This window comes from Astyanax mexicanus, chromosome 20, assembly GCF_023375975.1.
Source record: "Astyanax mexicanus isolate ESR-SI-001 chromosome 20, AstMex3_surface, whole genome shotgun sequence".
Lineage (NCBI taxonomy): Eukaryota > Metazoa > Chordata > Actinopteri > Characiformes > Acestrorhamphidae > Astyanax > Astyanax mexicanus.
In genome coordinates this window covers 32673376-33241892 of record NC_064427.1, presented here as the reverse complement: position 1 = coordinate 33241892, position 568517 = coordinate 32673376, and the positions used below count along the sequence as shown (strand labels likewise).

The following is a 568517-nucleotide window of genomic DNA, read 5'->3' as shown; positions in this document are numbered from 1 at the left end:
CACCCTGTGGTGGCAGCTCTGCCTGAGGCAGTCACTCCCTTAGAGTGCCTTTTAAAACCCTGTAACTGTCGGGGGCCTGAAATGCTATCTGTGGTGCTTATATTTTAAATTTATTCCCACTCCCAGTCTCCTGCTTTAATGGCCCAAAGCTGTTTACAATCCCTGTACCTGATAACACCCGGCAAATTATGTGAAATGAGAGAAAAAATATATAAATCTAAAGTAAGCTGGGTAAACAGGGGCTTGCATACTGAGAGTCCACACTGATAGCTTTGAACATTAAAAAATATTATTAGTTTAGTTTCATATTACACTTAAAGCAGCACTAGGTAGGATTTCCTTGATTTTTTATCTTTTTAAAGAAGTAAAATTACTGCTTGAAACTCACTGCAGCGCTGCATTGAGGTGTAATAGGAGGAATAGCGGTGCTCTCGTGTCTGTGCCGGAGCTCCTCTGAGCTCAAACCAGACTCTGTAAGTTTTCCGAGGCGGCCGCGGCCAACGCTTGCGAGAACTGCAACCTGCTTTCCGACCTTTAGTTCTAACAGTTCTACAAGGACTACTGGTTCAAGCCTTACAAACTAACATACAGACACTCTGGCAGAAGCTGGAAAGAGACCAAATATGTCTGTGAAAGCCAGAAAACGAGAAAGAGAAACTAATCAGCCTGAAACATTTATTACACTCTGCAACTGTAGGGGGAGCCCACGAGCACAAAATCTCAATCCTACCTAGTGTAGCTTTAAGAAGCAAACATGTGCTTAAAGGTAACAAAAGGTCAGAAAAAGGGTAAGATCTTTGAAAGTATCCTCAAGTGCAATCACAAAGACCATCAAAAAAAAGTTGATGATGAAACTGGCTCTCATCAGGAACACCCTGATGCACAGGATAAGTTCATCAGAGCCACAGAAACCACATCTCCATTCTCCCACAGCGTTCTGACATCCAGGAATTCTTACAGTTTGTCCAAACACCCTTCAGACTGGGTGATACAAGGCATAATTTGCCCTGATAAATCGAGTTTTCATCGTTATCCAGGCTAAAAGTAGCTTCACACCTCCTCAATGGGGTGAACTCTACCCAAATAAAATGAGTGCATTTTACTCATTTGTTTTTTCAGAACATAACATCGGTGTACGATGAAAAAAAAATCTCCATTTTTGTTGATCTTAAGATTACTACATAATTTCAACACTTTTAACACCTTTTTTTAAATCAAATTGATTGATAAATTGACTAATATGAAAATTGTCTAAAATCACCTGAAATAAACTCTTTTTACATTTACAGTCTTCGTTTGGAAGTTGATAAGATTTTATCTTGCAAAGGTGCTGTGATGGAGATACTTGTGGACAATAAGGTGTCCATTTTTTTGTAATATTTAATAGCTTTCCTGAAGTATCTTTTATTGCTGAAAATTAGGTAACTGTGTAACTGAATTTTACTCAAAATTCTCAATTCAATTGCTTACATGATTATTTTGTGTAAATGTTACACAATAAATGTGTTTGGATGCATGGAATGCCTAATAATGCTTTGCTATCAACTGGTATTGCTAATAATGCTATCCTGTGAAAATGCTAACAAGCTAACCTGGGGCACAAAAGTTTGGCTGGATTCACCATAAAACACCAAAAATAGGATGGTCATGCCAGCTGTGATAAACTCCTAAGTCTTTAGCTAACTGTTTTAGCCATGTTTTAAAATAGTGTACAGGGACATTCCAGGATTTTGGTACATTTCCTGTCCCACCACTTATATTTCAAATGTAAATATACAAAATATATAAATGACTATTTTTTGAGAAAAATGTACTTGTTTTAAGACAAACTGTAAAATATGGTGGAAAAATAAGCTCCTTAGATATTATGCAAAAGACCGAATACCTTTGGACCACCTTAAAAAATGGCCGTTTTCTCTTGTCCCACACATTGGGTGACCAACTCCTTTGGCAAATTTAACAATTGAAATAAGCTCTAAATAAATGACTTCCTCTTGTATATTGTTGATATGCATCTCCTTTACTTATAAACACCATTTTTGGTCTACATTGTATTGCATGTTACAGTTTTTATGCTATTAAGTTGTGTCCCACAACATGCGCACAACCCTGTTACCATAAGGAATTTTACAAGTTAAAAGTATTAAGAGTTAAAAATATTTGTCTACTGGCACAAGGGAAGTTACATCACAAGGACATTTCTGCTCACATGGCAAGACCAAGAGTAAGTGCTCTAACAATTTTCAAGTTTTTTTTCCAAATATGTTTGTCCAAGTTGTGTGTGTCACTCTGTTACTCATATTGTAAGACCAATAATGAGTAGAGTCAAAATTTTCTTTATATACTTATATAACCATGCTGGTCCTTGATCTTGTATACATGGCTAAATTTTACAGTTAGCATCTGTTCCTGGGGTAAACCACAACTTAGCCTAGATTTGCAACCCTGTTACTCACAACCCTGTTACTGTAAGTTATAAAATATATTGCATAATCTAATAAAAAAAAAAACGGGTTTGATACCTGAGCTTGACAAATCAAACCTTTTATTACCTGTATTTAATAAATATATGACTAAAAATGATCAAATTAAAGATCAAATTTTCAGAAGTGACCACCCCTGAAATGTACCAAAATACTGGAATGTCCCTACAATTACTAGAATCCTTAACTGGAGTTAACCTGCAGTCAACCTAAGAGTTTTATCATTCTCAGCTCTGATATCCAGCTTTTGAGAAAACCAGAAACAGAACACAGCATGAGATCATTCTTTTCCATGTTCAATCTAACCAATACAATCACATGCTATTTTTATCATACACTTTTCATACATAACAGCAGAAACTTTGACAGCTAAGTCATTAAATATTCAGCATGATGAAGACTATGTTTTTCAGGAATGGCATGCAGATGATCAGACACCCATTATTCACAATTCCTAGAAACTCTCACTCTCATTAAAAATGAATGTACATATTTGTACATATTGATCATCCGTACTGATAGCACTGAACAGGTGAATGTTGGTCAGATGGTCAATGTCTTCCAGCCCCAGAGGTGAAACTGCCTCTCCTGAAGTTTCCACCTCAGGAATCACAGCTAAATGAGAAAAGGAGGAACTTTTTCATCAAAACATTTTTACCATCGCAACGAGAATGCAATAGTTGTTGAAATTTCCTCGCGTATTACATCAGCATTACTTCCTGCTGTTTCCCACTCTGCTCTATTATAGCACAGAGCAATTGGGCTGTTTGGAGCTGAAGTGCAACTTTGTTCATTTGCCCAGTCCATTGGTCCATCTGCTGCACTTCCACTGTAAGAGCCATTACCCCTGCTCTCTCTCTCTCTCTCTCTCTCTCTTTCTTTTTATCTTTCTCTCTCGTTCTCTCTGTCGATTCCTCTCTCTCTTTTTCTCCCTCTCTGAGCATGAGCTGGCTATTAAGAGGGCTGGGATGAAATATTGATCATTTGAATGTCATTTAGAGCTGTTAAAAATGCTTTTTGAGGAAAAGATTGCCATTTGCGTTCAAGCCATTTGCAGTCATAGCCCAATACTCTGAGAAAGTTCTAGATCTCTTGGAGCAGATAGAATGATCTATGAGTTCATATCATGTGGAACTTTTTTTCTGGGGTTTCTGTAGGTCTGTCTAACACTACACAGCACTTGTAGCAGATAGTATAGATCTACAGTATTCTCGTTCTATTCTTTGATTTTTTTTTTTTTAGCTTGTTAACTTGTAGGCTGTGTTCTTCACCATCAGTAAAAGTCAATGCAAAAACATCAAATATGTCATATTCATTATTCTTGGCTATTACAGACAGTTCTAAATGGTGACTGCTTCCCTGTAAGGAGCACTGATTCACTCATATGTGGAGAAAAGCTTGAATGTAGCTTCATTATAGCAGAAGAAGGAAGTGACATGCAAGACTTTGTGTTGTAAGATGTTGTTTAGAATGACTTTTTTCAAGTTTTGTCATTCAGTGTTTCAAAATGTCTTACTTCACACAAACATTTACTGCGTTTGACAGCAGCACTTTGAAGTACGTCCACTAGGGGGCAGGATTGAGTTATGTTTGGATTAGTAGATGCAAAAGAGATGTTCCTTTTGGGTTATGAAAGGTGCAAAAGGGGATATGATAGAATTAAGGTGGAATTTTAGGTGCTGGAGACCCAGGACTCACTACTGGTTCACTACGATTATCTACTCATCTCATAAAATATGAGATGGATCAGAGATTTTAAGGTCCTTCCTACTAATTATAAAACACTATATGGCCAAATGTTGGTGAACACCTGCTCTTTCATGTTTCTACTTAAATCTAGGGTACACTGTATGATACAAAACTTGAAATTGTTCTTCTTAATCTCTTGAGACCATGTGTTCTCATATCTGCTTCTCTGCACCATGATTTTACTTTTTTAAAACTCTGACCTTTTGGCCTCATGGAGACACTGCCCGTACCATCTAGTGGTCACATGACAACATTACAAACACTATAAAACCCTATGGTACACCCTGTGCAAGGTGCGTCACAATGCTCGTTGCTATCTTACACCCCATCAACAGTCTGTTTTCACACCTTGCACCCACACTGTTAAAATAGCATCAGTGTCGAGGAATATATCTACACCAGAGACTGTAAAAAAGATGGACGTCGTGTCTCCGTTCCCATTCATTCAATGAAAATGAAGCCAAAATCTTCCGCCATGTTGGCGATCCTGAAACCCGATTCTGCGCAGTAGAGACCAGAGGAGGGAGAAAGACTGTGGAGAGACAGCCTACTTATTTAAATAACCCCGCCCCTGAGGGCTGCCTCGAGGTCACAGGCTGCAGAGCGGAGTGGAGCGGAGCTGACAGTCTGTTATTGGTCCCGCCCATAACCAGCCCTTTTACAATAACCACACCTTGAATAGAGCTGAATAACATTTTAAATAACGAATTCTGTGGGGATATAAAAATGTATCAATATAAGCAGAGGTTATACTAGCTGCTGCATTTAAATAAAGGAGGTAGAATTACAGTATATTAGAAAAAACGTGATTGAAAGTTGTCTGTTTTGCCATTGAAACCTATGGGGATGGGTGGGGTTACACAGCTTTCTGCAACCTGAACAGCAGGGGGCACCCGACCTGTGGTGGCTTCACTTTTGAGAGACGATGCTCTGTCCAGCTATACACAGTCTATGATCAACACTGATGGGTGTGGTGGTCTGGAAGTGGAGTGTGTTCAGGTAAATTTCTGGCGTGTTGCTAGAATCCGTAGAGCCCTGATATGTGAATAGAAGAATTAATAATTTTTAAAGTGTACAAGATGTGTTTTAGACCCGTGGTTTTCACTTTCTGTCATCGCTAAGTATATATCTCACAGTTCAGTGCGGCTAGGCATGTAAACACTGTGTCGTTGTTGCCATGGTGAATGCTGCTGCCAAAAAGTGGTGATTCACTTGGCAGTCACTTAGTTTCAGGTAAAAAAAAGGTACAAATGATTTTTGGAAGGTGAAAGGAAACTGGAGTACCATGCAAATCATGCAAACGCTGAGAACATACCCCACAACTTGCTATTCATAGAGACAGCTCCACTATGCCAACCAAAACGGAATAAATGTAATTGTAATAATGATATATGTCAGTGAAAGCAATATTAATGTGAAATGGAATAAATAAGTTTATTGTGGACAATAAAAAGGAGCCTCCAGTTTCTGAATACCATCCCGTGGCATGTTTGTCCAAAGTTATTGCAGCTGGGCCTGTAAACCTAATACATCTGTACCCCTGGACAGGCAGAGAAGTGTGGGTGAGCATTATCCTGCTAAAAATGGCATTTGGAGAACCTGCCATGAGAGCAAACATGTGTAGCCCCACCCACTCATTAGAACTCCCCCTCTCACTAGTGATGCTCCAACACCAAACAGCTTTGCTGAGTTTGTTTTCTTCGGCACCCTCTTAGAAATTACAAGAGTCCACCTTACATTCAGTTTAAAATACCCTATATTAACTGGAAAATATTTACACTTAAGCAACTCTTAAACTGATATTGGTGGCTGATAATGTGTGTAATAATGGGTATTTTCGAATCACTGGGCCTATTTACTTTTAAGACCGTGTTTGCACTGTACCTATGGGATCCAACGGCTCCCAGTGGTGTATAATGACATTGCATTTGGTTTGTATTTGGCTTGTAAGCGCTGCATTGTTGCTACCTTACCTGTATGTGGCGGAGTAATACATGAAGAGCTTCGGTTACAGTGCTTTATCGGCTAATAATGTCACTGGGTCGGATCTAACTGTGGTATAATTCCAGGTACCTACAAGATTCAAGGTACCAAAGTCAAATCAATAAGTGTAGTTACCATGCAGTGTGAAAGTAGTGAAATATTACTTGAGTATTGCAGCATTATGTAGTACTTACATGTACAGCTCCACCAAAGTTACACAGTGCAGAAGCTGGAGTGCAGAGCTCAGAGTGGCAGTGATGTCTATTATTCTTCCTATTACTGACCAGTGAAGCATTAACAAGATTTAAAGGTGTTATTTAATGGCAAAATTACTAGCCACTATTTCACTTTATTTATGACCAGTTGGTTTAAATGGTTAACAACTATTTGCTATTAACTGTCAGCAGAAATTCTAAACTTCTGAGTTTCTGATGGGAAATGTATCTCCCTGATGTTTACTCAGAGAAAAGCTATAGAAAAACAGAAGCTGGATTGTTTACATGGGGGAAATTATTGTTTGTTTCAAATTGTCTGAGTACATACAGACATACAGACTGTCCATTGAAAGTGGCTGTGTGTAATTACAAACCGTCTCCCATTACGAACTACCTGCATTCAGCCAGGTCTTGAAAGCTTCCTCAAGTGATTCGGCCCATTATCTAATTAGTGCTCTAACAGGTAATGCTTGTATTCACATAATCTCTCCAGCGAGTGTGTTTGTGGTGCGTCTTGCTGATTTCAGGCCCCCTCGTTTTCTATTTTCTCTGGAGCCACAGCGAGGACTCCAGCGGCACGAGTGCCGAGATGGGAAATGACAGCCAATTATTCCTCTCATCACTAATTTGTTTCTTTTGTATCTCGCCATGACTCGCGGCACTGGGGGGGATGAATGTAGTGAGGGGTCTCTCACTACTGTCCAATTAAGAGTGATGTACGCGTTTGAGTGCAGGAATGGCGAATAATAGGGCTGGCGTGATGATGGATGCAGTGCTTTCTGTGTGAAGCCAGGACCCTGTTTGCTTTGGCCCAACATGACTGTGGTAATGACTTCCTAATCCTGCAGAGAGAGAGAAAGAGAGTGAGAGAGAGAGAAAGAGAGAGAGATGAAATGGGGAGACCCAGACAAGAAGAAAAGAAAGGGATGTAGAGAGGAAAAGGCTCATGGATGAAGGATAAAGAGAGGCAGACAGAGAAAGGAGAGAAAGGGATAGCAAGCGAGACAAGAGAACATGGAAGATATCAGGCATCAGGGAGTGAGGTTGAAGGAAGTGGTGGAAATGAAGAGAAGTCAAGGGACAGAGACAAAGATAGATGAAGTGGTAAGGAGAAAGAAGAGAGTGAAGACAGAAAGGACAGAAAAAGAAAGAGAGACTGGGAGGAAACACACACAGAGACTGGACAAACAGAGAGAGAGAGAGGACACAGAGACAGACTGGAAGAACAAAAACAATAATAAAGAGATGAAAGAGAGACTGAGAGGCTAGAGAAAAAGTATTGTGAGAACAAAAAGGAATATAGAAGGACAAAGATAGAGAATAAGATTGGGAGGACAAGGAGAGCAAAAAACAGAGCACATAGAAAGTCAGATGCCAGAAGGAGAAAGACAGAGGACAAAAACAGAAAAACAGAGAGGACAAGAGAAGAGAGACTAAACGGACACAAAAAGAAAGACAGAAAGGGCAGAGATGACAGAGAGAAGACATTGGACGAGGAAACATGGAGGACAAAAAGACAAAGGGGGAGAGAAAGACAGAACAGACAAAAAGAGAAACAGAAACAGTCAGAGATTACATACAGAGAATAGAAGGACAGAGAGACAGAGAAACCGAAGAGCTAGAGAAAAAGAGAGAGAAAACCAAGAGCAAGAGAGAAAGAAAGAGAACAATGAGAGAGGAATACAGAGAAAACAAAGAAAGAGAGAGAGAGAGACAGACATGACAGAGGAAGACAGAAAATTCAGACAAAACAGAGAGAGAAAGAGAAAAACAATATTTTTAAGACAACGAGACAGAGAGAGAGAGAGAGAGAGAGAGAGTACAAAAAGAAAAGGCAGGGAAACGACAGACAGCAAGAGACTGGGAGGACAGAAAGCATGAGAGAGAGAGAGAGAGAGAATAGAAAAAAATAAACAAGACAGAGTGGGTGCAAGAGAGAAAAAGACAGAGGGAAGAAAAGAGGAGGAGAGACAGAGAGTGTAAAGCTGGCCTAGTCATGCTCCACCGTTGACTGGCTTTGATTACTGCTGCTAAGTGTTACTCCTCCAGTCTGAAATGGAAGGTGAAAAGTAGCTGCGCCGCAGCGAGAGCCGAATTACTGCGCCCTCGCAAACTTTATGACAAGATCGATACCCGCTGGCCTCGTTTCCAAGGGACTCTCTATATGAAGACAGATGTCCAAATTAAAAAAGCGGCGCCTACCTTAAATTTATTCACCCGGAGCGCCACTTAAAGATTAAAGTAACACACCTCAGGCACACACCTCTCTCTCTCTCTCTTTTACTCTCTGTGGCTCAGAAGCGTCCTTTCAAAGTTAAAGCGAAGGTAAAAATGCCAGTTTGGATCCCTGTTAATACAAAGAGGCTTTCTGAGACTGAGCGCATTAGTCGGGCATGGCAGCTCCATGGCCGCGTGTTATCTGAAAGGTGTGAAGTCAGGAGATGCTGACCTTGCAGTCAGTCATCAGGAGCCGAAGTGAAAGCCGAGTGACAGCCTGTTTACAGCCACTCCCAGGACGAGGACACACTCTGCTCATCCTCGACTCCGTCACGCACACGCTTTGGGATGTGTGTGTGTGTTTGTGTGTGTGTCTGGATCTGATGATATTCTGTAGTTACTACAGACTGTAGTCTTGTATCTGTTTCTCTTCATACTTTATTCTACAGTATATCCTCCTTTTAGGCCCAATCCCTTTTCACCCCTTGGTCCTACCACTTACCCCTTCCCCTTGAAATAGAGTTATAGACCGTTTCAGATGAATATTCATGAGCGTGGGAAGTGACGTAGCTGTTCCTAGGACACTTCCGTTTAGCGGTAAACAGCGTTCAAAACAGTGGACATAACTTTTAATTTAAACCTTCCCTTACACATTGTTCCACAGCCACAAGAACTGCACAAACATTGAAAATCAGGTCATTAAGAGCAGATTTTAAAATTGTTCTTTAAACAAGTAAACTATGGAGGACCAAAAATGCCAAAAGTATAAATAAATAAATGCACATATAAATGTAGAAATAAATAAATATATAAATGAATAAATAAATAAATAAATATATAAATACAATAAAAACATGCATAAATAATTGTATAGGTAAATAAATAAATTAATACATGCATTTCTTATTTATATATTTATCCATACATTTATATATTTATCCATTTATATGTGCATTTATTTATTTATACTCATGTTATTTTTGGTCCTCCATAGTAAGCACGCGTGCTTTCGTTTTTCACACTGCTAACCTGCCATGCAGTTACAGTGTCCGCTCACAACTTCTCCCACCTTCTCAGCTACAAAACATGCAGAGTACGTGTTGGATAGCGATTGACTGGCTCCAACCTTGCCTAAATTTCCTTCGGGATAAATAAAGTATCTATCTATCTATCTATCTATCTATCTATCTATCTATCTATCTATCTATCTATCTATCTATCTATCTATCTATCTATCTATCTACCTCACCATACACTATAGTGATGCCTTTTTTTCTACAGGAACAAATATTTCCAACTTTTCCACTGAGAAAGTAATTATATGCGTCCAAACTGCGGTGCGCTTTCACTGCTGCTCTGGTGTAAACACGCTCCGTTTTTTAACAAGGTAGTGATGCACATCTGGGTAGCTCACCACTGGCAAGCATTTTAAATCAGAGGAAAAATAACTTCCCTCTTTAATCCTTATCAAAATGATCAATACATCATCAGGAATGGTAAAGTTCAGTAACCTAGCTGCTGCTGGTTAACTAATTAACTTTAAGGCTTTATTGTACATGTATGTCTTCAGACAGGGGGGAGAGGGTGCAGAAATGAATTATTATTGTCCTTTTCTTAATTTCTCTGTGATGGGAAGCTGAAATTAGCTCTGATTAGCTTTTATTTTATTTTATTTTTCAGTTCTGCCTTAAATTCTGCAGCCCCATCCCCTTTGTTGCACCATTTAAGGTGGAACGGGAAAGTTGGTCAGCTAGCTATCCTCTGAGACAAACTACTAGCAATCAATTGTTAGGAAAATTTTGGTCATAAAACATTGATACTACACATTAAACTAGGTAAAATGGCGCTAATCGTGACTTTTAACAAGGAAAATACTGACATCTGTGGGTTTCTTTGGTCACTTGTTCCATCATCTTACCAGTGATTCTCAAGTCCTTCATTTGAAGTGTGCATCTGAAAAATCTCTGTTTGAAGGGCTGACAAGCCCTGTCTATATAACAGACAGGTATGGCCAAGGGGTGAAATGGGACTGGGCCTTACCCGGTTCTTCAATGGCCAGAACTCAAGAGGACCACCACAGAGCAGATATGATTTGGGTTGAGGGTCATCCTCAGTGTCAGAGAGAAGAGAACATACCAAGTGTGGTCCACAGAAATCATTCAGAACATCTTAAGATGAAGAGAAAGAGTGAGTGTGCAGTGTGAAGCTCGCTTGCCATCTAAGTATAATCATGTTTGGGAGAATTTGGGAGAAATGTCTGTAGTTCATAGGATAAAAGAGGATGGCAAACACAAACTGTACAGCAAGAGATTCATGTGTGTAGAAACAAGGAGGTGGTCATAATGTTATGCTTGATATGTCTACAGATGGTCAATAGAAGAAGCGACTGCATATTTAGCTTGAGAACATACTGTCATGTCAAAAACACAGTGTGGGCTAAAACAAAGATTGGCGACTACAGAAAAAAAAAAAGACTGGAATTTCAGATGTAGCTTTCTATTCCAGCTGTTATTAGATGCTGTGGTTGGTGCTGACAGAGCTATGTTTAGCAGAGCCAGAAGATGCTGTGAAGGTTTAAAGAAGGTCAGTTATACTAATGTGCTACATGTTCTGACAGCTAGTCAATGAGGTTTACACATACCGTAGGTCTATTAACCGTATCTACAGACCACATGGAAAGCATAGATTACACCATTTAGGTGAAAATAACATATAATTATAAGTCTTTATTCTTTTGACATGCTAAATAATCAAAACTTTAGCATCAGATCCTGCAAGTTATTAGATACCAGTTTAATTTAGGACCTAATTTGTCCTTGAGTGACAGAGTTGAGAGCTTTAAGGTCTGGCTGCATCAACTCTGCCACAGATTTAACTTATATGAACCAGCATATTGTGGGATTCACCTTAAATAGGCCACATTTTAGGCATCATATGGGCCAGTTGTGTGCCAGCTCCTATCTATCCATCCATCCAGCCATCCATCCATCTATCTATCTATCCCATTTGTTCACTGGAGAGGGGGTTGGAGAGAACAGATGTTGAGGGCTAGCATAAGCTTTTAGTCTAGTGCGGATACCTGTTTCCTTTCACTTTTCCCATTCTGCGGACACTAGCACTCACACATTCTGTGGTCCCATAACGTGACAGAGCATAAGAGGTGTATCATTATTATACAACTCTGGAAAAAAAATAAGAGGGCATGTAGTATCTTGAGCTGTGATGCCATGTAGATGCATGAAATAAGTCTTCGCTGATACTGTTCTTTGTATATAAGAACATTTATTACAGAAAAAAGAATAATTAGTACAAAAGATAACAGCATCATTAACAAGCAAACCGGTTTTGCTTGGAGAGAGGTTTCCCCAATCTGATCCCAAGCTCTCTGGCTGGAATTGCTGAAGTCCAGCCTTTATGTTTGAAAAACACCTCACAGCTGGAAACACTTAACATACGCTCCTATAGCGCACATACATAGAACATACACAAGTTAGTCTGACGCAATGCATGGGAGGGGAAAGAAGTGCTCCCCCACACTAGCCTATGCTTGAAAAAACAAATGTGTTTAAGTTAGGGCTAACTCCATCTGTTCCCTGTGGTCCAGTGGTCATTCTGTGTGGAAAACATATATGATAATGGTGAATATGGTGAATATCCCATGTGTTTACAACTGTGTATGCTCAAATATACGTGAGGCACTAAAAATGATGAGTTTCTTTGATTTTACCAAATTAAAAACCTCTGGAATATAATCAAGAAGAAGATGGATGATCACAAGCCATCAAACCAAACTGAACTACTTGAATTTATGCACCAGGAGTAAAGCAGCATAAATGTATTCAAAAGCAGTGTGTAAGACTGGTGGAGGAGAACTTGCCAAGATGCATGAAAACTGTGATTAAGCCAGGGTTATTCCACCAAATATTGATTTCTGAACTCTTAAAACAGTATTTATTTGCATTATTTGAGGTCTAAAAGCTCTGCATCTTTTTTGTTATTTCAGCCATTTCTCATTTTCCCCAAATAAATGCTTTAAATGACAATATTTTTATTTGGAATTTGGGAGAAATGTTGTTTGTAGTTTATAGAATAAAACAACAATGTTCATTTTACTCAAACATAAACCTATAAATGGCAAAATCAGAGAAACTGATTCAGAAACTGAAGTGGTCGCTTCATTTATTTTCCAGAGCTGTACATTACTGTAATGCCACTGCAGTTTTCTTGCGACTCAGACCTGTCTCAACAACAGTTTACAATTAACATGATATTACATCTTTAGTGCTCCCACTATTTTCTCCAGAGTAAAGTCTGCTTCAGCTTTATCCATTAACTGTATAGAGTAAAAGCAGTGGAAAGCCTGTGAAAAGCATGTGATGAGACAGGTACTAGATGCGGTAACCTTGAATGTGTACGCACCTGAAACACTGTATGTTCAGTTAAGTAGCACTTTAAAAGCAGGCAGGCTGCCTGAAGAACATGGTCTGTTTATTCAGTCTAGCTCAGAGCTTGCTGGTATAGAGTGATATATGGTTACAGATAGAAACCTAAAATTAGATTAGATCATTACTTTCAATCATCTAGATCAGGGGTGTCCAAACTACGGCCCACAGGACATTTGCGGCCTGTTTCCTTTTTTGGAGCGGCCCGCGAGGTTTTTAGAAATAGAATGAAAGTTGGCCCGCTGGTAAGCAGGTTTTTATAATGTGAGATTCAAAGTTTGAACGCTAAGTGTCAGAAACGGGCCAAAGAGTCTAAAAGCGGAGAGAGTGCGCATTTCTAGCGCAGAAAAACGGGCCAAAGAGTCTAAAAGCGGAGAGAGTGCGCATTTCTAGCGCAGAAAAACGGGCCAAAGAGTCTAAAAGTTGCAGTAATTAAGGAGTTTTATACTAAGAGACATCATGAAATTAAACATCAATTTGAAAAATATTAGTTTACACAACACTGTCAAAGATAAAGATAGTAAGTCAAGTAAAATGGTGTGTAAATGAAATAATTAGGAAAAAAGTATTATTTAAAGTAGTATATTTCATTATTTGATTTATTATAGAGTCTGTGGCCCGTGACTTAAAATATATTTCTCCTTCTGGCCCCCAACAAAAAAAGTTTGGACACCCCTGATCTAGAGCAATATAGCAAATGGCAAGTAGGCTAAACCGAGAAACTGCTGAGGTAAGGGTCACTACACTTCTCAGAACTCAGAAAAAAAGCTAGTGAACTAGTTTTCACATGTTTCTTTGCCATAAGGATGACAATCAGGGATGATTCTGAACCTGTTCTGGACCAAACTAAAGAATTATTTCTGAGGTGGTGGCTGAATTCATGTGTTGGACTATAAGGTGCACCGGATTTTGAAGCGCACTATCAATTTTCTGGTCTATTATGTGGTCTATTTTCATACATAAGGCGCACCGGATTATAAGGCGCATTAAGCGACACTAGTAAGGATGGCTACATCGAAGTGAGCAAGGATGTCGCCATGTTTCCCTTCTAATGGGGAAGTTGGGACAAGTGCCTAAGTAAGCAACACTGTAATTCTTTAAAAAACATTTTCTTTTAAAGTAAAATGATCACCGGATGTTAATCTACACAGGTTTCTCTCCTGAAAAACGTTTATTTGGGTGGGTAGATTTCGATTTCCAATATTTTAGTGTCTGTGGGTGAGTTTTCAGTGAAGTTTTTCCTGCACTAAGCTTGGTTGCAGCAGTATTAGCATTAGCGGCTAACCGCAGCGCTAGTGCATCCTAAATGCCGCCCAATAGCGCTAGACTGAGGGACCCTGAGTGTTCCAATAACCCAGGGTGCTATTAGCTAGTGGTGCGTCCCAATTCACTAGCCAGGGCAGCGGTCTGCCACAAATTTCCAGTGCTTTAAATGAACACTGTCAGAATTAAATCCTTCTCAGTAGTTGGGTCCGGTATGGGTCCGTATTGGACAACGTCTGGGTCCGGACCCGGACCGCAGTCTGCAAATATGTGATCCCTGGTCTAGACCATATACACGGTTCTGTTTTATAAAACCACTCCTTGCTGCCCTGCAGAGAACAACAGCTTCAATGTTCAGTTTTACAGTGTTAAATATGTCAGGTCAAGAAAGACTTTCTTTATTTTATATATTTTTTATAAAAACAAGTATTTATGTTTAGTAAAATCAAGAAAGACCATATATATATATTTTTTTTATATGTTAAGTTATTTTTTTTATTTTTATTAAATATATATATTTTTTAGGAAATAGTTCAACTTAATAGAGATAAATTGTTGCTGTTAAAAATGCATTTTCCAATAAAGGGAGTATTGGTAAAACTGGTTATAATGTTTATGTTAAGGCGGCGGGAGGTGGTGTCTGCAGCTGCTGAAAGTAACTAATAAAGTAACTTGTAAAGTAACTTAGTTACTTTTAAAATCAAGTAATCCATAAAGTAACTAAGTTACTTTTTAAAGGAGTAATCAGTAATCAGTAATCGGATTACTTTTTCAAAGTAACTATACCATCACTGGGTGCATCCCACGTAGCTTGTCTTAACACGGCAAACATGTAGATTACAGTCCAATATGCGTGCCTCTGTACAGCAAAATAGCTAGTGCTTAGGTTAGCAACTAATGCTGCTGCACAAACCCATCTTCACTGAGAACTCAACCTTAAAAGGCTATACTTCCGAACAGTGGCTTTACTGCTCCTTAATACTGGTAAACTGGTAAAATTCATACATAAGGCGCACCGATTTAGATTTTAAGTGTGCCTTATAGTCTGAAAAATACATTATAAAGAGCAACTGTCAAACTGTCTTCCAATGTGTCAAAAACATAAAAAAACAACATTTTTTGTAGGACAGTGACAATACGCCATCTACAGCTTCTCTATCAGTTTCTCTGATTTTGCTATTTATAGGTATGTGTTTGAGTAAAATGAACATTGTATGAACTGTGGACAACTTTTCTCCCAACCTTAAATAATGCAAAGAAAACAAGTTCATATTCATAAAGTTTTAAGGGTTCAGAAATCAATATTTGCTGGTTTTTAATCACTTTTTTCATGCATCTTGGCATGTTCTCCTCCACCAGTCTTATACACTGCTTTTGGATAACTTTAAGCCTTTACTCCTGGTGCAAAAATTCAAGCAGTTCAGTTTGGTTTGATGGCTTGTGATCATCCATCTTCCTCTTGATTATATTTAATTTGGTAAAATAAAAAAAACTCATCATTTTAAGTGGTTTATTATTTCTATATATTTCTATATTTCTAGATATGAGTTAGCTAAAACATGATTTTGACTCCACAATTTGCAGAAAAAAAACAACAACTAACAATTGAATAAGTTCTGATGTCAAAAATTAGCGAGCAAGAAGGTACTGCCTAGCTTGGAATCCACCTCCATGAAAATGGGGAAGCACTGATCACAGAGGCAGTAGGTCTAAAAAAGAACACACATTCTTGGTGTGGAAAACATCCATCAGTACATTGCTTTCCTGTCTGCTATAGGTTTAGTGTTGAAAATGTGGGAGGATGGGACATTTTGTAAAATGTGTTAAAGGACAGTGGTGAATACAATTACTGAAGGAAATCTCGATCTGACCAGACAAGCCGCCATTACATCTTGTGAGAAGACAAGACCACTTGTCTCGTGTAGATGATTTAAATAAATCAGTGAATGTAGAACTAAAAATAAATGGCTGTATAAAATAATGTAATAATGTAATAGTCAAGGTCAGTACAAGAGCAGACACCAGCGTGATCAGTGCAGAGACATGTCATAGGCTGAAATACCCACTTGTGCTAGTTAGCATGGACAGGTGTCCTGAAAAAGCCCAGGGGGTGAACGTGACTGTATAAAAACCTTTCTATAACTACTGGCTGACAAGCTCATCATCTAAGGCAGAGATCATTGCCGAGGCCAGAGACACTCTGTGGAGACTATAGAAGGAATTCAGATCAAGAGACACATCCAGAATGAACAGCTAAAGATTAACCCCTGTGTGGTGTTCATATTTTTGTTACTCGTTTAATTTGTTACTTCAGCAAAATTAAGCAATTTTACATTAAAATGCTTTACACATGCTATAAATATAAACAGCTTACATGATTAATATTTGCCCTTTACCTTTCTTATGTGGGACTCTCTTTTTTATTCGTTTTTTAATAAAATGTAAAAGAAAATGAATTAAACTCAAGATATGAGTAGAATTTTTTTTTAGTTTCAAATTTACAGTTTATCAGCCCTTGGCCAAACATACTGTATGTAATATAAATGTGTAAGGGGGCCAATGCCAATGCCAATGAGTTTGAGTTAGAAAAAATATTTTTTTAGTATCATTTGATGAAAAATGAAAACAGGTCCCACAGACCCGAACACCACACAACCCATAAAAATAATCCCTGATTGATGATACTGTGCCATATATGGTTGCAACAGCTTAACAAGTGTGAGACCCTTGGCTTCCAAATGGTTAAACCCCAGCAGGGAAGGGTGGTACAGGTGGTACAGCTGGTACAGAAGCAAATAAAGTGGTGTGCACTGTGTGCCAGTGCCAAAAAATAAGGTTGAGGTGAGAATTTGTGTTGATATCCTTTCCCAAGTTGGCAAACACAAGGGTGTTCTCACTGCTGGAAGCAGCCAGGGGATTCTGGCAGATTCCACTACAAGAGGCTGCCAAGTTAACCATTTTCATTACACTCTTTGGAAGATACATCTTCTACAGCCTACCTTTTGGCTTCCAGAACCTTACAGATAGACCTTAATTAGTGTTTCAATGCACAGGAAGAAGTAAAACTTTCAATATGCTTATTTACAAAAAAAAAAAAAAACCTGATTGCTCAAAACTTTAAAATGCAGCTATGCGTTAGGTATGTAAAAAATTTAATTTGCAGTATGATTAGACACTAGGTCTTGGCACAAAAGCCTCTTGTCCCAGAGGCTGATTTTAGGTAGTGTTCCTCTTGGTGAAAGATTGTTGACTGCTAAACATGACTCCTGAACAATACACTCAAAGACATTTTGCCCAATTACCAAACTTTGAGAAGGAGAAGGTGCAGATCATAAGATTGAGAAAGCTGGATGGTTGTTTTGACAATCTGCTGGATATATAGGTTGTCAGTTATCCACTGTTGCCCCAATTTGCAGTTTCGTGGTGAACCACAAACCAGGTCAACTATCGGCTGATACTGTGCTGTCTCTAGTGACAAATCCAGGTTCTGTTTGAGTCCAATGATAGTTTGAGTATGGAGGACTCATTTGAGTATGTGAGTGCTCCAGTCCTACCTTTGCTGTTTTATGATCTGGGGATCCATCCCATATAGCAGTCGGTCACCCCTAGTAGTGATACCAGGGGCACTAACAGCTTAGCCATATGTCATTTTCACTGACTTGGACTTGGGTTTAAAACTCAAAAAGACTTGACAATACTATACTTAACGTTTTATATAAATATTGATTGCATGGAGCTGTTTTAACTTTATCTAATATACTCAGTTTGTTGGTAATTTTTTCTTCCTGAGGTACAGGTTAGCCACTCCTAGCCAAAAGTTCCTTGAATACTGTAAATTCTGCATCTAGTCTAAATTTTAAGTCATAAATGATTCATAATTTGTTGTATATTTATATATATAATATATAATATATACATATATATATATATATATATATATATATATATATAATATATTTTTATATATATTATATTATATATTATTTTATATATGTTGTATATTTTGATTGTACTAAAAGTTGATTTGTTAAGCCTTGTTTCTTTACATGTTGTTAATTAGTTTGGTCTGGTGTGCTGGGAAAAAAAGTGGGGCACAGAGTATTTATAGAGTAGTTATAAACACCTGGTAGAATAATAGGATAGGTGGATCTCACAGGTATCTACTGAACTTATCTGAAATTGACTCCTTACAAGGCTATATTTTGGCTTAAATACAGTAAATAAATATTTAGTCAGATTTTACTTCCAAAAGGTACCCAAATTGTCAATACTACTACCTGAAAGGTGGACACAAATGCATTTCTAGCTGCATTTAAAAACTAAATATTTAAACTGCTTCTTTATGCTGTATTTTCTCGCACACTGTAAATGCTATTTAAGTGCTCCACTGCAGAGATTCAGTTTTTTTACAGTACCCATGATTTCCAAATTTCCTAAGTTATTATTCTTTTTATCGAAATATTGGGCATAGGCATTACATTTGGAGACTTGACTAAGACTTGAAGTTTAAGACTTGGAACTTGTTTGAGAATTGCCTATACTGAATTGAGACTTGACTAGGGACATGAGTCTTAAGACACTAGACTTACTTGTTACTTGCAACTTAGTGACTTGTTCCCATGTCTGCTAAAACCTAAACAAAGACAGGTCTGGCTTATGTCAGTAAAACAACTTTGCTATGTAGGTTACCGCATGGATGAGAAATATATCTGTCCTGACCCTGTCAAATAACTGAAGCCAGCTGAGAAAATACCTAGTCTGAAATATTTTTCTTATGATGGTCCATTAGCATCTTGGCATCTTTCACTCAAGCCTTTTAGAAGAGATAAAATTGTCTAATTAACCTTATGGAGAAATGCAGATTTAGACAACAGCTTAAAAAAGGCTTTATACGATTAAAACAACTCATCTTTCAAATCCCAGTTTTAGTCTTTAATGACAGTGTCAAGTCAACAGTAGTAACCACTGTTGTGAAATACACTGCCTAGCCAAAAAAAGTCCTCACCTGGATTTAAGTAAGTAAATGATGTGGGGATGATGGTTGATGCTGCAGTTGGTCTGCAGGTTTAGGTTCAGCAGCAGTATGTGCTGCTGAAAGAATGAGGTCAGCTGACTACCGGAATATACTGAATATAGACCAGGATATTCAATCAATGGATTTTTTCTTCCCTGATGACATGAGCATATTCCAAAATGACAATGTCAGGATTCATGGGGCTGGAATTGTGAAAGAGTTCAGGGTTCAGGGAGCATGAGATCATCATTTTTTTACACATGGATTGAGAGAGTTCACCACAGAGTCCAGACCTTAACCTCATTGAGAATCTTTGGGATGTGCTGGATGGAGAAGCGCTGCTTTGTGCAGTGGTCAGACTCTACCAGCATCAATGCTGCAAGATCGTGGTGAAAAATTAATGCAACACTGTATTAAAATAAATCTTGTGACAAAACAATGCCACAGTGAATGTGTCCTGCAATCAAAGTTAAAGACCCGCCAACAAAATATTAGAGTGTGATCTTTTTTTGGTGGCAACTATTTTTGGCCAGGCAGTATAAATGCTGATGAATTGTTACCAGTTGCATTTTACCCAAATTAAATATTATGCTAAGATAAAGATGGAATGTAGGCTTGATTTTTCATACTACCCAGTCACTGGATTCCTTACCCAACAAAAAATGTCTTCTTTTCTTCTTAGTAGAAAAAGAGTCAATCTTTGCAGACATACTGTCCAGAAAAGACAAAAAAAAAACAGACAATGCAGCTGGAAGTGCAGTGGAAGTGTTCACCAGCACAGTATCACAGTATATAAAGGCATGTGTCCCTCTACAGACTTGCCCACATCTAAAAGCAGAGAGGAGACGATGAAGATCTGAGTGTGTCAAGGATGGCCCAGACATTCAGCTCATGTCCTGCCACTAGCTCGAGCCTACGTTTCAAGGAGAAATCACGTGTCAGCTTCCCAAGGATTATTATTGTATGGTGATAGAAAAGTTGTACTGCAGAGTTTGAGGGCTGAAGTTCCCCAATGGCTACATGATAGACATCAGGGCATCTCCAAGTACCGTAGTAGAGATCAGCTCAAAAACTGTATTGAGACCCCAGAGAAGAAAGAGTAACATAGAAAAGAAAGAGTAACAAGAGTAACATCTCTGCTTTTTTTCTAGTGGTTACTGACTAGTTCCCCTCAGTATGTGGGTGTGTGGACCTGACTCACTTCCCAAACATGATCAGTTTGCCAGAAGGAGCTGTCCATAGAAGATACACACAGATCATCAATGACTGGCAATTTACAAGTAAAGAGTTTCAGCAACTTTCACTTTGACTTCAGACACATTACCTCCACAACTTACCACCCACAGTCAAATGGTGAGACTGTCCAATCACATCCCAAAACAGAAACACTCGGTGTTGCCCTTTTTTACGCTGCAAAGACACATCACTAAAGGCCACGAGTGCAAGTCAGTCTGATTCAGTTCACCATTCCTACGGTCAGTTGACAACGCTGCCTCCAGATATCTTCATTTGAAGCTGTCAAAAAAAGAAGCTGAGGAGAAATCACTGTCACCCCTCTGTGCTGAAGAGAAAATGTGAAATCAAAATATTTGGCAACAGGATCGGTTATTTAATCCCATTCATCATCACGATCACGTCTGATTTAACTGTTCTGAAAAGTTCTGAAAAGGAATCTGCATCACTTGAATACTGCTCAATGCTCCAGTTAACACGCAAGATGCTAAGACTAAGACAAAGACATTAATCACCAGCATAAGCCCTATCTGGATGGGATTAGTTTCTCAGGTGGTCCTGTGGTATTTTTCTCTTTTATGGGGGGTCCTCTGTGATTTTATTCCTGCCCGGAACGACCATGTTCTCAGATAATGATTGCAGCTGGAATTGTCTATGCAAACAGACAACCAGCTTTGGTAGAAATCAAATATATATCTAATGTATATGACCCTACAAGCACAAATCCCACAGGTCAGTTCAGCATTCACAAATCATGGGATATGACACTAGCCTTATGTCAGATGGCAATTTGGTAAGTCAGTGTATAACAAATAGAATTTTGGCTGACATATTAGGTATGTCAATCGCCTACAAGGTGATGACAGAACAGGCTCCTTCCTACCTGCACTCACTCCTGAAGGCTACGCTACCTCCCTGCCGCTGCGCTCCTCCAATAAACGTCGCCTCGCTTTGCCAAACAAACAGTCACACAAAGCAATACAGACTGTTCTCATACAGAGTTCCCCAGTGGTGGAACTGCCTTCCACTACCAGATCAGGAGAATCTCTAGCTACCTTTAAGAAACTCCTGAAGACAGAGCTCTTCAAAGAGCACTTACTCTCCTAACACCTCTAACTAACTACCTTCCACTACCAGATCAGGAGAATCTCTCACTATCTTTAATAAACTCCTGAAGACAGAGCTCTTCAAAGAGCTCTTACTCTCCTAACACCTCTAACTAACTACCTTCTACTACCAGATCAGGAGAATCTCTCACTATCTTTAATAAACTCCTGAAGACAGAGCTCTTCAAAGAGCACTTACTCTCTTAACACCTCTTACACACTAACTACTTCTAACCTCATTTCCTTCTTCCCCTCCTTCACTCCTCTATCCCATTATTTCCCTTCGACCTCCTTTAGGCCCTATCTAAAGATGTTTTTACCTTCTATTACTTTTGTTCTTCACTATTGTAAGTCGTTTTGGACAAAAGCATCTGCCAAATGTAATGTAATGTAAAAGTAGAGCAATGAACGTCTTGAATCACGTTATGAAGACAGATGAATGTAGTGTTTGAAATAAAAATCTTTGGTGTAGACCCTGTTGTCTGCTCAGATCTTGCTGTACATGGAAGAGAATATTGGTTTCAATCTCCTAAGCAACTGAGTTGGACCAAACTGGTGGCAGTACGGAGGATAGGGAAGAAATATGAAATATCAGCACCTGAAACCAGCAAACAGGCAGTCTTTTATTGACCTCACAGTTAAAGCTGGTGAATTTCAATATTGGAGACTCCTAGTAGGACTTTCAGAGAAGGATTCATTATTATTATATGTTAAACTTATTAACTAGGCAAAGAACCATTTAGGCATCTAGGCATAGTCACTGACTTTTCCAAAGAACCCATGAAAATGTACATTTGAGGAAAGGGGGACACTTATACAATATTAATATTATACAGTATAAATATGTGATTTTTTTATGCAGACTTTTGCAGACAGTTTTACAGAGCATTTTGTCCAGTCGTCCTGATGCACTATGCTTCAACTAGTCCTTCAGCACTGCAGTAATCAGAGCAGCCTGTTGGCTCTGCTAGCTGTTGCGCTGATGCAATATGCATGCTGAGAGAGGAGCTGTCTCCCTGAGTTTCATCTGTCAGTGGCTCACGAAGAGCAGTTGTATTGTTGTGTGTGTGTGTGTGTGTGTGTGTGTGTGTCATTTGGGTATGAGTGTAGTATGGCTTGTTTGTGTGGATCACTCTGTGCATCTGTTGTATTATCCATTGGAACATGACTCACTCACCCTCTGTGGACGTTATGAGTGCATTTTTGAGTGTGGATTTTTGGAGGCTCATAAGGGTCATTGGTGTCACATGACTGAGGAAAGCACAAAAGACTATGTACTCCAAAATACAGCAGCTTGGTTTACATGACTTGGCTCACAGTGTCAACCAGAGACTGTAAAAAAAGATGGACACCGTGTCGCCGTTCCCATTCATTCAATGAAAATGAAGCCAAAATCTTCCGCCATGTTGGTGATCCTGATACCCGAGTCTGCGCAGTAGAGACCAGAGGAGGGAGAAAGACTGTGGAGAGCAGCCTACTCATTTAAATAACCCCGCCCCTGAGGGCTGCCTCGAGGTCACAGGCTGCAGAGCGGGGCGGAGCGGAGCTGACGGTCTGTTATTGGTCCCGCCCATAACCAGCCCTTTTACAATAACCACGCCTTTTTTGAATAGAGCTGAATAACGTTTTAAAAAACGAATTCTGTGGGGATATAAAAATTTGACAATATAAGCAGAGGTTACACTAGCTGCTGCATTTAAATAATGGAGGTAGAATTACAGTAGATTAGAAAGAATAGTTTTGCCATTGAAACCTATGAGGATGGGTGGGGTTACACAGCTTTCTGAAACCAAACAGCAGGGGGCGCCCGACCTGTGGTGGCTTCACTTTTGAGAGACGATGCTCTGTCCAGCTATACACAGTCTATGGTGTCAACCATGGAATCAGACTTGGGCCCAATCCCATTTAATCCCTTGGCCCGACCATTTAGCCCTACCCCTCTGTTTTGTGGATTTGCATCTAGAGGTAGTGTCCTAATTCTTGTATGGATGGAGGTGAAGGGTAAAGTGTTGGGGTCACATTACCATTTGAACTGAGACACACAAAACGGAGGTTGGAGAATCACTGGCAAGATAGCCATTATATTTCTATACAGTGTTTCATGGCCATTTTATTCATAACAATCATAAAACAAAATCTGAAGTAGTTTGTCTTGTTCCACCTTAAATGGTGCAACAAGCTACAGAAGCTGTAGCATTTAAGGTGGAATGAAAAAAAAAATATTATAGTGTCTCTTAAAATTATAGTGTCTCTTAAAATTCGCCTTATAATCCAGTGCGGTTTATGTATGAAAATAGACCATGAAATAAACATTTATTGGTAACACTTTACATTAATTGTTGACTAACTAACATGAATTAATGCATTAGTTACCATGAATAAGACATGAGGTAAAACATTAACAATGCTTAGATAATGTTAGTTAAGCATGAAACTACAGCATTAAATAATGTTATTTTCACAAAAACTAACATTAGAAGAAAAAGCATTAATTAAGGTAAATAATAAATCATACACTTCATTAATAATGTTAACTAATGTTAGTTAAACAAGTAACAACTGCTCTTTTTGTCATTTGCTTATATGCTGCAGCAATGCATACAGTCATTGTTAAATATTTATTAATTAAATATTAGTTATAAATATATTTGGCTGTGATAACACTTATGCAGTGGTAGCCAGTTACTTTTACGTTTTATTTACTGATGTCAGTTAACTAATATAATATTATATATTTTACATTTTTACTTCTATTGGAAATACATCTCTACATGGATTGTAATTATTTGTATTTCACATTTCATCAGGTATATATTTATTTTACTGAACAGAGCTGTCTGTATAAGTTCTTAGTAATGTTTAACAGATGTTAATAATGCTTAACAAAGGCATTATTGGTTAATTATGGTTTATATATTTACAATTTCTAAATGTAGGTTGAATTTCAACAAACACTCCCACGTATATATGATGAAATGAAGCATTATCGCCATCCAGACTAATATTTACATAAATATAAATATTTAACAATTATCATATGCATAACTGCAGTGCACAAGCAAATGACAAGAAGATGAACTAATGCAGTTGTTACTTGTTTACCCAACATTAGTAAAGTATATGATAATAAAATATATGATATATTGTTCATCTTAACAAATGATTCACTTGTAATGTGAAAGTAACATTAATTATGGTTGCGCATTGCTTTAGCATTAATTAGCGTTAATAGCATTAATATTAATGTTATTATTATTGGCGTTTTCTTCAAAACCCGCAGTTTTCGAGATATCGACACCGTTCCGACTCCAGATTGTGCGGCCTGATGGTGCGATTCGGGCTTGTATACAGGTTTTTGATCAGACATACAGTTTTCATAAAAACTTCGTAAACATATCATAGCAACGCCTTGGCAACCACCTAGCAACACCTTAGCAACCAGCTAGTAACACCTTAGGAACTACCACAGGCACCATGAAAAAGCACCTAGCCATTTTAGCTGTGCAACCATCCTGCGTTTCCTTCAGGAAGTGCACTTTTCTAGTTATTGTTGTTGTTCTGTGTTTAACTAACATTACCTACGCATTGTTAATGTATTACCTCATGTCTTATTCATGGTAACTAATGCATTAAATCATGTTAATTAGTCAACACATAATGTAAAGTGTTACCCATTTATTGATAGTGCGCCTTATAATCCAGTGTGCCTTATAGTTTGAAAAATGCGGTACACTTCTGCTCTAGTCACTTCGATGTGATTTGGTTTGACAATTATTTACAATAGTTTTCTATGGCAAATCCTGAGGAAATATGTCCCACATGGACGCATTCCAGTTAAGATTTCCCACTTCCAACATGAAAATTCCAACATCCAAGCGATACTCTCATACAGGGACACTTTCTTCCAATCAGGCCAGAGGCAGACCTGTCTGTATGTATGTACTGCTCTGATAGTTCTTTATGATATGAAGCCACACTGTCAAAATTTCCATACGCTGATATTAGCCTTTAAAATGTGACAGGTGGCTACAGGTCAAATGCAGAAAGTAGTTTTGATAGCGTGCTTGGAAATCCAGCATATCAGGCTGAACTGAATGCATTTTAAAGCTTTCCATTATTGAAGTCTTAAAGTGTTTACTATCAAGCCACACTTATAAATCTAAATTCAGGCTGTTTGCAGAGCAGTAATCCCTGACTGGCCAAGCATAGCAGAGTGGGTCATACACCTCGCGCCTTGTGTTAGATAAGGTCGTCCTGTCACACCTTCCTTCCCTCTGCAGCTTTAAGAGTAACTCTAACCTTGTGCAGCATTGTGTGCAGATCTTTTCCTGATAAACCAGAATGCATGCATTACAAATAAAACATGGAATAGTGGTTGAATGTAATTGATTAATATCTGCAATTGGGCTTCTGTTGATTTGATATCAAGTTGGGATATATTTTATTTAACTTCAATTATTTGTTTGTTTAACAGGGACAACAATGCTCATTAATCAACAGATAAAATGCTGTAAATGTGTACATGTGTACATATATATATTGTGGCGTGAGGAGGCGGGGGAACCGTGGGTCCGCCCCACGCCAGAACTCACAGCCATGTCTGTCCCAGCCGGTGTGCATTCAGGACTGATTAAGCCGCCAGCTGGGACAGGCATAAAAACTCTGCCTCAGCTCACACTCGGGAGAGACTTGGACTTGGGAGGAGTGAGCTGAGGCCGCACGGACCTTTAAACGACCACTAAGTGATTTATACAGACTCTAGAGCCCCATTGGGCCGAGTTATGTTTATTTAAGTTTGTTTTTGGGTGTGGTGGAGGGCATTTTCGAAAATAAAGGTACTTTTTGAGTTAATTTAATCCCCGTGTCTGTGTATCTCTGTGTGCTTCCTCCTTCCGGGTCACAGTGGTCACGCCCCTAACCCCAGGGGCCTACCAAAATAGTTGAGAAAACTGGTTGCCTTAAAAAAATAATTAAACTCAACTTATCCGGTCTTACAGTATAACAAAAATAAAGTTATTTTTTTATATATATATATATTTTTTTTTTCTTTATTTGTAATAACTTGATGTTTTAAGTTATGCTAAATTAAGTTTTCATTACCCATTACTTAACTTTTTTAAGGCAATCAGTTTGCTCAAATGCTCAAATTTGTCCGGGCCTACAGTGTACTGCAAATACTTATTTATTGATGTCTGGTAAATTTGGACAAATCTTGGGAAATGTCTTCACCTCTTTTTCCTCTTTCTCCTTATTTCTGTCTTTCACTCATTTGCTTGTAGTTCACAATATGACCACCAGGTAGAAGTGTTGTTCATATTAAGATCTCCATATGGCACATCTCTGAAAGGTCATTAATTTCAGCACTATAAAGATGGCTATAATTTATATAATCCTGTTAGTCATTTTACATACAAAATATGAGCTGCTGTTTATACTTTTTTTTTTTTTTTACAAACCTTCTGAATTAACTGTCTATCAAAGCATACCAGTCTTAGCATGAGGTGCTTCATTTCTTTTAGGCTGCCTCTCTCTTTACTCTTGAAGGGCATTTCAATTGGCCAGTGGCTCTACATTCAATTAAAGTCAGGGGGAGACATTAAAGGACTGAGACAAGCCGTAGACAAACGCCTTTTCAGGAGGCTAATTGTTCACGGAAATACAACAGAGAGTGGGCGTTCAGTCACCTTGGAAACAGCGTAAAGGCATCCTGGAAATGTTAAGGTCTGATGCAGAACGCTGGAGTGATGGTACGCTATACGGAGTGAACGAGACCAGAGGTCACATTCATACAGCATAGTAAAGAGTGTAGGCGGAGTGTTTTGGGATCTAAACAGTGAAATCCGCAGTGTTTAAATCACGTTTTCTGACTCTGCGAGTGTTATTCTAACAATCATCAGTGTTAAAACGTCCACAGAGTTGGTTTTAGTCATCAGAGTTTAAAAAATAATGATCAGTTTAAACTCATCACAGCAGTGTAATCTGTTTGTCCAGCATATCTTGGGGACACCCTTCTTCTTCACTTAGAGTGATGCGAAAGAAGCCATTTCTGCAAGCGTGCCACAAACAGAGTCGCCTGAGGTATGCAAAAGCACACCTCTGTTTGTGGCGTGCTTGCAGAAATGGCTTCTTTCGCATCACTTTCCCATACAGCTTCTCCTTGTGCAAAGTGTGCTGTATTGTTGCCCGATGCACAGTGACACCATCTGCAGCAAGATGATGCTGCAGCTCTTTGGAGGTGGTCTGTGGATTGTCCTTGACTGTTCTCACCATTCTTCTTCTCTGCCTTTCTGATATTTTTCTTGGCCTGCCACTTCTGGGCTTAACAAGAACTGTCCCTGTGATCTTCCATTTCCTTACTATGTTCCTCACAGTGGAAACTGACAGGTTAAATCTCTGAGACAACTTTTTGTATCCTTCCCCTGAACAACTATGATGAACAATCTTTGTTTTTAGATCATTTGAGAGTTGTTTTGATGAGCCCATGATGCCGCTCTTCAGAGGAGATTCAAATAGGAGAACAACTTGCAATTGGCCACCTTAAATACCTTTTCTCATGATTGGATACACCTGGCTATGAAGTTCAAAGCTCAATGAGGTTACCAAACCAATTTTGTGCTTCAGTAAGTCAGTAAAAAGTAGTTAGGAATATTCAAATCAATAAAATGATAAGGGTGCCCATACTTTTGCACCGGTCAAATTTTGGTTTAATGCGTATTGCACATTTTCTGTTAGTACAATAAACCTCATTTCAATCCTGAAATATTACTGTGTCCATCAGTTATTAGATATATCAAACTGAAATGGCTGTTGCAAACACCCAAATATTTAGAACTAAAAATGATTAAGATTAATAGGTGCCCAAACTTTTTCATATGACTGTACATGTGCATGTTTATGTGTAATATATGTTTATTTGTTGCAGTTTCACTGGTGAACTAATATTTAACCACTTGGTGTTGGGTTGGAGGGTGGATAAGGGTCTCCACTGATGAGTTACCATTTTATGAAAGAACCACAGCTTGTTTGTTAGTCTTTTATGTTTTTTTTTCCAGTTCTATTTGAGGTACATTAATAATTTATCCTGCATTAGAGTATATTGTCGCTGTCCAATGAAAAACATTTATCTTCAAAACAGCAACTTTACAGGAAAGAGAAAACCCTTGTAAAATTTCAATGGAAGCCAATGTAAAAAGAGTTTATTTCAGGTAATTTGGAAGATTTTCTTATTTGTCCGTTCATCAAGAAATTTTGGCACAGTGTAAGGGACAGTTTGTCTGTTTAAATTATGTGCTAAACTAAAAATCGACAAAAATGGGGATAAGTGGTTTTCATTGGACAGCGACGATATTGTATTTTTTTCACATAGCGGCCATTTTCATTTAAATCTAATAAGCACTTCATGTTTCTACTGTGCCCCATAGAAAGAAGTTTTATAGTTTTACATATTAAGAGTTAACATATGTCTGGTGTAGACTTGTCTATATAAAATATAATAGCTTTTGTAGTAGAGTTTTATACACTGTACCATATGTTTTTTTTTTCAGAGAAAGTGTTAAAATAAACTTTTTAATTTAAATTCAATTTTACTGCGTTGTGATGATAGCATGGAAAGAACATAAGGTATGTGGTGCTGGATCAGTGTTGTCAGACGTCACTGTGTGCCAAATTTATAATTATTTCTATAATAATGCTTTAAGAAAATTACAAAATTAAAAAAAAAAAAAAAAGAGCTGGTGTGTTTTAAAAGTGTTTAGCTTCTTTTACATGAAGTTAACAGAAGGCATTGCTTCAGAACCACACATTTTTAGCTTTAATGTTATGTGCAATCCCATTGCTCATAAGTACTCCTCTTCGCAGACAAACCAAGTCTCCCTGAAGCTGTGGGAGTCTCCCGCATTTCGGTAGTGGCTCCCTGATGCCTGCGAGTCACATATAATCTCCCGGAATTCAGAACGAGTGCACAGGCGACAGACTTTTATTCTCTAATCGCGTTTGGGAAGGAAAGAGAGAAAACAGAGAGGGTTCTGATTGGCCTGTTCTCTGCAAATAGTCTGTGAGACAGCCAATTAGCTTTTAGTGTGGGCGGGCTGTGTTTTTCCCCCCTCCCGGACGGGAATTGTTCAGTGAGTGAGAGAAAGCAGATCATGGTGGAGGCAATATTAATAATTATTGTAATATGATATGAAATGTTTTTGATGTTGTGCAATTTTTCTCAAATAAAGGCTTTTTTTCCAAAAAAAAAAAAAAAAAGGAAAGCAGAGGCAGGGCCTTCCAAAAAGAAAAATGATAAAACTCATTTCACCTCTGAATACTATAAATTTAATAAAAAAATAAAAATAAAAAAAGTAAAGTTTCGTTATCCTTTGGGGGTGGGGGTGGGTAACCTCCCTGAAATCAACTTTTGCAACTTGGGATGTCTGTCTTTGATTGAGATGTAGCCCAACTAAGAAACCAATTGCAAGAATCTCTATGTTCAATGCTGAAGCTCAGAGGAGATGGGCACCTGTTTAGATCTGAATATATGTCCAGGAAGTAGCACCTGATGTGAAATGAGCCGTCTGTGAGTCATGCTATAAATGTGGGCGTGGCCTCTTTTACTATGCATGACCAAACAGCAATGGCACAGAGCAACCGGACACCAAAAGCAATCAAAACCCTTTGCGATTGCCTTCAGACGCGCCATTTACTTACAAGGCTGAGTGATTTTGTTTGCGCAAGCTAAACTAGGCCTGCTGAAGATTCAGCCCATCTATATGCATATGCTCATACTTTGATCTTCCCCGAATAATCAATGCAGTAAGTGTACGCTGTCCTTAAATGCTTATTTCCAGCCTGTCTGGGGAGGATTTGTCGATGTGTCAAGAACACCCAGAGACAGACTCCAGGATCAATTAATGTACCTTCCCGTAGGCCAACATTACCCATAATCCCCGCCGGTCTGTTCGACCTGTTTGTGTTTCGTGGGGGGAAAAATAAACCCAAAATAAGCGCTAAAAAGGATTTCTGCAATATGTTGTCAATAGACAATGCTGTTGTGTCAACGTGGCCCAATATCCACTTGTTGTTTGCGGAACAGTGCACAATTCCAGAGTGGAAGCCTGCTGTACTAGCAGCATATTGTGCAAATAGTTTTCAGAGAAAACGTTTTTAAAAGCAGATTGGATGCAAACTAAGTCCTGACTGATTTATCAATGGTATAACATATTGTATTATTTAATATTGTAGCTATAAAGACGTTAAAGATTTGCCTAGAATGGCAAACAAGGCATAGTAGAATCTTGGGAGATTAGTGCATAGAAATGGCATATTGTGTTTTTTGAAAGGTCTGTGGCGTGTGCTCAAAAAAGGCTTCTTCTGCATTACTTTACCATACAGCCTCTCTTTGTGCGAAGTGCAATGAATAGTTGTACAGAACGATGCACAGTGATAGTGACCATCTGCAGCAAGATGATGACGTAGATCTTTGGAGCTGGCCTGTGGCTGTGTTGACTCTGCTTATATCAGATTTTTCTTGTCCTGCCACTTCGGGCCTTAATTAGAATTGTGTCTGTTGTTTTCCATTTCTTCACTATGTTCTTCACAGTGTCGTGTGGTAGGAAGAAACACCCGAGACCTCTGTTGTTGGTACCAATCCGGGAATCTTTTATTGTCTGGATGTACAAGATAGAAAGTTGTGAGAAATAGCATCCAGCCTCGTGTCTGCCTGCACAAACTACTCTCTCCAGCAGAGCTCTCAGCCAACTCACACAGTATATATTATTTCAGAGAGTTAAGAGAGTTTTACAGTATTTGTATAATTACATATACAATTCACTTATTAGTAAAATAAGAAAATGTACAAAAATGACAGACATAGCCAATAGAAAAATATATAAAATAATTTCATCCACAGTAAATATAATATATTTTAGTATTGAAATGACTACTTATAATACACATTAGACAAATTCACTTCATAGACACACTTAAACAAGATACTGATATAAAAATATAGAAATACACTGGGGTATGTGCAATATTACTTGTTTATCTTTTAACTCAACCTTATATATAATATTTTTAATTAATTCCCTTTTTAATACCAACTTTTTAATGTATTCTAATGTGAAACATTTTTAAAACCTGAAAACCGATCAAAAGAGCTGGGTACTTTAAACTTATGAAGCAATAATAAGCATACCTGGATGTACAAGATAGAAAGCTGTGAGAAATAGCATCCAGCCTCGTGTCTGCTCGCACAAATCACTGCATGATCCCCAAAACCACACAAAATGAGGGAGAGTTAGGACTGAACTAAACGCAGGCAGCTGTAGCTAACTAACACATCTCACAAATACACTCAAATTTAGTTAAAAATACAGATCATCCATCCTTAAAACATCCAGAATATAACATTTAAAGGCCTTACGCTTCATATTAAACTATTTTTAACACTTTTTAACACATATTGAACTCTTTTTAGACACTTTTAACCAGAGACTGAATTCTACCAACCTCTCTCCAGCAGAGCTCTCAGACAACTGAGGAGAGACTAGCTAAACACCAAAAGACGCTGCGCTCCCCAGAGGAATGGAGAAAAATAACGTACACTAAAATAAAATAATAAAAGTCCTGGAAAATAAATATATTTTTAACCAATCTCTTGTAAATAAAATATAGAAAAATGCTAGCACGTAAAATATGAAGATTTTGTGTGAAAAATAAATAAACAAAATAAAACCCGTTACATATACTTTCCCTAAACCATGATGTTGATCAATCTTTGTTTTCAGGTCATTTAAGAGTTGTGTTTTAAGGCTCCCATGTTGCCACTCTTTAGAGAAGATGCAAAGAGGAGAAAAACTTGCAATTGGCCACATTAACCCTTTCTCATCAAGGTCAAGGGTCAATGAGATTACCAAACAAATTTTGTGCTCCAATAATTAGTGCTAAAGGTATTCAAATCAATAAAACGACAAGGGTGTTCAAATGTATGCACCTGCCTAATTTTGTTTAAAGAATTATTGCACACTTCCTGTAAATCGTATAAACTTCATTTCACTTCTCAAATATCACTGTGTTCATCTGCTTTATTTAACTGAAACTGCTGATCCCAACAACCAATAATTTATAAAGGAAAATTGTGACAATTTGAGGTGCCCAAACTATTTTATACCACTGTATATTTGCAATGTAAGAGGTGAAGAAGAGGTCCAAACTTTTGTCTGGTACCGTCTTTGTGTATTGATATTTTCCACATATTATGTATGCTGTTGGCATTAATGTATTAAACAAAGCCAATCAAAACTGATGATTGTTTTCATATATTTATTAATTATGCCATTGTATAATTAAACCATGATTATTTTCGTGAATATCTGTTAATGCTGGTATCAGTATCAGTCAATGTTTCTTACTAGTCTGCTCCTAAACAGGTAAAAGTTTTCAGCAGCCCAGGATTTATTTTTATTTATTATTTGTTGGGTTAACCAACCATGTTTAAATGGCTGCACGTACGGAACGGTACACTAAGAGAATGTATATCAGACAGCTCTAACTGTCCACACAGTAATTGGAATAGGAGGCATGTACTGGAGTGTGTTAAGGAGCAGTACATCTTCTACTGCAACAGAGATTTGTTTCTTCCACAGTTTGCATCTACACAACTTCTTCAGCACACACTGCACTGATCCAGAATATTATAAAACTCAAACTGAACTTCTTCTGAAATTCTTGATTCACGTGACATTTCTTCCTCCAGGCACATTAATCATCATCAATAATAAAATGGATTAATTGAATATCCACAAACTTTCAAACAGTCTAACTTTCATTTTAGCCGAGAAGACTTTGCACTTGCTCGTCTGTTAATAAATTCTGGTCCACAGAGTCCTGATAAATATTACAAAGTCGTTTGCTCTGGCCAAGGGATAGAAATATAATAGATTTTTCATACGAGCAATTACCTCGTGTAATAGGTTATTGTTTTACGGCTCACTCCCAAAAGCACGAGCATTAATCTCAATCAATAGTTCATCAGCCTGACTAACACATATTGTCTCTGTCTTTTGTTAGCAAGTATGCTAATTTCTCCTCTCCCAACTCAAATAATTTCCACCCAGACAAATGTTGGATTGCTCTGTTCGTAAATATTCATTAATATTCAAACTATGCTATGTTGACCATGCCTTGCAGTTCCCTTGATTAAACAGAATATTAACTCTCTGGTAGAAAACGCTCAGTAAAGTCTGCTGCAGCTCGGGACGATTGTCTGCATCTTCAACACCTCGGATGCTCAGAGGACAGATATGAACAAAAGGCATGAATACTAGTGAAAAACTGCTTTAACATGGCTACAAAAACAATTTGTATTACATTGTTATTCTCATTATTTAAAGGATTCAGTTATTTTAAAGATTACAAATCCTACATTTTTCTTTTGTTGTTTGTTTTACACTTAGTTCCACAATTTCTGGTGCTGGCACATCTGCCTTGTTTGGATGTGCAATGCGACTACAGTAAGAAAACACAGCAAACAAAAAGATGACCACGCGACTACAGTAAGAAAACACAGCAAACAAAAAGATGACAACGCAACCACATTAAGAAAACACAGCAAACAAAACTATGACAATGCAACTACGGTGTGGCAAATGTATTTGCTTTTCCATAATGCAGCGTTTCTGAAAAACTGCATTTTCTTAATGTAGTTGTGTCATCATCTTTTTGTTTGCTTCGTAAATGTTGCTGTGATGTGCCTTTCTGGGCCACCGTAGATTCCTTTACAAAAAGTTTAAAAGCCCTTTAGTGAATTAGGGTTGTTTTCAACTTGAAACTTGACCTTCCAAAAGGTCAAGTTTTCGCAAGAGCTTAAATATTGGTTATTTACAATATTCACAAGACAGTTGGCAGGAGCCAAGTGATTTTATCAGAACTCCATGACAAGTAAAAGACTTGCTATCCTGCACAATTTACACCAAACTACCAAAATGAAGGGAGTGTGCTGCAACTCTGTAGCAATACTGACGTAATAATATTCCAATATAATTATCACTAGTTAAATTGTTTGGTTAAAAGTCCAGCATTAGTCAGAAGTATGTACATCTGGTTTGCGATTGCAAAGACAGATTACGTAAGTCTAAAATCGATGCGCAAATATATTCCAGACGAAGCTTAGCAAGGCTCAGACACAGTTTCAAATAGTCTTCTACCCTGAGAAAAGCCTTGTGTTTGGTTTTTGGATTAGTAAGTACAGAAAAGCCAGATTTGCAGAGAAACTGGAGTAGGTTGATGCAAAGATTTTATGTTTTTTCAGTACCGTTGAATAATCAATAGAGAATCTAGGCAGCAAGAGAAGCAAGGATTGCTAAAGTGGCCAACATACAATCCAGTTTCATATATATTAATTTTGTTATGAACTAGATTTCTATCTCCAATAATTATATCTAAGAGATACTGATGCTCTACTTTCAGTGAGTTTAGCACAAAATCAATTTCACTGTTTAATTTAATCATTTTTCTCATTTTGTGCATTTTGTGTTATCCTCTCTTTCAAGAGAAAAAGCCTAATGACATTTTTTTTCCAAAAACTGATTTTTTATAGGACTTAATTGCTTTCAGAGAGAAATTAAACAGATGCCTATTTTTGTTATGTGGTTCTTATGTCATGTTGAGTTATTTGAAATTATCAGCCAAGGAAGCTAGCAAGCTGCATTTACAGCTCAAAAAGCCATGGTACTTCAGCATGGTACAAAACAGGGCCGCCGCTCTGCATACGCAGACAACGCAGCCAGCGTTAGGCCTCAACCATTTTGCAGTTGCAGGGAGCCAAATTGACTGAGAATGAAATGTGTTGAAATTATGACATTATTAAATTTAAAACCCAATGTGAATTATTTATGATACGCTCATCTTTTTTGTCTTTAAACATTGCATGGGGCACCTACTCTACTACTTAAAAGCGGCACGTTATTATTTTTGTGCATAATATAATGCCCCCACCCCTATTGCCTGAAATGGCACGGCTCGGTTTGCTCTGTTGGTTGTTGCCAGATGTGACATTTTCCAGTCAAATAAATAATCAAAAAATGCATGGAGGCGCTAAATCTTGCGCATGTTTAACCATTTTTAAAGTGTATGTGGCCATTCTATACAAAAACTTGTCCAGTTCAATATTTGTGTAAGTTAAAAACTTAAAATAAAATAAACAAATAGGATGAAAAATCGTAACTTATCTGGCAACCTTAGTCCTAACTAAAGTAGCAACGCTACTTGAGTTTGGCAGGAGACAAGTTCACCGCGCGAAGTTGCTACTAAATTGTAATTCAACTATGAAGCGACGGTTTGAGTCTGGAGCTGAGAAGAAGAAAAAGAAGCAGAAAGATGAGGCCCATGCATCCCTTTCTGGTGAGTAACTTCGATGATAAAGGTTTAAATAGTTTTGATTACTTCATGTTCAGTGGTGTTGCCTGAGCTAGTTACGTTGGCTTTGCTGATTTGGTAGCTTTAAACGCTTAACTAGAAACTAATCTGGGTATTGCAAGGCACGTGGCACGTTTGCAAATAGTAGTAGTGTAGTTTGAAGATTTTTAGTGACTTTAATAAAAAATTAATAAACAGAGTAGCCTACCTATTGACTAATGCCGTCAGTGCACTATCCAAATGGTCTGTATGACAGCAGGATCAGACAGCTCTATAGATTTTGACAGGCTGAAATAAATACACCACGAATATAAACGATAATTTCATAACCTTTAAGGCTGACTTGTGTAAATGACGTGTCCACTGCTTAAAATAGACATGCATCGTTTCATTTATTATTTATACATTATAAATAGTACTCTTGTGCTGTTCTTCACTGTTATTGGCCTTACTTATAACGTTGTAAATATTCACAGTTACATGTGTAATTGTAATAAATAGTAAAATTTTGCGTAAACCTTTTGTGTTTGTGTGTGTTTTTTTTTTTTTTTTTTTTGGGGGGGGGGGGGGGGGGGGGGGTTGTGCATATTTTGCACAAGTGGACATCTATTTTGACAGATGTCCACTTCTTACACAAGCCATGGTGGAGTGGAAAGTATGAACACAGCGTGTTGTCTTCATTTTAACCATTACTCGTTTGAGTTCACGTATATTTTCTTAAGTACAAGAGCTTGACTGTGAATCATAACATGGGTCTACAAATCAACTGTAGCAAGGGCTTGAACTTTTCTGTACAGGCCAATGGGGCATCATCACATGACTATGACTAATACAATTCCTTTAGTATTAGTGGTGGCAGTGGTGACTTAGTGGTTGGAGCACCAGGCCATCAGTAACAGGGTTGTGGGTTTAATACCCAAGTTGGCCAAGCTGCAACTGTTAACCCTCAATGCATGTCATGTGTGAAGTGTATTCACTAGTGTCTATTTGTATCGTATTTTTTTAACTTTAAAGCAGACTGAATTATAAGGCACATTATGCGACACTAGTAAGGCACAGGGGTGTCGCCATGTTTTCCTTCTAATTCAGCAGGTCTCACCGCTGGGTGGCAAGGCCTGTAAAGTTAAGCTAAGCCAAGTAAACAAAACTGTTATTCTTAAAAAAAAAACATTTTCTTTTAAAGTCAAACAGGTGCTGGATCTACACAGATTTCTCTCCTGGGTGAGTAAAGTGCTTCCGTTTATTAGGCTTAGATTTCCGGTAAGCAGCTAATGTCGCCCGGCAGCATTACACTGAGGAATCCTAAGTGTTCCTGTTAGCCAGGGAGATATTAACTAGCGGTTCGTCCCATATAGCTTGTTTTAATGAGGTAAACAAACAGGCTACAGTCCGATATACTCACCTCTGATCGGCTAAAGAGAGAACTCTTAGCACAGTTAGAGGGTAATGCTAATACTGCTCCAACAGTGCTAGCCGGGATTAGCAACAGGCTACAGCTAATAATGCTCACCTCTGAACAGCCAAAGAGGTAGCGGTTAGTGTGTAATGCTAATACTGCTCCAGTCTCAGTGCTGGAGAACTAAACTGAAACTCTTTTATAAAGCTGCACTTCAGCAGAGTGGCTTTACTGCTCCTTACAACCTGCCTGGTCAAATTCATACATAAGGCGCACCGGATTATAAGACAAATTTAAAGAAATTTAAATGGGCCTTACAGTGCGAAAAATATGGTACTAATGGTTTAGGCTAATTGCACATATGTGTCAAGAACAAGTTGATATATATGGTTGTCTTGTACCTAAATATCACAAAAAATACCATTAATATTTAATATTAATATTAATATTAATATTTTTTTTTTTTAGGTAAACTATAAAAATTTCACTTTTAAACATCAAAATTTAAACATCAAAAATAAAGTCATTTTTAAATGTACAGTACTTTGTTTTAAAGTTTTAATATAATTTAGTCAGATGTCTGTTATTCCTGTATGATGCAGTTATAAGGGGATGATTAGGGGGGGCTGGAGCCTTTCCCAGCCTTTTTATTTTAGAGTTATAAATAACAGCACACTGCAGATAAGTTTTTATTTTATTCATGCTTTAAATGTCAAGAAGTCCTATACTACATATAATGTGATATACAGTACCACAGGTTATGATGAAACTGGCCCTCATCAGGACAACCCCAGGAAAGGAGGACCAGAAGTTACATCTGTTGCACAGGTAAGATAAGTTCATCAGAGTTACCAGCCTCAGAAACTGCAAGGTAACAGCTTCCCAGATAAGCACCTAAATGCTTCACAGAGTATTTGGTTTGTTTAACACTTTTAAGTTACTACATGATTCTTATAAAACGTATGTGTTTATTCATAGTCTGAATGACTTTAATATTCATTTACAATGTAGGAAAAAATACAAAATAAAAACACTGAATGAGACTGAATTTTATTCAGTATACACTAAATGGAAAGACCTAGAGAGAGTCCAAATCTTCTATCTATTCTTTTCTCTGCAGGTCTATGTATTCCATGACAAAGCATTCCCCGGTAACAATATGGCGACTTGACTGCAGAGACAATTTGCCATGGTACATTAGCTATTCACTGCAGGATATTTCTGCACACAGCACTGGGTGAAAAATCTATTAGCAGGGCTGATTTATACAGGGGAACACCAGCACGCACAAATAACTTTTTTTTCCCTCCCCTTCCCTTTCGTACTCCCTTTCAATGCTGCACACACAACACGTGATTATTTAGGCCTACTTTATTCGAAGTGACGTTCGGTATAATCAGAGAGCACTTTGAGCTGCTTTCATTGTGTGCTTAATTAGTAGGTTTGGTGCAATCCTGATAATAGATCTGCCAGACCTGAAAGCCTGAAGTCATTCGCCTCCTTCACGTCGGCATATTTAAAACTGCAGCGAGACTCTTCTCAGCGAAAGGAATGACAAATATGTCTTCCCGATTTTACTGTCACCCGAGACTTACAAATGCTCTCAGTCTTGCTGAGGGGAACTTCTGAAAAATTGGGTCTGTCACAGGGCCCCAGAGCCCACTCCACGGCGGCCAAAAATCCTTTAAATTCGATTATATTCTGTAAAAGGTCTGACTGATGAGCATTGCTGAAAAATTGATCCGAGTGTTTGGTTTCAGCCGGCTTTGTTGAAAGCACGCTTGATTTATTCATGGTCAAATACGGAGAGGGTGTCTGCAGACAGCCGTGGTTGCGGGACTGGGCGTTGAAGGGCATGTGTGGCAATTCTCTGAGCTCAGAAAATAAAAAGGTAATGATGTTGACAAGGTTGCAGATTTGAGAGGCATATCCTAAAAGCTGCCTGAGAAAAGGTGGGATAAAATACTGAATTTAAATTCGCTGGCTGTGTGAAATGTTATGCCATGACTTTTATTGAAAATAAAACTCCAGCTTTTTCCTGCAATGCTGTTTTTGAATTTTGGAAATTTCCATAATCTAAATTTCAATAAAAATACCTATATATAGACTGTATAAAAGGCGTGCCACTATTCTAATACATGAATGTACAGGGGTTGGACAATGAAACTGAAACACCTGCCATTTTAGTGTGGGAGGTTTCATGGCTAAATTGGAGCAGCCTGGTGGCCAATCTTCATTAATTGTGCATTACACCAGTAAGAGCAGAGTGTGAAGGTTCAATTAGCAGGGTAAGAGCACAATTTTGCACACAACTTTATGGGTGACATACCAGAGTTCAAAAGAGGACAAATTTTTGGTGCACGTCTTGCTGGTGCATCTGTGACCACGCGCAAAAACTCACCAGTAAGCCGGCCTTTTATCCAGCTTTCCGGAATCAGCCCTGTCCTTCTACTCATCAGAATTATTACACAACCCTTCTAACTCCTGCTTTTTGTTTCTCTTCCTTTCCTTTCTGTTTTCTCTATCTATCTCTTTTACATGTATGGAGATGCCCTGTTCCTGATGTTCCCAGCCTGACTCTCCACTGCCCGCTGTGTTGTTCTCCGGCTCTGCAACCCTGCACTGATTACCATTAACACACTCAGTATCTGTTTCTGTAATAGCCATAGCTCTATAGTTTTTGCCCATCACATTCTTATATTCATAAATTAGTACCTGTTATATTGGCCATAGTTCACATTAATTCTCTGTACTGTTTTGTTCTGTTATTTGTTTGTTGTTTGTTATTTGTTTGTACTGAGCGGGTCAACCCGAGTAGGATGGGTTCCTCGGACTTGGTCTTGGTTCCTTCCAAGGTTTCTTCCTCTTAAAGGGAGTTTTTCCTTGGCACTGTGTCACCATAAAATTGGCATCTCTGTGGTGCTGCTCATAAGAGGCGTGGACCTGTTTTACCTGTAAAGCGGCTTTGTGACAACCTTTGTTGTAAAAAGCGCTATATAAATAAAATTGGATTGAAATTGAATTTTATTATGAATTAGTTTCATATTTCAGGGTAGCCTTCAAAAGGGCTTTTTAATTAATTAGATATGACACAATATCTGTCTTACTTGCAGTCGCAATTCTATGATAGTAAGCTAACTATCTAATGAAGCCAGCATGCTCACTGTTTTACGACTAACCAATGTGTAGCCCCTTCATCAGAACGCTGAAAAGGGGTTAGACAGCCATGGCCCCGCCCCATAGTGAAAATCATGAATCTGATTGATTAAATTGTTCTATGACTTTGCTAATAGTCTCATTACTACACCCATCAAAAAAACAGCAGAAGGGTCCACGGAGACACAAGGGGGCGGAAGATGCTTTAAAAAGCAGTTTTGATATGTTAGAACAGCTGTCAGTCAGATAACAGTCCCATAGCAACTGAAAAACACAGACTAATGCTTTGAATTAGTTGCGTTTTTTATTTTAGTTAATTTATGAAATATATGCTTACAAACTACAGTAACTATAAAAAAAATATTTCCTGATTAAATATCATGTAATTATTTACATGCACCTATTGTCACCCCTTCTCTGAAGGGTTAGAAGAGCCTCACTGCACACCACTGCTAAAATGTTAACCAGGTGTCCCTGATTATGGAGTGCATCTGTACATACTGTACAGTATATTGTGCATATGGTCTCATACCTCTCTAATGAGGTACTAATTGTTGCTAATGTTTGCAGTGTTTGCAATGTACAGCAAAAATAGCTGCGACTTTTGGTGATAAGTTGTCATCCCGATACACTGGAGACATGGGCGCGTGGTGCACAACTCTGAACTGCTGCACATTTCTGTCCTGGTCCTCCAAATCGCATTCTTCATTTGTAGATATTTGTTTGAAACAAAGTTAGTCATAAGCCATTATACTCCATCACGCCATTCCCGCATGTTCAAATCAAACAATTATGGAGTGCCTGATGTTGCTGTAAATCAGATGAGCGTTGTCCCACTGAGCTGATGTGATGAGAGCTTGCCAATAGAGTGCAAACTGAGTAAGCAGAAAATGTCATTACTGCTGTGTTAGATGGCTTCATCTGTCTCTGTGTCAGCGGACTGCTCCGTGCCTCTAGTCTACACCGCACTTGGCTTGGAGGAGTGCTTCCGAATTAATCTGCAGCACAGCTGTAATGTATTTTAGATGAAATGTAAAAGATGTTTGAGAAACAAACTGCTCTCGAAACCACAGGGATGGCTTTTTCTCCTTTGTTCTGTGTTCCGTCCTTGACATATTTTTTTACTGGCTGTACTGTGCAAGCCATGAAAAGCATGGAAAGCAAGGAAAACTCATGGAAAGCCACTGCCGCAACTCATTCGGGTTCCCTAGAGTGAAATTTATTTGTGCATATTGTTCATTTTACCACCGGTTATGCAACTAAATTAAGACAAACAGCTCATGGCAGTGGCTTAAAACATTTGGGCAAATCCAGTTAATCATAATTTGCAGAGACAGAGTTCACTGGCAGTGTTTGGAATGGCTTTGAGGAATATTCAGGTTGCGTTTAGTTTTGCTTAAATCCTCACAAAGGCCCATGACACTTATCAGCGCGTGGAAAATGAAGCCAATCTGTTTTAAAAGCAAAAACAATGTCCGGATTAAGATCATATCTCAGATCCATCCCCCCCCCAACCCCTCTCCCCTCCCATCCCTCCCCACCGGATCAGCAGCCGTGCTCAGATTTATGGAATTGAAATTGACCTTGACATTAAAAGACATACAGAAAAAATAAAAATAAAAAAAATACTTCAGAGGGATGACACCCTCTTTGATGTAAATGCGACCAGACAAGAAGCAGGTCCATTCAGGGTTCAGGGCTGGTGAACACACTCCTAACTGCTGTCCACAGCAAAACAGCAAGCTCTGTTCCAAGAACACAGAACGATGCTACTTTAGCTAATGCTAACAAACACGCTAAGAAGAACTCCAGGAGAAAGAAGGAGAAACCATACGGATTTGTCTGTCTGCAGGGTTCCACAAGCCGCATGTGTTACAGGCTTACAGTCTCTGTGATTACACCATTCCCCATGACTCCACGATAACAATCAGCAATTATAGTAATAATTAGAACGCTGCATGTTTTGATCAGCAACAGCATGCTAATATTGTAGGTTACATGACTTTTAAACTCAAGGCAGCTCTGTGACGTCAACAATTACACGCCCATCCCATACTCTGCTACAAAATCCAAAAGCTCATGACCAGATTTAGCTAGTTTCAGGTAGTGCAAGTTGGTCTTTGATGGTCAAGATGGTTGAAAAGCTGTTCATCCAGACAAAAAAAAAAACTTAAGCTGGTACCCGAATTGGTCTTGCTGGTCATGCTTGCAAACAAATGTGGTCTAACTGGTTATATGGGTCATGCTGGGTGAGCAGCTTGGTCTCACTGGTTGAGCAACTTGGGGTTTTGTTAGTTGTGCTGATCAAACAGTCTGATCTTGATGGTTATTCCGGCCAACCAGCTTGGTGATGCTAGTAATTCTGGTGAACTAGCTTGGTGATGCTAGTAATTCTGGTCTACCAGCTTAGTTGTGCTGGTCATACTGATCAACCAGCTTGGTCCTAATGGTTTTGCTGGTCATGCTGGTTGACTAGATAGTTTTTTTTGGTCACTGTGATCGGCCAGCTTGCTTTTGCTGGCTGGGATGGTCAACCAGTCAACTATCTTGGTAATAATGGTGATTCTGATTGACTAACTTGGTCTTGCTGGTTGACCAACTTGGTCATTGCTCATGCTTGTTAACCAATATGGTCATACTGTTATACTGGTTACCTGGCTGTGATGGTCAACCATCTTGGTCATAATGGTCATTCAGATCGACCAGCTTGGTCTTGCTGCCTGCAATGGTCAAGTATCTTGGTCATAATGGTTATTCCGATCCACCAGCTTGGTTCTGCCGGCTGACCAACTTGGTCATTGCTCATGCTTGTCAGCCAGAATGGTCATTCTGTCATACTGGTTATCTGCTGGGTCAGGTTAACCATGTTTACAGACTAAAGAAAACATAATCTAACTGGTTATTCATTTAGTTTGAACACTGAATGCTTTTTCATGCTATTCATAATCTGATTATAAATTGATTTGGGCAGGTATTCAAATAGTCATGTAAACTGCACATTCCAATTTCTAACATTGGAGTAAAATAATAATAATGAAAAAAACAAACACTGAATTTAAGATATGTCCAAACCTTTGACTGGTGCGTTCATATTGTGGGTTGATATGAGGTTGATATGTTAAAGTTTTCACATGATATTTACGTCACAACTTATTCTGTGAAATTATTAGCTGATAGCAAATCAAAAATCTGATTACTGACCTATTTATGTAAATGTATTTTTTCCCAAGTTCAAAAAAGTTCTAATTACGACGTGCATGTACTGTAAATGCACTCACTGCAGTTGACAGGTCGCAGTGACCCAACACTCTGCCATGTATTGAGCTTGTTCTTCAGCTTCCCTCTCTCTAGGCACTGACTACCTTTCTAAAAAAGAAAGCTAAAAAACACCCAGCCATTAGAGTGAAGAAGAAAAACACACCAGAGTGGTGCTTAAGGATGTCTGTGCTGAGCTTCACGTGTGCATTTAGCCAACACTCTTCTTGTTAACAGCCTTGCTGCCACATTTTCTCCCTCAGGACAAGCAGGAGGCAGCTAGGCTATGTGCTACTTGATAGACCTTTATCTGGGAGAGACTATTTATGTCATATACCTTTTTTTCTCCTCTTTTTTTTCTTTGTAAATTCTTCTCAGATAAGCTTAGAGACAAGCGCAGATGAAAACATCAGCACTTCAGATACAGCAATGCTCGCTAAGGAATGCTTGCTAAGGAATTGCGTGTGTGTCTTAAGGCTAACTTGCGCTCTATTGTACAGCGTTTAGGTAGCTAGCGCCATGTGGAAGGTGAAGTGCTTTTTTTCCTTGAGCGTCAACAGTCTGTGCTCTGAGAGTGTGACTTTGCGAGAAGCCTCTGAGGGAAGGAGTGGGAAAGGAGTGATCTCTCAACTTTGTGTCATCATTATTCACTCGGCCGCAAATGAGCGCTAGGCCCTGTGCTAACATTAACACGGCATGATGCTCTGCCATAGCAGATGCTTTGTGCTGTGCCGACGCTAAGGCGTATGTGAGTTTGCTGTGTGTGTGTGTGTGGGGGGGGGGTATGAGTGAAAAAAAAAACTGCTGTGTGAGTGCTGGGGTCGGCAAAGCAGAGAAATCTCAATGCTAGGGGAGCCACTTGGCTGCAATCAAGGACAGGGAGAGAAAGATTGAGGGAAAGCCAGGAAATGATTAATAATAATACATTGATAATTGATTTTTCAAATTTTATTCCATTTTTCTCCCCAATTTCTCATTAGCAATTTTATTATAATATAATAATAATAAGGAAAATCCTAACAATAATGGTTCAATGAGTTCCAATAGGGCTTCAACACCTGCAGTGCTTGGACCCATTAATATAATCGCAAGTGGCAATTGTTAGGGTCCAAGCACTTCTGAGTGCTTGGACAATGGTTTGGGATCATGAGGTTGGGATCGATCCCACGACCTTACAGTCCAAAGGTAAGCGTTTTATGGAGAAGCCACCTGTGATACTTGGAGCCCTAATGATGTGTATTTTGTGTCTGAGCATAGTTGTTTAAAGAGAACATATTATTATTTTTTTTTACACAAGCTAAACGAGGTCTTTGCATGAAATCGCTCCCACATAAAGAGATCTCACAAGCTCTATTAATGCAAGTTTTAGTCCATTTCAGAATAAGCCGTTTAAGGGCTCTGTCACTTTTAGGCAAATAAGCTGTTGTTGGCCATGCCATGTTTACTTGTGTGTACTTACTAGTACTAGCTACTCAATGCTTAACTGCGATAGAAGTGCAAAAATCATTATTTGAACTTTTTTTGAACGTTATTTGTACTTACAGTAAATCTTCCTGGTATAGATCCCTCCATCAGACAAAGTCAAAGCTGTCTAATCCTGTTGTGTTCTGTCCGAGGTGCTCAACCAAAATGACCGAAATGGCATTTCTTTAAGCGAGCTAGTGTGTGGGGTGCTTTCTTGCTTAGAATTTCACCTATTGTATTTTTTTTTCTTATATGGTTTCCATACTTAGCTACTACGTAGCAGCATGCAAACAGTGTGCTACAGCAATGGAAACGGGCGAGCTGGCTATTTTTCTGCTGAACAGGTAATCACTGAGCTTCGGTAAGGTTGCTAACCATAGCTAGGTAAATAACCGCCATCAGTAGTGTAGCAGAAATAGATGTTTTGGACATTGAAATTAATATGTTTACTGATCAGCAAGATAGCAAGGCTGCGGAAAAGCGGGTGGCTCAGAAAACTCTACCCAATTTTTGGAAATTGGACTTCTGTAGCCATTTCACACACTTATTAAGTTGGCTTGGAAAAGCCAACTTACTGTTCTTCGTAATCTTATTCTTATTAAGTTGGCTTGGAAAAGCCAACTTATTGTTCTTCGTAATCTTCTTATTCCATTTTATTATTAAGTTGGCTTGGAAAAGCCAACTTATTGTTCTTCGTAATCTTCTTATTCTACTTATTATTATTATTATTATTATTATTATTCTCTTCGCAAAATTTAATCACTATCTCCTCCTAGGGCTTTTAACGTAGAAACTCGAAACTTTACAGGATCGTCGGACCTATGCCCGATTAGGTTGCTTGTGCTTTTTGAAGCGATATATCGTACGGTTTTCGTAAAAACTTCGTAAACGTACGCTTTTTTTTCCCATAGGAATGAATGGGGGAGAATTTTGAACGGCCGTGAACGTCACAATTTTTGAGATACGAAGACGTAATTCAGCTGGTCTATAAAACTTACCGCGTTCTTTCCGAAAATATGCTTTACGAAATGATGCGACGTACGGTTTTCGTACAATTGTCGTACGAAGTTTTCCCATAGAAATGAATGGGGGGCCCAGAGTTCCATCTCGCACACAAGCAGCTCTGCGCACGGAACCCCTTCTCTCCCCTGCTCCTCCAGTACTGTGAGTGTATGGAGGAGCTGCTGTATGGAGCAGCTATCAGTCAAAAGTTTGGACACCCCGGCACCCCAGCCAAGGCTTAGCAACCACCTATTAACTGCTTAGCAACCACCTTAGCAACCACCTGGAAAACGTTAGCAACTGCCTAGCAACCACTTAGCAACCACCTGGAAAACGTTAGCAACTGCCTAGCAACCACTTAGCAACTGCCTAGCAACAACTTGGAAAACGTTAGCAACTGCCTAGCAACCACTTAGCAACTGCCTAGCAACCACCTGGAAAACGTTAGCAACTGCCTAGCAACCACTTAGCAACCACCTGGAAAACGTTAGCAACTGCCTAGCAACCACTTAGCAGCTGCCTAGCAACCACCTGGAATATGTTAGCAACTACCTAGCAACCACTTAGCAACCACCTGGAAAATGTTAGCAACTGCCTAGCAACCACTTAGCAACTGCCTAGCAACCACTTGGAAAACGTTAGCAACTGCCTAGCAACCACTTAGCAACCACTTTAGAAATGATAGCAACTGCCTAGCAACCACTTAGCAACCACATGGAAAACGTTAGCAACTGCCTAGCAACCACTTAGCAACACCTTAGCAACCACCTGGAAAACGTTAGCAACTGCCTAGCAACCACTTAGCAACTGCCTAGCAACCACCTGGAATACGTTAGCAACTGCCTAGCAACCACTTAGCAACCACCTGGAAAACGTTAGCAACTGCCTAGCAACCACTGAGCAACCACCTGGAAAACATTAGCAACTGCCTAGCAACCACTTAGCAACTGCCTAGCAACCACCTGGAATACGTTAGCAACTGCCTAGCAACCACTTAGCAACCACCTGGAAAACGTTAGCAACTGCCTAGCAACCACTTAGCAACCACCTGGAAAACGTTAGCAACTGCCTAGCAACCACTTAGCAACCACCTGGAAAACGTTAGCAACTGCCTAGCAACCACTGAGCAACCACCTGGAAAACGTTAGCAACTGCCTAGCAACCACTTAGCAACTGCCTAGCAACCACCTGGAATACGTTAGCAACTGCCTAGCAAACACTTAGCAACCACCTTGAAAACGTTAGCAACTGCCTAGCAACAACTTAGCAACTGCCTAGCAACCACCTGGAAAACGTTAGCAACTGCCTAGCAACCACTTAGCAACCACCTGGAAAACGTTAGCAACTGCCTAGCAACCACTTAGCAACTCCCTAGCAATCACTTGGAAAACGTTAGCAACTGCCTAGCAACCACTTAGCAACTGCCTAGCAACCACCTGGAAAACGTTAGCAACTGCCTAGCAACCACTTAGCAACCACCTGGAAAACGTTAGCAACTGCCTAGCAACCACTTAGCAGCTGCCTAGCAACCACCTGGAATATGTTAGCAACTACCTAGCAACCACTTAGCAACCACCTGGAAAATGTTAGCAACTGCCTAGCAACCACTTAGCAACTGCCTAGCAACCACTTGGAAAACGTTAGCAACTTCCTAGCAACCAGTTAGCTACACTTTAGCCACCACTTGGAAAACGTTAGCAACTGCTTAGCAACCATATAGCAACCACTTAGCAACCATGTGGAATATGTTAGCAACTGCCTAGCAATTGCTTAGCAACACCTAAGCAACCACCTGGAAAACGTTAGCAACTGCATAGCAAACGCTTAGCAACCACTTTAGAAATGATCACAACTGCCTAGCAACCACTAAGCAACCATTTTAACTTTTCAACGTTATTAGCGTACTTTTCCAAGCCAACTTAAAGTTCGTTCACGAACTTTGCCTTTTCTAGTTAAGTTGGCTTGGAAAAGCCAACTTACTGTTCTTCGTAATCTTCTTATTCTACTTATTATTATTATTATTATTATTCTCGCAACAAAATTTAAAACACTACTCCTCCTACAGCTTTTGACGTAGAATCACGAAATTTTGCAGTATCGTAGAACCTATACCCGATTAGGTTGCTTGTGCTTTTTGAAGCGATACATCGTACGGTTTTCGTAAAAACTTCGTAAACGTACGCATTTTTTTCCCATAGGAATGAATGGGGCGAAATTTTAAACGTCCGTAACCGCCACAATTTTTGACATACAAATACAAAAATCGGACAGTCTATAGACCTTACCGCGTTCTTTCCGAAAATGTAAACGTTTTGAAGATACGTCGTACGGTTTTCGTACAATTGTCGTACGAAGTTTTCCCATAGAAATGAATGGGGGGCCCAGAGTTCCATCTCACACACAAGCAGCTCTGCGCACGGAACCCCTTCTCTCCCCTGCTCCTCCAGTACTGTGAGTGTATGGAGGAGCTGCTGTATGGAGCAGCTATCAGTCAAAAGTTTGGACACCCCGGCACCCCAGCCAGGGTTTAGCAACCACCTATTAACTGCTTAGCAACCACCTGGAAAACGTTAGCAACTGCCTAGCAACCACTTAGCAACCACTTTAGAAATTATAGCAACTGCCTAGCAACCAGTTAGCAACACCTTAGCAACCACCTGGAAAACGTTAGCAACTGCCTAGCAACCACTTAGCAACACCTTAGCAACCACCTGGAAAATGTTAGCAACTGCCTAGCAACCACTTAGCAACCACTTTAGAAATTATAGCAACTGCCTAGCAACCAGTTAGCAACACCTTAGCAACCACCTGGAAAACGTTAGAAACAGCCTAGCAACAGCTTAGCAACCACTTTAGAAACGATAGCAACTGCCTAGCAACCACTTAGCAACACCTTAGCAACCACTAGGAAAACGTTAGCAACTGCCTAGCAACCACTTAGCAACCACTTTAGAAATTATAGCAACTGCCTAGCAACCAGTTAGCAACACCTTAGCAACCACCTGGAAAACGTTAGCAACTGCCTAGCAACCACTTAGCAACACCTTAGCAACCACCTGGAAAACGTTAGCAACTGCCTAGCAACCACTTAGCAACCACTTTAGAAATGATAGCAACTGCCTAGCAACCAGTTAGCAACACCTTAGCAACCACCAGGAAAACGTTAGAAACAGCCTAGCAACAGCTTAGCAACAACTTTAGAAACGATAGCAACTGCCTAGCAACCACTTAGCAACACCTTAGCAACCACTAGGAAAACGTTAGCAACTGCCTAGCAACCACTTAGCAACCACTTTAGAAATTATAGCAACTGCCTAGCAACCAGTTAGCAACACCTTAGCAACCACCTGGAAAACGTTAGCAACTGCCTAGCAACCACTTAGCAACACCTTAGCAACCACCTGGAAAACGTTAGCAAATGCCTAGCAACCACTTAGCAACACCTTAGCAACCACCTGGAAAACGTTAGCAACTGCCTAGCAACCACTTAGCAACCACTTTAGAAATGATAGCAACTGCCTAGCAACCAGTTAGCAACACCTTAGCAACCATCAGGAAAACGTTAGAAACAGCCTAGCAACAGCTTAGCAACCACTTTAGAAACGATAGCAACTGCCTAGCAACCACTTAGCAACACCTTAGCAACCACTAGGAAAACGTTAGCAACTGCCTAGCAACCACTTAGCAACCACTTTAGAAATTATAGCAGCTGCCTAGCAACCAGTTAGCAACACCTTAGCAACCACCTGGAAAACGTTAGCAACTGCCTAGCAACCACTTAGCAACACCTTAGCAACCACCTGGAAAACGTTAGCAACGGCCTAGCAACCACTTTAGAAATTATAGCAACTGCCTAGCAACCAGTTAGCAACACCTTAGCAACCACCAGGAAAACGTTAGAAACAGCCTAGCAACAGCTTAGCAACCACATTAGAAACGATAGCAACTGCCTAGCAACCACTTAGCAACACCTTAGCAACCACTAGGAAAACGTAAGCAACTGTTTAGCAACCGCCTTGCAACCACTTAGCAACCATGTGTAATACATTAGCAAATAACTAGCAACCGCTTAGCAACAGCTTAGCAACCACCTGTAACACGTTAGCAACTGCCTAGCAACCACTTTCAAGATTTTAGCATTTATCCAAATGTTTTTAGATTTCAGGGTTTAACCAAACATTTTTAGTTTTCAGCGTTTAACCAAACATTTTTAGATTTCAACGTTTAACCAAACGTTTTTAGATTTCCGTGTTTTTGGCATTTAGCGTTTAGCAACCATTTTAACTTTTTAACGTTATTAGCGTTCTTTTCCAAGCCAACTTAAAGTTCGTTCACGAACTTTACCTTTTCTAGTTATTATTATTATTCTCTTCGCAAAATTTAATCACTATCTCCTCCTAGGGCTTTTAACGTAGAAACTCGAAACTTTACAGGATCGTCGGACCTATGCCCGATTAGGTTGCTTGTGCTTTTTGAAGCGATATATCGTACGGTTTTCGTAAAAACTTCGTAAACGTACGCTTTTTTTTCCCATAGGAATGAATGGGGGAGAATTTTGAACGGCCGTGAACGTCACAATTTTTGAGATATGAAGACGAAAATCGGACGGTCTATAGAACTTATGGAGTTCTTTCAGAAAATTTCAACGTTTTAACGATTCGACGTACGGTTTTCGTACAATTGTCGTACGAAGTTTCCCCATAGGAATGAATGGGGGGCCCAGTGCTGGATCTCGCTCACCAGCAGCTCTGCGCACGGAACCCTTTCTCTCCCCTGCTCCTCCAGTACTGTGTGTTTATGGAGGAACTGCTGTATAAAGCAGCTATCAGTCAAAAGTTTGGACACCCCAGCACCCCAGCCAGGGCTTAGCAACCACTTATCAACACCTTAGCAACCACCTTAGCAACCACCTGGAAAACGTTAGCAACTGCCTAGCAACCACTTAGCAACTGCCTAGCAACCACTTGGAAAACGTTAGCAACTGCCTAGCAACCACCTGGAATACGTTAGCAACTGCCTAGCAACCACTTAGCAACCACCTGGAAAACGTTAGCAACTGCCTAGCAACCACTGAGCAACCACCTGGAAAACGTTAGCAACTGCCTAGCAACCACTTAGCAACTGCCTAGCAACCACCTGGAATACGTTAGCAACTGCCTAGCAACCACTTAGCAACCACCTGGAAAACGTTAGCAACTGCCTAGCAACAACTTAGCAACTGCCTAGCAACCACCTGGAAAATGTTAGCAACTGCCTAGCAACCACTTAGCAACCACCTGGAAAACGTTAGCAACTGCCTAGCAACCACTTAGCAACTGCCTAGCAACCACTTGGGAAACGTTAGCAACTGCCTAGCAACCACTTAGCAACTGCCTAGCAACCGCCTGGAAAACGTTAGCAACTGCCTAGCAACCACTTAGCAACCACCTGGAAAACGTTAGCAACTGCCTAGCAACCACTTGGAAAACGTTAGCAACTGCCTAGCAACCACTTAGCAACTGCCTACCAACCACCTGGAATACGTTAGCAACTGCCTAGCAACCACTTAGCAACCACCTGGAAAACGTTAGCAACTGCCTAGCAACCACTGAGCAACCACCTGGAAAACGTTAGCAACTGCCTAGCAACCACTTAGCAACTGCCTAGCAACCACCTGGAATACGTTAGCAACTGCCTAGAAACCACTTAGCAACCACCTGGAAAACGTTAGCAACTGCCTAGCAACAACTTAGCAACTGCCTAGCAACCACCTGGAAAACGTTAGCAACTGCCTAGCAACCACTTAGCAACCACCTGGAAAACGTTAGCAACTGCCTAGCAACCACTTAGCAACTGCCTAGCAACCACTTGGAAAACGTTAGCAACTGCCTAGCAACCACTTAACAACTGCCTAGCAACCACTTGGAAAACGTTAGCAACTGCCTAGCAACCACTTAGCAACTGCCTAGCAACCACCTGGAAAACGTTAGCAACTGCCTAGCAACCACTTAGCAACCACCTGGAAAACGTTAGCAACTGCCTAGCAACCACTTAGCAGCTGCCTAGCAACCACCTGGAATATGTTAGCAACTACCTAGCAACCACTTAGCAACCACCTGGAAAATGTTAGCAACTGCCTAGCAACCACTTAGCAACTGCCTAGCAACCACTTGGAAAACGTTAGCAACTGCCTAGCAACCACTTAGCAACTGCCTAGCAACCACCTGGAAAACGTTAGCAACTGCCTAGCATCCACTTAGCAACCACCTGGAAAACGTTAGCAACTGCCTACCAACCACTTAGCAACCACCTGGAAAACGTTAGCAACTGCCTAGCAACCACTTAGCAACTGCCTAGCAACCACCTGGAATACGTTAGCAACTGCCTAGCAACCACTTAGCACCCACCTGGAAAACGTTAGCAACTGCCTAGCAACCACTTAGCAACTGCCTAGCAACCACCTGGAATATGTTAGCAACTGCCTAGCAACCACTTAGCAACCACCTGGAAAACGTTAGCAACTGCCTAGCAACCACTAAGCAACTGCCTAGCAACCACTTGGAAAACGTTAGCAACTGCCTAGCAACCACTTAGCAACTGCCTAGCAACCACCTGGAAAACGTTAGCAACTGCCTAGCAACCACTTAGCAACCACCTGGAAAACATTAGCAACTGCCTAGGAACCACTTAGCAACCACCTGGAAAACGTTAGCAACTGCCTAGCAACCACTTAGCAACTGCCTAGCAACCACCTGGAATACGTTAGCAACTGCCTAGAAACCACTTAGCAACCACCTGGAAAACGTTAGCAACTGCCTAGCAACAACTTAGCAACTGCCTAGCAACCGCCTGGAAAACGTTAGCAACTGCCTAGCAACCACTTAGCAACCACCTGGAAAACGTTAGCAACTGCCTAGCAACCACTTGGAAAACGTTAGCAACTGCCTAGCAACCACTTAGCAACTGCCTAGCAACCACCTGGAAAACGTTAGCAACTGCCTAGCAACCACTTAGCAACCACCTGGAAAACATTAGCAACTGCCTAGCAACCACTGAGCAACCACCTGGAAAACGTTAGCAACTGCCTAGCAACCACTTAGCAACTGCCTAGCAACCACTTGGAAAACGTTAGCAACTGCCTAGCAACCACTTAACAACTGCCTAGCAACCACTTGGAAAACGTTAGCAACTGCCTAGCAACCACTTAGCAACTGCCTAGCAACCACCTGGAAAACGTTAGCAACTGCCTAGCAACCACTTAGCAACCACCTGGAAAACGTTAGCAACTGCCTAGCAACCACTTAGCAGCTGCCTAGCAACCACCTGGAATATGTTAGCAACTACCTAGCAACCACTTAGCAACCACCTGGAAAATGTTAGCAACTGCCTAGCAACCACTTAGCAACTGCCTAGCAACCACTTGGAAAACGTTAGCAACTGCCTAGCAACCACTTAGCAACTGCCTAGCAACCACCTGGAAAACGTTAGCAACTGCCTAGCATCCACTTAGCAACCACCTGGAAAACGTTAGCAACTGCCTACCAACCACTTAGCAACCACCTGGAAAACGTTAGCAACTGCCTAGCAACCACTTAGCAACTGCCTAGCAACCACCTGGAATACGTTAGCAACTGCCTAGCAACCACTTAGCACCCACCTGGAAAACGTTAGCAACTGCCTAGCAACCACTTAGCAACTGCCTAGCAACCACCTGGAATATGTTAGCAACTGCCTAGCAACCACTTAGCAACCATCTGGAAAACGTTAGCAACTGCCTAGCAACCACTAAGCAACTGCCTAGCAACCACTTGGAAAACGTTAGCAACTGCCTAGCAACCACTTAGCAACTGCCTAGCAACCACCTGGAAAACGTTAGCAACTGCCTAGCAACCACTTAGCAACCACCTGGAAAACATTAGCAACTGCCTAGGAACCACTTAGCAACCACCTGGAAAACGTTAGCAACTGCCTAGCAACCACTTAGCAACTGCCTAGCAACCAGTTAGCTACATTTTAGCCACCACCTGGAAAACGTAAGCAACTGTTTAGCAACCGCCTTGCAACCACTTAGCAACCATGTGTAATACATTAGCAAATAACTAGCAACCGCTTAGCAACAGCTTAGCAACCACCTGTAAGACGTTAGCAACTGCCTAGCAACCACTTTCAAGATTTTAGCATTTATCCAAATGTTTTTAGATTTCAGGGTTTAACCAAACATTTTTAGTTTTCAGCGTTTAACCAAACATTTTTAGTTTTCAACGTTTAACCAAACATTTTTAGATTTTCGTGTTTTTGGCATTTAGCGTGTAGCAAACATTTTAACTTTTTAACGTTATTAGCGTTCTTTTCCAAGCCAACTTAAAGTTTGTTCACGAACTTTACCTTTTCTAGTTATTATTAAGTTGGCTTGGAAAAGCCAACTTATTGTTCTTCGTAATCTTCTTATTCCATTTTATTATTATTATTATTATTCTCTTCGCAAAATTTAATCACTATCTCCTCCTAGGGCTTTTAACGTAGAAACTCGAAACTTTACAGGATCGTCGGACCTATGCCCGATTAGGTTGCTTGTGCTTTTTGAAGCGATATATCGTACGGTTTTCGTAAAAACTTCGTAAACGTACGCTTTTTTTTCCCATAGGAATGAATGGGGGAGAATTTTGAACGGCCGTGAACGTCACAATTTTTGAGATATGAAGACGAAAATCGGACGGTCTATAGAACTTATGGAGTTCTTTCAGAAAATTTCAACGTTTTAACGATTCGACGTACGGTTTTCGTACAATTGTCGTACGAAGTTTCCCCATAGGAATGAATGGGGGGCCCAGTGCTGGATCTCGCTCACCAGCAGCTCTGCGCACGGAACCCTTTCTCTCCCCTGCTCCTCCAGTACTGTGTGTTTATGGAGGAACTGCTGTATAAAGCAGCTATCAGTCGAAAGTTTGGACACCCCAGCACCCCAGCCAGGGCTTAGCAACCACTTATCAACACCTTAGCAACCACCTTAGCAACCACCTGGAAAACGTTAGCAACTGCCTAGCAACCACTTAGCAACTGCCTAGCAACCACTTGGAAAACGTTAGCAACTGCCTAGCAACCACCTGGAATACGTTAGCAACTGCCTAGCAACCACTTAGCAACCACCTGGAAAACGTTAGCAACTGCCTAGCAACCACTGAGCAACCACCTGGAAAACGTTAGCAACTGCCTAGCAACCACTTAGCAACTGCCTAGCAACCACCTGGAATACGTTAGCAACTGCCTAGCAACCACTTAGCAACCACCTGGAAAACGTTAGCAACTGCCTAGCAACAACTTAGCAACTGCCTAGCAACCACCTGGAAAATGTTAGCAACTGCCTAGCAACCACTTAGCAACCACCTGGAAAACGTTAGCAACTGCCTAGCAACCACTTAGCAACTGCCTAGCAACCACTTGGGAAACGTTAGCAACTGCCTAGCAACCACTTAGCAACTGCCTAGCAACCGCCTGGAAAACGTTAGCAACTGCCTAGCAACCACTTAGCAACCACCTGGAAAACGTTAGCAACTGCCTAGCAACCACTTGGAAAACGTTAGCAACTGCCTAGCAACCACTTAGCAACTGCCTACCAACCACCTGGAATACGTTAGCAACTGCCTAGCAACCACTTAGCAACCACCTGGAAAACGTTAGCAACTGCCTAGCAACCACTGAGCAACCACCTGGAAAACGTTAGCAACTGCCTAGCAACCACTTAGCAACTGCCTAGCAACCACCTGGAATACGTTAGCAACTGCCTAGAAACCACTTAGCAACCACCTGGAAAACGTTAGCAACTGCCTAGCAACAACTTAGCAACTGCCTAGCAACCACCTGGAAAACGTTAGCAACTGCCTAGCAACCACTTAGCAACCACCTGGAAAACGTTAGCAACTGCCTAGCAACCACTTAGCAACTGCCTAGCAACCACTTGGAAAACGTTAGCAACTGCCTAGCAACCACTTAACAACTGCCTAGCAACCACTTGGAAAACGTTAGCAACTGCCTAGCAACCACTTAGCAACTGCCTAGCAACCACCTGGAAAACGTTAGCAACTGCCTAGCAACCACTTAGCAACCACCTGGAAAACGTTAGCAACTGCCTAGCAACCACTTAGCAGCTGCCTAGCAACCACCTGGAATATGTTAGCAACTACCTAGCAACCACTTAGCAACCACCTGGAAAATGTTAGCAACTGCCTAGCAACCACTTAGCAACTGCCTAGCAACCACTTGGAAAACGTTAGCAACTGCCTAGCAACCACTTAGCAACTGCCTAGCAACCACCTGGAAAACGTTAGCAACTGCCTAGCATCCACTTAGCAACCACCTGGAAAACGTTAGCAACTGCCTACCAACCACTTAGCAACCACCTGGAAAACGTTAGCAACTGCCTAGCAACCACTTAGCAACTGCCTAGCAACCACCTGGAATACGTTAGCAACTGCCTAGCAACCACTTCGCACCCACCTGGAAAACGTTAGCAACTGCCTAGCAACCACTTAGCAACTGCCTAGCAACCACCTGGAATATGTTAGCAACTGCCTAGCAACCACTTAGCAACCACCTGGAAAACGTTAGCAACTGCCTAGCAACCACTAAGCAACTGCCTAGCAACCACTTGGAAAACGTTAGCAACTGCCTAGCAACCACTTAGCAACTGCCTAGCAACCACCTGGAAAACGTTAGCAACTGCCTAGCAACCACTTAGCAACCACCTGGAAAACATTAGCAACTGCCTAGGAACCACTTAGCAACCACCTGGAAAACGTTAGCAACTGCCTAGCAACCACTTAGCAACTGCCTAGCAACCAGTTAGCTACATTTTAGCCACCACCTGGAAAACGTAAGCAACTGTTTAGCAACCGCCTTGCAACCACTTAGCAACCATGTGTAATACATTAGCAAATAACTAGCAACCGCTTAGCAACAGCTTAGCAACCACCTGTAAGACGTTAGCAACTGCCTAGCAACCACTTTCAAGATTTTAGCATTTATCCAAATGTTTTTAGATTTCAGGGTTTAACCAAACATTTTTAGTTTTCAGCGTTTAACCAAACATTTTTAGTTTTCAACGTTTAACCAAACATTTTTAGATTTTCGTGTTTTTGGCATTTAGCGTGTAGCAAACATTTTAACTTTTTAACGTTATTAGCGTTCTTTTCCAAGCCAACTTAAAGTTTGTTCACGAACTTTACCTTTTCTAGTTAAGTTGGCTTGGAAAAGCCAACTTATTGTTCTTCGTAATCTTCTTATTCTACTTATTATTATTATTATTATTATTATTCTCTTCGCAAAATTTAATCACTATCTCCTCCTAGGGCTTTTAACGTAGAAACTCGAAACTTTACAGGATCGTCGGACCTATGCCCGATTAGGTTGCTTGTGCTTTTTGAAGCGATATATCGTACGGTTTTCGTAAAAACTTCGTAAACGTACGCTTTTTTTTCCCATAGGAATGAATGGGGGAGAATTTTGAACGGCCGTGAACGTCACAATTTTTGAGATACGAAGACGTAATTCAGCTGGTCTATAAAACTTACCGCGTTCTTTCCGAAAATATGCTTTACGAAATGATGCGACGTACGGTTTTCGTACAATTGTCGTACGAAGTTTTCCCATAGAAATGAATGGGGGGCCCAGAGTTCCATCTCGCACACAAGCAGCTCTGCGCACGGAACCCCTTCTCTCCCCTGCTCCTCTAGTACTGTGAGTGTATGGAGGAGCTGCTGTATGGAGCAGCTATCAGTCAAAAGTTTGGACACCCCGGCACCCCAGCCAAGGCTTAGCAACCACCTATTAACTGCTTAGCAACCACCTTAGCAACCACCTGGAAAACGTTAGCAACTGCCTAGCAACCACTTAGCAACCACCTGGAAAACGTTAGCAACTGCCTAGCAACCACTTAGCAACTGCCTAGCAACCACTTGGAAAACGTTAGCAACTGCCTAGCAACCACTTAGCAACTGCCTAGCAACCACCTGGAAAACGTTAGCAACTGCCTAGCAACCACTTAGCAACCACCTGGAAAACGTTAGCAACTGCCTAGCAACCACTTAGCAGCTGCCTAGCAACCACCTGGAATATGTTAGCAACTACCTAGCAACCACTTAGCAACCACCTGGAAAATGTTAGCAACTGCCTAGCAACCACTTAGCAACTGCCTAGCAACCACTTGGAAAACGTTAGCAACTGCCTAGCAACCACTTAGCAACCACTTTAGAAATGATAGCAACTGCCTAGCAACCACTTAGCAACCACATGGAAAACGTTAGCAACTGCCTAGCAACCACTTAGCAACACCTTAGCAACCACCTGGAAAACGTTAGCAACTGCCTAGCAACCACTTAGCAACTGCCTAGCAACCACCTGGAATACGTTAGCAACTGCCTAGCAACCACTTAGCAACCACCTGGAAAACGTTAGCAACTGCCTAGCAACCACTGAGCAACCACCTGGAAAACGTTAGCAACTGCCTAGCAACCACTTAGCAACTGCCTAGCAACCACCTGGAATACGTTAGCAACTGCCTAGCAACCACTTAGCAACCACCTGGAAAACGTTAGCAACTGCCTAGCAACCACTTAGCAACCACCTGGAAAACGTTAGCAACTGCCTAGCAACCACTGAGCAACCACCTGGAAAACGTTAGCAACTGCCTAGCAACCACTTAACAACTGCCTAGCAACCACTTGGAAAACGTTAGCAACTGCCTAGCAACCACTTAGCAACTGCCTAGCAACCACCTGGAAAACGTTAGCAACTGCCTAGCAACCACTTAGCAACCACCTGGAAAACGTTAGCAACTGCCTAGCAACCACTTAGCAGCTGCCTAGCAACCACCTGGAATATGTTAGCAACTACCTAGCAACCACTTAGCAACCACCTGGAAAATGTTAGCAACTGCCTAGCAACCACTTAGCAACTGCCTAGCAACCACTTGGAAAACGTTAGCAACTGCCTAGCAACCACTTAGCAACTGCCTAGCAACCACCTGGAAAACGTTAGCAACTGCCTAGCATCCACTTAGCAACCACCTGGAAAACGTTAGCAACTGCCTACCAACCACTTAGCAACCACCTGGAAAACGTTAGCAACTGCCTAGCAACCACTTAGCAACTGCCTAGCAACCACCTGGAATACGTTAGCAACTGCCTAGCAACCACTTAGCAACCACCTGGAAAACGTTAGCAACTGCCTAGCAACCACTTAGCAACTGCCTAGCAACCACCTGGAATATGTTAGCAACTGCCTAGCAACCACTTAGCAACCACCTGGAAAACGTTAGCAACTGCCTAGCAACCACTAAGCAACTGCCTAGCAACCACTTGGAAAACGTTAGCAACTGCCTAGCAACCACTTAGCAACTGCCTAGCAACCACCTGGAAAACGTTAGCAACTGCCTAGCAACCACTTAGCAACCACCTGGAAAACATTAGCAACTGCCTAGGAACCACTTAGCAACCACCTGGAAAACGTTAGCAACTGCCTAGCAACCACTTAGCAACTGCCTAGCTAACCAGTTAGCTACATTTTAGCCACCACCTGGAAAACGTAAGCAACTGTTTAGCAACCGCCTTGCAACCACTTAGCAACCATGTGTAATACATTAGCAAATAACTAGCAACCGCTTAGCAACAGCTTAGCAACCACCTGTAAGTCGTTAGCAACTGCCTAGCAACCACTTTCAAGATTTTAGCATTTATCCAAATGTTTTTAGATTTCAGGGTTTAACCAAACATTTTTAGTTTTCAGCGTTTAACCAAACATTTTTAGTTTTCAACGTTTAACCAAACATTTTTAGATTTCCGTGTTTTTGGCATTTAGCGTTTAGCAACCATTTTAACTTTTTAACGTTATTAGCGTTCTTTTCCAAGCCAACTTAAAGTTTGTTCACGAACTTTACCTTTTCTAGTTATTATTATTATTCTATTCGCAAAATTTAATCACTATCTCCTCCTAGGGCTTTTAACGTAGAACCTCGAAACTTTACAGGATCGTCGGACCTATACCGGTTCAGGTTGCTTGTGCTTTTTGAAGCGATATATCGTACGGTTTTCGTAAAAACTTCGTAAACGTGAGCGTTTTTTTCCCATAGGAATGAATGGGGGAGAATTTTGAACGGCCGTGAACGTCACAATTTTTGAGATATGAAGACGTAATTCGGCTGGTCTATAAAACTTACCGCGTTCTTTCCGAAAATATGCTTTACGAAACGATACGACGTACGGTTTTCGTACAATTGTCGTACGAAGTTTTCCCATAGAAATGAATGGGGGGCCCAGAGTTCCATCTCACACACGAGCAGCTCTGCGCACGGAACCCCTTCTCTCCCCTGCTCCTCCAGTACTGTGAGTGTATGGAGGAGCTGCTGTATGGAGCAGCTATCAGTCAAAAGTTTGGACACCCCGGCACCCCAGCCAGGGCTTAGCAACCACCTAATAACTGCTTAGCAACCACCTTAGCAACCACCTGGAAAACGTTAGCAACTGCCTAGCAACCACTTAGCAACACCTTAGCAACCACCTGGAAAACGTTAGCAACTGCCTAGCAACCACTGAGCAACCACCTGGAAAACGTTAGCAACTGCCTAGCAACAACTTAGCAACTGCCTAGCAGCCACCTGGAAAATGTTAGCAACGGCCTAGCAACCACTTAGCAACCACCTGGAAAACGTTAGCAACTGCCTAGCAACCACTTAGCAACTGCCTAGCAACCACTTGGAAAACGTTAGCAACTGCCTAGCAACCACTTAGCAACTGCCTAGCAACCACCTGGAAAACGTTAGCAACTGCCTAGCAACAACTTAGCAACCACCTGGAAAACGTTAGCAACTGCCTAGCAACCACTTAGCAACTGCCTAGCAACCACTTGGAAAACGTTAGCAACTGCCTAGCAACCACTTAGCAACTGCCTAGCAACCACATGGAATACGTTAGCAACTGCCTAGCAACCACTTAGCAACCACCTGGAAAACGTTAGCAACTGCCTAGCAACCACTGAGCAACCACCTGGAAAACGTTAGCAACTGCCTAGCAACCACTTAGCAACTGCCTAGCAACCACCTGGAATACGTTAGCAACTGCCTAGCAACCACTTAGCAACCACCTGGAAAACGTTAGCAACTGCCTAGCAACAACTTAGCAACTGCCTAGCAACCACCTGGAAAACGTTAGCAACTGCCTAGCAACCACTTAGCAACCACCTGGAAAACGTTAGCAACTGCCTAGCAACCACTTAGCAACTGCCTAGCAACCACTTGGAAAACGTTAGCAACTGCCTAGCAACCACTTAGCAACTGCCTAGCAACCACCTGGAAAACGTTAGCAACTGCCTAGCAACCACTTAGCAACCACCTGGAAAACGTTAGCAACTGCTTAGCAACCACTTAGCAGCTGCCTAGCAACCACCTGGAATATGTTAGCAACTACCTAGCAACCACTTAGCAACCACCTGGAAAATGTTAGCAACTGCCTAGCAACCACTTAGCAACTGCCTAGCAACCACTTGGAAAACGTTAGCAACTGCCTAGCAACCACTTAGCAACTGCCTAGCAACCACCTGGAAAACGTTAGCAACTGCCTAGCAACCACTTAGCAACCACCTGGAAAACGTTAGCAACTGCCTAGCAACCACTTAGCAACCACCTGGAAAACGTTAGCAACTGCCTAGCAACCACTTAGCAACCACTTTAGAAACGAAAGCAACTGCCTAGCAACCACTTAGCAACACCTTAACTACCATTGGGAAAACATTAGCAACTGCCTAGCAACCACTTTAGAAATGATAGCAACTGCCTAGCAACCACTTAGCAACACCTTAACAACCACTAGGAAAACGATAGCAACTGCCTAGCAACCACTTTAGAAATGATAGCAACTGCCTAGCAACACCTTAGCAACCACTATTAAAACGTTAGCAACTGCATAGCAACCACTTAGGAACCACTTTAGAAATGATAGCAACTGCCTAGCAACCACTTAACAATACCATAGCAACCACTAGGAAAACGTTAGCAACTGCCTAGCAACCACTTAGCAACCACTTTAGAAATGATAGCAACTGCCTAGCAACCACTTAGCAACCACCTGGAAAACGTTAGCAACTGCCTAGCAACCACTTAGCCACCACTTTAGAAACAATAGCAACTGCCTAGCAACCACTTAGCAACACCTTAACAACCACTAGGAAAACGTTAGCAACTGCCTAGCAACCACTTAGCAACCACTTTAGAAATGATAGCAACTGCCTAGCAACCACCTAGCAACACGTTAGCAACCACCCCGGATACCATAGCAACACCTTAGCAACCACCAAGCAACACCCTAGCAACCACCTATCAACCACCTAGCAACACCTTAGCAACCACCCCAGATACCATAGCAACAACTTAGCAACCACCTAGCAACAAGTTATCAACCACCTAGCAACCACCTAGCAACATCTTAGCAACCACCCCGCATACCATAGCAACACCCTAGCAACAACCTAGCAACCACCTAGCAACACCTTAGCAACCACCTGTAATATGTTAGCAACTGCCTAGCAACCAGTTAGCAACAGCTTAGCAACCACCTGGAAAACATTAGCAACTGCCTAGCAACAGCTTAGCAACCACTTCAGAAATGATAGCAACTGCCTAGCAACAAATTGGCAATCAAAAGATTAACCAAAAGTTTTACGATTTCAGCATTTAAACAAACGTTTTTAGATTTCAGCGTTTAACTAAACGTTTTTAGATTTCAGCGTTTAACCAAACGTTTTTAGATTTCAGCGTTTAACCAAACGTTTGTAGATTTCAGCGTTTAACCAAACGTTTTTAGATTTCGGCGTTTTTGGCATTTAGCGTTTAGCCAAAAGTTAACAGCATATCCACGACTCTTCACACTCTTCAGACAGAAACAGCTTAGCAATCATATTAACTTTTTAACGTTATTAGCGTTCTTTTCCAAGCCAACTTAAAGTTCGTTCACGAACTTTGCCTTTTCTAGTTTTATTTGCATTTATTACTGATTGTTCCTTTAAGTATATTTTGAAAATTATGAGACATAAAAAGGTCACAGTATTGTGATAATGCCCCAGAACGTATAAATGGCGCAATTTGGCTTGGTTTGTTAAGATAAGAGTCTAGACTTGTTATATAAAATACTGTAGTAAATGATGATTTGAAGTCTGACTTGATGGGAACTGGCCAGAGAGCCGACCAGATTGAATCATGGTGCACTTCTGTCCCACACTTATATAATTATCCAGCCCACTTAACACCAGGGAAGCTATGACAGCTTCTATGACAGACATGACTTTGTCTAAATCTGGGTGCCAGCTCACAGAACAGAAATACTGTATAAACATTTAACATGGTAGACTGCAGCTGGGCCTGCCTTGGCCAAGTGTACATTTTCTGTTGCCATTACTGGCTGAAAGTGCATTAACTGAGTTGTTTTTGATCCAGAATCATCTGATGTCCGAGTGGTTTCAATTAGGAATAGTACATAAAAAGATAATGTTTGGAAAGTAGGTTTGAAAATGATGAAAATGAATTATGTGTTACATGTTACATAAAAAAATGCCTTAGCAAAGGAAAAATAATTGTAGGATGTGGACCCTTTATTAGCAATTCAAATAATATTGTTACTGCCAGAAGTCATGGGATAGAAGTATGTAAATGATCATTAACTGATGATTAAGTGTTACCACTTATATATGTATAAATCATGAGGTGTGACATTGGACAGCATGCTTACGGCAAAGTGGTATAAGTTTTTGAAGTTCTAGCCCAGCTAACAGTGAATGTTATAAGAATGTTCAGCAATTGTTTAGAAAAGGTTCCATAGAGGTTAGCCTGTAATGTTAAAAAAATCAAGCTCCAGGAAAGGAACGTTCTGAAAATGTGTGATGTGAAAATGGTTTGCATCACAGATTAGAACATTATTAAAATATTAAAATCTAATATCCCTCTATAGGCAAAAACAACATTATGAAAATGTTAAAAGTAACAATTGACATTGCATGAATTTTAAATAAAAATTAAACAAATTAAATCTAAGTATATGCAGAAAATTGAAAACTTGACAGAATAAAAGTTCTAAGAAAGTTTCTTTGTCTTCTATGGAAAAAGTAATGTGTCATTCGCTTAGTGTGTATTTTAAGATCTCCTCGTTATTTGATATTAGTTGGACCTAACAAGTATAAGAAGTAAACTTTGACTTTGTCTAGGGAGGCTTTAAAAAAAAAAAAAAAAAAAAAGTAGTTCTTTTTATCATTTAAAAATTATTCTTGTCAATTTGGATCAGAAGAACCAAACTGGTCCCAAAGCAAAATTTTAGCTTTTTAAAGTAAATAGACATTTCAAACACAAAATTCAATATTTTTTTACCTGGCTGTAAAAACTATTGACTGGGATTCCTGCCATGTAGTTTTCAATCATTTGAGTGTATTTTTGTCATGTGACCACAAGATGGTACATTGGTGTCTCTATATGAGCCGAAGAGTTAACATTTTGAAAAATGAAGTATTGTGGTGGAGAGAAGCAGAAATGTAATGTCCACATATGAGGATGCGGGGTCTCTAGAGGTAGGTACTGTAGTTGTAACACAGAGTGTTTGTTTTAGGTGGTTGTTGTGGTGTTGTCATGTGGTTGTTAGGTGGTTACTCTGGTCTTGTTAGGGATTGCTATGTTAATGTTGCTACATAGTAGGTTTGGTAATCTCTGGTCATTGCTAAATTGCTGCAGTTGTATGCGAAATGTTTGCTATGGTATCTCAGGGTGGCTACTATGGTGTTGCTGAGCTGGTGCTTTGTTTGCACTGGGATGATCGAGAGCATCACATTTTTTGTGTGTGTGAACTAGGGGTGTCACGATTCTCTAAATCCTCGATTCGATTTTATTTCTGATTTTAGGGTCACGATTCGATTCGATTCTCGATTTTCTTTTTTTTTTTTACAGCAGAGAGGCCTATGCCAGTTTTAGATTAGTCTATGGTCAGGCATTGGTTTGATTCATCAAATTTACAATATCTTATTTCAAAAGGTGGGAAGTGATCTGTAATACACCACATTAGGCACTAATGGTCAAATTTAAATAATTTAATTAAGATATGTATGTGTAATGACATCTAATGGCTTTTTTTTGTAGCAGCAGTGTGCACTATTAAAACAGCAATGTGCAACATAACAAAATAAATAATAAAAAAAATACAGGAACAGTCATGTACAAAATAATAGAACAATTAGAGCCTTAACAAACTGAACTCTATCCTACTGTAACAGTCAAACATGAAAAATAAGACTTTAAGACTTTTTCAGTCTCTGAGAATGATGCGTTTTTTTCTTTAATAAAGATTTATTATTAACTTTATCTGAGAGAAAGATGCTCCTTAAGGTACCAAAACTATTAACATATTTGAGGCTAGACAAAACAACTGTTATTTTTATATTTTAAAGTTTTTCTTTAAGAAGATGAGAAAGGGCTGCTCTTTCAGCAGTCACAATGTCCGTGGCGTCGGCTACAGTGTGCTGCATCATTTGCGTAGCGCGGGGGCTTGCGTAGCTTAGAGGGAGGGATCGTCGATCATCTTTTTGACTTCGAGGCTCGAGACCATCACATAATTTCGATCTATTTCGAAAAAATATCGAAATCGTGACACCCCTAGTGTGAACCTTAAACTAGCTGAATTCACTAATTAGGAAGTATGTTTATAATATGATCATTTTAGACACACGGTACAGAGCAAATGTAGAAGAAAACTGAGAACCAATAGAAAAATCATGTGGAAACAGGAATACTCTGTGACTGTGTGTGCATCTGTGTGTGTGTGTGTGTGTGTGTGTGTGTGTCTAAAGGAGTAGGGTATCAAAGAGAGAGAAAGAAAAAGAGAGAGAGAGAGGAAAGGAGAGAGAGAGAGAGAGAAGCAGCAAAGATAGATGTGGAGGAATGATTATGGGTTTTGGTGTGTGTGTGTGTGTGTAGGGAGTGAATGTGTTTGAGGGTTGGAGGCTCACAGAGCTTAAAGCTGCCTCTCGACCCCCTAGAGAGGAGACAGTCACAGCCGTAGGAGTGAAACTCGCCCCCTCTGCCCACCCTCACAAACACACATACATTCACACACACTCTATCTGCTCTGCACAGCCTTACATACACACACATGCAATTCTGATTAGCATCTCATGCTAATGTGTTACTGTATGCTCCTCTAGTGCATCCTGTCAGTCACAATTCCTCCATCTCACATTCAACAAGTGGAAAAACGGCTGCACTTGTACCAAACACACAGTACTGACTAGAGGTGTGTTAGGAACCTAGGGGGGTTAGGTTCATAATCCTTGTGTAGTTTTCTTGTGTTCCAGGGGCGCTGCCTATAAAATGGACTTGTGCCAGAGGGAAGAGGGGGGTGCTCTTGCTTCTGACGCGTTTCCGTGTGTTCCCGGTTCCCTGACCAGACGCCTGCTTTATTTAAAGGAGCTAACTAGCTGTCTTTTATTTGTAATGATGTGATTGTGTCCAGCTCTGTGGTAATGCGGTGTTTATTGAGGTTATCGTAATAAGAGCTATGTTTTGTACTGCTGAGTTCATTGTAGAAGCCTATACTAAAAGGTGATTGGGGAACCAGGGGGGCATGGATGTTTTTAATCATGTTATGGTCTGACCCACACCAGGTCATAACATAAATTAGTTCTAGGTCAGACCATAACATAATTAAAAACATCCATGTCCTCCCGGTTCCCCAATAGCACGTAGACCAAGTTGCAATGATAAGACATGTTTATTGATTTTAGGATTTCGGAAACAATTAACAAATATAAAGAATAAATGGAAACGGGGAGAAAAGGGGAAAATAATAAACAAAACAAAACTAACTAAGGTTTTAAAGAAAACTAACTAACCTATAACAAAAAGAAAATCAAATACAAAGTATAAACCAGAGACTGTAAAAAAAGATGGACGCCGTGTCGCCGTTCCCATTCATTCAATGAAAATGAAGCCAAAATCTTCCTCCATGTTGCCGATCCTGATACTCGAGTCTGCGCAGTAGAGACCAGAGGAGGGAAAAAGACTGTGGAGAGACAGCCTACTCATTTAAATAACCCCGCCCCTGAGGGCTGCCTCGAGGTCACAGGCTGCAGAGTGGAGCGGAGCGGAGCTGACGGTCTGTTATTGGTCCCGCCCATAACCAGCCGTTTTTCAATAACCGCACCTTTTTTTAATAGAGCTGAAAAACGTTTTTAAAAACTAATTCTGTGGGGATATAAAAAGTTGCCAATATAAGCAGAGGTTACACAAGCTGTTGCATTTAAATAAAGGAGGTTGAATTACAGTATATTTGAAAAAATGTGATTGAAAGTTGTTTGTTTTGCCATTGAAACCTATGGGGATGGGTGGTGTTACAAAGCTTTCTAAAACCGAACAGCAGGGGGCGCCCGACCTGTGGTGGCTTCACTTTTGAGAGACGATGCTCTGTCCAGCTATACACAGTCTATGGTCTAACCTAACTCCCTAAATATAATAAACCAGGAGAAAATATAAGTAAACAAAATTAAACCCCGCCACCAAACCTTTTGACTTAGCATTTAGTATAGGCTTCTACAATGAACTCAGCAATACAAAACATAGCTCTTATTATAATAACCTCAATAAACACAGCATTACCACAGAGCTGGACACAATCACATCATTACAAATAAAAGACAGCTAGTTAGCTCCTTTAAATAAAGCAGGCGTCTGGTCAGGGAACCGGGAACACACGGAAACGCGTCAGAAGCAAGAGCACCCCCCCTCTTCCTTCTGGCACACGTCCATTTTATAGGCAGCGCCCCTGGCGGTCCTTCAGCGCAACTGCAACTCAAGAAAACTACACAATCAGCAGGATTATGAACCTAACCACCCTAGGTTCGTAACAGGTGCCACTGATTTAATTGTTTAGTGATCTAATGCATTTCAATTTTAATAGACTCGATAAGTTCAGGGTGTTTCCATTTATTCTATGATAGGTTGATAATATAATTATTGTGACAGGCCTATTTAAAACAATAAATATTGTTGAAATATACTAGTATGTGTAATTTGTTTTGTCTTTCAGCTGTTGATGACATTATTAAAACACTGACAGAACTACTATAGGCTTCTTCAGTATACAGGATATAATACTGAATCATAACACAAAATGGCGACCGTCCAGACCTCGGCCTGGAGAAATTTTCTCTAACTGGACCGAACTAAATTCTAATAAAATTTCCCTGGTATAGAACATCACTCACAGAGAGATATTTACGCATATATTTACTGTAACAGGCCAATATTTAATCCCTGTATCAATATTTATTCTCATATCCCTGATTAAACATACACCACATGCTATTTTTTCGACAATTAAGCAAACCCAGGAACAATTAGCTAGCGCTAGCTACATGCTCTATCTGCTAAACTCAGTAGTGTTTTATCTTGTTTATCTTGCTCATAACTTCCAGAAAAAAACAAACAACATGTTCTCTAACCAGTGCATTTATATGTTTATGGCTGAATCTGCTTTTTTATAGAGTATTTACCTGACAATGGGAGAGAATTAATGGCAGTTGTGTTGTTTTCTTTTGTGCTGTTTTGCAGGAAATGAAAAAATACGTAAGAGCGCCCCCTTAAGTTCCTCTTAGAAATAACCTCCCCACTGAACGGACTGACAAGGGCTCCCCCTACTGTCCACTTATGCACAAACCATGCTTTCTACAGTAGCTATAAATTCCTTTAGGACTCTCATAGCAATAAAAATCACCCTTTCTCACTCAGATAACCTTTCTATAAATTAATCTCTGCTGAGCAAAATGAATAATTTGAGTCCTCTAGTCTTCCTGTGCAATGCATGACTTTTTAGCCTTTCTAATATTTTATATATTTTTTACTATTTTTAACCATTTTTACCCACACTGTATCTTTTTATATATATATATTTTTTAACTCTCTTAACTCTTGAATGTTATTATATATACCACAACCCAAGTCCATTTTCCACCGGATTTCACCATTAACTGGATGAAGTGCAGCATATTTTGAATAAAAAAATGACTGCATTATATATGGGGGAATATTTGAATAGCAGTTTTTAAGAATTCACTACTACTGTTGCATTTTGGATGAATGTCAGAATATCACAATATTGTTTATCATGAAAATGCCTTTAAATATAGTAATAATTAATCAATAGTACATCAGAGGGAGTGCTATAATGTGTAATATTGACACTGCTGTGCTGATATTAGCTTAGTTATAGTACACAAATCTCGGGTGTATTATTGCGATTATACCATAGTACCATTATCGCTGTTTATTAAAATTAGGATTTTCAGTTAAAGAGGATGAGAAAATAGGATCTGTTTGGTTATAAACACTCCGCGAGTTAAAATAGTTCCATTACTACTCTGTTTGTAGCTGTGCTGTTTCGCTGCATCGTTGCTAGGTTACCTGTATGTGGCGGAGTAATACACAAAGAGCTTCGGTTACAGTGCATTACTGGCTGATAACGTCACTCATAAAACACTTCCCAGCCAATCACATTGCAGGGTTGGAACTAACCATGGTATAATATACATTATTTTGCCATATATTTTACACCATAACTTGGTAACTAGTTGGCAATGTTCTGTTATTGTATAGCATTAGTGCAATGTATAGATTGAGGAGGCGGTGGTCAAAATAAATAAATAATAAATCTTTTTTGACACGTTATAAAGCCTTTTTGGACATACTTAAGGTTTTTAAGTAACTCTGACGCTATAGATCATATGTCATAAACCCAGACCTTCTGAACCAAAAATACATTTCAGTAGGCCTATTACAAAAAGGCACAAAAGGAAGAAGAAGATTACTTAACCACAGTGTCGTGTAAGGATATGAGACGAGTGATGCAGAATTCGTCACCCTGCATGCGGCCTAATTATGGCTCTTGTCCGAGGGAATGGTGATGAGCTCTGACAGTTCGTCTTCACGGGGGTCCCCAGGCTGACTCAAGACTGCATCCCACAGCTGAGCTCTACATCGTCACACGCTGCAATGACAGAGAACAAGTCTGGACCTGGTGTTACTGCTGCTTTTCTTTACTAGCTTTCAACATGTGCCAATATGGAAAAGAATTATAGAAAATTTGTGTCAATTTAAAAACATATTGTTCACTTTGTAGTCGATAAACTATATACAGTACCAACCAGTCAAAAGTGTGGATGAACTCCTGTGGTGGTTTTCCTTTCCGGGGGCGGTCCTGATAACGTTTTTGATGGTCTTTTCAAACAAACTTAAGGATATTTGTTTCATATTTTCTTTCAGTTTTTCAGATTGACTGACCTTCATTTCTTAAAATAATTATTTTATTCACTTAGTTGAGTAGTCTTTGCCATAATATGGATTAGAACATTACTCAAATAGGGCTATTCACTGTGTACCAACTCTACCCCTTCACAACTTTACAAACTGATGCTCTCAAACACAATAATTAAAAATTAAAATTGACTTTTGGTGTAGTAAAACATGATAAAAAGTACTGAGATCCAGACATTTTAACACTTTGTCCAAACACCCTTCAGACTGGGTGACATGGGACATAATTTGGCCCGATAAATTGCTTTTTCCATCGCTACCCAGACTCAAATTAGCTCCACTCCTCCTTGCTAAAACGAGGCATTAATAACCTAAGAATGTTGAGTGTAGGGTGAAAAATGCGATTTATCGGGGCAAATTATTCCCAATGTGACCCAGTCTAAAGGGGGTTTGGACAAACTGTTAAACTGTCTGGATCTCTGAACGCTGTGGGAGAGCAGGGCTGTGCTATTCATTAAATGTAAGTACTTTTTATACTATATATTACTACAATAAAAGTCCGTTTTACACCAAAGTTCTCCATTAACTCTTGACAAGTTCAGCACAGCTGTTAACTGAAAGCCTGAATTCCAGGTGACTCTACCTCATAAAGCTGACTGAGAAAATCCAGCCAAGACGTGCAAAACTGTCATCTAAGCAAAATCCAAAACATTCTGGTTTGTTTTACACTTTTTTGTTTACTAAATAATTCCATATGTTTTTGAAAGGTGTGTCCAAACCTGTGGCTGGTACTGTATCTGGACACTAATTGCAGGTCCACACTACAGATTGTTGAGCTTGGCAATTCCTTCTCTCAAATGTCAGTGACAACTTGCTGTTTGAACCTGTAATACTGCTCATATAGAGTGAGCGCTTCAGAAGTGTCAACTTGAAACTCACTGCAGCGCTGCATTGAGGGGTAATAGGAGGAATAGCGGTGCTCTCGTGTCTGTGCTGGAGCTCCTCTGAGCTCAAACCAGACTCTGTAAGTTTTCCGAGGCGGCCGCGACCAACGCTCGCGAGAACTGCGACCTGCTTTCCGACCTTTAGTTCTAACAGTTCTACAAGGACTACTGGTTCATTCTTTACAAACTAACATACAGACACTCTGGCAGAAGCTGGAAAGAGACCAAATATGTCTATGAAAGCCAGAAAACGAGGAAGAGAAACTAATCCGCCTGAAACATTTATTACACTCTACAACTGTAGGGGGAGCCCACGAGCACAAAATCTCAATCCTACCTAGTGGAGCTTTAAAACAATAGGCCAGTGTTGTTGTTTTTTAAATTATTTTATCCATGTTCTTCTATTTCCTCTATTTTTTTCTTTGTTTGTCTCTCTCTCTTTCTCTCTCTCTCTCTCTCTCTTTCTCTCTCTCTCTCTCTCTCTCTCTCTCTCTCTCTCTTTTTGTGTTGTGTTCTCTGTGATGTTGCAGATTTGCAGTGAATCAGACAGATCACTGATGTTTAAGATAAATGGGCCCAATCCTGCCTGTCTGCCTTAATTATGTTGCGCTGAGGCGGAAATGTTGTGCAGATTATTAACAAATCATTTCATTGAGTGTCTTTTATCTTTCACAAGGACTCTGATAATTGGAGAAATGTGGCCGTACTCTGATTTGCTTTTATTGCGCTGCCAGGATTGTAATCATCTTCCCACAACAAAAGAAAACACAGAGTGTTTATCAGCAGGGTATGTTTTTTTATTTCTTTCTTTTCTGTGGATCTTCCCAGATCTCTGTGAATATAATGCAGTCATTGTTGGAGGTTAAAAGAAATAGAGCTTGTATTGCCTGAGGGAGACATGTAAATAAAGCTGTGTTTTCCTGTTTGGTTTGGATATAGGTTGCTTGTCATTGTGTTTTTCATCTGAGAAGTTGTATTTTTCTGTATTTCTTACTGTTTCTGTACAAACCCTTTGTGCAATTTTATGTTACTGTGATTTTTAATACAAGCAGTACTTAGGCTGACGAATCAGAGTGCAAATCTATTTTTTTTCCCCTAAACTATAGCAAGCTAATTGCCTCAACTAATATTATTGATTTTCTTGTTTAAAGTTGATCTAACTAAATTATTTTTGTTGGCGAAATTTACAAAAACTCTAGATAAGGCCAAGCCAACTACGATGGAAAAATGGAAGTGTAACAATCATGTCATTGATTTAAAATGCATTTTTATGTTGTTTTTTTACTTCATTTTAGAGGTTATAACATCACATCAGATCACTCCTACTGACAGTTTTTCTGTCAGTCAGTCTCTCACTCTTCCCATTGATTCCCATCACCACTATTACACGTAAAGGGCGTGACCTCCCTCACCATCATTGTGAAGTTTTTTCTCTTAGAGTACCTTATCTTAGCTACTGATGGGAGAATTAAAGTAATTTAAAACATTAATATTTTAAAATTGTCTTCAGCTTCTGGTGTTATTTAATATTACAATATAGTTGTAAGTGTGTGCTATTCTAATGTATTTTATTATGTTTTATACTAATGACTATAAAAAAGGCTAAATAAATAATGCATTTTGGAAGAAAAAGACATAATAAAATTAACTAACAAAATTAAGCCTATTTTTTTAGTTTATTCAAAGGTAAAACTATACGTGGCTGTAATAGGAAACATTTTTTTTGCAGAAAAACTGTTTTTATTATAAATAATTTATTATAAATTATCTTTTTTGTTTGTTTTAAATAACTTTTTGGTACTTAGGTTAAATAATATACTTTTCAGTGTACTCAATTATCAACTGCACAATTATTAACTAAGCAGTTCTGCAGGGGTTTTCACCTGATGTTGGTCAAAATAGTTGAGGATTGTTTAGAAATCTCCAATTTTATGTAAAACAGACTTAATTTATTTGAGTTCAAACTGCTTCTGGGTTTACAGTGTGTACACCAACTCTACCTCTTTACAACTTTACAACAGATGCTTTCAAACACATTAAAAGAGCAAGAAATTCAAGGAATTAACTCTTGACAAGTTCAGCACAGCTGTTAACTGACTGAGAAAATGCCAAAATGTGCAATGTTTAAGTGAAGGTTAACATTCCTCTATATTTTTAATGTGTTCATTCAGTTCATTCATAAATCTTGTATTGTTGAAAAATGTATTATTAAACAGATTTTGTACGAAAAATAGACATTATTTTGATAAGGATCCACCTCCGTTCTAGACATCCCCAACCATATGGCCCATAGGTGGGAGCAGAAGATCCGTGTACATCTGGCATCACCTAATGAGGCTGCTTGGATATACTCGCTCCATTGAAACCAGTAACAGGAAGTAAAGCAGGGGATGTGGCTGAGGTTGCTGTTTACCCATTTTATTATTTGGTTGTCTGGTTCTGCTCCTCAGATAAATCAGGTCATTCAACACTTGCTGGAAACCAGTGAGAAACAGCAGAAGGTCACCCAAGACCTGACTTGTGGTCTGAAGCAAGTTACTGGGAATCTGATTGGCTCCCAGGGTGCAGCCTCCTCAATCTGATGCCAAGAAACAGACGCACCAGCTGTTCACAAAACTCACTGCCGGCGATGACACAGAGGCCCTCCTGTACACCTCCTGTATCTCTACAACCATCATAATATAAATACCTGCACACAGTAGCAACTCTGTAACCAATTCCTGTGTTTTTGCAGTAAATGTATACAGTTAAGAGATCACTTTAAATGATGAAGAGTTTCTTTGATTTTACCAAATTGAAAACCTCTGGAATATCATGGAAGATGGATGATCACAAGCCATCAAACCAAACTGAACTGCTTGAATTTTTTGCACCAGGAGTAAAGGCATAAAGTTATTCAAAAGCAGTGTGTAAGACTGGTGGAGGAGAACATGATGCCAAGATGCATGAAAACTGTGATTAAAAACTGTGATGGGTTATTCCACCAAATATTGATAAGTCTGAACTCTTAAATCGTTATGAATATGAACTTGTTTTTTTTTTTTTGTTATTTCTGCCATTTCTCTTTTTTGCAACTAAATGTTCTAAATGACAATATTTTATTTGGAATTTGGGAGAAATGTTGTCTGTAGTTTATAGAATAAAACAACAATGTTCATTTTACTCAAACATAAACCTATACATAGCAAAATCAGAGAAACTGATACAAAAACAGATTTATTTTCCAGAGCTGTAAAATAAATATCTGTTAACATTGTTGCATTTTTAAAACTGTAGAATGCACTGCATCTTAGGTTGGCCTATTAAAAACAGCTGCCACCAACATCCGATGAAAAAATGGGTTGTTATATTTAAAGTTTTACCCAATAACAGAATGTAAAAGTAAAAAAATATATAATCTACTTAATACATTTGAAGCAACAACTTGCTCTTAATTTGTGTAGTTCATCCCATATTTTGATTAAATAGGACATAAATTGACCTAAAAAAAAAAAAAAACTCAACAAAAACATTTCTTATTATTAAACAGAATTAACACTGTATAAAGTTTCCTGTCAATTTTTACAGTAATTTAAAGTCAAAACATGATTGTGAAATTTCAGTAACTCTTTATAAAAAAATATAATAGAATTTCACTGCATACTAATAATAATAATGTTAACTTATTATAAACAAATTATATAGTATGACAGCTTTAGCATTAAAGATTTAACGCAATTATCATGTAATTGTTCTTTACAAATGTGGCCTCAACAACTTAAGTACCAATAAATATAGACTACGCCACTCTCGAATTATAAAGGGTGAGAGAGCCCTATGTAACTATTTATAGTAATTGCAATTTTCCCCACAGAGGTTTAAATGTAAAATGATCACACCACTGTTTGAATACAATAACAGTTTATTTAATAAATTATCAAAGAGTATCAAGTGTACATTTGAATATTACCCTTTTGTTTCAGAGTCTATAGTCAAACAATAAAAACAGGTTTCATAGGTGGTAGCAATAGCCCCTAGCCCAATATACACAATATCACTGCAATCAATGTGCCATTTGACTTAAACCCACACACCAGATATCTATTTTCCACTTCAAAATATCAAAAGTAAAAAAGGTTTTAAGTCACCCAAAACACCACACACAAATGGGCCTAGAATTAAGCTAAGCCACCCACCCAAACAACCACAGTTTGAACTCTGAATAGACTGAATAGAGGGGTCAGTATATAACAAGATATAAAGGGGTATTGAACATAGTTTACAAAATATTATGTAGAATTTATTATAAAATACACAAGTAGAAAAATAATTTAAGGGAATAGCCCACCTAACAAACAGGCAGTGCCCAAAAGTTATAAGTACCTTATATCAATAAAATATACTCCAAATATTAAAAGAGGTCTAAATAGATAGTTGTAAATATTAAACTGTACTCAACTAATTAAAATGATCATTAATAGCCCATTAGCATTACAAGGAGCAGAACCTTCTTATATAAGACCAAGATACCCTTTAGAGTCTGAGATGTCAAATAAAATAAAATAAAAGCATAAACAGATATGGGAAAAACAGTGGCTACACCATATGGTTGTCTCCAGACATTCCTCCTTGTAGTTTGCTCAGTAATTATGTCTGCAAATGCCTCTACACGCTCTTCCACTGGCCTCGGTCTCCTTAAATAACTGTAACTCCACTCCTCTCTCCAATATTACTGGCAGTATAAGCAGAACAAACTCCCAGCACTGCATCCAGCGTTCCTCCTGCGTGCACACAGTCTCACACACACACACAACGAGCAAGGGAAAGTCGGAAAATCCAGACTACCTCAGCAGCTCCAGACTAACTTGGCGTCCTGAGCATGCTTCTCAAAAATGCCGGCACACTACGGGTCTCGAGGGAGCTCCATATATTCGCGTTGGTTTATTACTCTGCGCTGGCGCCACCTACTGGGTCCTAATGCCTCTCGTCTGCACTGGGATTATCCTACAGCCTACACAAAGATCACAATTACTATGAAGACTTTGGCACATGAGCCAAGATCATCCTGCATAAACGCAAAAACACCACTACTAAAGTTACCTATCCCCAGTAGACAAGACTCCACACTGATGGTGAGTTAGGGGTGGGGTGGTGGAGAGGACACGCCCATTATGCAGATAAAGGATATCAGGGGCCAATAAGAGAGATATACCTTTTGTGTAACATACTAAGACTTTTTGCGTATCTCAGCTGTTCAGTTCAGTCAATATCTACTCAAAGTGAGAGCAAAATGTTGCTTCAAATGTAGTAAGTATATTCAATGTGTTACAGTTTGAAGTCTGTAAGAAGCTTCTGCATGTGGTAGATTTACTTGTTTGTTTTTCTCTGGCGTTTAGTCTCACAACAAAGCAGTAAATTCCTAGGACTCGTCCTTAATATAACTACAGGTGGCGGATGTTTTTATAGTGCATCTCAAAACACACTACTTCCTACAATGGAACATTGTTAAAAATCATTTACCGTATGAATTTACCGTAAAAGTACAGGAATTGGTTACAGTGTACATCTTTCTTATTGTTCTCTCACATCCTTTTTTTGCATTCCCCCCCCCCCCCCCCCCCCCTCACCATCCCTGTGAACTCTTGTCTACCAGGGCTAGCTTCCCTGTGGTATGTAAGAGTCAGCTGCCTGAAAATAGTATTAAAGACTGTAACTGTAAGCTTTTATTTATTTATTCTACTGTAAAAGTTGAAATCTGTGCTAAAGTAAGTGTGAAGTGTTTGTACTTCCCCTCTTTTAGTCTTTTTGTTTGAAACTAAAACCCTTGCCATTAAAGGTACATATGGTTGTTATAGAATTTTGTTTAATATTGTAGTGTATTTATTTAGCCAAAACTCTCTCTAAAAATGATGTAATACTCATGTAATTCATTTGTAATTTTACAATCTATTATTAGTAATTTTTTTGTCATAACTTACTGTCAAATTTACAGGAAACTTTTTACAGTTTTTATTTTTTTTACAGGAAGATAAAATTGACCAGGAACAATAAACATTTTAACACTTGAACATTTAGACAGATTTAGGCAGTTTAGACCTAGTGTGTAACATACCATATAGTATAGGGCTGTAAAATTGTGAGTCAGAGCTTTAGAGTCAGTCGATCACTCAAGACCTGGGGAAAACAGCAAAACGACAATAATCGACCCTTTAATTACGCATTTAAATGGCCTTTTAAGAGTTAAATAAGAGCATTTTGTGGAAATAAAAGTGTGATTTCGGCTGCAACTGGAAATATCTGCACAAAACTGTGCTAAACTGTGGTGCACAGCTTTTAACAGGCTGTCAGCCGCTGCATTTACAAGCACGTGCCCAGCCATGTGGATACCTCGTGTTTACACAAGCCCTGATATAGTATATGTAGTGCACATGTGATGTAACATTCCAGACATCTTCCAGACACTTCCTGTTTGTGTCTTGTGATAATTCATCTCATGCAGCTTAAAAAAGTAAGCACAGTTCTTGCAGATTTCCTGCAGAGTGGTAGCTTATCCATTTGCATTTAACATATTTTTAAATTGGAATAGGTATGGCGATAGCAGCTGGATATAGCATAGCATCTGCATCTTTAAGGCAAGCTCTTGAGACAGGAGCAGCACGTGGACGAGCATTGTGATGTTGGAAAAGTGCACTGGAGTGTGCATTTATAAAGAGTAGGGCCATTGGTTGCAGGACCTTATTGAGGTAATGTTGTCACATACTCCAGAAACCTCTACAACTCCATGCTGAGGCATCTGGCTAAAGCATGGCTGGCGGGATGCAACATGCATCAAAAAGCCCCAGCATGAAGTCAGATGTGCTCTGATGTTAATAGATGGATGAAAATTCCCTGTACTTATGGATTCTGGCAGTTCCATGACCCTGGCAGCACCATGGACCACTGGCAGCACCCTGGCTACTCCCATCCCAGATCCATTTCCAATGCGCATTACATACCCAACATCCCAGGTGCAGCTGGGCAGTGGTAGTCAATCTCTCCGTGCTTCTGCTGGTGGAATGTGATTATCTGGGGTTCGATTTGATGCTTAACCACCAGAGAAACTTTACTGTAAAAATGAAAAAGTTGAGCAACTTACTGAACTAGATTTTAGAGTTTTGAGGCCAACTTAAACTTGTAAGTTTAAAAAAAAAAGGAAAAAAGTTATGCCAACTAGTAGTTCAAAATTAATTTTTCATATGCACAGGCAAAAATATATTATTCTCACTTAAAATGTCAATGGTGTATATGTACATTATGATTATTCTGTTATACTATTATACTATATTCCTGAAATTAATTAATTATTTTAGTTTTCCTATATTGCCAAGTATATTGTTATCGCAAAAATACCCTGAAATATCGTGATATTATTTTAGAGCCATATCGCCCACCCCTACTGCACACACTAATTTATTGATTGTCTAAACCAAGATGAGAGTCTGGCATGACTACACACATTTTAAGGGCCCGGGGTCCCTACCTGAGAGTAGTTTTCATGTTATCCTCGTGTCTGCATGGGTTCTGGGTCAATGGCATAGTGCCCAATGCAGTCCTCCAGATGGACAGTTGTTTCCGGTTGAGAGTGCGCTGTGCGTGATTGGCTGCCACTTCTCACCGGAGTTTGTGGTTGAGTGCTGAATGTGATTTTAAAAAGCATCTTTCAGTGTTTCATTACTGTTGGTTGAATCATTTTTGATAAAGATATTTCACCTTTTCTATATATTTTTCTAAGTCTTAAAAAAATCACTAAAAACACTGAGCTGTCCTTCCAAAGAGGCAACACCAAGATGGGGCTGCAACCCGGAAAGAGCTTCCTCCTTTCCCTCCAGTGACTGTGAGTCACCCGCCTCCACCATCCGGCCAGCCAGCCAGCCAGTGAGCCTCCGGACACCCCGTCATTACCCTGCTGCCCTGAACGCTGCTCTGGCTGAGTCTACATAAATAAACAAGGACCCCATTGGGGATGTTAAATTCATTAACTAACCATTGTTGCTTTTTTGTTTGAATCCCCTACAGCACCCTGCAGCCTAAATTAAAGTGTTGCTAGCTTTTTAGCATTCACAGATGTCTTTCAAGTACAATACTTTATTAAATTGGACAAAATATATACATATAATTACACAAATAAAACAAACAAAAGCTTGCCTTTGCATATTTGTGGCCAAAGGCTTCTGTTTGAAGACTCTAGAGGCAAGCATACATGAGACAAAGAGAAACAGAAAAAAGTAGAAGACATATTATCAATTTGATAGGTTTAATAGATATCTGAAGTAAAGGTCCCTTGCAAATCCTGCCGAACATGGAAGGCATGGGCAGAGCCAAACCCTTGGGCAACTGGGTGGGACCAACCTGGCAAGGCCAAACTGGAGTTAGTTGGAAGAAAGGGTTAAAAAATAGGAAGCAAACACACAATAAATTATTGGAAGACAAGAGAAAGCTGGTGATTGGTTGAGGTGAAGGTAGCATAGCATTAGAGTCTTAAACTATTAATATTCTACTTAATTTTTAATTTTTTTCCCATTTTCTCCTACATTTACAAGGCCAATTACCGAACCCCCCTTATTATGACTCCCCGTATCACTAGTGATGCCCCAACACCAGGAAGACTCGTGAAGACTGGCACATGCCTCCTCCGATACACTTGAAGACAGCCATCGCTTCTTTTCAAACTGCTGCTGATGTAGCCTTAATTTCTATTTTGATCAGTTTACAGCACTTGTTTCCAAAACTCATCTGACATCTCTGTATTTTCTATAGCACACTTTAAATATTTAAGTATATTTTCAAGTATTCAAATAATCAAGCTCACATGTAACGTCTTTCTGTAGTTTCTTACATTAAAATTTATACCTGCAACCTTGCACAGTTAAAAGGTGCACCACAGAACTTTCATGCAGGATCTTGGCAGTTATATCAGTGTTTTGATTTGACCAGCATACACTTTTAAAAAGAAAGTGTAAAAAAATGATAATTTTCTGGCAGCAGGGAGCGTCAGAAAATGTCTAATTATTAATTTTACAAGAAACTGTCCTATATATACATGAAATCTTTCACTTTTAACAGATTTTAATTCTTAAAAAACTGTCACACACTCCTTATAAAGCGGAGTAATAAGTAATTTTACAAAAACTTGTCCTATAATTGCATGAAATTGATCTCACTTTATACAAGCAGTTTTCTTGGTCTGTCCGATTTTAGAAATTGACCTCCACAATTCCCCTGAACTGCCAATACCTAATAAAAGTTTCAAAACAGAGACCATGAGATGAAAAAAAAAATAACTTGATCTTTTTGTATTCTTCACCTGCACTGACTGCTTTCAGAATTGCTAAGCAGCTGATGCACTAGGTAGCCAAGGAAAGTGCTGGATCACCAGTTCCAATACATCAGCTAACAGGTGCCTGTGATGACTATCATCGAAGTAGTGGAGTATTGAGGGGAAAGAGCCATTTACCCAACCCTGTGAGAGCAAGTTCGTTTACTCAAGTCCTCTCTCGGATTCTGGCTGCTGATGTCAAGCAGTGTGATTCAGAAGAGATAGAAGACTTTAAATCACATCATTTGCAAAGATTGAAATTTTAATTTAGCTTCTAATTACAACCGGTCGCATGCCTCAGGCTTGGTATATTAATTAGAGCTTGGGCTGTCTAAACCTTTGCACAGGCCAGACTGATGATTTAGATTTTTTTAATTTTTAGGTTATATGAAACACAGGGAGGGAACTCTCTTTTGGGATTTGTCTTTTATGTTTAATTTATAGCTCCTAGGTCTGTGTTTATTACGACTTTGTTATTTAAAAAAATGTGCTAAATGTGCCTTTACTAGTGTATAAGACAGAGCAATTGTATGTACATAAAAATTTTGGCTGCTCTCCATGGACCCAGGAGAAGTTTTCCCTATGTTCCCTCCTTTTGCCTTCACAAAAACAGACCGTCCACCACCGGCAGTGACCGTCTGCTCTGTGGTTTTGGAGGCTCGCAGCGAGCTGATGGAAGCAGGACAGGGGCTCTAATGGCCAGTGATGGTGCCACAGACGGCCGGCTCTAATGCTCCGATCAAATTTGGTTTTAACCTGATCAAGTGTCGCAGACTTGGGCTGGCTTGTGAAGAAAAGCATGCGAGTGTGATCTGAATGGAAATCAAAGTATCACATTCAGTTAACCTAACCGTGCTCTTTCTGCAAAAAACTTTATTTCATAGCTACACCAAAAAAACAGTGTACCAACCATGTCATTGATTTAAAGTGTACTTTTATGTTGGTCTAATGAAAAACTATTCTGATTTAAACCTGTTTTTCTCAGTTTGCCTGAAAGCAAATCCATCCCCTATTATACATATTAATATTCATTCATTCATTTATCCATCCATTCATCCATCCAACCAACCATCCATCCATCCATCCAACCATCCATCCATTCATCCATCCATCCATCCATCCATTTATCCAACCAACCGTCCATCCATCTATCCATCCATTCATCCATCCATCCATTTATCCATTTATCCAACCATCCATCCATCCATCCATCCATCCATCCATCCATCCATCCTTTCATCTATCCATCCATTCATCCATCCATCCATCCATCCATCCATTTATCCAACCATCCATCCATCTATCCTTTCATCCATCCATCGATCCATCCATCCATCCATCTATCCATCCATTCATTCATTCATTCATTTAGTCTCACACTCTTCCCATTGGTTCTCGTCACCACTATTACAAATTAAGGGCTTGATCTCCCTCACCATCATTGTGAAGTTCTTCCCCTCAGGGTACCTTCTCTTAACTATACATGGAGGTTTTATATATTGGCTAAAAGTTTGTAGAAAGTGTTGTAAGAAGTGTAAGAACAAGTTACTGTGTTCACAGTTGCATTGTTGCCTAATTATACTGTGTTTGTGTGTTCAATTAAAGAATAAAAGCCTGACTAGACACTTGGGAAGTTTGTCCGGCTTCATTTCTTACTTAAAATTTAGTCATTTTTAGTTATTTTAACATAATTCAAAAGGTTTATTCTAAATGCATTAACATATAATCTACACGTTTATCAAAGGTAGCCCCAGGGGAAATGACTACACACTGATGGTGAGTGCCACAAACTGGAGGACACCCAAAATGCAAATAGTTTGTCCCAACAGACTAAATTTAGTTATTATATGTTCACCTATTTTATAATAGTTGAGTAATGTTTGGAAATATCAGATTTTACATAAAACAGACTTAACAATTTGCATGACTATTTCTATCAAGTTGTTTAAATGAAAAGTATTTTAGAAGCAACAAAGGGCATTTAATATAAATCATCTTTTTTCTTTTTGGTACTGCCCATTTTGCAGAAGACTGATGCCTATTTGCAGTTTGTTAAAGCTCATATGGACAAGGACACGTTGCCGTTAGCCTGGTATAGTCAGTTTAGATCCAAGAAATGTAACTTACTGTACGCATACAGTATATACAGTGCCTGGGTTTTGGACACAAACTGCTCTACAAAATGCTCTATGGTATTTTATCAGTTAAGCCTGATGTTGTGTTCCTATTAAGCAGCTTCTTATTCAGTTTTGATAGGTGAAACTTGGAATAAGAAAATTGGAATAAGATGTTGCACCAGTAAGAGCAGAGTGTGAAGATTCAAATATTGCAAAAATATTGCAATCCACACAACATTATGGGTGACATACCAGAGTTCAAAAGAGGACAAATTGTTGGTGCACGTCTTGCTGGTGCATCTGTGACCAAGACAGCAAGTCTTTGTGATGCATCAAGAGCCACGGTATCCAGAGTAATATCAGCATACCACCAAGAAGGACGAATCACATCCAACAGGATTAACTGTGGACGCTGTAAGAGGAAGCTGTCTGAAATGGATGTTTGGGTGTTGACCCGGATTGTATCCAAAAAACATAAAACCACGGCTGCCCAAATCACAGCAGAATTCAATGTGCACCTCAACTCTCCTGTTTCCACCAGAACTGTCCGTCACCACAATAAATTATTGTGGTCTAAAACCAGGTGTTTCAGTTTCATTGTCCAACCCCTGTATTTAGTTCTTTAAATCTTTTCTGACTATTTAGGCCGCAGGGAAATCATTGTGCCTGTCCGAAAGGGTCAAACAAACTGGCGACATAGAAGAGCAGAGGATGGGCAGTTCAAATGGTGATCCCTAATTCAAATCAAATCGGGGATCCCACTGGCAGTCACTCATTAAAACTTGGTTTTCATCTTCCGGTAAAAATCCTGCCCCAGTGTGTTTTGACTTGTTCACACTGCGTGTGCTGGTAAAACAAAGATTTAAACGAATGTCTGCGTGTAGCCTAAAGCATGCGGTGCTGAAGCGGGCACACGCACCCGCGTCTCGTGGCGTGCACTTTTATTCATTGCCTCGATTCCTCATTCATTATTCTGAAGATGAGACGTCTGAGGAAACATGGCGCTGAAAATAATTATTTCTGCTTCGTTCCCTCGGCGGTCCCTGGGGAAGAATCACTAACTGTCGCGGCATCCGTCGTGTAAATGTGCAGAAATAAATGTAGTCTCACAGGTTAAGTGATTTAGAGGAGCCCTTTTAATTCTAATTTAGAGCTGCGCCGAAAAGCTAAATCGTCTACATAAACAAGTGCGTGCTTAGAGATTGCAGGCTCAGCTGTGTGAGTGTGTGTGTGAGCTCCGTGTTTGCTTATTGCTTCCTCTCTTAGTGACTCACTGTGAGGTGTGATCTAAAATTAACCTAAAATGAACCCTTTGCTTGATTTTATCGGAAAATAATTAAAATGATTAATAGAAAATTACACATTTAACATAATTAAACACTGAGGCTAATCAGGAATCAGGCTAGCGCTGAAAAATAACGTGATTCGAATAACACTATTAGGAATAATTGCTTTGTACTTATATTCACTGACCACCCTGAGGGCTGTTTTGTTGGTTATGCCAAATTTTCTTTTCAGTAAAGAGACAACAACATTTGAGATTCATGGTGAGATCCAGGGTTTACTAAGACTTGAAACCTATTATAGAAACTTGAATCTATAATTTGGGGGATCCAGGGGCATTAGGATTTTTTAACAAACCCCTAAAACAGTGACAATGTTGGGGCTCCCCCCTTTGCACCCTGCACTGCTCCTAAAGAGTCTACCCTCTGGTGACGTCAACAACACGCACTGCTATTGGGCGATGTCTGGATTGGTTCTTCATTAAGGTGGCACCTGCACAAATCATGGCACTATTTTCTTAAACACACTTTATTGCCTTCAGTAAATCACTAACAATAAAGTTCTACATTGTTTGAATTCACCATTCCACCTTAAATACTGCTGTGGTGATACACGTTTCAGGCTGAAGATGCGTTTTTTTGGGGGGCTTTGAACGTAACTTTTAAGGTGGAACAGATAATTCAAATAAGAATGCATGTTTAGTTTTATGTGGATTGTAGGTGATTTTTGCATAACATAGGCAGAAATATATAAAACTCTTCATTTTACGCATCATTTTAAGGCGAAATTGAACAAAAAATAAAACTAAAAGTTTTATACATTGGAGGCTTTATTAGTACAAAATTACTACAGTAAACTCAAATATTCATGAAGTGACTCAATACATTAATGTATAACCGTGAAGTTAAGTTCTTGTTCTATTTCATTTTCATGGCAAGAAAGCTTTTGGATGGCTTATGTTTTTAACATAACAGGTAAAGGTCTAACATGGACTAGCAGTTGAATTTGCTGTATAATATATTATTTATGATCTCTGAATATAAAGGTTATAGTATGGTATGTGCTACATTAGCTGGCTTAATAGATTTATCATTTACACATATATGTACCTGAAATGCCTGCATTGTTCTGGTTTTCCTTTATACCCTGATGAAAAAAATTAGCCCCCTCCCAATTGTCATTGTATAATTCCCACCCTGGTTAGATCCAAGTATAAAACTCTCATTATTCCAACAATCTTGCAACTGTTTTTAATTCTAAGGTACCTTTATTAATAGTGTAGCAATGAGTAATGAGGCCAGGCCAAAGTGCAATTGAGCAAACTTTTTTTATTGTACACAGGAGAGTCTGTGTGGGATGGGCAGGGCTGCACCACGGCTGCCAGCAGGGGGACTGGTAGGGGACATAGGGGAGGAAATGGTAGAGTTGGATTCCAAAACTCAGGCAAGAGATCTGAAAAGAAAGCCACACAAAAAGAAAAGAAAATACCTCAAAAGAGATCATTAAGAGACGACTAAGCAGTGCTCAGTCAGTTTTGAGTTTGGTAGTGTTATAGTTTGGTGTATTTGAGCTTGAAAGCTGTCTTTTGTTTGTACAAGCCATTTAGTGGCATGTCCTTTATTCTGTTTCCCGCCTTTTTTCCACATCTCTTGTGGGATATTTTTCCCACCCATTCTCCAGTCTCCTTGAAGAAACAATTGCATAAGCACAACCCCTATAACATTATTACTTAAAAAACATTACTAGAGCTGAATAATAAATAATATAACTATATCCATATAAGTATATATATATCTGTACTGCACTTGGATCCCACACCTATCCCAACCGTAACAGCATGATGACCACCAAACAAGCAGTAGTTTTCCCACAAACAGGTGGCTCACCGGTGGAGACAGTTATTCAACATCCACCACAACACCACAAGATTGAACAAAGCCACAACCAAACCAAACAACCCCCAAAAAACCCAACAAACCCCCAGTATGTTCAGCCACAATATATATTCCGCGGTTAACATTTCTGGGGTGAAGATTAAATTTTCTTTTTTCTGCTTGTGCTCTTGACGTTCATGTCAGGGTACATGTCTTATGTGAAAAACTGCTACATTTCAGGTTTGATTTCTTACTGAATCCATTTGAATTGATTTTTCCTCCCTCCTGTATCTGATCCCCCATTTTCTGACCAGGTTCCAACAGCAGTACTATTTCTGACTGTAGCTACTTCATATAGTTATTGGCCTCCTCTCACTTCTTGATTGCAGCAATTCCTCAGTGTGCCAAGAGATCTGCACTCCTGAAAGTCAAGAGGGAGCCGTGCATCCCTGCTTTCCTCAGACATTGTCTACTCCTCAGTAGAGGGTGAAAGAATTACTGTGAAAATGACAAATCGTATTACCGGGGAGAGGGGAAGTTTTGAAAGCAAAATAAGATTTATTATCCGTGGGAAAACAATAATTCCTTTAACATGCCTCCTTAGTCTGCCAACTCATTGCCTTTATAATTACATGCTCCATCTGCTTCTCTCTTCCTCTCTCTCTCTCTCTCTCTCTCTCTCTCTCATGCTCTCGCACTCTCTCTCTCTCTCTCTCTCTCCAAATTCATTTAGGCCACTTTCGCTAATGTCTAGGCATTCTTATTACGAGCTAGCGCCCCTAACTAGCAGGACTGTTCTCAGGGAAGAAGGGACACATGCTGTGCGGATCTAATATCTGATTATGACTTACAGCTGACCTTGAATTTTAATTGATCGCCTCAGTTTAGCAAGTGTAGCCTTTAAAGTTGTCAGAAATGGCTGCTGCTACAGCATCAAGGGAATGGTTGTGAACCCACTAGAGTGTGTGTAGACATCAAACATACTGTAGTCAGTGTGTTTTATAGCATTGTTGTTATTGTTTAGAACTTCTTAATGCTACCTACTACTTTTAACTGCTCCAATTTGAATTTTAAAGACCATTTTAGTGTTTCGGAAGTATCTAAAGCCTCTATCTAAAGTATGGTTTCAGTCACAAGTTTGGACACATCATCTCATTCAATGTTTTTTTAATTTTCTTTATTTTTCCCTACATTGTAAATGAATACTGAAGTCATCCAGACTATGAAGGAACAATTGGACAAACCAAAATACACTTTTAAGTATTTCTTATCTAAGGTGCTTCTGAGGCTGGTAACTCTGATAAACTTATCCTGTGCAACAGAGGTAAGTCATGGTCTTCCTTACCTGGGGTGGTCCTGATGAGAGCCAGTTTCATCATAATGTTTTTAATGGTCTTTGTGACTTTGCTAACTTTTAAAGTTTTCAAAAAGTTTCTGTTACGACCCAGTCTAGGGTCAGGCCGTAACAGAAAATGAGAGTGGGCTCTCTCCCCAGACCCTCTGCCAGACCAAACACCAGACACTGAAAATTAATTAAATCAGAATTAATTTATTGATAAAAATAAGGGAAAATGACTTCAGGAGTGAGCATAGGCCAAAATAACAAATAAAACCAACTAACAATCAAAGAAAACTAACTGAACCTGCAAAATAAAGAAAACAAAATACACAAACTACCCTGACTCCCTGTCACCAAAACAGGAGAAAAAGGTAGTAAAACAAAATGGCACTCACCCCCTACTTTACCCAAAAACTAAATGTATATTGAAGCAAAAACTAAAGCAACACACAGAATGCAAAATGGAGGTGCAGGGTTGGTCTGAGCAGGAAGTTGTTCCAGGTCAGGAAAGGGGAGGAGCCCTGAACGTCTCTCTCAGGTCAGGTTTCATCTTGCCCTTTTATAGATTGCGCTCCTGGTGGCCACTCATTGTCCTACAACCAAAAACCAAACACAAACAGCACAGAGGACACACAAAGAAAAAACAATACGACCAGGGGTCGTAACAGTTTCAAATTGACTGACCTTCATTACTTAAAGTATTTTTTCTTTAATTAGTTGAGTAGTTCTTGCCATAAAATGGGTTAGAAGATTTTTCAAATAGCTCTGAGTTTCCTCTTCTGAAGTCTCCAATGCTCCACCAGCTGCTTGCGTATACCAACTGTATACGACTGTATACCAACTGTATACCTGTAACTCTTCCTCTTCACAACTTTACAACGGATGCTCTTAAACACATTAAGATGACAAGAAATTCAAGTAATGAACTCTTGACAAGTTCAGCACAGCTGTTAACTGAAAGCCTGAATTCCAGATGACTCTAATTTAGAAAGTTGACTGAGAAAATGCAGCCAAGATGTGCAAAGCTGTCATCTAAGCAAGAGGTGCCTACTTTAAAGAATCTACACATTTTGTTCACTAAATAATTAAATGTTTTTTTTCATCGTTTGGATATCCTTAGTATTAATCTACAAAGCAGACACGTTTTAAATGAAATGTAAAAAGGTATAGGTTGTTTAAACTTTTGACTGCACTGCATATATTTTTTTTAACTGGGGCACAATGTAGGGCAATAATAAATAAAACAAAGCAACAAAAAGGCATCCATATAAGGAGACTCGTTAAGACACTTTTTCTTAATCTAGAGGGATTATATGTCATCATCATATTTTAGTTAATAAAAAAGTGAACCCTGGGGTGCACTTTGTCATTTTTCCACATGTAAAGGTCATTTTGTCTCATTTTTTACCAATTGAAAGGGCATTTTAGTGACAAGGGGTCTGGGAGCACAAGGGGTGGTGTTATCTTCTCACATGTTATAGAGAGAATAGAGTTTTTATTAGTTTTCATTATCATTATAATTTATTATTATAATTCTTACTTGCTGTCTGTACACTGTAAAAAATGATGTGCTAGTTTTTCTTAAAGTGGCAGTCCGTATTGTTTTGTTTCTAAACTGAAAGCAGAAGCATTTCTGAGTGGAGAAGGGATAAAATATTGTGTTTAATGGCACCAGTGTGCTGGAACGACCTTCCCTGCTAAGCCTTCTAAAAACTGGGGTGTCGGTCGCTTTTCGTAGGAGTTTTTCTGGCAACATCACAAGTCTTTACATACTTATGTCGCTTGTACAGCCTCTAAAAGAAGATCCGTCTCAGTTTTAATGTATGCAAGCGACTGGTGGAGCATTGGAGACTTCAGAAGGGGAACCTCAGAGCTCAGTAGCTCATTTAACCATAATAAAATCAAAGAAATGAAGATGTGAAGTTTCTGACTGAGCACTCTCTCTCTCTCTCTCTCTCTTTCTCTGACTGAACGTAACCTTGAATCGGAACTCTAGAAGGAGACCGCTTCACACCCACCCATTTCAAAATGATTCTTCCACATGCTCGGTGCAATAACCCATTCTCACCAGAGGGGACTCCAAAAGAATTTCCAAACTTACAGAAAAAAAGCTTAAAAAACCCACAAAGCTTTTTTGTTCACTTTTACTAAACGTTTTAAACAGATTTAATAATACTTAATAATATGGTTGCAATTTTTTTTTAAAGTAAAGTAAAACTAGCACATCATTTTTGGTCATTTTTACATAAAATCTTGAAATGATGTGTTTATAAGTCTATGTTTCTCCAGTAATCTATCTATCTATCTATCTATCTATCTATCTATCTATCTATCTATCTATCTATTTTTCAGATTTTTCCCCCATTTTCTCCCAATTTGGATATCCAATTGTCCCACCCCTTTGTGCGTCCCCATCACCGGTGATGCCCGTGACCCTTGGAGGATGCGGACGAGCACACGCCTCCTTCGACACGTGTGAAGTCAATCACCCCTTCAATCAACCCTATCTATCTATCTATCTATCTATCTATCTATCTATCTATCTATCTATCTATCTATCTATCTATCTATCTATCTATCTAAAACACATAAACAAGGATGCACAAATTTTAAAAATGACTATGACCATATTTCATATCCCTTCCAATGCCTGAACTAATAACCTCTGTCCATTGGTTTTCGTTATCATATACTGTAATGTGCATTTCTTGTGTCCATTGTGTTTCCTGCTTGTTCCTAAGTAGAGGGAAGTTACTAGCCGTGGTAATCGGCAGTGCGCTACTGATACTGCAAATAGAGGTTAAACTGACAAATGATGGAATGTTTCTGTAATGAGATCTTCTGGTGCCTGCAGGGGTTTCAGAGCCTGCTGTTGTTCATGTGTACGCTCTGACTGCGATTTTTCGGATGGTTCCGCGCTACCAGATATAACTTACAAATGAACAATATGGCCATGATTCAATCCATGCGGCCTCGATTAAAGTGGAATAGGCCTGTATGTACTTGCAGCTGCCGGAGCTTCTCTTGCATCATGCGACGCCCTGAATGGAGATTTTGTCAGTGAGTGATCGAAGGTGGCATTTTTCATTAGAATAGCTCAGACAGTCGGTGGCTCACTGACTCCTTCTCTCATTTTCTTTCTTTTTCTCTGTTAGTCCCTTTATCCCTCCTCGCCTTTCAGGGGCTAAATCAGGTGGGAGAGGCTGGGGCCATCTGTACTACGGCTGGTCTACAGAGCTAATAGCCCCCACAGTAGATCAAACACGCTCCACAAATGTCCCCCGAAGAACTTGCAGACGCTCACGCGCAGCCAATATCGGACCCCATACCGGCCCACTTAATGCGAGCTGGCCCGTCTTGGTCATTAACTTAACATAAGCGGCACAGCATGGTTGATTTGGGAAGATTTTCTCTTTTTTGAATATTTAAGCACAGCCAACTGCAGCAGTGTTATGTTCCTGTTTTAATGACATGCTACGTAATGTAGCATGCCGTTTGAAACACATTTGCGGGCTTACAAACGGCCAATTGCTCTCAGATGTATCATGCCACAATGTGTGGATATCTTTTCAAGCTCTTTATGAGACCAGATGACCCCAAGACAATCAACACTGGTACTCATTTTGAAGTTTTTTTTATTGATCTTTATGAAATAAATTTACTGTGCCATTAAAAAGTATCTGCCCCCCTTACAGATTTCTATTGTTTTTGCTTTTTTCATACTTACATTTTTCAGATTATGAAACTAGTTTTAATATCAGACAAAGATAACCTGAGTAAATACAAAAAGCAGTTTTGTTTAAATTATGCTTTCATTTATTACAGGGAAAAAAAGTAATTCAAATAAACCTGACTGTTCTGAAAAATTGAATTAACTGTGAATAACTACATTTTTCGGAGAGCCAAGATTAAGAAATCACTTAAACAGAACCTGTCTGACAATATGAAGCAGAATAAAAGATCTAAAAAAAAAAAAAAGAAACACATTATGCCCTGAAAAAAAACAGGTTAATAAAAAACATGAGAAAAGTCATTGACGTCTATCAGTCTGAGACTCCAGTGAACCACAGTGAGAGATTTACAAATGGAGATAACATAAAACAGTGGTTAACCTTCCCAGGAGTGACTGGCCTACAGAAATGACTCCAAAAGGGCATGGGCAACTCATCCAGGAGGTCCCCAAAAAAAAAACAGAACAACATTTAAAGAACTGCAGGCCACAACCACCTCAGTTGTATGATTCAGTTACCAGAAAGAGACTGAAAATGTACTTTCACAGCTCTTTGGCTAATTCTGTGACAGTTGTTTGCCTTTTATTCACACAAAGACAAGATAAAAAAAAAGTAGGGGATCTTTCTCTTAAAGTAGGGGATCAAATACTTAAATTCATCTAATCCAATACAAATGAACTTATAGCTTATTATTTATTTTGTTTTTGCTCTGCATTTTTTGTTGATGTTTTGTTACAAAATCAGCAGAGGGCCAAATCATTATTTTCCACCACTCATAAAACTCATAAAACTACTACTGTAAAGTAAGTAAGGGGCTATTTGAGGTTCAACCAGAAACATGCATATGTTGTGACGTGAAATCGTAGGTCAAAATTTTCAAGTGTAGTACAGCCACTTCAATACTATAATTTCACTGTACTTAGAGATGAAAAGAAGACCTGGTGACTCAAGGTACTGAAAATAGAAGCCAGTAGGCAGGTGTTGTATTGCTTTAGGGTTTTATTGTTGCTGTAGTGCAGAGCACTGTTAGCTATTGAGTCAGACCAGCAGGGAACCCTGAGCTTTCTTTCCTCGGGCCTTCTGAGAATGCTTAAAGATGGATTTCTGAGAATAAACATAAGTGTTTATGAGATTGTAGCACTATTCTTAGTTATAATAGGTTTTGATTAGACTTTAGATCTTATAACGCCCAACAGAGATGGTTTAGTTGAGATTATCGTTTTTAAGGTGTTGATATTGCTAAACATACACTGTAAAATGTTTCCTGTAAATTTTACAATAAGTTAACAGCACAAATGTTGACAATAAAGGGTTGCAAGTAATTTACTGCGGAGACAGATTACAGCATATTAATGTATAATAAGAGCAGTAATTTACTTCATTACAGCTTTTAAGAAATTGAGTAAATGTATTTCTATAATTATTATTTACAAAAAAAACATATGTACTTTAAATGTCTGGGGTTTTCAGTGCATAATGAAGTACTGTATAATTATAGCTAGCCTTACTGGCAGCAAAAACATGTATTGAATGTCTTATACAAGCTTGGTAAATGTCTATATTCTATGTACAATATTTACCTCCCAAAAAAAGGTACGTTAGTCGTTTATGTCATAGTTAAATTTATTTAATCAATATAACATGTAACACTCCTTTTTTAAATGTGCTTCAATTACTGTGTACATACACCTGCTATTTCCTGGTGCTGCCAGTAGATGGCAGTGGAGCGCTGGCTATGCTGTGACTGACTATGACTGTGACTAGCTGTAATTAGCTGTGACTAGCTGTGATTAGATGTGGCTAGCTGTGGCTAGCTGTGATTAGATGTGACTAGCTGTGGCTAACTGTGACTAGCTGTGATTAGATGTGGCTAGCTGTGATTAGATGTGGCTAGCTGTGCTAACTGTGACTAGCTGTAATTAGCTGTGATTAGCTGTGGCTAGCTGTGATTAGCTGTGACTATCTGTGATTAGATGTGACTAGCTGTGGCTAACTGTGACTAGCTGTGATTAGATGTGGCTAGCTGTGATTAGATGTGGCTAGCTGTGGCTAACTGTGACTAGCTGAAATTAGCTGTGACTAGCTGTGATTAGATGTGGCTAGCTGTGGCTAACTGTGACTAGCTGTGACTAGCTGTGATTAGCTGTGGCTAGCTGTGATTAGCTGTGACTATCTGTGGCTAGCTGTGACTAGCTGTGACTAGCTGTGACTAGCTGTAATTAGCTGTGACTAGCTGTGATTAGATGTGGCTAGCTGTGGCTAACTGTGACTAGCTGTGATTAGCTGTGGCTAGCTGTGATTAGCTGTGACTATCTGTGGCTAGCTGTGACTAGCTGTGATTAGCTGTGACAGACTGTGATTAGCTGTGACTAGCTGTGACTAGCTGTAGTAAGCTTGAATTTCCCTATCAGACCAGAGAGGCATTCGTGAAAGTTATGGTTTCTGTCTCCTGCTTTTAAACCTGTTTTTCAGGTGAGTTCTGTGCTAAAAATGCAATAATAAATCCTACTAGTCCATGTCTGTACATCTAGGTTCAGCTGTGAATCACATAAATGCTTATAATTTGGTAGAAATGAAGACAACATGTGGATGAGGGTAAAATGGTAGATGTAGTGGGTGTAGTTTTAATTAGTTGTGTTCCAGCTATATTAATAATACTTACAAATTAGATGTTCTAAGCTGTTTTGAGAGTGTTTTACAAGTATATTTTGTCCATTTAACTGGATATTGATGTGATTTTTAAGAAAACGGCTGTTCTAAGAGGGTTATAGAATTAACCTATGATTAGTCCTAGCAGTTAGCGGTTTTAGCATTTGTTTTGTTTTTCTCCCTGTTCAGTTCAATGTAAATAAGTTTGCAAGCGAACCTCCTCTGAAGGTTCTGATGTGTAATGAACATACAGTTCATATAGTGTATAAGCTGAAGTGTGTTAGAATTAGTGGTGTCAATTGATTAAAAAATGTAATCAGATTAATCACAACGCAGATGCACATTTTATATGTAAATAAAAGAATAGATGTAAGAAATGTAAACTGTACATTAGTGGGGTCAATTAAAATAATAGTATACACTTGTATGTTTGAGGGGAGATAAAATCAACGTAGGGTTCTGGAATAAAGAATGCATGATAAATTGTGGTTTTGTGTGTGTGTGTGTGTGTGTGTGTGTGTGAGAGAGAGAGAGAGAGAGAGAGAGAGAGAGAGAAACAGAGAGAGAAATATAGAGAGAGAAATAAAGCTTTCTGACCAGGTCTGAGCTGGAAGTTCACAGCACGCCGTTCAATCGTTCAGCCGGAATACACATCAGTGCATTGGGCAGGGGCGGGGCAGATTACAGGGGAAGTAGGAGTTAAACTTGGTGCCTTAATTAACTTGCGTTAAAAAAATAGTCACGCGTTGCTGATTCCAAATTAACAGCACGCGTTAACGCTTTAACGTTGACAGTCCTAGTTAGAATATACTGTATATATATGGGTAAATTACTACTACTTAAAGTATACAGGTTTATAGTATAGTATACTATTTAGTGTCAGGCTAAAGATGTCAGAGACAAAAAGAAAGCTAAATATTTTTCTGTATTATATATATATACACTTATTTCTCGACTTTGCGCCTACATTTGTATGTTTTATACAGTGATTTATAATTAAACGAAAATGGAATATGTAAATGAGATTTCGTAATGGAAAGAAATGTTCAAATAATTTTTAGACCAGAGATGCATTCGTGAAAGAGCAAGTCATGGTTTCTTTCTAATGCTTTTAAAGCCTGGGACCTGAAATATCTACACTAAATGAGTCCATCTCAGAACATTGTTGAAGTTCACTGAAGCACACTGACCAGAAGGTAGCATCCCATTGTTATAGAGACCATTGCATTCTCCTCAGCCACCATGCACAGCAGTTCCAGGTGCTGTTTGTCTCTGACCAAACAGATGCTATTTGTCCCTGGTCAAACAGGTGTTAGTTGTCCCAGGAACACAGCAGGTGAAGCAGTACTTTACTGAGGCTTTGAAAAGGCCAGAAGAATCAGGGCATTTTCCTCCCTCAGGAATACACAGCAGGCTGCCTTCAGTCTCATTCCAGCTCTTAGGGAATTCAGACCTGTCCTTATGTTCTCTAATAGCTGGGAACGATGCACAGCACGGCACTCAGCTTCGCCCCACAATAACAAGCAATCGCTTCCGAGTAATTTATTAATCAGGCAATCAAGTCGTTTATTGCTGGACTCATTCCAGTCCCAGACAATAAAAGGCATGTGGGGATTCTCGCCCGTGCCATTATTAACTCAGATGGTCTGAATGAATCGTTCCAGAAACGGGAAAATGTTACACAAGTCAAACGCAATCTGAGTGGTCTAAGCGATTGTGGTCAGCATTTTCCCACCGAGGTCAAGCCCTTGCTCTCTATTTGCTTCAAAGTTCATGCTGGGTACCTTAACCTTAAGTTCTTTGAAAGGCAAATCCAGCTCTTGATTTCATTATGATCTCTCTACGATAAATGAATCATGGGATTAATTAGGGGCCATCAATATTCCAGTCCCATTGAGCAGTTTTTATACATTAGTATTAATCATGCCGCCGTTTCTCTAAAGTCCTCCGAATATGTCCTTGTCGTATATTAGTTTTGTGACTATCAATCAGTAGGACCATGGCTATCACAACCCAAAATTACTGATCAGATGATTATCAGCAAGGTTTTCTTGGACAAAAGAGCAATTTAGCATGTACTTTTTAGCATGAGCATTTAGCGTGCGGCTTTTGAAAATAAAATGCCCAAAAACAAGGTTCATCAGAGGAATGCCTTAAAATGGGACACTTTTGGTTCACTATAGAATAGGGGTTCCAAAAATGAAGGCCACACACAAAATTGAAACACTAAATACTTCATACAATTATAAGTGATTCCCAAAAACCCATCATAACTTAAGTAGTAAATAAACCCGTTCAGACATTCACATGCAGTTCCACCCATGCTAGTTTGCTTAATAACTGCACCTTTATATATATATATATATATATATATATATATATATATATATATATATATGTGTGTATTTTTTTTGCAAAATTAATTCTTCAGAAATGCATGAATATTTTAGAGATATATTCAGTATGTATACTTTTACACAGAACTATTAAATTGAATTATTGTTACTTAATTTCAAGATGGCGGCAGCCGGAGAACTACCTGAAGGTACTCTGTGTATAAACAGTGTTTTTTAATAAACTACATGTGCATTTTCAAAGTTCTCGATGCCTCAGTTCTAAATTCTGCTAAAAAAAAAGTCTGGCTCTATGCTTTAACATATAAAGTATCAGGTTGTCGAGTGGTCCAGCAGTCTAAAGAGCTGACACTATAATCGAGAGATCCCCGGTTCAAATCCTGGTCATTCAGCTTGCCATCAGCTGCCGGAGCCCTGGGAGAGCACAATTGGCCTTGCTCTCTCTGGGTGGGTAGAGGTCTCTCTTTTCCCTCATCTCTCCTAGGGTGATGTCGATCAGCACAAGGCGCCTGTGAGCTGATGTATCAGAATGGAGCGCGCTGGCTACTCGGAAATGCTACATCAGCAGAATATAATTTTTTTTGCTGTATTTATCATGGTGTAGTGAATATGAAGACTCTTAATTCTGAGAATGCATGTTGTCAGGGTTTACATTTTTCAGCATTTAAATAATTTTATTTATTTAATTTCGGAATTTCAAAAGATTATATTAATATACACATTTATATGAAATCATCTTTTCACCAGTGTAGTACAAGCATTAGTGATACATTTTATAACACTGCTCTAATTTGTGCTATATTTACTTTCATTTTCTGCTTGGTCAGAATTCTAGCCGTTGGTGATGACTCAAAGAACCATCATTTGGCATAAACATCAAATTAAAAGGGAATTAAATCTGTAGTTTATTTAATGTTAAATAGTAAGATGTTGAAACAATGCCACAATATCAATGATGATCAGTCTTTTAAAACTTAAGTATAATTAAGCATGGGTTCAAACTTGGTATGATGTGATTTAACTGTGAATAAATGTTAAAATGTCAACAGGAAAATAAATATTAATCTTTAATTTTAGGACTGTATGCAGTTCAGTCTCACTTGTAAACTTGTCCCACTTACTATCAAAATCAAATTTCCACCAGTGTTGGAGCATAAAGAAGGATGGGATTTTTTTTTTAGAGTCTTGGTTCCTGTCAGTGCTCCTTCCTAATGCCTCTGTTTTCTTGCCACTGTTTCCCTGGGTTTACTCCTTAGGGGCATCATTAGGGGATAGTTTAAGCACTGCCAAATGCAGCGGTTAGATATTCATGTTTTAATGACATGCAATGTAATGTAGCATGCTGTTTGAAACACGTTTGAAAGCTAACAAACATTCAGTTTGCTCTCAGATGTATTATGGCAGAGCATGTGTGGCCACTATTTAGCGCCTTCTGAAGAGCAAATGTCCCCAAGACGATAAAGATTGATATGGTGTTTTTTTTTTCCCCACTTTCTGCTGCCTCTGTAGCTCACAGTCAGTGACGAAAATAACTGCTCTGCACTTCATGCAAATGAGCCTGGTGTCATATTGCATTTAACCAATCGGGCGGAGGAAATACCACTTACCTTTCTCTAAAGTAGCATCGTCATGCTCTTCTCTTTATTCCTGAACATTTCACATTGAAATAAAAAAGGCCATGGTTTTACACAGAGACTGAGATTAAGCACAGTCCTGTACTACACAACCTTTTGAATGGAGATTTCAAAATGAATGGAAAACACAGACATCCCAAGTTGCAAAAGTTGATTTCAGGGAGATCTGCTTTCTCTCACTCACTGAACAAATCCCCTCCGGGAGGGGGAAAAAACACAGCCCGCCCACACTAAAAATTGATTGGCTGTCTCACAGACTCTTTGCAGAGAACAGGCCAATCAGAACCCTCTCTGTTTTCTCTCTCTCCTTCCCACACGCAATTAGAGAAAAAAGGTCTTTGTGTGCAGTGCACTCTTGGGGCACTCGTTCTGAATTCCGGGAGATTATATGTGAATCACGGGCATCAGGGAGCCGCTACCGAAATGCAGGAGACTCCCACAGCTTCAGGGAGACTTGATTTGTCTGGAAAACATAGTCTAAGACTAGTCTGAATCCCTATCCAGGAAACTTATCACAGAACATTACCATTTACAGTAAAACTTTGGTGGGGAGGTGATCAATAATTTTGTAGCTGACATTATTCCATCAGGACATTAAAACAGTATGGAAGCACTTAAAGTGTTATTCCCACTCTTGGTGCTGGGTTAAAGGGTGGATAAGGGTCTCTTAGACCACCATTTGAAGGGAAAACCACTGTTTGTTGCAGTTATTTGTATCTCACTCCCGGTAAAAATAAAGCTGCTGAACTGAACTACTGTATGTCTTTGCTTCCTTTGCTTTGCCCCCAGTGATGCTATAATAGGTTACTAGTTAAGCCTTTGAACTGTTTTGTTCAAAGGCTGTTTTGGTGTTTTTTTTCTCCGTTTTTGTCAGTTCCTATTTCATGTCTTATAACACAGTAATTATATCAGACTGTCACATGCCCTGATCTCTTTTACTCCAGAAGTCATATGGCTGCTCAAAAATATAATCATTTAAAATGTAAAAGGAAGCAGAATTGATATATTTTCCTGGAACTGATCATGTTTTGGTCAAAATTTTCCAAGAGCCTGTTTTTTTTTTTTTTTACTTCTTTTTGAATGTATAGACTTTACATATATTCACAGCTAAGATATCTTTTTTAAAATGGTTAGATTAGAGTGTTTATGAGTTGAAAGCATAAGAATATTGATGATAGTTCATTACATGGCTTATTAATTATTACTTTGATAAAAAACATGGAGAAACAGCATCAGGCAGACTTATCTTTCTTGATAATCAATAATCACACCTCTAGGATACATGTAGATACTAAAAACCTGGCAGCCTATACCTTTCTGTATTTTATTCAGGACACACAAAGAAAACTATATACAAAAATGTGAACTTTTTAGTCTAAATAAATAAAAATTTGGTTTAGTGTAAAATAACTACTTAGTAAAAATGTGCAAGTAAAATAAAAAAATATATAAAGTACTGCCATACCTAGCTTTAGTTTGAGTGCAGGTAGTTTCACACTTTTTCTGTGAACACTTTTAAGTCATTTACTGATATTATTTGGTTTGAAACACTAAAGGTAAATAATATTGGCTGGGGAAGGAGATCTCACTTTTTTAGGGTTTTTTCTCAATGGGTTTCTTGTAGATTTAGCTTTACCGCACTGGGATGTGATCACTATTTTTAGAAAGAGTAAGTTCCGCCCTTTCTAACCATATATGGATTATGTTTATGTGTGAAGGGATTCCTGAGTAATTAAGCTGAGAACACAAGGTGCGATTTTGGACGGAAAATCCGTCAGAAGGGCCTTATGGGTTAAAGTAGCAAACTTGCTGGTTTGTGTGGATAATTGGTATCCCATCCATCTTATCACACGTTGTCAGGCCATGCAAGACAACACCTTACAGCATATACTGGTTTTGTCCCTTGAGGAAACACTTTATGACCTGTTTCTGTAGTTTTCAGGCATTTTAAGATCGCTAAAAGCACAAACTGTACCAGGAATACATTGTAGAAAGGATTATCATCCACAGTGGACAGTGCAGTGGTAATGATACAGACAGGCAGAGTCTGGCTAGAATTGTTTATGTGAACAGACGAATAACATTCAATGCAGGAGTCCAGCATTACGTTTAGAACATTCAACTGCATGTCTCCTTAGAAATAGTCTAATTAGTCCTGTTTAATTGGATGAAGTGCAGCATTTGTATTGGAGAATATTTGAATCACAGTTTTTTTTAATGTACATTTTGTCTAGGTGCCAAAAATATCTAGGTGTAAATTTTGTCAGGAAGAGATTGTGTTGTGAAATCATATTTTAGCTCCCTTATTTTAAGGTATCTGACTTTAAATATACCTTTCACAAAAAAAAAGAAAAAAAAAAACAACAACAACATTCTTAATAGTATCACACTGTATCTTAGTATCTTAATTCCAGTACATGACATTCCTGTTCCAGGCACTGCATATTTTTCTTCTTTCTCTGTGAATAGCTAATGAAGTTCCAGGTAATTAATAGATGTTGTTTCAGGTGTCAGATTTTAGAATACTTAAACACACACACACACACACACACACACTGAAAAAAAAACATGAAGCGTGCCCCACACTGGGACTGAAAAAAAAACTGTGTTCTATATTCTCTGAATTTATGCTGTTTTCTGACTGAGATTACACTGTTTACACTTTTATTTTTATGTGTTTAGTATTCTTCTTTTCTTTTTTTCACCTTTTATCTGAAAGCTACATCGCCTATGCCTGGAGAATGATAGAGCTGTTCCATTTATAAACACTGTTTTACCCCAAAATGCACCAACAGTAGGAGTAGGAAACAAGGAAACAAGGCGTCTGGCTCATTTCCGAGTGGAACGAATGGAACTCCAAGGTTGCTATAAAGGTCAGCTGCTGAGCGAAGCCACAGTATTGGCCATTAGCAGTTTACAAAGGTGTTGACAGGTCCAGGCCCGCATTTGATATGATTAAAGATGGCCATTGTCTGTTTATAGTCTTGTTTTTTGCAGCAGCAGACTGCCAGAATTCGCCTTTAACCGTCTGACAGACTCAGCCACCCAGCAGTGGCCGTTACATAATTTTCTCCCTCGGGTAAAAACAGCGTCGGCTGTGGGTCTGTCCAGATAAGTACAGGGGCAGCGCTGTACATGAGTCAGATTCAAACCCCAAGCAAAGGCAGCTTATCCGAATAGGATGTTGTTTGGTGTTTTAAGAAACGCTTTTAGAGTTTGGGGTCGAATGACCCCAAACATAAAATGCTAACGTGTACAGTCTTAGAAATAGAAGTCCTACAAAGAGTTATTTGAACAATGCAACAGAAGAACCACTTTTGATTCTGTCGCAAGTGGAAGGTTGAGAAGATAGAAGTAAATGTAGAAATATAAATTTAATATAAAGAAAATGTTTAAACAAAAGCAAAATACACAAAACACTAACAGAACAGAAAACAATAAAAACTAACAAAACAATAATATAAACATATTATATATTTTACACAGGAAAATTGCCCACAAAAGAAAAAAAAAACATTGCAACAAAGGGGCCTGAATACAGGAGGAGGGTGAGGAACACCTGGGACCAGTAAACGAGGGGGTGGGATTACAAACAAGACACAAGGTGACAACACTAATAGAGACAGGACCATGTGCTTGCAGAGGAAAACAAAACAAGGAAAACAGCAACAAACAGAGAAGTAGGACAGAAACTGAAAATAACAAGACATAAAGGGCATTACATTATAGGAATTACCCCCCACTCACTAATTAGGACTCGCCCTATCACTAAGAATACCCCCAAAACTAGGAGGGTGAAGACAAGTACATGTCTTTTACAATACATATGAAGTCAGACAAGACACTGCAGCTGATACAGCATACCTGGGAAGCCAACAAGCTCAGAGGAAAGCACTGCAACCCAGCTCTGATACATCAGCTAACAGACACCTGTGCTGATTAACATCACATGGAGTGGATGGAAGGAGTGATGTGGGGAGAGAGCGCCATCTACCCAAACAGGAAGAGCAAGATCAATTGTGAACATGGAAACATGGAAAGCAGGGGTGAAACCAAATTCCTTTGGGAAACCAGACAGGACAAAACTGGTCGTGAGAGGAAGGAAGGAAGGAAGGAAGGAAGGAGGAGACAAAAGAGAAAAGACTATTTTCAGACTTCCAGCTCAAACCCAATTCAAATTGTCTGGTGTATCCAGATTATATCCAGATTGATTTTTGATGGTCTGGACAGTCAGAAACCACATAAAAAATATTTTTGCAATTCATACCTAAACCCCATTTGGAGGTGGTTTAAACTGTGATTCTAATCAGATTTGTTCAGATTTGTGTCAGTCTGGATTCTCTAGATACTTTAATCATATTTCAATGTGTCATTTCCCTCACTCACAATGCATCAAAGAACAGCCACAGCCTCATCACATCCAGAGCAACGAACGTTGGGGGTTTAAGAAAGAAACAACCATGTTACGACAGCAAACCAGACATGCAGATATGTTTGTGATGTCCTGACAGGCAAATCCAATCTCATCACTTGCAAATAACTGTGAACCTTGACAGTCTTCTTGGGCTGGTGAGTGGTTGGGGTGAAGCTGATGTAGCAATTGAGTCTCCTAGTAAAACTTTCATTTATAAGGGTAGTGATGGATTCAAAGAAGGAATAGAATGGCCTGCTTCTTAATTGCTAAATTTGTTCTTTTTTAGTTGAACTTTACACCCTGTTCAATTATTGGGTTTGACTGTTTTAACCATGATCATTGCTAGCAGTAGTACACAAGCCAAAACCAAACCTTGTAATCTCCATAGACAAACATTACTTGTGCAGAACACATCACATTAAACAGCCCAGAGACTTTGACCTTGGCTGTATCATAGAATGTCCCAGGCCTAGAACCACATATCTAAAAGAGGGTTAACAGGGAGCAATGCCTTTTAAGATGAAACGTTGTGCAACCTCAAGTTTGCATTCCTATTTTGTCCCACAAGGTACCATACCCTTCAAACTGTACTTGGGGGAGTTATGTAGATTTCCCAGCTGGGCAAGCCCTTTAAATTTGACAGAGCTGCATGTAGTCATTCTCAATTTGGTCAATTTATTTTCAGTTCTGGTTAGTCTCTTATTCTAATATCAATAAATCACCAGCTTCTTGTCGTTCAAAGACGGTGTCCCCTCAGCAATTATTGATCTTGCTGCCTTGCCTGGAATGTCCTGTTAGAGCTGCACCAGTCCAGTGTAAGTGATGTTTTATGAAGTGGAAATTTTTTAAAGCTTTAAACCTCACAGTGTAGAAATGTGTGAATTCTGGAATGCCTTTCCTCAGTTTCCTGGCTCAGGGGTCTTCATGGATTGGATTTCCACCACAGCCAATGAGTCATTAAAGAACCTAAGATCAGTATACACAATACTGAGCATCTGCCATTGGACGCTCTGGTGTTCTCTGAAACAAATTCTCTGGAGTGATGGGTCACAATTCACCATCTGTTTAATGGAGGGAATCTGCATTTGGCAAATGCTAGGACAACTCAACTTGCATAGGACCATCTGTAAACTTTGGTCAAGGAGGATAATGGTCCAAGTCTCTGTGTTTTTAGCAAGGTAAATTTTAAATCTAGACATTCTTTTACTAGTGTTTGGGGAGGCCATCTCCAGTTTCAAGTAAGACAAAGCATCCGTGCATGAAATGAGGTTTAAAAGAAGCGTCTTGCTGAGTTTGGTGTGGAAGAACTTGACCTGTGCTGAGCCCTGAACTAAACCTCATTTAACACCCCTGGGTTCAACTGGAACACCGTCTGGCGACCTGTCTTATTGTCCAATCAGTGCCTGGCTTACCAATAGTCTTGTGGCTGATTGGAAGCCAATCCCTACAGCCATCTCTGTTCCAAAGTCTACTGAAAAGCCTTCAAAGATGAATGGGGACAATTAAAGCATTGTAGCATGGGTGGAACCCTGTGTTAATGGTCTTGGTTTCAAAAAGAAATGACCAAGAAGTAAATATAGATGTAATGTGCAGATGTATTCATTGACTTTACAGGCAGAACACATTTATTAATTAATCTTCATTTTCTACTTACAGTATTCCAGGCTGGTGGGTTGTGGTAGGTCTAGAGCACAACTTGAACCATTTGGTGCAACACAATCAATATGACTCCTGTATTTTTTTATTTACACCTATTGATTGTTTGCCTCTTGGTTTGGTTTGTTACAACAAACTATTTTACAACATGCTCTCCACATATTAATCAGATATGTTTGGGGTAGGAGCAGAGGTGGAAAGTAATGAATTACATTTACACAAGTTACTGTAATTAAGTAGATTTTATGAGTAATTTGTCATTTTTAAAGCAGTTTTTAAAATAGGTACTTTTTTACTCAAGTACATTTTGACACAAGTAATTTGCTTTATTACATTGGAAAGGTTCTCGCTACTGAGTAAAAAATAAAATGCTGGTGAAAAAAAAACAATTGTCACGGATGCTCGTGCGTGGAATAATGAGGCAATAACGTCCTCATGCCATACAAAATGTGCCCCGCAGGACAGAGCTGCTTTCAAAACTTCCACATCAAACCCGCAAAAGCATGTGGTGTAAGTATTTTTATCGTCAAACAAGCTGCTTGGATGTTTTAAAAAAAACATGTAAATAGCAGTTAAAGCATAACAATGGCAAGTTAAAAAATAATAATGAACTGTAAAACTATAAAAATATGGTTTATTGTCACATATATGACCATAACTTTTAACAGTGAAGAAAAAAAAATGGATCATAGAAACCTATACCACTTGTTCTTGAAAATGTTTTATGGGGTGGTCTGAACAAATACTGCCTGAAAGGTCCAAATTATTATGTGGAATAATAGTTCATTAAAAACGAATTAATTTATGATTAGTACTTTTAACATCACATAATTAAAAGTAACTAAAAGTACATTTAGTTTAATTTTTTACATTTTAAATTAAGTACTTTTTACTTTTACTCAAGTAGATTTTTAGATGGATACTTTTACTTTTGCTTGAGTAGAAATTTAGCAAAGTAAAGGTACTTTTACTTAATTACAATTTTCAGTACTTTTTCCACCTCTGTGTAGGAGTAAGAAAGTAAATACAAGAAAAAGGTCCTGCCTTCTTGGCTAGAGCTGATATCTGTGCTGTTTAATGTGGAACATAGTTGTAGTAAATATGTGAGTAATATACTGGCTTAAACTGGCTATGGGAGCTGTTTGGCTCCAGCCTTTGACTAAAAAAAAAAAACATCTAATAGTTGGGTTGAATGGAGGTCAGATCTTATTTTTACCAGAAATTAACCACTCCAGTATTTATTTGGGTCCATACTAAGACCTCCTTCTTGTAAGGCTCTTGGTGCATTTTTTTGAGTCTGTATCTGCGTGCAATGACTGTATTCAACCAATCTAAACAAAGTGTTTTAGAGTTTTCTATCTTGATTTGGTTGCTTTGGTCCTCATCCAAGTGCAATTACTGTATTTACTCCTGCTCATCTCATTTGCACCATGTGACTGAAAAGTGAATTTAGATTTCTTTTTAAAGATCTCCCTTGAATAAAAAAATGCAAATGTGTAAACACCTTTAAATATGAAAAAAAAAAAATCTAACAGATAGACCAATACATGTGATAGGTGAACTGCGTATGGCAAACTGCCTCCTAGGTGTGAATGTGAAAGTGAATATTTGGCACCCTGTCCAGAGGCTACTCTTGCATTGTGCCCAATGATTTCAGATTGGTCCTGGACACACCGTGATTATGACCAAGAGAAATGGGTGCGAGTTGTTCCTAAGTGGAAAGTGGAAAGAGGAAAAAAGACAGGAACCACAGATGGTTCTAAGGAGTTTGAGGCTACACAATTTTAGGCCCTAATTTCCAGCCACCAACATGAAAAGCCTTAGATCAAAGGTAAACCGCTGTTCACTCTGTGCTTGCTCAGTTTCTACTGTGTGTGGAAGGTTGAAGGATGCAATCCAGATGATTGCAGAGTCATCACTGGTGCCTCACAAGCCCCTAACAAACGTCCACCAGGTTTGATATCTAGACCTGTTGGCGACTGTTGGAGACTGATGGAGGGTTTTTAAAAGTCTTGTAACTCATGAACCTCAGGTAAGAGGATAAGTATAATAGATGCCTTTCACATGGCATTCCTTTTGAATACCCCTATCAAACTGAGTAGTCTTTGAATGGGTACACTGTAACCAACTGCTGTATTTTTTACAGTAAAATTATACAGTAAATAACTGTTTGCATGCTGGAATGCCTTATAAAAACAGCTGCCCCTTGTACAGGGGTTGGACAATGAAACTAAAACATCTGTCATTTTAGTGTGGGAGGTTTCATGGCTAAATTGGAGCAGCCTGGTGGCCAATCTTCATTAATTTCACATTGCACCAGTAAGAGCAGAGTGTGAAGGTTCAATTAGCAGGGTAAGAGCACAGTTCTGCTCAAAATATTGCAATGCACACAACATTATGGGAGATACCAGAGTTCAAAAGAGGACAAATTGTTGGTGCACGTCTTGCTGGCGCATCTGTGACCAAGACAGCAAGTCTTTGTGATGCATCAAGAGCCATGGTATCCAGAGTAATGTCAGCATACCACCAAGAAGGACGAACCGCATACAACAGGATTAACTGTGGATGCTGTAAGAGGAAGCTGTCTGAAAGGGATGTTCGGGTGCTAACCCGGATTGTATCCAAAAAATATAAAACCACGGCTGATCAAATCACGGCAGAATTCAATGTGCACCTCAACTCTCCTGTTTCCACCAGAACTGTCCGTCACCACAATAAATTATTGTGGTCTAAAACCAGGTGTTTCAGTTTCATTGTCTAACCCCTGTATATATAACAGATATTTCTGAAGAATTTTCTAGCTTTGTTTTGAGAATACACACCAGGTAAAAACACATCAAATCTGCCACATAGAGGAGCTTCCTAAATTGGACCCAATAATAAACTGTACTATTAACATCAAACATTTATTGCTATGTTACATAAATGTTACATCTTTCCTATTGGCCCCTGACATGTTGTTAAAAAATAATGCAAAAAAATGTGTTATTAAACTAATATTTTAAAATCCAGGAACATTTAGGAGTAAAAATGACAACAAAAAGCATCATTACTGATTACAATAACAATTTCGTACTCAACAAGTGTATGCCAATGTATGTTTATATTTTCATTGCATGGAAACATTAATCCTGCATTGCAGTTTATTGCCAGCACTTTGCCACACTTAACAGTGCAGATGGTAACTTGCTCTTTTAGCCAACAACACGTTGGCTAGACAAACAACCATTATGTAAAATATACTGGAATACCCCATGGAAAAAAGCCCTGGTGGGCAAGACTTCACACTGATGCTAAGCTAGGATTGGGGGACACACACATTAGAGAGTTCAGTCACGCTCCTCAACACCTTGGAACAAACTCTGAAATACTACACCTCCAAAGAGTTTCCGTTAACCCAACTTGTAGTTTAAGTTGGAGAATAAACTCACACAATGTAACACTTTCACACATTTTTGTTTAACTCCAGATTTTTTAACTCCAGAAATTTGCTATGTATACATTAATTTGCTCTACTCTTGCTCCACAGTAAATATTTGTAATTTTAAAAATTTACAGGAAGTTTTACAGTGTAAAGTATCGTGAAGATTTATCTTTTCTTATTATCGGAAAGGCTTACTAATTTGAGTATTTATTAATACTGGCAGGACAGATATTGAAAGGTGCTTATTGCTATTATTGAAGCTATAATTTTACCTTTTTAACATTTAAATGACGTGGTTACTGTTTAGAACTGTAGTATCTATACTGTATTATTTGTGTCGAAATTTACTCTATGTCACGTCTGGCGCTGAAAGTCTTCCTGTCACATGGCACAACACATGACTCTTCCAGGAAGCAGGTCACCTGAGTACTACTTTTACAATCCTATATTGGCAACGTTTAAAAATTTACAGGAAGCTTTTTACAGTGTAAAGTATCATACAGATTTATCTTTTCTTATTATCGGAAAGGCTTACTAATTTGAGTATTTATTTGCTTGTACTTTATTAACCGAGGACACTAATCCCTTTGCTTGGTCTTGTCTGCGAGGGTAATCTAGTTCTCTACAAAAGTGCATTTGCGCTTTGTTTGCAGTGCTGTCACTTACTTTGCTTTGGCAAACGTTCCAGCCTACGCTGCAGCAATAGGTAAGCTGGAGTCATGATTATTCTCTCAACTTGGTACATATCTCTGAGCCGCTGCCAAGGCTCGTTCTGACATGGCACATCAATATTTGTTCCGCGGGATCCGTTAAGCGTAGGTGAAAGGGATGTCTGTTTGCATACTGTGTGAGAGTATGTGCGCGGTTGCGAAAGCAGGCACACAAGGAAACTGTGCAGAATCACAAGGTCACCTTGTCATTTTGTCACTCACTGTGATGCCTATCACAACAATGTGACATCAGTGCTTTGGCAAGAGTCCAGCGCTCTGATTTTCAGCCCTGTTACCCAAATAGGAAATTGTCTGTTGGAGAAATAGGCTGCAAACTAGGTGGGAATAACGAGTAGCGGCTCCGCTAAGAAGAGCCAATACTGGCAGGGCAGATATTGAAAAGGTGCTTATTGCTTTTATTGAAGCACTTGTGCTCTCTCTCTCTCTTTCTCTCTCTCTCTCTCTCTCTCTCTCTCTTTTTTTTCTCTCTGAGACTCTCTCTCTTTCCCTCTCTCTCTCCTCCTCAGCCCCCCATCATCCCCCCTCTCCCCCCCCCCTTTTCTTGTAGATCCATCTCCTACAGCTTTAGCTAAAGCGGTTCAGGAGCACCAGATGCCTGCTGCTGTCACTCAGCCAGACGCCCTAGCCAATCGGTGGGCAGTGTAGGCGGGGCTTCGTCGCCTCAGCTTGTCGAGTACGCCGTGCCTGTGAAAATAATCAATGGGAACTCTCTCTCAGTGGCTGAGCTTCTCTCTCTCCAAGTTGCGCTGGATTTTAAACGGCCACTAGCTCTCTCTATCTGTCTCTCTATTCTTTCTCTTATTCTATCTCTCTCTCTCTCTCTCTCGTTTTTTCTCTCTCTCTTTCTTACCAAATGCTGAGCATAGGCTCCTTTCTGCAGCATTAATTACTCCACTCTGAGAAAGAAAGAGAAAGAGAGAGAGAGTGTGTGAGAAGAGCAGCAGCAGGAGGAGGCGCGCAGGGAGTGTGTGTTGTGTTGTGTTGGTGTGTTGGAGTGAGTGAGTGTGAGTGTGTGTGTGGAAGAAGAAGAAGAAGAAGAAGAAGCTGAAGTGTGTGAAGAATGTGTAAGCCCGTGTGCTTGATCTTCGTGGCATGGCTCATCGCTCTGCTCGTCTACCCAGGTAAGACCCCCGGTGCCTGGGATGGATGAGGGGGGGGGGGGTAATTGAGGGTGGTGGGGTAGGGATGGTGGGGGGAGTGTGTGTGGGGGGGGGCTGTGATGTGCATGCTGGACAGTGCTGTGCTTTCAGGGCAGTTCAGCTGAGTGGACACAAGTGTTTGTGACAGTGATGCTGCTTTTTTATGAGGGGTGGGAGGAGTGTGTGTGTGTGTGTGTGTGTGTGTGTGTGAGAGAGAGGAGAGGGGGGTGTTGATGGTTGATGGACTGCTTGTCTTGTTTGGGGTTTGAAGAACTTTCTTTTTATAGTAATGTAGTAATGTAGTAATAACATAGTAATAGCATAGTAATAATAAAATTCACAATCATGTATATGCATTATTAAAAAATAAGTAAGAAACATGTTAGGTTTATCTAATATTATTACTAATATTTTTTTAAACTACCATTCAGAAGTTTTGAGTCACTTTTCATATAAGTAATTGTTTTACTATTTATTTTATTTTGTATGTATTATGTAGTGTATTTATATTAAGGATGTGCAAATCAGGTTATGTTGCCCCCCTCTATTTGATCCAAGTCTGCTAATGCATATAAGTATCCGCTGATCTTTGTGTTTGTATAAATAATAATACAGCCACACAGTTTAGATTACTAAATACATACTAAAGTAAAATATTTTAAAATAATTTATATGATGAGACATTCTGGACTGATTAATATTGACTGTTTAATTACTTTAGTTTCATTGTATGTTTAATATACAGCTCTGGAAAAAATAAGAGACCACTTAAAATTATGAGTTTCTTTGATTTTACCAAATTAAGAAAACCTCTGGAATATAATCAAGAGGAAGATGGATGATCACAAGCCATCAAACCAAGCTGAACTACTTGAATTTTTGCACCAGGAGTGCAGGCATAAAGTTATCTAAAAGCAGAGTGTAAGACTGGTGGAGGAGAACAAATAAAACTTGTTTTATTTGCAATATTTGGGGTCTGAAAGCTCTGTATCGTTTTGTTATTTCAGCCATTTCTCATTTTCTGCAAATAAGTGTTCTAAATGACATTATTTTTATTTGGAATTTGGGAGAAATGTTGTCTGAAGTTTTTAGAATAAAACAACAATATTCATTTTACTCAAACATCTACCTATAAATAGCAAAATCAGAGAAACTGAAGTGGTCTCTAATTTCTTTCCAGGGCTATATACACATACACCCTGTCTCTTCTTTAATTCACTTAGTCCCAGTTTAAATACTTAAATAAAATATTTACAGTACATTTTTATAATAGAAAAAATAGAGCACTGTGAAATATAGTGATTTATTACTATAAATCACTATATTTCACACTGCTATATTCTACACACTGCAGAAAGGTTCCACTATGTTAGTGCATTATTATTATTATTATTATTATTATTATTATTATTATTATTATTATTATTATTATTATTATTATAGTTTTGGACATTTTATTCATATTTATTTATGATTCCATGTTTCACTTTAAAGTTTTCCACTTTTCACACTGCAAACTTTAACTAAACTCTTTGATTTACCTTCTGAGAAGTCTCCTTAGTAGTGCAGCCGATTGACAATATTGTCCGTTAATGGTACCTTGTGGACACTAGACTAAAAAAAGACATGGGAAAGACTTGGATTGCATTTAAAAAAGAGCCAATTCCTGATCCATTATATTATTTCCAGATTGACATTGATCAAGAGTCCATGTATCAGTCCCATGTTTTAGATGAGACATCATTAATAAATAGACTAGGGGGGCACCATGCTGAAAGTTTTTATGCAATTTTTTTCTATTGCAGTTTTAAAAATACATACATTCTGGTTGCTTCAACATGGCATGATATTAGTAATGCATGTTGTGTATCCAATATTGAAGCAAAATAAATTACATCCGGCAGGTAAAATTGATCTCTGGTAGCTATGTCATGAAATAAAAGTAGTGCAAACAATAATAAAAACATAGAAAATATATGTTTTATTAATTTGCCTTATGTGACATGCAGATCCTGTGACTATTGCACATGTCCACATGGTGATGACAGTGATGACAATGCTGAAATGACATATTGTGCAGAAGCATATTTAAATAACAATACTATTGATGGCTCGGAGGGATGAAATGCTGTGTGTAAAGGCTGTGTGTGTTTTATTGGGAAGTGTCAAGCTTGCTGATGTCTCACTGATGTGTGTGTGTGTGTGTGTGTTGTACTGTAGGATCAGAGACTGTGAGGGACTTAGGATACACTCTATAGCCAGTGCTTTACTGACTGGACACATTATGACTTGATGAGTTGATATTGGCTTATCAAATCTTTTTTTTTTTTTTTTTTTTCCAGATACATGATGTGATTTAAATTGATAGTCTAAACAGTTATTGCTGGATGATATGCACATTTTTTTTATTTAAGTTGATACAATATCATTCTGATATTGATATAAACAGGACAAAAGAACAAAAGTATTAAAGCATATGTTTGATATGATACAAAAATTTATCATGATACAATAACATATTGCCATCATATTTCTAAGCTCTTTGGACAGTATACTCTATTTTGTTGTTGTAGGTGGAGCATATTTATTGTTTTAAGCTTTTCTCTTGATATCATATGTTAGAGTTAACATTGTGTAATTTGCATGTATTTTGAGATCTCCCATGTCTTTTAAAATTGTTTAAAGATGCCCTTTCGCTAAAAATCCAATTTTCACTCTTTCTTTGTGAAATACTTTAGGTTTCTCTGAGTTGTATATGATGCTGCACATGCTGCACATCCATTGTCTGCAGTAGCTGGTAAAAGAAAATATTCAGAAAAACGAGTCGATCAGGGAAATCATTGTGTCTACTTTAACCCGTAAATTAGTTTTCATGGCCTCGTAACAGTATGTCTCATCAGGTAGGAGCTAATAGCGCTAGGAACAGCCTGGTAGTTTGTTCATGTGTTGTTTGTGCAAATAACACATCAGTGTTTTATGCTTTACCCAGTAATTCAAAGCTAAAGAACAAATGGTTAGAATTTGTCTATGTAAAACCCCCAGCAATGTACAATAGAGATAGGTAGGTGTATGTTTAGAACAGTTCTGTTTACACTAGTTAAAATTAAAAATCCACCACAGGGTTATGTTCCAACTGCCTCTCTGCTGCTGCTATGGGGTGGATTTTTGCTTTCTGGACCTGGACTACCCACCTCTGTGTGTAACTTTAGGTTTACATAGGATCTCTGGTGGATTTGGCGTTTAACAGAGACTCTACGACTAGGTCAGTGACTGAACTGCACTTAGCAGGGCATTACACAGGTAGTAAAGTAACATTTGACATTGCAAAGACTGTTACTAGTGTAAAAAATGTCTTTATTTTAAAAGGTTTCTAACAGCAGTGCTGTTAGCCATTCATGAGCAAGAGCCGAAATCCTATTCTCCTATTTCTCCCAGCCCACTCCTCCACCAGACTAATTCATTTGATGAATTATGAATTACCTCAAATGATTTGAGTAGACTAAACTTATTAGGGTTTATAGTGTAGGGTCCAAATTCATTTTAGAAGTTTTAGAAAAGTTAGACCAACTTTTAACAAGAAACACAGTAAACAGTTAAGTTAGTTGAGGTGATTATTTTTCTATAGCTTAGGTCAGTTATTTTTCAAGCCACTACGTGGCGGGCCACAAAAAAGAAATCTGTTTTGGAAAATTAAGTGTAACGGTATGGAGTGCTGCAGACTAGTAGCTCTCCAGCCCAGAGAGTTGTTGAACCCAATTGCAGAACAGCTGAATTCAAAGCAGGAAAACCCAAGAAAAAAAAGAAGAAAAAAGTAAATAAACACACCACTCCTCACGCGGGATCAAACCCGTCTTAGACCAATTTTTAATAAGAAACACAGTGAGCAAAGTTAGTTGAGGTATTTCATTTGCTATAGTTTATGGTGCTATTCAGTTGTTTTGTTTAGCTGACTTAAAAATCACATTAACAAGAACAATGTGTATAGTATATAGGATGTGGAGGAAGACATTGTTGTTGTTGTTGTATTAGCATCACATCATTTGTACAAATTGAAAAGAGTGCAAAAGTCAGTTTAGCATCCTAATGTACTAGCGTAGCAGCTAGGTAAACACTTATCCTAGCTGATGACATAAAAAGATCGGTAACACTTTACTTGGATGGTCCATTTTATGGCCTTGTTGATGCTCAACTGACATTCAACTAACACTGAATTGAATGTCCATTAAATTGAACTTAACCCTGTGTTGAATGTAAATGACACAAAATAGAACCTAACCCTACACCTAACCCTAACCTTAACCCTTAATCAACCATAAAATCTAACCCTACACCTAACCCTAACCCTAACCTTAACCCTTAATCAACCATAAAATCGAACCCTACACCTAACCCTTACCCTACCTTAACCTAATCCTAAAATCTAACCCTAAACCCAATCCTAAAATATTAAGATAAGCGTTTGGGTTAGAGTTGAATGTAGGGTTATATTCAATAGAGAATCATTTACTTTCACCTTTTAGATCATTTGCATTTAATAGACATGTAGTTGAATGTTAGTTGAATGTCAGTTGAGCATCAAAGAGGCCATCAAATGGACCATCCAAGTAAAGTGTTACCAAAAGATCAACTATAAATGGCATCAGAAAAATAAAACAAAACATAAAAATAGTAATGGAGTAGTATTTATTGTATTATTATACATATCAGTAATCTATCTTACTATATAGTCTTTAAACATGTTTTTTGAGGTTGTAGAATTTTGCACAGTGCGGCGTACAGCCATGAAAATTCTGTAATGAGAAATGCTATAACAGCGTTGAGTCTCCACATAAACAACACTTAACACAGGAATCAATACGTAGTACATGTAGCAGAAGTACGTAGCAGAACCTTCACTGGGATTCGCGGCTCACGCACCTGAAGCGTGTGTTTTGTGTACACCTACACAGTGCAGCTGTGTTTCAGGTGTGTGTCTCAGCTGTTCTGTGATGCGAGGTTCAGTCTGGGGACTGAAAGAATGCAGCTGGACACATTTTTCCGATTTCTCACCGAGAGCCGATACATCTGCTTCCATTGTCCACAAGCTTCCAGTGGAGAATAGGATGGTGAGTGTCCTCCGACACTTGAGGGGCTCAGCAGAGCGTGCACTCGGACAACGTCCTAAAAATATCCAGCTTATTATGTCCTCTCCTGAGTGAGATCATTAAAATAAGTACTGCCGCATTTGTGTAGAGTAAATACCTGGGGCATGGCCCCTTTGGTTTAATAGCTGTGATCTTATTAATTGCAGGCGGTTGTTTGTGCTGATTGAAGTAAACAACAGCTATAGGCATTTCCTTTCACTGAATTAATGAAAGCAGATCCTCCACATAAGGTAGCTTAAGGTGAACAGTAATCTCTCAGTTACAGTTGGGGGAGAGTCCATGCTCAAGCTCTGGCCAGAGATGCTTCTTTTTTTATTGGTCTTGCCTTTTTAGGTTGAGCCAATGACTATGGAAGACACTATATGGAACACTGTGGTTCCATACATGGAGCCAGACTCACCTAATCATTTGGTAAGAGATGCATATAGTTGGAAAGCAGAGTTGGAAAGCCAGCAGCAGCTCTAGACCAACAGTTTCAGTTGGTAACTGAGGACTTAGAAGGATACATCAGCTGCACCCTCGAAATCACTCCTAACATAAGCCCTATCCGGACGGGATTAGTTTCTCAGGTGTGTAGTGGATTAACCAGAGGATTTCTTCATTGCTTGGACACAAACACACACTACCCCCCATCTTATGGTCTAAAAGGAATGTTCTAACTTCACAATCACCCCACAGAACACTCTAGAAACCTTGGAATAATCTTTTTTCAAACAACCTTAAATTTCAAAATGACATTTCCTGACTATTTCTTCACTCAACCTTGTTCAAGAGCCCTAAATGCGAGTTTAGGGTAAAATTCTGTTTACATTCCTCCAAGTCATAAACCTCGGAGTTAATGTAAACATTGGGAACATTTGCAACACCATCACTAGGACGGGACTGCGGACTTAAGAGAGTGTCAAAACTTAATTAATTCCTTGGAAATTGTTAATTCACCAAATATTATACCAATTTAGGGGTTTGTGCCTAGTTATTTCTGCAATCACTTAGAAATAAGATTAATGGAATTAAGAGAAATGTTCTAAGCTTGGAAATTCCATTGACCGTTTGTAAGTGTGTCTCTCTCTCTGTTCACCAACCTCCCCCACCGTCGTAAATTCAGACAGGCAAGGACCAAGCCTTATCTAAACATAGCAGACAGAAGAGGAATTTCTCACTAAGAAGATTTTGCTTAAAATACATATAAATTGACTATATAAAAAAAGGTGTTTTATAGAATGCTTACTAAATAATGGTATATGTGTCTGGTATATGGTATATGTGTTTGTATTTGTCCTGATAAAATTTTCCTACACATTCAAGTCTGAATCAACAAGGTTTAACTAGCATTTGATAATTTAGCTTTATTTGGTTATCAGTGGTTTAACCAGGTATTATCTTGTAAGTGATTTAATTGGGTTTAAATAATAACATGACTCTTGATCTCTTTCCATCTTTCCATCCATTGATGTATTTCTAAGATTATCTTGAGTATTACAAAACTGTTTGTGGGCAAAATATATATATATTACATTTATTGTGATTCAATTGTAAGATTGTTGTTTCCTGAATTTATCCTCACAGACTGATATGCTGAAAAATGTATTTTGATCCACTGTTTAATTGAGTTTTCTTTTGGTTTGATCTATTAGAAAAATTCTGAAGCATGCTGACCATGTGAGCGAGAGGGGGTTTTATGGCCCTTTGTGAATCCCCACCAAAGTTTGAAATTGCTCCTAGACCAATCAAAACACAGACACTTGGGCCACAGAGCCAATCGTAGCTCAAAGGCCAAACAGGCCCCAGAGACTAATAGTTAGACACAGGCAGTTTCAGTTCAGAGTTGCCAGTTTAGAGTTTCCAGTTCAGTTCGGAGGAGTTGGAGGAGAAGCAGTTGGAGTTAGAGAAGGAGTGGAAGAAGATGAGTTGAGGAAAACAGTTAGAGGAGAGAGGTTAGGGAGCCCAGAGATGGAGAAAGGATATACTATTAGTGTAGTCATCTTAAGTTAGTTTTCTTAGACTAGTGCATTTAATCTTCAAGTATATTAATATTAGCTATCCTAGTTTAAATAACTAGGCTATTTTATGATCTACAGAGTTCTCCTGCTTGCCAAGATAGTTAATATAGTTCAGTAAACCAACTAGACCAACCGACGGATCACCGAGAGGGTACGCCAGCCGAGCCAGCTCCAGGGAAGGCCTTCCCTGTGCAGAGACTAGAAGCGGGTGTCGTCCAGGTGCGCCGCTGGCCCACAGAGCACCATCTTTACCCTGCGGATGGGTCCACACCGGACCTTCTAGGGGTGCAGGATGTCAGCCGAACAAGAGGTTTAAACAGCGGACCGAACCGATGGGGACCCCCCTTTGTAGACGTCTCAGAGTAAGGCAGTTTGGGTATTTCTCTCAGCAATTGGTGTTTTGGTTGGTCAAGTCTAGTTTGGTTATTGTTCTTAACTCTCTTCGTAGTATAGATTAATTTTTAGTTATTTGGCGAAAGGGATGATCTTTGTAGGCCGTAAAATATCTTACTTATCTACTTATTTTAGTGTTCTCATTTGATTAGTTTGACCTCATTACATTTAGACCCTTATTTAGAAATATTCACTTAATAGTTCTATTAATCTTTATTCCTTTCATATCAGCATTATAACGTGTTTGTTGTTTATTTCTCATTTATCATTCTACACTATGATTTGATATCTAATGGCTACATTTATGACTTTTTAATGAATTATTTACTCATATATGTGTGATTTAATAAATACTTTTATTTTACAAAACCTGTCATTTCAGTGTGTTTTTCTGGATAACTTGGTTATGAAAAATTTCTGTCACCTGTAGAAACCACACCCTGAGATGTCTTGTGTTATTAATTAATTTGATTAATTAATTAATTAATTAATTAATCTAATTAAATTAATTTAATAACTGGCGCCCAATTAAAAATATTTCAACATCTCAATTAGCACCAGGTATTAAACCACTGAGCCGCTACATAATTGGCTCGCCAACGTGGGGCAGGATTATTATTGGCTCTCCGCCGCGAGACCAGAATATACACATTTCATAACCAGTTCCAGAAAATAGCGCTGTAAGTTGCAGAATAAAGTGTATTTTGTTTTTATTGCTAAATGCGTTAGCTGCTGGCTAGCTGGCCTAGCTGGAGTTACCTGCATAAACCCAGCGTGTTAGAAACACACGCACATGTTCTACACGTGTTTTTGTTTACAATTCAGGACTGGCCAGTCCCCTGTGTGTGTGCGCGTCGCGCGCACGGTCCCCTGTGTGTCGGTATAACGTGTACAGTTGTGTGTGTGGTATGCGAGCGCTCTTGAAAACATTACTCTTATTTGTAAAATAAGCTTGGTTGACACACCGCCGTGTGTGGGTAACCTTAAACCCGGGTGTATATACGTGTATATACGTGTGTACTTACATAAAGTTCGAACTGTTTCCGGTAAAATAGACATATTTTGCCAGTGTTGATCTGATAAGGCCTTCGCGCAGGTCTGAGTCGCGGATCTCCGGCTCATCGACTCCGCGCTCCAGTTAAAACTGCCGGTTTTTGCGCGAAATCCGTAAAATCCTGCAGTACTGGACACTTCCACGTGCGTAAAAGAGTAGCTAACTTTTACGTAACACCACCCTGAGTGGCAGGAAGTCTATTGTGTGCGTGATTAAACTAACCACGCCAGGATGTAAATCCTCTTTGCTCATCTTGTGAAGTGTGTTGCTGCTGTGTTAAACTTTAGGACAGCCGTGCCCTTCTCCTCTGCTATTCACAGTCGACTGAGTCAGTCAAATCTGCTGACCAGGTCCCAGACCCAAGGGGCGGTCCTTAACGTGGCATCATCAGTGGGCGTGACCACTCCCACCAGTCGGCCTCTGCCACCATCTGGTGGACAGCCTGACTATTTACACTCAAACTCAAAGGGTGTTTTACTACCCCTCACCACTAGGGGGGGTACACTGCCACATCGCCATCTGGTGTTTGATTTGGTTAACTGCATACAGTGCAGAAAGGTGCATTTCATTTGTTTGACCACCAGAGGGAGCCACTTAGCCATATAGCTGTGTCGCCACCTGGTGTTGTACTTGTGTAATTGCTATCATCCTGTAGAGTGCATTTAGAGTTTCTGTCGCCAGAGGGTGCCAATTTCAAACAAACTTTTCGTTAAGTTAATAAAGGGAATTTGCATTGTGGTTTGGTTAAATGGTTTCTAAATAAGTAAACAAATAACTGCATTCATTTAATCGGTTAATATTAAATAGTTAAATTTAAGTTTCAGGTCTGCTCTCTCAAACATTACTCTTTATGTTACATTGAACCAAGCTAAATAGCTATCTCCATTGAGTAACTAATCACAACATAAAATAATTAACTGGTCATTTTAATCAATTTGATTAAGTAAAGTTAATTAAATTTTTGTTAATTAATTATTTTCAATTTAATTCAACCATCTTCAAATAAATTAAGCTTAATTATTGATCGATTAAGATCAATTATTAATAACTGATTGAAATTAATTAATTAATTAACCATTAAAAAAAAAAAAAAAAAAAAAAAAAAAAAAAAAAAAAAAAAACCTATCCAGTTATCAGTTACTCAACCATATACCCAGCACACCTGTGCTTAATACATAGTTAAATTCTCCCATCCTGTACATAGTTAATAACTATACCCATATTTAGATTTAGACATTGTGTATAGTGCCCTACAGTTATTAAACTGTTCACTAGCATCACTGACAACAAATCTAACTATTCTTTTAAAATTAATCTACTAATTGTAACCTTAGGTCGCCCACTTTTAACAGATTTTCTTCTTAGAAAAGGCACAATGCTAATTGACTCGAACATAAAATAAACTTGTTTGTCATCAAAATTGTTTGATTCCACGTGCTTTACGTAAATCAAAATGTGTGCCACCGAAAAAGCTCTTTTAGAGCTTACAGCTGGTCTACCCCCAGGACTTACCATCCCAGTCCAACAAATGGACAGTGGGGGTCTCCATGCACTAATTGCCAAAAGCCTCAATGAGTGTGTATCTAAAATCCTTGAGGGCAAGCAACAAGTGGATCCGATTTCCCTAATACTGGGGAAACAACTGCTGTTGTCACAGGATCAACTTGCTGTTTCCTCCAAAACCATTCAAAATCTCCAAGCAGAGATTGTGACTTTAAATGATAGAGTTGCAGACCTAGAGAACAAAACTGTACAGTCTGAAATTAACCAAAGAGACCTCAAAACCGAAGTGCAGCTGCTTCAAAAGGAAGCCAACATAGCTACCCAACTTGCAGCTCAGTCACAGGAAAAACTAAAACATGCTATTGCAAGACAGGTTGAGCTACAAACTGAATTAGCACATGCTAACAATGCAGTCAAATTAACTCGAGACCAAACAGAGTTAACATTTGAGCTGATGATGGAGGGAGACTCCCCCATCAATCCAGCTGGTAAATCAGGAACCCCTGGGGTTCCGGATCCTAAGCAACAACCATCCACAAATACATTCCCTCTAGTCTCCCTTAAAGGTGCTGAAGCGCCAGTAGAACCAAGGTTCACTCAGCGTTCTCAGCCACATGGGACCTCTGTGCAACCTCAAGCACCCTCTGATAGAGATCTGGACAAAATTGCGCGTAACATTCCACGCTTTGAACCAGAACCGGACGGTTCTAATGATGTCCACCAGTATCTTCGCGACATTGACTTCTTCTTACGCCGTTTCCCCAAGGCCACGGTAAATGATAAAATCTACCTCATTAAGGTGTCCTCTAGTCGGGAAGTTGGACGTTTCATTGAGCGCCAACCACCCCAGGTTAAGAGAGATTATCCTGCTCTTTGCAAGGCTTTGGAGGATGAGTTCTCCAACCACCTTGCTCAAACCGGCCTTGCTGCAGCTCTTGCAATAAAGCAGAGTCGCCAGGAAACACCCCTACAGTACTATCACCGCCTCAGGCACGCTTATTTCGGCTATAGAAATGAGCCTGGAATGGAGGAAGAGGAAGTTTTCAAAACATTGTTCGTGAGAAACCTCCATCCCTCCACCAGTCACTTTTTTGGAGTCGCAGCCTGCCCCCGTACGCTAACAAGCCGGCAGCTGCGTGATTTGGCTCTCAGAGGATTTGCTAAGTTCCAACAAAACATTAAAAAAAAATCAGAGTCAAATGACGTCCTGATAATTAATGAGCAGTCCTCCCACGTCAAGCAAAAAGGGGCACACAAGGCTCCAATGCCACCTAAGACCCAGTTAAACCACAAAAACCAGAGAGTGTTCCACTCTTGGCGTCGCTCGTCCCTACATTGGGCCAAGCAAAGTGACCAAAAGCCCTCCTATCGAAGGAAAGGTAGGATAAAACGCAGTTGGAATGGCAAACACTCACAGCACCATGCTCGAGCACAGAGCTCCAGCAAACTTCAATCTCCGCTCAGGAGAAAGAGCCCAAAGCACCACAAACGTTGGTGTCCACCTAAAGGGCACAAGCATGAGACATATCCAACTAACCTGAGCACTAAAGACGGCAGTCTGCTCAGACAATTTCGTGACGAAATACGCAAGCAGGACAATGCTGAATCTGAATTCTTGCCAATTGTCCATGCTCCAGATCAACCTGCTTGGGGGGGTGCGAAATCCATCCACCCCAATGCAGCCTTGGTTGTACAGCCAGACGCTGAAAACAACCACACTGAGGAAGCTTCTTCCCTCAGCCTGGAGGATCCACCACCTAAACAATTCTTGGGTTTCTTAACCGAGAAAGGTTCAACACCAAAATTCTATCTAGCCACCAGGCTGGAAGATGTGTTCGGGTATGAAGCTCTTTTGGACACAGGGTCAGACATTTCTTTGATGTCAAATTCACTTTTTGACCAGGTGAGGGCGACAGCCCGCCGAAACAACAAAGAGATACCTCTGAAAAAGTGTGCTCTTCACCTTCAACCATATTCGCACACTGGTATCACTCTGCATTCAGCAGCCCTGGTGCACGTTGCCATCGGTCCAATGAGCCTCACCCATCCAATTCACATTTCTCCATTGGAGAACGTCCCATTGCTCTTTGGCAAAGACCTCCTTGACCGGTTCAAACCATTGATTGACTTTCAGCATCGTAGAATCTGGGCACAGGTTTGCGAACCCCTGCCCTGTCCTAAGGCACAGGATAGAGTTCAATGCTATCATGTTGCTAGCAACATTGAGCCACACAAGCTCATTGAACCTTCGGATTCCACGGGAATCAATGAGAAGCTCACTGTCAGGGTTCTGAAACCACCATCCTCAGAATCCCCTACCATGATTCTAAAACAAAACACCTGTTCATGGGCATTGACTCCCTCTACGGCTGTAGATGAGTACAACCCAAAAGCTGGAAAGTCATTCACTCTTAACACAACGGTCAACGGTGAAATCTTTGTTCCATGGGCTGACAAGTCAGCTGTTCACAGACCACCTGCAGGTTCCTTGCCACGGACTAACTGTGATCCTCTGTTCGTGCACCAAAAGGATTGTTCTCTTCTTGTTCCTGCACCAGTGGTTCCAGACAAACACAGTCCCTTGGATTCTTATGAACGTAAAAACATTCCCACCATCTACACAGATGGATGTGCTTTTCGGAATGCTCAAATCAAATGGAAAGTTAACATGACAATTGGTGCATGTGACAACACTTCTTTCAGAACACTGGCATTTCACCTTGATCCACTTGCCACTTACTGTGCGTCTTTCAGGATGCTCAAGGGCCTGTTTGTTTATGCCCCAGATACACACGCTTCATCTTCATTCGTGGTGCCTCAGCGCCATGGGGGGGAGAGCCTGGCCCAGGCCCTCGATCACCCATGGGTGGACCACAAAATGATGGGGGAAACACACCAAGCATTCCCACAATTGACATATCTGCCACTTGTTGGAAAAAGGCTAGTGTGTTTTCAGCCCCAATCTTCAGAAGATCTGTGTGGTATATGGCCAATTCCACAAATGGATTGGGTCGAAAGGAACAAACATCTCATCACTGTGGCAGGTGCATTTGCCAGATGGAGGGGACGTCCCCCAGACCCTATTGAAATGGCTCAGGCCACAACTCTTTCGCTGATCCACACTTTCTCAGGTGTTGGTATATCTCATCGTTCTAGCGGTGAACTGCGGAAACACCCAAAACTGGGAAAAAGCACGCTTGGATACCAACCATTGTGCTACACTGCTGACAAGCTACTGGTGAGGTCCCAGCACAGCACTGGCAAAACAATTCGCGAGCTCAGGTCTCATTGGTTTGGTCCTCATGCAGAGGCAGACAATCTGCCTCGCATCTGGAACCAGATCCCGCATCGTCAGTGTTTTATTAAACCGATTCTCAAACAAGTTCACTGTAACCCAATTAAACTATGCAAAAGCCCCATGGGACAAGTCGGGACCAATAATGCCCTAGGTTAAATCATAATACTGGGCTAAATACCTAGACACACTGAGTGTTCATTGTCCACCATATTCTGACCTGACGCAATTGTTAAATTGAGAACGTACCACACATTCATTGTCTGGAACTCACCTATCCGAGTAGCATAACCCACAACAAATTGGATATTTTGTTAAACCTAGTGTTTGAATCACCATTTCAAACCATTAGCATAGCAGTAGAATAAATACGTGGAGAAGGGGGGGTGCCAATTTTTTTTTTTCTTCTTCTTTTCTCTCTTCAGGTGACCAAAACATATTTTGTTTCCCTTCTGACTACGTTTGCTCCGCTATATTGTTCTCAATTGTTGACTAAGTAGTGGCTAATTATTGAAGCATACCTTATGGGTAGGTTGTCTTGATAAAGTTATAAAGGAACAAATAGCTAGCAAACTATTTGTGACCCTTTCATATGCTTGTTGCCACACTATCACATTAAATTAACTATTCTATTCAGAACCAAAAGCCAATAGCTACAACAAAAAAACTGATCATCAGAGAAATCTATTAGACCAAAAACTCTGTCAGCTACCTTGTAGTAGATTGTCTTAAGAAAGCATGACCAACAGGACACCAATTGCATGAAAGATGTACCCTAACATGCTCTGTCTACAGAAATCCACGTTGACATCGACCGATGACCCAACGTCCAGTGGCCCATCGATCGATGGGGGGGGAATGTAGTGGATTAACCAGAGGATTTCTTCATTGCTTGGACACAAACACACACTACCCCCCATCTTATGGTCTAAAAGGAATGTTCTAACTTCACAATCACCCCACAGAACACTCTAGAAACCTTGGAATAATCTTTTTTCAAACAACCTTAAATTTCAAAATGACATTTCCTGACTATTTCTTCACTCAACCTTGTTCAAGAGCCCTAAATGCGAGTTTAGGGTAAAATTCTGTTTACATTCCTCCAAGTCATAAACCTCGGAGTTAATGTAAACATTGGGAACATTTGCAACACCATCACTAGGACGGGACTGCGGACTTAAGAGAGTGTCAAAACTTAATTAATTCCTTGGAAATTGTTAATTCACCAAATATTATACCAATTTAGGGGTTTGTGCCTAGTTATTTCTGCAATCACTTAGAAATAAGATTAATGGAATTAAGAGAAATGTTCTAAGCTTGGAAATTCCATTGACCGTTTGTAAGTGTGTCTCTCTCTCTGTTCACCAACCTCCCCCACCGTCGTAAATTCAGACAGGCAAGGACCAAGCCTTATCTAAACATAGCAGACAGAAGAGGAATTTCTCACTAAGAAGATTTTGCTTAAAATACATATAAATTGACTATATAAAAAAAGGTGTTTTATAGAATGCTTACTAAATAATGGTATATGTGTCTGGTATATGGTATATGTGTTTGTATTTGTCCTGATAAAATTTTCCTACACATTCAAGTCTGAATCAACAAGGTTTAACTAGCATTTGATAATTTAGCTTTATTTGGTTATCAGTGGTTTAACCAGGTATTATCTTGTAAGTGATTTAATTGGGTTTAAATAATAACATGACTCTTGATCTCTTTCCATCTTTCCATCCATTGATGTATTTCTAAGATTATCTTGAGTATTACAAAACTGTTTGTGGGCAAAATATATATATATTACATTTATTGTGATTCAATTGTAAGATTGTTGTTTCCTGAATTTATCCTCACAGACTGATATGCTGAAAAATGTATTTTGATCCACTGTTTAATTGAGTTTTCTTTTGGTTTGATCTATTAGAAAAATTCTGAAGCATGCTGACCATGTGAGCGAGAGGGGGTTTTATGGCCCTTTGTGAATCCCCACCAAAGTTTGAAATTGCTCCTAGACCAATCAAAACACAGACACTTGGGCCACAGAGCCAATCGTAGCTCAAAGGCCAAACAGGCCCCAGAGACTAATAGTTAGACACAGGCAGTTTCAGTTCAGAGTTGCCAGTTTAGAGTTTCCAGTTCAGTTCGGAGGAGTTGGAGGAGAAGCAGTTGGAGTTAGAGAAGGAGTGGAAGAAGATGAGTTGAGGAAAACAGTTAGAGGAGAGAGGTTAGGGAGCCCAGAGATGGAGAAAGGATATACTATTAGTGTAGTCATCTTAAGTTAGTTTTCTTAGACTAGTGCATTTAATCTTCAAGTATATTAATATTAGCTATCCTAGTTTAAATAACTAGGCTATTTTATGATCTACAGAGTTCTCCTGCTTGCCAAGATAGTTAATATAGTTCAGTAAACCAACTAGACCAACCGACGGATCACCGAGAGGGTACGCCAGCCGAGCCAGCTCCAGGGAAGGCCTTCCCTGTGCAGAGACTAGAAGCGGGTGTCGTCCAGGTGCGCCGCTGGCCCACAGAGCACCATCTTTACCCTGCGGATGGGTCCACACCGGACCTTCTAGGGGTGCAGGATGTCAGCCGAACAAGAGGTTTAAACAGCGGACCGAACCGATGGGGACCCCCCTTTGTAGACGTCTCAGAGTAAGGCAGTTTGGGTATTTCTCTCAGCAATTGGTGTTTTGGTTGGTCAAGTCTAGTTTGGTTATTGTTCTTAACTCTCTTCGTAGTATAGATTAATTTTTAGTTATTTGGCGAAAGGGATGATCTTTGTAGGCCGTAAAATATCTTACTTATCTACTTATTTTAGTGTTCTCATTTGATTAGTTTGACCTCATTACATTTAGACCCTTATTTAGAAATATTCACTTAATAGTTCTATTAATCTTTATTCCTTTCATATCAGCATTATAACGTGTTTGTTGTTTATTTCTCATTTATCATTCTACACTATGATTTGATATCTAATGGCTACATTTATGACTTTTTAATGAATTATTTACTCATATATGTGTGATTTAATAAATACTTTTATTTTACAAAACCTGTCATTTCAGTGTGTTTTTCTGGATAACTTGGTTATGAAAATTTCTGTCACCTGTAGAAACCACACCCTGAGATGTCTTGTGTTATTAATTAATTTGATTAATTAATTAATTAATTAATTAATCTAATTAAATTAATTTAATAACTGGCGCCCAATTAAAAATATTTCAACATCTCAATTAGCACCAGGTATTAAACCACTGAGCCGCTACAGGTGGACGTCTGTGAAAAATATTTCACACTTCTATTCACTGATAAAACTTTTGCATCCAGACTGCAATTGAAAAAACAAGAGGACCTGCAAGTTTTTCTTGCTTTCTCAGTCGCGTTCAGTAGCTCCTCCATTTCCACTCACTGTTGTGATTACAAGGATCTCTGTGGAAATGCATGCCCAAAGTGTAATTACAGTGCATGGCTGTGGAAAAATAGCTATTTTCAACAAAAAACAAAAGGATGTCTGAGAAAAACATATACATGTCCGTTCCAGATGCGAATAAAATCACAAAAGACCCCCCATAAAAGAGAACATTACTCCAGGACCCCCTGAGAAACTAATTCTATTCGTATAGAGCTATAGTCTGCATTTCTAGACTGTATACAAAATTGACTTCAATTTGGAACATTATTCTATAATGTAGTGGTTAATCAATGCAACATACTTTGGCTGTAGCCTAGTCATTGGAACACAGCCGCTACGGTGTTCACACCAATGAAACAGTCCAACAAGGCTTTATGATGACGTAATTCATTTCTTCACAGGAATAAATTTTAAATAGAAACAACTCTTATCTGGAAACTTTGCTTTTATGCTATTTTTGCTAATTTTTCATGCTGCTGTTTTTCTTTTTCAGCCTTCTTTGATGAAGCAGCCATAAAATACAGTCAACCTCGACTGGAGCCTATACTTTGTAATGTAGTCTTATAGCACACAACATAATATACAGCTCTGAAGAAAAAAATCATAGACCACTTAAAAATGATGAGTTGTGGTTGGATGGATGATCACAAGTCATCAAACCAAGCTGAATTGCTTGAATTTTTTGCACCAGGAGTAAAGGCATAAAGTTATCCAAAAGCAGTGTGTAAGACTGGTGGAGGAGAATATGCCAAGATGCATGACAACTGTGATAAAATAAAACAGGGTTATTCCACCAAATATTGATTTCTGAACTCTTAAAACTTTATGAATATGAACTTGTTTTCTTGGCATTATTTGAGGTCTGGAAGCTCTGAATCTTTTTTTTTTTTTGGTTATTTTAGCCATTTCACATTTTATCCAATTAAAGCTCTAAATGACAATTTTGTTATTTGGAAATTGGGAGAAATGTTGTCCGTCATCATCATTTCTTGTTAGTTATTTAATAATGTAATTTTTAATTTGATCACATTAACCCACCTATTGATTAGGACTCCCCTACTATTAGTAACGCCCCAGCACTATAAGGATGAAGACTAGTACATTCATCTTTTAAACTTATGCGATTATGTGAAGCATTGCTGGCTAGCCAAGAGCAAGGCCAATTGTGCTCTCTCACACTCTGGCTGCTGATGGCAAACATCATGATTTAAGATTCAAACCAGCAATTCACAGATCATACTTGCTGCACCTTAGTCCAATGGACCTCTTGGAAAGACCAAATAATTTAAAACAAACTGTTCCATTTTGCGGCATCGCTACAAAATAAACATAATTTAAGTTGTGCACCACAGTACCTCATTAGATTGATTTTTTTTTAATTAAAGCCTTCAAGTTGCTTTACTAGAGAGCATGTTTTTGGGCTTAGTTCATTACTAGATCAATTACTAGACTCATTTTGATTGATTTGATTGGAAATGAACTGGATGCTACACAAGTCAATACAGACATATCCTACCCTATCCCAGATCATGTTCATCACTGGTTGCTGTTATAGGTTTTGGGGTAATGATACTGCTCAACGTACACCGACAGCACCTCCTTCACATGTTGTTCTCATCAATCGTAGATGCTGTGAGTGATTCATTATGGCTGAAGGGGTTTGTGCTCCCGTAGAACACTGTTCTGCTCCCTCAGCTTTTTGTAGCATAATGAGGCTGGAAATAACCCCGTCTCTCCAGCCCAGAAAAGCATTCTGCGGAGTTACTGTATGGGAGGAGCGGTGTAAATATGAAGGGTTTCTGATGCAAATCAGAAAAATTTGCCACTGGTGTTATAGACAGACACGTTATTTTATTATTTCGTAATGTGCAGATTCTACTGATTTCAGCACGAAACTCAAGCTTCAGTGTTTTCCATTGACTTATTCCAATGTATACTTAGCCTTTTTTTTTTTTACTCTCCTTGTGAAGAAAAAGGTTAAACTGTATGTTTGACCTTTTGGCTTTTGATAACTTGATACTTCCTCACAGAGTTTGTAACACATATAATATTTCTTTACAGCATCTAAAGCCATCCCACTTTTTTTTACTCCCACGTTAATGGATTCATTAATCACAGTGACGGCTAAGGAACCTGTTAGCGCACTCTCAGGTTGTTTCTGTTCAGTGTTCCGTGCGGTTTACTGTGATGAACTGGCTCTTTTTTATGTTCATTAAAAATGGTAAAATCCATGAAGGTTTAAGAGGAGAAATGTTTCACATTTGTCAGACTCATGTCGGCATACAGGGCCCATAGAATGTCCTTCAGAACCGTTGGAAGCTTTGATCAAAATCAGAGCGGAAAATGCTCTGAAAATGTGTCTTTGTAATGTATCTGTTTGATCCATTGATAAAACTATAAGAGCCTTTGAGTGAGACCAAATTATCATTGTTATGGATGTATGAAGTCATGGTTTTGTTCAGACCACAGTTTGGCATTTGGCACAGCAGGAAAAAAAGCAACAAAAGCCCTCTAATGCATGAAGCTATATTGATATTTTATTATTATATTAATTTCTAAGGATGTATCTATAGCCTCGAGTGGGTTAAGCAGTCTTTGGCCAGTCCACCACGTGATCTACAGTACATTGCTGTTGTATTCGGATTTATTAGGTCTTCTAGCTGTGTGTCATTCAAAATTTGCCATAGTCAAATGCCAATCAGCTTGCTGCTAACTTGCACATTGCTTAAACATAGGATTTCAGGGTGATGCTTGCACTTAACCGCTGTATGCATTGAGCCATATACACAGAGTTTTAGCCAAAAGCGTGGAGACATCTCTTTTTTAATTCAATGTGTTTTCTTGTTTTTATGACTGTTGAACACTGCACTGACCTGTAGGATTTGCATGTGGGGTCTCCTGCATTGAATGTGGATGCGATTTTAGTTAAGAGTCTCAAGGTACCCAAGGTATCCTCTAAGGAAACACTTCATGATCAGCTTACATACTTCTATCCTACACTGTAAAAAAAAATGATGTGTAACATTTTAGTGATTAACTAGCAGTAGTTTCACCAGCATGTTACTTTTTTTTTTTTTTTTTTTTACAGTGCATCGCCTTCAACAAAACTGAGCTATGAAAAATGTCTGTAACAGTACAGACTGGAGTCGGACGCACGCAGTAAAAACAAGATAAGGCTTTAATATAAGAGACAAAAACAAAGAGGGTAGTCATCATACGACGAGGGTCAGAACAAGAGAGGCTGTAAACCGATACATAAGAGCCAAATGGCTAGACAAAAGACAGAAAAACACAATATAACCTAAGCAGAAATGGCGAGTCAAAAAACATAGTAAAACAAGAACAAATGGTCATACAAACAGTAATAGAACGTTTGGTATGTCGTTGAATAACACTGGCAATACTTTGCGAAAAACGTACAAAACAGACAGGCTAAGATAATTACTCACAGCTAAAAATAAATTCAAAAATTCCGGGGATGACAAGCGTGAGAAAGCGAGCTGAATGGTTGAGTCCAGAGACGTGATACGACAAGTCACAAAATCATGCAGGGGGGTTTGGACTACACAGTCTGCATTAGGAGTGAGAGTTAACTTATTGCAGTTCTCAAGTTGAATTTACTTAAGAACTTTAAGGAAATCGGTTGCCTTAAAAAAGTTAAGTAACGGCTAATGAAAACTTGAGTTAGCATAACTTAGAACATCAAGTTATTACAACTAAAGGGGAAGTTGATTTATTTCTAAGGTAGCCCAGGGGGAATCACTACACACTGATGGTGAGTGTTAGTCAGAAACTGTTGGACACACCCAGTATGCAAATAGATTGTGACAGAAGCCAATGGAAAATAAGCTGTTAATGGAAACAAAATGGACTAAACTCAGTTATTATAAGTGGGTTCAAGTCAAAGATCTCAGTTTGAATGTTTATGTGCCCACAAATGTTCAACTAACTCAAAATAGTTAAGTTTTGTTCAGAAATATCCAATTTTATGTAAAACAGACTTAAATCATTTGAGTTCAAACAACGTATGGGTTTACAGTGTGGTAACTTGCTTTTATGGCCTACAACACTGTGGCCAGTGAGTCAACTTATACTAGCTAGAATATAACTGGACTATGACAGTAATGCCAGTAGCCAATAGAAAAGATGCACTTTTTGTGTAAAGTACTAAGAAATGCTGAAATGTACTAAGAAAAATAACTTCATTTAATGACTTTTGCAATGTCAGTTTATGTACCGTTTCAGAGATCCATATATCAGGTTCTCTAACTGTGGAACTCTATTAGAAACAACAGTTCAACAAGTACGCTGAAGTATGCTTTTGATGGGAGTGCTTTCCTCTTCATGGAGAGAGATTTGTGAGAGAACTGTTGGCGAGGGTCTAGTGTGCTGAACGAGGACATCCTCTTTGGTTTGTTTGATTTGTATGCTTTGAGTGTCTTTGCTCCCAAATGCCTCTACACTTCCAGCCTGTCAAATGAAATAATATTTTTATGACCTTGCCAGCGGTGCCGAATGTGCCATGACAAACCCATCCCCAGTTATTTTTTTTCCTCCGTTTCTCTCTGTTTTTCTCTCTCTCTCTGTATTTTGTCCCCCTCTCTCTTTCTCTTTCTAGTTCATACTTGCTCACCCTCTGTATGCTTTAAGGAGCAGCAGATGCATGCAGGCAGCAAATCAGTCAGCTCAGCAGAAATGCTGCAATTGTGTACTGAGGCTTGACAGGAAAATAAAAGCAAATAGGGGCGCTCCTCCATACCTACTAGACTAAATAAACATTTGCTCCCTCACCCTGGCACAACCCAAGACCCACGGGGGGGCCGGGGGGTGCCAGGCAGCAGGCTAGGCTGCAGATGCCAGGGCCCATATGCCATCAGGAGAGCTTGTGCCCTTGAAGAGCTCCATGTTTTGCTGAGCATCGGTCATTTGCTACCCCGGCCTGCTAAGTTGGCCGTGGGCCGGTGGTGCAAAGGTCCATCCATCAAGCCGTGCACTGAGCGGACTATTATAAGAACTTCAGCTACTAGCTTAGCCTCTGGCGTATATCACGACGCTCACACGTGCTGCTCAACTGCGATCATCCGTTTGTTTCGCGAATGCGATGAAGCCATCTGTGCTACTTTAATGCATGGGCGTCAGATCTGTCTTCCGTCTTTTGATCAAGTGATTAGAACTGTAATCTTTCGGCCGACCATAAAGATTAAAGCAACAGGGCTGCATTATTTAAAGTGTGTATTGCTACTATGTATTGTGTATCACTGTGTATCACTTTCATACTGTATGGAAACATAAGAAGTAACTTGTGCTAGTTTTCAGTTGTGAACCATTTTAAGACAAATAGAAGAAAAAAGGGACAAAATGATAAAATTAATAAATACATTTAAAAAAAAACTCATAGGGCTTGTTTTGGACTTGTTTACAGCCCAAAATGCCACCTTGTCTTCTTAGGAATTTAATAACTCAGGGATGTCTCAACACACATACAGTGGTGTGAAGAAGTATTTGCCCCCTAATAGTTTTCTTTAGTTGTTGCTTTTTTGTCATAATTATGTTTTTCAGATTACCACGGAAAGTTTAATATCAGACACAGACACAAAAAGCACTTTTTAAATGAGATTTTTAAAATCATTTATTAAGGGGAAAATCTTATCCAAAAAACTTGGCCCTAAGGGTTTAAATTTTAGATTTAAACTTACTCCAAAAGGGGCATGGACAACTCATCCAGGAGGTCCCAAAAGAAGTCAGAACAACATCTAAAGAACAGCAGGTCTCACTTGCCTCAGTTAAGTTCAGTGTTATTGATTCAATAATAAGAAAGCGACTGAGCGAAAATGGTATCCATGGGAAAGTTCCAAGGCACATTTGCCAAAAAACATCTTGATGATCTCCAGGACTTATTATGTTGGCTGACAAGAACAAAGTGGACTGAAAGGTGTGTGTCCCAATACATCTGGCATAAATCTAACACACAATTCCAGAAAAAGAACATCATACTGAATGTTAAACATGGTGGTGGTAGTGTGATGATCTGGGGCTGCTTTACTGCTTCAGGACCTCGACAACATGCTGTAATAGATGAAACCATTTAAACAGTTTTGCTGTTTAAGAGACAATCCTGAAGGAGAATATCCAGCCATCTGTTAGTGGCCTCAAACACAGGCGTACTTGGGTTGTGCAGCAAAAAATGGTTTTGGAGGGGCTTAGTCAAAGTCTGATTGAGATGCTGTGGATGATCTTAAACAGGCTGTTTATGCTCGAAAACCCTCTAGTGTGGCTGAATTAAAACAATTCTGAAAAAAAGAGTGGATCAAAATTCCTCCACAGAGATTTGAAAGACTCAATGCCAGTTATCGCCAATGCTTAGGTGCAATTGTTGCTGCAAAGGTTGATATAATCAAGTTATTGGTTTAGGCGGCAAACACTTTTTCACTCAGGGCTAGGTTGGTTTGAATAGATTATTTCCCTTAATTAATTCATATAATTTAAAAACAAAATTAATCTGTAGGGGCAAATATTGGGGGCACACCACTGTATATGTTAGAAAGGGTGGAACCAACAATAGGAGCTCCTTTAAAGTTCATGGGCATATAGCATTTAAATATACAGCATGCTCTGTTTTGGGAATTATAAGTAAATGAAGAGTTCAGAGTTATGTTTAAGTTAAAGTTATGTTCAAAGAATAGCATCTATCTTTTTTCGCAAATGAACTTTTCAAATACTGCCACACTTCACAACTCTAGTCACTACAATTCCCATAAGGTCTCTGCTCCAGAGAACTCTATCACCTGTTCATTACTATCTAATCAGCAAGAGTTCTCACTTTTGTAATCACAATTGAGTTCTGATCTGTCACAGCTGTTTGTAATCATTCTTTGTGTATACTGTATATACACCTCTCTGTTTGTACCTAAACTTTGCAAAGTATTGCCAATATTACCTGTGGCATACTCCTGTCAGTACCATTGCTGGGTATTGATCTCTGTTTGTTTGGTTTTCTATCTTTTTTCTATCGTTTTTTTTTTCTCTCTACTTGGATTAGTTTGCCTTGTTTGATTGACTCATTGGTGTCCTTACTTTTTCACAAGTCTTTTTCACAGTGGGAGAATGGACAGAAACAGCAATTAATGTTTCCAATCTGAAGTTAAAATAGAGAGAATAGAAGACAAGGTCAAACCAGGCCAAATCTGATCACTTAAACCACTTTATAAGGTGGTCTGACACACATTTTAGCCATTTGAGATTTTTCATGTTTTACTCAGTCGGACTGAAATGCATTTTGAAGGAATGGATGTGTTTTTTAAACTGATATAACATTAGTATATCAGGCTAATCCACTTATGCTAATTGTATAAGTGCCCAGGTGTTATAACTATTACCTACTCTTAGTGAGGAAACGGTTTCAAGAACGGTTTTGTTCCTAACGACAGTGTAAAATAGTGCAATTATATTTTTTGATTAACGTGGAGTGAATCAGCAGTAATTATTTTGAAGTTTGAATCCAAATTAAGCCCCTGTTTTTTTCGTACTTCTTTCTTTTATAACAAGCAAAGATTAATGAGTATAGCCTTGTTTTTTGCTGTGTTGCTTCGTTTTTATTTATTTATTTTTTTGCTTGATTTGTTTTTGTTTGTGTTTATACAATAAGATAAATTCCAAAAAATATACGGAATACATTTGCAGTCATGCATGCAGCATCCATTTTCATTGTTTGACCTTTTGGGAGCTGCTGCAGCCTCTGCATGACAGTTTTTAGCAATGCAAGGACAGAACAGTGCAGACAGTTTAGAGGAGAGAGGCGGGCATATCGTCACACTTTTCACTCTTCATTATATTCCTTGGGCATGATATATAGCGATGCCACACTGAATGAAGGAATGAATGAAGTCTCTGGCACAGGGTTTAGGGTTTGTTTTTGCTGCATTTTTTTGGTTTCAAGCGTTGAAGTGGATGTGATTTCTACCAAAAGTCTCCTGTCTGTTCATATGGATGATTCTTACCTTCTGTGCTGTCCACTGTGGGCAGTAATGCCTTTTATATTGTATTCCCAGTACATATCTGACACTGTGGATTAAGGAAGTTTAAAATCCTGCACTTCCAACTTCAGAAATGGAATGTCCCATCCATCTTCCACCCACTATGGGACTTAATTCGAACTCTATATTGATGATATACGTTGTCTCATCACTGTTTAGCCTCCCTCACCAAATATATGACCTCACAACTAATATAGGTGCTGTATTTCTGAATTCGTCATCTAAGGTAAATTTTCAAGACCTATTTTAGAGACCTATAGGCGAGCCATCAAAGGTTTAACATGCAGCTTGATTTAGGGAATGTTAGTGTGTCTTTGCTTTCATAAAGACAGGAAAAGTAAGCCTTGCGCAGCTTGAAACACACAAAAGTCTTGTACTAATTATCTTAATGAATCATTGTTTTTTTTAGGTTTAACTTGCAGTAAATCAATAAATCAGTCAACATTTTTCTTTCCGTTCCCTTTAGGAGCTGACAACAGGTCCGTGCTATGGGTTTTACAGTAAGTTATACAAGTCCATGTGTGCATAACAAGCAAAGATGCACTGACAAGATAGCAATAAACATCTTCAGGTTAATTTCAGCCAGTGGCGCATCTGTGTTTTTCATTGTTAAGTTAGCAATATGCCAGAAATTTACATAAGCACACCTCCTTTCCAGACCACTACACTTATAAGTGTAGATATGTAGATATATTCACAAGCACCGATGCTATTTAGACGATTCAGCTGGAAAGCAGGAAAATAGTGCACCGAAATCTTCACCCCCGCCATGAAAAGCACCCTCTCTTGGAAATGCGTTTGTAATTAAAGTTAGCTATACCAATTATCTCCGCTTTTATTAAGAAGACGTTGCATACTCGCTGCCGAGAGAGGGTGCTTTTTATGGCAGGGTGTGCACATTTAGGCACTAAAATAGTGCCGAATTCAGCACCCCCTCCTGGAAAAACACCCCTCTTGTTGCCAAACATCTCTATAAAATGTAATGTTACATTCTTTTTTAATAAAAGGACACCATCATAAGAAGGGCTATCAGTAGACAAAATTAAAAACACAGGACCCAATGCTACTGAATTAAAAAAATAGAGTGGAGTTAATTTAAGTATACAACAGAATTGGCATGCTAATACATCTGTTTTTTGTCATGTGTGTATTTGTAATATGTATATCCTTCAGACATTGCATGCATAATTAAAAATTAAATCCTATTTTCTCACCAATTTACACGCCAATTACCCAACCCACTCATTAGGACTCCCCCTATCACCAGTGATGCCCCAACACACCAGTAGGGTGATACATGTGAAGTCTTTTCGAGCTGCTGCTGATGTTGTAGCATTGCCGAGCAGCCAGCACGCTCGGAGAAAAGCGCAGCGGCTGGGCTCTGGTACATCAGCTCACAGATGCCCTGTGCTGCAGACATCACCCTAGGAGTGATGTGGGGAGAGAGCGCCAAATACCCACCCGGAGGGAGCAGGGCCAATTTTGCTCCCTCTGAGCGCCGGCAGCTTGAATTGCATGCATAATTAACAACAGTTAATGTAATGTGGAGTAACATGTTTAGATTATAAATGTCACCTGTGGTTAAATGTAACTAATAATAAACAGAAGTACAGATATTTTTTTATGTAATTAACTGTAATTCCACAAATGTTGTTCTAAGTCACTATAGGGTGGGCTTTGATTCATATTAGCAAATTTGCCCCCCCATGTCAAACCCGCTCCTACACCTTTGGTTTCACCCAGAAGGAAGTGTTGTACACTAATAAAGTCAATATTTACTGCGGATAAATGGTAGGGCAACTGGTTCCAGGGTCTTTTTTAATGCAACATTGACTGTAATGAAGACCCACGACAAAAAAATGATCCTGCGATACTGTGATAATACCCCTCTCCTTTAACCTTACATGCATGGCTGATCAACCATTTTTTGTGAATCATGTGTCTGTCTCACAATATCAAATCTACCAGTCAAGTTTAATTTCTGTGGGTTGATTTTTTCTGGGTGCAAATAATTATTATTATTATTATTATTCGCCGATAAGAAGATGAGAAGATATTGCTTTTTAAACTAACAACCCAACACCATTCAAAACACAAGCACATTAGCCTATTAAATACCATCTTTAATTGAAGATCTAAAGAGTAAAATGCGTAAGAAGCGTCAACGTCTTTTAAATAAGACTTAATTAAGATTTTATTCCAGAAGGATGTTGGAAAGGGGACCTGGAATTTAATGCAAGCTGAGATCTAGACAGCTGCTGCACCCAGCAGTATTCAAGGACAGTCGGAATGAGTCCAAGAGTAGATATTAGGCCATTGGCGAAAAGAAAAAAAAGGAGAGAAAAAAAGAATAGATGCCATGGTTGCCAGGTTGGATATTTGCAAGCAGGCTTCAATTGTTTTATATCTTTGTGGGTTCTGTGGCGACACAGAGGGAGCTTAAGCAAACTAGATCTTTTTTATTTATTTATTTATATATATATTTTTGGAGGAGATAGAATAAAAAGAATTAAATACACTAAAAAAAGCCAACATGTCTACTGAAATCACTGTACCTATCACTCCACAAGTGCTGTACAGTCATAGAAATTCATGTTATTCATATATGATTTTTTTTTTGTATGTGTTGATGCTCCTCATAGATGGGCCCTGAGGTTTACCAGATTTGAGATGTGATTAGATCAGATGTCACCATCTGTACACATCATTAATATTTATAGGCGCTCAATGCACGGGGCTAGGAAGTCTCCAGGGCAATGGTGTTAAAGGTGCCATATGCACTGTACCGTAACTGTCTGTTAGAAACGGTTGGAAAGGAAAGCAGCAATTCTCTTTATGGGACGACATAAAGAAAATGATGAGAAAACATTGGCAGCATTCTGAGCTTATTGTCTTGTCATAATGTATAACATAATGGCTTCATTCTCTTGACAAGTGGGTCTCATTTTACTGCTTCAGAACTCTATTTCTCTATTTCTCAAAGCAATGCAACAAATGCTGCTGGATTTCAAGTCATTCCTCCAATCCGTCCAAATCGGATTGAAGCAACTGTCTTCGGCCCACCCTCAACTGAGTAAATCCGGAAAACAATAAAGCCTCTGAAGAATGTATCGGATCTCCTGTTGCATCATTTCTCCGCACTGCTAATAGAAGGCAGAGAACAAGAGAGGTCAGCCTCGGCCAATCAGACGGCCCAGCTGAGCCTTTATTTTCCTCAGCTGTCATTCTGCATTTGGTGCTCCGCGGCTCCTGGGCCTTCAGTCAGGGAGTCGACACAAAAGAGTGTTTTGATTGGTGGAAAGCAAATCTTTTTCTAGGGCAATCTGCTCAACATGGATGTCATCCTCGTAAAAAGGCACATGTTCCAGTGGGCAATGTCACAGGCAATGAGGGCGCGCTGCTGCTTTTGTTGCAGTTTGTTTAGTTTTTAAACAGTGGAAGAGTCAAAAAGGGGACAGTGCGGGCTGCAGTTCTGTTGGGAGTGTGTAATGAAGACCGTCATCTTGTCTCTTGCGTTTCCACCATTTGTGAAAAGAAATGCTGTGAGGATTTCAGATTTCAGATCGCGTTTGTCCTTGGTTTGGATTAAATCTGGCATTTGTACTTTAATTAGCATTACATAACATGTACTGTAGATGTGAAACACAGTCCTATTACAATGTAATATAATGTTAACATAATATCATAACAAAGGAATTGCACCCTTTTAAAGACAATACAAAAACAAATTTCCATTCTTGTTCATGGACCTAATTTTGGAACCTGAAAAGTTTCCAGCTTGAACCAAAGTAGGTTATAGTCATAAATAATATGTACATACAGTATGTATATATACAGTTTACATGGTTAGCTCTATTATCTTTCTTTTAGAAAAATCGCTGTATATCCATCTGTTTTAACATCAGCACTGAACCCCGCTGTAAGAATGCAAAAACCCACAAAATTCCACCCCAGGGAGGCGCGGGGGGCTGCTTCCCTACTAGCCCACCGCGCTCCGCAAAGCCAGCAAGCTGATTGGCTGTTTCTCCTGAAAGGCGGAACTTTATCCTTGAACTGGCTCCGTGATTAGGGTTAAGAGACTTTCCTTTCACACCGCGTTCAGTGTCCTGTCTCCTCATTAATAATACAGCTGAGCTGAGCCAAATTATTCGGGGCTACTGGAAAAATATTCGGGGCTAAAGCCCCGGAAGCCCAGTCCAGGCGGCGCCCCTGCCAGTCGCTTCCACTTTGTTATTTTATCACTGACAGTTGACTGTGGGATATTTAGTAGTGAGGAAATTTCACGACTGAACTTGTTGCACAGGTGGCATCTTATCACGGCTCCTGAGAGCAACCCATCCTTTCACTTTTCACTACATGTCTAGGTGCTTGGTTTTGTACACCTGTGGCCATGTGGCCAAAGTGATTGTAACTTCTGAATTCAAGGTGAATGATGTGTAATTCAATGAAATGAAATGAAATTCTTATGTTTATAAGCAATTATACTCAAAAAGTCCTCAAATTACATTCATGCAGCCTTGCTTACTGTCTTGCTTACTGAGTTCTCTCTCCAACTTTGCAACAGCTTCTACAAAAGAACACGTTTTCAAGTGGAGAGTGGGTAAGGCAATTATGTAACTTTGTATGTAAAATTTTTAATTAAATTAATATGATTTAGGAAAGGCTGCTAGCATTTCTATAGCATTTTTATTCATACAATATAGTGTTTCATTACAGCATAGCAACAGAAAAATCGATCACAATAGTACAGCATGTTTACTGTGCCATTATTCCCTTTAATATTCACATTCTGTGCATATTTTATATTCTTTGGAAGCAGTGGCTGTGGGTGAACTTGGCTAAATGGCTGCAAATTGCTTGTGCTTAGCTCCACAGAGCACTTTGAATGAAACCAGCACTTGTGGAAGCTTCACGTCGGGGGTATGATGGTCAGAAAGTGAGCTGTTCTTGTCAGCCTGCTGAGACGACGCTGTGGAAGTCTGTCTATCTCAGATGGATGCTATTTGGGCTTTAAATTGGAGCATGAATGGCTGTGATTTTCTGCACAAACTAATCAATCTGCGCAGCCGTCTCACTTTCTAAATGTCCACTCGGAGAAGAATATGTTTCCCTACTGCTAGATAAGAACCATCCAGACACTCTCGCAGGAGCTCTTCAGACATGAGAAATGATGAGTTAACCGTTTCAGGACATCTTCATACCATACTATCTCACTTAAAACTAAAGAGTATGTAGGAAAGTTGAGGTTTTCTTGGTGTTAAGCCCTTGCGTTAACATTATATCCACCTTTTCTGTTCCCCTCACAGACTGACACTATATGTATATGAGGTATTTCCTGATTGGTTGGCCTGTATTGTGCCATGTTCCTCATTTAAAATGCAGTATGCTGGAACCTTTAGGTATGGACATCTGACTGTTGTCTGTTGACTTTTGTCACGGTTTAAATGGGTCAATGGTGTATCTGTGTTTTCCATCGTGCCAGAAATTCACACCACCGCACCCATTTGTATATATTCGTGATCTGATATTCGCTATTTTTACCGCGTTTAAGGCAATCAATGCGTGAAAAAAGACTAGTAGATAGCAATGAGCATTACAATGGTGTAAGATTGGACTCTTACTGTCTCTCCTGTAAAGTTTTTGTTTTAGAATTGCTTTTTTGTTTTTCATTGGACAGCGACGAGCTTTCCTATATTATTTATGGTGTCAGGTGTACTCGAGTGGTGTTAAAACTTTGCCTTAGGTCATGTCTGTTTGTTAACTCTTGTTACTTGGCTTCAAAGAACTTATATTGGCACTATCATATTAAAAAAGAAAAACGCATTCTATGTCAATAGATATGTTTCTGACCTGGTGATGCAAGCCCTATTTTTTCTCATTCATTCTTTTGCAGAAAGTGTTTTTCTTTTTTTTTCTTTTTTTTAAAGCCTGGAAAGTGATTTTCGTATTTTCAATGACCTTGAAATGACCTAAGGTGTTATATTTTAATTTTTGCATATAAACAAGCATGTCATGGTAGATGGGAAACATGGGAAGGTATGATAAAAGGAATGGGAATGAGACCCGTAATTTACTGTTTGATACTTTGAAAAATCTCTTTATAGTACAAACATTCCTGAGGCTTAGCAAAGAAACACTTTAGATATTCATTAAGAAAAAAAGCACACACATCTCTCTCTCTCTTTCTCTCTCTCTCTCTCTCTCTCTCTCGCTTTCTCTCTCTCTCTCTGTATTTAAATCAGGCTAAATATATTCTGGAAGGCAAGCTGTGTGTGGAAGCAACAGGGACCATGCTGTTTGAATCTGATTTTGACTTTGTTGTCCCGGCGTAGCAGTGTCTTACGTACTCGGCGGCTCTTTCTCTATTACACTATTCTCGCCACGCTCGGCCCCAGTAGGGAACTTGCACATGTGCTGCAGTCTGATACTGTTTCTCCACTTGAATTTATTTTAATGAATGGATCGGCGGAAACGCGAGGAGTGTGTAAGTGACACGAGGAACGCGGGAGACATTTAGAAGGCGCATGTGTAACACAGCGATGTCCTGTAGGCCAATTAAACATCGCAAATGCTGAAATCATTAACACACCAGAAATTAGAAGACAAAGACCATTAATTCACTATGTACGCCTCACACAGATAGAACTGAGCCTTTGCCTTTATCGTATCCGTGTAGTGAACTCACACACGGTGAAACAGTGAGCACACTAGTGTCCATAGATATAGATGTAGGCAGCTATTGCTCTGGTATCTGGTGAGCAGGGAGGTTTGAAGGCCTTTATTGGGATAGTAAAGACATTTGTTAGAGGTAAAAAATACAGGAAAGGGTATTTTTATGTAGAACACTGCTATGCAAAATTAACATTTAATTTGTGTAAACTTGACAGATTATTATTATAATTTAGCAGTGATTTCAATCACTGTAAATTAATTTACATTTTTTTTCAGTAGAGTTATTTACATATCGTCTGTAATTTTAACAGGAAAACTCTGGTAAACACAGCTGCCAGCGTTTTCCTTTAAAAACTACATTTTTTTTTTTTTTTACAGTGCAGCATCACAAATACAAGGTTTGAGCTCACAGTTTTTAAATAACACATGACTGTTACTACTACTGAGCCACCACTGTCCCTAAAAATAACTAGTTCAGTTTGTAAAGTTGCATGTATGTTGGCACTGTATAAAAAAATATATATATATATATATATACTAAAGGGTGAACTAAGAGCGATTAGGACATAGGACATTTTTTTTTATTTTATTATTTTATTTTTTTTCTCTATATTGTTATTACTTCATCCTATGTTTGTTTCATTTTAAAATCATTATTTTTTTATTGTAAAGCACTTAAAGTTTGCACTCTCTGTATGAAAGGCGCTATAACAGTAAAAATATATATATTGTAATTATAATTTTTAATATGATGAATGGGACAGTGTATCTATGTAAGGTTGGTTTGCTTGTGTGGAAAAAAAATATAAAAAATTAATATGAATATATTCTATTAAATAAATAAATCATTTGTTTAGCTTTTGTCATCCAGATAAAGATCACAAAAGATACAGAAACACGTAAAAGGATAAACCATCGAAACTCAGCCTAGGACAGGTAGAACTGCGCCCCTTAAAAAGGGCCTAACACAGCTGATTAGAATTCCGGTGACTTGCTTCCTGGAAGTGTCATGTGCTGTGTCATGTGATCGGGATTGGGTGTGTTAGTGTGTGGTGCATCCTGGGCAATGTGGTTCGGAGACTGGAGATCGCAAGCAGAGCTGGGTGTGGGAGATATAGGAGCGCTTTTAAGACCAGGCATGACATTTGCGATCTTTACCTGGATGACAGATAAAGTTTAGCTTTTTAAATATTTTTAATATTTAATTATTTATTTATTTTTATTTAAAAACAAACAAAAAAAAAACCTAAACTTTATATTTGTGCAGGAAGACAAATGTCCTCATAGGGGCAACGTAGTCTATTTTAACATTACAAAAAAATTATCCTTGCCATTTGGGATTCATTAGAACCCAATTAGTACAAAAACAGATTTTTAGCTTTCTAAACCTGGTACATATCTCTGTCTGGACTGGCTGTAGAAACTTCTGACTGGGATTCCCACCATATTGTTTTCAATAAATTGAGTGCAATGTTGTAATATGACCACTAGATGGTATGGGCAGAGTCTTCATATGAGGCCAAAGGGTTAACATTTAAAAATATAAGTATCATGGTGGAGGGAAACAGAAATGTAACACTTGAAGACACAGGTTCTCAAGAGGCTATAGTTCTGTTAATCATGCCATTTCAATACGAAGTAAAAATCAAATGCCAGATTGTGATGATCACTTATGTTAATAAAACCACCAGAAATTCCTTACAGTGTGTTAAGCATTCATAATAACTGAACAAACAGAAGAAAAGCAAACATTTACCCCATTGGACTGTAATGGTCCGTGACCTATTAAAGGCCTCGCCAGATTTAATGTGATTTAATGTGAATTAATGTGGGCTGCCTGATGTACCGCTGGTGTGATTTGTGGCTTTACCTTAGTGTTACCTCATTTGCATGTGGCACCCTGTGAAAAATAACACCTGACCGAGTCAGACAGTATATTTCCATACTAAGAAGCCCCTGTGAATTATATTCACATTTCTATAATGCTTTCAAACGTTTAATCAAGACTAATCAGCATACACCCACTCAGTTAGCTAACCACGGCAATTGGATTGAGCATGATTGGTAAACATAGCAGCTGCAGTTGTAGGAGTACATGAAGAGGAACCGGAGCTGCTTGAGACGGATTTCAGGTCGCCACAGATTTTTGCAGGAAGAAATGCAGAAGGTGGAGTACACTACTAGAGCAGGATGGTCCATTATAGATGATCACCTTTGGACACGCCTTAAATAAAAAAAATAATTTTCTGCATTGTAGATTAATACTAAGGTCATCCAAACTTTAAGAAAAACCAAAAATCAAAATTTCAGGGTGTTTTTCTGCAACACAAGGACGACTACACCATATTAAAGTGAAGATAAATGGGGTCATGTTTTGCAAATTTTAGGCAACAATCTCTTACCCTCAGTATAAGAGCAATGAAGATGGATCATGGCTGGGTCTTCCAGCATGACAATGACCTGAAACTCACAGCCAGGTCATCTAAGGAGTGGCTTTTTAAGCAGCATTTTTAAGAAGCATTTTTTTGTAGCCAGTCTCTAGACCTAAATCCTGAATAGAACATTTTTGGAGGCAGTTGAAACTCAATGTTGCCCAGCGACAGCTCTGAAGCTACAAATAAACACGTTAGAGCACTGCTGCAGTGTGGTCTCTGTTCCAAATGTTAAGTTCTGTCTTTCTATTGTATCAAATACATATTTAATGCAATAATGTGCAAATTAATTATTTTCTGGAATTATTTTTATTCTGTCTCTCACAGTTGACAGTAAAAATACCTACAATGAAAATTATAGATCTTTCCATTTTTTGTAAGTGGAAAAATTTGTATGAAATATTTATTTTCCATTTTACAGATATGAGATTTTGCTCTGACAGCGAGAGCCTTTTTCTTTATTTATACCTATTTTTGACAGTTGAAAAGCTTCTTTCTCTGTCTGTGACCTTGTCATAACCGTGGTATTTTCCCTGTTGGCCTAATGCATGAGGGACATTACCTGTGCCACGATGGTGTCAGCACTGACAGCGCCAGAATGATTGATTATGCTGGACAGAGTCCAGGAGAGACAGAGAGAGAGAGAGAGAGAGAGAGAGAGACTCCTTACAGTTGAAATGACTCTGAGAGCCAGGCACTCACAGAGAGTGGCGGGGGACTATTAGGAGAGCAAGCTAAAGCTCAGGGGTGGGCTGAACGACCTCAGCATTCATGCCCTTCCCTTTCGGTTTAGAAGTGACAGGCATATGACATGCGGAATGCATTATGAGAGCGGGCGCGGCAGAAGCCGGGCCATTTCAAGCGAACATATTTCGAAGCTACGGCTCTCAAATCCCAGGACTATATGAAAAGGAAGACGTGAGATATGAACAGAAAGCCTTTATTGGTTCAGTCAGAGAGAAAATGAACCGCTTTGACGGATAAAATCTCTGTTTTTTTTTTCCTTCCACCTACACGGACCTACCTTATTGCCTGATCCCAATTAACCTCAGACTAGACATCGAAAACTGTATAGCCGTGTGTATTTATAGCATGTGTTCAGTTCAAAAAATGGGCGATCCAACCTACTGAGCTATTTAATTTAGCCGCTATTTGAATGTGACCCATCACTGCCTGCCATACAGTTCCAAAAGTGCAGTCAGATCAATATCAGTGTCAATCAGTGTTGTATTCCCAGGTGTTGAAGGCAACCTGATTCATGCCCTTCTTTACTACAGTGACCTGAATTTGGTCTCTGTTCTGCACTGGGTTCTCTCGTGGGCTAATATTTTGACTAGCTACTGTATGAGACTCATCCTCCTCATATATATATATATATATATATATATATATATATATATATATATATATATATATATATATATATAGAGAGAGAGAGAGAGAGAGAGAGAGAGAGAGAGACAGAGAGAGAGAGATAGATAGATATATATATAGCTCTGAAAAAAAATAAAAGATTATTTCAGTTTCTGAATCAGTTTCTCTGATTTTGCTATTTATAGATATATGTTTGAGTAAAATGAACATTGTTGTTTTATTCCAAAAAACTATTCCATAAACTTCCATAAAATGCTTCCATAAAAAGCATTTATATGCAGAAAATGAGAAATGTCTGAAGTAACAAAAAAAAGAGCTTTCAGACCTCAAATCATTTGTTTTAAGAGTTCAAAAATCAATATTTGGTGCAATAACCCAGTTTTTAATTACAGTTTTCATGCATCTTGGCATAAATGTTCTCCTCCACCAGTCTTAAGAAATCAAAGAAACTCATAATTTTTAAGTGCTCTCTTAATTTGTTTTAGAGCTGTAGATACAGGAACACTTCATTCCTCCAGACTATGAAGGAACACATAAGGAATCATGTAGTAAACCAACAAGTGTTTAACAAAGCAAAATACTTTGGCTGGTAAGTCCGATTAACTCATTCTGTGCAGTTCCTGGTCATCCTTTCTTGAGCCAGTCCTAATGAGTGCCAGTTTCATCAAAATGTTTTGAATGATGTCTTTGTGAATGTACTTGAGGAAGTTGCTTTTTTTTAGATTGACTGACCTTTATTTTTTAACTTTTTTTTTTAATTGAATAGAGTAGTTTTATGCCATTATATAGATTAGACCATCACTCAAATAGAGCTATTCACTGTATATCAACTCTATCTCTTCACAACTTTACAACTGATGCTCTCAAACACATTAAGAGGCAAGAAATTCAAATAATCAAGTTCAGCACAGCTGTTAACTGAAAACCATTCCAGGTGACTCTACTTATAAAGCTGACTAAGAAAATCCAGCCGAGATGTCATTTAAACAAGAGGTGCTTTTTTGAAGAACACTTTTTAAGTTTACTGCATGATTCCTTATGATTTTTGTCCTAGTTTGGATGACTTTAGTATTGATCTACAATGCAGAATAATTTAAAATAGTGAACAAAAACAACACTCTACTGAATTTAAGGTCTAAGGTCCACACGTTTGACAGGTACTGTACATATATCACCTCGATCTGCAGGAATATCACCATTAGGAACCTCTACAACTCCATACTAAAATGTGTTACATATTGCTTTACACATGCATATGACATTACTTTATACGTAGCTTAATAAATAAGGCTTTTAGTACATTTCTGAATTTCCACATAATATAAAGCTTCTATACCAGTTAGAGGAAGCACATATCCATGATAAGAATAATCTAGAGATGTAGATGTCCAATTACAGACTGTAGTTTGTAGATCTGTCTGTATATATATATATATATATATATATATATATATATTTGGTCTGTGTGTCAGCTGCCTCCTTCTCCGGTCATGACTGGATGGTTTCCGACCACAGGAGCACTGCTGAACAGATATTGTTTGGGTAGTGGATCATTATCCACACAGTGGGGACACATGAAAGTGGATGTGGTGCTAGTATCAAGCGCAGGGGTCTTGCTGGGTTTTTCACACATGTCAGTGTCACTGCTAGGTTGAGAGCCCACCCGCTACCCAAAAATATCCAGCCAAGAGTGGCTCTGCAGTGAGAAACCCACTGCTGATGATGGATGTCTTGCACAGAATGGCAACAGGTGGGCTACAGGCTCCGAGTGTACGGCAGCGAGGTGTACATACTTACAGAGGTAGCTCACTTTTTACAACAAAACAACAATATATAAGTATAGTACATAACAACACAATGGAAGCAGTATAACTATATATGGAACTGTGTAGCATGATAATTATACGATGCTTATTGCTCATTAGTATTGTGCATTACTGTGATTACTAAGAAGTAATTATAAAAATAGTATTAGTGATACACTAATTGACACAAACACAACAATTTGACACAAAGTTGTGTTGCAGGCACATATGTAAATGATTACAGGTGTAAACCAATTAGACACTGCACTGAAAAAAAAAAAATACTCATTGGCTCACACAATTTTAAGTTTTTTTTTTTTTAACTTACCTGCATCAAAGCTAGATGATAACAATAACAGTTTAATTAACTCATCAGCTTCTTTCAAGTATTTCGGACTTAAATAATGTATTCAATTTAATATGAATGTACATATAAATATTCACTACACACTTAAAATATTTTTATACAGCTGGAGCAGCACAGAAAATCACTCTGCAGCTCCTAACCAACATAATTTGACAACGAGAAAGACAAAATAATGGTAACTTGCTTATACAGCCTACAACACTGAGATCTGGCAACTAACACAAAGACGACATTAAAGCATGCCTAAGATTAGACAGCTTTGGGCAACAGACAACACAAATATGGTTAGTAAAGGAAGAGGCCACACCCAATATGCAAATATATGGTGTCAGGAGCCTATAGGAAAGCTGTAAAAACCAACACTGTAGAAAGAGCATTGACACGTGTAGTAAACTAAAAGTTGGTTGAAATCACATTTTTCCCATTGTCTCAGAAAAAAACATTTTTAGGTTTTCAGGTTGAAGTTCTCTGAACTCATTTTATTGAGTTGTTCTGGTCAGTAAGTTCACTCAACTTGATTACTTGATAGTTCTACTACTGGGTGTGGCCACTCCCTTGCTTACCATCTTTGTGTTGTCTGTTGTGCAAAGCTACCTTATCCTAAGCATGCATTAGCATAATATATGTGTTGGTTGCTAAGGGTCAGTGTTGTAGGCTGTAAGAGCAAGTTACCTTTGTTCTGTGTTCCTAGTGTTCACAGTATTATGTTGTTTGTATTGACAGTTTTAAAAAGTATGCTAAATATGTTGATTGTGTCTCTCTTTCCATGTATATGTATATATATATATATATATATATATATATATATATATATATATATATATATATATATATATATATATACATATTATTTTTTTTTTATAAAATAAAAGCCAAAAGTACTTAATATTGTTGTGTGAACAAACATCAGTTTGTTGAATTAAAGCTAGCTTTGTAAAATTCTATATAAAGCAAAATGATGACTGAGTTAACTTGAGCCAATATATATATGTCCAACTGTATCTCTTGTATCCAGACCACAGTTAGCCCAACAGTTGTGCAAGTTTAATTGTAGTTTTCCCCCTTAAAATTTTTTTTTTTCACTCTAATATTGCAATCACTTCCATATATCATCATTATATTCACACATATAAAGTTTCATTCCATTCCAGCAGCTCCTTCCCAGTGCAGAACTGAAACACTAGACTCACCAGAGAAAGAGTCACAAGAGGAAGAGACGAAAGAAACCGAATACTAGGAACACGTGTTTGCAATACAAGCGGATGAGAGCTAGTAATTATACATCACTACACCCGCTGAGTACTTATGCAAATTCGGGTTAAAGGCCTTGTAATTGAAGTCGATCTACAGAGGCACTTTGAGAACACACTGCATTCTTGCTTGTAGTGAAGAGACAGATGACTGTGCATTGTTGCTGTGATGCGAGCCTCTCTTCATTTCAGTGAATAATTACAGAAACAAAAATCAAACTTTTCTATGGGCCCCTTTTGTGGTCAGTTCTTTTTTAGGTTATATATAATATACTGTTCATTTTCACTGTTTTGATTTTAACTTCCGAAGAAAATATTCCCAACAAAGGCTAATTAATGCTACGCTAATAAGCCTCATTTTGTTTCGCCACTAAAATATGATGCAAGAAAAAATAAACAACTTGCTGCTTAATTGTAATGATTTTTTTTATTTTTTTTTATAAGCACAGATATATGAACATTGACAAAGAAAATAAACAGGGCGCAAAGAGTTCCAGCGGCCTAAAGTGCTGCTACTATGATCTGGAGATTGCTGGTTTGAATCCTGGTGATCCTGGAGCCCTGAGAGAGCATGATTGGCCTAGCTGTCTCCTGGTGGGTAGATGGTGCTCTTTCTCCTCATCACTCCAAAGAGTGATGTCAATCAGCACAAGGCGTCTGTGAGCTGATGTATCGAAACCGAGTCGCTGTGTCGCAGGAACAGATGAATGGGTGGGACAATTAGCGTAGCTAAATTGCGAGAAAATAGGGAAATGAAGAATTAAAAAATATATATCTGTCATTCCAGAGAACACATTTCCACCGCCTTACAGCAAAGCCTGAAAGATAAAACTATTTTGTTGGTGTTTCTGTTACATCAATTGTTTTAAACAGCAAGTCTTTAAACTTTTTGTATTGCATTTAGATAAGACCTAGATGTAAAAATCATAACCTCTGCTCTTAAAAAATACACTTGACTCTGAATTACAACATAGAACACTGTACAACTGTATACAGTTTACATGTTTACTAAGGTAGTCTGGGGGGAATCACTACACACTAATGGTGAGTGTTAGTCAGAAACTGGGAGACACACCCAGTATGCATTACATTACATTACATTACATTTGGCAGACTCTTTTGTCCAAAGCGACTTACAATATTGAAGTGCAAATAATAGAAGAGGTTAAGTACAAAAATAATAGAAGCATCTATAGATGCATCTATAGATAGGGCCTTAAGGAGTTCAGAGGGAAATAATGGGATAGAGGAGTAGAGAAGAGGAAGAAGGAGATGAGGTTAGAATTAGTTAGTTTGTTAGAGGTGTTAGGAGAGTAAGTGCTCTTTGAAGAGCTCTGTCTTCAGGAGTCTCTTAAAGATAGCGAGAGATTCTCCTGATCTGGTAGTGGAAGGTAGTTTGTTCCACCATTGGGGAACTGTATGAGAACAGTCTGGATTGCTTTGTGTGAATGTTTGGCAATGCGAGGCGACGTTCATTGGAGGAGCGCAGTGGCCGGGAGGTAGCGTAAGCCTTCAGGAGTGAGTGCAGGTAGGAAGGAGCCTGTACTGTCATCACCTTGTAGGCGATTGTAAGCACATACACTGTGCCCAAAACCATTAGAAAAGATGAGGTTAAAGGCACCTGATTTAACTCTTATACACATAAAAGTTGTTTTACATAAAAAATGGGATATTTCTAAACAATACGCAACTATTTTGAGTTAGTTGAACATTTGTGGGCACATATATACAACATTCAAACTGAGATCTTTGAGTTAAACCAACTTATAATAACTGAGTTTAGTCTGCTGCCATTGGCAGCTTCTTTTCCATTGGCTTCTCTCACAATCTATTTGCATACTGGGTGTGTCCAACAGTTTCTGACTAACACACACCATCAGTGTGTAGTGATTCCCCCTGGGCTACCTTAGAAATAAATCGAGTTCCCCTTTAGTTATAATGATTTGATGTTTTAAATTCTGCTCACTAAAGTTTTTGTTGCCTTAAAAAATTAAGCAAACTCAACTTATCTAGTCTTACAATATAACAAAAAGCATAAAAATTAATTCACTTTTTGTTTAGTTGTAATAACTTGATGTTCTGAATTATACTAATACCCACTACTTAACTTTTTTAAGACAACCGGTTTTAGTTTTAAGTAAATTCAACGTATCCAGGCTTACAGTGTAGATGTGGCCATAAATGTCCACAAATGTCAACTCAAAATAGTTGAGTAATGTTTGTAAATATCTAATTTTACGTAAAACAGTCTCGTTTTGGGTTTAAAGTCTTTGGATATTCTCCTGATGAGAGTGGAAACCAAGCTAGTTCACTACAGCCTGTACACACACTGCATCTACTGTAACTGTGCTGTAAGAAACGACACACATGACGTCTTTACAGGAGCAGCAGCTCATCCCTGTGGACGGGCTGGAGGGGGACGTGCTGTTCTCCAGTGTGTGACAGCGTGACAGTAGTACACAGTGAGGGGAGGACCAGGAGGAGACGAGCAATGATGCTGCAGTGCTACAGTGATCTCCCACTGACCTTTTTTTTTATCTATCTCTCTTCTATACACACACACACACACACACACACACACACACACACACACACACAGAACACACACAAATATCTCTGTTTTTCACACAGCTGAGCAGTCCCACCCTCACAGCTCTATTCCAACATAGTACACATCAGCCAGGAATCAGAAAATCTCTAATTATAGTTATTTTTCAGTTTGATTCAGTTTAATGGACTCTAATTCAGTTTACCCTGAAAATCTCAGATTTGATCACAATTTAATTTGGAGGTTTTTGTGCTGTTAAAATGAACTGAATCAAAATGATTGGAGGATTTTTTTTACACAGTAACAATATTTATATACATATTGTTTTACCATATATGTCTTATATTTTATGCAATGTATAAAAGGAAAAGTTGAAAACTTACTGCACTATATTTTTGAGTTTTGAGGAAACTCAAACTTTAAATTTTAGAAGAAATCCACTACCAGTTGTGCTAATTTATAATCTTTAGATTAGATATTTACGATAATTTTCATATTTGGAAAGAAAAAAGTTTTTTACAAATGTATATCTTTACTGTCCAATGAAGAAAACAAGTATCTCCAACACGGTAACTTTACAGGAGAGACATAAAACCTATGTAACTTTCAATGGAAGTTAATGGACAAAAATAATAATTAGGTAATTTGAAAATAGTGTATTTCTATTGGTCCATTCATCAAGAAGTTTTGACACAGTGTAAGAGACAGTTTGTGTGCCCAAAATATGCAGTAAACTAAAAATCGACAAAAATGGAGATACTTGGTTTTTATTGGACAATGTATTGTAAATTTTGATGACAACCCAAGAATTTAGGTTAAGTTTCACATAAATGAATTTCATGTAGCTGGCCAAAAACATATTTTTGTTAATTGTTTAGTTAATAAATAAATTAAAAAACAAGGTTAACAATCTATGTTTCTTAATTCATTAAAGGACAGCTAGTACACACATGTTATAATTATATCAGTATAAGACGACCAAGCAGCATATAAATACACTTAAGAACTTAAATCACTCTTAAATCACAACTTGATCTTACAGTCCTCAAAATTTAAAACAAAAAAATAACCACTACAATACACATACGAGTCCTATGAGGAGGCACCCTGGGAGGAAAGATTACACACTGATGGTGAGTGAGACGTGGGAGGACACGCCCAATATACAAATAGATTTTGCCAGGGGCCAGTGGGAAAGGTGTAAATTTTACTCAGTTACAGGTGGTTACAGGTATTCGTTGAGAAACATTAATGCATTAAAACGTTAAATCAAAGTTCAAGTGAAAACCCCTGCAGAACTGCTCTGTAGAACCTGTTCAAATAAAGAGTCATACTGAGCATGTTTATTTAGTAAGAACAACTTTTAAAAAGGAAGTTTTGTTTTTACTATATACTGAAAAAAAGTGTAAGAACCATGTCATTGATTTCTGATTCAAACCTGTTTTTTCTCAGTTTGTCTAAAAGCCTAAATCCATTATGTATTAAAACAAGTTAAAATAAATAATGTAACTCAAATAACATTTTTTACTACATTTCAGAGGTTATGACATCACATCAGATCACTTCTCCTGGAGTTTTTTTCTCAGTCAGTCAGTCTCACACAGAGACTGTAAAAAAGATGGACGCCGTGTCGCCGTTCCCATTCATTCAGTGAAAATGAAGCCAAAATCTTCCACCATGTTGGCGATCCTGAAACCCAAGTCTGCGCACTAGAGACCAGAGGAGGGGGAAAGACTGTGGAGAGCAGCCTACTCATTTAAATAACCCCGCCCCTGAGGGCTGCCTCGAGGTCACAGGCTGCAGAGCGGGGCGGAGCGGAGCTGACGGTCTGTTATTGGTCCCACCCAAAACCAGCCCTTTTAAAATAACCACACCTTTTTAAATAGAGCTGAAAAACGTTTTAAAAAACTAATACTGTGGAAATATAAAATTTGACAATATAAGCAGAGGTTACACTAGCTGCTGCATTTAAATAAAGGAGGTAGAATTACAGTATATTAGAAAAAAACGTGATTGAAATTTATTTGCTTTGCCATTGAAACCTATGGGGATGGGTGGGGTTACACAGCTTTCTGAAACCGAACAGCAGGGGGCGCCCGACCTGTGGTGGCTTCACTTTTGAGAGACGATGCTCTGTCCAGCTATACACAGTCTATGGTCTCACACTCTTCCCATTGGTTCCCGTCACCACTATTACACTTTCCTCACCATCATTGTGAAGTTGTTCCCCTAAGGGTATCTTCTCTTAGCTACTCAATACACTTTTATATACTGTTTAAATGCTTGTATTTAGTGTTTAAGCTTGTGAGGACCAGTCGTTGTGTTCAGATGTGTATTATTGCATAGTTATGTTGTTTTTGCTCTGGTTTAAAGAATTAAAGAATAAAAGCCTGATTAGATGTTTTTAAAGTATTATCAGTTTCAATAGTTATTTAATCCTAGAATGTTAAGACATTTTGAGCTTTTCTAACAAAATTTAATTGAGGTTTTATACTTGTGACTATAGAAAAAATATGAACAAAATGATAAATAATTGCATTTTAGCTAGAAAGGAAACTACAGAAGGTTTATAAAATTATCAGAATTAAAATGGATTCATTTATTAATTCATTTTTATTCATTTATATTTAGAACTATACATGGCTGTAACCAAAAATAATAGTTCTTTCCAGATAAAAAAAAAAGTAAAAAAAAAAGTGTATAAAAGGATATTTATTATTAAAGAACATTTTGGTCTTTGGGTTAAATAATATATTGATTGATTTTAAATCAAAATAATACATTTAGGTGTAACAAATTAGCATATTTTTTTTTAGGGTGGTGCAACGTATCTTTTTTTAGTGTAGTTTATGGTGCAATTCAATATATTTTGTTTAGCTGATTTAAAAATCACATTTAAGGAGAATACATTTTAGTCTTTTTTTACATAAGTCATTTATTTTTTTCACATGTTGTGAAGACAGTGGCTTCCTCATGTATTTTCACACATAAGTTAAATAAGTATATATTTTATACCTAAACCGAAGCTGTGTTTATCAGCCCAAGTGATTTTAACCCTTAAAACGACAGTGTGAAGTGGACCCATCTGGAGTGTTACATTGTGTGTATTCTGCATTTATGAAACAGCTGATGGCGACAGCTGTTGTTTAATTTAAAAAAACGGCATGAATAAAGAGCATGCTTTACATTTTGAATCCCTATACAAATATTATACAATACATTACTGCTGCAAACATGCGTTTTAGTGATGCAGTGAACCGGAGGGTGATGACCTTGTGTCCTTTCCACAAGCAAGGTTAGATTCCAGTCACTGTAATGGATGGGGCACTTAAGCAGCTTTTTAATAATATATCACTTAATTACACATAATGACACCGTCATTAATAATTATATGCATTATTACCATCTTTTAGCAAAGTTCTGTTGGTGGTAAAGAATATACTGCTATAACTTCCGTGCAGTGCGCACTTCTGAGCATGCACACATGTTTATATATTATTTTATATATTAGTTTATATATAATCCAGGTACAGATTCACACAAGCATCTAAGACCCTGTTTACACCTGGTCAATTGGGAAAGGCCAGTGGGAAAGGTGTAAATTTTACTCAGTTACAGGTGGTTACAGGTATTCGTTGAGAAACATTAATGCATTAAAACGTTAAATCAAAGTTCAAGTGAAAACCCCTGCAGAACTGCTCTGTAGAACCTGTTCAAATAAAGAGTCATACTGAGCATGTTTATTTAGTAAGAACAACTTTTAAAAAGGAAGTTTTGTTTTTACTATATACTGAAAAAAAGTGTAAGAACCATGTCATTGATTTCTGATTCAAACCTGTTTTTTCTCAGTTTGTCTAAAAGCCTAAATCCATTATGTATTAAAACTAGTTAAAATAAATAATGTAACTCAAATAACATTTTTTACTACATTTCAGAGGTTATGACATCACATCAGATCACTTCTCCTGGAGTTTTTTTCTCAGTCAGTCAGTCTCACACAGAGACTGTAAAAAAGATGGACGCTGTGTCGCCGTTCCCATTCATTCAGTGAAAATGAAGCCAAAATCTTCCACCATGTTGGCGATCCTGAAACCCAAGTCTGCACAGTAGAGACCAGAGGAGGGGGAAAGTCTTGTGACTAGTATATTGATTGTTGGATCTGATATGATTTTAAATTGCATGTGTTCACACTTAATAGTCAATGTTAATGTACCTACACTGTAAACCTGGATAAATTGAATATACAGTACTTACATGATTTGAGGTCATTTAAGCAATAATACAGGCCTGGGGCCTCGTGCCTATGACCGCAGCTCAGCAGTGCCAATATTACATGTTATAGCACAACACTGGAATGTATTATTGCGATTATACCACAGTTTCATTTATGCTGTTTATTAAAAGCTTTTGAGTTAAAGAAGATGAGATCTGTTTGGTTATAAACACTCCGCAAGTTAAAATAGTTCCATAGTTTTGCTCTGTTTGTACGTAGTTGCACTGTTTGGTTTGTAATTGCTGCATCGTTGCTAGGTGACCTGTATGTAGCAGAGTAATACATAGAGAGCTTCGGTTACAGTGCATTACTGGCTGATAATGACACTTGTAGAACGTCTCTCAGCCAATCACAACAAACTAACTGTGGTATAATTTAAAGTAATTTAAGTACTGAAATTAATTTATTAATTTGAGTTAATCAGACTTTCAGACATTATGCCCAAATTGTAAGGTTTTTTTTTAAATTGATGTTTTCTGTTATATATATTGTTTTGAACAAAAAAAAAACATTAAACCTTTACAGCTCTATAATATGGTTAAGGGCATAAAATACTTTAATACTGAACTTTATGTATGTGATTATGATTCTGCAAAATACAAACTTCAGACATTTAGACACAAAAACAAAACGCTATAGAGTAACAAGAGCATACAGCCAACAGAAGCTTACAACCCATAATATCCAAAGAAAATAGTTACTCAGGACAGATCATGTCCAAGACTACCTTGGGTATACTTGAAGAATCACTACACAGTGATGGTGAGTGTTAGTCAGAAACTGTTGGACACACCCAGTATGCAAATAGATTGTGCCAGAAGCCAATGAAAAATAAGCTGCCAATGGCAACAGACTAAACTCATAAATGACATAAATCCCTAAAATAGTTAATAGTAAACTCACATTACTAAAATAAAAATGATCCATGATTCATGCTTTAAAATATATTTCTGGTGCATCTTCCAACTTGTTCTATACCTCAGTAAGACTAAATATAAGCCAGACAGTGCTCATAACAAAAACCCAGTATTTATTCCTGGACTTCCTTCACACATACCTGAAGTTCTTTGTATGTGTGACCAATCAAACACACACACACACAAACACACACATTTATATATATATATATATATATATATATATATATATATATATATATATATATATCTGTCAAAAATTACATCTTGGACTGAAAAGTGAATACAAAAGAGCAGATTTGAACATTTAAACATCTAGTCAAAACAACAACTGTACAGACACAAGACTTAAATGAAGGGAAGGGGGAATGACTACACATTGATGGTGAGCAACCATCAGACACCCACTATGCAAATAGATGCTCCTTGGGAGTTTCCAATGGAATACTTGTTCCCAAACGTCAGTAAAACTAAATAAAGTCAATTTAGCGCTTATTGTAAAAATGATGCAGTGGAAATCCACCCGTCATCTAAAGTCTGATGGAGTTGTCCAGAAATGCCATGGTGGAATCATCGCTTTCAGCTCCATGTTGGCACAGAACAGCTGCCATGAGCGCAGGAGAAGTCAGGAGAGTAATGGAGGCAGGTTTTAAGCTGGTGGAAGAGATAGGCACAGTATGGAGCCCAGTTCTGCGTCTAAAGCGCTCAATGCCAGCATCAATTACATCCTCAAATTAAACAGCGGGACAGAGAGCATGCAAATATCTCCGACTGCCAAACCACCCACCACATGACTGAGAGAGAGACACACACACACACACGTACACACACACACATAACCAGATGGAGCGGAGGGTCAGTTATTTCAGGCGCTGTGGGATGAGTGTGGAGCATGTGACCTCTGATATATGCCATGTAGGTTGGTTGCACTTACAGTGCGTACTTACGTCCATCTCACATGTGTTTTTTTATCACTTTCTCCCTCGCTTTCTCAAAACTGACCACACTGGAGAGGAGAAAAATTAGTCAATCATCTTGTACTTGTCTTTATTTAACCCTTTAGGCCACTGGAATGCGGAGTAGCAGCAAATAACGCTTTTAATATGCTTGAATTTAATCATAGACAGGATTTTCATGTAACTTAATTTAGTTTTCTTAGAGGTCTGCACAAAACACTTATGTCTCAAAAGCAGTGTTGTGCGTGAACGAGTTCAAAAGAACGCGTTCATTGAACACACTAATTTTTTTCGTGAACATAAACTGAACGCAACACATTTTTTAATAAAGAACTGGAACATGAATTAGTTCACAATATGTGTCATGAATGGCAGACATCCCTGTAAATGAACGTTGGCTAGTTAATAACATACCGGCAACAACGTGGAGAGCGCGGAGCAAGAGAGAGAGAAAGAGAGAGAGAGAGGAGCAACGACGCGGAGAGCGAGGAGCGCGAGGGCGAGAGAGAGAGAGAGAGAGGAGCAACGACACGGAGAGCGAGGAGCGCAAGGGCGAGAGAGAGAGAGAGAGAGGAGCAACAGCGCGGAGAGTGAGGAGCGCGAGGGCGAGAGAGAGATAGAGAGGAGCAACGACGAGCGCGGAGCGCAAGGGCAAGAGAGAGAGATACAGAGAGAGAGAGATACAAAGAGAGAGAGAGAGACACAGAGAGAGAGAGAGAGAGAGAGGAGCAACAACGTGGAGAGCACGGAGCGCGAGAGTGAGAGAGAGAGAGAGAGATAGAGAGAGAGAGAGATACAGAGAGAGAGAGAGAGAGAGACCAATGACGGGAGTGAGAGAAAGGCTAAAAAAAGGCTAGTGGAAGTGATGCACGGAGACAGACATCGATTCTCCTTATGAACATTTTCATCACCTGGTAAGAAACCCACAATTGCAGTGTCATGAGCAAATGTCTACAATGAGCAGTTTCAAAGAACGTATAGTGATTTGTAGCTTGTAGTGTGAAATAAAGTATTTATTTGAATATCTCACGAAAAAAAGTTAAATGAACTGAACTTTGAACTAGTTCAGAATTAAAATTGTGAACTTTGAACGTGAACTGTTCACTTTGAGCATGTATGAACTGAACTTGAACTAGTTCAGAAAAGCTGTGAACTGGCACATCACTGCTCAAAAGCACAACTACATTTGGCCACAATGTTCATCAAATATTTGAAACTCATTAAACTACTTAAAAGTAACATATTCTGTCTCTATAATGATCATACCATTAGTTTTACATGTCTTTTTAACCAAACTGATAGTGTTTTATTAATTTAACCCTCCTGTTACGTTCATTTTTCAGGAACAGCAATAGGGTTCCTGGGTCAGTTTGACCTGGTGCATGTTTAATTATCCAAAAGATGTCTGAAACTCCCCCAAAAAATCCTAACAAGCAGTGTGTATATTTAATTATTAACTTATAATTTAATCAATATTTAGTGCAAAGATGTTCCCTACCTCTAACATTGACTATGATTTTTGCTTTGTGTTTTTTTGGACTAATAAAACTGCCTTGTATTTGCATCCAAACTACTAAAGAAAAAACATCTAGTCAAAGCTAGATGATATCTTACATCTGTTACGTTTGTTCAACTTAACTGAGTTTTGTTCACACAACAGTTTAAATAATTTCAGTTTCATAAAAATATGTTAAGTATTTTAAACATACTTAACATATTTGTATGAAACTGCCAAAACTGACAGCATTATGCTTGGGCAGCACAAGAGTAAACTCTATAAAGAGTGAACTCTGTAGCTCCAAACCCACATACTGTGATCACTAGGAACACAGAACAAAGGTAACTTGCTCTTACAGCCTACAACACTGAGACCTGCCAATCAACACATAAACTACACTAACTCATGCATAGGATAAGGTAGCTTTGGGCAAGAGACAAAACAAAGATTGTAAGTTGTCTGTTGCAACTGTTTGGTGCCAGAAGCCTTATGGGAAATCTGTATGAACTAAGACTGATAAAAGAGCATTGACACATTTTTACATTGGTTCAACAAACAGTTTTCAGGTTAAAGTTCTCGGAACTCATTTTATTGAGTTGTACTGTCCGGTAAGTTCACTTAACTTGATTATATTAGTTCTCCTGGCTGAAACACAAAATCACTTTTTAGCGTGTACACTGTAAGCTCTGATAAGTTGATATACTTATTTTTTTTTTAAGTTAAGTAATGGGTAATGAAAACTTAAGTTATCATAACTTAGAACATCAAGTTATTTCAACTAAAGGAAAAGTTGATTTAACTTTTTTTATTTTTGTTATATTCTAAGACCGGATAAATTGAGTTTACTTTAAAAAATTGAGGAAATCAGCTGCCTTAAAAAAGCTTTTTAACTCTTTATATTGTAAGACCGGATGAGTTGAGTTTACTTAATTTTTTAAGGTAGCCGGTTTGCTATTTTTTTTTTAAGTAACTGGGAACAAAAACTTGAGTTAGCATAAATAAAAACATCAAGTTTTCACAACTTTATTTCTAAGGTAGCCCAGGGGGAATCACTACACACTGATGGTGAGTGTCAGAAACTGTTGGACACACCCAGTATGCAAATAGATTGTGACAGGAGCCAATGAAAAAGAAGCTGCCAATGGAAACAGACTAAACTCAGTTATTATAAGTTGATTCAACTCAAATACCTCAGTTTGAATGTATGTGTGCCCACAAATGTTCAACTAACTCAAAATGGTTGAGTAATGTTTAGATATTTCCAATTTTATGTAAAACAGACTTAAATCATTTGAGTTCAAACAACGTATGGGTTTACAGTGTACAGGGAAAGACATGCCCAGTATGCAAATAGAGGGTTCCAGGAACCACTGACCAAAGGTTACACTGTCCAAACACTAGGTACGTAATGTGAGCAACATTACCAGAAGCCCCAGAAAAATCATGCCAGATCATACCTTGTGTGTAAAAGTGTAGAACTTAATAAGACTATAAAATCTTATACTATTAATTCATGTTTTAATGCAAAATATGATTATTCTGTAATGCTAGCGTACTTTCTTTATGTGAAACCAGCAGCCACTCAAAGTCCTTTGTTTCAGTGTATTTCAGTGAATATACATACAGTGGGCATGTTGTTTCCAATGACTTTCTTCCCCTTCAACCAGTTGGACACGTTCACTCTGTCATTTTCGGCGCGCTTGTTGCTAAGGGTAACCGTGCAAGCCACATGAGCGCCATTATGTTGTTAATTCCTCTATGTGGAAGAAACAGGCAAATTGCTTAGACTTACTCATAGAGATGATCTGGCGGAAAATCTAATTCACACAAGCGATATGAAACTGTAATTAGTCAGCCGTGCATATGTGACGTCTGAGGTCCGCTTGTTTAGCGTCGCGCTGAAGGTAGCGCAGGCTAATTTACGTAGCTAACAAGTAACGGAAGCTTTCAGCCAAGTAATTATCATGCAAAACTGAACGCATGAGTCTCATATCACACTTGCATCCCACTGTGTCTGGTCTTTAAGTGATATCAAATGATGCTCAGCATGCAGTTATGTTTCAGGCAAATATGTAGAAAAAAGATGTAGAGTATACTGTAAATGATCTTCTCCTGCTACCCTATTCAAATGTCTCCACAGGCTACTTTTGGGTAGTGTTCCTCTTGGTGAAAGATCATCGACTACCTATAAGTAAATGCATAAGCTGTTTGAACTCAAATGAATTAGAGTCTGTTTTACATAAAGTTGTTTTTTGAAACATTACTCAACTATCTTGAATGAGCTGAACATTTGTGGGCACATACACTGTAAAAAAATAAATAAAATAAAATTGTTCTCCTTAATGTGATTTTTAAGTCAGCTGAACAAGAAATAGTCGTAATAAACCGCAATTAAATAAACCCTAATTAAATTATTTGTGTTGGCAAAATGTACAAATTGTAGTTGAACTCTAGAACCCAAGTCCGTTGAAACTGGAAACAAAAACTTTGGACCAACCGAAAAAAATTACTCTAATTTGTAACACCTAAATATATATATATTTTTTAACTGATATTTATGATTTAGTTAGAATCTAACATTTTGATTTAAAATCAATCAATATCTTATTTAACAAGAAAGTATCAAAAGTTCTTTAAAACAAAAAGATAATTTATACACTTTTTTACACTATTTTTTTAATCTGGAAAAACTATAATATTTTATAACAGCCATGCATAGTTTTACCTTTTAATTCTTTAATGTACTCTCCATAATTTCCTTTTCAGCCACCAAAATGCATCATTTATTTATACATTTTTAGTAGACTAAAAGTATAAAACCTATTAAAGCATGTTCAAATAACTCAAAATGACTTGCGCTTGTAAAAAGACTTACCAATCTTTTATACCTTAATTGTCCACAAAAAAAAGCAGTATGACAGCACAACAAAGCTTATTAACTTTTAGCCATTAAACAGAACATCCCTTAGTAGTTAAGAGAAGATACCCTGCGAGGAACAACTTCACAATGATGGTGAGGGAGGTCACGCCCTTTACCTGTAATAGTGATGACGGGAACCAATGGGAAGAGTGTGAGACAAAAAAAAAAAAAACTCCAGGAGGAGTGATCTGATGTGATGTCATAACCTATAATTGCCGTTAAATTATATATTTTAAGTTGTTTTAATAGGGATTGAATTTCCTTTTAGGCAAAAACATGGAAAACAGATTTGAACCACAAATCAAAATTTTTCATAATAGCAACATAAAAATGCACTTTAAATCAATGACATGTTAAACAAAGTTTACTGAGCAATTTTGCAGGGGTTTTCAGGCTATTTGCACATTGTGACCTCCCATCTCTTACTTACCATCAGTGTGTAGTCATTCTCCACATGCTGCTATCTCTTAGGATTTACGTATGTGTTATTTACTGGGTAACTGTCTGGCTTCAATGTTGTACACTATAAGAACTTTTTTGGAAATGCAGATTTCATTTTCCAGCAGGACTTGGCACACTGCCCACACTTTTTAAAGTTTTAAAGATTTTTGGGTTTTCATTGGCTGTAAGCCCTAATCATCAACAAATAATATCAGCAATATATCAACTTGCTTACAGTATTAATAAAGACTTCTGTATCTTTCATGATATGTTTCATATGATCACTTTTTTGCAAATAATCAGCATTAATTTAGACACTTCCATATTATATTGTATTGTATATTATATCTATCTATCTATCTATCTATCTATCTATCTATCTATCTATCTATCTATCTATCTATCTATCTATCTATCCATCCATCCATCCATCCATCCATCCATCCATCCATCCATCCATCCATCTTGTAGAGTTAGCTATGTATATTAACCTATTGGATCAATAAAGTATCTATCTATCTATCTATCTATCTATCTATCTATCTATCTATCTATCTATCTATCTATCTATCTATCTATCTATCAGTCAGTGCATGTTTCTGGAAAAACAAAAAAGTGGGCGTGGGTCATAAATGACGATATGGGTGCTGACACACTAAAAAAGCTTATCAGTTTTGGAAGAGCATCTGTTTTTAGTTTAGCCTCTTCCTTCTTTTTCCTTTTTTCGCTCACATCCCACTTGTACACTTAATTTCACCTTAATTCCGTCTTTCACAAGCAGCGCGTTCGCGGTTCACCGGCATGACCACAAGGCATGGATGGAATATTCAATTTTAACGCGAAAGAGAGGGGGTGTGGACAGAATCTGTCCAAAGGGCCCCAATTACCAGCTGTAGGCCTATGGGAATTTGCAGCTAAGTATGGGGCCCCTACAGTGGGCTGCAGTGGGAGGGGCCCAAGGCAGTTGCCTAGCAATGCCTCTATGCAAAGACCGCCTCTGTATCTATCTATCTATCTATCTATCTATCTATCTATCTATCTATCTATCTATCTATCTATCTATCTATCTATCTATCTATCTATCTATCTATCTATCTATCCAGTGGCGGACTTAGCAATTTGGGGGCTCAAGGCGAATTTAGCTTGGGGGCCCATCAATAAAAAAAAAAAGATCAATAAAATACTAAAAATATTTAAAATGAATAAAAAATAGTTAATATAAAATAAAAACTCATTTAAAACACAATCAAAAGCTATCTAATAGTGCGCAGAATAATATCAGTTTCAATTAGTTTCAGTTTCAAATAATTGAAACAGCTCACCAAAACCTCAACCTATCCTTTATATTTGACAATATTTGATTAACTTTACAGGTCCTCACTCATCTTAATTTATTTAACTAAACTGAGTTTTCAAATTATTTCTAGCCTCGCGCTGAATTCAGCTCCGCGCTGCAGGAGAGAGAGAGAGAGAGAGAGAGAGAGAGAGAGAGAGAGAGCGCGCAGCTCAGTGCGGCGCGGTGCATTTTGCCTGATTTCTCTTGTTTAAATATCAATAAATATGTGAATTTAATATTTTTTACTACCATTATATTTTACTTCACTTGATAAGATCTTATTTATTATTTTTTTTTAATGCAATGCCGCGCGCGCTTTCCTTGTGACTGACGCTAAACTGTTTGATCCAGCTGTTATATTATATTATGTTATATTAATACCATTTTAAAGTTTTTCGTTTCTATGTTTTGAAATTCGTTAGATTATATTTTTGTCAACATTTTGGGTTCTTTTCGTTTGTTATTTTTCAAATAAAAATAATAGAATTTACATAATTTAAAGTAAGTCAATTACTTTTACTAGTTACATTTATAGTGAGGTAACTCCGTTAGTAACTAGTAAATATAACTGATTTTTCAAAGTAAGCCCAACACTGGTTGACAATGCGCAAGTTTCCCAACGCACAACGAGCAGGCTTATTCTATTTGCCTGAATAACATGAAATGTTTAAAATTAATACAGACATGTAGAAAAAAACGAAGACAAGCTGTAACCTAGATATAAATAATAATATCTTAATAATAATAGAATAATAATAAATAATAAAATAATATGCCAATTAGGCATATTTATAGCAGTAGGGTATTTTAATTTTCATCCCTGACTCTAATTCATTTAAGTTATATACCTGATTTGATATTTTTCCATACAATCCCTGCTAAAGTTTTAGGTGAAGGAGACCCAAAGAAGGTCAGTGCATGTTTCTGGAAAAACAAAAAAGTGGGCGTGGGTCATAAATGACGATATGGGTGCTGACACACTAAAAAAGCTTATCAGTTTTGGAAGAGCATCTGTTTTTAGTTTAGCCTCTTCCTTCTTTTTTCTTTTTTCGCTCACATCCCACTTGTACACTTAATTTCACCTTAATTCCGTCTTTCACAAGCAGCGCGTTCGCGGTTCACCGGCATGACCACAAGGCATGGATGGAATATTCAATTTTAACGCGAAAGAGAGGGGGTGTGGACGGAATCTGTATTTCTTTGTAATTTATTGTGTTGTCTTTGTTTCCATTTTAAACATACAAGAATCACCATTTATGAACGCACTATCTGTGAATTACTGTCCAAAGGGCCCCAATTACCAGCTGTAGGCCTATGGGAATTTGCAGCTAAGTATGGGGCCCCTACAGTGGGCTGCAGTGGGAGGGGCCCAAGGCAGTTGCCTAGCAATGCCTCTATGCAAAGACCGCCTCTGTATCTATCTATCTATCTATCTATCTATCTATCTATCTATCTATCTATCTATCTATCTATCCATCTTGTAGAGTTAGCTATGTATATTAACCTATAGGATCAATAAAGTATCTATCTATCCATCCATCCATCCATCCATCCATCCATCCATCTTGTAGAGTTAGCCTAGTAGATCCAGTTCAGGTAACAGTTCAATCGATTAAACTGAATGAACTGCATCTAAACGAGTAGAATAAAGCTACAGTGTGACATTATGTGCTGAGCTTGGCCTTAAATGGCAGCGTTAGAGAACGGCTGGCTCTGTGGCTGAGTCTGTTAGAGGAGAGCAGATGGGATGGTTGAGGGAGTGGGGTAACAGAAGAGAGGCGCGTTTTTTCGAACAGCCTGCAGACAGCAGGTGGCCTGTAACCGCTAAAGTGCCGAGACAGCTTCCATTCTGACGTCTCCCACTCCGGACCAGTTCTTATCCGAGGCTCAGGGCTGAATGTATAAAAGCTCGGCGGCTGGGTTAATGGAGTGCTGCGGCACAACACGCAGAAGGTCACGTCTGTTTTCAGAAAAACAGTTAAATGAGCACCTTTGCGCTTTTACATGTCAAACACGGCACGGCAAATAATTACACTTTTATAGCGAATCGCTTTAATCCTACCGTTGCGGCCCGCGACCTGTTTGTTTTCCATTCGATTCCTAATTAATTCTTTATTCGGATGTCTGCGCTGTTTCGTGAATTGATTACGTCTGGAGCACTGCTGCAGACGACGCCACCAGAGACACAAATAATATTAATAATAAATGTTCAAAAAAAAGAAAACTGTATTTCTGTATTTCTCAAGTCTTAAATGTGATAAACCTGTTCTCCCCATGTGTTGAACTGAGCTTGCACTAAGCTAATTATACAATGCAAAAAAATTATCTTAGAAAGTGAAATGATCTAATTTCAAGGTAATACATCTTATTTTTATTTCTCTGCTAAGAATTATTATCTTACTAAGCACTGTAAGATTAAGGCTATCTTACTTATTTTAGGAATAATGGTATTATTAAGTCTTAATTAGAATTTCTTACTTGATATTAAGTAATTTTAAGTTATTATTTGCTTGATTTAACTCTTACTTCCCTAATTTCCAGACTTTGTGATTGCATATTTTAAGGAATCTTATTAAGAGAAATTTGCTTATCCCATTGGTTTAATTTAAGCATTTACATCTAAAATAATTTACATGTATAGCTCTGAAAAAAAAAAAGAAAGCACGTTTCTGAATCAGTTTATCTGATTTAGCTATTTATAGGTATATGTTTGAGTAAAATAAACATTGTGGTCTTATTCTATAAACTCTATAAACAACATTTCGGTACCACTTTATAATAAGACTACCTTTATAAAGGGTTTATAAATGGTTTACAATTAGTTAATAATGGTTAATAATTAGGTTGTAAATGCCTTAAAAATCATTAATAATCAGTTATAACACATACGTAGAAAGGGCAACAATGACCTGTTGTTTGTCAAATAGTGAACCCACAGCCATCTATACTGTTGCCCTTTCTACGTATGTGTTATAACTGATTATTAATGATTTTTAAGGCATTTACAACCTAATTAGTAACTATTAATAAACTAATTGTAAACCATTTATAAACCATTTATAAAGGTAGCCTTATTATAAAGTGGTACCAACATTTCTCCCAAATTCCAAATAAACATATTGTCGTTTAGAGCATTTATTTGCAGAAAATGAAAAATGACAAAATATATGCAGAGCTTTCAGACCTCAAATAATGCAAAGAAAACAAGTTCATATACGAGTTCAGAAATCAATATTTGGAGGAATAACATGTTCTCCTCCACCAGTCTTACACACTGCTTTTTGATATCCTTATGTCACTCCTGGTGCAAAAAGCAGTTCAGTTTGGTTTGATGGCTTGTGATCATCCATCTTCCTCTTAAATACATTCCAGAGGTTTTCGATTTGGCAAAATAAAAAAATAAAAAACTCATTAGTTTTAAGTAGACTATTTTTTTCAGAGCTGTATTTGTCTAGTTTTTGACACTTGATTATTTGCAGTGTATTTAATAAAATACCACCAATCAGGGAATGTGTAAAGCAGTTCATTCAGTAAAGATTGTACTGCTTGCAACTTTTTATGAGGTTTATATAAAAGGTTTATATGAGATTCATACCATTTTGTAATAACATCGATCACTTTTTTGAACATTTTGCTACCTTAAAACCTTAAATGTAAAGGAGATTTTAAGTCACAAACCAACTCTAAGTTGCACATAACTGTGAAGTGGAATAAAAATGACAAATGATTTTTAGAGTCAGGCCGTGTGTAATTTAGTCTCTTTAGTATAAATACAGCTGTTCTGTGAAGCCACCAGTGGTTTATTTGAGAACACTAGTAAACAAACAGCATCAGGAAGACCAGAAACTCAACAGACAGGTCGGAGATAAAGCTGTGGAGAAGTTTAAATCAGGGTTAGGTTATAAAAACAAAAACTGTAAAGGAAGACAATGACCCTAATCATACAGACAAATCTAAAGTGGAATGGTTTAGATCAAAGAATATTAATTTGCTGATCTAAATTCCATTAAACATCTGTGGCAAGACTGTTCACAGACGCTCTCCATTCAACCTGGCTTGGTTTGAGCTATTTTGCAAAAAAGAATGGCCAAAAAACACAGTCTCAAAGCTGGTAGAGACATACCGTAAAATACTTGCAGCTGTAATTGCAGTGAAAGGTGGCTCTAGTATGGTCACACTTTACTTGGATGGTCCATTTGATGGCCTCTTTGATGCTCAACTGACATTCAACTACATGTCTATTAAATGCAAATGAACTAAAAGGTGAAAGTAAATGATTCTCTATTGAATATAACCCTACATTCAACTCTAACCCAAACGCTTATCTTAATATTTTAGAATTGGGTTGAGGGTTAGATTTTAAGCTTAGGTTAAGGTTAGGGTAAGGGTTAGGTGTAGGGTTCGGTTTTATGGTTGATTAAGGGTTAAGGTTAGGGTTAGGTGTACGGTTTGATTAAGGGTTAAGGTTAGGGTTAGGTGTACGGTTTGATTAAGGGTTAAGGTTAGGGTTAGGTGTAGGGTTCGGTTTTATGGTTGATTAAGGGTTAAGGTTAGGGTTAGGTGTAGGGTTTGATTAAGGGTTAAGGTTAGGGTTAGGTGTAGGATTAAGTTCTATTTTGAATCTTTTACATTCAACATAGTGTTAGTTGAATGTCAGTTGAGCATCAACAAGGCCATAAAATGGAGCATCCAAGTAAAGTGTTACCGTAAGTATTGATAGAGGGGGGCTGACTACTTTTGCACGTCACACTTCATTGATAATATGAAAAAGTTCAAGGGGTATGAATACTTTTGCAAGCCACTGTAAAGAACATTGACCAATTGCATGTTTCACTACAAAGAATGCAATTAGTGGGAGTGCACTCTGCAGTAATCTGCAACCATAATATTTGTCCAAAAATGGCAAATGGAAAAATAAACACTGAATAATTTGTGGAGAAAATTGACATTTTTGATTAAGCAATCAAATCGAAACAAGTATGGAAAGAATAACTCAAAAATGGCTATTTGTTTATCTAAGAACAGTTACAAAACCATGGTGTGAAAAACAGTTTACAGATGCAGTCTGATCAGATACTAGGTTTTGCCGCAAGAGGACAATATTTCAACTGCTGCCCAATAAAAAGTCTATTTAAAAATACTTTTCGGTATTTTCACTTCGTTCGGTTTTGGTTTCAGCCCAAAATATGTAGTAATTAGTCCTGTTTAATTCAAAGAATTTACTTGATTTAGTTTGGGAGCAGTTTTTAAAATATGCTGCTGCTAATAAATGTTCATGTATTCATGATAAAGTATTGCAGTAAATTTTGTATATCATGAGAATTATATCACAATATTTTCACCATATTGCACACTCGTAGATGGTAGTGTGTTGGCTTACTTCTGCAGGAAAGGACAAGCTGGATGGTTTCTCATAATTGATGGGACAAACACCATGAATTATGTTCTCTGTTACAAAATCTCACAGAAGAATATCTGCTCACCACCTAAAGTTCAAATGCAGTTGGATTGTGCAGCAGGACAATGATCTAAAACATACAAGAAACACAAATTCTTGCCACATACAACTCAATGGCTCAAAAGAGACAAAAGTACTGACTTCAATCCCTTTTAGATGCTGTGGCAAGGATTTAAACAGGCAGTTCACATCAGAAAAACCCTCCGATCCTAGCCAAAAAAAATAATAAATAAACTTAGAGTGAGCAATGAGAGACAAATTGTATTAGATGTCATAGTGTCAAGTGTTTCTGTGTTTCTCATTTCTCCTGAATTATTAGTATTTTTAATATATTGTAGTTTTTAGTGAATGAATAGAAGCAGGTAAGATTGAGCAGTTAATCAAACTTTAAAAAAAAAAAAATCTCATATTTTCTTCCCAATTTACATGGGCAGTGAGAGAGAGCCATCTACCCACCCAGAGAAAGCATGGCCAATTGTGCTCTCTCGAGGCTCCGGCAGTTGATGGCAAGCTGCATAAATAGGATTTGAACCAGCAATCTCCTGATCATAGTGTCAGCGCTTAGCCCCCTGGACCACTCGAAGCTCCAATTAATCAAACATTTTGAATATCTATTTTTTAAATACTTTTAATTTATTATTCCTAACTGTCCCCTAATTGGCCCTCTGATTTTATCTGACTCCACCCTCATCTTAAATTTGAAAAAGGCTAAAAAGGGAGGGGTAGTTTGTGAGGGAAGTTGGGTGATGTATGGGTTAAAAGCAGGCCAGGAGGGAGAGCTGATTGGCTGAGCTGCAGCCGCTGGGGCAGTGTGCCTCTGATAGCATTGAGAAGGCTGACATCCAACCATCAGTGAGATGGTTGGATGTCAGCAGGGGGGCGGTATTATTGATTGATTGATGGATTGATTGATTGATTGACTTGCATATTGTGAGTGTCCGCGTATCAAAGTACACAGACACATCATTCACTCCTATAGCACAGTTGAACCTAAAAGGGCGCTGCAGAGGTAAAAAAATGACCACAATAAAATAGTTTTTTAAAGGTTAGGAAATGTTTATAAAAATTTTAAGCCAGACTGGTATATTTCATTACTTTAAATGAACACATTTCAGCTATTCATTGAAAAATACAGTTTAGGGTTTAGTGGCTCTTTAAGGTAATATCACCCGGTCCTGGAAGCAGGGTATGCTTATACAGAAACACATATACGTGTGAGTCTATGCAGTACTTCGGCTGTAAGGTTATGTTGAAGCATTTGTTGCTGGTAAATGATATTTGCATAGTAAAGTATTTATGCACGGCATAAGTGGTTTATGAAATTGCCCGCTGTTCTGCAGAAGTCAGCAAATTGAAACTGCATTCCGTGAGAGAACGCTGAAGCATAAAATAAAGTGTTTTCCTTTAGTGGAGCTGACATATCTGTCCCCAAGCAACTTTCCCATTTCTCTAAACAAGAACAGGGGACATTGGCCGGCTTCACTGCTACATGCGCAGTCTGATACGCTAAGCTCATTTGTATGCCATTTTCATACTGTTTCTTTGGAGAAAGGGTCCAAAAGTAATGCTTGTAAAGGGTGATCAGAAATGGCAGGGTTCTTTACACTTTAGTCTGAGACCGGGAAGTTGCATGTCTCTGTATGAGCTTGTGTTGTCTTAAACGATGTTAGGAACACTCCTACATCCTCTACACTACAAGTATTCTGAGATTAACCCTTTTTTTTGCATTGTACGTGCTTTTAAATTTAATGATATGGACAGATTACAACTTATTAACCTCTTGAGACCCTGTGTCCAAATATGGAGACATTATATTACTGCTTCTCTGTACCTATGTACCTCTGTACCTAGACACTATTATTTTTTTTTTTAATATTGACCCTTTGGACTCAGATGGACCACCTGTACCACCTAGTTTTCACGTGACAACATTACACTCAATTGATTGAAAGCAATATGGCGAGAATATGGCGTCACATCAATGTCAAAAGTTGTGGCAAGGGGCTCCGAGTGGTCCAGCAGGCTAGGCGCTGCCACTAGTATCAAGAGGCCGCTGGTTCGAATCCTGGACATGTAGCTTGCCGTCGGCTACCGGAGCCCTAAGAGAGCACGGTTGTACCTCCTGGTGTGTTGGGGCATCACTAGTGATAGGGAGAGTCCTAATGAGTGGGTTGGGTAATTGGTTGTGTAAATTGAGGAGAAAATGGGAAATTTTTTTTTAATAAAATTATATATATAAAGAAAAAAATTGGGGCACAAAAATACCAATTGAAAAAAAATAACCTGCGTGTTTTAAAATTTTGTGTGTGTAAATTTACTTCTCGAGAGCGCAACTGGAATGAAGCGATGCATCATTCCAAAAGTGCCAGAGGGTGGCTTAATCCAGTCGCTGAACCCAGGCTAACAGCACTGGAGAGAGGCTCGTTCCACAAAACTGAACCCGGGCTAACTGCGCCCGGGAGAGTGAGTCGCTCCTGGCACTGAACCCAGGAAAACAACGCTGGAGGGCGGGTTCGGAGAGCGGGTTTACCAAAGTGATAAACCATGCAGGTAAAATGTTTTTACCTGGTATTTTTACACCTCAACTTTTGACATTGATGTGACACCATACAAGAATCCCAGTCAAAAGTTTCTACAGCCATTCCAGACAGAAACATGTTCCAGGTAAACATTCTCATCCATTTTTATGTTTGAAACTAGTTCATTTACTTACTGCAGAAAGATAAAATTTAGTTTTTGGACAAATTGGGTCCTTCTAAATCCAAATGGCAAGGATCTACCAGCTTTGTAGAAAGACTACAGTTCTTACACATTCTTACCAGTGTACCTTACCAATGTTTTAACTGTCCCATGAAAAATCAAGAAAAAATGTAGACATTTATTTTTCAAGCATTATCGCAAAAAATAAAAAATAAAAAATACCCAGGGAGTTGTTTTAAGGTGTCTGCTGACTGAATGGGATTCAAAGTTCTCTAAAACATTGAAGCCATTATTCTTAACCCAGGTGCACACACTGGCGGCGACACATGCCAGCTCTCAAGGACTCCACGCATTGTTTAATTCCCTGCCATAACAGCACATTATACAGCATTTTTCATTATTACATTAAAATAAGACTAAAACAACAGCACAAAAAGCTAGAATACTGGCACATTCCTAAAGTAATCACCCAACTCAAGTTTTTTAGGAAATACAAAAAACACATGACAGTTGTTATGGCTATTTAAAACTTAGTAATGATTTGAGAGGATAGCTTATAATACAGTTGAGCAGGTGAAGCAACCAGAAACTATTCTAATTCAACATTTTTCAAATTCTGATAGAAAAGATTTTATCAATAGAAAAAGCCACATTTTTAAAGAATATTTAATGCAAATTTTCCAGCAGGTTTTCTCCCCAATTTAGCTTGGCCAATTGTCCCACCTATTTAAGCTGCTAGTCAGCTCTATATTTCTACCCATTACTAGTGATGCCACACAATGAGGGTGAAGACTAGCACACGCCTCCTCCTCTGACACATGTGAAGTAAGCCACCGTCTCTTTTCAAACTGCTGACGTAGTATTACTGAGCAGCTCGGAGGAAAGCACAGTGACTCAAATCAACTAACAGACGCCTTGTTACCTAGAGGGAGCAGGGCCAATTGTGCTCCCTCAGGGCTCTGGCAGCTGATGGCGAGCTGCATGACCGGGATTCGAACCAGCGAGCTCCCAATCATAGAGGCAGCAGTTTAGACTGCTGGACCACTCGGTGCCCCTTATAGAATACTTCTAGCTCATATAACATTGAAACTCAATAACAAGACTAAAGAACTATGCAATATTTATAGCCTACAGACTTTCACTTAGCAGGGTTCAATTGGCAGGGTAAGAGCACAGTTTTGCTTAAAATATTGCAATGCACACAACATTATGGGTGACATACCAGAGTTCAAAAAATGACAAATTGTTGGTGCACGTCTTGCTGGAGCATCTGTGACCAAGAAAGCAAGACTTTGTGATGTATCAAGAGCCACGGTATCCAGGGTAATGTCAGCATATCACCAAGAAGGACCAACCACATCCAACAGGATTAACTGTGGACGCTGTAAGAGGAAGCTGTCTGAAAGGGATGTTCGGGTGCTAACCCGGATTGTATCCAAAAAAAACATAAAACCACGGCTGATCAAATCTTGGCAGAATTCAATGTGCACCTCAACTCTCCTGTTTCCATCAGAACTGTCCATCACCACAATAAATTATTGTGCTCTAAAACCAGGTGTTTCAGTTTCATTATCCAACCCCTGTATATATATATATATATATATATATATATATATATATATATATATATATATATTTTTGTACCAGAGACAATAGTGTAAATGTATGCATCACTACATATAACATAGTAAATTTATTTCTAGATGATTTTGTTCATCAGTGCATGCTAAATATGCTTAAAACTAAACAGACAATTAAAACTAAACAGGCAGACTGACAATTGTAATTACACTTCCAGGCAAGCATACCACTCTATACTAATACGAGTCCTTGGGTAATCTCTGCACTCTTTACCTACATCTGTAACATGATGAATTTATTACAGTGGATAAAAGTATCTACTTGTGTTAAACACCACAAAAAAAACCTTATTTTTATCAGTTAACTCTTAGGATGTGGGCGGATTTAGGCATTTGTTCCACTGCCGAAGACTCTAGTTCTTGTAATTTCGGCAAGTTTCACAGGAATTTCCCATTTTCATGTCACTCCCAGAGCGAATTTCAAGAGCTCATGTTCCTGGGCCTTGACCTCTCGCTAAAACCCCTCCCAAAACCTCAGAGACCACCAACACCGCTAAAGCAGTGCTAAGCCTGTGTCAGGAACACACTTGTCTCTGAACAGACATGCTGTTTCCTTTAGGGATGTTAAGAGGCCCTTTAGCAGGACTGCTGAACTGTACAGGAATATGAATGACTGTGCCGCTGAGCCGGGCCCCGGTGCCGCTGTCTAATTCAGCTCAGGTTTGTGAAAGGGGTCTAAATTATTCATATGCTGAGTGTCGAGGGGAGCTTATTCATTTTCTTATAGGGGTCTTGGGCTATTAGATTCTAATATAGGTAATGCCTGTAGACAGGGCTCGCTTTATTGCCGATAACTCTGTGAGTTTGTCTTCTTTAATTTAATGGGATCTGATAAGATTCATATGTGGAATAAAATGCAGTGGACAAAAAATAATGCTTGCCAGTGAGCTTTACGACTGAGATTTAGAACAACATTTGTACACTTATTGTCTTTTTAGAGAGTTGTAGATTCTGTTCCCAGAATTAATTAAATTAATTAATTACTGCCTTATCGTATGATTATCGCCAACATTTTTGAATATCGTGAACGACATTATATCCTGAAATATTGTGTCAAATCATGTTTTTAGCAACACACAAAAAAAGGAAAAATTCACACTGTTGTCATTTTCCATTATATATCTACTAGAGACAGATTATATCTGTCCAGTATCATTTATTTTATTTTAATTCTTGATATATGGAGATATTTGGAGTGCATTATTAGTATCATGACATTCTGGATCATTGACTTCTGTTCTGTTACGAATCTAATGATTGTTTTGTATTTTTTTAATATCTCAGTTATATAACAATATACGCTTTTTCTTAGAAAGTAAATAATAATAATAATAAGGGAGAGACATGAAATAAAATGGATTGTATTGGCTTAGAGAATCATAGTATAAGGGCACACAAAATAAATGTACTGAAATAAGTATACTGCCTTGAGTAATATAATTTATTTTTCCTCAAAAAAACAAAACAAATGGAAATAATAATTTGAAATTGAGTGAAATACACCTGTCACAAACAAACACATGCATGTTTGCAGTCACAAGCCGGATGTATTCACCAATGCACCTTCCTTTTCTTTAAAAGCACAATAAGGTCTTTACATACAATAACATGTGTTAACAAAAGTGCTTATTAATGTGCTTTTCATCAGAGATTAAAAAAAAGAAGAACATTTGTACCCTTGTAGACTGAAACATCTAATATCATCCTTTCAAATAATCATCCAGAAGAAATGAAACGTGTCATGTGTTAAAAATAATTGTACAGGAATGCAATGTTTGCGTTATTCCTTCAGGTATGAGTGACAGGACTACATTGACAGACTCAGTAGTTATGGAATCTTAGCTTCAATTTTTTATATCATTTTGTCAGACCAAAACCTGCAGCAGGAAATTGTTAATTGGGATATTTTGGAGAGGCAGGACATGTCTTTGACTGAAAGGTGAATAAAGAAGTGTGTAATTTAGAGTCAGAATGTTTTAGCCAAGGTAATTACCTAGGCAGGTACGCTCTTGACAAAAAGGGTTCTGGTGCTAGTATTAAAAAATGGGTTCTTAGATTTATGCCATAGAAAAAAAGTTATTTTTAAAATAACCTCTTCTCCATCTCCATCATCATCTAAATGATTTTGCCATGGTTCTTTAGTAAAGATATTGTTGTTGTTACTGAAATGCTCCTAAAATTCTATTTTTTCTAAGATTGGATTATCAAAATACATAATATATTTTTTGCACTATAAGGCACATTTAAATCATTTAACCCAGGGGTCTCAAACTCATTTTTGCCGAGGGCCACATTGGCATATTGGCTGTCCTCTGAGGGCCAGATGTAACTTATAAATATAAGAAAATGTAACCAGATGTAATACAAAATGAATGTAATTACTCCTTAATGTTAAATAACTCTCAATAAACTATTTATTCAATCAAATATTACAGTTGCATGGAAAAATGGTTGCTTGTTGCTCTATTAACATAAATCCTTTTAATTTATAAGTTATATTAACTTTGATCAAAACGTTTGATACTGAAATAAGGCTTAATAAATATAAAATCAAAAATTGTGAGCTGTGACAGATTTAGCATTTCCTCAGATTTAGCAGTTCCTCATCCAACCACTAGTCGGAGCTGCAGCTGCAGCACCACAAGCCCGCAGTCTTTGCTTTGTCAGAGCTACAGCCCAGCCACGGGCTACAGGGCTCAGCTGAGCCAGTCTGGAGCGTTTTTAAAAATTTGTAAGTTCTTCTGTGTATGAAATAAAATAACCCCACTAACCGGATAATACAGCTCTCTACAGTTCATCTTTCAGCCCAAGCAGCTAACAGCAGCAGTTTAGAGCAGCGTCACGGAGTCACTGCTCGGATTACATTATAAACAGGTCAGTTAGCGCTGCTAACCTCATGATGTTTATAACTACGGAGTTTAGTGGACACACCACGGCTGCAAGGTTAGACTGTTGAAGGCTACTGAAGACTACTAAAGCAGGCAACGCAGCGTAAGCAAAAAAAAAACAAAAACCACACACACACACCAAAATACAAGTTAAGATAAAATATGAAAACGAACATAATAAAGCATAAATAATTAAATTGAATTGCGGGCCAGATGTATGTTTATTTTGTTAACCCGTGAGGGGCCGTATGAAACCGCGTCGCGGGCCGCATGTGGCCCACGGGCCGCTACTTTGAGACCCCTGATTTAACCCTTTACTTTTCCCAAAAATTGCCAGTGCGCCTTTTAATCCAGTGCATCTTATGTATGAATTTTACCACTCAGGTTGTAAAGATCAGTAAAGCCACTCCGCTGAAGTGCAGCGTTATACAGTTTAGGAGTTTCAGTTTAGTTCTCCAGCACTGGGTCTGGAGTAGCATTAGCATTAGCCTCTAACTACTATTTCCCCATTCAGAGGTGAGTAATATCGGCCTGTAGCCTGCTGCTAACCCGGGCTAGCTCTGCTGGAGCAGCATTAGCATTACCCACTAACCTCACTAAGTGCTAGCTCTTTAGCCTTTCAGAGGTGAGTGTTATCGGCCTGAAGCCTGCTGCTAACCCCGGCTGGAGCAGCATTAGCATTGGCCGCTAACCGTGCTAGCTCTTTTGTCATTCAGACGGGAGTATATCGGACTGTAGTCTGCATTTTAACTGGAACACTCAGGGCTCCTCAGTGTAGCTCTGTTGGACAGTTAGCCGCTAATTCAAATGCTTCAGCCTTAGTGCTGGAGAAATATGGGAATCTAAGCTTACTGTAAAATAACGGAAGCGCTTTACTCACTGAAATAAACCGTTTTCAGGAGAGAAATCTGTGTAGATTAACATCCAGCGCTCGTTTGACTTTAGTTTGAGTTTTTTTACTTAGCTTAGCTTTACTTAACTTAGTCCAGTTAAGTAAAGTAGCATAGCAATATCACTCTCACATAAAAATATCTCACCAGCTTTTTTTGCCAGTCCCTTTCCGATAAGCCATTAAAAGGCTATTTCACTTTTATGCAAATTCGCTGTTGCTGGCCAGGCCATGTATACAAAGAGCGTTTTCCACATGTTAGCTTGTGCTAAATGGCAAAGCACGAACAAGCTTGTTCATGCTTAACTGCAATAGAAGCAGATTATTTAAAACACATTATTTAAAAGTACATCGCCCTGACATCGCCCTTATCTGCTGACCTGCCACGGACAGTAGATTCAGTACAGATTCCTCCATCAGGTGAAGTCTACTGGCTAATCTTCAGAAAACGGATGGATGGATTTTATTTACACTTGGAGTGTTTATAGGGGCAATTGAGACCCAAGTGGAAATACAAAAAACGTGCAAAAACTGAGTTTTGCATAATTTGTTCAGTGTAAGAACACAGAGAAAGATCATGTTGTGAAAGTATGTGTGTGTGTGTGTGTGTGTGTGTGTGTGTGTGTGTGTGTGTGTGTGTGATTTTGTAGTGTTGTCAATTCTCTCAGTATCAACGTGTGCCAGTTTGCAGCACCTGTTACAGGGTTTCCAAGAACAGAGATATCATCAAGTCGGAGTGCAGCGAGATACTAAGTACGCTGAAATGAACACAAACTGCACTAGCGATGTGTTTGAAATTCATTTGCATGTTTAGTGATTAGCCTTAGCGTTAGGGGGCATCGTATAATTTCAATCTCAGCCTGGAACTCGGCGAATCATTTCTAAATCAATTTAAACGCTCTGCCATTGTGTTGGCCAATCACTCGCGCAGCCAAACACCCCCCTCCTCCAAAAAGTGGGCAGTCATGCAGGCAGGAGTTCCTGCAGCTGCCGATACAGTCGGTAATCAGCGGGAGAAAGCAGAGAGCTCACAGCAATCAACTGTAATTGGAGCGTACTTCAGGGGACGGCCTCCCGAGCATATAATGCTGATTTGACATCGCGTTTCCATTCTCTAGATGGAAAAATTGTAACCTCTGATAATTCTGATTTGGGTGGAATCAGAAGTGATCAGACTGAAGGTAGAGATTGTGCAGCTGTGTTTATGCAGGGCATGGGGGTGTATGATATCAAATACTTTTTTTCTAAATATGAGACGTGAGGAGGAGTGGCTTGTCTGGCAATCGATGGGGGACAGAGGTACTGTGTAGTAAACAAAAGTGTAGAACTATTCTATGCAGGGTTTTTGTTTACTGGGTTAATGAACCAGTAACACTGGACAACTGGAAAAATATGCTTTAAGCCAGATTTACTCACTACACAGCTTTTTGAGTCATCAGTCATTTTGCTGTTCACACTACACGACTGGTTGTGCTGAACTAGCGAACCAGCAAATATCCCAACTAGCAGAACTAGCGATGCCATGCCAGAGAACTCCAGTTATAAGCCTTTTAAACATGCTCTACCTGCATCTCCAGGATCAGCTCGTCAACCAATCAGCGCACAGTAGCAATAATGCTTTACAGTGTAAAACCTGAGAGTTTTCTGTAGATAAAGTGAAATATACAGGCAGAACAAAAGTTTTTAGTTTTTCACCATTCACCCCTATTCATAGAGAACTCACTAGTGAGCTCCCTCTTGAGATTCAGCACAGTCATTTACTGATATAACAGGGCCAGACTCTTCATAAACAGCTGTGGTGTGTTTTGCACCTGTGTTTCTCTCTTTCTGTGATCCCATTAGCTGTATGTAGCCGCTGCTCCTGACTCCTAGTCGCCAACTGAGTCAGATACTAAACATGTTGAATATTTGCTGGACATCAGTCGGCGACGGATCGGCGAGCGTCTTCCAGTATTTCACACTACGTGACTGAGCGAGCGCCAATTGATCCCCGATTTCCCTCCAAGCAGATTTTTTGTCGGCGACTGAAAAACTGGGCTAAAATCGTGTAATTATGTTTTATTATGTTTGTGGACATCCCTTCTAATGGATGCTGCATTCAGCTACCACTATATTAACGATCGCACTCCTGCTTTTTGAGATGGACTGGTTATGCTAATGAGAGGGCATCAGCTCGATCGCAAAGGTCACCAATGCCACCGTACAGGCCACAGTGATCTCCATTTACACACACTCAATAAGCCGATCATAATCAAATTTCTGCAGTAATCTGATTTTTCAAGGGGCCATGTAAACAGTATAATCCTGTTTCCAAAATCAGATTATGACCTAGAACTCCGAATGAGAAATCTCTGATAAAGAGAGCTGGGTTTTAGCTTAGTAATTGGATTGTCGAGCACATGCATGCATGTGTATGGTTACTTTTGTTTGGTGTCAGGAATCATATGCTTCTATAAGAACCCCACCCACTAGATCAGTTCATTTTAGCCATTTCAGTCATTTAGTTTGAGAACCTCAGACAGTACACACCAGGATTAGCCCATAGACTTTGTCTGATGGAGGCATCTGTACTGTATCTACTGCAAGCCAGCAGATGAATGAGATGTGAGTACTTTCTGTTGCAGTTAAACATGAACTAGCTTATTAGTGTTTTGCCATTGAGCACAAGCTAACAATAAAGTGATAAATGCTCTGCATAAACATGGAGCATGACCAGCAACAGCTTATTTGCATAAAAGTGACAGAGCCCTTAAATGGCTCATTCTGAAACGGATTGGTGAGATCTCTTTATGTAAGAGATTTCTTTGTTTGTGTAAAGAACTTCATGAACATGTTTTGTATAGCCCATAGACCTATTCCAACTTGTGGAAAAATAGGTATAATACATTTGTTTGAGAAACACACCAACATAAACACTTAACCATGCAGACATACAACTCTAACAGAAATAAAACATAAAAGTTGCAGGACTTACTATTTAAGGTAGAACAGGAAAAAATCAAGTAAGCAGCTAGTGGACACTAACTATGCAACAGCTGCAGCTTTTAAGGTGGAATTGAAAAAAGAAGGCAACTTAGCTGTTGATTCTTCAGCATGCAGTTTTGTGTCACTTGTGTAAATGGTGCATCAGTTTGGTCCAGACATCTGTATCCGTTTAAGTTTAAGTTACTGTCATTGTGCTTAAGGTGGAACTAGTGCTAGTGTGGTTGTTTAAAAATAGTGGCGACATTTAAGACGAAAGAGAAGCTTTGATGAATTCAGCTCAGTACTTGAAAGTTCAGTAATTACTTCACTTCTTAAGGCATAATTGAATAATAAGGGAAAATATAATCACAAGTTTACCTAACTGCTATTTCTTTAAAAAAAATGGCTTTTTTATGCTTTTTAGGGCAGTCCATGCACCTTTTATGCAAAAGTGTACCTCTAGTTTCGTTCATTTTCCTTTGGATGTTGAGGAGTTTCTTTTAACCATGCAGGTGTAGAATTTAAGGTGGAATAACTATAACAGAAATAAAAAAAATAAAACATATAAGTTATAGGGCTTGAATTTCACACCATGACTATTTAAGGTGGAACACAGAAATCAAATAAGCAGCTGGCAAACACTAAATATCTAACACGAAACAGTTACAGATGGAGTGGAGTGGAAAAAAAGAAGCCAACTTAGCTGTTGATTCTCCAGCTTGCTGTTTGGTGTCACTTATGTTCACTTATGAGTCCAGGCACCTGTATCCGCTTCACTGCTTAAGGTGGAACGAAAAAGACTGAATAAGAGTGAGTTTAAATTAGTGTGATTGTGTAAAAATAATAACTTAGCAATTTTAAGTAACTACGTCACATTTTAAGGTGGAATGGAATACTAAGGGAAACAATGACTACAAAGTTTCCATGCCACCACAAAGTCTTTTTTTTTCGTTTAAGGCGGTCTGGCTCTTCAGGCACCTGATAATAAAGTGTTGCTTTATTTTCATATCATTTTCTTTTGAAGTTGAGTGGTTTCTTTGAGTACTTGAAGACTCTTCTGCTGACTGTTCTACTGTCCTCTTACCCAATGGCTTCACACCCCCTGCTTTGGGAACCAGAGTCAGGCCATTTTTGTGCGAGCCAGCGCTGCAGCTGGTGTTTTATTTCACTGTAATAAATGAGGATGCTGGAAAGACGAGTGAAAGGGGTTTTTATTATTTATGTATGAATAAAATATATTACGTCAATACATGCCAAAAGTAAGCAAACTGAAAGAATTTGTAAAAACTGTGTTGAAGCAATATTTTATTCATGTAAAAGAGATTTACATTTTAATCAAGTAAATTCAATCGCTGTTTGAGCGTACAGTAATGACGCTTGTTTTGACCTTGTTTTGACAAGACGCCCTGTAAAGACTCTGGCGTGTTTTTGAGTTGCACTTTTAATACCCTTCATTTAGGAGCAGGGATCGCTGGAGATTGCAGACAAGATTGATTTTCTGTCACTTCACATATTCATGTAGACCAATGAGAAACTCAGCAAACTTGCTGTGGAGGTGCTGATGGCTTCACTGATAACGACGGGCTTCTAATGAACAGACCCAAATGAACAAATACTCAGAGCAGTCTATAGGGAGTGTCATTTTGTCACATGCTTGCTTTACATTCCACAATCTCATATTTCAATTCCACATTCTATATATAATCAGGGAGTGCAGTGTGCAATCTAATGCAGAGAAAAAATGTATTATATAGTGTATCACAAAAGTGAGTACACCCCTTGAAAGTGAAAGTTCCTGAAGTGTCAAAATTTTGTGTGGCCACCATTTTTTTCTAGAATTGCTTTTACTCTCCTGGGCATGGAGTTTACCAGAGCTTCACAGGTTGCCACTGGAATGCTTTTCCACTCCTTCATGGCTCCTCCATCATGGAGCTGGTGAATATTCGAGACTTTGCACTCCTCTACCTTCCGCTTAGGGATGCCCCAAAGATGTTCTATTGGCTTTAGGTCTGGAGACATGCTTGGCCAATCCATCACCTTCAACCTCAGCCTCTTCAATAAAGAGTCTTTGGATGATCAATCTTCTTGTAGCCTTGGCCATCTTCATGTAGCGCAACAATTTGTCTTTTTACATCCTCAGAGAGTGATTTGCCATGAGGTGCCAGGTTGGAACTTTCAGTGACCTGTATGAGAGAGTGTGAAAGATGTATTTCAAAAATTGAACAAAATTGGTCTATGCATACCTGAGACCAAGTAACAGTAATGAGTCACATGACATTTTTGAGGGAAAATGACAAGCAATTTCTTAGTGGTGTACTCACTTTTGTTGCCGGTGGTTTAGACGATAATGGCTTTATATTTAGTTCTTTTGAGGGAAGCATACATTTCTACTGTTAGTACAAATACAATGTACTCACTTTTGTGATACACTGTATTTTGATAACACTTCATATGAATCCTGTAGTTACAAAATAATGCATTCATGAATGCATTTTAATTAATATATGGCACATATAATACATTATCATAACGATTGTCATAACGATGTCTAAAAACTCGGAATAATGTTTTAACAGCCACATACAGTACATACCATTTTCAACACTGCCTGGCAAAAAAAAAGAAAAAAAAAGGTCACACACTCTAATATTTTATTGGACCGTCTTTATCTTTAATTGGATCACGCATTCACTGTGGCATTGTTTCCATAAGCTTCTGCAATGACACAAGATTTATTTAATGCGGTGTTGCATTAATTTTTCACCAAGATCTTGCAGCAGCATTGATGATGGTAGAGTCTGACCGCTGCACAAAGCAGCTCTTCTCCACCCAGCACATCCCAAAGATCTGGACTCTGTGGTGAACTCTCTCTCAATCCATGTGTGAAAATGATGATCTCATGCTCCCTGAACCCTGAACTCTTTCACAATTCCAGCACCATGAATACTGACATTATCATCTTGGAATATGTTCGTGTCATCGGGAAAGAAAAAATCCATTGATCCAGGAATAACCTGTAATGTGTGCTGTTACTTGCTAAGGCCGTCCTGATGAGTGCCAGTTCCATCATAATGTTTTGATGGTCTTTTTATGACTGCACTTGTGGAACTTTCAAAGTTCTTGAATTTGTATTAGATTGATTAACCTTTTATCTTAGTTGAGTAGTTCTTGCTCAAGATATGCTACTGTGAAGAATCTAAAATATAAAAACATATTCTGGTTTGTTTAACACTTTTTTGTTTACGAAATAATTCCATACGTTTTTCTTTATACACTGTAAGCCCAGACAAGTTGAATTTACTTAAAAAATTGAGGAAACCGGTTGCCTTAAATAAGTTAAGTAATGGGTAATGAAAGCTTAAGTTATCATAACTTAAAACATCAAGTTATTACAACTAAAGGGGAAGTTTTTTGTTGTACTGTAAGACCAGATAAGTTGAGTTTACTTCTCTTTATTAAAGCAGCTGTTTTGCTCATTTTTTTAAGTAATAGGGAATGAAAACTTGAACAAGCATAAATAAAAACATCAAGTTTTTACAACTAAAAGGAAAGTTGATTTATTTGTAAGGTAGCCCAGGGGGGATCACTACACACTCATGGTGAGTGTTAGTCAGAAACTGTTGGACACACCCTGTATGCAAATAGATTGTGACAGAAGCCAATGGAAAAGAAGGTGCCAATGGCAACAGATTAAAGTTGGTTCAACTCAAAGATCTCATTTTGAATGTATATGTGCTCACAAATGTTCAACTAACTCAAAATAGTTGAGTATTGTTTAGAAATATCCAGTTTTATGTAAAACAGACTTAAATCATTTGAGTTCAAACAACTTCTGGGTTTACAGTGTATAGTTTGGATAACCTTAGTATTAATCTACGATGCAGAAAAGGGATTCTACTTTATATATTTTAAAGTAAAATGTTGTACCTGGCAGTGATTTGCAGTTTGCAGAAGTTTCCTTTTTTTTTTTTTTTGCATTGCATATTTTTATTATAACTGGCAACAACGGGTTTCTAAGTTAATTGGACAATTACTGTGGTACATTAGCACGACTGCATCTCAATTAAATGTGGCTGGACTGAGGCATAAAGATACAAAATAAGCAAACTGAGGGTAATATTCGGGCCAAATATAGTTCAGCGGATGTTATCCAGACTTCAGCCACCCTTCTTTTTCCATTAATCCCGGGCCCAGATGTTTGGGGATGATAGCATCAAGGTGCTCCTTCTTCGCACAGATAGTGTCAGAGAGCAGACGTAGTGGAACGATGAGGACCCTCCGGATAGCCCCCCCAGGTGCCACTGTAGCCGCGCCTCGTGTTCGGGAGCATACGACGCGGTGGCAGCCAGATTTGTTGTAATTGATTATCAAAGAGTTTGCGGGCGCGGCGTCTGGGGAGCGAACGGAAGCGCTCGGTGAAAGTAAACGAACAGACCATGTACACATATCTTGGCAGGCTAATTAAATTCATTCATTCATTGATGTAATTGGAAATGTATGTGCCAAAATGATGCTCTTTGATGTTCATTGCCAAGTTGTCTCCTCTGAGTTGGAGCTCTCTGAAGGAGTTGAGGTGGGTTTATTTATTTCATCTCAGCCTGCGTTTCTCCACCTCTTGTTCTGTTTATTTACCTTGTTGATGGGGGCAAAATCTCTGTGCATCAACCGTAACATCACTGACGCCAGGATGCTTTACCACCAGACTCCTTTCTAACTGAAGGTGGCAGTTCTTCAGGATTTTTTAAAAGATTTTGCTGTAGGATTTTGGGTTTGTTTTTATGTTTGCTCGATTTTATTCTGCAAATTCTTAACTGTTGCAGTTTTGTTTCAATATGTTTCCAATTTATATTGCACAATAATTATCTTGTCAGTACCAAGGTTATTTATTATCATTAATGAAAACTGAAAGTGAAAAAAACATTTTTGCTATCTGAAACTACACAGTAAAATTAGCAGTGCTGAATCAACACCTAAAGAGTTAATTTTAACACTCCTTTGGAGCATATATGATCCCACTCTACAGAGAGTAAAAATTACACTGATAGCAGTGTTACAGTTTTTCACAATTGGTTTGGTACATTTTTCAGATTCTCAAAACAGTTCATTCAATCTTCACATCTCCGTTTCACTTGTGCACATCACAATTGAATTTCTCATTGTTTTTGACCTTTTGCAAATGTGTTTGTCATTCATGCTAATGTTCATGTACAATTTTCAGCTGTTTTTTGCATTATCCATTGCTTATGTCGTGCTCATCAAAATGTGTTGTACTGATTATCTATGCAATTGTCTTCCCTCCAAAACATTTAGGCTTTAGGTCATTGCTTAGGTCATTATATGCAAAAGTGCTGAACAGGTTGTCATAACCTCTCAGGCATAAATGATACATTTCTTTAAAGCTTTGTTGGTAAAGTTGGTAAAATCCTGGTCTTACAATGGTTGAAGCTGCTCGCTGGCTGCAGCCAAATATTGAAAGAACAACTTTGTCTTCGATCGTTCAAAAGCATTACAAGGGATGATATGCAGGGTAATGTGAATGCAAACATGTGGCCCAACAGAGAGGAGAGTCAGAATGCATAAAAAAGCACTATAATTGCTAAGTTGTTTTCTCAGGTTGTTTTGAATGTTTACAGTAAGTTTCTAATTTTGTAGTTTTTTTCTTTGTGTCATGTATAGAGTGCTGCCAAACAGTTATCTGTCTTTCTTGATTTTCTGTCAGGTTTTTTTGTCAACAAACTGCAGTGCAAACAATACAGTAAAGAATATTAATCAATATTTACATTTACACTTACATTTTCGGTATTTAGCAGACGCCCTTATCCAGAGCGACTTACAACAGTGCTTCAAAGTTACTTAAGATATCCAAAGCTAGTTTGTAGACTAGGATCAAGAGATACATAGAACTTAATCATGTTTAGAACCCTAGGAACCTCTTTTTTTTTTTTAGTTTAGGAACTCTTTAAAAAGATGTGTCTTCAGTCGACGTTTGAAGACCGTGAGTGACTCTGCTGTTCTGACATCCAGTGGAAGTTCATTCCACCACCTTGGTGCCAGCACAGAGAAGAGTCTGGATGTCTGTTTTCTGTGTGTTTTGAGTGATGGAGGTTCGAGCCGAGCCGTGCTGGAAGCTCTAAGAGCTCATGGTTGGTGCAGATCTGGCTTTGACCATCGCCATCAAGTATGAAGGAGCTGGTCCGTTTTTTGCCTTGTAGGCCAGCGTCAGGGTTTTGAATCGGATGCGGGCGGCAACAGGAAGCCAGTGGAGGGAACGCAGCAAAGGAGTCACATGACTGAACTTCGGAAGATTGAAGACGAGTCGTGCTGCAGCATTCTGAATTAATTGTAGTGGTTTGGTGGCTCTCAGTGGAAGACCAGCCAGTAGAGAGTTGCAGTAGTCTAGTCTTGAGATGACAAGAGACTGCACAAGCACCTGAGTGGCTTCCTGAGACAGAAACGGTCGAATATGTTGATTACAGTCTAATTTCTTGCTGTCAGTCTCCCACATACAGACATGATTAACTATGTTTTGTGTAAGTGTGTATTTTGTGTGTAACACGTACAATTTTAATTGATTTGATTTGAATCAAAAGCTTGTTTCCATCAGAATATACTCACACTGTTGCACTGTTGATAACATGACTAAGTATTTTGACTGCCTTGTTCATAGGCAATGACACACAGACTGGGCATTCTGGTGGCACTGACAAACTGATTGAAATAAAAATTAGCTTTTGAAGCAAAAACAAAGAATTCTGAGTGAGATACGTGCTTTTGCAGGTATTTCAGTGAGTTTAGCTGTTTGCACTAACTGTTTTGAGAAATGCACTTGTTGTGATGCCAATGTAAATCCTGATGTGAGAAATGTACCAAATCGACTGAGAAAAACTGTAAATGTTTAGTGTTAATATGACACTGTGCAGTGTACAATTTACTTATGCTAGTGTTGTTCATTAGTGTTATAGCAACACCTAAAATGTTCATTTCACACCGTTTGGAGTATGTACACAGCAAAAGGCAAGTGTTAAATTAACTTCCACAGAGTTGATTTTAACTCTTTTTCAGGGAGTTAGATCAACACTTTCAAAATAGTTAAACATTTAACACCTTACCTGAGTTATTTTTAACTCACATTTGAATTTCTTTAACTTCCTAAACTGTTACACTAACACTGGAAAGAGTTAAAAAATATATATATAAATGAGAAGAAGATTAGTCAATTAATATGACTTTTTTTATTATTTAATTATCATACAGGACAGGTTAGCGTGTAATTTTCCATTGTATTTCTTAGTGCATTACCAACACTTTATCACAATTTACTGTACAAAGGATGGTAACTTGCTCTTATAGCCTACAATATATTGGTTAGACAAACAACCATTAAACAAAACATAATACAATACCCAATGGAAGGGAGCCCTGGTAGGCAAGATTTCACACTAATGGTAAGTTAGGATCTGAGGGACACACCCATTATGCAAATAACGTATTTAACTGGGAGGAGTTTAATTAAATCTCTGTGGAGTTGGCCAGTATTTATTGGGTTTAGTGGGATTAACACTGAAATATTAAACTCTGGAGTCAAATAACTCCAACATTGAACGCCATTTAACACTGAAAGAGTTAAAATTACACTTTGAGAGTGAAAATCAACTTCAACTCTCCTGTTTTTGCTGTGTAATACAAACGGCAATAAAAAAAAAACAAGTTACTGGAACTGAATTGATAGTTTATAAAACTAACCGAAACAAACTGAAATTACAGATAGAATTTGTATTCTACAGATAGAATTAGTTTTTATTTTTGTAAATTTATTTATAAGCATTGTTTCCACTCAAGCAGTTTTGCAGCTGCGACAACATGTGGCACCTCACATTGCGTGACGTTACTTCTTGTTTACAAATTAAAAAAAAAAATCCTAAAAAAAAAAAAAAAATGGTAGGAGCAGTTTGTGAAGGGCACTGTGTGATGTATGGGTTTAGGGGTGGGGCAGAAGAAAACACAGATTGGGCTGTACAGTGTGCCTCTGATATGAGTGACATTCAGATGGATGGAAGTCACCAGGGAGCGATATTATTGATAGACTGATTTGCATTTTGTGAGAACAGTTAAACTTGAGAGGGCACCGCAGAGACGGAAATGACCGCGATATAATTGTTTTTTAAATGTTAGAAAATGAAGAAAAAAAAGAAGAAGAAATACAATGAAAAATTGCATGCTAACCTGTCCTGAATAATAATTAAATAATAAAAAGTCATATCAATTGACTAATCTTCTTCGTTTTTTAAATGTTAGAAAATGAAAAAGAACATATTTCAGCTATAAATTTGAAAAAATGTATGGTTTAGGAACCATGATACAGATATAAAGATTTTTTTTTCTGGACTAAACAAGTGCATATACAAATCAATGTTTGATCCATTTCAAGTTTTCAAGAAAAAAAAATAGTTTCTGAATCAGTTTCTCTGATTTTGCTATTTATAGGTTTATGTTTGAGTAAAATGAACATTGTTGTTTTATTCTATAAACTACAGACAACATTTCTCCCAAATTTCAAATAAAAATACTGTCATATAGAGCATATATATTCAAAAAATGAGAAATGGCTGAAATAACAAAAAAGATGCAGAGCTTTCAGGCCTCAAATAATGCAAAGAAAACAAGTTCATATTCATAAAGTTTTAAGAGTTCAGAAATCAGTATTTGGTAAAATAACCCTGGTTTTTAATTACAGTTTTCATGCATCTTGGCATGTTTTCCTCCACCAGTCTTACACACTGCTTTTGGATAACGTTTTGCCACTCCTGGAGCAAAAGTTCAAGCAGTTCAGTTTGGTTTGATGGCTTGTGATCATCCATCAAATTGATCCACCAAATCAATATTTGGTGGAATAACCCTGGTTTGTAATCATAAAAACAGTTTTCATGCATCTTGGCATCATGTTCTCCTCCACCAGTCTTACACACTGCTTGGTTTGATGGCTTGTGATCATCCATCTTCCTCTTGATTATATTCCAGATTCCAGGTTTTCAATTTGGTAAAATCAAAGAAATTCATCATGTTTAACTGGTCTCTTATTTTTTTCCAGAGCTGTATGATGTACAGATACACAGTATCTCTGTAGAATCTGTAGTTTTTCTATATTTAACTGCACTGATGCTGGTAAAAAAAAAAAAGGAGTAATCGAAATACTTTCTCACAGCAGTATTTTTATTTCTCAAATTAGCTTCTGTGTATCGATCCTTTTGTACTCCTGACACAATAAGTGCTTTCGACAACTTAATTAGATGTGTTGATGAATGAAGACTTGTGCTGGCAGCGGCAGCGCTGTAGTTTATGAGGAAGGGTTCTGGCAGAGTTAGTGACAGGCCTGAACCACCTCTGCCTTTCTGTTCTGTGCTTAACTCCCCATCCATCATTTTCCACTGACCTGGCCTTTATTGCAGGGAATATAGCACTGTTAATCATATCTACATTCATTAAAAGGAGACACATAATCAATTATGCTGGCCAGAGATGCTGCCCAATGATTTCTCCTCTCTGAGGAGGATCTGAGAGAAACAGAGGGAGAGAGAGAGAGAGAGAGAGAGAGAGAGAGAGAGAGATGTTGTAAAGGACTGATCCATGGGGGCATATTGTGGGTTGTGGTGAGGTTATACTGAAGGATGTGTCGTGTTTTAATTTGAGATATATATTCACAAGTCGGCAGCCGGCAGAATCTTTTCGCTGTGCTACACTGACATCTTCTGGTTTCTTCTCTCTGCTAGTATGTGGCTGCTTTTGGGAGCAAAGTGTAAAAAAAAAAAATAAAATAGTATAATAATATATACAGCTCAGGAAAAAATTAAAAGGCCACTTTAGCTTCTGAATCAGACTCTCTGATTTTGCTATTTATAGTTATATGTTTAACCCTTGTGTGGTGTTCTGTGGGACCCGTTTTCATATTTTTTTCCAACTCAAACTCATTGGCATTGGCTCATTTTTTGTGAAAAACATATATCAAAACAAATTTTCGATAAACACACACTGTACACGCACCACCCCCCCACCCCCCACACACACATTTATGTTACATACAGTCTGTTTGGCCAAGGGCTAATAAACATTGCTTCATTTGTAAATTTGAAACTAAACACATTTTCTACTCATATCTTGAGTTTAATTCATTTTCTTTTATATTTTATTTAAAAAATAATAAAAAAAAGAGTAGCACTTTTTAAAAGAAATGTAACATAAGAAAGGTAAAGGGCAAATATTAACCATGTAAGCTGTTTATACTGCTTGCAATTTAGGTGAAGCAAGCATGTGTAAAGCATTTTAATGAATTAAATACAAGTAACAAAGTAAACGAGTGACACAAATATGAACACCACACAAGGGTTAAGTAGAATGAACATTGTTGTTCTATAATTTATTCTGTAAACTACAGACAACATTTCTCCCAAATTCCAAATAAATCAAATGTCATTTAGAGCATTTACTTGCAGAAAATGAAATGAAATGGCTGAACTAACAAAAAAAGATGTAGAGCTTTCAGATCTCAAATAATGCAAAGAAAATGCAAAGAAAAGTTCATATTCATAAAATGTTTTAAGAGTTCAGAAATCAGTATTTGGTAAAATAACCCTGGTTTTTAATTACAGTTTTCATGCATCTTGGCATGTTTTCCTCCACCAGTCTTACACACTGCTTTTGGATAACGTTTTGCCACTCCTGGAGCAAAAGTTCAAGCAGTTCAGTTTGGTTTGATGGCTTGTGATCATCCATCTTCCTTTTGATTATATTCCAAAGATTTTCAATTTGGTAAAATCCCCTGATCATAGTGGCAGCACTTTAGACTGTTGGACCTCTTGACGCACTTTCTAAATAAATTTGAAATTCTAAAATGTTATTAGATTTCCAAACAAGCCCTAGATAAAGTAGATTAGGAGAACCAAAGGTGAATTAAACAAATAAGACAAAAATATTATACTTAAGACAAATTATCCAGTATTAGCTATACGTGTACAATTACATATCGTCGTGTCCAATAAAAAACAAGTATCTTCATTTTAGTCAATATTTAGTTTGCTACATAAATTAAATAGACAAATTGCCCCGTACACTGTGACTAAATTTCTTAATGAACAGACCAAAAGAAATCCTTCAAAAGGACCTGAATTAAACTCTTTTTTACATTGACTTCCATTGAAAGTTTAGAATGTTTTTTTTTCTCTCTCCTGTAAAGTGGAGAAAGTTCTGGAGATACTTGTTTTTCATTGAACAGTGATGATGTACAATATATCTGGCTCCACAGCAGTTCAGTCCCACCCATTTATCATGTAATTCTTTATTTTTTTGGGGCTTAGACTGCATTTTGAGTAAAATAGAGCAACAACAAATACAGATCAGCCAATCAGAACAGAGGCCATCTACCTAAATTTGCTGTAACCCGGAAATCTTGTTTTTGTTGTTTGTTTTTCACTTTAACTTTAATAATCATCTGGCTGTTGTCCTTTACGCTGAGTCAGATATTTTTTTATGATAATTAAATGTGTAACAATGCAAAATCACCCAAAATTACTTGAATTATACATACAGTACCAGGCTGTAGAGAGGATGCTAACTGCCTGTCGATGTGAGTGTGTGTGTGTGTGTAATGTTTTTCATTTGCTAAACCGTACATTACACAGCCGGCTAATTTGCAGTCTGCATATAGTCTCATCCAATATCAATAAAACAGTAATTACACATTTGCAGTGACTCAGACCCAAGCCGTAGTTGAGGCCTGTAGCCTGTGATTGAGTGGTCCCATTAATGTGTTTTCTGGTGATGTGTGTGTGTGTGTGTGTGTGTGTGTGTTAGTGTGTTTATCAGATGGCATTCAGACCTCATTATATCTAAATTGTTTTGCCATAATTACTTTGCATTTGTGGTGCTGAGGCTGCCCTCGCTGCAGCTTTTATTACACTCTTCCTCCTTTTTTGGCCTTTAAGTATTTTGTTTTTCTATCCAGCAAATCCTGTAAAGGTTACATAGAGACTAAGAGACTATAGTGAAGAACAGAAGTCATCTACATACAGAATATTTATATTTATATTGATGAAAAAAACTACAGATTGACACACCTTCTTATTCAAAGTTTTTTTAATTTATTTTATTTTATTTCCTACATTATAAATGAATACTGAAGTCATCCAGACTGTGAATGAACAGTGTTGGGCACGTTACTTTGAAAAAGTAATTAGTTATAGTTACTAGTTACTTCTCCAAAAAAGTAAGTGAGTTACTAACTGAGTTACTCCACTATAAAAGTAACTAGTTACCAGTAAAAGTAACTATTTTGTTACTTTTGTGTTACTCGCCCCCCCCGGCCCCCACCTTCTCTGTGCATGTTTCATACGCGAGATAAATAGCGTGCACGACAGCAAAGACAACAATCATTGCTTAGGCGGTTATCTCATCCTCCCCTCCCTTGTGACACACACACACACACAACGCACACACGCACACACTTGCACCTTTGTCTGTATGCGCAAAGTAAAATAAAAAAGTTCATTGAGGGGCTAAAGTAACGTGCAGTAACGGGGTGTCGGTAATGGTAACGGCGTTATAGTTACAGTCAGAGTAATTAGTTAGATTACTCATTACTGAAAAAAAAGGTAACGTCGTTAGTAACGCCGTTTATTTCAACACTGTTACTCTCAACACTGTGAATGAACACATAAGCAATCATGTAGTAAAACTTAAAAGTGTTAAACAAACCAAATATAAAATACTCTGTGAAGCGTTTAGTGGACTCTTATCTGGGGTTAAGCTGTTAACTTGTGGTTTCTGAGGCTGGAAACTCTGATTAATTTATTTGTACAACAGAGGTAACTATTGCTCTTCCTTTCCTGGGGCAGTCCTGATAAGAGCCAGTTTCATCATCATAAAAAAAAAAAATTGATGGTCTTTTTACTACTGCCTTTGAGAATATATATTTTTTAAAGTGTTGATTTTTTTTTTTTTGGTTAGACTGACTCTCATTTCTTAAACTCATTTGTTTTCTTTACTTTGCTGAGAAGTTCTTGCCATTATATGGATTAGAACATTACTCAAATAGGTCTATTCACTGTATACCAATAGTACCTCTTCACTACTTTACAACTGATGCTCTCAAACACATTAAGAGACAACAGCTATTCAGCACAGCTGTTAACTGAAAGCCTGAATTCCAGGTGACTCTACCTCATAAAGCTGACTGAGAAAATCCAGGAAAGCAGTGCAAAGCTTAACAATTTAAACAAAATGTGCTATGTTGAAAAATATACAGTAATTATACATATTACTATTACTAGCTAATTACTTTTGTTTGTTTGATTTTTGTTTTTTTGGGGGGGGTTAATTTTGTAAGAGCCTTATTTTTGGTTGTGCCGTCTGCTAGTCTGCCTCTGTACACCAGAGGGAGATAGAGAACTGCTCCAAGGTAATTGCTCCAGGAGCAAATGCTTCCACTTGTTTTCCTTTATACTAACCCCCAGCCTTTATTCCATGTCACTAAAAAAATAGAAGAGTATTAAAAGAGTATTAAAGAGTAGTAAAAGAGTATTAAAAGTGAAAGCAGCCTTGGGCCACCATGCCAGGCTTTCTGCTCCTTGTCAATTTTGAGTTCTTTGTTCTTACATATTTTGCTTCTTTGTTTTAGGAAATATTTTGGTGTTTGGGTTTCTCATTTTTAGTCCATCAGCCTTTTGACTGACAGCCTTTTTCACCATTTTTGATCTGTGTGCTAAAGCACCACCAACTCTGCCCTTTATCTACCAAAGTGCTCTTTTGAAACTTTTTTTTAAATATTATTATTATTAAGATTTTACTGAGGCCGGTTTGAAATGATCTTTTGAAAACCTGAGCGATTAAAAACGAGTGAAAACAGAATGCCCTGAAATCAGCTCGCACACACCACCAGTAACATACACATCAAAAAAAAAAAAGTGCCCTTTTTCCCCCTGAGCACTTGCCCCCCAAAATGTCTGTGCACGCCACTGGCACCAATAGTATGATTGCACTGGTGTAGTTTCTGTCATTGTGTGATTTATTAAGTGACACGTTTTACTTGAGTATCGTTGGTAATATTGTTGACCTTGTGCATCCCTTCATGGTCAACCACAATGTACCTTAAGCTACAATGTTCTCCAACTGCTTTTAATAAACATGACAATGAGTTTACAGTTCTTGTTGGGTGAACCTTCCAGTCACTGTATTCGAATTCAGTAGAACAGCTTACCTAGGTTATGGTAAAATGCAAAGCTGGGTTTGAATAAATCAATTTGTATCAATATTTTTTGAATAATCTAATATCATTTCACATAACCTTTTTGAAATTGATCTTTAGAATTAGGATATTTTAGATTAAACAAAGCCATAGAAACTTTGGATTAGATTAATTCTTCATATAAACACTAATATTTGTAACTAAACCAGGAGAAAACAGAATGGTTGTGCGGCTGAACGGTTGGAACAATAGTGGCAACAACCAATAGATGAGTACAGATTAGTTTATTATGGCTGTGGAGAGGAATTTGAAGATCATGCAATTTAGAGGCTTCTGGGTAAATGATACTTTAGACCATGACCATGGATAAAAATAATAATAATAATTGAAGTGAATGGGAGGAATGAGGAATGTTGTTGATGAGTACAGGTCAACACTTTAACCTGAAAACTTAAAAAGTCTTGTTGAGCCAATGAAAAAATGTGATTTTAACCAACTTTTAGTCACTACATGTGTTAATGCTCTGTCTACAGTGTTGGTTCACACAGCTTTCCCATAGGCTCCTGGCACCATATATTTGCATATTGGTTGTGGCCTCTCCCTTACTCACCATCTTTGTGCTGTCTGTTGCCCAAAGCTATCTTATACTAGACATGCAGTAGTGAAATATATATGTTGATTGTCAGGCCCCAGTGTTGTAGGCTGTAAGAGCAAGTTACCTTTGTTCTGTGTTAGTAGCAGTGATGGTATAGTTACTTTGAAAAAGTAATCCAATTACTGATTACTGATTACTCCTTTAAAAAGTAACTTAGTTACTTTATGGATTACTTGATTTTAAAAGTAACTAAGTTACTTTACAAGTTACTTTATTAGTTACTTTCAGCAGCTGCAGACACCACCTCCCGCCGCCTTAACATAAAAATTATAACCAGTTTTGCCAATACTCTCTTTATTGGAAAATGCATTTTTAACAGCAACAAATTAAAATTAAATTAATAAAAATAAAAAAATTAACTTAACATAATTTTTTTTAAATAAAAAATAAAATATGGTCTTTCTTGATTTTACTAAACATAAATACTTGTTTTTATAAAAAATATATAAAATAAAGAAAGTCTTTTTTGACCTGATATATTTAACACTGTAAAACTGAAAATTGAAGCTGTTGTTCTCAGCAGGGCAGCAAGGAGTGGTTTTATAAAACAGAACCGTGTATATGGTCTAGACCAGGGATCACATATTTGCAGACTGCGGTCCGGGTCCGGACCCAGACGTTGTCCAATACGGACCCAACTACTGAGAAGGATTTAATTCTGACAGTGTTCATTTAAAGCACCGGAACTTTTCTTGTCTTTACGGTATGTGCGCTCTGCGCCACAGTGAACTTCCAATCACGTGTGGTGTAAAATCTTTAAATGCTCTCCTCTGCCAATCAAATTTGTGGCAGACCTCTGCCCTCTCTAGTGAATTGGGACGCGGCCGCAAAAAAAAACGCCTTTATAAAGAGATAGGGAGCCCGAGAACTGGCGAAAAACGATAACGGGCGGAAACTAAAGACACGCCGAGCGCGAGAGAGAGAGACAGGGGAGAAAGCGAGTGTGTGTGTGTGTGGAGGAGATGAGGTGGAGAGAGAGAGAGAGAGTAACGCACAGTGACTTAAAAAAGTAACTTTAATCTGATTACTGGATTGGAAATAGTAACGCGTTAGATTACTCGTTACTGAAAAAAGGGTCAGATTAGAGTAACGCGTTACTGACATCACTGGTTAGTAGTGCTCATAATATGTTGATATAGAGTTCACTTCTGTTCTACTACATTGCAAATTTATATATATATATATATATATATATATATATATATATATATATTATATTATACTCAAAAAAATGTTGAGTTAATTAAACTCTTGTTGTGTGAACAAAACTGTATGTATTTACAACTTAACTGAGTCAAAACAAAATGATAACTGAGTTAAGTTATATGAATGTTTTCAAAATGTTATATATTTACAACTTAACTGAGTCAAAGCAAAATGATGACTTAATTGAGTAAAGTTGCTCCAATGAATTTTTTTTTTCAGTGTTTATTTTCTCTTTATCTTTTGTATTTGATCGTGTTTATGTTGTTGTTTTTTCCACCAGTCTCTTCGTTTTAGGTTTAGGCTCAAGTTATTGGCTGAGTAATTTATCGCTTTCATACCGTTTTGAATTTTTGATCACCGTCATTGAACACATCATGTGAAAATCCATGAAAATCCATGTGCAGTGTCAGTTTTCTTACAAATTGGCCGCTGTGTGTTCTGTAAATTGGAATCCTGCAGTAGAGAGGGAAGGGAAAACATGAACTATCGGTTGTCAGCAGCAATTATAATGAAGACATCGTTCAAGCACAGGTAGGCACTGAAGCGGAGAACATCATTTTCATTTGATTGTACAAACTGCCTCCCCCACCTGGCTGAATCATACACACATTCACACACGCACACACACACACACACTCACACAGCTTATTGTAGTTTATGGCGAGGATAACCTCAGCCCACGTCCTTTTCCTGCAGGAACTGTCTCCCGGTAGTCTCTCTAAGCTCGCCAACCTCAAGGCTAAACTTCCAGCACCTCTGCAATTAGGTTCCAAGGACTCGCTGTTCGTGATCTGTCTCTGCCCTCAGCAGTGGCCTGGCGTTGTTGGTGCTATTCCCCACGGCTCTACGCTCCGGCTCCGTTCTTTTTTATGCCTGCCTCCTGCCAGCCGCTGGAGGATGAGCCCAATTGCTAGAAAAAAAGCCTTTCACAAGCCCTCTGTCAAACTGCCGGACACGTTTTCCACTGCCGCCTCTGGCCTACAGCCTTAAAAATCATTCATCATTCTGAGAGTTGATGCTGAAAAAAAAAACTGCTGGACTGAATGTACTGGACTTGAATGTCTACAGCATGTCTATACCATTTAAACAAGAATAAAATACCATATGCTAAAAGGTGCATTATTATATAGTAAAACACCACATATTTTGTAGCTAAGTAAAATGTTATTATTACTTGTGATTTTAATGGAATATAATGAGCATTATGTTTCTTATATTAAAGCTCAAATGTAAACAAGAGTTGGAATTTTTTTTAATCTGTCCAGTTTTATTTTTTTTCTCTAGTATCTAGGCAGATGATATTATGATTCCAGGTACAGATTCTTATTGGTTAGCCCCTCATTTACAGATTCCTATTGGTAAGCCCTAATGCTCTAATCCATATTATGGCATGAACTACTCAACTAAGTAAGAAATAAAAAAAATGCTTTATGAAATTAAAAAATGAATTTATCCCCAATTGCAGTCGCGAAGACCATCAGAAACGTTATGATGAAACTGGCACTAATCAGGACCGCCCGGGAAAGGATGAGCCAGAGTTACCAGCTTCAGAAATTGTTCGCAGAAAGTTAACGGCTTAACCCCAGACAAAAAGAGATTTTCACAAATTTAATAATTATTTCAAATAAATAAATAATCAAATAATAAAAAGTAAATAATAAATAATAAAAGAGAAATTTGCCCCAGAACCCCCTGAGGATTTTATATGCTTGTTATTAAAGAAAATGGCCATAGATCTCCATTGATACTACACATTAAACTATGGTAATATCATAGTTATCATTATTTTAACAAAGAAAACATACATTTAACATACATTTGTGGGTTTACTTGGTCGCTTGTGGCCCATATTGTCAGTGATTTCTCATAGCTCTCTGTTTCAATAGTAAAAAAAAAACTACAAAAAAAAATCTGTTAAAAATCTCTAAAAAAAAAAAAGTTTGATGGGTCCATAAATCCCTAATACATCCCTTTCCACCTCCAGACTATCAAGAATTCTCTTATCAATCAGAACACTCTACCTATAAGTAGTAAGGCCAAGGGGTGGAATTGGATAGGGCCTTAATAATCTTAAAATCGCAATAAACCTCTTTAAGTTCAAGGTGTTAAGAAACAACAACCTGTGGCAGCCGCCTAAATGCTGCACAGCTCTTAAATTTGTGGTTGTTTGCTCTGTTCATTTCAGCAGATGTGAGTTTTTAACGGTTGCCCTTTGCCAAGCAAAACTGTAGGGCTCGCTGTATTTGTCCAAGACTGGCTTTATTTACCGCCTCCTGAACAGAGCAATTCATTCTGCCTCCAGAGCTGAGAGCAGCAGCTGGGGTGGCCTGTCTGGCCTGCCGTTTTGATTTCTGTTTCCCATTTCCAGTTTATCACAGATTGATAAGGTCACCTCACGCTGTCACCTGCTCTAACAAACTCCATTTACCTTCTGCCGCAATGTTATTATCAATATGAGATGTTGTCCGGCAGACAGTGCGCCTGCAGAGGGAAAGACATCATTTGGCAGTGCCTTCCTGTACGTGTCACCATCTTATCCCCTTTTCGCTCTGGAAATGGTCAATTTTAGGTCCCTCCCGCGAGACGTGTAATGCGTGTTATTTCTCGCCGAGGTTTCGGGTTGGAGCAGTGGTTTGTTTCTGGCTGGAAGGTGAAAAGCCAGGACAAACAGTACAAACAGTAGAAGACCTTTTTTGTTTAAATATATGGCAGTTCTGAAATATTTTAAATATTGTCATTCTATTAAATAATGAAGGCACTGTTAGTGTAGATACATTTTAATTTGTTTAGTGTTAAAGTGTTAAAATCAGTCATAATTAATGAATTACTTAATTTTAACATTCTTAGCGACCCCTTTTAGGATTCAAAATAGGAAAGCGCAGCGACACGGTTCTTATACAACAGCTCACGGACGCCTTGTGCTGATCGACATCACCCTTTGGAGTAACATGGAGAAAGAGTGCCATCTACCCACCCAGAGAGAGCAAGACCAATTGTGCTCTCTCGGGGCTCCGGCAGCTGATGGCAAGCTACATGAACGGGATTCGAACGAGCAATCCCCCGATCTTTAGTGATTAATATATTTTTTTCTTTTTTCTATTTCATTTTCTCCCCAATTTACAAGGCCGATTGCTCAGCCCACTCATTAAGACTCCCCCTATCACTAGTAATGCTCCAACATTAGGAGGGTGAAGACTAGCACATGCCTCCTCCAATACATGTGACGTGAGCCACCCCCTCTTTTTGAACTGCTGCTGATGCAGCATTGCTACATAGCATTACAGCGCGCTCAGAGGAAAGCACAGCGACTCGGTTCTGATACATCAGCTCACAGATGTCTTGTGCTGAGTGACTTCACCCTTTACAGTGATGTTGGGGAGAGAGCACCATCATCTACCCTCCCAGCGAGAGCAAGACTAATTGTACTCTCTTAGGGCTCTGGCAGCTGATGGCAAGCTGCATGACAGGGATTTGAAATCTAGACTCTGCCTCTTTTTAAACTGCTGTTAATGTAGCATTGCTGAGTAGCATCACAGCGCGCTTGGAGGAAAGCACAGCGACTCGGTTTCGATACATCAGCTCACAGATGCCTTGTGCTGAGCAACATCACCTTTTGGAGTGATGTGGTAAAAGAGCGCCATCTACCCACCCAGAGAGAGCAAGACCAATTGTGCTCTCTCGGGGCTCCGGCAGCTGATGGCAAGCTACATGAACGGGATTCGAACCAGCAATCCCCCGATCTACAGTCATTAATTTCTTTTTTCTATTTCATTTTCTCCCCAATTTACAAGGCCGATTGCTCAGCCCACTCATTAAGACTCCCCCTATCACTAGTAATGCTCCAACATTAGGAGGGTGAAGACTAGCACATGCCTCCTCCAATACATGTGACGTCAGCCACCCCCTCTTTTTGAACTGCTGCTGATGCAGCATTGGTATGTAGCATTACAGCGCGCTCTGATGAAAAAGCGCAGCAACTCAGTTTTGATACATCAGCTCACAGACGCCTTGGGCTGGGCAACATCACCTTTTGGAGTGATGAGGTAAAAGAGCGCCATCTACTCACCAGAGAGAGAGCAAGACTAATTGTGATCTCTCAGGGCTCTGGCAGCTGATGGCAAGCTACATGAATGGGATTCGGACCAGCAATCTCCTGATCTATAGTGATTGATTAGATTTTTTTTATATCGGATGGACACCACAAATTTTAATACATACAAGTACATTAAAATGCATTTTGTGACATCAGAAAATCTAATAAAGAACAAAAAGAACATGACCTAGTGAGTGAATGAATGGCATTGTATGGACGGATGTTGAAACGCAGTGTTTACATACCACACTCATAATATGACCCTATAGGTCAGCTTGGAAAGCCAACCAACCAATCATTCAGTTATCAGGTTATTAGGTCATCCAAGTAAGGTCATCCAATCCATTCGGCCAGCGCAGCATCAGTGCGTTCAGACCTGTTTTTTAGCTGTTTGTACACAGTGATATTGTGAAGTGAGGCGTGGACAGACAAACATTGCCCTGCATCTGTTTAAAGACACTGAGCTATATCATTAAAGCGGAATGTAATTACACAGATCGCTTATTAAAGAACTCGCCGCAGCAGCACCCCTCACTCGGCCCGATCTGGGTTGGACCTATCCGAGCGTAAATATCGTTTAACAGCGTGTTAAAACACCACCGTCTACAGCGAACCATTATTGCGTGGGTCGCAGACCCGACTCGGCCAGCTGTGGGGTAATTCTATGTAAATCATAAACTGTGAGATTGCCATCGCGCTGCTCTAACTGGCCGAGTGGGCCATTTGAATTTCATAGCCGTCATTTGCAGCCTTTCATCTGACCGTGATAGCGGTGTGAATGGGCTAATTGTCAGAAGTGGAGCCAAGGTTGCTCTCCATACCTAATTTGAGGCGCATAATGTATTTCATAACTGGCATTATCCGTGCGCCGGGCCTACACCTGTGGCAGTTCCCTGAATTGCGAGACCACTGCGCACTGGGACTCTCATGAGCGTGTGTTAGTGTAGACGCTGCGATGGGTGGAGAAGGTCTGAGAACATTCTGTGTGATGGCATTTGTCTCCACTGTAGTAGTAATGATCTATGCTAACTCAATATAATCAATGATAATGGTTAGTTGGGCATTATTGAGTGAAGCCAGCTCTGGTGGATGAGGATGAGGAAAGATAATGATGATATATTCTGGGTTTTGAGCATTATGTTAATAAAGTAGACAGTAGTGGCATTTAAGGGTGCTTTTACACCTGCCTCGTTTGGTCCGGACTTTCTGACTTTTCAGTTTGGTCCGAACCAAAGTAGCAGGTGTGAAAGGGGCCGCGAACCACGGTCCGGACCAAAGGACCAGATTTTGGTCCGACCAAGAGAGGTGGTCTCGGTTCGGATCTTCTGAACCATGGTCCGGTTCTCTGCAGTGTGAAAGCGCTTTTCTGGAAGGTTCGAACTTTCGGACCAATTACAGGAAACTGAGCAGGCGTTCCTCAACAACGGCAGCAGAAGAAGAAAAATAACCGACTACTACTGACTGCAGCCTGCGGGAAGGCGGAATTGGACGTCCAGCGTGTCCAGTCCCACCCACTTTGTCCACGCCACGCCTAGTCAGTCTCGCAAGCTTGTAGTGTATAAACAGTATTTAAGCCGGACGATGTGGCACATTATATTTAAAGTCCACTAACTGTCCTATACATTGTTTACTTCCGCTCAGAAAGTCTGGAAAGGCTTCCCGCCGAATGAACCACCCACTGAATTTCAACACGCCAACGTCAGACGCATGTCCTTCTAAAACCAATCAGCGTCAGGTTAAGGAAAACGCATCGATACGTAAGTGATGATTAAAGGATGTAGGAGTATCACACAAAGGTCTTTGGTGCGCTCCCTAAACTGCAGTGTGAAAACAAAAATAAGCACCAAATATATACAATGTAGCAAAACACATGAACCTCGGTTCGGACCACGGTCCGGACTTTCAGGTATGTAAGCAACCTAAGTCAACCTAAGTCAGTTGACCTGTTGTAGTGCCTTTATGGGCTAATAATAATGCTCATGCTAAGGTGTGAAAAGTTTTTTTACATTCATTTATATTCATTACCCAGCTAGAAGTATTGATACTAGGGTTTTTTAAAAATACTCCTGTAGAAGTTTTAATATAAGTAAAAGTGTAAAAGTACTGATTTCAAAACTACTTCAATTATAAAAGTTAAAGTAATGAAAGGTGAACAGATTAAGTCATTAAGGACAAAAGCTTAGACCACACTACAGTGAACTGCCTCTATCCCCCTAAGTAAAACACGTTTTCCTAAATGCCATAAATAGGAGTAGCCTAAAATATGTTATTTTTTAAAATGTAAGGAGTAGAAAGTTCATATAATTGTGTAAAAATGTAACGAGTAGATGTAAAAAGTTGTCTAAAATTTCTACTTAAGTAAGGTAACAGATTATTTGTATTCAGTTACTTGACACTTTTGAGTTTCATAATAATTGCGTATTTTAGTAGTAAAATGTTGATTGTTTCTATGATAAAGTCTGAGTCCCCCCCTCCTCCATTTTTTCCTTGTAACATATGGGTGTGTAGCAAAAAAATTATGTTCATATTCATAAAGTTTTAAAAGTTCAGAAATCAATATTTGGCGGAATAACCCTGTTTATATTTAATCACAGTTTTCATGCATCTTAGCATTTTATTCTCCACCAGTCTTACACACTGCTTTTGGATAACTTTATGCCTTTACTCCTGGTGCAAAAATTCAAGCAGTTCAGTTTGGTTTGATGGCTTGTGATCATCCATCTTCCTCTTTATTATATTCCAGAGAAACTGTTTATTTTAAGTGGTCTCTTTTTTTTTGTGAAGAGCTGTATATACATATTAATACATTAAATACACAAACCAAACTGAACTGCTTGATTTTTTGCAGCAGGAGTGGCATAAAGTTAGCCAAAAACAGTGTGTAAGACTGGTGGAGGATAAAATGCTAAGATGCATGAAAACTGTGATTAAATATTAACAGGGTTATTCCGCCAAATATTGATTTCTGAACTCTTAAAACTTTATAAATATCAACTTATTTTCTTTGCATTATTTGAGGTCTGAAAGCGCTTTTTGTTATTTCCATTTCTCAATTTCTGCAAATAAATGCTGTAAATGACATTTTTTTATTTGGAATTTGGGAGAAATGTTGTCAGTTTGTCAATAGAATAAAACAACAATGTTAATTTTACTTAAACATATACCTTTAAATAGCCAAATCAGAGAAACTGATTCAGAAACTGAAGTGCTCTCTTATTTTTTTTTCCAGAGCTCTATAACATAGTTAATTATTAAAATATATAAATAATTATAATTATATATTATATATATATATATATATATATATATATATATATATATATATATATATATATATATTATCTATAATATAGTTATATATAATATTTCAATTATATGTTCTGTTCAAAAAGTAAATGGAAAGCTATGGATGAATTTACTTCTTTAAACTTTTGAGATGTTTGAGAAGATCATCCACATATCATTTCAAAAATATCCTCTCAATAATAACAACATTAATAACAGATTTATTCATTTACTCCTCTGGTCTGGATTAATTTTAGATTATTTACTTAAAAATTGCAGCTCAGATGCTTTGTTTGTTTGAAAAGTTGGTTTGACAACACTAAAGAAAATCCAATGAGATCCAATTGAATTTCTATGCCATCTTAATGTTTACAGACACTTTTGATCAGCCAGCTTTGTGCAGTTCATACCAGACAATGCACTTTGCTGGTGAACCACTGGGGGGCAAAAAAGCACCATCGACTTGTTTTGCACGGCATTACAGTGACCTATTTTTGCAGTGCAAAGGCAGTCAGTAAGCACCCCGACTTCAGTGCTGCTGAAGTGCGTTGCCTGTTTGTGTAGCTACACAATTTGCGTTTCTCCATAGACAGCACGCTGCCTCTACGTGTCAACACAGCTTTAAGCAGCATGTGTAGTTTCAGAAGCTATGTGTGCGCTAAGCTGCACAAAGAAGCAGATTGCATCGCCATCTCTGCCAGAGGCAGAAACACAGCTAAACACAGAGGCAGGAGCAGAGCGAGGCACATAGAGCAGCTCTGCTGGTTGTGAAAGCCTTGCATTCTGACCTCACAGTAGCCCTCAGTGCCAAAGGAATGAAAAAACTCCTTAAAGAACAATGGTGGGAGCTACTGGCTACATGCTAATACCCTCTGATGCACTGCATTACAAGGTAGAAGGCAGAAGCAGGAGCAAATCAAGACACATGGAGCAGATCTGCTGGTTGTGAAAGTCTTGCTTCTGACCTCACAGTAGCCCTCAGTGCCAAAGGAACAAAAAACACCTCCTTAAAAAATCAATGGTGGGTGCTACTTGCTACAAGCTAATACCCTGAAGGCATTGCATTATGAAGTAAAAGGCAGAGGCAGGAGCAGATCCAGGTACATAGAGCAGCTCTAAAAAAAAAAAAAAAACTTAAAAATGATGTGTTTCTCTCATTTTACCAAATTGAAAACCTATTATAATCAATAATCCATATAATCCATGATCACAAGCCATCAAACCAAGCTCAACTGCTTGAATCTTTGCACCAGGTGTGCAGGCATAAGGTTATCCAAAAGCAGTGTGTAAGACTGGTGGAGGAGAACATGATGCCAAAATGCATGAAAACTGTGATTAAAAACCAGAGTTATTCCACCAAATATTGATTTCTAAACTCTGACTAAGAAACTGATTAAGAAACTGAAGTGTTCTCTGATTTTTTTCAGAGCTGTAGAGCAGTTATTTTTTATTATTAATTTCCAAAAACATCATAATACAAACAAGGACGTACAAGACAGTTAAAACATACAATCAAATTTATACCGACAACACATCTCATTCATCAACTTGCAAATATAACATGTTCATGTGCTTTCCATTAGACACAGATTTTTTTGTTGCTATGGCAGTTAAGAAACTCAATAAATAAATTAAATTCAACAAGAAAGTGAAGTTGACATTAGAGACCTTACAGTTAAAACCAAAAATGACATTTTTACATTTTATATCTAACCTGTAATTTGCTGTATTAGAAAAATATTTAGCTAGAACTTTTCAAAAATATTTTAAATAAAAACAGTTGAAAAATAAATGTTTGGAGCAAAATGAACAGTTCTGATCTACAAATTTAAGATGATTATAATTACATGGGTAGATATTATGCAGGATTTTAAATATACTTCTCTAATTTTACTATCAACACAAAACTTATAGGCCTAAGGGAGTAACCAAGCTTTCAAGCTAACCTTCCTGGAACCCTTTAAACAGTTGCTAAACATTCCTATAAAGTTCTCTGTTAGTTGGGTGGCTGGGAAAGTGCCAAATGAATAAAAACACTTCCTTAAAGAAAACTGGTGGGAGCTACGTGCTACACGCTAATACCCCTGGTCGCATTGCATTGCCAGATCTGCCAGAGGCAAGAAAAGAGTAGAAGGCAGAGGCACAGGCAGCTTGAGGCACATAGAGCAGCTCTACTGTTTGGAAAAGTGCTGTTTTCTGAAGACATAGTAGCCCTTCAGTGCCAAAGGAATAAAAACACCTCCTTAAAGGAAACTGGTGGCTGCTAAGTGCTACGTGCTAATACCCTTGGTTGCGCTGCATTGCCAGATCTACCAGAGACAACTCAATGCACATAGAGCAGCTCTTCTGGTTGAGAAAACCCTCTGTATTCTGACCTCATAGTAGCTCTCAAGAAAATCTCCTCAAGAAAAAAACTGATGGGTGCTACGAGCTACATGCTAATACCCTTGGTTGTATTGTATTGCCAAGGCCTCAAGGCAAAATGAGGCTCATAGAGCAGCACTGCTCGTTGTAAAAAAATATTCTGACCTTAAAGTAGCCCTTCAGTGCCAAAAGGAATAAAAACACCTTATAATAAAAAGCTAATAGCCATAGTCACATTGCATTGCATCACCTCTTTCAAAAAAAGTGAAAGGCAAAAGCAGATACTGAGATACTGTACATAGAGCAGCTGACCTCATAGTAGCTCTTTACTGTCAAAAGAATAAAAACACTTTTTTTTTTAAAGAAAGCTGGTGGGAGATACATGCTACACACTAATACCCTTGTAGACCTGCCAACCTTGAAAGAATTTTACAAATCACAACCAGACCACCTAACCCCCCTTTATCATTATAATAAACAATATTTTTTTTACTCAAAAATTTGTTTGAAAAATGTGTGTAAAAGTCTCATAGGATAATACATGGTTTGTCAATATCCGAAATATTTAAGGCATCAAAAATTTTCCGTTCAAAAATCAAATAGTGCATATATGTGTTAACCAGATTTTCGCAAGCGTTTAGTAAGGGATATTTAAATATAAATAAAAGAATCACAATTAGATTGGAAAAATTATATATATATATATATATATATATATATATTAGTGGTGTCAGTAACTTAAAATGAATTAAAAACATGATTTTTTTTTATACTGGTAGTTGTATTTTTTGGAAAGGGACAGTAAAAATAGTGTAATGTGGTTTAGGTCTGGCGGACTTGAGCTTTTTTACTGTATTATTGAGAGAGAGAGAGAGAGAGAGAGAAAGAGAAAGAGAGAGAGAACAGTGACGGTATGTCGACAGTTTGGAGGAAAATGAAGCATGGAAGAAAGTAGCGGATGGCTCCATAGGTAGCTTGCTTGGCAGGTCTGCTGTTTTTCTTCACATTGCTTTGCTGCTTCCACCAGAGGCAAAAAAAAAAAAAAAAAACAGAGGCAGAGGCACATTGAGGCAACTGCTGGTTGTAAAAAAAAAATAAAACTGTTAGGAGCTTCAGTACATGCTAAAGGCTAATATACACTCGGATGCATTGCATTGCTGCCTCTGTCAAAGGCATTAAAAAAGTAAAGACAGGGGCAGAGGCAGGTCGAGGCACATAGAGCTGCTCTGCTGGTTGGGAATGTGCTGTTTCTGAACTCATATTAGCCCCTCAGTGCCCAGAAATATATTTATATATTTAAAAAAAACTCTTTCTTAAAAAAACTGGTGGGTGCTACGTGCTACACGCTCATACCCTCGGTCGCTCCCCATAAACCATTGGTGTACACTTAACCGGATTTAAACTGCGGCTATAGGGCCATAAATAATCCACTTCGAGTACCCTCCACCACTTCAAAGAGATGCACCCAGCAGATTAGCATGAGCTTTCACTGGGGCAAAAGAAAACTATTAATAGCTAGCGCTAAAAAAAAAATTATAAAATATATATATAAATATACGACGCCCGACGCTGGTTGTGACTGAGGTTATTTCTTTCTTGAGGTCTGTTTATCCTCTAAGGTATAAAAGAGAGAGAGAAAAAGAGAGAGAAAAAGAGAGAGAGAGAGAGAGAGAGAGAGAGAGAGAGACACCAGACCGTCCCTCCAGACTCATCCAGCAGGTTAACGTCCTCCAAGCTAATTGTTTGTGTCCTAAATCAAATCCTGGCTGAATGTGGAGCACCTTGGAACGAGGGGGAAACATTGAAGAGGAATCAGGCGCAGCAGAGGGAGATGGGTTAAATCTTCAGAGGCGGAGAAGAGGAAAAGAGGGACAGAGAGAGAGAGAGAGAGACACGTTGTGGATGTGAGCATTAACTGGGGCGAGCTGAGACCACCCAGCGGTGGCGGGATTAGACTGAGGAAATGGAGGCAGCCCCGAGCGAAAGGGGGGAAATTAGCTGGAGGTCTGCAGAGGAGACAGAGCTAAGGTCACAGCGAGCCTGGCTACGCTCCGGGAACGCCCGAGGGAAGCACACGGCACCTCGATCTGAATAGAGGTTATTTGATATACCGCATTCCGTCTTCACAGCCCGCCAACGTTCCAGAAATCACGGGAAGATTTCTCTCTCTCTTGCTTTTTTTTTTTTTGTCCTCCAGTGAAGCGACGCTATTGTTTTTCCCTTTCCAAGTCGGTGCTTTTTTCAAACTCCACTCCACCTCCGCAAAATTCATAACCGACTGAATAAAGGCATTCACAGCGACAATGTGTCATTAGCGTAGATAATCACAACCTTATTGCAGTTCAGATGTAGCTTTTTTCTGTTTAATTTCTTTTTTTTTTGCTGAAGTCACTTTGAAATACACTTTAATTCGTTTCATTTGTTCTCAAGAGCTACTGAATATGATTAAAGAGCCCGTTTCAAAAGGTAAAAATATTTTATGTAGACATGTAGACACGACAAAATATACCCTTCATGCCATGCATCTCTCAGAATCAATTCAAATAATCCATATCGTCGCTGTCCAATGAAAAACACTTATCTTCATTTTTGCTGATTTTTAGTTTACTACATAATTTGAACAGACAAACTGTCTCTTACACTGTGCCAAAATTTCTTGATCAACGGACCAATAGAAACTCTCCAAAATGACCTGAAATAAACTATTTTTACATTGGCTTCCATTGAAAGTTCACAAGGTTTTTTCTCTCCCCTGTAAAGTTGCTGTTTTTCATTGAACAGCAACGATATACATATACATATACAAAACACTGCTGCCTGTTTTAAATTCACAAAATACAAGCTCCTTTGAAAATAAGTGTATAGCTATGCTAACAATTTATTGTTTATAGTTTAGCTAAGTCATGATGTCATGTTGCCAAGATGTTTGTTGGCAAATGTGAGACAGTTACAGTTCTTTTTAGTCAGCACTGTTTTTTTTTTTTGCCATGCATTTGAGACCTGCAGTTTTTAGATGTTGTTTCTGGGTTCTTTTTGGACCTCCTGGATGAGTTTGCCATGTTCTTTTGGAGTAATTTTGAGATATTTCATTCTGCTTTATGTTGTCAGACAGGTTTGGCTTTAAAGTGACTTTTTGATTGTACAGGTCTGGCAGTAATCAGACCTGGTTGTTCCATAGTAAGAGGAATAAGGGGGATGAAATAATCATTTATAATTTCAACATAATTACTTTTTTGTGATTATAGAATTCATTAGTTTTTATAGAACAAAAAATACAGTATATATATATATATATATATATATATATATATATATATATATATATATATATATATATATATATATATATATATATATTATACACAACAGGAGAGAGAGAGAGGAAAGAGGGGTGGGGAAAAAAGACAAGAAAAGAGAGAAAGTATATAAAATGGAGTATATGGCATGAGAATCATAAAGACTATTGCTGAAGTAAAAGGTTCAATGGTTGGATTATATCAGACCATTAGTTAACAGAAGATCTTTTAGATTTTTGGCTTTGTTGATCACAGTACTGCATTTAAAACAGGCTATTTTATAGAAATAAATTATCCATCAGGCGAGCACCACCTTTGCACTAAGAAAAATAATCACTTATTCTATTTTACTCAGTTTATCCTTGTCTGATATTAGTGTGTTTGTTTGATAATCTCTGAAAGTGTCAATGTGCTGTAAATAGGTAAGTGTGTAAATGCTGCAGTAGAGAGTGATCAGCAGTAACACGATCTGTTCCAGTACGGCTTTACTACAGACAAAGGCTTGTTAAATTGATTTTTTTAAGAATTTCCAAAGATCAATTTATTTTTATTGCTATTTACCAGCTGTAAGCTGTTAGCCAATTATTTTTCTAAACAATTTCAGATTTCACTTTTTTTTACAGTAGTAGAAAAAATGTTTTTTGCCAAGGTCTTGGCAGTTAATGCTAATTTTTTTTACACTGGATTTAGCTTTTCTGCTTATTGACTGGGCCTGAAGAGCATAAATGGCAAAAATACAGGTAAAAAATGGGGGTGTTGAAAAACCTATGACTGGTAGTGTATACGCTTTAGTATTTTTATATTCTCTTGTGTTTTGCTCTTTATGACTTAACATTTTTAACATATTTGCTGTGCTATGCTGTGATTTGATGGCCGCCTCAACGCCATTAATGTTTTAGTTTTAGGTCTTTTGTCTTTTCAATTAGTGCTTTTGCCAAATATTTGCTAAATATTTGTTTAATCCCTAATCTGAACAAATAGATACAGTATACGCATATTAATGGAATCATTCACAATACAGCTCTGGACAAAAATAGGAGACCACTTAAAAATGATAAGTTTCTTTGATTTTACCAAATTAAAAACCTCTGGAATATAATTAAGAGGAAGATGGATGATCACAAGCCATCAAATCAAGCTGAACTGCTTGATTTTTTTGCATCAGGAGTAAAGCAGCATAAAGTTATCCAAAAGCAGTGTGTAAGACTGGTGGAGGAGAATATGATGTCAAGACTATGATTAAAAACCAGGGTTATTCCACCAAATATTGATTTTCTGATCTTTTTTGTTATTTCAGCCATTTCTCATTTTTGACAAATAAATGCTCTAATTGACAATATTTTATTTGCAATTTGGGAGAAATGGTGTCTGTAGTTTATAGAATAAAACAACAATGTTCATTTTACTCAAACATTTACCTATAAATAGCTAAATCAGAGAAAGTGATTCAGAAACTGAAACTGATTTTTTTTCAGAGCTGTATTTGTATTTACATGAAAAATAATACATTTACTTATAACCATTTTGATATGCAATTCAATTCTTCTTTAAAGACAATAAATAACAATAAAAAAGGAATTAAATTGTAATGTAAAATGTAAAAATGATATAAATATAATTATGGGCTGTTTTCTGGTGCAGAATGTAGGACACGAGCCTTTTAAATACAAACCGAGTAATATAGACGTTAGTGTAGAGTATAGAGTCAGTGCTTAGAGAACATTTGGTGGGGGCATAGAGCAGGCTTGTACTGACAGGAGGAGGATATGAAGGAGAAAGCCAGAGAAGATGTGTAATATATATATTTCACACTTCCTCTAACGGGACTCTGTATCCCCTCCTCGTCGCCTGTATCAGTTTACCACAAGAGCCATAGCGGCAGCAAACATATCATTAAAACCCACAGTCCTTGAGATGGAGCCTTTCTGCCTGCCGAAGCACAGAGCTTAGGGGACTTTTCAAGGCCTCAGCCTACTTCTCTCGTCTGCAGAGGGAGGAAAGTAGGAGAGCAAAAAGAGCTAAATGAGACTCCACGTGGTGCCTGTCCACGGCTCCGGCAACTCGGATTCTGCTTTTGAATTAGAGAAGGGGGAAAAGGGGGGGATTTTTGGTCTAAAGGGATGATTTATGCTGCAAATTTGTATCCAGGCGCTGAGGCTTGCTTTGATATCTGAACAGGCTTTCGCTAGTTTGGTATTTCCACACACTACTGTAGTTCCATATTAAAAAAAAAAAAGAAAGAAAAGAAACATGCCTGGCACTTCTTTAATTACATTCTCAGTACTGTAAAATAGTTGCGCTGCCATTTGGGACCAAATCAGCCAAATATGAAAGTGTAAAAATAGACTGATTTAAGGCATGATTATTTTTTTTTTTTGCATGGGAATCATTAGCAGCACACTGATTGTTTGAGTTGCATTTGCTAAACAGAAAAAGAAAAAAAGGTTGAAATGTGAAAATCAAGCTACAACACAACACTTACCTTAAAAAAACACTATTTTTTATGTTTCTAGTCAGATTAGTGAGATGTGTGGTTTTGAAGAGGAGCCAAATCCTGTATCCCGTTTTCTAAGAGTGGAGGAATAGAGCTGTAAGTCAAGAAAAACAAATCCTGTGAGGATAAATTAAATTTTAAGGATACAGTAGGATATGTATTAATGGTTTCAATCCAATACACTGTACAAAAAAAAAAACTTAAAATTGTTCTGCTTAATGTGATTTGTAAGTAAGCTAAATGAGAAATATGGAATTGCATCCTAAAATATAGCAAACTAATCACCCCCAATTACTTTATTAAGTTTCTTGTTAAAAGTTGGTCCAAATAAATTATCTGTGTTGGCAAAATTTACATATTGTAGTTAACCCTAGTCCAGGCCATGCCAACTACTCTGCACATGCTCAGTTTGACCCTTTATTTGATTGGGGTCTATGAAGCAATGTTAATCAGACTATTTGTATATTGGGCGTGTCCTTCTACCTTTCATTCACCATCAGTGTGTAAGCATTCTCCACAAGCTGCCTTCTCTTGGAATTTGCATGTTTGTTATATAATAGTAACTGCCTGAAGCCCGTAAGAGCAGGTTACTATATTCTGTGTTGCCAAATCAGTCTGGTTACATTTGCATTAATTGCAATAGTTTGTGATAGTCATACATTCCAATTACCCAGTTGCTATGTTAAATTAACAAAAGTATAGCGCTGCACCCACTAAATGATTTTGATTCATGTAAAACATTTTATTGGTGCAACTTATTTTTTTAGTTGGTTCCAAAGGATGGTCAGCAAAATTTGCAATACACATTTTGTAGAATTTAATTCAGGCCATCAAAAGACACAAATTACATTTTTAAGTTGGTGAGATTTAAAGTTTTAATACATATGATCTGGGCTAAAGATTTCTGGTTGGCACAACTGCATGTTTTTTTTTTTTTGTTGTTTTTTTTCAAAACTTAAAAGACTGAGTTAGTCTCAAAACTCAAAAATGTAGTGCAGTAAGTTGCCTTAATATTTTGAGTTTTCTTAACTTTTTTATTTTTACAGTGCACTGTTGATAACTTTACATAGTACATTATGAAATATACATTGTAATGTACAATGTATGTACATTTTTGTGTAAAGTACTAAAAAATGTTAGATTTCTTTGGTGTGTCTCAGCTGTCTTATTTAGGTCACATTTACTCAAAATATGGGGTTACATCTACGCCCAAAAAAGTGATTTAAATTATTAAAGGAGAACTCTAATATGAAATTTAAATACTTGGAGTGTAGTAAAACATGATAAAGAGTACTAACCTTTGTTGAATAGCCCACCTTCATTCTCCTGCAGCTTTCCAAGATTCAATCATTTTATTCTGTCGAAACCCTTTAGACTGGGTGATATGGGTCATATTCTTGCCCCTGCAGATAAATCGCTTTTTTACACCGTTATCCAGGCTCAAAGTAGCTCCACACCTCATTGGTAGAATCCAGAAAGCCCTGACATTTAAAACGAGACATGAAGTACTTTAAAAGTGCACAAGAATTTTAATAAAAACCCGTAGCATTTTAAGATGCCGGCGCTCTGAGATTTAGCTTAGGCTACAGGTTGTAAACACTGTTTTTAATAAAGTTCTTTTGCACTTTTAAAGTTTTTAATGCCTCGTTTTAAATGTCAGGGCCCTCTGGAGTCTACCATTGAGTCTACCATGTGGAGCTACTTTGAGCCTGGATAAAGGTGTAAAAAGCGATGTATCTGCAGGGGCAAGAATATGCCCCATATCACCCAGTCTAAAGGGTGTTTGGATAAACAGAATAAAATGACTGGATCTTGGAAAGCTGCGGGAGAATGGAGGTGAGCTATTCAACAAAGGTTAGTACTCTTTATCATGTTTTACTACACCCAAAGTCAATTTCACACCGGAGTTCTCCTTTAAGTAGATTTTGAACATTTGTAAGCTTTTGCATGTGGTAGATTTTATGTATTTTTGCCTGGCCAAGTTTGGCAAAGTTCCTCAATCTTACCACCCTAATCAACAGTTATTTACTGTATGATTTTTACTGTGCAAAAAAAAAACACAGCAATTGGTTACAGAGCAGAATAATCAAAAGGGCTGAGCTTTACACTTATCGAGGAGAATTAGTAGTATTTGGAGTTGTGCCCAAGGACTCTTACTGGTGCAGTGAGGTGTGTTTGTACCCTGAGGAATTGAACCTTAGAGAGTGTTTCTATTTGTAGTTTTGTTCCCTTAGTCCAGACTAAGATAGATTATACAGGGATTATACACTTTAACCTTTACTTCCTGGTTTGCTTGGTTTGTTCAAACTAATATATTTGCCCAATCCAATCAAAATTAAGTGACATAAAGGCGATGCATGTACAGTATGGCACAAGGCTGTGAGGAACGCTCTGCACAGGATGGGTGTGTGACGCAGGTCCTGCATGATTCATGCAAAAACAAGCAGGTGGGATTTAATTTGCAGCACCCGGTCATAGCGGGCAAACATCCAGCAGTATGAAGTGAGATTACCGGCAGTATGGTGTGAGATTACACATTAAACCTGACTTATTAAATCAGTATTAAACCACATTTTGCATGATGTACATGTGTTCGTTTTTTGCACTAGTGCTTTAAAGTTTGTAAACCCTTTAAAATTTTCTGTATTTCTGCATTTACAGACTTAAATTAATATATTTAAATTATTAAAGGAGAATATGAAATATGAAATTGACTTTGTTTGTAGTAAAACATGATAAAGGGTACTAACCTTTGTTGAATAGCTCACCTCCTTTCTCCCGCAGCTTTCTGAGATCCAGCAATTTTATTCCATTTGTCCAAACACCCTTTAGATTGGGTGATATGGGGCATATTTTTGCCCCTGCAGATAAATCTCTTTTTTACACCGTTATCCAGGCTCAAAGTAGCTCCACACCTCATTGGTAGAATCCAGAAAGCCCTGTCATCTAAACCGAGGCATTAAGAACTTTAAAAGTGCATAAAAACTTTATTAAAAAAACACAGTATTTAGTGAGATTACCGGCAGTGTGGTGTGAGATTACACATTAAACCTGACTTAATACTGATTAAATCAGTAATAAACCACATTTTGCATGATGTACCCATGTTCTTTTTTTGCAGTGGTGCTTTAAAGTTTGTAAACTTTAAGAATTTTCTGTATTTCTGCATAGACCTAAAACATCAGATTTTTACACAAAGTCCTAAACCTACATTTGTTTAACTGAGTTCTCTTTATCTACTTTTCGAAACATCTAAGGATGTTTCAGGTCATATTTATGCAAAAAAGATAAACTTCTAAAGGGTTCACAAACTTTCAAGCACCACTGTATACAGCTTTGGAAAAAAATAAGAGAGCACTTCAGTTTCTGAATCAGTTTCTCTGATTTTGCTATTTATAGGTATATGTTTGAGTAAAATGAACATTGTTGTTTTATTCTATAAACTACGGACAAACAAAATATAGTCATTTAGAGCATTTATGTGCAGGAAATGAGAAATATCTGATTTCAGCCCCAAATAATGCAAAGAAAACAAGTTCATATTCATAAAGTTTTAAGAGTTCAGAAATCAAAATTTGGTGGAATAACCCTGTTTTTTAATCACAGTTTTCTTGCATCTTGACACGTTCTCCTCCACCAGTCTTACACACTGCTTTTGGATAACTTTGATGGCTTTGATCATCCATCTTCCTTTTGATTATATTTCAGAGGTTCTCAATTTGGTAAAATCAAAGAAAATCATAATTTTTAAGTGATCTCTTTTTTTTTCCAGAGCTATGAATGATATACTGTATGCCCTTAAAATAAAAAAAGCCTTGGACAGGGACTGAGGGCAGCACAGGTTATCAGGAAAGGTCCTGGTGTTGTAGAAGAAGAAGCTGCAGAAACTGAGAGCTTGGTACAGGTTTTAATTTGCTCGGAGAAAATTTGCTGATCTCCCGAAACAACTCTCAAATTCCTGGCAGGGCAAGACTAATGACCAGTGAGCCTGTGAATAACAATGACAAGGAGCTGCAGCGGGGAGCGTTTTGTTGGTAGGTAGATCAATTTTGTCTATTTTCAGGCAGTGGGCCTCGGCTCAGGAAGAGATACCTGATAGGCAATCTGATATCTTTCAGGAGACTTGGGAGAAGGATGGACTAAAGGGGAAATAAAGATGTGTGTCATCTGTGTGACCAGAAACCATGGACCTTAATCACAGAAACCGCTGCAGGAGCTGCTCTTGTGCACATCCTGGCTTTAAGTGGGGGTGGTTATTGTGTTAAGAGGCATGAGAAGGACTGTTTATGGACTGCTTGCTTGAGTGTTTTTTTCGTGGAGAAAAGGAACCGATACAGATTTGTTGTTTCTGATATGAAATGTCAAAACTGGACATTGGATTTGTACTGGATTTACTAGTATTAAACTCTTGGAAATATCAATAAAAGCCAAAAATGGGGGTTGGTTTGACCTTTTTCGAAGTTCTACCATAGCAGGATTACGTTGAGTTTCTAAAGAGAACCTTTTGATACTATTTTGTAAATAAAATGTGGGTCACTATATGAAATTTTGTTCTTTTTGGAGCTGATTACTTCAAAAAATGACATCAGACTGCATATAAATCAAATGTTCCCAGCTTAATCACTTTATATTGTTACACTTTCCTCTGTCTAATCACCTGATTATTGTTTTCACTTGTTTTCCCGTCTATACTAGTATATCCCAGATTCTTAGAAAATCATTTTAAAGTTACTTCAGTTATTTCAGTAATTCTGTTCAAAATGTAAAACTCATATATGATATAGATGTATTAAACACACAGAGTGATCTATTTTAACTGTTTATTTATTTTTATATATATTTATTTTTATATATTTATTATATTTGTAAGATTTATTGCCATAAAGCTTTGTTAAAACAAATAAATAATCTACCAAACACAAATTCTCTTACTTTTTATGCTCATGTTTATTTTTTAATTTGTTAATATTAATCTACCATCTAGTAAATAATTAAAATAAAGAATATATTACATAATATTAATAAATGTGTTTCCAAACTTTAGATTTTCTAAAAAACGATTTAAATTACATTAATATTTTACTGCGCCAGAGTGGACAGCTTTAGCTTGACCATAGCTCAGTATGGAGACCATATGAGAAATATGATGAAAATATAATATTATTATTTATTGTACCACAGTTAGTTCTGACCCTGCAATGTGCGCTGAGAGGCGTTCTATGAGTGTCGTTATTAGCCGTTAATGCACTGTAAACGAAGCTCTCCATTTATTACTCCACTGCATACAGGTAACCTAGCAACGATGCAGCGCTTACAAGCCAAACAGCGCAGCTACAAACAGAGCAGCTATGAAACTATTTTAACTGGCCGAGTTTTTATAACCAAACAGATTGTACTTTCTTGTCCTCTTTAACTCATAATCTTTCATTAAACAGCGATAATGAAAGTGTGGTATAGTCGCAATAATACACGTGAGGTTCGTGCTATAACGTGTCATATTGGTACTGCTGGGCTGATCTACGACCTACGACCGCAGCACAGCAGTGCCAATATTACATGTTATAGCACGAATCTCTCGTGTACTATTGCTTAATTATTAAAATAAAACAGTGGGAAGGTTGTAGTAGTAATAGCATGTTAATAGCATATGTAATAGGATGTCACTGATAGGATGAAAGGATACAGTACTTCCTTAAAGGGGCGCGATTTTCCAACTGTGACAGCGTGGGCAGGGATTTCTAGGACCAATGAAATAGCTTGATATTTTTTTTTAGGAAAATAGATAAATAAATAATTGAAAATAGCTAAACTATTAAATAAAAACATCCTGCAAACTAACAAACTAAGCAGGCAGCACTGTAGACATGGCAAAATATAAACCCATTTCCACATCAAAGAAAACTGTACAAAACGTACAAAAAGTACTTTGAAATGAAGGTTAACCTTCTATACCACTATATGTATAATAATCTGTTCATTCAGAGTAAACCTTGAAAAATGCATTGTTACACAGTGCTTGCATGAAATGAAAAGGAACATTACATATATATAAATATATATATATATATATATATATATATATATATATATATTATTGTATACAGACTGTGTGAAAGCATAAAGAACATTTCTGCAATTGTGAAAAAAGAACTTCAATATAATGTGCATTATCTGAAATTTTTCCTAGTGAGCTGAATCCAAGCCAAGAGACGTTTAAATTGGGCACCAAAAAAAATAAAAAAAACTAATGATTTTTCCTCCTCAGGCCTTGATGGCCACCTCCTACAGCTCTGTCATATTTTCATAACGTTTCCTTTTTAAAATTCTACATCAATTGCTTCCCACACATTCCTCACTGCCGTCCACAGACCTTTTCTTTTTCCTAACATAGTCCCGCACAGTCCTCAGTGCTATTTAAATCTGATAATTATGCTGCCCATGACATCATCTGAACTTCCACCCTCAACCCACTCCATCACTCGATGGCATGCAAGTCATTTTGTGGTTGTTTTCATTATTATTAAGTGGCAGTAGGTCCAGTCTGACTCATGTTGACCATATGGATGGAGTTTCTTCACAGTTTCATATCATCATCTTCTCGCTGACCATCTTCTGAATTAGTGAGTTGGTTCTTCTTATAACTTATCAAATCAAGACCCATCTTAGTTTGGCAATCTGAGCTCTGAGTGAGAGGTGAGGTTTGATTTGCTCAAGAACCCACTCTCCCTCTTTTTTGTATTTATTTGTATTTTTTTTTGCACTGGAAACACTGCTTAAATACACTTTAAAAAAATCAATTCATTTTGTATTATACAATCTTTATACACTTGTAGAATATGCACATCTATACTTCTACACCTATGTGGTCTAATTTAGCTGTTTCTCTGCAGCAGAGCAGAACTAGCACTTATATTTTTGATGCACACCATTTGAAAATGAGTGAAATACACCTGCAATGACAGCAAAACCAAAACAACCAGTCCTGGTATGTCTAACTCTGCACAAATAACCAAAACAATTCCATAAACTCAACCTTTTTATTTTATTTTATTTATTTATTTTTTTCATTTTGACCCGGTTATTAAGGTCTGTTTTTGATTTAACACAATCATTTCAAGTGTCTTTTCACATCTTATCAGAAGTACATTGGATTATCATGCAGAAATGTAAGTAATATTTAGAGTACTGTAATTTTGCAATTAGAAAGCTTATTTCCTAATTTTGCATATTTCCAGATTTCTTTTATATATTTTTATGCTTCATTTTTATTCCACTGTGTCTGCTCTGTGCAATCATAAGGACCTTTCTTTGAAATTATTTGTTTCAAATACGTCCATTTTACTTAAATGTTGAAAATTAACTAAATGCATAATCTGAACTTAATTACTGCTATATTAAACTTGTGTTGGTGTACCAGATATTATTAATGTGCAACCTTTACTCACAAGTTAATCATTTATTAAAAATTCACAGTATTTGGACTGTTTTGACTAAAATATAGGAAATTGTCACTCTGAAAAGAATACAGACAATGATAATAAACAGCAGGAAACGCTGCTGTCAGTATTTAAATGTATAATATATGTATAATATATATATATATATATATATATATATATATATATATATATTTTTTTTTTTTTTTTTTTTTTTAACATTGTTTAATAATTGGTAGGAAACAGAAACAGTAATTGGGCTGCATGGTGTCTTGGTGGAGTTCTGGTTTCAAGTCCCTACTTGGGTGGAGTTTCCATGTTCTCTCTCCTTGTTCCTGTGGGTTTCCTCAGTTTCCACAGTCATGATCAAAAACATAATCAGGTAAATTATTTAATACAATTGGTCATTTGCTCTTGTGTGTGAAACTGTAAAAATGTATTAAAATTCACTGTATTTTGGCACCGGGTGGTCCAGCGGTCTAATGCGCTGCCACTATGAGTGGGAGGTTGCAGCTTTGCCATCAAGCCGCCGGCGCTCAGAGGGAGCAAAATTGGCCCTGCTCCCTCCGGGCGGGTAGATGGCGCTCTCTCCCCACATCATGCTTAAAGGTGGCGCCAGGCGGCATGAGGCATCTGTGAGCTGATTAATCGGAACCTATCCGCTGTGCTTTCCTCCGAGCGCGCTGTGATGCTGCTCAGGCAATGATTAATCAGCAGCAGCAGCTTGAAAAGAGGGGTTACTGACTCCAAGGGTCGCAGGTACACCGGTGATGGGGACCCACAAAAGGGGTGGGACAACTGGACAACCAAATTGGGAGAAAATGGAGAAAAATCTGAAAAAAAAAAATATATATATATATATAATAAATAAATAAAAAATCACTGTATTTTAATGTTTTATAATAAACAGTGCGAAGCTGTAATCCAGATAACAGTACTGGAAGTGTAAAAATGATGGTAATCAGCTAGAAACTGCAATTTCAGAGGAATATTTATTTAGATAGAGCCGGTATGGGGGTGTATTTGTGGGAAGGTTCTTGTAGATGACTTTATTTACTGCTTACCTGTCTCTACACACGTACAGCACATATCTTCATTTGGTATGCTCCCTCATGTACGGCGCGGCGTGGCGCACCTGCGCGGCACAGGAGGGTTGTTATTATTTACATCTGTTGTGGAGAGTAAATAAACATATCACTCCTGGGGGGGAGGAGACAATGTCATCTCTCCAGACTAAAGTAGAGCTAGTGTAGCACTGCATCCTACACTGAACTACACCGAAGAAAATCCAAAGTCACTTTAACTTCAGCTCTGAATTCAGCGGGTAAATTTAATAACACTCAGCCAAATAACTCTTAACAACTGGGTTAACTCTTAGCTAAACTGCTGATAAGGTGCAGTTTAATCTTATATATAATATACTGCTATGAAAAAAAACACTGTATCTGCTGCTCCATGCTGTTTACACACTAAGACGGCAGTATGTGCAGTGTTCACTGCTTGCAGCTGTGCGACTCTGCGCTGCACATCCCAGTGAAAACATTGTGTTTGTTTCCGCTTAGCGTCATTTTCAGTTTATTTACTGAAATGTGAATTCAGTTTGTTATTATTAGCAGTTTTTACAATTTTACAAATTTTACAAAACATTTAACACAGTGAATTTCAATATTTAAGGTAAAAATGGCAGAAGTATTTCTAGCTGTTTCTATTCTGTATTCTGAATTACAGTTTTTTTTTTTACCAATCATTTAAAACATTAAAAAAAAAAAATGTCAGCAGGGTTCTCAGTGGTTTACCAGCATTTTTAAATTTTTCTTATGCTGTATGCTGCATTACAGTTTCTTATTATTCAAAATTCAGAATTTAATGTAAAGCTGCTCAATTAAAATATGAAAATTTACTACACTGACATTCAAATCAAGTGTTTAAATAATTAGACTAATGAGAAAAAACACACACCCACAAAAACAGGTTTAAGAATATTAAATAAAATGACACACAATCACAGAGTATCTCAGAGTAGATATAGTCTGTGTTTTCTGAACAATCTGGCCGTGCATTACCTGGTTGACCATGAAAGTGTAAACCTGATGGATTTTAAAGACAGGTGCATCTAGTGTAATTTAAGGTGGCGCTTTTGGAGGCGGCTTTGAGAAAACAGTGTTGTTTTTTTAACTTAAAAGCTACATACTGGTGCCCAGCGACATCATCATACAGTAAAACTGTGAATATAGCATTGGGATTTACAGTATTATCATGGTAAATAATTAAATAATCACATAAAGGAGTATCTTAGTGTTGTCATTTTAAAGCCTGTATCGGTACAGTAATCTTTTACGCCACATCGCTGCCAGATGACGTGGCGTACGGAGCTCTAAGCAGGGTTGCAGCTTGTGTTGACTTTCCCGAGAGCCGGGAAACTGATTTGAAAGCGCTGAACTTTTCTTTTGGGGCGAATCCCCCGAGGCGTGCTGACATTTGCTGAGTTTGGGATGTTCGATTTCCTCCCGTTTAACTATAGCTGAAATTAGGCCATTTTCATAATCATCTTCATCATTTAACGTGGCTGACTGTGACTCATCTCTGCCACTCTGCTCCATAAACCCTCCTAATCACCAGCATTTCAGTGATATTTACGCCTTTTTTTCCAGGCCGGCTTTTCGGTTGAAAGGTCAACGTTTTAGTATCGAATCTCATTAGTTGTTCTGGAGTCAGCGGTTGGATTAGACGCGAATTTCGCACATTTTAGCACATACTTCCTGCTCTAATAACACTCATGAAGGACCTGATAATAACCAACAAATACTTTTTTATTTTTTTTATTTCAGATTGTAAAGAGAGGAATTTAACCCTTGTGTGGTGTTCATATTTTTGTTACTCGTTTACTTTGTTACTTGTATTTAATTCAGCAAAATTAAGCAATTTTACATTAAATGCTTTACACATGCTTGCTTCACCTAAATTGCAAGCAATATAAACAGCTTACATGGTTAATATTTGCCCTTTTCCTTTCTTACATTACTTTCTACATTTCTTTCAAAAAGTGCTACTCTTTTTTTATTATTAGTTTTTTAATAAAATGTAAAAGAAAATGAATTAAACTCAAGATATGAGTAGAAAATTAGTTTAGTTTCAAATTTACAAATGAAGCAATGTTTATTAGTGTCCCTTGTCCAGTCCCTGTTCCCTCTCTCTCGGCGCCTCTGGTAGTGGCGCCGTTGAGGGGGGGTGATGTAACACCCTAGCCTGTGTCTGTCCCTGTTTTCTGTCTCTCTGTATCATGTGCCCTGTGTTTGTTTACCTTCTGTCTGTTCTCTAGTTCCTGTCCCATGTGCTCTTGTTTGTGGTCATTTATAGCCCGCCCCAGTGTTCGTCTGTGTAATTACGTTACCTGTTGTCACCTGTGTCAGTAGTAGCTCCGCCCCCTCGTTACCTTGTAGTCAGGTGTTTCCTGTTTGTCCGGGTCTTTATATAGTCCTCTTGTTCCTGTAATGTTTACGTACAACGGTGTTGTACGTTTTTCGTCAGTTCATGTGTGCCATGTTTCTTAGTTTATATGTTCTGCTTGTTTCCTTGTATTGTTCAGTCTTTGTTTATTTAATAAATATTTGTAATTGAGTCTGCCTCACGTCCTCCCTGCTCCTGCACACGTGACAATTAGCCCTTGGCCAAACATACTGTATGCAATATAAATGTGTGTGTGGTGTACAGTGTGTGTTTATGGAAAATGTGTTTTGATATATGTTTTTCACAAAAAATGAGCCAATGCCAATAAGTTTGAGTTAGAGAAAATATTTTTTTAGTATCATTTGATGAAAAATGAAAACGGGTCCCACAGACCCGAACACCACACAAGGGTTAAACAGAATTATGGCGTAATATTTTAATATCTAATTTAGTTCATTCTCATGCTCTTTTTTTCTTAACTTATACTACATTTTTAAAGGTATCAACACTCTGCACACTGTAGATTGATCTGAGAATCTGAGAACAGACACAGAACATACAGTTGGGACTGGGGTTGAGTGTGGCCAAAAGGTTGAGATCTTTCATATATACAGTATATATAATATATACAATATTAATAATAGGGAAGTAGCAGACCCCAAACTTAGTTTTAGTGGTTTAAAATCAATGCTTTATGACCTGAATAAGCTGCTTTTTATTTTTTCATCTTAGCAATGACTTTATTACTGAACTTCACCTGTCAGATCTCTAGATTAATTCTTCTCTTTACTGCTGAAACTTACAGAGACTTTGTCCAATACAGTTAAGCTAAAGCTAAAGGATTTGATGTTGCCATGTGGGTTAGCCAGACCTGACTCTTCCTATAGAAGTTTTCTCCAGTTTCCAAGAGTCTTTTTAATGTGTAGAAAACAGTACTTACCAATCCACAGAAAATATATTTATTTCATTTTTTTAATAGATACAGAGTTCTCTGTGCTTGTCTATGTTTTTATTCTAGTTATTTTGATGAATGTGTGAATGTGATTTGCTGTGTGTAAGTGTGTAAATGCTGCAGTAGAGCGTGATCAGCAGTAACACAATCTATTCCAATAGATTCCGCTTTACTACAGATAAAACCTGTTAATTCACATTTTTTATAAACCAGCAGAAGCTGTTAATCAATGGATTGTTCGATCAAAATCACCAGCTCTTTTTGAAACAACATACAGCTCTGTAAAAAATTCAGCTTCTGTCCCCTTCAGTTTCTGAATCAGTTTCTCTGATTTTGCTATTTAGGTTTATGTTTGAGTAAAATGAACATTGTTGTTTTATTCTATAAACTACAGACAACATTTCTCCCAAATTCCAAATAGAAATATTGTCATTTAGAGCATTTATTTGCAGAAAATGAGAAATGGCTGAAATAAAAAAAAAGATGCAGAGCTTTTAGACCTCAAATAATGCAAAGAAAACAAGTTCATATTCATAAAGGTTTAAGAGTTCAGAAATCAATATTTGGTGGAATAACCTTGTTTTTTTATCACAGTTTTTATGCCTCTTGGCATCATGTTCTCCTCCACCAGTCTTACACACTGCTTTTGGATGAGTTTATGCCTTTACTCCTGTTGCAAAACTTCAACCAGTTCCGCTTCCATCTTTCTCTTTTTTATATTCCAGAGGTTTTCAATTTGGTAAAATTAAAGAAACTCATCATAATTTTTAAGTGGTTTATTTTTTTTCCAGAGCTGTATATTCTATACTGTACATACAATCGCTATGTTGCTCACATGTCTACATCACCAGTCTTCAGTATAATCTCTCAATCAACTTTTTGCGCTTTTTTTTCCATTATAGCTTCACTTAAATAGAGAATGTGTCTCTATTTAATCTCTTTCTGAATAATCAGGAGCCAAAAGCAAACTTTTTTTTCTTTGTATTCAAATGTACTTTACGTGTGTTAAAATTCTGCAATTACAGAAACATTCAGAAATGTTTAACTGAAGGAAACAATCCCAAAGGACAGGATTTAGAAGCTGGCTGGGTGTGGATTTCCCAACCTTCGTGAAGGCAGATTTCTTTAAGCGACTCCCTCTGAAATTATTGGCGCTAACATTGTTTTTTTTAGTTTTTTTTTTTTACACAAGACACCGCCGTCTCAGCACGGTAATCCCTCTTTAACTTAAACTCCTCGCATGGCGGGAAGCTCATGAGACATGACAGGTGATGTCTAATCCCCAGAGGCATCAGAAAGGCGCGGTTCTGGAATGATCTCACCTAATGAAAGCGAACAGGTGATGTGAGACACCTCCAGCTTCCCTCTCCTTCTCCTTTGCTTCATTAACATTCCTGCTTCTGACACCGACGATGCAGATGTCAATCACTCCCCGCTGGGCCCGGCAGGAGCAGGGAGACGGACCGGGCCGCAGGTAATCTAATGGCGGACTGTCTGACAGATGCGTCGGGGAGAGCAGGTACAGCGCTGCGCTATCATCCTCACTTGGCTGCAATGAAAGACATTGTCTAGCAGATCCCTTTTCTGTCGAGACATCCAGCTCCAGGACGTTTTCTACATGGTTAAGCTGCCCTGGGGAGACGGCGGATTGGCTGCACCAGAAGCCGTTCCTTCACTGCTGAAGAAAACGGGACATGGGAAGAAGAGATTGTAGGTTCTTTTCATACAGTAAGCTGCCGATGCTGTTCAAAAAACCTTGCAACCAAGGCTTTGAGCCAGTCTGAGGGACAAAACAAAAAAAAAAAAAAAAAATGAAAGACAGTTATGAATGGTATTTTTTTATTAGCGATTTTGTCATTGCGCCAAGGCGAGCTTTTCACAGTTGGTACAGTCAGATGTTTCGTCTCTGAAAAAAAAAATGGAGGTAATAAATCTAAAAAAAAGTAATAAAGTTTAGCGAGGAAGGAAAACAGAAACAGCACACACTGAAAAATATCAGCACTTAAAAAAATTCTTTAAACCACCCCATAGAAGAACCATGTTGGATTCCATAAAGAAAAAAAGGAATCTTAAGCACTTTAGAGCACTTTAAACCATCAAATATTTTGACAGAAAACGATTTAAATTCTTTATAGTTCAAATTCTAGTGATATGACCTTTTGACCAATTTTTATTATTAAGAAATCATTTTCTTAATTGACTTTTAGTTTCTATCACATTTCATGCATGCAGAATGTTTGGTCAAATTGTATGAATTAGCAAATAAATGAATGAATGAATAAATGAAAGAATGCGGGTCGTTTTTGACCCATGTTGTACATTAGAGGGGCAGAAATACATCAGCTCCCAGGGCGTCTGTGAGCTGATGTATCGGAAGTGAGTTGTTGCGTTTTCCTCCAAGTGCTCTGGCTACTCGGTAATGCTGTATCAGCAGCAGCTCCAAAAGAAGCGGTGGATGATTTCACATGTATCAGAGGAAGCATGTGTTAGTCTTCGCCCTCCTGGTGTGTTGGGGCATCACTAGTGATAGGTGGAGTCCTAATGAGTGGGTTGGGTAATTGGCTGTGTAAATTGGGGAGAAAATGGGAAAAAAAGTAAAAAAGAAAACAAGTTACTTAAGGAATATTTTCAATTCTAAATAACTAAACTAATTTCTTGCTAATATGTAATAGAAAACTCCAGCCATACATGAAGTTACAAAGAAAATGAATGCGGTTCATTTTTGACCCATATGTGCATAAGAGGGGTAGTGATACAAAAACGGCTTTTATTCAAAAAGTAAGAAAGGAAAAAATAAAATAAGGATGTACTTTGATTAAAAACAAGTTAATTGAGGAATACTTTAAATTCAAACTAACTACTTCTAACCTCATTTCCTTCTTCCCCTTCTCTACTCCTCTATCCCATTATTTCCATTTGACCTCCTTTAGGCCCTGTATAAAGATGTTTTTAACTTCTATTACTTTCGTACTTCACTATTGTAAGTCGCTTTGGATAAAAGCGTCTGCCAAATGTAATGTAATGTAAATTCTGAACGACTGAAATAATTTATTGCAAAAATATATAATAGAAACACTCAGTCATACATGAAGTTATATAGAACTTATAGAAAATGAATGTGGGTCATTTTTATACTGATCCAAAACAAGTTAATTGAGGAATATCCTGACTATGGACCCATATTTAATGGGTCACTTTTGACCCATGTTGTGCCTCAGAGAGTTAAGACAAAGTTCTGTTTCTAATCCCGGGGTTAGAAAGGGAGTCAAAATGGCTAGCACACACCTACAGCTGTTACTGCTTACTGTATCTGGGACACTGCCATCAAAAATACATTTTTGTCCAGTCAGCTCCTTGTAATCTCAGGCTGGAGGGTAATAAAGTGATTGTGCTGGACTGTGCAACAAACAACAGTTTTACAGTTATGCCTAACCATCTTGGGAGAAATATGTTTATCTCAATAAAATGTATGTAACAATTAGATATTCAAGCATAATAATAAGTTAAAGTCTTTGGAGAAGGTCTTGTTGCATTCAGACGCATGCAGATCTTGCCGTATAAGGGTGGCAGGGGGTGGGGCCTTCAGCCCGGGCAACCTGTGGGGAAGAATCGACACAGCATTTGAGTCTCCTAGTAGAACTTTTTTTTTTTAATAAAGCTTTCATTTTATCTTGGCTAGGTTGTTATAATTTAGTAATAACACTATGAGAACAAAATGAGAAATGGCTGAAATAACGAAAAAAAAAAATGCAGAGCTTTCAGACCTCAAATAATGCAAAGAAGACAAGTTCATATTCATAAAGTTTTAAGAGTTCAGAAATCAATATTTGGTGGAATAACCCTGTTTTTTAATCACAGTTGTTATGCCTCTTGGCATTTTCTCCTCCACCAGTCTTACACAATGCTTTTTGATGAGTTTATGCCTTTACGCCTGTTGCAAAACTTCAGAGGTTTTCAATTTGGCAAAATCAAAGAAACTCATCATAATTTTTTTAGTGGTTTCTTATTTTTTTTCCAGAGCTGTATTTTCTATACTGTACATACAATCGTACATACATTAGCTATGAAGCTAATGATTTGCCAGTGCTAGATGAATAGACACAGCATTTGAGTCTCCAAGTAGAACTTTTTTCTTTACTAAAGCTTTCATTTTATCTTGGCTAGGTTGTTATAATTAAGTAATAACACTACACTTCTAAATAGTCTGTTGAATCCCCTGTTTTCTGACCCAGTATTTCACATGCTGACTGGGTTGTATTACTTTACAGTTTGTGAGGCATATGAATTGTGCCATTGGCCCACAATTCAGAAGAAATTCTCCTGTGTGAAAACAAACTTGCAATAATGAGCCCAGATTCTGTCCCGGGTGCAGACTCAGCTATTCAGGACAGGTGTGAAATGCCCTTACTCTCATTTGAGATCTCATTTGAGTCCATTTAACTGATGGATAGTTATTTGGCTGCCTTTCCCATCCTGAGTGACTTTGTTCTCCACTCAGAGAATGTATCTCCCAGTAGTATACAGGATAGAGCCTAAAGGATGTAGGATAGAGTCTAAAAATACTCCTGAGCCTAGATGAGTCTTCCCGAGACAAAAGTCACTGATGATATATGGATAGAAAGACGAATACGAAATTAAAATATCTTACACAAGTCCAAAACATGATGTATTAATATACTGCATGCATGATCTAAACGCTTTTTAAAGAGATTGATCTTTAGATGGTGTTTGAAGATGATGAAATGTGGATTGTAAGCTGAGCTAATACAAGTTGTTTTACTGAATATTATAACATAAATACAACACTTGCATATAAATTATCCATGATAATAAAAAGGCAACTGTAAGAAGGTAAAAAGCTTACATTTTATTGGAAATCATTTAAAAATGAATTTGCATATGTCTATTCATAATGCCAATTTTATAGAATGTGCATTGATAGGTTTTTGTGTTGTTTCTTATATACTGAGGACAAACCAAACAACTAATTCAAAAAGGTTTAAAGCATGCAAGGGACAGGTTGGCAATACTTCGCAAACATTCTTGACCAAACAGGTACATACACACAGATGTAAAGTGGCAGTCCACGTTATTTTGTTTCTAAACTAAAAGCAGAAGCATTTCTGAGTGGAAACAAGACAAAATATTGTATTTAATGGTACCAATGTGTTGGAACAACCATCCCTGCTAAGCCTGATATACAGTATTTATTCTAAAAACTAGGGTGTCGAGTCGCTTTCGCGGGAGTTCCCTGCTAAGCCTGATATTTAGTATTTTTTCTAAAAACTGAGGTGTTGAGTTGCTTTCACTGGAGTTCTTTTGGTCATGTCACACGTCTTTACATACTCATGTAACACGTACAGCCTATAAAAGAGGGTCCAGCTCAGTTTTACTAAATTCAAGCGGCTGGTGGAGCAATGGAGACTTCAGAAGGGGAAACTCAGACCTCAGTAGCTCATTCACTCATAGTAAAAACAAAGAAACGAAGGAGTGAAGCAAGCTCTGAAGCCAAAAATGAACGTGATAGAGTCTGAGGATTAGCGTTCGAATGGTGGAGTGATTCTGATCGGATTGATCCACTCTGAAAAGAGATCGCATCACACCCGCCCAGTTTAAAATGATTCTTTCGCTTAATCGGTGCAATTACCCATTCTCACCAGAGAGGTCCCTCAATCCCCCAAATCCCAAAACTTACAGACATCAGCTTTAATGACTAATAGGTGTGATTAATCTTAGAATTCAGATACCTGAGAGCATTGGAACTGTTCAACTGATTTGTTGAAGGTCGTCACATGACAGAAGGCTTGAAAATAGGTGGATTATGGGAAATGTAGGCAGTAGTCAAAGTGTGTGGAGGCAGTAGGGAGACCAAAGAATGTGACCAGATGGGAGTCCATCATGTCTAAACATATAAATACCCTTCCCACAGTTTATCCATATCAAATTTCAATAATTTCCTTTGCTGAGTCTCATGGATTCTCCATGTTTGTTTGACAGAAAGCTGCCACACTCTAGAGTGTTTAATACAACAACCACAGAGCCCATCTCCTCACCGACCAATACAGCCTGTCTATAAGACTAAAGCCTATTGACATACAGTGTAAACAAGCTTCTGAAACAGTCACTGAGCAACATTGCCCAGTACTTAAATAACATGTCAGTTCAGAATGTATCTTTTTTATCTTAAGCATTTGAAGTGACAGGTAGCCAATAAATTATTCTCAATTACACCACAGTTAGTTCCGACCCTGCAATGTGATTGGCTGAGAGGCGTTCTATGAGTGCCATTAATATTAGCCGATAATGCACTGTAACCAAAACTCTCCATGTATTACTCCGCCACATACAGGTCACCTAGCAATGATGCAGCGCTTACAAGCCAAATAGTGCAGCTACAAACAGAGCAGCTATGGAACTATTTTAACTCACAGAGTGTTTATAACCAAACAGATCGTATCATATTTTCTCATCCTCTTTGAATCAAAATCTTTCAATAAACAGTTTTAATGGAACTGTGGTATAATCAGAATAACACGCAATAATAGCCTACGACCGCAGCACAGCAGTGCCAATATTATACATTATAGCACTCCCTCTCCTGTATTGTTGCTTAATGGAATATGGATGTGGTTCCTGCCAGATTCACATGTCTGTTCACATGGCATGTTCTCAGCCACAAGATAACACCTCACAACTTAAACAGCTGTGGACATTCCAAAGCCATAATTTATTTCAGCACCCAAGTCACAATTACTATTTATACAGCAAAATAAATATTTTGGCCTAAAACCAAAAATGGACAAAATGAACTTTTGGCTAAAGTCTGAATACGGAACATAATTGAATGGAAGTTTTCATAAAATCTGCTTCTTTTATTATCATTGCATCAATGAAATAACATAAAACTGATTTTGTCTTGTTTTTTAAACTTTTAAATACAAATTTAAAACTATTTATTGAACACTGAACATTGTTTAACATCCCAGCTGACTTTCAAGCTGACAATTTAATCGCATCATCAATAACAATATAATCAGATATACTGTAAATTATTCTATCATTTAATTTATTTGTCATTTAACACTAAATTCAGTCATTTAACACTAAAAGTACCCTTTAACAATGAACTAAACAATTTCGGTTGCATTTTGTCTGCCTTCACAGTTCTATTTTTACAACTTAAACAACTTAAAATACTCAAATTAAGCAATCTACTGGCAACTGAACTTAAAGGCACTGTTATTTAATCAATGGGGAAAAAATAGAATCAGTACATCCTTAAATGTTTTCTTTTTTTGCCTACAAAAGTATCATTTCAGCAGTATGGATTTAGTTACGATGGCGCCCAAGTGAATAATGAGACTGGCCCAAAGAATGGCACTTTCACCACTAATGAAGAAAGCAACTGCCACAGGAACTTAATGAAGTCAAAGTCTAATTAACAGTTTTGACACTTCACTAAGCCTCCATAGTCTCTAATGTTCAGTACTCAAGGGACAGGTTGGCAATACTTTGCAAAGTACTGGTGCAAACTGTATATCTACACAGACTCAGTGACTAAAAGGTTTGATTAATGTGAGAATTTAGGTGTCTGAAAGTCTGGAACGGAAAAAATACTGATAAAACAATAATTGTAAAGTATTTATTAAATTCTTGAACATTTTTGAACAACTTAGCTAGTTCCAAATTGCTTGAATCATCAAAACCATCATTGTTTCTTTTATTTGTCCCAACAATCAAAGTGATGGTTTTGGTTCCTAACAATTTAGTCAATATTTTTTATTTATACACCAAAGAACAATTTAAAATACTTAAATTAAGCAATCTTCTGGCAAATTAAAGATACTGTTATTGAAACAAGGGAATCACTGGTTCCTTCTTTGGCCATAAAGTTACCATTTCAGCAGCACAAGATTTAGTAACGATGGCGCCCAAGTGAATAATGAGACTGGCCCAAAGAATGGCACTTTCACCACTAACGAAGAAATCAACTCCCACAGGAACGTAATGAAGTAAAAGTCTAATTAACAGTTTTGACACTACTAGACCTCCATAGTCTCAAATGCTTGGTACTCAAGGGACGGGTTGGCAATAGTTCGCAAAATACTGGAGCAAACTGGAAACTCTACACAGACTTACTGACTAGTTGGTAATTAAGGTGTGATTAATCTTAGAGTTCAGGTGACTGAGAGAGTGGAAAAGAAAAAGAAAATACCAAATTACAATTTAATAGTATTTATTGAACACTAAACATAATGAAGTCGAGGTCTAATTAACAGTTTTGACACTTCACTGAGCCTCCATAGTCTCCAAAGTTCAGTACGCAAGGGGAAGGTTGGCAATACTTCGCAAAGTACTGGAGCAAACTGGTATATCTACACAGACTCAGTGATTAAAAGGTGTGATTATTTTAGCATTCAGAAGACTGGATGTGTGGGGAAAAAGAAAATAACAAAAGTATTTATTGAACACTGAAGAATTTTGAATAACCCAGCTGGTTGCAAATTGCTTAAATCCTCAAAAACATCATTGTTTCAGTGATTTTTTTGGGTCCCGACAATTTAGTCAATCTTTACTATTTGTACACCAAAGAACAACTTATTTTAACGTATGTTATTGAAACAAGGGAATCACTAGTTCCGTCTTTGCCCATGAAGTTACCATTTCAGCAGCACAAGATTTAGTTACGATGGCGCCCAAGTGAATAATGAGACTGGCCCAAAGAATGGCACTTTCACCGCTAATGAAGAAAGCAACTCCCACAGGAACGTAATGAAGTCGAGGTCTAATTAACAGTTTTGACACTTCGCTAAGCCTTCGTAGTCTTGCTTTTGTTGACAGCTCATCCAGCTTCAACCACGGGCAGACTTACCCCATCCTTCAACTGCGGAGAGCTTCCAGTCCTTGCCTGCCATGTTCCGGAGCACACTCGCTTTGAACGAGTGCCTGACAGATGTTGCGTCAAGAAGTTCATTGGGTAGAGCGGTGTCATGGATGAAAAGTGAACAAATAAAAGAAAAGGGTCTTTCTAAAGTGTCTCTGGCAAGCTGATTCATTACAGTCAGCCTAAATGTCAAAATTCAAAGGGCGCCCTCTCTTTTACTCTCACTCTCTCTCTCTCTTTTTTTCTGTCTTTCTCTCTCTGAGTCTCTACCTAATTCTTTTGTTCTCTCACTCTCATATTTCAAGTGCACTTCTGACGCTCACTTCAGTCGAAATGTGGCCAAAGGTTTGTGGTCTGCAGAGTAAACAATAATGCTAACATTCGTTCCATTCATCCCCTGCCCAGAAAAGCGTGTTGGAATTATAGCCAGAGTCCTGGCACACGTTCAGCGGTTGTAATAACGTGGTCATTTACAGTATAAGTGGCTCCAAAGCGTTTCAGGCCTCAATAGCCGAAAGAGTCATTTGCCTATTTGAAAAGGGAAAAAAGAACAACATAACAATCTGTTTATTTGACAGGAATAGAGATAAACAGTTTGAAGTCAGCAGGTGCGGTTCGATTTCAGTTAAGGGCCTCTAAAGCTTGTTTCGCAGGTTTTAATCATTGGTGCACCATTGCTTTCATTTAAAACTCAGTTGGACAGTTTGTTGTAAATGCTCAGTTGGTTCTTGGAGTCTGGCCACATGCACACAGGGCTACACATCTTCTCTCTGCAGGATGACATTTACTACCTATAAACTACAGTACATGACCTTAAACTTTGCATAAGCCTTTCGGTGAAAGTCGAGGGCTGCTAAGAATATACAGTACAAGAGCCATTCCACCGAATGGGTGAGATTTGCTTATTGTAATTTGCTCTTGGTCTTTTTACAATAACACTCTAATAATCCAATAACACATGTATTTAACTATTCATAACGTGTGCTGGTCAATCTCAGACAACTTTCTTTAACATTTTTTACAAGGTTTCTAATCCAAAGATGTTCACGTTTTCCTCAGTCCTGTTACCAAAACTCCAAAATGTGACGTTTAAAAATCATGTTTAAAAAAGCAAGTCCACTAATTCCTTTAAATGTTCATTTTAAAGAAATGGTTGACTGCATGTTCAAATAATTGATATTCATGACAAAAACATCATAGCATTTTTCTAAAAGATGCAAACGATGCAAAGCCATTTACATCTTTTCAAGAAGACCCAAACCTGAAATTAATCAAATTTATTAACTTGCAGTTTATTTAGCACATAGATAAATGATGAACCACACAGAACTGAAAAAAAATGGTTTACATTAACTAATATTCACATTCATAAATCAATAAAGCAGGGTACAATACTTTACTCACTCCTGTTACTGGCCCTCACTCCTGTTACTGGCACTCATTCCTGTTACTGGCGCTCACTCCTGTTACTGGCACTCACTCCTGTTACTGGCACTCACTCCTGTTACTGGTGCTCACTACTGTTAATGGCACTCACTCCTGTTACTGGTGCTCACTACTGTAACTGGCACTCACTCCTGTTACTGGTGCTCACTACTGTTACTGGCACTCACTCCTGTTACTGGCGCTCACTCCTGTTACTGGTGCTCACTACTGTTAATGGCACTCACTCCTGTTACTGGTGCTCACTACTGTAACTGGCACTCACTCCTGTTACTGGTACTCACTCCTGTTACTGGCACTCACTCCTGTTACTGGCACTCACTCCTGTTACTGGTGCTCACTACTGTTAATGGCACTCACTCCTGTTACTGGTGCTCACTACTGTAACTGGCACTCACTCCTGTTACTGGTACTCACTCCTGTTACTGGCACTCACTCCTGTTACTGGCACTCACTCCTGTTACTGGCACTCACTCCTGTTACTGGCACTCACTCCTGTTACTGGTGCTCACTACTGTTACTGGCACTCACTCCTGTTACTGGAATGTTTTGAGGAAAACAGTGCTGTTAAAGCACTGCTTTTAGTAAAATTGCTGTTTGTATTTATTGTAATGCTGGTGTTTTACTGAGCTAATATACACTGTAAGCCCGTATTAATAGTAACTGGTAATAAACAAACTTAGAACATTAAGTTATTACAACTAAAGGGGAAGTTGATTTAACTTTTTTATTTTTGTTATACTGTAAGACCGGATAAGTTGAGTTTACTTAACTTTTTTAAGGCAGCTGGTTTGTTCAAATTTTTGAGTTGAATTTACTTTAAAAAAAATTGAGGAAACCGGTTGCCTTAAAAAAGTTAAGCTTGAGTTAGCATAAATGAAAACATCAAGTTATTACAACTAAAGGGGAGGTTGATTTATTTTTAAGGTAGCTCAGGGGGAATCACTACACACTGATGGTGAGTGTTAGTCAGAAATTGTTGGACACACCCACTATGCAAATAGATTGTGACAGAAGCCAATGGAAAAGAAGCATCAAATTACACGCAGTTATTATAAGTTGGTTCAACTCAAAGATCTCAGTTCGAATAGTAGAGTATATGTGCCCACAAATGTTCAACTAACTCAAAAAAGTTTAGAATTGTTTAGAAATATCAAATTTGATGTAAAACAGACTTAAATCGTTTGAGTTTAAACAACATATGGGTTTATAGTGTACATGTATTGGTACATGTATTGGTTTGGTTTGTGGATACAAGGCAGCACAACTCTAATGCCCTGGGATGCACCAGAAGATCCCAATTATATAACAGTTTTACAATGGAAAGGATGGACAGATTTGAATGAGAGTCATTAAGACAATCGATGCATTGTCTTTTCAGTGACTTTCAGAATGATGGAGGCTTATTTCTAATGCAGTCCGTGAGAAGGAGCGCTGTGCGAGTGCGAGTGTGAGTGTGTAGGCGCCCTGAAGAAGTGATCAAGGATAATGAGAAGGGAAGCTTTATCTAGGTGACTAATGGGCTCTGGCTCTTTGTGAATAAATATTAGGGATGTGGATGTTTGACTTGGCTGAACTCTGGTTGTCCTATAGGTCCCGTAGAGGAGAAGCATTAAGAGTCAGCGTTCCCCAGTAGCTGTCACTTCCAGACACGGGCTTTGTAGAACAAGCACAGCTTTATTTCCTCGCTCCCTTGTACTATGTAGCTTACAGTTCGCTATTCGTGTCTCTGAAAGCTTTTCATTTTTTTCTTTTTTTCCCCGTTTCTTTTTTTTTTACCATCTTTTTTTAAGCATGTGAGTTAGCGCGAGTGTTACTGTGCCTCTAATGGAGGAAGGAGAAAAGGACAGGGCACCTCCACATGTCCTCTTAGATTAATGGAGTATCCAAACAAATTGTCTTCTTCAGTACTCGTACGAAGGCTTTTGGTCTTAACGTCTCACAAAGCAAGAAAAAGAAAGAGAGAGAGAGAGAGAGGGAGGGAACTTCGGGTTGATCCCGCTTAAACGATGGCGTGGTTTTACTGGTGTCACGTCAGACAGGGCTTTTTAGTCGACGTGAAAGTGAGGATTGCTTCTCGAGCTCTTCTTAAGGGGAGGATTCAGAGATTCTGCCACACTTTGCATCAGCGCTCTCTCAGCGAGGCTGCCTCAGCTGTCCACGCTGCCCTTTGTTATTGTCAGGCAATTAAAGTCTAAAAAGCGTAGCTGTAAAAAAAAAAACGCTCAGCTGTAGTCCTCAGAGAGAAAGAGAGAGAGAAAGAGAGAGAGAGAGAGGTCTGGGGAGAATGGGGGGAGATGATCTCAGTGAATGGAAAAGAAAAGATACAGAGAGAAAGAGCAAGAGAGTACATGGAAGGATGGCATGTAGGAGAGAGAAAGCAAGAGAAAATTAGAGGGGGGTGAGAAAAATGAGAGAGAGAGAGCAAATGAGATCTCAGCAGTTGAGAACAACAGAGTAAAACCAAGTATACCAAAGGGGAGTAACACAGAAAAAGAGGGGCAGTAAAAGAGAAAAGTGATAGAAAAAAGAGACAGTGAGAAGGAGACATAGTAGGGATAAGAGACAAGAGAGTGGTGGTGAGAGAAAAGAGAGAGGGAGCAAATGAGATCTCAGCACTTGAGAACAAAAGAGTAAAACCAAGTAAGAGATAGGAGATAAACAGTTAAAAAGAGGGGTAGTAAAAAAAGGAGAAAAGTGACAGAAAAAGAGACAGTGAGAAGAAGATGTAGTAGGGATAAGAGACAAGAGATGGAGCAAATGAGATCTCAGCACTTGAGAACAAAAGAGAACAACCAAGTAAGAGGAGATAAACAGGGAAAAGAGGGGTAGTAAGAAAAGTGATTAAAAAAGAGGGAGAAAGAGAAGAAAAAAAAGAAGAGAAATAGAAAAAGAAGAGAAGAAAAAGAGAGAGGGACCTTGGGAAAACAGAAGCAGATGATTTCAGTAGTCGAGAAGGAGAGAGAAAGAAGGGATAATAGAAAACAAAAGAGAGGAGAAATGGGGAGCAAGAGAGACTTTATAAGGTGAAGGCATGTAGGAGAGAGAAAACAAAGCAAAATTAGAAGAGAAGAGAAGGTCAGCCTTAGCAATTGAAGAGATGTAGTGGGAATAAGATAAAGGAGGGTGGGGTGAGAGGAAAGAGAGAGGGAGCAAATGAGATCTCAGCAGCTGAGATGCCATAGAGTAAAATCAAGCAAGACATAAGATAAACAGGCAAGAAGTGGGGTGGTAAAAAAGGAAGGGGAAAAAGAGAAAAGCGTCAGAAAAAGAGACAGTGAGAAGGAGCAAATGAGATCTCAGCAGTTGAGAACAAAAGAGTAAAACCAAGTATACCAAAAGAGAAAAACAGGGAAAAAGAGGGGTAGTAAAAAGTGATACAAAAGAGGGAGAAAGAGAAGGAAAAGGAAGAGAAATAGAAAAAGAAGAGAAGAAAAAGATAGGGATCTCGGGAGAATGGGGGCAGATGATCTCAGTAGTCGAGACGGAGAGAGAAAGAAGGGATAATAGAGAACAAAAGATAGGAGAAATGGGGAGCAAGAGAGACTTTATAAGATGAAGGCATGTATTAGAGAAAAAACAAGGCATTGAGCATTTGAAGAGATGTAGTGGGAATAAGATAAAGGAGTGTGGGGTGAGAGGAAAGAGAGAGATCAAACGAGATCTCAGCAGCTGAGATGCTATAGAGTAAAACCAAGCAAGACATAAGATAAACAGGGAAGAAGTGGGGTAGTAAAAAAGAAGGGGAAGAAGAGAGAAAAAGAGACAATGAAAAAGAGATATAGTAGGAATAAGAGAAAGGAGTGTAAAAGAGTAAAACCAAGTAGGTCAAAGAAGGGAAAAAAGCGTAGTAAAAAAAATAATGATAGAGAAAGAGAAAGTGACAAAGAGAAGAAAGAAGATAAAGAGAGAAAATGATAGAGAGGAGGCACATTATCTCAGCAGTTGGAAGAATGAAAGAGAGAAAGAGAGAGAGAGAACAAATGAGTAAAACCAAGTAGGACACAGAAGATAAACAGTGAAAAAGTGGGGTAGTAAAATAAGAAGGGGAAAGAAGAAAGAAGTCAAAGAAAAGATTAGTGAGAGAGATAGATAGATAGATAGATAGATAGATAGATAGATAGATAGATAGATAGAAAGGGAAAGAAGACAGAAGTGATAGAGATTTAAAAGGAAGAAAGATGGCAGATTATATCAGCAGTTAAGAAAGAAAAAGAAATACAGAGTAAGAGAAAAATTAGGAGGAGAAAAACGAAGAAGAACCAAGAGAAAAACATGGATAAAGAAAAAAGATGGAGGGGAAGGGGCCTGAGTACCTTAGTGGGTGAGAAAGAGAGGCAATAAATGAGTGGTAGAGAGAAAGTGATAGTGGGAAGTACATGGATGAATAAGAAAACGAGTTAAAGGGAGAATAAGTAGGAGGTGGATAGAAAAACAGATGAAACTGGAAGAAAGGAGAGAAGTGAGAGGAAAAAATATAATCAGTAGTGGTGAGAGAAGCAAAAAATAGTAAGAGAGAGGAGACAAACAGATATGGATATAGAAAGAAAGAAAATAGGAAAAGGATTGATAATCTCGCTAGTCAAAAAAGAGAGAGGGTGACAGGACAAAAGAGGGGAGGGAGATACAGACAGAGAAGAGGAGAGAAGGCAGAGGATATTAGTGGTTGGAAGAAAGAAAGAGAATGAGTGGGAGAGAAGGGGGGATGGAGATATAGAGAAAGAAAGAGAGGAGGCAGATGACCTCAGTGGCTGTGAGAGAACAAGAAATAGAGAGGGTGAGATATATATTTTATTAAGAGAGAATTTGGTGCATGTTAATTAACTGTTAAAAAAATGAGTAAATGAGAGAGAGAAAAGAGGGGGGAGAAGGACTGACAGAGAGAGAGAGAGTTAGAAAGAGAAAGAAAGAGGGAGAAGTGTTAAGAGAGAACAAGAGAAAAGAATGAGGACAGAGGACATAGGAAGACGTAAATGAAAGCAGATGATAGCCGCAGTTTAGAGAGAAAGAGAATGAGTGGGGGGCAGGGGGACAAAAACAGAGAGAGAGAGAGAGAGAGAGAGAGAGGCAGATTAACTGAGGCAAACTAACTAATCTTAATACATCACTTAATCATCACTATACATTTTATACATTAAAAATCAAACTGTAACATTTCAGAGAGACAAAGAGAGAGACAGCGAGAGAAAAACAGAGAGAAAGAATGAAGAGAAGGACAGAGAGATGAACACAGAGTGTGAGACGGACGGGGACAGATGATCCCAGCGGCTGTTTATATGCTAGAGAGGGAGAGGGGACTACAGAGGGAGAAACAAAGAGAGAAGGACAGGGAAAAGGGGAGGGAAAAGAAAGAAAGAAAGAAACAAAGAAAGTATACTGTAGAAAAGTGAGGGGGACAATGGCCTACAGAAGAAAAAGGAGCAACAGAGAAAAGAAAGAAGGAGAATGCTAGAGAAAGAATGATAGAGAAGGAAAGGAAAAAGGTAGAAGGGTTGAGAAAGACATGTAAGCGAGAGAGAGAAAGACAGTGAGAGAGAGAAACAGAGAGAAGGACAAAGGGAAGGAAGAGAAGGACAGAGAGATGGACACAGTGTGATAGTGTGAGAGAGATGGGGCAGATGATCCACATGTTAGAGAGGAAGGGGGAACTACAGAGGGAGAAATAAAGAGTGAGAAGGACAGGGAAAAAAAGGGAAAGAAAAGGGAATGAAAAGAAAGAAAGAAAGAAAGAAAGAAAGAAAGCAATGAAAATATACTGTAGGAAAGTGAGAGGGACAATGGCCTACAGAGGAAAAAGGAGCAAAAGAAAAAATTAAAGTTTAAAAATGCTTGAGAATAAATGAGAGAGAAACAGAGAGAAGGAAGGAAGAGAAGGACAGAGAGATGAACACAGAGTGTGAGAGAGATGGGGGCAGATAATCCCAGCGGCTGTTTACATGCTAGAGAGAGAGGGGGGAACTACAGAAGGAGAAATAAAGAGAGAAGGACAGGGAAAAAGGGACGGAAAAGACAGAGAATGGCTGAGAGAAAAAGAAAGAAAGAAAGAAAATATACTGTAGCAAAATGAGAGCGACAGTGGCCTAAAGAGGAAAAAAAAGCAAGATGATTGAGAAAGGATGTGAGAAAAAGAAAAGAGGTCAAAGGAGAGGTATTTGAGAGAGAGAGAGAGAAACAGAGAGAAGGACAGAGAGAAAGGAGGAAGAGAAGGACAGAGAGATGGACACAGAGTGTGAGAGAGATGGGGGCAGATGATCCCAGCGGTTGTGTACTGTACATGCTAGAAAGAGAGAGAAAGAGAGAGAGAAAGAGAGACAGTGTTTATGACATAATCGCTGAGGAGCATGACTTATCTGCAGCACACGCTCGTGTTTTCTGATGAAGAAGCTGCCTGGCTGCGTGTGCCAGCCGTCGCTCCTGAAAAGAGGCTTTACCGCTTTGCAGCCGGAGCGGTTGAGGTTGTCGGCCTCAGCAAAAGCCCAGCCTGCCTCCTCCCCACCACGAGCCAACCCCCCGCCACGGACAAACAACAAACACACACCAGCAGGACCGGGAGGGGAGGGGGCAACAGGGCGACGGATGAGGAATGGGGGAGAGGGTTGGGAGAGAAAGAGAAGGCTGGTGTTTTTTTTTTTTTTTTTGCCGTGGGTCTACTGCTGAATAGTCATGATGAGTCATCTCTCGGACTAAAAATTCCTGCTGCTAAAAAAGGCCGGCGGTGGAGCGGGAGCAGCTACGCCGGCGAGGAAGCAGCAGGAATCGCGGAGAACACCTATAGCTGTGAAAACCCTATGGCCATGGTGCCGCATCCAAAGCGACAGCTGTAACTTCCGCTGATCCGCTTGATTTTCTTCTCCGTGCCTACTGTCATGCTCCGTTTGAAGCCGTACTGTACGGTTCGCGCCGCAGCCGCTGTTTACACCTGCGCTACGGAGCGCCGATGCGACGAATGTCGGATGAGCGTGTTTGTTGTGAGTGACGGAGCATTCATTCACTCCGCTCCGCTCGGCTTTGAGCGCCTCCGGTATTGTCTAGAAGCGTTTAGAAGGACGAGAAGATAAAACGCGCCAGAGGCCTGAAAGCATTCTTCTCCGCTTCCCGAAAACAACAGAGCGGATCCAAATGACCTTGAGCCGTTTCATTTCTTTTTCTCTTTTTTTTTGTTGTCTCCATCAGGCGCCAAAGAGCCGCAGAGTATCGCCATCTTGAGTGTGTGATTCCTGCAGATAGAGATGTCTAATCTGGGGTTCGAGCGGGATCTGTAGTAAACATATTGAGCGACAGATAACATCACAGGGGCAGCCGCTCACGAGGGTTCTTTAGCTGGCGCTCGTGCTCAGGTTTTCCCCGAAATCGCATTCATCTGATCTTATTTTCCAGGTTTTGGTCAAAACATTCACAAGAGAGACATAAAATTCCCGCTTTTTCCACAGAAAAAAAAGAAAAGCTACAATAACAGGCTGCGGATTTGGTATTGACTTCTCATGGGCCCCTTCTATGGGCTATCTTGGGCAGATTAGGCCTGTTTTTGACCAGACATTGATTTATCCAGTGTACAGTGTGCAGCTGCTAAAAATTTCATCAGTATTAAGCAAGAGCAATACTATACATTTGTTAGAACTGATCATCACAAATCTCCAACAAGTCTGTATGTAAGTTGATCTCCTGTATAAGTTGTGTGGTGCTATCTTGTGAGTAAGAGAGAGTATACACACAGTGAACGAATAGTAATGATTGTGACTGGTGGCGTCTGGCTAGAACTTTCCATGCAAATGGTTGTAGAATTGACACAATAGTAGTTCCTGACCCATGACATACACTGAGGCTCAATCCCATCTCTTTTATTTTATACACCTACCATGTGGCTGGGATACTATAGCAAGTATGTAAATGAGACATATTAAGCAAAACTTATTATGGCTCCCCTATTGTGACATCACTCTAAAGAAAAATGAATATATCACCCTGGCACCACCCCTTGCTTACATTTTGGTCATTTTGAGAACTGCGGACAGCACAACAGGACTAACCAGCAGACTTCTTCTGACGGAGGAATCTGTAGTTTGTTTGTCTTTTGCCATTTAGCGCAAGCTTACAGTAATGATTTGGTCGTGATTTTTTTGGCAAAGAACTTGAACATGATTTGTCTTTAACAGCACCATAGCATCCACCTACCAACCATATACAAACACCAAATGAAACAACTAGGATACCACAGCACCATCCTTCCTTCCTTTTTTCTTCAGCAAATGCACTTTTCTAAATCTTGACTTCAACCAATCATTTGATGGACCATCTGTGATCACCCCTGTACCCTTTCCATCAATAAAAACATATTGTGACATCACACTAAAGAAAAATGAATATATCACCCTGGCACCACCCCTTGCTTACATTTTGATCATTTTGAGAACTGCGGACAGCACAACTTCTCCAGCAGACTTCTTCTGATGGAGGAATCCGTAGTTTGTTTGTGTTTTGCCATTTAGCACAGGCTAACAGAAATGATTTGGTCGTGATTTTTTGCAAAGAACTTGAACATGATTTGTCATTAACGGCACCATAGCATCCACCTACCAACCACTTACAAACACCATAGCAAACAACTAGGATACCACAGCACCATCCTTCCTTCCTTCCTTTTTTTTCTTCAGTAAATGCACTTTTTTAAATCTTGACTTCAACCAATCATTTGATGGACCATCTGTGATCACCCCTGTACCCTTTCCATCAATAAAAACAGACCACAGCACACCCACCACTGACCAATATTATCTGAAGGCTAACCCATTTTCAGTGATAACCACATTGGCCAGCTTTTGACCACAGGCCCGCTGTTACCCACATATTACTTGGGTGGTTGCCCACTCTGAGCACAGCAGGGACACTGCCATGTGTTGCACTGGTGTAAGTGTACGAGCCTCAGTCGTACTGCAGGGCTTTTTACGCATTGCTTTCACGTACTGCCCACTTTAGGAACACTTACCTTATTGATACCCCTACAGATGCACAGCTAGAGACTGTAGCTCCACATTTCACATGCGGGATGTGTGATCCTCTAGTGTCCTCTGGTTCACCAGCCCTCCTACTTCCTGCAGCTTCAAGCTCCGGCCTTAATCGACCCCACCTCATCCATCTAATTACCACCTTCAGAAGTGCTTGATTAGCTGAACAGGGCTTGCTGGGTTTTGGCCTGGAGGTGAAACCTGCAGGAGGGTAGTTTCTTCAGAAGATTCGTGAGCACTGCTCGGTCATCGTTGGGCACTTTCTGTCCACAGGAGCACTTTTGGCTGGCTATTTTTGGTTGGCAGGCTGTTCTTGACCCAGTAAAAATGAGATATGGCCTTTCTGTGCTGAGAGCTGTCCATTACCCAGAAAATATCTGCTCGTCGGTGGTCCTTTTGTAGTCCATGACCATCGATGGTCTGGGCAGAAAGGTTCCAGATGAATTGTATGGCGATGGAGGACCGGGCTTCAGTTGGTAATTGTAAAGCTGCAAAGTGGAGAGGAGAGTTCTTCAAGGTTTCGTTTTAAAATCGAGAAAACTTAAAGAACTGTTTAAGTCGTTCAATGTTTTTTAGGTTCTTTTCTACTCCCTTATGAAGTACCAAGATGAATTAATCCACTTTAAACAATATAAATCATGTAACCATCAATGCTGGTTACATTAAATTCTGTTAAGAGTCCTTTGTGTAGGCATGAATGCTTAACTTATTTTAAAAGATAAGTTTTCAACATGTAGAAATGACGAGTTAAGGAATTTTTACACCTGTAGTTTGTTTCTTTGGTGCTAATCAGTTGATGAATTTGTTTACTTGGAGCATTTTTCCAGTCCCATTACATTTGATTTGGTTTGTTTTCACAAAGGTGCAAACCTAAACGCACCAAAATGTTCCCCAACAAACCACGCAAGCACAGTGCCTTTTTCTGATTGGTCAGAGCTGTCTAGCTTGGGAGCGAGAAAGCAAATACAGTAAGAAGGTTCTGTGTTCCAGAGCCTTCTACCCAAGGCCTATTGTGCTTTCTCGGGGCTCCGGTAGCTGACCGAGAGCTGCTTGACCTGGATTCGAAACAGATTCTTAACCCTTTTTTGCCTTTGCACCCCTTTTTAGGTTTCAAAACATTTCATGACCCACTTTAGGGACAGTATGTAAAATAACAAACAAAAGGAAAAAGGAATACACATATTTTTGCTGTTACAAGGTCACTTTATAAGTCGAAGAAATCTTATTGCATGAGGTGAACCTTGTAGATGTAGATGTTTCAAGAGTTCAAGTGCAAGGTAGGTGTTTCCAATAAACTGGCTCAAAGTGCAGCACTCTGGTTGGCAGGGTCTTTTCCCTAACTGCAGGCCATGCTGTTCTTTAATCCCCTCGAATGCAGGTAAGAGAGCGTCGGATTGGCTCGTCGTTACCTGCTTTAAAGGGATCTGGCATGACCGTGCCTACTCCTCTGATATATCACCTCAGACTTCTTTGATATGGCTGCAGAGAATGAAGATTAATCATCAGCTGTCGTTTGAAATTGGACACAGGTGGTGTGTATGTGTGTGTGTGTGTGTGTTAAGAGAGAGAGAGAGAGAGAGAGAGAGAGGGAGAGAGAGAGAGAGAGATAATTAGCTCTATTCTCGTTTACTCTTCCATATGGAAGGTGTTCTTTCCATTATTCCTTTGGATCTCAAGACTTGTGGCAGCGCACATGAAAAATGGATCCAGATGAAAGCACAAAAAGGGGTTTTGTCATAAAAGGATTGTTTCTGCAAATGCACCCGGGTATGAGAATCACAATGGGACAGTACTGAAACTCGTCCAATTGGCCACCTTACATCAAAGTCTTATTAAACTCCTTTTATTGACAACACTCAAGATATAAAACTCATTATTTTTAATAGTGGCATATTTTTTTCTGAGAATTGTTACTAGTCTTCTTTCAGAACAGTATTAATAATTATCTTTCATCATTTACTAGATATTACGAAGCATACACTGCTAATAATGAAGATTACTAAATGATTCCAGGCTTGGGCTTAAAGTTCTTTAGATTTTCCAGTTAAGTAAGTTAAGTAAAGAACTGTTCATTTCTTCACTCAGTAAAAATATCTTAATATAACTGCATTTTTATTCAGTGTGCCAAAACAAATGTGTTTACTTAAAGTGTTAGTCTGTAAGTTTTAGGGATTTGTGTATAAAGAGACCTCTCTGGTGAGATTTTAAAAAATTGCCTAAAGCATGAGAAGGTGTACTTTTAATGTTTTTTTTATGTTAACGTAAATGTCTTTTTGTTTTTATGTTTTTTGTTTATTAATTAAATACTGTCAAAAACATAGAGAGCAATTACATGTATATCCAACAGATATAGCTCTGTAAAAAAATAAGAGACCACTTCAGTTTCTGAATCAGTTTCACTGATTTTGATATTTATAGGTTTATGTTTGAGTAAAATTAACATTGTTGTTTTATTCTATAAACTACAGACAACGTATCTCCCAAATTCCAAATAAAAATATGGTAATTAAGAGCGTTTATTTGCAGAAAATGAGAAATGGCTGAAATAACAAAAAAGGTGCAGTGCTTTCATAATGAGAAGAAAACAAGTTCACATTCATAAAGGTTTTAGAGTTCAGAAATCAATATTTGGTGGAATAATCCTGGTTTTTAATCACAGTTTTCATGCATCTTGGTATGTTCTCCTCCACCAGTCTTACACACTGCTTTTAGATAGCTTTATGCCTTTACTCCTGGTGCAAAAATTCAAGCAGTTCAGCTTTGTTTGATGGCTTGTGATTGATCATTCATCTTCCTTATGATTATATTCCAGAGGTTTTTAATTTGGTATAATCAAAGGAACTTATCATTTTTAAGTGCTCTCTAATTTATATTCATATAGTGCATGCAATATCATATTCTAATTATAATTCTAATTTAATATTCTAAAATTTCTGCTGAACAGGTAATCACTGAGCTTCAGTTAGGTTTGTTTGTGAATCTGGCAACCTGCATGAGCCTTGCGTCCGTGGAGGAGCGGCTGGTCCTTTTGTAGACAGATGTTGTAGGCAGACGTGCCACTCAACCAGTTGTAGAATTCAGCAGCGGACGTGTAGCATAACAGTTCAGAGACATTGGACAGAGCAGGCTGTGGCCCATTTTTTATGTGGGCTTTTATAAGTTGCTGTCCCACTTTACTGTCACCCACCAACCCCCTGCCAGTTTTATGAGAACCTAGTCCCAAATACAGCTGGTGTCTCCATATTTCGTTATGATTTCTTCACCGTTTTCTCTTCACACTTTATTACTTTATTATTGATAAAACCACCATCCCACCATATCCATAAAAAAAACATTTTCTGTGCGATATTTAGCCTTTTTTATTATTTCTGATTCTAGATTTATAAATATATATATATATATATATAAAACATTGAAATCAGTTCACTAGAAAGCTCTCCTATGACCCGACTCCTGAGAACTCCTTTTAGAACCCCTTATTATTAAGCGAGCAGTGTGCCATCTTGCCTATTAAACATGAACATCTTTTTATCAAAGATTTATGTGTTTTCTCACTTTCCCAATCCCACAAGCCCATTCTCACAAGTCAAAAGCACGCAGCTCCACTGATGCATAACAAGCCCGCTCCTGAAGCCTTTAAAAAAAGCATGTGGACGCCTCGCTGGCTAGCATGTGATGGGGATGCAGCCCGTCCTTGCCCTCCTGCTGTGAACATGTCCACCTGCCTCCTCTGGGAACCGTGTGGCCAAAGATGGCCTATATAACATCTGCCACATGGACCTGAATTCCAGGGGGGGGGAGTCACTCTGCTGAACAGCAGGTATGAGCGTTCGGTGAATTATTATAATATTCCTGATGTTGCACAATGGAACATGGCATATTAGCATAGTAAAATTCTGTGAATTCAAAATTGGCCCTGCTCCCTCTGGGTGGGTAGATGGCGCTCTCTCCCCACCTCACTCCTAGGGTGATGTCCACAGCACAGGGCATCTGTGAGCTGATGTATCGGAACCGAGTCGTTGCACTTTCCTCCGAGCGCGCTGCGATGCTACTCGGCAATGCTGCATCAGCAGCAGCTCAAAAAGAGGCGGAGTCTGACTTCACATGTGTCGGAGGAAGCATGTGTTAGTCTTCACCCTCCTGGTTTGTTGGGGCATCAATAGTGATAGGGGGAGTTCTAATGAGTGGGTTGGGTAATTGGCTGTGCTAAATTGGGGAGAAAATTGGAAAAAATTTAAATAAAATTATAAAAATAAAATAAAAAAAACATTGAAATCTATTAGCACTGTTAAAACCTCTTTAAAAAATGTCATAATTAGGGCTGGGCAATATGAATCCTACGTTTAAAACCTATATCTTGATATGCTAAAGAGAAATGGCATGCTATATATTTTAATATATACAGTATAAAATTAATGCTACCTTTAATTACGATGTTTCTATGTCTAAGAGCATTGTGTTAAGTGTCATTCCTATGAAAACCAAACCATTTCCACACATATTTTAAAAACTGGATAGTAGATACACAATATTACAAAATATTACAACATTTTTTAAATCTTAGTATGAACTAGTTTTAAATATGTATCAATATTTACAATATATTCATATATATTCATAAACATCATTCCAATGTATGCTATTTTCCAACTTTTTCAACAATTCTGTTTTGTGTTCTGGTGTGCGAACCTGTTAACAAATATTTCATCCATAGCATTACTTTGACGCGTTGGTATCTTAACAGTGTGGCACTTTTGGCCGTCTCAGCATGTTTATTAAAATATTTAGATTGAAAGGGGATGAGAAAATACGATCTTATTGCGAGTTATAATAGTTCCATTGCTGCTCTGATTGTAGCTGCGCTGTTTGGTTTGTAAGCGCTGCATCGTTACTAGGTTACCTGTATGTGGCGGAGTAATACATGGAGAGCTTCGTGAGAGTTACAGTGCATTACCGGCTGATTATGGCACTCATAGAACGCCTCTCAGCCAATCACATTGCAGGGTCGGAACTAACTGTGGTATAAGAATAATAATTAAATAATAGCTTCAAAATATTTTAAACAGTCTGTTAAAATGTTGACTTAGCATAGCTAGCTACTTTATGATTAATGTCCACAGCAGTTGCTACCTCAGTTTGCTTTCCTTTTGAAAACAAAACAACCACAAACCTAATATTTAATATGAAATAAGCTGAAATTCTAACACAGAGGTGGAAGAAACGTTTGAATGGACATGAACATGACAAAATGACCTGAATTATCAGCACACCTTAAAGGTATAATAACGTTTCTGTTTTCTCCTTTAAAGTTGCCGCTTTGGACGTAGGTGGTGGTTTCTTGTGACAGAAATGAATTTGTGTGTGGTTGCTAATCTTATTTGGTCTTGGACTAAATAAAAATGCCAGTGATGATTCATCATTGATTTTTTTTTATATCCAGGCTTAGGCTTACATTTTATTTATAAATACAGGTTTTTAAAGGTTCTTGGCTGAAATTGCATTACTTCAGCCTACACAATTAAAATAAATAAAGGTTCTTAAACATTCAATTGCTATACAACAGGGATCCCCAGCTTTTTGCAACTCACAACTCACTTGCCATGTTAATTAACTAAGTAAAACCTAATGTTATAGTGCAATAATGAGTGTAACCCTTCAAAATGAGTGGCTTAAATAGTTTATGTACGTTACGTTTTGTCGTAAAATACTCTGTATTTGACCTTTTACCCACAATGGGCAAAACCCATATAATGGTCCAGCAGTCTAAAGCGCTGCCACTATGATAGGGAGATCGCTGGTTCGAATCCTGATCATGTAGCTTGCCATCAGCTGCCGGAGCCCTGAGAGAGCACGATTGGGCTTGCTCTCTCCGGGTGGGGAGAATTGGGTTGATCAGCTCGAGGCATCTGTGAGCTGCTGTATCGGAACAAAGTCACTGCGCTTTCCTCCGAGTGTGCTGAATCGGTGATCAGTTAAAAAAGTCCTTCACATACTGTATACAGTACTACACAGATATTTGAAATTTTAAAAGAACAATCTTTTTTGATTGTGGTGAGGTTCTGTGATGAACAGTATATTGGAATAGAGCCTATTTTTTTGTATTTATAATTGATTATATGTAGATGTCCTTTAAACGTCCTTTAAGCTCTACACTCAATTTTAGATCATATAGTGTTCTAAAAATGTTCTGACAGTACAAGCTTCACTTCTTCACATTCACATTTGTAAAAATGACCCGTTAAAAGTCATTTATGGCAGCATTTAACAGTATAATGTTAAAATATGGATAAGGAAACTACTCAAACTGGCTCTTCAGAATATTATGAATATATGAACCCCCTTAAAACCGTTGTTTACCTGTTTTATTTTTGTATGCTATGTAATTTTGAAGGCTATGCTCATCTGTGTGGCCTGAACGCTCTCTGTTCAGCTCATTGGGCAGACACGTCACACTGACTGGTGCTATTCGCAGAGATGGCGCTCGCTGCTGGACGCGCTCTCGCTCTCTCCGGTAATCCAGCCAGCTGCCTGCCGCAGTGGTGCAATCCCACAGGGCTCCAGCACAGTTAGCCAGGGATTATTTAGCCATGATAAGGCCGGTATCTGCTCTGTCCACCAGCACCGCAGCAGAGCAGGGACCCTATGCTCCACTGAGGATGCCTCTCGCCTATTAGTCTGGAAGGCAGAGCTCTGAAGGACAGGAAATGAGTGGAAACCTTCAGCTGCAGAGATAGACAGCATCACTTCTTATGGAGCACCATTACATTCGACGTGACGTGATCACTTTTTGTTTAATTAGCGCTCTTTAAAAAAAACCTTGAAAGTGTTGGACTATAAAATTAATGCTGCACTATAAAATAGTGGGTACATTTTTTTATATCCATTTCAGACCTGAATTATGTGCCAGTGTTGAAAATAAAATAAAAATAATAAATATAATGCTGTTTCTGTCTGCAATGCACACAAAGGAAGAATATTTTCTATATTATAATAGAAAATCTATGTCACGCCCTTTCTCTGTTGCCCTGTGTTTCTGCGTTTCCCAGGGTGTTCCCCAGTAATTTTCCATCACATGTCATTTTTAGCTCCGCCCCTCGTTACCTGTTGCCCCAGGTATGTGCTTTCTGTGGATATACATATATATATATATATATATATATATATATATATATATATATATATATATATATATATATATATATATATATATATGTGTGTATATATAGTCCCCTTATGTCTGTGTTTATTCGTCGGTCTTTGCACCTTCCTCTGTTGTTTTGTCGTACCTCGTTAGCTCTAGTTCATATCTGCGTTCCCTCGTTTATTGCTCAGTGTTTATCTCTCTTTATCCTTGTTTATATTTCGTTTATTTCCTTGTTTATTTCCCAGTCCTGTTTAGTTATTTTCTGTCTAGTTTAGTTTCTCATTGTTTTCCATGTTTGTTTATGTTTACTTTATCTCTTGTTTGCTCCTTGTTTGTTTCCTTGTTTATTTGTCATTTATCCAATAAATTCGGTCTTACCCGCTTTTGCGTCCGCCTCCTGCCTCAAGATCGTTACAATCTATAACATAAAATCTGTTTATTACATCTATTTAAATAGGAAGCCTGTGCTCAACATCTTTCGATTTCATATTGACCTTTTTGTTCACTAGCCATCCCAAAACACTAAAATAAACATTTTAAAAAAGTGTTCTAAATTACATACAATTAGTAAAATTGAGCTCTTTTAATTTATTAAGCTGTTAGGATTAAAAACAGGTTTCAATTAGTGTTATGAGCAACAAAACATTTAAAAATAAATAAGAAAATACATGATGTCCATTGTAACGGCTCCAGGGTCTGAAAGAGATATTTATAGATATGTAGAGGCATTTTTGATGAAAATGGTTGAGAATATGTGAGACCCGCTATTTGCTGTGTATTATGCAATTCATAACATGACAACAAAAGAAAAGAATGTATAATTTTTTCAGGGTGTATTTTTTTTTTACAATATTTACAACTATTAATAATGTCTGAATAAATCCAAATATTCTTAATTTCTAAGAATACAAAAAAATAATAATAAGTATTTGCTCACCCACAGCAATTGTGGTTGAAAAGAGATCAAATACCACCCCCATCATGTTTGACAGATAATAAGCCCTTTTTATTAGTATCCATACATCTTCATAAAGCTACACATACAGAAGTAATACACAAGTGAATCAAGTTTTTGCAAGTGATCACATTAGGACTTCCAACACTCTTTTGTTGGATTTGTTGAGGTTGTTGTCTGTGGTGTTTTGTAAGTGACCAAAAAGACATGTTGAACTCTGATTTGGGCGTCCAAATCATTCGTACTGAGAACCATCTGTATGAATCCAATGGTAATTGCCCTTTGCACCTTCTCCAAATGTGGTTTGGATCATATTTAAGCAAAAAATCTGACTTCTTGTGGTTTCTGGCTGTCCAGACTATTATATTCAATGTTGCCATGGGCAATTTCTTTGCTATCCTCTCCTCCTCATTCATCATTGGTCCCGATAACCAGGGGTGAATCATTTTCTGCAGAGCAGTAACATGTAGTATGTGTGCCACTGGTGTGAGAATATCTGGCACAGAGGTGTTGCTGGAGTTTTTACACATGTCAGAGTGAGGCCGGTAGAGGTCCACCATCCAAAAATATCCAGCCGAGTGTGGCTCTGTGGTCAGTAAATGACCTTGATGAAGGGCTAGAGGATTGCTAACACAAATTGTGCATCAAAAGATGGGCTACAGTTACAAATTGTACAGTCCTCAAGCAAGATAAAGCCAGGCGTTCCAATAAATCAACAGGCGCAATTTGTACAGACAGATAATCATATAGTCTACGGGAAGTTTTACGTTAAAGAAACCATTCTGCACTGAATGGCATCATGTGCTTCTGCGACCTTCCCTTCAAAGCCAAAAATGTTTATTCCAAACACAGAGTGGTCTGAAAGGGTTTTAACTGTGAGGTACAGGGGTTGGACAATGAAACTGAAACACCTGTCGTCATTTTCGTGTGGGAGGTTTCATGGCTAAATTGGAGCAGCCTGGTGGCCAATCTTCATTAATTGCACATTACTGCACCAGTAAGAGCAGAGTGTGAAGGTTCAATTAGCAGCAGGGTAAGAGCACAGTTTTGCTCTAAATATTGCAATGCACACAACATTATGTGTGACATACCAGAGTTCAAAAGAGGACAAATTGTTGGTGCACGTCTTGCTGGAGCATCTGTGACCAAGACAGCAAGTCTTTGTGATGTATCAAGAGCCACAGTATCCAGGGTAATGTCAGCATAGCACCAAGAAGCACGAACCACATCCAACAGGATTAACTGTGGATGCTGTAAGAGGAAGCTGTCTGAAAGGGATTTTCGGGTGCTAACCCGGATTGTATCAAAAAAACATAAAACCACGGCTGAACAAATCACGGCAGAATTTAATGTGCACCTCAACTCTCCTGTTTCCAACAGAACTGTCGGTCAGGACAATAAATTATTGTGGTCTAAAACCAGCTGTTTCAGTTTCATTGTCCAACCCCTGTACGTATCCTATTTAACAGAGGAAACTCTTGTTTTTTCTTTCCTTTGGCAGTCCTGGTGAGGGCAAGTTTCACCGTGCCATTTTTAATGGTCTTTGGGACTGCACAAAGAGCAAAACAAAGAGTCTTTTTGCTTTAAATCAGCAGATTAATTCACTTTAAAAAGGAGACTGCAAGACTCTTCAACATGTTTAATGCCATTAGATCATCTCTAAATCTCAAAACTCACAAACTGTCACTTTAATTTATAAACATAATGTCGTATAAGTAGCCTCTACACCACCACAGTGGATTATAATCCTTTGCACTCAGTAACTTTCTGAATTCTTGAACCCATAGACATCAAATGCTGTGTAATCTCCAGTGAGATTCATTCCCTTGCCTTCAGTAGCTGTTTGTTTGTGAGCGTTTCTACCTTCAGTTTCATCTTCAGAAGGTAAAGAGCAAGCTCTGCTAGGTTAAGGTCAGCAGGCCGACTGGGCTATTTCAGAACTTTCCATTTTGTTGCCCTTGGGAAGCTTTTCTTTGGTTACTTTTGCAGTATGTTTTGGCTTGTTATCTATGTTGGTCTATTTCTGCAGTATTTGAATACATTTCAGCTGAAAGTGTAGCTCTATACAACTTAATATCCATCCTGATACGTCTGTCAGCAATCATAATCATATCATTATAACATATCAGCTGGCCCAGCTCTACTGGCAGCAATAAATGCACATACTATAACACCACCACCACCATGTTTAACAGATGATGTAGTATGCTTCAAAATATAAGCCCTTTCTGTTCATCTCCAAACTTAAGTCATATTTTGTATTCCTGCACTTAAGTGTTTCCAGTGGCTTCAATCTCTCAATGTTTACAGTTATCATTTATTTATTTAGCTACACATACAGATGTTCTAAAGGTTCTTAATGGTGTCCTGTAATAAACCATCCAATACAGCTTAAACATTCGGATTCAGCTACTGCAGATTTTTCGATCGTGATTCTTTTTGCAAATATTCAACATTTATTGCCATAGTACAGTGATGTCCTGCTTGCCCAATGCCTTAGCTAGCATAGCTAGCCTGGCTGGTTAGCTAGCTAATGTTAGAATCCATATGTATTGCAAGAAACATCCGGTGTTTGCTTCTCAAACAAAAAATATGAAATTGATATTGTTTTGAATACAAGGTTTTATGGCCATTTGATCTTTCATTTATGTATTTTAGGCAGTTAGCTTACTGAACCTGCTGTGTTGTTAGCTAGTAAAGCTCCTTTTCCTGCTTAATAAAAATGTAATTTGTTTCTTCATCTGCACATTAAGCATTACTACACTCTAACATTAAATAATAATGCTTGTTCGATAGTTAAATTATTGTTGAAAGTGCCGTAATTATCGTACATCTCTGCTAAGGGATAGGTCTGATGATGAACCCAGAAATTGCATAGCATCTGTCCTGGCTGGACAGGACCCAGACCTGCGCAGATGTGAATTAAAAACTTTATTAAATAAAGTAGGGAAACAATGGATAGTCAAAGCAAGCAGGGACAATAATAGTAAACAGTGGACAGAGAGAATAAACATACCACAAACAAGTAGCAGTTCACAGGTCATACACAAAAAGTCAACAACAAAGGGATGACAAATATCAGAGTTGAAAAAGGTACAGAAGCAGATTTGGAAATGGCAAAAACATGTATGTGTATTAATGGGGAGGTGAACAGGTGTAACCAATATTGACTTTCTAGTAGTGTTGTGTGCAGTGTCATGGGACTACATTTCAGCAGTATGTGGGCAAGCATTGTTCTGCTGAACACAAAAAACAAACAAACTTTTTTTTCACAAATATTTTACTTTCAGAAACAGAAGAACGAAAATGTATGTTATTTGTCAGATTTCTTGGTAGATTTCTTGGAAAGCAGCCATACACTACTATTAAATTACAATGGAACAGGCCTTACCGGACCATGAGACCACTTACCAACAACCAATTGTCTATTTATTTTCAGACTGTTAAAGAAAAACTGTAATTCTGTAAATGTCTAAATGGTTATCTCACCCCATTCTTACAGTATACTGTATCTATAGCTGCAGTGCGCTCGACTGTTCAGTGCCCAGCTGCAGTTTGCTGCTACCTTACCCTGACCACACAGCACTGATTAATAGGACAGGCCGGAACGGGTGCTCAGTGCTTAATTATGCACCCTTGTTGCTCGTTTCTCACTGAAAGGTTCCTCCATTGGAGGAAAAAAAAAAAGAACAAACGGAACACATGGGGGAAGAGGGCATCTGTTTATGTTAGCGCTCGCTAATTGTGTCTCTAATTATTGACAGGGTTTAATTAAATGATGCTAATTACATCACCTACATTGTAGGTTATATGAAGAGCATAATTTTATTGGTGGTGGTTAGAAGCATCATTACAAATTCGAACGTGTTTTGAAGTTGTTAATGAGCGTTTATGGATCATTTTCAGCTCAGTTTATTTATTTTTTTAAGGATGAACTCTAAAGTCTATGTGATATGAAGCGTCATACTGGCTCCAGTGACCTAGAACGCGCCATGCTTATGATAATGAATACAGTTCCACTGCTGTAGTATTACATGGCCTAGTGAATATATATATATATACAGTATATATATATATATATATATATATATATATATATATATATATATATATATATATATATATATATATATTTTATCTATACATATGATCAATATCTGTGTTAGTTATTGCGCTATCTCTGTAAAATCCACAGTTAAGTGACTTTGGAAACTGTAAAATGATTTGCTAAGAGCCTCTATACGCAATCAGACGATTTGGAGTTGGAACAGTGTCGATATCTCTATCCATTATACATCTATTATCTGGTTTATTATCTATTGGCAGCCATAAATGCCAATGTCATGACACCACCACCACCATGTTTAACAGTTAAAGCAGAATTGAAGATATTGAAGATTTGTTGGTGGTACTGTATAGAACCCTTTTCTGCTATTTGGAACAGTACCAATATCTTCCACCATAATCAACTTCAGTGCCCATGTTCTAATGGTAGCCATAAATGCCCATGCCATGACACTACCACCATCCTGTTTAACAGTTGATTTTTAACAGTTAAAATCACAAGTCTCTCTTTGATATTTTTAAGGTACTGTATTTAACCTTTTTTCTGCTATTTGGAACAGTGTCGATATATCTTCAATCATAAATAATTTTAGTGACCCTGTTCTGTTGGCAGCGATAAATGCCCATGCCATGCATGATACCACCACCACCATGTTTGACAGTTGATACAGAATTAAAATGTGATATTGTTGGTACTGTATAGAACCCTTTTCTGCTGTTTGGAACAGTGTCAAAATCTTCAACCATAATCAACTGCTTTGATCCAGTTCTTATGGCAGCCATAAATTCCCATGCCATGACACTACCACCACCATGTTTAACAGTTGATTTGTAACAGCTAAAATCACAAGCCTCTCTTTGATATTTCAAGGTACTGTATTAAACCTTTTTTTCTGCTGTTTGGAACAGTGTTGATATCTTCAACCATAATCAGCTTCAGTGACCCTGTTCTATTGGTCGCCATAAATTCCCATGCCATGCATGATACCACCACCACCATGTTTGACAGTTGATACGCAATTAAAGACACATTTGAAGAGCATACTTTTATTGGGGGTTGGTTATTCCCCCAATAAAAGTATGTGGGGGTTGGTTTATGCATCACTTTCAGCTCAGTTTATTTTATTTTTCATTTTTTTAGCTTTGAACTCAAAGTCTATGAAGCTTCATATTGGCTCCAGTGACCTAGAACCGGCCATGATTATCATGAAGGCCCAAATGTTTAGCCAGCGCTAATGATAATGAACACAGTTCCACTGCTGTAGTATTAAATAGACTAGTGAAGTGAGGGATGGAGCTGGACTGTGTTGTGTAAGTATGATCTATTGCTGTTAGTTATTACACTATCCCTGTAAAGGCCACAGTTAAGTGACTTTGGAAATGGGAGTGATTTGTGTCCAGTGCAGAAGGGGAAGAGGAATGATGAGGAACAGCAGCTGGGGCTTATGTGATCAATAATGTATTTTTGCTCGGTGTGAAAACAACATCGCTCATCCTGCAACACAACGTTAACTTTTATCAATACTTTTATATATTTTTTTATCCCCCACCCGCTCCCATCACGCCCTCCCAAACGAGAATACTGTGCATTGAACATTTAATTATTTTATACATTAAAGCTGTGCACTCCCCAGATTGTACTAGATTAGTATTTATCCATATAAAAAAAGAAAGAAGAATACAAAGAAGAAAAAGAAGAAGAAAAGAATAAGAAGACGAACACACAGAGAGTGTAGTTCCGTATATATTCACATATCCATCCTACACTCTAAAAAGTAATTCTGATGGCCTTTAGCCAATACTTAAATAAATACCCTGTTTTAAGAGAAAAAAAAAATATAAATTTGGCATTATTTTTATTTTCATTTATTGTTTTATTAAGTTGTAGTGACACAAAAAAATGGAAGTGTTGTTTCAACACATTTTCCTGACTAAACCAGACTAAATATATTCCATTAAACATTAAAATACAAAAGTCATTTTCTGGCAACTTAATTCTCTATATTGGACAAATTCATTTTCCCATCCATCTGAATTCTCCCGCCCACTTGGACATGTTGGAGATTCTCCACCAGCCACTAGTTAAGTTAAGTATGCGAGGGATGAGCTGTGTGACCAAAGTATTGAATAAAGTTGATCATACTGTTAACATTTGATATTGTTTGGCTTTATTAAGACAACTTCAGCAAAACTGACATTATAAGGGCAATAGAGAGGGTTAAGAAAATATATTAAATGAGCAAATCAACAAGATTATGAGAATTATTGAGAATAATGATACACTGTAAAAATAATAATAATATTAATATTGTTCTCCTTAATGTGATTTTTAAATCAACTGAACAAGAAATATTGAATTGCACCATAAACTATAGCAAACTAATCCTCATCTAACATTATTAAGTTTCTTGTTAAAGGTTGGGCTAACTAAATCATTTGTTTTGGCAAAATTTACAAATTGTAGTTGAACTCTAGTTGAGGCCAAGCCAACTATTCTGCACTACTGCACATGCTCAGTTTTACTCTTTAGTTAAACAGGGTCTACTGAGCAATTCTGTAGGGGTTTTCACCTGATGTTGGTCACGCTATTTGCATATTGGGCGTGTCCTCCCGCCTCTCACTCACCATCAGTGTGTAGTCATTCCCCACAGGCTGCCCTCTCTTGGGATTGACATATATGTTGTGCAGTAACTGCCTGGTCTTAGTGTTAAAGACTATAAGAGCAAGTTACTGTGTTTTGTGTTGTTAAGTGTATATATGACTATATGCTGTTTGGAACAATCAGAAGTAGTGTGTAAGACATGTGTAGCACATGTTTAGCACATGTGTAATGTCTCAGCATAGATTGTAGAGGTTTCTAATGGTGTCTTGCCAAAACCAACTGCATGCAGATTGGTGCAGTCCTGTAGATTTAGCTGTAGGGCCTTTGATCATTTTGATAGTGTGTTCCTTATAATACCACACATTTTTTAATCATAGATAGGCCTGGCAATGGCTTTGCATCAGTGGCAAGCTTTAGAGATGGCAGCAGTATGTGCACCAGCATTGTACTGTTGTACTATTTCAGTGCTTGCAGGATCTCATTAACCGTATGTTGACGTGTCAAAAAACGTCTAAAAGCAGTTGGGTTTGAGTTTGGGGGGGGCTGCACTGAGTGAGGTTTAATAACTGTTAGGACAAAGAAACTCTATGGCATGGGCTTGTGCAAAAATGAATGGAAGTAAATGGGAGGAACAAAGGATGAAAAAATAAGAATTACATGAGTGTAGGTCAGTTTTAAAGTGGATTAGAGCTTGGGGGTATAAATATAAAGGGATAGAAGGAAGGAAGACATGGTCAAAACAACAGTGAACAATGCCGATATCTTCAACAACATATACCCAGCTCTATTGGCAGCCATAAATGCTCATGTCATGACACCATCATCACCATGTTTGACAGTTGATGCAGGACTAAAATCACGAGACTCTCTTTAACATCATGTTTACTGTATAGAAATGTTTTCTGCTATTTGAAAAAGTATCAACATCTTCAACCATACATAATTACAGTTACCCAGTTCTATTGGCAGATATAAACGCTTATGCCATGACACCACCACCACCATGTTTGACAGATGTTGCAGAATTAAAATCACAAGCATTTCTTCGATATTATTAATATGGTATATAACCTTTTTCTGCTATTTTAAACAGTGTCAATATTTTAACCATAAAGAGCTTTAGTAACCCAGTTCTATTGGCAGCCATAAATGCTCATGTCATGACACCATCATCACCATGTTTGACAGTTGATGCAGGACTAAAATCACAAGACTCTCTTTAACATCATGTTTACTGTAAAGAAATGGTTTCTGCTATTTGAAAAAAGTATCAACATCTTCAACCATACATAACTACAGTTATCCAGTTAATACAGTTACCCAGTTCTATTGGAAGATATAAACGCTTATGTCATGACACCACCTCCACCATGTTTGACAGATGTTGCAGAATTAGAATCCCAAGCTTTCTAAGATTATTTTCTCTCTCTCTTTTTCTTCCTTCCTACAGAAGAAGGGGGGAAAAGCTCTAATGTTCTAATTTCTAATTTTCTCACAGCTGGCTCGGAATGTTTGTGACCTACTTCGGTGGTCCAAGTAAAGATCATTATGCAAACTTAGAGCGAGACTTAGGCTATAGACTCTTTCTCTAATATCAGTCATTACCTCTCAGTGCTGGGCTCCCTGCTGGGAACTCCTTTGCATGAACCTGTCCCTACCATCCACTCCATCCACTCCATCTTGCATCCTCCTCCTCCTGCTCAAAACAAAGCTTGATTCCACTCTGCAGCGTTGTTATACAGAGCTTTAGTGCTCGGCAGACGAGGAACGGTCGGAATCGGAGAAGGAATCTTTTGCCTCCTAAGCCATGACTAATTTAAGACCAAAGCCTGCAAACACTCTGAAGTAATCCCCCAATCTTCTCCTGCAGTCCACAACCTTTGATGAAAGTCAATGAAGATCAAGGGAGCCTGTCAAGTGCTTTCCAATTTGTCAGACCTAATATAAATGAAAGTCAGCCTTCAAAGGAATATAGCATTGTTGGACTCAAAGTTCTTTTCAACAGGTCAGTCACCACGCTGCTAATTCTGAGCGAACAACAGCGCTATAGAAAGAAAAGCTCCAAACACCTTTTTTTTTTACCTCGCCACAATCAAATAGGTGGAAATTGCTTTGATTAAAGTAGATGTGCATTTCCTCTTTGTTTATTACGCCCTTTTATCTCACTAATCCACTTGTTTTTCGGGAGCACCATTACACCGCCGTACGTGCCGTGTCCCTGTTGCGGTAGCGGTTCACATTTCATGATGTAGGAGGACGTTCCTTCAAACACAGACTGCACTTCATGAGGATAATAAATCCTTTAAAAATTTTTAAAGGATTCTTTAAAAAATAAGTTCTTCAAGGGTTCTGTGGGATTGAAAAATTATTATACAGCATATAGTTACAGAAAAATAAACATAGATAAATATATTTTTTAATTAATAGAACTATAATATATACTCATATACTGTACCAGTCCAGTTTGAATACACCTGTTCTCATTTAATGTATTTTCTTTATTTTTTATGTTTTTTACATAAACATTTTGTAAATTTAATGTAGTAATTAAAGTAATTAAAGCTATACAGGAACACATGCACCCCCCTCTAATGCGCAACATGGGTCAAAAAAATGACCTGCATTAATGTTCTATGTTAATTCATGTATGACTGAGTGTTTCTATGATATATCTTAGCAATAAACTAATCAAGTTATTGAAAATTTAAGATATTTTTCATTTAACTTGTTTCTGACCATTTTACACCCTTATACACCTTTACAAAATTAGTATAATATATATATATATATATATATATATATATATATATATATATATATATATATATATATATATATATATATAGTATCAAACTGCCACTCTTTACAACAAAGATTCTACATACTATCAATAACTTATTATTGTGATCTAGAACCAGGTGTTTCAGTTATATTGTCCAACACCTGTATATATATGTGTATATATATATATATATATATATATATATATATATATATATATATACATACAGGGGTTGGACAATAAAACTGAAACACCTGGTTCTAGATCACAATAATTTATTGTGGTGACGGACAGTTCTGGTGGAAACAGGAGAGTTGAGGTGCACATTAAATTCACATTGAATTATGTTTTTTGGATACAACCCTGGTTAGCACCCGAGCATCCCTTTCAGACAGCTTCCTCTTACAGCGTCCACAGTTAATCCTGTTTGATGTGGTTGGTCCTTCTTGGTGGTAAGCTGACATTACCCTGGATACCGTGGCTCTTGATGCATCACAAAGACTTGCTGTCTTGGTCACGGATGCGCCAGAAAGACGTGCACCAACAATTTGTCCTCTTTTGAACTCTGGTATGTCACATTCCAATATTTTGAGCAGAACTGTGCTCTTACCCTGCTAATTGAACCTTCACACTCTACTCTTACTGGTGCAATAATGTGCAATTAATGAAGATTGGCCACCAGGCTGCTCCAATTTAGCCATGAAACCTCCCACACTAAAATGACAGGTGTTTCAGTTTCATTGTCCAACCCCTGTACATACTGTAATTGCTTGTACTGAGTAGATCCCTTTTCATTAAAAGTTTTATTAAGATAGCATTTTTGTATTATTTAAATATAACCCTTTTTTTAGTTAAATGTGTATTTGTAGTGCACTAAAGAACTCTCTTTTTTTCATGACAAGTATAGTTGCAATCACATCACCACATACCACACCAGCAGTGCCAGCAGCATATTAAAACTATTTGAGAAAACTGGAGAATCATGTTGAGATGGATCTGAATCTCGGGGCTGGATTAATGTCTTATTGAAGGCACAATTCTATTACTATACTCTGCAGGACTGTTTCCTAATTTAACATCATGATTTCAATATACCTGTGTATGATTATTTCCGTGCGCTTAATCTTGCAGTGGATAATGACATTAAAGTCTGAAAGAAATACAGAAATACAGAGGAACTGCAGCCAGAGAGTAAGAGAGAGAGAGAGAGAGATGAGAGTCTTCAGCCCAATCTGATTACCTGTGTCCTTTTAACGCCCCTGCTTTGGGTACTCCTTCCAAAGCAATATACAAGCCAACCACGTCCCGGCACTAGCTTTTAATGCATAGCTTGAAGCCCTTCCATTAGTCTTAATGCCCTTACACCTATAACACCCTGCTCCGTTCTGTAATCCATAAAGAGAAAAACGCTGCAATCAATGGCTCGCACTGTATCACAAGCTTTAGGGGACACTGCTGTATAATGACACGCGCATCTTCTTCTTTAGCCAGAAAAATAGGCCTGCATAGTTGCAGTCTGCCTTCTGAGCTGCTTCTGACTCACCAGGATATTTTCTTCTTATAAGCAGGGATAGAAATCCCATCAATGTTTAGTGCTCTCCATGATCCCATACCTCAGTTTTCCTCAGATATGGGATAACACGATGAGATGTTTCAGGTTTTTTTTTTTTTTTTCAGTTTGTTCTTATCCGCTGAGAGAAAACAGCAGCTCACGCACTCTTACATAAAAATACCCCAAATAATCTCCAATTAAAGCAGCACTCCCTAAGATTTATTCTCTTAAATTTAAAGCACTCATATTACTGAGTTGGATAGGGGCTAACATTCTTTTATTAATAGAATCAGTTTCCTGTTATGACCAATCCTGTGATGTCAAATAGGCTATAATAGTCTAAAACAATAGAGAGAGTGGTCTGGTAAGTTTATTGGCTGTATTTAATTGCTCTCTACATTTTGACAGTTTTTCATAAATTAACAAATTTTCATAACCAGCCCAAAAAATTTGGATATCACTAAAAAGTTTCTTTATTTCAGAAATTCAGTTTAATATGTGAAACGCATATACAGTATTATATAGATGTATTACATACAGAGTGATCTATTTTAGGCGTTTATTTCTTTTATTTTTGATGATTGTGGCTTACAGCCAATGAAAACCCAAAAATCAGTGCCTCAGAAAATTAGAATATTATATAAGAGCCATGTCATCTGCTGGTGTTGATCCACTGTGTTTTATTATCAAGTCTAAAGTCAGTGCAGTTTTTTTTTTTCCAACAAAATCTTACAGCATCACTTTATGCTTCCCTCTGCTGACAACTTTTATGGTGATGCAGATTTCATTTTCCAGCAGGAATTGGCACAGTACCCACACTGCCAAAAATAATGATTGGGTCCTAAAAAGGAGTGGTCTGGTAGTTTGTTGGTTGTAATTGTTCTCTAAATTTTAACAGTATGTAAAAGCATAAACAAACAAACAAAAAAAAGTATGAAAAAGTATAAAAAAGTACTTTTTCATATGCTAAGTGCAATTACACATTCTCGCCAGAGAGGTCACTAAATCCCCACATCTGGCATTGTCGCTTTAAAGTCAAAAGCCAAGAAAAGGTTCTTACTACTAATTTTTCTATAAATAACTTTATCAATGCTTTTCATATAAATTTGTGTTGAGTTCAGTCACTTTCAGTAAGAGTCATAAACACTTAAACACAACCATAAGCAACCAGTCAAACGTTTGGACATGCCTTCTCACTCAATGTGTTTCTAAAATGTAAATGAATACTGTGGTCATACAAAAACTATAAAGGAACACATAAGGAATCATGTAGTAAACTTTTTCTTAAACAAACCAAACTTAATACTCTGTGAAGCATTTGGGTGCCTGTTAACTTGAGGTTTCTGAGGCTGGTAACTCTGCTGAATTTATCCTGTGCAACAGAGGCAACTCTTGGTCTTCCTTTCCTGGAGCAATCCTAATGAGAGCCAGTTTCATCAAAACATATCAGAAGGTTTTTGTAACTGCGCTTGAGGATACTTTCAAAGTTTTTGAAATTTTAAAATTGACTGAATTTAAAAAAAAAAAAACTCTTAACAAGCTCAGCACAGCTGTTAACTGAAAGCTGAACATTCCAGGTGACTCTACCTCATAAAGCTGACCAAAAAAAATCCAGCCAAGATGTGTAAAGCTGTCATCATAGAAATAAAACATATTTTTCTCCTTTGTGTAACACTTTTTAATGGGAAATCTCTATTGAGATTCTGTGTAGTCCAGGACTAGGCTTAATCCCCGTTAACTGAAATTACCCCTAGTGAATAAACTAAGCCTATATAGACTGATTATTATTATTATTATACTGCCGGCTGTTCATTTAGACAGTTTGTGGTTTGCTGTCTGCACACTGGTAGACACGACAGCGAGCGACTCATCTCCTGCTGCACGCACAATGCCGATCATTTTTATCTCTTGCTGTGTGCACGTGGGGTGCAAGTCATGATTTGGGCAACATCAGAAGTTGATGTGAAAACATGCACAGATCAATATGGTTCCATGCTGAAGCACAAAAACGTCACAGGGACATTCCCAGTGTGCTGCAGGCAACCGAGCGTGTGATTTGTGGACGATTAGGGCAGATTTAGAACATTCATATCAACACACAGTTATAAAGTTCATGAACTACATGCTATGATGCACAAAGCAGATGTGCTTTAAATAAATATTCATTAAAATAAGTATAATTTTAGGTTACACTCTTAAAAAGTGATTCTGTATTTTAGTCAGGAGAACTAATATTATCAAGTTGAGTGAACTTGTCAAGAACTTCAACCTGAAAATATAAAATTCTTGTTGAGCCAATGAAAAATTGATTAATACTATTTAGATTACTACACGTGTCAATGCTCTTTCTACAGTGTTGGTTCATACAGCTTTCCCATAAAGCTCCTGGCACCATATATTTGCATATTGGGTGTGGCCTCTCCCTTTCCTACCATCCTTGTGTCGTCTGTTGCCCGAAGCTACCTTATCCTAGAAATGGCTGTTCGAGCGGAATCAGCGCTTATTAAAAAATAAAAAACAGGAAAATGAAGGATATTCTATCAGTAATCTCAATTTGTTTCAGTAAGTTTTATAAACATACAATACAGTTCCTGTTAGTTCTTTTTTTTACATTTTAATTAATGTTTTTGTTAACAAAAATGTTTTTTTTTTTACTTTTAGTTTTAATTATTTTTTTCATTTTCGCTAGCAATAATACTTGGTTACTTAGCTACATTGTGATTATTATGCTGGAGCTTTATATAAAAAATATATATATAATTAAAAACGCCTACATCTCAGACTATTTTCTGGTGCCCAACCTGGCCTGAGAAATGAGGTGGAAAATTTTGGCTCAGGCAGAGAATCTAAGCTCTACCTTCAACACAGTGGTTAATCATTCAAGCATCATATACACATATGTGTACAAAAACACCATACTATCGATGAGAAGGTACCTTATGGAGAATAGTTCACACTGATGGTGAGTTAGAGGTGAGGGTACACACCCATTATGCAAATACCCCAACTTTTTGTATAGTATATATACTATGTAGCAACAGTCTAGCAACTGCCTGTGAGTGGGAACCAACTAACCCACTTTTTTCTAGTATTAAATGAATAACATTATTCACCACTGGACTCACTGAGATCTGTTTTCACTTACACAATGGGTAAAACAGGCCAGTAAACAGACACTGTTGCTTCAGGCCTGAACAGTTCACATTTTCAGCTCTAAAATAATCCTACAAACTTCAAATTTCTGGGCCCTTAAGTGGACAATGAGGACTGGGAAATAACAGTTAGCCATTCACCCTAAATGAGCAATGTACCATTCGGAGCCAAGACAGTTACTGTACTGCAGATTCCAGCTAAAAGTATAAAAATATCAACTTGCTCTCAAGACCTACAACACACTGGTCAAACAATTAGTCATTATACATAGTATAGACGTTCCGGCCAACCCAAGGGAAGGTAGACCATACAGGCAAATGTTCACACTGATGGTAAGTTAGGGGTGAGTGTAGACAGTAAAAGATTTGCAGCTGCAACAATTACTGCCATGAAATGTTGTTTTCAACAAAAAATATAAATAAAAAAATGACAACTTGCTCTTATGATCTATAACACAGAGACCAAGCAATCAACCATTACATATTTTAACAAACATACCTGAGTACCCAAGGCAAGGTTGCCCTTATCGGTCAGAGTTCACACTAATGGTGAGTTAAGGTTTGGGAACACACCCATTATGCAAATACCCCTATTTTTATATGTAAACTGTAAACCCAGAAGTTGTTTGAACTCAAATAAATTAGATTTCTAAACATTACTCAACTATTTTGAGTTAGTTGAACATTCGTGGGCACATATACACTTCAACTGAGATCTTTGAGTTGAATCAACTTATAATAGCTGAGTTTAGTCTGTTGCCATTAACAGCTTCTTTTCCATTGGCTTCTGTCACAATCTATTTGCATACTGGGCGTGTCCAACAGTTTCTGACTAACACTCACTGTCAAGTTTCCCGGGGGTGTTATATTTAAAATCAGCCCAAACTTGAAAAAGGCATAAGTTGTCGGGGGGCAATCATGGATCAACTCGGATTCTTCCTTTCTTGGTTTTTTATTTTAACATCAATAAGGTTGAATGAGGTAGAAACAAAACGAATCAGGTAGAATCAGGTTGAAAACCTTTCAAATAAAGAAAAAAGGACACCATATAAACTTACTAAATCCTTAATATCAACTGAATGAGTAAGAAATAGAGCTACATACATCTTAGCTACATTAATCTTAACATCTCTAAGCATGAAATTAGTATTACACTTATCACTTCCAGCAACATATGTTTTAAATCTATCAACAAATGTCTTCTTACACAAAATGAAATAAACATGATTTCACTCACCAGTGGCCTTCCCAAACAGCTTACATTTTAAATAAACTCCTTGATTAACTTCCAAGCATCACATTACACTCCACTAGTGTGCTCCTTCAAAGTTTTCAGAATGACAAAGCAAAATCCTGCATTCATATGCTACTTCCTGTTCCTGTTACTCAACAAGTTTCAAAATAAAAGTCTCATAAGAGTCTCATAAGTTTCAACATAGAAGTCCCTTTTTTTTTCTCTCTTCAAAGGATACAGCCTAGATTGAGCAGCACACTCACCATCAGTGTGTAGTGATTCACCCGGGGCTACCTTAGGTAAACTTGTAGATCACATATTATAATTAAATACTTGGTCTCTGTGTTGTTGGCTGTAGAAGAAGCATCATTTACTGAACTGCAGTAACTCTGTGTTCTCACTGTGCTCTCAGTACTTTTAATTTTTTTCTGTTTTTTTTTTTTCATGTACTTTTCAATTAGTGTTTAAAGAAATAGTTGAATGAAACCAGAAAAAAGACTAAATGCAATTTCAGGAAAATATTTATTTTAAATATATATGTATATGTGTTTATTAAGTTCACTGTACTTAAAAATTATATTACATGATCTTAAAATTTATTAGGTAATCGATTACAACGAAAGTTTTGAGTTTAGTCAACTTATCGGGCTTTACTGTGTACTATGTATGTAGCAACAGTCAAAAAACTGACCCACATTTTTATTAAAGTATTAAATAAATCATATCATCTTATTAACAGGAAAGTTTGGACTCTCTCTCAGGTCTATTTTCACTCACACAATAGGTGAAACGGGCCAGTAAACAGACATTTCCTATTGACCGTAGCTCCAGGCCAAAATAGTTCCCATTTTGACTTCTTAAAATGCAGAGGTTGTGGTCTGAGTGCCTTGGAGAGTTCTGGTGTTTTCTGTTTCTCCCTTCAAAGAAACAACTCGATCGGTTGAATGTTTACGCATTCACAAGTACCCATTATTAATAACAAAACAGCCGCAGAAGATCCAGAGCCTGTTTGTCCAAACGCAGAACCGAACTCACTCAACTGAATCCTACTTTGTCTGGGTGTGTGGAATTGAACATCATTGCGGTTGCTAATGTGACAGCAAGTGACAGATTTAGAGTTCTACTGTTGTAATTGTTCTGCTGCAAGGACTTGATATTAAAAAGAATGGGATAATTATGACAAGTGCACCAGTATAACAAAACCACAAAAAGCAGCAGCTTTCAACACAAGTGCTGTTGATGCCCAATAGTCTCCAGAGATACCAGTAACCCACACAGATCGAGATGGTTGGTACGTAGAAAAACAGAAATATATCATAGTAGTTTATGTAGTATATAAACCAGTAAGACCTGACTGATTGAAACACAAAACTCATTATTTGAAACTGCTAGTTGTTCCAGCTCCCTCCTCTGCTGACTTGTCATGTACAGTAGGTACAGATCCATCCATCAGACGAAATCTTCTGGCCAATCCTGCTGTGTAGTATCTGAGGATCTCACCCAAAATGACCAATCTTATTTCTTCCACTGATTTAGTGGGTGGGGCTCTGGTGGGGGTTGACAGGCAAGGAGTGGTTTCATTATTGTGATGTCACAATAAGGGAAAATTCAAATGGCTTACTTGAAACAGCACACTGGAGTTTGCATTATGTCTTGGTGGATACAACCAATGAGTGTGAAGACACGGTTTAAAAAGCACCACATAATACTTTTTTTAGTTTGTTAACATGCACATCCCTCATCACTAGTGATGCCAAAACACAAGGAGGGTGAAGACTAGCACATGCCTCCTCCTTCTCCACCACCTCTTTTCGAACAGCTGCTGATGCAGCATTGCCGACTAGCATCACAGCACGCTTGGAGGAAAGCTCAGCAACTCGGTTCTGATACATCAGCTCACAGACGCAGACTCGTGCTGATCAACATCACCCTTTGGAGTGATGAGGGGAAAGAGCACCAATTGTGCTCTCTCAGGGCTGCATGACCGGGATTCAAACCAGCGATCTCCCAATCATAGCGGCCGCGTTTACCCCTAATATAATGATTTTAGACTCACTAAGAGCATTCCCCTTAACTGCACATTTGCTAAGTGCGGACCACGCCTTATAGAAGTAGAAAAGGAGGAAGAAAAAGGGGAGGGAACTCGGGGAAATTTGGGCTGGAGTTCTGAACTGCGTGCTGAAAAAGCGTGCAGTTATATCCCCCCCTTTTTATTTAATGAGAAGTGGAAGAGTAAAAAAAAGGGGGTTGTAGGGGAGGAGGTGGGTTGCGAAGTTTTCGTCACGAGAGGTAGTTAGTTAGGGGAGGTATTTATAGGACGGTTGATTGATACGGGGTGGAGTTAGAACGTAGAGTTCGGGCGTGGTCCTTCTCCCAAACTTTTGTTATTACATAACATCATTTCAAGCCCAGATCTATTTCAGTTTTTAACAGTGCCATTTCATATTTACAGCTAATCGAAGAGACATGTATTGATTAAATAGTATCAGCCTATAGGTAAATATTTTCTAACTAATTTAGAGCAGTCAGAGCACGAAAAAAAAAAAAAAAAACTTAACAAGCCTGCTTATTAAATCCCCTTTAATTGAAATGTCCTTTGGGGACTATTTAAAGTCAATAGCATATCTTGCGAGAGACAGGTTTGCTTTGAATGTGCTGCATTAAAAAAGGCAGGAGTGGTGTTTATAATTACCGAACGGAGCACTGTATCCAATTAATGTCAACATGGGCTAATTTGACAGGTAATCACAGCAATGTTTTTCCTCCTTTTTTTAGTAATTATTCACCTGTAAATATGGAAATTTGATTAAAGAGCATTCCTGATTTGAATAGAACATCTATCTGGTGCGGATTTAATTAAGGCATTTCCCAGTCAATGAAACAATGATAGGGGTCGTGTGTAAATGTGTGTGCGTCAGAGTGTGTATGCGAGACGTCTGCACAAAAAAAAAATATATATATATATATCTATATATATATATATATATATATATATAAAACGAGAGAAAAGTGCATGTACAGTGCTGTTTTAGGTAACAAAGGATGTACGCAGGGGTATCTCGCTTCCAACAGACATTATTAATGTGCTGAATGAATAATGTATCTGGGAACATGGTTTGTTACCTTGAGACCTTGCGCTGTGAATCAGCTCAGCCAGAAGGCAGGCTGAATATCATTTACGGCTCGACGCCACTGCGTTTTGTTGTTCCTGAGAGCACTTTTCAGACTTCCACGGATAACCGCGATGTTGCTAATAGTGGGGAAGCGAAGTGCTAGTTGCATTTCCCAACGAGCTAAAGCAGCCGAGTCTCCCCGCAGTGCATGCAGAAGGGTTGCTCTGCGCCGCCGCGACTCGGTGACAGTAAAGGATGAGCGGGCCGCGAGTCGCTCGCCGTGTGAGATTTGTCATCATATCCAGTTCAATTGCTTCAGGGTCAGCACTCAAATTAATTCCAGACTGACTGCGGGAGAAGGAGGACTGATGGAGGAGACGGCTATTTATGAATAATAGTAACATATGTTTCTGCCGGCTGAATGGACAATGCCGTGGCGCAGGGCACTGGACTGCTCTGTAATTTACTGCCCTTTGTTCCAGCACAGGTCACTGAACTACATTAGAGGGGCAGAGCACCCTTGCTGCAAGACGTCCCTCAACGACGATGAGTCAACAAAACAATTTGGAACAGAGTCTGCAATGTTATATAACATTCTTAAACGCATATGAATTCGAGTGACATAAAATTGCCCAAAGTTACTTGCTATGCTGAAGCATTGAGAGTTATTTTCACTGGAACTTAATGCCAAGTCCAACTTTTGGGTAACACTTTACATGAAGTGTTGACTAACTAACATAATGCATTAATGCATTAGTTACCATGAATAAGACATGAGGTAATTAACATCATTAACAAAGCTTAGATAATGTTAATTAAACACGGAACTACAGCATTAATTCATGTTACTTTCACATGAACTAATGTTAGAAGTAACGCATTAGTTAAGATGAACAATAAATCATAAACTTCATTAATAATGTTAACTAATGTTAGGTAAACAAGTAAGAACTGCTCTTCTTGTCATGTGCTTACACTGTAAAAACCTTCATTTGGTGAAAACTAGACAAAATATATTTAAATTTAGACATATATGCTTATATTAAACAAAAAACTCCAATAGGCCAATAGGGTAAGCTAATTATTCTTGGTAAGATTTCCTTAAAAACGTAATCACAAAGTCTCAAAATAAGCAAAGTGAGACTCAAATCAAGCAAAAATCATAGATTTTTTGCCTTAAATTTGAAAAAAAAAAGAATTAGAATAACTTGATTGATGACTTTTTGTGCTTATTTTTTAGTTCAAATTACGTAAAATAAGATGACAATTCTAAGTTTTTAAAACTAAATAAGATCATTATTAAAAAAAAGCAAAATAAGCTAAAACGTATAATGCTTAATAAGACAAAAAGTCTTATCAGAGAAGAAAATAAGATTTATTGCCTTAAAACTCAAAAACTTAACTTGCTAAGATTTCGTTTTTTGCAGTGTATACAGTATCCTTGGTATAGTAATGGATGACCAGTTATCGTTCTCTAGCCATGTTGCAATTCTGACTCGGTCATGCAGATTTCTCCTGTATAACATCTGAAGAATTTGAGCGTTCCTCTCTCAGGAAGCCCCTCAGGTGATTGTGCAGTCTCTCTCTCTTGTCATCTCAAGACTTGACTACTGCAACTCTCTACTGGCTGGTCTTCTACTGCGACCCACAAAATCCCGCAACTAGTTCAGAATGCGGCAGCACGACTCTTCAATCTTCAATCTTCCAAAGTTCAGTCATGTGACTCCTTTGCTGCGTTCCCTCCACTGGCTTCCTGTTGCCGCCCGCATCAAATTCAAAACCCTGACTCTGGCCTACAAAGCCAAAAATGGACCAGCTTCTTCCTACTTGATGGCAATGATGGTCAAAGCCAGATCTGCACCAAGATTAGAGCTATTAGAGCTTCCAGTATGGCTCGGCTCGAACCTCTTTCCCTCAAAACCCAAAGAAAACAAACATCTCGACTCTTTTCTGTGCTGGAGGACCATAGTGGTGGAACAAACTTCCACTGGATGTCAGAACTTCAGAGTTACTTGCAATCTTCAAACGCCGACTGAAGACTCAACAAGAAAGAGTTCTTGAACTAATCCTAGGGTTCAGAACATTATCAAGCTTGGTGTATCTCTTAATCCTAGTCTCTACAAACTAGCTATGGATACTTTAAAGTAAACAACGTAGCACTGTTGTTGTAAGTCACTCTGGATAAGGACGTCTGCTAAATGCCTTAAATGTAAATGTAAATTTAAGTTTTCTACTGATTCTTGACTGTTGAGCTAATCTGAAGGCATATGAAGTTGTGTGGGTAACACAATACTATACTTCTGACAACATAAATGTAGTGTCTTATCTTTTTATTGCGTTTGCGGTTTACTCATGTGAACTCAAGTTTCAGGCCTAGAACACTTTCCAATCAATGTGAAGTATCTACATATCCATTTCTATCAATTATCAGTGTATACCTATTAAGGCATCCACCGTTCATTCATCAAGACTGTCCATCAGACTGCCAAACAGAGAACCATGACTCATCACTTCAGAGAATACGTTTCCAGTCTAGTGGTAGTGTGCTTTATTCCACTCAATTCAAGCTTGATATTATGCGTGGTGATGTGCAGATTGCTACAGCTGCTTGGTCATGGCAACGCAGAGAAGGTCTGCAATACTGCAGTGAGCACTGAGTCCAATACAATTGTCGCACTCAGATGTGTTTAAAAACAACAACACCGAGTCCCGCGAGAGGAGATGGCTTAGGTGTATTCCATTCTTAAACAGGACTGAAACATGGCAACACAGGGTGAGCCGGGGGATGAGGGACAGTGGGGACATCCTATCAGAGTACCACACTGGAATTCGATGAGCTCTATGGAATCCTCTATAGAACGTCTGTAAAATAGTTCTAAGACTGCATGTGTCAAAAACGTTTAAGGATGAGAGGGTGGGCATGTAATGAAAAGTGCAGGTAATTAAATTTACTAAACAAACAAACTCAAAGTAAACTCAAAGAAAACGCAAAGCAAACACGGGTAGGATAATGCAAAACCAGAATAAAATGACAAAAAAAAAAAAACTAAACTAGAAAGACAAGACTAAAGATAACAAAACTACTAGAAAGACAACTAGACAGATTCAAGACAGACAAGAAAACAAGAAACAACAAAGAAACAGAAAAAAGAACAGACTAACCAAAGGGCTCTATATACACTGGGAAACTGGGAACACATGGGACAGATAACGAGGGGGCGGGGTTACAAACTAGATCACAGGTGAGTACACAGATAACACGGCAGATGCTAAACCCACTGATTTTGTCTGACTCCACTCTCAGCTCAAATTTGAAAAAGGTAAAAAAAAATGGTCGGGGTAGTTTAGGAGAGGCACTGGGTGATGTATGTTCTTAGAGGCAGGGTAGGAGGGAGAGCTGATTGGCTGAGCTCCAGCAGCAGCAGGGTGCCTCTGATATCGGTGAGACCCGGATGGTTGGACGTTGGACGCGTCCTCGTCTATAGCACAGTTGAACCTGTGGGAAATTGCCACAATAAAAGCGTTATTTAAAGGTTAGGAAATGTTTCTAAAACATTTTAAGCAGGACTTGTGTGTTTCACCCACTGATTACTGATGGGTGACACATGTTGGGGATGTTTGTTTAAGTTACCTTTCAGTGCCTACACCGAAAAAAAAAATCTGAGCGTTAGTAAATGTAACATAATTAATTAATCTGCGATATTAACAACACAAAAACATGTTTCTACCTTTACATGAATATATCTAGTTTTTAATTACTCCACATTTGTTCAAAAAACAAGACATTGTGTATTTTTTCCTTAATATAATTTATTTATTTAATCCCAACAAATCTTTTTAGGTACACAACAAATCTGCACAACAAACAAAAATCCTGTTATATTTACTAGAGTTTTAGTCACTACCTGTGTCAATGCTCTTTCTACAGTGTTGGTTCATGCAGCTTTCCTATAGGCTCCTGGTACCATACATTTGCATATTGGGTGTGGCCTCTCCCTTACTTACCATCTTTGTGTTGTCTGTTGCCCAAAGCTACCTTATCCTGAGCGTGCAGTCATTATAATATATGTGTTGATCGGCAGGTCTTAGTGTTGTAGAGCTGTAAGAGCACATTAACTTTATTCTGTGTTCCTAGTGATCACAGTATGCTGGCTTTGAGCTACAGAGTTTACTCTTTACTGAGTTTACTCCTGTGTTGCTCCAGTATTATACTGTCAGTATACTGTCAATATGTTGAGAATACCCATGGTTAACTTAAAATGAGAAGTTATGTGAATATTACTAAAGTTTTATTAACTTGAAAGTGTGTGTTAAAATAAAGATGAGTTGTTAGTTTATTTGATTAAACAGATCACTTTTTAAAAAGTACAAATGAAACACTTAAGTTGAGCTAACTCAGCTTTTTAAGTCAGCAGTGTACAAGAGAAAATTAAGTTGACAATACTTAAATTTCCCATGTAGTGTCAATGGACTCTTTTAAGTTGACACTGGTGAAAATTAAGTAGTAAATACAATGACTACTCTTGCTTGATCTATCTAATTATCTGATGCAAAAAGTTGACATGGTTTTTTTAAAGTAGATCAAGCACACTATTTTTTTCAGTGTGACCACAGCACAGCAGTGCCAATATTACACGTTATAGCACTTCCTCTCGTGTGTTATTGCAAAAGAATATTTGATAACTGGATTGGATCGAGACCAGGTCACAATCTCATCACAAGCAAAACGCTCCAGAAAATAAATCAGATTACAGGCAGAAGTTGAGGTCAAACTTAGTGCCGTAATTAGTTGCGTAAAAAAAATAATAATGCATTACTGATTCTGAATTAAATGAGTGCGTTAAAGCTCTAGTATTTACTCATAAAGGAACACAAGAAATGTGAATTCAACATACTAAGCTTATCTGTTTCAAACAACACATTGTCTTTATGTAAAAGGCAACAAGATCAAAACCATGTTTTGAGTGAGAGTGATAAAATGTGTTAATGCTTCAGTTTACGCTACATGCAAAATATTTGCGCATGCTTATTTATCAGACTGCACTTACATACAGAACACAGTGCTGTACTGTTTATTCCAGTAATGCACTGAAGATGAGTGTTGTTCCGGCTGAGAATATTTGTGGTCTGTAGCACCTTCTCTCGCCTCATACACTCAAGGCCAGAGCCTACCGGAAAAATAACAAGCCTTATTTCCTCAATTCGCCAAACAATTCCATGCTGTCTCAACCTTGGAGGCTACAGCATAAGGAAAATATATTTATTTTAAAAAAAGAGAAAAGAAGATATATTACTCCAGAGCGATACACACATTGTGGCGAGGGTGAAAACAATTCAGGTCTTTTTCTTCATGCTTCTTTAGGGGGGGTGGTGTCTGCGCGGTGGGGAATTTTTTATGCAGGACCAGCAGGTATCTGTAGCATGTTGATTATCATGAGTTACAGGACACTGAGTGTCATAGAGTGTAAGAGTGTAAGTGATGAGTGTATTTATAGCTTCCTATGGCTGCTTTTATTTTTTTGCTTTGAATCCATAGACTGTATATAGCTGGACAGAGCATCGTCTCTCTAAAGCAGGGGTCACCAATCTTGTCCACATTGGGCCGGTGTGGGTGCAGGCTTTCATTACAACAAAGCTGTGGCACACCTGATTCCACCTGTTCAATCAGCCTCAGTCTCAGTCCCCAAACAGGTGGCCACCCATAGAGGGTGTGCCCGTGCCTGGTTGGAATGAAAACCCGCAACCACAGCGGCCCTTTTCTGGACTGGATTGGTGACCCCTGCTCTAAAGTGAAGCCACCACAGGTCGGGCGCCCCCTGCTGTTCGGTTTCAGAAAGCTGTGTAACCCCACCCATCCCCATAGGTTTCAATGGCAAAACAGACAACTTTCAATCATGTTTTTTTCTAATATACTGTAATTCTACCTCCTTTATTTAAATGCAGCAGCTAGTGTAACCTCTGCTTATATTGTTAATTTTTTTATATCTCCACAGAATTTGTTTTATAGAAGGTTATTCAGCTCTATTCAAAAAAGGTGTGGTTACTGTAAAAGAGCTGGTTATGGGCGGGACCAATAACAGAACGTCAGCTCTGTTCCGCTCCGCTCTGCAGCCTGTGACCTCGAGGCAGCCCTCAGGGGCGGGGTTATTTAAATGAGTAGGCTGTCTCTCCACAGTCTTTCTCCCTCCTCTGGTCTCTACTGCGCAGAATCGGGTGTCAGGATCGCCAACATGGCGGAAGATTTTGGCTTCATTTTCATTGAATGAATGGGAACGGCGACACGGCGTCCATCTTTTTTTACAGTCTCTGTTTGAATCCAAATGATTCATATATGGTATATGTGTATGTATGTTAATTATGTATTTCGAACTCAGCTGACTTGATAAAATGTTTTTTTATTTTAGCACACCACCCCATATCCTTTGTATGTATATAATTCATGTACATATAAACGCATAAATCTGCGGAGGTCAAGTACATCAGGGTACACAGTCTGCTTTATTCTTCAGTTGCTATGGTAAACGTGCATCGATTGTACATGCACATGGGAATATTTGCATGTTTGCATTTCCAAAATGAAAAAAGCAACTGCACATATCATTTTTATTCTTTTTTTTTTTTTTTTTTTTTTTTAAAGATGTTCCGAGAAAGAAAGTCAAATTTATTCCCAAGGACAGAACACTCCACATTAGTTCAGCGGAGATGCTGTTATTACATAAAAAGGGGAAGATTGCTGTAGTTCACCACAAGGTTAGAGGGAGAGTTAAAATAAAAAGCGCTGCAGCACAGGCTTTGCGCACAGCCCTGAGCGAGGGGTTTCTGAGGTCAAAAAGATTGAAGTTCGCTTAAGTGGCCTAAAAGTCTAGGATATTGCGCACTTATTATAAGAATACCGAGATCATAATGAAAAGTATGAATATCATAGACTGTCTATTTGAGTTAAACTCTGATGGTTAGATTTTAGACAGTTTAGGAAAACCTAGACGGTTTCTGGCTGCTAAATGCTAAGATATTATGCACAGATAGTTTTGGGATATGTATTGGGATAAGTAATAGAAATTTGCTTTGGCAAACCTTACGGCATTAACTCAATTAAATCATTTTGCTTTAACTCAGTTAAGTTGATAAATATACAGAATTTTAAGTTCATTCAACTAAACTCGGTCAAGTTATCATTTTGCTTTGACTTAGTTGAGTTGTAAATATACACAATTGTCAAAGTTAGATGACAACTTGAATCAGTTAGGTTTTCTCAACTTAACTGAGTTTTGTTCGCACAACAGTAGTTCAATTAACTCAACAGTCGTTTATAACATGTATCTAAACATGTATCTAAATGTATATAACATGTATCTAAAAAGTGATTTTGTGTTTTATTCAGGAAAACTAATATTATCAAGTTGAGTGTACTAGTGGCCAGTACAACTCAATAAAATGAGGTCATAGAAATTCAACCTAAAAACCTAAAAATGCTTAAAAAAAAGCCAATGAAAAAATGTGATTTCAACCAACTTTTAGTATATTATACGTGCCAATAATCTTTCTACAGTGTTCATGGGCTTTATCTATAGGCTCCCGGCACCATATATTTGCATATTGGGTGTGACCTCTGCCTTACTCACCATCTTTGTGTTGTCTGTTGCCCAAAGCTACCTTATCCTAGGTATGCAGTAGTGTAACGTATGTGTTTATTGTCAGGTCTCAGTGTTGTAGGCTGTAAGAACAAGTTACTGTTCTTCTTTTTTTATTGTCAGTATGTATAGTTACAGTATGCTGGTTTAAAGCTACAGAGTTCACTCTTTTTTTTTGCTGCAATATTATATTATCAGTCTTGGCAGTTCTTTCCAAAATATGCTAAATATGTTGACCATATATATATATATATATATATCTATATATATATATATATAGATATATATATATATATATATATATATACATATAAATATATATATAAATATAAATATGAAAAAAAATATGCATTGGCTCTACTATTGACTTTTTGACATTAAGGTTCATTTAACGTAATTCAGTCAAATCATCATTTTGCGTTGATTTGACAGAGTGGTAAACATACACAATTTCAAGATTATTCAACTTAACTGAGTCAAAGCTCAACAATAACTTGAATTACATAAATGTAACTCTGGTACAACCTAAGACTGAATTCTGTAACTCTAATCCAACATACTTTAACAACTTGCTCTTACAGCCCACAACACTGAGACCTGGCAACCAACACATATATCAGACTAATGCACGACTAGGATTAGGTAGCTTTGGGCAACAGACAACACAAAGATGGTAAGTAAGGGAGAGGCCACACCCATAATGCAAATATATGGTGCCAGGAGCCTTATAGGAAAGCTGTATAAACCAACACTGATGGTTGGAATCACATTTTTTCTTTGGCTCAATCAGCATTTTTAAGTTTTCAGGTTGAAGTTATGTGAACTCATTTTATTGAGTTGTACTGAACGGTAACTTCACTCAACTTGATCATATTAGTTCTCCTGACTAAAAAACAAAATCACTTTTTTGTTTTTTGGAGTGGTCCTGCTTTGGCAGTCAATGAAGGCCAACAAAAATACTGAATTATTTCAAGTTTATTTGAATTATTAGATCAAATTATTTGAGAATATGTTTCTTTTTATGTTATATAACAGAATACATTTAGAATAATCAGTATTCAGCCGTCACTACTTGTTCAAAGCCTTCTCCAAAACTTTGTGTTCAGTCAAGCTTTAAAAAGAGCTATAGGTGACAAAAGTTCAGCTTTATCATATTACATAACGTGAGGATGGCCTTCTAAATATCAATGATCGCTCTAACCCCTGCTCCTGAAAAGCACAATCTTTAAAGTGGCAGAGTTTTGATCATGTTTCTGGAACACAGGGTCTGGGTTAATTGTCACATTTGCTCTTTGAATCTGTTCTTATTAGTCGAAAAAAGGCAAATGTATACAAAGCGATGAAGGGATAGAGTTTGTCTGAGTGGCTTTGGCCCCGGGATGCTAGCAGCAGGAGGCCGATGTGAGCAGCTCATGTAGCACACTTGCATCAGGGTAAAGGCAATGGGAGCAGCAGAAACAGACTGCATAATAAGTTGCGGGGATTGAAAGAGATTAAATAATTTTATATTTCGTGGCTGTTTCTTTCCAACAGTAATGAAAATATTTTGCGTGCCCCGCAGTGACGTTGCCTTGAAAAGGTCAAGAGGAAAATGTTCTCCTGCTAGAAATGTGTGATTAATTTTTAAAGACCTCAGAGTGTTATTGTTTAAAGGAGAGAGCTGCTGCGCTGGAGAACTGCATCTCCCATAAGTCTTGTTTCTCGAACTGAAAGGGTCAGTTTAGGCCAGAGCCAAAGAAAGATAATTACTAAATGCAGAAACCTAATTCATTTGGAACTCATAGATTGTGACACGAGTTCTAATGGAATGCAACATAACTCAAAGAGACTTTTACTGTTAATAAAGGAATACGTTTGTGTGCTGGTGCATTTGTTCTTTTCTACTCTACAGTACTTTCTTAAAAAAGGGACAAAAATGTGCTTCAAATGATTTTGATAAATTACTTTGTTGATCAGCTATTTATATCAGTGGTACTGAGCTCTATTAAAGCATGAGTAGACTGATAAATCACTGAGCTGCTGATCAGCTATTTATATCAGTGTTACTGAACTCTTTTAAAGCATGAGTAGACTGATAAATCACTGAGCTGCTGATCAGCTATTTATCTCAGAGTTACTGAGCTCTACTAAAGTATGAGTAGATTAATAAATCACTAAGCTGATCAGTTATTTATCTCAGAGTTAGAACTCTGCTAAAACATAAGTAGACTGATAAATTACTGAGCTGCTGATCAGTTATTTATCTCAGTGTAACTGAACTCTATTAAAGCATGAGTAGAGTGATAAATCACTAAGCTGCTGATCAGCTATTTATCTCAGTGTTACTGAGCTTTACTTAAGTATGAGTAGACTGATAAACCACTGTAATGATCAGTTATTTATCTCAGAGTTACTGAGCTCTTCTCAAGCATGAGTAGACTGATAAATCACTTTGTTGATCAGTTATTTATTTCAGTGTTACTGGTGGTTAAGGTTAGGCTCACGTTTAAGGAGTGGATTAAATTTTGCACTATGTTTAGGGGTAATAGGTAAGGTTTAGGTTGGAGGGGGGGTTAAGTTTAGGTTTCGTCTTAAGTTTGAAGTGTGGATTAAATTTTGCGCTAGGTTGAGGGGTTATAGGTAAGGTTTAGGTTGGAGGGGGGTTAAGTTTAGGTTTGAGGAGTGGATTAAATTTTGTCTTAAATTTGAGGAGTGAATTAAATTTAGGGTTATGTTGAGGGGTAGTAGGTTAGGTTTAGTCTTAAATTCAAGGATTGGATTAAATGAAGTGTAAGGTTGAGGGGTAGTAGGTTAAATTTAGTCTTAAATTTAAGGACTGGATTAAATAAAGGGTAAGGTGGAGGGGTTATAGGTTAGGTTTAGTCTTAAATTTAAGGACTTGATTAAATGAAGGGTAAGGTTGAGGGGTAGTAGGTTAGGTTTAGTCTTAAATTTAAGGATTGGATTAAATTAAGGGTTAGGTTGAGGGGTAGTAGGTTAAATTTAGTCTTAAATTTAAGGACTGGATTAAATAAAGGGTAAGGTTGAGGGGTTATAGGTTAGGTTTAGTCTTAAATTTAAGGACTGGATTAAATGAAGGGTTAGGTTGAGGGGTAGTAGGTTAAATTTAGTCTTAAATTTAAGGACTGGATTAAATGAAGGGTAAGGTTGAGGGGTAGTAGGTTAGGTTTAGTCTTAAATTTAAGGACTGGATTAAATGAAGGGTTAGGTTGAGGGATAGTAGGTTAGGTTTAGTCTTAAATTTAAGGATTGGATTAAATTAAGGGTTAGGTTGAGGGATAGTAGGTTAAATTTAGGATTGAGGAGTGGATTAAATTTAAGGTTAGGTTGAGGGGTAGTAGGTTAGGTTTAACAGTGGCCAAAAAATTGAATTTTCGCCTGTTTTGAGGGTCCCTCTATTCAGCTTTGAATATTTTTTTAACTGTACACTGTACCCTGGTGATCAATGGCTCATATGAAAGTAGATACTTGGGGTCCAAAAATGGACCCATTGGTTTTCAGTATTTGGTAAATTAAATTACCTATTATTGATGATACATTTTGACAATTTTTCAAAAAAATTTAAAATCGCCTATTGTTTTCACATACAAATCATCATATTTTTAAAGAACATGATGGTATCAAACTAATTCTGCTTATACAGGTGCACTAACTACTTGTCCATGAGCAGCCAAAATTTTATTTATCTACCTATAAGCCTATAACTTTTATTAAAGTTTAACCAAAGTGTGCCAAAAACGTCTCCAAGTGTCCCACACTGTGTCCAAATGGCACAAAGTTCCCCAATGGCCAAAAACTTCTGTATACAGCCACAAATCTCTGTAAATGACTCAAAAGTAAAAAGAAAACTAATATATATACATAATATCATATATATACATAAATATATATATACATAATATACATAAGTATATATATATATATATATATATATATATATATATATATATATATATATATATATATATATATATACATATGGCCGAATCAATAGTGTTACACTGATGAGTTAATGTACAATTGCTCCCCAGAATCACTCAAACAGCTCCAGCAAAACTTCTGATAAGTGTAAAGTTTTGTTCGTTGAACGCTCCACGAAGCGCTTTGCTTCCAAATAACAGTGAACGCACCTCAAAACAACACACCGTCTGCTTCCGCTGTCCCTCTGGGTCAGGAACCTCCTTATTTACTGCTGATTCGCCTAAACTCGCTGATTGACAGCCTTCCAGACCAATGATATAACGCCTCGAACTGCTGCGTAAAGGCGGAGCTAAGCTGAAACACAGAACCATAGGCGGAGACGGGAGCGCATACGCACGGCTGTATCTCTGGCTCTGATTGGTCTATTTTGACACACAATGGCTCGTTTGAAAGCTGAAAGTGTCTACAATTGGACGAAACGGCTGTCAGTCAAAGTCAATGGAGCTTTTCGAATTTTCCGCTGTGTTTTTTTCGACGCTGAATAAATTATGTGCGCTTTTCTAACGCTAAGTCCTAACGCTCTGAGTCTGATTACAAAAAAAACAAAGCGCACTGGATTATAATACTCTGATGGATTTTGAAGAGGACATCTGTGGCTAAATGGAAAGCTGTATACTACTTTTATTTCTCAACCCTGATGGATTAAATTTCGATGGGGAAGTTCAGGATTTAAATGCTCCAGGGAAAAATAGCGTTTTTTTCATCTTGGGTGAGTAAGCTGTTTAACATGTATAAAGCGGTTTTATTCGGGTTTAAACTGTATTTTGTAGTTGCTGTAGGTGTTTATGATTTTTTAAGGTGATAAAAGTTAAAGTTAAGTTAATTGTTTTGGTTCTGTAGTGAGAGCTCTGTGTGAGGCGCCTCTTTGTGTGTGCTCCAGCGTGTATCACCCCTCCCCCCTCTACCCCTCCTCCCGTCTCACTGCCTGCACTCACACACACACCGCTGCACAGACACACAGTGAAGGCTGTCCCCCGTCATATCAGAGCGTTTTTACGGCAATAACATTGTTTATTTGTTTACAATTAATCAAAATGTCCGCCGAGTCGATTTCCATTCCGCCGGCGGAATGGCCACTAGGGGGACTGCGGAAAGGGGTTAAATTTCAGGATTGGATTAAATAAAGGGTTAGGTTGAGGGGTAGTAGGTTAAGTTTAGTCTTAAATTTAAGGACTGGATTAAATGAAGGGTTAGGTTGAGGGGTAGTAGGTTAGGTTTAGTCTTAAATTTAAGGATTGGATTAAATAAAGGGTTAGGTTGAGGGGTAGTAGGTTAGGTTTAGTCTTAAATTTAAGTATTGGATTAAACGAAGAGTTAGGTTGAGGGGTAGTGGGTTAAATTTAGGTTTGAGTATTGGATTAAATTTAAGGTTAGGTTGAGGGGTAGTAGTGTTCTAATTTCCTGTTGCCTGGATTGCATCAAAAACTTGGATTTTGTGCACGAGTGTCTACTATATTTGTATATATCGTACAGCACCCATTCTATGATTACTAAAATGGTGTTTTAGTTTAGAGACCAGGCATTTGAAGGGGTTTAAGACTGTGTAGAATTCAGGTACAGCTCAGATGAAAAGCTGTGGTCTGTGCAATACTGCAGCACAGATGATCACATACTGTAGAATCTGGAAGCATCTGTAAAGAAGTCTGTTATAAATGACAAATGGATGGATATGCCATTATTCATGATCTGCCATGCATTGCAGTAAGAAATGACCTTAATGGCTAATTTCTGACATGATGAAGACCAAGTCTACGAGACTGCTGGCAGTTATGGCAATGAATTTCACTAAGTGCCATACTCCAGGGTGTCCAAAAGCACCGCACGGCGGTTGACAGCCAGCTACTTCAACAACTGTGTGTGTCTCTCTCAAAATGATGAGCCTAACTGCTCTGAATGATAATTGACATTCTCGGCACTGCACGCGTTTTCTCCAAAATGAACGATTTCAGCCCGGAATCGGGCCCAGATGCTTAAATTAATTATATTTCTGTGCAAATTAATCGTTGCACGTCCAAAGTGAAATGTATTTACCTTGAAGGGATGGCCCCAAACTCTCTTCGGAATAACACACTCCAGCAGCATGGCAAAGCCTCAATAACTGGAGACTTGGACACTGAAATTTCCAGATGATGGTCTAGTTTTCTGTCTCAAATTGCTTTTGACCCCAAGGTTAAACATGGATTTGCAGAGCATATATAAAGTATCATACCATTAGATATGAAATGAATAGATAATGAGCACAGGATTTGACATGTCGGATCACATTTACACCACAGCTGTCACAGCGGGGTAAAAGCGCCGCACTCCAGCCATACAAAAAATTGCCACAATTCCCAATATGTGAATATTTTGCTGGTAATTTTAGCCAATATTTGGAGACCATATTGAGAAGTTGTTTTGGGTTGTTGCTGCTTTTCCCTCCAATATCCTGTGCAAATCAAGGCATTCACAAATAAATTGTTCATAGAGTTTAGAGTCATTGGGTGGATGGGAAGGAGAACAAGGGAGTATGGGAAGAGAAATACAGAAATACAGCTCTGGAAAAAATTAAGAGACCACTTCAGTTTCTGAATCAGTTTCTCTGATTCTGGCGCTATTTATAGGTATATGTTTGAGTAAAATGAACGTTGTTGTTTTATTCTATAAACTACAGAAAACATTTCTCCCAAATTCCAAATCAAAATATTGTCATTTAGAGCATTTATTTGCAGAAAATAAGACATGACAGCTGAAATAACAACAAAGATGCAGAGCTTTCAGACCTCAAATAATGCAAAGAAAATAAGTTCATATTCATAAAGTTGTATGTTTGAGTTTAGAAATCAATATTTGATGGAATATCCCTGGTTTTTAATCACAGTTTTCATGAATCTTGGCATGTTCTCCTCCACCAGTCTTACACACTGCTTTTGAATAGTTTTATGCCTTTACTCCTGGTTCAAAAATTCAAGCAGTTCAGTTTGGTTTGATGGCTTGTGATCATCCATCTTCCTCTTGATTAAATTCTAGAGGTTTTCACTTTGGTAAAATCAAAGAAATTCATTTTTAAGTGGTCTATTATGATTTTTTTTCCAGAGCATACAATTCCTGACACCAAACTCTTTTAATTAACTGTTTCACGGAAAACGGATGTATGCATTTTTTGTGCTTTTTAGTGATTATAGGGGCAAGTAGAAATACAAAAACACACAAAAAGTTAGTTTTGCATTCGCAATATGCCCTTTTAAATTAGAGTGCCATCTAGTGTCTAATTATTATGGCAGGTACTGTAAAGTAATGTACCGTTGTGGTAAAGAGTTACCAGTTACCTTTATTGAGTGTCCAAAAACATTTGTTCATTTTGTGATGCAACTAGACCTTGTCTAGGAGTAAGACACTAATTCAGTTTCACTCAGGCAGGGAAGGGGTTAAGTTCCTTGCCCAAGACAACAAGAAATACTTACTCAGTCTGTACCCCCCACCCCCCACCTCTCCCAACCTGTATCACTCTATGTCTACAACTTTAGGCATTATAATTTCATGACCATGCTCAATATAAACATATGGAGTCATTTCACATTCCCCTTGTGTTAAAAAGTTGGCTGGCATAATGCTCCTGTGAACTCTAGCAGAAAGGACAAGTGACAGGATGTTTTCAAGCATTTCACTCACACTTTAATGAGGTGAGAGACCACAGCGATGAGTTACGGGAGCAATATAACCTGTAGCTACCTAAATCTTGCTGTGGCTGTTTGTTTACAGCCTGTAACGGGTAACATCATTTCGAAGCCATCCTGCTACATCTGCTTAATGTCCGATACACTTAGTTGGGCCTGTTTAGATACCCAGTTTGGACACTGCCTGTGTTTCTGTATGATTCTTCTCTCTTAACAATGTGACATTATGGTTTCCATTAAAGGAGAAATCCAGTGTGAAATGAACTTGGGCTGTAGTGAAACATGATAACAAGTACAAACTTTTGTTAAATAGCCCAACTCCATTTATCCACAGCATTCTGATATACAGCGCTTTTACCCAAAGCTTACAATGGTAGTGATAGGGGCATATTGTTGCCCATAAAAAAGAAATCACTATTTTTATACCACTAAAGAGGCACGAGGCAGCCGGTAGACCAGATGTGGCCTGCAAGCATGAAACATCTGGCCTGTTATGTTGTTTGAGCTATAATGAACGAAAAAAAAAAAAAGCTTCTCTGATGAGCTTTTGTTTATATTCCTCCCTGTCTCTCTGTCGCGCTCGGCGTGACTTGTTTAGTTCCCGCCCGTTTTTGTTTTTCCGCCAGTTCTCGGGCTCCTTATTTTATAATGGCATTTCTTTCCCGGCTGCGTCCCAATTCACTGGCCGAGGCAGTGGTAGTATATTGGACCGCGACCCTGACGACCTGGGCTTGATCCCATGTGAATAGATGTGTTTTTTTTTCCTTTCTTCTTGGGTTACCTGCTTTGAGTTCAACTGTTCCATCAAACCAACTGTTCCATCAAACCAAGCTGAACTGCTTGAATTTTTGCACCAGGAGTAAAGGCATGAAGTTATCCAAAAGCAGTGTGTAAGACTGGTGCAGGAGAACATGCCAAGATGCATGAAAACTGTGATAAAAAACATTTTGGTTAAAGGTTATTTAACCAAATATTGATTTTTGAACTCTTAAAACATAAATATGAGTATGAACTTGTTTTCTTTGCATTATTTGAGGTCTGAAAGCTCTGCATCTTTTTATTTTATTTTAGACTTTTCTCATTTTCTGCAAATAAATGCTTTAAATGACAATATTTTTATTTGGAATTCGGGAGAAACGTTGTCCATAGTTTATAGAATAAAACAACAATGTTCATTTTACTCAAACATATACTATACCTATGAATAGCAAAATTAGAGAACTGATTCAGAAACTGAATTCTCTTATTTTTTTTCCAGAGTTGTAGATAGCAAAGGGGAACAGATTGCAAAATTAATTCTGTCTATATGTTATGACTATGCTGTCTTTTCACCATGCTACTAGCCACTTTATGTCCAAATTTTGGATCATGCAGCATGATATTTTCACATTTTCTCTTTTTAATGCTTATTTACAAAATTTCGCAGCTGCACGCTGCCTTGAATTGCACTTGCACTTTCCAGTCAACAGGATTTCTATTCTTTTGTAGTGGAGTAGAAGGTGTCAAGATTATCATCTGCGGTAATCAATCACATGTCACAGGTGCAGCAGATAGATATTAGGATGCAAAACATTAGAAAATCCATTTGCTCAGTGTGGTAAAGCCAAAGCCAGAGCACACAAAAGCTCAAAGCTTTCCTGGACCGGAGTCTGAGTCCTGGAATGGCTTCGCCAATGGATCTGTATAATTTCATCCACTGCAATTACACAGTAGCCTGCAGCATCATGACCACACATGCATTCTGCAGTTAGCTTGTTACATACCATAGCCTGAGAACTAAGCGAAGGGCCTGTTGCTCCCCGCTGATCACTTCATTTTTTAGAGTATCTTCTTCTTTTTTCGAACAGAGGCTTCTTTGTCTGACAGAAGTGGTTGCGCTGACCCCAGAGGTCAGGCTGCACAAGCCTTTCTTCTCTTCTGTGGCATTAAAATTGCATTATGTTGATTTTCTCCAGAGCCACTGACTGGCACCGAGTGTGGAAATATATCATTCATTGCGAGGGTCACTGTTGTTAGGGGGTTTGCACTGGATGTCAGCAGCTATAAAGCCCTGACACCATATCTCTCATACAGCGAGTGGGTAGAGGAGAGGTCTGCGTTAAAATCTAACTAGCCTGAAGCCCTTATGGCCTGACACGCTGCTGTGTGCACCTGTCCCTGACCTTGAGAAAGGTGAAGGAGCCAATGAATCACAGAAGATGTCAGGAACGAGGCTGAATGGCAATTAGGTCTTGCATTAACTGTATAATGAAGAAAGTTACGTTTTTTTTTTTTTTTTAGTTTTTTCAACCAACTCACCAAATGATAACAAAACTTTAATTTTATATTAATTAATTTTACATATATATATTGTTTATATAAAATTATTAGTATTCAGAGTTGAAATAAAATGAGTTTTATCTTTTTTCTTTTTGGAAGGCTCTGCCTCTGCTTTCCTTCTATGCTTTTTTTTTTTTTTTTTGACAAAAATTGACAGTAACAATATCACAAGAAATTGCACAAAATCAAAAACATTTCATATCATATTACAATAATTATTAATATTGCCTCCGCCATGATCTGCTTTCTCTCACTCTCTGAACAAATCCCGTCCGGGAGGGGGGAAAAACACAGCCCGCCCACACTAAAAACTGATTGGCTGTCTCGCAGACTCTTTGCAGAGAACAGGCCAATCAGAACCCTCTCTGTTTTCTCTCTCTCCTTCCCACACACGATTAGAGAAAAAAAGTCTGTCGCCTGTGTGTGCGTTCGGGGCACTTGTTCTGAATTCCGGGAGATTATATGTGACTCGCCGGCATCAGGGAGCCACTACTGAAATGCGGGAGACTCCCACAGCTTCAGGGAGACTTGGTTTGTCTGGTATAGCTCTGAAGTGTGAGTATATATATACAAAAGCTGGCTTTTTAAGCTAGCTAGCAGTATTGTGGTTACTTTAACCACTCTTTCTAGAATATATATATTTTTTTATTTAATAACAAATAAAATGTAGCTGTGAGGCTAAAAGTGGCTTCTTAAAATTACCCATTCCACCATAAATGTAATTTGGCTACCTAACTAGCTAGCTAGCTGGTTAGCTTAGCTTTTCTGTCAGGCACCATTATAAAGTATGCTAAATTATAACACATATGTTCTATGTTAATGGCAAACCTCATTATTTTTTTTTTGTAATTGTTCTTAATTTATTAACAAATAAAATAAAAAATTAAATAAAATGTAGCTGTGGGGCTAAAATGTTTTTGTAAATGTAATTTGACTGGCTATCTTGCTTAGGCTAATTAACTTTAGCTAGGTTAGCTAGTTAGTTAACTAACCAACTAAAGCGAACTAACTAGCTGCTGGTAGAGAGATTGGAACTATATATATATATATATATATATTTATTTTTTTGTTTACTGCAATAAAATCTTTTTTTAACATTTTATTTTTATTCTATATATCTTTTACATAATATTTGGTTTCACAAATCATCCCTAAGTGGTAAAATAAACTCTAAAATAAACTTTCCATGGTGCCTTAGGTGCATTAGGTAGGATGCTTTTATTTCTCCAATGTAGTGGGAGTGGCTGAACTGCTTTTTGATTGGCTGATAAATGTTTATCCTGAAGAACAGCAGGTCTTGATCTGAGTTATGTGAAAGTATATAGCAAAAAAAAAAAAAACAAGAAAACACATTATGTCCATTGTGATGTACTCAGGGTCTGAAAGGGTTCATTTAATACTGATACTGTGTTTTGGGAACTCTCAATAATGAAGCATACTTATATTTTATAATATAATAATGGCATATACCAATATACCAGTATAAAAGCTGCTGGAAGATAAAGCTGAGAAGTTCCGTTATACTGGTACTGTTGTGGACAAAGATGAGGGTGCGTATCCTAGTAATTTACTCCGTTAAAAAAAAAAAGGTATCTCAATAATTGTCCTAGGATCTTAGTGTGAAAGGGGTTTACGATTTGCTTAGGTCAGCTGCAGGTTTTAATTAGAAAAGGCCACTGAATTAGCATCAGTGTCTGAAGGCCTAAGGTGCATCACTGAAAGATATATATAAATATATATCATTCTAATTAAGTCTTATCACGCACAATTTCCTCCCGTGACATGCGCATCATTGTAATTCCGATGAAAAGGCTGGGAGAAAATGAAGAGACAACCTGGTTAATCCTAAAGTCAACACTGAAGGCATTTTACTCTAATATCATTCACAGTCATGAATTTCCCTTTCATGTAGGTTTAAATAAGTTTCATAACTTGGTTAAACACGTCATCCCCAGAGCTGAATATGCATGAGGCGAGATAATGTGCAGTTTTCCAGACGAGACAGAAAGATAGAGCTGTTAAGATTATGAAATAGATGGGCTGTGGGGCTGCGCTCTCTGAAATCATCCTTTACATCCGGCAGCAACAAGCAAAAATGAGCCGCTACTAACGCTCGTCTGAAATGTAGTTTTTTTTTTCACTGAGGTAGTAGATGGAGCTTAGCTCCATTGTCTCTGTAGGCTTATTCCAGTTACGACTTGAACCCCTCTGCGTTTATCTAAGCCATTAATTATACTTAATACAGAAGACAAAGCACCTCTTTTCCACTAAAGCAGTTTGAGGACGATGCTGCATGGTTAAGGCTGCAGGGGAAGTTTAATCATGACAGGCCAGAGAACAGCTTTAAACTGCCTTTACGTAACACAGTAACATTGGTCTTATAGACTTATAGACTGTTCTAGTAGGCTATGAGAATAATTGCCTAATCTGTGAGGCTACACGTCACTGTTCCCCAATGAGAACACACACACCAAGTGAAAGTTTCCAGAATGTTCTCATCATCTTCTTCGTGAACAGTGTGTTCAGTGTCTAATAGGCTCTTGCAAATGTGTAGTGTTTTGTTTCCAATTCGTATTCACTAGTTAGTGAGTTAGTTCTAACTATGAACTAATAGCTTATAATCAGCTATGGCCAGTGTTGGGAAGTAACGGATTACATGTAACGGCGTTACGTAATCAGATTACAAATTATAGGTAACTGTAATCCGTTACAGTTACTGCTTCAGTAAATGGTAATCAGATTACAGTTACTCTGCTAAAATAAAAGGGTTACATTGCGGTACTTTCCTATTTTTGCTCTTCCAATCCAACACTGACAAAACGCAAATAACTAGACAATACCAGTACACACACTTAAAATTTACTAGTCAGTCCCAGTACACAAGAAAGGAAACTACAAACCAACCCTACTTCAATCACCTTCTAAATAATCCCAGCAAACAAAAGAACATGCAAACCAATCCAAGTACCTGCCAATATAAAGCTGGAACACACTTAGCAATCCCTGCAAAGGGCCATGTCCCAATTCTCCAAGGCCCTCCTGAAAGTGCCCTTTATTAAGCCTTCGAAGGGCGAGTATAAAGGGTCTGAGTGTTTAAATTGTTAGAGAGTTTAGAACAGAATTGGGACACTTCACCTCAAATCCCTTCACCTGTATACGACTCTAAATACCGCAGTTACCCTTCCGATGGATTTAACAACTGCTGCTATTTTGGCTGTGCTGCTAATAAAATGAACAAGTGGTCAGTGTCAGAAAATCCTTTCAAGGATGATATAACGTTAATGCCACAACAGCAAGTTAAATAGGGCTTTTTCTCCTTTAGAATTTTCAGATACAGTGCATGACCCTCAAAATGATTTCAATTTTGTGAAAGAAAAAGAGGTTTCACTTACACATAAAGGGTTTCTTTTTCTCCATTTTTCAAATCGTTTTTGGCATGAATTGTTACAGGATAGCAGTGGAACATGGGTAATTGCCTTCACGAAAGTGTGACAAAGTACGGATTTACAAGAGGGACAAATCAAGTGCTCATAAGAGCCAATCGTAAGCACCCTTGATGAGGAAATTTAAGGGAATGATACACCCTACAGTCTGGTACACCTGGCAAACAGGGTGTGTTTGTGTGTGTGTGTGTATGAGTCCCAGTAATCAGACAGGGCCAGTTTAGCTGGAAAATACCAATCAGAAAAAAAATGGGCCTGACAAGTACTATGCAATCCCAGTACATTAGGCCTAAAACTGGTCGCAGACCATTGGAAACCACTTACAGCTTACCAGTTTGAGCACATAAGGCTAGGACCTTAACACATACAGTAATATAAAACGTGCTTTTAACCAATGATCCAACATTTGGCTACAGATAACATGTTATCTGTTATATGTTGTAATAATAAAATGCATTGAATTACATAGATCTGGGGGAACAGCACATTCTGGAATTATTATCCTCACTAAAACATTCTGCAAAGTAGCTTAAAGGTTTTGATAAAAAAATTGACTAAAACATAATTTAAATTAATTTAACTGATTCTTTTTACCTGCTCCTTTTTCTGTTTTGGTTTGTATATCTTTTTAAAATCTAAAGTTCCAGTCATTAAAAATGCATCTCTAAAGGCATTATGAAATAGTACAACATACACTGCCTGGCTAAAAAAAATAAATCACCACCTGGATTTAACTAAGCCCCAGATCTGGGGTTGCTGCTGTTGGTCAGGTCTAGGTTCAGCAACAGCAGTCCAAAGAAATATTAGAATGTGCAACCTTTTTTTGGTGGCAACTTTTTTTTTGGTAAAGGCTGAGCAAAGCTAATGTTGCAATACCGATGCTAATAGCACAGTACCGATGCTAAGCAAGGCTGGCTGCCAGTGTGGATGCTAACTGAACAGTAGTAATGCTAACAGCAATGCTAATGACAATGTAGTTATGCTGGCAAGGCATGCTAATGTTGTTACTGTTTAAGGTATATATGTATACTACAACAGAACTAATGTAAAGGGTTTGCTGTACCTGCAAACTTATGATAATGTTGCCTCTCGTCACTGAAGCTTGGTGGTAAAACACAGTCCTTGCAAGTTCGTCAGCCACTCTCTGTAAGTGAAATTCCATTTTCTAGTCTGGGTAAAAAAAAGGTTTCCTGTAGGCAAATTTCTTTAGGCAACGGGTGGGCAATTAATTAGCAGACATGGTTAGCAATTAGTGGCTAATTCTAGAACACAAGCTCAGCACCTAAGGCTATGTTTTGTCAGTTTTCTTCTTTATCATTTTGTAAACTTTTTAAAGCATATTTTCTAATGGTGAAAAATGTGTCACGTTTCAGTGGCAAAATGCAGCGGAAAAGCTGTCAGAACACAGCATTAATACAATGTGTTTCTTGTAGACAATTTTTGGACCATTTTGTCTGTTCATTAGCACACATGGTAAGCAATTAGTGGCTAATCCTTGAACAAGCCCGGCACCTTTTAGTAAATCAAAGTACAAGAAGATACAATGATTAGCTAACCAATCCAGGACCATTTGACTTTTTTTCTAGCCAATTTCAGTCCATAATACTAAAAACCTATAGCCAATTCCAGCACACAAGGCGAGCACAGGAGTCCTACAAACCCTACAATCCTGTAACAAATCAGGAAAGCTACAAGCCAATTCTGCCACTAATCTGAGAAAAAAACACTAGCAATCCTGCAAAAAATCAGGAAAAATACTAGCCAGTCCTGTCACAACTCAAATCACAAATCAGGAAAATCTACTAAAATCAAATCAATCATGTCACAAATTAGGAAGTTACTAGCCAATCTTGCCACAAATCATGTCACAAATCAGGAAAACTACTATCCAGTCATGCAACAAGGAAATCCGGAAAAATACTGTCCATTCCTGCCACAAATCAGAAAGACTTTTAGCCAATCCTGCCATAAATTTTGAAAACTACTTACTATTGCTGTCATATCAGGAAAACTACTCGCCAGTCATGACACAAGTTGGAACAACCACTGTCCAATCATTTTGTCTTAGGTGGAAAACAACTAACCAATCCATTTGCGTAGGGGCGGGGCAAATCATTAAAACTACTATCCAATCCTATCACAAATCAAAAAGAACTACTAGCTAGTCCTGCTACAAATCAGAAAAAAATACTAGCCAATCCTCTCTAAAACTGAGAAAACTACTTAATAGTGCTGTCATCAGAAAAACCACAAGCCAATTCTGAAACAAATTGGGAAAACTACTAACTAGTAGAGGTGTGCCAAAAAATCGATTCACATAAGAATCTTGATTCTCATTTACTACGATTCAGAATCGATTTAAAATGTCCCAAAATCGATTCTAAGGTCCAATCCCATTTCTTCCCTTGGCCCTACCCCTCACGGTAAGTTCACACTGCAGCGGCACGAAGCGTTTTTCGCTCCGCCTCCCACTGCCCAAAGCGACCGTGGCCGCTGCAGTTTGAACTTACCGTCAGACCCACACAGAGCGTAGGTGTATGAGAATCACCGGTAAGATGGCAGAACAAGCACTATATTACCTTAGATTAACGTGTAGTTTTAATGTTTTATGGCAGAATGCTTCATAACAAGCATAAAAAAGATCGCTAGTAGTTAGTTTCAGTTTCTGTTAGCTAGCTAACTAGCTAACTTTCCAGTTCCACCTTAAATAACGCTACAGGTGGCAGCGGGCTGCAGCATTTAAGGCGGAACGGAAAAATAACAATAAGCTAATCAGAGCTAATTTCAGCTCCCCATCACAGAGGAATTAAGGAATGGACAATATGAATTAATTTCTCCACCTCCTGCCCCCTTTCTGAAGAAATACAACGGCCTAAAATTAACTAGTTAATCAGCAGCTGCTCCTGAACTTTAGCGCTCCACTGCTATCATCACATCAGCCCAGCAGCGTCACCTACACACCACCGCTAGTAGCCTTATAATAAAGCAGTGTTATTTATTATTTATTTATTGTTCATTAACGTCATTGTGATATCCCAGTGATTCCTCTGTCACTGAAGACCCACATTCCTGCACATTTTATTGTTTTTGTAACACATTACCTTCTCCAGGACCAGTGTATATTTTGGAGGCTTTTTTTTCAATAAGTTTTCAATAAATTTTTATAAATCAAATCGTTTTGAATCAAAAATCGATTTTGAATCGAATCGTGGCCCCCAAAATCGGAATCGAATCGAATCGTGAGATAGTAAAAGATTCCCACCCCTACTAACTAGTGCTGTCAAACCAGGAAAACTACTAGCAAATCCTGTCACAAATCAGGAAAACTAGTGTCCAATCATGTTGTGCTAGGTGGGAAATGACTAACCAATCCATTTGCGTGGGGGCAAATCTTTAAAACTACTAATCCATTTTGTCATAAATCAGACTACAAAAACTACTAGCCAATCATGTCACAAATCAGGAAAACTATTAACCAATCATGTCATAAGTCAGGAAAACTACTAGCCAATCCTGCCACAATTGGAAAACTACTAGCAAGTGCTGGGTGACTATGGCCTAAAACAATAATCTCCCCCCTACTACAAATCTAACTACAGATGACAATGAAATGGTTCAAAACTAAGTTTACCTGTAAAAAAATACATTCAATTAGTTAAATTAAATTAATTACGGATCCTCATCGGAAAGTGATGATGCTGCAGTTTTTAGAAAAGGTAGAATTTATTTTTATCTAAATATATATGTGTTGAAGGTGCTGGAACTTTTTTCGGGGCGAGCTCGGTCCTCGGACGAAGCGTAACGTTAGGAAACAAACCAACGAGTGTTGGTCTGTGGGAGGCACTGGTAGCTAAATTAAGTTAGATAAACTCTTCAGACGTGAGTATTGTTTTTCGGATATTTCAGATTAAAAAGATAAAATGTCTGTATGTAAAATCGCATTACGATTACTCCATTTGGAAAATCGCATTAACACTGTAATTATTCGAATTAAGCAAATTTTTCATGAAAATGGCTCAGCACTACCACTAGCCAATTCTGTCTCAAAACAGGAAAACTACTAACCAATGGTGTCACGAATTAGAAAAGCAATCAGCCAATCCTGCCACAAGTCTTCTTAAATCGGGAAAACTACTGTCCAATCATGTCATGCAAGGCGGGAAACTACTAGCCAATCGCTTTGCTCGGGGGCGGGGCATGCCTGAATACGGGTGCTGAACGCAGGGGCTGTGCGCTGGCTGCGATACCCGCATGCGTTTCACCTCGTAGTTGAGCGCCAAGTCCGGGAGACACGGAGCTTATGGACAGTCAGTTTGGCGCTTTATCCGGGCGAGAACGCTTCACTTTAAGTGGGTTGGCGACACTTGGAGTTAATGATGGTGTGCTGCTGTGCGGTCTGCTGAAATCCGTTCTGCTGGGGAACATTAGATAAACTGACTGTGTGGTTCTACTAGAGCTGGCTGGAGGAGAACGCAGGGGGGGCTGCTGCGCGCATCCGCTGGAGATCCACCATCCACTGTAGCGGAGAAATTACCATCCAAGACAAACACTAGAGACAGAGAGAGACAGAGAGAGAGATAGAGGAACTGACTGTCTGTATTTCTTCTTCTATTTCACATCCACACAGTCATATAAATACACACACACAGCACACACTCACAGCCTCAGACAGGCAGGCGCTGGAACCCGCTGGAAGTTTGGAGGAATCCGCAGGAGCGCGTTTTCTACAGGATTTCAGGCTCTCCTCTTTTCGGGGTGTTACGTTACTCGGACGCAGGATAATAAGCCTGGGTGTTTTTTGAGCCCTCGTACTCGGAGTACCGTATCTCAAGTTGTGGAAGTTTGCGCGCGCGTGTGTGTGTTTTTGTGCGCAGCGACGGGGGAAAAACATGGGCTTAGCCGGCTGCCTCGCTCTGCCGTGGAAATGCCTGGTGGTGGTGGCGCTAAGACTGCTGTTCCTTGTGCCCGCAGGAGTGCCGGCGCGGAGCGGGGACTCGTATTTAAAGGACAACATCACGGTGAGGCAGGGGGACAGCGCCGTGCTCAAGTAAGTGCGCTCTGATTAAAACAGTGTGTGTGTGTGTTGTGTGTGCGGGGCTGCTGGCTGTGTGTGTGTGCGTGCAGCAGTTGAGGGACTGAAAGGGGGTTTGGTTCGCTCTTCTTTTCATCACTGTTGAGTCAGTCCATTTACACAGTCTGTGCTCGGGTCAGGAGGAATGCTGTGGTTTTATATATATATATATATATGTGTGTGTGTGGCTTGTGTGTGCTCTGAGCTGGGTTGTGAGGAGCTCTTCTGATCTGAGGGATTCGTAATCAGCTGTGAACTGTTAAACACTTCACCTACAGCTCGTTTAAAACACACTTTTAGACATCTCTCTCTCTCTCTCTCTCTCTCTCTCCAGCTCTCTCTCCATCTCTCTATTTTCTCTCTTGCTGACCCCCCATTTCTCTGTGTATATACAGCTATATGACTCTAGCACCTCTATCTATTTTCTCTCTATTTCCTCAGTTTCGGACCCCCTTTTCTCTGTAAATATATAGCTGTATAACTCCTCTCTCTCTCTCTCTCTCATCTCTCTCACTACCCCCTTTCTCTATGTAAATATATACGATTCTCACTCTTTCTCTCTCTATATATAAATTACTCTTTTCTCTTTTTCTGTAAATATGACTCTCTCTGTCTCTTTCCACCTTTCTCTCCTGTTTCTCTATATTATCTCCTTCTTTATATCTGTCTCTCTCTCGCTCTCTCTCTCTATCTCTCTCCATTTTCTCTCTTTCTGACCCCACATTTCTCTGTGTATATGCAGCTATATGACTCTCGCTCCTCTCTCTCTTTTCTCTCTCTCTCTTCTGTTTCTGACCCCCTTTTCTCTCTGTAAATATGTAGATATATGTCTCTCTATCCTCTCTCTCTTCTCTCTTTTTCCTCTGTTTCTGACCCCCTTTTGTCTGTAAATATATAGCTGTATGATTCCTCTCTCTCTCTCTCTCTCTCTCTCTCATTTCTTTCACTATGTAAATATATACGATTCACACTCTTTCTCTCTCTATATGTATATATAAATGACTCTTTTCTCTTTTTCTGTAAATATAACTCTCTGTCTCTTTCCACATTTCTCTCCTCTTTCTATATTATCTCCTTCTTTCTCTCTCTCTTCTGTCTCTCTTTTCTCTCTGTAAATATATCTATATTACTCTCTCTCTTTCTTTCCACTTCTCTCGATTCTCTCTTTCTTCTCTCTGTAAATATGTATATATGACTCTCTTTCTCTCACTCTACTTGTCTCTCTATGCACCCTTTATATACATCTTTGTATGACCCTCTTTTTCTCTCTCTCTATTCTCTCTGTAAATATATAGCTATATGAATCTCTCTCTCTCTCTCTCTCTCTCTCTCTCTCTCTCTCTCCGTATATATAGGGCTAGGGGTTGCACAGTATATCGTGTCAGCATCGTTGTCGCCATGTGCGCATGCGCAGTAGTCACATCGCAGGACTTCAATAATAATATCATGTAATGTTTCAGAACTGGTACTGTTGCGTACCTTTTAATGATTTATCTATTAGAAGCAGGTTATTTTACTCTCGTCTTGGACACAGATAATGTAAAATTAATATTGAATCTTGGAACAACAAAAAATGACAATTCCGTTTTTTTCCTATATGGTAGAGCTCCAATATATTCACATCTACTCTCTCTCCCTCTCTCTAGGTCCGCACACTCTCTCTCTCTCTCTCTCTCTCTCTCTCTCTCTCTCTCTCTCTTCTCTCTCTCTCTCTCTCTCTCTCTCTCTCTCTCTATATATATATATATATATATATATATATATCACTTTTACTCTACATATATAATGTGTCACTCTCTCATTCTCTTACTCAGTTATAGATGAAATGTGTTTGTGTTTTTATCTGTCTCTGGTTTATTAGATCTTTCCCAGCCCCCTCCCATCCTTTCTCCCATCTCGTTCTCTCTCTCTCTTTCTCTCTCTCTCTCTCTCTCTCTCTCTCTCTATATATATATATATATATATATATATATATTCTCTTTTTTATCATTCTCTGTTGCTCTCTCTCTCTTTCTCTCACTCATTCTCAATCTCTTTCTCTTACTAGCTGATATATAAAATATGTTTGTGTGCATGTGTGTGTAAGGTCATTATCTCTCTCCCCCCACCCTCTCTTTCTCTTTCTTTCTCACAATGTCTTCCCTATCTCTTATATAATATACAATACCAGAGTTCTATCAAGATTTTAATTTTAATTTTTGATTTTTTTTAAATGTTCTGCATTATATAATATTACCATACTCACCCAAACTATGAATAATAACATATGGAATTATTTAGAATAAGAAAACCTGTTAAACAAACTAGAATATGTTTTATATTTTAGATTCTTTAAACTAGTCACCTCTTGCTTAGATGACATCTTTGCTTATTTTGGCTGGATTTTAGTAGTAGTAGTAGAGTCGTCTGGAATTTAGGCTTTCAGTTAACAGCTGTGCTGAACTTGTCAAGAGTTCATTACTTGAATTTCTTGTCCTCTTAATGTGTTTGAGAGCATCAGTTGTAAAGTTGTGTATACAGTGAATAGCCCTATTTGAGAAATATTCTAATCCAGATTATGGCAAGAACTACTCAAATAAGTAAAAAAAATGAAAATTAAATTAAGGTTAGTCAATCTGAAACATTTTAATAATTTTCTTGAAAGTATCCTCAAATGGGGTCGCAAAGACCATCCAAAACGTTATGATGAAACTGGCACTCATCAGGACCTCCCCAGAGTTACCAAGATCATTATCGTTACCAGCCTCAAAAACTGCAAGCTAACAGCACCCCATGACTTTAGTATTCATTTACAATGCAGGGCAAATAAAATTCAAAAATAAAAACATTAAATGAGATAAGGTGTGTCCGAACGTTTGACTGGTACTGTATATAATCAGTGTCTCTCATTCATTTATTCTCTCTCTCACCAAGTCCCACACCACCCTGTCTTTCTCTCCTATCTCTCTCTATCTCTCAATCTATCTCTCACACTGTTGGTATCTCTTCCTCAATCTCCTTTCTCCTTTCCTTGTCTACCCCTTTTCTATATTTGTCCTAGTTTCCCCTTCCCTGTCCCTCAGTCTCTTCCTTTCTTCCTCCTTCCTCCTTTTCTGTCTGTTTCTCCGTATCTTATCTTCCATATGTCTTTTTTATAATTTACTGTCTCCTTCTTTCTTACTCTATATCTCTCTGCCTGTCTGTCTGTCTCTGCCTATATACCTATATATCTCTCTTTCATTATTGTACACACACACACACACACACACACACACGCACACACACACACACTAGAGCCGAGAAGGCAGCTAGCTCCATCTCTTCTGGCTCTGCCCGCTCTAATGGCATCCTAGCATCCTGCTCTCATCCTTTCTCCATGGCTGTGGGAAACAGAGTAAAGTACATCTTCTATCATCTGCGAGCGTGCTGTAGCCCAGAGCGTGGTGCCAGCCACAGCACGCCTCTCTCTGTGCTTCCCCCCCTAACCACACACAAACACAAACACTCACACACACTCACAGACACACACACACACTATCAAGAAAACGTGCCATTTAGTTCAGAACAAAGCTGCCAAATGCCACTGCTGGGTCAGACGAGAGCGCTGTAGGTCCCTCTGTTTTCCACATAAGAGACGATGCATTAGCATCTTATTTAATAGAATGACTTCTTCACATGCCTGGTGGGTTTTTGGCTGTGACTGAAATAATAAAACAAAGAGGCTTTTCTTAATAAGCTGTGCACTCGCAAACAAGTGTTTATCTGTACAGTCTGCATCTGCGTCTGTACAGTAAATTACTGCGCCACGCCACTACTGTGCTCTTCTTGCTCTTATTGTTTATTGTACCCTTTCTCTATCCATTATTCCACTCGAAGATATATAAAATATAATATATGTATTTGTACACAGTAATTTCTGCTGACCTTTATAGTGCTCAATTATTTTTTCTTAGAGAGGAAGCCCTTTAGCGATTGTCAAATCTGTTGAAAAACAGCGGTTTAATTTGATTTAATTTGTTATTTAGTATACAACGTGTGAAAGGGATGCAACAATCAGTTGATATAATCAAAAATAAATCTTGATTATTTACATTTGTCGACTACACATTTTATGGTCGACAAATTGTTCATTTGTAACAGTACCACATTACACAAAGTGCTGGGGACAGAAGCAAAATGGGAGATAAATGGGGGTAAATGGGGGCTCACTCTCACAGGTTACACTTAACTCAGTCTGTTTCTCCAAAAGTGCCCAAACACAACAGAATACATATTTAATCAACAACATCTAGACATTTAAATGCCTTTTAAATCTCATGTTCAGCTGTTTACATCGTTTTTAGAGATGGAGGACTAATCGACTAATAGAAAAAATAATCAGCAGATTAATCGACTATCAAAATAATCGTTAGTTGCAGCTTTAATGTGTGAATATTCCTAAGAATTAAAAGTTCATACTCTTTAAAAAACGATGTAACTGTATTATTTTGCTACTAAATTGTCTTTATTGGCATAAAATGGTCTTAAAATGACAATAATATAATTTATCGCAATTATTTCTAGTACAATATATTTTTTTGTGATTAATAGTATCAAACATGGATTGGACAAAATATCAATATTGAGATATATCAGTTTTTTTTTGCGATATGTTATTGATACACAGAATTAAATGTCTACATTTTTTATAAAACATAGGCACTCTAACTCCCTAAGACTCGCTCCCCAATTTGACTCATTAAAGTTACTGCTTCATTACTTCTATAACTGCTGCTAACAGTGCTTAGAGTGAAGAGTGATATTTGAAGATATTTACCTGATAAAGAAGTTCTAATTGGATATAATAACCACTCCAGAAATGGAAAGAATCTAATCAAGACTAATTATCAAATATTCCAGCAATCACCTGGCCTCCTGTAGGGCTAAATGTACTGAATACATTAGATTTCTATTATTTTAATATGAATAAAGCACAGATCAAATGACTAATAGATGAAGATATTGAAAACAACTGTTCAAATGTACTGTTACTGTTTAAAAAATACTTATTTTACCCATAAAAGTCAATATAGTAAGTACCATATTGTTTGCACTATAAAAGGCATTGGATTATAAGGTGCACTATCAATAAATGCCATTTTTTGTTTTTTTGGTCTATTTTTATACATAACTGGACTGGATTATAAGGTGCATTTTAAGTGACACTAGTAAGAAACAGCGGGGTCACCATGTTTTCCTTCTAATTCAGCAGGTCTCACCGCTGGGTGGTGGTGGGTAGTTAACTTTAAAGTAAAGTTAAGTAAAGCAAAGCTAAGTAAACAAAACTGCAATTCTTCTTCTTCAGAAAAGAGACTTTCTTTAAACGAGCGCTAAATGTTAATCTGAACAGATTTCTCTCCTGAAAACTGTTTATTTGGGTGAGTAAAGCACTGTTTATTTATTTAAAGTAAGCTTAGATTCCGGAATTCCTCAAGCACTAAGGCTGGAGCATTAGCATTATGATTAGCGGCAAACCGCTAGTGCTAGCAGTTAGTGGCTAATGCCTCCTGACAGCGCTACTCTGAGGAACCCTGAGTGTTCCTGGTAAGCCAGAGCAATATTAGCTAGCGTTTCGTTCTACGTAGCTTGTTTTAAAACAGTAATTACACAAGCTGCACTCCGATATACTCCCTCTGAACAGCGAAAGAGCTAACTAGTGCTTAGCGTGGTTTGTGGCTTAAAATGCCTGGTGGGTTTTTGTCTGTGACTAAAATAATAATAATAAAAAAAACAAAGAGGGTTTTCCCAATAAGCTGTGTACTTGTGAACCAGTGTTTATCTGTATAGTCTGTGTCTGTACAGTAAAAAAAAAAAGCTGCACTACTGCCACTACTGTGCTTTTCTTGCTCTTCTTGTTTACCATTTTTCCATCCATTATTCCACACAAAGTGAAAAGACTGAATTGAGGGCAGCATCTGAATATTGTATTTGTGTCAGTCTGATTAATGGAGCATGCACTCTAAACCTTTGCAAACTGCAACCTTTGTACGTCAATAGAATAGCATAGTATAGTGTTTTTGGTACCACTTCAAAATAAGACAACCTTTCTAAAGGGATTATAAATGGTTTACAATTAGTTTATTAATGGTTACTTATTAGGTTGTAAATACCTTAAAAATCATTAATAATCAGTTATAGCACATATGCAGAAAGGGCAACAATGACCTGTTGTTTGCCAAATAGTGAACCCACAGCCATTGTAGTGACCTGTTAAACAAAACGAACTAAAATGACTTAAGCCACCACAATTAGAAGAAGAGCTGGCGATAGTGGTTTGACTCGCTGTAGCGGGTATTATAACAAAGTCCATACCTTTAAAACGTTGGATATACCAATCCATTTATTGGTCTGACATCAGCAGTACATATTCCACCAGTAGTTCCAGCGTTCATGGTCTTTAAATGTCCCGCTTTACACACACACCAATAGCGTTCACCGTGCGGTCAAAATACTGTTGACTTCCTCGCCAACTCCCTCTCCCCACTCTACCATACATTCACCTATAATCCTTGGCAGCGCCCCCAAGTGGAAAATGTCAATATAAACCAAAATTTTAAAGAAACATAAATAGCTCCAACAGCCATCTATATTGTTAAACTTCAGATCTTGTCAGATACTCAACTTGCTTCTCCATCTCCATATTCTTCATCAGTCAACATCAGTTTAGTTAGTCATTTATAAACAACAGGTCATTTTTGCCCTTTCTACGTATGTGTTATAACTGATTATTAATGATTTTTAAGGCATTTACAACCTAATTAGTAACCATTACTTAGCTAATTATAAACCATTTATAAACCATTTATAAAGGTAGTCTTATTTTAAAGTGGTACCATGTTTTTTTTTTACTATCTGTACCATAAACTCACCAGTATTCAAATACCCTGTGAACTGTCAGCTTATCTGCAGTTCTGTTGCATACAGTCTAATACAGTCCCTGTTTCTTAAGCCCTGTGCCAGTCTGCACTGCTCAAAGCCCACCTCATCTACACACTGGCCTCCCCAGCTGCAAACACTGTCCCGCTGTTATATTTGATAACTGAACACAATTTTAAAACTCATAGAGCAATTTAGCATCGGAATACTTTTAATGGGCTTTTAATGACTTCCGATTATTAAAAGTATACATTATCCAGCGCGGGACACTTTCTCACGTCACGAGTGAATGGGTCACCCAGGGATATGGAGTATATTCTTCTTCCTAGTCCCCTGATGGTGATTAAATCAATGGCCTTTATGAAGGGATTTAATAATACTCTACTGTTTTGGATCAAATAATCAAAAACACTTCCTGCAATTGCCGGACTCCTACTGAGATGAATCATAACGTGGGGCGAGAGGTTATATTGTGATATTTTAAATGGTTTTGACTAAGAGTAGATAATGTGTTGCTAAAAAGTTCTATCATTTTAATGATAGACAACATGTATTCAGGATATTTTAAAATACAGACCAGAAGTGCAGCAGTGGAAGATATTAAAATAATTTTCTTAATCCCTATCCGGACAGGATTTGTTTCTCAGAGGGGCGTCTGCTCACTTCTACTCAGTGATAAAACTCTTGCATCCAGACTGCAATTGAAAAAACAGGAGGACCAGTGAGTTTTAGGCTTTCTTGATCACATGACCTAACGTTTATTAGTACAAAGCCATCTTGCTGTATTTATTTTCTTGCTCATAAGCCAGACAGCTCTGACCAATCAGAGGAGACAGAACATGCTTGTGTTGTCTGTTAGGCTGCATTTACTGTAGATGCATTTAGATTTTTGCCTGTGTGAAAGCAAACCAAACAAACAAATTCATCAACTGATTTGGAGCACACTGGCAAACTTTAAAACTCATACAGGTGTGGGCATTCCCAACCTGTCCTCTGAGGTAACACCTAATAATGAATATACAGCTCTGGAAAAAAATAGGAGACCACTTCACTTTCTGAATCAGTTTCTCTGATTTTGCTATTTGTAGGTTTATGTTTGAGTAAAATGAACATTGTTGTTTTATTCCATAAACTACAGACAACATTTCTCCCAAATTCTAAATAAAAATATTCTATTTAGAGCATTTATGTGCAGAAAATGAGAAATGGCTGAAATAACAAAAAAGATGCAGAGCTTTCAGACCTCAAATAATGCAAAGAAAACAAGTTCAGAAAGTCAAACAAGTTCAGAAATCAATATTTGGTGCAATAACTCTGTTTATTTCCACAGTTTTTATGCATCTTGGCATGTTCTCCTCCACCAGTCTTACACACTGCTTTTGCATAGCTTTATGCCTTTACTCCTGGTGCAAAATTCAAGCAGTTCAGCTTTGTTTGATGGCTTGTGATCATCCATTGATTATTGATTATCCATTGATTATATTCTAGATTATATTCTTTTTTTCCAGAGCTGTACATACTCTTATCGCTTGATTTTGGCATGCCTTTATATTACACAGCTTTACACAGCTATTCTTTTTATAGCTTTTACTTTTTTACTCCAGCAAAACAATCAAAATGACACCAGATTCATCAAGTATCCAACTAAGAATTACATTGTCCACCAAAGCAGGCTCATGATGTAGTGACAGTCTCTCCAGCGGCACTGAGTAAACACTTGATCAGATGCGAACAGTCAGATCAACACAATCGTGATGCTTGACCTTTGGCTTCAGCATCGTAAATCTCTGCACCACACTAGATTCGGCGCGTGGCGGCTCTTGAGCGGCTCTAAGAATCTAATTTTTTACTCCTTGTTCCACTCATGGCTCTGCCTCTCGAGAATTAGATGTGTCATACCATCTGTCAGCCCAGAGAGTTGCTCTTTGCGCCCCTCAAGTGGACCTTAATTCTCTCTTTGATAGGCCCCGTGTGACAGTGTGCTCCGCTCCTTTTCCTGATTTCATAGCCGACTTTAGCAGCTGTAATTTTTTAAGTTTATCCAACCCTACAGAGCCACCTGTCCACCGGCCCAATGTGGAGTGCCATATGCTGGGTTTTAAATTAATTAAAAACTAACTGTCACCTTGAATTTTTTAGGAAAAGCGAGGAATGTAAATAAACGTATTTGCGTGCAAGGTGTGGGCAATCACACATCCCGCAGGCACTGCTTTACAAAAATACTAAATAATATGCCAGAAAAATAAGACAACCTAGCAGCATTAAGTATGGAAATGCTTGATTTAATTAGTTGCAAGGAAAAACGTTTGTGGCAGCCAAAGTAGTGCTGGGAGCTATTGCTGAAAATTAGTATCACAGTATTTTAACACATTATTATAGTAAAGCAATTCATACTTTATTATTTAGTTTATAGACCTGACCTGATAACTAGTTTACACGCTCAGAGCTGGAATATTCAATACAATTCTATTGTATTGGGATCAATTTTCTTATTGTATCGACAGTATTAGGGGTGTCACGATTTCAATATTTCAAAAAGAGGATCGGCAATCCCTCCCGCAAATTGCGCAGCATGCTGTAGCTCAAAGAGCAGCTCTTTCTCCAGAGAATGTGGACATTCTCATCTTCTTAAAGAAAAACTTGAAAATATAAAAATAACAGTTGTTTTGTCTAGCCTCAAATATGTTAATAGTTTTGGTACCTTAAGGAGCATCTTTCTCTCAGATAAAGTTAATAATAAATCTTTGTTAAAGACAAAAACTTGTCATTCTCAGGGACCGAAAAAGTCTTAAAGTCTTATTTTCCATGTTTAACAGTTATAGTAGGATGGAGTTCAGTTTGTTAAGGCTCTAATTGTTCTATTATTTTTTACATGACTGTTCCTGTATTTTTTTATTATTTATTTTGTTATGTTGCACATTGCTGTTTTAATAGTGCACACTGCTGCTACCAAAAAAAGCCACTAGATGGCATTACATATATATCTTAATTGAATAATTTAAATTTGACCATTAGTGCCTAATGTGGTGTATTACAGATCACTTGTATCACTTTGCATCACTTATATCAAGCGCACCTTTTGAAATAAGATATTGTAAATTTGATGAATCAAACCAATGACTGACCATAGACTAATCTATGGCATAGGCATAGGCCTCTCTGCTGTAAAAAAAAGAAAAAAGAAAATCAAGAATAGAATCGAATCGTGACCCTAAAATCGGAAATAAAATCGAATCGAGGATTTAGAGAATCGTGACACCCCTAGACAGTTTACATATTGAGGATATCACTGCTTTAACAGCACTGTTCCAACTGTACATTTCATTACAGAGAGTGTCAAAAAGCATGTTTAATTGAATTATGTGCAGAAAACATTTATATAAATCACTCTACTATTTTTTAGGTTTAAGTTTTAAGAATCTGCCACTCCTGGTGCATTTTGACCGTGACTGTAATGCAATATTTTGCTCAGCTCTATCAGTGTGTGATTACATATATCATATCAATATTGGAATTATATTGTATTGACGAAAAATTAAGAAATATATTGTTAGATAAATTTTGCCCATATCGTCCAGCACTCATCACATCATCGGTGTATATATCGTAGAGTACATGGATGTTACCTCAATAATTTTTTAATAAAAAAAATATTTTTTATTTCTTAACAAGGAGAACCCATTAACATGAATGAGCCAGTGCGTTGATTTTTAAAGGGTATGAATGCATTCATATGCAGTTATATTATCATTATATCAGTGGCATGAAATGTTCGTAAAATTACTATAATATTTTTATTCACAGCAGGAGTGTGAAAGTGAACTACACTCCTCCAGACCTGTTGGGGGAGCTGAGAAACCGATATACTAATACTAGAGATTAAAAACTAGAGTTTTTGAAGCTGATTTCGATTGCCTGTTTCTGATACCGATACGACACATTAATGTCACATAGATGCGAAGGCGGGGTTTCTCGAAAATGTCAAATGTCTGCATTACATATAGTGGCTGGACGAAGTACTGCAGCTTCCTTTTTTTTTTTTTTACTTTTTGCTTTACTGCATCTTCCTGGAACCAGGCAGCCACACCAGTGAGCGACACTCAATATATATATATATATATATATATATATATATATATATATATATATATATATATATATATATATATATATATATATATATATATATTTATACTGTTATATAGACCCTACCTCCTGAATCAATTCGGCTAAATTAGAGAAATATCGTCCGTATCTCGTAATTTGGCTGAAAATCAACCAATACGATAAATAGCCGATCAATCTTTCCAACACTAACTAATACTCACATAACGCTGCTTTAACAGTCAGGTTTGGGATACCATACTCTCTTTGAAACTGCTTTTTTAACCTAATGGAAGGCAGTGGGATTTTTATGGTTTAATTTAATGGTTTTATAATTTTGAAGGACTTCTTGTGAATTATTCATCATGAAACCTTACCTTACCTTTTCTAAACTACCAGACTAATTAGCTGGAACAAACACAGACACTAGTGCTGTAGTCAAGCCTCTTAATGATGAGATCAAGACCAAGTCAAGATCAAGACCTGAAAAGAAACTAAACTGAGTGAAGGACCAGCTAAATTAAAGAAGATAAAAAGATTTAAAATTGGCTTGTGGTTTAGTTTACTGTCATTATACTGGATACATAAGAGAGATACAGTAATAATTCTTAAAAAAAATAATAATAAACAGGCTCACCTGTCTCTTTTTGTCCAGGTCTGCATTCTCTCTTTTGGAAGCAGGTGGTGAGATTAAAGATTTTTTTTTCTCTCTAGCTCTGTCTTATCTCGCCGGTATACAATCAAAACTCTCCATTGATCGAGTTCTGACTGAAGAGAGCAGTGACCTGTTTTTCCCCCGTTAGCCAATCACAGTGCGGATTTGATTGTACACAGATGCTATTTGATGTTGATGTATTGCTATCAGAGTCCTCCTTACTTCCACCTTGAGACTATTCATTAGCATCCCTGATACTTCAGACTGATGCAGCTGAACTGAAAAGCAGTATTACATATCAGCGTGATAAAGCAAATTCTGTCTATTACCATGATACTTCTGCTGGAGCTGATAAGTCAGGATGATGTTGGCCTACATATCACATGTCAATATTAAGCTAATATGCCTGTAATTACTATTATCAATCATAGTGAATGTTTCATCAATATACATTAAAAACTCTATTAAAAAAGCATTTTCCTATACTTACAGTGATATTTTTAGTTTGAAATGCATGTCTGTAGCAATCTTTCTGCAAAATACCTCACAGAGTTTAAATCCTGTGGCACAGAATCATTTTGTGACAGTAATCAAGATAATCAAGCTTCTTTATAAATACTCTCCGCAGCTCTCTGTGTTTTTGTGTGGATGGGCAAAAGCATTTTTCGAACATGTCTGTTGATGACAGTGGTTAATTTGTTCACTTTTCCTGTTTTTTTTTTTTCTGATATAAGTCAGGTTTTCGAGTCTGGCTTATCGAGAGGACATTTGAACATTAATCCTTTTGTTGTTAGACAGTGTTGATTCTGCTTTGTGCTGTATTTAGGTCTGTTTTGGCTGTTACACTACATAAATCGATATATGTGATTTTTTGACAAGCTCTAAGCAAAAGCAAGATGTTTTTCGTTAGGTCTTTCAGAAGTAGAACTATAACTGGTGTCAGAGGAAAAGGTCAGAAGAATGATTCAATTGAATCAATTGAAATTTTGCATGCCCTCAGTTTCAACATGTACAGTACAGGCCAAAAGTTTGGACACACCTTCTCTTTTTCAATGCGTTTTCTTTATTTTCATGACTATTTACATTGTAGATTCTCACTGAAGCATCAAAACTATGAATGAACACATGTGGAGTTTTATGTACGTAACAAAAAATGAGCTGACCTCCACAGCCACCGGACCTGAACCCAATCCAGATGGTTTGGGGTGAGCTGGAGCACAGAGTGAAGAAGGCAAAGGGGCAACAAGTGCTAAATCAAACACCTCTGGGAACTCCTTCCTTCCTTCAAGACTGTTGGAAAATTCAGTAATTTCAGGTGACCACCTCTTGAAGCTCATTGAGAGAATGATGCCAAGAGTGTGCAAAGCAGTAATCAGAGCAAAGGGTGGCTATTTTGAAGAAACTAGAATATATATATTTGTTGTTGTTATTTTACCTTTTTTGTGTAAGTACATATTGTAAATCCACGTGTGTTCATTCATAGTTTTGATGCCTTCTGTGAGAATCTACAATGTAAATAGTCATGAAAATAAATGAAACGCATTGAAAAAGAGCAGGTGTGTCCAAACTTTTGGCCTGTACTGTAGGTAATAGTGACAGGGGTTATAAGACTAATTTTAGACAGATTTTAGACGTTATTAACACAGTAGGTTTGTTTGTTCAGTCTGTGCTTCTAACCTAATTGAAATAACTTTTATTCGGTCTTTAATTGAGGCACCTTACAGCCTGAGATATGAGATATGCTACAGTAATAAATGGCAGGTCAGTGACATCTTGTGATATAATTTCTCTATTTCAATTTTACAGATGGCGTCTTTTCAAATAAATATCTGCTTCTTCGGTGCTTCTAATAGTTTTTTATTTTTGCTCAACTTTTCACACCAGAGTCAGGTCATGTTTAGAACTCATGACCAGAAAAGAACTGAAGACGCTTGGATGTATGACCTGGGCCACTTTCTTCTTTCATTAGATTCATTTGAACTCTATCAGCATCTTCATGCATTCGAAACTGATGAAAAATCGCCGAAAGTTAAACGAGTGTAAATGTGTCTGACTTTTAGAGACACATTTGATAAGAAAACCCCACCCAGTACTGTACCTCTCTCAGTTGCTTTGCATGGGGTGAAGTAACTGTTACCACAGACTGCTGGCAATACTGTGTTAACCCCAATACACTCGGTATAGGTCAACACTGGGTTCTTTACTCAAAACTACATTACTCAAAATTATGGTTCTGAATAAAGCAGCATTGAGCCCATTGAAGCCTAGTGGGACCCTTAGTGGAACAAAAGCCACGTTATGTGTATATAATTTTATTTCAAATTTTTCCCATTTTCTCCCCAATTTACACTGCCATTTACCCAACCCACTCAGTAGGACTCCCCTATCACTGTTGATGCCCCAACACACCAGGAGGGTGAAGACTAAAACATGCTTAATCCGATACATGTGAAGTCAGCCTCCGCTTCTTTTTGACATTTTCATACCTGCATACCTGATTTCATACCTGCTCAATCAAACCACGCTAAGGGTACAAACAAACCAGAGTCCGTTTTAACAGGACCAAATAGTGCTGGTGTGAAAACGCCCTTATTTAATCAAAGTAGAGGTGGGGGATGGAGGGGGTAGCTACTTATTAGGCGGATGGGTGGAGCTATAGAAGATGTCCCAGAGATGCTATATATGGTTGTAGTACCCTTTCTAAAGAATGGACTTCCTTTAACCTTTAACTTGCAAGTATTGAAGTGCAGAACTGGGCTGTGGGGCAATATAATGAATTTGGAATAATGTTTCATGCTTTTTGGTTGGATGAGTTGGGGAGTTGGGGATGATATGGGGAGTGGTGTTCGTCCAACATCTTGACCTCAATAACGCGATCAAATTCTCACAGCATTGCTCCAGAGACAGTTTCTCCAACAACGCTGAACAAACTCTTTTTTTTAATAAGCTTAGTTTTTAAAGGAACAATGGAAAAGCAGGTGTCCCATTGTTTTATTGACATATTGTGCCTTTTCATAAAATATTTATTAAAGTTATGAAAAGCTTTAATTTTGTGTTTCTGAACATGTTCTCTCTGAACAATGTTTGTAATATAAAGGTGCAATTTAATAAAGCAGTAGATGTTGAAAATTCAGTGTCAGAAAAGATTCAGCTCATACAAAACAATGATTAAGAAAATTAAACAGAGCCATTATTATTAGTATTCCAGTTAAAACGTTTGTGTTCATTTTAATAATTTAGTCTTTTTAGTCTTAATTTGATGACAGGTGTCGGAATTACTTCCACATTAAACACACCAAGAGAAGTAGATAATTGATTTTGGGCTTGGAAAAAAAAGCAGCAGCTCCCTGAGAGCCCTCTTTTGATTATAAACGGCACTTAGCATAAAAAAGAAGGAGTACGTCGCCAGTTTCACAAGATTGATTAAGTTTAGTGCATTAGTCCCAAAAACTGAGAGGAATACTGGAGGTAAAGTGTTACATTTTCATATATTATGCCACAGAAACATGCAGTATGGGGTTAAAGGAGAAATCTGGTGTGAAATGGAATTGGGGTGTTGTGAAACATGATAACAAGTACAAACCTTTGTTGACTAGCCCACCTTCGTTCACCATCAGCATTCAGAAATATATTGCTTTTAACTGATGATCCCAACAGGCTTACAATACCAGTATTTGGGGCATAGCTTTGCCCATGGAAATAAATCGCTAACAAACTCAATTTTGAGGACCCTGAGATTTAAAACGAGGCACTGCGAACTTTAAAATTACACAGGTAGTAGTTCTCTGCGCGCCGCCATCTTTAAATGAAGTTATGATATGTTGGCTGATGAACACAAACAAATAGGTAGGAAAGAGGAACAGATTACAAAATGAATTCAGTGAAAATGCTTGATTGACAGCTGTTGCTTAAACAAATATCTCTATAATATAATATTATAAGGCACATTTATCGAAACAAAACAGTCAGATAAGTCAGACTTTATTCAACTCATTCACAATAACTCTCAAACATAGACTGTGTATAGCTGGACAGAGCATCGTCTCTCAAAAGTGAAGCCACCACAGGTCGGGCGCCCCCTGCTGTTCGGTTTCAGAAAGCTGTGTAGCCCCACCCATCCCCATAGGTTTCAATAGCAAAACAGACAACTTTCAATCACATTTTTTTCTAATATACTGTAATTCTACCTCCTTTATTTAAATGCAGCAGCTAGTGTACCCTCTGCTTATATTGTTAATTTTTTATATCCCCACAGAATTAGTTTTTAAAAACGTTGTTCAGCTCTATTCAAAAAAGGTGTGGTTATTGTAAAAGGGCTGGTTATGGGCGGGACCAATAACAGACCGTCAGCTCCGCTCCGCAGCCTGTGACCTCGAGGCAGCCCTCAGGGGCGGGGTTATTTAAATGAGTAGGCGGTCTCTCCACAGTCTTTCTCCATCCTCTGGTCTCTACTGCGCAGACTCGGGTTTCAGGATCGGAAACATGGCGGAAGATTTGGCTTCATTTTTATTGAATGAATGGGAACGGTGAAACGACGTCCATCTTTTTTCTTAAAGGGAATGACAACTGGCACACTGATTGGTTTATTTCACATTACAGCCAAAACACACCCATGATTAATTAAGATAAGTAGTTGCCTGTTGCAACTAATCCCTGTTCCAGTGATATTTCTAGTCTGAGCTGCATGTTTGTAGCAATATTTCTGCAAAACACCTCCCTAAGTTAGGATAGTAGTATAAATGTTGTGGCACAGTAGCATTTTGTGGCAGTAATAATAATAAAAAAAATCTAGATAATCAAGGCCTCATCCATATATCTAAATATATAAATTTAAAAACACAACCTTTTCAAAATACTCTCCACATACTCTCCACATTTTCACTGTTTTTGTGTGGATGGGCAAAATGTAGCTTTTTGAACGCTTTTAGATTCTTGATTACATTTGGGTTCACTGTTGTATTACTGTGGTATTTTTTAAACTTTTTTTCAGGTTTGAATATGGCATATCGAGGCAACATTTAAACAACAATTTTCTTTGTTGTTCAACATTGTTGATTCTGTAGTCCACTATATTTAGGTCTGTTTTGGCTGTTAAGCTTGCTTCTTGTGAAATGTAATATCCAGGTCTGCTAATTGTTAGCACCCACTTTTGAGCTGGCATGCTTACTCATCTTTTGTGGATAAAGGTATTTTTTTTTCAGAAACATTGCTATATAAAAAATATACTTGGTCCTTGGTTTTGCTGTGTTTGGAAACATCAAGTACCACGTTTATATTTTAAATATATTAAAAAACTATACTACTGCTAGTAAAATTATACTTTTCTAAAATAATTCCCCTGACAGAATAACCCCCATGTTTCACGATCTCTGAATTTTATTGTATTAACAAATACATTGGTGTGACCTTGACACGAGATTAATATTTTACAGCAAAAGAAGAGTATGTCTACCTAGAAAGACTAGAAAGGCAAGTATCGGACATTTTTTTTTTTACTATGACAGCTCAAAAAAAAAAAAGCACAAAAACTGACCAACAGGTTCAGATTCGTAGCGGCATCAGTGTAAAACAACATAATAGAATATGTTAAACTAGATTTGTCAGTATAGAGCAGTTTTTTCCAATGTAATTGAACAGTAATGATGCCTTGATGGGACTGATAAAGCCTCAGATTTAGACAGTGGATAATGCACAGACACCACTAAAACAGAAAGGCAAGCAAGCAGGTCTGCGCTCTGCAGTCCCAGGCTAACACAGCAGCAGCAGATCACTGTGCCGAGTGAATAAAGGGTGCAGGCAAGCCAAGCTATTTGTGACAGATGACCCACAGCAGTGTGTGGGAGCTGTACACTGAAGGTCAAAATTACATATGTTGACTGCAGAGAGTCTGCTCGCATCAGCCTCTCCATGTGCAGTTGGTCTGCATTTTTTAACAGGAAATAAATAAATAAAAATAAAAACTATCATACATCTGTCTGCCTGACATTTCTTATGACATATTGTAATATAAGAAAGGCCATTTTTTGCTTTATTCTGTTTTTTGTATGCACCATGTGTTGCATAAAGAATGCATGCACGAAAATTACTCAAAATAAAATACATTTCGTCATTGTTTGCTAAAAAAAAACAACACTGCAAAACTGTTGTTTATTTCAGACACTATTCTGGTAAAATCTTTTTTACACCCTATTAAGTAATTTTTAAAAGGAAGTTTTGACTCTAATTTTAACAATCCCAGCTGTGTAAATGAGGCTGAAGTGAGCTTCTTCTTCTTGTCATGTTCCTACTGGAATTGTGTGTCCAAAGGTTTAGGTTTAGGTGCAAGGTTAACGTTTAATGCTGGGTTTTAGGGTTGATTGATGGTTGAGAGTATATGGTTAGGGATAAGCGTGGAGTTTGATTCAAGGTTTAGGTTTTGATCAAGGTTAGGTTTACGTTTAGGGATAAGTGTAGGGTTGGATTTAAATTTAGGTTAAGGTTTTGATCAGGGTTGGGTTTTAGGGTTGATTCATGGTTGAGATTAGGATTAAGGTTTTGGTTAAGGATAGGGTTAGATTTAAGGTTTGGGTTGGGTTTTAGGGTTGATTCATGGTTGAGGTTTTCCCTAGGGTTAGGGTTAAGTGTAGAGTTAGATTTAAGGTTAAGGTTTGGGTTGGGTTTTAGAGTTGATTCATGGTTGAGATTAGGATTAGGGTTTTGGTTAAGGATAGGGATAGATTTAAGGTTTGGGTTGGGTTTTAGGGTTGATTTATGATTGAGGTTCTCCTTAGGGTTAGGGTTAAGTGTAGGGTTAGATTTAAGGTTAAGATTTGGGTTGGGTTTTAGGGTTGATTTATGATTGAGGTTTTCCTTAGGATTAGGGTTAAGTGTAGAGTTAGATTTAAGGTTAAGGTTTGGGTTGGGTTTTAGGGTTGATTCATGGTTGAGGTTTTCGTTAGGGTTAAGTGTAGGGTTAGATTTAAGGTTAAGGTTTGTGTTTTAGGGTTGATTTATGGTTGAGGTTTTCCTTAGGATTAGGGTTAAGTGTAGAGTTAGATTTAAGGTTAAGGTTTGGGTTGGGTTTTAGGGTTGATTCATGGTTGAGATTAGGATTAGGGTTTTGGTTAAGGATAGGGTTAGATTTAAGGTTTGGGTGGAGCTTTAGGGTTGATTCATGGTTGAGGTTCTCCTTAGGGTTAGGGTTAAGTGTAGGGTTAGATTTAAGGTTAAGGTTTGGGTTGGGTTTTAGGGTTGATTCATGGTTGAGGTTTTCGTTAGGGTTAGGGTTAAGTGTAGGGTTAGATTTAAGGTTAAGGTTTGTGTTTTAGGGTTGATTTATGGTTGAGGTTTTCCTTAGGATTAGGGTTAAGTGTAGAGTTAGATTTAAGGTTAAGGTTTGGGTTGGGTTTTAGGGTTGATTCATGGTTGAGATTAGGATTAGGGTTTTGGTTAAGGATAGGGTTAGATTTAAGGTTTGGGTGGAGCTTTAGGGTTGATTCATGGTTGAGGTTCTCCTTAGGGTTAGGGTTAAGTGTAGGGTTAGATTTAAGGTTTGAGTTGGGTTTTAGGGTTGATTCATGGTTGAGGTTAGGCTTAGGGTTTGGCTAAAGGGCTGAAGTAAGTAAGTAAGTTTCTGAAGTAAGAAGTATGTTTCTGTTTCATAGCTTTACCCTACACAGACCACCCCAGGCATTCCAAAATACAGCACTTTTATAGCTGATGCTCCCAACAGGCTTACAATGGTAGCGATAGGGGCATAGCCCTGCCCTGTTGGGAGCATTGGCAAAAAGCGCTGTATTTCAGAATGCTGGCGTGAATTGAAGTAGGCTATTTGAAAAAGGTTTGTACTCGGTATCATGTTTCACTACACTTCCGTGTCCAGTTCACACCAGATTTCTCCTTAACAGTGGCTATTTGATTAAAGTTGAAGAAGAAAATATACTATACCATCCGATTCTGTGTAAATCTTATTATCTGCCATGTTGAGGGCAGACAAACGAATAAATAGACATCTTTATTTTTTATGGAGTTAAGGGAGTATAAATTATCCTTAACTCCGAGTAAGCCTTAACAGACAGATGGATCTTACCAACGAAAGGGTTAAGATGCTGCCGGGAATTCCTCCGAGGAGGTCAAGCAGGCAAGAAGGTCTTAACTGGTTTTGAAAAGGGCAGCAAGGAAGTGGAATTTCTGCCTGGAGGGTAAAAAATAAATCAAAGATTCAGTCTTCTGTATGCAGGCAGTGGTGTTATCCACTATGCTGTCTATCCATTTCAGTGAGTTTGACACAAACAGAAATACCCATCAGTGACTCTCATCAATGCATCATTGCATTCGGGAGCCTATTTGAGATGATCGATTAGAATGAACTGTAGTTTTTTTTTTAAATTAAATTTTAATTTTACATTTTCTTCTTATCAATAAAAATATATAGTTTCGAACACTTTTAATTACTAGTTTTAATCCTAATAGAAAATGCTGTTGTATCCCCTTTTGCCGGCGACTTTACGCACCTGCAGATGTGCTGGCGTGATTTATCTCTCCCCCGAAGAAAAGCCATTTCAGCTCTGCCAAAATAAATGAAGGGTGGCAGACTTTAGCCAAGCCAAAAGCCATGAGTTCTGCCTGAAAGAGCAAGGCATTTCAAGTGAACACACTGTCTGTCTTCTTTTTTTCTCTACCGTCTCTCTCTCTCGCTCTCCCTCTTCCTTTCTGCTGAAAACACAACATTATCATTGTGTCAGTTTCCTCTGACTACGTGTGAAAAGCCGTCATGTTTCTGGATTTGACTACAAGGCCATGGAGGACATTGCCGTGGCATTGTGAAGCTGGGGGCTGTGGTGACAGCGACAGACACGCAGCTCAAATAGCTTTTCATATACTTCTACAAATTACCATTTTATTGCTTCCCCATTATTTCTTTGAACTCTGTAATTGAAACCAAGTAGATTATGAGTGTCTGTCAGTGCGGCAACTTTTAATTGAGACACATGATCCACTTAAACAGTGTAAATATGAGTCAAATTCCAGCAAGCAATTAACAGTTACTAATAATGCAACTACAAGCAGACATCACTCGGGCAAGACGCAGATCATGGTTGCAACTGGTAAACATTGTTCATTGTTAAGTGTCGAATTCCGTGACAAAGTTTTATTGTGCTTTCACACCTATTTACACCTATTTTGCGGCGCCTTTGGCTTAAACTCATATTTGTGTAGAATGTCTTGTGGAGGAAAGTTGAGTAATGAAGACTTTATATCCACTAAGCAGATACCCCTCTCCAGAGTGCATCTTTCATTCCATTAAGTGAGTAGCTATTAGCACAGCAGCACAACAAAGCAAACAAACACCACTGGCCAAACAAAATAGCTCTGTTTGCACTAGCACTTATTTATTTATTCATACATAAGAATGCAGCTATTTTAGATGATTTTAGCTGTTGTCAAGGTATAAATCAGTCTGTGGTGCACTTGGGTTTTATGCTGCCAAGACAGCAATGAACTTCTGATGGTTGACAGTTGTCAAGGTTCAGATAAGTTAGTGGCGCACCTGGGTTTTTCGCAACCAAGATAGCAATGAACATCTGACAGTTGACTCGGTTGACTGTTGTCAAGGTTCAAATCAGTCAGTGGCACACCTAGATTTTCCGCTGCCAAGATATGCCAGAACTTTACTTGAACACATCTCATGTACCACACTCATCTGCGTTGATCTTTTCCTAAACTCTGTTGCTATTTTAATGGCACAGATGCAAGGTGGGAAAATAGATTGTATTTTTTGCACTTCAAGGTGCCCTTAAAATTCCTTTAATTTTCCCCAAAATCGTCAGTGAGCTTTATAATCCGGTGCGCCTTATGTATGATTTTTACCAGTCACGTTGTAAGGAACAATAAAGTCACTTCGCTGTTTCAGTGAAGTTTCTCCAGCACTGAGGCTGGAGCAGTATTAGCATTAGCCGCTAACCGCAGCCGTTCGGAGGCAAGTATATAGGACTCTATACTGCGTGTGTTCAACGAGTTAGAACAAGCTATGTGGGATAAACCACTAGCTGATAGCACCTCTGGGTTCCTCAGTGTTGTGCTGTCGGGTGGCATTTACTAGCGCTAAGTGCTGCTAACCATGACTAGCGCTGCTGCTAACCGTGACTAGCGCTGCTGCTAACTGCACTGTTGAAAATGTACCGTTTAAGTTAACTGTAAATTAACAGAAGCATTTTACTCACACAAATAAACTGTTTTCAGTAGAGAAAAATGTGTAGATTTACATTTAGCGCTTGCTTGACTTTTTTTTATCTTTTCTGTTAGCAAAAAGTGGAGCTCTTTTAATTCTGTATCTTAGTGAATCTAACGTGAGTTTCTGTGAAATCTGAAGGACGATGGCTACTTTTGTTACTGAACTGGTCGTATTACTGAAAGGAGAGAACAGACCACGGGCTAGTCCTCCCCCTGGGATTGAAATCACTCATCTTCTTGGATTTTCTCATCTTCTTGGACTTGCCGCTGTCAGAAATCTTTTTTTCTTTTTTTTTTCTTCTTTTTTACTATAGACCATCATGTCTAGTTCTTTGACAGTATCCATATATCTGTGAGATTTCTCTTTTATGGCAGCATGTTCTGTTTGCGCTAGCACATATTCAGTATTCCCTACATACGACTGCAGCTATTTTAGATGATAACATACAACACAGTTACAAACACTAGCAGAAAAGAGATGACATTATTTGATATGAGGATTTTAAACATTCCAACAACTCGACGTCTTATAAAACAACCCTGTAATATGTGTGAGGAGTGTGGGCGTGAATATATGTGTGTGCCTGTGTTTTCCAATCTTCCCGTGTTGGCATTGGAATTAATAACAGTAGTAAACACTGGCTGTTTACTCTGACCTCTAAATTTACAACATTCAGGAAGGCAGAAATATGACACCCCTGGAAGGTCAGAGCAGCTTACTTAAATCACCACATTTTTAATCCATAGTGTAGTCTGGATCTGAAATAGTGCATTAACTGTGACTAGCTTATCTATCTTACCCCTTCCACACCACCACCTACCAGATCTATTGTATGCATAATCTGTAAAGTCTTTACAAGAAAGTCTACAGCTCTCGAAAAATTAAACATACAAATTTCTTTGATTCTACCAAATTAAAAACCTCTGGAATAGATAGACACAATAGACAGTGAACACCAGTTGATGTGCATAATGTGAGGATAACTGATGTCAGCCAAACAGAAAGTGCAAATACACAGTTATATAATAATTTAAATTAAATTAAGCAGTGCAAAAGATACGTAAACAGTAGATGAATGAACTAGTGAATGAACTACTAGTGCAAAATATGGTAGAACTATAAAAAGTGTTCTAGGCATCAGCAAGTCTGAGGGTGTGTCCATAGCTGGGGGTGTGTCCATGGTGTGGCCAGAGTGGCCGGAATGAAACAGTTTCACAGAGTCTTTAGTTTGCTGTGCTGAGAGGAGTTGAAAAGTCTTATGGCCTGAGGAACAAAAGACTTTCGGAGTCTGTCTGTGGAGCAGGACTGGGACAGCAGTCTGCCGCTGAATGAGCTCCTCTGCCTGGTGATGGTGCTGTGCAGAGGGTGGTGAACATTGTCCATGATGTTCAGCAGCTTACTGAGGGCTCTCCTCTCTGCCAGTGGTGTTAAGGACTCCAGCTCTAATCCCAGCACAGAACCAGCTTTCCTCACCAGCCTGTCCAATATAATCAAGAGAAAGATGGATCCAAAAGCAGTGTGTAAGACTGGTGGAGGAGGACATGCCAAGATGCATGAAAACTGTGATTAAAACCAACCAGGGTTATTCCATGAAATATTGATTAAAACGTAATAAATATGAACTTGTTTTCTTTGCATTATTTGAGGTCTGAAAGCTCTGCATCTTTTTTGTCATTTCAGTCATTTCTCATTTACTGCAAATAAATGCTTTAATGACGATATTTTTATTTGGGATTTGGGAGAAATGGTGTCTGTAGTTTAAAGAATAAAACAAAACAATGTTCATTTTACTCAAACATAAACCTATAAATAGCAAAATCAGAGAAACTGATTCAGAAACATAATTACTTCAGAGCTGTGTCTGTTCTATACAATGGAAGGGACCAAAATATTAAAAATAGTTCAAAAGGTTAGTCTACTAGTCCAGCAACATTTTTTAAATAAGTCATAAAATGAGATAAAAAAAAATCTCAACAAGTTTTGTAGCATTTGGCAAATAATGCACAAAAAAACTAGTTAGTCTATTAAAAAATAACATGAATTAATCTCACCTGTTCTTTCTAAGATTTAAGCTTTTAATAGTGGATATTTAATTTGAAATAAATAAATGACTGTATTATATTTATACTAGTGTTTTGTGTGTGTGTGTGAGAGAGAGAGAAATAGAGAGAAATTAGTAAATAGTAATGTTAGTTATGAAATTTAATCCATATTTCAGCATAAATAAAAAAGGATCTATCTTCTGAATATGAAACTACTAAATACTACACCAGTAATCTTTGCAAAAGACTATTAAAAATAATCTGAATTTTTAACACTTGTTAGGGATAGTGGATATTTAATTTGAATTAAAATAACGAATGTAGGTTTGCCAAACTGAATTCTATTTATATTAATATGTTTGTGCGTGTTTGAGAGAGAAAATAGAGAAAGAGTGAGGAATTAAGAAATACCATAGACTGTGTATAGCTGGACAGAGCATCGTCTCTCAAAAATAAAGCCACCACAGGTCGGGCGCCCCCTGCTGTTCAGTTTCAGAAAGCTGTGTAACCCCACCCATCCTCATAGGTTTCAATGGCAAAACAGAACAACTTTCAATCACGTTTTTTTCTAATATACTGTAATTCTACCTCCTTTATTTAAATGCAGCAGCTAGTGTAACCTCTGCTTATATTGTCAATTTTTTATATCCCCACAGAATTAGTTTTTTAAAACGTTATTCAGCTCTATTTAAAAAAGGTGTGATTGTTGTAAAAGGGCTGGTTATGGGTGGGACCAATAACAGACTGTCAGCTCCGCTTCACCCCGCTCTGCAGCCTGTGATCTCGAGGCAGCCCTCAGGGGCGGGGTTATTTAAATGAGTAGGATGTCTCTCCACAGTCTTTCCCCCTCCTCTGGTCTCTACTGCGCAGAATCGGGTATCAGGATCGCCAACATGGCGGAAGATTTTGGCTTCATTTTCATTGAATGAATGGGAACGATGACACGGCGTCCATCTTTTTTACAGTCTCTGGGAAATACTAATGTTAGTTATGAGATTTAAACCAAATTTCAGCATAAATAAAAGATAAATTAATCTAAAACTGCTAAATGCTACATCAGTAAGCTTTGTAAAAAGACTGAAAATGGAAGAAAATGAGCACATTAAAGGTTCCAGATTAAATGTTTTAGATTGTTGTAGTTGTTGCTCTTGCGCAGATCTTCACCTCAGGGTTTCATCAGTAGCGTGTTGACATTTTTTCACTTGCAGCATAACCAGCAATCTAACTCTTTCTGTAAATAGAAGCCATATTAAGTGTTATATGATTTTGCATGTATAACACCTCTAAATGTACTGACTATTTCATGATGCTAATGTTTGCAGTTCATGAGACGATTTCACATAAAATATAATAGTTTTTTTATTTGTTACTTTGAGTCATCTGTGATGGTTTTACTTCAATAACGTAACGTATTCTGTTCAATTCAAATTCAATTATATCCCACAAGCAGCAGTGCACAAACCCAACTTTTGCATAAATAATAAACAGAATACGCAATAAAAAATAACAATGCTGTTCCCTTAAAAATGACCTACTTCGCACCTTCACAGCGTGAAGAGGCAGATCAGTTTCCTCTGCTGAGAAGTGCAGAAGCGCTGCGCTGTTAAAATAGCAATGCACCAAAGTCAGAGTGCAGTCTGCTACAACTAATTTCTGGCAGTTTGTCGTAGTGCTATTTGTTTACTGGAGTTGATTGTGGAATTTTCCGCATATTGTTTATCATTTGTGAGAAGTATGTAGCTCGTGTGAGAGACTTCCTCACCTTCCAGAATAGGCAGAACCTCTGCAGTTGTCACACTCTGTGCGTTTTTCTCAGTAAAAAGATTTTTTTTTTTTGAAACTCAGATATTACAGATGCATCAGTATTCTAAAGATGCATTTCATTCTGCCCAAGGCAGCCAGACTAGCAAAGCTCCTTTATTTTAATATATAATAATTCTGTTTTCTAAAACGTGTGTTTCTCAGACAGCCTGAGGAGGAATGGTTTCAGTGTTTCAGTGGAGGATTCAGTGTTAATGTGTCACTTTTCTTTCTGATGTCAACATTTTACATTACGTGGTAGTAATATCCAGGTAAGTGAATCCCTTTTAGTATGAATTTTAAGAGCATATAAGCAGAGGGTTCTGAGAGAGTTTTATGGCTGAATTTGTAACATCTTTTTGGCCACAAAGAAAATAAAAATTATACATATTCAAACTGTAAATCTGTAGGATCTGTTGGATTCAAAAGTGATGCAACATTCAGATTTAATTCTACTGATTCATTAAAGCAGCCACAACATGCAGTACATCCTTAAAATGTGTTACACTTCTGTTACACCTTAAGTACTTTAGTTTTTGCACTATAAGGCACACCAGATTATAAGGCGCATTTTAAGCGACACTAGTAAGGAACAGGGGTGTTGTTCTCCATGTTCTCCTTCTGATTCTGCAGGTCTCGCCTCTGGATGGTGGTGGTGGTGGTGGGGGGCTAGGTTAACTAAGTTACGTAAAGCTAAGTTAAACGAATGCTGAATGTTAATCTACACAGATTTCGTTCTTAAAAAACGGTTATTTGAGGGAGTAAAGCATTTCCGTTTATTTACAATTATTTAAGCTTAGATTTCCAGATTTCCACCAAGGCTTATCTCGCCCAACAGCGCTAATGCTAATGCTGCTCCAGCAGTGTAAGCCAGGGTTAGCAGCAGGCTACAGGCTGATAATACTTACCTTTGACATGTGAAAGAGCTAGCGCTTAGCGTGGCTAGTGGCTAATGCTGATGCTGCTATAGCAGTGTTAGCTGGTGTTAGCAGCAAGCTACGGGCTGATAATACTCACCTTTGAAATGCGAAAGAGCGTAGCTAGTGGCTAATGCTAATGCTGCTCCAGCTTCGGTGCTGGAGAAACTTCACTGAAACTCCTGTATAACGCTGTACTTTTGCAGACTGGCTTTAGTGCTTCTTACCACCTGACTGGTAGAAATAATACACTGACGATTTTTTGGAAAATTATAAGATTTTAAGTGTATCTTAGAGTGCGTAAAATACAGGATTACAGATGTTACAGAAAAAGAACATACAAATGTATTGTCTATATTATCAATATAGACACATTTAGAACTACATTACATGAGCCATGAAATGACAGTATAAGATGTGTAATATCTGAAAAGGCCTTTTTGCTGTAAATAAAATGGTAATCACAGTCAACATCACATAGAACACTCTTTTTTTCAATCCAGTCATTGATGCCTACCTGACTTTTCCACATTTCCGCTTTGTTCCAGATCTCAATACCCAATCAACTCCAAGGACTGGTTTGAAAAATACTGAATACTGATGTAGACTCTGCTGTAGTTGTAGAAACTGCTTGGCCCCTTGTTGCCATTCCACCAGTTGAGTGGTGGAAATTGACACTTAATTATTATAATTAATAAAATTGACTTTTTAATTAACATAATCAAATGAAAAAAAAAATCAATGTCCCACAACTCTGTTATGAGGTTAACTATGGCTCTGTTGCCTCGCTGTGTCTAAATTCTGCGACTGTACCAGGGTTTCCTATCAAATGTGAATTATTCAGAGTTTACATTATTTAACATTACATTACATTACAATCGACAGATGACTGACTTACAAATAATTATGTACATTTGGCAAAAGAGGACATTCAAGTTCATAAAGGAGGCCAAAAAGGAACTAATGGGATGAAAGGAAAGAAGAGTAAGAAAGAAAATGATGTTAGTTTACACCATCTATTCAATTACTTAAGTTCTAATCCCACTTTGCCATCACCACCCCAAAATCTACAGGGATATAGTGCCAAACATGTTACTTTAGTTCCCACCATGCTATCACGTTTCATATCGTCCAAGTGTAATCATTTATATATGCCTGATACATTACCATCTGTGTGTGATTCTGTTCCAGAAATGAAGATGAATGGGTCAATTGGGTCATTTGATTTGAAATGGTTGGTTTTCAGGAGGGATCAAGAGTCAAGATTGTGTCGTAGCAACATCCCAATTAGCCGAGCAACATGAAGACTTTAGTTTACTATCTTTACTATCTTATCACTTTTGTCCAAAGCGACTTACAAAAATGATGTATATTAGCAATAAAGGACATAGTTTAAGACAAACAACAAGGAAAATATAGGGATAAAGGAGAAAAAGAGGGGGAGAAGAGTCTCGATTGGCAATTTTGGCAAATGAATACTGAAGTCTTCTATACAATGAAGAAACACACAAGGAATCATGTAGTAACTTAAAAGTGTAAAACAAACCAAACTAATCTTATCTCTTATCTGAGGTGCTGTTAACTTGCAGTTTCTGAGGCTGGTAAATCTGATGAACGTATCCTGTGCAACAGAGGGAACTCTTGGACTTTCTTTCCTGGGGCGGTCCTGATGAGTGCCAGTTTCATCAAAACGTTTTTGATGTTTTTTGATGGCGACTGCACTTCATATTTTTAGAATTGACTGTAGGAGCTTCAAGTAATTAGTTTATTTACTTATGTAAGTAGTTCTTGCCATATTTTGAACTGTATGGCAAGTCTGTAATTATGGAAAAATAAAGTGTTCTATACGCTCAGTGAAGTTAAACAAATAAAAAATAGGTGATCTGTATATAGCCTAGTTTTATTCATAGTAAAAATTGTGCACAACAACCACAAAAGAAGCTTTAAAACACAAACCATAAAAGTCTTATCTCGTATCTGGGGTTAAGCTGTTAACTTGTGGTTTCTGAGGCTGGCAACCCTGATGAACTTACCCTGTGCAACAGAGTTAACCCTTGGTCTTCCTTTCCTGGGGCAGTCCTGATGATCATAACATTATTATTATTTTTTTTGATGGTGACTGCACTTAAGGATACTTTTTTAGAGTTCTTGAGTTTTTTTAATTGACTACGCTCAGTGAAGCTAAACAAATAAAAAAAATAGGTTATTGGTAAATAGCCTAGTTTTATTCATAGTAAAAAGACCACAAAAGAAGCGTTCAACCACAAAAGAAGCGTTGAAACACAAACCATAAAAGTCTTATCTCGTATCTGGGGTTAAGCTGTTAACTTGTGGTTTCTGAGGCTGTCAACCCTGATGAACCCTTGGTCTTCCTTTCCGGGGGCAGTCCTGATGAGAGCCAGTTTCATCATAACATTTTAGATTTTTTTTTTTTTTTTTTTGATGGCGACTGCACTTAGAGTTCTTGATTTTTTTTTTCATTGACTGAACTTCAATTTTGGAGCTTCAAGTAATTTGTTTCTTTACTTATTTGAGTAGTTTTTGCCATACTAAGGAATATTAGAACATTACTCAAATAGAGCTATTCACTCTGTATACCAACTCTACTTCTTCACTATATACGCTAACACAAAACGTATGCAGAGAAACAAAAGGACTGTCTGTAGTTATAGAAAAAATAGTGTCCTTTATGCTCAGTGGAGCTGAAAAAATATAAAAAAACGGGTGTAGAAACAATAAAACGGTCATTATGCTTGGATTTATTGGTATACAGCCTCAGTTTTATTCATAGTAAATATTGTGTACAACAACCACAAAAGAAGCTTTGAAACACAAACAACAAAAAAAACATCTTTAGAAACCTTGATGCACCTGCTCGCCTACAAAGATGAAAACGTATCTTTGCAACTTTGTTTATCAAATATTCTTCGCATTAAAAAGGCATTTTATTGATATCATGAAAAGGGTTACAGTTATGTCATGCAGAATGACTTTAATTCTCAAGGCCTTTAACAGCTATTCAGATTTCAGACAGACCAGAAGCTACATCACTGTGGATCCACACCAGTATGCATACAGGAAGAACCGATCCACAGAGGATGCCATTTCCTCCGTGGTCCACACTGCCCTCACCCACCTGGAGCAGAAGGATTCCTACGTTCGGATGCTCTTTGTGGACTTCACATCTGCTTTCAACACCATGATTCCTCAGACACTGATAACCAAACTCTCCTCACTTGGACTGAGCTCTTCCCTGTGCAACTGGGTCCTAGACTTCCTGACCAACAGGCCGCAGTCTGTGAGGATTCACAACATCTCCTCCCCCTCCATAATCCTCAGCACTGGCTCCCCTCAGGGCTGTGTGCTGAGCCCCCTCCTGTTCACACTGCTCACATATGACTGCTCACCTCTCCATCCAGGCTGTCATATTGTGAAGTTTGCGGACGACACGGCAGTGGTTGGATGCATCACAAACAGAGATGAGTCCAGCTACAGGCAGGAGGTGGAACACCTGGAGGATTGGTGCAGAGAAAACAACCTCTGCATCAATGTAAAAAAGACAAAGGAGATGATTGTGGACTTCAGAAGGGGCAAGCATGCCCACCTCCCCCTGCACATTGGAGGATCTGCGGTGGAAGTGGTTGACAGCTACAGGTACTTGGGTGTGCACCTGACCAGCAACCTCACCTGGAGCAACAACACTTCCACTCTGGTCAGGAAGGCACATCAGCGGCTCTACTTCCTCAGGAGGCTGAGACGAGCTGGACTCGGGAGCGTAGTCCTCACCTCCTTCTACAGATGTGTGGTGGAGAGCGTTGTGTGCTCCAGCATCAATGTGTGGCATGGAAGCTGCTCTGCTGCAGACAGGAAAGCACTGCAGAGGGTGGTGAAGGCTGCACAGAGGATTGTTGGAATTAGCTTCCCCAGCACCACAGACATTTACACCTCCAGGTGCAGGAAAAGGGCCACCTGCATCAGGAAGGATCCCACCCACCCAGCACACACACTTTTTGTCCCACTCCCCTCAGGCCGGAGGCTGCGGAGCATTAAGTGCAAAACAACAAGACTCAGAAACAGCTTCATTCCGGAAGCTGTAAGACTCTTAAACTCCACTTAACAACACACTGCACTGACACCAAGGACAAATTACTGTTTACTGTTTACCAACATGGTCACTTTACTTGCACTGAGACACTTTATCTCCACTGCTCTAATTCACATTATCATGCTGCTATAGCACACTTGCACTCTGGACTTCATGTTGCTGAACCTTCTACTCTCTATTTATTTTTTTTATTCTTGGGATATTTATCTATCTATTTTGTATATTCTATTTCTTTTATTGTATTCTTTTTTTATCTATATATCTATTAATAACAGCTCTTTGGGTGTAAAACTGGATCGTGAGATCACAATTTCGTTCCACCTCATGTACCACATGTGATGCGAATGACAATAAAATCTCCTTGAATCCTTGAATCCTTGAAGCTAAAACCTATACTTCAGATTTGTTGTATGAGGTATAAATGATGTTCTCATGGCCAAAAATCTATTCAGTTATGTGATATCGTTTGTTATATGTCAGGAAGGGCTGTGAAGTTATGCACGTATTTGGTAGGTGACTTTATTCAAGGGAAGTCATTTAAATGGTATGACCAAACTGCAGGGAAAGTAGTTGATTCCTTTTGAAGTAATGTAATACTGAAAGTAGCGCTGAATGATTTGCTAAACAGTAAGCGAATAACCCCATTCATCACGGTGATGAAAGCACTCGAGCTGAAAAAGGAGCACTGCAGAACATTATTGATTGGGCTGAAGGTCTTTCTCTGAGGCAGGCTGGATGATGAAGTCTTAAGTGGCCACCCCCTGACCCGACGCTCCAGAGTGAAGGATTGCTGAAGAACTCTTGCCGCGGCCGTCTCGGTGCACCACAATGCACAGGACAAGAGATTTAGGTCTCAGACTTTCAGATGTAAAGTAAATGTAAAGTAGTAAATATGCACATACAGGGGTTGGAGAATAAAACTGAAACACCTGGTTTTAGAGCACAATAATTTATTGTGGTGACGGACAGTTCTGGTGGAAACAGGAGAGTTGAGGTGCACATTGAATTCTGCCGTGATTTGATCAGCCGTGGTTTTATGTTTTTTGGATACAATCCGGGTTAGCACCCGAACATCCCTTTCAGACAGCTTCCTCTTACAGCGTCCACAGTTAATCCTGTTGGATGTGGTTGGTTCTTCTTGGTGTTATGCTGACATTACCCTGGATACCGTGGCTCTTGATACATCACAAAGACTTGCTGTCTTGGTCACAGATGCTCCAGCAAGACGTGCACCAACAATTTGTCCTCTTTTGAACTCTGGTATGTCACCCGTAATGTTGTGTGCATTGCTAAATTTTGAGCAGAACTGTGCTCTTACCATGCTGTAGTGGATTAACCAGAGGATTTCTTCATTGCTTGGACACAAACACACACTACCCCCACTTTACGGCCTATAAGGAAACTTCGAACCCAGAACACTCTAAAAAAAACCTTGGAGTAATCTTTTTTTCAAACAACCTTAAATTTCAAAATGACATTTACTGACTATTTCTTCACTCAGCCTCGCTCGAGAACCCTAAATGCAAGTCAGGGTAAACATTTTTAAATTCTTTTTTGACATTCCTTCAGACGCTGTCAGTCGTAAATCTGGATTTAGGACCGTTAATGTTTAAACATCTGGAACTGTGCACAATTGTGGTTTTGCCAACAGCACAATCACCAGGACAAGGACGGGACTACGGGACTTGAGAGAGGGTTCAAAACTTAATGAATGCCTTGGAAATTGTAAATTCACCAAATATATTATACCAATTTAGGGGTTTGTGCTTTCTGCAACCACTTAGAAATAAGATTCATGAAGTTAAAATGAATGCTCTTAGCTTGGAAATTACATTCCCAACACCAACTTCACCAACTTCCCCCACGGTCGTAAATTCCGACGACAGCCGCTTATCTAAACACAGCAGAGGGAGAGGAATTTCTCACTGAGAAGATTTTGCTTAAAATACATATATATTGACTATATAAAAAAGGTGTTTTATAGAATGTTTACTAGATAATGGTATATGTGTCTGGTATATGGTATATGTGTTTGGATGTGTCCTGATTAAATTCTCCTACACATTCAAGTCTGAATCAACAAGGTTTAACTAGCATTTGATAATTTAGCTTTATTTGGTTATCAGTGGTTTAACCATGTATTATCTTTTAAGTGATTTAATTGGGTTTAAATAATAACATGACTCTTGATCTCTTTCTGACAGAGTACCATCCATCATTGTATTCCTAAGATTATCTTGAGTATTACAAAACTGTTTGTGGGCAAAATATATATATATTACATTTATTGTGATTCAATTGTAAGATTGTTGTTTCCTGAATTTATCCTCACAAACTGATATGCTGAAAAATGTATTTTGATCCACTGTTTAATTGAGTTTTCTTTTGGTTTGATCTATTAGAAAAATTCTGAAGCATGCTGACCATGTGAGCGAGGGGGGGTTTTATGGCCCTTTGTGAATCCCCACCAAAGTTTGAAATTGCTCCTAGACCAATCAAAACACAGACACTTGGGCCACAGAGCCAATCGGAGCTCAAGGGCCAAACAGGCCACAGAGTCTAATAGTTAAACTGGGCAGACACAGTTCAGTTTCGAGTTAGAGTTTCCAGTTTTCTGGAGTCCAGTAGAGTTTAGTTGAGTGCAGTTCGGAGCAGTTGGAGGAGAAGCTCAGTTCAGTTTGGAGTTGAGGAGAGTGGAAGAAGATGGGTTGAAGGAAGCAGTTAGAAGAGAGAAGTTAGAGGAGAGAGGTTAGAGAGGGCCTAGAGATGAAGAAAGGATAAACTGTTAGTTAGTCATCTTAGGTTAGTTTTCTTAGACTAGTGCATTTAATCTTCTTCAAGCATAATGGTATTAGTTATCCTAGTTTAAATAACTAAGCTATTTTATGATCTACGGAGTTCTCCTGCTTGCCAAGATAGTTAATATAGTTCAGTAAACCAACTAGACCAACCGACGGATCACCGAGAGGGTACGCCAGCCGAGCCAGCTCCAGGGAAGGCTTTCCCTGTGCAGAGACTAGAAGTGGGTGTCGACCAGGTGCGCCGCTTTCCCACAGAGCACCATCTTTACCCTGCGGATGGGTCCACACTGGACCTTCTAGGGGTGCAGGATGTCAGCCGAACAAGAGGTTTAAACAGCGGACCGAACCGATGGGGACCCCCCTTTGTAGACGTCTCAGAGTAAGGCAGTTTGGGTATTTCTCTCAGTAATTGGTGTTTTGGTTGGTCAAGTCTAGTTTGGTTATTGTCCTTAACTCTTTTCTTAGTATAGATTCATTTTTAGTTATTTGGCGAAAGGGATGATCTTTGTAGGCCGTAAAATATCTTACTTATCTACTTATTTTAGTGTTCTCATTTGATTAGTTCGACCTCATTACATTAAGACCCTTATTTAGAAATATTCACTTAATAGTTCTATTAATCTTTATTCCTTTCATACCAGTATTATAACGTGTTTGTTCTTTTATTTTTCATTTATTATTCTACACTATGATTTGATATCTAATGGCTACATTATGACTTTTTAATTAATTATTTACTCATATCTGTGTGATTTAATAAATACTTTTATTTTACAAAACCTGTCATTTCAGTGTGTTTTTCTGGATAACTTGGTTATGAAAATTTCTGTCACCTGTAGAAACCACACCCTGAGATGTCTTGTGTTATTAATTAATTTGATTAATTAATTAATTAATTAATTAATCTAATTAAATTAATTTAATAACTGGCGCCCAATTAAAAATATTTCAACATCTCAATTAGCACCAGGTATTAAACCACTGAGCCCGCTACATAATTGGCTCGCCAACGTGGGGCAGGATTATATTCTTATTGGTTCTCCGCCGCGAGACCAGAATATATACACATTTCATAACCAGTTCCAGAAAATAGCGCTGTAAGTTGCAGAATAAAGTGTATTTTGTTGTTATTATTAAATGCGTTAGCTGCTGGCTAGCTGGCCTAGCTGGAGTTAACTGCATAAACCCAGCGTGTTAGAAACACACGTGTTTTTGTTTACAATTCAGGACTGGCCAGTCCCCTGTCTGTGTCACGCGCACAGTCCCCCGCTGTGTGTGCGTCGCCCGCACGGTCCCCTGTGTGTCTGTATAACGTGTACAGTTGTGTGTGTGGTATGCGAGCGCTCTTGAAAACATTACTCTTATTTGTAAAATAAGCTTGGTTGACACACCGCCGTGTGTGGGTAACCTTAAACCCGGGTGTATATACGTGTATATACGTGTGTACTTACATAAAGTTCGAACTGTTTCCGGTAAAATAGACATATTTTGCCAGTGTTGATCTGATAAGGCCTTCGCGCAGCTATGAGTCGCGGATCCCCGGCTCATTGACTCCGCGCTCCAGTTAAAACTGCCGGTTTTTGCGCGAAATCCGTAAAATCCTGCAGTACTGGACACTTCCACGTGCGTAAAAGAGTAGCTAACTTTTACGTAACACCACCCTGAGTGGCAGGAAGTTTATTGTGTGCGTGATTAAACTAACCACGCCAGGATGTAAATCCTCTTTGCTCATCTTGTGAAGTCAGTGTGTTGCTGCTGTGTTAAACTTTCGGACAGCCGTGTCCTTCTCCTCTGCTATTCACAGTCGACTGAGTCAGTCAAATCTGCTGACCAGGTCCCAGACCCAAGGGGCGGTCCTTAACGTGGCATCATCAGTGGGCGTGACCACTCCCACCAGTCGGCCTCTGCCACCATCTGGTGGACAGCCTGACTATTTACACTCAAACTCAAAGGGTGTTTTACTACCCCTCACCACTAGGGGGGGTACACTGCCACATCGCCATCTGGTGTTTGATTTGGGTAACTGCATACAGGGCAGAAAGGTGCATTTCATTTGTTTGACCACCAGAGGGAGCCACTTAGCCACATAGCTGTGTCGCCACCTGGTGTTGTACTTGTGTAATTGCTATCATCCTGTAGAGTGCATTTAGAGTTTCTGTCGCCAGAGGGTGCCAATTCAAACAAACTTTTTGTTAAGTTAATAAAGGGAATTTGCATTGTGGTTGGGTTAAATGGTTTGTAAATAAGTAAACAAATAACTGCATTCATTTAATCGGCTAATATTAAATATTTAAATTTAAGTTTCAGGTCTGCTCTCTCAAACATTACTCTTTATGTTACATTGAACCAAGCTAAATAGCTATCTCCATTGAGTAACTAAGCACAACATAAAATAATTAACTGGTCATTTTAATCAATTTGATTAAGTAAAGTTAATAAAATTTTTGTTAATTAATTATTTTCAATTTAATTCAACCATCTTCAAATAAATTAAGATTAATTATTGATCGATTAAGATCAATTATTAATAACTAATTGAAATTAATTAATTAATTAACCATTAAAAAAAAAAAAAAAAAAAAAAAAAAAACGTATCCAGTTATCAGTTACTCAACCATATACCCAGCACACCTGTGCTTAATACATAGTTAAATTCTCCCATCCTGTACATAGTTAATAACTATACTCATATTTAGACATACTGTGTATAGTGGCCTACAGTTATTAAACTGTTCACTAGCACCACTGACAACAAATCTAACTATTCTTTTAAAATTAATCTACTAATTGTAACCTTAGGTCGCCCCCTTTTAACAGATTTTCTTCTTATAAAAGGCACAATGCTAATTGACTCGAACATAAAATAAACTTGTTTGTCATCAAAATTGTTTGATTCCACGTGCTTTACGTAAATCAAAATGTGTGTCACTGAAAAAGCTCTTTTAGAGCTTACAGCTGGTTTACCCCCAGGACTTACCGTCCCAGTCCAACAAACGGACAGTGGGGGTCTCCATGCACTAATTGCCAAAAGCCTCAATGAGTGTGTATCTAAAATCCTTGAGGGCAAGCAACAAGTGGATCCGATTTCCCTAATACTGTGGAAACAACTGCTGTTGTCACAGGATCAACTTGCTGCTTCCTCCAAAACCATTCAAAATCTCCAAGCAGAGATTGTGACTTTAAATGATAGAGTTGCAGACCTAGAGAACAAAACTGTACAGTCTGAAATGAACCAAAGAGACCTCAAAACCGAAGTGCAGCTGCTTCAAAAGGAAGCCAACATAGCTACCCAACTTGCAGCTCAGTCACAGGAAAAACTAAAACATGCTATTGCAAGACAGGTTGAGCTACAAACTGAATTAGCACATGCTAACAATGCAGTCAAATTAACTCGAGACCAAACAGTGTTAACATTTGAGCTGATGATGGAGGGAGACTCCCCCATCAATCCAGCTGGTAAATCAGGAACCCCTGGGGTTCCGGATCCTAAGCAACAACCATCCACAAATACAATCCCTCTAGTCTCCCTTAAAGGTGCTGAAGCGCCAGTAGAACCAAGGTTCACTCAGCGTTCCCAGCCACATGGGACCTCTGTGCAACCTCAAGCACCCTCTGATAGAGATTTGGACAAAATTGCGCGTAACATCCCACGCTTTGAACCAGAACCGGACGGTTCTAATGATGTCCACCAGTATCTTCGCGACATTGACTTCTTCTTACGCCGTTTCCCCAAGGCCACGGTAGATGATAAAATCTACCTCATTAAGGTGTCCTCTAGTCGGGAAGTTGGACGTTTCATTGAGCGCCAACCACCCCAGGTTAAGAGAGATTATCCTGCTCTTTGCAAGGCTTTGGAGAATGAGTTCTCCAACCACCTTGTTCAAACCGGCCTTGCTGCAGCTCTTGCAATTAAGCAGAGCCGCCAGGAAACACCCCTACAGTACTATCACCGCCTCAGGCTAGCTTATTTCGGCTATAGAAATGAGCCTGGAATGGAGGAAGAGGAAGTTTTCAAAACATTGTTCGTGAGAAACCTCCATCCCTCCACCAGTCACTCTTTTGGAGTCGCAGCCTGCCCTCGTACGCTAACAAGCCGGCAGCTGCGTGATTTGGCTCTCAGAGGATTTGCTAAGTTCCAACAAAACATTAATAAAAAATCAGAGTCAAATGACGTCCTGATAATTAATGAGCAGTCCTCCCACGTCAAGCAAAAAGGGGCACACAAGGCTCCAATGCCACCTAAGACCCAGTTAAACCACAAAAACCAGAGAGTGTTCCACTCTTGGCGTCGCTCGTCCCTACATTGGGCCCAGCAAAGTGACCAAAAGCCCTCCTATCGAAGGAAAGGTAGGATAAAACGCAGTTGGAATGGCAAACACTCACAGCACCACGCTCGAGCACAGAGCTCCAGCAAACTTCAATCTCCGCTCAGGAGAAAGAGCCCAAAGCACCACAAACGTTGGTGTCCACCTAAAGGGCACAAGCATGAGACATATCCAACTAACCTGAGCACTAAAGACGGCAGTCTGCTCAGACAATTTCGTAACGAAATACGCAAGCAGGACAATGCTGAATCTGAATTCTTGCCAATTGTCCAAGCTCCAGATCAACCTGCTTGGGGGGGTGCGAAATCCATCCACCCCAATGCAGCCTTGGTTGTACAGCCAGACGCTGAAAACAACCACACTGAGGAAGCTTCTTTCCTCAGCCTGGAGGATCCACCACCTAAACAATTCTTGGGTTTCTTAACCAAGAAAGGTTCAACACCAAAATTCTACCTAGCCACCGGGCTGGAAGATGTGTTCGGGTATGAAGCTCTTTTGGACACGGGGTCAGACATTTCTTTAATGTCAAATTCACTTTTTGACCAGGTGAGGGCGAAAGCCCGCCGAAACAACAAAGAGATACCTCTGAAAAAGTGTGCTCTTCACCTTCAACCATATTCGCACACTGGTATCACTCTGTATTCAGCAGCCCTGGTGCACGTTGCCATCGGTCCAATGAGTCTCACCCATCCAATTCACATTTCTCCGTTGGAGAACGTCCCATTGCTCTTTGGCAAAGACCTCCTTGACCGGTTCAAACCATTGATTGACTTTCAGCATCGTAGGATCTGGGCACAGGTTTGCGAACCCCTGCCCTGTCCTAAGGCACAGGATAGAGTTCAATGCTATCATGTTGCTAGCAACATTGAGCCACACAAGCTCATTGAACCTTCAAATTCCACGGGAATCAATGAGAAGCTCACTGTCAGGGTTCTGAAACCACCATCCTCAGAATCCCCTACCATGATTCTAAAACAAAACACCTGTTCATGGGCATTGACTCCCTCTACGGCTGTAGATGAGTACAACCCAAAAGCTGGAAAGTCATTCACTCTTAACACAACGGTCAACGGTGAAATCTTTGTTCCATGGGCTGACAAGTCAGCTGTTCACAGAACACCTGCAGGTTCCTTGCCACGGACTAACTGTGATCCTCTGTTCGTGCACCAAAAGGATTGTTCTCTTCTTGTTCCTGCACCAGTGGTTCCAGACAAACACAGTCCCTTGGATTCTTATGAATGTAAAAACATTCCCACTATCTACACAGATGGATGTGCTTTTCAGAATGCTCAAATCAAATGGAAAGTTAACATGACAATTGATGCATGTGACAACACTTCTTTCAGAACACTGGCATTTCAACTTGATCCACTTGCCACTTACTGTGCGTCTTTCAGGATGCTCAAGGGCCTGTTTGTTTATGCCCCAGATACACACGCTTCATCTTCATTCGTGGTGCCTCAGCGTCATGGGGGGGAGAGCCTGGCCCAGGCCCTCGATCACCCATGGGTGGACCACAAAATGATGGGGAAAACACACCAAGCATTCCCACAATTGACATATCTGCCACTTGTTGGAAAAAGGCTAGTGTGTTTTCAGCCCCAATCTTCAGAAGATCTGTGTGGTGTATGGCCAATTCCACAAATGGATTGGGTTGAAAGACTCATGAAATTTGTTCGAAGGAACAAACATCTCATCACTGTGGCAGGTGCATTTGCCAGATGGAGGGGACGTCCCCCAGACCCTATTGAAATGGCTCAGGCCACAACTTTTTCGCTGAACCACACTTTCTCAGGTGTTGGTATATCTCACCGTTCTAGCGGTGAACTGCGGAAACACCCAAAACTGGGAAAAAGCACGCTTGGATACCAACCATTGTGCTACACTGCTGACAAGCTACTGGTGAGGTCCCAGCACAGCACTGGCAAAACAATTCGCGAGCTCAGGTCTCATTGGTTTGGTCCTCAGGCAAAGGCAGACAAACTGCCCCGCATCGTCAGTGTTTTATTAAACTGATTCTCAAACAAGTTCACTGTAACCCAATTAAACTATGCAAAAGCCCCATGGGACAAGTCGGGACCAATAATGCCCTAGGTTAAATCATAATACTGGGCTAAATACCTAGACACACTGAGTGTTCATTGTCCACCATATTCTGACCTGACGCAATTGTTAAATTGAGAACGTACCACACATTCACTGTCTGGAACTCACCTATCCAAGTAGCATAACTCACAACAAATTGGATATTTTGTTAAACCTAGTGTTTGAATCACCATTTCAAACCATTAGCATAGCAGTATAATAAATACATGGAGAAGGGGGGGTGCCAATTTTTTTTTCTCTTCTCTTCAGGTGCCCAAAACATATTTTGTTTCTTTTCTGACTACGTTTGCTCCGCTATATTGTTCTCAATTGTTGACTAAGTAGTGGCTAATTATTGAAGCATACCTTATGGGTAGGTTGTCTTGATAAAGTTATAAAGGAACAAATAGCTAGCAAACTATTTGTGACCCTTTCATATGCTTGTTGCCACACTATCACATTAAATTAACTATTTTATTCAGAACCAAAAGCCAATAGCTACAACAAAAAACTGATCATCAGAGAAATTGTATATCCCTTAGACCAAAAACTCTGTCAGCGACCTTGTAGTAGATTGTCTTAAGAAAGCATGACCAACAAGACACCAATTGCATGAAAGATGTACCCTAACATGCTCTGTCTACAGAAATCCACGTTGACATCGACCGATGACCCAACGTCCAGTGGCCCATCGATCGATGGGGGGGGAATGTAGTGGATTAACCAGAGGATTTCTTCATTGCTTGGACACAAACACACACTACCCCCACTTTACGGCCTATAAGGAAACTTCGAACCCAGAACACTCTAAAAAAAACCTTGGAGTAATCTTTTTTTCAAACAACCTTAAATTTCAAAATGACATTTACTGACTATTTCTTCACTCAGCCTCGCTCGAGAACCCTAAATGCAAGTCAGGGTAAACATTTTTAAATTCTTTTTTGACATTCCTTCAGACGCTGTCAGTCGTAAATCTGGATTTAGGACCGTTAATGTTTAAACATCTGGAACTGTGCACAATTGTGGTTTTGCCAACAGCACAATCACCAGGACAAGGACGGGACTACGGGACTTGAGAGAGGGTTCAAAACTTAATGAATGCCTTGGAAATTGTAAATTCACCAAATATATTATACCAATTTAGGGGTTTGTGCTTTCTGCAACCACTTAGAAATAAGATTCATGAAGTTAAAATGAATGCTCTTAGCTTGGAAATTACATTCCCAACACCAACTTCACCAACTTCCCCCACGGTCGTAAATTCCGACGACAGCCGCTTATCTAAACACAGCAGAGGGAGAGGAATTTCTCACTGAGAAGATTTTGCTTAAAATACATATATATTGACTATATAAAAAAGGTGTTTTATAGAATGTTTACTAGATAATGGTATATGTGTCTGGTATATGGTATATGTGTTTGGATGTGTCCTGATTAAATTCTCCTACACATTCAAGTCTGAATCAACAAGGTTTAACTAGCATTTGATAATTTAGCTTTATTTGGTTATCAGTGGTTTAACCATGTATTATCTTTTAAGTGATTTAATTGGGTTTAAATAATAACATGACTCTTGATCTCTTTCTGACAGAGTACCATCCATCATTGTATTCCTAAGATTATCTTGAGTATTACAAAACTGTTTGTGGGCAAAATATATATATATTACATTTATTGTGATTCAATTGTAAGATTGTTGTTTCCTGAATTTATCCTCACAAACTGATATGCTGAAAAATGTATTTTGATCCACTGTTTAATTGAGTTTTCTTTTGGTTTGATCTATTAGAAAAATTCTGAAGCATGCTGACCATGTGAGCGAGGGGGGGTTTTATGGCCCTTTGTGAATCCCCACCAAAGTTTGAAATTGCTCCTAGACCAATCAAAACACAGACACTTGGGCCACAGAGCCAATCGGAGCTCAAGGGCCAAACAGGCCACAGAGTCTAATAGTTAAACTGGGCAGACACAGTTCAGTTTCGAGTTAGAGTTTCCAGTTTTCTGGAGTCCAGTAGAGTTTAGTTGAGTGCAGTTCGGAGCAGTTGGAGGAGAAGCTCAGTTCAGTTTGGAGTTGAGGAGAGTGGAAGAAGATGGGTTGAAGGAAGCAGTTAGAAGAGAGAAGTTAGAGGAGAGAGGTTAGAGAGGGCCTAGAGATGAAGAAAGGATAAACTGTTAGTTAGTCATCTTAGGTTAGTTTTCTTAGACTAGTGCATTTAATCTTCTTCAAGCATAATGGTATTAGTTATCCTAGTTTAAATAACTAAGCTATTTTATGATCTACGGAGTTCTCCTGCTTGCCAAGATAGTTAATATAGTTCAGTAAACCAACTAGACCAACCGACGGATCACCGAGAGGGTACGCCAGCCGAGCCAGCTCCAGGGAAGGCTTTCCCTGTGCAGAGACTAGAAGTGGGTGTCGACCAGGTGCGCCGCTTTCCCACAGAGCACCATCTTTACCCTGCGGATGGGTCCACACTGGACCTTCTAGGGGTGCAGGATGTCAGCCGAACAAGAGGTTTAAACAGCGGACCGAACCGATGGGGACCCCCCTTTGTAGACGTCTCAGAGTAAGGCAGTTTGGGTATTTCTCTCAGTAATTGGTGTTTTGGTTGGTCAAGTCTAGTTTGGTTATTGTCCTTAACTCTTTTCTTAGTATAGATTCATTTTTAGTTATTTGGCGAAAGGGATGATCTTTGTAGGCCGTAAAATATCTTACTTATCTACTTATTTTAGTGTTCTCATTTGATTAGTTCGACCTCATTACATTAAGACCCTTATTTAGAAATATTCACTTAATAGTTCTATTAATCTTTATTCCTTTCATACCAGTATTATAACGTGTTTGTTCTTTTATTTTTCATTTATTATTCTACACTATGATTTGATATCTAATGGCTACATTATGACTTTTTAATTAATTATTTACTCATATCTGTGTGATTTAATAAATACTTTTATTTTACAAAACCTGTCATTTCAGTGTGTTTTTCTGGATAACTTGGTTATGAAAATTTCTGTCACCTGTAGAAACCACACCCTGAGATGTCTTGTGTTATTAATTAATTTGATTAATTAATTAATTAATTAATTAATCTAATTAAATTAATTTAATAACTGGCGCCCAATTAAAAATATTTCAACATCTCAATTAGCACCAGGTATTAAACCACTGAGCCCGCTACAATGCTAATTGAACCTTCACACTCTTACTGCTCTTACTGGTGGAATTTGCAATTAATGAAGATTGGCCACCAGGCTGCTCCAATTTAGCGTAAACATGAAACCTCCCACACTAAAATAACAGGTGTTTAACTTTCATTGTCCAACCCCTGAATGTTTGCCATTGTTTGGTAATCCATATTTCTATCACTGAGATCACTGGATGACAATTTTAATGGTATGAAAGCTGCGCTCATTCACTCAAACAAGAAGAAGCAATGCTTTCTATGGCAGGTTCCCATTACACATTGTTGTACATATTTTGAATCGAGAGTTTTGTATTAAACTGTATGTGTAAACTAAACTACTGTACTGTTTATGTTGCATCACCTTCTGTGCTTGTTTGTTTGTACATTTTGCATGTTGGGATATGAGCAACTCTGTGCTATTTCAGGCTGGATTTGTTACAGAACGGGATCAGATTTGTTCGTTTTTCCTTTGACATCCAGTCCAGTGTTTCCTGCTGATACTGGCCCAGTGCTGATACTGGATGTCAGATCTGTGCGGTCTGAAATGCCATCTCACAATACCTTTGAAGCAGTGATCTCGCAGAACACAAACGAGCTTGTAGCAAAGATGTTTTTGTATTTTTTGTTCTTTTTTTCTTTAATCTTTCATTTATTGTTTGTTTGTGTGGGTGTGTGTGCGTGTTTTACCTTATGCGGATCCTGATTTTGCACCATCCTGATTTCATTTCTGTGGGTGTTAAGGTTCATGGTCCAGTAAACAGTAAACGGACCATTTTTTAATCAAAAAGTAATGAAGGACAGTCTTTGGCCATATCAAAAGTTAATTAATGTTTTTTTAATATATTTCCAAGGCAGATTGCCATTGTGATATGTAATGTTAATGTGTTTTTTGTTTTGTTTTTTTTAAGTTTTTAGAGTTTTGGCAGTCCTAATAAAGAGGTATAGTAGTGGTGGTGCCGTTGGTGCCATTCTCTTTTGGTGTCTTTGAATATTTATAGTGTAGTTAATACTGTATATTTAATATATTCCGTCTGTTCAGTGCGATAGTGCTAAATGAAGCTTTAAGCAGGTGAATACGGCTTTCCATGGGTGTCTCGTTCCTGCGGCGTCCGTGTTGATGATGTATGCCCAGTGTGAGAAGCTCCATAAACCCCCAGCCTCATTAAGCTTAAGCTTTGATAGCGCGCGCTGCTAATGCTAGGCGTTTCCTAGCATTAGCAGGTGTTGAAAGTTAAAAAGTAGTTAAACAAAAAAAAAAAAAAGAAGAGTCAGAAATTAAGAGTCTAATAAATTAATTTCTAAATTAGACAGGCATGGCATGGGAAGGTGCCCTCGGTGGAGCCGCGGCGTAGCTGCCGCTGATAGCGCGGATAATTGATAGTCTAACGGGGCTCTGATCGCGCCCTCTCCAAGTGAAATTATGTATTTTACAAAAAGCCATGAAAGAGAATCCATTGCGAGGAGGTCAGGAGGGTCAATGTTGTTGTTCTCCTCAGAGTGCATTGCTCTCATTTGTCTGCCTGAGGGGGGACACATTTGTCCTGCAAATAATAGAATGCTTCTGGACCGTGTCGGAACATCTGATAAAATTAGCTCCGGAGCAAGGGCAGGCTATACCACCTTCATAAAGCTCCAACAGGCATTGTCCTAAAGATCCACTTTCCAACTTGGAAGTTTCTTTCGGGGCACCTGACCGTGTGGCGGCAAATCCGTAAGGACTGTCAAATGTCATGGACAGAAAAAAAACAAAGTACCCTTTAAAGGCGCTCTGCTGTAGCACAGTGCACTACAGGAGTACAGGTTTTGAACAGTGAATTGCTACTATTGCTTAACCAGGGCTGTTCGAAAGCATTTGGGAAAAATGCCTTGAAACAAAATATCCCCCATTTGGTAGCTAGATTATTACGGTAGAATAGTTAGCGTAGCAGAAAAGCTATGCCATCTTTGTCAAAAAAAGAAAAAAAAAAGTTAGGGGTAAGGACGTTAGAATATTACAATGTCATTTTATTAAAACCATTTAACAGGCCAGGATGTTTGACAATTATCTGCCTGATATTACACCACTAAATTTTGAGGATTTCTATTCAAGCATTACATAAAAAGCTTTCATGTTTGATTAGGAAAATTACTAAAAGGCATAATTGTAACTGTAATAGAAAATATATATAGAAAATAAATAAATAAATCTGCTAATGTTAAGATATAATGAATAAAATCATACAATTGGCTCTTTCCTGAATTCATTTTAAAATCTAAATTTTCCTGAATACAAATCCAACAGTTCATGGCCTCCAAACCCGTGTTTTCGTTATGTTTGTCTAGTTTTTTTACGTCTATTTTCAAGCATACAAAAATTGGGTTGATTCCTGTTATAGATCTGGAATCATTAAGTGGAGTAGAGAGGGAACAGGCTGAGTCCTGCCCAAGTCTCCTGTAGGAGATTTCAACAGCCACAAATTAGGGGTGGGCGATATGGCTCTAAAATAATATCACGATATTTCAGGGTATTTTTGCGATAACGATATATTTGGCGATATAGGAAAACTAAAATAGTTAATTAATTTAAGGAATATAGTATAGAAGTATAACAGTATAATCATAATGTGGCAAAATAAATAATATAGCATAAAATAATATAATGCAGCAAAAAATATTGCAGAATATTTAGTGCATGCATATCTTCGCTGTCCAATGAAAAGCACTGATCTCCAAAACAGAAAAAACCTTGTAAACTTTCAGTAGGAGGCAATGTAAAAAGAGTTTATTTCAGGTCATTTTGAAGAGTTTCTATTGGTCTATGCATTAAGAAATTTTGACACAGTGTAAGGGACAGTTTGTCTGTTCAAATTATGCAGTAAACTAAAAATTAACAAAAATGGAGATAAGTGTTTTTCATAGGTCAGCGACGATATAAACTGCAAACTAAAACGATAAATACACTTAAAACTTCACAGTAAATAATAGACTACTTTTAAGACAGAACAGCCCTATTATCACGATATGGATTTTTAATATCATGATATTTCTGTGTCACGATATATTGTATACGATATAATATTGCCCACCCCTACCACAAATGATCAGAATGTAAATAAGTTGATTGATCTGTGGAAAAAAGGGTTTTGTTTCACCTACACCTGTAGCTTGTTTACAGGAAAAGGCATTTTAAAATGTTAAATATGATAAACAGTGAATTAGGAACAGATCTATAACACATTACATTTATATATATATATATATATACGTATATATATATATAAATATATATATTGTTCAAAAAAGCTGCACTAACTGTTTTAGTTTGTTAAAACATATACTAACCCATATATTCTGTAGCTATAGCCTAACCTACTGCTAAATTACACCATTGTTCACGTCGGCCTAATTTATCCAGTGTACATAATAATCACTTACTACTGTCTTGTTTTTTTTTCTTCGTTTTCCTTTCTCTTCTTAATCTTCTTACTTTTTTTAGATTGCCATTCCAATTTCTAAGTTTGACTGATTACTGAACTCTATTAAATCAAATTCATGACTTTTTAAAAGTGAGTTATTGCATTAAATAATAAGAAAAGAGAGAGTAATCCTTTCTTAATTCCACAATCGTGTATCATCATCATTTGTAATTAAAATAAAATATTTTTTGCAAATAATCCTGGGACAGTATATTGCCTAGTTGCCATCATTAATACATCTACTCAATACTAAAAGGGCTGCAACGGATTGTTTTTTCAGCGATGCCATGCAAGAACCACTTTTGGTACCATAAAATATTTGAAGCATTGTTAAAAGCTTCCCTTATGGTAAAGCCACAAGCCACACTCATGTATCTCTTTTATTAAGCGGGCTCTTTGTGGAACCATAAGTGGTTCTGCTTTGGCGTGGCTGAAAGCTTCTTTAATTTTTAAGGTTGTAGATTATTAGGAATGTTACAAAATGTAATAAACGGTCGAAAACAAAAGGAAAAATGTGAAAAAAGGTCTGAGTATTCAACATTTTTTTCAAACTTTCATTTGTCTTGTCTAGCTTATGTTTTTTTCTTCCACAATTGCCAAAATTAAGTAGCATTAAAGGTTTTCTTTTTTTTCTTTTTTTTTTAATGAAAGAGCATTACTTATTTTCTTGAACACTAAACATTTATAACGTGGTTACATACATACCAACAAAACACAATAAAGACATATTCCTAAATTATTTACTGTTTTTTACTATTTTTTATATATTCCTAGCAAATTTCAGTTTACAAAAATTCAAATGGATGCATGCTTGAGTTCTCTACACAAAATCAATCACGGTGGAAGAGTGGCAGATGTTTTCTAGCTTAATGGTATAAATATAGCAAAAAAGAACTGATGCTGAAGCTTGTCCACCATGAAGAAATGGATGGGGAAATGAAAGGAAGGAAGGGAGGATTGGTCGGCTGCTTGGAAGGTTGGGCGGATGGAGGAATGGGTGAATTTACTCGAGTGCTTTTTCACAGTCTTTTTTCCGGTAAGGTGTGATAGTGGGAACAGAACTCATCCTGAAGGCTGTCCACCACAGCACGGCAGAACAGTGAGTTATTGGCTGATTTCTTACATTTCTAGTGATTTTCCTCCTTTTTTTCTTTTTTTTAAGTCTGCTCTCCACTGCTAGCTACTCTGATCCAAATAGAAGGGATTGGAAGGCCTGGCCAGAGTAATGAGACTTTGGGACATGCTCTAGGACTCTGAATCTTTATCAGAGTGTTGACAGGAAGGAAGTTCTTCCTCATCTAGCCCTGAAATTGCAGTCGGAGGGAGCGTCGTTCTCCTGGGCTTGGAGCTGCTGCAGAGGTACATCTACAGATAGAGGCTTGCAGATTACCTGAAATTGCTCTTTTTCTTTGGGTCCCGGCGCGAGCCGGACAGTCTGCGTGTGCATAGCTCCGTGCTTATTCCAGTTTTTGGTGCTTCGCGGGAGCTTGCGGCATGCAGATGCGATTCTGTGAACAGCGCCGGCTCGCTGCGGCTAGCTTAACAGGCGGGGGCTGGTTATTTCAGTGCTGTTCCCACCGGCCCCCGAGTTAGCGTTTATATCTGAGAGGTCGCACCGAGAGGTCAGTGATCGCAGTGGGCCTTTGACGCCTGCTCAAAAGTGGCGTGCATCAGAAAGGATAACATCAGAGATGTGTGAAGATTCAGTACAATCTCTGACCGTCTCCGCTCGCTCCCTGCTGTCTGCCCTAGAACTGCAGAAATCAAATATTAATGCCTTTAGTTAGCTACAGAGAGACAGAATGCATTACAGAAAACACTTGTAAAAACACAACAGTGATATTTTCAGCGCCCCGGACCGGCGCAGTGCTTAAGATTCCAGTCAGGTTTGTCCTCATTGCAATGTAGGCGACAAGACTCGCCACGGCGACGGTCTATAGAAACTGCCGCGGATGTTAAAGGGTCCGTATCTTACGTTTGTCTTGTATCTTCTTCCGTTTTGCAGAGTTGTGTGCGGATTGGTGTTCTGTGAACTGCTTCTATTTCCTTTTACTTTTTACTTTATATGTAGTATTTTTTTCAATTTTTTTAGAGTGTAAAAAATTGAACCCTTTCAGACCTGAATTAGTTACTGTATGTTCCAGTAATGAGCAGAGGTAGAAAAAGTACTGAAAAATTGTAATTTAGTAAAAGTACCTTTACTTGGCTAAAATTCTACTCAAGTAAAAGTAAAAGTACCCATCTAAAAAAAAATCCACTCGAGTAAAAGTAAAAAAGTACTCCATTTAAAATGTACTTTGAGTAAACGTTAAATACTTACTTTTATTTATTTGATGTAAAAAAGTACAACAAATCATAAATTAAATAATTATTACATTTTAAAAAATAAAGTTGGACCTTTCAGGCAGTATTTGTTCAGACCACCGCATAAAACAATAAAACTTACCATTGCTATGCTTTAACTTCTTCATTTACATCTTTTTTTAACATCCAAGCAGATTGTTCAATGTTCCTAATAAAAACTTAAGGAAATATTATAAAAAAACATGAAAACATACAAAAAAAATGTTGGTCTGCGCAGTGCTGTAAAGAACACCAGTTCCCCCGAGTCGTGCACACAGACCCCAGGCTACACAGCTGATTTACACAGCGTCTCTCCCGCTAACCGTAATAATAATCACTGCATGAAGAAGTTCAGCTGCGCTGCCATGGAGAACAATTTTTCAATTCAGACAATTTGTTTTTTTTCCCCAGCATTTCATTTGTTACTCAGTAACGGGGAATTTAGCAAAGTAGCAAAGTAAATTACTTAAAATGAACTTGAGTAAAAGTAAAATTACCTATTTTAAAAAATTCTTAAAATGACAGATTACTCATAAAATCTACTAAAGTACAGTAATGTGAGTAAATGTAATTAGTTACTTTCCACCTCTGGTGATGAGTAAGGGTAGGAATACTGTTTTCTGTCTGTAATGCAAACAAAACAGAAATGATTCCAACGTAAAGTCAATATAAAATCTAAATCTATTTAAATATATTAACATTGTTTAACATTAAAGATACAAAAAAATATATAAAATATTGTCCCAAATGGTGATTTAATTGGGATGAGCTGGAGCTTCACATCGTAAAGGAAAAGCAGCAACTATTGTTCAGCACCTCCAGGAACTCTTCCTTCCAGACGCTGAGAAAACTATTCCAGGTGACTCTCCCTCATGAAGACACTGAGATTAAAATACCAAGAGTGTGTAGACCTGTCCTCAAAGATAAATGAGGCTACTAAGAAGAATCTAAAGTATAAAACACATTCTGATTTGTTTGATCTTGGATGGCTTTAATATCTTTGTATTATATTTACAATGTAAAAAAAAAAATCATAAAAAGAAAAAAAACACATTAAATTATTATTATTATTATTATTATTATTATTATTATTATTATTATTATTATTATTATTATTATTATTTAAATACAAAGTAAGTTTAAATAAATCATTTTTATTGAAGATTTTTGGATTGTTAAATATGTGTCACGCCCTTGCTCTGTTTCCGTGTTTCTACGTTTCCCAGTGTGTTCTCCAGTTATTTTTCATTCACCTGTATTTGTAGCTCCGCCCACTAGCCCCAGGTGTTTCTACTTTCTCATGTGTGTTCCTGTCTATTTATAGCCCTGTGTTTCTGTCTGTATTCGTCGGTCTTTGCACCTTCCCATGTTGTTTGTTTACCCGCAGTTTTCTATAGTTATTTCCTCGTTCCTCAGTTCTTTGTTAAATATATATTCTCTTTTTATCCTTGTTTATTTCTAGTTTGTTTCCTTGTTTGTTTTCCTAGTCCTGTTTAGTTTATTTTCTGTCTAGTTTAGTTCATCTTTGTTTTTCCCTGTTTGTTTATGTTACCTTTATTTCTCGTTTATTCCTTGTTTGTTTCTTTGTTCAATTGTTATTTAATAAATCCAGTTTGATTGAACGTGAAAATAAAACAAGATATGACAATACAACTAATCAAATCAATTAAACTGGAAAAAAAGAAAATGACAAATTCATAAAAAAACGAATAAAATTAATTTTGCTAAAATAAACCCAATGACCCCAAATATTCTTAACCAAATTTAAACTGAATTAAAAGAAAATATCTAAAATGTATTAAAGACATTCCAGAGTCAAAAGCTTAACTAAGAAGAAACCAAAAAAAATACTACAGCTTAAAATGATCTAGTGACATGTGGTGAGCTAAGCTTTGAAGGGAATTCTTGCTTGCTTTTGCAGCTAATAGCAGATTTTCCCAGTTCAGTAAATCCCCTCAGTTCCTGAAGGCTTATCCAGTCACTGATGATAGTCTGATGATAATTTGTGTTATTTACATTGTGTTGTGTATTGTTGTGATCTATGGCATATGCATATCTATATTAAATTACCAGAATAGACAATACTGTATTGCTTTAAACGTCTTTTTGTCTTTTTAAAACATTGAGGAAATTTTTCTCAGTGCTTATAGAGTGAGCTATGAGTGAGCTTTTTACATGATATTTCTAGTAATCTAGAAGTCTAGTAATTTAGCCTTATACCAAGGTGCCTGTATACAGTAGGGGTGTCACGATTCTCTTTGGTAGCAGCAGTGTGCACTATTAAAACAGCAATGTGCAACATAAAATAAATAATAAAAAAAATACAGGAACGGTCATGTACAAAATAATAGAACAATTAGAGCCTTAACAAACTGAACTCTATCCTACTATAACCGTAATTCCTAAAAAATATATTTTAAAGACAAACAAGCGCTTGATGTTAATCTACACAGATTTCTCTCCTAAAAAAAGCTGTTTATTTGGGTGAGTAAAGTGCTTCTATTTATTAAAAGTAAGCTAGCATTAGCATTAACATTAGCGGTTAACACTTGTAAATTCCACCCAACTGTGTTACACTAAGGAATTCTGAGTGTTCCAGTGAGCCAGGGCACCATCTGCTAACAATTTGTCCCACGTAGCTTGTTTTAACATGGTAAACGAAAGAGCTAGCACATAGCGCGGTTAGCGGCTAACCTAGCTACATTCATTAAATTAAAAAATAACATTGCTGAGGTGGATAGTTAGCTAAACATGTGACTAGAATAGTGCTGTAGAAACATTTATTTACATTTATTATTAGAATAGCACTGCTGAGGTAAATTTGTCAGTGAAATAGCACTGTTAAAATAAATTAGGATTGGAACAGCACTGCTGAGGTATCTAGCTAGCTGAGTGTGTTAATAGAATAGTACTGCTCAGTGAGCTAATGAGCTAAATGTGTGGGGCTTGTGTTGGCATGCCAGCTGGCCTATAATAAATGTTATTTATACGATAAATATTTGTTATAATTAAGGTAGCTTTGTAGATAATTGCTTTTTTTGTTTAAAAGTAAGACAGAAATATACATGTAGGTTTAAAAAAAGTGACAAATTAAACGAATGTTCTCTAATCAATAGCATTGATTAACTCATATTGACAGCACCTGTCGAATGATTGGTTATGTGTAGTGGATGTGTTGGATCTGGGAGAACTGGGCAGGGTGAAGGTCTGAGCGACTTTGACAAGGACCATATTGTTGTTGCCGGGCGGGATGTGGAGTGCTTCCTGTCAGCTTGTTGTGGTGCTCCTGGTCAGTGAAGGTGAGTACCTACCAGCTATGCTTCAACTAGGGACCAACTACAAACTAACGACACGGTCATTGATGCGAAACAAAGGACAACGAAGGCTGTCTTGTTTTTTTTCTTTGGAAAGAAAGAATGTGTCACAACATGTATGAAACCCTGCTGTGTACAGAAGCATAGCCATAGACTGATCAGGGTGTCACGCTGACCCCCTGTCCATCATCAAAAGCACCTACTGTAGGCACGTGAGACCTTGAAGCCATGGAGGAAGGGCAGCTGGTTTGATGAGTCCTGTTTTTTTTTCTTTTTTATATCACGTGGACCACTTGGTGTGTGTGCTCCGTTTATGTTGATATGCTGCAGACGTCTTGGTGGCAGGTACCATAGGACACCTTCAGAGGTTTTGTAGAATGAGTTGTTTTGATGGCTCATGGAAGACTGTTGCAGTTGCAAAAAAACAGATTTGGCTGTTCTGTGGTTTAAAACGATTGTGCAGGTATCATTAATAAAGATAATAAATTGCACCTGTCCTAGGATCAACCCTTGAGGAACCCCCTAAGTTATTACTGGTAGCAGCTCTGATTTACTGTAGCTCAGGGCCACACATTGCTATTATATCTATTAGAGAGATATTTTCTAGACTTTGTAGTAGTGGTGTCAATTGATTAAAAAGTATTGAATTTTGGGATTAATCGTGATTAATCACACTTTTTCTTCGTCTTAAGACTAAGCATTTAATAACGGTTGTTTAAATGTAAGTAATGAAAAGCACCTTGCCATTGGCTACCGGAGCCCTGAGAGAGCACAGTTGGTCTTGCTCTCTCCGGGTGGGTAGATGGCACTCTCTTCCCACATCATTTCAAAGGGTGATGTTGGTCCGCATGAGGAATCTGTGAGCTGATGTATCAGAACCGAGTCGCTACGCTTTCCTCCGGCACACTGTCCTGTGATGCTATTCGGATATGCTACATCAGCAACAATTCCAAAAGAGGTGGAGTCTGAGTTTACATGTTTCGGAGGAGGCATGTGCTAGTCTTCACCCTCCAGGTGATAGCAGCAGTCCTAATGAGTGGGTTGGGTAATTGGCCTTGTAAATTGAGGAGAAAATGGGATAAAAATTGCAATAAAATCACCACAGTATTCTGTGATAAATCATGATTAAAATTATGATTTAAAAAAGCAAATGCTGGTACCTGAATGTTTGAGACAGAGACAACAGTAGTAGTGTAGTGTGCTTTTTGCTTTGTTATATTATCTCAAGATAGTTTTAAAGCTTTTTAAATGACATTAATTTAATGTGCTCAGTTTAACAGAAAATTTTAATAAAGAAAATAAATGCTGGTATAGCTCCATATCACTCTTCCAGCAACTTAAAAACAGCAGATGTGTGTGTGCATATGTGTGTAAGAAAGATAGAGAGAAATTTCCCCGCCTCACCCCTAAACCCATACATCACCCAGTGAACCTTCCAAACTACCCCTCACATTTTTTAGCCTTTTTTAAATTTAAAGGTTCAAAGGTTTGGTGCCCCTTGAAATCCAGTACTTTACAGGCTCCTTAAAAAAGTGTAGTGAATGATCTTCTGAAGTTGGTTTATCTGTATGAAGTTATCTTTTAACTCTCACAAGATAGAAAATCTATTTTTCACCGACACACTTTGGGGAAGAGGGTGTTGGAGCCAAGCGCCTACCACCCTGCGAGTCTGCAGCACACCACGGTTCTGTCTGGCACAGAGCGGAGAAACTCACCTACCCTTTTCTCGCATATGGTATAAATTCCCTCAGCACTGAGCTGTAGAACGGAGGAACTGTTTCTCTCTGGAATGATGGTGCTCCATCCAATAGTTTTTGGATGAGGTGACACTTGTTGCTGAATGCAGTGAAGTCATTGAAGTGATATCTAGTAGAAAACGTTCCCTGGACAGTAAAGACTCTTTTAAAGAGTTTTTACCCAAAAGAGCAGAATAAACTCTAAAAACACCTAATTTTAGAAGAAAGGATAAATGAGCAGGTGTCCCACAGGGTTCCATTATAGAGTCTGTGAAACAAACGGATGCTAATTCAGAGAAAATTGCAGTTATGAGATTGAAGATGGGCAAGTGAGTTGAGCTCTACTGAACCATAGAGCGGCAGACCTGGATTCTCTGGAATTATGGTGCTCCATCCAATACTTTTTGGATGAGGTGGAATGGTGATCTTCAACATTTAACTTTATTTTTTTTACCTAATATCTAGAAGAAATCTAGTAGAAAACCTTCAAAGAGTATGAAATAGCTACAGAAGTATAATTTCCCAACACTGGACAGTGTTGTCTGGCAAGTGACAAGTCGGTCCCACTTTATAATAAGTGTCCCTAAGTACTGTGGTCTGCAGCACAGGAGCACCACAGGGGACTGTGCTCTCCCCGTTCCTTTTTACACTCTACACCTCAGACTTCCAGTACAACTCTGAGACATGCCACATGCAGAAGTTTTCGGACGACACTGCCATTGTGGCATGTATACGGGGAGGAAAGGAGGAGGAGTACAGACACCTTGTGGAAGACTTTGTGGCGTGGTGCAATAGGAACAACCTGCTGTTGAACACCTCCAAGACCAAGGAGATGGTGGTGGACTTCCGCAGAGCCAGGCCACCCACACAGCCAGTATCTATTGTGGGAGTTGATGTGGAGATGGTGAAGACCTACAGGTATCTCGGACTGCATCTGGATGATAGGCTGGACTGGTCAGCCAACACAGACATCCTGTACAGGAAGGGACAGAGCCGGCTCTACTTCCTGAGGAGGCCGGGGTCTTTTAACATCTGTCGGAAGCTCCTGCTGATGTTTTATCAGACTGTGGTGTCCAGCTGTCTTTTCTATGCTGTGGTGTGCTGGGGAGGAAGCATGAAGAAGAGGGACGAGATGCGTCTGAACAAGTTGGTCAGGCGTGCGGGGTCCGTGGTTGGCGTGGAGCTGGACTCTGTGGTAACGGTGGCAGAGAGGAGGACACTGCACAAACTACTCTCCATCATGGATGATGATGGTCACCCATTACATTCCATCATCATGGATCAGAGGAGCAGTTTCAGTGGCAGGTTCTTGTCACAGAGCTGCTCTACGGACAGACTGAGAAGATTGTTCGTCCCGAGAGCCATCAGACTCTTCAACTCCTCCCAGTGGAGCCGGAAGAGAGAAGACAGATTAGAAACAAGGCTCATATGTGCTTTCTTAATCACAGCTTTTTTTTTATTTTTATTTTTTTATCTGTACTGGAAAAACACCATACACATCTACACCCTGAGACTCTTTTGCCTCTTTACTGTATATACTGTTTATTTGCACTCCTGGACACTTGTCACTTTACTGTACATCCTGTACACTTGCACTTCTGGACACTGTACTGTACATCCTGTACACTTGCACTCCTGGACACTTTACTGTACATCCTGTACATTTGCACTCCGGGACACTTTACTGTACATCCTGTACTTTTGCACCCCTGGACACTACACTACGCACCTAACTTAAATATAATACTTGCACATAGGCCTGGACAATAATTCGATATCGGTATTTATCGCGATAAGAAATGTTTCAATAACGGTGATATCATTTTTGTGGTATATCGATATGTATTATTTACAGAATCTGTCACGGACAGGCGTTTTACTGGCGTCAGCTCGCCGCACAGCTGAACACAATCAGCCTCCGTAGCTGGACTATCTCTGTGCGTGATGATGTAATCACATAGGCACGTAGCCAGATAGGCTAGGCTAGATTTGGCTAGGCTAGGCTAGGCTCGGGTCCGCTACGCATCTAAAATGCCTCGCGCTGGAGCCAAACGGAGCCGGGACGAGCGGATCCAAGGCTAAGGTAGGCTCGGTTCGCATCTGAAATGCTCCGCGCTGGAGTGGAACGGAGCGGAACCAAGCCGAGCCTAGCCTAGCCTCGGGTCCGCTCGGTCCGCCCACGGGTCCGCTCGGTCAGCGGTCAATCGCGGGTCCTCTCGGTCAGCCGCGGGTCCTCTTGTCTCCCAGCACGGGACATTTTTGATGCAAAATGAATGCCCCTGCCGCTTCCACAAGTGATCAATTGAAGGAGGGAGGTCTAATTCAGTGGTGAGGGTTCAACTCTCGAAGGTCTGCTAAACTTCAGTTTGCTGCAAATTGTGCCGGAGAGTGGAGCAGGTTAGCAGCGGTAACGTTAAAACATCTAATCTGTTCCACCACCTCAATCAGTTCCACTACATACAATATTTTCCTTATACTGGCTGAATCACTTTTATAGCGTATGTTGTAAGTTATTTAAGTTATTTAAAGTTTATGAATCCTTTAGGTTTGTTTATTTGACGGGGATATCATGTTCCTTTTATGTTTATAAAGAGTTGTATTTTGGCTGAAGCACTTTTGTAGCTTATATTGTAACTAAGTTATTTATAGTTGATAAAGCCTATAGGTTTGTTTATTTGACGGGAAAATCTTGTTGCTTTTATGTATATAAAGGCTTCTTTTATTCTTTATCCTAGTTGAAACACTTTTGTTTTGATCTGTTAAATTTGTTTACAAAAGAATAAGAAGTTCTGCTTCTGTCCTAATTTAAAGTTATTTTTATTGGTAATAGTTATATAGGCTTATGTTTGACAGGGATGTCATGTTTTTATTTTGCTATATGCAAATAAAATTGAGCATTGATTTATCTTGACTATTTTTTATTTCTTAAGTATTATAATGTTTTCGTGAAAGGAGGTTTCAAAGACTTAAATTAAATTTTCAGACAGTAGTAGGTACATATTTCCATTGCAGGGATTCTTCGCAGTTTTCTGTGGCCTTCTAAGTATTTATATAGATATCGAAATTATATCGTATCGACCGAAATTAAGGAATATATCGTGATATGAATTTTGGCCATATCGTCCAGCACTACTTGCACATGTTTATGTTTATGTTTAATAGTCATATCTACTAATACCTCCTTAGTTTATTCTTTTACTGCACTACCTCATTTCTACGACTGTTTACTTCCACACTTTCTATAGTTTTTTTGTATTTATATATTTATGTATACATATATATATATATATTTTTTTTAAGTCTCAATTTAGAATTTTATCCCTCAATAAGTGTATTGTACTACACTTATTGTTTGTTTCTACTGTGTATTGTTTTTGTTCCTACTGTGTTGTGTAATTGCTACTGGCTGCTAAATTTCCTTCGGGATCAATAAAGTATCTATCTATCTATCTATCTATGGAGTTACATGGTCCATGTAAGGATTATATTTTCTGTAGTAACTTACAATATAATCAAGATGTATAAGCAAATATTAAGGAAACTTGCTGAGTTTAAGCACCGGCAGCTCTTGTATAAAGGGCCTCTGAATCAGCCCACCGCCTTTCCCCCAGTTCCATTTCCACACTCTGGGCTGTCAGGTATAGAACACAACACAAGCTTGGAAACAGTGCACTGCAGTCATGGAAATTGGCAAGTTGGCTATTTTTTTGTTGATCAGGTAATCACTGAGCTTCAGTAAGGTTTCTAACCATATCTGGGTAGTTTACCACCACCACTAGCTTAGTAGAGATAAGAATATTGGAGTTTGAAACATATATATTCACTGATCAGCAAAAGAGTAAGACTTGTCGGTCCCACTTTATAATAAGTGTCCCTAAGTACTATGTAGTTACACGGTAACAATCCATGTAACTACAGTGTAACTACTGATGAAGTACACATTGTTACAGATTAACTACTGAGGAACAGGTTATGTAATTACACATTAAACAGTTTTCAGGAGAGGAATCTGTGTAGATTAACGTTCAGTGCTTGTTTGACCTTAATATATATATATATATATATATTTTTTAGAATTACGGTTTTGTTTACTTAGCTTAGCGTCAGTTAAATTAGTTCACCACTTAGCGTCGAGACCTACTGAATTAGAAGGAAAACATGGCAACACCCCATCCTTACTAGTGTCGCTTAAAATGCGCCTTATAATCCAGTGCAAAAAATACGGTAATGTTCAACATTCAACATTTATGAGCATCTGTCTGCCACTGCCCGAGGTTTCATTATCTGTGCAGAAAAGAGAAAAGTGCTAAACTGAAACCCAACCAGCACAACAAGACACAAAAAAAGAGCACAGAGCAGCAGTGCGAGAGAAGTGAAAGTCCTGCTGTGAGTCACTTTAGGCGAAATGTATTTCTCCTCGCCGCATAGCGATGTGTTGTTTACGCAATGCATAGGAAGTTGACTTTTTTTTAATAAAAGTGAAAGTAAGCAAAACTAAAAATACAGTCGTGGAGCGTTACTCGGTTCGCCCCAGTGTTTGAAGTGCCTCTCTTCCTTTCAGGTGATATTTTGGATCTGCCGCCGTGCCTCTCGTTTGATATTACCCTTAGATTCTGACTGCGCCGAAGGTTCGCCCGAGCGCAGTGCGAGCGCCCTAGGCGTATAACCAAGCTACACCAAAGCCATCACTTATGTGCACTGAAGCTTGGCCTTGACAGATATTGACAGTGTGAGAAAATAACTCTGGTGCTGCAGTAAGCCGTGGTCTTCCTGTGGGGGGACGTAAAAGCATTGACACATCTCAGCCATTATTATCTTATAAATATTGTCTCCGATATTTATGACGCGCCCTCCTGAAAGCGTTTAGCTCCAAATCGGCTCAGTATCGATTTGCTTATTTTCGCTTGTCTGGAGAGTGTCTCTTTCTCTCTCTCTCTCTCTCTCTCTCTCTCTCCGTCTCTTTCCCTCTCTTTCTTCTCCTTTTATGAGGTTTATGTACTATGCGATGGTTGGGGAATTGTAAATGCAGAACTTGCGTACGCTGCGGAGCTGGAAGGGCTTTACTGAAGGTGTGAAGAATCCTATTCCTTCCCCCTTTTTGATGTTGTGCCGCTGGTGCTGTAGGGCTGCATGGTGAATTGCATCGTCTTTGAGCGTGTTTAAGCTGCTTTATTCAGGTGCATGGAGGAGGGCGAGACGCTGGCACGGCGAGGTAAACTGCGATTCCTGACACGATTGCTCGATTAAGCCTCCGTACTCAATTAATCCTTTGAACTTAGAAGGCCGGCAAACGCGACAGGGGTGGTCCTTGTCCCTTTGAGGGAGGTAAATAAACATCTGTCCAAAAAAATAAAAAATTATAAAAGATTTAGAAAACATACTTGGAGAGATAAAAAAAATAAGAGACCACTTCAGTTTCTGAATCAGTTTCTCTGATTTGAGTAAAATGAACAATGTTGTTTTATTTCTATAAACATTTCTCCCAAATTCCAAATAAAAATATTGTCATTTAGAGCATGTCGCATCCTGGCCTCGTCTCGTGTCTCTGTGTGTCTTCCCCACGTGACCTGTGCTCCCCTGTGTCTCCCGTCTCAGTACTTTTCCACCACGTGTCTCATTTGTAGCTCCGCCCCTTCCCCAGGTGTTTCCACTTCTAGTGTGTTTCCTGTTTGTTTAAATAGCCCTCCTCTGCCACTTTGTCTCCGTTGGTCTTTGCACTAACCTCTGTTGTTTGTCTCTCTCAGTGTTCTATAGCTTCGCTCAGTGTTTTCCTTGTTTTCTTAGCCTTAGTCCCTTGTTTCACGTTTATCTTCTTGTATATATATATTCCCTGTTTATTTTCTCATTATTATCTCTAGTTGGTTTAGTTTATGTTCTTTAGTTTCTCTCATTTGTTTTGGTTTTTGGTTATATGTTTATCTATTTTCAGTTATTTAGTTTATTCCCCAGTTCCTTGTATATATCTCCCTGTTTTATGTTTACGTGTTTATTTGTTGCTTGTCTCTTTGTTTATCTTTGTTATTTATTTATTAAATTATTCGTTTCGCCCTTACCTGCATTTGCATCCGTCTCCTCGTCTCCCTGCCTGGGTCACTCCTGACAGAGCATTTGTTTGCAGAAAGTGAGAAATGGCTGAAATAACAAAAAAAAAAAGGATACAGAGCTTTCAAACCTAAAATAATGCAAAGAAAACAAGTTCATATTCATAAAGTTTTAAGAGTTTAAAAATCAATATTTGGTGGAATAACCCTGGTTTCTAATCACAGTTTTCATGAATCTTGGCATCATGTTCTCCTCCACCAGTCTTACACACTGATAACTGATAACTTTATGCCACTCCTGGTGCAAAAATTTCAAGCAGCTCAGCTTGGTTCCCTTGATTGAATTCCAGGGGTTTTAAATTTAGTAGAATCAAAGTTGAATGTCTATAAATCGAAATGCTAAAATGCGCTATATATAGGGGTTGGACAATGAAACTGAAACACCTGTCATTTTAGTGTGGGAGGTTTCATGGCTAAATTGGAGCAGCCTGGTGGCCAATCTTCATTAATTGCACATTATTGCACCAGTAAGAGCAGAGTGTGAAGGTTCAATTAGCAGGGTAAGAGCACAATTCTGCTCAAAATATTGCAATGCACACAACATTATGGGTGACATACCAGAGTTCAAAAGAGGACAAATTGTTGGTGCACGTCTTGCTGGTGCATCTGTGACCAAGACAGCAAGTCTTTGTGATGTATCAAGAGCCACGGTATCCAGGGTAATGTCAGCATACCACCAAGTAGGACCAACCACATCCAACAGGATTAACTGTGGACGCTGTAAGAGGAAGCTGTCTGAAAGGGATGTTCGGGTGCTAACCAGGATTGTATCCGAAAAACATAAAACCACGGCTGATCAAATCATGACAGAATTCAATGTGCACCTCAACTCTCCTGTTTCCAACAGAACTGTCCGTCACCACAATAAATTATTGTGGTCTAAAACCAGGTGTTTTTTTAGTTTCATTGTCCAATCCCTGTAAGCAAGTAAGATTACGTAAAAAAAAAAAAAAAAAAACAGCTAAAATAAGAATAATTTCTCATTATTCCAGTTATATTGCTGCTACAGTGGTAATTTGCTAAAGTTTCTGTTTTTGTTTTTTGTTTTTTTTTAGTCTAAATTAAACGAAGAAATCCAACAGGAAATGTGTGTGTTTTTTTTTTTTTTTTTTTTTTTTACGTTTTGAATAAGGCAGTCGATTTTAGATTTTGCCGGCAGTACCAGTTGCTATAACACTCTAGCTGACTCTAGCTGTCTGTGAGCTGAGTGCTCTGGTGTATGTTCTGGTCTGCTGTAACGTCTGCTGAGGCTGGAGCTGAGATTATTACCTTCTATTACTGAAGTTTCCTCACACTTCAAAGGCCAATAATTCCACAGCTCTGGTGGGCTTTTTACCAAGGTGAAGAAGATCACAACCAACACTTCCCTCTGTTCCATGTGCACATGCTTTCCAAGTTCACTGGAGGCCCTCAAGTCAAATAAGGTCTCACCTATAAATATTTCACTTTAGTTTAATAATGAAAGTGAGCCGGCCTTTAGAATGCACGAGGATAGTCAGATGAAGCTCCGGACTGCAGGAATCAGGAACAGGCTGGAATCGCTCCGCCTCTCATCACCCACACTGTAGTTTATGGTCTTTTTAAACCATCTTTTCAGACCCACTGTGGCTAGCCCCTCCATTACTCTGTCTAATTTATGTGCATGCTCATACAGCTCCCAATGTCAAATCCCAGCTGTTCCATTAACTCTTATTATTTTACTAAATTGAACTCAGCAGCTAGCGCACTGAGCTATATAATGGTAAACTGGTAGCAGCCACAAACAGTGATATGAAAGTGTTTTTTTTTTTGTTCATTTTCTACAACCCTAAATCATTATAAGGAAATTTAATATTTTATCCGTTCAACTTATGTCATTTGATAAAATACACTGGTCAAAAAAAAAAAAAAAAACATTTAAGATTTAATATTTAATATTTGTTTGGATCCAGGACTGCCTTTAGGAAACCCAGGCAGACACAGGGTGAACATAGAAACTCCACATGCTAACCACTAAGACACTGTGCCATCCTCTGATTTTGAAAGTTGTTAAATTAATGAATAAAATAATTGAAAATGTAATTGTCTGTTATTGACAGGGATAATAAAAATAAAATCTATGCTTCTATTCAATTCAGCTTTGTCAATTCTTATTCAATAAACCAAAAAAGTCATGGGATACACTTTACACTTATTATGTTTCACCTGGTTAACCCAAGAACACTAACGTTAAAATTAGAAACACCATCACTAACATTGGGAATACACTGCCACTCTAAACCCATACGTTGTTTGAACTCAAATGATTTAAGTCTGTTTTACATAACATTTTATATTTCTAAACAATACTCAACTTTTTTGAGTTAGTTGAACATTTGGGGCACAAATACATTCAATCTGAGATCTTTGAGTTGAAACAACTTATAATAACTGAGTTTTATTCTGTTTCCATTAACAGCTTCTTTTTCATTGGCTTCTGTCACAATCTATTTGCATACTGGGTGTGTCCAACAGTTTCTGATTAACACTCACCATCAGTGTGTAGTGATTCCCCCTGGGCTACCTTACAAATAAATCAACTTCCCCTTTAGTTGTAATAACTTGATGTTCTAAGTTATGCTAACTCAAGTTTTCATTACCCGTTACTTAACTTTTTTAAGGCACCTGGTTTCCTCGATTTTTTTAAAGTAAACTCAATTTATCCGGTATTACAATATAACAAAAAAAAAAAAGTTAAATCAACTTTTCCTTTAGTTGAAATAACTTGATGTTCTAAGTTATGCCAACTTAAGTTTTCATTCCCCATGACTTAACTTTTTTGAGAAAATCGGTTTCCTCAAATTTTTTAAGTAAATTCAACTTATTTGGAACCCTTCTTTAATGTTACAACATCACATAAAATCCAACCAAGGTACCATGGATGACCTGACTTAAGCAGAAAAGTGATTGGAAAATCAGGTAACCCTTAACAGGTAACATCCTAAAAAAAAAAAAAAAAGAAAATATCCTAACAAAAAAATAATGCTGCTGGGAACTTGGTCTTTGGTCCACAGATTCCTGAGACATGTGAGCGCTGTGTGATTTGATTAAAACACACAAACACTAATTTCAGGTAAATTACATCCATAAAATATGTTACTCTCTATCGCTAACGCCAGATGAAAATCACCTGAACGCATGCCTCTTAAAAAAACATAGATGGGAGGATGGAATCAGCCATAACATTAATGATATCAAAACTGTGTTAGCGTTCTAGGGCTAAGGTCAAGCTTTGCTTTTACAGTTTAGAGGAACAGATGAGGAAAAAAAATTAAAAAATGTGTTTTGCACATCATAAGCTTTACTATACATACAAGTATATACAGCCTGGCCAAAAAATAAGGTCACACAATTTACAAGATTTATAAGATTTATTTCATCCGGTGTTGCTGGATTAATTTTTCACCAAGATCTTGCAGCAGCATTGATGATAGTAGAGTCTGACCAACCGCTGCACAAAGCAGCTCTTCTCCATCCAGCACGTCCCAAAGATTCTCAATGAGGTTAAGATCTGGACTCTGTGGTGAATTCTCTCTCAATCCATGTGTGAAAATGATGATCTCATGCTCCCTGAATCACTCTTTCACAATTCCAGCACCATAAATCCTAGTATTGTCATTTAGGAATATACCCGTGTTCATCAGGGAAGAAAAAATCAATTGATCCAGGAATAACCTGGTCTATATTCAGTATATTCAGGTAGTCAGCTGACCTCATTCTTTCAGCTGCACATACTGTTGCTGAACCTAAACCAGCAGACCAACTGCAGCATCAACCATCATCCCCACATCATTTACTTACTTAAATCCAGGTGGTGACTTTTCACTGTGAAGGTCACGAGCAGGTCATTTATGGGAACAGCAATGTTATTTTGTTATTGTGTGTACTCTGTTATAGACATTTGACGGGGGATTAGAAATCAAAGAGCATCACAACGCGCTTTGCTCAGGGTGTAAAAAAAGGGCCTATTAAATTTCCCTTGGGTATAAACCTTAAGGGAAGATTTTTCCTTACCCAAGGGAATCACTTAAGTGTGTTGCATAAAATCCTCCAGACGATTCACTAAACTAAGGGTAAACATAGAGAGTTACTGCAGTGACTGAGCTTTTACTGCAGTAAAGATCCATTGTAACTAGGGGTGTGACGAGATTAAAACGGACAATATTTCTTGTCAGGCTTAAACTCTCTTAAACCTCTCGCGGGGCAAAAAAAACAGTTAAGTGTGGACTTTTTAAGAGGGATCTGGCAACCCAGTAGCGATAGCGATAGAGTATGATGGCTGAGCAGTGAGAGCAGCTCTCAGCAGAAGAGGAAAATTCAGGCATTTGTATAGAAGATGCTTCTGCTGCTTTTAAGTTGTATGTCTGGCTGCATTTTGGCTCCAGTGGAAACAATAAACGGTAACAGAGTGACCAACAAGACACAAACCATATATAAATACTGTAAGTAAATCCTACATGTGACTGTTTCATAGGCAGGTGTACTAATCCCTTAGCTTTGTACTGTATTTAAAAACGTGTTCTGTCTCTGTTTGCACTTCAAGCATAGTCTTAATATGACTGGTTATGGTTATGCATAGTTAAATTACGAGAGATTTAGGAGGAAAAAAAACACAAACCATAGGCTTAAAATGACTGGTTGTGGTTTGCACTTATTGTTTGCACTTTATAAGACCGAGAAAAGTTTTATTTTTATTCTTATTTCTATTTCTTATAGAATCAATGTGAGAGAAACCAGTCTGTTAAGTTTGCGTTATATGATTTTGTCAAATAAAACTCTAGTTTTCAAGCCATTTTTTTTATTTTTGACGTTTTCTTTAAAATTTTATTTTTAAATCTCGTCTCGTTCTCGTGAACCCAGTATCGTGTCTCGTCTCGTCTCGTTATATTAGTGTCTCGTCACACCCCTAATCGTAACCATAACAATGACTCTTTAAAAGCATAACATCATTAGATGGACAGTTTTGTTTACCTCTTAACAGGCCTTTGTTCATCAATGGGCTACAGGTGTAGGTGATATAAAACCATTTTTCTCTGCAGCAAAAGAAGCTATTTACATTACTTTTTAGGGCTTTGGAGAGAATCTCCTACAGCATGGGTTCTCAACCGGGGGGCCGCGGACCACCGGGGGGGGGGGGCGGACCACCAGGGGGACGCGAAGCACCCTCTAGGGGTCCGCAGGCTCATCCTCAGAGGGACACAGTAGTCTATAGTGAGCACTTTAAATCTGCAGAACGATATTTCATGCGATTTGAAATCAAATTTTAGTGTTAGTGCGGCCCGCAAGAAAGACGCACCCTCTCTCCGTCCACCAGCAATAGAGAGAGCCCCGCCCTCCGACAAAACAGTTCACCAGAGCTGCGAGTTCACACACACACATACGAGCCTCTTACACACAGAACAGAACAGCTGCCTTTCAACAACAGAAGAGAAGCTGAAAACGGATTTATAGAACTATAGATCACAGTGAGGTTGATTAAAAATCTTAAACGTACGATTGACTACACCTCTTGCTTCATTCGAATAAAAAAAAAAAAAACGTCACGGATAGGCCCACACACACGACGAGCCGAGTGATCGGGTGTTCTGTCGAGTTGTGCTACCCTGTCAAACCGTGCTACTCTTATGTGTATATTTAAAGGTCTCCAAACACATATTTGCTTATTTACTTCATTCTGGTCAGGGTTGCTGTGGATCCGGAGCATTTCCTAATGATATTATTATAATGTGAACACGCTGTATAGCCTAGCTTGCTTATTGAGATCTCACACTGTGGTACAAAAGTTATTGAAGAGCCCAAATTTGCATAATGTTACTTTCATAAGTAAAGGCCCAATCTCATTTCCCCTTTCGCACCTACAACTTAGCCCTTCCCCTCTACTTTTGAAAATTCACATCTAGGGGCTTCTAGGTTGGAGGGGTAGGTTAAGGGAAGTGTTGGGGCTATATGGCCCTTCAAACTGATTTTTCCGAGGCTAAGTGAATCTCTGGCAAGATGGCGGCTAGGGGTGGGCAATATTATATCATGTACAATATATCGTGACACAGAAATATCATGATATTAAAAATCCATATTGTGATAATAGGGCTGTTCTGTCTTAAAAGTAGTCTATTATTTACTGTGAAGCTTTAAGTGTATTTATTGTATAATTGTTTTAGGTTGCAGTTTATATTTATGCACTAAATATTCTGCAATATTATTTGCTGCATTATATTATTTTATGCTATATTATTTATTTTGCCACATTATGATTATGCTGTTATACTCTTATACTACATTCCTGAAATTAATTAATTGTTTTTCTGTTTTCCTATATCGCCAAGTATATCGTTATCGCAAAAATACCCTGAAATATCGTGATATTATTTTAGAGCCATATCGCCCACCCCTAATGGCGGCTCACGTGACCAAAGAAACCCGCAAATTTGAGCATTTTCCTTGTTTTTAATTACAATAACTACCATATTACTATAGTTTAATGTGTAGTTTCAAAGTTTAATGGCCATTTTCTTCATAACAAACATAAAAAAGCTATCAGTTCATCTCAGTAAATATCTAGGTAACTAACTTTCCCATTCCATCTTAAAACATGCAACAGATGCTGTAGAGGCTTCAGTATTTTAGGTGGAACTTTGGCGCTCCACTGCTATAATTATACTTGTATGGGTGCATGAAGGGTTGTCTCAATTCTTAGTGTCTCAATTTCCTCTTGTACCGTATTTTTGCACACTATAAGGTGCACTTAAAATCCTTTAATTTCCTAAAAAAATTAACGAGTGTGCCTTAAAATCCGGTGCTCCTTATGTATGAATTCTACCAGTCAGGTTGTAAGGAGCAGTAAAGCCACTCTGCTGAAGTGCTGCATTTTTAAAGGAGTTTGAGTGAAGTTTCTCCAGCACCAAGGCTGGAACATTATTAGCAGTAGCTGCTAACTGCGCAAAGAGCTAGCTCTTTCACAGTTCAGAGGTTAGTATATCTGACAGTAGCCTGCACGTTTACCATGTTAAAGCAAGCTATGTGGGACGAAACGCTAGCTTACCAGAACGCTCAGGGTTCCTCAGTTTAGTGCTGTTGGGTGGCGTTTACTAGCTCTAATTGCAGCTAGCGGTTAGCCGTTAATACTAATGCTGCTGCACCGAGCCGGAAATCTGGAAATCTAAGCTTACTGTAAATAAATGGAAGCACTTAACAGATAAATAGATAACACAAAAAAACAGTTTTCAGGAGAGAAATCTGTGTAGATTAAGATCCAATAGCTTAGCTTTATTTGACTTAGTCACCCCCTCAAACCACTACCCATTAGAAGGGAAACATGGCGTCACCCATGTTTCTTACTAGTGTTGCATAATGTGCCTTATAATCCGGTGCCACTTACGTATGAAAATAGACTAGAAAACAGACGTTTGTTGATAGAGGGGATTGAAGAGGGGTTCCCCTTAAAAAACAAGGGTTAAGGGTACAAAAGAGGAATGGAATTAAGCCATAAAATATACACCAGTCTTTTTGAAAATATTGAAACATATTGGAATGTTTTATCTTTAACATGCCTTTTGAAGTTGACTTTTTTCAGTTTTCATCAACTCAACTCTCTTCAGCTCTTGCTCATTTTTTTTATTTTACGTAGCATGCCTCTGTATATTTCATCAGTACTATCCAGCACTAACTGCAGCACTACTGTGCTCATATGCGCTCCATATAAATGACTCTGTCAGAATCTGTATCTGCACCTAACTCTGCGATGACACCCCATTTATAGCGGCCCGGCATTATTTGATGTAATTCCGCTTGGTTGTTTCATTACAGGTTTCAAAGCGAATTAAAGAACATAAGCGGCCGTTCAGCTGAAGCATAATGGACTTGGAAAGCTAATAAGAGAAATGAGAGACAAAATGAAATTACTTTTTGATTCATATCATTGTCTCGTATTAGAGTGCTTTGTATTGCTCTGTATAATTTGCTCCATCTAGGCCGGCTGAGTGTTTAAGAAGATGTTTAAGGCCGTCAGGCACCTTGCTGTGTATGTGTAGTGTTTTATTGGTTTATTGTTTTATTGATTTATTGATTTATGATTACGATGCCAGAATATGATCGACACTATCTGGTAATAGTTTGGGTGATGGAGTTTGGCGGGTGACGGATGAGTTTTGTCATTTAATCCCAGTTGTAAGGCTTCCAGTGGAACTGGGGAAAGTAATAAGAGTGGGGCTGGTCCCAGCAGCATTTTAATCGCTTTCGGACCCTCGCTGCAGTAATCGAAAACAAACGCGGGCAGGACATTCCACCAAAATAACAAGTTTTTTATTTATTTTTTTCTTCTACCATTATTTATTAAAGAACTCCTGCACAGAATAATAAACGCTGTTCAAACAATAAAAGCACAACAACTCATTTTATTAGGGTTTATTTGATGACTTATTTGACTTAATGATAAATCCATTAATATAAATTACCACCTAATGTAGAGTAATAAATGTTATTTTTATTATTAGTAATTATATGCTTAAACGAAAATTTTAATGTGGATGAATTTCTTTATACTGCAGATAATTACTTTACTGCAACGCTTTATCCGCTGTACGTTTTGCAGGATAAATAGGAACACTTTTTACAACTAGGCATTAACACTGACAGACCATGCCAGAAGTCATGGGAAAGCAGTATGCATGGAGAGATGTTGAGACATGCTATCTGGACATGTAGCCATCTACAGCCACATTGTTATTATGCTGTATGTATGTGTAGGATATCAGGTGTGAATAGATATGTCCACCATATCTCATAATCAAATCACTCATTTGGACTCGATGAAAGTGCAGGCGACACCATTCTTTAGAACTCTCCAGAATGCTTCTTAAATAAATTCTGGAGAACTCTCCATTAAAACAAAAGCAAGACCCTTCACTGAAAATAAACTGCTGCCATGCTACTTTTGTCTTTATTAGGGCTTGGTATCATTTTAAAATACAGGTACGAATGTGATACTTTGAATTTGATCTTTTCGATACCAAACCATACATTTGTTAATACATTTTTCTAAATCGTAACCAAAAAAAACCCCAAAAATGCTAATTGTTCTAACATGACGCATTTATATAACAGCCGACATGAGTAATCATATTCTCATACTGTCACCAGGAGAGGCTCCATCTTGTTAGAAGAAACAGTGACACAAATCACAAAATATAGGTCATTATTTTATTACTTAAATGACCTACTCGCACACCTACAGAGCGTGAACAAGCAGGTGAGTTTCCTCTGCTGAGAATGGTTGGACACATCCAGGTTGCTGCGCCATTAAAATAGCAATCCGCCAATCCATCCGAGAGCACCTGGCTTTTAAAGGGAATGGCAAGTGACATGCTGATTTGTTTGTGTTGCTTGTTATGCCTGAACCACACCCAGGATTAATTAGCAGAATTAATGCATGCCTTTTGTGCGCTTCGAACCGTGCAAGGCATACTTTTCCCGTCGTTATGATAGCGAAGACACATTGACAATGCTCGCCTAAAGATCGCTAAAATAGGGCCAAAATGTTAACTCATAGTCTTATGTTTCCTTCCAAACAACAATGCAATCAACACCTTATTCATTCCGCTATTGTAAACTATTTTTTGATTATGTAATTTTCTTTTGTTAATATTAAATTGGATTGATTGGGACAAGCACTGACTATTGGTCGGTTGTCTCAAGCACTGTTGCTGCTGTAAACACTACAATGCTTGAGTTGCTGTGTGGGTAGAAGCAGCAGCAGCAGCAGCAGCAGAGATGGAGAGAGGGAATAAAGGCCGCAAGGACAGACAGGCAGACTCATAGAAGAAAGCCCAAACCTCCTGTCAGCTCTACCTGTAACCCTGCATCTTCTTTACTCCCACACTTAAAGCTCCACTGGCTCTCTGATTGACCACATGACAACCCACCGCGAACGTCTGGGAGGGAGAAGAGAGGTGGGAGAGGGAGAGAATGAGAGAAAGAGAGAGAGAGAGCAGGTAGAGCAGATAGAGAGGCACAGCGAGTCAGACAGAAAGAGAGACAGAAAGAGAGAGAGAGAGAGAGACAATACCTGTGGAAATTACATGGCTGTCAGCATAGAGATTGTTAGTTGTAGCTTTTATCTTTTTGACACATACCATTAATGTGTCTGCCTTATTTTAGCACATCTCCATGCATACATTTTGCCACTTGCCTGATGGAATGCATTGAACTTGAGGGGACCCGGTATCTAAAGAAGCCAGACAGATAGGTATTTGCAGGCAGGACAGTCTGAAGCCTGAGCTGGCAGCTGAAATGAGACTATTTCCGATAACCTTTGCAGCAGGGAGATTTGGGGAAGCGACGCATGTTCCAAAAATGTGCTTTCTGGGGAGAGAGAGAGAGACATTCAGGGGTGTCCCGATTTAATCTGAAATGTTGGTGCGGGATCCAATCAAGGCATGGTATAATGGAGTGGGGTAGACTGCAGTAGGCAGGGTTGCCTGGAGGATTCAATGATATTTTACTATATTTCAGGTAGGGGTGGGCAATATTATATCGTATACAATATATCATGACTCAGAAATATCATGATATTAAAAATCCATATCGTGATAATAGGGATGTTCTGTCTTAAAAGTAGTCACGATATATAGTTAGCAGTTTATATCGTCGCTGTCCTATGAAAAACACTTATCTCCATTTTTGTTCATTTTTAGTTTACTACATAATTTGAACAGACTGAAATAAACTCTGTTTACATTGACTTCCACTGAAAGTTTACAAGGTTTTTTTCTGTTTTGGAGATCAGTGCTTTTCATTGGACAGCGACGATATGCATGCACTAAATATTCTGCAATATTTTTTGCTGCATTATATTATTTTATGCTATATTATTTATTTTGCCACATTATGATTATACTGTTATACCATTATACTATATTCCTGAAATTAATGAATTCTTTTAGTTTTCCTATATCACCAAGTATATCGTTATCGCAAAAATACCTTGAAATATCGTGATATTATTTTAGAGCCATATCGTCCACCCCTAATTTCAGGGTATTTTTGTGATAATTATGTTCTTGGCAATTAGGGCTGGATATCACCACTGATTCGATTCAATATTCATTACTTTAGGAATATTTAAGTTAAAGTTAGTTAGTCAGTGCTGGGCGTATGACCAAAAATGGATATGTATATGTATATTTCAAGATTCTGACTGTTTCACGGTGTATCACAAAATTTGTATTATTATTATTTATGTATTTACTTATTTATAGTTTTTTGCATGACTGGGGTTCAATATAAATTTGTCTTTTGCCTTCTCTACTGTCATATGTTGATTAGTATAGGGTTTACTTTGTCCCATGAAATTACACAATATATGAAGAAATTCATTCATTCATTAACAGAAAAACTGAAGAAAAAAGCTGAAGAATGTAAAAATAGACCTTAAAAGGAGATACGCCAACAACTTTAACATAGCTTCCTTCACAAAACAATATCTTACTATATAAACACTATTAATGCTCCTAAAATACTCAAATGTATAAGTATTCAAAGAGATATTTCTTAAAAGTTCTATTACACATTTAACATCAAATTATAGTATGCTATTCCTGAAGTAGCATTCTAGGTAGCTGTTTATCGGTCACAGTTCCCTTCTTTCTTTAGCTAACAAATACATTCAATTCAGTGCACTGTAAAACCTGATAAGTTTTTGTTGTAACCGATTACCTAATAAATTTGAAGTTCATGTAATTTAATTTTTAAGTACAATGAACTTAACAAATACATATAAATATATATTTAAAATTAATCTTTTCCTGAACTCGTATTTGGTCTTTTTCTGGTTTCATTCAACTATTTTTTAAATACTCATAGAAAAGTAGATGAAAGAAAACAGTAAAGAATTAAAAGTACTGAGAGCACAGCAAGAACACAAAGTTACTGCAGCTCAGTAAATGATGCTGTTCTACAGCTACGTTTACCTAAGGTAGGCCTGGGGGAATCACTACACACTGATGGTGAGTGTTAGACAGAAACTGTTGGACACGCCCAGTATGCAAATCGATTGTGACAAAAGCCAATAGAAAAGAAGCTGGTAATGGCAACAGACTAAACTCAGTTATTATAGGTTGATTCAACTCAAAGATCTCAGTTTAAGTGTATATGTGCCCACGAATGTTCAACTAACTCAAAATAGTTGAGTAATGTTTAGAAATCTCCAATTTTATGTAAAACAGACTTAAATCATTTGAGTTCAAACTACTTCTGGGTTTACAGTGTGTACATTAAAATGATCCTTTAAGCTACAGTATTTACAGTATATATTTAAAAGGGCTGTAGTTACTGCTTCTTAAGTTTTTTTTTTGTACCTCTTATCCAGTGTTTTATGGAGATTTCTTACTTGTGCTGTATAAATGATTCCATTCATTTATAGGAAAGAGAGAAACGTTTTTCAAAGCTGTGGATTGATAGCGTTATTAAATCCATCTCTTTTCTGCTTGAATTAATGCTCACTTCTGAACAGCAAAAAAAAGACAGCTATTAGCGCAGTTAGCGGCTAATGCTAATGCTGCTCCAGCAGTGCTAGCCGGGGTTAGCAGCAGACAACAGGCCGATACAGGGACGTTGAACTTCAGTGGAGTGGTTTTATTGCTCCTTACAACCTGACTGGTAAAATTCATACATAAGGCGCACCGGATTATAAGACGCACTGATGATTTTTGGGAAAAGTAAAGGCATTAAGTGCGCCTTATGGTATTTTTTTGTTGTTTCAAAAATGATGATAACATTATTGCCAACAAAACAATATGCCACACCCCGAGTGCTGATATAGGGAGGATTTAAGTATAGTTCAGATGCGTTTATTCAGAAATACAGTATAAACATTGGAATTGAAACTGTACAGTTTAAGTATATAGATTCAAGTACAGTGCCTAGTCTTAGACTTCATAGCATTTTAAATGGAGATTTCCCATTAAAAGCAACATATAGGTTACAGCTAGGCTTAATCCCTGAACAGATTACTGGCCCTTTATGTACATGTCGTGATTATGTTGTACATTTTGCCTAGACTTGGCAGCTTTTTAATAAATCCCAGTCAAATTCTGATGCTTCGTTTTATAATCCTGTTATATCAAATTGCTCTCCGTCATTAGAATTGAACAGGCATTGAAATGACTGTGGTGCCAAACTGTTTAAAATGGAAATAGTCCAAAATCCCCTTATGATATCTGCAGTGTCAGTGTTTTACGCAAAACGCAAAACAGGTCACGTAAATGTGTTGCTCTTACACTTTTAATGTTATTAAAGCTCATTTAAAATGTTAACAGTTTTCCATTTTGTCTCAGTTTGTCTCGTATCTTAACAGCCCGGCGCTTTTGTGCTTCTCAGTAGAGGATACTGACCTGCATGTTCACACTGTGAAGAAACGCCAGCAGCTCATTTAAGGGAACATACTTTATTCTGTTTATTGTTGAGTAAAAAGTTGGGTTAAAAGTTGTGTGTGTATTTAACGAGCAAGGGTGTTTGTGCACTGGGCATGGCATATAGGAATGGACTTAATGATGGTCGACTGTTGTCTAGGTTTATTTCAGTCAGTGAACAACATATTTGGAATTGAAGTTGCATATGTGCTATATATGCTTATGTGCAAAAACTGTCGTTACATTTTGTACAGCTAAAATAAATCACCTGACCTTTTCAGTTTGTCCAAAACGGAAAATGACGATTATTGCCGAGCGCAGAAGCTGCGGGAGAGAAGGAACTTTCTTCAGTTGATCTGTGAGTGATTTGCAGTAAATCTGCCTCAGATAAGTGAAGTGGTTGGGATGAGCTGTAATGCCTTAAAAGATCAGTAGGATATGCTGAAGCTAGGCCGTTAAGAACATTAAATGTCATAAGCAACACCTAGTCGTCAATGCTGAACTTAATAGAAAGCCAGTGCAAACTGAGCAAGTCCACAATAATATGTGCAAACCGTATTTCCTGTTTTTAGAAGTTCAGCCTCAACAACTGTCTAGTTTATAAGAACTGGACAGGAGGAAAGTCCTGGTCATGTAGTCCTTTGTGTCTTTGACCCTTTAAAGGGTTATCATACTTGATACGTATGGAATTTGTAATATTTAAACAAATAATTACCTTAAATTAGGCCTGTCAAAAAGTCCTTTTTTCCAACAACTTTTTTTTTCTAGAAACAATTGAGTGTCATTTTGATACCATTTTATGGCACATAGTATATATCGATAATATGTTTAAGCAATAATACACGAGAGGTTTGTGCTATAACGTGTAATATTGGCAATGCTGTGCTGCAGTCGTAGATCAGCACAGCAGTGTCAGTATTACACGTTATAGCACAAACCTTTGAGTGTATTATTGCTTAACCATATTATCGATATATATGTGCCATAAAATGGTATCAAAACGACATTTTGTCATTTTCTCACATTTTATCACATTTTATCATTTTGACATTTTATCACAGTTCCACTATCACTGTTTATTGAAATTAAGATTTTACTGTAAGTTAAACACTATAAACTTCCCTGTTTGTAGCTGTGCTGTTTGGCTTGTAAGCGCTGCATCGTTGGAATTTAGTACGATAATGATATTAAATATGAATAAAATATTTCCATTGTTTCAAAACAAAGACTCGGTTAGCGACTCATTCATGTTAATGGGCTTTTATCATTAAGTAAAATGACACACAATGGACAATACTAATTCTCCAAATACTGTATCATAAGTTGATATTGTACCTTAGATCATTCTTCAAATAACACTCTCCCAGGTGGAGATAATGTTACTTAACATGTGTAATAAATAAAACGCACAAATATGAAAATGTATTGGTATTACTGTGGCGTATATTATCGCACTATACGCCACACTGGATTTTCACTATTACTGAAGGTCTGTTTTCTGGTCTATTTTCAATCGTAAGGCGCACCGGATTATTAAGTTAAACGAGCACTGGATGTTAATGTACACAGATTTCTCTCCTGAAAACTGTTTATTCGGGTGAGTAAAGAACTTCCCCTTATTTACAGTAAGCTTAGATTTGCAGATTTCCACTAAGGCTGGGTACAGCAGCAGTAGTAGCATTAGCTGCTAAACGCAGCGCTAGCAGGACATCAATGCTGCCCGACAGCGCTACACTGAGGAACCTTCAGTGTTCCCGAAAAGAACGATATTAGCTAGCATAGCTTGTTTTAACATGGTAAATGCACAGGCATATTTATCTTAGAGCGGCAAGAGAGCTACTGCTTAGCGAGGTTAGCAGCTAATGCTTATGCTACTCCAGCAGTGCTAGCTGGGGTTAGGAGCAGGCTGCATGCCGATATGCTGTCACCTCTGGACAGCAAAAGCGCTAGTGCTTAGCACGGTTAGCAGCTAATGCTAATACTTCTCCAACCTTAGTGCTGCAGAAACTTCATTTAAACTCCTATATAATGCTGTACTTCAGTGGAGTGGTTTTATTGCTCCCTACAACCTGACTGGTAAAATTCATACATAAGGCACACTGGATTATATGGCGCACTGACGATTTTTGGGAAAATTAACTTGTAGTGCAAAAAAAAAAAAAAGGCAACTCAGCGTTTGAAGGTAATTCAGATGTTAAACTATTGTGTTTTATGTATTTTATTGTAAAAACAAAATATATACATACATATCGGTAAAGTAACGTAATATTATATCAATTATTACAAAATAAAAATGTCATATAATGCAAAATCTGTAAAATAAATAAATAAAAAAAAATTGATGAATCAAAATAATTATTAATTGAAATTAGTTAAGATGTCATGTAAACATTCAAGAATGTTGTTAGTCCTGGTAATTATTAATGAATTGAGACACTACTTACAATTATGTAATAATTAACAATGTATTAATTAAAGTAAATTAATAATTAGTTCATACATTCTGTCATAAATAATGTTAATTAGTGTATTTCCTTATCTTAAAGTGTTACAGCTAAATATTATTTTATTGCTTATTTTAATTATTGATCAGAAAGTCTTTTTGCCCATATTAATTTCAGTCTTCATGGAATTATTCAGTCTTCCATTATTTTCTGCTGTGAGCAAACAAGTATGGCTGAGTATCATCAGCATAAACCACGATAACCAACACTGTGTTAAAGAGTCGTGTCCATGAGGGTGTGAATTAAGGAGAAAAAGCAGGAGCCCTAAAACAGAACCATGTGGAACACCTATTGCACCCTATTGCACGTTTCAAAATCTCCATTTACATTGTCAGATTGGCAGCGGTCTGTCAACTGAGATTTAAACCAGACGAGAGCTTATCAGCCCATTCAAGCCTGACCATTAAAAAAAAAAAATGGTCGATTTTACCAAAAAATCCACTCAAATCCAAGACATTTCCACAGCCTGAGGCAGCCTGTGAATCATTGACCACCCTAGCTGGTGCTGACTGTACTCTTCCATTTCCAAAAGCCAGAGAAAAATAACTAATTCTTCTTGTATTTAGTTGAAAAAGAACATTACATTGAAAAATAAGTTTTATATTGGCTTAAAGACAAGATTAAAAAATGTACATAAATTAAATGTACACATGCCCAGTCATTAACTTATATATACAAATATTTTAAAAAGGTTTTAGTCCTCCTTGTTCTCAAAAAAAATCTGGTTTTGGTTACTGACAACAATCTCTCAGGTGAAGAACTTTGGAAACTTCATCTTTAGTACTGTTGTGTGGATGGGAAAAGATGAAGAATTTTATTTAAAAAAAAAATGATTTCACAAGAAAAGACTGAATCTCAAATACACCCTTACTCCCTATATAGCGAACTACAAAGTTATAAAATGTCTACACAAACAGATACGTTTCATATGTTTCAGATGTACACATACGAATATATAGTAGCATCAAAAGTTGCTTAATTTAACACACCTTAAATTCAATTTTGTCGGCACTGCGGATTAATACTAAAGTTATCAAAATCAGCAAGAAACAAAACAGTGTTAAACAAACCAGAAAATGTTTTATATTTTAGATTCTTCAAACTAGGCACCTCTTGCTTAGATGACAGCTTTTTTAAAGTATGAATGGGATCGATCCTAAATTACCATCACTTTAATTTCTGTCCAAGGGGGGACATTAAAAATACATTCAAAGTGTGTACCTAACAAGAAACACCAGGAAAACCTCCAAAAGCATGACTCGAGCATTGTACACATGCTTTGCGCGAGCACGGAACAAGATGAAGTCGTATTTCTAAATAAGTTAAAGCGAATTATCTCCGCTTCTATAAAGAAGACGCCAGTAATTGCCAGTACTGGCACTGATACCGTTATAGTATTGTGTTGGTATGTTGTAGTGCTGGGCAGTATACAGTAAAACAACAGCAAACTACCAAGTGTAGCAATTATTCTTTCACTGAGAGAAAAAGAGAGGAATGGAATTACGCAATCAATCCACAGCTCGGAGATAAATCTCCCTAAAACACTGGATAGGAGGTGCAAAAACATTTCAAGAGCAGTAACTATAGCCCCTTTAAATATATTAATACACACTGAACTGAATTTATTTGTTAACTGGAGAACCAAGGAAATTGTGGCTGATTTCAATAATGCGATGTCTCGAATGGCTTCAGGAATAACATTTTAAACTTGTGTCATACATGTGCTATAGAACATGTGAGAAATATCTCTTTTGAATACTTAACCATTGAGTATTTTAGGTCTGTTTCTAGAACTATTGTTTATGGAACTATTTTAAATATTCAAGTTTTTAAGTTAATGGCGTATCTCTTTTTTTAAGGTCTACTGTTTGCATTCTTTGCTCTGTTTTTTTTAACAGAGCAGAAAACCTGCAGAGAAATCCCTCTCAGGAAAACTCCTGGAGAACCACTGTAGTCAGCAGCTTGGTTCAGTAGTACTGGCAAAAGAAAGCACAATGCAATTGCCTGTAGACCTCTATTGCCGCTTCAATTTTCTGGTGGTGCTGTGACTTAAATTTGAACCATCACCCTCCCTTGTAGCAACCCTCCAGGTATGACATGCATTGGATTTGTACAGTCCATAACAGAAGGATAATGCCAGCTCCTTCGTTGCTCTTTTCTTCTGCTGGTGATTAATCTCGAGTATTAGCAATTTCAAGGCGAAGGAAGTCGGTGTGGTTTCAGAACGGGACTCAGACACGTTTTACATTTTCCTCCATATGCAACAAGGCCACCTGGCGCGGGAGAAAGCTAGGAAACACCAGGCCAATAGCCCCCTGTCCTCTGAGGTGAAATCAATTTTCTTTTCACTGAGCTCCTGGCTCTGACGACTCCTGAAACTTGATGAAGTGGCAGTCCTCCTGAAAGAAAAATGAAACGGCCCTCAGGTGTTTTGTAAAAGTCTGACCTTGGGGGTACAGTGAGAGATCAGGGTTTCTTTGTTCTCTCGCAGAGCAGTAATTAGGAACACTTTTGAAGGCAAAGGCGGCCTGATTTTATCGGGGTCTCCCGGCGCCTTTACCAACAAAACCCCAAAGTAATGCAAAGTCATGTACTGGAACTAATGTGAAGTGTTGTGTACTGTATAATAGGTGACTTTGTGATGCAGTCTGGGGCTGCTGGATTTCACTGACACAGTAGTCTGGGATGTTATGGTGTGCGCTGGTAAAAAGGACAAAATTATTTTCTTTTATTATTTTTTTCTCAAGATAAAGTCTGAAATGCCAAATACACACTTTTGTAAATACACACTGTGGTGCTCTGTATCAGCAGGACAATGCTTGTCCACATACTGCTGCTGTGTGGGATGATATTGGATGTGCTGTTTACACTCTAGTACTACGACAAAATCTACAAAAAAAAAAAAAAATCAAAGTTGCATGGGATAGATTGTTGCTGGACACCATTAGGAACCTCTACAATGTTGCGTCACATGTGTCACACACTAGTTCTGTATGTGTAGCTCAATAAATGTTCACCATATCAGTCTAAATGTTGCTGATACATGCTGATATGCCGCTGATATGCTGAGTTAAAGGGATGGAAAGACAAAGACTCCAAATGTAAAGTACCAGAAAAAAGTTTGAACACACCTTAAATTCATTGTAGATTAAGATTGATTGTACATTGTAGATTGCTACTAAATAGGGGTGTGCCATATCGTATCGTATGCGATAATATTGCCAACATTTTTGAATATCGTGAACGATATTATACCCTGAAATATCGTGCCATAACACTCACCCCTAATTATCACATCAGGGTACTACTTTTTTGCTGTTTTTAGCAAAAGAAAAAATCACACTGTTTTCATTTCCTATTAAATATCTACTATGGACAGATTATATCTGTCCAGTATCATTTATTTTACTTTAATCCTGGATATATAGAGATATTTGGAGTGCATTATTATTAGGATCATGACATTCTGGATCAATTACTTCTGCTACAAATCTGCTAAATTTCTTGTATTGTTTTTTTTTTTTAATATCTCAGTTAGTGGGTGTGCAATTTCATATTGTTTTGTTGCAGTAGTGTATTTTTTTTTTTTTTGTCATATCGCCAAGAGTATCGTTATCGCGATAATACCATGAAATATCATTATATTATTTTAGGGCCATATCGCCCACTTCTACTACTAAAGTCAACCAAACTATAAAGAAAAACATTAATTTAATAAATAAAGAAGTGTTAAACAAACAAGAATATGTTTTATATTGTTTTAGATTCTAACTTAGAGTCACCTGGAATATCAGCTAGCGGTTCATCCCACGTAGCTTGTTTTAACACGTTAAACACAGGCTAGAGTCCAGTATACTCGCCTCTGAACGGCGAAAGAGCTAGTGCTATGATTAACAGCTAATGCTAATACTGCTCCAGCCTTGGTGCTGGAGAAACTTCACTGAAACTCCTGTATAATGCTGTACTGCTCCTGCTTCGGTACTTCACTGCTCCTTATAACCTGACTGTTAAAATTCATACGTATGGAGCACCAGATTATAAGGCGCACTGGAGATTTTTGGAAAAAATTGAAAGATTTTAAGTGCGCCTTATAGTGCGAAAAGTTGGGTAGTATTAGGGTAGAATTTCTTGCCCTCTTAATGCATTTGATAGCATCTGTTGTGTTGTGAAGAGGTAGAGTTGGTATTTTATGGCAGGAACCGTTTAACTTTAACTATTTAACTAAGTAACACAAAAAACTTTATGAAATGCAGGTCAGTCAATCCGAACAATTTCAATTATTTTTAAAGTATCCTCAAGTGCATTGGGAAAGACCTTCAAAAACGTTATGGTGAAACTGGCACTCATCAGGATCGCCCCAGGAATTAGGAAGATTAGGAGTTACTTCTGTTGCACAGGATAAGTTTATCAGAGTTACTAGCCTCAGAAACCGCAGGTTACCGGGTTAACCCTAGATAAAAAAAAAAAAAAAAAAACACTTTTAGTTTCACTACATGATTCCTTATGTGTTCCTTCAACATCGAATGAGAAGGTGTGTCCAAACTTTTGACTGGTACTGTTTTGCTGGCAATATCTCAAATTTCACGGACCATATTGACTAAAATGTTCAGGTCTTCCGTTCTGACCTCGCTTTATAGATTCTTTTAGCAACTTTTCTTTTTTTAAGTTTATAGAGTATGTCTCTTACAGTGATTAAATGATCCGTTTGATTCAGCACATATCTCAGTGCAGAATCTTTTCTTTTTCTTCATCCTCGTTATATAACCAGCTTATTCAGACGCCCGAGGGATGAGACAGGTCTTGCGTAATTGATTGATTGATGACCGTACAGTAATGTCAGCGTGTACTTTAAACATTATTGAAATGCATCTGTCTGAAAGGGTATAAATGCCTCATTTCTCACAGCTAATGATATAGAATGTGACTGAAGTACCGTGCAGGGAAAGGCTGCCACTGGCTGTGCACTGTAATTTTGTGCTTTCCTTCAATCAACCTGAGCTTTTGCATTCATTTCAAGAGTATAAAAGCATCGCCTGCTAGCATTAGGAGACTTTTCCGAGTACATACCATGTGGTGCTGTGAATGTATAAATTTCTTTAAAAATATTAGCAAGAACAGATCACCAAACCAGTTGCCTGAAAAGTAAGGAATTAAGTTTTTATTTCTGTAGAGCTTCTTGCATGCTGAAGTAGCTAATGCATATCTGTTCACCCACAATATCTCAATATCTCATATCTGGGGTTAAGCTGTTAACTTGCGGTTTCTGAGGCTAGTAACTCTGATAAAGTTCTCCTGTGGAACAGAGTAACTCCTAATCTTCCTAATTCCTGGGGCGATCCGGATGAGTGCCAGTTTCATCGTAACGTTTTTGAAGGTCTTTGCCAATGCACTTTTTCGGAATTGTTCGGATTGACTGACCTTCATTTCATAAAGTTTTTTGTGTTACTTAGTTAAGTTAAACAGTTTCTGCCATAAAATACCAACTCTACTTCTTCCCAACACAACAGATCAGTAAAACCTCCTCTTTTATATACAAGTACCATTCTAAAGTTTGGACACACCTTCCCATTAAATGTGTGTTTTTTTTATTTCTACACTGTAAATTAATACTGAAGGAAAGAATCAAAAGGAATCGTGTAGTAGTAAACTAAACTAACTTGCAGTTTTTGAAGCTGGTAACCCTGATGAACCTATCCTGTACAACAGAGAAACTCTTGGTCTTCCTTGTCTGGGAAAGGGTTAGGGTTAGGTCATTAACATTTTTGATGGTCTTTGCTAATACACTTTAGGATACTTTCAAAGCACTTGAAAGTTTTCAGATTGATTGACATTGACGTCTTTTTTTTTTCTTTACTTAGTTAAGTAGTTCTTGCCATAATATGGATTTGTCACTGTCTTAACAAAAAGTAATATTTTCTGAATATTGATTCATGTTGATTTGTCTTTGCCATCACTCACTTGTGATGTAAACTAACGAACCTTTACCTGAACTGCTTTAAACCTTCAGAAGGTTCAGACTGTCGGCTGTAGTAGTTATATACTACAGAAATTTCTCCCAAATTTCCCCAAAAAATATTATTGTCATTTAGAGCATTTATTTACAGAAAATGAGAAATGGCTGAAATAACAAAACAAAAAAAAGATGCAGAGCTTCATATTTATAAACTCATATGTTTCATAAAGTTTTAAGAGTTCAGAAATCAATATTTGGTGGAATAAATATTTGGTGTTTTTTTATCACAGTTTTCATGTATCTTGGCATCATGTTCTCCTCCACCAGTCTTACACACTGCTTTTGGATAACTTTATGCAGTTCCAGTTTGATTTGTTGGCTTGTGATCATTCATCTTCCTCTTGATTATATTCCAGAGGTTTTACATTTGGTAAAATTAAAGAAACTCACCAATTTTGAGTTGTCTCCTATTCGTTTTCAGAGCTTTACATATATTAATATAGTATATATTGTACTTACACCTAGTATATATTGTAATTATTAACATATTGTATAGTTTACACTACTGCATTAGATTACAATATATTGGTTCTTATCTCCTGCATTGTGGAGTATGTTTCTGGTGTGTCATTCAGTGTAATTTCCACAACCAGCAACTCTTTTAATTGAGTGAAATTGGTCGGGAAATGAATAGAAATGACTGGGTGGTGTTTGGTGAGGAGCTTAAATATGTTTTTGGCTAAACAAAAAATCTCCTAAAAGTTCAGCAAGGCCACTGCTTCAGTTTTTTCTAGAAGTTTACAGAATGAAATTTACCCCAGTTGGCAATATTTTGAACAAAACATGCTGGTATCTTGAGAGTTAATGTGTTTGGCTGTGTGAGTATAATATGAAAGCATTACGCTCCCTAGATAAGACTGTGGGTTGGTACGGCGAAGCAATTTCCCCTCCTTTAAATCATTTAGAGGAGATTTAGCTCGAGCTTTAAAGTGGGAATCGCATTAATGTAAGCGCTGGAATCAGATGCACCACTGGGATGCTTCCGCGCACTCACACCTGGGCTTATCCATAATGACCCGCGACGCGTTGCTCAACTCAAAGCGGCAGTGGTGATCTGGGATCAGCTTTGGCACTGTGCCAGCGTGCCTTAGCCTCCGTGCGCCAGTCAGCCGAACTGATCTGCAAGCAGAAAACTCTTCCCCGAGATTAGTTCTGGGTACAGGAAGAGGTTTCTTTAACTTAAACCCGGCTTTTGTCTTTCGTGTAACGAGACGGATTATGTGGAGTCTTATTCACTCGCCTCGGCCCAGTCCACCGCTGCAGCGAAATGAAGTGACTTTAGAACAACCCATCATTTCCCTCCAGTGTCCTTCTCACCTCAGATCAACCTCAGAGGCTGTGAATTGAAACCTTGCGGGAGGACGCTGTCTATCAGCTGGACATGTTTAATAGGCTTTGCTCTGTTTTAAGAGTGGACACTTACTCTCTTATAGTATTTTCTACACTGAAGCCAAAGAGACCTGAGATCAGTGTTGGGCACGTTACTTTGAAAAAGTAATTAGTTATAGTTACTAGTTACTTCTCCAAAAAAAGTAACTGAGTTAGTAACTGAGTTACTCCACTATAAAAGTAACTAGTTACCAGTAAAAGTAACTACTGCGTTACCTGCCCCCCCCCCCCCCCCAATCGTAAGTTTAAGTTTTTTTTTATCAACCTCACTGTGATCTATAGTGCTATAAATCTATAGTGCTATAGCTCCTCCTCCATGGTTGAAAGGCAGCTGTTCTGTGTGTGTGAGAGGCTAGTATCAAACACAGCTGAACTTTTTGCGGGAGGGCGGGGCTGCGCTCATGCGGGCGCTCTATTGAAATGAATAGGATGCGCTGTGCTGGTGGACGGGGAGAGGATGCGTCTTTCTTGCGTGTGCGCCGCACTAACACTAAAATTTAATTTCAAGTCGCGGGCCACAAAATATCGTTCTGCCGGCCGCAAGTTTGAGACCTCTGATTAAAAGTGCTCACTACAGAATACTGTCTTCCTCTGAGGATGAGCCTGCGGACCCCTAGAGAAACCCTGGTCACATCCTCCCCTCCCTTGTGACTCACACACACACTTGCGCCTTTGTCTGTATGCGCGAAGTTAAAAAAAAGTTAATTGAGCGGCTAAAGTAACGTGCAGTAACGGGGTGTCGGAAATGGTAACGGCGTTATAGTTACAGTCATAGTAATTAGTTAGATTATTCGTTACTGAAAAAAGTAACGGCGTTAGTAACGTCGTTTATTTTAACGCCGTTACTCCCAACACTGCCTGAGATCATTAAAAAGAGTGTTGATTTAAAGAATAATTCAGTAAAAAAAAATCTATAAATCTTTATAAATCATAGAACATGTCATCATAGATCACAGTTTTTAACTGTGTAGTTTTCTCACATTTGTAGTTTCAATTCAAATGTAGTTTTCTCACATTTGTAGTTTCAATTCAAATGTAGTTTTCTCACATTTGAATTGACTTTTATTTAATTGCAGACACTATAACCCTATAAATATAAATATATATACCTTGGGTGCGTCGCAATGCTCATTCCTATCTTTCACCCTGTCTATTACAACAGTCTATTTCTGTGCCTTGTGCCTTTCGCCTGCCCCGTTTAAATAGCGTCAGTGTTTAGGAATATGTCTATGCTGGTGGGCATGGTGGTCTGGAAGTGAGGTGTGTTCAGGTAAATATCTGGCATATTTTTTTCTTGGGGGCAGGAAATACAGGTGTACCCCTGACTGATTTAAACCCTGTTAACAGTCAGCCGTCCAGTACTATTGCAGTCATGCAGAAGTGCTATGCGTGTTGCACGCTCTCAGCATGTGTACACCCCAATTTGTTATACACACATATAAACACAAATCCAGCTTTTACATAAACAATAAACAGAATAAAGAATAAAATAGCATTGCTGTTCGCTTCAATGAGCTGCTGGCGCACCTTTACAGCGTAAACGCACAGGTCAGTATCCTCTACTGAGACACACAAAAGCATTGCGCTGTTAAGATACAAACGCGCCAAAGTCAGAGTGCACTTGGCTCTAAATAGTTTCGAGCTGCACAAGGCATGCTTTTTGCGTCCTCACAATACCAAAGACGCAGTGACACACTGCCTTAAATCAAGCTGTATGATGAGCAATTGACATCTCGCCTATAAATCACTACAAAAGGGCCCGTTTGTTTCCTTTTGGCCGCTATGCAAGGCACTTCAGGGTATAAAAGTCCACCAGTGCCCAAACAAATTTTACATTTTACAGATATTTGAGTGAAGATATGAATGTTTTTTGTTATTACTATGATCACTCTATATGACATAAAATATATATATTTTATAAATAAAAATAAACATGATTTTTTGCTGCATTCAGGCTGTACATAATATGCTAACATTCCAATTAAACTGCTGAAAGTTACCACTATGTATCTGTGCTGGCAAAGGCACTTAATCAACCTTATTTGGCAGAGCTTACTGGGTTGTATGAGGTATTTGGTTGAGGTTGCCAGTTATTTCATATTAATTTTCCGGAATGTTTTGCAGGGTTCTATACAAATCTTTTGTTTTTGGCTAATTTTGGCATTTTTTTTTCATTTATGACAAGAAAAACTCCCAAATATTTGGAGAACATTTTGTTATCCACGGTAAACTATTTAATTTAGAGTAGCTAATTTTAAAACAGGATATTCGTGCTTCTAGATCTACTTCTGACTTTATTTTAAAAGTTTAAATGAGCATGCATTTTTCAGAAAGCACTCCATATCGCAGTATTTATATTAGACGTGCTCTGGCATTGCATTTGCATTGGCAGCCTGCGCGTCGTTGTTTCCTCCGAGCCCAATCTTGCATTGGTTTTGACTTTTAAAAGTCTATTTTCACTAAGAGTGGAAATGAGGTGGCACAGTCGACGCAGCGAAGGCACTCGTGTTTTGGCAGTGTGCTTATTTGATGTTCTCTCAGGAGGCCTCTCAGTTCATTTCAGTATATTCACAGCACTGGCATTTTCTTTACACTTTCTGAAACTGATATAAGGTCTGGTTTTTTTTTTTTTTTTTTTCAGATGAGATTATTTCCGTTGGCTGTTAAAGTCGTTGATGGTTTTTCTATTTCGGTCTGTGACTTGAATGAATATGTAAATTTGTGTTTATTCGTGCAAGTCTATAAAATGATATAATACACTGAAACATGGGTTGCCAGTGAAAAAAAAAAGATGTTAACTGTCTGAATTCCGCTACAAGGCTGTGAGAGAGGCCTTCAGTTGCTTTGAAGTTACCCTGGGAAGGGAAATAAATAAAAACTTGCCGTGGCTAAATAACATTTTAACAACTTTTTAACATCTGGAGCACATTCTTGGTGATAATCCCATTTGCAGTCTGAACTCCTTCACAGCTCTTGAGATTCTGACAAGGATAATAGCGAAACTTAATGTGAAGCATTGCTCTTCAAAGCATGCATATCACTTACAAAGTGCAAACTACAAATGGATCACATTAAAAGATTGTGTAAACTAGGGGTGGGCGATATGGCTCTAAAATAATATCACGATATTTCAGGGTATTTTTGCAATAACGATATACTTGGCGATATAGGAAAACAGAAAAATAATTAATTCATTTCAGGAATATAGTATAATAGTATAACAGTATAATCATAATGTGGCAAAATAAATAATATAGCATAAAATAATATAATGCAGCAAAAAATATTGCAGAATATTTAGTGCATGCATATAAACTGCAAACTAAAACAATTATACAATAAATACACCTAAAGCTTCACAGTAAATAATAGACTACTTTTGAGACAGAACAGCCCTATTATCACAATATGGATTTTTATATCATGATATTTCTGTGTCACGATATATTGTATACGATATAATATTGCCCACCCCTAGTGTAAACATAATAAAGTGAAAAACGGGTCTGGTAAAAAAAAAAAAAAAACAGATTTAGGCTGTTTGAACATTAATGACCATGCCATGACTTCTTAAGTTGCATTGAGTTGTAGAGGTTCCCAATGGTGAGAGTGTGATAGCATAGGTCTGGTGATGTGACTGGCAATTACATTAGTGTATTTGTATTCTTGGCAAGCTCTTGAGATCCAGCAGTACGTGAGCAAGCACTGTCCTGCTGGAATAACAGTGCATTGACATGTGCATCCAGAATAGGTAAGACCACTGGTTGCAAGACGTCATTAACGTAACGTTGGTCTGTCAAAGTGACGTTAATGAAGACTAAAAGGAGATTTTGCATTTTCAAAATTGCAACCCACACCATGACACCAGGCCTTTGACCATTGACCTTGGTGCTGGTCATCTCCACCAACAGATGACCCAGAGAGATGACCCACGAAGTGTCATTACTGTCAGCTGGTTCCGTCTGGTTGGAACTTATTTTTTTTGAGGAGTGCAGTATGAGAAATGAAAAAAGAGATGTGCTGTTTTATACATATTGCGTATAATACATCAGACAGCTTATTATATGTATTATATTAAAGCGTCTGACTGATACTGGGTAATTTCGTTCGAGTAGTCTGCTAATTAAGCCGCTAAAAATCTGATCAAAGCTGATGATTCATTGAGAGGATATCTATCTTCTGCATATTCAGAGCTTCATTCAGGCTTTAAATCAAATATTCAGTACCACCTCAGCCCGACACTTCCAGCGCTCCTATATAATTTAATGGAGAATAAATACAATGATCAATTTTTAATGAATTTATTTCTCACTGAGTGATTATAGGAGACAACTGTCAGGAGCTTTCATTTATAAAAGATGCCTGTGTTTCTGCCTGAGCCCAGAAGAACATTTGGAATTTGTCAGCTTTTAATGTAACTTTCATCTTAAAATCAACAGTGAAACACTGCAACAGATTATTCCTTTTTTATAGTCTGTTTAATTTATCACTGCTGTGTTCGTCTCAGAATCACTGTTTTAAAGATGAATGTGTTTGAAGCCATTTTGACTGGATTATTTTTTTATTTCCCCACATTTATACAAAAACACACACTTGGCATAGAATTCTCAAGGAAATTGCCTGTAGAATAAAGAGTATGTTTGTTTTTTAGTATGTATCAAATATATATCGCACCCCAGATCAATATGCAGTCGTATCCTATGTATATATTCTTTCCAAACAGCCTTATGAAAAGGTTCTCAGTGGTTACTTTTGGGTAGTGTACCTCTTGGTGAGAGATCAGTGACTGCTAGACATTCCCCTATGATTCACTTTTTTACATTCCAGGGGACAGAAAAGCAGGACTGTCTTTGGGCAAATCACCCACCATCTAAACTGTTGCCCTTAGAATTTACCTACAGAATGTTCTCTATTTGATATAGAAATATGTCCTAAAACATCCTAAACAGATGAAGTGAACCCAGTTAAACAAATAAAACAAAAATATTATACTTGGTCATTTATTTATTGAGGAAAATAATCCAATGTTACACATATGTAAGTGGCAAACATGTGTGAACCTTTGCTTTCAGTATTTGCAGTGACCTCACTTTGTAACAATAACTGCAACTAAATGTTTCTGGTTCTAACTTGAAAGAATTTTTGCCAATTCTCAAGTATAGAACAGTTTAAACTCTGAGATTTTGATGGGTTTCCTCATATTATCTTCTCACTTCACGTTCTTCCACAACATTTCAATAGGATTAAGGTCTGGATTTTTACTTGACCATTCCAAAACATTAACTTTATTTTTTTTTAACCATTCTTTGGTAGAATGACTTGTGTACTTAGGGTCATTGTCTTGCTGCATGGCCCACTTTTCTCTTGAGGTTTTAGCTCATATACAGATCACCTGCCATTTTCCTTTAGAATTCATTAATAGATCCCTGTTCTTTAAATGAAACAGGGTGCCCACTCACACCTGGTTGTCTTCCCATTGATTAAAAAAACGCCTGACTCTACTTTTAACTTTAAAACTAACTGAAAATCCAAGAGTTTGACATACTTTTCACCACTCATAAATATGTAATATTGGATCATTTTGCTCAATAAGTAAATGACCAAGTAATAGATTTTGTCTCATTTGTTTAACTTGGTTTTCTTTGTCTGCTTTTGGGACTTGTGTGATGTTTTAGGTCAAAAATATAAAAAATTCCAAAGGGTTCATACATTTTGAAGCACCACTGTATATGTACAGGGTTAAGCAACAGATGTAGTCAATCATAAGTTTAAGATTTGACATTTTTAGTAAACCTCACTGTGATCTATAGTTGTTAGGGGTGTGACGAGACACTTATATCACGAGACGAGACACGATACTGGGTTCACGAGAACGAGACAAGATTTAAAAATAAAATTTTAAAGAAAACTTCAAAAATGAAAAATGGCTTGAAAACTAGAGTTTTATTTGACAAAATCATATAACGCAAATTTAACAGACTGGTTTCTCTCACATTGATTCTATAAGGAATAGAAATAAGAATAAAAAATAAAAATAAAACTTTTCTCGGTCTTATATAGTGCAAACAATAAGTGCAAACCACAACCAGTCAAATTAAGCCTATGGTTTGTGTTTTTTTCTCCTAAATCTCTTGTAATTTAACTATGCATAACCATAACCAGTCATATTAAGACTAAGCTTGAAGTGCAAACAGAGACAGAACATTTTTTTTAATACAGTACAGAGCTAAGGGATTAGTACACCTGCCTATGAAACGGTCACGTGTAGGATTTACTTACAGTATTTATATATGGTTTGTGTCTTGTTGGTCACTCTGTTACCGTTTATTGTTTCCACTGGAGCCAAAATGCAGCCAGACATACAACTTAAAAGCAGCAGAAGCATCTTCTATACAAATGCCTGAATTTTCCTCTTCTGCTGAGAGCTGCTCTCACTGCTCAGCCATCATACTCTATCACTATCACTACTGGGTTGCCAGATCCCTCTTAAAAAGTCCACACTTAACTGTTTTTTTGCCCCGCAAAAAATATCGTCCGTTTTAATCTCGCGAGATCTCATGCCACGAGATCTTGTCACACCCATAATAGTTGTATAAATCCATATTCCGCCATTTTTAGCCTCTCTTCTGTGTTTGAAAGGCACCTGTTCTGTGTGTGTGTGTGAGGCTCGTACGTGTGTGGCGTGGCAGCCTGCTGTTCTCCTATTGGCTGGACGCAGTGCGGCAGCCGGATTCATTTGAATGAAGTTGAGATCTGCTCAACTTTTTTGCCGGAGGGCGGGGCTGCGCTCAACGCAACGCAACCCAGCATGCACCGCAGCACGCGGCAGCTCTCTCCACTGAAATGAATGGGATGCGTCGGGGCTTCAGTGCCAGTGGACGCACACCGTGATTCAAAAGTCGTAGGATACCTTTTATTATTTCTACAACGAATAGGAAACAAAACGATAAGGAACATGACATATCTGAATACCCCAGCAAGTAATGCGTAAGGGGGCCTATCTTTTTTGAAATCTTGAAAGCCGCCATATCTTGCGACTTTTGACTCACCCTTTACTTTGTACTTTAACTACACATCATACTACTGGACTCTTGTATGAAACAGCTTGTTTTTTTGTTTCTCTATAAAGTAAAACAGTTGTCCAGAGGTGGATTTGAACCTGTGCTTAGATATACACTACCACATCCCAGTGCACCATCAGAACTGCCTGAGAACAGGATGTGGGGTCGATCCGAGTGCACCGGTGACTAGAGATGAGCGAGGAGCGAAACTTCGCGCTCTACGGGACGCTCAGAGAAACAGCGAGAGGTACTTTAAAGACCTTTGAGGAAAGGAAATAACAACTTAGAGAAACTGCAGAGAACAGAACTTAAGATGGCCTAGCCGGAGGCGCCAAATCCGGCCACCGGAGTGACATTACCAGTAATTGTCCCACTGAACTAAGTCTCAGCCCCACAGTGATGCAGGGATAGAGGGAGGCTAGAGACGACTCCGACGAGAGAGAGGGAGAAACATCAAAGTGTGGTGAATAACTTCAGCTCCACTGATCCCAAAAGAGGAGGAAAAATAAGATGGGGAAAATACTCACCCATCTACACAGAGGAGTCAGAGTATTATGACCACATCCTTGTTTCTACACTCTATTTTATCAGTTCCACTGATCATATAGGAACACTTTTCAGTTCTGTAGTCCTGTAGTCTGTTTCTCTGCATACTTCATTATCAATAACTATACTGACATAGTGGTAGTGTGTTAGTGGTTGGTGTGTGTTGTGTGTTAATAAACAATAACTTTATTCTTCTTGAGCCATTCATTGGTAGAACGCTTCAGGTCGGTGTCTTGCTGCATGACCCACCTTCTCTTGAGATTCAGTTCATGGACAGATGTCTTGTCTTTTCCTGTAGAATACTTTTTCTGAGATCCTCAGAAATCTTCTTTGTTCGTGCCATGATACACTTCAACAAATAGACTTTGATGGATGCCTGTTCTTTATACATCACTGATGTTTTAAAGATGCACTGACGTTTTAAAGATCGTATGGTCATGAACATTTGCCAAGAAGGCATTGGAAAGTCATAAAATAGGAAGAAAATTAGGAAACCACTTCAGTTCAGCTATCTATAAGTATATGTTTGAGTAAACTGAATTTTAAGAATTCAGAAGGCAATATTTGATGGAATAACCCTGTTTGGTTTTTAATAACAGTTTTCATGCATCTTGGCATCATGTTCTCCTCCACCAGTCTTACACACTGCTTTTGGATAACTTTATGCTGCTTTACTCCTGGTGCAAAAATTCAAGCAGTTCAGTTTGGTTTGATGGCGTGTGATCATCCATCCTCCTCTTGATTATATTCCAAAGAAACTCATAATTTTTAAGTGCTCTCTTATTTTTTTTTCCATAAGCTGTGTTGGTTAAATAGTGTATGAACTCTGCCATGGCTTTTTGTTGTCAGTGTGTATGATTCCAACAGAAGACACGCTGTAAGTTGTATGTGTTTTTTTTTTTTTTTTTTTTACTTTTCTACAGAGGAATCAGGGTTTGAATAGTAAAGCGCTCACACTGAGAGACGGCGTGTCAATGAATCGATACCCACTCCACTATCTCGACCCCTCTAAGTGTAAACAACATTGCTAACGGCATGTTGTTCAAGCACACAATGGAAGTCTTTTTGAGCACTCCTGTGGTAATGGTGTCTGTGTAATTTCCCTCACACTTAGAATAGTCTATAAATTGACTCCACCACTTGTTTCATTGTCGTTGTGTTGTTTTTTTTTTCCCATTAAATTTGGAAAGCGAACTCGGACCTTTGCCGTGACCCGGCAAAATGGGAGCGCTTGTGGCGGCGCGCTTTCTCAGACCGGCACCGAAGAGAAGGATCGATTTTTACGGAGGGTGGAGCGAAGCGCCGGGGTTCACGCCATTTCATTACTGAAGATCCACTCCACTCAGCGTTACGTCTGCTGAAGGGGCCAAACCCCTACTGTCTCCCAAAATATTTCTCTTGTCTCGTTGATTTGTTAGCGATTTGCTGCTCGGGCCTCCTGCCGAGGGCCAGATAGCTGACACACTGCTTGTTATTTACCTTCTCACCTCCCATGCCATTCTCAGCTTGTTCAAACAAGCACAACACACACATTGATACACACCCGCTGCACACACTGAGTGCTGTATGCAGACAGTAGCAGCGCGAGTGTTGATTCACTGTAATGATCTGCTCAGTCGAAGCCACTTCAACACTTTGATTTTCTCAGGAATGTTAGAGTTTTTTTTTTTAAGGTGCCATTTTTTTGTTCTCTGTGTAGATTAATGGACTGCAGGCTTCAGAATACAGAAAGCCACATTTCAGACTTCAAACATAAAGATATGAAATTGTTATTTTTGGTGAAGAATCGACAACAAGTGGGACGCAATCGTGAAGTGGAACAAAATTTATTGGATATTTTTAAAAAAATTTTAGAAATAAAAAACGGAAAAGTGGGACGTGCAATATTATTCAACCCCCTTGCGTTAATACTAGGGGTGTGACGAGACACTAATATCACGAGATGAGACGAGACACGATGTTGGGTTCACGATAACGAGATGAGACGATATTTAAAAATAAATTTTTTAAGAAAATGTCAAAAATGAAAAATGGCTTGAAAACTAGAGTTTTATTTGACAAAATCATATAACGCAAACTTAACAGACTGGTTTCTCTCACACATTGATTCTATAAGAAATAGAAATAAAAAAATAATATAAAAAAAACGTAATTAATTTAATAATAATACTTTATAGCGCCACCTTTTGCTGTGATTACAGCTGCAAGTCTCTTGGGGTACAGTATGCCTCTATCAGTTTTGCGCATCGAGAGACTGAAATTTTTTGCCCATTCTTCCTTGCAAAACAGCTGGAGCTCAGCGAGGTCAGATGGAGAGCGTCGGTTTGTGAACAGCAGTTTTTTTTTTAGCTCTTTCCTCAGATTCTCCATTGGATTCAGGTCTGGACTTTGACTTGGACTTTGACCATTTTAAAACCTGGATACGTTTATTTGTGAACCGCTCCATTGTAGATTTTGCTTTATGTTTTGGATCATTGTCTTGTTAGAAGATAAATCTCCGTCCCAGTCTCAGGACTCCAACAGGTTGGCTCCATCCATCTTCCTTGTCCCTGCTGAAGAAAAGCGGGCCCAAACCATGATGCTGCCACCACCATGTTTCACTTTGGGGTTACCTTTCAGCCAAAGCTCTTTGTATTTAGACCAAAAAGTTTAACTTTGATCTGATCTGACCAGACAGCACTTCTTATGTCTTTCTTTTAAAAGTGGCTTTTCTTCTTGCCACTCTCCCATAAAGGCCAAATTTGTGCTGTGCATGTCTGATCAGTTCAAATGACTTCATTAATATATTGAATATGAGCTGATGTACCAGTTGAACATTTCTGTGTTTTTATTTCTTTATTTTTTCCTACATTATAAATGAATACTGAAGTAATCCAGACTATGTGAAGCATTTAGGTGCTCTTATCTGGGGTGCTGTAAACTTGCAGTTTCTGAAGCTGGTAAATGATAAACTTATACTGAGCGTCAGATGTAATTTTTAATGGTGTTCTAGTTTTTTGAGATTTGAGATGCACCTGTATGCCCTGTTTACATGCATATTTACACACACACAACAGGACAATTCATATATATATATAATAATATAATAATCATACAGTATGGTATCCAGTATGTACCTTTTTGACTGTGGTAGAAAACTGGAGTCCCGGAGGAAACCCACGCATACATGGGGAGAACATGAACACTCCACCCTAATAGGGACTTGAACCCAAGACCCCAGCACTGGGAGGCAAATGTGCTAATCACCAAGCCATCAGTCCTGGATGCAGACTAATTTATTTAATTTAGGTGTAAAAAATAGCTAAATATTTTTTATTCTCTACATTCTCTATATGCACTTTTCCATCCCATTCCATACCACACTTCACCTAATTAGTGCATTACTGCTTCATAAGCATGTCCTATGCTTTGCATATTAGGTGGTACAGTAGATGAGGTGGTACAGAGTAGAATTTCTACTCTGTATTTATAGCTCTGGCGGGACACGCGTGCTGTGTAAATCCCGACTGCTGTCCTTATTTACATATCCTGTTTAATTCTTTACGCTAGTCCTTCATTCTGTGCAAAGTTACATCGACATGTTTCAGCTCAGTGAGTCTGTGCTGCGGCAGCTGCGCCGCGGACGAGAGCTCGAAATGACAAGACGAAGGAATGAAGATTAATCAGGCCTCATGACAGCCCGCATACAGCGGCGAGACACACACACACACACACACACTGAGTACCGAGAGATGTTTCTGACACACTGTGTAGACGTTTAATAGTAGACTTCACTTTCTCTTCTCCTCACATGGAGCTTTGTGTGCCACTGAAGTCAATGGGTTGATGGGATATCACTGGAAAGTGCGTACTTTGAAGGAATAGTTAGTTTTAAAATATCAAATTTAACCCACATGTCAAAGTCTGCTATCTGCTCTATAAAACCCTGACAGATTTCAGATTTCAGGCTTCATAATAACTACCGCTACGGATTTAGCTACCGCATATGCTGTGCATTCTGCAGCCCATTTATATAGAAAAGAGTGGGCAGGCCCAGCATCAGGGGGGTCCACCCTGACAAGACCCCAACACCCACAAACCAACACCAAGGCCCACACAAAACGTCTTTGATTTACATAAAGTAAATGATTTTTTAAAGAAACACATCCATCTGATTCGGTTGCGCGAGTGATTTGTTCTGAGCATCGTTCCTGGACTGCTCCCAAGATGGTATTTCCTTATTGACCCCCACCAATCACTGCAGTCACTGCTTAGCAACTGTTGCTATCCACCTCAGTCAGATTTTAGTCAATCTTTAGCAGTGTCCTGGCATTTCCTGTTTGAAGATAACAGAACGCTGTTCAAAATGAAGACGCTACAAAGGGTTCTTTGAGGGGTGCAGTTAGGGGTGGGCGATATGGCTCTAAAATAATATCACTATATTTCAGGGTAGCTTTGCAATAACGATATATAATATAGCATAAAATAATATAATGCAGCAAAAAATATTGCAGAATATTTAGTGCATGCATATAAACTGCAAACTAAAACAATTATACAATAAATACACTTAAAGCTTCACAGTAAATAATAGACTACTTTTAAGAAAGAACATCTCTATCATCACGATATGGATTTTTAATATCACGATATTTCTGTGTCACGATATATTGTATACAATATAATATTGCCCCACTAGGTGCAGTAGAAGATTGTTTGTAAAAGCACCGTATTTTTTGCACTATAATGCACACTATAATATCTATACAAGTCTGTTTTCTGGTCTATTTTCATACATAAGGCGCACTGGATTATAAGGCGCATTATGCGACACTAGTAAGGAACAGGGGTGTTGCCATGTTTTCCTTATAATTCAGCAGGTCTTGCCACTGGGTGGTGATACCTTAAGTAAACGTAAAGTCAAATGAGCACTGGATGTTAATCCACACAGATTTCTTACTTGTAAACTGTTTATTTGGGTGAATAAAGCACATTTGTTTATTTACAGTAAGCTAAGATTTGCAGATTTTCACTAAGGCTAGCTGCGGTTAGCGGCTAATGCCGCCTGACAGTGCTACACTAACATGCAGGCTTTAGGCTGATAATACTCACCATGGAACGCTGAAAGAGCTAGCACTTAGCACGGTTAGTGAGTAATGCTAATGCTGCTCAAGCAGTGCTAGTCAGGGTTAGAAGCAGGCTAGAGGCCGATAATACTCACCTGTGAACCGCGGAAAAAACTATCGCTTAGCACAGTATTAGGTTATGCTAATGCTGCTCCAGCAGTGCTATCTGGGGTTAACAGCAGGCTACAGGCTGATAATTCTCACCTCTGAACGCCAAAATAGCTAGCACTTAGCGCACTTATTGGGTAATGCTAATGCTGCTCCAGCAGTGCTGTCTCGGGTTAGCAGCAGGCTACAGGCCGATAATACTCACCTCTGAATGGCAAAAAAAACTAGCGCTTAGCATAGTCAGAAGGTAATGCTAATGATGCTCCAGCAGTGCTATCTGGGGTTGGCAGCAGGCTACAGGCTGATAACACTAACCTGTGAACGGCGAAAAAAACTAGCGCTTAGCGCACTTAACTGGTAATGCTAATGCTGCTCCAGCAGTGCTATCCGGGGTTAGCAGCAGGCTACAGGCCAATTACACTTAACTCTGAACGGCATAAGAGCAAAAGGTGGTATACAAATGTAACTTTATTCATTCATTCATTTATTCATTTAAATTAATTATTTTTTAAATCTGCTGCTACTAGTACATTTTGTATACATGTAAAATACAGTGAGAAATATTGTTTTTTAGTAAAAATGAATTTAAATACCATTGTTTTCCAATTTTAACATATTCAAGACATAAAAATATACTGTAACCAGTATGTAATAGTTATGAATTTTTGATGATTCAGGTTGTTTTTGATGTTACGACCTTTTTTTTTTTTTTTTTAGCAAGATGTTTCTCTCTGCAGAACTGTCACTTACTGAATGTTGTACACTCTGGTGAAGCTGAAAAACCCAAGAGATCAGCAGTTCTCAAAATAAAATAATCAAACCTCCATGTCTGGTGTCTGAAAACATGATCAGCTGATAATAGATAATTGCATGGATGAGTTGTAGGTGTGAAGACCTTCCAAAAAATACATTGTCAGGTCATAATTTACTTCCAATCCAAATGAATGGGTCCAAAAACTGTCTCCAGTTTCAACTGGACCTGTAACACATTGCCGTTTTAAGTTAAGGATGCACAACATTGGTTATGTTCTTGAGTAGGATCTTCTCAGATCCTCAGAAACATACACTGCTACACCATGGAGAGCATACTAAGCAGCTGTGTGACAGGAGGATACGTCAGGTTCACAGTGGCTGACAGGAAGGTCCTGTAGAACGTGGTTAAGACCACTCAGCAGATCCTTGACGCACAGCTCTCTGCCATTGTAGAATTCACCACCAGCACTGTGACCAGCATCACCAGGGATTCCTCCTACCCCAGTCACATACTGTATAACCTCTTATCATCCAGGAGGAGATACAGGAGCATCTGTGCCAGAATGAAGTTGGCTCAGATCCAGCTTATTTCCATCAAATTCAGTTTCCTCACACTGCATTGATAAACACTAACACTCATGTACTCACTGCAGAAACTGCACTCTTTTACTCTGTTGCTGAACACAAATTATATAATATTTTGCACCCGCACTTGTTTATTTGTAGTTTTATTGTCATCATCCTTATCCCCATTCACCCCCATTCATCCCAACCCTGTTAAATCCCAGGCTCCCTTTGGTCTGACAGCCATTTTTAGGGCAAGTTTCCAAGCTGTATCCTTCAGTCATACACACCCATACTATTATCTATTTGTCATTTTTTTTACTCCTTCATTTTTCCAATTCACTCCCATTCATTTTCGCACAAGTCCAAGTCATAGGGTTTCTGTGTGCCCAATTCCCCACCTCATCCCAAAAGTATGGGATGGAGCAACAACAGGTTTGGTTGGTGGGCTGTTCTTCATCCCGCTTTGTGGTGTTCCTGTGGGGTCTTATTAAAGGTTTCATTATATCGTTTTTAATTCATTTTAAAATGTCTAGTCGTGGTCTCTATTATGAATGAATGCCATGTGACAAATTGCTCAGTTGTTTCTGTATAATCCTGCTTTACTTCACTGGATTAGTGGTCTCTGAAGAAGGACAAGAAATTACAAATTGTTTTCAGAGATACAAGATATAGCACTAAGTAAATGCCCACGGTCATTGATAACATTTCTTTTAGCTAAACTTACGCTACTAAACTCTTACCTCAGACTTGGTGATTCGGTGCTTGGGCAGTTTCACCACGTTGAAGCAACAGAGTCTAGAACACTCTAAATCATAAAATCCAATGCAAACACCGCCTGGTTTGACCGTTGTTCTGTCGAGTTGTTCTGCCTCGTCAAACCGTTCTCCCATAGTGTATATTTAAGGTCTCGGTAAAATGCGGAATCAACCGGAGATCCAATTTAAACCTATAGTTACTTACACAAGATAGCTAACGTTATCTAGCTGGTGTAGTAAACCTAGCTGTAAGCTCTTTAAGCTAACGAGACAGTGTCAGTTCTGCTGCAGCCCGGCTTCAGCTCTGCTTGTGGGCATTTGCGAGTCAAGGTGAGCAAGGCCATGTATACTAATTTACTTGTGTGCTTTTTCTGATCCAGTCGTTTTTTTTCTGAGTATTTTCTTTTCTTAGCTATTGCAGACAGTGGAGGTGGAAGAACGGTTTCATATGCAGCATGCACATACAACTCAGCTCATAGAGACCTATTGTATTTCACAAAGAACAAGAAAAGTGAATTTTAGCAGAAGGACACATTTAAAGTGTGCAGAGAAACATGGACAATGTGTGGAAACAAGCTCTTCTAAATATTTGTAATATTCTATTTAGGAAACAACAGCACCTCAGCTACAAAGTGTAAATGTAAAATCACAGAGCAGGGTTGGCGCATGCTATGGAGCAAAATGCATAAAGGTCACCAAATGTGGCCTTCAGATTATCTCAAGAACAGAACGAGCACAGAGCATAGAGAGCTTCATGGAATGGGTTTCCACCAGAGTCTGTGAAAAACCTATGGCAATGGGTGGGGTTACACAGCTTTCTGCAACCAAACAGCAGGAGACGCCCGACCTGTGGTGGCTTCACTTTTGAGAGACGATGGTCTGTCCAGCTATACACAGTTTATGGTTTCCACGTGCAAGCCCCTGTATCTAATGCCTTACATTACCAAGTGCAATATAAGTGGTGTAAACCACACTTAGCTACTGGACTCTACAGCAAAGGAGAATTGTTCTCCAGAGTGACAAATCACAAATCTTACTTCTAAGTCTTGCAATCCGATGAACCGATGAGTCTGGGTTTGGCAGCTTTTAAAAGAACAATACTTGTCTGACTGCACTGTGCCAAATGTGAAAGTTTGGTTGAGGGGGGATCATGCTATGCTGTGAGATTTTTGTGAGTGTTTTTTAAAAGTAGGCCTCACAGGATTTACAGGAGATGAAATACAGGAAGTAAATCTTCTCTAGGTATCTGAGTTAGCATCAGCTCAATATGAACAGGATATATATCTTGTATTTCTGTGTGTGTTTACATTCAGAACAGCAGGGCAAAGAGCTGATGCGAACTCAGATACCAACTTGTTAGATGATATGTTTAATACTGTATAGGGCGTCATTAATTATTAATCACAGCATAATGCTGAAAAATGCAGCTCAGAGCTCAATTACTGCCAGCCTTGCTCAAATCCGCCGTTGAAGTCACTCATTCATTCAAGCGCAAAACCACCTCGTCTCTCCGATTTGCTCTCCGCCCGTCCCTCGACGTCTCCTCGACATCTCCTTCCTCCCGTCCGGAGGAGGGAACGCGGTAGTGCTATCAAATATCACCATCCCAGCAGCGTCGGCAGCTTCAGCACAGCTGAAGTGTATGATGATAAGCTGCAGCTTTGTGAGCTGTTTTTTTTTATCAGTGTTTTTTATCAGTTTTATATACTGTCTGCGTTTTTCCTTTTGAGGATTTGCATCCGCTGAGTGGCGATGTAGCCAGTAATTTCTAGCCCAGTCAGTCATATCAGCGAGACGTTCTCAGCTGTCATCTGGAGACAGTACGAAGCAGCGCGAATCACATTGGCTAAGACAAAGAGCCGCGAAGCAATGCAAATACTTCAGGTAGACAATAACAGGGCTGCCACGCGCGAATGCAGGAGAAGAATGGCGCAGAGTTCACGTGATTAAAAGATAAACATTAAAGAACAGTGCAATAAATAACATAAATAATAGCCTGGTGACAATGTGGCTCCAGATCACTTTGTTATTCCGCTCACAGCAGCAGCTTCATACAGTGTGCGATACAATGCGATTATCAGCCATAGGTTGGTTTTGTGCTTTGCTTGTTGTCTGGGGTTTGGGTGTCAAAATGTGTAAAGAAGGAAGTTAATCATTCAGCTGCAGAACCTTTACTGAAGAGAAATAGTTCTATATGAAGTTGTGGGCAGCATACAGCTCTTGAAAAAAATTAAGAGACCACTTCTGAGACGTTTCTGAATCAGTGTCTCTGATTTTGCTGTAAAATGAACATTGTTGTTTTATTCTATAAACTACAAACAACATTTCTCCCAAATTCCCAACAAAAAAATGAAAAAGTTCATATTCATAAAATTTATTTTGGTTGAATAACCCTGTTTTTTAATCAGTTTTCATGCATCTTGGCATCATGTTCTCCTCCACCAGTCTTACACACTGCTTTTGCATAACTTTATGCCTTTACTCCTGGTGCAAAAATTCAAGCAGTTCAGCTTGGTTTGATGGCTTTTAAGTGCTCTCTTATTTTTTTCCAGAGCTGTATATCTCTAAAATTTGTTAGAACGATAAACTGTTATGCTTATGAATATTTAATCCCACTGATATAATGATACTATTACAGAATTATAATAATGTAATTACACGCTTTGCCAAGTAGCATCACAGTGCGCTCTGAGAAAAGCGCAGCGACTCGGTTCCGATACATCAGCTCACAGACGCAGCCTTGTGCTGATCGACATCACCCTTTGGAGTGACGTGGCGAGAGAGCGCCATCTACTGTACCCACCCAGAGAGAGCAAGGCCAATTGTGCTCTCTCGGGGCTCCGGTAGCCGATGGCAAGCTACATGAACAGGATTCGAACCAGAGATGTCCTGATCATAGTGGCAGCGCTTAGTCTGCTGGTCCTTAGACCAAAAAGGTTTTGCAGAGTATATTTGGAAATAATGTGAGGAATATTCCAGAAACAGTCAGAATGACGTTATTTTCAGTTTGCGTCCAAGTTTACTCTCCCTAACTTTGTCGCTATTGCCATGTAAGGGCAAAATCCACCCACATTTTTGTACAGAATCTCTTCCTGATAAAAGTTATTTTGCATGGGCAAACTCCGTCTAGGAGTGCGCCTCGGCTCTTTCATCTGCATTGGAAATCCCTCTGCATCTCGCTTTCTCGGGCTCGATAAGGAGGAACGCTCCAAAACCTCGGTGCTCTTTCCCTGAGTGTGCCGCGCTGATAGTGTTTGACAATAACAAATGCTGAAAACCGTGCATGCCTTCCTCCGTCGCGTCCGCCCTGCAAGTGACTGGATTTTCATCAACAGCTTTATTACGAACTTTTAGAATAGATGGAATTGTCTAAGTCTCATCTCTTTTTCATAAGCTGTTTGAAGTCATTCCAAAGTCCCCCACACTGTCAAGTAGACGCGGCGAATTCAGAAAAAGCACAGCTTAGCCATGCACGACTTACATTATGTAGTGAAAATTCAGTGTTATTTCAGTGCTACAATGTGCTAAACAATTCAGCACACTACGTACTGAACTCTGCTGTAGAGATTAAGCACAGAGATGCAGAGTTTAGCTACTATGTTGATTTTTTTAAAAATGGCATCAATTCGGATCTACTTTTAGATCTTCTGAACTTTTATCCTGTAACTGCACTTTATTTTACACGAGCAAAGCTGTAGAAGAGCCACTTCTGGTTCCATGAAAAGTCATGTGTAGGAAAATCTCGATATACACTCACTGACAAAAAATACTGCATCTAGATTAGCAAAAAAAGCTGATATATGTGGCTTGATTACACAATAGGTTTTGCCACAAGAGAGCATGTAAGGCTCTTTCCACTGCCTTTTTAAAAGCCTTTCAGTGGTGGTTAATTTTGTGGGTACCACTTTAAAATAAGACTACCTTTATAAAGGGTTTATAGATGGTTTACAATTAGTTTATTAATGATCACTAATTAGGTTGTAAATGCCTTAAAAATAATTAGGTAACACTTTACTTGGATGGTCCATTTTATGGCCTTGTTGATGCTCAACTGACATTCATTTAACACTGAATTGAATCACCATTAAATTTAACTTAACCCTGTGTTGAATGTAAATGATTAAAAATAGATCCTAACCCTACACCTAACCCTAACCTTAACCCTTAATCAACCATAAAATCAAACCCTACACCTAACCCTTACCCTACCTTAACCTAAACTTAAAATCTAACCCTAAACTCAATCCTAAAATATTAAGATAAGCGTTTGGGTTAGAGTTGAATGTAGGGTTATATTCAATAGAGAATCATTTACTTTCACCTTTTAGTTCATTTGCAATTAATAGACATGTAGATGAATGTTAGTTGAATGTCAGTTGAGCATCAAAGAGGCCATCAAATGGACCATCCAAGTAAAGTGTTACCAATAATTAATAATCAGTTATAACACATACGTAGAAAGGGCAACAATATAGATGGCTGTGAGTTCACTATTTGACAAACAACAGGTCATTGTTGCCCTTTCTACATGTTTCTGTGTTATAACTGATTATTAATGTTTTTAAGACATTTACAACCTAATTAGTGACCATTAATAAACTAATTGTAAACCATTTATAAAGCCTTTATAAAGGTAGTCTTATTTTAAAGTGGTACCATTTTGTGTAGTGTACCTCTTGGTGAGAAATCCCCAAGACACCAAGCTCCGAGACATGCAGACTTTCAAAGATGCACTCAAAATAAGTTTTGACCAGTTGACAGATGATTTTGAGAGGGGAAGCATCGCTGGACTTAGAGAAGCAGGCTGGTTCTCTGACGAATTGCCTGCCAGCAAGGTCATCCATCAGCCACCTACGGCCACACTTGTTTGCAACGGTAGTGTCAACAAGAAACCTGGACTGCTATGGACTGGAACCAGTTTGTCTGTAGCAACAAATCTAAATTCAGTTTGGAATCTGACAATAATCAAGTTTATATATAGAGGCATGAGATTCAGGGCTTCAGTCCTACTTTTGCTGTGGAGCCATAAAATACGACAGTCAGTCACCTCTAGTAGTAATATGAGGGACACTACTCAGCGAGGACATCCTGCAGCCACATGTGCTATTTAATTTATGCAATGTAAAAATGGTAACATTCATTAAAACTTGCAAAAACATTCAGTATTTGCTTTCAGTTTGGTTTAAATTTTAGACCAAATAAAATCCTTTCAAAGCATCCCTACTAAGAATTAGTATTTCTTGTTCCTGGGCCTCCCCTACAGTCAGGTAATGGAAATGTAATATTTTCATGCATTTCTGGACAAGCTGTGATTAGAATGTTAAGGACACATATGATATGACTGATGTGATAGAGTATACTTACAGGATTTTACCTGAATATTACCTGAATTTTTACCTGCAATGTAACACAGTTCTCGCTGACATTTTCCTGCCTACTTCACCAAAGTTACATAGTTCTGATTAGTGCTTAGATTGGATTAAAAAAAAAATCCAGCCCAACCTGACCCGTGCACGTTTTGCCCGAGCCGGACATGACCCGCCCCGCCCCATAAACTGTTTTTGTGAGCCCGATTTAAACAAGATTTTTTTTTTCTACTAAGCTGAGCTTTTTTAAAACATTTTCAGGCTGTCTGAATGAACTAAAATCTGTTCAGAACGATGTTAATTAACATTGCAACACTGAAGAAGCATAGACCTATTATTTAAAAAAAACATTCATAAAGAACCGAACTCCCTGTCTACTCTAATATAATTAACAATGTTTAAGAATATAAAACACTTTCTGAACAAATGTTATAAAATACTTTCTGAACAAACAATAAGAGAGACACAATGATCTCTTTTTCAAGGGAAGCCTGCAGCCTAAACATCAGTTTCAACATTTAAAACAGACAGTTCACAGTTAAGCCATAAAACAAAGAATCAAACAATAAGGAATCAAACAGTAATGTACAATATACAGTCTGGATGGGTCAATATGGTTGAATAACAGGACCTTCACACAAAACATGAACAGAAACAATAAGAGGCTGATTCCAGGTTTCTTACAAAATTTCTAAATGTTCTAAGGGAAATAAGTTCCTTCAGTTTCAGAGTACTCTGCAATTAATTCCAGGCAGCAGGTGCAGAATGCATAAAGGAGCGTTTGCCGAATTCAGTGCGAACTTTGGGAACATTGAGGAGATAGCAATCATTTGAGCATAAAGAATAAGTACTCTGGAGTCTCGAAATGTAACCACTTAAATATTGAGGGAGTTGCCCCAGGATGGCTTTATAAATAAAAATGTGCCAATGTGAGAGACGACGTACAGCCAGTGAGGGCCATTCGACCCTGCCATATAATGTGCAATGGTGGGTGAGAGCTTTACAACCTGTGATGAACCTCAGGGCACTATGATACACAGAGTCCAACGATTGCAGACATGTTGCAGGGGCATGCATATAAATAAAATCCCCATAATCCAATACTGGAAGAAAAGTAGCAGAAACTAACTTTTTCTTGGCAGCAAATGAAAAGCATGTCCTATGACGATAAAAAAAGTGTAATTTCAGCTTTAATTTCTTGACTAGATTTTCTACATGAGATCTAAAGGAAAGTCTGTGATCAATCAAGATACCCAGATACTTATAACAAGGCACCAACTCAATTGCAGTCCCTTGTAGGGAAAACACACTAGGAGAGGGCTCAGGTATCTTCCTGCCATTTGAGAAAATCATCACTTTGGTTTTAGAAGCATTCAGAACAAGTTTTAGGTCTGTAAGCTGGTGTTCCACAAGGTTAAAGGCGGTCTGTAAATAGCCAATGGCTTTGGCAAGAGTGGAACCACAACAGTAAATAACTGTATCGTCTGCATAGAAATGGAATTTTGCATCAGGAACGTTTCCACCAAGTATGTCTACATAAATACTGAATAAAATTGGTCCTAAAACAGATCCCTGGGGCACACCAGAATTTACATTTAGCATTTTAGAGGAGATACCTTCAAAATGTGTACACTGCATTCTGTCTGACAAATAATTAGCAAACCATCCAACAGCATGATTAGACAGACCAATATTCGACAATCGCTCTTTCAGAATGGAATGATCAACAGTATCAAAGGCCCTAGATTGTGATTATCACGCCGTAGCTTTGCATAAAATAAAAATAGCATTAAAAAACAGAGCCCAATACAGCCCGAGGAAAGTGGTGGGAAATCTCAGCCCAAGTTCGGGTTTGTGAGGTTCCGGCAGAGAATCTAAGCTGTAGTTTTGATAGCGACATTCTGACTCTGAAATAGTAATAATAGAGATATTATTAGTAATAGTTTTCTTATTACATGCCAGTGGATCATCGAAATAATATTGAATCAAAAAATATTAGAACATAGAAAAATCCACAAATCCACACTGCTTGATTTCAGTGTTAACCCGCATTCTCCACCAACCGGTGAAGCAATTGGTTTAGAACATAGACTGTGTATAGATGGACAGAGCATCGTCTCTCAAAAGTGAAGCCACCACAGGTCGGGCGCCCCCTGCTGTTCGGTTTCAGAAAGCTGTGTAACCCCACCCATCCCCATAGGTTTCAATGGCAAAACAGCCAAAGGTGTGGTTATTGTAAAAGGGCTGGTTATGGGTGGGACCAATAACAGACCGTCAGATCCGCTCCACTCCGTTCTGCAGCCTGTGACCTCGAGGCAGCCCTCAGGGGCGGGGTTATTCAAATGAGTAGGCTGTCTCTCCACAGTCTTTCTCCTTCCTCTGGTCTCTACTGCGCAGACTCAGGAAGTCAGGTTTCAGGATCGCTGACATGGTGGAAGATTTTGGCTTCATTTTCATTGAATGAATGGGAACGGCGACACGGCGTCCATCTTTTTTTACAGTCTCTGGTTTAGAATATAGTCTCAACATCTCAACATAGTGTTGTATGTATGTATTGTTCATACACTGCAGTCCTAAAACTAATAGGTTATCAGTTTCTCTGTAATCACATCTATTGACGCATTATTTTGTACACTCTTGCCACTGGAACAGATGGAGTCGAGTCGATGTTGCCCCACTTAGGTTATGAGAAGGTACAAATATAAAGTCTTCCCCTGGGAAAGTGAATGTAGTGCAGTCTTGAGCACCCTCTTGTTCGCCGGGGGTCAAAATGTACCTGAACATTACCTTTTTCCTGACAGCGCACAGATCATAGTGATGTGATGTGAATTCACAGACTGTACCAGAGTGTACCTTACAGCTAGTGATGGGACGATACACTTTTTTCAGCTCCGATCCGATACCCATATAAAACTGATATAAGATTGCCGATACCGATACAAATACCGATACTTTTAGTTTATTAATAGTACTATGATTAAGGTTAAATAATGAGGCTGAAACAGACCACACAGCCCTTTTAAGAGTATCCACAGGTGCATTTAATGTAAATGCATTCAAAAGTCATTTATTTGACACACTTCATATGCAATTACACAATAGTTTCCTTTCAAATAAAATGTTTGAATTTTTTGTAAATATAAAAAAAAGTAAAATATTAAATACGTTAAACATTAAATTCAGGGCATTTTTTGCAACGGTTGTGAAGGAGACTTTTATTTTGACAGGTAGCATAGAGGATTAGCTGCAATAGCTAACGGCTAACTGGCGATGCTAACTGTATTTCCGAGCTAAATTAATCACTGTTTTTTAATAACAGATTGATTTCTTAGTGCTGGTTAGGGTTGGTAGGATCTGTGGTTTGATATTAGATGTGGATTATGGCTGTAGTTCACTTAAGATAGTTATTTATTACATTCACAATGCCGGAATGATTTTGCTAGCTAGGCTAACAGACTGCAGATCTTAATGGAGATGGCTAACGGCTAAGTGGCAATGCTAACTGTATTTCCGAACTAAATTAATGACTGTTTTTTAATAACAGATGGGTGTGTTTGTGCTGGTTAGTGTTTGTAGATGCTGTGGTTTTATAGGATATGTGGATTATGAATATAGTTTACTCCAGTCTGTAGTTATAATACCTTCACAACACCGGAATGCAGCTGCTGTCAGTTCAGTGCTAGCTAGGCTAACAGACTGCTGGTGTTAATCTGTTTACCTCTCAGACGCTGACTTTACGTGTACCGTTCTGCTGTACAGCGTTTCCAAAGTGAAAACTCTCCAGATAATGGACTTTTTTTGTAGATAAACAGCTAAAGTTACTCAGTCAGCCGCAGACTGAAGCTGCTGGGGGTTCAGGGTAAACTGTTAAACTGGAATCCTGATCAGGGATGCGTTTTGTGTTAACGTTACGACGGGTTTATTGTTCAGCTGAAGCTTTGGACTGGAATATGGATCGGTAAGTGGATCGGCAGCGCCCGCCCGATATCCAATTCGTCGGATTACGTCAATATCGGCCCCGATACCGATATTGTATCGGATCGGTCCCATCTCTACTTACAGCCAGAGTGACTTTCACAGTGACCACACCTTAGCATCAGATGACCTATTTCACACAGAGGACTGCTGAGGGTAGCTGGAGATTGATAAGACTAGAGGAGCAGAACACAGAAACACAGAGTGCTTTACAGAGAGAAAATCGTTACTGCAGTAACAGTTGTTTGTTTTTAACAGTTTACCAATTACAGTAAAGTTTTTTTTTTTGTTTTAGGGCTTTTGGGTATTATCGAGTTCCTGTTTTTCAGAACATTCTGTGTTATTTATTTTTGGTTTTCATTTTCTTCCCATGCACCTCCACTAATTCTTGTTTACTGCAGCCCTTAATAAAAAAATAAAGAGCTTGCTTTTCTGAAGCACAAATTATAGTCCACTGAGGAGCAGTGAAGACCCAGTGCAGGATTTTTCAATAAGCTTTTCGTGAGCAGAAGTTGGGCACACGGTGTGGCGGAAAACTGTGGCGGTAATTAAACAAACTCATTCCACACAAATTTGTACACCTCCATCAAATATTATGTTAAGCTCAAGTTGCTTGAAATCGAATATAAGGAAAACATCAAGTCTACAACCCAAAACACAGCATGCTATAGATATAATCAAGAGAAAGATGGTTGATCACAAGCCATCAAACCAAACTGAACTGCTTGAATTTTTGCACCAGGAGTAAAGCAGCATAAAGTTATCCAAAAGCAGTGTGTAAGACTGGTGGAGGAGAACATGATGCCAAGATGCATAAAAACTGTGATTAAAAAACCAAGGTTATTCCACCAAATATTGATTGATTCTGAATTCTTAAAACTTTATGAATATGAACTTGTTTTCTTTGCATCTTTTTTTTGTTATTTCAGCTTTCATTTCTCATTTACTGCAAATAAATGCTCTAATTGACAATATTTTATTTGAAGTTTGGGAGAAATGTTGTCTGTAGTTCATAGAATAAAACAACAATGTTTATTTTACTCAAACTTATTCCTATAAATAGCACAATCAGAGAAACTGATTCAGAAACTGAAGTGCTCTCCTAATTTTCTCCAGAGCTATACGTTATTTACGCACATTGTTTTATACATGTTTTTCAAGAATATTTCTTTATGTAACCAAAGGCGTTTCTTCCATGGCATCACTCAAAGAACCCTCCGTATAAGCTTTATTTTTTTTATAGATTTTTTTTTTATAGTAGGCTATATGATGCAGCAGCAACTTCCCCGGTTGTCTCGCAGAGTTGAGAGGCTCTCGACTGCTGCGTGGTTGATGACTGAAAAGGATGTGACAGGTCACAGAAACACTTGTGATGGAGTATTCATGGGGAGTGGTTTAACAGCCACTGCTTACCGCTTAAAGCAGCTGCAGCTCGGATCCTCCATTCATAGGGCACGCTCCCTGATTTAAGTTCCCTTCTTCGTGCCACTCACTATGAATTACAACAGACTCGCTTTCCAGGATTGAAGGTTTCAGCTGGAATCTGGCGAGCTTACAGCCTCAATAAGCAATGAATCTGCTTTGACACGTAGGCTGACAGCTGAACTTTGTGAATCGCGCTGTTGAGACACATCTCAGAAATGGGTTGGGATTTTCTGAGAGCGGGGTCGTCCGACGACACAGGCAGTATTTGTACTTTTGCCGAATGTGATGTGACTGGACCACAAATGACCTGCGGCTACTGGGTACAGAATGCGAGGTGGTAGAAGGGAAAGTCTAGTCAGACATATAGAGAGGACATAAAAAGTGTATTTTAATCATTACACATTATACACTGCCTGATATTTAGTTGCAACTCCTTTAGCTTTTTAATAAGCTTTTGCTATGTCACAAGATTTTTTTTTTTTAATCCAGTGTTTCATTCCTTTTTTTCAACAAGATCTTGCAGCAGCATTGATGATGGTAGTAGAGTCTGACCACTGCACAAAGCCTCCTCAAAGATTCTCAATGAGGTTAAGGTCTGGACTCTGTGGTGAACTCTCTCTCTCTCAATCCATGTGTGAAAATGATGATCTCATGCTCCCTGAACCCTGAACTCTTTCACAATTCCATGAAATTATTCCCCATGAATCCTGACAGTGTCATCAGGGACGAAATATAAAATCCATTGATCCAGGAATAACCTGGTCTATATTCAGTATATTCATGTAGTCAGCTGACCTCATTCTTTCAGCAGCACATACTGTTGCTGAACCTAGACCTGCAGACCAACTGCAGCATCAACCATCATCCCCACATCATTTACTTACTTAAATCCAGGTGGAGACTCTTTTATTTTTGGTCAGGCAGTGTATTAGGGGTGGGACAAAGTATTGATATTGTGATATATCACATTGTTTTCATTTGCAATACATTATCAATACTTTTTAATATATATATATATATATATATATATATATATATATATATATATATATATATATATATATATATATATATATTTTTTTTTTTTTTTTTTTTTTTTTTTAAACATGGGTGCTTCAAAATTCTCTAAAAAAGACTCGCCCACCCAATATGAAGAACTTGAAGAAATAATTAATTGACACATTCTGTGAAACTGACACCAATAAATCCACAATTCCTGATGTTATTTATGCTTATTTAGGAGTATTTTATCCTCTTCAGTAACACAGACATTGTAAAGTATCGCAGAGTATAGAGTATAGCAGAATCACTGTACTGTAATATTTTCATTACCGTGGGCAATGTGTCGTGGGCAATAGTTTAGAATCTGAAAACTCAGCTAAAATATACAAAATAAGCAAATAAAACAACTTGCTTTTCTTTTTCATATTTTATTAGAGCTTCAAATTCTATCTTTCCCTCATAGATGGAAAAACAAAAGTTGTTTAGAGTATGTTTGATAACACAAAAAGCACTTTTCCAGCAAAAGAACTCTTTAACTTGGTTCTTGAACCAGTTCCTTTCAGACTTTTTAAAAAATGTGGTGCTTATCAGTGTGGTTCCCGCTGTGAATAAACATTCCTGGTTCCGGAATCTACTTTTGTTGGTGTAAACGCAGCGAACCGGTTCAAAATTAGGTTCGCAAACCAGAACAGTGCCGGCTCCAAAGCGACAAGAGTGGTGTTATGAAAGAATATAATTTTGGGAGAAAGACTGTTGCCTTATCCTGTGCAACCGTGGTAACTCTTGGTCTTCTTATCATGGGACGGTCCTGATGAGAGCCAGTTTCATCATAACTTTTTTTGATGGACTTTGTGACCTCAACTTGAGAATACTTTTAAAGTTTTTGAACGTTTCTGGGTTGACTGACCCATTAAGAGGAGAGAAATTCGAGTAATTAACTCTTGACGAGTTCAGCACAGCTGTTAACTGTAAAGCCTGAATTCTAGGTGACTCTACCTCATAAAGCTGACTGAGAAAATCCAGACAATATGTATTAAACTGTCATCTGTGCAAGAGGTGGTGCTTTAATGAATCTAATATATAAAACATTTACTACATATTTTAATGTTTGTTTTTTTTGCATATATTTAGTATTAATCTACAATGCAGAAAAATGAAAAAATAATGAATACAGTATGAGTAATGGGTGCAGTACCATGAGTGGAGTTATGAAAACTGAATTTTGAACATGCTTGAAGCCCCCCCCCATCTGTATTTTGTTATAATGATTTTCATTCAAACAAGACACAATTGTCATGTTCTGACCTTCTATTACAAAGCAGAAACCTCTCAATCTCTAGCTCCCACATTATTATATCAAATATAAATATATATATATATATATATATATATATATATATATATATATATATATATATATATGTGTGTGTATAATATAAAACTCGCACAATAGTGAATATTATATATTGATGCACTAATACTTGTTTTGAAAAGAATAATAAAAAACAGCTTGGAGCTTTAAAATATGTTTACTTGTGTACCAGTAAACATTACCAAAGTACCAAAGTGCTTTTCAGGCATTTTTTTTTTCTATACACAAACTTTGCTTTTAAAACTTGCCTTGTGGAACAGCTAGTTATTTTTGAGCCTCTTGGGTTCTCCTGGGCCTGATACACACTTGTGTGGCTCTTTCATTGCCACAGCAGGCTTCTGTGAACAGTTTTATCCTTTCTCAGCTGCGCCGTCTCAACAGCCGGTCTGGACGGCGTGTGCAGTGTTTGAGTGCTACTGTTACCTCTTTTACTGATTTGACCCTGCCCGGAGGCGTATTCGTCTTCTTTCAGCTTTTACTCAACGCTTTCATAGTGGTCCTCTCCACAGCTTCATACCTGCTATTTTACAAATATGTTTTAGTTTTTTTTTGTTTTTTGTTTTTCATTTTCCAGCTGGTGAGAGTTTTGCATAGAACAGATGAGCCACTAGAGAGTTCACAGAAGCTGCTGGATGTCCTTCAGTACAGACTAGTACACCAGTTTAAAACATGAAAAAAAAGAACAGTAACTTACCAAATCCCTATTTTTGTATTAAATAACAAAAATGTAACAAAACTATACTAAAATGTTAAATAATGTTTTTGATGATATTTCTGACTGCACTTGAGAATACTTTGAAAGTTCTTAAACATTTTCGGATTGACAAAAAAAAAAAATCTTAAAGCTTCACAGTAAAGTCACAGCAGTGCTAGTCTAATCATGAATTTATTTCAGCAGTGCTATACTAGTCATATATTAACATGCCACAGGAGTGCACTTTTAGCCATAAATTATTATTACCTCGGTATTGCTATTTTAATCAAAAATCTACTTAAGCAGTGCAATTTAATTCATAAATACCTCAGCTTTGCTACTCAAAGCACATGATTTTGATTATGAAACTCTTTATTGAACACTTAACATCGATATTTTTGACATCTCAACAGAGAAAACAACCTAGTACAATAGCCAAATTTACCTAAATTTAGCAGTGTTATTCAAATAGTTTTTTTCTGCATTTTTTTAGCCACACAATTAGGTAAGTACCTCAGCAATGCCGATTTTGTCATAAATGTACATCAGCAATGCTATCCTCACCATGATTTTTTTTCAGCAGTGTTAATTTATTACCACTTAGCTCGCAATTTTAGTCATAAATGTACCTCAGCAGTGCTACCCACATCACATGTGAGAAGTACTGTAAGAATTAGTGGTGTCAATTGATAAAAAAATAAAAAAAATCAGAAGGATCACAGCAATATTTTCTCTGCAATTAGACACACTTGTTCTTCTTAAGACGCAAGTTTTTATAATGGATATTTAAATGTACATAATATAATAAATATAAGAAATGTAAAATGCTATTATGATTGTATTAGTTGTGTCATTAGTTGGGAATATTATCTGCTAATATATCAGAAAAAAATGTGCCTTATCAGCGGTTTAGCTTAATTAAAAAGAAGTATATTTGATAGATGGGTCGGATCGAGACCAGATCACATCGTTTTAACACAAGTGAACCTCTCCAGAACCTGCAGTACAACAGAAAATAAATGCAATAATGCAATAATCTGTAGTAAATATCTTCACTCTTTGTACTAACTTTGCTTGAAAACTGAAAGTGTTTTTTTTTTTTTTGGGCCATTTTCAGCCAAATATTTTTTCCTGCCAAATACTCTGTGCCATAGTTCAATACTTTCAACACTAGTTAGAGATCATTCAGTGCATCAGTTTCTGTAAAGTGCAGTCCACAGTGTACTCACGAATCAAAGTGTATTATTGCAGCAAACAACATCAGTGACTTCGGTCAATGAGTTTACTTTATTCTGAAAAAAAAAAGAAATTGGGAGTCATTTGATGCCAAGCAGAGGTAAAAAAAAAAAAAAAAAAAAAAAAAAGTCACTATTATTCTGTTGCCTCCAGCTAGATTGTTTGCAATTGCATTGTAACCCAAAAATCCTTTGCAGCCATTGTGGAGATATTGTGGAGTTGGATGAATGCGTTTAGATGCATTGACAGTCTGCCTCCCCTCTGTGTTATTGACTGACAGGCAGAAAAGATGGCAGTTGCTCCTCGTTCCCGCGCAGGCCAATCATCCACATGACTAGTTAGCCATCGCGGTGGGCCGGGGCCCCTCCGACAGATCCTTTGAGGACTGACACAAATAGAATGTTAGTGCATTCAGCTTGAACAGCGTGACAAAAGTGACAGTCGCAAACGGAGCCCCCAAAAAATGTATTGTTGTTGCAAATCAACATCAAGACGGCCTTCGGCTCTCGGAGAAGATGCGGGACGCTCGTAAAAAAGTCACACAAATCACTTTTGTGCTTTTGCGGTATTAGGAATGGATAAGGACAGGAACGTCTGGAAACGTCTGTGGCCTACAATCGCTTATTAACCTGTTGATCCAATGGCAAAACAGCAAAAGTTTCTACACCCTTTCTTCTGTAGTATTGAGTAAGGCAGTGGTTCTTAAACTGGAGGCCATGCCCCCCTTGGGGGTTGGGGGGAAGAAATATCACAGTCTTATGCTCTCTCAGGGCTCCGGCAGCTGATGGCAAGCTGCATGACCGGGATTCGAAACTGGTGATATCCCGATCATAGTGGCAGCATTTTGGACTGTTAATTGGTGCGAATGTTTTTTAGGTGGTTTGGACCGTTGGACCAATTACAGAAAGCTATTGCACGCTAGAAAAAGATCTAGTCATAGACTCAAGTCCCAATTTTCTTTTATATTTACTTTATTTATATTTACACTATCTGTTTTTTTGACACGTTAAAAAATAAAGATCAGTTTCCTTCTCTGTACGCTGATACAGTAATTTAAATGTCCTACCTAAATGTCCTGCCGATAATTCTACTGGGAGTATAACTGATAACTGATAACTGATAAGAAACAGTCCCACCTGCTGTTTCATTTAGGTAGCTAGCTAAAGCTTAATTATAAATATACACTACAAAATATCAGCACAGCCCAAAGCCAAATTCGACTTCTTTGGATGACATATTAGCAATGGAGCTAATGAACAAGGCTATTGCTGGAACATAGAGATTACAGTACAACAACACTTTAGCAGCACTGTAGTTTTGTGTTTAGAGAAAATCACCGAACTGTGTCGAATATCAACCTTCCAGCACGCTGTTTCTGCTGGCAATTCACCGTTTCACGTTTGTTTGGGGGGGAGGAGGGAGGTGCTGGTGATTGAGCGTTCTTGCCAGATAATAACTTACTTCCCGATCAATCAATCAATCAATCAATCAATTAATCAACCCTTATTTTAACTCAGAGAGTTTATGGGTAGGAATCCATGGTTTGGGGAACCATGTCACCTGCTGGTGTTGGTCCACTGTGTTTTATCAATACCAAAGTCAGTGCAGTGTTTTGTTCTCCCAGGAAATCTTACAGCACTTCATGCTTCACTCTCTGCTGACAACTTTTATGGAGATGCGGATTTCATTTTCCAGCAGGACTTGGCACACTGCCCACACTGCCAAAAGTACCAATTGGTACCAAATGCAACTAAAAAACATACCAAAATGTTGTCAGGGCGGCCGTATAACTATAAAGCACAGTGGAAAACCATGAAACTGAAAAAAAAAACACATTGTTAGCTAATTGTAAACAAAAACGCAATTAGTAGAACAATTTGCTGTCACGTTAAGTGCAATACAATATAAGACGCTATAATTTTATATAATTTTTTAGTTATGCCCATTTATTTGGCCTGGCTTAAAAAATCTAAAAAAACTCTGCAAAGCCTGCTGAATTTTTTTCACATGTATCACACTTTTCAAAATCATGATACCATAGATATTTTATGAAATAAATGTGCAGTTTATTTTAGTTTTGACATTATCAGTTTTACAGTGATGTAAAAGACATTCGGACATGTTATAACACTGTTATAAAGCAGCACTTTCAAGTAGCGACACACGTAATGCCTTAGTAAGAGAAATCAGTGGATAAGAAATCAGTAAGAATCCTTTAGCATTTGAGATTTCTCTCAGAAATCAGAATTCATGACCCGAAAAACGAAAATAGCAGTGATAGCAGTGTTTTAAGACTTTCTGAAGCCGTACTTCCTTTTTCCCCCAGTCTGATGACACACAGTGTAAATATGCAAATCGATATGCCTCTGTTTGGTTTTTAGCTAAAGGAGAAGAGGCTGAAATGGCCTCTCCAAACCGAGCTGATACCATCCAGTGCCTCCGGTGTAATGGCCTTCATCAGTCTGCCTGTCGTTAATCTCCCCCTCCAGACCACACAGCCATCTGCTGACAATGATCTGCAACCACTAAAAACCCTCGCGAGGAGCTTATTGACCTCTTCATATGTGATAACTGGGCACTGGAGAGGGATAAGAGCGTGGCGGGTATCTTTCTACCAAACGGCCAAATCTATACTGGGTGTCCAGCAGACGGTTTTCTCCTCTGTTCTCTAAACATCTGTCTCCTCAGCTTTTATGGAGAATTAAGTGATGCAGTTGTGAATCTTAAAGACTGAGGTACCCTGAGATTTCACTGGGGACATGTGTAGACTGGTGTCTATTCAGACTTTAGAGACATCGTTTTGAGAGTTTGACTCTGTTTTTATAGTATTTATAGTATTTCTTAGAATACATACTTAGTGTTATGCTATATAAATGCTTTCACACTGACTTTGTTTTGACTTAGTTTTTTCCTCCTAAATTAGCTAGTCCAATTTCCCACGTATTCAACTGCTACTCAGCTGTACATCCCCATCACTAGTAACGAGTAACGGGTAATGAAAACTTGACTTAGCATAAACTAAAACATCAAGTTATTACAACTAAGGGGGAAGTTGATTTATTTCTAAGGTAGCCCAGGGGGAATCACTACACACTGATGGTGAGTGTTAGTCAGTAACTGTTGGACACACCCAGTATGCAAATAGATTGTGACATTGATACATATATGTATATGTATTTGTTAAGTTCACTGTACTTAAAAGTAATATTACATGAACTTAAAATTTATTAGGTAATCGGTTACAACAAAAGTTTTGAATATAGTCAACTTATCGGGTTTTACACACTTAAAAAAAACCAACTTGCATTTACAGGCTATTTAAAGTAGGAACAACTCAAGTAAACTGTGTAGATTTAACTATTATTTGAGTACACTTAAATAGCAAGCATAAACTAAACTTAACTTGAAAATAACAGTTATAACTGCTTAACTTTTTCAAGGCAACCGGTTTCCTCATTTTTTTTTTTAAGTAAGGTCAACTTATCACATTTTACAGTGTAAGCACAGTAGGATGTATGGTTTATAATCTTCCATAAAGCCATTGCTTGTAGCTCATTGGTGCATTTTTCACGTTGATAGCTGTCTTCAGGAAACTCACTCTCCAGGTCTCTCCAGGATTTTTTCTTCAAAAAATGCATCTTTCAGCTCCCCCTGTGCATAAAGACTTAGTTTAGAATCTATTGGTAATCCATCTATGTTTTATGGGACATACCTGAGCAGGGGGGATATTTCTTTATATTAACGATCCTACACTAAGGTGGCTGACAATCCATTAGAGCGGACTGCATGGTGGCGGTGTGACAGAGCCATTAGTCTAGTGAATGAGGCTTGATCTCATCTTGTCAGTGCTCGATAATGGAGACGTTGCCTTCGAGGAAACTGCTCCTTCTTCTTTGCAGAGCTGGAGGTGAAGATACCCTTTAAGTCCATTTAGAGAACAGCTTCATTTGGACTTCACTTCAGGACATCCAGAAGGGTTTCATTTCATTTCATTTGGGATCGTGTTTGTTCAATTTATAGAAATGATGTTACGCATTAGAAGAAATCCAGTTTAAGAGCTGCTTGCTTTAGCGATGTTTTTACTACGGGTCCCTAAAACATCACTGTTTAGTGGTTAGATCTTAGTAGTAGTCTGTTATTTATTTATTAAGGTTTAGGCATAGAGTAGGTTTAAAATACAGTGCTGTAAAAAATGTTTTAACCCTTTTTTCATACTTACATTTTTCATATTAACAAGCACATTTTAATACCAGACAGAAATAACCTGAGTAAATATAGAGGTGCAAAAAAAAAGTATGTGAACCCTTTGGGATTACTTAGATTTCTAAATAAATTATACATTAAGTGTGTTCTGATCTTCATCTACATCACAACAATAGACAAACACAGTCTGATTAAATTAATACCACACAAAGAAAATATAGGTTTGCATGGTTTTATTGAAGATAACATGTTAACATTCACAGTTCAGGGTGGAAAAAGTATGTAAACCCTTGGATTTAATAACTGGTTGACCTTCTTTTGGCAGCAAAAACCTCAACCAAACCAAACGTTTCCTGTAGTTGCAGATCAGACCTGCAAAACAGTCAGGAGGACTTCTGGATCAGTCCTCTTCACTTAACTTCAGTTTCAGTTCAGCTATAATATTCTTGGGATATCTGGTGTGAATCGCTCTCTTGAGGTCATGATGCCACAGCATCTCAATTGAGTTGAGGAGGTCAGGACTCTCCAGAAGGCGTATTTTTCTTCTGATGAAGTCATTCGGTTGTTGATTTACTTCTATGTTTTGGGTCGTTGTCCTTTTGCATCATCCATTTTCCATCTTGTTGGTCACTCTGTTACCGTTTATTGTTTCCACTGGAGCCAAAATGCAGCCAGACATACGACTTAAAAGCAGCAGAAGCATCTTCTATACAAATGCCCAAATTTTCCTCTTCTGCTGAGAGCTGCTCTCACTGCTCAGCCATCATACTCTATCCCTATCGCTACTGTGTTGCCAGGTCTCTCTTAAAAAGTCCACACTTAATTGTTTTTTTGCCCCGCGAGACAGATTTATTCTTGACGAGAAATATCGTCCGTTTTAATCTCACGAGATCTCGTGCCACAAGATCACGTCACACCCCTAGTGGATTTCTAAGAACATGATGTCCATTGTTTAAGTATCCCCTTATTGTGCATGCAGAAGCATCCACACCACTTTGTTTTAAAGAAGCCTGGTGGTTTTTGTAGAGTTGTTGCTGAATGTTTTCTTGGCCTACCTAACAGTGGCTCAGATTTAACAGAACATACACAAGAGATAGACTGGGGGGAGGGGGGTATCATAGCTACTCATGGGCTGTATGGGCTGAACGTGCACTCTTGAGATGGATAGCTGGTTAGTGATGTGAAGTTACTAATACATTGTCCATTGCTAGGGCTGTCACATCCAGCCGGGAGAGCGCTCGGTGATCAGCAGTTACCTTATATTTCCTTTATAACTGGTTTTAAAGAAATTACTTTTAACAACACACGTTTTACTCTACTATTAATTATTATTAGGCTTACAAATTAATTCTATAAAAAGAATAATATTTTTTTAGTGTAATATGATGATATAATTTGTCCTACATCTTACGATAACATTTGGACACATTTAAAACACATTTAAAATATTGGAATAAATGATCAGATTTATCATAATTGCAATATAAATTCTCTTAAAAACAGTGTATTATTTTATTTTAGGCCATTTTAGCAATTCTAATTTAATATAGTGTTACAGATTTAAAGCAGGTCTCATATGAGCCATTTATAGAACTGTCCCTAATTCCATTATATACATTTTTTTTATATTATATATATATTATATTTATATTTTTCCTCATTTTTACAGTGTACAGTTGGAATTAAGTCAATAAACAAAACTCCTGGTTGACACGCATATAATGCTTTACAATATATTTGATAACACAGAGATAGTCCTCCTTCCTGCATCAGTAAAATACTTATTTCCTTTATTCATGACTGGAACTGATTGTATTTACGTTCCTTTGATCACAAAAACTAAAGTAAAGAAACTGAAGACCAAGGCGCGTTCTCAGGATGTGGCATCGTGCGGCGGGGGTCCCGAAGCGGAATCGCAATATAGGCGAGGCTGCGGGTAGAATTTATCATACAATAAGGCATCCCCCCCCCCGAAGGGGAAACGCCAATCGTTTTTTCGTCAATAGCGCGATATTGCTATGCTGCGGTTATCGCGACAGCCCTATCCATTGCTAATACATAGTTGATCGATCTTGTCTCTAATCTCTAACCTAAACGTTTTACTACTTGATAAGTCTTTGAACAGAAAAGATTGTTTTAAGGTTTTGAAGTCTTTGGATAACTTTGGATTGAATTCTCACAAGGGTTTCCTAAGAGCTGACGTTCTATTCCATCTCCAGTAGCCAGGACTCCCCCATCACTCTGAGGGGGAGGGAGGTTCATGTCTAGCTCATGTGTTAGGTCATGTGTTTCCTCTGACCCAAAAACAGCATGCCACACATCTGATACTGCATCACTGGACAGCTGAATGCACTTATAGTTCTGTTACATCAGCTAACGGACGCCCACGCTGGTTAGCATTGTGCTGATTAATGCGGGCAGAAGGAGAGCCATCCTACCCACGCAAACAGAGCAGCGGTAATCTTGGTCTGTGGGGCTCTCGACCACAGAGAGATCAAACTGGCAATTTTTCTTAATGATAAGGCCAACCCTCAGACAGTTGTGCCACTTGGGAGCTCCGCTAAGAAAATCATTGATTATTTATATGCAGACACAAGATACCATAATAAGGGTTAATTAAATATACTTTATATTGTGTGATGTGAATTATTGCCTTTGCTAGAATGTATACAAAACAATGTGTATTACATATAAAGTGAATATACAGTATGTAAAATACATCTCTGGAAAAAAGTAAGAGAGCACTTCAGTTTCTGAATCAGTTTCTCTCGTTCTAATGTTATTTAATGGTATATGTTTGAATAAAATGAACATTATTGTTTTATTCTATAAACTACGGACAAAATTTCTCCCAAATTCCAAAAAAAAAATATTGTTATTTAGAGCATTTATTTGCAGAAAATGAGAAATGGCTGAAAAAAAGTTTATATTCATAAAGTTTTAAGTGTTCAAAAATCAATATTTGGTGGAATAAACATGGTTTTAATCACAGTTTTCATGCATCTTGGCATCTACCAGTCTTACACACTGCTTTTGGATAACTTTATGCCTTTACTCCTGGTGCAAAAAGTTAAGCAGTTCAGCTTGGTTTGATGACTTGTGATCATCCATCTTCCTCTTCCACATTGTTTTTAAGTGGTCTAATTTTTTTAAGAGCTAGCTCACATTAGTGGCGAGCTTACCAACATTAGCGGGGAGAGGACTATGTTAAGCAGAGAGCTAACTAGCATTAGCGGCAAATAAGCTAACATTAGTGGCGAGCTAACTAACATTAGCGGGGAGAGGACTAAGTTAAGCAGAGAGCTTACTAGCATTATCGGCAAGTTAACTAACATTAGTGGCGAGCTAACTAACATTAGCGGGGAGAGATTTAAGTTAAGCAGAGAGCTAGCTTATATTAGCGGCAAGTCAGCTTACATTTGCAGCAAGCTAGCTAACATTAGTGGGGACAGAACTAAGTTAAGAGGAGCTAACTTACATTAGTGAAGAGCTAGCTAACATTAGCAGGGAGCTAACTAACATTAGCAGCAAGTTAGCTAACATTAGTGGCAAGCTTGCTAACATTAGCAGGGGGAGAGAACTAAGTTAAGTGGAGAGCTAACTAATATTAGCGGCGAGTTATGACTAATTTTTTGAGACTTAAATTATATTTATTGAGCTCTTAAAAGGTTTAAATTTTACTTTTAACATTAAATTTGACCTTTAAAATGGTGTAAGAACCCTGCACATACTTTTTCTTGCAACTGTAAAGTGCAAAAATAATAATGTAAGTTTTATTCGTGCTATCACTATTCACTGTTTTCATTTCTGTGTGGTATAAAGATAAAAACACTAACTGAAGAGACAGTTTTAGCTTCCCATCATCATTTGAGGAGCAGAGCTATCTTTCCAGCACAAATGGTTAATATACTCATCCCTGGTCCTGATGGGTTTAGGCATGGCCGCGCTGTATCAGTGCTTACGCTCGTCTCTAAATGAGAAGAAATGTTAAAATTACAAGCGGCACTTATCATTACGAGCCACGCTGAGCCAGGCTTGGATGAGCAGCCTCGTTTCGATGACGGGAGCCTCCGCATACGAAATTGACGAGCTAATAAAATCCGGGAGATGTCCTTCCTGGTTATGATGATTTAGTGTGTTTAGGGGGAAATCAGACACTGGCAGAGAGTGGGGGATGCAGCGGCGCTACAAAGTCAAGTACTTCCATAAGGATGGATGATATAACGGTATGCTGGTGTCATCGTGTCAGATCACCAGGGCTGCGCTAATGGGGGAATTGTGGGCTGAAGCCAATATGTGATGTCTTTAGCTGAATTAGCATTAGAAGGGAAGGTTTAGTTGTAGAGGCTTTCAAATGCAATGCAAGTTATTGGAAAAGACAGTTATGCTGAAAGCAGATCAAGAGCAAGAGCAAAAAAAAAGTGCAAGGTAGCCAACAACAACAATAATTAGGACATTAAAAATAACCTATGCTATAGCTCAAACAGAAGACCGAATAAGATAAATAAAAAAAATAAATAAATAATAACAATAATAATAATAATAATAATTAATAAAAAAAATCAAACCTCATTGAAAGGTCATCAATAGGGTTTAGTTCTGAAGACTTGCTCAGCCAGTCCACCATACCTTTAGCTTCCTCAGCAAAGCATCTTATAGATGTGTTTAGGGGCAGTTTTCTTGCTTTTTTTGTGCATCAGCTTCAGAAGAGGCTACCTTCTCCTCAATAACGGCTGTGTGTTAAGTTATTCTGAGGGCACGGCAAATTTACACTGTTATACAAACTGTACACTGACTGTTGTACGTTGTATTAAAGTGTCATATCTTCAGTGTTGTCCTATGAAAATATATTTACGAAAATGTGAGAGGGTGTACACACTTTTGTGAGATATTGCAAATGATTGTCAAACCAAAATCTGTAGCTAATTTTTTTTTTGGAAATGTTTTAAAATAGTGTACAAATATCTTTCAATTTGTCAATTTGGGTTTGATACAGTTCCTAAACATACAATGTCTGAAGAAATTTTTTAGCAATGCCTCCATATTCACATGAAGTTGCCATTGCATTTAGGAGTGTTTGTTTTGGAGTTTTAAGCATAACGAGTCAAGACTGTTGTGCAACAGATTGGGGGATTAGGAATTGATCCTGTTTTACAGCTCTGTTTTAGCTCTATCTCATTGTTTGAGGTTAATATTATGTTACTTACTCGTTCAGAACTCTCATTATTCAACCATTTCTAGGAAAATACAGGGTTTATTTCTAGGGCACCTTTAAAGAAAAACTTTTACTTTTTTTTTGCAAACACTGAATAAGAAAACAACAATGTTCTCATTGAGGCTGTTTACACATAGCTGCATGTTTCTCAGTATCGCCCAAAAACCAGGCGGTAATTTGTCTGCGTCGGTGGAGAAGAAGGTTGTTTGGCAGCTGCTGGGGTTTCTGTAGCACCACAACATGAGAGAGAAGTCCAGACTGCTGAGGAAAATTGTGTCTGGTTTTGTTTTTTGTGCATTCTGTCATTCTTCAGCGAAAGACGGCAGATACTCAGTTTAATTAGTGGAGAAATATAAGTTACCTGAATGCAGGTACAATGCTTTTTTACTTGTTCTGAATGTGTAGAAGATCCGTCGCTGGGTGAAATGTGGGCTAGGATGGATTCAGGTCGGTATGGGCTTCACATATGGGTCCCTTCTTTACAGCCCATTTCATCTCACATGGCTCCTATCTAGGCCGCATATCTGCCCCCCACAAGGGGTCTGTCTTTAACCCCTCGTGGTTCCATCACTGACCTTGATGGGGACAATCACTTACATTTCTACAGTTCAATATGGAACCAACTTCGGACAAAAGTCCTGGTTTACAGTTGGGCTACCCGTATGGACCCCATATGAAATACCTTGATAAATATTATTAACCCTTTAAAGCCTTGTGTAAGGAATTATCCCTAAAGAAAATGTAACTACATATATTTATTTCTTTTGTTAAATATACTCGTCTGGGGGCGACGAGTGGTCCAGCGGTCTAAAGCGCTGCCACTATGAGCAGGAGGTCGCAGGTTCAAACCATGCAGCTTTGCCATCAAGCTGCCGGCGCTCAGAGGGTAGATGCGCTCTCTCCCCACATCACTCCTAGGGTGATGTCCACAGCACAGGGCATCTGTGAGCTGATGTAGAGTAACCGAGCCGCTGCGCTTTCCTCCGAGCGTTAGCGCTGTGATGCTACTCGGCAATGCTGCATCAGCAGCAGCTTGAAAAGAGGCGGAGTCTGACTTCACATGTATCGTAGGGAGCATGTGCTAGTCTTCACCCTCCTGGTGTGTTGGGGCATCATTAGTGATAGGGTGAGACCTAATAGGGTGAGACTACATAAGTGTTATAACTGATTATTAATGATTTTTAAGGCATTTACAACCTAATTAGTAACTATTAATAAACTACTTGTAACCCATTTATAAACCCTTTATAAAGGTAGTCTTATTTTAAAGTGGTGCCAGAAAACCTGCTAGAGTTGGTTGTTGTGTCCAACCAAGAGCAGACATCTTACATAACATTCAATATTTCAGATCAAACAGAAGCATAAACTTATTGTAAAGCGGCAGAATTGGAAAGCGGGATGCCTCTCGCTTTTGTTCGCGGGCGTACGACGATTCCGAAGCAAAAAAAAAGTGCCAAGCATGCACGATTATACTGAGCGGCGCTTAATCTGGTGGTTTTGTATGGCTGCGATCCTCGGCGAGCTCTCCTGCACCCCGCCACTCGGTGCAGATTAGCACCCTGCAATTGAGCTCATCCCCTTTGAAGAAGATCCTGAGAAAGCATTCACTTCACATGCTCTATTGTTGCCCTCAAGATTTGCAGAGTCTATGAGAAGTGCTCTCTTGTTGACTAATTTTTTATTTCTTTAATTTTTTTTTTTTTTTTTTTTGGAGAGGGTGCTGGTAAATGGGAGTTCCGAGAAGAAAAAAAAAAAGTAAAAAAAAAAAAAAAAAGAAGCGGGTTGTATAATCCGTTTAGTGCTTTCGACCTTGTAGCGGATTGGACCTTGAGAGGAGGGGAATTGCTGGCGAGGAGTATTATGGGCTGCATGCAGATGCGGAAGGCTGAGGCAGAGTTGGGATGGAAATCTTTGCAACACCTTGTAAGTGTCATTGAAGAATACCACGCCGGCCTAGCACTTCCTCTGCTATTGACAGATAAGCAATGACAGTGTTTAGCTCTGAGGAGGCTTCTCTCCGCCGCGCTTGGCAATCGGAAGACTATTTTGAGATGCTGCTGTTGCGTGCTGGCGGGATGTTTGGCACTTGAATAGACGCCGGGCCTCAAAAGTGAAAGAATCCTTCCAAATCTTTTGTACGACAGCCTTTACAGAAGAAGAATGCATGAGAAAGACTGTTGTGGTGTTATACCTCACCTCAAAATGTCCAATTTCCTCAAAATAGGCTTTGCTTTGTAAATCAATGTTGGTTATTTTTGCTCAGATTCCTGCTAAAGTTTAAGCGAAATAAATGAAGAAAGAACCTAAAGAACTGTAGTATGATATACAGTGCGTGTTGACCTGTAGGTCTGTCACAATAATTATAAACATAGTATCTATACAATATATAGTTGCTGTCCAATAAAAAAACAATTCTCTCCATTTTTGTCGATTTTTAGTTTGATACGTAACTTGAACGCACACATTCTTCTTTGTACTGTGTCAAGATTTCTTGATGAATGGACCAATGAAAAATAAAAATTCGCCAAAATGTTTGTATTGACTTCTATCGAAAGTAAAAAAAAAGGTTCTATTTATCTTCTGTAAAGTTAATGTTTTGAAGATACTTGTTTTTCAGTGGACAGCAACCATATGAACATGACCTTAATAATTGTGTGTAAGTTTACTTTAAACTTATACTTTAAAAATGTGAGGAAACCGGGTGCCTTAAAAAAGTTAGGTAATGGGCTATGAAAGCTTTAGTTAGCATAACTTAAAACATCAAGTTATTAAAACTAAACGGCAGTTGATTTAATTTTTTTATTTTTTATTTTCATTTGCCCAGCAATCCTACTTAGTATCATAAGTTCCAAATACATAAAAATGTTAATTTCTTCTTACTTTTCATATTAATTCCATTTTACTTAAATATCTTTAATACATATGTGCACTGTAACCCTAGATAAGCTGCATTTGTTTAAAATATTTGAGGAAACCATTTGCCTTAAGACTTGAGTTAATTCGACTAAATACATTTCATCGATTTTTATTTTTTTATTGCTTTGCATACTAATTCTACTTTAAATGTTTGTTGTTTTTTTTGTCAGGTGAATGAAATAGATATTTTGAATTTAGTGTTTTTTTTATTGAAGTAAAATACAGATTTGAAATATTCATAAAAAAAGAGCACACAGTCAATACAGTTAGAGTTAGCAGCTCAGAAAGTGATGCTTGTTCTTACAGCCTACAACACAGTGACCAGGCAGTTTATCATAATATATGATCTAAAAGTTTACCTAAGGTACAGAGAGGGTGATGACAGATAACCAAATCCACCAGTCTGACAGGACAAGGGGCGGAGCTAGAGTTCTTTTTTATTGGCTTGTAATGCCTATAAATGGTAAATGCATGACTGTATGCAATCGAAAGGGCACTGATTATTATTTTATCAGTGCCATGAATTGGTCTTAAGATAACAATAATATAATTTATCACAGTTATGTTTGGGACAATAAACAGCATCATACAAACTTAAATAGTTATAATGACAGATGTATATGCAAGGTTCTACTTTTACCATGCACCCTTATGTATTGGTTCTAAGTAGACATTCCATGATTTTGATTGACTTTGACTTGGGATTGGTATCCTATCCCATGACTTTTTTCCATAGTCCCATTGCTAAAGAACACTGCACTGACCTGCTTCCTGCATATTGTGGATGTCGATGGCATGGACAATTCTAGCCAGAAGCCGCTGGTCACGATCATTACCACCCACTGTGCTGTCCACTGTGGGTGGTAATGCTTTTAATGACATACTGTATTGCGGGAACACATGTAACTTTGAGTGGACTGAGGAATGTTAAATGAACAAACAACTTTAGAAATGGAACGTACCATCCTTCTGTCACCCACTATCAGACCATAACCTCACTCACATGGTAACACCTCACAACTTATACACATGTGGCTATTCGCGAACCATTCCCTGAGGAAACATTTGATGAAAAGTCAGAGAACTCTTGTTATTTAGCATTATGCACTGTAGAAGAACCGTTTGGTTCCTCAGTTTGTGAATGAGATGAGTCCAGTATGAGTGTGAGGAACCTCTAAAAGCTCAGAAGTATATAAGCTTCTAAAAGCTCACAGATTTGTTCTGCGTGCTCCTTTACGGGTGTTAGAGCAGGTGGTGTTTGTGCTGCACAGCTCCAGGGGCCCGGGGTTGTGGGTTCGATCCTCACTCCAGTCACAGTGAGGAGTTTGTTGTTTTCACCGCATGGTGCTTCAGTTTCCACCCAGTGTTCAGAAACACACATGGTAGGTGTATTGGCGCCGCTAAACTGCCTCTAGGTGTGAGTGTTTGAGTGAGTGGGTGAGTGGGTGTGTGTGGGACCCTGTGATGGACTGGCGCCCTGTCCAGGGGGTACTGGCTTCTGCCCAGTGATTGTGAGTGGGCTCTGAACTCAGCATGACCCTGACGAAGAGGAGGGAGGGGACGAATGGATGGATAGATAATGGTACTGTGTATTATTTAGTGTATATAATCGTGTTAAAAGTTTAGAACACCCCAGTTAAAACTACGGACATTTTGGGACCAATCTCATTTCTAATTTGTAATCTTACCCCTTGTTTTTGAGTGTGTGTGGTCTCCCCTTAAGAATTAGGACAACACTTCGATAAGCCTGTAGGCGCTAAAGTTCAGCAACCTACCTGCTGATCGACTAGTTAACTTTTGGGAATGGTTTGTCTTCAGAAAGGGGGCAGGTGGTGCAGCGAATAGTTATCATTGACCATTCATTAAGTCTTCTTCATTTAATTTTTCCATTCCACCTTAAATTTTGCAGCTTCTGCCATCATTAGCATCATTTAAGGTGGAACAGGAAGTTTAGCAAGCTATCTAGCAAGGAAGACAAACTACTAGTGATTTTTATGCTTGTTTTAAAAGAAATGGACATAAAACATTGAAACTACACAAAAACCCCTTTTTCTCTGCAGTAAAATAAGCTATTTACATTCTGAAAACTTTGAGGGCTTTCGAGAGAATCTTCTACATGTCACTTGGGTTTGGAGGATGTCTGTTCTCTCTCTACTCCACTTAATTATTTCAGATCAATAAAAGGAATCTACTCAAATTGTGCATGTTTAAAAAAAATAAGGACATTAAAATGATACTAACGTAATGAATCTAAAGGTTTGGAGGATGTAAACTGTTTGATTTGTGTTGAAGAAAATGTTCATTTTAAAATAGTTCAGAGTTCAGGAAAGCAAATTTAGGCTTTAAAATTTAAGCAAGATTTACTGTAACATTTTTGAATATTTTCCATTACAATTACAATTACGATTCCTTTTTACTAACATTTCTCATCTCATTATGTAACGCTTAAATAGAATCCCTAAAGATATAGGCGCATAACATCTGCCAGAAAATTCCTGTCTGTTAAGGGGTTAAACTGTGGTAAGATATTGGTTATCATAATTTTTAACAAATAAATTTTTCTGTAGTCGTTTATTCAGTCGCCATTTTGCCAGTGGTTCTCATGGTCCCCTGTTTTAAATGTGTGCCTCAGGTTGAAGGGTCATGTAGCCCCAACACTTCCCTTAACATACCCCTCCAGCCTAACAAGAATTGGGACACCTTAACACTAGGAGTGAACGCACAAAACAGAGGGGTGGGGCTAAGAGGTAGGGAAAGGGGTAATTAAGGGTTCGGCCTTCATCTTCACTGCAAGAGTATTAATAATATTAAACACATAAATCTAAAGAAATCTTGTGAAGAAACATTTTACACACACACCTCTTTTGGCACAAAATTAACTCTATAGATTTTACTATAAAATTTTGTAAAATTACATTCAAGTGTTTAAACATGGTGTGACTGGAAAAATAATGCTGGGCCCCTCAATACATATTAATATTACTCCTAGAAAAATCCTAGATCTACCACTTTTATTTTATTTTATTTCATTTTTGACTGTTCCACCTTAAATGTTACAACCACTGGCACTGAGACACCCCCACATTTATTACTGTGTAATATGTCTAAGATTGGAACCGGTTGCTACTAAACACATCAGTTACAAATCATTTTCACACAGTTAGACAGGCTGTTGGAGGAGCCTGTCTTATTTAAACTTCAAACTTTAGTTTAGTTTGGTTTGCGCTTGATTGTTCCAGTTTTAAAAAGCTCTCTAAGGCCAATAAGACCTTGAATAAGACTGTATGACGAAGAGTGTAGATGTAGATGAGTCTGGAATGGAAAAGGATGGTAAAATAAGTTATTCCATCTTCCAGAAACCTTTTTTACAACTGAAACAACATGGCCAGGTCAGGCTGTACGATTCCAGCTCAAGGTCAGAGCACAAGATCGGTAAAGAAGTCTCCAGCAATCCTAAAATGCCATCACAGGAGCTTCACATCATGTCGATGTCAAAGTTCATGCATCTTTTATCAGAAAGAGAGTGCACAAGCTTGATTTTCCTGCGAAAGCAGGAGAAGACTAAAGTTTGCCAGAGAACAGCGAGACAAAGATCAGGACTTTTGGAACAGTGTGCATCTTGATATGCAGTCAGGTTTTTTTCCTGAATAGAAGTTCTGGCTAGTGTTAGACACAAATGTTTACAATATTTTTTTCTGTTTGTTTGTTTGTTTTACATTATACAGATAAGAGACCACTTAAAAATTATGAGTTTCTTTGATTTTACCAAATTGAAAACCTCTGGAATATAATCAAGAGAAAGATGGATGATCACAAGCCATCAAACCACCAAACTGAACTGCTTGAATTTGTGCACCAGGAGTAAAGCAGCATAAAGTTATCCAAAAGCAGTGTGTTAGACTGGTGGAGGAGAACATGATGCCAAGATGCATGAAAATTGTGATAAAAACCAGGGTTATATTCCACCAATTATTGATTTCTGAATATGAACTTGTTTTCTTTGCATTATTTGAGGTCTGAAAGCTCTGCATCTTTTTTTGGTATTTTAGCCATTTATTATTTTCTGCAAATAAATGCTCTAAATTACAGTATTTTTATTTGGAATTTGGGAGAAATGTTGTCTGTAGTTTATAGAATAAAACAACAACATATTTAGTGTCGAACAGGGATGCACCAAAATGAGCATTTTTGGACAAACTCAAACCAAGGAAAACATACCAAAATTGAAACGTTTTTATTTATTTTGGCACTTGTTCACCTAAAACAAAGCACAGTGTTGTTCAGAATAACTTATTTTACCACTGTGGCTCATAATGCCTTAATGACATGATGCCTTAATGCCTTAATGATATATATATATATATATATATTTCTGGTACAAATGTTGAAACTGTGGATCGAGGAATGTTTATTTACCGGCACAACACTGTTAGTCCTCGCTCGATCTCTTATAATTTGAGTTTTAATCATGTCGTCTTGCCATGAGCATGCTGGAGAGTGTTCAACAACACTCACACAAGATAACACCTCACAACTTGTACAGGTGTGGGCATTCCCAAGCTGTCACAAAAAGTTAAAAAGTTTTTGACACATTTACTGTTAAATTGTTACCTGTAATAATTATTGTTGCTGATTTTGATCGTTATTACAATATTAGTATCTATCTTTTTTTGATGGATCACCAAATAACGTTTCAATGAAAGCCTTTCTTCAACCAAACAAATAAAGAAAGATTCTGAGGCTGTGGGACTTTATTGTAACAAAAATATAGAAACAATCTCCTTGGGTTTGCTGCAAAAATCTAATACTTGCTTTAACCCTGTTTATTATTTCAGTCAACTCATACGTCACAGCTTATATCACTTTCCCTTCAATGCTTTTATTGTATGTTCTGAGGCCACTGAGCTGATAATAGGAGCATTATGATATTTCAGCAGTAAACTCTTTCGAATTGAAGGTTGCGCTTGGGGTTAGAGCTGCATATTGTATCTGGAATATAAAGCAGCGTATAAATCATTACTGGCTTTGGTGACCGTCGGCAACAGCTTTTTTTTTAAATTTTATTTATGGTGGTGAAACGATGCTTGTTTTACCAAGTGATGATAATTGCAGAGTAGCTTTCGCAAAACTAAAAGGCCACTGGTTAAAGCGAAGCTGACATTTGAGAGAATGCAACGCTGACAGCGTTCAATGATCCTGCGTTTACATGCATACTAATAGAGCAGTCTTTATCTGATTCCAGCAGATATCTGATAATTCAGCTGTGCATGGAAGCGATATATTCAGACATGAGGCGTTATTAATTAAGCTGATAAAGACACATGGACTTCAGGTCAGTAATTGGGTTAGTAAGGGCATATCAGTTGTGTGCAGTGAGGCCCTTTTAACCCTTTAGAGAAGGGGTGACAATAGGTGCATGTAAATCCTTACATAATATTTAATCAGGAAATGTATATTATAGTTATTGTAAACAATAAGCATATGTCTTATAAATCAACTAAAATAAAAAAACAGCAACTAATTTAAAGCATTAGTCTGCGTTTTTCAGTTGCTATGGGACTCTTATCTGACTGACAGCGGTACTGACCAATCAAAACTGCTTTTTAAAACGGCTTCTGCCCCCTTGTGTCTGCATGGACCCTTCTCCTGATTTAAAAAAGGGTGTAGTGATGAGTCTGTAAGCAAAGTCATAGGACAATCTAACCAATCAGATTCATTATTTTTTTACTACTTCTGCATTTTCTTGCAGAAAATGAGAAATGGCTAAAATAACAAAAAAAAAATGCAGAGCTTTCAGACCTCAAATAATGCAACGAAAAAAAGTTCTTATTCATAAAGCTTTAAGACTTCAGAAAGCAATATTTGGTGGAAAAATGCATATTTTTAATCACAGTTTTCATGCATCTTGGCATGTTCTCCTCCACCAGTCTTACACACTGCTTTTGGATAACTGTATGCCGCTTCTCGGCGTTCTGCTAAAGGGGTTACGCATTGCTTAGTCGTAAAATGGCACACATGCTGGATTAGTTTAATTGTTAGTTAACTATCATGGAATTGCGACTGGAAATGAGACAGATATTGTGTCATTTTATATTAAATAGCCTTTTTAAAGGATGTCCTTCAATGTGAAACTAATTCACAGTAATATGCCGTCTGACTGGTGAGTTTTTGTGTGTTCTTAATGTTTTGGCTGTCCTGGCGTACTGTAGACATACAAATGAGTGATCTTTGTTGCAGAAGGGGTACCCACTATGTTAACTGCACGCCACTGGGGCATATATATCACTTATCAGTTATCTAGCTTTCTCACAGGTGTCTGTGTGTGTGTGTGTGTGTGTGTGTGTGTGTGTGTGTGTGTGTGTGTACAACTTCGCAAACTCAGATAGAGAAGAGCTGCCCTGAGAGCAGTACACCCCTTATGCCTTCACCACCACATTAAAACAAAATGTAGCTTCTAAATCAATTATGTTTCCCACGACGTCCCCACCAACATGTCCTTTCCTTCTTGTTGGGTGGGTTTACTCGTGGGTTGCCAAGCAACTGTAAACTGTATTTTTTATTCCAAGTAAAAAGTTTTCCATTTTTCAGATGAAACAGCAAAAAAAAACCTCTTCAACAGAATGTGACAGAATACGACCAAGTTTTAAAATATTTTTAAAGTTTATTTTAACCCTTGTGTGGTGTTCATATATATATATTCGTATATTTTCTATTTTTATCTTTATGCGGCATACTTGGCGAGGGGCAAAGAAAGAATTTCATTGTACGAGGAAACTTGTTTCTTACTGTGCACATGACAATAAACTCTTTGAACTTGAACTTTGAATATTTTTGATACTCGTTTACTTTGTTACTTGTATTTAATCAAGCAAAAATTAAGCAATTTTACATTAAAATGCTTTACACATGCTTGCTTCACCTAAATTGCAAGCAATATAAACAGCTTACATGGTTAATATTTGCCCTTTACCTTTTTTATGTTACATTTCTTCTTACATTAGTTTTTTAATAAAATGTAAAAGAAAATGAATTAAACTCAAGATATGAGTAGAACATTTGTTTAGTTTCAAATTTACAAATGAAGCAATGTTTATTAGCCCTTGGCCAAACATACTGTATGTAATATAAATGTGTGTGTGTGTGTGTAGGGGGGTGTACAGTGTGTGTTTATCGGAAATGTGTTTTGATATATGTTTTTCACAAAAAATGAGCCAATGAGTTTGAGTTAGAAAAAATATTTTTTTTGTATCATTTGATGAAAAATGAAAACGGGTCCCACAGACCCGAACACCACACAAGGGTTAAAGAGTATTTGCGCTTCCCATCATTTGTGTCATCCCACAGACATTCAATGATTTTGAGGTCTGAACTTCAGGATGTCTGGCTGTTGTTTTGGTAACACCAGCAGCTTCAGCAGTTTAACCCTTTCAGACCTGACTTAAGTGATGAAAAAAGATAAAAATGCTATTTTCTGCCTGCAATGCACCTAAATACACATTAATTACTAAATGAATATATAAAGACATAAAGACAGTGTTTGTGTTTTGTCTGTTAATTGTAGTGTAGGCATTTGTTTAACTTCAATTTTACTCAACTTCTATATATATATATATATATCTGCCACATTAGCTAAGATGCTACCTACCATGCTTCGCTTCCATGAGCAGATTTTTATTTTTCCAATACAGTGGGCGGGTCTAATCTGCTGTTTGATTGGCAAATAAATGTCTGTTCTGATCAATAATAGGTCTCAAAAGAATACATAAAAAAGAATAAAACACGCAAAATCAAGTGCAATGGATGCAGGGTCTGAAAGGTTTAAATCATAGTGCTAAATAGGGAAAAACCAATAATGAGCATTTTTGGACAAAACAAAAACAAAAAAAGAAAACATGCCAAACAAGAAACTTGTTCATATTTTTTCACCAATCCCGGCAGGCATACCAAAAAAAAAACAAAAACAGTATTGTTCAAAATAAATTATTTAGTCTTTTTTTTTGTTAAGTCCAGAAGTGCTTTTATAAGGGTTGCCAAATATTCATTACCTTCCTACACAGTAAATTCCACAGTGTTAAAATCACAGTGCTAACATTTTATTGACTGGATTTTCTCTTAACAACCCTCAGAGTTAAACCATTCGCCGAGTTGTTGTTTAAATTAAACTCCACACAGTGTACAATGTGCATTTCACTATTTATACTGTTATTAAATGGATTGTTAATGTGTAACAACACAGCTATTGAAGAGACTATATAAAGTGGGACCAAAAAAGTATATAAATTAAAACGTTAACACGAGTTGTACTACTTCTGCTACTAGTGAAAATGTATTAATTATTTTCATACATAAGGTTTATTTTAACAGACATTATAAGCCGCTGGGGGGGGGGGGGGTGCGTTGTAGCTAACTAAGTAAAGCTAAGCTAAGTAAACAAAACTGTAATTAAAAAAGACATTTGACATTTGACCTTTGACTTCTCTCAAAGTCAAATGAGTGCTGGATGTTAATCTACACATGTTTTTTTTTTCTGATAAACTGTTTATTTGTGTGAATAAAGTGCTTCCGTTTATTTATAATAAGCTTAGATTCCCGATTTTTTCCAGCCCTAAGGCTGGAGCATTAGCATTAGCAGCTAACCACTAGCGGTTAGCGGCTAATGCCGCCCGACAGAGCTGCACTGAGGAACCCTGAGTGTTCTGATAAGTCAGGGTGATATTAACTAGCAGTTCATCCCACGTAGCTTGTTTTAACATGGTAAAAAGCATACAAATTAACACGTTAACGCGAGAGTTGTACTACTTCTACTACTAGTGAAAATGTATTAAAACCGATGAGTGTTAGGTTGAGTTAATATTTGACTCTATACAGTGTGGAATTAACTCTAGTGGTAGGGTTATTTAAACATTGTAGAAAGTGGCACCCTCTGTAATCTGTAAGAGTTGTTTTAACACTGTAAATAAGTGTTTTATACTCTCTGACAGTCTTCTACTGACATATTTAGCTGTTGTTTTAAAACCTTCGGAAAAACTCCACTTCATCTCATTGCTTGTTATGACTCTTCTCTTTCTATATTCATCACGTTTAATCTCCTCAGAAGCTTTACTAAAATGAAGAAACTGTACTTAGTGGACATTTTCACTGGAATTGAAATAAATGAAGGGCTCTGAGAACAGAAGGCTTAATTATTTATCTGAACTGAAACTCTCTGAAACTGAGTGCATGCAATTTTTATATTTAGTTGAGTCATCATGCTTGTTTAACTCTGCAACTACTGCAGTAATATGTTCGTTTTATTATTTATTGCTTTAGTTTATAATTAGTCAAAAACAGCCGAGAAAATCTGTCCTCTCTGGATTCACACGGTTGTGTGTGAAAGAAAGAGATTAACACTAAAGTCATCCAAACTATGAAGTAAAACATGTGGAATTATTTAGTAAACAAAAAAGTGTTGAACAAACCAGAATATGTTTTGCATTTCAGATTCTTCTTCTTCTTCTTCAAAAAAAAAAAAAAAAATTCAAGAACTTTAAAACTATCCTCAAGTGAATTCACTAAGACCATCAAAGACTTTATGATAAAACTGGCTCTCATCAGGAGCGCCCCAGGAAAGGAAGACCAAGAGTTACCTCTATTGCATGGAATAAATCCATCAGCCTTACCAGACTCAGAAACCACATGTATAACAGCTTAACACCAGATAAGATCACCAACATGCTTCATTTTTCAGTTTACTACATAAATCCTTATGTGTTCCTTCCTAGTCTGGAAGACATTAATATTTATTTACATTAAAATGTACATTAATATTAAAAAACTGGTACTGTATACAGTCAGTTTTAACTGGTACCGTATACAGTCAGTTCACTGCATTCAAGCTGAGCAGAAAGGGCAGATCACTAGAGACAATCGCAGCCGGACAATATCAGGTGTCTGGTGTGGCTTTTGTAATGTTTATATTGATATCGAAATGATATTACCGTATTTTCTGCAATATAAGGTGCATCGTATTATAAGGTGCACTGTCAGTGAATGTCTATTTTCTGATCTATTTTCATACAAAAGGCTTATTTTAACAGACATTATAAGCGACTGGGGGGGGGGGGGGGTTGTAGCTAACTAAGTAAAGCTAAGCTAAGGAAACAAAACTGTAACAAACAAGACTTTTTGTTAAAGCGAAAAACGAGTACTGGATATTAATCTACGCAGATTTCTTTTCTAAAAACTGTTTATTGAATCTTGTGAATAAAGCTCTTCCATTTATTTATAATAAGCAAATTTTTTCCAGCCCTAAGACTGGAGCATTAGCATTAGCAGCTAACCACTAGCGCTACACTGAGGAACCCTGAGTGCTCTAGGTAAGCCAGGGTGATATTATCTAGCGGTTCATTCGACATAGCTTGTTTTAACATGGTAAACACGCAGACTACAGTCTGATGTACTCACCTCTGAATGACAAAAGAGCTAGCTAGTGCTTAGCGTGGTTAGCAGCTAATGCTTATGATGCTCTAGCAGTGCTAGTCTGGGATCGCAGGGTAGAGATCAATAATAGCAGGGTACAGGTCAATAATATATACCCCTGACTGGGAAAATATTGGTTATAAGCTAATGCTAATGCTAATGCTCTATTGATAACGCTGTATTTCAATGTACAGCAAGTGGCTTTACTGCTCCTTACAACCTGACTGGTAGAATTCATACATAAGATGCACTGAATTAAAAGGTGCACTGTCAATTTTTGGGATGATAAAAGCATTTTAAGTGTGCCTTCTTGTGCGAAAAATACAGTATATCGATCGAAATTAAAAAAAAATTAATGATATAAATTTTAATCAGTTGTATATTTTGTAAATTTAAATATATTCACCAAATTAATGATCTTCTTCTTCTTCTTCTTCTTCTTGTTTTCCCTTTTAACCAGATGCAATGTGGACAGCAAGGTATCGCGGGTAGCTTGGCTGAACCGGACCACCATCCTCTTCACGGGGAATGAGAAGTGGTCCCTGGACCCCCGAGTGGTTCGCCTGAACAACACAGTGGACACGGAGTACAGTATAAAGATCCTGGACGTGAACTTACACGACGAGGGGCCGTACGTCTGCTCCATCCTCACCAACAAGAAGCCAGAGTCCACCAAAGTTCATCTCATAGTACAAGGTACAGCGCTTTTCCAGAGGCACTTCTCCTCTTTCTCTCTCTGTGTCTCTCTCTCTCTCTCTCGCAGGTGTTTTGCTGAGATTTGTAAAGAGGGGTCTCTGCGTTCTTTCGCCCCAGTCAGAAATATCATCCCCGACAGTGGCGGTTTTTCATCACTCACTGTTGAGATTACAGAAATTGTATCGAAACTCGCCTGAGATTGTTTTTGCCTGGGTTGACATTTCAGTAAGATAGATAAAGGTGAAGAACAACTTCGATTCTCCTTCCGCAGACTGATATAATTAAATGAATCTCTCCAGACGTGCCTCTGCGTGATGAAATTGGGATTTAATCTGGGTTTAATTTCAAATCGTTGATAGATATTGATTCGGGACAGGCGGCAGAAGGAGAGAGAGAGAGAGAGAGAGAGAGAGAGATTGAGTAAAAGAGGAGAGAGAGAGATTGAGTAAAAGAGGAGAGAGAGAGAGACAGCAAGAGAGAGAGAGAGAGAGAGAGAAAAACCTCCGGCCATCACTCGGCAGACGGCGCTCACTAAATCAGCTGTCGAACTGCAGACTTTTGTCATCGTTTACAGTGCAATCAATTCCACTCACGTTCACGCTCCAAAAACAATTAACATTGGCAGCATTACGGATCTTTCCTGGCACCCAAAAAGCGTGTCAACACGCCGCGTTTCTCGCCGGATAATACGCTGTAAAAAAGTTATACTTTTTTTTTGTAATCAGATTACATTTTTTTTTACGTGTTTTTATGCAGAGTTTAAGGATTAGCGTTTAAGTGGAAGCTGGAAAACTGTGCTCTTTTTTTTAATGCAGCTCTACGAGAAAACGCTCTTTTTTATCGCAACTTAACCACTTTCTTATCTCCTGTTCATTAACTTTTGGTGCTTAGGCCTGACACTAATTACTCCGCATGCAAAATAACCAAACAAATAAATAAGATAGGGCAATTATTTTAAGAGATTAGATACAGCAAGTGTTAATTAGCATCGCAGGCTCCTTGTGAAAACGGGCTTTTTTTTATTTTGCAGAAAGAAGAATCGAGCTTAAGCTCAGTTTATAATGTAATTACTCCAGAAGATGAAGTATTGTATCAGTCAGAGAAGAGCTGATTACTGAAAGGCTTATGCGGTTTCATCCTCTAAACGGTTTGTGTACAGCTGTACAGACTCTGTGTGCAGATGCTGCTTCTTTAAAGCGTTTAAAGTGAGTGAAACTGTGAAAGAGGAAGTGTAGATCAGTGTGGTAAAAGAGAGAATGCACTATGAGATTCCTTTTTCAGTCACAGATAAAGAGCATTTAGGAAAAAAAGCTGTTAGTTGATGTCCTTTTTTTAAACTTTTTGTTCAACTATAAAGAGATTTATGAGCTTTCACACACTAGAAACTAGAAAAACAGACTAAAAAAGACATAAAAAAGGCCTGTAGCCTGCTGCTAACCCCGGCTAGCACTGCTGGAGCAGCATTAGCACTACCAACTTACCGTTCTAAGCACTAGCTCTTTCACCGTTCAGAGTTAAGTATTATCGGCCTGTAGCCTGAACGTTTATCATGTTAAAACAAGCTACATGGGATGAACCGCTGGCTAATAACGCCCTGGCTTACCGGAACACTCAAGTTCCTCAGTGTAGCGCTATCTGGCGGCATTAGCTGCTAACCGCTAAGTGGCGGCAAGTGATTTGTAGTGAAAATCTACAAATCTAAGCTTACTGTAAATAAATGGAAGCACTATAATTACCCAAATAAACAGTTTTCAGAAGTGAAATCTGTGTAGATTAACATCCAGAGCTCGTTTGAGTTTAATATATGTATATATATATATATTTTTTTTAAGAAATACAGGGTAACACTTTATTTTAAAGAACACAAATTAGGCACTTATTAATGTCTTATTATTTTCTTAATAAAGCCTTAATTAGACATTTGTAAATGATTAGGCTTTATATTGTGTAATTGTTATTGGTGCTTAATTAGGGGTCTGTGATTGATTAAATATATTTATTCAGTTCTTTTTAGTGTCTAATTAGTGATGAACAGAACCTCACTTTAGAATATGAGAAGCCCTTATTAACTTTAATAAATTCCAGCACAGCCATAACCTTTCCAAACTCACATAGATCAAACTGCTGCCGATTATACTTATATTATATAATTAGCTAATAAATAATGCTTAATAATCTGATTAACAGGGTGCTAACATAACTGTTTTTTGTGCACTATAAGAAATAATACAGCCATTATTTATCATTTCCACATAACAGACCATGAATTAAGCACCTTGCACAGAATGAAGCCTAATTAGTGGTGAATAAATCATTTACAAATGTCTAATGAAGGCTTTATTAAGCAAATAATAAGACATTAATAAGCGCCTACTTTGTGTTCCTTAAAATAAAGTGTTACCGAATACATTTTTATTTACTTAAATTGGCTTAGTTTTACAGGTCTCGCCACTGGCTGCTGAATTAGTAGGAAAATAGGGTGGCACCCCTGTTCCTTACTAGTGTTGCATAATGCTCCTTGTAATCCGTTGTGCTTTATGTATGAAAATAGACTATAAAATATTTATGGACATTTATTCATGGGGAGGATTATAATCCAGTGAAAAAAAAATGCAGTGATAACCTAATGTCTATATTTTAATCACTCCTCTTCATACTGTGAAACTATTGGAAAGTTGAGACAATGCAAATAACAATGAGCACAAGGACAGAGCGAGCCAGAGCACAGGGTGATCCAGCTCCTATAGAGGATGAGATTGAAGAACAAGGACAGAAAAGATCATAATATGCAGATCAGGTTCAGTTTAAGGTTAAACAGTGCTGGAGACAGCAGGAGGTACCGAGCAAGATGTGTGACGAATGATCCCATGCATGATTAATGACTGTCACAATTTCAGCAGAATTGAGCTCTAATTTTACAGCAGGTCAAAGCAGATTCTCCCAGTTCAAGGTTGTCAAACACTCCAGAAAGTGTCTGTAAGGAGGGAGGATGCTTGGGCTCAGGAACGGAAAGTAACTTCTTCTTTTTTTTTTTCTGTTGAGAAAAGGTTGCAGAAGCATGAGTTGTTAAGCTTGCTGAGGAATAAAGCACGGGTCGAGTGGGACACTCAGGCCAGGAGCCCACGCACGGTCACAGCTGTTTGAATCCAGGAAGAGTAATGGGGTTGGTTGTTTAGAAAGTGTGTAGGTGAGGGTCAGGCTCTTGTTTGGTGCGGTTTTGGTGAGTTTTAGTGTAGTTTATTATTTTCGCAGCACATTTGTTGCATTTACCAGTGAAATTTAAAATGGCTGAAATAACAGAAAAGATGCAGAGCTTTCAGACCTCAAATACTACAAAGAAAACACGTTCATATTAATAATCAATATTTGGCGGAATAACCCTGGTTTTTATTTACAGTTTTAATGCATCTTTGCATGTTTTACTCCACCAGTCTTACACACTGCTTTTGGGTAACTTCATGCCACTACTTCAGCTTGGTTTGATGGCTTATGATCATCCATCTTCCTCTTGATTATATTGAGTATATAGGTTTTCAGTTTGGTTTTAGTGGTCTCTTATTTTTATTATCTTCTCAGCTGTATACATGTGAAGACCTTTTTTTTTTCGAACTGCTGCTGATTCAGCATTACCGAGTAGCATCACAGCACAGTGTGCTCGGAGGAAAGCGCAGCGACTCGGGTTCTGATACATCAGCTCACAGACACAGCCTTGTTCTGATCGACATCACCCCAGTGATGTGGGGAGAGAGCGCCATCTACCCACCCAGAGAGAGCACAATAGTTGTGCTCTCTCAAGGCTCAAGTAGTTGATAGCAAGCTGCATGACTGGGATTTAAACCAGCGATCTCCCGATCATAGCAGCAGCGCTTTAGAGTTCAGAGGGTTATTTTGACTGGGCCTTTTCATTTGCAGACCAGCCACAGTCCCAAATTGCCTCCATTTGTACATTGTTTGTCTTACTGTATTCCTGTGAATTTCTAAAGTCTTTGAAACCTAGTTTTTTAAAAGCATAACTATATCTGAGCGTTCCTTCACCTCGGTGTATTTTTAACTTAGAGCCTGGCCGTTGCTATTGCAAGGAGATCCATTTGCATGTGACACACTGCTTCACCCTCTTACCTCCTCATTGTGCGTTGAGAGCTATACTATTTCTGGGCTGTGTTCTGGAGAGTGTGTTTTCAACAGCAGTGGTCATGTACTCGCCGTTCGCCAATTACTCAGCCTCTGTCATTACACGTCTTGGATAAAACATTCTGCATGCAGACACAGTCAGCCCACGCCTACGCTGCAGACCATGGTTTGACTGAAGGTCATGATGGCGCTGCTTTGTCTGGATGAATAATGCACTGTATGTATACGCCAACGAAAGCATCATTCCTGAAAACCACACGCTATGGATGCGACAACAAGGAATGCAGCGTTTACGTTTCCAACGATGAAAAGAGTCTAACCTAGAAAAACAGACAGAATGTGGTTGTGTAACGATTTTAGAGGCAGTTAGACTATATACAGTATATATATATATATATATATATATATATATTTTCCTTCATCTCAGAAGCGCATACCTTCGCTTTACCGTAGCTTATCAGTATGGAATTGGCGAGCGACCTCGCCGGCTTGGGAGCACTAATCACTCTGCTGATTACGAGCCGAGGTTGATTGGTAGAACTTTCAATCAGGGTTTTCTGAAGATGCACGAAAAGTCGACTTGAATTAGATTTCGAAACTTGAAGGTCGTAAAATGTTGAGCATTAGTGATATTCAATGTAGAGAAGTCAGCTTGGTTTAATAGATCTGATAAAATAAGCCTGTTCACTACACTGTTAAAGGTAACTATGCAATAACAGACATTTTTCCACAACTTTTCATAACTTTCAGGAGTTATGCACTTGTTCAAAATGTAGAGAAATTGTCGAAGAAATTGTCTTGAAATTCAATTCAGTTTTTTTTTTTTTTCAGTGTAAAAACATATCACTCAAGTGGGCCAGGCTAAGCCTACTTGCACCGCTGTTTGGCTGGCTCTGCTGAGCAACGTGACACACGTGCAACAACAAAAGACAGGAGGGAGGAGGGTATTTGTCTCTTACAGACAGATAGACTTTAATGAATCTGCGTGCGCAGCAGTCAGTGCGTGCAGGAGGGAAAAAAAGCTTGAGTATCGATCTTTTTACACGAGTATTGCACAATGTCATTACCAGCGTTGGTATCGATATTATCGATATTTGGATTGATCCGCCCAACTCTACAGCAGAGGGGTATTTATATTAACAAGACCAGGTGTGGGCAATCAGAAGCTCGGAGAATGTGAACAGCATAGTGTCACGTGATCAGCAGAGTTCAGAACTGGATGTGAGTGCATGCTGGGAGTCTTTAACGTGTGAATCAGTGTTTGGAGTAGGCAGACTGACAATGTCTGGACTGACAGCCCTAAATCTCTTCAGTGTGGAACTAGTTAAAAAAATGTGAAAAAGATTTTTGGAACTTTGTAAGAACTTGGTGACTGTGTGTCAAAAGTATTTGGCCCCTTATACAACAGATGAACTTTTTTTTTTTTAAGAGATTTCCCCCCAGACCCATTTCCACACAATTACAATCATTTTTAGGTAGCTACACCTGAGCAGCTCTACCATTGGTTAGGACTTCCTAAGCAGAACTGAAGGCCTAATATACCAAATTGACATTAGTATAATTAGGAAATATGTAGTATTTGTTTATGGATGAAGCCCCACCCCTCAACCAATCAATCAGCCAATTAGCTTGTTGGTTGTGGGCCAGCTGATGCAACCATTCAAATTCATGCCACATGCCCATAATTCAGATTCATATCCCATCTAGAACCTCATGTGAAAGTGACTTAAATATGATTTACATGTGTACACATCCCTGAAAAAATCAGATCTGTGTCACATGAAGAAAAAAAAGAGATTTGAGGCGCGTCAGTCTGGTAACGTGAACGTCGTTTTCTCTAGATACATGACTGACTGTACAGTAAATGAGAGCAGTCAATCAAGATTCATTCATTCAGCTACTCTCGGCCAAGACTCTTTAATGAAAGAGACGCTGTTATGACTTCCATGTGCAAAGTAACATGTACAGTGTGTTTACTGTGTGTGTTGTAGAACATATGGAATGTCTTTCACAAGCTTCGAATGAATGTTTGTGTTTAATAAAAGATAAGCCAATTAAAGTTGTAATGCAGGGGTATGTTGCTATGACTGTTGCTATTATTATAACAGTTCAGCACTGGTTTATAGAAGGTAAAATGCTTTGAATGTGTGTCTTTGCTATCATAACGATAGGAAAAGTACACTTTGCTCGGATAGAAACTTGTAAAAGGCATGTACTAATTATCTTAAGTATTCTTAAGGTGTGTTTTGGTTGTAACATGCAACAAACCAACGAGTGTGTCACTTACTATTCACTTTCAGATCGAAGTGGGCTTTGATTTTGTCGAATTGCTATTTCAGTGGTGAGGCACTTCTGTGCTTCTCAGCAAAGGAAACAGATCTGCTCGTTCACAATCTGCTTGTTCGTTCTGTGTATTGTTGATGTAAAAGTTTGCATAGCTGTTAAGAGGCATGCACTATTCGTTTGTGCACTGCTGCATTAGACAATTCCCTGCCAAGATAGCAATGTTAAACATCTGTTTTCTATTGCCAAGATAGCAATATGCCAGAAATGTACCTGAACACACCTCATTTTGAGACCACCCTGCCCTTTGTAGTAGATACAGTATATTCACAAGCAACTTATCTACTTAACCCTTGTGTGCTGTTCATATTTTTGTTACTCGTTTACTTTGTTACTTGTATTTAATTCAGCAAAATTAAGCAATTTTAAAATGCTTTACACATGCTTGCTTCACCTAAATTGCAAGCAATATAAACAGCTTACATGGTTAATATTTGCCCTTTACCTTTCTTATGTTACATTTCTTTCAAAAAGTGCTACTCTTTTTTTATTAGTTTTTTAATAAAATGTAAAAGAAAATGAATTAAACTCAAGATATGATTAGAAAATTTGTTTAGTTTCAAATTTACAAATGAAGCAATGTTTATTAGCCCTTGGCCAAACATACTGTATATAATATAAATGTGTGTGTGTGTGTGTGTGTGGGGGGGGGGTTGTGTACAGTGTGTGTTTATCGAAAATGTGTTTTGATATATGTTTTTCACAAAAAATGAGCCAATGAGTTTGAGTTATAAAAAATATTTTTTTTGTATCATTTGATGAAAAATGAAAACGGGTCCCACAGACCCGAACACCACACAAGGGTTAAACAATGAAGGCACAATGTGTTAAAATAGACTGATCACAGGGTGCAAGATAGCAATGAGCGTCTTTAGTGTGGAACTACAGTGTGTTAGGAGGCCCGTTGCAACAAGGCAATCAAACCAATCATTTTCTTAAGGCCCCTTAGACAATGGTTGGTTATCAATTAAATGCAACAACATACTGTGTTCATCAGAAAGGCAGAAATGAAAGGAGAGAAAGGAAAAGAAAGAAAAGAAAAAACAAGACAGCGGTAAGTGATGATTTACATTGGATAAATTAGGCCTATGTCTCTTTGTAAACAAATGCTGTATTTTAGCAGCAGGTTGGTAAGAAACAAAATATATTTAGCACAAGCTAGCACTATAACGTGTGCTAATCGCCTAGCATACACATGGGACTTGGCCAGCAACAGCTTACTTACATTAAAGTGTCAGAGCCCTTAAACGGCTCATTCTGAAAGGAAATTCTGTCAAGAGTAGATCTGGTGAGATCTCTTTATATGAGAATTATTGTGTGCAAACAACTTCATGAACATGTTGTGTATATTCTATAGACCTACAGTATTCTAACTTGTGAAAAAAGAGGTAAAACATGTCCTCTTAACAAGCAATGAATAATGTGTTTATAAAGTATTGCTTTAATATTTATGAGTAGCTTTTGCCAGTACTCATAAAATAACATACAGTATGCATAGAATATCACATTTAAATTTCTATATTTATGATTTATGGTGGTTTAATTCATTAATATTTATTAATACACTTTTAGTGTTGCACAAAAATATTATTTAAAACTCAAAGGAACAAACAGCTGAGTTTTGCATAATAGACCAAAATAAAATCATAGTTTAGGCCTACTCACAACACTAATATACAGATTTGTTTTTTTTTTTCATGTAATTAGTCCAATTATAAACAAAACTATCTATATAGTGTATAGTGTTTCCTGGCTGTTGTTTATAAAATTCAAGGATTTAATGAAGCAGATTGAGGGCAGCAAAGGAACCACAGCTTTAAAGTGTGTATATATATATATATATATATATATATATATATATATATATATATATATATATATATATATCCTATATACAGTACTGTAAGACCTAATAAATATAACATGATATACTGTATGACTGAACATAGAAGATCAAACGAATCTGGAGGATCTGAAACACATCACAGAGAGAGCTTAACACACAAGATCACAGCTTTGCCTGCTATTAGTACAGAACTCTGCAGAACAAAGTGTAGCAAAAACATTGATAAAGAATATTACAGAGCAGACGCTTTTTACTGCTTTAAAGCACACCATAGTAGTGATTTGCCTGCAAATAAATTTTTTATTTTTTTTTTCAGATTCAGCATCTGCAAGCAGCAAAGGTAGCGTGTCATTTAAAAAGCGGGTAGAGGCTGACGATTGGTTGGGAAATTAAGTGACATAGCATTTAAGTGAGTCTCATAATAGAACTTTCACTAAACACTTTTATATACAGATTGCAAAATAGCAATTTTGCGTTTATTTATTTCCTTAAAAAGATTTCAGATTATTTCTTTGGATTTAAATGTAAATGTCTTCAATGGAGCTGAGACAAAGAAAAATGCAATGTCTGAACAGAAATTTTCAGACATAGATGTAAACTCTGTACTTTATTAAATAAAATAGTGGGCAAAAGAGTAGTCGAAACAAGCAGGGTCCACCGGTAAACGACAGCAAGAGTGAGTAAACATACTCTACCATACACGATAAACAGTCTTACACAGGGTCTCACACACAGGCAAGAAAGTATCAGAGGGCAGGCAAAAATCAAGGTTAGAAAATACAAAAAAAAAAAATCAGAAGTGAGAGAGTTAATACAGGCAATGGATAAAGCTTTCCATGATAAAAAAAAAAAAAAAAAAAACTAAGTCAAGTGAGGGTGTATATACAGTTAAGTGCGTGTAACAGGTGAAGTCAATATTCAGGTGATTGACTTTCTGGTAGTGCCGTGTGCAGTGTCATATGATCGTGAACAGGAGTGATGTCAGTGTGTGGTGCATTCTGGGTATTGTAGTCTGGAGGCTGGAAAGAAAAGGTGAGATCGGAGTGACCAGCCAAGACAAAAAATAACTAATAACTAATAAGATTTTTTTTAAACAACATCTGGGCTTACGAAGTAGTATATTTCATTGATTTATTTGTTTGATTTTATTCATTTATTCACTTATAAAAACATAAACAACTAAAAATGTAAGAAAGAAGAAGCTCATCCCTCTAAACCTCTAAACCCATATCTTAAATTTTAAATGCATGTTTTAAAAATACTCGTCCCTGCAACAGACAATGACCCCTACCATCTCACCCATCCATTTCTTCCCTCAGGGAAAGTGACGGAGTTGAATAGGGCTGTTTGGCTGAATAGGGTGAATGTTTACGGCCGTATTACAGGGCTGTGAAGAGTATCTGTGTTTTATCTGTCTGAAGCTGTAAAACTGAATGCTGTGCAGGTTGGCGTGAGCGTGGAGAAGCATGGAGAAGGCTGTGCTGTTTAAAATGGAGGGTCTCTGCTAGTCCAGTCTCAGGAGAGACTTCGCCCTGGCCCAGCTGCCGGCACCGGAGCCAGCATTGTCCAGGTGGTGCGGAGTGGATCTGGCCAGGATGGGTTTTTAAACTGGAGTGTATGGAGCAGGATTAAAGATAAGCAGACATTGCCCAACTCACAGGAGCGAGTGATGAATAGGCTAAAAGGTGAAAAGCTGCATCGCCAGCCAAGCGTGGCAAAGCGACTCTAAAGAGGATATTTGCATATTTCCCTCCGACGGGAAACCAACAGGGTTATTCAACCAAATATTGATTTCTGATCCCCTAAAACTTTATAAATATAAACTTGTTTTCTTTGCATTATTTGAGGTTTTGAAAGCTCTGCATCTTTTTTGTTATTTCAGCCAGTTTCCATTTTTTGCAAATAAATGCTCTAAATAACACTATTTTTTAATTTGTAATTTGGGAGAAATGTTGTCTGTAGTTTATAAAATAAAACCACAACATTTACTTAAACATGTACCTATAAATAGCAAAATCAGAGAAACTGATTCAGAAACTGAAGTGGTCTCTTTTTTTTTTTCAGAGCTGTATATATAATAGTCTGATTAAATGCTATGGGATTATTAGAAAAAAACATGTGATAGATAGCAGTTAAGTAAAGTTAAAGTTAAAGTTAGGGGTGGCCGATATGGCTCTAAAATAATATTGCAATATTTCATGATAACGATACCCTTGACGTTATGACGAAACATTTAATTAAAAAAAAAAAACATTTCAAAAATACACTACAGCAACAAAATAAAAATTGTTTTTTTTTATTATTGCGTACAATATGATATGGCACAGCCTAACTGAGATATAAAAGAGAAAAAAAATTATCAGATTTGTAACAGAAGTCAATGATCCAGAATGTCATGATACTAATAATAATGCACTCTAAATATCTCCATATATCCAGGATTAAAGTTAAATAAATGATACTGGACAGATAAAATGTGTCTCTAGTAGATATATAATGGGAAATGAGAACAGTGGGAGTTTTTTTTCTTTTGTTTAAAACAGCAAAAAAGTAGTACCCTCTTATTATTCAAGGTATAATGCTATTCATGCTATTTAAAAATGTCGATGATATTATTGCGTATGATACGATATGACACACCCCTAGTTAAAGTCCTTGGCGTTGGCACCGTCGAGAGCCCAGATCTGCAACATCTATATCTTTGCAGATCGTTTCATATGTGGGTCAAATTTTTGTTTGTTTTTGATGCAGCTACTTTGTATTTTCTAAATATCATCCTCGATACCCATAAACCTGTGTATCCAGGATGTAACGCATCACAATACTTCTAGCATCATCAACCCGACCACCTTTACTAGCTAGCATGCCCTCATGTCCTGCGGATAGAATTGTGTCTCCTTGCTCGCCCCCCTCACCCTCGTCCTGAACACTCCACATTCATGTCCTGGATTAGTGCTACATCTATTTCTGTGGTGAATGACGGCAGTGGATAGGCATGTCTTGGTAAAAAGGCCTCATCGTCTTCCTCAGCATCGATCAGACGCATTGATCAGCGGTAACTCGAGCGGGAGCGTGCGATGTGTTAGGGCACCAGGCAACATGAGACCCAGCGTTTTTCCCTTAGCCCTCTCTGAAGTACACAAAGCATTATTCTAATGAAACCACCATCTACAGAAGACAAATGAAGGTTACTGCAGCACTGCAGTTCAAAATAAAAGTCTTTCCGAGGGGGAAAATTCATCGGAAATTTAAGAATGTAAAGCAGTGACCGGAGATGACAGCAGATGGCCTAACAATTTTCCTCTGAACTGCAGCGCACTTGTTCATAATTCATGAGAGCAGACAGACTGAAGGCATGATGATCTTCACGATGCTTCAGAATGATGATGATGATGATGGTGGCACTTCATTAGTGTGAATATTATTGAAATGTATGAGCATATTCATAGCATTCAAATAAATGAACAGAGGCATGGCTATTGAGGATTAATAACAATAATAACAATGAAAAGTAAAGAGATTTTACTGAATGCATTTCAGTTCTCATACGCTGCCAATTAAACCGTTCTTGATTGCTTGATTTCTTTTGATGTTTTTTTCTGATATTGTAAAAAGAAAGTAAGACAAATGATCTATAAACGTTTCGAAATGTTGCAGTATATACAGTCATTTGGCAAAAATATTGGTATCCCTACATTTTTCTCAAAATGTTTTTTCATACACCTGTTCATTTCCTTTGTGTGTATTGGATCAATGCCAAAAAAACAGAGGAAAAAAAGGCAGATTTGACATAGTTTCAGGTAAAACTCACTCATTTAAGTTTAAATTAAGTTAAAATTAAGAGACCACTTCAGTTTCTGAATCAGTTTCTCTGATTTTGCTATTTATAGGTTTATGTTTGAGTAAAACAAACATGGTTGTTTTATTCTATAAACTATGAACTTCATTTTTCCCAAATTCCAAATAAAATATTGTCATTTAGAGCATTTATTTGCAGAAAATGAGAAATGGCTGAAATTACAAAAAAAGATGCAGAGCTTTCAGACCTCAAATAATGCAAAGAAAACAAGTTTATGTTCAGAAATCAATATTTGGTGGAATAATCCTGGTTTTTAATCACAGTTTTCATGCATCTTGGCATCATGTTCTCCTCCACCAGTCTTACACACTGCTTTTGGATAACTTTATGCCTGCACTCCTGGTGAAAAAATTCAAGCAGTTCAGCTTAGTTTGATGGCTTGTGATCATCCATCTTCCTTTTGATTATATTCCAATTTGGTCAAATAAAAAAATGTCAAAATTCTCACAATTCTCCCAAAATATGAGCAGTATATTATTGTCAAAAGTACATATAAGCTTTCAATGAATGTGCAGTGTAAAAAGATTTGACTCCATGCCATTTTGGAGCATTTCTATTGGTCCATTAATCATGCAATTTTGATACAGTGTAAAGAACAACATTGCCATATTCATATTTAAAACATACGTTAAAAAAAAAAAAAAAAAAAAAAAAATTAGCATGGCTGCAGCAGTATGTATATTAACTGATATAGTATAGTCTTGGGTATATCATATCATGGCAGCAGGGCTGAAACTGGCTGCAAAACAAAAAGGATCCGAAAAGATGATTCTTCTGACCAAAGTACACATTTCCATTGTGTCCATTCCAGTAAAAAATGTCATAAAAATGGATATAGAAGTTTTTGCTTGACTGTGGTGTTATGAATACACAGACTGATTTAAAATAAGCATCTCTTGGGTGTATTGCATCATGGTATCATGGTGGCAGAGTGGTGGTATTTAAAATGGATGAGCTCTGTAGCATTGTCTGGATTGGGGTGCCGAGTGATGCAGTGGTCTAAAATACTGCCACAATGATCGGGAGATCAAATGATCGCTTGTTCGAATCCCAGTCATGCAGCTTGCCTTCAGCGGCCGGAGCCCAGAGAGAGCACAGTTGACCGATGTCGATCAGCACAAGGCATCTGTGAGCTGATGTATCAGAACCTGGGTGGCTGCGCTTTCCTCCAAGCGTGCTGGCTGCTTTGCAGTTCGAAAAGAGGCGGTGGCTGACTTCACATGTATCACTACCACATGAGGCATGTGCCAGTCTTCACCCTCCTTGTGTTGTGGCATCACTAGCAATAGGGGATATATCACTGAGTAGAAGCTGAATGGGTGGGACAATTGGCCTGGCTAAATTGTGAGAAAATTGAAGAAAATTAGAAATACATAAAACAAACAAAAAAAAAATTGAAGTCTTGAATGCACCATATGTTATTTAAAGCTCTCAATGTACTTTTCTGCAAGAATTATGCTGCTCTCACATAAGAGTACTTACAGAACCCAATAATCATGACTGGTTCCTAGCTTTTAAATTTCTTGCTGATAACAGTCTGGATTGTCCTTTATGTGTTTGGTCCAAAATAAAAATCTGGAATACTGATTCTTCTGACCACAATACACGTTTTCATTGTGTGATAAATTAACAAAAAATAAACAAAACTGGAAATGTATATTTTTGCGAGGCTGAAGCAGTATGAATAGTAACAGATAGATGTTTGTACCTTGTCTTTATGCTCTTAGTGTACTATTCTGCATAAATGCTACTATCACAGAGGTGTACTGACACAACAGGCTTTTGGACTTCTCCTGACACACAGTACAAATTTAATTGTGACCATCCCAATAAAAAAACACCAAAATTGGATATATATATATATTAGGGGTGTGCCATATCGTATCGTACACAATAATATCGTCAAAATGTTTAAATATCATGAACAATATTATACCCTCAAATATTGTGCCATATCACCCATCCCATTTCCCATTATATATCTACTAGAGACAGATTATATCTGTCCAATATAATTTATTTTACTTTAATTCTGGATATATGGAGATATTTGGAGTGTGGTATTAGTATCATGACATTCTGGATCATTGACTTCTGTTACAAATCTGATAAAATTCTTGTATTTTTTAATATCTCACTTAGGGGTGTGCAGTATTATATTGTATATAATAATAATTTTGTTTTTTTTTTCTTTTATTGCAGTGTATAGTGTATTTAAAAAAAAAAATTGTGTTTGTGTTTTTAGTGTTTTGTCATATCGCCAAGAGTATCGTTATCGCGAAAATACCATGAAATATCGTGATATTATTTTAAGGCCATTATGCAAACTCACATGCCCAAAAAAAAAAAAGTAACTGGGTCCTGGTTGAGCCTGTAGTATGATTGGGTACCATACTTTGGTAATGTGTGCAGCGTGTGGTTTTGCATTGTCTTGCTGAAAAATGCATGGATATCTCTTGGAAATGATTATCTTAAAGGAAGCATATGTTGCTAAAACTCACATAAAACCTCAGAAATTGATATAGTTGACGTATTTGTGAGGCTGCGGCGATATGAATAGTAACAGATAGATTTGAAACAGCATCTCATGGGTGTATTGTATCATGGCGGCAGTGCGGTGATATTTGAAATGGATGAGCTCTCCCGAGCTGAAACTGGCTGCACCAGCGCCACTCCGTCCAGGTGGAGCCTGGAGTGCGGTTGGCTACGACCGCACTTACTGAAACACACTCAGAAACACACACACAGGCATAGACCCACACTTACGGCCAACCAGGCTCGTTTCAGCCAGCCAGGCCTGGCCATTGACCGTTCTGCTGTTTTTTTTTTTTATATTCATTCATTTATTTGTTTATTTCATTTTTTCTGGTCTAACAAGCTTTCTCCAATCACTGCTGTGACAGTGCCCTGTCAAACCCAGCCAAATATTACAAAGTCCTTCAATAGTGCAATGGATTGTTAGAGACAGTGGCGTGCACAGACATCTTGGGGGGCAAGTGCTCAGGGGGGAAAAAGGGCACTTTTTAGCGCACGTGGTGCTGTATGAGTCATTTTACTGCACAACGAAATGATTTCACGTTGGGTTTAGAGGGCAAACGGTAGGATTTTACTTGATGTGTATGTTACCTGGCTGGTGGGACACGGGGGGAGGAGAAGCCTATCTGTTGCCGTGCGTACTGTGCTGAAGACTCGCTGAACTGAACTGCTAGTGTGCCTTGCGCGGGACCGCGCGGGGTCACGTGACAGAGGAAGAGCGAGGTCGGGTGTGTGCGAGCTGATTTCAGGGCCTTCTGTTTTCACTCGTTTTTAATCGCTCAGGTTTTCAAAAGATCATTTCAAACCGGCCTCAGTAAAATCTTAATAATAATAATATAAAATAAAAAGCGAAGTTTCAAAAGGGCACTTTGGTTGATAAAGGGCAGAGTTGTTAAAGCACCAGCTGATGTCTATGTCTGCAGGCCTCTGGATAGAGATATCGCAGAGGTAACACAAGCAAGCAAACAAACAAATAGACAAACAAATAGACAAACAGCAATCATGAAGAAAGCCAAAAAGAAGCACCAGTATCTGAGACTGCTTTGTTGAAGATGCTGTACTGTAAGAGTGTGATTTCTTTTTTTTTTTACTAGTGAGGGAGGAGAGCGGCGACAGTAAGAGACCTCGCGCAGATTCTTGGGAGAAAAGCGTCTCTGACAGAAGGCGAGGCGAGGGTCGCGGCGCTGTGATGTGACGTCGTGTTGAGCAACACTGTAGCCATTGTTCAGCCTACAGGCGCCGCTTGTTGTCTGGATGATGAAAACAGTTTGGAAGACGAAAAAAAAAAAAAAAAAAAAAAAAAAAAACATACAGTAGGAGAAAGCCCTCGCAGTGTCCTTGTCAAAACAAGGCTTCTTTTCTCAACAGAACCAGACAAAGTTGAGAAATGCCGCACCCAATCGGATTTGTGGCGTTTTCAGTGATCTCACAAGGTGGCACATCTTGCATTAAATCATAATTATTCACAATTATTATTCATTATTTTTCTACATTTTTTATAAAAATAATCAAAAATTCTCATTTAAAATCAAATGTAGATTGTTGCTGTACAACCCCAGTATGAAAAAAATCCAAAAGCATCAGTCATGCAAAAGCTTTGTATGTTCACTTTATAGAACATTAATTGAATGGGAATTGTTCTTTACATTGTGTTGCAAATTGTCTAGTATAAATGGACCAATAGACCCATAGAAATGCTCGACAATGACTCTGATTTGTTGTTTGTCAAAGCTGACCAGTCAGAGCACAGCTCATTTACATAGCATCACAGTTATGTAGGAGCCTTGTATCTTCCCTTTATTGACATAATTTGAATTTACATTGTTTTTTACACTGTTTAGAAAATTATGTAAAAATGGACCGATAGAAATGCTCCAAAGTGACTCACAATAAAAACTACACAATGAATTTGGCATTGGCTACATTCGTTAAATATAACTATATGCAATAATAGTTAAACATACATTTGAAATTTATAATATTTCTATTTGCAAAAAAAAAAAAAAAAATATATATATATATATATATATATATATATATATATATATATATATATATATATATATATATATATATACATTTAATAATTTTTAATCAAATTTATTTGTTGTTGTACAAACCCAAATCAAAAAAGGTTGGAAACTATGGAAACTGCAACTAAAAACTACAATGTATCTTACATTTATTTAACAGAATAAACCAAAAATATATTATGTTTTGTCTGGTCAGTTTGTTAATATACATTATATGCACTAAAAACGTTGGGATGGTAAAGCTTTTCCCACTTTGTAATGTTGCCATTCCTTCTCACAGTGCTTAAAAGTTGTCATTTTGTAGAAATAGTATGCAGGTATGCAGTAGTTTAGGGTGTTTTTTTGTGCCGGCACTGTTAAAATAGCGTCAGAGTTTATGAATAAATCTACACTGATGGGTGTGGTGGTCTTGAAGTGAGGTGTGTTCAGGTACATTTCTGGCGTATTGCTATTTCAGCGGCAGTAAACACAAGTGCTTAAATGAGCTGCTGGCGCACCTCCACAGCATGAACGTGCAGGTTATTGTTTTCTGCTGAGACGCACAAAAGTGCTGCGGTGTTAAGATACAGTGTACATTTTTTTGGAGATTTGGAGATGGTGATTCATCTTATGACAGTACACCGTTATGACTGTATCATGACTGGCATTTGTGAATATACAACTCTATATACATTGTATAAATTGAATAAAATAATATTGTTCAATTGTTGTGGTTATTGAAGAATTTGAGATCACAGGTGTTCAGCTTAGGCTTGAGCTACTGTCCTTATTGTGCCAATTACATGAAGTCTATAGTCTTTAACTGTAATGTAATAGATTCTTATTAAAACCTGCCAAACCATTTAGTCAAATGCCCTCAGTATTATGAACACTATACACATTCAGTATACGTGAAGTGGGTAATGTGAAGTTCTTCTGTGTGCAGAGCATGAAATGCTGAAGAGCGTTTTAGTGCAGAGTAAATACAGATATGCTCTTCTAATTCATTTGCATTAACACAAGGAGCCATGCTACATTTTCATATTTATTATTTCCCCGAGGAGCACTTACCATATACTGCGTGTGTGTTATCCATACTAAACACTGTCTTCATTCAATTTCACATCTTCATCTTCTTTTACAATTAAACTGACATTTTTTTAAGAGATAGATTTATTGAATAATCTACAGACCTAAAGCTGATATCTTAATCACACTTAAAAAAAATGTAGTTACTAAAAACTGTTTTAAAGTTGAGGAAAACATCAAGCACAATTCGCTGTGATTAGTTAAAAGTCTTTCACATCTCTGTGGAGGAATTTTGGCCCACCCTTCTTTGCAGACTTGTTAAATTTGTTTTAATTCAACTGGGCTATTTTGTGACCTCCTGGATGAGTTGTCCATGCCCTTTTGGATTTTTGTTTTAAATCTGTGAATAATAGCTCTCACTGTGGTCTGCATGGAGTCTCCAAAGCTTTAGAAATGACTTTTCCAAACTTTTCTTGTTTTTTTTACTTTGTTTTTTTTTTTATCTGTCTTTGAATTTCTTCAGATCGCAGCATTATGTGTTGCTTTTTGAGATCTTTTGTCTGCTTCATGTTGTAAGACAGGTTCTATTTTAGTGATTTCCTGATTCTACACGTCTGATAATCAGGCGTGGTTGGGTTTTGTAGTGAAATTGAACTCCTGAGCTTTCCAAATAAAGTGATAAATTACAAACATTTTTTTTCACAAAGGGAAAGATTGGTTTGTATATTTTTTCTCCTTAATAAATTAATTCGTCATTTTAAAAAAGTGATTTTATATTTACTCAGGTTATATTTGTCTGATATTACAGTTTGTTCGATAAACTGAAAAATGTAAGTATGACATAAAATGCAAAAACTAAAGAAATCTGTAATGGAGAAAATACTTTTTCACAGCACTGTACACACTGTTAACATACAGCTCTGGAGAACATGTCTGAATCAGTTTCTCTGTTTTTAATATTTATAGGTATTTGAGTAAAATGAACATTGTTGTTTTATTCTATAAAATGTAAAGCGTCTTTGAGTTTCCTGAAAAGCGCTAAAAAAATTAAATGTATTATTATTATTATTATTATTATTATTATTATTATTATTATTATTATTATGAAATTACAGGTAACATTTCTCCCAAATTCCAAATTAAAAATATTGTCTTTTAGAGCATTTATTTGCAGAAAATAAGAAATGGCTGAAATAACAAAAAAGATGCAGAGCTTTCAGACCTCAAATAATGCAAAGAAAACAAGTTCATATTCATAAAGTTTTAAGAGTTCAGAAATCAATATTTGGTGGAATAACCCTGTTTTTAATCACAGTTTTCATGCATCTTGGCATCTTGGTATGTTCTCCTCCACCAGTCTTACACACTGCTTTTGGATAACTTTATGCCTTTACTCCTGGTGCAAAACATTCCAGCAGTTCAGTTTGGTTTGATGGCTTGTGATCATCCATCTTCCTCTTGATTATATTCCAGAGGTTTTCAATTTGGTAAAATCTAAAAAACTCAATTTTTATGTGGTCTCTTTTTTCCAGAGCTGTATATAAACAAAAACAGAAGTAATTTCACTGCAGTGCTGTTAAAATGAAGCTCAAGTCTCCATATGTGTTTTAAATATGTTTTAAACGGTTTTCATGTGGTTTTCCTGAGGTAAGCTTCTTCCACATGACTGTCGTTCATTCAACTGATGCACCCATGCAGTAGTGCATGCATTTAGTGTGGATAAAGTGTTACATCTGTGCTTTTTGTGATAAAGTAAAGGGCGTGAATGGGTTTGTAACTGCGTGCTGAGACTTAGGGCTGAGTGTGTGAGGTTGGTGTGCGGTCCATATGGAGCGGCGGAGTTTAACACAGTCAGGGTCAGGAGACGGAGCCGGAGACGAGGCGGCAGGCGGAAGCGGGTGATCAGAGGCGGGTGAGGAGAGAGCGAGGTGCAGGTGTCGTCCCGGTGCAGGTAGGGTGTTTGAGGTGATGATAACACGCCATATGCTCTACTCATCACAGCTCTGAGCACAGCCAGTCAGGGAGGATCTGAATGGGCAAAAAGCACAAATGAGCTTCTGAATATACGACTTTCGTTTCCGAGACAATGCTCAAGGACAGTGCGCACTGTGCGGATTCATTTGTAGAAGAGATAGCCAACAAATGCTTCTTGTTATCGATGTGTTCTGTAGAGATCGGTATCTCAAACTGATGGGTCAGAAATCAAGAAGAAAGACTGGAGATCTTTGACAGATTGTATTTGGTACACTTTGCTAAGATCTATCTTAAAAAAGACCGTCACAAATGCTGTGATCACTGATTTTCTCAGTTTTATGAGGTAGAGTCACCTGGAATGGCTTTCAGTTAACAGCTGTGTTGAACTTGTCAAGAGTTAATTACTAGAGTTTGCCTTCTTAATGTGTTTGAGAGCATCAGTTATAAAGTTGTGAGGAAGTAAAGTTACAGGTATACGCTGAATAGTTCTGTTTGAGTATTGTTCTAATCAATATTATGGCAAGACCTAACTAAGGTCAGTCAATCTAAAAAATGTTTTTGGGGTAGGGGTGTGCAGAGATTTCATGCCATAAGATCCTGCAATGCTAAAACAGCACAATATTTCTCATCAGATGCTAAATGTATCTTGCGAGACTTATGCACAGGTAACCAGAAGAAATGTTTGGTCATTTTGGGCAGCAAACTGCAAGATTACCTAAAGATCGCTAAAATAGGGCCCTATTATGTGTCCAAATATTTAAAAAATGCATAGGTTTTCAAGGGGAGGTTCGCTTGTTTGTTTTTTTTGACCACACCTTCTCCACATACAGTTGCAAGAAAAAGTATGTGAACACTTTGGGATTATACTTGGATTTCTACATAAATTGGTCATTAAATGTGTTCTGATCTGCATTCAAGTCACAACAATAGACAAACACGCTCTGCCTAAACCTTAATACCACACAAACAATGTGTTTGCATAGTTTTATTGAACACAGCATGTTAACTTTCACAGTAAGGGGGGGGGGAGAGTATGTGAACCCCTATGCTAATGACTTTTCTAAGAGCTAAATGGAGCCAGGATGTGATGAGATTGGATGTGTTGGTTAAAGCTTTAAAGCTACCCTGCCCTAGAAAAAACACACACACCAGTTCTGAGTTTGCTGTTCTTAAGAAGCATTGCTTGATGTAAATCATGTCTCGCACAAAAGATCAAGCTCTCAGAAGACCTACGTTCAAGAATTGTTGACTTGCATGATGCTGGAAAGGGTTACAAAAGTATCGCTAAAAGCCTTGATGTTTGTGTGTCCACGGTAAGACAGACTGTTGAAAAACAAAAGTTCAGCACTGTTGCTACTCTCCCTAGGCATGGTCATTCTGTAAAGATGATCAAATGTAAAAATGATCAATGAGGTGAGGAAGAATCCTAGAGTGTCAGATGTTTGTTGTCAAATCTACCATAAGGAAAACATTAAACAAGTCACTGCTGTTCAAAAAAAACATTGCTGTTGTGTTCAATAAAACCATGCAAACGTATATTTTTTTGTGTTGTATTAGTTTAAGCAGACTGTGTTTGTCTTTTGTTTTTCTTGCAACTCTACTTTGGTTCCAATCCAATTCACCCGAGGTATGTTACACATTTGGGTTTGAGTTGAAACCTAGAGGTAGCTTCCCAGGAGGAGGGAGACCTCTGATTTTTCTTTTTTTTTTTTGAGTTTACAGTGTAAATATTGAGCAGTCTGGTTTGTGCACTGCTGTAGTTGTGGAAAATGCTTCTTCATCGCAGTGTAAAAAGTGTATGAAGGTGATATAATGCGATTTTTATCTGTCCAAATATTATATAATGCAGCTGATACAGCGGCCATGAAAAAGTTTCCATGTAATGGATTCCAAATAGCTTTTTTTCGCAAATGTCAGTTCGGCCCAACAGTGTAAGTAACGTAATGTAGACTTTACACTAAATTCAATTTATGCCTGGTAATTGGTGGATAAGCAAACATGTCATTTGTCATCCAAACTGTGGAGCAACTGTCAGCGGGGAAATAATCTACCCATGGATTTAGTATGAGGATGGAGTCGTCCGCTGCATAAGCAATCTGCTGAATATCACTGAATATCTCATGGCAGGTGCTTCTGCTTTCGTTTTTAAAAAATGCTGAGATATTCTTAGCTTTCAACAGAATGTCTTTCACGCTCATTACGTGTCAAAGGGCAAGAGCCATTCAATTCAATTAGACGTCCCCACAAACACGGGGATTATTCTCTCTCCTCTGCTCAAGTGTAATGATGTGTCTTTGTTTTAGATTAGTCCTGAAACCCTCTACTCCTTAGGGGAATAGATCTGACGGCCTCTCAGCTCACTGCACATTTGTGTAATAAGCTTCAATTCGCCTTAATTGGATTGAGAAGCAGCCCTTTTCCTCATTTTAAACAGCAGTAATGAGCCATTGGAAAGCTTCGACGGTGTTATGAGAATGTAAATGGGAAAAGGAGTCCTCTGCAATTTGCCCATGTAACACATTAGTGGCAGCTAGTTCAGTAGAGAGGTAACTCCAAGTCCATTTTTCTCCGCCAGACTTCTCCTGGTACCCCCCCCCCCCCCCCCCCCACATTTCAGCATAATGGAACTGAGATTGGAGGCTGTTTCTGGGGAAGAAAAAAAAAAACCCGGGACTGGTTGGAGAACGGAAATGTGCAGAACATCTGATCAGGTGGATTTCAGACTCCAGACAGGATGGACTAAAGCACAACCCAGGGACCTATCTTTAAGAGACTCCTGAAGACAGAGCTCTTCAAAGAGCACTTACTCTCCTAACACCTCTTACACACTAACTACTTCTAACCCCATTTCCTTCTTCCCCTCCTTCACTTCTCTATCCCTTTATTTCCCTTCGACCTCCTTTAAGCCCTATCTAAAAATGGGTTATCTAAATTCCTATTACTTTTGTACTTCATTATTGTAAGTCGCTTTGGACAAAAGCGTCTGCCAAATGAAATGTAATGTAATGACCGAGGCTCTCTAAAAATGACAATATTCCCAAATATGGCACACACAGCTATGGTCAGCATCCTTGTTGACATGTTCAAAAGGCGAGGCACATTTGCATTAATCTTAGTTTTAATAATCGTATCTTTTTTTACGTTCCATTAATCCTTCTAGCTCCCCCCCCCCCCCATGGTGTATATGCCTCAAAGCGCCTCTTCTCACAAATTATTTCATTATTTTTCACTCAGAGCTCATTAGAACAAACAGAACAGATTATGAAATTATGCCAAAAGCATTGATTCCAAACTTTTCTTAGTAGGAGCGCATTATGATTTGATTAAAAGTTATTGCTGTGAATATAAATAAACGTGTTGTTTTCTAGAGATAATCAAATAAATGATGTGCATTTAATGTACAAATAATAGTAAGGACAAATAAAAGAGGGGGGAAATAAATGTTGACACTATTTCACATTTCCATCCCAACAGTACACAGACTATCAGCATTTTTTATTATGTGTAAATATTATGTGTATCATTAATTGAGTACTTGAGTATTTGCTACATACTGCACAGTGTGTAATGTTGCAATAATTTAAGTAAGTAATACCTAATGTTTGCCCTCATTATATTAGCATTAAAGAGAATGAGAGAATTTGCTTAGTAAAGAAATTGTCCACTAACAAAGGACTTAGATCTCAGACGAGACGAGCGGAATATCTAGAGTATTGTGAAGGACATAATATGGCTTCATATAGGTGAAAAAACAAAAAAAAGAGGGAAGAAGATAAAGAACAGATAAACTCTTTTCAGAAAATGTTTTGTTCTACCACTAGTCACTAACACCCAAATCCAACCAACAGAATTTTACAATATTCACAATTTTATATTAAAACAAATAAAAAAGATTAAACTGTGCACAGTTTATTCTAAGGCCGTTTTTTACGCCAGCACTATTTGGTCCAGTTAAAACAGACTGTGGTTTGTTTGTACCCTTAGTGTGGTCCGATTGAGCAGGTCTGAAGTCAGTAATCAACTCCGTTTACTACAAGTACGTCTGTGCTGCACATCCCATTGAAAACACTTTGTTTGGAAGCGTAGCGTTTCAGCATTCCGTATCCGTAGAATCTTCTTGCTATATTTTGTTTTTTGCTCCTGCATCAGACAGCTCTGACCAATCAAAGGAGACAATGTATTCACATGGTTAATTGGTGCGCATTTTGGTGCGTTTATGTTTGTGCCTGTGTGAAACCAAACCAAACCAACTGATCTAGGTCAGATAAACAAACTACAGGTGTGAAAACGCCTCAAAACAGAGGCCATCAAACAGTAAGATGAAACTGGCACTCATCAGGACTGCCCCAGGAAAAGAAGACCAAGAGTTCCCTCTGTTGCACAGGATAAGTTCATCAGAGTTTCCAGCCTCAGAAACGAACAAGCAAGTTAACAGTTTTACCCCAGATAAGAGCACCTAAACGCTTCACAGTGTATTGTGTAAATGATTAACAGTGTAGCCTTCAAAGCTACGTAGCTTTTCCCTATCTAATAACGTCCAATACAAAGATTTGCACCTGGTCTATCCTGGAAACCACATGGAGAAGATCCCTGCATGGATTAAAAGTGTAAAATCGCATCAATCGTACCTGTTTCAATTCCAAGGTGGACCAACAATGGCAGTAATTTACTTGTCAGGTCACTTTTAAGAAGGAAGGCTACACCAGCTTTTTACACGGGGGTATGCAGCATGGGTTTCAACATTATAAACCCATTTAGAGGAAAGTTCTTGCCAGTCAAGTTATTAAATGGCTTTGTGGGTGTCCTGCTGAATCAGTGTGAACACGAGTGAATGGCTCCCACTGCACAGTTTCAAGAGCAAGCTCCTGTTTACGAACAGTAAATGAGTAACAGAAGGTCATACTGCCTTTTAGATGATTTCAGATATTCCACCTCCTCATAATTTACATTTCCACTGCCAACCCTGCTTGATATATAGAAAAAGATACTGTATATGTGATCAGGTGTTGGGTTGCGCAAACACAGCTTGTATAATCCCCATAAAAAAGGCATTGGCAATGGAGTGGGATGCTCTGGAGCAGTCATGCAAGGTCACTATGCCCATTGCCAAGCATCAAAGAGAGTGGAAAAGCCCCCAGCATTGGGCTGCAGTGCAGTAGAACTGAGATTTCTGGACGGATCTCCAGCCAATACCTTTGGGATGAGTTGGGGTGGTGCTTTTGATCCAGAACTAAACATCCAACATCAGAACCTGACCTTAGTAAGTCACTGAAGTCAGGCGGATCTTCAGAGCAGTGTTTCAACATCTAGTGTAAAGCCTTTAGCAGAAAACACAGCAAAGAGGGGGCAAACTCCTTATTATGGTTGCGAATTGCTTTTAAAATGGACATTAATACGGTTGGGATTTATATTAGTCTTCTATCATTTTCTTGCAGTTTTCAAGGATTTCAATAACAGTGCAAATCCAGATTGTGAAGAAGTTTGATTGTGTGACGTTTAAAAAAAAATAAAAATATTACATTGAGATACGATCTACTGCACTTCTGCTCGACTGTTACAAACCATTTCAAATATCCTATTTTAGGAGATCAAATTGACTGTGGTTTTGAGCAGCACTCGTTTATTTGTTGTTTTATGTTCATCCCTCTTTACTACTATTCACTCCTAATTATTTTTCTTCATAGCCAAGGCCTATGAACACTTCCCTCCAGTGTTCAAGGTTCCCAAACTCTAATTCAACTAATCCACTGTTTTTTTGTTCACTTGTTCCATCCTATTCATTCCCATTCATTTTTGCACACACTCCCAAGCCATAGAGTTTCTGTGTCCCTTTAGCTATCAAAGGTTTTGGGCTCTTACAGGCATGGAAATCAGGGAACTCTAAAAAGTCTATTTGCAGTTTTTTATTGTCGTCTATTTGTTGTCTCTAGTACAATTAAATGTCATGAAAGCCATTGGTGATTCAGTGCTTGGGCAGTTTCACTACGTTGAAGCCCCAGAGTCTTTATCGCTCTGTATCATAAAATGCAACGAGAGCGGCTTCATTAACCGGTGTTCTGCCGAGTTGTGCTACCTTGTCAAAACGTGCTTCTGTAGTGTATATTTAAGGTCTTGATAAAATGCAGAATCAACCGGAGATCCGATTTAAACCTATGGTTACTTACGCAAGATAGCTAACTCTAAATAGCTGGTGTAAACAGAGCTGCTAGCTCCTCCTTAGCTAACGCGACAGTGTCAGCTCTGCCTGTGGGGGGTCCCGAGCTGAGGTGGGCGAGGCCATGAACTCATGAGTTGAAGTAGACACCTAACATCAACTCTTTTTTTCTGAGGCTTTTCTTTTTTCTTAGCTCTTGCAGACAATGGGGATTGAGGAACATTTTTATATGCAGCATGCTTATAAAGTGGATTTTAGCAGAAGGAGTCCTTTAGGTATAACTAGGTGTCTGCAAAGCTATGATGGAAAGTGAGTTATGCTGTAAAATGTATTTGCACTTGTTATATATTCTGCCAGCTGCTTCTGACGTACTTGATGGGTAAGTGCAACCAAATGGATGTGAATTGCTAGTTCACAAAAAACACACACAAATTTTAATGTGGTATGAAATAAAAGTAGAATATAACTCTATATTGAAGTAGAGTTATTAAAGTATTAAGCTAATATCGTCAAATTACACCATGCTGTTGATATTCATCCTGACTTCTAAAAGTGTCGAGGTTGGTTTCCGATGAGGTTAGCAGCAGTTTGCTTTGCAGCTATCATAGTCGCAGCAGCTGTCTGGATTAGACAGATGTGGAGACGGGACAGTCATCTGCAGCACAGTGATGACATTGCCCACCTGCAGCGAGGTTAAAGAAGCCAAACAACAGACTGGATATCATTCTGCTGCCATGTAATACTGGTGTTTAGCGTTTAGCGTAGTACAAAACCTACAATCACCGCACAAAGTGGACCACAGTGTTTGCCCGGTGTGTTTTACATAAGAACAAACTAGCGGTTTGATTCCCCCCTTGGGCTACTAGCAAAGCAATTATATTAAAGACAACAAGCAAAGCCATTTCACCACATAGGATATTAATATTGTATAGACCTAAATGCTGATGTCTGGTTAGTCATTTTTCCCTCAGGGCTTTCCGCAAGAGTGTTTAAAAGACAATATGATGTTTGGAAAGAATCACAGCGTCCTCTGATGTGGGACCCTTGTTCCCTTCTAAAGAATCAATTAGCGCTTACTCTTCTACACAAGACAGAAGCAATTAAACGAAAAACAAAGTAGGAAATTCTTCAAGAATATGCTTCCGAAAATGAGCTCGCACACCAAAGCCAGACAAAAAAAAAAAGACTAAAAAATGACTACAGCGCTTCAGATTTCACACCTTTCAAAGTGGGGGATCCATTACACCCTTTTAGGACACTGCAAAGTTTCAAACTGTCTAACATGTAATAGATATATTCATGACAGTACAATAAAATATGTATGGAGGTTCCTGACGTGAATGACACTGTCGTTCTGTGCTGACAGGTTTAAGAATTGCTTTCCTACGTCTTGTAATTCAATGATTGACACCTTTTTTGAGCCCTGGATCCTCCTGAGAGGCAGGAATTGATATGAATCGGAATGGAGACGCATGAGGAAATTGATTGCTGTCACTTGACAGTATATGTTTGTGATATCAATATAAAACATATTATCCCAGCAAAAGTGTCAGTCTGCTCATTAGCCGTTTAAAGTTTTGTCTTTTCGGTTTGAGTGATAGTTTTGACATCTCTTTCCTGTCAAAATATGCTTATTTGCATATATGATATTTGACAGACGCTTAAGGCATATATGCAGTGCTGTGAAAAAGTATTTGCCCATCTACAGATCTCTTTTTTTTTGTCACACATACATTTTCAGATTATCTAACACATTTTAATATCAGACGAACATATTCTGAGTAAACACAAAAAAAAGTTTTTTTTAAATGTTGATTTAATTTTATAAAGGGAAAGAAGCTACTCAAAAAATTACCCTATGTGAAAAAGTAAGTGAACAAACACAAAAAACATCAAGAAATCACTTTAATTAAATAGAACCTGTCTGACAACATGAAGTAGACTAAAATATCTAAAAAAAAAGCAAAACATTATGCCTCCATTCAGAACAGATGAGAAAATAAAAAAGTTATTGACATCTATCAATCTGGAAAAAGTAAAAAAAATAATTTCTAAGGCTTTGGAACTCCAGTGAACCATAGTAAGTGCTATTATTCACAAATGGAGAAAACATAGAACACTGGTGAATTTTCCCAGGAGTGGCAAAACGACCGAAATTATTGCAAAAGGGCATGGACAACTCATCCAGGAGGTCACAAAAAAATAAACTAGAGCAACGTTTAAAGAACTGTAGACCACACATGCCTCAGATGCTTTAGTTAAGGTCAGTGTTCATGATTCAGTATTAAGAAAGAGATTGGGTAAAAATAGTTTCATCCTGGGAGCATTGACCATAAATAAAAACACAAAGGCCCATTGTACATTTGCCAAAAAAAGAATCATCTTGATGATTCCCAAGACTTTGGAAAAATATTCTTTGGACTGACAAGACAAAAGTGGAACTTTTTGGAGGGTTTGTGTCCCGTTACTTCTGTCATAAAATTAACACAGCATCTCAGAAAAAGAACATCATATTGAACGCAAAACATGGTGGTGGTAGTGTGATGGTCTGGGGCTGCTTTGCTGCTTCAGTACCTGGACATCTTGCTGTAATTGATGAAACCATGAATTCTGCTCTCTACCAGAAATAACTGAAGGAAAATGTCTGTCCTTCAATTTTTAGGGGGGAAATTCTCATTATATAAAGTTTTTTTTTTATGTACCTCACCTACTTATCTCAAGTTTATCAGGCTGGATATTCTTCACAAGCAGACACAGAAGGTTCTCTAATATCATTTGATGCTTTGCATCAATAACACTGTGTGTCTAAAAAAGAAAATTAAGTTATCTGGCTGCATAAAATGTTTGGGTTCTTTTAACTTTGAGCACTTTGATAGCAGAAATGTTACCTGTCTAAATTTATGTTTGTTCACAAGGTTTAATACAGTTTCAATTTGAAGACAGATGGTTTCTTTGCTTTTATTTTTTTCCCAGCACACAACATTTATTGAATTTCGTTCTTAGATTTTTAGGAATTTTTTTTTTGCACTTCAGTTGACCACAAAGACAGATGATAAAATTTCAACACCATTTGTGTTTAGCTTGGGTTTTTGTTTTGTTTTCTAGACGTTTCTCTTTCTCTCAGTGTGTTTCTTGTTTGTTCGCAAGCAGGTGTTCCACGCAGAGCAGTGAGGGGTCTTGTTTCACAGCTCCTTGATGCAGATCTTTTAGAAGCTGGTGGTACAGGTTGAAACAGTGCCTTTGATGCTGAGGAGCGAAAGGACTAGAACTCGGAGAAAGAGGACTCAAACGAGAGAATGGAAGATGCCCTTCATCTACAGAATCTATGATGTTTACTGCTTAGACATGGAGAACTCGCCTACATATTAAGGCTCTTGTGGTTGCATCCTCCACACACACACACACACACATGCGCACACACACAGAACTTTGTAGCTATTTCTTTGCTATTTGGAGAGAGCTGGACAGATTGAAATATGAGGACTTAATTGGTCCCATCAGACGTTTCCCCCGCCGTTTATATTTGATTGATAGTGCAGCGCTGTCCCTGCCTGCTGCATGAGTCTGTCTAGGACATGAAAACCTAGGGACGTTGTGATGCTGATACTGATATGCAGCTTGTATTTGCAATTACAGTAGTAAATACTGTAGTGTCCCCATTTAGTAGGTGTGTTTTCTGACCACGGTCCTCATAATTCTTCAAAGTGAGTATTTTAACACACATGTTTAAATTAACTATTGTGTGCATATGAATTATTACCTATTCCTCATATTGTGGACTTAACCCTGCATTACTTTCAGCAGCAGTTGACCTAAATACATCACACAAGTACAGATGAACAGAAGAGAAAACATCATGAGAAAAGTCACAATGTTATGACATCTATCAGTCTGGAAAAAGGTTACAAAGTAGTTTCTAAGGCTTTAGGACTCCATCGAACCTCTGTGAAAGCGATTATTCACAAATAGAAAAAACATGAATCACTGGTGAACCTTCCCACGAGTGTCCGGCCTACTGTAATTACTCCAAAAGGGCATGGACAGCTCATCCATGAGGTCACAAAAGAACCTACAATATATTCAAGTGTTTGTGTGCACCACTTCTAATGCATTTACTGTTTTACTGTACTTAGTTTACTATAAGACTCACCCATTTAAGTGTGCTTAGTTTGTATAGTCCCTGTTGAGAATTACTGCCAAAAGAATAGGACTTATTATGCCACCATGCCTAATGTCTTCCCCAGAATGGAGTTTTAGATCAGTAGAAAGAACTGTGTTTTCTGTTATGATGGTGCTTCATCCAGTGCTTTTAGAAAAATTGTGGGATGTAGGGAATGAGGAGGAACATCCGTTTAGATGAACATTTGCTGGACAATAGAGACAATTACTGCAAAAAACAAAAGCAGGAGAAACTGTTTAACTCTTTTAATAGACTTGATTTCAGAAGAAACCAAATAAATGTCCGCAAATTTTCCCATTACTTTGGTCCATTTAATGTACATATAAAGTCCCATTTAAAAACTCATTGTGAAAATGCTCAGCTCTCTATTTTACGGTGATATTTTATGTATTATTTACAGGACAGAGTATTGAAATCTCATTGTTTTATTGAATAATAAAGAAAACACTGTGCATTGTGCATTAGTATACAGTGTTTTTCCAGGTCATTTTTATAGCTCATCATTTCACCTAAATCCAGTTTTTATCAGTACACTCTATACCATTAAATCATGGTTAGGAACCGCATTTCGAGTAACAGGCTGCATTAGGCGCAGTGGCCTGTTATACGAGTTCTCTTGCTGAATCAGCTGCTTTTACCATTTGGGAAAAATCCTACCTCTTCCCAAAACGGGGGATTTTAATTGGTTCCTGCTCTGAGTTTAACTAGCTGTTGTTCCTCCTCCCAGGTGAAATAGAGGTTGGGAGTGGTTGTGCTGCTGAGGTTGACTGTCTGCCTGTTCGTTCCTATAGATCAGTGTCAGTGCAGTTAGAGGGAGTGGATTTCAATCATTAAGCGGCTGAACTTAATTAAAAAGGCGCAATTGACAACAGGGTTTCTAAATTTGTTTGGCAGGGAGGATTAGAACCTTTATCGAGCCGGATTTGGCCTTTGGGTTATATGTGTGTCATCCCTGTTTAAACACTAAAGGCCTGAATTTGGGCCTATACTTCAGTACCTCAAACTTAAACAGCATAAGATACATAGTAGTATTATAGCACGTATAGTAGTTACTAAGTAATTTATAGTAATTGCTAAATAATTACCTGAATAAAAGTAGATACAGAATTATATGTGGTACTTACTGAATTGTTTATCAAAATACTAAATAACTAATAGGAGTCTTCAAAAAGGGTGTAGTAGTTATTAAATAATGTATAGTATATGCACAGTATATGCAAGAATAATGCACAATAATTATTATTGTTAAATAATGCATGGTACTGAAATTGTTAGTCATTTTAAATAATTCATAGTAGTTTAAGAGTTACTTAGAGTAGTTTATGAATAGGCTAATAGGCTATAGTGGTAACTCTAATAAAGTTTAGTTAAGTAGTTACTTAATAAAGAATATTAACTGAATATTAAAGACCATACGCCACACATCAACTACTGTATCTGCATGGCACTGTACTAGAAGGCAGCCTCTTCTGAAGTTGATGCATAAGAAAGCCTGAAAGCAGTCCAGGATATTCTTGTTTGGCCTAAATGCTGTCTAGCATGTGTGCCGACCTCTTTGTGAGGAGTACCACGGTAACTGTGCCTTGCTTACAGTCAAGCATGGTGGTGGTAGCATTATGACATTGAGCTATATGAATGCTTCAGGCACTGGGGAGCTGAATTCCAACATGTACCCCTAAACTTTAGGAACTGCAGTTTTCCAAAATAAAAACAACCTTAAACACACCTCCAATATGGCCACTGCATTGATAAAGAAGCTGAAGCTAAAGGTGATGGACTGGCCAAGCATGTCTCTAGACCTAATCTCTGTTGAGCATCTGTGAGACATCCTAAAATGGAAGGTGGAGGAGCTGTGGCGGTATGTAACATCCCTCAGTTCCATGGCGTCGTCATGGAAGAGTGGATGAGGATTCCAGTGAGTGACAAATTAATTAGGGGATAGGGTTAATCCTGGAGCAGATAAGGCCAAACAGTGGGAGTATGTGGAAATAAGGTTTGTTTAGGTAAATTTCTGGGTGTGGCTATTTTGTTGGCGGAAAACACAGGTGCGCCACTCACTCAAATAAACCTAGACAACAGTCAATCGTCAAAGTCCATTTCTATAGATGTGCTTAGTGCATGTACAGCCCTGCTCGTTAAACCCAACATTTAACTCAACAGTAAGCAGAGTAAAGAATTCAATTACATTACTGTTTCCTTAAATTAGCTGCTGGCGTGCAGCTCAGTATCCACTGCTCTGCACTGTTAAGATATGAACGCGCCAAAGTTAGAGCACCCCTGACTCTTAAAAGGAAATGACAACTGGCACATTGATTGGTTTATTTCATGTTACGCCCAAAACACACCTATAAATAATTAAGGGAATTACTACATGCCTTTTGTGGGTTTCAAGCCATGCAAGGTGTATTTTTGGTGCCCTCATGATACCAAGGACACACGACACACCCTAAAATAGGGAACAGGCTGTTTTCCTCATTACTAAAGAGTCAACCAAGTAGTGAAAAAGTTATGAAGCCAGATTGTGTTCTTCTGTGCCTGCTATGGTAATGGTGTGTATAATTGTTTGTGTATGTGTGTGAGAGAGTGTGTGTGTGTGTGTGTGTGTGTGTGTGTATGTGCACCTCTTTTCGAATTGTCCCTTGAATTCCAGTAAACAAAATTTAGCATAAAATATTTACTTTTCCAACAAACGTAGATAACAGACTTTCCCCATTTTTGGGCCAGCTTGATAGTGAGCCGGCCAAGTGATATCTTTCCAGGTTGCTAGCTGCCTTGTTGGCTCCTGCTAAAAAGAAGAAGATAGAAGACAGGCAAGCTGTCATCGTTCCTCTCGCGGTCGAAGTTATGTAAACAAAATGGGCTTCGGATTGGAGGGATGCCCTACGCAGCTATCGAATCACGTCAATCAACTGGCCCGATGTAGAGCTGACTCATTGAGGTGCCGGACTCCGGAGTCCACGGAGGCTATGTTTAGACTAGCCTCACAGATTTGGGTTTTTGAGAATAGCGAACCATCAACAGTTTTTTTCCCTTTTATTCTTCTGTATAATGACTCTGGAATAGGGCTGCAGAATGAATCATTTTTATGTCGTTATTGCAGTGTGGGTTTTCTCGGCAAACACACAGAAAGGCCTGCAAAAAACATTGTGTGCAGCAACAGAAGGAGCTCTTCATGATATAGGTTGTGATCATGTGACATAATGTGGCTGGAGATTTAGCATGGTAGAGGTAAGTCAGGGTTAAGGGAGGTTGAGAAAGGAGGGAGGTGTAGTGAGATAGAGTAAGGTATTGGGTTATTAAGGGACGTAGAGTGGGGTGAAGGAGATAGATCAAGACAGAGTGAGGTAGAGCAAGGATGAGAAAGGTAGATTGTAATAGAGGAAGGTAGCATGAGTGAGTTAGATTAAGGTACAGCAAGGTTGAGGAAGGTAGAGCGAGGTTGAGGGAGGTAGCATAAGATAGAGTGAGTTATATTGAGGTAGAGTAAGGGTTAAGGGAGATAGAATGAAATTTTGGTAGAGTGAGGTAGGGCTAAGTGAGGTAGGGAAAAGTGAGAGTGAGGTAGAGTGGGATTGAGGGAACTAGACTGAGGTTGAAGGAAGTAGATCAATTTAGTGGTATGTACAGCAAGGTTGCTGAAAATAGAAAGAAGTAAAGTGAGGTTGAGAGGGGTATAGTAAGATAAAAATTAGGTGAGCAATGTTGGTGGATGTAGAGTGAAGTTGAGGTAGGTAGAGCAAGGGTTAAGGGAAGAATAGTGAAATTTAGGCAGAGTGAGGTAGAGCTAAGTTTTGAGAGTAAAATTAAGAGTGAGGTATGATGAGATTGACTGAGGTAAATCGAGGTTGAAGGAAGTAGACCAATTTAGAGGGAGGTAGAGCAAGGTTGAGGAAAACAGAAGGAAGTAGAGTGAGGTTGAGAGGGGTATAGTATAATAAAATGAGGGAGAGCAAGTGTGAGGGAAATAGAGTGAAGTTGAGGAAAGTCAATTGAGGTAGAGTGAGGTTGAGGGAGGAAGCATGACATAGAGTGAGGTAGATTAAAATAGAGCTAAGTTAAGGTAAATAGAGCAAGGTTAATGAAAGTAGAGTGAAATTTAGGTCGGTAGAGGGAGGAAGAGTCAGGAAGAGGAAGAGTGATACAGTGAGATTGAGGGAGGTATAATAAGGTCGAAGGAAGTAGGTTAAGTTAAAATGAGGTAGAGCAAGGTTGAGCAAAATCAAGGTAGATTGAGGTTGAGGGAGGTAGATTGAGGTTGAGGGAGGTAGAGTGAGGTTGAGGGAGGTAGATTTAGGTTGAGGGAGGTAGACTGAGGTTGAGGAAGGTAGACTGAGGTTGAGGGAGATAGACAGGGGTTGAGGAAGGTAGACAGAGGTTGAGGGAGGTAGACTGAGGTTGAGGGAGATAGACAGAGGTTGAGGGAGGTAGACAGAGGTTGAGGGAGGTAGATTTAGGTTGAGGGAGGTAGACAGGGTTTGAGGAAGGTAGACAGAGGTTGAGGGAGGTAGATTGAGGTTAAAGGAGGTAGACAGAGGTTGAGGGAGGTATATTGAGGTTGAGGGAGGTAGATTGAGGTTGAGGGAGGTAGACAGAGGTTGAGGGAGGTAGATTGAGGTTGAGGGAGGTAGACAGAGGTTGAGGGAGGTAGACAGAGGTTGATGGAGGTAGACTGAGGTTGAGGAAGGTAGATTAAGGTTGAGGGAGGTATATTGAGGTTGAGGGAGGTAGATTGAGGTTGTGTAAGATAGATTGAGTTTGAGGGAGGTATATTGAGGTTGAGGGAGGTAGATTGAGGTTGAGGGAGGTAGACAGAGGTTGAGGGAGGTAGACAGAGGTTGATGGAGGTAGACTGAGGTTGAGGAAGGTAGACTGAGGTTGAGGAAGGTAAATTAAGGTTGAGGGAGGTATATTGAGGTTGAGGGAGGTAGAGTAAAAATAGCTTAAATTTACTTTTGAATATTATATTAATTTATCATTTTTCACATCATCATCATTGGGATAGTAGGAAAGTAGGACTCTACAGTATGGTTCAGTGCTGATAGATGGGGAGAGGAGTTGCATATGATTTTTCAGTGTCAGATTACAGTATCAGCTGCAGTTGTCGTCCACACATTCCACCAAATTTTACCACCAACAAGCCAAACACTCATGCAGCTGAACTTCTGGAGATTTCTGCCAGTTAATTGGGGGACGTCTGGGTCTCGGGCTGTTACTGGAACTCTCTAGGTGGCTGTAGATCGCAGTGGGTGCTGGAAGGCTTGTGCTCCGTTTCATCACTCCGGCTGTTGAGTACACGCTAGGCCGCGTCCCAGCGGAGAGTGCCTTTTAAGAACGCATCCCGCAGGACCTCCTCGTTGTGCATTATTGCGCATGTGGACTCAAACTGTCTTCTTCTCTGCCTCCGCCACTCCCTGTAGTCCCATAACTGAATGTAGTTAACATGAAATCTCGCCGACTAAAAACCAGAAAACAAAAAAATGTATGATTGATTAAAGTGGGACAGCGTCGCTGGATTAAGCTCTACAGTTCTGAAGGGTGATGACGTAATGGGAAAGCAGCTTGTGCTGCAAAGAACCGATTGTGTTCTGAGAAGAGAGTGTTCTAGCTTAGGTAGGTAAAATACACTTCATTTGTTAAACTAAAACGAGCCAACTTCAGCACTAATCCCCAGATACTTGGATACTTCTGTTTCCCAGGCCTGGATTAAACCTAGTCCAGAACTTCATTCCAAAAACTCTACTCTGACATAAACTCTCTACCTCAGTAACTGCTGTGATCATGTATGTTTTATATGTTACAGTATGTTACATATCTCTGCACCTTATCCTCACAAAAAAAAAAAAACATTTTATTGTACAGTATCAGTACTGCACTGTCCTGTCTGTTAAATTGTCTGTTGTATTTATTGTATTTATTGTAGTGTTGTAGTTCTATGTTGCACTAACGTCACACTTTTGCGCTTCCATGTTGCACCATGGTTCTGGAGAAACTTAACTTCGTTACACTGTATTCCTGTATTTAGATGTAATGACAATAAAAGCTTCTTGTATTGACTTGACTGGGATTTCAGTTCATAAAGCTGTGCAGTCCAGAGCCAGGCTTAATTCCTGTCAAAAAAAATAATTTGGGTATTATTTTTTATGTATCTATATTATTTCATTTATTAAAGTGTAATTATACAATTAGTTACCCAGTTTACATTCTGAATCAGCAGGTTTGGGTCTCCACTTTCGCATGTTTTCAGTTTGTTTTAGTGTAAAACCTGGCAGAAGTGTTGGAAAAATCTAAAAGATGCCTTTTCTTTATTGTTTTTGAATATAATTCAAATTTCAGCTGAAAAAATAATTGTATAAATCTTATTTATTTATAAGTAAGATAAACCCATTTATCTTATAGTATACTGGATTTATCCTATATTTGCTTCTGTATGAACTGGCCTGGGAAATATTTTATAATAGTGAACAGTGTTTTGTTAATTAATTAATCAATTCTAACAAAGGGTAAATTAAATCAAATCTCATGCTATAATTTACTTGACACAAAATGAAAATTCCCGTTGTTATTATTGTCTACTTCCAGCTCTGCCTGAAATAATCTTATAGTCTTAAACAATTTAAGAGCATTTAAAAGATTCTAAGATATTCATTCATTTGTATATACAGAATTAGTGGAGCCCTTTAAACTGATAAAAATACAGTATATTAATTATTTTTCAGTTAGAATCAGTTATTTTCTGTAGTGTTGTAAGTTATTTAATTGTAAGTCTAAATTAAAAGTACAATTTAGTGTATTTTTTATGTCAAAACATTTTTTCTCAAAAATGTCAGATTTATTGGAGGCAAACTCATTACATTTTTAATGACAGTCTGTGTAAAATGATTTAATTCCGAGACATTTTGCAGCGTTTCTATTGGTCCATTAATTCATTCATCATTTTTATACCAGGATGGCTATAGCTACAAAGTTTTTCATAAGTGAATTAGTGTTTCAATCCCTCGCACCTCTGGAACGAGGTACTTAATCCTTATTGTCAAATAATGCCCACAATGCATAAACACAGCAAAAATTGGCAAACACTTATCACCAGTTATCAAGGATTCAAGGATTCAAGGAGATTTTATTGTCATTCGCATCTTATGTGGTACATGAGGTGGAACGAAATTGTGATCTCACGATCCAGTTTACACCCAGGAGCTGTTATTAAATAGATATATAGATAAAAGTACAATAAAGGAATACAATAAAAATAGAATATACAAAATAGTTAAAGATAAATACCCCAAATTAAATAAATAGAAAGAGTAGACAGGTTGCAACAACAAGTCCAGAGTGCAAATGTGCTATAGCAGCATGAAATGAATTAGAGCAGTAGAAAATAAAGTGTCTCAGTGCGGGTAAAGTGACCGTGTTTGTGCAGTAATTGTCCTTGTGTGTCAGTGCAGTGTGTTGTTAAGTGGAGTTTAAGAGTCTTACAGCTTCCGGAATGAAGCTGTTTCTCAGTCTGGTTGTTTTGCACTTGATGCTCCACAGCCTCCGTCCTGAGGGAAGCGGGACAAAAAGTGCATGTGCTGGGTGGGTGGGATCCTTCCTGATGCAGAATCAAAAATGTATCATTTTTTTCTCATCTTTTATATTGGGAAAAACAGAGATGGAGAGAGTTTCTTACTAGTGTACTGTGAATGTAGAGATATGCAGAGAAGTGATACATCTTATTTTGTGGCCTTATTTTATTTTTGTTTTGATGTTTAATTAACTTTTATACATAAGATTGTCATGGTTCTCCTCAGTTCAAAATTCAAAAATGCTCTTAAATTCACTTGGCATGCATATATATATATATATATATATATATATATATATATATATATATATATATATATATATATATATACCGATGTTGGACCCTCAGGCTCTCGCGTCTCCTGTCCGGCCAGACTGATGGAAGTTTCTGAAGTCAGCTCTTCTCCACCACCACCACAGATCAGCTGCTCATCGTCCATCTTATTCTCCACTACTGATTACATCCAAGCCATTAGTGGCGCTATTACACTCCTGAGTACATAAAACCTATATGGATGTATAAAAGACTTTTTAAATTTTAATTTAAAAGCCGTTTGACCAGTGGTAGGATGGTCCCCCCTCAAATGTGAGTCTTGGTCCTCCCAAGGCTTCTTCCTCCTCCTGCAGCTCTGAGGGAGTTTTTCCTTGCCTCCGCGCTCACTGGGGGTTCTGTATTCTGTATTTTCTATGTTTAATGTTTTGCCTGATTCTTTGTCCTGTAATCATGTTTCTGTAAAGCTGCTTTGTGCCAACACCTGTTGTAAAAAGCGCTATACAAATAAATTTGATTTGATTTGATATATATATATATATATATATATATATATATATATATATATATATATATATGTATATATATGTTTTAATGGGTTTTAATGGGTTCTTTTTCAAAAAGGAATGGTTTTGTTTTGGTTTGTATTCTGTAAAAGTGGGTCACGACTTAATGACCATGAGAAAATGTGGGTCCCCGACTTAGACCAGTTAAAAAACTCGGCTTAGAGGACACCAGATGATCTTCAGAGAACACAATAGTGAAAGAAAGGATTGGAGCTTTGATTGGGCCCAAAGCAGCATTACAAGAACACGTTTTTCTGGACAAGCTGACAGATTGGGTGGATTTTTTACAATCATTGACATCACTGCTTATCGGAGACATGAGTCAAACTGCATGACATGTTTTGCAGCAATCAAGTGTGCAAAACGTGTAATTACAGTTTTTCCTAAATGTTTAAACACATTTCTAGAAACTTGGCTCAGTTTCTCAAAACTCTAAACACAAAAATTATGAACTGCTTTGTTGAAATTCTACAAATCTCTAGCAAAACTGATTCCTTCCACCAAAACATCACACACTATTTCACAGCTATTTATATGCTTATCTCTTGCAGAGCATCAAATAAACACTGACAAGATACATTCAGAGCACTTTTATCAAAAGTATTTGGTTATGTTTTTGACCTCCTGAGACCACTGTACACATTCAAATACATACAAGTCCATGGAAATATGTTGGCTTTCTGTTCTTTATATTTATTAGAACAGAAAGCATTACAGTACTAGATGTATATGCAACACAAATGTAAGCCCTTTTTACTGTATGTAGCACATTGTAAAAATGTAATTTACACCTATGTAAAGTACAATGAGAAACATGACGAGGAAAATCAGTTCACATACAAAAATGTATTTATTGCAAAATGCAAAGAAACAGATCACTGTTCATCATTCTTAGGTGACTAAGGTCTACCTAATGATGCAGTTTGTGTTTAGTGATTTGCAAAGCCGTGATTTAGAGTGATATTTGAGTGAGAACATGTGGAATTGTGCTTAGAGTTTAGCAGTTTGGAGACACAATGTCGACACATGAGCTTCATGTTTTTGGATTTGTGTGCGTAGTTACACATTTTGTGTTTATACAATGTGGAAAAACTGTAATAAATATATTTTACTTTCTCAAAATGTGACCTAATGATGTTAAACAAGCAATATTTATAACTACACATAATGTAAGGAACAATTTGCAGATTCTTTAACAAATTAGGTCTTTTCTGTTTTTGACGGCAGCACTTAATTATTTCAAGCTTATTTTGCAGCATTACTGCTGGTCCTTTCTTTGTAAGTTTTGGTACCACTTTAAAATAAGACTACCTTAATAAAGGTTTTATAAATGGTTTACAATTAGTTTATTAATGGTTACTAATTAGGTTGTAAATGCCTTAAAAATCATTAATAATCAGTTATAACACATACATTGAAAGGGCAACAATGACCTGTTGCCAAATAGTGAACCCACAGCCATCTATATTGTTAAACTTCAGATCTTGTCTGCTCCATCCCCATATTCTCCATCAGTCAGTATCAGTTTAACCATTAAACTCCTAAGTTTAATCATTACACCACTAACTCTTTTAGTCATTTATAAACAACAGGTCATTGTTGCCCTTTCTGCGTATGTGTTATAACTGATTATTAATGATTTCGAAGGCATTTACAGCCTAGTTAGTAACCGTTAATAAACTAATTGTAAACCATTTATAAACCCTTTATAAAGGTAGTCTTATTTTAAAATGGTACCTACGTTTCTTTTGTTTTTTTCATGACATCAAAATCATGTCTGTTTTTTGATGTGTTGCAGTTCCAGCCAGGATCGTGAACATATCTCCGAACATAACGGTGAACGAGGGCAGCAACGTCAGCCTGATGTGTTTGGCCATCGGTCGACCTGAACCCAACATCGTATGGAAATACCGCTCAGCCAGGGGTAAGCTTCTCGTTCCCTCTCTTCTCAAAGCCTGAAGCTCCGCAGGCTCTCCTTCCTGCTCTCGCTGTGTTTGCTCTAATTGTTTAAAGTGTCAAAAATCACAGCAAAACTTACAAGCTGACTTTGCTAATAACTGATGTTGAATGTGTACTTCGTGATGAATTATTGATGGTGAGGCCTTGACTGTCTCCCATGGTTACCGAAGCATGACCCAGTTCTGTAGGAGGGATGAAGGGAACCACCGTCTTCACAGCAGCCTGGAATGTGCGGGTGTGTTCAAATATGTTGAGCGCTGTTTCCCCTTTTTCCAGTTCTGCGTGTTTGCTTTGCAGCTCTCGTGAGTTAGCGTTGGTAATAGACATCAGCAGAGATGCTTCATTGGCTTTTCATTATGTTTGAACATCCTTGGAGGTAAATCTGTGATTTCTTGAGCGTGACAGTGAGGAGTGACAAGCTGCCTTTAAACCCAGTTGGTCTGATTTTCCTTGGGAGGCATGTGTCTTTGCGTTCACGCAGAAGATAGAAGGATAACTGAGGATAAAAGATTAATAAAAGTATAATAATACTCTTTTTTAGCTTTTTTTTTCTTTGTTTTTAGAGAGTGGGCCATAAAAAATAACATCCTGTCTCAACATATTTCACATAGTTGGCCTTATTTTAAATCTGAGACTAGTGTTTTTCAATGCTGCGACAAAAAATTACCATTAAGAAGTAGGGGTGTGACGAGACACTAATATCATGAGACGAGACGAGACACGATTCTGGGTTCACGAGAACGAGACAAAACAAGATTTAAAAATATTTTTTTTAAAGAAAACGTCAAAAATGAAAAAATGGCTGGAAAACTTGAGTTTTATTTAACAAAATCATTCAAACAACGCAAACTTAACAGACTGGTTTCTCTCAAACATTGATTCTATAAGAAATAGAAATAAGAATAAATTAAAAATAAATATACAACTTTTCTCGGTCTTATATAGTGCAAACAATAAGTGCAAACCACAACCAGTCAAATTAAGCCTATGGTTTGTGTTTTTTTCTCCTAAATCTCTCGTAATTTAACTGTGCATAACCATAACCAGTCATATTAAGACTATGCTTGAAGTGCAAACAGAGACAGAACATTTTTTTAATACAGTACAGAGCTAAGGGATTAGTACAGCTGTCTATGAAACAGTCACGTGTAGGATTTACTTACAGTATTTATATATGGTTTGTGTCTTGTTGGTCACTCTGTTACCGTTTATTGTTTCCACTGGAGCCAAAATGCAGCCAGACATACAACTTAAAAGCAGCAGAAGCATCTTCTGTACAAATGCCTGAATTTTCCTCTTCTGCTGAGAGCTGCTCTCACTGCTCAGCCATCATACTCTATCCCTATCGCTACTGTGTTGTCAGATCCCTCTTAAAAAGTCCACACTAAACTGTTTTTTTTTTTTTCCGCGAGACAGGTTTAAGCCTGACGAGAAATATCGTCACGTTTTAATCTTGCGAAATCTTGTGCCGCTTTTTTATATTTCCACTTGGGTCTCGACTGCCCCTATAAACAGAGCCATATAAGATAAAAAAAAATCAGGAACAAGGAAACCTGCATAGAACCACTCTGGCACCCCCCCTCACCTGTCAACCCCCACCAGAGCCCCACCCACTAGATCATTTTAGTAATTTTGCTTGAGAAATTTAGACAGTACACATCACAATTAGCCAGCAGACTTTGTTTGAGTGAGGGATCTGGACCTACTGTCCATGGCATGTCCTCAAGCAGATGAGGGAAATGTAACTACTAGGATAAACTAGCTTGCTCGTGTTTTAGCTCTTATTGTAAACATGGTGTCGGCAGCAGCAGCTTATTTGTATTAAAAAGTGACAGAGCCTTTAAACGGCTCATTCTTAAAGGGACTGAAACTGGCTAGAATAGAATAGAGCTGTTGAGATCTTGTCATGTGAGAGTGATTTTGTAATCAGTTAGCAAATAACTTGAACATTAACATAGATCAATTTTATGTTTTATAATGTCCCCTTTAATACACTCAAAGAAAGAGTTGCAAAATAGATAAACCTAAAATAAAGAGTCAGATTACAGTACTATTTGGAAAAGAAGATAAAGGTTACAAGGAATAATCGGAAAAATGATTAAAATCTTTTCATATTTATTTATTAAGCTACACATACAGAAGTAGTGTGTAACACAACATGCTAGACATCTTAGAATGAAATTGTAGAGGTTCCTAATGGGTCCTATTATAATCCATCCCAGGAAGCTTGAATATTCATGCAGTTCTGGCAGATTGTGCGGTAGTATTGGAATTTTGATAGTATTTTTAGCTGGGGATAAGGCAATACAGCAGTATTTGTGTATTCAAGGCAGCAGTGTGTGGAGAAGCATTGTCCTGTTGGAATATTGCATCATGGGATATTGCGCAGTCGGAAAATGGTAGGAACACCAGTAGAATTATGTTGGGTGCCTCCATACATGGTCCATTTATTGGTCATGTCCACCATGACAAAATTGGAACTTGCCATTTGTTTCATTCAAGATAAGGTGCTGTATGAAAATCTGTCATAACTACCCACCAAGTTTTATTCCTGTTGCTTGATTTGTGTAAATGAGTTGTTATAGAGTACTTGCCTAAAATGTTGGTCTGATTTTACTTCTAAGAAAAACAAAAAAATTGTGCTAAAGACATTTTAACAGATAATAGATTTAACAACAACAACAACAAAAAAAAATAAATAAATAAATAAAAGCTTGCCTCAAAATATGACTTAATGTTGGCCTGATTATATTTCTAAGACAAATGTCTATGGCTTCTTGCCACTCTGTAGATGGTTCATCACACTGTCAAGCAGCATTAAGATGGCAAGCTATCATTGTTAATTGGGATTGGCAGCCATCACAGTGTGTTTTATTTATTATTTAATTAATGTTCTTGAATGTAAATAAGCAACGTAATTGGGTTGGTTGAGTGACATGAGCAAAAAATGACAGAAACTTGATGCCTTGGGGGAAAAATCATCATCAACACATCAACAGTCAGAGCACTAGAACCAAAGGAATTATATACTGTAGAATGATGACATTCTACTGTGAAGTAGTTAGACACTACAGACTATAAACTCATATAGACTATTGTATTACTGTTTATATATTATATACTGTGCTGCTGTAGTGCTTAGACGACACTCTAAGCACAGATTTACAAACTGAGCTTTTTAAAAAAAAAAATATTCGGGATGTTTGAATGAGCGAAATCTGTTCAGAATGATGTTAATCAACATTGCAACACTGAAGAAGCATAGACCTACTATTTAAGAAATATGTTTATTAAGAATAGATCTTCAAACAATGATCCACAGCCCTAAACATCAATAAATTGATGTCGGAATGACTTACTTCTAATCTAATATAATTTAACATGCTTTAAGAAAATAAAATACTTTCTAAACAAATTAACTTGTTTATATTAAGCTTTTAGCTTAAGTGCAAAAACACACACAAAAAAAAAACAGCAATACGGCTATGCATTGCACAATCATTAAACCATAATAGGCCAACAACAATAACATAATAAACAATTACTTTAATCTAATATATTATAATTTAACATGGTTTAAGAATAGAAAATATTTTTTTTTATATTGAGCTTATAGCCTACGTCCAAAAACACACAAAAGTACAGCAATAAGGCAATGCACTGCACAATCATTAAACCCAAATACACCAAGAACAATAACATACACCCTGGCCAAAAAAAAGGTCACACATTCTAATATTTGGTTGGACCGCCTTTAGCTTTGATTGGGTGACGCATTCACTGTGGCATTGTTTTGATAAGCTTCTGCAATGAAACAAGATTTATTTCAATCCAGTGTTGCATTTATTTTCTCAGTTCTCAATGAGGTTAAGGTCTGGACTCTGTGGTGAACTCTCTCTCAATCCATGTGTGAAAATGATGATCTCATGCTCCCTGAATCACTCTTTCACAATTCCAGACCCATGAATTCCGGCATTGTCATCTTGGAATGTGCTTGTATTATCAGGGAAGAAAATATCCGCTGATGGAATAACCTGGTCTATATTCAGTATATTCAGGTAGTCAGCTGACCTCATTCTTTCAGCAGCACATACTGTTGCTGAACCTAGACCTGCAGACCAACTGCAGCAACCCCAGATCATTAACTTTCGTCTACTCTGATATAATTAACAATGTTTTAGAATATAAAATACTTTCTAAATAAACTCATTTTTATTTTATTTTAAGCATGTAGCCTAAGTGCAAACACACATAATTTGTTTGATTTGTTCCTTTGCTATATTTAGATTTTCACGCCATAGCTTTATATAAAATAAAAATAGCATAAAAAACAGACGCCTACATCACACATCACCGACCATTTTCTTGAGAAAATGACAGCTTGCCTCAATATAATGATACTGTTATTATTGCGGACATTGTGGCAGTGATGAGAATAGACTGTTTTTGTTGTATTTGTGTGCTCTTGAATATAAATGTGGTATTGTTTGAACATAATCAAATGAAAACTTGCCTCAATATTCAAAATACTGCATTGCTTATTGTGGGTGTGATTCAACTCGAGACATTTACTTTCTGTCTCTGTGAAAATGAGAGCATAATATATTTGTTATGTGATATACAGGGGTTGGACAATGAAACTGAAACAACTAGTTGAAACAACCACAATAATTTATCATGGTGACGGACAGTTCTGGTGGAATTCTGCTGTGATTTGATCAGCCGTGGTTTTATGTTTTTAAGATACAATCCGGGTTAGCACCCGAACATCCCTTTCAGACAGCTTCCTCTTACAGCATCCACAGTTAATCCTGTTGGATGTGGTTGGTCCTTCTTGGTGGTATGCTGACATTACCCTGGACACCGTGGTTCTTGATACATCACAAAGACTTGCTGTCTTGGTCACAGATGCGCCAGCAAGACGTGCACCAACAGTTTGTCCTCTTTTGAACTCTGGTATGTCACCCATAATGTTGTGTGTTTTGCAATATTTTGAGCAGAACTGTGCTCTTACCCTGCTGCTAATTGAACCTTCACACTCTGCTCTTACTGGTGCAATAATGTGCAATTAATGAAGATTGGCCACCAGGCTGCTCCAATTTAGCCATGAAACCTCCCACACTAAAATGACAGGTGTTTCAGTTTCATTGTCTAACCCCTGTATATTTTCCAATATTAAATATCTGCACACTCTTGGTATATTAATCTCAGTGTCTTCATGAGGGAAAGTCACCTGGAATAGTTTTGTCAGCATCTTGAAGGAGTTTCTGGAGGTTCTGAACAATAGTTGCTGCTTTTTCTTCACGCTGTGAAGCTCCGGCTCATCCCAATTAAATCACCTCAAATCACCATCTCAGTTCATCAGGTTTATGTCAGGGGATTAATGTGGAGGACAAACACTTTTTTCTGTTCACTATATAATTCCATTCTTGAGCTCGACCAAATCTCTTCCCGTCGACAGGCACGTTTTTCTGGACAAGCTGAGGGTTTGATATTACACAATCATTGACATTTTTGATAATCTGAGACAGAAAGCAAACTGTGTGACGAGTTTTTCAGCAACCTGAATTATGCATTTTTGTGTCAGTAACTGCATCTGGTGCTCAGTCTATTATAATGGACCTATATTTCAATCCACTGGATTACATTAGTTTTGAAACAGTCGTGTTTTTCTTCTTGCCTCTGTGAAAGATTAAATGGAGTCGTCAACATCATTAAGAAAATAAAAGGCAGCTCACAAAGTGTCTAAACACAGTTATTTGATTCTTCTTGTTAAAAATAAATCAGTTATTATTCGAACATGACACTGAAAATGTCACTTATTATTAGTCTAAGAAAGATAAGTATAACTGTTAATTGACATTTAACAGAGTGATAATGGAGTGGTGTTTTGTTTGCTTGGATGTGTTTGAATGCAAATCAATGATTGTTTGAGACTAGACAGGGAAAAACACGACAGCTTGCCTCAATATAATGATACAGTTATTATTGTGTGCTTTGAAATCTAATTGTTTCAGCTTTTTTGGTAGAAGACAGTTGTTTGTGGACACAGGCAGTGAAGTAAATAGACTGTTTTTGTTGTATTTGTGTGCTTTTGAATATAAATCAGATATTATTTGAACATGGTCAAGTGACAACTTGCCTCAAAATTCAGAATACTACTACTGTATATTGCTCACTGTTGGTGTGATTCAACTTGAGACATTTACTTTCTGTCTCTGTGAAAAAAAAAATTGGCATTGTAATATATTTGCTATGTAATAAATGTTTTGCGATATTAAATATACAAGGATTTACCACATTTAGCTGATGACATTGATGACATTTATACGGTGGCCGAGAAAGCCCAGCGCAGTGCAAATTGAAAAGCGCTGCAAAAGCACAAAACACATCCATCAAAATTACAACACAGGCGCAGCAAATAGAAAAACGCGCTGCAAAAAGAAAAACGCGCTGCAAATAGAAAAACGCGCTGCAAATAGAACCACAACACAACGGAAGTGAGTCACAACACAACGGAATTTTCCCGGGGGACCTTAAAAGATGCTGTACCAGCTGTATACAAAGGACAATAAGTGGCAAACAAGCTTCTGAAAAGTAAGTTATGTTTATTACCTGTGATTACCACGGTTGTGTGCATATTATTAAAAGTTCTGCTTCACAAAACGCCTTGTTTGCCACTTATTGTCCTTTGTACACATAGTGAAGTCCGAGACGTTACTGAAGACGCAGCTTAGCTGGTACAGTATCTTTTAAGGTCCCCCGGGAAAATTCTGTTGTGTTGTGACTCACTTCCGTTGTGTTGTGGTTCTATTTGCAGCGCGTTTTTCTATTTGCTGCGCCTGTGTTGTAATTTTGATGGATGTGTTTTGTGCTTTTGCAGCGCTTTTCAATTTGCACTGCGTTGGGCTTTCTCGGCCACCGTACATTTAACATTTGTTCTACTTAACCAAAACGTAAGGGGTTAATATATGTATATAGTGCTTGTCCCCACAGTATTAAAAGGTGATTTATATGACATAAACAAAAAAGTGCCAAAGAAAATGTATTAATAAAAATATTAGATAAAATATTAGTTGTGCTTTCATTGGTATTATGACACAGCAAATTTGAAATTTATTTATATTTATATTTTGAACTCACAGTAAAACCACACTGATGACATTACTTTCCTTTGGTTTACCCATTTTCTGAATATCTGTAAAATAAAGCACATATAAATCCACTGTTTCTTTCATTTTTTCAGTTATCTGACGTTTTCTCATTTAGCTCATGGTGGTGTGATCTACTTTGGTCTTAGGGAGCTGAGAAAAATAAACAACACATACAGCTATATAAAATAACATATTTTATCAGAAATACAATGATGAGAAATGGCTGAAATAACAAGAAAAAAGATGAAGAGCTTTCAGACCTCTAATAATGCAAAGAAAACAAGTTCAAACAAGTTTATATTCATAAAGTTTTAAGAGTTCTGAAATCAGTATTTGGTGGAATAACCCTGTGGTTTTTATTTACAGTTTTCATGCATCTTGGCATCATGTTCTCCTCCACCAGTTTTACACACTGCTTTTGGATAACTTTATGCTGCTTTACTCCTGGTGCAAAAAATTCAAGCAGCAGTTCAGTTTGGTTTGATTGCTTGTGTATATGTATATATTGTGCAGCCCTTACAGCAATACTACATTACCACATATTTAACCCTTGCTCCTCCCCATTGTCTTTTTTTTCATTGTCTTTATAAGCTATACATAACCACATGCTTCTTTTGTTTCTTTAGGCTAATAATGTGTAAAAGGCATATAACTCTAATATAAACAGAACAGCCTGAACCCTCCAGCTTCTACCTTTCTGCTAAAAGCACAGACGACACCATTATCACAGCATATCATATCATATCATATTCATATCCATCTGCTTTATTAAACTCCCAGGCAACCTGTTATTACTAAAGCCGGGGCTGGACATACAGCCGCGGCGCACGCAGACAATACCGAGCTTTTCCCAATCGCTTCCCTGAAAAGCAATATACGCTTCTGCAGGCAGGTTGTCCTTTAATGCCAGCGGTCGTACGGAGACGGGCCGTTATCTGGGCTGACATTTCTCCCGGAGTCCTAATGAAAGAAATGAGATGTGAGGGCTGTTTTTGTGCAGCGTGAAGACTTTCTCAGCGGCCGTAAGAACTCCAATGCTACTCTGGAGTGACATTTATCAGCTTCTTCTCTTTTTCCTGCCTTTTTCTCCTCTCCACTGCTTAACATTTGTCGCTTCGAATCAAGCGGGGGAAAACCTTGAGCGCTAAATTGAGATGGAGAATTTTTTTGTGTCTATGTGTTTGTGTGGCTGAAGTGAGAAGCAGTTGTTAGGAGGTTTTTTTTTTGTTTTTTGTTTTCAGGCTGGAATAGTGAGAAGAAACAATAGCTTTTTTAGCTTTTTGCTGAAAAATATGTCGGAACAATCATCACGAAGCGCGGGCATCACGAGGGTCCGGCCGTGCTCAAGGGTCAGTTTCGAATACGGTGGGATGTCAAATATTTCCCGCGTTTGATATGTCTAGACCAGCAGTGGCAGCGCCGCGGCGTAGCTCTATTTGAAGGAGCGCTGTAGAAAGCTTCGGCTTCATAGAAAAAAAATATATTAAAAAAATAAAATGAAAGAAACCCAGGCCTCTACTTTTTAGTTTTTTGATGAAAGATTGCTCAGATGTTTGTCCAGCTCTCTGTCATCTGTGGCCTGGAGAAGAGCCCGGCCAGGCTCAAAATTGGTAATGTCCTCGCCGCCGGCTCGAGGAGCGCTCGCCAGTTTGGAAAGTCTTTTCCTGAACTTTCTGATGAGTGTATTTATGTGTTTTGTCTGCTCCGCTCTGACACCCGTGGCTCGGCGGTTGCTGTTGCCGCTGTAGAAGGATCAAGCCCAATAATTTGGTTTTGGCAGGCTTTGATTGACACCCCAATGGCACTGTGGTCTGACATGGCAGCCTGGTGGCAGCTTTCTTGTTGGCGTGAACTCAGCCTGTTATTCTCCCAGAAAGCATTGCATGCCATTTGCTGAGGCGGAGCTGTCAATGAGAACAATGCTACCTGCTAGCGCTCTCTGGAAAATGATGAACTATGTGTGTGAATGCCTGTGTGTGTGTGTGTGTGTGTAGATGTGTGCATGTGGGTTAAAGCTCCAAAAAATGGACAAGAAACTACTGCTGCACTACTGCTACAAATAGCAGGTTAGGATCTTGTGCTCTATGTTTTTTTTTATGAAAAAAAAAATACAAAATTACAGTTTAAAAACATGTATTTACTGAGCACTGAATTATTTAACATCATAGATAGATAGGTTAGGATAAGATGGGTCGACCGTTATCAATTAAACTGCCCAAAACCAAAAGTGCTTTTTTTCAGTTGCTGAAGTTTAATTGCACCCAAATACAATTTTGCCAAATAAAACACTAATTTGCTAGTTTATAACATAAGCCATCAGCTTATGACAATTCAGGGACAAAATAACAATATTGGAGAGAATTCAGAGGAAGCTCATGGGCGGCTATAAGAATGCCAGCCCCATTTTCTTGTCTTCATTGTGATGATATACAGATTAAATCAGCATTATGTTGCAACTAATAATCTGTAACAATCTGTTTGAAATAGAATATATTGATATTTCATGTGATTTCTGTTTTTAAACATTGAAATTATACAGGGGTTTGGACAATGAAACTGAAACACCTGTCATTTTAGTGTAGGAGGTTTAATGGCTAAATTGAAGCAGCCTGGTGGCCAATCTTTAAATAATTTAATTGCACATTGCACCAGTAAGAGCAGAGTGTGAAGGTTCAATTAGCAGGGTAAGAGCAGCAAGTCTTTGTGATGTATCAAGAGCCACGGTATCCAGGGTAATGTCAGCATAACACCAAGAAGGACGAGCCACATCCAACAGGATTAACTGTGGCCGCTGTAAGAGGAAGCTGTCTGAAAGGGATGTTCGGGTGCTAACCCGGATTGTATACAAAGAACCATAAAACCACGGCTGCCCAAATCACGGCAGAATTCAATCTGCACCTCAACTCTCCTGTTTCCGCCAGAACTGTCCGTCAGGACAATTAATTATTATGGTCTAAAACCAGGTGTTTTAGTTTCATTGTCCCTGTACTTCTACATATACCATAACTTCCGGGCTATTAGTAAAACAGAGGGCCAAACAACGCACAACTTGGGTTTAAAAGCACCACTAAGCAAACAAAGGAAAACATGTAGTGTATATAAACAGACACAGACAAGAAACACCTGGAGAAGATAACAAGGGGGTGGGGTTACAAATTATACAGGTAGGAACGTTAATGACAGGGCGGGACTAGGGTGGAGAAAAGAGAGAAACAAAACAGAGCCATGACTAAGGAGGACAAGCAAGATCATAAGACAGTAACAGAAAAATTGAGCTAATATTGCTCTATTATTAGGTCACTTTAAGACATTTAAACCTCATATTTTACATTTTGGTAAAAAATAATCATTTTAAGAACAGCCAAAAAGAATAAAACGGGTTTATAAACCAAATTAAATGAATAAAAAATAAATCAAATGTTTATTTCTTCTTTTAGGAGCGTTACTCACCCCTGTGTTCTTTATTAAAGGGCAGCCCTGCCTCCAGGGACCACACATCATCTTAGTCATTAGGGTATTTAAAGGTCCTGCTTAGTAACGTTTTATTATTACTTATCATTTTGTCTTTTTTTAAATCACATTTTTTTAGTTATGTAATTAAAAGTCTGTTTATTTTGTATAATATTGTTAAATATATGCTGCTATGTATAGGTTAGGGTTAAGGGTAGATTCTGGTTAAGGTGACCTCGTTATTGTATTCAGAATTTTTATATAATTGTTATATAATACACACAGTGCTGGATTTCCTACATTGTAAATGAATACTGAAATCATCCAGACTATGAAGGAACACATAAGGAATTATTTAGTAACTTAAAAGTGTTAAACAAACCAAAATACTCTGTGAAGAAGAATTAAGGTGTTCTTATCTGGGGTTAAGCTGTTAACTTGCCGTTTCTGAGGCTGGTAACTCTGATGAACTTATCTTGTGCTACAGAGGTAACTCTTGGCCTTCCTTTCCTGGGGATGTCCTGATGAGAGCCAGTTTCATCATAACATATTTGATGTTTTTTTTTTTACAACTGCACTTGAGGATACTTTCAAAGTTTGTGATTTTTTTTTTTTTTCGATTCACTGACCTTCATTACTTACAGTATTTTTTCTTTTTCTTTATTTAGTTGAATAGTTCTTGCCATAATATGGATTAGAACATTATTCAAATAGAGCTATTATTCACTGTATACTGTATAAACTCTACCTCTTCACAACTTTACAACTGATGCTCTCCAACACATTAAGAGGCAAGAAATTCAAGTATTTAAAAACTCTTGACAAAATTTTAGCACAGTTGTTAACTGAAAGCCTGATTTCCAGGTGACTCGACTTCATGAAAAGATGTGCAAAGATGGCATCTAGAAAAGAGGTGCCTACTTTGAAGAATTCAAAATATAAAACATATTCTGATGTATTCATATGGTTAAAAATATATATATATAAGTGCATAGGTGCATCAGTATTTAGATAATATTGCAGTTGTGGATTTATTGCATTTACAATGTGCCTTGCATTGTAAGAAAAACACATTATACACATTATATCATATCGTAACATTTTTGAATATCCTGAACATGGGTGTGGTAGTGGGGGGAAAAGTGGACCTAAGTACCCAGGGCCCAAGTAGAGAGAGGGGCCCATGAAAATCCTGATTTGTTCCAGTTCTTTGTGTACTGGCATGGATAGGGGCCCACTGACATTGAGAGTGTACAGGGCCAAGAATTTGCTGCTACGCCCCTGATCCTGAACGATATTATACCTTGAAATATCGTGTCATATCACCCACCCCTAATGATCACATTAGGTTGCTACATTTTTGCTGTTTTTTTTGTTTGTTTGTTTTAGCAAAAGGAAAAATTATACTGTTCTCATTTTCCATTATATATCTACTAGAAACAGTAGATATTATATCTGTCCATTATCATTTATTTTACTTAATTCCTGGATATATGAAGATATATGGAGTGCATTATTATTATTAGTATCATGACATTCTGGATCATTGACTTCTGTTACAAATCTGATAAAATTCTTGAATTTTTTATTTTTTTTTTATCTCATTTAGGGGTGTGCCATATCATATGGTATGCAATAATAAAATGTAATTTTCATTTTGTTGCAGTAGTGTATTCTGTCATATCGTCAAGAGTGTCATCATTGAGAATGAAATACCATGAAATATTGTGATATTATTTTAGGGCTGTATCGCCCACCCCTAATTGACCTTGATAATTGATTTCAATCTTGCAAAGGCCACCAAAATGACAATTACATTACATTACATTTGGCAGACGCTTTTGTCCAAAGCGACTTACAATAGTGAAGTACAAAAGTAATAGAAGTTAAAGGTAAAACATTGTTTAGATAGGGCTTAAAGGAGGTCGAAGGGAAATAAGGGGATAGAAAAGTGAAGTAGTGGAAGAAGGAAATGAGGTTAGAAGTAGTTAGTTAGTTAGAGGTGTTAGGAGAGTAAGGGCTCTTTGAAGAGCTCTGTCTTCAGGAGTTTATTAAAGATAGTGAGAGATTCTCCTGATCTGGTAGTAGAAGGTAGTTAGTTAGAGGTGTTAGGAGAGTAAGGGCTCTTTGAAGAGCTCTGTCTTCAGGAGTTTATTAAAGATAGTGAGAGATTCTCCTGATCTGGTAGTAGAAGGTAGCTGGTTCCACCACTGGGGATCTCTGTATGAGAACAGTCTGGATTGCTTTGTGTGACTGTTTGTTTGGCAAAGCGAGGCGACGTTCATTGGAGGAGCGCAGCAGCTGGGAGGTAGCGTAAGTCTTCAGGAGTGAGGGCAGGTAGGAAGGAGCTGTTCTGTCATCGCCTTGTAGGCCATTGTAAGAGTTTTGAATTTTATGCGAGCATCAACTGGTAGCCAATGGAGCTCAATGAGCAACAACAATTAACACAACATTATAGAGTAGCATGATGTGCAGCCCTAGAGTATGTTGATGTGTTTTATACACATATGTGTGCATTCATGTGCTTTATTGTGTATCTACCAGTGTGTACATATTTGTCCTCTCGCTTGCAAACAGCAGCACAATGTATTTTAACCCCTTAGCGATAATTGAATTAGACGGATCTGCAGTCTCTGAGAATGTGCTGTTAAAACGCTTGTTTTCGAGTGGCCAGCTGTCGCTGTTTGCTTGCCGCTTCTTCATTTGGAGCATATGGCACAAGACTGGATCCATCCCCTGCAGTTGACATTGCACCATTTGGCACTTTAGAAAGCTGGAGTCAGTTCCCCAGCAGCCACTGGCTGCTTCCGTCGGTGGGAGTGCTCCAGCCTCGATGGCTTTAGATCTGAAGACCCGCATAAACCCACACTCCATCTCCCACCCCGAACACTCCACACACACACACTCGCAGAACTCTTTAATACGGTAATGCCGAGTGTACACCAGAGCTGGAAGAAATCAGCCCTGTCCCACTTTTCCAGCCGCCCCCTGAGAATCAGCTCGCAGCATGGCTGAGCGATACTGAGCAAAAAATCACATTGTAGATTTTCTTTTGATCATTAGCTCGCTAAATATAGTTTCAATATTTTCTAGATTTTATTTGATTCATTTTTTTCAACAAGCTCTAAACTCCAGCCTCAGCTCAAATTTGAAAAATGGCTAAAAAAAAAAAAAAAAAGGGAGGAAAAGTTTGGGAGGGGAACTGGGTGATGTATGGGTTTAGGGGCGGGGCAGAAGGAAGAGCTGATTGGGCTGAGCAGTATCACCAGGGGTGGTACAATTACCAAAGTATGCCTAAACATGTGAGGACACTGCAGAGATGGAAATAACCACACTAAAAGTGTTTTTTAAAGGTTAGAAAAGGTTTAGAAAAAGTTTAAGCATGATTGGTGTGTTTCACAACTTCAAAGGAACGCATTTCAGCAATCAATGAAAAAAAATATGTTTTAGGGTTTAGTGCCTGCATTATGGGTTTATTATGGCTTTGTGTTTCATCTCTTATTTAAAATAAATAACGTTTTGTTTGAATATTTCCTCCCATATTTAGTTATTTACATTTCCCTTGGAGAAGAACGCTAACTGTCAGTTTAGTTCTGTGAACTCTGATGTTCTGGCTAAATAATTTACATATATTAATAATATATATATAATAACATTGCTACTGGGATGTAAGGTGGTGGCTGTGGTTTTGTTAAGTGGTTAATATGGTATCACAGATGCTTAATATGATCCTGCTAAATGTTTTGTAGGTATTTGCTGTGGTGTTACTAGCTAGTTACTATGGTATGCCAGGTGGTCACTGTGGTTTTGTTTGGTGTTTTCAGTTGTATTCTTGGTGGTTGCTGAGTGGTTGCATCCACAATAAATACAGGAGGCCAACACACACACACATATACTATCAGTACCATATATATATATATATAAATGTGCTTGGTTTATATTCTTTAAAAGTGGGTTGTGACCTAATAACCATGAGAAATGATGAGTCCCGGGCTGAGACCAATTGAAAACCCCTATACAATAGTACACATGATTTTTTTTTTTTTAAGTATCTTAGTCCCCATCATGCTAATGAAAACAGCTTCATGTCTATAGCTGGTGGAATGGCCGCTGTTAATGCTGCTTTAATGCTTTGTTTAAGAAACACATTAGAAAGACTCCGTTTAGTCGGCCGTACCTTAACAGCCTGGGAGACTACGCGAGCTGGAAAGTTTTAATAGGATTAAGATATATCAATTTCAAAGCCAGGCGAATAAGGCCCTCTTTGAAAGTGGCTTTTATGATATTACTCTCGGCTGGAAGCGGCCGATACGTGTGTTTGTTTTAGTGATGAGATCTATGCTTTTTATTGCTTCAGGTTCTAACAGAAACCACATCGGCGCTCATTATAAGATCTAATACTCCTAACTACTTCCTTTCACAGGGGTTTGACTAATATCGTTGCCATTATTATTCAATCCCTCGTGTTTTCCAGCAATAACACAGGGATATGACAATTGCTTTCTAATGTCTAATGTCTAATATTTCACACTTTTAAATGTGATAATAATATTTAAACTTACTCAATTAGAGCTGAGTAATAGGCCATATATCCATATCGATCATTATTGCGATAAAACAGGGAATAATACACTTTTTTCTGGGCATATGATGCATATGATTGTAAGCTCTTAACGAACACTGACAACTACATGTTTAATTATAAAGAGAACTGGAATAGAAGGAATAATTAGTCCTGGATAATTGGATTACGTTCTGTGTAATAGGGTGTAAAAAAGCTTGGAAAGGCTGATGCACTTTTGCATTTAAAAAAAGCAATCAATTAGAAATACCTGTACACCTACTTATTCGTGCAATCAAATTAATTCATCCATAAAATCACGCAGCTATGGTCCAGCAGCTTCAGGTACTGTTTGTACCAACCAGAATCAGAACAGGCCAAAATGTGATTTTAGGGCCTGTTTACACCTGCCATTAAAATGTGTTTTGTATCTGGATAGTATCTGGATCTTCTTTGACTACAATCTATTTGCACTTGTTCATGAAATGAGATCTGATTTTACTTTTCTGTGAATTAGAACAAAGCAAATATCTGATATTAGGGCCTGTTTACACATGGCATTAAAATTAGTTTCGTATCTGGATTTACTTAGGCCGCAATCTATTTACACTTAAAATAAGATTTGATTTTACTTTTCTGTGAATCAGATTTAGGCAAAAATCTGATATTAGGTCCGTTTATACCTGCCATTAAATGTGTTCTGTATCTGGATAGTATCTGGATCTACTTTGATCTCACTCTGTTTGTATGGAGTGAATTTTGTGCCAAAAGTTTTACGTAAAAAAATAAAATCCACAATCAAAATTTTAAGAATCAAAAGTAAAACATGTATGTTGCAAATTCAAAAGAGAAAAAATATATATCAAATATATATATTTAAATATACTTGGTTATTTTATTATTCTTTGCACTTATTTGAAAATTATTTTAGTTTGGATTTTGCCAGTCTTTGCTTTCATTTTTGGATTTTTTTGGATTTTCTGTGGATTTTTGTGGATTTTGCTGCTAAAGACTTTTGCTTCTGGAATCTCTCCTTTGCTTCTGCTTCATTTTTTTGGTTCTGATTTTTGGCACACTTTTCACGGGTGGGCGGGGCTTAGAAGAAGGCGTTCCCCTTTAATCTCTATTGGTCACCTACCCTGAACCCTCGTCTGAGACAGACCACGCCCACCCCGCCAGCTTCAAGCGCTCTTCCAAACATGGCGGAGCGAACGGGGTTCAGCTCACAGCAGCACCAGCAGGTACTTTTCCAATTAAATTTCATACAGACGTTATGTTTAATGTTATATTTCTTTTTAAAAGTAAGTGTTTAACTCTATTAAGATGCTCATGTTAGCGGGGTGTGCTAAATATCCATGCTTAAATTATACTAGTTAGTTAGTGAACACTAACCTACCTAGTCAGTGAGTTAGCTAGTTTACCTAGGTCATCTGGTCAGTGAGTTAGTGGGTTAGCTAAGCTAGTTAGGTTACCTAGTCAGTGAGTTAGCTAGTTAACCTAGGTTATCTGGTCAGCGAGTTAGCTAGCTACTTAACCTAGGTCATCTGGTCAGTGAGTTAGTGGGTTAGCTAAGCTAGTTAGGTTACCTAGTCAGTGAGCTAGTGGGTTAGCTAAGCTAGTTATTATGCCCCAGGGTAAAGCCAAGTGCTGGTTAAGGTTAACTAGCTAACTCACTGACTAGGTAACCTAACTAGCTTAGCTAACCCACTAACTCACTGACTAGGTAACCTAACTAGCTTAGCTAACCCACTAACTCACTGACCAGATGACCTAGGTAAACTAGCTAACTCACTGACTAGGTAGGTTAGTGTTCACTAACTAACTAGTATAATTTAAGCATGGATATTTAGCACACCCCGCTAACATGAGCATCTTAATAGAGTTAAACACTTACTTAAAAAAGAAATATAACATTAAACATAACGTCTGTATGAAATTTAATTGGAAAAGTACCTGCTGGTGCTGCTGTGAGCTGAACCCCGTTCCCTCCGCCATGTTTGGAAGAGCGCTTGAAGCTGGCGGGGTGGGCGTGGTCTGTCTCAGACGAGGGTTCAGGGTAGGTGACCAATAGAGATTAAAGGGGAACGCCTTCTTCTAAGCCCCGCCCACCCGTGAAAAGTGTGCCAAAAATCAGAACCAAAAAAATGAAGCAGAAGCAAAGGAGAGATTCCAGAAGCAAAAGTCTTTAGCAGCAAAATCCACAAAAATCCACAGAAAATCCAAAAAAATCCAAAAATGAAAGCAAAGACTGGCAAAATCCAAACTAAAATAATTTTCAAATAAGTGCAAAGAATAATAAAATAACCAAGTATATTTAAATATATATATTTGATATATATTTTTTCTCTTTTGAATTTGCAACATACATGTTTTACTTTTGATTCTTAAAATTTTGATTGTGGATTTTATTTTTTTACGTAAAACTTTTGGCACAAAAATTCACTCCATATGTTTGCACTTGTCCTTAAAATAAGATCTGATTTAATTATTCTGTGAACCAGAACAAGCCAAAAATCTGATATTAGGGCCTGTTTACACCTTCCATTAAAATGAGTTTTGTATCTGGATAGTATCTGGATCTATTTTGATCGCAATCTATTTGCACTTGTTCATGAAATGAGGTCTGATTTTACTTTTCTGTGAATTAGAATAAAGCAAATATCTGATATTAGGGCCTGTTTACACATGGCATTAAACGTGTTCTGTATCTGGATAGTATCTGGATCTACTTTGACCGCACTCTATTTGCACTTGTCCTTAAAATAAGATCTGATTTAATTTTTCTGTGAACCAATACAAGCCAAAAATCTGATATTAGTGCCTGTTTACACCTGACAATAAAATGCGTTTGACCGCACTCTATTTGCACTTCCTAAAAAATGAGATCTGATTTTACTGCTTAGTGTAACAAGCCATAAACAAGACAAAAAACTGATATTGGGAAATGTTCTATGTCTTCTAGTGTAGCAACCTTTTGTAACATTTCCCACCGTGGAATTCAAATGAAATCGTTTTAATTATTGTATCAAGTAGCATCTTTGCTAATCAGCAGTCCCAATCAATCCCTGCAGTGCAATTCAGTGCTAGAACAACGCATATATTTTCACGGAACATATGTTAGATTGCGTTGACAGTCATGGTGTTAATTGGTATTTTGAAGAAATCTAACATGTTCTATACAAATGCATTGTTCAAATGTTTAACTAGGTCATAGTGACATTTTTAAGGATTGAATCCTCTAGTTGCCATGTACATACTGTACACTCATCATCAAATAAATACAGCTCTGGAAAAAATGAGTAGACCACTTCAGTTTCTGAATCAGTTTCTCTGATTTTGCTATTTATAGGTATATGTTTGAGTAAAATTAACGACATTGTTTTATTCTATAAACTACAGACAACGTTTCTCCCAAATTCCAAATAAAATTGTTGTAATTTAGAGGATTTATATTCAAAAAATGAGAAATGACTGAAATAATAAAAAAAGATGCAGAGCTTTCAGACCTCAAATAATGCAAAGAAAACAAGTTCATATTCATAAAGTTTTAAGAGTTTAGAAATCAATATTTGTTTGAATAACCCTGGTTTTTAATCACAGGTTTTATTCATCTTCACACCATGTTCTCCTCCACCAGTCTTACACACTGCTTTTGGATAACTTTAGACCTTTACTCCTGGTGCAAAAATACAAGCAATTCAGTTTGGTTTGATGGCTTGTGATCATCCTCTTGATTCCTCTTGATTATATTCCAGAGGTTTTCAATTTGGTAAAATCAAATAAACTCATCCTTTTAAGTGGTCTCTTATTTTATTCCAGAGTGCAGGTTTAAAATATGATGAATATTTTAGACTAATATGAGCAACTCATGGTCATATTTATAGATCTGCACATACAGACATAGGTTGTAATAACAAGGTGTACAACAGCAACATAAAATATGTCTCTACATGGAGTTGTAGAGGTTCCTAATGATGTCCAGCAATAATCTATCCCATGTAGTTTAAATATTCGTACACAGTGCACCCTCATGATACCAAAAACACATTGACATGCCCTAAATTCAGCTGTGGGTTGAGCAATTGACCAGGGTAATTGCTCTATAAATCGATAAAATAGGGATGTTGAAAGAGTTGTTAGAGAAGTCAGGAATCATATGCTTCTATGAGCCGTTTATATGCTTCACCCTGGCACTCAACCCCAACCAGAGCCCCACCCACTAGATGAGTTAAAGAATCGCCATTTTAGTAATTTTCGTTGAGAACTTCAGACCATACACAGCATGATTAGCCAGCAGACTTTTTTTGAGGGAGGGATCTGTACCTATTGTCTGTGACAGGTCAGCAGATGAGCATCTTCTTGTTCATGTTTTCTCCTTTGCCCAAGCTAAACCATAACGTGTGGTAAACGCTTAGCGTAAACCTGGCGTGGCCTACAAAAGCTTATTTGCATAAAAGTGACAGAGCCCTTAAATGGCAAGCATAGATTTCTGCTAATATTTCTTTATGTGAGAGAAATTTTGTCCAAAAAAAACTTCAAGAACATGTTTTGTATAGCCCATAGACCTATTCTAACTTGTGTAAAAAGAGGTATTATATGTCCCCTTTTAAAAAATATGTCATGATATGAATTGATTTTGTCCATATTGTCCAACCCTAGTCCAACTAGTGAAAGATTTCATGTAATTATCGGACAAGTTCATACTCCGTTTTACTTTTTTTAAGAATTAAAATATTTTAAAAGTGAAAGATTTCATGTAGTTATAGGACAGTTTCTTGTAAAATTACTAATTATTCCGTTTTATAAGGAGTTTATGACACTTTTTTAGGAATTAAAATCTGTTGAAAGGGAAAGATTTAATGCAATTATATATTATATAATATAAAGTTCTTGTAAAATGATTTATTACTCCAATCTATAAGGAGTGTATGACACTTTTTAATAATTAAAATATGTTGAAAGTGAAAGATTTCATGTAATTATAGGACAAGTTCTTGTAAAATTACTAATTATTCCGTTTTATAAGGAGTGTATGACACTTTTTTTTAAGAATTAAATCTGTTAAAAGTGAAAGATTTTATCTAATTATAGGATAGTTTCTTTTAAAATTAATAATATTCTGTTTTTAATGGGGTATATGATACTTTTTTAAGAATTAAAGTCTGTTGAAAGGGAAAGATTTCATGTAATGATATATTATATAGTATAAAGTTCTTGTAAAATGACAGTAATAGATGTTAATCATAGTAAATATAATAACTGTTTTTTTAATGGTTTATATCTGTTTTAAATGTGACAGTATTTTTCTTTTTGACAGTTTTTTACAGACATTTTCTTGAGCTCCCTGATGGTCATTTTTTTTCCAGCTTAGTTTACATATCGTCGCTGTCCAATGAAACTTATCTCCAAAAGAGCAGCTTTACAGGAAAGAGAAAAAACCTTGTAAACTTTCAGGTCATTTTAAAGAGTTTCTATTGGTCTGTTCATCAAGAAATTTTGGCACTGTGTAAGGAACAGTTTGTCTGTTTTTGTATTATGTAGTAAACTAAAAATCGTCAAATGTGGAGATAAGTGTTTTTCATTGGACAGCGACATAGCGATGTATGGTCTAAAGAATTTTTACATCATTTGTGTAGTATACACAATTCATATCATTTCCAAAAAGAGAGGATAACTCAGGCTCATAACCCTGTTATAATACAGAAAATGATGATTACTCCAGTTCCACTATCATCCCATCCCTACAGTAAAGTATCAGATGGAAGGACTTGGATATCGCGGATGGAAACAGCAGGCTTTTTACTGTTTCTTTTCCCCCAGACGCTCTGTGTGTTGTATATAAGTAATCCACCGGACAACAACAACAAAAAAAAGAGCTATGCCTCAGTGGCCATGTCAAATAAGCCCAGCTGACGGCAGATGGGGTTGTGTGGGGTTATATTGTGGTCTCCGCAGTGCTTCCTGATAGCCACACAATGGCGGCAAGAAAAATGAGAAGGCGACGCTGAGAGAGGAAATGGGGGTCAAGGGGAGAGATTAGCTTACACGGCGTGCCAGTGTTCTTCACTGCGGTGTCAGGGCCCAATCCTTCTCCGCTGAGAGGCCGACAGGTGCGCCCAGCGTCCTACTGGACGCCGCTTCCTTCTCGGCCGTCATATATCACAGCTGAACGCTGCTAATTCCCCCACAACTCAGACATCATTAACAATGAAATAGAGGAGAACCGGCGTGTAAAATGCATCATGAATCACAGAGCGTCGCCATGCATCAGTTTGAAGCTGCCAACTCAACTGCATTCATTTCAGACTGTTAGAATGATAGAATCTTTCATAGAATTGAGCCTTGTGTCTCAATTTGTGTGTTACGATGGATGGCTACAGCGTCACCAAATCATCAAACAACAGTTTATAACAGTATTGAAGGAAAAAATAAATATCCTAAACCTAGCTAATGTGGAAATGCATATTTTACATTGGCATTCCTTTACAATATAGTCCAATACATTATTATTATATTATGTTGACTTGAATTTACCATATAACTGGATATAAAATGCATCATGGCATCATTTTTAATTATGACCTATTGTGTAAGGGGCTGCCCGCGCCGTGGTCTTCCCACCACTAGAGGGAGGCCACGCTCTAAGCCAAGTGGTAATCAGCGCGATTAACAACAGCTGGTGTCACTACCTTATAAGGGCTTCCTTCCGGTTCCTCGGCGCAGAGTCTTGAGTATTCCTGTCAGAAAGCAAGACCACGCCGGTTTTCCTAGCGATCTCCTTAGAGTTGCCAAGTGGCTCTCTTTTTCTCTTCACCTCTATGAGAACAGTGTATACTGGGCTCAGTTCAGAGAGGTTCTCTTTATTCCTTCTTTTTCTCTTCACCTCTATGGGAACAGTGTATACTGGGCTCAGTTCAGAGAGGTTCTCTTTATTCCTTTCGGAGCTACCTGCTTCGCTTTAATCCCTCCACCTCGTTGGTCGTGTCACCACGAGGCTGTCTTTCTTCTTTTCTCTCTCTCACTTTCGTCACAAAAAAAAACAAAACAAAACAAAAAAAACTTTCTATCGTTTCTAGCGACCAGAGGGGGAAACCTCTTCCCTTCTAACTTCGCTTACCTTTTTATCTAGCCTTTATTGGTTGGTTCTCACAGTTTACAAATCATTAATCCTGCTATAATTATTATTATTTTTTTCTTTCACTTCGTTTACTTTGCTCGCGCTCCCGCTTGCCGCGAGTCATTTAGTTCTTTCCAGCGCTGACGTCATCGGCTCGTCCCCGGTGGCGCAGTGTGTAGGCAGCGGTCGCTGCGCCTCAGAACCCATTCTCGCGGGTGTTCAAACCCCGCTCTCCGCGATTTTTATTTTGACCTTATACTGTCGCTTTGTGTCTTCTTTTCTTTCATTTCGCCACAGTAAAACAGTTCTTTCTACTCTTACACTTTAGTTTGTTTAATTATTCGGTGTTCTATACCCTGCCCCCAGTGTTAAAGCACCTACAGTCACTAATCACTCATATCCCTCTATAGTGTTGTGGTCTACTCATTGGCCCTTCACACAAACGGTCTGGGTTCAAACCCAGCTCAATGCAGTTCTGCCATATTTGCTTTTGAGTTCATCCTGGTGCTACATTTCACCAGGTTAAATACAATCTGAGACAGCTATCTGTATCTTACCTTTAGGGCAGCTGTCTCATTACAGCAAGACTCTGCCAGAATATGGACTCAGCAGATAAGGCAGCAATGCAACAGGCCATAACCTCTCAGGGTGCTCGTCTGGGCAAGCATGAAGACGCGTTAAATCAGCTAGCTGAGCGTCTGCAGGAGTTAACGGTGGCTGTCCAACAGTTGGCCATTCCACCCAAGGATGAAGCCCCACCTGCTGCTGAGGCTCCGCCTCTCACTGCATCCTCCGCAGACATAGTGCTACCAGCCCCCATGAGATTCAATGGTGAGCCAGGTGGATCTCGGGGCTTTCTGCTCCAGTGCTCTTTGGCTTTTAAGCAAGCCCCTAATCGGTTCCCCACTGAGGAGGCCAAGGTTGCATACATGATTTCCCTCCTTTCTGACCGTGCCTTAGAATGGGCTACAGCCCTTTGGGAGGCCGGATCTGTAGACTGTACCACCTCTTCTCTATTTGCTGGAGCCATGAGGCGGACATTTGATAGTTCCAGCAGGGGCAGTGATGCTGCCACTGCTCTCCTCAATGTACGCCAGGGTTCTCGGTCTATTGCGGACTATAATATCACTTTCCGTACCCTGGCTGCTGAGAGTGGGTGGGACTGCCTTGCTCTTATGGCTGTTTACCAACAAGGCCTCAGTGAAGAGCTAAGAGATCTCATGTCAGTCCGTGATCCTCCAAATTCTTTGGAGGACCTGTATGACTTGGCTCTTAGGCTTGACAACCGTCTTCGTGAACGTCGCCGGGCCAGCAAGAAGGGGCCTCGCACTCCTCAACCTCGGGAACCTTCTCCTCATTCCCGGCCACAGTCTCGGGCTGATGGGAATGAACCCATGCAACTCGGTCGCACCCACCTCACCCCCCAAGAGGCCGAGACACGTCGCCGTCAGGGCAGATGTATGTATTGTGGAGGGGACGACCACAAGATAGAAAAATGCCCTGTTAGGCCAGTAAAAGGCCAAGCCTACCCCCGGTAGGGGACCCCAGGGTAGGCTCTCTCCTCAGTCCCCAGTCAAGTGGGCTGTTTCTCCCAGTCACTTTGATATGGGGAACACCACCTAAGGAGGGACGCCTGACTGCCTTTATTGACTCCGGTGCAGCAGGCGATTTCATGGACATCTCCACAGCACGCCAACTGGGTTTACCCCTGGAGTCCCTCACCACTCCTCTACCAGTGTCGGCTATAGATGGCTTCCCACTAAGATCAGGGGCAATTAACCAACAGACCAAACCAGTCATTATGAAAGTGGGTCAACATACTGAACGCCTATCTTTCTTTTTGACCCAGGCACCAAATCTACCTGTTATCTTGGGGTATTCTTGGCTGCAAAGGCATAACCCCCATATAGACTGGCTCTCAAAAAGTATTCGTCAGTGGGGTCCCCATTGTAGGGCTTCATGTTTACGCCCTGGCCTCCTGGAGAGTCATGGAACCCCACACCAAAAGCCTGTTGACCTGACTAAGGTACCAAAGGCTTACCATGACCTCGAGGAGGTCTTCAGCAAGCAAAAGACTGAGGTCCTACCACCTCACCGTACCTTCGATTGTGCCATCGAATTAATGCCGGGGACTGTTCCTCCTAGGGGGCGCCTCTTTTCTCTATCAGGGCCTGAGAGAGAGGCTATGGAGGAGTACATCAAAGAAGCACTGGCACAGGGGTTCATCCGTCCTTCAACATCTCCTGCTGGGGCAGGATTTTTCTTTGTAGGCAAGAAGGACGGGGGTCTGCGACCGTGTATTGACTACAGAGGTCTTAACAAAATCACGGTCAAGGACCGCTACCCTTTGCCTTTGATGACAACCGCCTTTGAGGCACTCCAACAGGCCTCCGTTTTCACGAAATTGGACCTTCGGAGTGCCTACAACCTGGTGCGGATCCGGCCTGGGGATGAATGGAAGACAGCATTTGTCACCCCTACAGGCCACTATGAATACCTAGTCATGCCTTTTGGGCTGATGAATGCACCAGCTGTCTTCCAACGGCTTATCCATGAGGTCCTGCACGAGACCCTCGGCCTTTATGCTTTCGTTTACCTGGACGACATCCTCATATTCAGCAAAGATCTGAAGGAGCATGTTGTTCATGTTCGAAGAGTGTTACAGCTACTCCTGGAGAACCATCTCTTTGTAAAACTTGAGAAGTCTGAATTCCATGTTTCTACAGTGCGGTTCCTGGGGTTCGTGGTCTCCAAGGGCAGCTTAGCTATGGATCCTGCCAAACTGAAAGCAGTGGCCGAGTGGCCTCGTCCCACCTCCCTCCGCCTGGTCCAACGTTTTTTGGGTTTCGCCAACTTTTACCGCCGGTTTGTTAGGAACTTTGGCTCGGTTGCTGCACCACTCACTGCTCTGACCCGCAAGCACCCAGGCCTATTCCAATGGACCGACGAGGCCCAGAAAGCCTTTGAGGAGCTCAAACACCGGTTGACCAGTGCCCCTGTCTTACGCCTCCCAGATCCTGACCTCCCATTTTTGGTGGAGGTGGATGCCTCGGACATTGGGGTTGGTGCTGTCCTGTCCCAGCGCTCAGGGGAGAACAACAAGCTCCATCCCAGTGCTTATTTCTCTCACCGCTTGACTCCCACTGAAAGGAATTATGACGTGGGAGATCGGGAACTCTTGGCCGTTAAGATGGCCCTTGAAGAATGGAGACACTGGCTAGAGGGATCCAAACACCCGTTCTTGGTCTGGACGGATCACAAGAACCTCTCTTACATCCAGAGTGCTAAGCGACTGAACCCTAGACAGGCCCGTTGGGCCCTGTTTTTCAGTCGCTTTGACTTCACTCTGTCTTACCGTCCAGGATCCAAGAACATTAAGCCTGATGCCCTTTCCAGGCAGTGGGAGGAACCCTCTGTACCACAGTTCTCTCCAATTCTTCCCCCCGAACGTATACTTGCTCCTCTGCAGTGGGAGATTGAAGGAGTAGTCCAGACAGCCTTACAAACTGAGCCAGATCCAGGCGGAGGTCCCACCAACAGGCTGTATGTCCCCACCTCTGCTCGGGCTCAGGTTATGCACTGGGGACACACCAGTCCTGTTTCAGGCCATCCAGGGGTTAATCGCACACTGGAATTCCTGAGCAGACGATTCTGGTGGCCTAAGATGGCAAGAGAGGTTCGGCAGTTTGTGGCTTTCTGTGATGTATGTGCACGTAACAAGGAGCCCAGGACTAGGCCCCCTGGACTTCTACATCCTTTACCTGTTCCACATCGCCCATGGTCACATCTGTCCTTGGATTTCATCACCGGATTACCCAAATCCAGGGGCAACACGGTCATTCTGGTGATTGTGGACAGGTTTTCAAAGGCAGCTCGGTTTATCGCCCTGACAAAACTCCCGTCATCTCAGGAGACTGCTCAACTCGTTCTCCACCAAGTCGTGCGGTACCACGGGATCCCTGTAGACCTGGTATCAGATAGGGGCCCCCAGTTTTCAAGTCGGTTCTGGAAAGCTTTTTGTACTTCTCTGGGGGCTTCTGTCAGTCTGTCCTCAGGGTATCACCCCCAGTCTAATGGGCAGACCGAGCGGGTGAACCAAGACCTTGAGCAGTCTCTCCGGTGTCTGACGTCCACTTGCCCTGCCACCTGGGCGGATCACTTGTTGTGGGCTGAATACGCTCACAACACCCTGTGGCACTCCTCTCTGGGAATGTCCCCTTTCGAGTGTCAGTTTGGTTATCCGCCTCCCTTGTTTTCAGACCAGGAGGCAGACACAGCTGTTCCCACTGCACTCAGTATGGTGAGGCGTTGCAAGAAGGCGTGGCGACGTGCACGTGCCACTTTGCTGGCACAAACCGCATCACGCAAGGCCGCTGCAGATCGGAGGCGTATGCTGGGGCCATCTCTACGTCCAGGTCAGCGTGTGTGGTTGGCGGCTAAGGACCTTCCGCTTAAAGTGGTCAACAAAAAACTGGCCCCTCGTTACATCGGGCCCTTCAAGGTCGTCCGCCGTGTCAACCCTGTGTCATACAGGCTGCAACTCCCACCGTCCCTTAGGATCAATCCCACTTTCCACATTTCGCGTCTCAAGCCGTTCCTGTGTTCAACTGGGGCCAGGCCTGTAGATCCACCACCCCCTCGCATGGTGGCGGGCTCGCCAGCCTATACAGTAAATAAAATACTGGATTCCCGTATGGTGAGGGGCCGAGTCCAGTATCTGGTGGATTGGGAGGGTTATGGTCCCGAAGAGCGCTCTTGGGTTCCAGCTGCCCGGATTCTTGATCCGGATCTCATCCGGGCTTTTCGGCGTGATCGGCCGGCTGGGCTTGGGACTTCTGGAGCCGCCCCTCCGGGAGGGGGTCCTGTAAGGGGCTGCCCGCGCCGTGGTCTTCCCACCACTAGAGGGAGGCCACGCTCTAAGCCAAGTGGTAATCAGCGCGATTAACAACAGCTGGTGTCACTACCTTATAAGGGCTTCCTTCCGGTTCCTCGGCGCAGAGTCTTGAGTATTCCTGTCAGAAAGCAAGACCACGCCGGTTTTCCTAGCGATCTCCTTAGAGTTGCCAAGTGGCTCTCTTTTTCTCTTCACCTCTATGAGAACAGTGTATACTGGGCTCAGTTCAGAGAGGTTCTCTTTATTCCTTCTTTTTCTCTTCACCTCTATGGGAACAGTGTATACTGGGCTCAGTTCAGAGAGGTTCTCTTTATTCCTTTCGGAGCTACCTGCTTCGCTTTAATCCCTCCACCTCGTTGGTCGTGTCACCACGAGGCTGTCTTTCTTCTTTTCTCTCTCTCACTTTCGTCACAAAAAAAAACAAAACAAAACAAAAAAAACTTTCTATCGTTTCTAGCGACCAGAGGGGGAAACCTCTTCCCTTCTAACTTCGCTTACCTTTTTATCTAGCCTTTATTGGTTGGTTCTCACAGTTTACAAATCATTAATCCTGCTATAATTATTATTATTTTTTTCTTTCACTTCGTTTACTTTGCTCGCGCTCCCGCTTGCCGCGAGTCATTTAGTTCTTTCCAGCGCTGACGTCATCGGCTCGTCCCCGGTGGCGCAGTGTGTAGGCAGCGGTCGCTGCGCCTCAGAACCCATTCTCGCGGGTGTTCAAACCCCGCTCTCCGCGATTTTTATTTTGACCTTATACTGTCGCTTTGTGTCTTCTTTTCTTTCATTTCGCCACAGTAAAACAGTTCTTTCTACTCTTACACTTTAGTTTGTTTAATTATTCGGTGTTCTATACCCTGCCCCCAGTGTTAAAGCACCTACAGTCACTAATCACTCATATCCCTCTATAGTGTTGTGGTCTACTCATTGGCCCTTCACACAAACGGTCTGGGTTCAAACCCAGCTCAATGCAGTTCTGCCATATTTGCTTTTGAGTTCATCCTGGTGCTACATTTCACCAGGTTAAATACAATCTGAGACAGCTATCTGTATCTTACCTTTAGGGCAGCTGTCTCATTACATATTGTTAATATATGAATATATTGTTGATACTTTATGATGAATGGACCGATGGTAATTCTGTAAAATGTAAAAAATAAATAAATAAATAAAAAACACTTTTGTTTAGAAGCCCTTTTAGAGATACAAGGTTTTTGCATGACAGCAACAATACAGTATATGTGCAATTTTTTGTTCTAATATATAGCCCATTACATTATAATACATTTAATTAATTTCCACGGAAATGTGAGATGGGGTTTTCCTTCTCATCTAATGTTTTCATTTGGCAGATATGAGGTTTTGCATGGCTGTAATGATATTAGATATTAAATATAACATACTGAACATACTTTATACTTACATACATACACACATTCACACATACATACATACAGCTCTGGAAAAAATAAAAGTAAAACCTCTGGAATATAATCAAGTGGCATGAATTTATCTGAAAGCAGTGTGTAAGACTGGTGGAGGAGAACATGATGCCAAGATGCATGAAAACTTTGATTAAAAATCAGGGTTATTCCACCAAATATTGATTTCTGAACTCTTAAAACTTTATGAATATGAAGTTGTTTTCTTTGTATTATTTGAGGTCTGAAAGATTTTTATATTTTTATTTGAAATTTGGGAGAACTGTTGTCTGTAGTTTATAGAATAAAACAAAGTTACAACAATGTTAATTTTACTTAAACATATACATATAAATAGCAAAATCAGAGAAACTGATTCAGAAACTGAAGCGCTCTCTTAAATTTTTTCCAGAGCTGTACATACATATACATACCAAAAAAAGTAGTCAATTTCAGTAAAATAAATAAAATTCAGATGTAAATATACAACTGAAATTTTTTGTAAATCAAAAATGTAACCGTATACATACATAAGTGAATTTCCCAATAGTAGAATATTCCAGCCCTAAAAAAAATCTAACATATAATTAAATACTGTACCTTAAGGTCATTAGACTGATGTAATTTTGTTTGTTTGTTTTTTTGTCTTTTTTTACATTTCATTACATCATACTTTATTAGATATTACATACAATACAAGTTTTTTTTTTTTTTTCATGAGCGCAACAACATAATGTGTCCTGTAATTTTAGTAATAGGATAAAAGCTATTGCAAATTTTGAATCAAATACAGGACTTACAAGACAAAGCATTTAACATGTATTTCTTAAAATATCAGTAGTAAATTGAATCATAGTAAAATATGACTTTTTAATCATTACAATTCAAATATGAATCAGTTTTTAAAGAATCGATTTGTTGTGTAATGAATCTTAATGTCTCTTAACTATAATTCATTTTAACTGAATTGAGTCACTGAGAGATCAGAGATTTGCACCCCTTGTGGAAGGACAAAAGCGGTGTGTTTATACAGCGTTTTTTTGTGTGTGCAGCCGGTGGTTATGGAGTCTCATTTTGCCTGACATGATTAGCTCTCTGCGGGTTTCTCTCAGTGGCAGCCCCCCATGCTGCTGGAGGAAGGGGCCTCAGCCTGGAGCTGCGTGACACGGTGCTTCAAGAGACTCTTCATTACAACTTAATAATGTGTCATCCACTGCTATTCCTCCGAGTCCGGCTCTGACTAATCTTTAAACGTAGCTAATTCATCACTGCGTGGCCCTGAGTAAAGGGAATTTAAATCCTCTCCACGCCCCTCTGATTCTGCAAAAAACACTCCGGATGGGAACGCGCTGACCAAATTCGCTTTTTATTGAACGTATATTGCGTCAGTACGGAGAATCCGCTCACGTTTCATTCGCTGGTAATACACACAGGCAAAGCAGGCATTCGGCGGCTTTTGTGTTTACGCCATTCAACGATCTTATAATGTCATTTATGTGTTCCCCACAGATGTCTGGCAGCAGTGTTGCGGAGCGCGGAGATGAGAGAGGTGCTGTGTGCTTTAATAAAGCACTGTTACTTTCAGCACACAATGGATGCGACTGTGTGTGTTTATGATTCAGCCAGCGCTTCCTCGGAGAAGCGTGCTGCTAGAATTTACATGGAAAATGAATTCCGAGTACCTCAAAGCAGAGCAAAGCAGAAATGTGGCATATTATATTTTTATGCTCTTTTGACTTCATTTGACATGCCTCCACTTACAGTAATTGTATATTGCTTCAAGAACAGCGACAGTGTGCGCAAATTGGAGTTTTGTAGGTTATGAGCGCAGCGTTTGTCGTCTGTTCAAACTTTTATCAAGACAACTTTTTTGGGGGGGAAATATCTTGGCTGATATACAGCTCTGGAGAAAAAATTAAGAAACTATTGTAGTAGTGCAAAAAAAAACACAAGTTCATATTCATAAAGTTTTAAGTGTTCAGAAATCAATATTTGGTGGAATAACCCTGTTTTTAATGCATCTTGGCATCATGTTCTCCTCCACCAGTCTTACACACTGCTTTTGGATAACTTTATGCCTTTATTCCTGGTGCAAAAATTCAAGCAGTTCAGTTTGGTTTAATGGCTTGTGATCATCCATCTTCCTCTTGGTTTTTAATTTGGTAAAAACCAAAGAAACTCAGTTTTTAAGTGCTCTCTTCAGGCATGTTCCTCCTCCCAAATCTGAGTTATTTCACCACATTATTATGATTTTTTTTGTCCTCTGTTCATGCCTCCACTTACAGTAATTGTATATTGCTTCAAGAACAGCGACAGTGTGCGCAAATTGGAGTTTTGTAGGTTATGAGCGCAGCGTTTGTCGTCTGTTCAAACTTTTATCAAGACAACTTTTTGGGGGGGAGGGGGGGGTTGGGGATATCTTGGCAAGCGAAAGCTAAATCTGATATACAGCTCTGGAGAAAATAAATAAGAAACTACTGTAGTAGTGCAAAAAAAAACAAGTTCATATTCATAAAGTTTTAAGAGTTCAGAAATCAATATTTGGTGGAATAACCCTGTTTTTAATGCATCTTGGCATCATGTTCTCCTCCACCAGTCTTACACACTGCTTTTGGATAACTTCATGCCTTTACTCCTGGTGCAAAAATTCAAGCAGTTCAGCTTGTTTTGATAACTTGTGATCATCCATCTTCCTCTTGATTATATTCCAGAGGTTTTCAATTTGGTAAAATCAAAGAAACCCATCATTTTTAAGTGCTCTCTTATTTTTACCAGAGCTCTATATATAATGAGTCTAATGTTTCTAGTCCTTAATAAATTGCTGTAAAAATGATTTAGGTCGAGAAGAGAAAGACGAGAGCAGAGTAACTTGAAGAACTTTGGGCTGGAGTTTGGTTAGCTTCAGCTTGTCAGAGAAAGCACGTCCCCCCTCTCCTGTAGTAGATCTTTATTGACACATAAATTACATTTTAAGATTGTTTAATAGCATAAACACAAAAGCCACCGAAAGCCTGCTTTGCCAAGTTTTTTCAGCAAATGAAGTGCGAGCAGATTCTCCATACTGACACAATATATGTTCAATAAAAAGTTAATTTTTTTCCTGCATTCCTATCCTCTCTTTAACAGCGCAAATTGGAGTTTTGTATGTTATGGGCGCAGCGTTTGTTGTCTGTTCAAACTTTTATCAAGACAAGTCTCTAGGGGAAGAAATTCTAAATCTATGATATATATATATATATATATATATATATATATATATATATATATATATATATATATATATATATATAATGAATCTAAAGTTTCTAGTCCTCAATTATTTGCTGTAAAAATGATTCAATCAATTCAGTCATCAGCTTATGACTATTCAATAAGAGAATGACGAGAGCAATTAAAATTCTTGAAGAACTTTGGGCTGGTGTTTGGGCCTCTTCAGCTTGTCATAGAAAGCGAGTCCCCCCAACTCTACAGTGGAGTCAGTAAAGATAGATCTTTTTTAAGGTTATTCATGAAGAGAAAGAAGAGAGGGGAAAGAACTGAGAGAACTCAGGGCTGGAATTTGGGCAGCTTCAGCTTGCCGTAGAGAGCAAGTGCTCCCTCTCTTGTAGTCAAAGAGTCATAAAGGACAGATATCAGAATTAAAGGGAGGAGATAGGGTGGTGGTGAAGGGGTGCAAAAACTTGTCATCACACGAAAAATAAATCCAAGTGATTTAAAGGGTGTTCGACTGGAAAAGGGAGGAGTTTTAGGCATGCTCCTCCTCCCAAAACTATACTAGTATTATTTCAGAACATCTGAAATGTTTTAATGTACAGTAGTTTTCTTTATTATTCACAAAAACAGACCCTCCTACAGGTTATTAAACCATCTCATCATGTAATCTCAGTAAAGATATATTTTTTTGATTCTATAATTTATTTTTAAGTGTAGCCAATTTTCTATCCAGTTTGTCAGGACAGTTACTCAATCCCTATAATATGAACGCCCTACTAATCACTAGTAATCCCCCCAAGAAATGAGAGGAGAAAGGGTCATCTACCCACAACTAAAAGAGCATTGTGTTTTCTTGGACTCCGGCTGCTGATCTGGGATTTAATCTGGCGTTTTTTTTATTTTAGTGTCAGTGCCTTTGTCCACTGGACCAATCAGAGCCCCCAGGAACACATTTCTGACCTCACTAGGCTGGTGTTATTCTCTCTCTTCTTAATGGAACTTTCCATTACGCCTTAATGGTGCAGAATCTCTGGAATCAGGGACCAGAATGGAAGTGCAGCTCTATTTTAGGGTGAAATGTCAGCCACATGCTGCGAGATAAGCACACAACAAACCTATTGCTAGGTTCACTTTGTTAAAACATGCAATTATTACATAAAAAAATAAATGTTAAAAATATGAAAAGAAAACCATCTAAAACAGCCTAAACATTCTAAAGATAATGATACGCAGAGTCAAGCTCCCACTTGCCTCGTTATACACTCTGTACAGACTGTCAAATTTGACAAGAACTCATTTAAAAAAACTTTCAAAAGGGTTAATTGTTGGCCCCAGTTATGCTATTCATCCAATATGAGGGTCTTAGGATCACCAGTAGATTCATTTTGATATTTTTCTCAAACTAATGGACACTAGGATGAGAAACCAGCATAGAACATTAAGAGTTATTAACTGTGCACAGTGCAGCTTGATTCAGGACCTGTCAGTGTGTCTTTGCTATCGTAACAATGGGAAAAGTACACCTTGCACGGCTCAAAACGTGCAAAAGACATGTACTTATTTTTTTAATTAATCATAGGTTTGTTTTGGGTGCCATTTACCATTTACTTTAAGATGCAGGTGTGCTCTGACTTTGGCAGATTGGTAATTTAACGGCGCAGCGCTTCTGTACTTCCCAGCAGAGGAAATGGTTCTGCTCGTTCACATTGTAAAGGTGCGTGAGCAGGTCATTTGCGGGAACAGCAATGTTGTTTTATTTTATAATCTGTTTTTGTTGTTTGTTTTGTTGTAAGTGTCCTTGTGTATGTGTAACAAGCTGGAACGACGTGTTGCCCTGATAGCAATGAACGCCTGACGGTTGACTGTTGTCAATGTTCAAATTAGTCAGTCACTTCGAGACCACCACACCCATCATTGTAGATATATTCACAAGCACCTTTGTTATTCAAAAGACACAGGCACAAGGCATGAAAATAGACTGTTGACAGGGTGTAAGATAGCAATGAGCATCGCGACGCACTTTGCACAAGACAGGGCCCCTAGAGACAAAGCCTCAGGTACACCCTAGACTAAACCTAGCCATAAAAAACAGCTGCCTGGAATATTATTAGAAACAAAGAGAGAACTGTTGAGCTTAATAACCAAAAGAGAATGGCATAGGGCAATGGTGTCGTCCACGTGATGACAGATATATTCTCACTGTAATGACGAGAAGTCCCCGTACAGCAGTCTGACAGATCAGAAACACTCTTCAGGAGGCAGGTGTGGATTTTTCCCAGGCTACTGTCTGCAGAAAACTTCACAAACATCAGTTGTGAAGTGAATGTATTGCTGTAAAATTGAAAAACATTTAACATGGTCCATTTAATCTCATTATTCTGAAAAATAAATACATCGTGAGACATGAGCAGTGTGGTATTGAGCGTGCGTAATAATATCACAACATATTTCCATGTAAAATCACAGTGAAATAATGTTTAAAATAAAAAAAATACTGTAACAGACTTTTAAACAGGCTGCTACTGTGATTTAATTACTTTAATTAAGTTAATACCTGTACAAATATTTACAAGATTTAACTTTAGAATGCAAAGTTTAAATATTAAAATATTAAATTAAATATTGAAACATAGTCAAATATTTCACTATACTTTTAAACACTTAATTACTTTAATTGTGTTACAGTATTCTACTGTAGAAAGTAAGATATTGGAAAAAAATTTACATAGCATTTTTTTTTCGACTATATATATTGCGATATTAAACAATGCAGGGCCCATGACGTCACCAGATGGTTTGCACATCTTGGCTGGATTTTCTCAGTCAGCTTTAAGAAGTAGAGTTACCTGCAATGATCAGCTTTCAGTTAACAGCTGTGCTGAATTTGTCAAGAATTAATGACTTGAATTTCTTGCCTATTAATGCATTTGAAAGATGAGTTGGTATACAGTGAATAGTTCTATTTGAGTAATGTTATAATCCAGATTATGTAAAGATCTAATAAACTAAGTAAAGAAAAAAAAAGCTTTACTAGAACTGTAGGTCTGTCAATCCGAAACATTTCAAGAACTTTGAAAGTGTTTTCAAGTGCAGTCTCAAAGACCATCAATAATGTAATGATGAAACTGGCTCTCATCAGGACTGCCCCAGAAAAGGAAGAGCAAGAGTTACCTCTGTTGCACAGGATAAGTTTAGAATCTGCAAGTTAACAGCCTAAATTCTTCTCAGAGTGAATCAGGAAACTGTGAATCAGGATTGGGATTCTTTCAGAGTCTGCTTTTGCAAAAAAAAAAAAAAAGAAATCATCAACAAAAAACAAAACAAGGATAAAACAGACATCAGACAAACATTTGGCTGTCAGCAGCCAAAAAAAATATTATTAGACACAAAGAAACTGTTGTTGAGCTTAGTAACCAAAAGGGAATGGCATAGGGCGATGAAGTCGTCCACGTGATGACAGGAATATTCTCACTATAATGACGAGAAGTCCCCGTACAGCAGTCTGACAGATCAGAAACACTCTTCAGGAGGCAGGTGTGGATTTGTCCCTGGCTACTGTCTGCAGAAACATGAACATGAACAGGCTGCAGTATTCTGGGAAAAATATTGTGGATAAACGATACCAAGATTAGTTTGTACACTGTAAAAATAAAAAAGTTAAGAAAACTCAAAATATTAAGGCAACTTACTGCACTACATTTTTGAGTTGAGTAACTCAGTCTTTTAAGTTTTGAAAAAAAAAAAAAACCATGCAGTTGTGCCAACCAGAAATCTTTAGCCCAGATCATATGTATTAAAACTTTGAATATTAAATCTCACCAACTTAAAAATTGAATTTGTGTCTTTTGTTGGCCTGATTTAAATTCTACAAAATGTGTATTGCAAGTTTTGCTGACCATCCTTTAGATCCAACAAAAAAAATAAGTTGCACCAATAAAATGTTTTACATGAATCAGAATCATTTAGTGGGTGCAACGCTATACTTTTGTTAATTTAACATAGCAACTGGGTAATTGGAATTTATAACTATCACATATTCACCTTATTGTCAGTTATGTAAAACGATTGCAATTAATGCAAATATAACCAGATGGACTTGGCAACACAGAATATAGTAACCTGCTCTTACGGGCTTCAGGCAGTTACTATTATATAACAAATATGCAAATTCCAAGAGAAGGCAGCTTGTGGAGAATGCTTACACACTGATGGTGAATGAAAGGTAGAAGGACACGCCCAATATGCAAATAGTCTGATTAACATTGCTTCATAGACCCCAATCAAATAAAGGGTCAAACTGAGCATGTGCAGAGTAGTTGGCATGGCCTGGACTAGGGTTAACTACAATATGTAAATTTTGCCAACACAGATTATTTATTTGGACCAACTTTTAACAAGAAACTTAATAAAGTAATTTGGGGTGATTAGTTTGCTATATTTTAGGATGCAATTCAATATTTCTCATTTAGCTTACTTACAAATCACATTAAGCAGAACAATTTTAAGTTTTGTTTTTTACAGTGTATGATATTGATGGCAACAAAATGATGTGGAGATTAAAAAACAAGAGAAATACCTAGGCTTTATGAGCAACATTATCTGTAAAACATGGTGGTGGGTGTGTTATAGCATGGGCCTGTATTTCTGCCACAATGACTGCCTCTTTCATCTTTAATAATGATATAGCTTGTAGTATATGGGAGCATTTTATAAGCTCAGGATGTTCAGGAAAAATCCCAAATGCCAAACTTCTGAATTTGAACAACTCTTTTTCTTACAGCAAGTCAATAATCACAAACAAATTGTTTTGTAAAAAGTCTGAAAGCAAAAAGAGAACTTTTCAAAGCTCACAACTTGACTTTTTTAAGTCAGGTCGTTTGCTTTGATGTGAATTCCATTAAGCATGCCTTTCATATGCTGAGGAAAAAAAAAATAAGAACACTAACCGTGGAAACATGCACGAGATAAAGCTGAAAACCAAGCCTGGTTAATTACTGGCATCACTAGAGATGATTCTGCACCTAGAAATGTCTATGAGTCGCTGACAATTGAAGCCTGAAATCTGTTAAATTTTGCAAAAACCTTTGATTCTTTAATAATGAATCACTCACACATTCAGTCATTTTTTACATATTCAGTTTTCTAAGGTTCAGAATGACATTGGACTAACTAACAGTTATTAACCCTTTACTGCAGATCCATTTTTTTTGCTCATTTTCATGCGATTTGCACTACTATGCTATCACACTGGATATCTTAAGTTTTACATATAGCACAATGACCAATCAGGGCTTAAACTGAGGTAGACACTTGGGACAAAACGGTAATTCACTTGCAAGAGGGAATTTTCATTATTTAGGTTATATTTTAGAACATCAAATGCAGAGGAAAATGTAAAAAACAAAAAAGTGTGTGTATGGATGTTGGTGATGGATAGCCTATCATGCTCTACGTTTCCTGGTTTATTAGGGTCTTGTCAAACAAATTACAAAATTTGAAAACATTATATGAAAGCACTGAGAAATTACACTGCATTATATAAGGTGTCCACCAGGTAATACGTATACCACTACCGCCACTATGTTTGACAGATGATGCACAGTATGCTTCAGATCGTTAGCCTTTTCTTACCTTCTCTACACTTGTATTATTTCTTGGTTATAATACTCAAAAACAATCACATTACTAATAGCATAACACACAAAAGCTGTTGGAGAAGAGCGCCAAGTGGTCCAGCAGTCTAAAGTGCTACCTCTATAATCAGGAGGTCGCTGGTTCCAATCCCAGCGACAGTCATGTAGCTTGCCATCAGCTGCCAGAGCACTGAGAGAGCACAATTGGTCTTCCTCTCTCTGGATGTGAAGATGGTACTTTTTCCCCTCATCACTCCAAAGGGTGATGCCGATTAGCACAATGCATCTGTGAGCTGCTGTATCGGAATCGAGTCGCTGCACTTTCCTCCGAATGCGTTGTGATTCTACTCGGCAATGCTGCATCAGCAGCAGTTGGAAAAGATGTGTCAGAGGAGGAATGTGCTAGTCTTCACCATCCTTGTGTTGTGGGATACACAGCTGTGATGGGAAGAAAATAGAAAAACAAATAAATAAATAAAACGAAAAAGAAAAAACACAAGTTATTCGACACATTTTATTACATGTGAAAATTCACACAAACTTTGCCCTTTTAAACACAAGTTAAAATTGATACTGACACACATGCAATTACATAACCTGTACAACTGTAATGAATCTGTTTTAATGTGAACTTCACCATTAGTTACACAATAACAATCCATATAATAACAGTGTTATTACAGTGTTATTACATACCTTTATTATAATATAAAGGGGAACCAAGACCTTCTGTGTAGCGTCCACATTTAATACAGTTTCTAAACTGGCTGTACTTGATGTTGATTGGTTTTCGGAAGGGCATGCTTCCAATGACAAAGATATGAACCTTGGTGCGGATTTTGGTTTTTTACATTCAGGTGTAAAAAAAGGCATTACCATCCACAGTGGGCAGGGTAGTGGGTGGTAATGAGTATGATTATCTGTGGTGTCTGGCTAGAATTGTCTTCTATGTAGCGTCCACTTTCAATGCTTCAGTTTATGCTTTTAGTAATCGAGTACTCTACCAAAAAAAATCGATTTGATTAACTGAGTAATCGGATAAAACATATTTGCTTGCCTAAAAATACATCAAAACCTGTGGAATAATTGTGACAACAAAAGTATTTAAAAAAAAATTGTTGTTGTTTATTTACGTTACATTAATTGAATTAATTGACATCACGACTAATTGACATACTACAATAAGTTCATAAGTAACATGTATTTATTCTTAACTCAGCGCTGAATTTGCTGATTACATAAAGCCTATATTAAGTCTAGAACTTGTCTCCATTGTAATAAACTAATCACACACATTAGACAGTATTAATAATAATCAGCACTCCACAGTGCTGTCGTTATGTTATTAAGATACATTAATGTTAATCTCATTGATTTGTTATAAGTTGAATTTACCTGCTCTTTATTCCACTGATACAAAAACCTCCGCCTCCACTTCCTGCTTCCTGGGCTTGGGTAATGTAAAGCTAAGCTCACTATTTCACATTAAAAGTCCACGCTAAATTAATTAATACAAATTAATTTAACGATTGCTTGAGGCACAACAAAATTATTTGATCAATTTCTTTAATCAGGTAAATTGAATTACTCGAATAATTGTTTCACCCCTACTTCAGTTTCTAAACTAGTTTCTGTTCGAAGATTTTCAACATTTTTTGGTCTAGTCAGTGTATACTCATTTGTACAACACGAAAGTGTCAATCTTTCCTATTGGCCTTCAAATGCAGTAAAATGCTTGAATGCACAATGTATATTTTATTCATTTTACCGCAGAAATATTCTACAACAGTGTCCTAATGAAAAAAGAAAGAAAAAAAATCACATCTACATTCAAGTAGCTTTCGCTTGCCTAGATATATTTTCTTTTAGCAGGGTAGTAGTGTAGTAGAGAGAATTTGAAATCTGCTGCTAAATAATGGATGGAGCTTTAGGAGGTGTGTATAGAAAGCCATGGCTGTGCCTCCTCCTCCTCCTCCTGCTCCTCCTCTTCTTCTTCTTCTTTTTCTTTCTCTAGCGTGGGGAAAGAAAGCGAGAGATAGAATAGAAGAATAGAAGGAAACGGTAGAGAGGCTCCAGCGTCAGCTTGTGCTGAAACAGAGCACAGACGCAGAAACATCTGTGTTTATTGTCGGCCTTGTTAATAATGCAGATGCTCTCCGAGGAGCCGAAGGCAGAGGCCTGCAGCAGGACCGACTGTTGATCCTCCGTTTTCAATCGCGAGCCTGTGCTCGCAATCGCTTTTTCAGTCACCCCTGCTCTCTCTCCCCCTGCAGCAGGGGGATGGAACTCAGATGCAATCTGAAAGAGAATCTGCACACTCCATCTGTCCGTATTCTCTCTCTCTCTTTCTCTCTGTGAGAAGTTTGTTCTGTGGACATTGTTACTGATTGGACAGTGAGAGAGGTACATCTCCTATTGGAACCGAACCCTATTAAAATGAAAAGCTACAGTATGTACAGTAGAGGCCAAAAGTTTGTACACACCTTCTCTTTTTCAATGCGTTTTTTTTTCTTTTTTGTGAACAATTGTTTTTATTGTTTTTCTTTCTCTTTTTTTTTAAAACAACCACCCACAGGTGTATCAATATACTTTCTGACATATCCAAAAAAAATAATAATAATAATAATAAAAAAAAATAATATTAATAATAAAATAAATAAATAATAATAATAAAATAAAATAAATGTATAACAACTCCAGCAATCAGTCATAACAGTCCACTTTTGAAAGTTCACTTTAGGACAAGAAGCAGCTTCACCTTTTCAAAGGCGTCCCGCCACCTCCTCAATGTCCTGGCTTTGGCACCATGTATCCGGGCTGTTGATAGATCAATAGATATAATGTCCAGTTTGAGTCCAAATATTTCAGCACAACTTAAAAGTGGAATCCCAGCATTTTGTCAATAGAAGTTTTGCAGCTGTAAAAGCTGCCAACAGCAAATTCCTCTGCCATGATGACAGATTAAGATTAGAGAAATTGTTTAGAAAGAATAAATCTGGAGTTAAAAGTAGTTCTTCCTCAATAAGAGTGCATATATCCAATGTCAATTTACTCCAGAACGTTGATAACGTAGGACAGGACCAGAAATAATGCATAAAAGTTCCTAATACCCCTAGGCAACAATTTTATTTTCATGACTATTTACATTGTAGATTCTCACTGAAGGCATCAAAACTATGAATGAACACGTTTATGTACAAAAAAGGTAAAATAACAAAAAAAAAAGTTGATATTCACACTCTTGGCATCATTCTCTCAATGAGCTTCAAGAGGTAGAGTCACCTGAAATGGTTTTCCAACAGTCTTGAAGGAGTTGAAGGAGTTCCCAGAGGTGTTTATTAGCACTTGTTGCCCCTTTGCCTTCTTCACTCTGTGCTCCAGCTCACCCCAAACCATCTGGATTGGGTTCAGGTCTGGTGACTGTGGAGGTCAGCTCATTTTTTGTTAAGTACATAAAACTCCACATGTGTTCATTCATAGTTTTGATGCCTCCAGCCCAGCGATTCGAAAATACGCATTATTACGTATTATCAGCCACCAGTATCAGGTAAAGAGTTGCCATTATTAAAATAAAAGCTTAAATGTATTTATTTTTCAGTTAACTGTACTATTATTAAATACTACCCCCCTGGTGACGTCCGATCATCTGTATCTCTCCTCTATCAGAGTCACACTGATCAGTCCAATCAGTTCTCCTTTCTGCCTCGCCCCTAAACCCATACATCACCCAGTGCCCCTCCCAAACCACCCCACACATTTTTAAACATTTTACACATTTGAGCTGAGGGAAAAGTCAGCTAAAATCAAGGAGTTCAGTTACACTTTAAAGACATTTACCATTCAGTCTTGATGATTTACTGCTTTTTTCCTTTCCATTGCAGAAAACAAGTGTTAAGTTAGCACGAACTAGCAGGCAGTTCCGCTGCAGTAACTGCCCACACCGAATGAAAATCACCACATTTTTAGCAGCTCACGAATTTGTGAGGGTGGACCCAGGTCAATTGCCGCAACAGGAACAATTCTTGTTATGTACTAATGCTTGAAAAATGCCAGTGTTTTTGTATTCTCTTTTTTTTCAGACTATCATTCAGTCGGTAAGATTTTTTTTTTTGGAGGAGGAGGACTGTCATTCGGTTGGAAACATTGAAAGCACAAAGCAAGCTTGCAATCTCAAACTGTCAGACGTGGCCTTGGATTTCTGCAAATCCATAATTGGTCTGATCTGTGATTGTAGTAGGTCCAGGAGTAGTCAGGAAAAAGAGTTGTTATAACTGCAGTTCTGCTAACAGTGGAAACAATATCAGTTTTTTTGTCTTCAGGCCCTCAGTTTTCCACCATGTGGAGAACATGGATAGAATTGCAGCATTATGCTACCTTCCTGTTCCTTGTGTCCCTTTAAAAAAAAAAACTACTGTTACACCTTAGCCCATGTTTTATAGTGTTTGGTCCTTTATGTTCCTGTTCCTGGTTCTGCTCTTGCTTGTCTTCCCTGGTCTGCTTGTGCTCCTCACCATGTGCTCTGTAGATTTGGCCCTGTTTTGTTGTTGTTTTTTCTCTGCTCAAGCCCAGGTTCTGCCATCAGTGCTCTCACCTGTCTCCTCCTCGTTATCTTGGCCTGGTGATTCTTCTGTTTGTCTGTATATATATATATATATATATATATATATATACCTAAAGTTTTTCTTTGTTCTCAGTCATGTTTTTGAGAACAGCAATGATATTTTATTCCTTATTCTGTTTATTGTTAACGTAAAAGCTGGATTTGTGTTCTGCAGCACGTTTATTTGTGTATATAAGTGGGGGTGTATATGCACTGAGAGCATGGAACATGCACAGTACTCCTGCATGGCTAAGATAGGTTGGGATGGCTGACTGTCGACTGTTGTCAGGGTTTTAATTAGTCAGTGGCGCTGTATTTAGGTAGATAGATAGATGGACAGATACTTTAATTATCGCGAAGGAAATTTAGGAAAGACCGAAGAATTTATTAATAATTTAATTAATAAATTAATTAACAGTTATCTAATGTGTATTGGAGAAAAGAATGCATTTACTTGGTTATAGAATGTGGTATCCATTTTAAATGTGTTTTTTGCAAGTGTTTACACTTATGCAGTACATGGCTTTGTCTTATCTAGATATAATCCTGATACTCATACTCACATGTGACCAGGTGTAAACAGGGTCTGAATGTTTAAATAAACAGCTTTAAACAGTTTAAATACTCCGACCCGCCTAAACAAGGTGTAACTGGACATGCCGAGACTGCACCACATTAACATGAAGGAACTGGTAATGAAAAGAAAGAGCTTTATTGAGTTATAGACAATAAAGCGCTGGCTGATTCACAAATCTTATTTTCTCAGGGAAACACACTCTTTGGTTTTGTGTAGAGGCTGCTGATTTGGAGCATTGTGGTGTGCGGAATGAGAGAGCATTATCTTCTAAACGAGAACAAAAGGCTGGAAAAAACATGCAGCAAATTCTGGAGAGAGAAAACTAATCCAAATGATTTCCCCTTAAACCAATTTGCCACGCTAGTTTCACCTGGTGGGCAGAAGCGTGTGGCTAAAGTGCTTAAAGCAAAAGCTCCTAGCATTCCAAGCCTCCGGGTGTAGATCTGCTAATTATCCTTAAAGAGGAGCGCAAATGAGCGAGGGAGGAGGGAAACAGAGAGAGAGAGAGAGAGAGAGAGGCATAAAAAGGAGGGCAGAGAGAGAAAGAGAGACAGATAGGCTGGAAAAAAGAGAGAAAGTAAGAGGCAGAGAGAGAAAGAGAGACAGATAGGCTGGAAAAAAGAGAGAAAGTAAGAGGCAGAGAGAGAAAGAGAGACAGATAGGCTGGAAAAAAATGAGAAAGTGAGAGGCAGAGAGAGACAGACACATCAAAACAGAGAGACAGAGACAGGAAGTACAAGTCAGGGACAGAGTAAAAGAGAGAGGCGAAGGCAAAGAAAAAGAGACAGATGCTGGAAGAGACACAGAGAGACAGTTTGAAAGAGAGACAGACAGATAAAGAGGCAGAGAGACAAACAAAAAGACATATACAGATATAGATAGAGAGAAAGAAAAAGAGATAGGCATAGATTGGAAGACAGGTGGAGAAATAAATAGACAGTGAGAGACAACGGCAAATAAATAGAGATAGATACAGGCAGAGACACAGAGAGACAGGTTAAAAAAGAGAGACAAATGAATAGACAAAGAGACAGAATGAGAAACAAATATGCAGAAATAGAAAGGCAGACAGACAGAAAAAGGGAATAAAAACAGGGACAGAGTGACATAAGCTCAGAAAAAGAGATAGGCAAAGGTAAAAGCACAGAGAGACAGGTCAAAACAGGGAGACAGATTAATAGAGAAAGACATATAGAGAGAAAGACCATAAACAACAGGTATAGATGGAGTGAAAGACAGGCAAACAGATACAGGCAGAGTCAGAGAGACAGTTGGAGACAGTTGGAAAGAAAAAGGCAAAATGGGAGACATGTTAAAACAGAGAGACAGGCTGAGTGTGGAACAGGTAGAGAGAAAGAGAGACATGCAGAAGCAGAGGGATAAGACAGAGATAGAGTGAAAGAAAGAAAGATAGACAGGCAGAGATAAAGAGAAATGGACAGGCTTAGAGTGAAAGACAGATGGAAAAATAAAGAGACAGGCAAAGAGACAGTTGGAGACAGTGAAAAAAAATAGAAGATGAGTGACAGGTTAAGACGGAGAGAAAGTTGGAGACAGTAAGAAAGAGAAAGAGAAGGGAAGATGCAGACTGAGACATAGAAAAAAAGACAAGGGCAAAGTGAAAGAAATAATGATAGACAGGCATAGACAGAGGAAAAAGGGAGGAAGAGACAGGTATAGACAGAGTGAATGACAGGCAGACAAAGAGACAGTTGGAGAGACAGTTAGAAAGAAAAAAAGAGAAAATGAGGGACAGGTTAAGACAGAGAGACTGTTGTATTTGTATTTCCTCCAGAGGAAAAGAGCGAAGTAAAAGGAAGGAGAGGGAGAGCTAGAAAGGCAGAAACAGACTCAGAAAAAGAGAAAGATAAGTAAAGCTAGAAACATGGAGAGGGAGGGAGGTAGAGAAAAAAAAAGATAGAAAGAAAAAGTTATTCAGTTTTACACAGGTAACACACAGTACACATACCGTGAAAAAAAAAAAAAGAAAAACAGAAACGCACACACACACACACACACACACACACCTTCTGCAAGGAGGAAGAGATGAAAAAACTCTCTATTCCTTCAAGTTCCTTTACTTTAAAGCGTACATCTGCTTGGTTTCACACTTGCATTTGACCTGCATTCTGTTTGTGAGTAAAAAACACTTTCACAGCCAAGAAACTCCTTCCTCTCTCCTGGCTGAGCTGCCTGACAGAATGGGGACACTTTAATTTGATGTATGGAGATAAAATCCTGCATCCTCAGCAGAGCAGAAAAAAAGGTTACAGGGAAGAGAGGAATTTGAAAATGTTTTATGTTACAACGTCCTAATTACCAACAAGTAACTAAACCATTATACCAGCTTACTGTGTTAAACAGAGGTCACCCAGCGTACAGCATGCACACACTCACTCACCAGAGAGGCTCCAGCCGGCACCGTCTTCGGAAACAGCCCTTTACTTTTTACTCTATACTCTATATTAGATATTTAGATCAACCAATATTTGGTTAAATAACGCTGGTTTTGCATCACAGTTTTCATGCATCTTGGCATCATGTTCTCCTCCACCAGTCTTACACACTGCTTTTGGATAACTTTATGCCTTTACTCCTGGTGCAAAAATTCAAGCAGTTCAGCTTGGTTTGATGGCTTGTGATCATCCATCTTTCTCTTGATTATATTCCAGAGGTTTTCAATTTGATAAAATCAAGAAAATACATCATTTTTAAGTGGTCTCTTATTATTATTTTTTTTCCGAGCTGTATACAGTTCCAGTCAAACATTTGGACACGCCTTAAATTCTGTGTTTTTTCATTACTTAAAAAATATATATAAAATCTGCATGGTAGATTAATACTAAACTCATTCAAACTATGAACTATAAAACGAATGGAATTATGTAGCAAATACAAAGTCCTGCTTGAATTTCAGATTTGCACATTTTGACTGAATTTTCTCAGTCAGCTTTATAAAGTAGTCCCTGGAATAGCTTTCAGTTAACAGCTGCGCTAACCTTGTCAAGAATAAATTACTTAAATGTTTTGTCGTTTAGTGTGTTTGAGAGCATCAGTTGTAAAGTTGTGAAGAGGTAGAGTTGGCACACAGTTAAAGCCCTATTTGAGTACATTTCTAACCCATATTAAGGCAAGAACTACTCAAAAAAGTAAAGAAAAAATAGTAATTTAAGAAATGATAGTCAGTCAATACGAAACATTTCACAACGCTTTGAAAGTATGTAGTTAGGCGTAGTCACAAAGACCATCAAAATCTTTATGATGAAACTGACACTCATCAGGACCATCAACCAGTTAACAGCACCCCAGATAAGAGCCCACCTCAATTTTGTTTTTTTTTTTGTTTTTTTTTTACTATTTTAAGTTCATTACATGAGTCCAACAATATAGGAAAAAATGAATGATTAAATAACTAAATAAATAACTAAATAAATAAATAATAAAAACACATTGAATTAGGAGGTGTGTCAAAACTTTTGAGTAGTACTGTAGATAGATGAGAGACTTATATATGAGTAAGAGATATGGACAAAAGAAGGTGATTTAGCAAAAAAAAAGAGAGATAGACAAGACACAGACGAGAGAGACATAGAGTAGATTATAGACCTAGACAAAAGAGTGAAATATACACAAGAGAGAAAGATGAAAGAGAGACATAAACAAAAGAAAGTGAGGGAGAACACAGATATGAGAGACATTTACAGCTCTGGAAACAAAATAAAAGGCTGAACTGCTTGATTTTTTTGCACCAGGAGTGGCATAATTTTATCCAAAAGCAGTGTGTAAGACTGGTGGAGGAGAACATGCCAAGATGCATGAAAACTGTGAAAATACTGGATTTCTGAATTCTTAAAACTACCTTATGAATATGAACTTGTTTTCTTTGCATTATTTGAGGTCTGAAAGCTCTGCATCTTTTTTGTTATTTTAGCCATTTCTCCTTTTCTGCAAATAAATGCTCTAAATGACAATATTTTTATTTGGAATTTGGGAGAAATGTTGTCTGTAGTTTATAGAATAAAACAACAATGTTCATTTTACTCAAACATATAATTAATCAATAGCAAAATCAGAGAAACTGATTCAGAAACTGAAGTGGTCTCTTAATTTTCTTTCCAGAGCTGTAGATAAGACTTAAAGAAATAAAGAGAGAAATATAGAGAAAAGCTAGAGACATAGACAAGAAAGCTATAAATACAAGAGAGAAATAGAGACATAGACAAAAGTGAGAGAAACAAAACAAAGACAAATAGACAAGAGAGAGATATAGATGAGAAATAAACTGAATAGACACAAATAAGCATAATAGACGGGAGAGAGGCGAAAGAGACGTAGATGAGATATGAGTGACAGAGGGAAAGGCATGCAGACCAAGTGAGAGACAAAGAGAAAAGAGAAAAAAACATAAAGACAAAAGAGAAACATGAGAAAATAAGGGAGAATGTGACATATATAAAGAGGGAATGAAATAGAGAGGAGCAAGTGCATTTGTGTGAGTGAGTGTGAGTGTGTGTGTGTCAGTGAGTCCACTAGTGATAAATGGTGTCTGAGGGTGAAATGACTGCAGCCCCTCCGTGTCTTGTCTCACCCTGAGCAGCCGCCGCCGCCTCTCGCTGCACACTCATTTATTTCCAGCTCCTTGGCCCTTTAATGATGGGGTTCAGTAGCAGCGCATTGATCAGCCGGCTCACTCCACCTTTAAACATCACCCCCCCACCTCACCTTTTAACGTCATCGTTTAATCCCGGCTCCGCCGACCTGCTCATCACACACACTCGCTTAGATCTATGACCTTTCAGAAAAAATACAGGAAAAAAAAACAACGACCAATCAATAACCTCGGCATCTAATTAAAAGCAGCAAATTGTGACTGAAAGGGCAGCACAGGTACATGAAGCCTGAACGAGGAACAGAAGCCCACCACAGTGGCTGATACCACCACAGTTTCTTCTAGATATACAGCTCTGGAAAAAATTAAGAGACCCCTTCAGTTTCTGAATCAGTTTCTCTGATTTTGCTATTTATAGGTTTATGTTTGAGTAAAATGAACATTGCTGTTTTATTCTATAAACTACAGACAACATTTCTCCCAAATTCCAAATAAAAATATTGTCATTTAGAGCATTTATTTGCAGAAAATGAGAAATGGAAGTTCTCTGAAATAACAAAAAAGATGCAGAGCTTTTAGACCTGCAAATAAAACGTTTTAAGAGTTCAGAAATCAATATTTGGTGCAATAACCCTGTTTTTTAATCACAGTTTTCATGCATCTTGGCACCATGTTCTCCTCCACCAGTCTTACACACTGCTTTTGGATAACTTTATGCTACTCTTGGTGCAAAACGTCAAGCAGTTCAGCTTGGTTTGATGGTTGTGATCCATCATCCATCTTCCTCTTAATTATATTTCAGAGGTTTATAATTTGGTAAAATCAAAGAAACTCATCAATTTGAAGTGCTCTCTTAATATTTTCCTGAGCTGTATCTTTCTGAAGTAATGTCAGTAGCACCACATTAAAAAATAACAATACATTTAAGTATATTTTAAATTTATACTTTAATTTTTAATATAAAATGAGTGTAAAAAACGAGACATAAAAATGAACAAATTTATATCTTATGAAGAAAATAATAATAGCTGTGAAAGTAAAGTAAAATGATAAGAATGATAAGAAATTATGAAATTTTATATCAATAAACTAAAAACATGGGAATCATGGGGGAAAAAAAAAAAATATATATATATATATATATATATATATATATATACATCATTACATAATTAAAATGAATAAAAAATAAATAATATAAAATATAAACTCATTAAAAAACTCATTTAAAATAATCACAGGCTTTCTGCGCAGAATAATAAAAGTTTCAGACTACATTTGAATTAATAAATAAATATATTTAATATTTTAATAAACTTGCCCTGATGATAAGAAACGAATTCTAACGTATAGCTTTATATTTCTGTGTATTTCAAATGTTTTAAATTTTATATAATTGACGGGCAGCACCAGACACCGACAATGTGCTTTATTTTTCAGATATAAAAGTGAATTTCAGTTAAATAATAGCAAAATAAAATAGAATAAATTTATGTTCAGTCAAAGTTCTTTTCTCTTTTAATTTTCCATTTCAACTCCAGCATTTGAGTGAGAATAAGCCTCTGTTGGAATTCTTAAACAGCAGAATGCCTGTGCCTGCTATATTAAGTTACAGTTATTTAGTCCGTGTATTGAACATAAATTTTAATCCCTATAACTGACAGAAAGAAATAGATCTAATAGTAATTTATAGTTACTGTGCATATTTTAAGTATATTTTATTCTTATAGTTGATTGCTGAAGGCTGTGGGTAAGGTGTATTGTTCTGTGGTAAGGAAGTGATGGTATGGGGTATTTTGGAGCATAGGGTGATCGTGATTCAGCTCTGGGTGCGCACCAGTGACAGTTGAATTTAGACGTCCTTTCAGGGGATCAATCGCGCAATGCTTTTTTCCGCCGCCAAGATAGAAACACGGCAGAAATTTACCTGAACACACGTCATTTCCCGACCACCACGCCCAGCGGCGTTAATATATTCCAAAAGTCCATTGCTATTTTAAGGACGCGTGACAGGGTGTACGATGGCAGCGCGCCATGCTACACGCCTTGCGCAGGGTGTACGATAGGGCCCTTAAGCTATTTTAACTGTGTGTTCTAAATACTTTTAACTTTTTACTTTTTTTTCTGTATTACAATTCATTTAGGACATTGTCTTTACTATTCAGCTTTGAATGGGATGCCCTTGGAGTTTAATGAAAAATTAGGAATGATAGACATTTAAAAAGGTCACATTAAGTACCATAATTATAATTGCATCAACTGTAATAAACTGTGATAAGTCAGAAAATTTTCCATTTCTGACATTTGTCAATGGCAGCAAATATTTGTATTATTAGGTTATTAATTAAAAATTTTAAATAAAGAAGGTATTTTCTTTTCATTGGCAGTTCTTTCCATGCTAAATCAGGGCAGGCAGTGTTTTTGCACATAATGTCAGGGACTTTTGCTCAGTCCATTCTAAGAGCTATTCATTAGAAAGCATGAAATCATGAGACATATTTGTTTTTAGCATGGGGGAGTATAATAGTGGAGAGTTGTCAGGGTCTAATCTCTCATGAGGGCCCCGGTGACCCTATCAGTGTAGCGCAGTGACCCGCACAGGGCTGGAAAAGGCTGGCTCTCAGCAATCTGTCTGACTAACTGGCGGGATCAATGGTGCACTGTCAGGACAGGCTAACTAATCCTCCACAGTCTTACTCACACTGGGCTGAGTCTGGAGCAGCGTAACACTCTTTAAATGGATCACTGTCATACAGGCTGTAGATTTTCCCTTTGTGATGAAGCCACATACGCCTCATAGTTGCTGTATGTAATGTACATTTGCATTATTAACACTGCAATTTAAGAAATGTATAGAATGGTTTAGATGACCTGACATAGCTATCATTAATTTGGATACATTCATTCATTTCCATTGTGTATTGAAACATTAGTTTCTAGAGTTCTGTCAGGTTCTGATGTCAAACATAAAAAAAAACTACACCACACAAATATTAGTATTGATTGCTTGTTCTTTGCCCTGAACAAGACCATATTAACAGTGTTTTATACAAAAAATCTAGGGTGGTCTGGAAGTGAGGTGTGTTCAGGTAAATTTCAGAAATTTCTGTATTGCTATCTTGCCGGCAGAAAACACAGGTGCTCCACTGACTGATTAAAACCCTGACAACAGTAAGATGCTTATTGCTATCTTAGCTACGCAGGTGCGCCATACTTTTTACGCCCCAGCTGGTTACACACACAAGAATATGCAGCAGTGTAAAAACCCAGAGTGCTTCACTGTAATGTAGTCGGCATATTAGAATTGGCATGTTTATGCTCGCTTTTGTATTTTACCGTATTTTATTATTTGTGGTAACAAATGCTAGCTTTTGGTAGCCGAAGCTCGCTAAAGTTATTTCCTCAGCTGACTCAAGCCAAACACCTAAATTCATGTTTAAAATTTAATCCAGCAGTTACAGGTTGTTTTATACTAAAACTATAATAATAATTGCTAATTGCTAAGTTAGCTCCAAGCTAACGCAGCTGCACCCATGGCAGTTTTACATTGTTTTTTGCTGTGGCTGGATATTCCGATTGTAATCTCTTCACTATCAAATTATCAGACGTTATTATTTTCATTGTGTTATATTTTTTTTTATGGTTGGCAAGTTAACCAACGTTTGCTTGTTAACAGAACTAAATTAGTGGATAACTGAGGGAATTAGGGCCATTTTGATGCTAAGCCAACATGCTAATTGCTAAGATACCTCCTCAGCTGAAAGAACCTGGCAAAGCACCCACTGCCCCAGCCGCAACAGTTACATGCTAAGTGGTCCAGGGGCTGTGGTGAAATTCAGTGGCAGAATAATTTGCTGTAAATACCAGATTTTAGACCAAGGTTGCTTTGTTTCTGCCAGAAGGCTTGGACCATGGCCTGACCTTTCAGCACTGATGGCCCCAAGCGCACTTCAAAATCAACACAGAAACAGCTGAGGGAACCCAAAATCACAGTCTGCTATGCCTTTCTCATATTTTCCACATTTGCCAGATTTGATCTCAGTCAAAAAGCTGTGTTCTGAGTTGTAGACAGCATTCGGAAATGTTCTGTAAAAAGAACTGGAAATGTTCTGTAAAAAGAAGAGCAATCTTAGATTCCTCTACAAGATTCCTTTAAATAATTCATATTTACTTATTCATAAGTAAATTTAACTATAAGGAGCACCGTATTATAAGGTGCACTATCAATGCATGTTTATTTCCCTGTATATTTTTTTAATACATTTATACAAAAAACATTTTCTTTCAAAGTCAAATGAGCACTGGATGTTAATCTGCACAGTTTTCTCTCCTGAGAACTGTTTATGTGGGTGAGTAAAGCACTTCTGTTTACTTAGAATAAGAATAAGCTTAGATTTTCAGTATTCTAGCACGGTTAGCAGCAGCGCTAGCTGCAGTTAGCAGCAGTGCTAACCACAGTTAGCAATGCTTAGCACAAAAAAATACAGTCTGACAGAGCTACACTAAGGAACCCTGTGTGTTGCAGTAAGTCAGGGTACTATCAGATAGCAGTTTGTTTCACGTAGCTTGTTTCAACATGGTAAACACGCAGACTACAGCCTGATATACTCACCTCTGAACAGTGAAAGAGCTAGCAATGCGGTGAGCGGCTAATGCTAATACTGTTCCAGCCTCAGTACTGGAGAAACTTCATTGAAACTCCTTTATAACACTGCACTTCAGCTGAGTTTATATTATATATTAATATATTTAATATATATCCTTAAACAAGCAGCTTAGCCATTTGTTTAAAGTCCCCGGGAGTATTAAAGTTGTTTGTTTGATACTAAAACAGAATCCATGAGTGTGTATTCCCTGAATGCAGACAACTGTAAACAAAGCTAACCTTCTCTGAAGTTACTTTCACTAGAAGATCTGCAATGTTTTTCCTGAGACGCAGAAGAGTCTGATTTCTATCATTTCTAACCATATTTTATTCTGTAGTGTGTTTAGATCATCTGTGTTACCATTAATTAAACCATAATTATTGTTGAGCACCACCAAATCGATACACATCTAAAACAACTATACATACTTCTATAAGTAATTATTCTAGGAATTATTCAGTAACTACTATATTTTTTCAATATTTTCAAATAACCATGCATTTTTAAGAGACAACTATTAATTATTTAGTAATAATATAGTCCATAACTACTTAAAATGATTCAGTAGATTACTGTATAATTATTTAGTAAATAATAGTAATCATGCCTATTTTAAATTATTCTGTAACTACTATATCTTTTTCAGTGACTACAGTATGAACTTTCCAGTAATTAATATATATTGTTTATTTACTAATATACTCCATAACTGCTTTAAATTATTCAATAACCACTATAGTGGTATATAGTATTCTGTAACTACGATATTTATTTAGTAAATAGTAACATTAAACAGTAAACATTTTCAAGAAACTACTATAAATTATTTAGTAATTTATATATTCCACAACTACTTTAAATTATTCAAAACTCACTGTAGAGTATTTAGTAATTATGCCTACTCTAAAATGTTTCATTTGTTTTAGGAATTACTATATATATTTTTGTAACTATGTATTTTCCAGTAACAGTAATATACAGTACATTATTTAGTAACTAATATATTCCATTACTGCTTTGAGTTATTCAATACCCACTGTTTTGATATATTTTTTGATATATTTTAACTCGTTACTGCATTTTCCAGAAACTACTAAAATTATTTAGTATAAAATATTTTCTGCAACTGCTTTAAATGTATAAAAATAACCACCACAGATTATTTAGTAAGCAGGTTTACTCTAAATGATGTACTTTCCAGTAATTAATATATATTATTTAGTAACAAATATGTTTCATAACTCCTTTAAATTGTTCAGTACCCACTGTAGATTATTTAGTATTCAGTAACTACTATATTTATTTAGTAACTATTATATTTTTATTATATTAACTCATTACAGCATTTTCAAGAAACCACTATAAATAATTTAGTAATGAATATATTCCACAACTACTTTAAATGATTCAAAACAAACTTTAGATTATTTAGTATTCTACAACTACTATATTTATTTAGTAACTATTGTATTTTTTAACTAACTAACATTTCCCAGAAACTACTATAACTTATTTAGTATATCATATATTATTCAAATAACTACCACAGATTTTTTAGTAAGCAGGTCTACTTTAAATTATTCTGTAACTACTTAATTTTTTTCTGTAATTACTATATATTTCTAAGTAACTACAATATGTATTTTCCAGTGAATAATGTACATTATGTAGTAACTAATATATTCCATAACTGCTATGAATTATTTAATACACACTGTAGATTATTTAGTATTCAGCAACTATTCTGCATTTCCCAGAAACTTCTATAAATGATTTAGCATTAATATATCCTGTAAGCAAAACAGAATCAGTAAGCAGGTCTATTCTAAATTACTCTGTAACTAATATAAATCATTTTACATATTTTTTATATCATAATTTTTCAGTAATTACTGTAAGTAGCTACATCAGCCACTTCAATAAGTTATTTGTACTTGTGTAGTAACTACATGCATTCTATTACTTAACTATTTTACTATGTTAAACACTATGAAATTGTACTTGTACTTGAATATGCAATGTATAGGAGTCACTTTTTTAGTTCGAGAATATTTAGTTATTACAAGCAAAAAAAAATGTGAGTGGAGAAAATATCTAAATATCTAAAAGAACATAAAGGTATGCATGTCATTAATTTGCGAGTGTGAGGGAGCTGTCAGATGTTCGTGGAGACGTTGTGTGGTGTGTGTAAGGTTGATAATGCTGAAATACTGAAACTGCAGCGCGTTCCTCCTGTTTTACTCGTTTATAAAGAACAGGTAATTGGAGAAGGCCTGTATAAAGTTGGCTGGTCCAGTGCTGGACCTCATTGTGCTGCTAATGATGTTCAATTATGCCTGTGTTAGCCTTATTAAGGCTTATAGAGACTCGTCTGTGGCTCGATAAGTGAGACGTGCTTGTTAAACTGTTGGGCTGGATGAGTTCTGTAATGCATTATTTCACAGAGATCTGATGAACAAGCAGATGTGTTTATAGTCCACCTTTCTGCTGATCTGTACATCTGGCCTCCACTTCTCCACATGTGGAGATCTGTGTGTTTTTTTTTTTTTCATCAGCTGCCTTTTTTATAATGGCACATTTTTCTCTTGTCTGTTTTCACTCAGGTCCTCTTCTGCGTCCCCTCTGAGTTCAGTCAGTAATTACAGCGTGAGCCGCAGCTCCTGAGGTTCAGGAGTTAAAACACACAGCTGGTGTTTATTCCATTATCTCATCATGAGAGGTGTCGTGTTTTGACTGGAGCTGAACGTGAGTGTGTGTGTGTGTGTGTGTGTGTGTGTGTGTGTGTGTGTGTGTGTGTGTGTGTGTGTGTGATTTCCTGAGGGTTTTGATGATGCTGGTTGCGGGTTTTTGTCAGGACGTTAGATCTGGTGATGCTGGAGGAGAGGATGCTGCTCCTGGACTCATTTAGAGTTTAAGCTCTGAGGAGCATTTCTCTCTCTCTCTAACACTGACCCACTCTCTTCTTCTCTTTTCATTCATTCCCTTCATCTCTCCCTCTCTCTCTCTCTTTTTGTCCTGTCAATTTCCTTCCTTTTCTTTTTTCCTCACGTTTATTCCTTTCTTTTTCTCTCACCTTCTTCCTCCAGCTGTTTATTTCTTTCTTTATTCCTTTATCTCTCTCCCTATTCATTCTACTTGTACTTCTTTTTCTCTCTCTCTCCCTCTTTCTTTCTCCTTGTTTATTTCTTATCTCACCTCATCTTCCTTCACTTCTTTATTTTTTTCTATTACTCTTTTTCTCCCTCTATCCATTCCACCTTTACTTCTTTTTCTCTCTCTCTCTCTCTCTCTCTCTCTCTCTCTCTCTCTCTCTCTCTCTCTCTCTCTCTACCTCTTTCTTTCTCTTTGTTTATTTTTTCTTCTCTCCCCTTCTTTATCCAGTTCTTTAATGTTTTTATTCTTCTTTGTCTCCCTCTATTTTTTTACTTCTTCCTTTCTCTATTCCTCTTTCTCACCCCATCTATTCCTTTGTTACTTATTTTAATCATATATTCCCCCTTTTCTTGCCCTCCTTCTCTTTCTTTCTCTCTATTTATTTATTTATTTCTCTTTCTTCTTCCTCCAGTTCTTTATTTTTATCTTCCTCTTTTTGTCCCTGTTTCCATTTCGCATATTTCTTTCTCTATTCCTCTTTTTCTCTCCCTATCCATTCCACTTTTATTTTTCTTTTTTTCTTTCTCTGTTTCTCTCTGTTTATTTCTTAGTTTCTCACTCTTTTTCTCCCCTTCTTCCTCTGGTTCTTTTGTCTTTCTCTTTTCCTCTCTTGCTCTCTCTTTCTCTCTTTATCCATTTCACTTTTACACCACCTGTTTTTACCCCTTTTCTCATTCTCTGTATTCCTTCCTCTTTTGTTCTCCTTGTTTTTACTCTCTATCTTTAGCTCACACACTTTTCTCTTGTTCTCTCTCCTTTTCTTTCCCTCATCCTATTTTTTTCTCTCTTTTTCTTTCACCCTGTCTTTTTTTTCTCATATTCCCATTTCTTCCCCCTCTTTTTTTAATCTCTGTTTTTATATCTGTCTGTCTTTTTTTACTCCTCCCCTTTTCTCTATATCCACCTCTCTTTTGAACTTTTCCTTTTTCTTTCATTTTTCTTTAGTTGTCTCTTGTCTTATATCACTCTCACTCTTTCTGCCCATTCTGTCTCTCTCTTTCTGTATTTACTGGTCTTTCTCTTGCATTTCTGCCTTTCTCTCTCTTCCTTTTGTCTTTCTGTCTCTCTTCCCTTTTGTCACTCCACCCTCTGTCTCTTTCTCTCGTTCATTCTCTCTTTCTCTCTATTCATCGTAAAGCTTGAGCAGTGGAGGTGTGTGTGTGCGTGTGTGTGTATAAATGTCTCCATGGTCTCATAAGTCACATGTGGGAGGCGGTAGTGTGGAGATAAGAGGGCACTGATGCATCGTGGGAATATGTGTTCTTTTCAGGCTTCATGGAGTATGCGACTGGTTTAATAACATGGAGAAGAGGCTGATTGTGCGTGAAACACATGAGCACAGTTTGATAACGCAGCGTTAAGGCTGAGGGAGTGTGAAGCTGCTGCTGCCTCCAGAGGACCGGGAGAAATAAACCCGCGAGCTGATTTATGGTCTGTGGTGAAGAGAATTTTCATCATTTTATCTTTTATTCAGTTATTTATTTATTTGTTTTAAATAAAAGATTCAGTCTGGTAAAAGTGCAGAGCTACAGCTGAGAGAATCTGCTGGTGACATAACTGAGGGATATTCACAAACCAAACAATGGAAGAGCTGGACCACCATTCACAACCTCCATCTTTACCCAGACTAGAATCTAATCGACACCCCTACGCTCTACCTATCTCTCTCTCTCTCTCGCTCTCTCTCTCTCTCTCTCTCACTCTGTCTCTCACAAATTCTCTCTCTCACACTCTCTCTCTATCATATTCTTTTCATTTTCTTTCTTACTCTAATTTCTTGCTCCTTTTTAATCACTGCCTCTTTCTCTTACACTCTTTTACTTTCTCTAGCTTGCTTTATCCCTTCTTTTTTTCACTCTTTGGTTTTCTCTCATTTTCTCTCCCTCGTTCTTACTCTTCAGTGATCATTTACTCACTCCCTAATTCTCTCTCTCTTTCTCTCTCTTTCTCTCTCTATCTCTCTTTCACACAATTCAATTCAATTCAATATAGCTTTATTAGCATGACTGTGAATTACAGTGTTGCCAAAGCATTATAACAATTAACAACAACAATGGTATATGAACATACACAACAGACATAGTAATATTTATAACAGAAAATAATTATGATTATTATAATAATTATATAATTTATCAATAATTATAATTATATAATAATTAATTAATTATTAATAAATAAATAATTAATTTACTCTGTCTCTCTCTCTCTCTCTCTCTTCTTTTTTCCGGGGTACTCTGTCTATCTATTTCTATTTCTCTCTTGATACCTCTTGCTTTCTCCCTTCCTTCTTTCACTCTTTTGTTTTCTCTCTCTCTCCTGTTTTCTCTCCCTTACTCACTCTCCCACTGCCTGGTACGAGTTCTCTTTATCTTTTTTTCTGTTACCTTTTTTCTCTTCTTGGTCTCTCCTTTTTTCTGGTACTCTCTCTCTCTCTCTCTCTCTCTCTTTCTGTCTGTCTGTCTGTTTCTATCTTTTCCTCTATTGCTGCCTCTCTCTCATTTACTCACTTACTGTCCCTCTCTCTTTTTTTCTTTTACACTCCTTTACTCTCTATAGCTTGTTTTCTCTCTCCTGTTCTCTCTCTCTTACTCACTCTCCTACTTCCTGGTACGAGTTCTCTTTATCTTTTTTTTCTGTTCCCTTCTCTCAGTCTGTCTCTCTTTCACTTGCTGCCTTGCTCTCTCACTCTCCATCACTCTTTTTACACACTGACCCTCTCTCTTTTTCTCTCTCTCTTTTTCTCTTACATTCTTTTATTCTCTCTAGCTTTCCTTCTCTCCCTTTCATATCTTGCTCTCCTTATTACTTTCTCTTGTTCCTCTCAAACTCTCTTGCTCTTTCTTTCTCTCCAGTGATCATCCTTGGTCTCTCATTTTTTCTGGTACTCTCTCTTTCTCTCTTTCTGTCTGTTTCTATCTTTTCCTCTATTGCTGCCTATCTCTCACTTTACTCACTGTCTCTCTCTCCTTTTTCTATAGAGTCTTTTACCCTCTATAGCTTGTTTTCTCTCTCTCCTGTTTTCTCTCCCTCTTTCTTTCTCTCCAGTGATCATTTGCTCACTTCCTGGTCTCTCGTTGTCTCTCTCCTTTTTTCTGGTACTCTCTTTCTGTTTGTCAGTCTCTATCTTTTTTTCTCTTACTGCCTCTCTCTCTCACTCTTTTACACACTGTCCCTCTCTCTTCTCTCTCTCTCTGTTTTTCTCAAACACTATTTTACTTTCTCTACTTTCTCTCCCTTCCTTCTCTCGCTCTATTTTTTACTTTGACAAGCTCCCTGCCTTTTTCTTTCTCTCCAGTGATCATTTACTCACTCCCTGGTTTGTCGTTGTCTTTCTCATTTTCTCTTGTACTCTCTCTCTCTCTGTCTGTCTGCCTGTCTGTCTGTCTCTATCTTTTTCTCTATTGCTGCCTCTCTTCCTCACTCGTTTACACATTCTCCCTCTCTCTTCTCTCTTTCTTTTTCTCTTACACTCTTTTACTCTCTCTGCCTTGCTTTCTCTCCCTTTCTTTTCTCACTCTCTTGTTTTCTCCCAAGCTCCCTCACTCTTTCATTCACTCACTCTCTCACGACCTGGTACTCTGCCTCTCATTCTCTTTCTCTTTTTTCTGGTACCTTCTCTCAGTCTGCCTCAAATGCTGCCTCGCTCTCTTACTCTCCATCACTCTTTTACACATTGACCCTCTCTTTTTTCTCTTGTTCTCTTTCTTTTCTCACTCTCTTTTTACCTCTCTTGTTTCTCTCAAGCTCCCTCGCTCTTTCTTTCTCTTCAGTGATCTTTTATGCACTCCCTGATACTCTCCATCACTTCTTTACTCTCTCTCTCTCACTCTCTCTCTCTTTTACTGCTTGTCTTATCTCTTCCTTTCTATTTTACTCCCTCTCCCTTTTGTTTTTCGTTTTGTTATTTTCTCGCTCTGTCTTTCTCTTACTCTCATTCCCTGTCTGCCTCTTTATCTCTCTTTCACTCTCTTGCTTTCTCATTTGTGTTTTTTTTACTTTCTGTCCATCGCTCTTTCACTTACTCTTTCAATTGCATCTCTCTCTCTCTTTTTCTTTATTTCTCTTTTATTTGCTGTCTACCCCTATTTCTATTGCTTTCTACTTTTCTATCTCATGCTTTCTATCCCACTTTTTCTCTTGCTATCTTCCACTCTCTTTTGGTCTTTTTTAATCCTGCCTCTCTCTTTTACTCTCTCTCTGTTTGTTTGTTTCTCTATCTTTCTCTCCCTCTCTTTTATACTCACTATAATTACTCATCTATCACTCTGTCTGTTCTCACATACTCTCTCTCTCCCACACTCTTACACAGTTCATTCCAATCCCTCTCTTTTTTTTCTTCTTCCTCTCTCAATCTCTAGTTTACACCTACATTCATGTCTATCACTCTCTCTATCCTCCTCCATCTCTCTCTCTTTCTCTCTCACTTTCTCTCCTTTATCATTGGCACTGTGACAGATACTGCCTTTCTGTCTTGGTTCATTCCATCACTCTTTTTTTCTCCCTCCCTCCCTCCCTCCCTGTCCTTCCACTGTTCATTTATTCTTCACTCTGGTTACCTCTCTCTCTCTCTCTCTCTCTCTCTCTCTCTCTCAATGATTCTAACCTTGGTGATCTTTAATGTCTGAGCTGAAATCTTTACTTCACATCCACTTTAGACCCCCATTCAATAGTGCAGCCGTCCACACGGACAGACGGGCGGACAGACAGAGAGACAGACAGGCAGTGGGGGAGTAATCAGCCTCGCTTGGCTGTAATTGGAACACAGCCGAGTCAGAAATATAAACTAGTGTTTAATTAGAATGTGTCTCAAGTACGACTCTCCTAATGAAGAGATTCATACACAGAAAAGTATGACGTTATTTATTAAGGAGGAATTGTGTGTCTTCTGATGAAAAAAGAGAACATGGAGAGACAGAGAGAAAGAGAGAGAGAGAGAGACTCACTCGATCAGTCCCTGTGAACTGTGTAACCATGGTGACTTGCTGCTTACTGGAGCGTGGTTGGCCGATCAGGGCAGCACAGCTTGAGAGACGACAGCCAGACCCGAGCCATAATTCTCACCAAACAATGTTCAGTACCTCCCCCCTTAACCCTTTCAGACACGCCACCACCTTGCTTTTTCTCATTTCTCACTGTGTTTGTGTAAAAAAAGGGAATCTCAAAAAATGTTGAATATATAAAAATATTTAAGGTTTTTTAGAGTTTAAAAATTAGCGCACAGGAAGTGATGTAACTAATAATGTAGCTAGTTCTTCAGCAAAGCTGGGTCTGCATGGTTGTTGGAGGAGTCTGTCTAAAACTGCTTCACCAGTAGGGGTGGGAATCATACGTTGTCCACAATAACAGTGTCAAATATCGATATTGTCGCTGTCCAATGAAAAACACTTATCTCCGTTTTTGACGATTTTTAGTTTACTACATAATTTCAACTGACAAACTGCCCCTTACACTGTGCCAAAAAAAAAATTCTCGATGAACGGACCAATAGAAACTCTTCAAAATTACCTGAAACAAACTCTTTTTACATTGACTTCCATTGAAAGTTTACAAGGTTTTTTCTCTCTCCTGTAAAGTTGCTGTTTTGGAGATGTTTGGAGTGTTTTTCATTGGACAGCGACGATATTTGACGGCATGTGTCGATACAAAAATATCTAAACAATACAGTCTAGTTTCACACCTTCACGTCTTCTGCCTGCGCCGTTTACATAGCAAACATGCATGTGAATATATCTATGTCAATGGATAGGCATGAAGGTCAGGAAGTGAGGTGTGTTCAGGTAAATTTTTGGTGTATTACTATCTTGCCAACGGAAAACACAGGTGCAACATGGTAACAGTGCCTGACAACAGCTATGCACAATGGATTTTTACAACAACAATAAACAGAATGAACGATCCTGAACGAGAAGCTCAGTTTCCTCTACGGAGAAGCGTCCAGGTAGCTGCACCCCTGAAATAGCAATCTGCCAGAGCGCACCTGTCTTGGTTTATTGCATGTTATGACCAAAACACACCTGTGATTAACTATGAGAATTAGTACTTTTCCCGTTGTTATGATAGCAAAGACACACTTAATCAAGCTGCAAATTTAGTTAATGCTTAATAACCTGATTAACAGGGTGCTAACATAACTGTTTATTGTGCACTATAAGAACTAATACAGCCATTATTAATCATTTCCACATAACAGACCCCTAATTAAGCACCAATAACACTTACACAGAATAAAGCCTAATAAGTAGTGAATAAATAAATTACAAATGTCTAATTAAGGCTTTATTAAGCAAATAATAAAAAATGAATAAGTGCCTAATTTGTGTTCCTTGAGCTACCTGAAAATGATATAATCTATGCAATTTAGAGAAACAAGAAATCACCTTTGACCCTAAAGAAATCATTTTTAAATCATCTATGTCTGTAAATCTGGTTTGAATTTTAATCTAAGCGTCTCTGAGTGTGTCTGAAAGGGTTAAACTGTTCTCGTGAAGGAGAAATAAAGAACTGGCGTATGTGTGTGATTTCATTCTCATTCTCACACTCATTCATTATTCATTCTCTTAATTTATTCATACATTAATCCAAACCCATTTCCAAGACACAAGGTTCATGTTCAATATTTGACCCCAAAACACCAGAATCACTAACCTGGACTGTATTATAAAGTAGACCTCGCCCTCCTCCAGCAAACCCGCGGGTCATTTTCACTTTCTTCTCGCTCTTGTTCAAATGTCAGCCTTTTCCAGCCACTCTGAAGTCAGTTTCAGATCCACACCAAGGGCACGGAAAACTCCCAGTGACTTTTCAGCACCGGCACAGTGCGAAACAGATTCATACAGGGGAAAAATGTCAGATCCCTGGACGGTATAGCTCGGATTTGTTGGTTCTTTATATATATAGAAAGATATGAAGTTGTTTTGTCTTTGGTTCTTGTTGAAAGAATGGTGTCAGAGTGGACACTAGTTCTTTAAACAGTCCTGAAATGTTGGTTCTGACCTGAATTACAGTCCAGAACGTTTCGTCCAATCTGACCCGACAGTACGAAGTCTTAGAACAAAAACGAAAAATCCAAGCCTGAGTCTGACAATAGTTTTGTTCCAAACTTGACAAGTACAAAAACGACTAATTAATTTGGGTCAGTATGGAAAATTCAATAATATGCAGTGTTTCTTACCTTATTAGTCTACCTATTTCTTACCTATTAGTCTCTAACCACCTTCAGTCAGCCTGTAACTGTTTTAGTTTTTTTTTTTACCTTTTTATTTGTTTTGTCCTTTTATTTATCTAATGTTATATTTTACCTTTTAGCCTTTTTATTTATTTTATTCATTTCATATTTTGATATGTTTTATTACTGGTTTTACTTTTTCGCCTTTTACCTTTTTATTTCATTTATTTCATCCTTTAATTTTTCATATTATTATTATTGTTATTATTATTATTATTGTAATTTATTTATTTATTTATTTATTTATTTTAGTTTCATCAATTACCCTTTTTTTATAATGTTGGTGTTGTTTTAGTCCTCTATTTCTTTAATTGTGTTTATATTATATTATTCAAATTATTTATCTCTTTGTTTTATTCTTTTACATTTTAGCCCGTCTGCATGTTATTTTATCCTTGAATTATTTTATTTTTTCTTAATTAAATCTTATATTGTTTGCTTGTTTTAATAATTTATATGTATTATAATTATAATTTATATATTTTTCAGTTCCTTTAATTTTGTAAAGGCTCAGCTGCATTGAAAATGAGGGTTACCCCTTAATGTATTCTGAGTGGGAATAAAGGTTGATTGATTGATTGATTGATTGATTGATTAACATTGATTAACATTGATTAACATTGACACTGATTTTTGTCAGTTACAGAGCAGATGCTACACCCACCATGCTTAACAGCTGGTACTAAAGTCCTTAAGTCGATAGAGTTTAAGACCCAATAGCTTTTCTCAATACAGCACACCTAAGATTAGGCAAAATATTCCTTCAAGTTTCCAGATAGATGAACACATGCTTTTGATAGTTGTCTACAAGTTTCTGGCAGAATACCTGTTGGATATTAGCCCACTCATCTTGGCAGAATTAGTAGAGGTTTATTAAATGTGTTTTTTTTTTTTTTTGGCATACACCCCACATTTTTTTGTCAATAGGACTGAGGTCAAGACTTTGGAAAGACCATTCCAGAAGCATATTATTATTCTGATTTATCTGTTCCACAGACACCTTTTGATGTGTGTTTGGGGTCATTGTCCTGCTGGAACACCCAGTTGTGTCCAAGTGTCAACCATTTCGCTAATGGTTTAAAATTATTCTGAAGAATCCATAAATAGTCATTTTGTTTAGTTCACTTTGCTCAAAACAGAGCACACAGAGCTTAATGCTACACCCACCATGCTTAATAGTTGGTACTAAAGTTCTAAATCTGAAAGAATTCAAGACCCAACAGCTTTTAAAAGAGGCAAAATACGTGATGGCCAATCGAATACAGTGGCAAAACAAGCTGGAGTCATTCGAAGAAATGTGTGGAAGGGGGTAAACAAATGAACACATGAAAAAGGTAAAAAATTACATTTCTAAAAGTAGATATAGGTAATATTGTAAGCTATGGAAAACTAATGGGTTCCACTGAATTCAGAAAGGAATTTTTATTAAACTTTTCTAACTCAGCCGCTGGTGTTAGTGCGATAAACCACACAGCTAAAGAGCTCACGGAATTCCAATCCATAAAGAGATTTGTGCAGCAGAAAGTGGAATGGCACAGAAGGAATGTATTGAACATTCTAGCTGAAATTTATTTAAAACCTGCTGAAAAAGCCTTTGTTTGCAATGACATCTGCCTGTATAAAGAATATAATCTCTAACAGGGTTCAGGTGGGATTTTGGCTTGTTTTCTACGCCGACAGTCCTTTAATCCTGAAGATATCTGTGGGACTCACCGGTCAGTCTTGATCTCCCCAAGTTTCTTCTACTTCAGACTTTTGTTATTGATACCTCTAATATACCTCTATTTCCTTCAAGTAGAACCGATTGGTTCTTTGCAATCTGGGTTTTTTGCAGTGTTGCCCTCACCGTTGGCATGAGGGCTTAGTGGTTTTTGGAGAATTCCTGCCTTCCAAAAAATGATGATTAGTTTTGCCTTTGTTTTTGACTTTTTCATGTTGTGATTTGTGCTGAAACAGAGGTTCTGATTGGTTTTGCTGTAGATTCTGTTAGTGTGGATAGAAGTAGCCACAGGAAGACATAACTTAAACATGTGATTGGTCTTGTGAAATTCTGGACATTTGGTACATTTTATTAAGTGTTTTTTCTTGTTTTCTCTAGTTCTATTCTATTTTTTTTTCTAAATTTGGAAAACACTTATAGAAGTAAAAAAAACACAAAGGTTTAAATTACACATTACTTCCTTTATACTGTAGTCAGACTTTTTTGCAGGAAAGCAGGCAATCTAACCTAAGGCCCAGAGCTGGCCTGGGGCCCTTAGAAAATGACTAGATGAGAACTGAAGGCAACGGTTCGTAACAAACTACAACAGTTAGTACAACTTTTTTTTTTCAACCTGCTGATAACTACATGGCTACACACTGAAATATGTTACACAGTATTAACAGGATAAGGAAAATGCTTCAGATCTGTATTTAACGGCATGACTTTACATTAGCCTAACATTCCTAACTTAAGCTTTCATGAAAGTGGTATAGCTTCTGCGCTACGTTAGCTATTCTACCATGATAATTTATCTACCAAATAGGAGGCAGGAATAATAGGAGGCGGGGCCCACTAATGCCTTAAAACGGCCCTGACTGTAGTGTACTGTGCCAGTTATAAAATTCTATGTTTCAAATCTATATACAGCACGGGATCACACCTAGCCCTGGACTATTAATGAACGTCTACTTTCTGGCCTATTTTCATATATAAGGCGCACCAGGTTATAAGGCGCATTAAGCGACAATAGTAAGCATGCCTACATCAAAGTGAGCAATGGTGTCAAACAAGCACTGGATGTTAATCTACACAGATTTCTCTCCTGAAAACTATTTATTTGGGTGAGTAAAGCTCTTCCATTTATTCACAGTAAGCTTAGATTACCAATATTTTGTATAAGAGTGAGTTTTCAGTGAAGTTTCTCCAGCACTAAGGCATTGGCATTAGTGCATTGGCATTAGCATGAACCGCTAACTGCCTGATAGGGTGTTTCGGTAACCCAGGGTGCTATCGGCTAGCACCCACGGCTCATCCCACGTAGCTTGTTTTAACAACACGAACACACAGACTACAGTCCAATATACTCGCCTCTAAATAGCAAAAGAGCTAGTGCCGCGGTTAGCAGCTAATGCTAATGCTGCTGCACCCAGCCTTAGTTCTAAAAAAAATTCACTGAAAACTCACCCTCATAGTGCTGTACTTTAGAGGAGTGGTTTTACTGCTCCTTAATACCTGACTGATAGATTTCATACCTAAGTCTCACCGGATTATAAGGCATACTGACCATTTTTGGGGGGAAATTTGAGGATTTTAAGTGCGCCCTAATAGTCTGAAAAATATGGTAGTTCTTAAGTAGGCTTAATCCCAAATAAAGTCTGGAAACCAGCTGATTTAGTTGCTGCTATACAGGGAGTAAGGAGGTATTTAAGGTTTAGCTAGAAACATGCATGCATTGTGTCCTCAGCGTTAGTGTGGATTCAAAAAAAAAAAAAGAAAAAAAAATCCTCATTATTTGGGTGACTGGAAACTTTCTTTTTTGCAAACACAAACCTTGTATGAACATCGGCTCAGTTTCTCCTATGAAACATTATATATAAAAATTCTAACTGAATCCAGTCTTCTGGATTGGCCATGTAGAGTCTGGTTTATTCAAAAAATAAAAGGTATATTCAGTATATTAATCTTTTCTCACACTGCCTGTTGCTCCTGTTCCCCCTGTACATAACCCACTTCAGATATTCCACTGTGACATCCCCGCACTCATCATTAGAAACATTATGAGTGCCCGTAATTGTTTCCGTCAGTCGTTTACCGTCTGAAGCCATCATCATTTGAATACCTATTATGAGGGTAGCCCATGCACAGATGATTGCGAAGCCGCAATTAGATGTGTTCACAAACATTAATAATGGTCAGCGACTGATTATCAACTCATTAGCCCAGCTCAATCTCATTATAAGTGTAATACCATCTCTTAGTGCGTTTATTAGTTTACCGGGGAGTCCTGAAGGCCGCTGGGGAGGCATGAAGGCCTGAACGCAGGCCGGGGAGCTCGGATTTAATAGGGCGGGGAAAATCCAGAACGACGGAGCGCGCTCCTCAATGCCTGGCCCGGCTTCGCTTCACATTAGCACAAGACTGAAAGACCCATTTCAATGCATAGAAGCGTTGACCCACTTTAGCATATTTCATGGGCGCGTTCATCGGAGGCAAAATGGTTTGATCCCATTTCCGTTTGCTCATAACTCTCCCTTTAGTAGACTCTGAAGAGCCTTTTTATGGCCGCTTTGGCCATAATGAAATCCCTTGAGTGTTTGTTTGAGGTGGACTTCCATCTTTTATTTCTTCTGTCAATGTCATCGCAGAGTGAATGGGTCCAGCTGCATGAATTCCAAAGCAGGGGCGAGCAAGGCAACGGTTATGCAACCGGCACCCATTGAAGCGAAAGAAAAGAATGCACTTAATGATAATAACTGCTTTTCCTCTGCTCTCTGAGACCGTCTTGCACTAGAGCATGCATCTTTACAGCCTAGTCTGAAATGCAATCTCTTTTATATCCATTATGTTAGTTAATTACTTGAGAATAGGGCTAGGCAGTACACTTTGTTACTGTATTGATTGTAGTGATTCAAAGGCTGGGATTGATTCTTGAAAGACATTCATTAAAAGGGTTTTTTATTAATCACTTTTTTACACACATTTAATAATTTCCATTGCTACCAGGAAGTTTTTTTCTAAAAGGCCTTTGTCTGTGTGGAAGATGAGTCCTTGTTAGCCTTTAATGTTGTAGCATTAGCACCAGCATTAGCACCGGTATTGAGGCTATTGCTAACTCGTCTGCAGGTGCAGCCATTCCACTTTTTTGACACTACAACTCAATGTGTGTCATTGTACTTTATATAGTAAGTACTGTATACAGTGACCTGGCATAATTAGTCCAAGGAAGGACAGCCAGTGAACCAATGACAAGGACACACATGGGCACTTTGGTGTAATCCATGGAAGCCCAATGGAATTGAAGGATCTTTCCTTCTCCTGATGTTAATGTTAATTTCTTGGAGCCAGATTCCACAGGACACCTTGGGCGGCACGGTGGCTTAGTGGTTATCACGTTCGCCTCCCAGCACTGGGGTCTTGGGTTCAAGTCCCTATCTGGGTGGAGTTTCCATGTTCTCCCTGTGTCTGCATGGGTTTCCTCCGGGGACTTCGGTTTCCTCCCACAGTAACAAAAACATGGTATGGAGATCAGGTAAATTTGATACTCTAAATTGCAGTCCTCCAGGTGGACGGTTGTTTCCGGTTAAGAGTATGCTGTGTGTGTTTTTGCTGCTGTTTCTCACCAGTGTGTGGATGAGTGCTGAGTATGAACGGTTGTGTGTAAACCGTGTAAAGTGTAAAGCGTCCTTGGGTTTCCAGAAAGGCGCTATATAAGTTAAACTTTATTCATTCATTTAGAGGAGTTTTTCTTGTGGTGTCCATGCCTGTTTTTGGCACTTAGGTTGTTTAATAAATGACAATAGCCTGCCTCAACTTCCTGTTATTGGTTCCGAAGTCCAAACTACATAAAAAGTCTTTTTACACTAAAAACATAACAAACCGTTTCAGCGAATCCAGACCAAATTTAGATTTGTATTTTCACTCCCAAAGTGTAATTTTGACTCATTCAGATTTAAAGTTCAATGTTGGATTTATATGACAGAATTAAATATTTCAATTTCAGTGTTAACCCAAATAAATCCAACGAATACTGCCCAACTCCACAGAGATTTATTTAAACTCCACCCAATAACTCATTATTTGCATTATGGGTGTGTTCCCCTACCCTAACTTAGCATCAGTGTGTAGTCTTGCCCACAAGACCTACCTTCCATTGGGTTTGCCTAGCCAACATGTTGTAGGCTAAAAGAGCAAGTTACCATCATCTATACTGTAAATTGTGACAAACTGTTGGGAGTACACTGACAACTGCAATGCAGGAGTAAAGTTTCCATGCAATGGGAAAAAAAAACACTGGCAAGATGTAAGCAGCGAAGTTTTATTCTGTATTACAAACCAAAAACACAATCTAACCTCCCCTGAATAATAATTAATCAGTAAATAGTCACATCAATTGACTAATCGTGATCTAATTTATTTTTATTTTTGTACTTTTTTTTCTGTTAGTGTAAAAATTAATGGAGTTAAACAAATACAATTGTGAGTTATAAAGGAACTCTGGCTCTAAGGTGTTAAATGTTTAACTATTTTGAAAGTTTTGATTTAACCCCTTAAAATGTCTTGTCCCAAATATGGGCTACAGGTGTAGGTGATGCAAAACACTTTTTTTCTGCAGTAAAATGACTTATTTACATTCTGAAAATCTGAGGGCTTTAAAATCTCCTACAGGACACTTGTATTTACTTCAGATCAGTAGCAGGAATCAACCCACATTCTGGATTTTTGAAAATATTCATAAAAACTGGACAAAGGTAACAAAACTAAAGGTTTGGAGGAAATTAAATGTTTGATTTGTTTTCAGGAAAAAAAATAATTTTAAAATAAATTTAGGAAAGAGGCCATTTTTAGGATTTTATTCATTATATTTTGACATTAGCAGATTTACTTTTTTTTTATATTACAATTACAATTTTGTTTTCAGCAAATTTACACACCCAATTATGACTCTCTATCACTAATAATGCCCCAACACCAGAAGGGTAAAGTCCAGCGTATGGCTCCTCCCATACGTGTGAAGTCAGCCACCGCCTCTTTTCGAACCACTGCGGATGTAGCATGTCCAAGTAGCATCCCATCACCCTTTGGGGTGATGTGGGGAAAGAGTGCCATCTACCCACCCAGGGAGAGAGCAAGGCTGATGGCAAGCTACATGAACAGGATTCGAACGAGATTCTGACTCCTACACTCAAATGCATTCATGTCACCCAACAGATTATCCTCAGATTTCTTTCATTTCTGATTATAAATAAGAGTTAATCTACTGTACAGTTACAGTTATTAGATCTACAGTTACAGGAATCACCAGCATAATCTCTTTCTCCCAGTCAGAGTCAGATTTCGGCATAACACCAGTTCTATTTTCTTTTTCTGTTGTGTAATCTGTGACAAGAGCCTGCTTCCTTCATTTTCTTTAATTCCAAACCGTTTTAATTATGTTTTCACTCTGCAAACCAACCAAACCGTTTTAGCTGATCCAGATTAAGACTTTCTTTTTTGGGTTGGACCAAATCTTTGGACCAAAGATTTTATACCTGCTGTTTCGTTCAGACAAGTATAAATAGCCCAAAGGTCCAGACCTAAACTTTCCAATACCACCCATTGTTTCTAAGGAAAGTTTGGATGAGCTGTTGTCTACCATCTTTTGAAAATGTAGGGTAGTACAGTAGATTTAAAACTAATAAATCTCTAAAAATGAGCCGCATTCCTGCAAATTTGTAATTAATACCCATTTACGGTACCTAGTTGCATTAGTAGAGGCCAAGAAATTCTAACAAAAGATCAGAATTGGATCAGGCTTTTGTAGCCAATAGCAATCCATTAACACATGCTTGGACTGCCGCTGGTCCTAGCCCTTTGAATTGGATCAAGGCATGTCTATTTGGCAGTCAAGTCTTTATCTGTATGCTTCCCATTCCCTCTAATGTGGAAAAATGGATTTCAAATATTTGGTCTTCTTTACTGATGCTAGCAAGATAAGTATGTCCAAAGCTGGCCTACATATTGTCTCCTGGTTACATAAGTTGACCAGTGCAAATGCTCCAAAATGACTATATGCAATACAATCTTTTTAGACCGGCTTTCACTGACAAGCTTAGAAGTTTTTTGTTGGTCTACTGTAAAGCAGCAAATTGTTAACTAATGTAAAAAAAAAAATCAGATGCAATATTAGTCAAAACTCTTTCTATGTGGTAAACTATAAATATGTAGTAATTGTGTAGTAAACAAAAAAGTGTATCTGCTTCCCAATACCCCTGACCTACACCATCCCAACTGAGATGTTGATGTGGAATGAGCTTGAGCTTCACCACCTCCAGGAACTCCTTCAAGACAATGATAAAACAAAGCTATTCCAGGTGACTCTACCTCATGACTCTTCTCATCAAGCAACTGAGATTTTAATGCCAAGAATGTGCAAATCAGTCAACAAAGCTAAATGTGGTAATTCGAAAAAATCGAACAGTGTAATTTAAAGTATTAAACATCGTCTGGTTAATAAACTAATAAACTAATAAACTAATAAACTTTAACAAACTAGCAAAATAATTCCACATGTATTCCTGTATAACTTTAATGTTTTTAGTATTAAATTTACAATGCAAAAAAATAGGCATGCCCCCGATTCGATCACACGATTGGAAATCGGGGCTGATAACGGAATGGCGTGGATTTAAAAAAAAATTAAGGTTACGTTGTTACTCCACAAATTCACTATAGACTGAGAATCCACACTTCCTCCAAACTGTCTACACTCCATCACTGTGCTGAAGACTCTCAGCCTCTCTTTCTCTCTCTCACAAACACACACACACAGCATTTCCTTTTTGCAGAGTGAAATATGCACAAGAAAGCCAATATATGCAATTCTACTCGCGTTTATTTTCTCCATTAAAGTTCTGTTAAACTCATTAACTCAGAACATTAAAATTGTCTAATTTGAAAAGCATATAACTTCACTATTATATCATACAGATTTTAAAATACAGTAAAAAAAAAAAAAGGCTAGTCTAAATATAGTCTGCCAGGCCTGAACCACACTACCTGCATTTAAAATAAATCATGATCTTAATTATGAATAATTACAGAGTTGTTGTTTGTTTATTTAAGAAAAGATGCATATTTAAATGGAAATAGTTCATTTTAGTATTTGTATTTAACACTTCCTTATTTTGTGCTTGATACTGTTGTTTCAATAATAATATATTTTTTTTCTACATTGCCAAAATAATGGTTTGGTACTCTGTATTGGCAGATACTCAAAATAAAATGACTCGTATGGCAAAAAATGTGATTGGGATATCCCTTTTTTTAAAATTAATAAAAAGAAAGAAAACACAGTGAATGAGAATCAGGTTTTGACTGGTACTTTACATGTTTTTCTTTTTTTTTTTGAACAACATTGTTTTTTTTCTCAATTATCTGTATGTATGTTCTATTTATGGTCTTCTATCTGCCTCTGTTTCATCTGTTTGGCGTTTGCTCGTAGTCTTGCGTTCTAATAATCCAGCCCTCGGCTCCTACGCCCGGAATCATAATGGCTGTGGCATTATTAGCTGCCGCTGGGGGTAATTGCTACGGGCCTTATGTTTTCTTTCTGCCTCCCCCATAATAAACATTAGAAAGCATGTCTGCGGGGATAACGCCAGGCTAACCAGACCTTCGCCATTGTCATTGAAATCAAAATGCTTATTCCTTTTTAATGGGCGAATATAAAAAGCCAGTTACATGTATAAATGAAATTCGCCAGTCGGGAAAACATCCTATCATAACAGGTATTTCAATGCTGGTGTTGATATTGCTCGCAATGCAGGTTTAACTGTATCTATGGGGACTTTTGTGTATCTCACCTTCTTGTCTTTCTTTCTCTGAAGTGAGGGATAAACAGCCGAAGCCTGTCTATATCACAATTCTCATTGCAGTTGTTGCAGACATTCTGAGGTTGTCCTGGAAACTGAGTCTTTCACGTTTAGCCATGGTCGCAAAACACAAAAGCAGATGTCAAGCCATCAAATGAAAATCTTTACTTAAATGTTTACCGCTGCGATTTCCAAAGTGCTCGGTTAGAAGTCTGGCTTTGTGCGGCGGATAAGCAGGAGAGGGTATATATATATATATATATATATATATATATATACACACAAAAATTCAACAATGGAGGTGTCAAAAAATAGTTCTTACAGCATGAGGGGGAAAAAAATAAAAATTTAACAAAACTGATTGCAGTTCATGAATTTATAGTATAGAGTGCATTCCATAGAGTGTGTGTTTGGACAGGAAATGAAATCTTATTTTAAAATAAGATTAAAATAAAGCAGTAAGTTGCACCAGCAGGTCGTATCTAATATTATTTAAGAGTTTTACACTTAATCAAATCGAGGTTCATGTGTTTGTTACATTGTATACATTTGGTCTGGTTAGTTTCATACTGCAGTTTAGTGAGTGCAGTAAAGAGTGGGAATGGGTTAAATCTCTATACGTTTTTATTTCATTTCAGAAATATGGGTTAATCTACAGTTACAGTAGATACAGGAATCGTTTAAGGAATAATGTAGTAAATAAAAAGTATTAAACAACTCTGATGAACTTATCCTGTGCAACAGAGGTAACTCTTGTTCTTCCTTTCCTGATAAGAACCAGTTTTTTTATAACGTACACTTGAGAGGGGACTTTCAAAGTTCTTGGAATTTTTCAGACTGACTGTTTACCTGTAACTGTACCTCTTCACAACTTTACAACAGATGCTCTCAAACACATTAAGAAGCAAGAAATTCAAGGAAATAACTCTTGATGAGTTCAGCACAGCTGTTAACTGAAAGCCATTCCAGGGAACTACCTCATAAAGCTGACTAAGAAAATGACCAGATGTGCGAAGCTGTCATCTAAGCAAGAGATGAAGAATGTAGTGCATTTTAAAATAATGAAAAAACACATAATTAAAAGTGTGTGCAAACTTTTGACTGGTACTGTAACCAACCAGTGTTGGTTGTGATGGTGGACTAGCTTGGTCTTGTTGGTTGTGATGGTGGACTAGCTTGGTATTGTTGGTTGTGATAGTGGACTAGCTTGGTCTTGTTGGTCGTGTTGGTTGGTCAGCTTGGTCATGCTGATTAGTCAACTTGATCTTGTTAGTTGTGTTGGTTGGTCAGCTTGGTCTTGTTGGTTGTGATGGTGGACTAGCTTGGTCTTGTTGGTTGTGATGGTGGACTAGCTTGGTCTTGTTGGTTGTGATGGAGGACTAGCTTGGTCTTGTTGGTTGTGATGGTGGACTAGCTTGGTCTTGTTGGTTGTGTTGGTGGACTAGCTTGGTCTTGTTGGTCGTGTTGGTTGGTCAGCTTGGTCATGCTGATTAGTTAACTTGATCTTGTTAGTTGTGTTGGTTGGTCAGCTCGCTTTAGTTAGTTGTGTTGGTGGACTAGCCTTGTTTTGTTGGTTGTGCTGGTTGGTCAGAAGCCATGGGGCTAATTTTAAAGAAACTGTTTATTGGGATATATGATAGGTAAGTTTTCTATCCTTTTCTATTTCTTCAAAGTAGTTTGTTGTGGTATTCATATGCTACAAATGCAGCAGACAGATGTTAGGTTGAAAATTATATGTATGTGTGCATGTGTGTATTTGTTTTTAATTGACAGTATTTTACACCTACACTGGTGGATGTACCAACTAGGAATTTGAGCCCTTTTATGCGCAGAGAGCATACACAAAGGAAATGCTAGGTTTGTGTTTCTAATGCAGAGAGCCCTTGTTGTTGTAGTGAAGTTGTTTGGAGAAGCTCAGTTCTGTGATGAAAGTATGCTGGCTCTTTTTTTTTTGGCACTAGCGAGGAAAGGTCCATTTAGTTCTGCTTCTAAAAGTGTACAAAGGAAGGTCACTCATAGAGAAAGCGCTGAAAAGATGATGGTAGAATAAGAATATTTGTTGAAATTGGCAGCCTATAAAAGTTGCGATCAATGACGGAAATTCTTTCTGCCCGTCCCAAAAATGTGTTAGAAGTTACGATGTCTAAACACGCTGCCAGAAAGCGAGGCCAAGCTTAAGGTATTTTGATATTCCACATTTTCTAGCACGAAAACGGAGTTGTTTGAGGTGGGTATGCTCTCACAACCTGCTAATAATGAGAGCACGCCTTTCAGAGGCTTGTTTATTTTGCAGAATGGTTAAAGGCTCAGCTTATCGTAATTAATATAATGTTATTATGCTTCCTCAATTATGTTAGTCCAGTCTATTCACCTGAACCTGCAGGTAAGCGTCTGAGGGGGAAATCAGTGGAAGACCTACACATATGGTGGATGATAGCAATAAAATTGGAGCTCAATCTCCAGCTAATCGCACCACCATATTCCTTTCCCCTCTATTTTAGACTGGCTCAAAATTACAGAAATGAGTAATTTGGTTAGATAAGCATAATTACCCTGCTATATCACCCCCCTCGTCCCCTGGGCCGTGGTATTAAGAGAGTAGACAAAATGGAAAACGGAGAGAGAGAAACAGAAAAAGACAGAGAGAAAGAGAGAGAATGAGAGAGAGAGAGAGAGAGAGAGAAAGGGAGTGGAAAGTGAGATAATGAGAGTTTTAATGTAGAACTGTTGCTGTATGTTGTGACATTTGGTCTGCAAGGGAATAGGTTACCCGTTACTGAAGGTTAAACTGCGGCTTTGCTCCTAGAAGAAATAGTTGGATCTATTTATTTAAACATTGTTTAGAATTCCTGTTAAAATGATTCTGGTTGTTTTTTATTTTTTGTTCTATAGAAAGGAATGTTGCACAATGACTCAAATGATTAAAACCTCCATTCACCATTTAAAGGCATTATTTCAACAGAAGTATCACTTAAGTCACTTAAGTTAACACAATTTAAACGGAAATGTTTATAAAAATGGATATTGTCAATATTGTAGAATGAAGACAAAATAACTACAGAGCACATGCCTTAACTTGAATTCTTCTACATAGTTCCAAACAGGCTGAATTGTGCAGGCCTTTAGTGTGACTGAAAAACATTCAGACATACAGCTCTGAAAAAAAAAAATGAAGAGACCACTTTAGTTTCTGAATCAGTTTCTCTGATTTTGCTATTTATAAGTATGTTTTAGTAAAATGAACATTGTTGTTTTATTCTATAAACTACAGACAACATTTCTCCCAAATTCCAAATAAAAATATTGTCATTAATAGCATTTAATTAAACAAAAAGCGAGAAATGGCTCAGACCTCAAATAATGCAAAGAAAACAAGTTAATATTCATAAAGGTTTAGGAGTTCAAAAATCAATATTTGGTGGAATAACCCTGTTTTTTAATCACAGTTTTCATGCAACTTGGCATCACGTTCTCCTCCACCAGTCTTACACACTGCTTTTGGATAACTTGATGCCTTTACTCCTGGTGTAAAAAGTTCTGGTTCAAGCAGTTCATCTTCTTGGTTTGATGGCTTGTGATCATCCATCTTCCTCTTGATTATATTCCAGAGGTTTTCAATTTGGTAAAATCAAAGAAACTTTTTTAAGAAAATATTTAAGTGGTCTCTATTTCTTTCCAGAGCTGTATATAGATTTTTTTATTCATGTTTGGTAAAGCAGATCCACACTCTTGAAAAAAAGAAGATGCTCAAATGGCTAATTATGATTATGATTTAAACAATTTTTTAAGCATGAATGACCAAGTTTGGAAATGGCATCACCTTTATAAATTATGAGGTGTTATCTTGTGAGTGACATCAAATATCAGAGTTTGAGCGTGGCCTGATTATTGTGGGTGCCAAAGTTTTGGCCAAATATTTAACATTCCTCAATCCACAGCGTCTTTTGTATACAAGAAATACATCATAGAAGGCATTACCACCCGCAGTGGACAGCACAATGGGTGGTAATGATCGTGTCCGGCAGCTTCTGCCTAGACATGTTGTGTCCATTAAGAAACAAGTGTTCTTTAGCTTCCATTGAATGTGGCAAAAGTCATGGGATAGGAACTAGTATCATGTGGCAGGTCAATGTATACCTGTAAATATTCTTCACAAATCGTAGGTTTATTGTATGTATTCTGACATGTACTAAAGTCAAGGGAAAAAAGCCCTGGAAAGAGCTTTCCTAAAAAGTGTAGAAACCCTGAAATTGCAGTTCTCAGATTTAATGAGCCCCCGTGCAGACGCACAGCAAATATTTTTGCAGCTAGTGGGTAAAGCATGATGCCGCGGTATTTATACAAGGAAAACAAAACAAACTTTGTGACATTGTCAACAGGGGGAACGAGAAGTAAAGTATTTAAAAAAAAAAAAAAAACAATGAAAAAGGCCCCATAATTAACCCCTGTGGGACACCTCTAATGATATGGCTTGACAAACATGAAACACTTTCTTCTAGGCCCCCTCTTTCTTTTGATTGTGTTTTGCTTCTTGATGAAATCTGCATAATATTCAGATTCACAGATTTGCGTATGTCTGGAAAACGTCTGAAATCAACTTTGTATTTGGATGCCGTTCCTCAAATCCTTGCACATGAACACAAACATGATCTTGAACATGTATGCATGTGTTCTTGCATTTCAGGTCGTCGGGTTGTCAACGAGGGGGAGTATGTTGAGATGACTGCAATCACCAAAGAGCAGTCGGGACCGTACGAGTGCGTCTCTTCCAACGAAATCTCGCCCCCGGACGTGAGGACGGTACAGGTCACAGTTAACTGTAAGTTGAACATCCCTCCGTTTGATATGAGAGCAACGCCTTTATGGCTTTAATAACCCTGACACCATTATTTATGATCATCATTAGTCTAGTACCTTCGGTCCACAGATCCTCCGGTCATTTCGAGGGCTCGCAGCACAGGAACCCCTGTTGGCCACAGAGGGGTACTGCAGTGCGAGGCATCAGCGGTTCCGCTGGCTGACTTTCAGTGGTATAAAGAAGATCGACCGTAAGCTTTCTCTTTTATGCCCTTGCTTGTCCTTGTTTCTACACCCATTATCCATTTTTGTCTTTGAACTACTTTGTAGTTCTGTAATTACAGACTGCAGTGCTTCTCTTACTCTGCATACTTTATTATTATCCTCCTTTCACCCTGTTGTTCCTCAATGGTCAGGACCCCAGAGTAACACCACAGAGTAGCTATTATTGGGGTGGTGGGTCATTCTTAGCACTGCGGTGACACTGATATGGTGGCGGTTAGTGTTAGTGGATCAGAAACAGCAGTGCTGCTGGAGTTTTTAAACATCTCATTGCTGGTCTGAGAAAATGGTAACCCAACAACTTAATGTGACCACTGGTGAAGGGCTAGATGGCAACCAACACAAACTGTGTTAAGGAGCTTCCGTGGAGCGGCTAGGTAGGAGTGTCTAATAGAGTGGGCAGTGAGTGGACACAACCTCCAGTGTGTTTAAAACTTCCAGCAACACTGCTGCCGTGTCTGATCCACACAAAGTGACATCAGTTATCAGAGTTTGAGCATGGCCTAATTATAGTGAGTGCCGAATGGACGGGGGTATTTAGTCATGCTGGTTGTTTTGGGGTAGTGCTGGGCGGTATGACCAAAATTGTATATCACAGTATTTTTCAAGATTCTGACGGTTTCACAGTATATGACGGCATTTTTTTAATTTTACCTTATTTATTTTATTTTTTATTTGCATGACTGGGCTTTAGGCTGTTAGGATTACATATAATATAAAACACTAAGGCTTTAAATTAAGACAGTAATTACTATTGGGATTACTTTGTCACACAAAATAACACAATATATGAAAGAAATCTGACTTTATTAGCAGAAAAAACAGCTGAAGAATGTAAACAGTAGGCCTTTAAAAGAGATACCCCAAGAACTTAAACACTGCTTTCTTTTTAAATAGTTCCATAAACACTATAAACAGACCTGAAATACTCAATGTTTAAGTATTTAAAAGAGATATTTTTAAAAATATCTCTTTTTCTATTTTACAGGTAAGACACAAGTTTAATATCAATTTACAATATATGTTCTTATTGAAGCCATAAGAGGCATTACAATGTTAAAATCCGCCACAATTCCCTTTTCTCTCCAGTTAACAAATATATTTAATTCAGTGTGCATTAATATTATCCTTTAAGCTACAGTATTAATATATTTAAGGGTTACAGTTATTTCCTCGTATCTGGAGTTTGAAGGAGTTTTGTCTCTTGTGATGGATAAATGATTCCGCACTCAGGACCGATGCTGGTCTTGTCTGGGGGACGCGAGGGACATTTGTCCAAGCTGTGGACTGACTGAGCAATTCCATTTATCTCACTGCAGTATTCATGTCTTCATGTCTATGCTCCAATCACTACACTATGTTAGCTTGTTATGCTAGCGTTATCTAGCGAACTGGGTGCTTCTTTGGTAGCGCTGTTCTACATGGTGTGCTTCTACACGGCGCTCCACAGCGCCTCTAGAGGTATGGCAGTATGGTAAAGAAGCATACTAAATGCATATGGTTCTAAATCCCCCTACGTTATACCGTATGAACAGGTATATCGCCCAGCATTAGTTTGGGGGTATTTAACATTCCTCGATCCACAGTGTCACTTGTGTACCAGGAATACTGTACATCATAGAAGGCATTACCACCCACAGTGGGCAGCACAGTGGTAGGTAATGATTATTTGATTATATGATTACAGTTCAGTGCAGTGTACTTTAGCTTCCATGGGATGTAAATAAAAACTTGTAGATCAGATCCCGGGGTCTGGCCGCACCACATATCTGAACCCCACTGCCCTCAGTGGGCGTGGACAGGAAGTAGCTCTAGGAAGGTCCTAGGAAGACGTTACCTGGCCTGGAATGCTGATCTCAGTGTCCTGAATACAAATCGACCCTTTTGTAAAACTAGAATTAAGGACAAGACAAGACCAAACTGGCACTGAATCAGGACATCTCTTTAAGGTCGTAATTTTTTCACCTTTTGACTTAGGGTCAGCAAACTTGGGAAGTAGTAGCAGACTATCGTCACGGTGTGGGGTCCTGAGTTTGGTGTCACTCTGACCTTCCATTCCCTTGCAGATCCTAACAAGATTTTTTCAGCCTAGTCCTTCCCATTTAAAAGGCCATAAACAGACATTTTCAAGGCTGTATCTCATTGACCCTTAGGCTTAGGGTCACCAAACTCTGAAAAATTGGTCAGACTTTGGTCCTCTAATGTATATCTAAGTTTTGTGTTACTGCAACATTTTTTTTCTTTAAAAAAATGCATTAACTTATTATTAAATTAACAGTAGCCCGTATAAACAATATTAATGGAATTATAAGTGCAAACCAGTCATGCAGAGCATTGCATTTCTGCATTAAATCACTGTATAACCAGCAACTATGTTGTAATCTGTAATGAAATTAAAAATACCACTTCCTTTCAACTCCAGAACTGACTGACTGGACTCTGAACTGCATTACTCTTTCATTTCAATGCATAGTGAACTTGACCTTTAAATTTAAATTGCTAATTCTAACCTGACCTTGTTGTTTGCAGCCTCGTCAACGGACTCAATGGAGTGAAAATAGAGAACAAAGGTAAACAGTCCATGCTCATATTTTTCAATGTGTCTGAAGAGGACTACGGAAACTACACCTGCGTTGCCATGAACATGTTGGGCATCACAAACGCGAGCATAATCCTGTACGGTAAGAACGCCAGATTTATAAAATATGAAAGCACTGCAGTGTTTACATCGTTTGAGGTGTGATAGACATTAGTCTGAGTCTGCTGATGCTGATCTTATTACTGTGCATGCCAAGTGACTGTCTCCAACCAGTCTCATGAAGAATTCATAAGAAATTTTAACAAGCCATGATGAGTTCATGAATGCAAGTCTGACAAACAAAACTTTGACTCTGTTAAGCAATGGACGATCCTGCTTGTTACTTTTAAAAGGGATTGAAATTCTTATTACAGTTCCAATCAAAAATGTGGACACACTTGGACTTTTTTTTAATTTAATGGTTTTCTTTATTTCTTTATTTAATTTATTTTCTACATTCTAGATTAATATTAAATACATGAGAACAATTAAGGGGACCCTTGGAATTACGTAGTAGTGTGCATATTTTTCTATTTTTCTAAATGTGTTACTTACAGGGTTCCCACTGGTCCTTAAAAAGTCTTAAAATGTCTTAACTTAAAATCTGTGTCTTAAAATGTCTTAACTATACTGTGAATTTGCTCACAGTAATTGGTTTAATGTCTGTTTAATGCCGGTGGGAAAGCACATATTAACATTAGCGGCAAGTTAGCTAATGTTACTGGAGAGAGAACTAATGTTAGCAGAGAGCTAGCTAACGTTAGCGACAAGTTAGCTGACATTACCGGCGAGAAAACTAAGGTTAGCGGAGTGATAGCTAACATTAGCAAAGAGCTAACTAATGTTACTGGAGAGAGAACTAGTGTTAGCGGAAAGGTAGCTAACATTAGCAGCAAGCTAGCTAACATTACCGTGGAGAAAAAGGTTTGCGGAGAGCTAGCTAACGTTACCATAGAGCTAGCTAATATTAGCAGCAAGCAAGCTAACGTTACTGGGGAGAGAACTAACATTAGCAGCAAGCTAAAAAATTAGTGGGGAAAAAAACTAAAGTTACCAAAGGAATTATGACTACATTTTTGGGTCTTAAATAAAAAATTATTGAGGTCTTGAAAAGGTCTTAAAAAGCATACAGTTTGACTTGTGGTGCAAAATGGTGCAAGAATTTAGCTTTAATGTAGTCTTTAATATTAAATTTACAATGTAAAAAGTCATAAAAAGGAAGAAAACACATTAAATGAGAAGAAAGAAAAGTGTGTTCAAACTTTTAACTGGTATTATATGTATTTCTATAGTCTATTTATATATTTCTATAGCGCGTTGATATCGTGACAGCGTGGCAGCTGAGGATACTGACCTCTGCGTTCACGCTGTGAAGGTACACCAGCAGCTCATTTAAGGGAACAGCAATGTTATTTTATTCTTTATTCTGTTTATTGTTGGTGTAAAAGCTGCTTGCAACATGCACAGAGCTCTTGCATGGCTAAGATAAGATTGGGCGGCTGACTGTTGACTGTTCTCAGGGTTTTAATCAGTCAGTGGCGCACCTGTATTTCCCGCCGCCAAGATAGAAACACGCCAGAAATTTACCTGAACACATCCACCTCACTTCCAGGCCACCACGCCCATTAGTGTAGATATATAACTAAATTTAGCTGCCTTCTAATGCGGGCCTAGAACAGCCTATCTTAGACTCATTCAGGTTTAGGCTATGTTGCCACAATGTTAGCTGCTATAGTAACTGTGTTTCTGAGCTGGATTACTCACTGAATGTTGATGACAGACTGATGGTTAGGTAAATTCTGCTGTTTGATATGATACTGTATGTATGTCATGTCTTTATGTTACTCTAGTCTTCAGTTATGAAGGTCAGAACACTGGGAAGTACACAGGCAGGTTATAAGTGATATCGAAATTTATACAACAGTTAGTTACGACCTCACAATCTGATTGGTTGAGAAGTGTTCTAGCCGTGATGATATTTGTGATAACATCACGGCCTTCTCACACTAAACTTGTATCACTCCGCCGGCACGTTGCCGAGTAACGGCGTATATATACACCGGACAGTTTTGAATCATCACCTCCACCGGCACCAGCAGCAGTGTTAGCTTACACAGGCTAGCGCTCAACCACGGCAAGCTCGCCCACAGCGCTGGATCATCTTTTGTGGAAAAAAGGGGAAAAAAATAGCTCGGCTAATGCCGTCTGACAGTTAAAACGGTAACTTAGCAAGCCAGGCTAGGCTAAGCTAAGTTAATGCTGTGCTAAAGCATTAACCAACACTTATTACCCAGCAAAACAAGCAGAAATGCTCAAAAAATGCGCAGCTTTCAACTAAAGACGACTCCACGGAGCAGGAGAGGAGAGTATTAGCGTTATTTCACGCTCCTAACGTTTAGCATCTTCTCTTATTCCCAATTTTGATTTCAAGCTAACTTTCGTGGTGTTAGTCTGTATAAACCATACACCGTTTTGTAGTTAAGTTTCAGTTCTGTTACTGTTGTGGTGGAACTACTTTTTGGCGGAAGGCACAGTCCATATTAAAGCATATTTATTCTTAATTTCTTAAACTTCTGTGATTTATTTATTTTTTATTCATTTTGTAAAAAAAAAAACCTGTTGTATAAAAGCAATAGAACAATCGAGGTCGTGTGTTATCACGAATAACATCACGGCTGTGATTCGGTCGCCGTAGATCATCACGGCTGTGATGTTATTCGTGATAATAACTTTAAAAAGTTATTTGTGATAACACACTCCCTCTCGTGTTCTATTGCTTAAATTGAAATTGAGTTTGAAAATCAATATCATCGCTATGTATGTATTTTCTATCACGATAAATGTTGATACTGATTTATGGTGAGATGTGAAACCGTAGTACTGCATTTTTTTTTTTTTTATTATTTAACCCGAATGTAAAAGGTTAGTTTATTCAGAAAAACACTGGCACACTCTCACAGTATTGAGTTATGTAGGGTCAAAGCGAGCACTGATATCTCTTTCTCTCTGTCTTTCTCCCCAGGTGCAGGAGCGATGCATGATGTGAACAGCGCTGCACTTTGTCCATCCATCTCCCCCTGCCTGCTGCTCGCCCTCGCTCTCTTTTACCTGAGCAAGTTTTGATGCTAGAGACCACCCCCTGCATCAGCTCCACTCGGCATTAAACACACAGACAGACTCAAAAGGCCCATAAATAGAGCAGATTTCATTTCAGTTCTTCTTCTGATTATTATTATTATTATTATAATGATGATGATGACTATTATTGTTATTAATATATTGTCTTCGGTTTGGATTTTTTACTTTGCCTTACCGTTATTTTTTGGGGGAGGGTTAGGAACCGGGGCTCTGGGTGTAATCTGGGCTAATATGAATAATATGAGTCTGTTCTAAGAGAATAATACGAGACCGCATAAGGGTTCTTTGGTTTAATGGTTAGAGGTAATAGTAGAACCACAGTGTGTGTGTCTCTCCAACCTTTTGTATGTAAAAGAACAGCAAAACGTCATGTGATTGTGGAAGAAAAAAAAAATAAGAACAAAACAAAACAGAAAAAAAAATGGCTGGTTTTGCTCAGTATTCAAGTGTGTGAATTGGGAATTTCTGTGTCACGTCAGAGTTCCTTGTAAAATAACATGAGATTAATTTTGTTTTTTTTGTTTTTTAAATAATCGATAAAAGTGCAAAAAAAAAAAACTAAACAAAAAAAAAAAACGATGTGATATATGATTTACTGTACTTGTACAGACGTATACAGTGGAATACTTGCAGTTCATTCAAATATGAGTACGGTCAACCTATGCGTAATATAGCTCACTTCCTGAAAACAGTCTGGTGCGTACTATAGTGTCCATTCCTCATTAAATACTGTTGTTGCCATTCCTAAAGAATCACTGATCACTGCTACATTACGACACACAGGCTGTCATATGTAGGTTAGTCACCTTACCTGATCTTTTAGGTGTTTTTACTGATGATTTAACGCTTTCTTTTACAGTCCTGTGTTCAGTTCTGTTTTTTCGGTAATAACCAGGTAACTGTGTGAGGTACAAACCCCAAATAAAGGCATCGAACTTTTAGACCCCAGAATAGAACCCTGAGGGACTCTGCAAGCCACAGTTTGCTTAGTGCAACAGTAGTTTGTTACAGTGCCTGGCCAAAAAAAATAAAAGTCGCCACCTGGATTTAAGTAAGTAAATGATGTGGGGATGATGGTTGATGCTGCAGTTGGTTTTGCAGGTTTAGGTTCAGCAACAGTATGTGCTGCTGAAAGAATGAGGTCAGCTGACTACATGAATATACTGAATATAGACCAGGTTATTCCATCAATGGATTTTTTCTTGATAATGCCTGGATTCATGGGTCTGGAATTGTGAAAGAGTTCAGAGTTCAGGGAGCATGAGATCATCATTTTTTTACACATGGATTGAGAGAGTTCACCACAGAGTCCAGACCTTAACCTCATTGAGAATCTTTGGGATGTGCTGGATGGAGAAGAGCTGCTTTGTGCAGCGGTCAGACTCTACACTCTAAGAAATATAAGTACAGATTTGTACTTAAAAGAGTACAAAGCTTGTCGCTGGGGCTGTACCTCATATTAAGGTTCAAAAAAGTACCTTTCAGTGAAAGTCCTTTTTTGTACCCATGGTTTTTGTGCCAGTATAGATTATAAAGATTATAAACATTGTCATCAACTAAAAATGGCTCAAAAACTTGATGATACAAAATTGTCTGGCTTTCAAATAAAAAATGTGCAATTTAAATATATACTGTTCATTAGTACAGTGATGCAGAATACTGAATGTACCTTTTGGCTGGTTAAATGGTACAAATCTGTACTTATTGCTGTTAGGATTTACTTTGTACTTCAGAGGGAACAAATCTGACCCCGTAAAGACCAATATTGTACCTTTGAGGGTACAGTTATAAAGAATGTACCTTCGAGTACAAAAAAGTACTCATATCGTACCTCTGTTTTTTAGAGTGTACCATCATCAATGCTGCTGCAAGATCTTGGTGAAAAATGATATCCAGCAACACTGGATTGAAATAAATCTTGTGATGTTGCAGAAGCTTATCGAAACAATGCTACAGTGAATGCATGCACTAATCAAAGCTAAAGGCGGTCCAACAAAATATTAGAGTGTGTGACCATTTTTTTTGACCAGGCAGTGTATTTACACAAAATTATACCTGAACAAGATCTGAAAAATGTTTTTCTAAGAGAGTGTTAAAGACAGAGAAGCTTAGTTACACTGAGCTGCATAAAACATTGTTATATATGCTGTTCTTTTCTGAGTCCTGTGCAATTATTTTGGGTGATTAACTTTATGAAGCTACAGGACATATTAAAGTATCCAGTATATGCAGTAAAAGTAAATGAATGATAAATAACCATTCTAACAAGTACTGCTTTCTTTTACAGTCCAAAATCACTTTATAGGTCTTTAAATGTCTCCTATGAGAATAAGATTCAAGATTAATAATTACTAATACCTGCACACACTTTTAGTTCCATAAGGAATAGAGATATGTGAGTGTGTATTAGGTTAGGTTATATTAGGTCATGTTCTTCACACACATCTCGATTAACGATTGCCTATTTAGTTCCATAAAGAGTGATCTAAAAACACCTAGCACCTTTTGTCTGTACCCACCCATGTTTCTTGTAAGCAAAAGTACTGGAACAGATCAACTTAAAAAAGAAAAAAATGAATAAGACTATAATAAAAATAAAATAATTGCTTGCAATCACTGTGTCAAGCCTGTGACAGCTCAGTGATCGTTACTGACATCATTAACTTTGGCATTCCTCTTGTGTCTTGTGATGCTTTCCTAGGCTTTCACTGCAGCCTCAGGCTTTCAGTTGGTGTTTGTTTTGGGGGGGTTACTCCCTTCAGTCTCCCCTTAGAGCACACAAAGAGCCCAGCAGCTACAATGTACCAACATTTTACCAATTTTCTGATCTGTAAAATTTAGACACAAACTATTACAGACAGGGGAGAGCTGTTACATCAGATAAGAACATTTTAAAACTTGAGTAAAATGAACATGAGCATTTATTTGCAGAAAATGAGAAATGGCTGACATAACTAAAAAAAAGACCTTAAATAATGCAAAGAAAACAAGGTTATATCCATAAAGTTTTTTAGTGTTTAGAGTTTAGAAATCAATATTTGGTGGAATAACCCTTTTTTTTAATCACAGTTTTTATGTATCTTGGCATCATGTTCTCCTCCACCAGTCTTACGCACTGCTTTTGGATAACTTTATGCTGCTTTACTCCTGGTGCAAAAATTCAAGCAGTTCAGCTTGAGGTTTGATGGCTTGTGATCATCCACCTTCCTCTTGAATATATCTCAAATTGGTAAAATCAAAGAAACTCATCATTTTTAAGTGGTCTCAACTTAGTGTAAAAGCCACACACAATCACCTGGTTAATACACAGAACTGTAAGTACTGTAAAAGAAAGAGTTTATTTCATTTATTTCTATTTCTATTTCTTTACAGTAAATATAGACACACTTGTATGTTTAGAACGTAAGCAACACAGTGGGTTTACTTTACAGAATGTGATGTAACACATGGTGGGAGTTGGGGTGTTATCTCTATATGCTTTAACTGGAAGGAGGCCTGAATTGTAATGCCTGTTGCAAACAAATTTAATCAAGTTGTCTGTCATATGATACGACATGAGATTTTCTTATTGTTTTCATCTTTGTTCATTTTTAAGAATACACACCTGCCTCCTCTCTTTCTTTTTTTTTTCTTTGTTTGTCTACGCTCAGTTGAGGTATTTTACCAGTGTTCTTTCTCAGGTTTTAAGGGATGACTTTAATTTGTGTGTGGCTGTGAATGTCAATGCTTATGGCAAAAAGGATATTAAACGTAAGGCCAAGACTACTGTTTGCTGAATGCTATCTTCCGAGGACTGGTTTTATGTATACATGCTATAAAAGTTGTATTTTATTACACTACATATTATACGCATATTAACGTAATTCACGTTTCACTATGTACATGGCGGTAGAACATTATGTAGAAGTGTACCTACAGTAGATACGGATACAGATCAGATTTTTTATTCGTTTTTTTTTTTCCCTGAAAATCTTCTCCGCCGATGTCCCCTAGTGTTGATATGTAACCTTGATAAGCTCGCCATTTTCTCTGTCACACCTCCGCACCTGTTACTCTGTCTCTAAAAGCTGACCTGGAACGCAGTCAACACCTTAATGAGGAGATTTGGACGCTTCCCAAAGAGAGACAGTAATCAGCCCATGACATTACGCGAGCTAACAGAACGCGCACACACACACACACTCACACACACACTGACACACACTCGCACACACACTGACACAAACTCGCACACACACACACACACACACACACACACTGACACATGCACAGTGCTTATGTAGAGCTTAGAAATGAGACAATGTGCATAGAGGAACCTGACACTGTGTCTCCACACTGAGCCCTATAGCAGCACCACCAGCAACAAGCAAGGAGGATGGTGAAGGGGACCAAGCACCACTGAACAGTCATATCAATACTGAAGCTCTGCTCCACAAGTGATAGTTTGCCCAAAAGATTCATTTACACAACACACAGTCAGTCAGTCAGTCAGTCAACCAAATGTATACATTTGGTTCCACAAAAATATTAATCCTTTAAAAAGCAGCACATCCTAACATGAGGTATAATCTGTTAAATGGACTTTTTCTGTTCTCAAGTTAACTGATTCAAGTTGAACATCATAAAAAGATGTACTGTAATTTTGGAGCATTTATTCTAGTCCATTTTTTTATTTTACAAACTTTTACACCCGGTAATTCACAACTGCCCAATTCACAGTCAAAAAAATTCAAAACATCAAAATCTGTTGAAATACCAATAGCGCCCCCTTTTCAATCAATCAATCAATCAATCAATCAATCAACCTTTATTTTGACTCGGATGTACATTGAGGGCAACGCTCATTTTTAATGTAGCCGAGCAATTACAAAAACCAGGGATTGACATGACAGAGAAAATAATAGCAAATTTTAATTATTGTAAAATAGCAGTAAATAAAATATAAAAATAGATAAAAAATAAAAATAGAATTAGAATAAAATAGAAAAAAAAAATAAAATTAATGATTATAATAAAGTATGGTTTAATTGATAAAAAATTAAGATCAAAATAAAATAGGACTAATACAACAAAAATGTGTTAAAATGAGCTAAAACTAACTATTACACAATACAATAAAAATACAAATAAATAAATGAACTAAAAAACAAATGTGAAGAATCTTCATCCTAAATATAATTAATCTTCAGCCTGAATAGAAATAACTTTTGGCTCATTTTTATTAGTCCATTAAGTATAAAATTTGACATCAGGTTATTAACAACCTGATTCACATCCCAAAAAAAGTGAAAAACTCTTTGAGTACTAATAGCGCCCCCCCTGTGAAGAATCTTCAGTTTGAATAAAATTAATTTTGGTGCATTTACATTAGAGCATTTAATATAACATCTGACAGCAGGTAATTAACAACTGCCCGATTCACATTGTGTTAAAAAGATGAAAAAAAAAACAGTTTGAGTACCAATAGCGCCCCCTTGTGAAGAATCTTTAGCCTGAATAGAATTCATCTTCAGCCTAAATAGAATTAATTTTAGCCCATTTCTAATAATCCATTTAATATAAAAATTGACAGCAGGTAATTAACAACTGCCCAGTTATATTATATTATATATTATATATACTAATAGCACCCCTTGTGAAGAATCTTCAGCTTGAATAAAAGTAATTTTATCGCATTTTTATTAGTCCATTAAGTATACACTTTGACAATAGGCAATTAACAACTGTCTATTTCACATTTTGTAAAAAAAAAAAGTAAAAAAAAAACAAAAAAAACTAATCGAGTACCAATAGCGCCCCCTTGTGAAGTCTCTTTAGATTGAATAGAATTAATTTCGACACATAATTTCTATTAATCCATTTTTTTTATTCCAATGGACATCAGCTAATTAACACATGCCGATTTATATTTTGTCGAAATTAACAACTGCCCACTTTACATTGTGTCAAAAAAGTGAAAAAACGTCTGTTTAAAAACATTACAGATAGCGCCCCCTTTTGGAGAGTCTTCAGCCTGCTGAACCTGAGTGAGTATTTAAGTGATTAAAAACGAGGCACTGAGAACTTGATAAAGTGCACGGCTAGTTTATTTGAATACGCACAGTAGCTTTAGGTAGTTTTCCATTCGCCGCCATCTTGAAACTAATCCGCCATCAGTAGCATTGTAAGCCTGTTGGGAGCATAGGCTAAAAGCACTGTATTTTTGAATGCTGGTGGTGAACAGAGGTGAGCTATTTGAACAAAAAGTTTGATCTTAATTTCACACCGGATGTTTTTTTCTTTAGGCAATGATTCTTGTATACAAGAAGTATTGAAGTACTGAGGTATCAATTCTAAGTTAGCATGATGCTAATCATTCAGTAGAAGAGTCACTAGTACTACTTATTAGCCAAATTAGCCTCTTACAGTGCACATATCCATAATAGCTACATAGTTAACATGTGTTATTGATATAAAATGCAGTTTAAGTTCCTTTTCAGAGAGCGTGCTCCTCCTAATATTCCTCCTCCATTATTTACTAGCTAGCAGCTAGCTAGTAGCCTTGTAGCTAGCCCCTTAGCAAAACTACTACGTAGCAGTAGAAGCTAGCATCAGACACCAAACATACCTGCAGTACCTAGGCTGACTGACTGATTGAATTTGTTGTTTGGGGAAAATTGAGCACAAACTATTACTTTAAAGTTTCCCATATTCACCGAGCCCCTAAAGTGATATGTTATTAAGGCATGGGAAGGAGATTCTAAGTTGTGGCCACGACTTACTAAGGCGTGGAAATTAGATAATTAAGGCATATGAATGAGATAATTAAGTCATGGCCACGACTTATTAAGGCATGGGTGCAAGATAATTAAGTTATGCTTGCTTTTCTGTAAACTGGCTTTGAGTTACGAAGGCAATGGAATAAAATCCTAATGCATGGCCACAACTTATTAAGGTGTGGGAATGAGATCCTAATGGGTGGCCATGACTTTTCGAGGCATGGGAACCGGATCCTAATGTGTGGACACAAATTATTAAGGCGTGGAAACAAGATCCCAAGGTGTGGCCACGACTTTTTAAGGCATGGGGACGAGAATGTGTGGCCATGAGTTATTAAGGTGTGGTAACAAGATCCTAATGCGTGGTCAAGAGATAATTAAGGTGTGTCATGACCAAAAATTAATAAGGCGTGTGAATGAGATTATAATGCGTGGCCATGAATTATTAAGGCATGGGAACGAGATCCTAATGTGTGGCCTACGACTTATTACTGCATGGAAATAAGGACCTTAAGGTAAGGCCACGACTTATTAAGTCATGGGAATGAGATCCTAAAGTATGGCCAAGACTTATTAAGGCGTGGAACCAAGAGCCTAATGTTTGGCCATGACAAATTAAGGCATTAAAAATGAGACCCTAATGTTTGGCCACAACCTACTAAGGCATCGGAATGAGATCCTAAGGAGTGGCCACAACTTATTAAGGCGTGGCAATGAGATCCTAATGTGTGGCCATGAGTTATTAAGGTGTGGTAACAAGATCCTCATGCATGGTCACACGATAATTAGGGTGTGTGAATTATATGATTAAGTCATGGCTGCAAATTAATAAGGCGTGGGAATGAGATCCTAAGGAATGGCCACAACTTATTAAGGCCTGGGAATGAGATTCTAATGTGTTGCCACAAGTTATTAAGGCGTGAGACCCGTGTACCCTTCTTAGGCAGTCATATTGTGCAAAACCCCTGAGACTTTGTGGCCACACCCTTAATATCTCGTTCCCTAATAAGTTGTGGGCACACATTATTATTATTTTTCAACATGATGTCACCTTAGGGGCTCCGTACATAATAGCTACACACGTCTGAGAGTTTATATCCTGGAGGATATTTTAAAGCTGTGGTTTAAAGTTAAAGGTAATTCAGTCTGTGGTGTTGTGCATGTGCTACCGGAACTATTTCTATTAATAATTGCACTAGATGATGATGATGATGATGGTGATCTGATTGGTGGCCACAGTGTAATGTAAGTGTAATGTGTAGACCTGCAGTTTATTGTTCTGGTGTTAGCGTGTGGTGATGGAGAGATCTTTTATCTTTTATTCCACCTGCGATGAGATGACGTCTTTTTTTTTTCCAGCATGCAAAATGGCTAATAACGTTAGCTGATCGCTAGTTTAATACGATCGATACGAAAAGCTTCAATGCTAACCGACTGTTTGAGCACTAGGAGTACATTATATTACACCCGAACTATCTAGTACCATGATACCACAGTAATTCAGAGTAGATCCTTTCAGTGAGGAGATTCACATCGATGCACTGTCGTGAAAAATGTACTAATATGCAATCTGAAATCATATGATTCGTTTTCCTGCACTAGAAAGTTAATTTACTGGTTAAGTGGGATGAAATGTAGAAACGATATCGAATTCTTTTTTGCTAGCATTGTGCCTTTCGTGCATGTCAAAAAAAAATAAAAAAAACGAAAACTGAAAATGGAAAAAGTTGTAATAATTAGTGTGGATTAACAGTAAAACACTGGAAGCGAGTGCTGCGACTCGTCCATCCTCCACATGTGTACATGTTTGTAGATGTGTACATGCGTGCTCAGCTTGAACAGAATGACTGTTCTGATTCGAAACAGTTCGACATATGCAAGGCATGTTCTAGATCGTTCTTACCAAGCGTGTTCATTTGCGTATGCTGGAAACCACTGATTGGTTGGAAATCAATCTAAGCCACTTTTCTGTTAAAAGCTGAAAAAAGTTCTGTTTAATTTTTGTATTCAAAATAAAGATAATAAAGTGACTTATGCTAAACATATAGATTGTACTATAGGCTATTTCTGTGTACAATTTTGAGTAACTAATGTTGAGTCAACTGAACTTTTTTTCTGTAGTGCTGTTCCCAAAAAAGTGGAAATGCAAATGATGCCGACTTCATATTGGATTTAATCCAATATTACTGATTATTCAAATGCTATTGTTTTCTTCACCAGCGTCATAATGCATATTATAGCCACACCTACTGCACATTATAATCTATAGCTCCAGCAAGGATAATATGGTAATCTGTTCTTATTTTGGGGGTCTTATTTTTTAACATCTTGATTAACAATATTCTTCATGTTCCACAGAAAATATCATCTTTTCTTGCACTGAACAGATTGTAGAACTCTGAAGTCCGTCAATCTATGACAAGCATATACAGTTTACACAAACAGTTTGGGCACCCCTGACCAGATTGCATATTTTGTTGATTTTTGAAGAGAAAAAAAAGTTTCTCTACATTGTTCCTGTGCTGCTACCACACAACCCAGCTCATCAATATAAAATACCATCAAGTTAACAGTTTTTTTTTTAATTATTAAATTCGATTCTTGTTTTGCATTTGTGTCCAAAGTCTATTTTAACTATTTTAAAATAGTTTAAAACAGACTTTCCATACTTCAGACAAGGTGACTGACACAAGACATGTTTCCTTCAGATGTCACTATTTCCAGTGCACACCATGTTAATAAAAGCAATGCTGCACAGTAGAATAGTGCACCACCACGTACTCCTGGCTACTGTTAGCTAGCCCTTTCTTCAGGCCATTTCCCTGATTACATGCCAATGTGGAGCCTGGATATGGATAGCTCAAAGTTTTTTTCCCACAGTTTCCATACTGACCCTGCATATGAATGCCTTCCTGGGTCAATGATGGAACCAGGAGGGGTTAAAAATGGGCCCCATCTCTCAGTTGTATACTGCTTTGGGAAGCCCAACTGGGTTCCAGTAACAACACAGGGACATTGCCCACCTGGGACCCACCTAGGCTACATTCCACACGTCAGCCCCACATGTCGACATGGTTGTGATATGGATTGTGATATGTGTTTTGATTTGCTTTGTCTTTGTAATCTGCATAAGCAGTTCTACAAGTATCGTCTACGAGTATTGTCTTGGTCCAGATGTTGCCTTGACTTCCACACTTCCCCTGAACTGTCAGTAAACTAAGAACTAACAAGGTTATTGAGTTCCAGCTGTCCAGACATTTGAACATGCTACCGTTGCTATTTTATTTATTAGTTTATTTATGTTTATTAGGTTAAAACTGCTTTAATATAATGCTTTTATAAAAGTTGTTTTTATGTGTTTTACCTATTCATTTTTCTCTTCAAAAATCAACAAACGGTGTATATGTGGAAAAAAATGCATATAACTGTACACAAACAACTAGGGTGACATTAGTTTACATTCAGTTTAGCTCTAAATTGTCCTGATTGTCCCTTTAAACATTAACAAAGATTACATTAAGATATTGTATGGACATAAAGAAGTCTAAACAGTTTTAGGGTCTGTTTTAATTGAGATGTTAAGCAGTGGTGAATAAATTGAAATGAATGACAAAAAAAATCTGAGGTGTTCCTGATCCACAGTACTTCTTGCTGAGTAGTATTTCACTGTCTATTTTTGGACATCCTGTATATTGGCTTTTTATTTCTCTGGCTTGTCTCTAACCTGTTAAAACTGTAGAAGATTGAAAGAAAGAGTCTCCCCAGACTTCTCCGGTGAACTCCATGTGCATGCACAGACGTAGTTGTATTATTATTATTATTACTATTATTATTTTTTTTCTTTTCTTTTCTATTGGAGAATGAGTAAAAGAATATTGTATCTGTTCTGTGTAATAAAGTTCAGAATATTTTCTTCTACTTTTGCTTTATTACATTTCAGAGCCCGTCCAGAGGTTTGTTTCAGATGAAGGATCTGGATCAGTATTATGTGTTAGGAAATGCTCCTTTCATGACTTTTTTTCCTTGAAAACCCCAAAAAACACAGTGCTACACATGCCCCACAGGCTGACATGCCTATGTGGGGACTTTATGGGCAGCCCAGCTGAGGACCAGAACGTTTTATCCAAGGATTTCATCCCAGATAGCATTAAGACTCCTCCCGAGTCGAGCTAGCATTAGCCGTAACTTGGCATCAACGTGGTCGAATATGATTTATACTCATCAACCAGAGAGATGGAAAAAGTGGTTCGGCCTGACTTGGCAACTGGAGTATTGGCACAAGTGGCTTGGGCTTTTCCCATACTATACTCAGCAACCGGTGTATTGGCACAAGATGCACAGGGCCGATTCCCATACTATACTCACCAACCAGTGTATTGGCATAAGTGGCACAGGGCAGATTCCCATACTATACTCACCAACCAGTGTATTGGCATAAGTGGCACAGGGCAGATTCCCATACTATACTCACCAACCAGTGTATTGGCATAAGTGGCACAGGGCCGATTCCCATGCTATACTCACCAACCAGTGTATTGGCATAAGTGGCACAGGGCCGATTCCCATACTATACTCACCAGCCAGTGTATTGGCATAAGTGGCACAGGGCAGATTCCCATACTATACTCACCAACCAGTGTATTGGCATAAGTGGCACAGGGCAGATTCCCATACTATACTCAGCAACCGGTGTATTGGCACAAGAGGCACAGGGCAGATTCCCATACTATACTCACCAACCAGTGTATTGGCATAAGTGGCACAGGGCCGATTCCCATACTATACTCACCAACCAGTGTATTGGCATAAGTGGCACAGGGCCGATTCCCATACTATACTCACCAACCAGTGTATTGGCATAAGTGGCACAGGGCAGATTCCCATACTATACTTGGCAACTGGGGTTTTGCCACAGTTGGCTCTAGCTATTGCCTATTATATGTTGCTTCCAGGGTATTGGCACAAGTGGCTTAAGCCACTCCCACATTATACTTACCAACTGGAGTATAGGCACAAGCAGCTTGGGCCATTCCCATACTATATTCGGCAACCTGTGTATTGGCACAAGAGGCACAGGGCCAATTTTCCATATTATACTTAGCAAACTGTGTATTGGCACAATCGGCACAGGGCAGATGCCCATATTATACTTTACAACCAAGGTATTGCCACAATTGACTCAGGTTATTCCCCTATTATACTCAGAACCGGGGTATTGGCACAAGTGGCACAGGGACAATTCCCATACTATACTAGGCAACTAAGGTATTGCTACAATTGACTCAGGCCCTTATTCCCCTATTATACTTAGCAAATCAGGGTATTGGCACAAGCGTCTTGAGCCATTACCATACTATACTTAGCCGCTGCTTGTGCCATTATCCACATTATACTTGGCAACCAGGATATTGGCACAAGTGGATCAGGGCGATTCCCATATTATATTCTGCAACCGGGGGATTGGCACAAGCAGCTGGAGCCATTAACATACTATACTCTGTAACCGCGGTATTGACCTTTATTATACTTGACAACTGGGGAATTGGCACAAGTAGGATTTGAAAATGTTAAGAATTAGGCCTTGATTCAAACCAGAGTTGAGCCAGTGCTACTCAGGTTTGGCCTGTGGTATTCTGGGATGTTGGCCAAACATATAGATGTTAGTGATATGCCCATGTCCCATCCATATAACACCCCTCATGAGCGCGCTGCCTGGGATATCCTGACAACGTGATCAGATACTTCCATCCTGTAGATAATAAGAATAAAGCACAGAGATCAGAGAACAGTGTTTTTTACGACAGCTCACACATTTCATGTTTTTTTAGCTATTCTTTGGAGGTCTGGTTGGCACTCCGAAGCCCCCCAGCCAAGAAATGTCATGTCATGTTAATTTGGTCTGTCAATACGCTGTCTATTTATTCCTGTGTTTTGGCTGGGTGGAGGAATGACAGCACGGTGTGAGTTCCAGGAGGGAGATCCTGGGAAGTCAGATAAAGAACTCCACCAGGGTTACTCTCACAAACACCAGGCAAAACACAAGCGCGGGCGATTGTAGCCGTTTGTTTGTTGTTGTTGCTGCTCTTTGATTTTGCTTGTTTTTTCATTTCGGAGCGAATTTCCGAGACAAAAGGCGATAGCTCCCTCGCCTCCTGCTTTTGTGCTGGTGATGAGCAGTAATAGGCCTCCGACAAAGGCGCGAGGTGGAGTCTGGAGATGCACGGCTGTCACATTATTTATTAGATTTATGTATGTTATGTTCCTTGCTAAAGATGAATATTCACCTACATTAATGGCTGCTTTTCAAATGCTAATTTCCTCATGAGCAATTTCGCCTTCTTGCCAACTTGTTCTTTTTTTTTTTTTGCCACTTGTCCCCAATCCATTTAATAAGGTGTCATTTATCATCAGGAAGAACAGGAAAAACATAGAGTGCAGCTCAGGCACTGGAAATGTTTTTAGGTTTCCAAAATGCAAAGGAAAAAAAGGAAAAAAATAAAAGTAAAAAAAAAAAAAAAATCACACAGATATCAATCTGACACTGACTGACACTCTGTCTCGACATCTCCTTTCATCCTCTCCGCCCTAGGCGGGCCACACTTTTGGAGATGTTTTGATGTCTGCCTTTCAGCTGAATGGGAGACGCCATCCTGATTGTAATTCACACATCGCCTCTAAAACACCGCGGCGGTTCTAGACGTCGTCCGTCAGTGTCGAACAATCAGCCGAGCCAGACAGAGGGCCGCGTTTAAACCCATTTCGTCGGAGTGGAACAGGGGGTCTTTAATTAGGAGGACAGTTGCCTCCTTCATTTCCTCGCTCACAGATGGCGCCGGGTTTGTTTGCGGTAGGAAATCACAGCTTGCTTTTGAGCCTCACTACTTAACTCGCGCACTTCTTATTCCCGCAAGCCATGTCTGTCAGTGGTGC

At 38.1% G+C, this 568517-nt stretch overlaps 2 protein-coding genes across 3 annotated transcripts; both read left to right on the top strand.

Moving 5' to 3' along the window:
- The first annotated feature begins 108881 nt into the window (after positions 1-108881).
- opcml (opioid binding protein/cell adhesion molecule-like) lies at positions 108882-565505 on the top strand. 2 transcript variants are annotated; one of them, XM_049468806.1, is made up of 8 exons: positions 108882-109285; positions 294853-294928; positions 431575-431810; positions 472069-472194; positions 548719-548853; positions 548962-549082; positions 551643-551794; positions 554714-565505. In XM_049468806.1, the coding sequence occupies exons 1-8, from the start codon at positions 109225-109227 to the stop codon at positions 554812-554814; spliced, it is 1008 nt and encodes a 335-aa protein (XP_049324763.1). In that variant the 5' UTR covers positions 108882-109224; the 3' UTR covers positions 554815-565505. The 2 variants fall into 2 exon arrangements, with proteins under 2 accessions (XP_049324763.1, XP_049324762.1); XM_049468805.1 differs by lacking the exon at positions 108882-109285 and having other exon boundaries at positions 294128-294928.
- Positions 117257-338079, top strand: LOC125784857 (uncharacterized). The gene is made up of 2 exons (XM_049468803.1): positions 117257-123238; positions 335286-338079. Exon 1 carries the CDS (start codon positions 119348-119350, stop codon positions 122849-122851), a length of 3504 nt encoding a protein of 1167 aa, XP_049324760.1. The 5' UTR covers positions 117257-119347; the 3' UTR covers positions 122852-123238; positions 335286-338079.
- Positions 565506-568517: the final 3012 nt, after the last annotated feature.

Bases quoted from the DNA above. Each gene is read 5' to 3' on its own strand.
- LOC125784857 (XM_049468803.1), top strand. From the start codon at position 119,348: ATGTGTGCCACCGAAAAAGCTCTTTTAGAGCTTACAGCTGGTCTACCC.
- opcml (XM_049468805.1), top strand. From the start codon at position 294,771: ATGGGCTTAGCCGGCTGCCTCGCTCTGCCGTGGAAATGCCTGGTGGTG. The intron at 294,929-431,574 runs GTAAGTGCGCTC...CCTTTTAACCAG, and splicing joins GGGGACAGCGCCGTGCTCAA to ATGCAATGTGGACAGCAAGG. The intron at 549,083-551,642 runs GTAAGCTTTCTC...TGTTGTTTGCAG, and splicing joins TGGTATAAAGAAGATCGACC to CCTCGTCAACGGACTCAATG.